General features: G+C 39.1%; 5 protein-coding genes and 1 long non-coding RNA gene across 8 annotated transcripts; all 6 read right to left on the reverse strand.

The window, feature by feature from the left end:
- Positions 1-993: 993 nt before the first annotated feature.
- On the reverse strand, positions 994-5696 carry LOC139701106 (uncharacterized). Its single transcript, XM_071599682.1, has 2 exons — positions 5181-5696; positions 994-1038 (listed from the first exon to the last, which is right to left on the reverse strand). The coding sequence occupies exons 1-2, from the start codon at positions 5694-5696 to the stop codon at positions 994-996; spliced, it is 561 nt and encodes a 186-aa protein (XP_071455783.1).
- Positions 5697-18626: 12930 nt separating this feature from the next.
- On the reverse strand, positions 18627-20236 carry LOC139700869 (uncharacterized). The gene is made up of 3 exons (XR_011703899.1): positions 20156-20236; positions 19001-19127; positions 18627-18728 (listed from the first exon to the last, which is right to left on the reverse strand). It is a non-coding gene; the product is annotated as an uncharacterized lncRNA (long non-coding RNA).
- Positions 20237-48539: 28303 nt separating this feature from the next.
- Positions 48540-49149, reverse strand: LOC139701107 (uncharacterized). The gene is made up of 2 exons (XM_071599683.1): positions 49135-49149; positions 48540-49031 (listed from the first exon to the last, which is right to left on the reverse strand). The coding sequence occupies exons 1-2, from the start codon at positions 49147-49149 to the stop codon at positions 48540-48542; spliced, it is 507 nt and encodes a 168-aa protein (XP_071455784.1).
- Positions 49150-62095: 12946 nt separating this feature from the next.
- LOC139701108 (uncharacterized) lies at positions 62096-73510 on the reverse strand. The gene is made up of 5 exons (XM_071599684.1): positions 73270-73510; positions 69263-69392; positions 64631-64772; positions 62615-62674; positions 62096-62276 (listed from the first exon to the last, which is right to left on the reverse strand). The coding sequence occupies exons 1-5, from the start codon at positions 73508-73510 to the stop codon at positions 62130-62132; spliced, it is 720 nt and encodes a 239-aa protein (XP_071455785.1). The 3' UTR covers positions 62096-62129.
- A 3089-nt stretch (positions 73511-76599) lies between these two features.
- Positions 76600-105604, reverse strand: Sap-r (prosaposin). Its single transcript, XM_071599527.1, has 17 exons — positions 105471-105604; positions 105218-105308; positions 104996-105143; positions 103154-103354; positions 100736-100858; positions 99548-99706; positions 97360-97554; positions 96194-96310; positions 92862-93021; positions 90466-90614; positions 88633-88767; positions 86306-86440; positions 84329-84539; positions 82335-82510; positions 79023-79212; positions 78190-78281; positions 76600-77101 (listed from the first exon to the last, which is right to left on the reverse strand). The coding sequence occupies exons 1-17, from the start codon at positions 105505-105507 to the stop codon at positions 77045-77047; spliced, it is 2376 nt and encodes a 791-aa protein (XP_071455628.1). The 5' UTR covers positions 105508-105604; the 3' UTR covers positions 76600-77044.
- A 16377-nt stretch (positions 105605-121981) lies between these two features.
- On the reverse strand, positions 121982-286173 carry LOC139700986 (moesin/ezrin/radixin homolog 1-like). 3 transcript variants are annotated; one of them, XM_071599529.1, is made up of 13 exons: positions 286098-286173; positions 283277-283333; positions 188046-188225; positions 148340-148423; positions 139068-139172; positions 133508-133677; positions 132486-132569; positions 130926-131072; positions 130356-130616; positions 129156-129366; positions 128322-128468; positions 127388-127618; positions 121982-124451 (listed from the first exon to the last, which is right to left on the reverse strand). In XM_071599529.1, exons 2-13 carry the CDS (start codon positions 283286-283288, stop codon positions 124287-124289), a joined length of 1797 nt encoding a protein of 598 aa, XP_071455630.1. In that variant the 5' UTR covers positions 283289-283333; positions 286098-286173; the 3' UTR covers positions 121982-124286. The 3 variants fall into 3 exon arrangements, with proteins under 3 accessions (XP_071455630.1, XP_071455629.1, XP_071455631.1); XM_071599528.1 differs by lacking the exons at positions 283277-283333; positions 286098-286173 and adding an exon at positions 212722-213040; XM_071599530.1 differs by lacking the exons at positions 148340-148423; positions 283277-283333; positions 286098-286173 and adding an exon at positions 212722-213039.
- Positions 286174-558406: the final 272233 nt, after the last annotated feature.

Here is a 558406-nt window from a genome sequence, read left to right on the forward strand (position 1 = left end):
TAATTCCAGGGACCACTTAACAGTATGTAACATTTCATTATTCTAGACTACCTCATCACATCATTCTATTAGGAATATTAATGTAATACGTATATCAATTGCTTGGAGCAGTTTAGTAAGGAAAGATCCAGGCAGATTAGTTGCTCATTCTTCTCTTTCCGTGTACTTAAGTTAAACTTAGTTCTAGGCAAAGTTAATTACTCATAGTCAAGTTATACATTTCATTTAAAACTGATGCCACGTAATTATGACCTGGTAAAAAATTTATTAACTTATAACAATTGTTGTATAGTATCAAATATTTTAGAATGTTCTTGCATTCTTGGTTACTAGCCAAATAAATTGACTTCAAGAAAGGAGATCAGGTTGGTGGGGCAGTTAGTGTATTAGCTTCTCATGTTGAAGGCCTGTTTTCGAACCACTGTGGTTCCATAACTTTTTTAAGATATCCTGATCCCTACTTGGGTGCCATATGCTATAATGGAGTAGTCCATCCATCAAATGGAGCATTGAATTATGAGACCCATTGGTATCTTTCCCTCGTAGTTAACCTCTCCCCACCCTTATTCCCAGATTGATATTCTAGGGTATTTATTCAAGCACAAATGAGAAGATTCATGAACTTCTACCTTCAATATTGCTCATGGAGTTTAACCTTCTCTGTGATCCTTACTTTTCTTCAAATGATCAATGAGGCTTAATATGCAATGTTTCAGATATTTCTATTAGGTCTAAGATGTATCAAATCCAGAGTGCCTATTTGTGCAAATTATGCAGCTTCTTTTGACCAGAACTGTCAGCCCAAATGCTTGTACTGAGCTTGTGCCATGATTTGTACCATTCCACCATCCTTTTATCACTATCTACAAAGTATTTTCACATTATAATGCCATATTCGGGTATATGTGAGCACAGGTGAACAAATGTACCCACTACTAGAAGAATACAAATATAGATTCACTCACAAAATATAACTGGGAGAAGTGCAGTACTTCATTGCACTTGTTTAAGGTTTTGGCAGTCATCTTGGTAAAGATTCTGTGGAAATAATTTTAATGAACAAACAATACTGTGAGTAAATCAAAATGTAATGACATTCCATAATGTTGCATTTCATAGTGAAGGAGGTATCGTGGTGGAAATAATGACACCTCCTAACAATTAACAAAGTTTATTGTGCTCGGAAAATTAAAACCTTGATGAGGCGATTGAACAGTAATTATTCAGTAAATATTCGGCCGTGCGGTGGCGAGGCCAGGAGAGAATCCTTCACCAGGAAGCAGCGTCCTTGGGTTGACCACGATGGCGGCGCGCGTGGCGGTCCAGAGCCAGTCAGAGAGAGAGTGAGAGTGAGACTGAGAGTGGCTCTGGCGGCGTGGTTGCGCCCTGGCGGCGGACCCTGGTGGCGAACGCCGGAAGCCAAAACACTTGCCGGCGAAGGCGCGTTCGCAATGGCGCTCAATGATGATTCAAGGGTTGAGCCGCCACACCACCCCCTTGGTTGTTTTATAGTCCCTGGTGATTAGTAGACATTGGAAAAATTGTGGAAACAGGAGGTGATAACGGGTGCGCGGGCAAGGAAGGAGGGTGTAGGGGTGGTGGAAGCATGACAGGTTAGGTAATGAAGTCAAGACAACGAAAGAAAAAGAGAAAAAAAAGAGAAAATTATAGTTGAAATTCTTCAAGATGCGACGGAAAGCGCACGTGTCTCCCAGATCGGGTTGTCCGTTCGCTGCGCTGTGTGCGCAGTGCAGCACCTGGGGGCTGAGGGTCTGGCGGTGCAGGCAGCGTAGCTGGGCGCGATGTAAAGGCGGCAGGCCGTCTTCCGTCCGGTTCTGCTGCCTCCAGCTGTGGCGCGGTGTGGTGAAGCGGTAGGGCTGCCTGGTGGTTATAAATTGGTAGGTTGGATACCGTAAAGGCAGGTTTGAGTCTGTCGAGAGAAATGAACACATCACGGTTTGGTAAGCGGACTTTGTACGCCTTATCATTCCGTTCTAAAACTTTAAACGGCCCGTCATACGGCAGCTGAAGGGAACCCCGCGGGGGGCCGTGCCGGACGAAGACGTGGGAGGCCGTTGGCAAGTCTTTGAAGATGAAAACCTGACGGGAACCGTGGCGGGCAGCGGGGCGAGGGCTCAACTCCCGGAAATGCTCGCGCAACTGGGACATGAAGGTGGTGTCAGCTGGCTGCGATGGAGAGGTTGGTGAAAGGAATTCTCCGGGAAGGCGGAGAGGCTCCCCATACACTAACTCTGCAGTGGAGGCATCTAGGTCTTCCTTCCAGGAGGCGCGGAATCCCAGGAGGATGGCAGGAAGTACGTCCACCCACTGAGTGGTCCCGTGGCAACGAATGGCGGCCTTCAGGTGTCGATGGAACCGTTCTACCATCCCGTTCGCCTCAGGATGGTATGCTGTCGTCCTGAAATGCTCCGCGCCGGCCATGAGGGAGAGCTGGCGGAAGAGGTTGCTTTCAAACTGCCGTCCTTGGTCGGTAGTGATGCGTTGGGGTGAGCCGAAACGCGACATCCATCCGCTAAAGAAAGCGAATGCCACTGTCTCGGCCGAAATGTCACCAATCGGTATTGCCTCGGGCCATCGGGTGAAACGGTCCACGCACGTAAGGCAATATCGAAAACCACGTGAACTTGGGAGAGGTCCGACCAAATCAATGTGGACGTGCTCGAATCTCCGTCCTGGAGACGGGAAATTGCGCACAGGGGAGGCAACATGACGAGTCACTTTTGCCTGTTGGCACGGGATGCACGCGCGTGCCCATTCGCGGCAGTCTTTCCTAATAGAGGGCCACACGAAACGCGATGTCACGAGTTTTATCGTCGCTTTCGCTCCGGGATGCGCCAGGTTATGAAGCGAATCAAACGCCTGACGCCGGAATGCGGGAGTGACGTATGGGCGAGCACAAGGGGTGGAAGTGTCACAAAACAAGTGCACAGCACAACCGGGAACAGGAAGTCTTCTGAGCTTGAGGGAAGACTCTTCGTTCTTAAGGAGCGCAGCAAGTTCAGCGTCTGCCTCCTGTGCACGGCCTAACTCCTCAAAATTTACCGCGGAGGACAAGGAATCGATGCGCGATAAAGCGTCCGCCACGACATTTTCCGCGCCGGCTACGTGACGAATGTCTGTCGAGTATTGGCCGATCAGGTCGAGGTAGCGGAATTGACGGGGCGAACATCTGTCAGGTTTTTGCTGGAACGCGTACACTATCGGCTTGTGGTCTGTAAAAATTGTAAAATTCCGACCCTCCACCATGTGGCGAAAATACCGGACCGCCCGATAAATCGCCAGGAGCTCCCTGTCATAAGGGCTGTAGTTTCTCTCGGCCGAGCTTAGTTTTTTGGAGAAGAAACCAAGCGGTTGCCAACCCGCCTCTGTGCGCTGCTGGAGCACAGCTCCCAGGGTGAAGTCTGAGGCGTCGGTAAACAGGCCGAGGGGAAGGGAGGGGGCCGGATGGGCGAGAAGCACAAAGTTCGAAAGAGCGTCTTTACACCGCTGGAAAGAAAGGCGCAGTTCGGGCGTCCAATCCACTTTGTCGCGGCCGTGTACACCACCGCGTAGCACTTCACTGAGGGGGGCCTGTAAGTCGGCGGCATGGGGAAGGAATCTTCTATAAAAATTCAGCATCCCCAAGAATTGGCGGAGCTGTTTCACCGTCACAGGGAGTGGGAAGTCTGCGATAGCACTCACTTTGTCACTTAAAGGCGTTGTACCCTCGGCACTTACACTATATCCTAAAAACTTGACATTGGGAACACCAAAAACACACTTTGCAGGATTAATGAGCACACCGTATAATTTTAATCTGCCAAAAAGCTCACGCAGGTGATGCTCATGTTCGTCCTCATTTTGGGAGGCGACCAAAATATCGTCTAAATAGACGTAGCAGAAGGAGAGGCCTCTGAGTGCCTCGTCGAGGAAACGTTGGAAAGTCTGTGCGGCGTTTCGCAGACCATATGACATAAAGGGAAATTCAAACGACCCAAAGGGGGTCGTGATTGCAGTCTTCGGTATGTCTTCCGGGTTCACAGGTATTTGGTTATATGCCCTCACGAGGTCAATGGTGGAGAAAACACGAGCACCATTGAGGGATGCAGCGAAATCCTCGATATGGGGGACAGGATAGCGATCGGGGATGGTCCTAGCGTTTAACGCGCGATAATCCCCGCATGGGCGCCACTCGTCTCCCTTCTTGGGCACAAGGTGGAGGGCGGAGGACCAACAGCTATCCGAACGGCGGGCTGTCCCTAATCGCACCATTAATTCAAATTCCCGTTTGGCTGCGGCAAGTTTGTCGGGAGCAAGCCTACGTGGTTTACATGACACCGGCTGACCTGCGGTCGTGCGAATGAAATGCACTGTGGAGTGGGACGCATGACCGGGTGTCCCTGCTGGACGCGTAATTTCGGGAAAGCGCGAGAGAAGAACGTGAAAACGGGTTTCTCCGACTACCGCCTTTATCTGCGTTGCCGGGAGGCGTACAATGTTTCCGGCGACGGAAATTGTCGTCGAACTGTCTGTAAGACGAGAATTCTTAACGTCCACCAAAAGACTGAAATGCGTCAAAAAGTCCACTCCGATAATAGGCTGTGCAACGTCTGCCACAACAAACCTCCACGTGAAGTCGCGGCGCAGACCGAAATTTAGGTTTAATACTTCCCAACCGTACGTATTTATTACGGAATTGTTGGCAGCAAAAAGTTGGTAGTCGGTCCGCTGTCTAGGACTTTTGACGAGCGATAGGGGAAACACAGAAAGGTCAGCACCAGTGTCAACAAGAAACTGTACCTTTGTGGTCGTGTCCGTAACGAAGAGGCGGCTTGCTGTAGGGCTAAGGTCGGCGGCCGCGTCTACCGAGCGCCCGCGGTGTTTTCCGGCACCTGGAATGAGCACGGCTGGGTGCAGTGCCGCGCGTCGGCACCAAACTTCCGGTGATACCAGCAGAGTTGTGGCGTCGTACGGCGTCCTGATGGTCCGTCTTCAGAGCCGCGAGATTGGCTGCGGGAACGGGAATGGCCTCGGAAACGGGAGCGTTCCTCTCGAGGGTGCCGCGCCACCGAAAGAGCAGCAACTTGCCGGGTGAGGTCGTCCATTCGGTTCAGGAGGGAGGCCAACATGCCCGAGCATCCACCGGAACAAGATGGCGGGTCGGAACTCACCTCGCTTACCTGAGCGTGGGTAGGGGCGGGCACTCGTTCCCGGGGTATCACCTCACTAATTCTGTCGGCGAGGGAAGCCACGGCGTCTAGGTCGACGCCATCTTGAGCTGCTAAGATGGCGTGGAGAGGCGTGGGTAGCCGGGTGAGCCACAGCGACCGCATGAACTCGTCAGGCATCGACGAGCCTGCCAAGTCCTTGAGATGGCGGAGAAACTGGGATGGCTTCCTGTCGCCCATCTCCTCTCGCTCAAGGAGTCGCCTAATTTTCTGCTCCTGAGACGCAGACAATCGGCGAATAAGTTCCTCCTTGATCTTAGTATACTTGTTGTCACCGGGGGGGTTGGAAATAACGTCCTTAACCTCTTGCGCGAATCGAGGCTCTAAATGGCTCACCACCGTATAGAATTTTTTTGCGTCCTCGCTGATACCTGCGAGGAAAAATTGCCCTTCCAGTTGTGCAAACCATAATGCCGGCTCTTCCGGCCAAAATGGAGGCACGCGAAGCATGGCTCGGTCCGTCGACATCTCTGGCGTTTGGACAAACAATTAACGTGGGGAAAAACAGATAAACAAAACGAATTCACTATTGGAAACACTGGAGCCGATAATCACATAGCGAAGCAGATGTACAGATATTCGGGATAGACCAAAACGGCGTGGTCAGTGCACGGCTAAGCACGTGGGGAGAAATGAATCACGTCGGGGTCACCACTATTGAAGGAGGTATCGTGGTGGAAATAATGACACCTCCTAACAATTAACAAAGTTTATTGTGCTCGGAAAATTAAAACCTTGATGAGGCGATTGAACAGTAATTATTCAGTAAATATTCGGCCGTGCGGTGGCGAGGCCAGGAGAGAATCCTTCACCAGGAAGCAGCGTCCTTGGGTTGACCACGATGGCGGCGCGCGTGGCGGTCCAGAGCCAGTCAGAGAGAGAGTGAGAGTGAGACTGAGAGTGGCTCTGGCGGCGTGGTTGCGCCCTGGCGGCGGACCCTGGTGGCGAACGCCGGAAGCCAAAACACTTGCCGGCGAAGGCGCGTTCGCAATGGCGCTCAATGATGATTCAAGGGTTGAGCCGCCACACATAGTAATTAGAAATAATTTTCCTGACAAACAATGTAATCAGAATATAGTTGTTTCTAAAATTAAAAAGTTTTAATGGTAATTTACTTTCATATAGGTATTGAACAACGTATTTATTTATTTAATGGGGAATAACCCTTTGCATATAGAAAGGCAAAAACATATATTGGTCCCACAATTATAAAATTAAAAAAAAAAGATTACAATCTGGTAAAAATTACATCAAGTTGATATTGACATTTATAGATATCAACATAGCAATAATTAGCATTCTAAAATTCTTCGGATATTTTAATAACATATTAAGGGAACCTGGTGAAATAGAAAGTGGGTCAATATAATCACAACTGTTGGCATCTCTCATAATCTGGTTAATAAGCAAGTAGTAAGTGTAGTTTTGTGCACGGTCTAATTTCAAAGAGTGCTTCATACCTTGTGTTATGTGAAGGTACTCGGAAAGATATTTCCCTCAAGAGTTCTAAGGAATCTATCTGGTTATGCAGTAATTTATTAAGAAAAGTTATTAATTTTTCTACATTAATGCAAGGAGGGAAGATTTAGTGGGGGCAACATCTAATGGTAACTATAAAGATCTTTGTGAAGATAGAATTTGAATGTAATTTTGGGCACAAATTTCCTTTGAACACATTCGATTGAATGAATATTGAGTTTATACTAAGGTGACCAAACAGTAATGTGGAGGAAAAAAATTCAAAACTCTCTAATCACACCCATGATATCAAACTGCATTCGAAAATCTTACTATTATTATTTAAATCAGTCTTATTTTTGTCTTGACCAAATTCAATTCAAATCTGCCCTCCAGTTATGATGCCTTGTACAGAAAAAGTAATCATAGTTAAACTACAAAGATTTTTTTACCAAATTTTCCTAGTTCTAGCACTTTTTATTGAATTTTTTCTTAGCTGGCTTGACCCCCAAACTCTTCATGTGATTATCCCCTCCCATTGCTGTACTTTTCTAAATTTGTACTTCCTCTCTAGAAATAAGATTGATGGAACTCAATTCCAACCCCAAGCCTAAAATGGACTCCACTTTGGAAGAAACTGTTTTTGATACCTGCAACATCTCCTATTCATCATCAGCATACATTTAGTGTCACCATTTGTGTGCTCTCAACTGAAAGAAGACATGCCCTGAGGTGGGCTCGACCACATGAGGTGTGCCGAGGCAGAAGAGAGGACAGGAAAGATCCACACTGCAAGTAGTGATTTAAGCTATTTTAAATCTTTATATATTTTATCCCTTCTGTGACAATTTGGAGATATTTGACTTCAAGATCCTTGCAGTACTTCTACAAGAGGTAGTGAGTGTTATATGTAATTAGTGGCATGTCTCAGGCCAAAGATGACTATTTGTTCTCCAGTAAATTGGAAGCATTTTATTTTATTATCCAAATTTTGATAGTCTTCTTTATTTCTTTCTCAAGTTAATCTTTCATTCGAAAAAAACTCTTCCAAATCAATCTGATGTATCCCTTAAACTAGGTTGTTGAGAGTCATCTAAGAGGGTGGTCGCACAAGTACCTGGCCTGACCTAGATGGCAGTGGTAATTTGAAAAATATCACTTTATTAGAAAGTATGCAATCTAGGAAGCAGATGTTTCAAGTTGGAAGATGCCACGTTGTTTAGTATTTATTTGACAGCCATTAATAGTGAACTTTTTAAGTGACTTTGTGAAAATGGAGAAAATTGGTCATCATTATGTGATACAATACTTATATTTGAAAGGCCTCAGCCCAACCAATGAAAAATCTGGATTGAAATCTACTCTGGGCGAGTCGGCTCCTTTGATTAAAACAGCAAAATATTCGTTAGCAGAGTTTAAATGAGGCCATACGAGCTGCCAAGACAAACATCGCATTGGTCAACCAAATGAGGTGATGACTCCAGAAACAGTGAAGAAAATCCATAGTGTGATACTGGATGACTGTCAACTGAAAGTTCATGAGGTAGCAGACAAGTAGGCATTTCAAAAAGTGTGGGACATTGCATATTAACTGAAAATTTGGACATGAAAAACCTGTCTGCAAGATGGGATCATATTCAATCAAAACCAGTGTTGTGAATATATTCCAAATTAGTTTTTACGGCAATAAATTTTTCACAGCAACAACGTGGAATTTTTCACACTTTCATAACCTTGGATGAAACATGGTTCCATTGATTCACACCTAAGACAAAAGAACAATCAAAACAATGGATTCAAAAGGGAGAACCAGCTTTAAAGGAGGAGACAGTTTCATCTGTAGGCAAGGTAATGGTATTGGTTTTTTAGAATGCATGGGGGATGATTTTCATTCACTATGTTGAAAAAGGAAAAACTATCAATGGCAAGCATTATGCAAACTTATTGCAATGTTTGAGCGAAGAAATCAAGCAAAATCATAGTGTTTCTGGAGAGCATTTGCATAAGAAGAGTGTTGTTTCATCAAGACAATGCAGCAGCTCACAAATCCAATACAGTAATGGCAAAATTCATGAATTAAAGTGTGAATTGCTACCTCATACTCTATTTGCCAGATTTAGCACCTTCTGATTATTTTCTGTTGGCAAACTCGGAAAAATGGCTCGTTTGTCAAAGATTTTCCAACCATGAAGATGCGATGTCTGCAGTTAATGGCTATTTTGAGGGGCAAGACAGTCATCAATGTAAAAAGGGAATCTAACTTATCAACTTTACTGGGAAAAGTGTGAAGAAATGAAAAATGATTATGTTGAAAAATAAAACAAATTTTTTCCAAAATATTTTGTTTGTTATGTTGGGTAATTCTGCAACAACCCTCATAATGTACTTTGTGAAATGTTTTCTTTGAACCTTGGCATAAATTTCAGTTAGAACACAGGTGTGGTACTGTCTCTGTATTTTAATTTATTTTAAGAAGTGTAACAAACCTTATGTTGATTGACAGATTTTGGTTAGGATGTTTTCTCTCCAATGAGTTCAAGGATGGTTGGGACACTTGTTCTATGGAAGACAGGAGCTGGTTAGGGAGTTATTTTTAGAAAAAAGTTAAAATAATCAAGAGTATATATTAAATGCAATGGCATTCTTGGACCCATAGTGATCTTAAGATGGTGCATCTGGTTATCCTTAGTCTTGGCCGTTTGAATTTTCACTTCAATGACTTGGTGGTCATCCTCTGTTGATACTCTCAGCTTATTTTTTATGATTTATGTGGCTTCTATTGATGAGTTCAATTTAGAATCGGCTCTCATTGGCCATTAACTTTGCCTCTCCAAATTACATGTTAAGCAAAGGCCACTCTTTGCATATTATGCAATCGCCAACAAAGAGAATTACTTGCTTTTTCAATGCCTGTTATTGTTATTGCAAATGAAAGTTGAGTTCTGTATGAATAGACTATAAAGACTTGCCGCATTAACCTTTCACATTGCAAATGCCTCCTGGGATGTTTTCAATTAAAGTCTTTGTATTAATTGCAATACTGCTTTTAGACCAGATAGACCAAAGCTGTGGGAAACCCAGGACGACCAATTCATCATTACCCAGTCATTGCCTAAATCTGTTAATGTAATTAACGCCTTAAACCCTTCTGTTACCTATTTTCTTACCTCTGTATCGGCCCCAGCCCCCTCTCTCCTCATCCTTCTTTCACATCTTTGCTTTCTTCTCTGCACTTGCCTATTTTTCATTACCTAGTTTTGCTTGGTCGTATTGTCCAAGAAAGTTAGTTCACCTACTGCAGAATCTCACTGAAAGTTAATCTATAGTGGACAAAATGTTTTGTCTTTCAAGTGATGTTTCCTGTAACTCACATGTCTGCAATGAAAGCAATGATTAATTATAGCTTACTTCTTTTGAAATTCCACTGTTATTAAAAAAACTCCATTCTTACTGACATTAATGCACACTTGACTGGAGTGAAAATTGTTATACACTTTAGCTGAGTTGAGAGAATCATTCTCTCTTACTTACCCAAAGGGATGATCGATTTAAAAAAAAGTTATGCCTATAGACCTTAATACTCAGGTTCTCATGGACCCATGGATTGTGACCCCAAATGGGGCTTTGAGGTTTTTATATGGGATTGCCAGCTGAAATACACTAAAAATGATAATGCAATAAGCAATTTGGATTTCAATCAGCATCATGGTTTGAATCTTATGATAATTTAAAATATTCAAAGAAACCCATAAAGACAATCCCAATTGAAAATTTTCTGTCAATTCTAAGTGGGAAAAGAGTTCTTTGTTACTCCCAACTATACTTTCCTTGGATATATCTTCCAAAAGTGTTCTTAAATGTTTTAGCACTGAAGTGTTGTATCATTTGAATAGCTCTTAGTTAGCTCTCTATTAAATAAAAATATCAATGAAAAAATACAGGTTTGACCTTCATGGACAAGAAGGTATTGGTAGTAATTTAAAAAAATATTCGTGATCAGAGTGAAACTTCAACAAGGTCTGATTTTGAAATTAATTTCTATTATAGCTTTGTTATACTGATGTCACTGTTATGACTTAGCCTACAGCTGCTTCTGAATCCTGATTATTGCAGTATAACAGTGATAAGTGTAAGCTATTGTATCGATAGCATTTGGGCAGTATTCGTGGCAATGGTGGTGAATTTTTGAAGGAAGTGCATTTCACTATTGATTAAAAAATCAAAATATATGACCATTGACTATAACTTGATACCCTTTGCTGAAAGTGTTCAATTATATTTCTTTTCATTCAAAATGTGTAAAATTCAGGCAACAGGATCATAAGATAGGGCTAGTTACATTCCCTGAGCCAGATCTGGTTTCCCAGGGAGATCTGGTTAACTGGTAAATCACACATTTAATCCATCAGTCCGTACCGGTATATTAAGAATTTTGAATGAAAAGTTTTTCAAATATGCTAAATTTTGTTTTTAATCATCATAAAAGGTATTGTTTACAGAAAATGAATTATTAGTGTCAGCTTATAAACAAATTGTTTCCAACATTTGTGATAAGTTTAAAAAATTCGCCTGCTATGATGCAGAAGGAAGAAATCAAATGAGCATATCATTGGGAGATGCGGCAGTCCAGGAGTAGTGTTGGACTGCTGACTGGAGGGTCAGTGTTCAATTAGAAGTTATGCATCTAAGGCAACCTCTGCTCTGAACAAGCGGTTTTTTTTGGATACCAGATCTTCCTGGGAAACCATAACCTGCACAGGACCTGACGCTGAAGCGGGAATTTAACACCTCACTGGTCTTAATATTGAGTGAACTCTACCATCGCTGACAAAAAAAGACCTTTGAGTTGATAACAGATTTTTTTGTGTTATATATCAGAGTGGTGCCTAGCATCAAAGTATTTGGGGTTTTTTTATGACGTGGCTTGATTAATCGTTTGTTTTTATTATTAATAGATTTATCCCTATTTGATGTAATCCAATCTGTTACTTGAAACATGTAAATAAAATACTTTTCCTATATATTTGTAGAGTAATGAAATGTTTTTAAAAAATATTTAGCAGGCAGCCATTCATTTTTCTACTGCTAGAAACCAGCTGCAATCGATAGACCAGATGAACAGAAAGGCAGGTGGATGTCTGTGGTTGAAAATATCAATTTCAGCTGATTAAATTGAAAGGTGATTTAATGTGTTAAATTATTCAAGCTGGAGAAACAGCAAACAAACACCAATTAGTTAATTCCGATAAAGTAACTATAGTGAAGAATGTTGTTGAGTGGTCCTTCAAAATTCTCCTGTATGGCCCATAAAACTCAGCGAGCGTTAAATGCTCACTCATATGTAGCTGGCTCACTTTCATTTGATCTTTACTTGGTTTCTGCCATTGATAACATTCTGAAGTAATCTAGCACTATCCACTCCTACTTTTGAGTCCAATATTTTGTTTTGTTTGGAAAGTTCTCAAAAAAATACACATGAAATTAAGATTAAAATCCTTCCACTGGTGTAAGATATTATCTAGTTCTGTAGTTTGCGGGTGAATTTAGTCCAATAAATTAGTTCATGAACAGTTTTAGTAAATAACAGATTCATAATCCTTGTTTTAATGTCGGATTCCATGCAAATGAAACTTACTATTGGATTATAATATTTTGATTTTAAATTTTGATTGATAAATTTTCCTGTTCTTTAACCTGGGTCTAATAATAATTTTTATATTAACCTACCGGCAAAGGTAGATTTATGATGAAAACCAGCTGCCAATCATTACAGCGTCAACTTATCTCTCCAGACTAAACAATACATCATCCAACAGTCATCAGTAGACCAGTCTTCAATTTATGCATACCTCCTTATTCCATTGTCTAGTATCCCCCTACCAATACCACTCCTTCCTTGACTGAAATTCTCCCCTTGATTAAAATTTTCAACACCCTGTTACTAATCAAAAAGGTCTGCATCCACCATTCCTGCCCAATTTTTCCCAGCAATCCCCTCTCCTCTCCCATGATTCATAGGACTTCTGGTTGGTGGGATAATAATAGGCAATTGGGAAATTCTATACAATCTAAATTCCTCATGCCTGCGCAAGTAAGCAAATGACTTCTTATTAGGTGTTTAATACGAATTCCATTGACAGGCAAGCATAAATAAAGATTGACATGCTGTTGATAGTAGTTGGTAATGTTAATTATCCGGTACAATGGAAACATGCTTAATAGTTTTTTCAAGTCCTGGTCTAAGAGAAAAATACTCCTTGAATTGTTCTTGTAGACTTAAGTATTCTATGAACGTTTTTAAATGTACTTTATTTGAATTTGGGTGGAAGCCAAAGAAACTTAATTGGAGAAGCAGTAATATCATCCCTGAAATATCAGGGACATGGGATTTACCAAACAGTCTTCAGAAACAGTTTTGTTTGCTGCATTGTTTAAGAAAAAATAAAACTAATTTATTTGACACTTATGTATTCCATAATTTTGATATTAATAAAAGTTTTGAATATATTCTTGCATTAATGATTCTTAATTATAAGTAAAGTAACTTCTTTGGCTGCAGTAATAAAAGGGCATGATAAAGTTGCAACCAGAGCAGTGGATATAATTACATGGATCAGTGCACCATTGAAACATCGTTGAGATTGTGTTCTTGAGGAATTTTTGGAAAATGCTATTATTAAATAATATTTGAAGTGCTACGGATCAAACAAAACTCTTCTACGATTCACAACTGGCCGATTCCATTGAAATTAAAAATTACATCAATTACCGATTATGACCGAAAAGATATTGCAACCAATTAGGGTAACTGCCCCATTTTTAATCTGGGCATTATCTAATATTAATCTCGCTTATTTTTAAATATTAACTAGTTAACATTTAAATACATAATAAAGTTTCAGCACATTGCATAAGAATACGGAAGGGTCCATTATATTTTATATTAGCCATGCCCCAATTTCGAACGAACCCCACTAGGCCATATACGATGCATTTTGTATTTTTGCCGCGTAAAAATTGAGTTTCGAAATTACACGCTGGTGTCACTAGTGGGAAAAGCATGTATTAGGATGTGCTGGTATTTCAGGTTGTTTCAATTACTGAAGGCATACGCCATCTGTTGGCTGATTCCTCAACCAATCCGTTAATTAATTTTTTGTTCATTAATTTTCAGATAATTGTCACCAGAGATTTTGACGGTAGGATCAGGACGCCGCGGGAGATCAGGAAAGCAATTAAATATTGAATATTATTGTGAGGAGGGCTGCCATTTTTTCCGGCGCCCCGCCGCCCGGCTGGAAAAAATGGCAGCCCTCCTCACAATAATATTCAACATTTAATTGTTTTCCCGATCTCCCGCGGCGTCCTGAACCTACCGTCAAAATCTCTGGTGAACATTTTGTGCATATTGGCGAATGGAAAATATTTTGCAAAAAAAAAAATTTCGGCTGCAAAAGTAATTCGAAGTAATATCCGCTCTAGTCTCACCCCCACAATCCGCCTCTTATACCCCAGACTACCGGGTTTCTTGTGAATTAATGGATCGGAACTAGGATATGTTCTGCAAAACTACGGACTTTGCCGTTTTTTTCTCAAAATCAACTCGGACTCGCCAAGGCTCTCTGACCCGGCGAATCCAAGGCATCTGCCTGCCTTGACGCCTCTCGAGCCTGGCGTGGGGCTCTGGACTTAGAATATTTTTCACTGGGTGGACTCGGTCGGGACTTGAATGAATTTTTCTCGGGGAGGATTAGCACCTCACCTTGAGCCTCGCGGCACTCCGAGACGGCTCGTGAGCGGTTGGCCGTCGATGGAGCTACTCTTTTTTGAAGCGTGAGCCGGTTCTTGGAAAACATTCGATATCATGCTTTTTCGCATCTTATTATTGAATTTCTTTCAGTTCAGTGCATGACGTAATTTTTGACCCGTTGCGAGCAAATGTAGCTCATTTGTTTATGTTAATCACGAATTGCGCCTTATAAACCGAAGAACAATTGTTCAGAGTGCACACAATGTTGCTATGCAGGATGGGATAAAATTACTTAATAATTTAACAACAATTTAGGCTACCGACGTACGTATTAAGGCATCTTTTCATATTTCACATGATACATATCTTTTTACCAATAGTAAAGCTACTACTTATATATTTGATGCTGATAATTAAAATAATTCCACTCACGATTTTTAAACAATCATTTAGAATCCATCGACTATTTGTTTCTGTTAGATATTTGCGGTAAATACCGTCATTCCATTCAAGTTCTATTTATGTTTCAGCTTTAATTAATAACAAATTGAATAAACCGCATTACTGAATGTGAATATGGCAGAGGGTGTAAATATATTCAAGACTTTCTTGGAATATATTCTTGCAGTTATCTGTACTTGATGTAACTTTTATAAAGTGTTTACCTCAGAATAAAGATTTTTTAGGTGAATTCCTGTGTTTCTCTTTTTAATTTTTAAGCAGCATATCAAGGAAACAGTCATTCAGTAGATACACAATGGAAAATATTTAAAAATTACACAACATTCATTTTTGTTTTTTTCATCTTTATTCCTTACTAATACATCTGTTGAGATAAATATGTATTAGAAATTGCACCAGTATTCCAAATATTTTTGAAACAAAACATTTTACTCAAACACCCTCATAGCCACCATCCACAAAGTTAGCGGATATGGGGGTTAGTGGCTATGAGGGTAGTAGAGGAAGTTCATTCTCTTCAGAGGCCTCATTTAAGGCTGACATCTACATCAAGCGCACTTCTTTAGATGCTGTCGGCACAGTCCAACTTGGCACCAGCAAGGAAATCTTCAACTTCGTTCCTCATTTCCTTTGGTGAAAAAGCTTGCTGATCAACCTTTACTCCCGTGGATGCTTCTCACCCAGCATAAGCATCCAATGGAAGACCTGAGGGGAAAACGATTACAATATTATTATGAATTCTAAGGCAACAAAATTTTTAAAACTACTTTTATGATGTTTTAAGTTAAAGTTTAAATAACTTTGTGTCCAAAACGGCTAAAGGAATATTTTCTGATTCAAGATCAAAAGAATGGTTCCACTTTAAAAATAAAAAAATTGGAAACTTTCACTTGAAATCCAAACATATGACCACTGGGAAATATCAGAGCTGTTAAGCTTTAATTAAAATGGAAATTAATTCCATACAAACTATTTTTAGTGAAACAGATGCGATTCAGCTGTGACAATTTATTGGAAATTATTTGATTAACAACTGCTGCAACAGCACTCCCTTTCATTTGTCTAAAACTAATGGGTAAAATACCTTTAGGTCACAAAAAATAAACCAAGTAATGAAGAAGATTGGAATGTGAGAATAAGGACATAATCAACGCAGAGGAAAGTGTGTTGGGTCAGTCTAAGGCAGGTGAGGTGGAAAAACAGTGAGGGTAAACAAGGTAATGTGCTGCCAGTTGACAATCCTAATAACTGCTTGACATCCTTTAACTGAGGAAAGTAACACTAATTTAAAAAAAACATTTTTATATCATTTAAAACAGTTGCTAATGCCAGTGGACAACCATATATCAGAAGGTTATGAAATGGTATGCAGATCAAATGGGAATGAAATTAAAACAAAAAGTTTGTAGCATTGTAGGTGAGGGGGGAGGGGGGGGGGAGTTTTTTGGGGAGTAATTTGAAGAAAGTGGAAATTATTACAGGGCATATTGACTGGAAATGAAAACTCAATGTATGAGATAGAAGGGAGAATGCTGGTTATGAGAGGTAGAAGGAAATAAGTTGGTTAGTTTTATGTTTTAAGGGTGCGTCAACAGCTAAGGTTATTTTGCACCATTGTCTATCAATTTAAGAAAATAATGCTAATAAGCAGATTTAAAGGCATTTTAGATTTTTATGACAGAATGAAGGGAAGGAGTTGATACTTTGGATGAAATTGAAATTAGGTGTTGAACTCGTGGTAAAAACACCTGACACACTGTAAACATCTCAGCTTTGACAGAAATTACCCGATTGATATCACAGGAGGAAAACCACGAGTAAGCATCAAGACCAGAATGTCTCCACCACCTAAGAACATCATTCGTGGGAGAACTTTTTTAACCAGCTGGTGAAATCACAATTTACCTTAAAAACAGAAAAGAGTAAAATAAAGATATTGCACATACAGTAACTAAAGGAATGGGTGCCCGAATAATATTTTTATTGCCCGCAGACCATACATATCCATATGACCATATCATGTATGTAAATGAGTCTTCAAACAAAGAAATTTACAAAATACATTTTGGCAGCATGAACGTGCTTAAAAAAAGAGTACATATTATGTACTCTTTTTTTAAGTATGTGATAAAAAATATGCATTATGCTTCATGCCAAGGTTTTCACTGCATTAATTTCTTGTCTTTGCATTCCCTGGTTCTCCATGCACATTGGTTGTCTTTTGGTGGCAACAGTTTTGCTGGCCATCCTACCTGCGTCTTCAGGTCTGAGGTATTTTTCGAGGCTTTCTTGTCCTCTTTATATAGGGCTGGTAGACAAGTACTGTGCTCTGATTGGATAGCCCTTTTCCACACACTAATTGATATCCATCTTCCACAATGATATTTCTTGGTTTTGGTTAAGAAAGCTTCGAAAGATACCTTTGACCTGAAGATTGAGGCAGGATGGCCGGTGAAACTCATCACCAGATGACAACCAACGCAGATGGAGCACCCATAAATGCAAAGACAAGCATTACAATTATTGGTTGTTTAAAAATTTATTCAATGTAAAGTATCACCTCATTAGAAGGAATTTCCCGAGTTTTCATTTGAAACCACAATTTATCATGGTTTTGGCATGGAGTTGGGTGTTGTGTTATAAATTATTACACTCATTACTATCAGGGTTTTATATGAATTTGCTGATTTATTATAACTTAAGTGGATGTTATGATTTCTAGTTTAATTTGAGTAAATATTGCTATTCGCATGAAATATATGGATATTATTTATGATTTAGACAGACACGGCAAATATATATTACATAGAAGGAATGGAAAGAAAATTTAAATTTTTTGAATTACGGTCTATATGGTTGAAGACAACTTTGTATAAATAACATACAAATGATCCCCAGAACACTATTCCATATGATTCCCCTGGAGAAAAAAGCAGAATGATACACTAATTTTAATACCTCTAGACACACACGCAGGAACCAAATAGTGTACATCAAAGTGTGCAGTTTAGAACACATTATTAACATAAATATTCCATGCACCAGTTTATTAAACATGTAGACCAATAACCTAGGTATTTAATTTATAAGTAATTATTTCTTGCCGAGATTGAAATCAATATCCTCTTGCAATATTGCAGGATTAAATGAAAGGACCTGTGTCTTTTTGCAAATTAGTACATTAATACGCAGAGATTTTGATACATTCACCTAAAATGAGAGTTAAATTTTTACTTAGTGGAGTAACCTTTAATGATTTAATTTATTTTTCAATGGACATTTTATTAAAATGCACTTGATAAGAAGAAGCTTGGATTAATTATTAATATGTTAAATTTTGCCATCACGCAAAAGGTGATTCTTATTGAAATAATTTTAAATGCAAAGAAAAGATGGAAGAATGATAATAGCAACTTTGACATGACACTTTCACATTATTTAGAGTAATTTAAATTTTCTTCAGCTTCCATAATGATGTATTTCTCTCTAAGAGAAATTGATCTAGTTCTTGACATAACATTTAATGTGGGTAAAAATACTTTTCTAAAAACTAAGGTGAGGAATTAAAGCTAATCCTGATTTTACTGAAATTATTTTAGTTTGGTTTGACTTAACTCGTTTAAAAATATAATACTCACAAAATAAGCAGAGGGTGTAGAAATCCAATGGGTAGCCCGCTGATTTACTGCCTTGGGGGCATGGATTTGATTCAGGGTGATGCCTCTTGAGATCCTCTGCCCTTCATTCATGCTTTGGGATTTTTCGGGAACTAGATCTTCCTGGGAAACCACAAAGTGGTGCAAGAAAAGGAACTGGCCCTCATTATTACCCTGTTGATTAGTGAATGCAAAAAAATCAGCCTATTACTAGGCGAGGTATATCAAAGCCAACCTACAAGTTTATTAATGTTGTTGGATAACCTAAATGAAAATAAAATCCCAGTTGGCATGAGCTTAGTATGAACTATGGGTTCACCTGAACCCATGATATTGAGGCAATTTTGAAAACTATTTGAAAATCAAACTAACCAAAAGATTAAACATGAGTAACCACCGTGATCAGCACAAAGATTAATTTTCATAAACACAAGAGTGGAGCTCACCTCACAATGTCCTGAGGCATGTGGGATTAAAAAACGGTGAAGCTGGGAATTTTCCAAAGTCACCAGGAATCAGGCCAGGCCCTTTAAAGTTAAACTGAATTATCTGATCCCTTGGCCACCACACCACCTATAAGAAATAATTTTATACTAAATTTCCATTAAAAGATTATGTTACTTTAATGATGAAATTTGAAAAATAAATTTTTTCAATAAATAATAAGACATCAGCAAAACTGCACCAATGGGATGATTACAAATTGGGCTTCTTTGGTTACGTTTTGCATCATTTTTCCAAAGCTGTGATGCTTTCATCAGCTTGATGGTATTCCCATAAAAAAGCTAATTTGAATCTGTAATTGCAACTCAGGTGTCATAAAACTGATCAATTTCCTAGTCATTTTAATACAAATAAATCTACACAAATTCACTTGAGATGGCAGACACTACACGTTTAAGAAGTGGTTACTCAAAATATTTTGCTACCACCAGAAATTGGTCCCATATTTTACAAATAAGTGTTCATTGTGGAATGATTTTTAATTAGGTTTGATTTTTAGGTAATTTGGGTAAACCTTTTATATCATACGTTGGTTAATCGGTAAATAAAAGCTTAAAGACTGTATTGGAAAGACACTGAAATACAGCCACTTCACTTCTCAATCTTGCTGAAAAAGAATTGCTGACACCACAATACAAAAAATCCTTCCATTCCACCTTAATTGTACCATCCTTCATTCCACTCTACATCCCTAGTATATTCCTGCAATCACCTGTTTCAACTAACGTTCTTTTCTTTAATACACAATATCAGGCTAAAATATGAGGAAATTTATTTTTTAAGGAAAGGAGAATGCGATGCATTTCCTACAAACATTTATTTGCTACATCCAATTTCAACATGCATCATCCTAAGGTACCCAAAGATAATGACTTCATTGAAACTAGGTGCCGCAAATGTAATGTTTATTGGAAAATGTAGAGTAATCTTTTATTCTTGGCTCTATTACAGTGTCAACCTTTGCACCATTGCTACATGCTAAGATAAAATATGTATAAGTAATTAATCATTACACATATAATACTTAGGAAGTGACAGAAAAAAATTGCCATATTCTATTAATAGAGCCAGGGCAACCTTAAGCTATAAGATTTTACCCATATTTTTTCCTCTCGGCAGCAAATGTGCATTTTTTCAGGCGATATACCTGCAGTAGGCCCAAGATGAAATGATTATGGAAGCTGGACATGTTTCAGCATACGAGTGCTTCATCTTAAGTATCTGCAAGGAAAGTAATTTCAAAATAGTATTGTTTTAAGAATGACAAAAATCAGGTTGAATTTTCATCCACTTTACACGCGATCGAATCTACAGTCCCACCCCATTCCAAATCACATGCCATCGAAGGGGTGGATCAGAAGGTAATCAGATTATAAATTGTGGTGAATCTACAATGACGAAGCATTGGAGGTCCCAAATCGAAATTTCCTCTGTGTACACGCAAGAATTGGAAGCTACCGCGGCCGTGATTGCAACCTCAGTACTGCCGAGGATCGACAATATTTGTAATTTTAGATGAGTTTGCCGAAAGCAGAGGTCATCAGCCCATTACGGGTGGATGAGAAAGGAGGAAGGGTGGAGAGAAACCAGACGTCGGCAGTAGTCCACTCTTAACGAAAGGCGCCAAGGGGTCCGCAGTTCAATGTGTCAAACGTCGGACGGTGTTCTCACTCAAAGTGCTCTTCACGAAGCCCCGTCATCGTACAGATCGAGACACCACCGAAACATATCACCCTCGCGAGCTAGGATGGCGAGCGCGATACGAATTAGGGTGCCACCGTCGCGTACGAAGTAATGAACTACAAAAATCTGGTTGAATTTTTATCCACTTAACACTATCGAATCTACAGTCCCTCTCCGTTTCGAATCACATGCCAAGAGATGGATAGACCAGATCTTGACCCACCGCAACATCCCGATCCCCAGTGATGACAATAACGGGACCATCATCAATACATGCCCAGGACAACAACCAAGGACTATTGAGCCAAGCCGAGGATCGGATTAACCGCGTACTTCAACCCTATGCTCAGTGCTTGTATGTACGGATGCAATCAAGAGAAAGCACATTTCAAAATAACTTTTGTTGGCAGACCACATGCGAACAGACATGCAACCGTCAATTTTAAAAAGTGGCCCTAAGATATAGATAATCGAAACCCGACAATTAGAAACTTGATACACTGAACATGTTTGTGAAGAAACCTAATCCTCCACCGTATGTTTTCAAGTTGGCTTGTATGAAATTGCCACTCACCAATTATATATAGTATGTAGAGCTGGCCGTGATTGCGACCGCTTACTCCTCTCTACAGTAGCTGGACGATATGCCTTCGCGGGTTACACGAACTCATGGATAGCCATCCGCTCCGATCGGCTGCCTCATCTCGGCTCTCAAAGCGAACTGGCGAGACCAGATGTCCGTCGGCAAGAAATGGGGGGACTTTGGGGGGAAGGCGGGGGAGGCTAAGGGGGAGGGGGTTATTCAGTGGGAGACTTCGCACAAAAGAGAGTGAAATCGAATCGGGACATTTGAAAAGGAGGTGGAGGGAATTGTCGGCCCATTTCAAATCCGAAAGTGCCTATTTCGCGTATCTTCGCAGGGCTTCGCACTGGTGGGAACTGCAGTCCCGCAGTTAACTGCGCCCTTCCTCGCCGAGTGTACGCACAGCTGCCTCCAAGACCGCCATCCACCAATGCAATTGCGTGCCCCTCCAGAAATGGGCCCGTGTCATTAAACGAGCCATCGTGTGACCATTCAGTGAATCCAGACTTGGGTCTCATTCTTAGTCCATGACTATACAAATACATGCCTGTAACACACCTGTCCGATACGACAGGCAGGGATTCTGCTGGAGAATCCTCAATTCCCCTACCCGCATGAGGGTAGGGGGATTGAGACCAACCTAAGAAATGATGGGGTCACCGCGACAAGAATTGAATGCTACCCAAGAATATCCCAGTGCTGTGCACAGTCCGTCGGATGGGACGCAGTTGAGTCATCGCACTTCCGAGGCGGGTTTGGCAATGCTGCTTCACCTGTGCCTCAACCCTCCCTCCCCCTCTCCCCTGACCCTCCATCCAACCCACCCTCCCCGTTATGTACAAGTTGCCTTACGTGATAAACTCAAAGAAAACTATGGAAATATTCAGGTTCATACTATCTACTTAGGAATAATAGTTGCCTACACATTTATTTTACCGAGTTCCTGATGAAATTTTCCTTACAGCAATTTATCGCCAATTTAATTGGAACTTGCAAATTATTTTACCGGATCGCAAGGCATTAGCATCATCATTGGGCACATTTACTTACAAGTGTGTTACGGCATGTATTTGTAAAGTCATTGGGTTAAGAATGAGACCCAAGTCTGGATTCACTGAATGGTCACACGATGGCTCGTTTAATGACACGCGCCCATTTCTGGAGGGGCATGCAATTGCATTATTCCCTGGTGGTCTTGGAGGCAGCTGAACCCACACTCCAGTTCGCTCGAGTTCAAATCCCTGCGAAGATACGTGAAATGCCCACTTTCGGAGTTGAAATGGGCCAACAATTCCCTTCGCCTCCTTTTCCATCGTCCCGATTCGATTTCACTCTGTTCGAAGTCTCCCACTGAATAACCCCCCCCCCTTAGCCTCCCCCGCCAACCCCCCAAAGTCCCCCCATTTCTTGCCTCCTTTTCCATCGTCCCAATTCGATTTCAAACTCTCTTGTGCGAAGTCTCCAACTCAATGAACCCCCCTAGCCTCGTCCGCCTTCCCCTCCATTCCCCCCCTTACTTGGCAGCAGGTATACGGTCTTTTCATTTCGCTTAGAGAGCCGGGATGAGGCAGCCGATTGAAGGTGATGGCTATCACGGAGTTTGTGGAACCCGCGATGGCATATTCTCGAGTTACTTTGGAGAAGATTGAGCGGTCGCAATCACGGGCTGGTCTACACATATCATAGGTGAGTGGCGATATCATACAAGCCCACATGTAAACATATAGTGGAGGATTAGTTTCTTCTTAAACATGTTCAATGTATCAAGTTTCTAATTGTCAGATTTAGATTATCTATAACTTAGGGCCACTTCCCAACATTGACGGTTGCATGTCGGTTCGCATGCAGTCGGCCTTCAAAAATTATTTTGTAATGTCGTTTCTCTTGCTGGAATCCGTACGTACAAGCACTGAGCAATGGGTTGAAGTACGCGGTTAATACGATCATCAGCTTGGCTCGGTGGGTTATTGTCCTGGGGATGTATTGATGGTTCCGTAATTGTCATTACTGGGGATCTAAATGGTGCGTGGGTAACTGGCTTCCCACCCCGAGGGACCTAGTTTGAATCCTAGAGGCGGCAGGTATTTTTCAGTGGTGTCCCGATCCCTACGATGACGATGCTTTGAGGAGAGCACTTAGAGTGAGTCCACCGTCAGTTGTTCGGGACGTTTAACTGCGGACCCCTTGGTGCCTTTCGTTAAGAGTTAACTGCTGCTGACGTCCGATTTCTCTCCACCCTTACTCCTTTTTCATACACCCCTGATGGAGCTGATGACATTGGCTTTCGGGCACCACCTCTAAAATTACCAATATTGTCGTTCCACGGCAAAACTGAGGTTGCAATCACGGCCGCGGTAGCTTCCAATTCTTGTGTGCGCGACGGTGGCACCCTACTCGTAATTTGTCTCGCGCTTGCCATCCAAGCACAGAGGCTGTGCGCTCAAATCTAGCGTCGGGTTTGCGAGCGACTGCAATGTACATCCCAGGAATCCTAATAAGTAAAACAAAGCACCCATTCCGGCGCGGTGAAATAAGCCAGAAATTCTTTCATTTTGTCAGGGTATAAAAAATACTACTTTGAAATTTCTTTCTCTGCAGATACACTTCAGATGAGGTCACTCCTAGCCTGAAACATGTCAAGCTTCCCTAGTCATTTCATCCGAGGCCTTCTGCGGGAAAATCACCTGGGAAAATATCTATCTGCTGCCGACAAGAGAAAATATGGGTAAAATTTTATTAAGGTTGCTGTGGCTCTACTGATAGAATTTCCCAAATTTTTTGTCACATCGCATTCTTCTTTCATTCAAAAAGTAAATTTCCACTTAATAAAGCCTGATATTGAGTGTATTAAAAGGGAGAACATTGGTCAAAACAGGTGACTGCAGGAATATACTAGGGATGTTGGGTGGGATGAAGGGTGGTACAAAAAATGTGGAAAAGGATTTTTTGTAGTATGGTGTCAAGTATTTTTTTTGGCAAGGTTGAGAAGTGAAGCGGCTGTATTTCAATGTCTTTCCAATACAAGCTTTACTTTTTTTACCGATTAAATAATGTATTATATAAAAGGTTTACCCAAATTACCTAAATCCCATCCCATTATTACCCATCCCATTACCCATCTTACCTAATGAAAAAATCATTCCACCATGAACACTTTGTCAAATATAGGACCAATTTCTGGTGGTAGCAAAATATTTTGAGTAACCACTTCTTAATTGTGTAGTATCTGTGTAGTATCTGCCATCTCAAGTTAGAGTAGATTTTTTGTATCAATATAACTAGGAAATTGATCAGTTTTATGACATCTGAGTTGCAATTACAGATTCAAATTAGCTTTTTTTAAGGGAATACCATCATGATGCTGAATGGGAATACCATCCAGCTGATGACAGCATCACAGCTTTGGAAAAAAAATGTAAAACATAACCAAAGAAGCCCAATTTGTAATCATCCCATTGGTGCAATTTTTTTGATATCTTATTATTTATTGAAAAAAATTCGTTTTCAAATTTAATCATTAAATTAACATAATCTTTTAATGGAAATTTAGTATAAAATTATTTCTTCTAGGTGTGCCAGCCAAGGGATTAGATCATTCAGTTTAACGCGCTAGGGCCCGGCCTGCTTCCTGGTGACTTCGGAAAATTCCCCGCTTCAGTTTTTTAATCCCACATGCCTTAGGACATTGGTGCTGATCACAGTGGTTACTCTCGTTTAATCTTTGATAGTTTTATTTTCATATTGTTTTCAAATTTGACTTGGTATCATGGGTTTAGGTGAAACCAAAGTTAATACTAAGCTTATGCAGACTGGGATGTTATTTTCATTTAGGTTATCCAACAACATTAATAAACTTATAGGTTGGCTTTGATATACCTCACCTAGTAATAGGCTGCTTTTTTTACGTTCAATAATCAACAGGGTAATGATGCGGGCCAGTTCCTTTTCTTGCACCACTTTGTGGTTTCCCAGGAAGATCTGGTTCCTGAAAAATCCCACAGTATGGATGAAGGGCAGAGGGTCTCAAGAGGCATCACTCTGAATCAAATCCATGCCCCCAGGGCAGTAAACCAGCACACTGCCCATTGGACTTCCACACCCCCTGCTTATTTTGTGAGTATTATATTTTTAAATGAGTTAGGTTAAGCCAAACTAAAATAATTTCAGTAAAATCAGAATTAGCTTTAATTCCTCACCGTAATTTAAGAACAGCATTTTTACCCACATTAAATGTTATGTCAGTAACTGGATCAATTTCTCTGGGAGATAAATACAGCATTATGAAAGCTAAAGAAAATTTAAATTATTCTAAATAATGTCATGTTAAAGTTGCTATTATCATTCTTCCATCTTTTCTTTGCATTTAAAATTATTTCAATAAGAATCACCTTTTGCGCGATGGCAAAATTTAGCTTATTAATAATTAGTTTCTTCTCATCATGTGCATTTTAAGGAAATGTCCATTGAAAAATAAATTAAATCACTAAAGGTTACTCCACTAAGTAAAAATTTAACTCTCATTTTAGGTGAATGTATCAAAATCTCTGCGTATTAATGTACTAATTTGCAAAAAGACACAGGTCCTTTCATTTAATCCTGCAATATTGCAAGAGGATATTGATTTCAATCTCGGCAAGAAATAATTACTTATAAATTAAATACCTAGGTTATTGGTCTACATGTTTAATAAACTGGTGCATGGAATATTCATGTTAATAATGTGTTCTAAACTGCACACTTTGATGTACACTATTTGGTTCCTGCGTGTGTGTCTAGAGGTATTAAAATTAGTGTATCATTCTGCTTTTTTCTCCAGGGGAATCATATGGAATAGTGTTCTGGGGATCATTTGTATGTTATTTATACAAAGTTGTCTTCAACCATATAGACCGTAATTCAAAAAATTTAAATTTTCTTTCCATTCCTTCTATGTAATATATATTTGCCGTGTCTGTCTAAATCATAAATAATATCCATATATTTCATGCGAATAGCAATATTTACTCAAATTAAACTAGAAATCATAACATCCACTTAAGTTATAATAAATCAGCAAATTCATATAAAACCCTGATAGTAATGAGTGTAATAATTTATAACACAACACCCAACTCCATGCCAAAACCATGATAAATTGTGGTTTCAAATGAAAACTCGGGAAATTCCTTCTAATGAGGTGATACTTTACATTGAATAAATTTTTAAACAACCAATAATTGTAATGCTTGTCTTTGCATTTATGGGTGCTCCATCTGCGTTGGTTGTCATCTGGTGATGAGTTTCACCGGCCATCCTGCCTCAATCTTCAGGTCAAAGGTATCTTTCGAAGCTTTCTTAACCAAAACCAAGAAATATCATTGTGGAAGATGGATATCAATTAGTGTGTGGAAAAGGGCTATCCAATCAGAGCACAGTACTTGTCTACCAGCCCTATATAAAGAGGACAAGAAAGCCTCGAAAAATACCTCAGACCTGAAGACGCAGGTAGGATGGCCAGCAAAACTGTTGCCACCAAAAGACAACCAATGTGCATGGAGAACCAGGGAATGCAAAGACAAGAAATTAATGCAGTGAAAACCTTGGCATGAAGCATAATGCATATTTTTTATCACATACTTTAATATGTACTCTTTTTTTAAGCACGTTCATGCTGCCAAAATGTATTTTGTAAATTTCTTTGTTTGAAGACTCATTTACATACATGATATGGTCATATGGATATGTATGGTCTGCGGGCAATAAAATATTATTCGGGCACCCATTCCTTTAGTTACTGTATGTGCAATATCTTTATTTTACTCTTTTCTGTTTTTAAGGTAAATTGTGATTTCACCAGCTGGTTAAAAATGTTCTCCCACGAATGATGTTCTTAGGTGGTGGAGACATTCTGGTCTTGATGCTTACTCGTGGTTTTCCTCCTGTGATATCAATCGGGTAACTTCTGTCAAAGCTATGATGTTTGAAGTGTGTCAGGTGTTTTGCCACACAAGTTCGACACCTAATTTCAATTTCATCCGAAGTATCAACTCCTTCCCTTCATTCTGTCATAAAAATCTAAAATGCCTTTAAATCTGCTTATTAGCATTATTTTCTTAAATTGATAGACAATGGTGCAAAATAACCTTAGCTGTTGATGCACCCTTAAAACATAAAACTAACCAACTTATTTCCTTCTACCTCTCATACCCAGCATTCTCCCTTCTATCTCATACATTGAGTTTTCATTTCCAGTCAATATGCCCTGTAATAATTCCCACTTTCTTCAAATTACTCCCCAAAAACTTCCCGCTCCCCCCTCACCAAACTTTATTAGCAACTGTTTTAAGTGATGATATGAAAATATGATTTGTTTGAATAAGTGTTATCTCCCTCTGTTAAAGGATATCAAGCAAGGCAGATGTTATGAATGATAATTGGGGAGACATTTCCTTGTTTACCCTCACTGTATTCCCACCTATCCTGCCTTATACTCACCCAAAACACACTCCTCTACTTTCATTCTGTCCTTATTCTCACATCCCAATCTTTTCATTCCTTAGTTCATATTTGGTCACCTTTTTGGGACACACACATAGCTCAAATTGACAGGCAAGGGGGGTGGAAGGGGAGGCTAAGCAGTGATTGGAACTCCTTCAGAAAAAAATTGATTCTATCGATAAGTCTGTGAAAACATGTTTGGAACTTAATTATTAGCTAAGGTGATTTTCCATTAAATAAACATATTTGACATGGTAAAATATAATTTGTTCCATGTTCCACTGTACCTCATCTCAGTTCTTGCAAGGAAAGAGATCCCATTGTTATTTTAGCATAATCTTAAAATTTCCACACTCGTATGACAATATTTGAATATATTTTGAAGTCATTGAAATATGAATGCTTTAAAAAAATTAATTCAATCCAAATGCACAAACATTAATACATTTTAGAATCTAATTTCTTGCATGGTATTTATGAGTGATGATCTGAAGTTATTCATTTCAGCAAGTTATTATTAACCATTGTTTATCACAGATATGTAAATTAAAGGTGTTTACCAAATAGTTTAAGACAAATGAATAAAATTTTAAATGGAGTTTTGTAGCATAAGTTGTTAATCAAATAATTTCAAGTAAATGTTAATGGATGAATTGAATCTGTTTCACTTAAATTTCATTTGTATAGTATTCAATTCCATTCTAATGAAAGCTTAATATCTCTGATATTTCCCAGTGGTCATATGTTTGGATTTCAAGTGAAAGTTTCCAATTTTTTTATTTTTAAAGTGGAACCATTCTTTTGATCTTGAATCAGAAAATATTCCTTTAGCCGTTTTGGACACAAAATTATTTAAACTTTAACTTAAAACATCATAAAAGTAGTTTTAAAAATTTTGTTGCCTTAGAATTCATAATAATATTGTAATCGTTTTCCCCTCAGGTCTTCCATTGGATGCTTATGCTGGGTGAGAAGCATCCACGGGAGTAAAGGTTGATCAGCAAGCTTTCTCACCAAAGGAAATGAGGAACGAAGTTGAAGATTTCCTTGCTGGTGCCAAGTTGGACTGTGCCGACAGCATCTAAAGAAGTGCGCTTGATGTAGATGTCAGCCTTAAATGAGGCCTCTGAAGAGAATGAACTTCCTCTACTACCCTCATAGCCACTATCCACAAAGTTAGCCTCCGCTAACTTTGTGGATAGTGGCTATGAGGGTGTTTGAGTAAAATGTTTTGTTTCAAAAATATTTGGAATACTGGTGCAATTTCTAATACATATTTATCTCAACAGATGTATTAGTAAGGAATAAAGATGAAAAAAACAAAAATGAATGTTGTGTAATTTTTAAATATTTTCCATTGTGTATCTACTGAATGACTGTTTCCTTGATATGCTGCTTAAAAATTAAAAAGAGAATCACAGGAATTCACCTAAAAAATCTTTATTCTGAGGTAAACACTTTATAAAAGTTACATCAAGTACAGATAACTGCAAGAATATATTCCAAGAAAGTCTTGAATATATTTACACCCTCTGCCATACTCGCATTCAGTAATGCGGGTTATTCAATTTGTTATTAATTAAAGCTGAAACATAAATAGAACTTGAATGGAATGACGGTATTTACCGCAAATATCTAACAGAAACAAATAGTCGATGGATTCGAAATGATTGTTTAAAAATCGTGAGTGGAATTATTTTAATTAATTATCAGCATCAAATATATAAGTAGTAGCTTTACTATTGGTAAAAAGATATGTATCATGTGAAATATGAAAAGATGCCTTAATACGTACGTCGGTAGCCTAAATTGTTGTTAAATTATTCTTAAGTAATTTTATCCCATCCTGCATAGCAACATTGTGTGCAATCTGAACAATTGTTCTTCGGTTTATAAGGCGCAATTCGTGATTAACATAAACAAATGAGCTACATTTGTTCCCAACGGGTCAAAAATTACGTCATGCACTGATCTGAAAGAGTCCAATAATTAGATGCGAAAAAGCATGGTATCGAATGTTTTCCAAGAACCGGCTCACGCTTCAAAAAAGAGTAGCTCCATCGACGGCCAACCGCTCACGAGCCGTCTCGGAGTGCCGCGAGGCTCAAGGTGAGGTGCTAATCCTCCCCGAGAAAAATTCATTCAAGTCCCGACCGAGTCCACCCAGTGAAAAATATTCTAAGTCCAGAGCCCCACGCCAGGCTCGAGAGGCGTCAAGGCAGGCAGATGCCTTGGATTCGCCGGGTCAGAGAGCCTTGGCGAGTCCGAGTTGATTTTGAGAAAAAAACGGCAAAGTCCGTAGTTTTGCAGAACATATCCTAGTTCCGATCCATTAATTCACAAGAAACCCGGTAGTCTGGGGTATAATAGGCGGATTGTGGGGGTGAGACTAGAGCGGATATTACTTCGAATTACTTTTGCAGCCGAAATTTTTTTTTTTTTGCAAAATATTTTCCATTCGCCAATATGCACAAAATGTTCACCAGAGATTTTGACGGTAGGTTCAGGACGCCGCGGGAGATCGGGAAAACAATTAAATATTGAATATTATTGCGAGGGGGGCTGCCGTTTTTTCCAGCCGGGCGGCGGGGCGCCGGAAAAAATGGCAGCCCTCCTCACAATAATATTCAATATTTAATTGCTTTCCTGATCTCCCGCGGCGTCCTGATCCTACCGTCAAAATCTCTGGTGACAATTATCTGAAAATTAATGAACAAAAAATTAATTAACGGATTGGTTGAGGAATCAGCCAACAGATGGCGTATGCCTTCAGTAATTGAAACAACCTCAAATACCAGCACATCCTAATACATGCTTTTCCCACTAGTGACACCAGCGTGTAATTTCGAAACTCAATTTTTACGTGGCAAAAATACAAAATGCATCGTATATGGCCTAGTAGGGTTCGTTCGAAATTGGGGCATGGCTAATATAAAATATGTCGCACCCTTCCGTATTCTTATGGAATGTGTTGAAACTTCATTTTGTATTCAAATGTTAACGAGGTAATATTTAAAAATTAGCGAGATTAATATTAGATAATGCCCAGATTAAAAATGGGGCAGTAACCCTAATTGGTTGCAATCTCTCTTCGCTCATTAACAGTAATTTATGTAATTTTTAATTTCAATGGAATCTGCCAGTTGTGAAGCATAGAAGAGTTATGTTTGATGCTTAACATTTGGAATTGGTTGATAGTAGCATTTACCAAAAATTCTTCAAAAACCCGTTCTCAAATGTTCAATGGTGTACTGATCTAAGCAAGTTTATCCACTGCTCTGGTTGAGACTTGTATGCTCTTATTACTGCAGTCAAAAGTTATTTTAATTATAATAAAGAATCATTAATGCAAGAATATATTCAAAACTTTTATTAATTTCAAAATTATGGAATACATAAGTGTCAAATAAATTAGTTTTAGTTCTTCTTAAACAATGCAGCAAACAAAACTGTTTCTGAAGACTGTTTGGTTAATCCCATGTCCCTGATATTTCAGGGATAATATTACTGCATCCCCTATTAAGTTTCTTTGGCTTCCACCCAAATTCTAATAGAGCACATTTAGAAACGTTCATAGAATACTTAAGTCTACAAGAACAGTTCAAGGAGTATTTTTCTCTTAGACCAGGACTTGAAAAAACTTAAGCATGTTTTCCATTGTACCAGAAAATTAGCATTACCAACTACTATCAACAGCATGTCAATCTTTATTTATGCTTGCCTGTCAATGGAATTCGTATTAAACACCTAATAAGAAGTCATTTGCTTACTTGCGCAGGCATGAGGAATTTAGATTGTATAGAATTTCCCAATTGCCTATTATTATCCCACCAACCAGAAGTCCTATGAATCATGGGAGAGGAGAGGGGATTGCTGGGAAAAATTGGGCAGGAATGGTGGATGCAGACCTTTTTGATTATTAACAGGGTGTTGAAAATTTTAATCAAGGGGAGAATTTCAGTCGAGGAAGGAGTGTTATTGGTAGGGGGATACTAGACAGAATGGAATAAGGAGGTATGCATAAATTGAAGACTGGTCTACTGATGACTGTTGGGTGATGTATTGTTTAGTCTGGAGAGATAAGTTGACGCTGTAATGATTGGCAGCTGGTTTTCATCATAAATCTACCTTTGCCGGTAGGTTAATATAAAAATTATTATTAGACCCAGGTTAAAGAACGGGAAAATTTATCAATCAAAATTTAAAATCAAAACATTATAATCCAATAGTAAGTTTCATTTGCATGGAATCCGACATTAAAACAAGGATTATGAATCTGTTATTTACTAAAACTGTTCATGAACTAATTTATTGGACTAAATTCACCCGCAAACTAAGCAACTAGATAATATCTTACACCAGTGGAAGGATTTTAATCTTAATTTCATGTGTATTTTTTTGAGAACTTTCCAAATAAAACAAAATATTGGACTCAAAAGTAGGAGTGGATAGTTCTAGATTACTTCAGAATGTTATCAATGGCAGAAACCAAGTAAAGATCAAATGAAAGTGAGCCAGCTACATATGAGTGAGCATTTAACGCTCTCTGAGTTTTATGGGCCATACAGGAGAATTTTGAAGGACCACTCAACAACATTCTTCACTATAGTTACTTTATCGGAATTAACTAATTGGTGTTTGTTTGCTGTTTCTCCAGCTTGAATAATTTAACACATTAAATCACCTTTCAATTTAATCAGCTGAAATTGATATTTTCAACCACAGACACCCACCTACCTTTCTGTTCATCTGGTCTATCGATTGCAGCTGGTTTCTAGCAGTGGAAAAATGAATGGCTGCCTGCTAAATATTTTTTAAAAACATTTCATTACTCTACAAATATATAGGAAAAGTATTTTATTTACATGTTTCAAGTAACAGATTGGATTACATCAAATAGGGATAAATCTATTAATAATAAAAACAAACGATTAATCAAGCCACGTCATAAAAAAACCCCAAATACTTTGATGCTAGGCACCACTCTGATATATAACACAAAAAAATCTGTTATCAACTCAAAGGTCTTGTTTTGTCAGCGATGGTAGAGTTCACTCAATATTAAGACCAGTGAGGTGTTAAATTCCCGCTTCAGCGTCAGGTCCTGTGCAGGTTATGGTTTCCCAGGAAGATCTGGTATCCAAAAAAAACCGCTTGTTCAGAGCAGAGGTTGCCTTAGATGCATAACTTCTAATTGAACACTGACCCTCCAGTCAGCAGTCCAACACTACTCCTGGACTGCCACATCTCCCAATGATATGCTCATTTGATTTCTTCCTTCTGCATCATAGCAGGCGAATTTTTTAAACTTATCACAAATGTTGGAAACAATTTGTTTATAAGCTGACACTAATAATTCATTTTCTGTAAACAATACCTTTTATGATGATTAAAAACAAAATTTAGCATATTTGAAAAACTTTTCATTCAAAATTCTTAAGATACCGGTACGGACTGATGGATTACATGTGTGATTTACCAGTTAACCAGATCTCCCTGGGAAACCAGATCTGGCTCAGGGAATGTAACTAGCCCTATCTTATGATCCTGTTGTCTGAATTTTACACATTTTGAATGAAAAGAAATATAATTGAACACTTTCAGCAAAGGGTATCAAGTTATAGTCAATGGTCATATATTTTGATTTTTTAATCAATAGTGAAATGCACTTCCTTCAAAAATTCACCACCATTGCCACGAATACTGCCCAAATGCTATCGATACAATAGCTTACACTTATCACTGTTATACTGCAATAATCAGGATTCAGAAGCAGCTGTAGGCTAAGTCATAACAGTGACATCAGTATAACAAAGCTATAATAGAAATTAATTTCAAAATCAGACCTTGTTGAAGTTTCACTCTGATCACGAATATTTTTTTAAATTACTACCAATACCTTCTTGTCCATGAAGGTCAAACCTGTATTTTTTCATTGATATTTTTATTTAATAGAGAGCTAACTAAGAGCTATTCAAATGATACAACACTTCAGTGCTAAAACATTTAAGAACACTTTTGGAAGATATATCCAAGGAAAGTATAGTTGGGAGTAACAAAGAACTCTTTTCCCACTTAGAATTGACAGAAAATTTTCAATTGGGATTGTCTTTATGGGTTTCTTTGAATATTTTAAATTATCATAAGATTCAAACCATGATGCTGATTGAAATCCAAATTGCTTATTGCATTATCATTTTTAGTGTATTTCAGCTGGCAATCCCATATAAAAACCTCAAAGCCCCATTTGGGGTCACAATCCATGGGTCCATGAGAACCTGAGTATTAAGGTCTATAGGCATAACTTTTTTTTAAATCGATCATCCCTTTGGGTAAGTAAGAGAGAATGATTCTCTCAACTCAGCTAAAGTGTATAACAATTTTCACTCCAGTCAAGTGTGCATTAATGTCAGTAAGAATGGAGTTTTTTTAATAACAGTGGAATTTCAAAAGAAGTAAGCTATAATTAATCATTGCTTTCATTGCAGACATGTGAGTTACAGGAAACATCACTTGAAAGACAAAACATTTTGTCCACTATAGATTAACTTTCAGTGAGATTCTGCAGTAGGTGAACTAACTTTCTTGGACAATACGACCAAGCAAAACTAGGTAATGAAAAATAGGCAAGTGCAGAGAAGAAAGCAAAGATGTGAAAGAAGGATGAGGAGAGAGGGGGCTGGGGCCGATACAGAGGTAAGAAAATAGGTAACAGAAGGGTTTAAGGCGTTAATTACATTAACAGATTTAGGCAATGACTGGGTAATGATGAATTGGTCGTCCTGGGTTTCCCACAGCTTTGGTCTATCTGGTCTAAAAGCAGTATTGCAATTAATACAAAGACTTTAATTGAAAACATCCCAGGAGGCATTTGCAATGTGAAAGGTTAATGCGGCAAGTCTTTATAGTCTATTCATACAGAACTCAACTTTCATTTGCAATAACAATAACAGGCATTGAAAAAGCAAGTAATTCTCTTTGTTGGCGATTGCATAATATGCAAAGAGTGGCCTTTGCTTAACATGTAATTTGGAGAGGCAAAGTTAATGGCCAATGAGAGCCGATTCTAAATTGAACTCATCAATAGAAGCCACATAAATCATAAAAAATAAGCTGAGAGTATCAACAGAGGATGACCACCAAGTCATTGAAGTGAAAATTCAAACGGCCAAGACTAAGGATAACCAGATGCACCATCTTAAGATCACTATGGGTCCAAGAATGCCATTGCATTTAATATATACTCTTGATTATTTTAACTTTTTTCTAAAAATAACTCCCTAACCAGCTCCTGTCTTCCATAGAACAAGTGTCCCAACCATCCTTGAACTCATTGGAGAGAAAACATCCTAACCACAATCTCTCAATCAACATAAGGTTTTTTGTGCTTCTTAAAATAAATTAAAATACAGAGACGATACCACACCTGTGCTCTAACTTAAATTTATGCCAAGGTTCAAAGAAAACATTTCACTAAGCACATTATGAGGGTGGTTGCAGAATTACCCAACCCAACAAACAAAATATTTTGGGAAAAAATTTATTTTTCAACAACCTCCTTTCAGCTGTATACACTTTTCCCAACAATGCTCAATAAGTTCAATACCGTTTTTATAATATGAACTGTTTTGCTCTTCAAAATAGTTATAACTGCCAACATCACTTCTTCACAGTGGGAAAATCTTTGACCACCAAGCCATTTTTACAAGTTTGCCAGCAGAATTTAATCCAAGGGGGCTAAATCTGGCGAACAGGGTGAAAGAGGTAGTATTTCTAACTTTAATTCATGAATTTTGACCATTGCAGTGACGGATTTTTGAGCTGGTGCATTGTCTTGATGAAACAACACTTCTTATGCAAATGCTCTCCAGAAACACTATGATTTTGCTTGATTTCTTCCCTCAAACGTTGCAATTAGTTCGCATGATACTTGCCATTGATAGTTTTTCTTTTTTTTAGACAGTCAATGAATTATTCTACGAGCATCCAAAAAAACTGATGCCATGACTTTGCCTGCAGATGAAACTGTCTTTGCCTTCTTTAAAGCCGGTTCTCCCTTTTGAATCCATAGTTTTGAGTGTTCTTTTGTTTCAGGTGTGAAGTTAAGGACCCATGGTCATGAAACGGCACAAAAATTCTGCTTTGTTACTGTGAAACTTTGCTAAATGCTCAATTGGAATATCTTCACAACATTGGTTTTGCTTGAGCGTGAGCCCATCTTCCACACAGCTTTTTCATGTCCAAATTTTCAGTTAATAAGCAATGCACCGCACTTTTTGAAATGCCTTTAATGTCTGCTACCTCACACACTTTCAGTCAATGATCATCCAGTATCACTTTGTGGACTTTCTTCACCGTTTCTGGAGACATCACCTCATTTGGTTGACTAATGCGATGCTCGTCTTGACAGCTCTTATGGCCTTGTCTAAACTCACCCAGAGTAGATTTCAGTTCAGATTTTGTATTGGTTGGGCCTTTGGGTGTTTGAGGCCTTTCAAATATAAGTATTTTATCACATAACGATGACCAATTTTCTCCAGTTTCACAAAGTCACTTAAAAAGTTCACTATTGACAGCTGCCATACAAATGCTAAACAGGGCATTGTCAAACCTCCAAATGCTTCCTAGATGCATACTTTCTAATACTGTGACATTTTTCAAACTACCACTGCCATCTAGGTCAGGCCGGGTACTTACGGCATCACCCTTGTAGATGACTTAACAAACCAGTTAAAGGGATATAGTACATTGATTTGGAAAAGGTTTTCTTCGATTGAAAGATTCATTTGAGGAAGAAATAAAGAAAACTATCAAAATTTGAATAATGAAATAAAATTCTTCCAATTTACTGGAGAACAAATAGTCATCTTTGGCTTGAGACATGCCACTAATTACATATAACACTCACTACTACTTGTAGAAGCACTGTAAAGATCTTGAAGTCAAATATCTCCAAATTTTCATGGAAGGGGTAAAATATATTAAGATTTAAAATAGCTTATGTCACTACTTGCAGTGTGGATCTTGCTCTCTTCCTCATCCCCTCTTCCGCCTCAGCAGACCTCATGTGGTCGAGCCCACCTCAGGGCATGTCTTCTTTCAGTTGAGAGCACAAATGGTGACACCAAATGTATGCTGATGATGAATAGGAGATGTTGCAGGCATCAAAAAACAGTTTCTTCCAAAGTGGAGTCCACAGTCTATGCTTGGGGTAATAGTTGAGGTGCATCAATCTTATTTCTGGAGAGGAAGTACAAATTAAGAAAAGTACAACAGGGTGGCGCCATGGGGGAGTTTGTGATTGAAAAAAGTATTATTCAATCACATGAACAATTTGGGGGTCAAGGCAAAAGAGAAAAAAATCAACAGTAAGTTACGGAACTAGGAATGGATGTAATACATCTTAGACCTGATAGAAATATCTGAAATATTTCATCTTAAGCCTCGTTGATCATTTGAAGAAAGGCAAACATCAATCGCAGTAGGTTCATCTCCATGAGCAATATTTGGAGGTAGAAGTTCATGAATCTTCTCATTTGTGCTTCAATATATACCCTAGTATGTCAATTTGGGAATAGGGGTGGGAAGAGTAACTATAAGGGAAAGATACCAAGGGGTCTCACAATTCAATGCTCCATTTGATGGATGGACTACTCCATTATAGCATATGGCACCCAAGTAGGGATCAGGATATCTTAATAAAGTTATGCCACCACAGTGGTTCGAACCCAGGCCTTAAACAAGGGAAGCTAATACACTAACTGCCCCACCAACCTGATCTCCTTTCTTGAAGTCAATTTATTTCGCTAGTAACTAAAAATGCAAGAACATTCTAAAATATTTGATACTATGCAACAATTGTTATAAGTTAACAAATTTTTTACCAGGTCATAATTACGTGGCATCAGTTTTAAATGAAATGTATAGCTTGACTATGAGTAATTAACTTTGCCTAGAACTAAGTTTAACTTAAGTACACGGAAAGAGAAGAATGAGCAACTAATCTGCCTGGATCTTTCCTTACTAAATAACTGCTCCAAACATTTGATATACGTATTACATTAATATTCCTAATATAATGATGTGATGAGGTAGTCAAGAATACTGAAATTTTACATACTGTTGAGTGGTCCCCGGAATGAAATCCTGGTCTATGTATTTGGAGAAATCTGAAATTAAAATAAGAATATCACAGGTTATTCATTAATTGAGGATAACTATAAGACATATGTCATTTAAATGTTCCCATTCATTGGATTCTATAGTTTCACGTGGCCTAAGTGAGTTAATCGCGAGCTGTACAATCATTGTCATCTTTCAAAAAATCAGTTTAGATCTATCACTAAGATATAAATGGACTTAGTTGGTGAAACTCAAACTCACCTGGAATACACAAAGCAGCATCCATTAATTCCATTGACCCACTAGAGCAGCTCAAACTTCCCTCACTCTGACATTCACTTCACGTCCTTCGGTAGTCAAGTGCTGCCCTCTGATTGGGTAGTCTTTTTCCAAGAGCTGTTTCATGGATATCCATTTTCCATGTTGATATTTCTTGGTCTTTGACTAGAAAGCTTCGAAAAATACCTTCAACCTGAAGACGCAGGGAGGACAGCCAGCAGAACTGTCTTCACCAAAAGACAACCAATGAGGACGGAGAACGGGGAAATGCAAAGAAAAGCATTACAATTATTGGTTATTTAAAAATTCATTCAATAAAAAATAATACTTCATTAGAAAGAATTTGCACAGTTTTAATTTGAAACCACAATTTATCATGGTATTGGCATGGAGTTTCGTATTCTGTTATAAATTATTACACCCATTACATTGGGGTTTTACATGAAGTTGCTGATTTAATGTAACTTGTATGGATGCTATGATTTTTTAGCTGAATTTCAGTAAATATTGCCGTTTTCATGAAATATATGGATATTATTTATACATGGCAAATATATATTACATAGAAGGAATGGTAAGAAAATTAAATTTTTTGAACCAGGAATTTTTTGAATGGTTGAAGAAAACTTTGTATAAGATGCATACAGATGATCCCCAGAACACTATTCCATATGATTCTCCTTTGAAAAAAAGCAGAATGATACACTAATTTTAATACCTCTAGACACAGATGCAGGAACCAAATAGTGTCCACCAAAGTGTGCAGTTCAGAGCACATTATTAACATCAATATTCCATGCACCAGTTTATTAAATATGTAAACCAATAACCTTGGTATTTATAGTATATATAATTATTTCTTGTCGAGATTGAAATCAATACCCTCTTGCCATATTGTAGAATTAATTGTAGGGACCTGTGTCTTTTTGCAAAATTAGTACATAACTATGCTGAAATTTTTATAGTTTTACCTAAAATGGGAGTGTTAAAAATTTACTTAGTTGAGTAACCTTTGGCGATTTAATTTATTTTTCTATTGACATTTTGTCAAAATGCACTTGATAAGAAGGAACTAGGCAAAAATTGACACATTAACAATTAATTTCACAAAAGGTGATTCTTATTGAAATAATATTTCAATACAAAGAAAAGATGGAATAGTGATAATAGCAACTTTGACATGACACTTTCACATTATTTAGAGTAATTTAAATATTCTTCAGCTTCCATAATGATGTATTTCTCTATAAGAGAAATTGATCCAGTTCTTGACATAACATTTAATGTGGGTAAAAATACTTTTCTAAAAACTAAGGTGAGGAATTAAAGCTAATCCTGATTTTACTGAAATTATTTTAGTTTGGTTTGACTTAACTCGTTTAAAAATATAATACTCGCAAACTAAGCAGAGGGTGTAGAAATCCAATGGGTAGCGTGCTGATTTACTGCCTTGGGGGCCTGGATTTGATTCAGAATGATGCCTCTTGAGGCCCTCAGCCCTTCATCCATGCTGTGGGATTTTTTGGGAACCAGATCTTCCTGGGAAACCACAAAGTGGCACAAGAAAAGGAACTGGCCCCCATTATTAACCATTTGATTAGTGAATGTCAAAAAATCAGTTTATTACTAGGTGAGGTATACGAAAGCCAACCTACGATTTTATTAATGTTGTTGGATAACCTAAATGAAAATAAAATTCCAGTTAGCATCAGCTTAGTATGTACTACGGTTTCACCCAAATCCATGATACCTAAAGTGAAATTTGAAAATCTAAACAAATTATTAAACAAGTAACCACTGTGATCAGTACAAAGATTGATTTTCACAAAAACAAGTGCAGCTTACCTCACAATGGCCTAAGGCATGCAGGATTTAAAGGTTTGACAGAATACTTCACACCTGGTTGCCAAGGTCTTTGGCGAATTGGGGCATAATGCCAAAATTAAGGAATGGAGATGAGGCAGTTCATTTCCTTGGGCTGCCTGTAGTTAGCATGTTGGGCACCCTAAAAATAAAAGATTTACGGTGAAGCTGGGAATTTTCTTAAGTCGCCAGGAAGCAGGCCTGGCCCTCAGGGAAACTGATAAATTTCGTACTCCTATTAAAACAAAGAAATCTACATAAACTCACTTTGATTGGCAGATACATATTTGAGAAGTGGTCTATCAAAATCTTTTGCCGCTACCAGAAATTGGAGCCATATTTTACAAGTTAAGTTCTCGCCGTGGAATTTTTTAATTAGGTAAAATATTTCATAATAAAAGGTAAAACATACTTTTAACTAATATTACTAAATAATAAAACTAACTTTCAAATAATATAAAGTTCATCTGGAAATAAAAGTTTAAATTTGGTATTTGAGAGAAGCTAAAACACAGCCACTTCACTTATCAACCTTGCCAAAAAGAATATCCGTCACCGCTCACCTCAATAAATCCTTCCCTTCCACACTCATTGTACCACCCTTCATTTCACTCAACATCCCTTTCATACCTGTATTCCTACAGTCACCTGTTTTGACCAACGTTCTCCCTTTTAATGCACTCAATATCAGGCTTCATTAAGTGGAAATTTACTTTTTGAATGAAAGAAGAATGCGATGTATTTCCCACATCTAATTTCAACACACGCGCCATCTTAAGGCACCCAAAGATAATGACTTCATTGAAACTAGTGGCCGCAAATGTAAAGTTTTGTGGAAAATGCATAACAATCTTTATTCTTGACTGTATTACAGTGTCAACGTTTGCACCATTGCTACATGCTAAGATAAAATATGTGTAAATAATTAATCATCACACATATAATACTTGGGAAGTCACAGAAAAAATTTGGCAAATTCTATCAGTAGAGCCAGGGCAACCTTAATAAGATTTTACCCATATTTTCTCTTGTCGTCCGGAGATGGATATTTTTCCAGGTAATTTTCCCGCAATAGGCCTAAGATGAAATGACTAGGGAAGCTTAACATGTTTCAGGCTAGGAGTGACCTCATCTGAAGCATATCTGCAGGGAAAGCAATTTCTAAGTAGAATTTTTTATAGACTGACAAAATGAAATTATTGGTGGCTCAATTCACAGAGCTCCAATGCGCCGGGACGGATTCTTTGTTTTACTTATTAGGATTCCTGGGATATACAATACAGTCGCTCGCAAACCCGACGCTAGATTTAAGCGCACAGCCTCTGTGCTTGGATGGCGAGCGCGATACTAGTTAAGAGTAGGGTGCCACCGTCGCGGACGAAGGAATGAACTACAAAGTTCAGGTTGAATTTTTATCCACTTAACACCCGATCGAATTTGCAGTCCCACCCTATTCCGAATCACATGCCAGCCAAGGGGTAGACCAGAAGGTAATCAGATTATAAATTGTAGAGCATCTATAATGATGAAGTATTGGAGGTCGAAAATCGAAACTGCATTGTGCGCACACACAAGAATTGGAAGCTACCGCGCCCGTGATTGCAACCTCAGTTTTGCCGTGGAACGACAATATTGGTAATTTTAGAGGTGGTGCCCGAAAGCCAAGGTCATCAGCCCCATTAGGGGGTGCATGAGAAAGAAGTAAGGGTGGAGAGATACCAGACGTTGGCAGCAGTCCACTCCCAACGAAAGGCGCCAAGGGGTCCGCAGTTTAACGTGCCAAACCACGGATGGTGTACTCACTCCAAGTGCTCTTCATAAAGCCCCGTCATCGTGGTGATCAAGACACTACTGATTTAGGATTCAAACTGTGACCCACGGGGTGGGAAGCCGGTACGTTACCCACGCACCATCTCGATCCCCAGTGATGGCAACTACAGGACCATCATCAATATATCCCCTGGACAATAACCAACGACTATTGAGCCAAGCTGAAGACCGAATTTACCGCGTATTTCAACCCTATGCTCAGTGCTTGTACGTATATACGGATGCAAGCAAGAGAAAGCACATTTCAAAATAACTTTTGCTGGCCGACTACATGCGAACCGACATGCAACAGTCAATTTTGGAAAGTGGCCCCAAGATATAGATAATCGAAACCTGACAATTAGAAACTTAATACGCTGAACATGTTTATGAATAAACCTAATCTAAATCTGTGTGCTTGCATGAAATCGCCACTCACCAATGATATACAGCTGCCCGTGATTGCAACCGCTTAGTCCTCTCTACAGTAGCTGGACGATATGCCCTCGCGGGTTACAAGAACTCCGGGAGAGCCATCCGCTTCGATCGCCTGCCTCATCTCGTCTCTCAAAGGGAACTGACGAGGCCATATACCTGCCGGCAAGTAAGGGGGTGCTTTGAGGGGAAGGCGGAGGAGGCTAGGGGGGTTCATTGAGTTGGAGACTTCGCACAAGAGAGTTTGAAATCGAATTGGGACGATGGAAAAGCAGGCGGACGGAATTGTTGGCCCATTTCAACTCCGAAAGTGCGCATTTCGCATATCTTCGCAGGGCTTTGCACTCGAGCGGACTGGAGTCCCACAGATAACCGATCCCTTCCTCGCCGGAAGCTTGAGTTTTGAGTGTGAGAGCAGCTGCCTCCAAGACTTCCATCCACCAATGCAATTGCGTGCCCCTCCAGAAATGCGCGCACGACATTAAACGAGCCATCGTGTGATCATTCAATGAATCCAGACTTGGGTCCCATTGTTTGCCCATGACTATACAAATACATACCCGTAAGTAAATGTATCCAATGATGATGCTAATGCCTTGTGATCCGGAAAATTATTTGCAAGTTCCAATTAAATTGGCGATAAATTGCTGTAAGGAAAATTTCATCAGGAGCTCAGTAAAAAAAATGTGTTGGCCGCTACTATTCCCCAGTAGGTAGTATGGACCTGAATATTTCCATAGTTATCTTTGAGTTTATTAGATAAGGGCATGGCACCTTGTATATAACGGGGAGGGTGGGTTGGATGGAGGTTCAGGGAGAGGGGGAGGGAGGGTTGAGGCACAGGTGAAGCAGCATTGCCAATCCCGCCTCGGAAGTGCGATGAGTCAACTGCGTCCCATCCGACGGACTGTGCAGTGCACTGGGATATTATTGGGTAGCAATCAATTTCTCTTTTGCAGTGACTCTATCATCTCTTTCGTTGGTCTCAATCCCCGTACCCTCATGCGGGTAGGGGAATTGAGAATTCTCCGGCAGTATCCCTGCCTGTAAGAAGAGGCGACTAAAAAGGCGGGGAGATATGCCCGAAAACTAACCCCTAGTAAGAAAGGGATACTTACGAGCAGTCTAATTGATTTACCGTCTGCGTACGGCCATACCATCCGCCCTGCGATCCAAATGGGTGTTTGCCGCGCCTGGAGACCCGTAAGTGAGAGAAAGGGATCACGGAGGATGAGCGCTCTGGTTCCCAACCAGGGAGTAATATTCCTCTTCGGCCCTGGATTTCGTGAAAACGGGTGTCCGGGGTCTATCCATCCCTGTCAATTGGCATTCGTCACGTAAATAGATTTTGAAAGAATATCGGAATTAGGACCTCTTTTTTTCCGAAATTCTTTCACTTGGTCCTCCAAAGTCATCGCTTCAAAAACTGAGCGTAACGTTTCCCAACATTTCAATGCATGATACGAAGAAAGGAATGAAAAAAGTCGTGTTTTGCTCATTACGATGCCATTCAAATCAGAATTCACAGTGTATAACACAAGTGAGAGCATAGCATTATGCTCTCACATGCCCTTTTTCCACCGACTAGAATATATATGTTAACAATTAATATACTTCATTATGGCTTGTTAATCATAATTCAGATCGACCGTAATTCAGCGTGACACTTCTTATCGTATCGAAAGCGGGAGAGTTGAGGTCAAAATGTTGCTCGTCATTTTCGTGGACACTGTACTTAAAACTAGGCAAAGAGTATGTCTCGGCGCCATAATACAGTGCATCTGCCATCAATGTTTATATTGCCCCGAAGGACTTTGCGAGAACCGCATATTTGTGGATGCCATTTCCATCGGAATTCTCGTGGAATTTGGCCATTGAAGCCATTCCCTCCCGGTGAGAGGTTCAATTAGGCATTGTAGGCTTATTTCCATGTTTAATTACCGGTATATTTAATCCAAATGTCTGAGTACATACCAGTATAACGAAATATAAAATCTTTATTCCTTAATGACACTGTACTGTTTTCCTAACTAGAGATGATGGATAACATTTTGTAATTACCTTAATGTATTAATTTACTTTCTTACTAAAAAAATTGTATTTCATTTTATCTGTTTTATAGTGTTAATGTAACCGCTTCAAGAATCTCCCTTCGGGTTTATCACCTCTTAATTTATCGAGGAGGTCTAAATTTATTCTGTGGTGGAAGAAATACTTAGTTTATCTTTAAAGTGGTGATGTTTTACCAAAGAGGCGCCCGGCCATCTCGAAGACTGTCGGCGCATACTTTTCAGCCTGGGAGCAAGAATTGCGTAAACTAAGTGCTAGTATTGACGAAGAAATGGCACTGCAGTCGAACAATGTTATTCTGATCCCTAAAGGTTTATGGAAAAAAATAAATTTTAAATTCATATATTCTATACTTGATCTCTCTAATTTGATTGACATGATCTCTCCTACCGTCGTCCGATTGAGGTAATAATACATTTCCGTATCACTGCTAAGGAGACCTACTTCCAATGTATGCAAGAGATTTAATCTGTAATTTAACCGTCGCTCCGTGAGTGATTTCCAGCCTAGCTGATATAATATTTTGGATACGCTTCTAAGTTTATCATAACGGCGTTTTACGAATCTATCTCCTCTACGCTGCACGCATTCCATCTTAATTAATCTAACTTCGTACAGTTAATCCAACTTCGTGAGGGTCCAATATACTTGCTTGCAGCATACAGTATTCTAAATGAGGCCTAACTAGGGAAATATAACGTTTCTCTTTGACCTTTTTATCACATTTACCGAGTACTCTACCAATAATCCTAATCCTTTGCTGGCTTGTCCACATATTCCCCGTATGTGTTTCACCCAGGAGAGCTTGTTAGTGAAAGTAATGCCTTGATAGTTAATCGAGTCTACTACGTATTCCATTTCTGTGATTTATGACTACGCACTTGCAAGGTGCGATGGAAGGATAGCAGGGATTACTGGAGTAATAGTTATAGAGTAATTAACAGTGGAGGGAACGAGAGCCGACGAGGGGTTGCCATAATATTGAACAAAAAGGTAGGAAAGATCGTAGTTAACAAAGAGCAAGCAACAGATAGAATTTTACCCAGATAAATTTAAAGCAGAACCGACAAACTCGGTCATTGTTCAGGTATACGAGTACATGTCACCAATTAATCATAACGAGAAAGAAGTGGATAGGGCATACGATCAGCTAGAGGACAAAATTGCGTGTGTTCCTGCAGGGAAACATTTGATAGTGATGGGGGATTGGAATGCGACGGTAGGCGAAGGAAGAGATGGTGATGAGGTGGGGGACTACGGTTTAGGCACGAGGAATGACCGCGGGGAGAAAGCAATCAAATTCTACAGGAGATAGGGGTTAGTCATCACCAACACTTAGTTTAGACACCCCAAAAGACGTAAGTATACATGGAAAATGTTAGGTTACTCTGAAAGGTATCAGTTAGATTATATTGCGGTTAGACAAATATTTAGGAAGAGCGTGATCAATTTGCACTGGTTCCCGAGAGCGGATGCGGGCTCATCACAATTTCGTTGTTATGAAGAAATGCCTAGGATTTACGAAAAATTTTTAGAAAAAAAATGTTCTAGTTTAGGAGATATAGTCTCAATAGATTTCCTTTCGCTACGAATCACCGCTTGGGCTAACTTAAGTTTAGTTATCTTTCTAGGGCCGTATATCATATACGAGTCTATATCGTACTATGTAATTAATATCGGTGTTGATTTGGTAGTGGTTACCGGGAGTATTACTGAGTATATTATGTCCAATATAGTGAGATACATGCAATGATTTAGGAGATTTACTTAGTTACTTCCTGCAAAAATGTGCATGTTGGTATGACCGAAAAATCCATGGCTTCACCGGCCGCTAAGTAGTCGTGGAATAGCTCTCCGTTGGGCCAAGTTCAAGTAAGTCTCCTGGTCATACATAGGACTGGAGACATCGTGTCCGCTGCGACTCTCAGGCTACTCAATTATTATTATTATATTTTTTATTATTATACAATACCCTGCAAGCCACCGCTAGGGTGTGTGGCAGGGGGTGATTATACACTTGATTACTTTTGACTGAACAGGGTGACATTTTGCGAAGTTTTAATATATTTCCACGCTTATTTCGGCGCAGTACATTTTAAATCTATTTTCGAAGGGATTATTCAACGATTTATTTTTTTAAATATTTTCCACATTACTTGTAAGTTGGATACAGGTATAATAATAACCTAATTCAATTGTTTCAATTTTAAAAGAGCATAGAAACTGTTTGCAAACAAAGCAGTTAATTGTTGCCTCTGGCATCATAAGCATACCTAAAATCCATTCAGATACGCATGTCCGGGGTGCGTGCATAGCTTAACTGAGAGATCTCACCTGATATTATCCGCCCCCTGTGGTACGGGCTAATCAAGCTCAGGAAAATCATCGAATACCGGTGCGTGAACTAAGCGCAAGATGGAGGACGAAGAATATTTAGATTCGGACGAGGAGGCGCCGTCCACAATGAGCATAGAGGAGGTGAATATGAAGGTGGAGGAGTATCGGAGGAGGGGGTTGAAGGCGGAAATGGAGAGCGAGACCCTGCAGGTGGAGAGCGAGGAGATCGAGCGCCAGCAAGAGGCGTTGGGGCGTCGGAGGGAGGAGATGATGATGAAGAGAGCGGAGCTGTTGAAGCTGCGAAATCTGATGATTCGCAAGGGTCTCGAGATTCAGTTGTGGTTCAAGGAACTACTTCGCTCGGGAGGACTCGGCAAGGGAGAAAAGGTACATTAGTAAAATAATCTCAACTAGAATATCGAGTTGTTATAGCAATATCAATACAGGCAGTCTCCGGAGTGAGAACGTACGGATAAAAATACTCTGACTCGGATAGCGGTATGATCCAATTTTTCATTTAATTCTATCATAAGGAGGTTTTTTTTGGCTTGTCACTGGTTTTCCTCACAATACATTTTCAGATACGACCCTCAAAAATATATTTTTTAGATAAATCACATTATAAATAAATGAATCTATCGGATGTACATGGGAACCGGGGAGATGGCTTTTGAATCACTGGAAATGCTTCAAAATAGTTAGATTTGGAGTAAACATTCCTGAGGGCTTATTAACATGGTTAAATATTACATTTCCACATCATTCTTGCTGCATGTACAAATATATTATTTAATCAGGTAATCTACCGTTTAATATAGGTTTTGGATGGACACTAACCAGACCAAATAAATATTTTGTGGCTCCTAACAAAACACAACCCAACTTCCCAATCTACGATACATCAAGTCCCTTTTTATATCTGTGTACTTCCTTCCAACATCCCTATCGTGTTCCTACCCTTTCCTCGTTTGCCTAACATTCTCCCCTCTATTACAGTCTTCAACATCCTACTCTGCCATCAATACGCCCTTCATCCATTTTTCCTGCCTCCTTAGGAATTCTCTCAACAAACCCCTCTCCTCACGCACCATACCTAGTACTCCCTCATTTATTTTCCTTTTGGTCCATTTCACCTTCTCCATTCTTCTCCACACCCACATTTCAAAAACCTCCAATCTACGTCTATCCTCCTGCTTCAATGACCACGTTTCTGCGCCGTACATAGCTACGCTCCATATCAAAGCTTTTACGAATCTTTTCTTAATATCCTTATTCAAAGCCCCTGCCATCAAATCCCTTCTCCTTGTGAAAGCCTCTTTGCCTAGCGCTATTCTTCTCCTTACGTTCTTACTACTTTGACCGTGTTGGTCCAAAACCCTTCCGAGATACGTAAACTGTTCTATCTGCTCTTGTTTTTACCCTCCTATTTTAATGTTTAGCTTAGCCCTTTTCTTCCGAGAAAATGGCATTACCTTTGTTTTATTAATATTGATTCTCATCCCATACCTGTCGCACTGAATTTCGAATTCACTCAGCAATGCTTGCAACCCTTTGGCTGACTTACAAGCTAAAGGTTGGTCAGCAGCAAACCTGATTTTACGGATTCCCCTCCGACTTTCATTCCTACCTCCAGTTCTCCCCATGCCCCTTTGATCATTTCCTCCACATACGAGCTGTAAAAACTTTCCTTTTCATGATTTCTTGGCAGTATCTAAAATAACGTTTTAGTGGCAATGGGTTTCATGTAGTTGATTGATGGGAATTAAGAGTCTCAATCACTCCATACTAATGACAAAAATGTTGGCCCGTTTATCCTCGACTGGCTAGGACGGGGCCCTCGGCGAGGACGACGAGGAGGGAGGGATGGGGCGGCGCCACCCGGTGGAGAGGGGTGATGGAAGCGAGGGTGCGGAGGACAGAGAGGACCGCGAGGGCGTCGAGAGTGGAAAGGGTGGGGAGGGCATCGAGGGCGGAAAGGGTGGGGAAGGCATCGAGGGCGGGAAAGGTATCGAGGGTGGAGAGGGTGGGGAGGGCATCGAAGGTGAAACGGGTGGGGAGGGCATCGAGGGTGGAAAGGGTGGGGAGGGCATGGAGGATAGAGAGGGTGGGGAGAGCATCAAGGGTGGGGAGAGCATCAAGGGTGGGGAGAGCATCAAGGGTGGGGAGAGTATCAAGGGTGGGGAGGGCATCGAGGGTGGGGAAGGTATCGAGGGAAGAGAGGGCATCAAGGGTGGAAAGGGTGGGGAGGGCATCGAGGGCAGAAAGGGTGGAGAGGGCTCGGTAGACGGAGAGGGCACAGGTGCGAAAGGTAAAGGCTCCCGGAAGATGGGCCCGGATGGGAAGTGGATGCCCGACAGTGAAGGTGAGTTTCACCAATATTAGTAACCCTTATGCAAGTCGTCATACGTTAAACCTTACAATGACCTCGTTCATCTCACATTTGTAACCGATTTTCACAATGTTCAACATAATTAATTTCAGTTCATTTTGACATGTATTCTCGTAAATTACGCTTGCAACGATTATATGTATTATCACAGAATATTCTGACTAGATGATTTAGGCGCTGGTAACTGGTAACACTGGTTTTTTGTTAACTGTTCACTGGGAACAATGATGACATTAACTTCTATCGAAGAATTGTTTCTGGCGTCGCTTCTTCGGCGGGAAGAGAGGTAGGCCATGCTGCAGGGGATTGGCACCCATCCAAGGAAGACAGCAGGCGCGCAAATTACCCACTCCCGGAGCGGGGAGGTGGTGACGAAAAATTACGATACGGGGCTCCTCCGAGGCCCCGTAATCGGAATAAGAACACTTTAAATCCTTTAACGAGGATATATTAGAAGGCAAGCCTGGTGCCAGCAACTGCGGTGATTCCAGATACATTAGCGTGTATTAAAGTTGTTGCGGTTAAAAAACCCTTAGTCGGAGGTGTCTCGGACGGTCGGTTCGCAGCTTGTCGGTGCTCAACTGGCCGGTCCGGACGTCCTGCCGGTGGGGACCACGAGGCCCCGTTAACCTTATTTGGTCCTGTTTCAGTTTCCGTAATTTTATTTCCGTCATCTATACATAGAGCGAAATGAGGGATAAACTCTGAAGTTAAATAACAAAATCATAACAGAAACCACGTTTTAAAACAGTATTTTAAAGCAATGCAATACCCGTTTTAGGCCGAAGCCACTTCAGGTTTGTTAGAATTAACGTTAAGAAAGGAGCAGGCGGCTATTGTATGTCAAACATTGTTAAGGCAACCTCATCATCACCTGCCGGGACCTATGCTGACCTGGCTTTCTTCCGAGTGGTGCGGGACACCGCGCCCAGGTCAAGCAGTGGCGGATTTACGATAAAAAAGGATTTATTTCAGTTATGAAAGGTACATTGAAAGAAGGAATAGACTATGACGTAAAAAACATGCCCTCTTATATACGTGTGGCCACGGGTCAGGCGACTGGTGATTAATCCGTGGTGGAGGAAATATATTGGAGCCTCTTAATCGGTCGCCATGGCGCTGTTTATTTAACCTTCCGCACCACCAATTTCCACGCGTTGCTGCGGGAATAACCGGAATCTCTATTCAAATTCCGACTATCCATCCGTATTTCAATAGCTTCTTTAATAACTCGGTCCCAGCAAAACGCTGGCCAACATGGAACCCCTAACCCGGTGGAAGACCCGATAAAACTTCATCAAGCTGATACGCCAGGAAAGTACCAGATCATACTTCATTAAACGCATTTCTTTCGACTAGGGGTAAACCGGCACTTTTTACACCATAAGCCTATTTGTCGTCCATCTTCCGAACTTGTGGAAAAAATGGGATTTGGTGCCAAAGTGAACGACCCCATGAGTGCCATCTCGCTCTTAAGTGAGGGTCGTACCCGCGTGTTAGTTTTACTCTCAGGCATACGTGTACGTCGGCGACGACTGAGGAAAGTACAGCAAAGAATGAGTGTTCATATTGTTATGCCTTTTGATACCGTAATATCCACTTCTCCGCTCTTTGGAAGCTCAAGACCTCGCCAGTACGCACGTCGTGGTCTAAACAATAGGATTTATATGCTTCAAGCGATGGAACTGACGGTACCATAATTTAATACTGCATCAGGGGTTCGAAGCACGGAAGAAATGCTCAAGTGAAGATAGTATAGAAGTTAGTCATATTCTCTCCCTCCCTCATGAAGGAAAGCAATGATATCGGCAACCAGAATCCTTGAGTTTACTCTCAACACAGCGCACGGACTGTTGTAGTACGAGGTGCCTTCAATTACTTAAGTATTCCAAATTTTGTCTCGGGATTTGGGGGTATATTAAAATAAGTTGTTGAGCTGGTAATACTAGGGTACTCTTAATGAATATATCACATATGTGTTTGTATTGCACAGCTCACCGGGTTCGTATAGCTGTCGCTAAAGTTAAAAGTCTTCAGTTTTCAATGGCATCAACTAGGGTACAAGAACAGCATGTAGTCATCCGTTTTCCCCAATTGCGTGGATTATCACGTAAACAGGGAAATTAATTTGAGAGTAACGGCAGTTTCAACTGTCTTGATAAGTAGTTGCTTAGAAAAATATAGGTGACCTTACAACTTGAACGCATATCATAGACCGCTCTAAGGAAACAGCCCTACAGTAACTCGAAGACCGGGTTGTTACGGTGGCAAGATTTTACGGAATTATCCCAATTCCTTCTTGGATTGCCATGTGGAGAGCCCTTCAATCGGAGTTTGCCGTCCGTTGTATGCGGTTTTTAACTGTGTGTGACCCCTTGTCTCCTTTCATTAAGAGTAGATTAATATGGGCACCGGGTTTCTCACCGTCCTTCTTCCAATTCCCTCAAAATCTCACCCTTTACAAATGACCCACTTATCTCTATTGGCGCAAATGATCTCAGCTGCCAGTGGCTTCCCCAAATAGCTACTAATATACGAATACGGTAGGGGGAAACTGGACTGAAACGGTAAAGCGTTGCAGAAAAATTAACGTTCGATGATTTGGCAAAATGTAGATGCTCTTGGGAGTGAAGTAACTACGCAACAGATAAGAGGTAATGGATTTTTGTGTTTTGCTGGGTAACGCCGGCTTGCATGGTTCAGTACTAACGCCCTGGGTGCTGGAACCGATTCGTACAAAGGCCATTAACGAGGGAGCTATGCACGTTCAACATGTCCCGACCTATAATTATGATCCGTTCTTCCGATCAACCCTTGCAGGTACGGGGGACTCTGGGGACGAGGTCAGTGAGGAAGGGTTAGAATGGAGCGAGGTGTGGACCGAGAAATTCCTCAAGTCGCTCATGAAGGACCTCAAGACGCTGATGCACGATGAGACAAAGATGATGGTCGAGGGGCTGGTGGTGATGATCAACGAAGGGGCGGAGGAGATCGTCCGGGAGCACGGCGAGGAGGAACGAGATTGGAAGGCTCTAGGCGTGGCGTATCAGAGGGTCATGCAGCGGCACGCGAGGGAGAAGGGCGAAGACTTCCAGCGGAATGTGCTACAGCGATGCTACGCGAGGGCCCTGGAGAATCTGGAGATTACCGACGATCTCGGGTCTGAATTCCGGCGAATAGCCGCGGACGAGTATGGCATCCTCGCCGAAGAATTCAAGAAGATAATAACTAGTGAGTCTGCAAGGTTGCTGGAAGGAAAGTTCAGCACAACGTCGATTGCAGATGTTGCTTCTCTCCGGAGTGACGTAGGAAGGAGAACATTGGCTATAATTAAACCAGATGCATATGCACATGCAGATGAAATTATATATAAAATTCGACGCTATGGATTCGCAATCGTACAGGTAAATTAATATTCCTCTTTCTTCAAAAGAAACATGCATCGCTAATACGTATACGTATAAAGAACATGAATATTAGCATTTTTTTTCTTCGGGCCATACAATATAATTAACTTTCTAGTAGCTAAACTTAAATTAAATGCCCATTTATCAAACTTACAAGTCCTCTGAAAACACCATTAAATATAGTTCAAAATTTTCAAATTCTCATAATGATTAATTTGGGCTGGTAGCATCAGCAGTCTTTTCATGCAAATTACAAGGACTCTTAAACTAGCTTGTACCTTTAAGACACGAACACCAGCAATTCTGTGGGAAGCAGTTGTTGTACAAAAGGAAGCAAGAAAGCATGGGCATGAGCATGAATGGTTGGACACACTAGGGTAAAAGGAATAGCAGAGCCATGAGCGTGCCACAGTTTAGGAACCCGCGGTGAGAGGTACGGCATTAGATGTTTTAATGGAGCAGTAGTGATTGATAAAAGGTTAGTGCAGATCAGAAGAGACCTATTCAGGTTTCACTGCTCCTCATCTGGAAAAGTAGAGGTTGACTCTCTGGGTATAACATGTGAGACAGGAAAGCCACAGGACGCTGAACTGGCTATAGGCAGGAGATGAGAGCTTAGTAATAATATTTTATGACAGAGGGGCGACCAACTGCAATGGTCATCTGAACCATTGGGGAGAGGTGAGTCATTTGGTAGAGATAGGATATTCAGGGGATAGGAGAAGATTGAATGGAAGAATGATAGAAACTCGACGTTGGTATTAGCCTACACTCTAAGGAAAACATAAGGGGTCACACAGAAATGTCGCATCCAATGGATGGCATATTCCACATTGCGCATAGCACCCAAGCACATATGGATAGAGATTCCACAGTAAAAAAAAAATCTGCCACTATCAGGATTCGAATCATGACACTAAGGCCAGGAAGCTAGAACAATGTCCACCTTGCTATCCTTACCCCCAGCAACCTGCACCTTTCCCTCGATGAGTGCCATGTCAGTGAAAAATAGAGGAACCTAATACCAGGGAATTGCCGATCACTGAGCACTGATGTGTTTTAGCACCGATAACTCCTAGGAGTTCATCTCCTTTCAACTTTTGAAGGATAAGGGTGAATAAGGATAAGCACTTTGTTATCCAAGAGCCGTCGCACATATCAAAATGGTCCTCAATTCAAAAGAAATTTCACTTGCTTTTTAGAATACAGGCATACTGTAGCATAATTTGTTCTCAATAAATTAACTCTTAATTTTGATTTATTTTACACCATTAAACCCTAAGGTAACATGAAATCCTTCACAAAATGCCCTGAAATTCAGAACATTGGTGTACACAGTTAAAAAAAAATTTTTATCACAATATTTTTAAAAAATGAAGAGTAAACTGAACTTGAAAACAAAAATTTCTCCATCATGATATTAAGAGATGGTAATTCTGGTTTCAAACTCGTAAATTCCATGCATTTTAATGTCCTTTTAGTGAACAGATGAATGAATTTTTCCAAATATAAGACCCAGTTCAATAAATTTCTCATGCCCGAAATCCTTTGCATAAGAAGTTTCATCATAGGTCCCAAATTCTAAAAAAGAGTATGGGATTAATATATCCAAACAAAGTAATTAATTTTGATAAATAACATTCAATTAGGGTCGGTAACATTTTGCATGAACAAAAATAATTTAATCATATTTATATCAAACAACATTATTCAATGAAGATATATTTACTATAAAATTTGCTGATAAATTTAACAAATATCAGGATAAGATGAGTTTTATGACATTGCACCAAGATACTTGACAATTGCTCCGGATATGAATTATTAAATGGAAAGCTTTCTACAGAAGTTTGTATAATATTATGATAGATGATGATCTAAGTGCCCAATTAAGTTATCGATTCAGGACAGTATGGTACTGTCAAGTATCACATTAAACCACAGGATATGCAGCATTTCTCATTAGTTAGTCAGCTGTTTTAAATACTCTCTTAAGCCTCCAGTGCTCATAGTTATCTCCCTTGTAGCTGAGAGAGCAGCAGCTAAGGGCCATAAACCTTCCTTTTTAACTTTTAAATCTCCAAATCTTTCCCACAGGAGAGGAGAATAAGACTCACCCCTGAGCAAGCATCATTATTTTATGGAGAGCATTTGACAAAAGCCTTTTCTCTCCGCTTAATCAAGCACATGTCCTCAGGCCCAATTGTAGCCCTATGCCTGGCATCTGCACATTGTCCAAGCACAATAGATGCTTGGCGTGAAGTAATGGGCCCTTCAGACATGACAGAGGCCATTGAAATATTTCCTCAGACACTGAGAGCCAAATATGGAGATCCTAATAGCCAAGTGAGGAATGCATTTCATGGAAGCCACTCCTTGCAAGATGCTGAACGAGAAATCCACTTTTTTTTCCCGAATCGTAAGTTTAAGTCATGATTTTGGATTGATCATTTAACTTAAGGTTTCAATTTCCAAAAAAACACAGTAATAAAATCAATGGTTGTCCTGTAAGGTAAGGGTATGGTTCATCTATTACTTACTAAAACCTACAGCGAGTGAAACTCATGCATTGGAGTGAGGTACTGGCCATAAATTATGTCCAACAGTCTTTTGTGGTTTCCAAATTCAGCAAATAATTGCATTACATGGGGTTGTGTCGAGGGGCATGTTACATTAAAAACATAACCAGTGGCAAGGAAGTGATTCAGAATTTTGATGGTCAAATGGACCAATTTTGAATTCACTCATGGGTCTTTACCTTTCTCCTTAAGAGCACCCCTCTCCTCAATTCCCAGAAACTAGCCTACTTCCATCCAGCAATGGGGGTAGGTGAATGGTACATGTATTAATAGCAACTAATATAGTGTTTGTGGACCATACAGAAAATGGAGAAAGAGTAAAAAGAAAAAGCTAATTTTTCAGTGTTTGGCTCTTCACTCTTTTCAGCAATTTGTAAATGCATCAATGAATAAAGCATAGATAGAGGCCTGCAATTATATTGGTATGATTTCCGATTTTCAAAGATTTTACTCTACAATTGATACTGCCTTCTTTCCTCAATGTAATTAAATGGCACTGCTAAATATACATGAGCAAATATTTCAGAATTTTACCCATAGCATAAACATTCACAGGTAGAAAATAAATCCATGAAAAGTTTTAGAAATTTGATGACTCACCTAAATAAAAGTCCCACTTATAGCAGAGAGATGTTCGTAGTTTTTGAGTCCTACATTGGAGTTGTATTTTCACTTTTTTAAGCAACCATATTGATGTTCACCGTGCCAGGACACCATTTTGCATTTTTCACTGCTGGCATTCAGGAGATACCAACAAATACACGACTTTTGATTCAAGCTCATTACAGCTTTGAATAGTAAATCCCAATAACCCTACCACAAATTAATATTTCCTCAAGGGTTAACTGTAATAAAACAGAATGATACAAGTTTGAAATTATTTCCTTTAATGAGGATTCTACATTTACCTACATGATAATAAAGGATAATATCAGTGGACTCTTGGTGTTAATGAAAAAAATCATTCCTATTATGGGGTATATATCTACCATGTTATTCCCACTAAAAGGTAAAGATTACTTCTCTACTTCTCTGTTATAGTACATTGGTTGGTGGGAAGTTATTTAAAAACATAACACTTCATTTTCCCAAATAAATACACGAATGCTTCTTCACAAGTGATTAAACATAATTATTTATCTTCCAGCAGAATACGTAACACATTAAAAGCCATAAGTTTGAAAAAATAATGCCAGAGCAACCATTCATATCAAATTCAAATGAATAAGTTCCAGTTCCATACTTTATTTTCCAGTGAAATCCCATTAATTCTCTGAAACTCCATCTTTAAATTTTCAATATCTAGGTTTTTTTCAAGGGTTATCTCATTCCCAGTTTTCAAAGATCGCTGGCCACCCTGATGGACAAAAATGAACAGACAGTCAAAAAAAAATTGGAGAATTTCTCCTAAGAGTAAAAGTTAGGTTTTCCTGATTCAATCCCTATGGTTAAGGATCAGAAAAAAGGTCCAATGCACCAAAAAAGTCAGCAATGAGGATCACCTGTAATGCAATGAGGTTTGGGGATCCAAAGACTGTTACTGCACATTGTATGGGAGGGTAGGGGTCAAAAAGGTGGCCTAGTGGGCATTACATAATTTATGGGTCATCCCAAAGGGAGTCAGTTCATTGCATTCAGTTTCCCAAGAAGACACGGTACCCAAAGAGTGACATGGCATGTCCACAGGCCTGGTTTTGACTCCTCAAATCTTTAGATTAAGTCAGAGTCGGTAATGCTTGTTGAAATTATGACAAAGAATACCTTTGTTCTTTTCAGCACTTAAAATATTATCCCCTTTGGCAATTCACCGTAGAATGAAATGCAATCTCAACCTAAATGAATTTTATTGGTATTTTTCTTAGCTCAATCCTTAGTTTGTTGATACTCTGAAGTGTCAAGAAAATAAAATGAACCTTAAAGGTTACAGCCAACCTCAATTGTTTACTATTGATGATATTAAGGCAAATAAATTTGCCATTAAAGGATTGAAATCGGAGGAAATGTGTTAGTTTCTGAAATGGATTTAGTTTTATACTAGCATTTGAAATTACTAAACCTGAAATGAACATCATTTAACGATCAATTTTTTAGTAATCTTGGATCCATTACCAAATGTGGGAGACATTTCTTCAATTCTTGATGAAAAATCGCAGAAAGTGCTACACAAGGGAATAGTAACATTGTGCAAGGAAAAGCCTTCAAACACCCTGAGCTGGTTTGCTCATTGGCTGAAACATAATGTCCCAGATGGTGCAAGTAAGTCCACTGACTGGAAACCTTCAACTCACTTTTTTAGTTGATATTTTCAAATTACCTTATCAATAGATATTCCTCTTCTTACTCTCAAAGTATCTAATTCACAAAATAATCATGTTAACGGAAATTAAAAAAAAGAAAAAACATTTAAGTAAAAGTTTTGCGAAAAAATCTATCCCAATAACACTATATTGTTTTACTATACCGAATGACAGTATATCACATGTATTCTTTTGTACAACCAATAAAATTGTATACAAACCTAGATTTGAGTGTTTTAATAAAATAATTTGCCTTATCTCAGGTGCTCTTTGTATTTCAATTATTTGGTAACGTGTACATTTACATGTACATTTAGGCCTGATTTAAAGATATGTGGAGCCCGTGAAACTGCTAAACAGCAGCATCATCTCTTGAGGTATCCATACTATATACTGTGTTTTTTTTAACAAATATTGTGTCCACATATCTGAAGGAAAAGTTATAAATATTATACGCACATACGTCCTTATCCTACATCTGTCTTTCCTGACCAATGTACCATTCCCAGTCATCCCCACCGGAGATCTAATTGGGGGACTATTTTACTGGGAAGGACCCCATCATTTCATAAATAGGTGGAGTGCAGGGCTGTATCTCCTCAGGAGACTAATGCAGAGGTTTCCCATTACCTTCCGCATCGCAGTACTTCGGCCGATTCCATGAACTTCACTCTCGCCCCAAAGCTATGGCTATTGATGCCAGACCGATATCCTTGATCTGCACCATCAATACCTTCTACTGAGAGCTGTATATAAGCATGGACCATCAGAAAAGACTAGAAGCCTTCAAAACCTGGTGCTGGAGGAGGATGCTGAAGATAAAATGGACAAATAAAATAAGAAATGATAAAGTATACAGAAGTATAGACGAAGAAAGGACTTTATGGATGGTCAACTAGATGAATTGGTCACACCCTGAGGCACAATGGATTCATTAAGATTATGATAGAAGGAAAAATGGAGGGAAAAGTCCCGAGAGGAAGACCAAGGGATAAATGCATGGGACAAATAAAGAAATCACAGTGCAAAAAATACCAGGAAGTACGCCAATTAGCCTCAATTAGGGTAGGATGGAGGCCTACAGTCAACCAATCTTAGGATTGCACAACCAATGATGGTGCACATATATTCACAAACAAATATTTATTTCTTTAAAAATAAAAATCTAGGCCTTTAGTCCATCAAATTGATCATTAAGTTAGAATGAAGAGATTCGATATGTCTACCGGTGCAAATAAATATAATAAAGAGTTGAGTAATATATAAAGATTTGTGTGCATCTAATTCCAAAATGTTGAGAATTAGAATAATTTCAATTAAATAATATGTAAAATACCTTGTGGCATATCATTTATAAAAATACAATTTAAAACTAAAACAAATCAAAAAAGCTTGTTTTTCCTCTAAGGAGTAATTGGTAGTGTTTGTGGCAATAGGATAATCTAGTCTCAGTTAACTTATTTTTACATACATTTTTGTTTGTCACTTTCTATTATCATAATGAGGGGTGCAATTTTTCTGGACTGAAGACAACAACGACAGTGATTACCAAATACTTTGAATACTGTAAATAATAACTTCATAACATTTTAAGAGCGAGAAAACATAAACCTGATTGCTTTAAAATGTATCAAATACAAAAATATTAGATATATTTTGAAGTTCTTCATTTGAAAATAATCACTCTTCCATAAAAATGAAAAAAAATTTGTAAATTTGACAGTGAGTTTGTAGGAAACAAATGTAATACTTTTATCACTGATTGTTACATTGTAAAATTAGCCTCTATTTAAACATTCATTGTGGAATCTGAAAAATTCATCCTCATGGTGATTCCAGTTTTAACTTTTTATGCACCATTTCTTTTCTCTCTTAAGTCATGCAAGCAGTTATATGCAGCATGGTATTTTTATAACCTTTCTTTCGTATTCATGGGTCAGTTTTTGGGCTATTGTTGTAGTTCTGGTATGCATACAGATACCACTTCTCTTTGTAAATCTTTCACACCATAATGTTGTCCCAAAAAAATTGACAATAAACATCGATCATTAATTTTCTCACTTCAATTAAAATAATTTTTATTGTAACAGTACTCCCTGCATTCTATAAATTTCTTGACATGTTCCTTGGGCTTTGGCCATTTCGGAGCACATGGATGTAAAGTTTTCTTTACTCTTATCTTCTGCATTCACTACATCAACTTTCTGCTTCCTCCATTCTCATATCATCTTCAAAGGCTGCTGTTCAGCTAACCTGTTTCCATGTTCTGAAGCATAGTTCACAACTTCAAGTTTAAATTCGATACTTTATGAAGACTTTCTCTCTTTTGACCCCATGCGATTATTCTTATTTTAACTTTTTATGCATAATTTTGTTTCCACATGTATAAGCAGATCTGCAAACTAAATACTTTGCGGAAAGGAATGAAATATGCATTGAATGACACTATCAAACTACTTAGGGTTGAGTACCAGTGGACTCAAGCGGCCGCATTTGGCTATGAAGAAAGTGTTGCTTCATCAAGATGATGCACCAGCTCACAAATACATTGTTGCAGTGGCCAAAATTCATGAATTAAAGTTTAATTGCTATGTCATACACCCTATTCCCCAGATTTAGCACCCTTGGATTATTTTCTGTTTGCAAACTTGAAAAAATGGCACGTTGGTCAAGGATTTTCCAACCGTGAAGACATGATGTCAGCAGTTAATGGCTATTTTGATGAGCAAGACAGTTCTTATTATAAAAAGGGTCTCGAACTTATTGAACATTGCTGGGAAAAGTGTATAGAGCTGAAAGGAGACTATGTTAAAAAATAAATACATTATTTTCCAAAATTTTACTGTTTTCTTTGTTCGGTCGGGTACTGTAGGGATTACCCCTGTAAATGATGATGTGAGTTGGAGGGAAGAGAAAGGTTGGTGTGTGTCTATTTCTGAAAAACAGCAAACCTATAAGTCAAGTATTAAGTAAAAGTCAAACCTATGTTCCGTTTTTTCAACTGTTATGCACAGGAAATTGAGTCTGCCCCCCTTTTCTTTTTCATATGTGAAATTAATGCCGTTGCATTATTTATTCAAACATTTCAAAAAAACATCCAACTTCCTCTCAGCCCTGGTCGACACTGTATCTAGATCAACAAAACTAAACCAACAATGAACATTATCTGCCAACAAGGGGTAATTAAGGAACATTTTCTTCTCAGAACAATCCATGAATAAGTCCACAAGATGCGGTGAAAGAGGGCATCACATCACTAGGCCTTCCCTTTGCCTTAAATATCTCTCTTAAATTGAAAATAGTTTTCTTCAACTCATACTCTTGAGAGCTTCTCAAAATCACCCACATATGTAGTTTCCAGTCCTGCTGATCTTATGGCCTTATTAGCTATGTGCTATTAGATATGCTTCCAATACTGGAAAACCGGTCAAAAGGTTGGATAAATCGAATGAAATCAGGATGCACTTCGTAGGTGTGAGGCCTTTTTTGGAAAGTTTTTCATTAATTTTCACTTGAATTTTGGCTCGAAACTCATGTATTTCTAGAACCACAAATTCAGGAGTGTGGAGTTTATTTGACACAATTGCAATGCAATAAAAAGGTTTTGTGGAATATAATACATAGTATTCTTCCTCCATTTGAAAATAAATTTCCACACAGTCAAGCCTGATACCATTGAGTGTATACATTTTGACTTCTTAAAAATCTCGCTACTACCACTCAATTAATGGCCATACATTTTTGTACCTTCGGTGTATTTTCTTAAATCACAGGAAAAAAATAATTTTTCTAAACAACTTGTGTGGTCTACATTTTGAACTCATTACTTTCAATTGAAATTTAACAAATATGAGTGACAATATAGTGGGAGAACTCTAAAACTGGTCAAGTTTTAAGTGTAAACATGTGAAGGTGGGCTTTCTTGTCATAATTTAGGATTCACTAGTTTATAGTTTTCCAGGCAAAGTGTAAAGGAAAATTACCTATGAATAATGAAAAAGGGATCTGACCAAATTGAATAACTTCAGGCATGATGTGGTGGAAGTCGAACATAATGAATATCTGATCGAAGCACTTTTCCACTTGATAAATTTTTTTTAATTTTACTACCGGGTTTCGATGTATTACATCATCATCTGATGATGATGATGATCTGATTACATTTCACCTGATGATGATGTAATACATCGAAACCTGGTAGTAAAATAAAAAAAAAATTTATCAAGTGGAAAAGTGCTTTGATCAATTATTGTATGTTATTGCATTGCTTAAATTACATAGGATTGACCAAGAAATAAATCAAAAATCCCCTAATTAAATGAAAATGTTTCAATAATATGTATGAGTTCATGTCATAGGCAAAGCAATCAATACAGGATGTGCAGGACCTAAGCAAGAAGGTCACCCATCAGCAATGAAGGCTAACACAAAATATCCAGTGAATTCATCACTCACAACTGAGATGCATTGACTCCAATATTTAAAAAGCAGGGTGTGAGGGGGGAGAAACTGAATTGAGAAGGGGAGACTAGTGAATTCATAACCAAATAAATAGGTATTGCTAACTCTATCTAATTTTAGTGCACTATATAAGTTGAGCAGGTTTCCGGCCATAAACAATAAATAGTTAACATTATAATTTAATAAAAATGTAAAATATATGCAATATTTACACTATACAAATATGAAAACATTATGAACCCCATTAATAACTAACAAATGCGGCATTAAAAAAGAAATATCAAATAGTGAACCGTGCCATTCTACTATCTGTAGGATTTAATTCAATGATCATGTCTCTCAAGAGAAGTTCCACATGTGAGGTCAGGTAAGGCGATATGTCTATCCAATTCTGTGGATCTTTTGAATCATGAGCTGCAGTTAAGGCCTGTAATCAAAAGAAAATATTTACAATAATCAATGAAAGCATGATATTCTAACACAAAAAGTATTCCAAATTAGATCACAGATTGAGATCTAAAAGCTGTCCGGCTTAAATAAAGATCATGAAAATTATAAAATGATCTGATCTATTTCAGTTCATCTCATTACCATTAAAACTAGTCTACTGGTCATGGTAAATTTTTTATGGTGCCAGGAAATCATACAATTATATCATATATTTCTATGCCCCACCTTACATGACAATAAATATGGTAAAATCTATTGCAAAAAAATCACATACACTTTGAAATAGAGGATCATAAAATAACATGATATACATACCGCTAAAAGACTTTTCATCTGTTCCCCATTCTCTGGAAAGAGTTGTGATATGACGTAATGCTGAAAGTACATAATAAAATGTTATTTATATAATTTATATGAATAACTATGAACATTTTGGAGGAATAGTTTGAAAAAAGCTACCAGGCTACAATAAAAATACAATATTAATGAAAGTAATTTAAGCTCCCATCACTGGGGCACCAAATAAATTATCCAATTCAACAGTTGTCATATTACTCCCGGTCAAATTAAGCTCTTGGCATACAGACATTATAGTCATTTCACAGGATAATATTATCTTTGCTCCACAAGAGTTCTTAGGTACTCATTTCTAAACATTAATTTCAATTAGGATAGCGTAATACCTGTATGTTCTTAATCTCGGGATATGTTTAAATTAACATCCCGACAGTCTAAAAAGATACCAAAAACATGTGTCTGCCTTATGCTGAAGATAAAGTATGCTATCAGTTAATAGTATATGTGTAGCTTTTCAATGGTGGAAGAGAGAATAAGACTAGTAGGAGGGGTTATCATAAACTTTAAATTATTACTAAAAAATAATTGAGATAGAACTTAATTTTTGCTATTCTTAAGAACACAAAGCCATAATTCCAAGTTTTACATTTCTTGACCTTCCAAAGGCCGCCATGATAGTAGAACTCAGCAGATTGCTATACATAAAAGTATCAGGCTTAACTTTGTGGAATTCTTTCATGATGAGGGTGAAAAAAGAAACTTGACACTTCCACATAAAGATTTAATACTTCACACGACCCTGGTTTCAATGCTGCGCATCATTATCAGTTGACATACATGAAAAACTTTCCAACTAAAATGGGAGGAAGGTAGGGGGAGTAACAGAGAGGGGGTAAGTTGAGTACTGCTGCAGCAACCTGAATTGTTTCAGCACCCACCATATTCCCCAGATTTGGCTCCCAATGACTATTTTATTTCCAAAACAGAAAATATGGCTCAGCGGAAAACTATTCACATTGAACAAAAGAGCTCATCACCGACACAAATGCTTATTTTGAGAACCTTCCAAAATCCTACTTTTTAGATGGCTTAAAAAGTTGGAGAAATGCTGGGAAAACTGTATTGAGCTAAAAGAAGATTGTTTAAAAAAAATTACCCAAAATAATTTGATTTTTTTCAATTTTTACCTATGGTTTTATTGAACAACTCATGTACACGTACAACTCCATACGTTCTTTTTATGCATGCTCATAGTTTTTAAATGTACCTGTAATATGTATTTTTCTTTCTGTCCGATGACTACAATGCCTAAATGATATGTATCGTCAGTGTAAAATAAAAATATCATTATTATTATTATTAAGATGTATCCAGCATAGCTCACTTACTGATGAACTTCCAGGTCACCTATGCTTTCTAAATTCAACAAGTATGTTGGTATTGACTTACAAATGACTAAATCAATTAAAAATTTTGGTAAATTGGACCAAGTTCAAACCCAGAAAACATTTACCACCCTGTCAGAGAAGCATGGTAATTGGTGGAAATCTAAATGCAAGACATTTTTAAAAATGAATATTAAATAAGAGAAAATCAACCCATGAGACTTCCAGACAAGAGATTTTTGCTTCGAGGATTATTGCACTGTATTTAAATGACATTACATGCTTAGAAGTTGAGCAAATAAACGAAAATATTCTGGATTTTATAGCCTCATAGCCTTACAGTTTGTCCTTTGGATAAGACAAACAGTTATCAACCCAAATGTCATAATTAAGGGCAGAGCTCACCCAATGCTTAGCCCAAAGGCATGTGAAATTCACACATCACGGTAATTGAGCTAGTTCCTTTCCCTGGGCCACCTAACATTTCCCAGGTAGCTGAAAAATCATACAGCTTGGGTGCAGCTGAGGGTGCCCATGCCTGAGTATTGAACCCAGGCCCTCTGATCAGTAGTCCAATGCTTTACCCCCTCAAATATGTTAACACAAAAAACCATCACCAATAGTCTAATTTATCGGTTTATTAACATACCAGGTCCTTTCGTGTAGCACTAAATTCTTCATGGACTCTTTCAAGTAGTTTTGCAGCTCTATTGCTCTCCTCTTCATCAGTAGCTAATCTCTTTTGTGCACCAATTACAGCTTTTTCTAGTGAATTCTTTTGTAACTGAAGTCTGAAAAGCACAAATCACTCAAGTATTATGATATATGATTTTTAATTTATAAATGAGACCTATAATACGGAACAGGTTATGGTAGGCCAAGAGGCATGTAAATTGAAAAGAAAGCAAAGGCAATGATCTGTTGTGAAAGAAAATGAGCGACCCAAACATTTAGCTGGAAAATAGTACACATACCTACCCAAAAAAATATTTTTCCTTGAAATTCTGAGGATTGCCAGTTTTACAGAATTGGTAAATGCGCACCATTGAATAAGAATATCAACTATAGAACAATAATGTTTTCTTGACTGTTACATGGCCACATCACTATTGAAAGGTCTTCTTAAAGTAAAAAAAATGATTAAACTAATTATTAATTTTTAAAGCATCATCGGAATTCTGCACAACAATAAAGAAATAAAGAGCATAAATGAAAAAGAAACACTTTGTTTCAATCCACCACTTTAAAGTGGTGGATTATGGTGGTGTAAAGTGGTGGATTGAAACAAAGTGTTTCTTTTTCATTTATTAAAATGAACTTCCACAAAGTTGAGGCTGAAACTATTGAACTAAATAAAGAGCATATAATATTTTAAGTCTTTACATCCTGCTTAATGGAGCATTGAAAAAAGCAAAAGCAATTTAAAATTTAATTTGATTTTCAAGTTTAGTGGATACCTACTTACATATGTATATATGTAAAATTCAAAAATTGAGGCTGGTAATTTGCAAAAGTGCATAAATAAAAGTAAAAGTATGATACAAACATTTGCTTTTTAACATATAGTTTATCGCAAACAAATTTTTACAGCAACACTGATATATTAGGCATGGGCATATGATCTATCACAACTATGCAATAAACTTCTTGTAGAAAAACAAGAGCATTTTTACTTTTGTTGATCGCAGAACTGTCAGTCATCATCCAACAAACATGATAAAGCCGAGTCACTGTAGTGAAAATAGAGCAAGGAGAGGTGTAAAATCACCAGTCATCAACAGTTTAGTCTAGAGCAAGCAAAAATGTAATACACCAACTCCAGGTGATTAAGCCAGAGCAGTGGCTCCTCTCCTGTTTTATCAAGCTTTGCCCTCTTTTAACTAGGCTATTTACAAATTCACCAAAAACAGTACATATTTCCAAAATTTCAAAGAAATGTGGATAATGCCACGACAGTTACTTTGATGAAGTCATCCGCAGATTTAAACTTAAATGCAGGGGGTTTTAAACCCTGGAGTAAACGGAGGAAAAACTTCATTGGGCATTAGCCGATCTTTATGGGATAGCAGGTGTTTTCTGACCTCAGGAGAATTGCCAGTCTGTAAATATGGCTTAAATGAAGTCCACCATGGCCATTTCAAATGAACAGAAGTTTAATGGGGACAGGAGAGAGAGAGAGAGGGGGGGGGTGTGTGTGGGAAGGGGAGTGAGGAGGGAAATTTATTGCACAAGTAGCTATTTATAAATTGATGAAAATACAATTGCCGGAATTAGCCAGTATGGAAACACTGTAGATTCTGGATGTAATGGACCTTCTTTAAGATGAAAGAGCAATCAGAAAAAAATTCTTTTCCTGATGGTAGTCGGCATCAAAATGGAGGTAACTTCTATTCTTTTTTGCACACCATTTCCATTTTCTCCCACACCCACCTTTCCCTTCTATGTTGCTTCTCATCCATTCTGATTCAATCACATAGTCCTCTTCCCCCCTCCCTATAACGTCACCCAAATACTTGAAAAACACATCACTCATTATTTTTAAAGAAAATTCACTGTTATCAATGGGAAACTTACATCAAACAATATCAATGCCATCAACAACATATCAACGATAAACCACTATAAACATAATACTCTAAATTCCAAAGATACCAAAGATAAGATAAAGATATAATACTCTAAAATTTGTTGTCACCGGTGTAACTTAACGGAATTTGCATGACATATTGAAATGAAATTTTTGACTTTGCAATTCCACGCACTTTATTTTAAACGGGACCCAGGTTTCAAAATTGAATGATATCATCAGGTCACCTGATGACGGCGTTCAACGTAAAAACCTGGGCCATGTTTTTAAATAAAGTGTGTGAAATTAAAAAGTCAATTTCATTTCATTTCAATAAACATACTCTAACATGAACAAAGACTTCACTTGCCCAAATTAAGAGTCCACTACATAATGTGCAAAGGTCCTAAAAGCATCCAACCTATAACCGACACAATACACCAATATTTAGGTACAATTAAAATGCTACCATTAGGAGCCTACCCATTTAGCAATGCTGACAAGGGTAAACAAAGGCAAGCCTAGCAGTAACCTGAATATAATAATCAAATATGAACAACAACAAGAATCTTCAACCATCATAAGGCACAGAGCTACACTAACATCATTTCAAAGAAGACCCACTTCATCCAGAATCTAAGGTCCTTACCTGCGGTCCATTTCCAGCAATTTCATCTTCAATGGGTACCTAAGTGGTGCTCTTTGTGCACTATCTTGTCTTTCCTTTTCCCAACTCAATTGCCTTCCACCTCACCTCTTTTCCCCCTTATTTATCTGCTCATTTAAAATGGACATGGTCAACTTCATTCTACTCAAGTTGAAGTAGAAGAAATTTTGGATGATGTCGACCTAAGCTGGCTCTTCCTTTCAAGCGCTACAGAAATAAAACAGACTATATAGTCAGTTGCTTTTGCTGCAAAAGGATTATATTTTTTATTTGATCAAAATGAATTATAAACAAATAATAAGTTCATACAGGGTCTGTTCCGAAAGTAATGCAATTATTTTTTAAAAAGTAATTTATTGAACAGATTTGCACAAATACTTATCATTCTTCAAAGTACTGTCCTTGGGACTCGACACATTTTTTCCAGCGACTCTGCCATTACCAGAACGCGCCCTGGAAGGCATCTTCGGGGACCTCTCGCAAGGTCTTCATCACGGCTGATTGGATCTCTTCTATTGACAAAAAACGAGTTCCTTTCAGGGCTGCCTTAATCAGAGGGAACAAAAAGAAGTCTGCTGGGGTGACGTCAGGACTATAAGGAGGGTGCAGTGGCATTGGCACCTGATATTTGTGAAGGAACTCGCGGACTCGTCGTGCGTTGTGGCAAATACCTTGGGCACGAGCTTGGCGCACACCTTTCTTATCCCTAAATCTTCAGTAACAATGCAAAACATAAAAGTAGAGGGCAAGTTCAGTTCATTGGCAACCATCTTGATACTCAATCGACGGTCCAACAATTGTCGAACACGAGCCACATTGTTGGTTCTGCTGGTTGACGGCCGCCCTGAGCATTGTTCATCGTGAACCTCTTCCTGGCCCTCCTTAAAGGCCTTTAAACATCTTGAAACTTGTGAGTAGGACAGAGCAGAGTCCCCGTAAGCCTCACGAATCCTTTTGTTTGTCTCCTCAAGAGATTTTTTCAGTTTAGCACAAAATTTTGTTATCACATAATGGTGCTCGATGGTCGATTCCATTTTTTTAGCGACATGATTTATAATAACTGATGCCCTGCCACTTCCACAGCTTGGAGAGCACTGAGACCGGTTTGGTGGCAAAGCTTAGCGTCCCCTCCGTCACCTATTCCTAGTGTTTTGATCCCACTCTGACCAATAGGAGCGGCATGGGAAATTCAATTGCATTACTTTCGGAAGGCACCCGGTAGTTCAACGCTAATAACACCAGAAAATTAATTCATACAGTGAAATAGCTGTAGCAGGTTTATTTAAAAAATTCTCCTCAACATTACAAGGTTAGGTTATGACATTTCATGCATGATACTGTAACAGAACACATGACTTTGAATCGCTTCTATGCACTTAAAGCAATATTTGCCAAGAATTATTTACGTAAATAATTATATGATGGTGCCAATATAATGGTAATGTAGAATTCCCAGAGCAACTTTAACAGAAAACTGTAAGGAGTCCTTTAAAGTGACAAAAGTTAATACAAAAAACGATAGAATTTCACCACAAAAATAGCACATGGCAATACCACCAGGATTCAAACCTAGATCTCCTAATTCAAAGTTATGCATAGCAGTCAGTATTTCAAGTGAGAGTTTATATTGGAAATTTCTCCGTCTGAATTGTCTCCCAAGGGACTAGAATGAAATCGAAACATAAATTCACTGGCAATAATTAAAACTGAATCCAATTGTAATCTCCCCTGTCTAATTGGAAGCTCATAAAATCAAATCAAAATGGGGAAAAACCAAAAAAAGAATCAAATAATTAAGGTAAGTATTCTGATATTAATTAAAATGATTAAGTTTTGAGTAAGTAAGTAAGTAAGTATTTGTAAGTTTGAGTAAGTACATAAGTATTTAAATTACAATTACCAGTGTTTATTTCACTTGTTTGCAGCTTAGAAGTGCACACCTTTTCAATTCATGCTATTTCCCATAGAATTACATAAATTGCTTATAATTTTCCTGTTAAATAATATGGCAAAAATATGTTTGGATAATTCCATGTGTGGGCACTTACAATCTAATTCTGTCCCGGAATCCCTTTTCCTGCTGGACATTCTTCTCGTTTATAAGCTTCATGCTTTCTATTTCTTCTGTTAATTTCAGGAAGTAGCTTTGAATTGCATGATCTTTAGACCTGGGAAAAACTAAAAAGGGTACAAGATAAGACCTGTCTACATGAAAACATTAATCATGACACACATATATATATGTGTATGTATACTATATACATATATAAACCATAAACACAGTAATCAACCCGAAGGTCGGTTTTTAGTAGATGATGGTAGAGATCACCCAGTACTAAGCCCTATACGGCGTGTGAAATTCACACATCAGGGTAAGGGGGCCAGTTCCTATCCCTGTGCCGGTTATGGTTTCCCAGGAAGACCTGGTACCCGAAAAATTACTTAAGTTTGGGTGGAGCTGCAGGTGCCCAGAGTGCCTTGCCTGGGAATCGAACCCAGGACCCTCCAGTCAGCAGTCCAACGCTGCATCAACATATATATATACACATATATATATATATACATATATATATACATATATATATACATATATATATATGCATATATACATATATATATATGCATATATACATATATATATGTATAAATGTATATATATATATATACACATATATATATATATATATATATACATATATATATGTATAAATGTATATATATATATATATATATATATATATATATATATATATATATATATATATATATATATATATATATATATATATAACGATTGTCCGGAAAAACTCATACGAGCGGCACAATAATGGGCTGACACAACATAACACAAATAGAAAAGAATAGACACATATAAAAGAACACTTACACAGTAAATTGTTCGAGCTTTCGGCCCTCTTAGGGGCCTTCTTCAAGAGAGACTGAAAATATGCTATGGATCAGGAGAGGGGAAAGAGTTATGGGCGTGGAGGGGAGGTGTGGAGGGAATGCTGGGAGGGAAATTAAATATGGCGGTTAAGGGTGGGAATTTTGAAGGAACGGAAGGATAGTATGTAGGCGGATTCACGAGTTCTCACCTCTATGTTGGTAGCTGAATCAGGTAGGGATTCTAGGATGCTGAGGGAAAAACACTGGTCGAATGAAAGGTTGTGGGAATTGGCGTGTGAAGGGATAGGAAGAGAAGAGAGTGAGGCAGAATTACAGGAGTACCGGTGATTATTCATTCGGATGGATAAGGGGGTAATGCATTCACCTATGTAGAAGGAAGTGCAATGTTTGCATGATAAAAGATAAATAATATTTTTTGAGAGGCAATTAGCGTGGGAACGAGGTGGGGGGGCTATGAGGGGATGTAGGGAGAGGGGAGTAGGCATAATAAGAGGACAGGTTTTACATCGGGGGCGGTTGCAAGTTGGGGAAATATTGGGAAATTTGTCACGGGGGGGCGCCAAAGGGTTGGTGGATCTCAGAAGGTTTTTGAGATTGGCGGGTCGTCTGTATGCGATAGATGGGCATTGGGGTAGTAAGGATGAGGTCGCGTCATTGTCATGTAAAATTGGAAACAGTTCTTTAAGGAGGGTTTTCAGTCTGTGTGATCCGGGGTAATAGGTGGTGCAAAGGTTGAGTCCTGCGTCAGATGTGGGCTTGTTATTGTGTGGTGTGTGTGGTCGGGTGGAACGGTGGATTTTATTTCGTAGCAACTTTTCTGGGTAACCGCGTTTGAGGAGTGCAAGGTGTAGATTGGCAAGGTATTTGTTGAGAGTGGCTGTGGTGTTGCAAATTCGGTGTCCGCGGATAGAGAGAGAGTTAGGAATTGAGCGTTTCGTGTGTTGAGGATGACAGCTTGTGTGGTGTAGGTATTTCTGATGGTTAGTGGCTTTGATGTGTACTGAAGTAGTGAATTTGTTGTTTTGAAGTGAGATGTCTGTGTCAAGAAAGGTGATGGTGGAGTCTGAAATGGAAGAGGTGAATTTAACCGTGATATATATATATATATATATATATATATATATATATATATATATATATATATATATATATATATATATATATATATATATATATATATATAACTCTTTGAAAAGTTAAGCTCAGTACATATTAGAAGGCGTGCAACCATTGTGCGACCGAATACAAAGACAGGGTGATAGGCCCATCATTGGGATTGGGTGGGAGAAAGGGGGGGGGGGAGAGAGAGGGAGAGGAATGGGGAGAAGGAACATGGGTACACTGGGATATGATTTAATAGCATACAAAACTAGAACCTAGAGGTGACCATTAAATTTCAGTCAACTTGTTTTTAAAGTAAAAGTTTGGGTGCCTACAGGTATCTCAAAATTTTAAATGATTCGGAAGTCAATTCAAAAACCTTTTTCACACAAAATTGGGGTTAATGCTATGAAGCATTAGAAAAAAAATGACTTCTTGTCCTCAATGATAAAGCACCTTTGGCGTTCATTCACTCTGATTGAGAACTTTCCCTCCATCGGCTCACGTGAATGCTGTTATACTTATCACATTGCAACCTCCAAACCCAACTTTTTCATGTTGAGTCAATCTTGTTTTGGAATCAAAAAGTAATTTCCCTAAGGCAACAGGGTTGTACAAATAAATGTCATTATTCTCTCTCAGTATCCATCTGGCCATATTGTACATTAGGCAGTAAACCAAGAATAATTTTTGCCAGCTATGGGATTTATTATAGGGCATTCTTGAGGACACAAGTTAAAAGGCTTCTGACTTTACAGCTTAGTTTCTGATGAAGTGCTTCATATACTCAATTGATACTGAATCCATTACATTAAAAAAATAGATAAATGATAAAAAATCCAACAGGAAAGAGAAAACTATTCAGAGAGTTCATTTTTATTCTATTTATTAGAGTGTTAAACACATTCATTTAGTGTGTCTCGTACAATTCCAGGTTATTCCATGAGGGAAATTTTCAACAGTAAATATGATGATAGGAATGATTTTAAAATGAGACATGAATGGAGAGGAAAAAGAAAATTTAATGGACAACTGTCATTTAATAGAAATGAATGCATTGCAATGCATGAATTGCATTTCAGCGAGCCTTCTTCTAGTTAGAAATTGAAAAAAATAAAATTATCAAAGACCTCATGATCTACTAGAGTTCATGCTTTTTGGAAAGGATGACTAAAAGCATCTCATTTTACTTTTCCACATCCCTCTCCTCTCTTAATCTCCTTCATGATTTTTATCTTCTTTATACAACATACAAACACTGATAACGATAAATGAGCTAAACCAACTTCTTCATTTTATATTTTTGTTCCCCACATATTTGAGTTTCTCTTTAAGCAACTATTGAAATCTTCCGAAGTGCATCTGCACATTGAGATTTCTTTTACTCCACTTTTTCCCTGACGGATTGCAAATCAGAAATGCTCAGAATTTAAAACTGCTTTACATTTACTTCCAAATTAAAAAGATGATCTTTGTATTCAGATTATGACATTAATGGCCTGGAAATTGCTAATTTTACTAGGAGACGGTCCTAAACAAATGTATATACACCAGGAAAATTTCTAATGCATAGTTAACTTATGAGAATTCAAGGTAGCATTTAAAATTCCTGTTAAAGAAGGGAATGGATATAGGTTGACCAATGAACTTGACAAAAGAAATTATTCTGAATTTTTGAGCAAGTTTCAGCTTTCACTTTTAATAATATGTCCAATTCGAGTGACCAAAGATGGTGCAACTCCCTACATAAGCTTCCAAACTTTTTTGATCGCGCTTGAGCAACGTTTACTATTAGCGGGCGAATGCCAACATTTGACGACTGTATAATAAAAATCACACGTATCATAGGTAAGCGTTAGAAACACATCGTTTTCAAATTCTAACTTTATCCATCATAGTAAAGCCACATCTCAACCTTTCCAGATCGCACCCAAGCATTTGCCAACAGCACTATTTGAAAGCAAAGGGCAATTTATTAAACCAAATGTGCATATATTTAACGCATTGACAGAGCATGAATGGATGCCAAACACTATAAATTATTTACCTGGGCCAATAGTATCAATGATGCATGCCAATCTCCCGCAGACCTGGTGCAATTCCTTATCCAAAGTGGCTAATAGATCCGATTCATAAGAGGTTTCCATCTCCTCATCTGAGCAATCACTGTGAGCATCAATATTAATGGCATTGTTTGCTGCAGACAAGCTAACGTTATGAGCCGTCTTCTCAATTTCATGCAATTCATTTACCAGGTCATGGCATATTTGTTGAACTCTGTTGGACATTTGGGTCGGCTGACGTGACATTTCTGAAAGTAAATTTTTATAAACGTTCAAATGTATGTCGATAAAAAGTATGCAACCGCAGTAATCGTCGCCTATATATCACACTACTGAGTGACGAGTTCATAAATACGTCATAGTTCACAAACATGCCTACGTATTGAAATAAGGGGCAAAAAAATGAAATACTTTTCATATTCATTTCAAAAGAAAAGGGAAGCGAATTCTATGACTTTGTTTAACAACATAACCGAAATATTACGTTCAAACGGAGCCGTTTTACAACACATATTTGTTGTGCCATCAACCGGAAAATATTTAACTTTACAAAGGAGTGATATATTTTAGATTAACTCTACCTACCTTAAGTTACCTTAAATATACCTCAACAGCAACAAAAATGCATAACCGTCCAAAAGTTTACGCGGCAAATTCACAACGTTGCCATGTATTTCATCCCCCAATCACAGTCATGCATCTTCAATGAATGGGGTTGTTCGACATTCTGGAAGATGTCTCTAAGGTCGCCTCAACTTTCGAATGCCTTACCGCCAACTTCGATTTGGTTTTCGTGTGTCTTATTTGGAGTCGTTTCGAATCTACATTGTTTGTAACTAAATGGAATTCATGCAACATTGAAAATCCATTAGCGTACAAGTAGATGAAAACTATTATTAAAAATTCAGTGAGTGCCGAATGGCGTAATATATCGTGAATTCCCTTGGAGATAGCTGTTTTTTCTTACAACGGACTCTTGTCAGCTCGTGTGGTATGTGCCATACAGGTGGTATGTCTTCGGGCCCTATACCTACTGGCCAGCTACCCGCGATTGCGGTGTCAAGAATTCCCCCCCCCCCTCCCAGGTCCCTGGCTAGACACATAAAACTGACTGGCCCGTACACCCAATGGTATATGGGAAAAATGAGTGGGAAGTAATCCATGATTGAACTCCTCAAACGCATTGCCCAGATGATCTAGGCCCTCGTATCAACGCAGAAGTGAGCTAGAGTTAGTCGGAAACCCACTGTTTTCCAGCTGAATCAGAGAAACTAGATTGCCCAGGACACCATTGTCATAATAAATATCTTGCAAGGCAATAATACACATTATGAAGATGCAAATCTATGGTTAACATTTCTTCCTCTTAAGGGAACTCTTTTTATTCTCATTCGGCTTGGTAACGGAATGTACCTACAGCTAACTCTGGCTGATATAGCAATAAAAATGTCTGAAGAAATATTAGTTCTGTGTAAACTGTTTGCCTCCTTGAACACATTTTCAAGTACAATAATTACTCAAATTGTTTGGAGAGATATGATATATTGTATGGGTACACAAAAAATATGCACAAACCTTGGAATAAGACTTAGTGTAAGTTGTGTTCATCCACACTGAAGTGTATCATTAAATCCATGTGGTAAGTTGAATGTTAGGCATGAAATACCCATTCATAGATTAGATGAGAAATACAGCCTATCTCATTTATGATGCGCAGAACAATGCCGCACTATTTTGACCTACGTAATACCACAAGATGCCTAGTTTGTGGCAAATACCATCTCCAAATTTAGAGATATGGAAATCCTTTCAAGATGGATTGAGTTCACATGGTTTTTAAAGTAGTCGCCAGCGTTGAGCACCACAGTTTGACTCAAGCAAGCCCGAGTTTATGATTACTATCGTTTATGGAGCTATTGTTATTAACAGGCAATCTACTAAAGCTACATCATCATTCTAATTTCAAACATTTGAGCTTTTTGTAGAAATGAATTACTATTGTACCTCATATTAAAAATTAATATTATAACGGAAAACTGTACCTTTGTTCTTTGAAACAAACCTAAACTAATCAGCACACTTGCAGCTTAAATAAAAAGGTGAGCTCTCACTCATTCTCAGAAGAGGCTGTTTCAAAATTTCAAGACAAATCTTCCAACACTGAAACTATGACAAGTTTTTGTGTGAAAAAATTCTATATACATTAAATTTTAACCTCAAAGATGCTAACAGTAGAGCTAAAAACGGGCTATTTTGATAAATACTGAGAATTAATAATTAAGGATCCAGATCCCTATCATAAAAGCTGGCTATGCTTTTAATGCCTTTACCTCTCCTTTGTTAAGTCCCCCTGTCATACAGGAATCTTTATCTAGTTCCACCAGTCCCTCTGCAAGCTCAGAAATTCACATCAACAATTGCCATATGCTATGTTCTTTTTGCACAAGCACAGCTTGTTACAATTTAGCAGCAACACCTTATTACTTACCCTTTTACTGATCTTGATCTTCGATTAGAGTTTCCTTAAAAATAAAACAATCATGAACAGATCTGACGTTTCAAAGTGATAAATTGGCAAACCCCAAGGACATTTTCTGAGGAGGGGATCAGTGAGAATGACAATATTTACGAGATCTGGTCAGTTTCTCTTAAGATAACAATTAAATAAATCCTGAACAATCATTGCTCCATGATAACACATTTACATTTAGTAGGAAATGCTCATAGAAATTATATAAGTTTTCAAGTCCAAAAGGCTTATAGTTGGGGTATAGGAAAAGCATTGTAATATGGACAATTTTGGCAGAAAGCATCATAAATCTTCATGAGGTTGTGGCTACATACTCTTTTTCTTTCTCAGGAATCCTACCTGAAATCATAATTGGAGATGATGATGATACCAATGCTTTAAATAAAGAGTTAGCAAATTCACTTCCACGATATTCTCTAAAATTTCTCCTGAAATACACATCTGTTTGTGGTACTTCCATAAATATTCGAGGCAATAAAATGTGACAGGTCTGAATTAAATGCTTCTCCATTTAGAAATGCAATGAGAATTTAATACATTGAGTCAAACAACCCATCAATTACAACCTTGGTATCCGCATATTACGTTGACCTCTGTACTAAATTCGTTTTCATGGTGCCACCAGTTTAGTTCCTGAAATTGACACTCAAAAGATTTCTAAGAATGTATATAAAACATTCAATTACCGTTACCTTTGGTTATAATCTCATCGTCTCTAGATAATATGATTCCAAAATCTTAAAACAAAATGTGCAACTCCATGATAAAAGTAAAACTCTACAAGTATTAGAAAAAACCAAGTTCTTTATTGATGACAAAGTAAACAAAATTGCTCTTAGAAAAAAAACAAACAATTATTCATTTATATGCAGAGGTGCTTAAAAACTATTTTTCATTTGAAATTTTTTTTACAAATCTATCCCTTCTGTTTAAATTAAATCAAACATCACTTGCAAAAGATGCACTAAAATTATTTTCCTAACGTAGCAAAATTCACCATTACAACTATTGAATTTGTATTATAATGCATTTATTACATTCAAAGAACTCAATGATTAAAGAAAATTTATTAAACAGCTTCTACGTTAAAAATAGAAGGGGTTCATATTGACACTTTCATTTGCCATTGCAATTCAAGAAAAGAATTGCACAGCATGGCTCTTAAAATTGAAATGCTTTCAACACTTCAATACATGGAATACAAGAAAGTTGAACATTTAAAATTATCTTCACTGCGATGGTGGTTTCTCTCCATTCCAGACCTTGTCTTGACAATGCTTGATGGCCTTAAAACATAGGAAAAGATTAATTTAACAGAAATGTTGAATTAAAATTTTTCTCTATGTTTATATCACAATAACTACCTGTATTAATGGTATGATAATCAGCAACTCAAAAGTACAATAAAGATATAGTTCATACTATCAAATATAATGAACTGCACATTTAATTTACATGAGTGACTAATTTACTTCTTCCCAGTAAATAGCTCATGACAGTTATCAGTTAATGATAAAATAGCCATAAAAAAACAGGCCTGCTTTTTTAAACTTCAATTTTATGTTCTCACAGAAAAAACATTTCTTCATGAGAGAACAGCTATCTGTTTTGGCATATATTCCTTAGAAATATTTGCTTCGTTTATTTGAGTAAAATAAATCAATATTCTAGGTATCACTTTGTTACAATTCTTTTATGGCCATAGACTAATAATCCAACATTATGAAAATTGAAAAACAAAGGGAATTACAAGAAAATATTAAATGAGAATTTATAATTTTCATTTCATCAAGCAGAGTTTTTAGGCATTGGATAGATCAATGCTGAAATGATGTAAATATTTCATGAGAAGACCGGTTTATGTTTCCCTCAAACAATAGCTACCAGTATTGGCAAGAGTGCAAATTCAAATAATCTACTAAGACTGCGGTTAGCTCCCCAAAAGGATATTTTGATCGATCCTCTTAAGATAATAATTGTATGATATTTGCCTGCCTGCAAATTTCTTTCAACACAGACATAATGACACTACAGCTGGTGTCATGTTCGGGTATATTCAAAGTTAAAAAACCTTCACAGTAACCTTTTGCTTTCATAACTTTTACATTAATCCAACTTGAAAAAATAAAAATAATTTTCAATCATCTTACAAGAACTGATTAAAGACAATTTTTCAGAAAAATTTTACCCTTTCTAACATACTTCATGGTTAAAGACTGGCATTTGTTTGAGTAGGGTTGTTTTCATAATAATAATTTTCTTAACTAATAACTTTTAAAATACATTTCATAAAAAGGTCACTTTTTTTTAGTTTTTCTGTAGTTTCATACAAAGGTAATAGTCTTATCAGCTAAAAAGATACATAACAGCTTACCTTGCATGCATTTGCATGGAACTCAGATTGGCACCAATAAGAAGGACCCCAAGTGCATTTCTTTCCACCAAGGAGATGAACTGCGGCAGGACCTGAAATCATCAAAAAAAAAGAAGGAAATGTGCATTTTTTAGAGAGTATTTTAAACTTTCCAAACTTTGTTATGATTCTTCCCTGGAGAATTAGAGTTTGTACAAATGATAGCCTTTAATGCTCTGAGAAATTAATAGGATTAAATCAGTTCAGATACTTGGTCTATCATCCCGAAAACCCCCTGTCTGGTCAGGGGCCAAACCACCCGAGTTGATAGAATACTTATGTCGACAGCAGGACTCAGACCACAACATATTTAAGTTGGCATGGCAAATGTGCTACCCATCTGATTAACCCCGGCCAAAATCCTGGACCAAAATCAATTGTAAACTTTCTCTAGAGTACAAGTACTATTGGTTTAGGAACAATACTCTTTCAGTTGCAGGCAATATGTAATAATAAAATGTGATACATACATCATTTACTGAAATGCCATCAGTATCATTATCCTCTACTCCCTTTAAGGAGATGGAAACAATTTTGGCCATGTGAGAGACATTAAATAAACTCATAGCCCTTTATTTTCATACCTATTTTATTGTAACATATTATCTTAGCACAAAAGAAGGTTGCACCATGACACAATTAAATATAATTAAACAATCATCCATTAAATGAACACAGGCCATTCTAAAATTACAAAAAAAATTAAAATTTGTATCTTGACACCAAAGTTAAAGCAATATTTCGAACTACATATCTGTCAAAATTCATGCAATTAGGAAGTTAAGGAAACTTACCATTTCCAGCTTTATGGAAATATTTTGCATCACAGAGTTTGAGAGCGGAGCAAACATCCTTTGGATCCATGAATTCAGCCAGAAGACTGATGACCATGTCTGCATACTGATTCACAAAGGCATTGCACTCTTTGGCCACGGTCTTGGGAAGGTAATTGCAAACTGAATGCACAGCATGCTTGATTTCTTCCTATCGATTGAAAAAAATACAATTAGATTTGAAAAAAGCCATAGCACGCTGTTTTTATACTGGTTTTAAATGTGACCTAAAGAGACAAAGTAGCGCTCAGTCCACAAAACATTTTTTTTTACTTCACTTGGTAGGATTTTGGGAGTGCTCCCCATAAACGTTTACAGCTCAGATGATCACAGGATTTTTTACATGTCAATCTCGATACGATCTATCAAGTCATCAATTTACAAGTGAATCTCATTTAGATTCGGCACATGTTGAAGACAAAAACCCTACCCAGTAGGTTTCTTGCAAGACTTGAATCCATGCCAGCTTTTCCACAGCCAACAAAATTCTCTTCCAAGAGAAATCTCTCTTCACATTGAACTTCAATTTAGTGACAATACCATCAGGTCATAAATTAGTATAAATATTCAAGTGAAGTAAAACTTCCCTTAACACTAGTTTAATCGTTTTTCTTATGCAGACTACTATACTGAATGTGGCCAGTGGTTCAGCTTCAAAATGTTTCCTTAAATTAACATTTTCATGAAAAGAATGTTAGGAAGAAATAATTATAATTAAAGGACATTATGTTTAGTTAGATCTGTTAGCTCCCAAAAAACATTGTTTAAAATTTTTAAATGCTTCATTTAATTTAAAACTGGAGTTGGAGTTCATGCTTTACAGTTTTTAAGTCACATGAGGCAACACTCAACTAGCATAATTAAAAATGAGCCATCACTTTTGCAATTCCAATGGAACTCTTAGCTCAAGGAATATTCCACGTGAAAGCTATTTTTTCTTCCCGAAGATGACACCCCACACAAACTTCTCATACAAACTTGATGGGATTAAAATTTTTTTGATCAAAGATGCAACAGGTCATTTGGCCCCCCAGTTTGATTTCTTATTTTACCTATCAAGGCAGAAATATTAGGACATTTGTAACATCTATATTACAGTTTTACCCACTTCATATTTGGCACATAATGTCCTCAAAAGCCAGGCACTTGCCTCCAGTTGAAACGAGCCACCGTAAGCCCACAAAAATCGAGGAATGCAGGAAATATTTGGTCATAATTCTAGTCACCCTTCTCACATAGGCTAAAATACACGAGGAAACTTGTTACGCTGAACCTATCTTATCTTGAATATATTATAAATATATATTCATTTTATACCTGGGTCTCAGCAACAGTGAAGATTGTCTACCATCACCACCATGTCCTCCTCTACATCGTAACTCAAAGCCTCAACTTACATTGTTATTACAGTCCCTAAGTTATTTGAGGGAACTAATACCTAACATTTTCATATCCAATCTCACCTCACAATATACCCGAGTTTACTGCGAGTAAAATGCAGCTCTTCCAGTTTACAAGCTGGAACACATGACAGAAAACACTATGTGAAACTTAATATTTGATGACATTCACATAAGTCATTAAGGAGCCGGCCACATCCGAGTTACTAGGTGAGTTCTGCATGATCAGCACACAACGATATATCATATGTTGACCAACTATGATAATCATTCCAGAGGAGCAAAGCATGTAAGCCCAGTAATCTTCTCAGAGTAAACTCATTCTCTTTCCCTTTCTTCCTTGACAGAGATGGATGGAGTGAAAAGGATAATATGGTATGAAGAATCCCTCCCCTAGGCATTGACATAGTAGCCCTCATAGCATAGGCCAAAGAAGAACATTTGCACTTTTGCATTTGATTTTGGCAACTGGCATGCATTGATTTTTCATTTTAATTCTTTATTTGGACCCAAAACGACCAGATGGAAGTGCTACAGATGACCCTAAAAATTTAAGTAGGAAAATGTGCTGTCCAAGCAAGATAAGCAGACTATTTTAAACAAAGCTTCAAAAACTAGGTTCACCTGCATCGACAGCATAACAATATGACATTAATAAATCAAGATATGAACTGTTAAAAAGGTGGAAGAAAAAATTCCAACTGATATTTGCACTGGTGCTTCTGCTGGTACTTCTTATATTAGCAGACTATATATTATGAGTTCATCAATATTTATCATTTTAAGAAACAAAAATGTTTTTCCTGAGAATTCCTTTTTGCCCAGTCAATCGATCTGCCATTTGATGAAGGCTAGGGTAGGGTAGAAGCAAAGAAACCTGGGTTATGGTAGAAGCAAAGCCAGATAAAAACCGTGGCAACACTCGACAAAGTTATCTTTCCATTATTCCACACCATCAACTGCCTGCAGCTCAACCTCTGAAGACCCTTTCCCTTCCCTCAACCTCCACACCTCTCATTAATCCCCTCTTGTCTCTCATACCTATATATCCTTGCTTCACACTCCTTATCCCATACTAGCCTCCCCAAATATCTAGCTGACTTTGTCCCATGGGCCTAGCCCCTCAGCTCAAAAAATCACAAAGGAGGGCAGTATTTATTGTTTGATGACTTCCAGATGGTCAAAAACATACAGAATTGTTCCCTTTACATTATTTACACAAGCATTTCATGGGTACCATGCACAATTTCTATTTTTATACTTCTTAAACATTTTGTAAACAGAATGTAACTTGATTCTGTTAGACAATGCATTTTTTTCATTCACGACAAAAATAATGCTATTTTTAAACCCCTAACTTGTGCAGTAGTTCCCAATTGTGGAAGGTTACCCATTTGTTTCCATAAAACTTGTGATTCCTCCAACATGAATTTGTGAAATGTGGCACCCTAACGTAACGTAATCTGCATATTTGGGAAAGTTTTACTGTATTATATATATTTTTAATGTAAATTCGAAGTTTCACTATAATAATTTGGGTTAACAGTCAAAGCAGACTTTGGTTCTAATTGAAGACTTTCAATGAAATCTCCATCAGAGGAAGATTAGTGAAAAAAAAACAGCTACGACTCAAACATTGCATATGTGAAAATAAAAAGCAGCATTTAAATTAATTTCCCAGAAAACACAAGATTCCTTAACTTAGACTTTGACACTAATTATTTGGAATACATCAATTTGAATCATAAAGGCCATGGGAAGATATTAAAACATACCAATTCCAGTTTTGAGTTTTGCATCAGAGGCAGTGAAGGAAATACTACAATCTGAGACTTCAAAGCTGACTAAAAAAATTTAAAATAACAAAACTCACGTCTGTCGCATTATTCTTCAAGGCATTGTCAATTTGAGACATGACGAATTCACAGATCACACAGGTACTGGAATCCTTCGACCCTTTCCAGCCTCCCTTCTTTGGAACATGGGTATTGATGTTTCCTGTAACTTCTTCCATGTGAGTGACCTTGTAGTCTGGAATCTCGTTTGTCACTGCAAAAGATTTCAAAGACTCTAGTTAGCTTAAACCATAATTGGTCAAAAACATCCAAATTCAATAAACATTTACCCATCTTTCATTATTTATACCATTTAACCGAGTACATTCAGCAAAATATTAAGGGAGGAAGGAAGTGTACAGAGATATGACGTTGGGCTGTGTATTGTTATTAGAAACAAAATATTTATTCGGTAGCCGTGTCAATTCAAAACCTACCTTAACCCGTATATTATCTAATAAAAAAAATTCAGTAAAATATTGAGTTCACTCAGCCGTAAAAGCCATTAAACACCAACAACATAATATCCTATATCAGCTTACAATGAAACAAAACTAAAATGCTAAAATATGGCATTTATTTCCTCCTGAAGGCCAAATTTTTGACAACTTTTGCTTAAGTATACTTACTGAATTCATAACTATGTTACACAAAATGGTAAAATCAGACATCTTTACAATGAAACTTCTCTTTGCTGTTTAAGTGCCAACATCATAGAAATCTCGGTGGCTGGCCATATAGCTACTAAACTTATTAACCTTCTGCTTCTGCTAGAAGTTGCTTGATGATATACTGTGCGTTTACACCAACATACAATGAAATCTCAACATAAAAAGTACCCCCAATACCAATAAAATCATTCAACATATCAAGAGCCTGTTATTACCTGTGGAAATCATATCATCTAGCTATTAAACCCAACAAATTTCAGTGAATGACTACTGGGGGTGCAATAGAGAAGATAGATCTTACTACCACATATTGATATTTGAATTTTGGAGCAATTAGGGCTTCTTACATTAATTAAATCAAGCTTTATACATATTCAATTGGTTAATACCTTGATAACTGATTAATATTATTAAAGACTGCCCATGATATTGTAATGTTGTTTATATTTTAACTGTATGGTAACACATATATACTATGTACTACTTCAGTCTGTTACATTCTCATAAACTGTGACAAGTTCTATCATGACACATAGATAAACATTATCAATAAAAAAGTATTATTATTACTCTAAACAAGAATAGAAATAAGATGGTAGTTCGCAGTCAAGAGTGTAGAAAACCTCTAAATAGACCTGAAACAAATGCAGTAGCAATACTATAAAGTGGAAAAAGAAGTTTAGTATTTAGGCAGCAGAATTACTAGCGATGGAAGATGCAGGATGGTTATAGTAAGGAAAATACAAATGGTAAAGAAGGTTTTCTATTGGAAGAAAAGAAACTAATGATGACAAACATCATTAGCAGGCCCTTAGGGAGGCCCTTCATATACACATTACACAGTCTTGTTTCCTATGAAGGTGAGACGTGGATGTTCGGGGTAGTAGAGAAAAGAAAATTGAAGGCAATTGAAACGTTCTGCTACTGTAGAATGATGAACGTGAAATGGGTAGGCAATATAACAAATGAATATGAACTTCAAAGAATGGTTTAAGAGAGATGACAATTAAGGGCCCTTAAAAGAAGAGGGATATTGACGGCATATCCCGAGTAAAAATAAGTTTAAAATCATTCAAGAAAATATGGAGAGGCAGCATTACAGAGGAAGGCCAAGGATGAAATACAATGAGCAGACAATGGAAAATGTGATGATTTTACTCTGGATTCAATTGGGCATACATTATTATTTCAATAATCTAAAAACAGTTACGTCATTATTAACAATTGCATTAAAAATAATGAATTCACATCAAATACCTTTGCAATATTAGCCAAAAAATTCTTTCAGTCAATTACATGACATGTGGAAATAATTAAAATTAAAAATACTAAATAAGAAGCACAAGTAAAGGTTAACTCACGAATCTCAAAATCAGCTTTTGGATTTGTTGGTAGAGTCCTCTTGCCTCCAGTGCAGAGCCTTAGATAAACGCAAACTTCCTGAGGTGTGAAGTCTGCTATCAGCATGTCAACCAACTCTTCTGTGTATGAATCCACCAGTGCGTCACATTGGGAAATGAGCCTGCTCGGCATGCTTTTGCATACATTTTCAAGAGCATTTTTGATGCTTTCCTGCAAAAAAAAATTTACTTAAATCAGTTAAAAAACATTTAAATATTTGTTAACTGTACATACAATTTCACCTAAAAAATTGCCCTGTAGTTTAATAACAAACAAGCATACCAAAAAAGGTTGAAATTTAAACAGATTTTATTTTGAAATTGTCAAGTGATGTTTCTAGCACACTAATAGTAAACTTGCTAATCCAGACTCCAGAATAAACTGGACCAGAGTCTAGCTGTGAACTGCAGGTGGTTTACTAAGGGATAACTAAAAGGTAGAATTGATGTACACTGCTGAAAAATAAGTTTGGCTCACAAGTTTCTACAATTAAAGTTCTACATGGCGATAATAATGCCAATCCATAAAAATGCATGATGAATATACATAGAGATATGATTTTCTGCTGAATAAATGTATAGTAACATTCTTACAACAAAACTGTAGCACATATACATTATTACAAATATAACAGAAAATGGAAGATGATGTTTGATATTTACATTGGTAAACCTCCATCAGCTACACTCATTCCTACAATGAACAAAGACTGGTAACCTCAATTTGGTTCACAATGTAGCCACTCTTCCAAATTCATGGATGTCAATGAGAGGAAAACGAATGCTCATATATAAGAATTATCATAGAGAAGAGGTTCCAGATACATAACAGTTAGGAGGTAATAGATGAAGTTCACCACAACTGATGGTTACAAAATACAACTCCAGGTATCTTGCTCTTAACTGACTATCATATATACGATGCTTGCATCCAATATCATGGTTTGAATTAAGTTTTAATGCATTTATTCTCATAATAAGCAGCTTCAATAACAATGGTGTTGTGCAAGTCACATTGATTTTTTAATTTTGATAATTTAATCTTTTGCAAATGGAAAAAAAGTCTACATCTTATGTTCCAGCTAATATATAGTATGTATTAGGATGATTCTTTTAGATCAGCTATACATAATGGATAAAAAATTTAAAAAAAAGTGGAAATGCACAACAAAAAATTAAGGGTAAAAAATCTTTTGACACTATCAATTAAAATTTAATCATGTAGCCATGGCAAACCCTTGCTAATTCAGACTATTGCATAATCCAGTCCAGAGTTTGCCCAGGTACAGCAAATAGCTTATAATATTATCACAAGAGACAGCAGTGCTGTAGTCTGCCAAAATATATAAAACATTTAACTTGAAAGTTGCTATGAATATGGCTGAAAATAATTTATTTCAATCATTATTCCAGCCATAAATTTGAAATTATGAATACACTAGTGCTACATAAATTATAATTCACCTGAATCATACATGTTTTGCAGATGCGACACATTTAAAATTGATAGCTAATTCTTTTCACGTGATTGCATGATTTGCTATGTCCCTAGAAGCCAAATGATTACAGCAATCTTTTGGTCGAAATAATAAAGTAACTGTTAATGTAAGAATGACAGCTACAGAAAATTAAGACTGGAGAGAGGTAATGTTCCATGTGCTGTGTGTACCCAAACCTTGATAATCCAGATTTTGCCTCATCCTGCAACCCCATGAAGCCCACATTGAGAAGAAATTATTTTACATAACTTTTTCTCATTTTAATGTTTAATAAAAGGGTACATGCCAAGTATGTTTGCCAGCACCTTATAAATTTATCCTAAAACTACAATTTACCTTCCTTTGAATATTTTGTTTGCTCCGTTTTAACTCACATTCACTTCATTAACACTAGTCCTCCTCAACAGCTGATTTCATAGGGATTAAGTGTATCAATTACCTCAGTCTTGTTGTCCTTGAGTACTTTATCCAGTTCTTCAACAGCCATCAAGCAGAGTGGGCATGATGGCTTGTTTCCAAGCAAAGTACCAGTCAGCAGCTGCTCTTTCGGGCACACACCCAAATTTGGGCATACCTGAAATGTATTAATTTTTTGCCTAATGTTATCCAATGAAATTAGCATTAAGTAATCCATTGAAATTCATTCATTTTAACTATGGCTATGTTTTAAATATTTGGGAATACTAACTGTACCTTGTGCATATGTCTATCATGCAGTGACGCTAAGAAAAACAAGAGTAACTTTACAATTATTAATACTTATCACTGTCACAATACCAGAAGATGTCACGATATTCAATATAGTAGAGCCTCGCTTAACAAGCACCTCCCACAGTCAGTAATTCACATAAACAGCAAAAATATTGGTACAGAAACAGACTCACTTGCTCCTTGCCACTCGTAGTGCAAAAAGTTACATTACGAGCCACGAGGAGAGGAGAATTCCCAGATGTATTGCGCGCCTGCAAATACATTTTGTATTTTGCACTCCTTCCGAAAAACACCTTGGAGGACAGAAATTCAAGTGAGACAAGGAAACGCAAGAAGCAGTCGTCAGTTGGCTTCGTGATGCGGCGGGAGAAAGGTACAATGCCAGTATTAAAAAGCTTCTTACAAGGATGCAAAAAGTGATTGATCGTCAAGGCGAATATGTAGAAAAATAGCTAAATACTCAAACTTTTCTATGATGTACGCAAATTTAAGAATAAATTTGATTTCTCATGTCAAAAAAAATAGGAGACCTTACTTTTCGAATCGTTCTTGTACAAGCTGTGGTCAATGAGAGGAAATATAAAAAAATTAAATTATTATAAAATTCACTGGCAAATGTTTTGCTTTTTAACCAACCATCAGTACTTTGTTCAAATGAAAATTTCCAGTAACTTAGTGATACATTATTGGCTTAGCTAAGGATTTACAGGGTCGCACCCAAAAGTGGTAGGACTGATTTTCTCTGGCGCGAACGGAGCAGTGGAGGTGGGTCTGCCTGGCAGGGTAAGGTGGAGGGGGATCTCAGCAACAGACCGACCGACACCAACCTCAGTCACCTGCGGGCTGTCGTTGGGTGAGGACACCGTTTTTAGTGAAGCAAGTTTTTTGTCCGCGTCGAAAAACAATATGAATCTGAATTTAGAGCAACATTATTCCGTGAAGTTTTGTGTGAAACTCGGGAAGACGGCAACTGAGACCCTCGATATGATCAAGCAGGCTTTTGGGGACACTGCCTTAAGCCGTTCCACAGTATTTGAGTGGCACAAGTTGTTTAAAGAGGGTACGGAGCTCGTTGAAGACGACCATCGCTCCGGACGGCCGTCGACGGCAAGAACCGACACAAATGTGGACAGTGTGAGGACGCTGCTGAACACAGACCGACGCTTAACCAGTGAAGAAATTGCAGATCAGTTGGGTCTGTTTGCATCCAGCGTCCAACGCATTATTTCACAGCATTTGGCCATGCGCAAGGTGTGCGCCAAGATGGTGCCGAAAATTCTGAGTGTCGACCGACAGCTCCTGGCTAAATAAGGCGTTGCCACGTTGCCGCACCCGCCCTATTCTCCCGATCTGGCACCACCGGACTACTTCTTCTTCCCCCTGATGAAAAGACAGCTCAAGGGACGACGTTTTGACTCGATAAAGGCCATTCAAGAGGCTTCGACGAGGGTCATCAACGGCATCCCCAGAGAAAATTTCCAGCGGGCGTACGGGGAATGGGAGCAACGTTATACTAAGTGTGTAGCAGCTCAAGGAGCATACTTTGAAGATTATTAAGTCGATGTAAGTATATCGTCAATAAAATTCTTGTAAAAAAATCAGTCCTACCACTTTTGGGTGCGACCCTGTATTTTCCTCAAGTGAATACATTAAGTACCAATCAAGCTCATCCAAATAAAAGTAATCATGGATTTTATTTTTTTTATAGCTTTTACAATTATTTTCAAACATTAACAATTAATTCCATTACCATATTTAGTTAAGTTAATCGAATAAAATAATTCATAATTCTAAACAACTAGCCCTAATAATTTATTGAATTATATTAAAAAGGCTGTATTAATTTGAAAAGTTAGATTCAAAACTTAGCTTCTCCAAATCTGGTATCAAGTCATAAAGCACTCCACTCCAATAATAGAGGGATATTTCATTATTATTCACAGGATGTGAAACTCATACACAGCAGTAAAATAAGATGGAATAATTCAACTATTTGCTTAGTAGAACTTTTCTGTGCATGCAGATGATATTACAGAAAATCAAATGAAATCAAACCTGAGATGGATCAATTTCTTGTGCCAGCAATGCAACAACGGCATCCCCATAGGTGTTCACAAAGTCGATGCATGTCCCCTCAACACTACTTGGAAGGTATTCACAGGCATGGTCAACGATATTTTTAATCTTCTCCTGAAATCATAGAAGTTATGTAGATTTTTAAACCTTAAAAGCATATTTTATGACTAAGAAGAAAAAAGCATATTTTATGACTAAGATTTAATTGACATTTAAGTCAACAAAATTCAATTGCCATTGAGTTTAACCAGATTATGAATATTACACCAATTAAATATCACAGAACTTTGTATTCAATTCTTCCAGGCTCAACTTTGTGGAAGTTCATGTTCATTGAATGAAGAAAATGTATATTTCCACTGTTCTCAATTTACGTTAAACTAGTTTCAATGCTTAGGGGTCGATGATGATGGCGCCTAAGTGTTGAAACTAGTCGCACATAAATAGAGAACAGAGGATGTACACATTGTGTTCTTCATTTAATGATCACAGAACTTTCTTGCATCTAAAAATTAAGCCCTGAAAAATGCTGGTATTTAAAATAAAGATAAGGTGACTTTCAGAAATGTTTACAGTGAAGCCTTTTCTCTTTTGTTCCTCCATAAATATCGTTCATTCATTCAGGTCCCAAAATAAACACACTACAAATAAGATTAAAGCATAACTCTATTATTGCAACGTTGCATTGGTTTCCCACAGTCACTTCAGAGTTTCCAGATCAGTCTCATAGATTATTTATATAATCTATAATACAATAATACATAATAATAAAAATTTCCAGGTTTATTATGTTAGCAGGGAAAGAGCTCATGCTCACATCTAAACCATCTTTAGAGTACAAATCCCTGGGCCAGCTCTGTCGGAAAAATGATACCCCTACGAGTTTCATTGTAGTTTTTGGAGTTTCATCATCTTTTGCTCATAAATCAGTAGTTGTTTCACTTTCACATTGAAAGTATGATAGCATTTTCTTCATCCATTTTTATTTTTGTTTATTTTATTCCGACAATTTTAAATTTTCTTGCACACTCCCTCCAAATCTGGCCAAGTTGGTGAAGACACTTCACAAGAGATTAAATAATATTGAGAAGTACCCATGTGAGAAAACAGTTGATGAGGTAAAATGCTTTGGAATAGCATCATCTGGACCCAATTCTATAATAGCCAAGAAATATGGAAAAAAAATTTTTTATGGAAATAATAGCAAGGTCTGGAAAATGATCAAATAAGAGCAAGATGGCAAGAGTCAACACACAATTGGCTACAAGCCAACTTCTTCACACGGTATTAGCAGTCATGAGCTACAGATCACAAATCAATGTCAACATAATTAGAGAAACTACTAATTCAATTATTTCAGGATAGAATATTTGTTAACTAGAAATTGTTGGAATTAAATCATCATGACCATAAAAAAAATTCAATTGAATGTTTCTTTAGAAATAAATAAAATAAGCTATTAAAACTGAAACAGATTTCTTTTATATGTGAGGTAGTATATCAGTTAAGACAATAAAATGCATGTCATGTTTTATTTACATCACATATATATTGCATTGTTGCAAATTTTTTCATGGCCACCTGCATTTATCATCCCCCACCCCTCGGTCCCTTCAAAAACAAGAGATTGAAGTTCCAATGTATCTATACTTGAAGAAAGTATGATTTGAAAAGCATTAGGTGTCTGCCAAAGCAGTAATTCATTCTCTGCCACAAAATTGCTTTCAAAGAATTTCATTGCAAGGATTTAAGGAAATTATCTCAACATAATAATAGACTTGAAAAATTAACACAGACAGAATTAAATCATACCTCATTAGCAGGAGATGTGATAGCTTGTTGCAAGTAATGAAGCAGATATTCACAGAATTCACAGGCTGGCTTTTGGCCAACAGTTAGGATGGTCTGAGGCATGGTACGCTCAATGGGCAGCTGTGCATTTTCTGGAACTGGCAGAACTCCTGGAAAGGGAAAACACAAATTAACTCTCAATGATTACAATTTTGTAGACCTGGTGACTGAACTCAATAGAAACACATAATACTTTAGATATAGATGCAATGACTGACACAGTGTTATTGAGAGAACTGGACCTTTCAAGGATAATTTGACCATTAATATTTGAAAATGACAGTGCTGAAATGGTTAAAGATTTGTAAATAAAAGTGAGAACAGTAACATTTTTGGAAGTTTTAAAAATATGTGTGCACAAGCTCCACAAAATTATACCTGGCACTGTTAATTCTATAACATTACTCTTAAATTTTAAATAAAATTTTTAAAAATATATATTACCCTCAAAATTTCTCAGACTACTCATGTATTTCCAAGCTTGCAAGCTTGTACGTATGCCAACCCAAAATTTTCAGCAAATATGACCAAAAGCAGAGTGAACACAGTGAGTACTCCTCTTGCACCCACTTCAAATGGGTACAAGAAGAGTGTAAAGCTTCGTAATTATTGATTTCGAAGCATATCAATCAAAATTCTATCCATTCAAATTAAACCGAAAAAGATTTATTGCCTGAAACTGCAAGAACTAATTTTACACATGAGAATATTTCTTGAGTACTGAATACATACTCCTCAAATATAAGAAACTGATTTCTTTTCAATTACTATCAAGCATGGGGGAGAGAGACAGATAGTTATGAAAACTTTCCGAGAGATAACTAATTATAAATATGTCCCTAGGAGATAATAGTCCAAAAGATTGCACATCTATTGATTGTTTAAAGCCTGCCCATGGATAACATTTACTACATAGGTACATCAAAACATCCCCTTAATGGTAATAGTTAGCAGTTTAGACAATAATAATTAAAATGCATAATCTTCTGATAGCCGTTGCTTCCGAGGTAAATTAAGTGAAGCGGGATAACTTGTATTATTTTGGAGACAGACATGATAACTGTCCCATGTACTCGTTTGCTCAAACAGCACATACACAAAGTTTCAAGCAACTTTAAAGCTAGTTTGGTATTTTCCCTTTCCTCTAAACATTAACTCATATTATACCAGACATTTATGAAGTAAGAAACATAAAATAAGTAACTAGCTCATAACTTAAACTTTTAATTAATTACTGTGCAACAAAAACTAATTCTTTTTGAGAATCTTATGTTAGAAAGCTATGAATACAAGTATTCTCCAGGGTTCCTTCAGGAAGTTCAGTAACAAAAATGCTTAAATAACTTGATGGGATCATTTGATCAAAAAATAAAAATAAGTCAACAAATTTCATTCATTGCTGCGATGAAGATTCAGTCTCTGACACATCAACAGCATGGCTGCCATATGATCCTAAAGAAATTAGCCTTTTTAAATTCACTTGAAGATAGCCAATTTTCTCATAAGAGAAGCTTTCTCCTTGCCCATTATTTGCATTGGATGAATATATTCCTGTCATACAGTATATTCTACTAATCCAATTCAATGTACTATGATTAGAAAACTACCCTTTTTTTATCACCACTGTCCCCTCATTGGCTTCTTTAAACATCAACACTGTAATCAACTTTTTAATAGTGAAGTTCTCTATTTAAATTTATGCTCAAATCTATGCCCTTACTCCATGCCTTTAAGAAGGTACTTAATTCTGTAATTTCACTCAAACAATTATCATTTACTACACCATTAAACAAAAATCTTAACAGCAGAATAAAATATACATATTTAATAGAGTGAAAAATTAAATCATTAAGGTACCAGATTTTTAAATGCTGCTATTCTTCAAATTTTACAACCAAGGGGAAATAGTGAGTGATTTCCATCACCGAAAGGATGCCTTTATTTGATATTAAATTTATGATTTTGGCTTCAAAAAACATGATCCAGAAGTGGCTGTCCGTCAGAGTTTTTTTTGCTAATTTATAATACCTGTTATTTACTTTGCAAAGAGTTAATTTTTCCTCAATTTTATGTAGTCGGTTAATCAATCATTAGCTAAAAATAATAATGTGCTTTTATGGCAAACACTACCCAATTCTATTCCATGATTATTCTTCAAAGGAGATTGATTTAATTTAGGATTTTATCAGTAGGAAATATATTTTACCCCACATAGATACAAACCAAAAAGTTAATACACCAAACATAAAGATGTAATTGACAAATCCACAGACGAAACCAACACTGATGATATTACAACAGCAATTGGCCTTTGAAGGCCAATTCAAGAACCAAATCAGTCCAGAAAAAGATCTTACTAGGGCTGTTTCGCTCAATATGCACCCTGGAGAGAGGCGGTGCCTCGAAACCATCCTCTTTCCATCCTCCAGTGAAAGTATTCTTCTTTAATGGGATATGACCTAATTCCTCATCAGTTGGCAGAATTTGATCCACCGGGAGTAGGGGTGCAATGGATACCTGGAACAAATGGATTTTGCATTAATTAAATGAAATTTTAATAATAAGTGCTGGACATTATTCTCTCCGTCCATACTGTTAGTAGAATAAATCCTATTTAAAAATATACAAGTGAATCAGTTCTTGCATCCTGCAATCACCAAGTAACAACTGTAAAAAATAACATTAGATTATATACTGCATAATCACAATGTGCATTAATCTTAATAGTCAATTCTATCTCATTATTTAAATGGGAGTTAGATTAGTTTGTGTGGCAAAATAAGTATACTATTACAAATTTAATTGCTAATATAATTCACTTTGTCTTGAATGAATAAGTTTTATTCTCTTCTCCATTTCAAATGATTATCATTTTATTGGAATCAAAGCAATAATCAAACTATTACAATTTCTTTAAAGTTTACAATTATTATTTGACAAGATGAGAGTTTAAAAAGAATTAAAGACATGTTAGAAGGAGACATTAGAAAAACAATGTCAGAAGGAGACATTAGAAATTAGAATCGGATATGAAATCAAGGAATTAGATAACTGTCATAGATATTTCTCATTAATTTGTATAATTCCCAAAGAAATGTGATTGATGTCAATTTTTTTGTTGCATACAATTTTTTAAAATAATGATATTTTGATTTTTTCCAAAAATTTTAGCATCTAAACTTGTCAACTTTTTGCCCACATCTCTTCTATTACGAGAAGTCTTCACTACACAATAGAAATACTTTTTTCAAATTTGAAAGTGTTACAAGGTGTTTCCTTCATATGAAATCAAAGCAAGAGCATTCAAATTTTTTTCCATGGATTCCACAACTTATAAATGAAATTCCCACATTTCTCAGATTCATCATCTTAACTCAAGCAAGTTGGCCTCGACTGGGACTTAACCCAAGTCAAGGATCTGGAGAAATTTCATAACATGCATTTTAGTCAGCTCACTTCTGCACAAAGTGAGTTACAGCCAAACGGCCAATTCTCACTGAAAAAGCCATGAATTACAGAAATCTATGGTAGATGCAATAATTGCACTGTTGCAACATTGTTTTCTGTACTTCATTGAAAGTACTTAACCTACTGAAGGCATGTTTTTAACAGCCCATAATAACATACTCCAATGCACTACAAGAACTTCCTATTGTTTTACCAACATTAATTTGCCCAATAAAGCCTACTTACTCTCTTGCTTCCTCAACCCCACTTACCCAATGTTCTCCCCTATATAACAAACTTAAACATCCAACTGCCCTTCAATATTTTCTCCAAGGCTCCAATTTTCCTTAAATTATAATTGATTCTGATGACTGGGACTAATGACAAATAATCATTCACACTTTTAAAAAATATGCACACTTTTAACCTTTGGCAATAACAAGTAGTAGTATTTAGGGGAGGCGACCGACAGCTGAGGTCATTTGCGCCATAGGGGATGGACAGGAAAGGATGAAGGGTGGAGAGAAGCCCGGCGTCGGCATTAGCTCTTTACGAAAGGCGCCAAGGGGTCCGCAGTTTAACGTCCCATCCAACGGACGGCGTACTCACTCAAAGTGCCCTCCACAAACCACTTCAAATAGGGATCTAGATACCTCTGAAAAATATTCAACAGCCGGGATTTGAACCCGTGCCCTCAGGGTGGGAAGCCAGTACGTTAGCCCCCGCACCATCTCCATTGGCAATAACAAAAATAATGAACAAACATGATGGCTAACATCAGTTAATAAACATATTTCTGTCAAAGTGATCCTCTTCACCTACTGAAGTTGAAGAGGATCACTTTGAGAGCACTTCCACAGCAAGGCTGAAGTGAATCAGAATGACTAATCACAGTAATAATAACTTTAAATTATTACGGTGGTCAAGCAAATGGCATAGAACATGATAAACAAGAATAAAGAGAGAATAAACAAGAAACATTACTTAGCAAGACGCAATGTTACAGAAGGGACATTAATCTAATAAGAATGTGGTACCAAAGAATTCACCAGCACAGTTTTAACACTTGAGGAAAAACAGCTTCTTAAGCTAAGTTTTAAAATCAGTCAGAAAGGCATTATTTTTTCTAATCTCAGGTAATATGATGTAACAAATAAGTGAAGCCGCGAGACGAGGCCCTTTCTTTGATTAAGTAAGTGCTTGCTTTTGCAGGTACACATTCACCATTCCACATGTCAAGTAACTATACACAGTAGAATCAGGCTAAAACAAATAATTCTTTTATACAAGTAAGAAAACTGGAGGATGCTTATGGGAGTTAATAATTTCAGTTCCTCAAATAGTAGCCTTCCTGGGGTCCCAATGGGAGCATTCACCATTGCTTTTACAAACCATTTTTGCATGGAGAATGCCATATTGCTGCTCTAGAGCTCTACCAGAAGACAACTCCATACATCAAGTAGGTACGAATGTTGACAGAGAATACCAGTTTCAGACTGTGATAGAGTGGAGAATACTAGGTGAGGATGGGATAAGAATAGGATAGACAGGTCGGATGAAATGAAGAGAGTAAGGAAGTATGCTGAAATGAAGATTATTTTAATGTAGTGTCAATGTCAGGTTTCATTAGGAGAGACAAATGAATCATTGTATAGTCTGTGTCCTTCTAAATCCTACATTAAACAATGAAATACCAATAATAATAATAACATCAAGAGGCTCTAAGCCTCTGTAAGGTAGTTCATGGAAGAAGGGATTCTAGGACTGCCAGAGGCCCCTGGTTAGGGTTGGGAGTATTGTGGGGGAAGGGAGGGGGGGTTTAATCAGCTACCAGAAATGAGCAAAAAGGAATAGGACCTGAATCACTACTTAAAATGTCTTTCCTGTTTCAAAATGTAAAGGTTTTTGTAAGCATCAACCAAATAGTAAAGAATGTGTTTTAGGAGTTTACATTCAAGGTTCTGTTTTTGGCATTATTTTTAGGGTCAATAGGATAGAATTCTTTCCTATCTTTCAACATATATGGCATCTGTGACACTACATCATTGCTCCCACCAGCACAATTCTATGGACCATTATAACAGAAAATTCCATCCCCCATATCAAAATAGGAATCCATGCGGAAAGTCAGGGGAAAACGGCATGGTATTACTCTAATGCCAGAATTATAATGTGAATTCAAAGAATTCTGCATGTCACTTTGATAAATCTATGAGGCGATTTCACCAAATTCTCTTCTTACCTTTGGTCGTTTACCATCAGTGCAAATTTGAATGGCTTTACATGCTCCATTTGGATTTAGCTCATCGGTGAGGAATTTATAAAGACCATCAAAGTAGTTGTCTACAAGTCCAAGACACTGAAAAGAAATGAAGCTTGTTATAAATAAAAAATATGAGGAACTGATTCAAGTTATTTCAGTATATGAATCACATTTGAAGGTATACTAGAAAAGCATTGATATTGACAGAATTAATTCAGAAAGAATTACACCAGTCATTGAATTGCTAACAGAGTAATCATACAAAATAAATTTTAATACAGCGGAACCCATTAAGTACATTCCTGCTAAGCATCAGAACTTTCCTTTTTTGTGGACTAATTTTTTGAGGCCTCAATTCCATTCAAAGAATATTCAGGCAAAACTATTAAGTTTTAAATTATGATGCTTTCCTGATCAGGGTGTTCATTGATTCAATATGAAAATTATCATAAAAAAACCTTATCTGGCAATAGTAAAGTGAGATAAGTAACTTGAACTGTAAAATGAAGCAAATTTCATAACAGTTTTCTAGGTTTTGCCCCTTGGTACAGTGGTCGTGCTCATTCAGATGGAAACATTATTGCAATTGTGCCACTTAAAACAAAGCGCAGGCGAAGCAAATTTCATAAACGATTTCTAGATTTGTCCCTTGGTCATGTTCATTTGGATGGAATCATTATTTCAACTGTGCCACTTAAAACAATGCACAGGTAATTGGCAGGACTGTTGGTAAGCAGGTATTATTTTCAATTCAGATGTTACCAATTTTTACAATTTGGCAACAATTTTAAGAATTTTACACTTGAGAAGTAAATGGAAAAGGGAAACAATACATATAATGCAAATACAACATAATTATGATGACTACTTATTCATCTCCAACGGCAATCATTTGAACAACATATTTTCATTTAAGTGGCCTGATTAGTACATTTGCCTGGTTACCACAATTTCACCTTTCCCCCCTACAAAAATACACTAACAAAGTTCCAATGTACCAAAAGTACCTCACAGTAACATCCAAACGTTTAATTCAGGACGCTTATGGCCCTGAAAGACTGAAAAGCAATAACAAAGTGACAGGAAACTCTTAAATGGTAAATTGAGACGAGAAAAAACAGCTTGAAAGAGTCATCGCATCTCACCTCTTGCTTGAAGGATCCCGTTTGCTTGCATAATCCCTCCAATACTTCTTTAAATTCAGATTCAGTGGTGTTGGCAACAAGGACATCCCTGAGATGAATAACTAACTGCTCACAGAGTTCGCATGGCACATCTTGACCGTCCTTTCCGGAATGCAGCTTAGTGCCAAGAGAGGATTCGTTGATGATCTGAACTTCCTGGAAGTTAAATAATACATTATTAATAAAATAAATACACTTGGAAAGGGTCGAAAAGATTTTGATCACGCCATGTAGCAGTAAATTTATGGAGGTGACAGACAGCCGAGGTCATTTGTGCCAATAGGGATGGATGGGAAAGGAATAAGAGTGAATAGAAACCCGGCATCGGCCTTATCCTACTCTTAATGAAAGGTGCCAGGGGGTCCAAAGCTTAACGTCCAATCCGACGGAAGGCATACTCGCTCGAAGTGCTCTCCACAAAGCACCTCAAATAGGGATTGGGATACCACTGAAAAATATGCCGCCTTCAGGATTCGAACCTGGGCCCTCTGGATGGGAAAAGCTAGTATGTTAGCCACCGCACAATCTTGATCCCCCAATTTCATATCATCCATCCTACATTTCGGCATCCAAAAAGTATTTTCCTTTCAATACTCTTCCGCAAAGACGGGTTTGGAGCCGTGAAATAACGCTCATATCCAAGCCTGCACTAATCTTTTCCTTAAACATTTAATTAGAGGCTGTAGTCAACAGTCTCTCACGTGGGAAACTTCCTTTAAATAATTAAATTCATCAATCAGTTCTTCTCTTAACCTATGCCATTACTCCTTACTATAAAATGTTGAATTGGCTAAAACTCGAACAGAGAAGAATGCTTCAAAAGGCCTCACAATTATTTAAAGTTCTGAATTCTAAAACCCCTTCATATTTATATGAAAATTTTATATTCAATTCACTTACGACAAAGAGATCAACCCGCATTACAAAAACATTCCATCTTCCCAAATACCGCACGGCTATATATGAAAAGTCATTCAGTATTTCATCCTGTAAACTATGGACCTGTTTGCCTAATAAAGTAAAATTATCCAGGAACACATCCCAATTCAACAGGAACATGTTTGAATATTTGTCCACCACACTACCAAAATGACCTCATTACTGTTCTATCAGGCTAAATATTTAACTATTGTTCTTTGTATTTGTATGCATGTATTGTACTATATGTTTCATTCAACTGATGTTAAATTATGTTTTGTGACTGGTTTAATTACCTTATTCTATGCATTATGTAAACCTGTTTCACTCCATAGGTTTCAAAACCTCATGTAACATGTATTCTGCTCCAAGAGACTTTGCTCCCAGAGCAATAAAAATTGTTTATTATTATTATTACAGCTAAGCCCTTTTCAATGCAACATGCTGCCCAAATAAGTGAAGTACTTTACTAACTCATGCTATCGGACTATACTTGGTAACTTTGCTTTCCCACTTTTCATAAATCCTGTATTTCTTATGATACATCCTAATCCTATAAATACTAACATATTGCTTCTATGAAAACAAAGGTTCAACTGGCCTTCCTGAATTTCGCAATGAGGAAGGCACAAGTGGATGTAGAGCACAAACCTAAGTCAATCACATATGCAAAAGTTATGCTGACATATAAAATATTGGGCATGCATTTTCACAAACCAGAATAGAACTATAAGAGTTAAGATTGTTTCGTATTTTTTTTAAACTGAAATTTCATACAGTGGTTAACTCATGAACAGGCCATGGTGGTGGCGGTTAACATCCTCGTCTATCAAGACAAAGGTCGTTTAAATGAATATACTTTGTAACTTCCACACAATTTTTATTCGTACTACCGGTTTCAACGCAACGGCGTCATCATCAGGTACCTGATGATGACGCCGTTGCGTTGAAACCGGTAGTACGAATAAAAATTGTGTGGAAGTTACAAAGTATATTCATTTAAACGAACATGAACCTCCACAAAGTTGAGCCCGAGACCATAGAATTCAAGACAAAGGTCATATTATCAATACCCGCCTAGGTAGATTTTCCTCAACCTAGGGCTTAATTATTTGTACATATGCCCATTGTCATATATATCATTGGTAATAGTCTCATGTATGGGACAAAAAAGTGCCGTTTCTGGATTAATGCTAAATAAATAAATGAAATACAAAGGCACCCAACTTACTGCTTTCTTATGCTGATGATAAGTGGAATGGCAAATACCAGAGAGATCACACACTGCCTTCGGCTGAAGATTAACTGACAAGTGGTTGTAGATTGTGTTTAGGTGGGCGACAACAAGAGATGAGCATCCATCTGACAAACTTCCAGTCTTACCACAAAGCTGAAACAAATAAATTACAAATGAAATCATGAGCTACAGGTATAAACTTTAAAAACTGACCACACAAAACAATGATTCAAAATGCCATATTTTGCCTTGACATTGGCAGCATCCCGTAAATATTAATGAATCTGACATGGCCAGCATATGTTGCTCTTTCCATGATTGAGATGCTATTATTTTGAAAACTAACATTAACTAACACAAGTAGCTTATTGGCATGAGCATAAAATCTTTATCAGGATGACCATAATAAACTAATTATTTTGTATCTGTAACGTTCCACAGATGATAATTACATCTAGAAGAAGGTCCTCATGTGCAGAATTATAGATGATTGCAATTACATAAAATTACATTAACGATCACAAAAAATGCAATAACTTTAATTGTTTAACTGAAATAATTCAAGAGTTGCAGTTTCTATTTTCAAGAAAATTTTTCTACAGCTCTTACAGTAATGTTAATATTCACTTGAAATTGGTGAATTACATGCAATTTCACAATGAACTCCAGTCCAAAAAGGACCACTTTATTACAACCTGATCAGTTGGGCACCATTCAGAAATAAAATTTGTGAGGCAGAGATCACTGTTGGGTCAAGATCAAGAGTTGGGTTGCATGGTTACATAGGACCATACTAACATAACTCCCTGAATGAGAATATTTTATACAGCCCAGGAGTGTCATACCTGCCTAAATACAAACAAGTTTTTTGTCACAACTTGTGATTTGATAAGCATACATCACCTTAAAATTAAGCCACTAAAAAGTTGTTGTTCAAAATGCATAAACATTTCTGGTGTTTTGCAAAGTATTTGTGTAGATGTAATTTACCAAAGAATGGCAATATCTATAATTTTTCTTTCATACTAAAAGGACTCTTTTAAATCTTCTTTTGAAATACACCGTTTATATTGCCATACCCAATTCACAAAATCTATTAGAATTGTGTATCTAAACCAAGCATGTGTTGGAGTACATGGGACAAAACATGACTTTTAAAATACTTGAACTGCAATACTGTACCTCAAGCAGATTCTCCATAAATTCATCACGAGACATCCCATGGAACCTGGATTTCATTGTTGAAACTACAACCCGACAGCCACCACAGGCATCCTCCTGAGTCTGTTTTATAGCTATTCTTTTCTGAAATAAAATAATTATAAAAATGTATCAAGGCAGAAAGGAGCATTATTAGCATAGAGCAAGCAACTGATATAATATTACAAGTAAAAGTTAGAGGGGAACCAACGAACTTGGTCATTGTTCAGGTATACAAGGTATGTTCAATTAGTAAAGAGTAATAAGTAAAGAAATTGAGTTATTTGGAAAGAATTTTATTTATTCACATATCTCAGTGTCATGTTATTTCTTTCAAATTAGTTCCCATTAGATTATTATACACTTATAAAAGTGCTTTTTCCAATCCTGGAAACACTTCTGGAGCTATCTTCAGTATAGCTGTTAGCTCTCTCAGAGATACATTTTTAATCTCATCTATACTCAAAAAAACGACAGGACTTTAAGGTTCTCCCTGTTTTTGGGAGCAGAAAAAGTCACATGGGAATATGCCTGGCCAATATGTAGCCTAGGACATCAATAAAGTACTCTTCTGGGGAAAATATTTTTGCAAACAAGCAGTCAGCACGTGCATTATAGTGGTGGTGCATAAGCTATGAATTGTTTCACCACAAATATGCATGTTTTTTTCATATTGCTTCATGCAAAAGACGTTGAACTTGTAAGTAGTATTCTTTACAGATCCTTTGACGTTGTGACAACAACTCATGACGCATTATGTGAAATTACTAAATTCCCATCCTTTTTTATGATACAAGACAAAATAATTGAATAAAAACTGTTATAAACCTAATAGTTCACGAATTCCATATAATATGTTTCATCATCACCACTGTCAGTATTTCAATCCTAAGAGATTTACTGCAGCCCTCCGTCCTTCTATATTTAACATTAATTCCCTCACCACCTTATAATGTCTCTATTTCACAAACCCTTTGTACTATATTCATGTCTCTCTGTGTTTCTCGCAGCATCTTCTATTCAATTTTTCTTTCAATGATGTGTCTAAGGGAAATAGATTGTCCTATGGGTAGACTGTTGGGCTACGGAATGGAAGGTCCAGGTTCAATTCTTGATTAAGCCTCTGAGAACCCCTCTGCTATACACAAATGGTGATTTATTAGACACCATATCTTACTACGAAATATAGGCAGCACACAGAAAGCCCATTGGCTCCTCTACCCTGATGTATGAATTTCACACCAGATTGGTCTTAATAATATATGAGCTACTCTCTTCTTTGGGTAGGTAACTGTGGTCGGTATGTTTCTAACCCATCTGATCTCAATGTATGTCCAATCCAATTTAGTTTTTTTGCCTTTTGGTTCTCCATACGGTCTTTCCCTCTTCTATATATTTCCTAGTTCCTCACTTTGACTTTGCATTTTATCTTCACCGTTCTCCGCTAGCACCATATTTCAGAGACTTCTTTTTTTTACTGGTCCACTTTTCCAACGTCCCAAGTCTCTGAGCAACAGAAAGCCCCACATGAACATTTTGATGAACTGCTTCCTTGTTGGCAACCATCAATTCTTTGAATGTCGTAGTTACATCTTATTCATGAACACCTTCTCGGCATGAGCTGTTTAATCCCAAAGAATTTGGTCCATAGAATTCAGAGTTACTTTCAGGTCCTCTGGCATTTCTGCTACTACTGCGATATCACTCATTTCTTTGCCATTCACTTTGATTCTTAGGATGCCCAATTCTTGTGCTTCTTTTCTTGCCTCTTCTAGACATACATGGATTAGTGCTGGCAAGAATTGTTCCCTTGTTTAACTCCTTTGTTTATTTTGGCTTCTATTTAAAATCAATTTTTCCTTTGCATGTTTACATGATTCTGGTAGAGGTGACATCATTATTCTGCCTTTGTGGCACATTTCAAGCACTTCTTGTATCTTGGAACACTTTTTTTTCATTCTACACTGTCAAAGACTTTCCCCGCGTCCATGAATGCCACTACAACTATGGTTTGATTATGTGCACAATTTTTTCAACCAATACCCTAAGGGTTATTAATTGAAATATTGAAAAATTTTTACAAATCCAAATTGGGATTAGGTAAGGCTTTCTTCTATCTTTCCTTCTATTCTTCAGACAATTATCAGAGTAAGTATTTTTGATGCACAAGACTGTGCAACAGGGAAAATGCATGCTAACAGAGGTAATATTAAAAGATCCTTATTTGCGCTTGGTTTCACCTAATTCATTAAATTGAAAGTTACTGTTGCGGCATCTCCCGCAGTTTCTTTGGAATTTGATAACAAATATTTATTATTTATTTAAGTTACTATTTATTATTTTATATCAAGCTTCCAACAGTAAATCATTCGAGAACTGAAGCAAGTAAAGAAATTGTACCTTGTATTCAGCAAGAAGATTGTCATTTCGTTCATTGTTACATAATCCAGCAACAGAGCACACCATCTGAGGGTTCATTTGTGATGCAAGTGTTTCAACTAGCTCTGGTACAAATTCATCCACCATCTTGGTGCATTCTTCTGTGATAACCTTGACTGGAATCAGTTTACAGGTTCCCTCAAAAACTTCTTTCAACTCCTCCTATTAATTTAAAAGATAAAATACAAATTTTATTGAAGTGAAACTGAAAATAACCTCTGAAATGGGAGTACAGAATCAAAATTTAAAAAAAAATAAGCCAAGAGATTCATTTTCATTAATTAAGTTTAAATTTTAAAAATAATAATGAAAAAAAGTTGGATAATTTAAATAAGCCATTTCACTCCAGATTCCATTCATTTTTAAAGTTATGACAACTGCTAATTATTTGCATATTTTTTCAAGGAAATCAGAAGAGTTTAAGTTTGTATTGATGTCTCATTCACAACACAAAATTTCTTCTTCTTTAACTTAGTGCAGACAATCAATTATAAGCATAAATACATTCAAGTAGTTAGTAACATAATGAATACAAAATTAGTAAGAATAAACTGGGGATTAAACATACATTCGGTAAAACTAGGCCTCTTTCACAGGTATCAGGTAGCATTTGCTAATGAGAATTTCACACTATGACACCATCCAGCCATCAGAGACATAGGCGAGGGTTGGAGGGGACTTGAAAACTTGGGACTTGACAGGAAAATTGAAATACTGCATTGTGAGGTAAAAGTTCTCATTATTAAAATCCATTACTAGGAGATACTTCAACAACCAATGAATAGTGATGGTCCACATAGTCTAAAGTAAATATTTCAATGAAATTGAAGCAAAATCCCTTGAATCAAAATAATGAAAACCTTTTGAGGGTGAAAGTGTACAGACAACCATCTTTTTTTATTTAAACTATTCAACCACTAACCTTCGCTCACTGCATGCTACATTTACATTGTAATGATTTTGAATGGAAATACTGCATTTAAATGTTCACTACATTACGGAATACTATCATGCTAGAGGGTCACATTAAGTTGACTCTAGCCTTAATATGGCCACACTCAATAAACTCCCAATTATATGATATTCATAGGGTATATTATGTACTGGGAGGCACGCTTGATTTTAATACTGACACTCAATGAAAGGAGAAAAAAAGTAACTTTACTTCAAGGGTTAAGTCAGAAAAAGTTGGACCATTCATTCATACCACACATGATGGCCTACCATTCCACATGTTCACTGACATTTATAGGTGCCGATTCAGGTACAGTGAATTGAGTTGCAAATTGCTGCATTACACCGAAGTATTAACTGGGGAGACAAAAAATGTATTTCCACACTGAAAAATTGCCAAATACAAATAAATTGTCAAGGTGTATTTCATCTGCCGTTTGATTCGCCCCCTTAGCATCTGGTTACTACCTTACAAAAAGTTTATTTGAGGTGTATCACGGATGATCAAATTCGGTGAATTTCTTACTACGGTATTGTTTCACGTCTAAATGCTAATAGTAAACACCATGCCTTTGTGAAAAGGCCATAACCACCAGTTTCAATATTGGCATACTTACACAAACAGAAAAAGAAGCATTGAATCCCACTTACTTTCAAATCACTCACTTTTACGAATCACTTCAAATGCCTTATGACTAGAAATGTGGTTAAACTTTACCATAAACCTACACGTCGCCTACTAATTATTATCGGCCGTAGGATTACTTCAACTTAATTAAATCTATAGAAAATCATCACATGCGTTTTGCACCAATGCTTCTTCTTATAACCTTAAATTTAAACAAATACCTGAGTTTCGTTGCTTTTAAGCTGATCTCTTGCTTGAGTGACCATGTCCTTGCAGATATTACAAATATCGCCATTATCTTCAGGTAACGTTTGACGTTCCCAAACAGATTGAATACAATGTTTCACAGCGTTGCACCCCTTAGCATTCCTTAATAGATCATTAAAAATCATTAACACCACGTCAAAAACTACAAAGGTGAACGTTTTATATGGGATAAATACCTTAAATTTTTGCACCAATAAATTTGACCTTTTGCGCACATTTCTTTTCCAAGCAATTCCATAGACTGTACTCCATGTAAACATTGCACAGCTAAAATAAGAAATATGTTCAAGTAAAATAGAGGTTGCAATACAAAAATATCCAGAGAAACTTAATTTCAAAATGCAAGGTAATGCAATTAACTTTATGACATTTGAGACAATAATCACGTTAAGTGTAACTAGCACAGCATCCTTCACTACAAATACATACCGCATAACGCTGCTAATAATACTAATTTTATAAACATTTTTAATTCACGCACTGACTGTCAGAATTAAGAGACAACCAAGGAACACAACATCAATCCTACCGCAGCGCAATAAGAATGAAAGCTTGTGGCTAGCAATGTCGATATCGCGTCACGATCAGCTGACGGTGAGTTTGCGCACATTAATACAAAATAAATTATACTAAATCGATTAAAGAATATTTCTAAATATATAAAGTTTAATTTTAAAATATAGTTTGTTACTATTTAAAAAAATTCGAAAATGTCATTTCGAAATACATTTTATCAATGAGTCAGTGTTTTGGTTTAGACCCCGCCATTTTTAACAAATGTAATAATTTTCCTCCAAATAAACTAGCAATTTGTATAAATTTTCTCATCAATTGGGTTCACTGAGTGACACTATATGTATGTTCAATTATCAATATAGAAAGATATGCTACAGCGGGCTTAATGTTGCAAATTATAAAATTTATCGAGTTTCCAAGGTCAGTGAAACATTCACTGAGGAAGTAGAGAGGTCGATGCATCATCATGTGAGACAGAGAGAGCACCGAATAAAAGAAAAGCTTGGTTCAGCAAACGCTGCGTGCGCTCATAGAAGAGTTTGATCTTAGAAATAATATACAAAATTTCAACCTTCAACAGTAACAAAGTCTCTTAAAATTCATAATGATTACACATTTCTACTTGAAATGTTTCTCTCCTTCCAAATCGGGCTTTGACCTTTTTCATCAGGTTTCTTCATGTGAAAATACTGATTAAATTTAATTTTGTTTGAATGACTTGTATAGATTTTTTGAAACGCATTATGGGAGAAAATAACTCGTGTATACTGTCAAGGTCATGGAACTATCGCAACAGAATAATATATTCGCATGGCTTCAATTTTGGAAACTCAGTGAGAAGGATCTGACTTAATATCTTCTCGCCTAAAATACAATCCTTTTGTCTCTGCGTCCCAATCATTTAAGTGCAGCTTACTCATGTTCATAATATTTATTTCAGCGAAGGAGTGTTTTTCAGGATTGCCAGTATTATAGTTAATCTTATGAAATGTAAGCCTATGGAACGAATCGACCCCGGGGCCTCTCTTGGGGGAAAGTCGTCCCTCATAAACAATGTGATAACACATACCATAATCAGTGAGCGGCGGTGCAGAAGCCCAGCGGATAAATCACGTGGTCTGATGAGCAATGTCCCGTATTAATAAAATCAAGGCGATGACTCCACAGCCGCAGTTAGATGTCATAAAATTCCATATGGAAACCAAATAAATTTTCTGTTTCCTATGTGATTCTTCTGCACTGGCGTGACACCATGATCCCATTAGAAGGCAAATATAATTGGGAATCCTTGTGGTCTGGTGGTTCTTGGCGCCCAAACTATGGTGCACATTTACGCTGACGCACCATCCCTGGTGGGGAGGCGTTGAATGGATAGGGAGAAATAGAAAGAAAAACGGGAGAAGGGAAAGGAGAAAGAGAACAATTCAACGAGTTACGACATAATCCAACCCAAACGCATGGTGGCATCACGATATAAGTGTCTCCCTTCCCATGCGTGATTTAGTTGGGACGCATTGGTGCAACTTGTCAATTGATAATTGACTAAAGAGACGGTAATTTATTCTAAACTGCACGACTGATACAATTAATACAAACAAAAGCACAATTATAAACCTGAAGGTCGGTTTGGTAGGGGGTGATAGAGTTCAACCAGTACTAAGCCCGACGGCGTGTGAAATTCACACATCTGGGTAGGGCGACCAGTTTCTTTCCCTATTGGTCTGGAAAGTTCTCTTCAAAAGTACGTCACCTCAAGTCATCAAGTCACAGATCCGTTGGGAACTACTATAAAGGCATAGTAAATGCTTCAGAAACTTTTGGAATTTTTATTTCTTCTCATTAACTTGAGGGATACATTTCTACCGCAAGTCTAGCCTTTGAAAAAACGCTCATATCCAGAGCCGACATCCATTGTACATTATTGGCACCGAGGGAGGAAGAGCCTTCCCGCAGTCACAGTCCAAGAGAGGAGGGAAATATACACTGCCGTGCCCTGTGAATACCTCGCATTTGGCTCTTTTACCCCTGGGTCTAGAAATTGTCATGTTTGGTAGCAGTAGTAGTATTTAGGGGAGGCGACCGACAGCTGAGGTCATTTGCGCCATAGGGGATGGACAGGAAAGGATGAAGGGTGGAGAGAAACCCGGCGTCGGCATTAGCCTACTCTTTGCGAAAGGCGCCAAGGGGTCCGCAGCTTAACGTCCCATCAGACGGACGGCGTACTCACTCCCAAGTGCCCTCCACAAAGCACCTTAAGTAGGGATCGGGATACCACTGAAAATATCTGTCACCTCCAGGATTAGAACCTGGGCCCTCTCGGTGGAAAGCCAGTACGTTAGCCCCCACAGCATCTCGATCCCCGTAAAATTTGGTTCATCCCACTTTCTTCCCAATGTTGCACCATTGTTGGCGCCTGACAGGCTCTCTTCGTTAAGGCGGAGGCTGACTACTTCGCTGTGTTATGGTCGACCTTTGTCCGCAAGGCGAATAGAGTTAGTCAGGGTTGGGCCAAATATAAAACATGGATTCCCTTTGGAAACATTATGTAACAAGTGTAAACCCGATGGAACAGAACTAAATTATCTGATCATAGGATTAGTGTGTAGGTAGACTTGAAGCATATGGTTAACGATAATCACGCTACAGTACGGACATTTGAATAAGGAAACCTCACAAATACTTTATTAAACAGTTTTGAAGGACATGAAGGCGACACTTCATTTCCGCATTACTTTCCTACATGTGGTGAGTCGGAAGAATTATCAAGGTGCATATAAAAATTACGTAACATATAAAAATTCAGTTCCTTCTGCGTCTTGGAAGTCGTTTCTTCCTGTAACTCTACCACCATACATGTATCTACTTCAACAATTCAACCTAAACTGCTCCATTAGAACGGATCAATAACAATGAATAAACCACATAACAGCGGAAAGAATTGAAACTCCAATGAAACAGCTCTATGTATGATTAATGAAACAGTGCTGGTTAGCAAAAGCTAAGGGGTTTGACAGTTTACCACATGACACTACTGATTCACAGCGGCATTTGAGAAGAATTTAACGCATTTTGTGTTGATCAGCTGATTATTCTGAGAAGGGATACAAATACTAAGAGCGATGACAAACAGAAGTCTGAGTCATTCAAATGGTGAGCCAGACCGGATGCGGGGCTGACGCATCGCCGATTGCATTGGCGTTGTAAACGGGCAAGGGTCAAACGCGTTTGCGATAACCCCTCTCAACTGCGAACCCATAGGCGGTAGCGAAATCGTGACTGAAAAGCAGGGATAGTGTCGAAGGAGGGAGGGTAAATGCATTTATGCAATGCAACCCTCAAAAGAACGTAAACTTGGACAACTACGCTGGAATCCTATCACGTAAAGAATTTCCTTTCTGTCACCATACATTCATTCATTGACCTTTTTGAAAGTAGTGGTTTTTACAAGAGTCTAATAGCTTTAGAAAGCAACAATTCTTTAAATGAAAAACTGTCTGAACTGTCATTTACATAGCTAATTAGTCAGGAGCCAGACTGGGCTCAGACCTCTGAATTGTATGCAAGAACTCTATCCTGTTAAAATATTTCTAGCTGACATTGGTCATTTATTGAACCGATGGTACTTTTTTTAAAGATATGATTCCATAAAATTTCAATAGCAGATGAAACGTTACCTTATTTTCCATGTAAAGTCAAAAACCATCTAAATAGTCCACTATATAAACAATTGGTCAACAGTCTGACTGGGTCTATTCATCTAACAGGCTCTAACAGAAGACCCTCCATATTAGCGTCAAAAATCAGTCGCTCTTGGCGATATGTGTGGTCGGACGTTGGACATTGTAAGGTCACCCTCTCTCCCACCCCTCCCACATCCCCCCACGCCGAGACCACTCCTGGGATTTAGTGTTCTGAAACCCCCAAGGGCACCAAGGAATTTACGATAAAAGTAACTTATTCCCTAAACTTTTGCTGAGCCGCCTCTATGACAATCTTCTTCCTTATACATGCTACTTTTTTGTGGCACCCTAAAAGCCATCGTCAGGGTGTGTGGCAGGGGGCGACTCAATACCAGCCATGTGCCTTCAGAAATCAAGTTTTTCCCAACTGCATGTGGCCAACAAATTATTTGAAACATTTTAAACAATGGAGACAATGTGAGTCACAGGAACATACACCGCAGTGACCAAGCGTGGAGTACTTGTCTATACATTGAGACTAACTTATAACAACAAATAGGACGATTAAACAACTAACCGATAAATACAGACGGGATTGGCTGGGCTGCATGAATTGAAAGTAATGACAAACTTTAGCCCCAAGTTCACCTCATTGAGTTGTTAACATTATCGTTAATAGTCGTTAATATTATCATTGCCCTAGTTTTTTTATTCCATTAATGAGGCAACACTAAGCACAGATAACATGTTTCACGAACTGGTTTCCACTGAAGTTTCCTTAGACTGCGCGAGAAGTATGCGTGAAAAAAAAGTGTGGTGGCTATTATGCCAATATCGAAGGAATGTACCAAAATACAATTACATTTCAAAGGGAAGTGCTATTGATGCAGATTTATATTCAACCTCTGGTTAGGTGCAGAAATTGCAGTGCAAAGATCAAGATTAAAAAGACTACTGAGACAGGAAACACGTAGAGAATGGAACGACGAATGGAACAGAGCGGAAAAGGAAAGGAAAACGCACCGTCTATTTCCGAACATAGATGACCGGATAAAATTAAATATTAAACACTCCTCAGCAAGCACACAAGTATTAACTGGACATGGGAACTTCAACTCCTACTTACACTTTATAGGGAAATGTTTCGTAACTGTGTAACCGTGGAAAAGAAGACACAGCAGAACATAGAGTGGAGGATTGTGTATTCTATGAGACAGAGCGACAACTCTTATGGAACAGCATGGAAGAGAAGCTGACAAGCATTAGAGAAATGATTACATTCTGCCTAAAGAACAACAATAAGCTGCTTGAAAAATTTGCGTTAAGAAAACCGGCAAATACTGAACCACAACAAGTGAACTAACTGAAAAATATTTTGTGTAAAATGTAGCAGTGTATTCTCCTATTTGTCTATTGAGTGATTTTTTTCTTGCATTGTTTATCATTAGTTTAACTCCTAACATATATAAGCACCTGTGGATGTTAAAATTTTAGAATAACTTATGTTGTTTCCTCGTGTCTGGTTATTGTTTGTAAAAAGGGGAACTACGATTCAAAGAAATCCCCAGCTAACTGAAGTGAAATAAAAGTGGACCCAGGAAACCATTGGTCAAATGGGTCCAAAAATTAAAAAAAATTAATTTTATCATCCTGAGTCAATGACCATGTTTCCGCGCCGTACAAAACCACTCTCCATATGAGAGCTTTAACGATTCTTATCTTAACATCCTTACCCAAAATCCCTATTATAAATTCCCTCCCCATCGAGGAAACCTTTTGACCGAACGCAATTCTTCTTCTGATTTGCCAAATATTATGAATATTTTCATCCGAAACACTTTCGAGATACTTACGGGACACTGTCCCGCCTGCTATCGTACACTGTTCCACCTGCTCTAGTGTTTGCCCTCCTATTTTAATGTTAAGCTTAGTTAAGCGTTAAGCTTAGCTTAGTCTTCCTCGTAAATCGTATATCCTTAGTTTTATTTATATTGATTCTCATCCCATTTCTATCGCAAATAATTTCCATTGCACTCAGCAATGCTTGCAACCCCTTGGCTAACTGGTTAGCTAAAACTTGATCATCCCAAAGTCTAACTGATTTTCTTAATTCCCCATCAACTTTCATTCTTATTTCCCGATTTTCCCATGCCTCTTTTACTATTTCCCATGCCAATACGTCCAAAAACATGGGTAATAATGGACACCTCTGTATTACGCCTCCCATCCCGGATCTCATAAGATAATGACCTCAGTTGGACTTTTTGCCAGTTTCCAAACCCGTCTATTAACCGCCGAGTCTAAACATGGCGGAAAATATAAGTTTCGCACGCCATTTCCCCTTGCTTTCAAAGGCATAAACTTGAAATTAATATTCATTGTCATATATGCCAAAATTGTATTTCGATATTTCACCAAGGAAATGTATCACTCCATTAATAACAATTTCAAAAATTTCCGATGAAATATATATACGGAGTCGCAGTAGTAGTAGTATTTAGGGGAGGCGACCGACAGCTGAGGTCATTTGCGTCATAGGGGATGGACAGGAAAGGATGAAGGGTGGAGAGAAACCCGGCGTCGGCATTAGCCTACTCTTTACGAAAGGCGCCAAGGGGTCCGCAGCTTAACGTCCCATCCGACGGACGGTGTACTCACTCGAAGTGCCCTCCACAAAGCACCTAAAGTAGGGATCGAAATACCACAGAAAAATATTCAACACCGCCGGGATTTGAACCCGGGCCCTCTGGGTGGATAGCCAGTACTTTAGCCCCTGCACCATCTCGATCGATAAGGAATTACAAAGTTCAGCGTTTTTTCATAGTATTATAATTTTCGACTAGTTCTGAGGTAACAATACCAACACCAATATGTAATATTGAGAACATGCCATTTCGGCTGTTTCCTCGCACAATTTCATTAATGGCATTTAAAAGTAATGGCGGGGGTGGACTAGGGGTAGCGTGTCTGCCTGTGGAGCCGAAGGTCGCTAATTGAAGTCCCGTGACCAGCGGAAATTTTTCAGCTTAGAATGAACTTTTTTCATGGTTATTCGGAACGAGGCAACCACACATAAACAGAAAAACCACATTGATGGTAATTCGGAACGAGACAACGAAAAAAATAGACTCCAACTAAACTAGACTAACCCTCCCCTAACTCATGGTGAAAGGCAGCAGTTTCACCATTAGGCACTGGGGACGCAGACCGAGGGGATCGGCCCGGCATCAGCTGCCACAGCTACGGTGGAGTTCACAGTATCGGCCACAGTGGGGAAGGCAACGGGAAACCACCACATTATGCTCTGTAGAATATGCAGCCTAGCATTCAAATAGGGTAGAATAGAGGGCTGCAGTAAACCAATGCTAGGATTGAAACACTGATGATGATTTTAAAAAAGGCTGTAGGGGCACTTTTGCATCATCGCAAACATGATCACGGTTTTTTCGTGAGAACGACATGCATTTCTGCACCATTAACCCTCAATTCTTCCGCTGGGAGACCTCCACGGCCGTAAGGGCATGCAAAAAATGCTGATTTTTTGGCTTCAAATTTTATGAAAATGAGCAAGGGAAGATCCTGATAAATCATTGTCATACGGCAGAGTACACTTCATACTACGAATTCAGAAGATTTCATCAAAATGAAGTACTACTTGGCATCTCTATTCAGCCTGCTTAAAAATGGGAATAAAAACTTACGGATAGAAATACTTGTATTTATACTCTAGTGGTTAGGATCTATGCGATGTTGGATTGCGTAACTTTGTGGAACTCCTTCATATTGCGTAGGAAAGAAAAGCATTGTTATTCCACACAAAAATATAAACTCAGACCGGTTTCGATACAGTCAGATGATGGATGAAACGCTGAATCGAAACCGTTCACAGTAAGTTTATATTTTTGTGGAATAACGGAGTGTTTTTATTTTCAACCGAGCTTCCTAGTGCTTAATTCCACAGGATTCACGCATCCAACACTTTTATTTTCAATGCGCGTTATATCTCATGACTCGGATGCTATCGGTCGAGTTTTCAGGTAAGTTACCATCCTTCCTAGCCCGCATTCATGCGTACCTTAAAAGACGCGGAATAATTATGAGCAGAGAATATAAGAAAGTGGCATCACAATCGGAAGCTGAAAGGAAAGTTTCAAGGTTGACAACCACAGGTCCAGCCCGAGAGAAAGTCACCGCTGAGCTGGAAACGGCAATGGAACAAATTTCTCCCCTCGTGGGTATGGAGTTGAGCACGTTGTCCTATGACGCGGGGAAAGGACGAATCCGTCTGACGCGAACGACCAATCGGATGTGCCTGATCCATCCTAATATCTATACAAATAAAGACTGTCAAATTCGTCTCGTTTTATATGTGTTTCTGGAACAGATAATGGGAGATATTCACTGAATGCACACAATGGAAGAAGTGCTGGTCCTCAAGTCATTTTTAGCGCCTAGAACGGGGGAATCCATACGGTACAAAGACACTTTCCTAGCTTCTCCCAACAAAACAAACCAACATAATATGCAACAATTAGACCCCTCTTCAATTCCGAATGCTTCCTTCCCCCCTTCATTCCGTCCAAAATGCCTATCCAAACCCTGCCCTTCCTGATTTGCCTAGCATTCTCCCCGCCATCAATCTTCAATATCCCATTGCCAAACAAAACGCTCTGCATCCATATTTCTTGCTACTTGTGGGTGATGATGTGTGTGTCTCATCTGTTGAATCCAATTCCTAAATTACTTCCGGCATCATCCAAAAATAGACACATAAAACATCGGCTCCCCTAATCCATGCTGATTTCCGGGAATTACCGTCGCGTAGTTTAGTTGGTGGACAACTGTTTCGCCCCCAGTCCTGGAGGCGTCTTCAGGTCGAAGGGCCAGTCCTGGAGGCATCTTCGACCTGAAGACGCCTCCAGGACTGGGGGCGAAACAGTTGTCTACCAACTAAACTACGCGACGGTAATTCCCGGAAATCAGCATGGATTCATCAGATAGACGGCGCGGAAGCCTAAGGATCAATCGGCTCCCCTACGTTGCAAAACCCGGAAATATTGGGTCATAGCAAAACTTGCTGAAAATAAGCCAGATGTCTTCAACTTGGCAAATTTGTCGCGCTTATTCTATCGCTATCTAAACAGTTTGGAACTGAACTTACCATTGCCTGATTAATTTACGGCGACTGTTGCCTTTCGAGCGACGGTATATTTTAGTCGTTTGCGATGCGTCGCTTGAATGTCGGCCAAATCCTAGAATTTTCCTCAGGTGCATTCACGTTCATTGTTTGGAAACATTGGTAACGTTGCTTACAAACAATTCATTTCAAAATGGAAGTTTTGACTACGGCATTTTCAAATATCCCATTTAGCAAACGTGAAATAAAAGCCGTATAGGTGGAATTTCAAGGTGGCGAATATTGAAGCCTAGTCTTGTGATGGTAATCTTGAGTTATATTGCAAAATGGTGGGGTTGATAATTATGTCATCAGTGGTTCCTATGTTTATTTCAATTGCTGATTCTGTGGTTGTCGTTTGTGAACTATGGCTGCTGTTAGAGGTTGACCCATAAGTGACATAGGCTAGGGATTGTGGGCACCATTTGTATGGCTAGGGAAGTACGTACAATGATATGGTTATTCTGCCTGAATGTAATATCTTGTAAATGAGTAACATTGGGAAAATTTTCATAAGAAGCATATCCTCGATAATTTCAACATTTTTGTCTGCATGAATTGGGTCACATGTATTAATGACTTTGTGTTTGGTGCTAGAGCAGAATTTATTTTTTGTATTATTGGGTGGTGAGAATTGTATTTTAAAAATCACACATAATTTGGCGGTTTCTTGGTTCCGCTAGTGCTGTTCGTTTTCACGACGAGTATTTGCCTCTATTCTTCCCTCTTATGAACTTGTTTGTTGACGGCCTGCTTTCCATCTTCCTATCTCTTGCCCGTCCTGGGTAGATTTCGCCGTCACTCGCTTTGGAACAAAATCGGCCTTAGCGGACTATGCCCACTGCTGGCGAAAATGGGTCGAAAGGGCAAGCAGCACGGTTTCACTGTGGAAAGAGATGATCAATGTCCAACCAGGATTTACATTTTGTTCTGGATGATTGATTGTATGGTTGGAATAACTTACTAGTCGACTGAAAACCGTATTGATGCATTATGTCACCAAGTTCCAAGATATTATCGGATGTTATTGAAACCAAAGAGGTTATGATTTCACGAAAAACTACGAGAAAGTTAACAAAAACTCCGTCGGAGAAACAACGGGTATAGAACAGATTCCTTGCAAATTCAGAGCAAACATCTATCGAAAGATTCTAAGTTTCACTTCTTTGCTTGGGAGAGAGGTCACCGATGGTAATCCCTTCCTTTGTTTTGTCTTGCCCACTTGACCAGATAACAGGGATGAAAGGACGCAAACAACGATGTTGATAAGGAGTTTGAAGCGAATGGATCAATGACATCTTGAAGTGTATAAATACTTGAGAGCTAATTTTTTTCAAAATATATCGTGAACTTATCTTTTTGGGAGTCAAAAAAAAAACAAAGAAACATCCGCAAAGGATGGAAGAACGAATACGCGAAGAATATTTACTCCTCGAGGACGCGACTTTTTCTCGTTCCCATCGCATTATCTCAATGCAAGACAAGGGTTAAGCGGCGGAGGAACACGTGTCTTCGTTTATAATGCCGGGCCGTTGAGTCTCTGGGTAGGGGCCCGTCCTCCTGGGGGTGGTTTTGTCCCACTGCAGTAGTCGGGGATCTGGGGGTAAGTTACACCAAAAGGTGTAACAATTATAATCTCGAAGGGGGGGATTATTATTTATGGCGGCAAACGCAGCGCACCCCGGGCGACTCAAAACTATTCACGACACCGCTCTAGGCTAGAAATATTCATTCACAAAACGGTCCCCTCTTGTACTAGGAGAGTAAGAGAACAATACAGCAATGGGCGGATGGTGATTAAACCAGTCTCTTCTATCTCTATTGCAGTTTTCCGGAATTGTTTGCGTACGCACAGTCATTATTCGTATCTACGAATTCAACGGTACATAACAGTTTCAGGTTTAACTTTGTGGAATTCCCTCATTATGAGGGTGAAAAGAAACAACATTTCCACTATAAGGATTTAATATTTCACGACCATGGTTTCGATGCTGCGCATCATCATCAGACGATCATCCTGATCATGATGCGCAGCATCGAAACCATGGTCGTGGAATATTAAACCATTTTAGTGTAAATGTTAAGTTTCGTTTTACCCTCATATTAACGGTACATGTGGCTTTATTTCGTAATAACCAATCGGAGTACTCGTATTTTGTAACAATGTTGTCAAAACATAGTCAATATTTTAAAAATGAAATTTCTTTGCAGTTCTTTGAGCTAGCTTATTAATAAATCCCCTATTTATCACATTTTTAAAAGGATAATTGGCTTTTATTCATGATAATTAATAATGATATTATCGCATTAATCATTCCGCGAAAGTTCCGTTATTTCGTATTCTACATATGCGATAATCATTTTGTATCATTCATTCGATGTTATGAACACATTTAGACATAAAATTATTTAGATTAAATTTGATCTATTAAATGATATCGTATCACGCGACTCGAACTTGTGCGTGCAGCATTTTAACACTACTTTCAGATGATAATGAATATTTTTAAAATGAAACATTATTCGTTTTTTGGAGATATTTCAGCTTGCTTATCAACAATAATATCCTCTTATTTATCACATTCTTCAAGGACACTCGGCTGTCACCAGTGATAACCAAGGCGAAAAACTATATCTCTTCTTGGCGTGAGTGCATTCAAAATGGTCATGAGGAGTCTCTGCGATGAAAACCAAGGTAATAATTTACCCGACACACTCGTGATTCTACGAATCAGGACAAAAACATATTCAAAGTTTTCCTCGATTGTAGTCAGTGGCGGATTTAGAAAATCTCCTCCATTTTCATAAATGACAAAACAAAGTTTTACGAAAAAATGTGAAAATCACGTTTAATTTAAAATTAATGGTTTCCATTTCGAGACCGCAGGACACCCATATAGTACGTACATTAGGTAGCGGCAGAGGACGCGGGGGGGGGGGGGGTTAAATGTCATTGCTCATTCAGAGTTCAGAGGAAAACTACAATGTCTCTTTGTCGTTTTAAGCAGAGCTCGAAGTCTTTAGGTGAGATTATGCAGGAACCGAAAACCATCACAACCCACAAGATATCTACAGTAGAGAACATAGTATACTGTATAGCCTGTATAGCACTACACTACAACCTCTACCATATACTTTTCCCAGTCTTCAACCTCTGACGTACAAATTACGATCTTATGACGAAAACTGACCATTTAACTTTCAAGCCGAAGTACTCCCTTCGCCGAAGGGTTTGCAAGGAGACTGGATAATTCACTTCAAAAACAATAATACCTATCTAAAACATAAGATCATTAAATTCTAAAAATGCAAAAAATGGATGACAAAAGATAAGATTTATTGAAAGAGATTAAAAGAAGATAAGAAATTATTTCATCCCAAGTTACCATACTCATTTTTATCATTGGTACTCCACTATTTAGGGTAGGTTTTGGACGGACACATGTTGAACAACAAATGCTTCTTTGACTTTCCAAACCAAAACACAACCTAACTTCCAAGAATAAAATTAATTCTTCAATTCCGCATACTTCCTTCCCCAAGTCGTTCCATCCAATATGCCCATCCTATTTCTACCCTTTCCTAACGATCTCCTAACACACGAAGAAAGAACCAAAGACTTCGTGTTTCCATAGGAAACGAAGTCTTTTACTGTGGAAACGCAATGTCTTTGATTCGTTCTTCGTGCGTTACAAATGGATTTCCACGAAGTATCGGCCTCAACCATTTCTCAAATAACGTTCTATCCCTATCACAGTCCTAAATATCCCATGTTTGAATTTGATTAAAGTTAAATGGACAGTAATCCTCGTTAACGTGAATCCCAAGGGTTATTGGTTAAGCTACCACTACCGGCAACCCTTGCATATGAGGATTTAACGCGAACGCAACGTTGTGGGACTAGAACATCATTGTTACCAAGGTCTTATCTCGATCGTGACGACCCAAGGAGCACTTAAGGCAGCAACGTCGCGGTCTCGCAGATTCCGTTTCTTGAGCATTGTTTCCTATTTCAAGAACACGTGACGCATTCTTGAGCTCGCTGCGATTGATATGAATAGGTACCTCACAACACCTGCGTTTATCTACCGTCAGTGGAATTTAAAATAATCTCCATCGCGGGAAATTCCAGCGAATGTATCAGGGAAACGTGGCCAAGTGTCCTCTAGAAGATTTTTCTCGTACACTTCAGTCGTAGAGGAAAACATTATTCGAGAATCCCGTTTTTTTTTAAACAATCAACTCTACGTGCTAACAGCTTGTCATTTCCATATGGCCGATCCCAGGACTAAGGCAGTATTTCCTATTTGTCTACCTAAAATTTATCTATTTTGAGAAAAATATACGCCTCACGCATACTTTCAAAGTTGAAAAAAAATGAATTTTATTTTCCAGACTTGTCGACATAATTTAATTTACGGATGCATTTCCACTGTAAAAACTAGTTTGGAGAAGTACACAACGATCAGTAATAATATACCACTTAAGAGTGAACCATTACGAACTCGTGCGTCTACGCCATGAAACCCATCGCCCCCTCATTATATTCTTTCAATACCAACTCGTTCTATTTTTTTTACTTCTCATTAAGCTGCAGAAATTTCGGCATAATAATTTTTATTATTAGTTAAGGCTGATTTTGGTTGGACAGCGACTGGCAAACAGTGAATTGCTTGGCCTTTCCTAACAACACACTACATCCAACACGAATGCCCCTCTTTAGTTACTTATACTCCCCTCAAAAGTAATGCACAAATAGCAGACTATCTCTTTAAAAGTTACTTTTGTGCCATCGCCCAGTTTCCTGGAATTTGATTATAATAAAATTGACCAACCAGGGTAGGGGCAAAAATATTGTTAACTTAAAATTAAACCCCTTGGCTTTTTAATTTTAAGTTCAATATGAAGAATTTCCCCCAAGTGATGACAGAAACTGTTTTATTTAAAAATATTCTGGTTAAAATTAGTCAGGCGTATATTGTTCACACATCCTAGCGATGGCTTTCAGGGTACTAAAAATAAAAAAATGTTCATCTCATCACCAATTAATACGCTCTCCATCCACCTTTTCTGCCAGCAATCCTCTCTCCTCCCACACCACTGCTAGCATTTGTTTTCATATCTGTACACTTCACCTTTTCCATCCATCTCCACACCCACATTTCAAAATACTCACCTCAACAACCAGATTTCTGCATCATACAAAACACACTACATGGATATTTTGATGAGCCACTTCTTAAAATCTTTCCTGTGTTCCCATAATCAATGCCCTTCTCCACTAGTGGAAGCTTATTTGTGAAACTCAATTCTTCTTCTTTTGTCCCTACTACTTCCAACATCTTGGTTTGAAACACCTCTAAAATCAATTTAAGGTTCCACCTTCCCTTATTTATGAACTTCTATTCTAATATTAAACTTAATGTATACATTGAAAAGAAGGGGTGATAATGGACACGCTTGCTTTACCTTCCTTACACTGGTCATCGTGAATCTTCATCAACCCTTGCACCAAAGCATAACAAGACTTGCATTGGTTGCCAATAAGTCCTGTCTCTCCATTACTCTTATTTTCTGCAAAAAAAATAGTTATTGCTCCCCAATTAAATCGATCAAATGCCTTCTCCAAGTCTATGAAACAAAGAAATAAATGCTGGACGCACTCATATGTTCCTTTCTAGAAGAGGTCTCATTTCTGCTACAACAGCATGAATATCTCTCCCCTTCCTGAACCCAAACTGGTCATCTCCTAAGGAATCATTTGCCCTCATCTCCCATCTTTTACTGATGATTCTAAGTACCACTTTAGCTGCGTGAAAAATAAAACACTTCTATGGTCCGTAAACAAGCCTTCACCTGATGATGAAGCTTGAGCGTTGAAACCGGTCGTACGCTAATAAAGAACAGTGGAAAGTTACTTTGTATTTTTAATTTCATTAACATGAATTTCCACAAGGTTGAGCCAGAAACAATTGAAGCCTTCCCCTTTTTTGAAAAGGTAATAAATACAGATCTGATGAAATCTTTCAGCCAAATTCCTCACTCAATTGTTATGAATAATTCAATAAAAGGTCTCCCTTCAATGTTTTCCCAGATCTTAAAATAGCTTTGCAGAATTGTCTTGACAAATTGCCTTATTGGTTTTAAATGCATTTAATGTAATTTCTATCTCACAATGAAGCATGCCTAGACCCAAGCTATCCACATCATAATCAATTTCTGCAACTTAATTTTCCTTGATGGTTTGCACTGATTTATCCTCCTTAATTCCTCATAGTGATTTCTACTTCCTGTATAGCTAACCAATTTCACACAACCCTATTAACTTTCTATATCCTTGCTTGCACTTTATCCTCCACCACACTTCTTCGCATTAGTTTGACTACAGTATACTATGTTCTCACTCTGGTTTACTGTATATTTCTCTGTACTTCCTTCTAAATTGTGTGTTTAGGCAATAAAAATTATGTTCTGATTACACTGAATTTCTATGACTTCTATGAGAGAAGAAAGTAATGTTCTGTTGGAATTGGCTAAGATAAATTGCATGGGTTTTAACTTTTGTACTGCACCACATTTCACTCAATGACCATGTTAGTGAATCTACTAACTTTTTTAGTATTCCTAGTATCTATTAACTTGAACAAGTTATGATACAGAATACTATATACTTAGGTGCAAACACCAGGCTAGTTGAAATTAAACCTGCTGGGGTCTGAAGGAAACAAAATCAGAGGGTCTAGGGCAGTTTGTAGAGAACCTACCAAAACACACTGAAATTATGAATCATTATCTAAGAGAACTTTGCTCCCAAACCCTCTGGATTACGTTTTTAATTTCATCAAATATTAGATAATTTTGACTCCCTTCTTTATACAATTATGGTCACCTAACAATGAATTTTGATGCCAATCTCTCAATGCTCTAAGCTCAACACCTAACCAAAACAATAGGTTACAGTGAATTTCAACTTCACTTTTTCCTTCAGTACGAAAATAACTTAATGATATAAACGGCAGAAAAAAGCATCAATTGTGCAAAAGCTGCTTCCATGTTGCAAAAACATGATTTTCTGATATGTTATGAGACATATCACTGGAAGATCATTTGTACAATAGCCCTGATATTTAGTTAATTTCATAATAATTACATTATTCATTCAAAAACAATACCAATATGCGAGAATTAAAATTCGTGCATCAATTAATCATTCATGTGTTGCCAGTCAAGTAAGATATAAGTCTAATTCATGGGTTAGCCGCAAACAAAATCTTTGGTGGAGTCAACATCGAGATAAAGGAATGTAAAATGATGCAAATCCTTAACTTTTAGCACTGTGAACCATAAGGTTAACCATTCAAATTAATAGTATTTCCCACGCTGATTGTTTGAATACAATACTATGATTCATACAACATGACTGACGCAAGCACTCCTACAACATACTTTTCTATTTAAAAATCTGCAGATTCTTACTGGATACTTTAGATACGACTAGAATCAAAGGGTAAAAAAAACCATTGTGCAGGTATTAATATCATGGTGATTAAAAGAAAAATGAATCAATTTAATAGATTTCAAATTTTAATATCCATTGTACATAAAGCACTTAAAAAATTATTATTTCACAAATTCATGCTTAATTTTGGACGAAATATTCATTACTTTCCAAAGAAATTGCCAAATTTCTTTTCATAACTTTTCCCCCATCAGCCCCGATGCATTACAAATTGTCTTGTCAGTGAAGCTACTCACTATAGGTTATGTCAGATTCCACTTTCCTTGTTGTAATAAGATAAAAGACATACATCCCATACCAAAAAGAGAAATTAGATACATAACCTGAATTTTTTTGTCAGGAAAGCCATTATGGATGAAGTTTATATAAAAAATTAGCTTAAGAGTAACAACAAACAGGAACATAATACAAGGCAACCAGGTAGATATCAGGACTGTGGCATACTCTGCCTTTCTTCATTCAACAACTGTCTCCAGCTTCAAGTTCACTAAGACAATAAAAAAATTGACACTAGCAAATAAGTACCCATTGCTGCTACCTTGGATCGTTTCCTGTTAAGAAAGGCAACTTGGTTTCAAAAATGTCTCTCATAGATGCACATTGAGTAGAAGTTTTTCAACGATAGACATGTAACAATAGTTTATTAATGAGCGAGTGTTTATGGAATAGTAGGATTTAATTCTTAGGCTCAGCTTGCCCAAAGCAAGCAGACCTTAAAAAGAGTGTGAGAACAATGTAAAGAACTATTTACACAAATGAGCACCATTCACAAAATTCAATGATAGTGAGATATTTTTTTCATAAGTCTTCAAAGAATAGCTAGAAAAAAAATGGCAATGCTTTTGCACTATCCCAGCATGAAAATGGGTGAGACTTTTTTTTTACCCTCTCTCTTCTGGTCAGAAAAATCGCTTTTCTCAAAGAACCTCATTAAAGAACATTCCTCCATGATATGTATTCAAAAATACCATGATTCAATTGGTCTAGCACCGCATTCAGCATCCAAATAATTAGAAAAAAGCTATTTTTTTTTAACAAACCAATGGACAAAAGTCCATTCCACGTTTTCCAACAGAATTAAACACTACACCCAAAAATAAATTACTGAAGGCAGAGGAGAATAATAATAATGTAATGAAAACTTTTCTTTAGTATAGTACTCTGGGCTATAAAAATCGTAAAAGACTGTAGAAAATCGATCAAAAAAATGCACAGAGTTGTAAGACCAATGCCAAAGCATAAACACACATTCAAAAACATGGACCAAAAGTTTAACAATCGAACTCATTATACAAGAAAACTAAGATAAACACAAAAAAACGTCAAGTGAAAGGAAAACATAAAACTATATTATGTTTTGAAATATTTTTGACAAAATACTTTTGGAATGCTACAACATAATTACACACGCATGGTTGAGGATGCAATAAAGACTCGAGAACCTTTCTTGTTCCCGACTGCAGAAAAAATGAGTATGGTTATAATTATACAAACAGATGCAAGCTTCAGTAAAAGTAACAAAATTAGTTACACGGACATATAATTTAACTAAAATTGTTCATTTACAACACTTACTTCAGGATCACATGCTTAGCAAGTGACCTCAATAATTAAGCGAATCAATTTTGGCAAAACTGAAAATAATAACCATTAAATAATAGGTACATTTTCAGCAATGGATGTAATACGAAAAGAGGGCCAACTAACATTTAATTCAATTAACAAAATTTGAATGCAGCCATTCATCCATGTATAAAAAATGGGTTTTTTTTCTTTTTTAAAGGATTCTTTACAGCAAATCTTGCCAAGGCCACTAATAAGTGCTTTTTCCTTCACCATGAATATTCATTCCCACGCAGTTGAGCCAACTTCAGCATTCTTAATAACTATGCATAAAAAAAGTTCTTATTTTTTTTGCTAATATCCATTCACACTATACATCACCCCAACTGCACAGGAAAGAGGTTGCATACCCTCACCATCATTCAAATAGCTTTTTTTATTAAATTTCTAATGTATTTCTAACGGGTTCCGTCACTATACTCCACCTGACATTATAATTATTCAATCTTTTCATGCCACGCAATATAACTGCTCAGCTCTTATCACATTCACATGGTGTTTACGCAGCAAGTTTGTTATTTTGTTTTAAGAGTCAGTGTACAACAAGAGCCACATCACAACAGTTCAGTGGTGGTGGAGATGTTAATTTTCAACCTAAGGCAGACGATGACTGTGTTCCTCAAGAAATGCAATGATACCAAAAATATGATTTCCCATCTGCCATGCATCCTCTTTTTCTCTTTCTCCCCTAGGCTCTCTCTCTCTCTATCCATCCAATTATATTGCTCTGTTTACATGTTTTCGAACTGATCCACTCGTCGCTTGGTGTTCCCTTTGCGGATTTCACGCAGGGTCTTGTACTTGTCCCTACCCTGACGAACATTCTCTCTGTGAATGCGGTCCATTGGTGTCTCCTTGGTTTCATCTCTGGTCTGGGCTAGGTCTTGTTTCAGGGCCTGTAATGATTAAAATTCATGCATTTAGAAGTAAATTAAAACTATATATATTAAGCATGCTACATTTAACATATGACCAAGTTTGTGGAAAAGACATCAGACCTGAAAATAGATAAAAAGAGTTCTACATCTCAAGAAATCTTGAAATGAATAAAAATAACATTACCCTCAGCTTTATGGTACACAACAGAATGGTAAGTAAACAAAAGATAAGGTAGGTGGAGAATATGGAGAGAGTTATGCACACAGCATAACTTTTTGTGCAGTGAAGAACCACAACCTGATAACTTGAGCCTTTACGGAAAAGGCTATGAAACGCTACACCCTCAAGAAAGTAATACCCATAAAACATATTATCATTATTCAAAATGAGGGGGAATGATTTGAAATAAAATTAAGGATGAATTGAAATATTTTTCTTTCAATACGCAATCAATGGATGGGGAATGAGGGCAATAAGCAGTGGAATGATGCAAGCTATAAGGTTCACAATGACACAAAAAGCTATCAAATACAGTGGGTACTAGTTGAGATAAAGTAATGGCTTTTGAGAAATAGAGCAGTAGCAGAGAAAAGAAGATTGGAAAAGAAGGATTAAATACAAAAGCTCAAGAATGCATCAAATGCAGTATTTCAGAGTGGGTGAAAGCAGATAGTCATCCAAGATACAATAAGAGGAGAACTACAGTTACAGCCCCCAAATTAACAAACCTTAAATTTAAATATCTTCATGCTTGCACATTTATTCTACGATGCAGAATATTCAGCATTGAAATAAATCAATATGATAAGACCCACAAATAAGTTTCTAAACCACGGATTCATACAAAATTTCCAAACTCCCATTGAGATAAAAGAAGCAATTTTTATCTAAGTTTTCCCCAGATTTTATTCATAAGCATGAGATTTTGTTTATATTATACAAATGAGATCATTTTAATTAACATTTGTTATTGCACTGGTTAATAACACATTTTGACATGACATGTTTAGAATTATCATTGGACATGTTGTCCATCTGTGTGGTGAACTGAACAGCAGGAAACTTGTTTTCCTAGCAGGAGCGGATTCTTCCACTCACCCAAAATGATACCATAACTATTGAGGAAGTTTAGTTTGTGCATTACTTCAATTAACATTGATTAGTAATGCTTTACTCAGGAGGTGATAATCGGTAATAAGAGAGAAATATGCAGATGCTTCCAAGGGAAGGGAATATTCAGATTTTACACTGAGCAAAAAAAAGGAGCCTTCTACAAACAAACAGAAACAGTGATTTTCTCATCATATTGCCATTTCCTTAGAATTTGCTAATAAATAGAAGTAATTACTCATATCCTCGCATGAAGTGCCCAAAATAAATATTGCAATTGCAATTTCACTTAAATTTAGTATCACTCTCTCATTCCTAAGAAAATTTGTATTAAAAAAATTTCAGCATTACCACTTTTTAGCTATTTTCATTGCATGTGCTTTCATAAAAAATTGCTCGTGTTTATAATCCTTATAAGTATGGTGGGGGAGGAAATAATTATTGGGGGAAATCAGAAGAAAGCAGGAAAGATGGATCATAAGTATTTAAGATAGGAGGTAATGTGCAAGAGATGAAGGGGAAGGAATATGATAGGAATGTTTGAAATATTAGAGGAAGGGAGTGCACACAATTGAAGAGGGATTTACTGCACTGCCTGATTTAGCCAAGCAAATTTATTTTTGCAAAACTGTTAAGGCTGTGTCCATTCAAAACCTACCGTGACAGAATACTAACAACAAAAATAAACCAAATAGTAATACTGGGAGACACCTGAATATTTTTCCTCTTGACATCAACAATACAAAAATCTTGATTTTCACATATTTATCAAAGGTCCCCTACAAATGAACTGCAGAGGGAAGTATCAGGGGAAGGCCAAGGATGAGTTAATGCGAAGCAACTGATACGTCAGGACAATGATGTGAAAAATTGAAGAAAACTGTAAGAAATCCAATAGTATGAATGGTTTCTCTTAACTTCACAATGAAGACGAGAGAAAACATTTTCGTTTAACAACATAGCACAGAAGAAATGAGTAAAAACATCTAAAAAATGACAAGGGTTCACACTAATGCTTTACAAAAATTATGAAATTACATTTCACCACAATAATAACTGCACAATTAAAAAAATTCTTGACTTTTCTTCTTTTGGGTGGGTATTGCTGGGTGGGTATTCCTACAGCATAACTATAAAAAGTATTTTTACATGCAATCATCTAGTTCATATTATTAATTCTTGAAAAGATGAACCTATTTTAAACGAGCTAATTTTATTGTTTCCTAGAAATTGCTACATTAAACGGATTGGCATAGATATCACCAAACTATTATCAGAGGCCATCTACCATTCAAAGTAGGTTTTGGATGAAGAGAAAATGAAAAACGAATTCTTTGCCTCTCCTTAAGTAATCTAACTAGACACCCTTCTCTAATATACGCTGAACTGGGTCCTAATGATTAGTACCCTCCTCGTAAGATGGCCCTGGTCTAGGACAACACAGATTAAGATGAAATTTTTCACTTTTAATCATAGTAAAGTTCTTTTATAATAATTATTACTCCGATTTAAATTCTTTTTCATCAATAACATTCCCCTGATTACATGATTGTTTTGAAACTGATGAGTGGTGCTAAATCTAGTATTAAGCATTATTTCATGTTCACCTACGACTCAATGAACTACTTAAATGACTAAAAAACTGCTCCAAACAGTTTTTTGGTTTGAAATGGTAAAAAAAAAACCAATTTGATGAGTCCTTTGTTAAATTGTTTTTTAGTATTGCAGAATTACTTGGAATTTGCTCACTTATCCATTAACTTTGAGGATATGATTAGTACCAATAATTGCTAAGAATCCAGCTTCTTACACTAAGCAGTAAGTCGCAGTATCCAACACACACCTTGAGTTGACTGTGCAGCCTCTCATTTCTCTCCGCCAAGGTCCTTCGCTCCTCCACAGGATCAACAATGGCATCGTCTGTGGGGAGGTCTCTGCTCACATTCCCATTGGGCATCTCATCATTCTCCCCATTCTCATCTTCTTCCAGATGGTGGTGTTGTGGCGTTGTCGTGGCAGCCATTAGTGCCATCTTCACCTCTTCCTGCTTACGCCTAGCCTCCTCTACCTCTTCCTGTTGAAAAAAAATAAATTCATATTATTGGTCCATCTTGAAACAACCTCTAATTCCGAATGAAGAATAGGCAAATTATTCAGGAAAAATTTATTTCCAAGCAGAACAATTATGGAAAAAATTGAACCAGGTTGAATTATAACTAGTCTTACAGTTTTCTCAAGGTAATTTTATTGGAAAACACAAAGTGTACCGTGATAACTAATTAGGAAAATCCAAATAAAAGAGAAAACTAATATTGACAAGAACATTTCTCCATCCAATTCTTCTATTTCCACTAGTTTTAATATGCCCTGTCCCCAACAGCAATAATGAACATTTAACTTAAAATAAGTTTTGAGTAATAGCCAGACATGTTATTCTTTTCCATGCAGAAAAATTAGTAAATCGATGACTATGAAATCAAACGACTTTGCTAATGAGTAAGAACGAAGCCACTATTTATTTTTATTTACAATGGGATTGTATTCATTGAACAATCTGATAACTTTGTTCTAGCACCGAGAAACATTTTTTAAATTTTAAATGAAAGTACATTTGCGCAGTTCACTTAATGTGTCATTCCACACGGGATTGTTGTCTTAAGAGCATTATATTTAACTTAGTTCTGTGTTTTTGAGTTTAAAACAATTCACTTAACATAAAATACAACTACATTATAGAACCACAATGATAAGCTAATCTAAGAGAAAAAATACATTACCTGGAGCCTGCGTGTCTCTTCATCCTTGAGTTCAACTTCAGTCTGAATGCGCATGACCTCGTCCTGTTTGTATTTAATCTCCTCCTCGAGCTTAGCCCTCTCTGCAGCCTCCATTTCTTTACTCTCCTCGAGTCTCTCCATCATTCGCTAAAGAAAAGAACTTAACTGAACAACTGGACACCTTACATAATCGTGAATAATTGTGAATATTTAAGTATGTTGACTTTTTTGCATCAATTTGGTCATTTGTCTCTCTATTCAAGTATTGATAATAACATTTTGTAGGTTAACAATATACTCATTAATTTCTGGTTAGTTATTTTTTTATCTGCACGAGTTCCATACTTGCTCAATCAAAAAGTGAGAAATTGATCAGCAACTCCAATGAACGAGTCTCCAACTGATGATACCAAAGTAACATAGACTTTGCATTCCATGGACAAGATTCCCAAATCGACTAGTTTCACTTCACAGTAACATCTTTATGACTCTCGAGTCCAGCAAGACAGTCCTTAGGATGCTACTTGAGGGTGGAACTAACCAATCAATAAATATATTTTCTGCAGACTGCAAAGTTCTCGTCACTTCCTCATCACCATTCAGAATTCTAATGACTCAGCCTAGATTTTAAAAAAAATTTATCTCAAACTGTTTAATAATTTACTGAAACACATGATATGAGTTTAAGTATTGTCATATAACCCACTTCATAAGAAGCATTGGCAGAAAATTAATCTCTCTTTTTCAACTGCATTTCAAATATTTACAAATCATTAAGGATTACTTTGACATGGGTATTTCCGCATTGAATTAAATATCCATTATTTATTTTACCTGGAGTTCATTTTGCCTGGCCTCCAGCTCCTCCTTGGCCGACTGCAGCTGTCTGAGCTGTTCCTCTAGACGACGGATCATGTCCTGGGCTTCATTAAGATCTTTTTGCCTTTTCTCCATTTCCTCTTGCATGCTGCGCAAACGCTCTTCATACTCTTGCTGTTTCTTTTCTGCACGCTCCCGGGCTGCTATTTCGAGTTGCAGCTTCTCTCTGAAGTGACATTATCAAAGAAGATTTTGTGAACAACAGATACACAGGTTCCCTCTTAACCACCTTCCGCTATTTACATGGACTTACAAGTCAAAACATTATCATGTATTGCCTGAAATCTTAAGGCATACCGGAGAAGTATAAAAGGGGATGTTAACAGCCATTATGTTCAAAGTAGAGCAGCGGAAAATTTGATATTCTAAAACTATGAGCCTCATTTTAAACAAATGAATATTGCAGAAGAAATGATACATAAATCAACGCATTACTTTGCAAGTACCTGGACACAGTTATACAAGGTCCCAGGAGAAGAGAGGTACATGTTGAAAGGACCCCTGCTTGGGTTCCAAGTGCTTAGGAATAAGCATAACAAGGAGGAAATAACCAGGTTTGCCATAATTTCTAGGTAGCCTGATTCCCCGATGGGCAGACACCCTGAATATGTATATATTACCACTGATAAATACTTTCAATGACTAAAATTGTTTTTTCCAATAAGCTTCTTAGCCATTTAGCTAACAACATCCCCTCATTATGAACAATCTTGAATGAAATTTTCTTCAAGTTTTTGATTTTCATGACTTCCAGATAATTATTTATCTAAACCGTCCCGTTGAAATATAGGATGTTTCCTCTGACAGTTAGGTCAGAAGACATGAACAATTTTCTTCGGTCTAGAAAACCGAAGGCTATTGACTCGACATTTTTAATACTAATAGTTGACAATGGGTAGCAGGCATGATTTGAACCTTTGTGTAATGGCCCATGCAAACAATATTTATAAGAATTCTTAAGTGACTTGTTGGGGTAATGTCCTATGTACCAGACAAAAACTGTCATCATTATTTTCATCTGGCCGGATAAAATTGGATGAATCCTAGATTAATCACTCTGAAAACATTCATAGTATCAATATCAAGTATTCAAAATTTCATTACATGAAGATCTAGGAGTTGGTAAAACATTTTATCACAAAACTACCCTCTTACCTTTGCAACTGCTTGGCAATTTTCTCTTCACGTGCCTGAGCTTTCATTTGCTGAACATCAATTGTGTCTGGCTTGCGTCTTCTCATATAAAGTTCATGGTTACCCATGCACAATGCTAGGATGCGCTTGTTGATGCGTACCCTAGGTGCGAAGAACACAAAGTCTGGCGCCTTCTTATCAATAGGCTTAATGATGAACTTGCGATCATTAAATGAAATATTACGAATTTCTGACCATGGAAAACCAATTTTTGGAGTTAGTCTGAAATAGTTAAAATAATCACACATTAATTTATTGCAATCATTCAGTACCATGACTTATCAATAACTTAATGAAAATTTTTAAATGCTAGATATTCCAAAAGGTTGAATATCTCTTTAAATCTTGTGAGTATTCTCCTTCAAAATATAACTTGTTTCACATAAATTCTGACTATGCATTATGAAGTTATTAAAATGCAATTTACAGAGCATTATGTGAATCATAATTTCAGGAGAAAGATGAATATACAAGATCGTAACTTTACTCTAGAGAAAAATAACAGTGTTAGAATTTCTAAGTACTACTCACTTATCATCCTTTTCATATATGTTTAAACCAAGTGCATCAACACCAAGCCACAATTCTGTGCCTTTTTTGTTGCGAATTTCAAAATAATTAACACCATACATTTCCAAATCTTGAGCTATTTTCAAGTACTCCATCATGGCATCTTCCCTGAAAGGAAAAGAGTAGATAATACTTATTAATATGTTTCCTGTTTCAAACCATTAGATTAGTAGATGTTGAGATGTATCAAATTATGAAGCTGAGTAGCAGTGTTTGCAGAATAATGCAAAATAGTTTGAGTTATCAGACTTATGCTTTCACTGCTTACTCTTTTTTCCCGCCATACTTGTAAGCATCATTGCATTTTCTTTGACTCAACTACCTTTACTTTATAAGATTCCATCTTAAATGGAAGAATAATAAGAAAAAAAAATTCAGGGCAAAGCAAGTAAGCAATTCAATTACCAATTAACATTTTAAGAGCTTAAAAATGCAATTGACACACTTGAAAAATTCTATAATATAAAAGTGAAGCGCAAAATGCTAAAACTGGCAATGCATATATTTACATAACACTGCATACGCAAAAAAAATTCCCTTTGAAAGTAATAACACCAAACTAACTTAACTTTTTGTAGACAGACTAAATCCACAACTCTTAACCAACACGTTTCATTGACACAAACAAATAAGTCCCCATAAAATACCAATTGTATTTTCATCACCATGCTGAGGGTGGTGTATTTGAACATTTAAACAGAATGACTAATTTTTGAGGTGGTGTTGTCACATTCCAGAATTTAGAAGCGAAAATTATTTTCCAGGTCTAAAATAACCACACACATTTTTTAAAGAATTATTTAATTCTTCTAAGCTGAATTCATTTCATGTATCCAAAAAGGTAATCATAACACAAGTAGAATATTAAAACCAAGGATTTTCCACTGCAAAAGGAAGGAAGAAATATATTTTTTTTTCTAGACAGCTATTTTGCAAGCAAGGAATATTACTAGCTTTAATTAATAAATTTTGGCCCAAACTAAGATTTTTGAATGCCAATTTTTAACAACTGCTTGCCAACCCTGAAGTTAAATTTTCTGAGAGTTATTTTTCCCATCTAAAAATTCTTTTAGCTCTATAGGCTTTATTGCAATCCTGACTTTTCAGAAAAGCATTACAACGTTAACTCTAATGTGCAATGATTATACTTGCGGTAACGTTGGCATAAATACCAATGTTTACAGATTCCAATTAATGAAAATTCACCATAAGTCTGACAAAAATTTAAATTTAAGATCGGGCAAAATCATAAAGAGGATTTAACCACTGGGGTAAATTTATCAAGAGTACCAATAATATGCAAGGATGTGAATGCAAAATGGTTCATCATTCCATTAGGTTAATCACTCATAAACATGCTCCATTAAAGGGAAATACTTATCCTAAATGCATTATATATGGTCAATTAACTACCCCAACAAACCTTTATAACTTGTAAGATGATGACCCCAAGATATATTAAGCAATCTGTATGTAAACCGAAGTAGAATGCAAATGGAAACTACCTCCACATATGCATACCTTAGCATTCCTTTATGCTCATTCCACCAAGTTGTGATACTCTGCTCCCATTCATCTTTGGACATTTTGTGTTGGTCCATAACTCTGGAAAAATGAAAAAAGTTTCATTAGTTTTCACCACTACATTTCCTGCATCCAATATGAGAATGAAATTAGTGCAAGATATTTTCAAGCATTTCACAATAGCCATTATTCAGAGTTTTTAATGTGTATCAAAATGCCAGTAGCTAATTGTGAACTTAAATTATTGTGCACCTAGCATGTGAAAATATATTTCATCTGATTCATCACAATATGTGCTGATGATTATACTATTCAATCCCAAACAATTTATAATTAATAATCATATTTTCTTATTACAGCCATTGCAAGTTCACTATTTGGCATGATAAAATGACCGAAATACACAAATAGTCAAAACTTTTAAATGCGAAACTTTGAAAAATACCTAGTTATTACACTGCAGATAAAATTACATGACTGACAAATTTCTTTCAATGCTTTGCGAGTTTGCTCAAAAAATGGTATTATTCACATTAATTTCTATGGTGAAGGCAGATAAGGCTCATGCAGTAGTTCTCCAATGAGAAATTTACATGAGCATGAAATAAATGAAAATTACATGAAAACTCAACTAGGATAGGGAGTTTGGAAAATGAGTATCCATTATATCACTCTTACATATGGGCAACATTATTTCTTCTTTGGTCAAGAATTATTCATGCTCTAATCAACAAACAATTTCCCAGCTATGTTTAATGAATGAAGTGATTCACATGACTCAAGTCACAATAATTCTCTCTAGATTACGTTCAATCAGATAGAACACTTTTCAAGAGGCGCACCATTAAACAAGAAACATGTTCCCACACATCTGGTGTAATGTTCTATTTTAAGAGATTTGAAGGGATATTTTCCATCAAGTTGAGCTGGCAAAAATTTTAAATTCATATTTTGGACAATCCGTTGTGAATAATATGTAAATTAATCCCTTCTGAAAGAAAAATTATCAGAAGACGTACCTTTGGGGTAGAAGTCTGTCATTTGCCAAGAATCCAGACTGGTGAAGCGGTTTGTTGAAGTCGCCATGACGAGCCTGGACAGCATACGATGCTAGGAGGACCGATGTTTCTGGTGGACAGTAAATTTCATCGGATAGGATTGCATTCTTAACTTGGAAATAGAATAGCCTCTGAAAAAACAATGGAAATAAGGGAACATAAAAATTGGGAGGAATTTGGTGACAAGTACTAATGCATAAAACAGCATGATTCAGGGGATGTGACATAACCACTCATTTATTTACCTATTTTAAAACATTATTCACATACAGCAGTAGCACCAATTTACAGTGAAAACATAAAACAAACATGAAAGAGGACAAAATACAATAACAGCATAACAATAAACAACGAGAACCTAACATTGAGAGGGGAAAATTTTAATTTGTTGAAAGCTGAGATGCAATTTATAACTAAATTATTTATTTTACTTTTTATTATTAACCTCGGCATGTTACTAAGTACATATTTCAAAGAGTTTCATCAATTGTTAAAACAGAATTAACTATCTCCTAAGTATTCTCGGGTTATCAGCTGCTGACTTTGAAGCATCAAAATTGAGACTTTTAAATATCCAGTCATTGCAATAAATGCTCTTAGATCTTTCTTATATCTCATCCCATTTATTCCAGGTAATTTTAATGTTGCCCCGAATATTTAATTAATTTTTGCACTAGAACACTATTTTCTACAAGACTTGAGTATAATGTGCTGGTATTTTATACTTATTTACCTTCTTTAGCCCTGGATTTTGATTCAACCTTTTTCTTTAGTATTTATCACTGAAATAGTTGTCAGTAATTATAACATATTGTACAACTTTCCTCTGTGTAGATCATGGTATCCTTTTAAATACACATAATCCATTGTCTCTCCAATTTCATAAATTATTTAGAGTAGATTTAACAATGAATTATTTGAATTGATGGTAATCTGCTTTATATGCTACTCCACATGAATGCAACGAGACCATGTTTAATGACTAGATAATATGAACTAACAACATAATAACGATACTAAAAACTAATATTATAGTTACAAAGTAATTTTGTTTACTTTACTCGAATTTAGTGAAAGGAGCTCCGAAATCTGATGATGAATACAGACTGGCTTTATTTATAAAACATAGAACACGTTTTGGCACCAAGTTCCATCAAAGAAAAAGGCAAAGAATTTAGAACAATTTTTACGGTGATTTTAATCAAATTGCCTGACATTTTTGGGTTGTCTCTAGTCTAATCTCAGAGTTGTCCTAGAGACAGATGTCAGATGACACTAACTAATGTCACAATGTGTCTAATGGAATGGTTCTGTGCAACAACCAGCCTCATTGTCATCCCTGTGTCTCACTTGTCCCGAGGAATTCAATGAGGGGATGGGCAATACAGACGTACTCCATACTGGGCCAGAACATTTCCACATGCCACCTGCAATTTTTCAGCTGGTTCTGGTACTCAGAAAATCAGTTTATTTTGAAAGACGTCATACTGATTTGAACTGAGGGCAACTTCATCAGTAGTCAAATGCTTAACCACCTACTCTACCAAAATCACATATTCGGGTCAGGGGAGGAATTCTTTTGATCATGGCACTGGCAGTTTTCATGAAAGACCTGGTATGCAGTGGTATAGCTAGTACTTGAGAGTTCCAATCTGAGGCCCTGATATCAGTTCCACTGATGAGGGGCATAAATCTTTATTCACGGCTGCAATTACTATATTACACACCAAAAAATTGCTAAGGCTTTCAGGGTAAAAAAATAGATTCAACAGCAGATATGATTTCATGTTCTATAATTCATTAATCTGAACCATAATAATAATTGGATTAATATTTTCCAGAGCAGATAGCATTCTATTACCTGGGATGTATATGACACTAAATTATGGATGTGAATCTTTCAATAAGAGTATCTTATAATATGTGTTGTGCAGGAACATGCATGGAGTAAATCCCTAGGTTTTGCTATTTTTAATGATAATTTTAATCCTTTTATAATAATTTACTATTGTCCTATTGTCTAATTATTCCTCAGTACTTGGAATCTGTAGGGACGAAAGCCCTTATCCTCCAAAAACATGAGTACTGCTTTGATAATATGGATTTAGGTCACCAGTATATGCAGTTCTGCTTCCGTTTAATGCCCCCCCAGGTTGAAATAATACATAAAAGTGAATAACCACATTGCTAGCAATTTTTTTTATTAGAAGTGGTATTTTTTATTTACCACTCCTGCATTAGAAATTTCAGCTATATTTGCCAAAATGTGCAATCCTAATTTTTTCAAAGGTGATTTAAATAGTGACAATTATATTACTTTTGTCAGTGAATACATATAATATAAAAACTATATTTATCAATATTACCAATTATAACTAAATATTACTTCAACAGTTTTCACGCCCAGCTCTCTGCATTATTTAGTGATCAATATAAATTGAAAGCTGTAAGGTTACAATTTCATACAAACATTTAGAGCAAAGATTCCGAGTATTCATGAAAATAAAAAATTCGAGGGTATTTTGAAATGTTTTCAGAATGGAATTGAAATAAACGTCTAACCTCAGGGAAACTTTTTTTATTTTTCAATGTAGTCTCCCTGTACACTAATGCACTTGGTCCAGTGATGTTCGAATGTCTTGATTCTATCTCGAAAATTAGATTCCTTCAAGCCTGCAAAATATTCGCCCACTTTTGCTGTTGGTTCTTCGTTTGAAGACAATCTCCGTCCACTGAGGAAAATTTTGAGCTTGGGGAAGAAATAGAAATTTGATGGAGCCGAATAAGGTGGGTGTGGTCACAATTTGTATCTTAGTTCACACATTTTTGCCATTGCAATGACAGTGTGTCAGCATGTGTCTTGATGAAAGATGACTTTCTTTTTAGCCAAACCTGGACTTTTTTCGTGTTTCTTTTGCTGTAGTTTGTCCAAGAGGTTAGCATAATACTACCTTGATCAAAAAGTTCCCGGAATAACCACCGTGTGGCGCTCCCATCGTTCCGATTTGAGTTCTGTTTTTTTTGTTAAATTGGTACATCTGTTGTTGATATTCCCTTTAAATCTTAGTGTCATAACTTGACATTTGCAAAAGTTACGTAGCCAAGAGTACATCTATCTCTGTGTGTGTTGGCGATTTTTTACAATTTCAGAAATGGATTTAAATTTGCAACAACGAACTTGTATTAAATTTTGCGTAAAAAACGGATTTAGTGGCGCACGGACGTTGGAAATGTTGGAAAAGTGTTTCGACAACGATTCTCTAAAAAAAACGGTCGTTTACCAGTGGCACGAGCGGTTCAGAAGTGGTCGTGAGTCAATCGAAGATGATGAACGCAGTGGCAGACCATCGACATCGAAAGTCGGTGAAAAAATTGATAAAGTAAAAGAAATGTTGGTCAATAACCGCAAATTAACCATCAGAGAAATAGCGGAGGACTTGAACATTGCCTATGGATCCGCCCAAGACATTGTGGTTAATGATTTGGGTTTCCGTCGTGTAGCAGCAAAGTTGGTGCCAAAAGACCTCAATTTCATGCAAAAAAGAGACCGTGTTGACGTCGCAAAAGACATGATTTGCGAGGCTGAATCCGATCCCACATTCATCAAAAGGATCATTACTGGAGACGAGACGTGGGTTTATGAGTACGACACGCAATCCAGACATCAGGCAAGTGAATGGCGTTCACCAAATGAGCCGAGACCAAAAAAACCACGACGTTTTCAGTCAAAAAAGAAGGCAATGCTGACGGTTTTCATGGATTACAACGGTGTAGTGCATCATGAATTTTTGCCAGAAGGCCAGACAGTAAACAAAGAGTATTATTTGGGCGTTATGAGACGTTTGCGTGAAGCAATTCGCCGAAAGAGACCAGAAATGTGGGCAGAAAACTCGTGGATTTTGCACCATGATAACGCACCGTCGCACAGTGCTATCATTATTCGTAATTTTTTGACGAAAAATGCAACAAATACCATCCAACACCCACCGAATTCACCTGATTTGGCTCCCTGTGACTTCTTTCTGTTCAATCGAGTTAAAAAACCATTACGGGGAACGCGTTTTAGCAGCCGAGAGGAAGTAATGGAAAAATCGCAGGAAGCACTGATGGACATACCGAAAACCGAATATAAAAAATGTTTCGAGGATTGGATCAAGCGCTGGCATAAGTGTGTTGCAGTCGATGGGGATTACTTTGAAGGGGACAATATAGATTTAGATGAATAAACTTGTATTTTTAATTTTCTGAATAAATTCCGGGAAATTTTTGATCAAGGTAGTATTGTCCAATAATTTTTTGGCCAGTGGGAAGATATCCATCAGCAGAATACCTTTTGCATCCCAGAAAACTGAAGCTATCAACCATAACAATCGCCGGAATTGCCTTTGCTTTCTTTAGCGGTGGTGAATCAACATTTTTCCACTGCTTTATCTCTGGGGTGTAGTAATGGACACAAGTTTTACCTGTAGTCATAAACCGGAATAAAAAATCTTGGTTGCTCTTATAATGGGTCAAATATTCTTTGGAAAATTCCATTCCGATGCATTATTGATCCTGTATCAAGAGTTGCAGCACCTATCTAGCAGATAGTTTTCTCATGTCTACTTCCTTACGGTTAAACTGTGATATGCCCATTCAGATGACATCCCTACAGCTTCAGCAATTACTCACATTTTCAGTCGGCGATCCTCTGTCTATTTTATGCCCTTTTGCAATAATTTTTGGGGTAGTGACACATTTTGGCAGATCACTACACCCATCATCATTTAGCTGTCACGACCAGACAAACTCATCCGTCCCTTCGCCAACAGTTGAATGTGAAGGAGCAGAGCCCCCCCGAGTGTTCTACAAGTCTGTATGAATTTCCTTAGCTTTCATACCTTTTTTACTAAGTATTTAATCAACGCTCGAATCTCAATTTTTTTACCTTCACAAATCACCAGTCGGGAACAACAACAGAGGCATCCAAAAATCATATCTCTTCCCAGAGCACTAACACATTACATGTTTACTCAAAGGATTACCTATTAATACGCGTAAAACTCATTGCGCTAGTGCTGAAATAAAGGGATGATTCTGAGAATCTTACTAACTACCTTCGTACATATCACACTTTAGCATTAACTTCTCATGAATGTTGTCATATTCCTAGCTTTTGTGGAATTAGACAATGCCTATGCAAGCATCACCCTTAAGAACACAACATAATAATTATAATATTTATGGATGGGATAGGAGGTGGAAACTTCTCCCAAGCTTTAATGAACTAAGAGGTAAACAAATTGATGAAATATTTTTAACCCTATTTCAATTATCTAGTGCTTCCATAGCCAAAAATTTCATGAAAGCAGTCATTGAATTTCATCAGGCAGAAAAGAAACAGAAGAACACCTTACATTTTTCAAAGCGACTCAAAATGATCAACAAATTTTATGAACAATCTTAAAATACATTATTATTTTAAATCAAAAAATTAGTAATACATTAGTTGTATGCTATGCATTGCACAAAAAACACTCACCAAAGTAATGTCCTGAATTATTTCTTCTGCTACATCTTCAGGGTAGAATTTGGCTCTGAACTTGAACTGGAGTGGGTTCTCTTTCTTTACATCTTGGCTCATAACCTATAAAATATAAAACCATATTGTCATGAGCAAAGAGATTCACATAAACTGGGTTAGAAAAAAAACAAAACAAGAATAGCATAACCTAAGCAATACCAAACCATTTAAAGCCTCTTGCAAACCTTAAACCAAGGCAAATAAGACGATCCATTCATTTTCCAAGTGTGTAAGATCAACAATCAATAAATTGAGAAAATAAAATGCTCTCTCAAAATCATTGCACAGATCATAATAGTAAGGTTTGCTCTTAAATTATTTATTTCAATGCTAGGAGTGCTAAAGCAGAAATTACTTCCACAGTATTTCATCCATTTAAGTTGGTATGCAAGTCCATACAAGCTCTTACAAAGCTATATCTTAAGTTGCAACCAGCTTTCTTGATTGAGTAAAAGTTCATACATTGCACAAAATTTTGTCACTTCACTAAAGATATTTCACATAAAATGGCTAAATAATAAGCAAGTTCTATTCTGAGTGGACACAGTACATTTACTAAATGGGCCAGAATGATATGCTTAAAAGAGTATTTTGGGCACATTTTAATTTCTGTGATGCAAAGAAAAGCATCTAGCTCTCATCCCGATAAAGGCTTTTAAGCTTATAGCACAAAATACGAACCCTTATTTTCTTCACACTTCAACAGATTAAAGCCAGGAAAATTCTTTTTTCTATGTTAACACAAAGAAAAGCTTACACTTGCATTTAAAATTGCTATGCACTAACCTTTTTCTAATGGCTGCATTAATCAAAAAAAAAACCTGTAATCACCACACTAATTTCATAATTGATTAGATTAAAATGAATTAAGATTTTGAGCCATCTGATAACCTAAATGTAAGTTTAATTGTTTTTATTTATTTGTTAGAGCAATTCCATTCTTATCTTGCGTATTTTCATAGATAAGCTATGGTGAAAAAAAAACAGAGATATTCCATTTAAAAACATCGCGATCAGGAAATTAGCAAACATTGCTTAAGTGAAATCTTCTTCGTGAAAGCTTCTTTACTTAATGCAATTATTTTTTAAATTCCCCTCTGCAGCTCATTTTCATTTAAAACATTTTCTAAATACATGATGCATTCCAACAGCCCTCATTTATACCCTTGCAACTAAGCATTCCTATTTCCATAGAACCACATTACCTTTTTCTATTAATATTGATTCTCATCCCATATCAATCACACTGGCTCTGTAATACACTCAACAACATTGCAATCCCTTGACTGACTGAATAACTTAATTATCCACAAATACGATTAGTTCTCCAACTACTTTCAAGCTTACCTCCAACACTTACCATTTTCTGTGAGTGTATTATGAAAAGCAAAGATGATACTGGACAGCCCCTTCTTAACCCCTTACCTATCCTTCAGTTTTTCATAAGCTACCTGCACTTTTACAGACTTAGGGACATGCACAGGGTTTAGACAAAGTCTCCTATCCCTTCAGTCGACTACTATCCTCAGTAATTACGTTCATTAATTCTCCAATGTGCATGGGTTTCCTAATTAATCCAAACAATAGAAAAATTCCGATTACATTATGAATCATGATGATGCGAAGGTCAAAAACATGGAAACTACAACTACAAAAAATGTTTCTGTGCCTTTATCACTCACTGAAACAAACTTCCTGGAACCATGATTTTTCTAGTTCTTGAGGAAAATGTGAAAGCAGTCAGCGCGACCCAGTGAAGATAATTCAGCCATGATGAAAGGCATGGCAGACAAAATGAGCCCATCACTCGAGAGGCCATCTCATAGAGCAGGGTTCAAATGGGTGTTTGAGGAAGTAAACGACAATGAAGCTAATGTATGCAGATATTTAAGAGTACGAGTTTTATGGCAGATGGGAGCCAACATGTATCTGTAAGTAAAATACTCTATACACTAACTTCACAATTATAACATGAAATATACGGCCAACAACCCAGAACAACATTTGATGTACCAGATTAATTGATACCTCACTCTAACCATGAAATTCATGAATCGGTTCTTAATCCTATGCTGTATGTGATGCTGACCCAACCTGGTTCCTACAAAATCCCATGGTTTCACTTGAATTTGAACTTGGATACTCAAGTCAGAACCTGATCGCTGTACCACAACTGCGACACCACACCCAACAAGAAGCGATGTGTGTATTTCGGTCTTTTCCAAAGGAGTAATTGCAAAACAGATTGCGAGCTGTTGGGCATCCATAGAATTCTGCGACAAATAATGCCAATTTAAGGCTGAAATTTTACACTATCTCATCCAACTATTTTCACAGACCTCTCATTCCAAAATTTTGACTACCACCCATTATTAAAAACACCCAAATTCGACAATTTTAAACAAATATTATTAGAGTTTTCCCTTCCAACTTTTATTTATAAACAGAATTCTAACTGGAAAAGGTCACAATTTAATGATAATATTGATTCAGTGAGAAAGTCACCAATTTCAGCACTCTCATTATCTGATGAAGTTCAAAATTATAGTTTCTTCAATGAATATGTAGCATTATTTTTCCAAATATCACGCAGAATATATGACAAAGAAAATTTGAGATGCAATGCCAAAATGAAAGGAAAACAAACCAAGTTCTGGGCATTGTACAGGAAGCAATAAGGTTGCTGAGACAAATTTTAAGAATGCAGGACAAGTGAAGTGATATGGAGAGTCATAGGGACACAATATTGTAATATAGGGAAGAACGCTGTGGAAGTTAGATGGAGGTATGAAAATAATAGGCATTTTGGATGCAATTAAAAAGGGGAGAGTGTAAAGAAGTGCCTACGGTCAGACTTTATCAAAAACCTACCTTAACCTTGCATACTATTACTTATGACTAGATATCTTCCACAATGTTAAGGAATTTTAACCATGTTCATAAAATAAGAAGGATTTAAAAGGAAATCATCCTTGCCCTCCAGACTTAACTCTGTTTAAATACCATTCACACTTGAAGGGCGAAATAAAAGCTTTAACAAGTCATCCTAAAATACCATAGTTAGTAACCCCACTTTCAGGTTAAAGCTATTTGAATTGTTCCTTTCCATTATTTATGCATTTATTAAAACCACTAAAATTAAATTGTGGAAATCAAAGGAAACATCAATTTTTTTGACGCCCAGTAACCCGAGCTTACTCCCGTGTATTCTAATATAGACCACATCCCTCCCGACGAACTGTGGACGGACGTCTTTATCTGGACAGCCCCTTGGTTTAAAAAAAACCTTTCAATTTAATTTTTTATTTCGTATAAAAATAAACATTCCTAATTTCACGTTATTTTGTATAGGTTAACAAATTGCAAATAATTTATTACCACCATTGTCATATGACGTGTCGTATACTTGTCATTTTTTTTCGCAATCCCTACACTAATGACTTATGCTAAGGAGCGCCATCACGACCAGATCCGAGTCACATGACTGCGCTCCAGCTCCTCAGCCAACAGCAGCCTTCCCCTACTGGTGCTACCACCTAGCGGAGATCCGCAGCAGAGGTCTTTGCCAATCCGAGTGACGGGGCGGGAGAGAGAGAGAAAGAGAGAGACGGGTGAATCACGGGTCAACCCGAACGCGGTTTTTCCCCGATGCCCAACTGCCCACAGGTGCATTAATCATGGCCGCGCGCGCAACGAATTTAAAAAAAAATCGTCAGCGGCCTGAACCGGTTAAAAAAAAACTTCTTTCGTTTCTGCAGATTAAAAAAAAAAAAATCTTTACACTGCTGGAGAAAAAAAACACCTATTCATAATCATTGCGATCTACGATTGACCAACTTTCGAGCGAATGACCAACGCAGCGCCAGTGAAAGTAATACCACCGCGGCGATAGAACTTGAAATACACCTACGACTTGGGTTAGGTGCGGCGGTGCACTGGAATGGTGTTTTTTTATGTCACGGGTGCGAGCGCACTCAAATCGTTCTCAAAGATTCGATAAGGATGTTATTTACGTTTAAATGCACACCTGGAGTAAAATGTAGTGAGGGATTGGGACTCACTTCAAAGCGAGATACCCAGCGAAGATCATGAATTATCTTAATGGTAAGTGAAATATCGATAGTTATGCCTTAAAAACGAAAATATCTCGTCAGTTTTAACGGAAAGAAGTATAGGGTGTTTGCGGTGGTATGATAAACAGCATCGACTGACAGAATGCATAAACAAGAAGCTTTTTTAAAGATTACGATTTGCGTCACCCGCGAGCCTCCGCTGACGATGGGTAGGAGACAAATTATGTATTTGATTAACACGACGAGCTAATTACATATGCTCTATAATTTATTAATTATCATGGAAGGGTTCGGGCCTTTTTAAGGTCACAACGTTATTGCTTGTTGAAGGTGTCTGCCCATTACAGTGAGGTCATATGATTTTATGAAAATCGCCCAGAATACCGCAAGCTAAATTGGTTTTCAACCTGCCTATTCCAATTATGCCTATTATAATTACTGCCTTGTTTCCTATCTTACGTACAAAGGCAATGGTTCACTCGCGGGTGAAATTTCCTAATCATGTTTTTTTTCCTGCCGGACGTTGAGTGACCCTCGTATGTCAAGTTTTAAGTACGATGCCTTCTTGGGCTAGTCATCAAGTCCATCCTATAAGGTCAATCCTAGATTATAACTGTGGCAAGGTTTCCAGTACACAATGTTCGCGAATCCCTCTGGTATCCGAGGAATTTAAGAGCGTCAATTCTTGCCACATACTTAAAAAAAAGCGTCTTGAAACAATGTTGACAAAATATATTAAAGGAATAACCTAAAAAAAAACAAGATGACTTTCACAAGAGTTCTTGCTGAAAAACTTTTACCTTTTTCGCCATCTGCAACATGTATACCAATAGCGGCAATGAAGAAGCGTAGCGAGCGACCTAAATGCATCCGTGAGAGGTTACGGCGTTTGGCCCTTCTGGATACGAAATTGATCTTTCGAAAACTATACTTGAAACGAAACCATTTTAAATTATAATTTTTTCAAAGGAAATTTTACAGTTTGGACGGGGAAGGATATTTCCTCCGCACAACAAAAATATATCCTCGCAACGTTTGCTAAGCAAGAAACGAACTTTCCAGTTATTGTAGCAAATTAAAAAAAATATATTTACACGGAGACACCAAAGTGGCAAATAATCGACAGCTCACTTTCAAACAACGCCCGTTTAAAATATGATGCAGGCAATCGAAGAATTACTTTTAACTGATGCATCACATGCACCTGAAAAATTGTTTTTTCAACGAAGAGATTTATCACTAGTCAAAGGTGAGGAGTGGGATGTATTTCCAATCTTTCCCCATGATAGAAACCAAACAAACTTCCAACAAATCATGAGTTACAGACGTGTACCTTCCACATAAGCATGTATTTAGTCTCCTTGGAAAGAGCATGCACAAGTTGGGCCAAGGTTGGTTTGCGTACGAGCGTCGCGGATGAGTAAATTATTGCCGCCGAATATATACAACAAGTAGGCACGCATTCGTCCTCGAAGGGCCTCTGCCCTGAAAAGGCTTATACCATCGCGCACTCATCCGTTGGAAGAACTAGCAATCGGCCGTTTGGAACCCGACATTCAAACTCCCGCGTTCTCAATTCTCATCTCTCGAGCTTCAAAGGTTTCTATTTAATAACGAGAAAGATGCCGGTAGATGCAAAACAAAACGCAGATTCAATAGTTGTGGCACAGGAGACATTTTTGAAAAGACCTGCTTTACATTGACGCAATAATAATTAGTATCCCATCCAAATTATAACAAAGCTAAATTATATAGACTTCCGAAGTTTATAACAACAAAACCAGCGAATCTTGCGGGTCGTGTTATGGAAAAAAATAAACATCCACGGTATTTATTGAACCAAACACCTAAATTTTTACCTTTAGATGATAAAGGCACAAGTTACTTCAAGGATTAGTTACTCTTATATAGCTTAATGGCAAAGTATTCCTTTTGAAAAGGCCAACAAGAGCGGTCGGGAGGGGTCATAGAAACCACTAATGGCTGTGCAAAACCGCGTTTTCGCAACAATGACAAGTATTGGAGGTCGCGACTGAAGTGAAGACGAGTGAGATGCCGCTTCGACGTAAGGAGACGAAGTAGAATTGAAGAGGAGGAGAGGACGGGGCAAGGTGATGGTGGAAGGGAAGGGCATGTGCTAACAATGACGTCACCGCACTCAAGGCAACTCGAAGCTAGGAGGATCTTGTTTGAGAAACCAATACCTTTTTCTTTGCTCACCGCTCAGAGGAAGAGCATTCCCTCGCCCAACAGAGGGGGCGCGAAATTGATATAAAAAAATAATTGAACATGTGGAAGCCACGTTTGCCCAACCATCATTATTCCGCCCGGACAGAAATATTCTCTCACTCTCCAGAAAGGGAGCCCGGGCTTACAAACAGGCATGGAAAAAAAGAACTCACTTTCGCAATAGCCGAAGAGGGAAGAACCTGATTAGTCTTTGTGAGGCTAAGCTCACAAGAAAAAATAATGCCCGATTAAGAATAAACCAGCGAATGTGCAAGGTATCCGAGTTTAAAAAATAACTTTCGCGAGGATTGAATAAAAATGTCGTGTTTTTAACAAAAAAGGTTTTGTTGCCAGTACTTTGTCACCTATGTGAAGAAACCGCTTGTGTCGCAAAAAAAATTATCACGTTTTTATTCATTCCTCAAATTGAATTTTTAGAAGGGCGAGCCCTTAATCATTGCTTTTTAGACTTTCTTGACAACCTACTCCATGAAGGACCGGGGTGAAGGAAATGTACGTCATAAAATAAAGAGAGCACCTGCGAAACCTGCGAAAAAAATTAACGCGCGCGTCAAATATATGGCAAGCTTTTATGATAATTAAATCACAATCATAAAATGCAGAAACGGCATGCATTTACTTTCAGTAGACCGCGGAGGGCTCTATCATTTAGTACAGCCTTCAGAAGAGGTATAAATATAAAATATGTACATAAATGTATTATTTTCCACGTTTTACCAAAAAAAGGTGCTTTGCAGAGTGAGCTATTCCACACCGATGAGAAACGTGGACGTTACTGAAACTTTATAATAAAAGAATATCAGAGAATACATGAGAAGGTAATGTGGTGATGAGTAAAAGGGAGGAGGAAAACGCATAACACAATTACAAGACAGGAAAAGGAAGTGAATGGGAAACTTACTGTGAATACCGGTTGAAAGGCATATTACTGGAAGCTAAATGGATAAGAGGGAAAGCCAAGAATATGAAGATGGACAATAATGACGAGTAAAAAGAAAAATATATGATTTCTTGAGCAGGAGAGAAAGGCTGGACATCAGTAAGGCTCGGTAGTAGAAGTGATGACGATGATGAACATCGAAATACGCGAGGCGAACAATGACTTGACACTTGGCTCTAGTGTTTAGCACCGACAATCTATCACTTTATTTGGGTTTGCCGAACGTGATCCAAGAGACGTCGATATTGTTACCCATTCAGACTCGCGAGATTTTAAATTCTGAAACGATGAGGTAATGTGCAACGTCGTTTCAAGTAGGTATAAGCAAACATTCGGGAATCTAATATTATGGCAAAAAATCATGGGAACAAAATGAAGGCTCGATCTGCCGATCAGTAATATCGCAACAAACCTATTGAAGCGAGAAGGCAAATATTTGGGCCAACCAACAACTTTGGTAAAGCTTCCACGACAGGGTAACAGATGAAGAACCGTTAACGATTCGACCAACTTTCCGGAACGGCGACAATCGCCTGCGACATCTTGACATCAAGTGTCGTTTGAATGTTGGGTGTCTTTGCCGTTGGTGTCGAGTGAATTACCTGGAATCCTTGTTGCTCGCCACCACTTGGGGACAATGTGACTATTTATTCTACCTTTCGCGACTCTCCAGAGGAATTCGCGATTTGCTGTAGAGGGAGTTAAGGCAGTCACGTACACTTTTCAGTGCGGTGGCCGGAGTGAGATGGAAAATAATTTGCCTCCGGTGTATAGGAGTAGATACTGTTTTAGTGTTGTCACGAGGCGAATGTGAGACTTGAAAATGCTCAATAAATTCCACCGGTAGGCTTTGAAAATTTGTGTGCGAAAATCGCGTGAATAATCGAGGTAAGTTATAATCTATCGGGCTAACAATGTTATCCATTAGCGTAAATGGACCAAACTAGTTTTGAGCGGTCTCCTACCAACTCTGTAACCTCTTCGCCCTCCACATTTTTAAGCTACACCATTTTCGAGGTGCCATTGCAAGACTTGACGCACAGATGTTTCTCAGGATTTACATCCGAATAAATTTCTAAGCTTCTGTTTGATTAGCAGATGAATAGGATTCAAAATTAAACTTACTTTGGTGTTCACACGAAAGAGTAAGTTGGAAGTTCACGCGCATGGTATTTTATAAGAAACATCTGGATATTTTTCACATATGAAAAGGAAACCGCAAACCACCACGCTATTTCGTAGTCGCAAGCAAGCAGTCGCACAGCAGATGTTGCCGCAAACAAATTTTCAAGGTCGCCCAAAGTCTGGGGGACTTAACAGTTGGAATAAGTGCACTGAATAATCGAAAAATGTTTCAAACTGGCGGGAAATTGTCCATATCCTCCAAGGATGACATTAAAGCTTTCAGGAACCCTGATTGGAAAGTAAGTCACTTCCCGGATAAAAAGTCCCGTTTAAGTCAACAAAATACATAAATCGCTGTACCAAAAAATGAAAATTGCAAATTGAATACAACTCTCCATTGAAAACGACATCCTATGATTCATCGGCGACAGAACAAGCAGGAAATTAAAAACCGCTCATGGTTCATCTTGAGAAGTAAACCCCTCCGATATGAATGACAATTTTTGTGAGAAAAACAAACCATTATGAAGCAGACAATAAAAATATATATTCTCGAAATGAGACTAGCATAAACATCAACAGCTTTCATTAAACACCGAAAAGCAAAAGGTGCTGGAAACATTGCGACTACCTCTTAATAACAAACATGTTTTTCTCGATGTCTTACAAGTTACCTCTTTATATCTAACTAGCATGACCATTCAATAATAATAATGCACGGGCATTTATGTTTGTGTACTAGCAGAAAACATAACGCTAGCAGCGACAGGAGTGCAGGAGCGGAACACTACAGGCAGCAAATTGGCTGAGCTATAAGAAAATCTGCCGAACTAACTCCTTACCAGATCCGTTTCTTCTTCATCATCAGACTCCTTCTGCCTCGTCTTCTTCAACATCCTCCAGAGTATTTGGAGTATGTTCTCTTGCTGAGGCGTGCGTCAAAAGATACAGACACTATATAACCGTATTCAGACAAATAAATGAAAGTCAGGGCCGAACAAAGTCCTAAAACAACTTCAATTGAATTGAGCCAGCATTTTTCAGCAACCCTTAAAGAAATGGCGTGAGATATAATAAGATTTCCACGCCTACATGAATTATCACTTACACATTTATTTTTCAAGATAAATTTTTCTAAAAAGATTTAAGTTTGTGAAAAATTTCTTTGTAAGCGCTGACTGTCGGATTCTCATGATGAGGCACTTTGACGTGCATTTTTTTAAAACACCTTCGATTACAACTTTGAGGTTTAATCAAAGAAATGGTAGAGAGGTTCATTCAGATACCGCGTAGTGACTTGAGAGTCTCAAGGAGCATTCGAGTGTGTAGGTCACGAGCCAAATATCACGCTAAAGAAAATAAATGAAATTGTTACTCTTAGCTGCTTTAACCAAGAGTAGGAGAGCCTGTGAAAAGAATTGCATTCGTTCGCGATTAAAATCGAAGAAACTAACAACTTAATTTTTTCACGTATTTAAATTTCACGACACAGCTCCAGTAGCCCTTCGGTAAAAAAACGATCTAATTGATTGACGAATGATTTCAAAAATAAACGAACTCTTAAGCACCGAAAAAAAGGTATAAATTATTATCTGATGTTTTCCTAGCGTAAGTCCAAGGTGAATTATTATCGGGATCTCCACCGGGTTAGGTTACACGTAACTGCCAAAATTTCAACAGACGACTAATCCATCGTCTTTATTAAGTAATTTAGAAATGTATACTTTTAAAAATATTCTCGGTAACTAATACCGTATCCGACGGGCAAAAACATACTGGGGAAACAAATCACAGGGAACATCACCACAGTGAAAACACGAAAAAAATCATCTGATTGGGCATGATTTTGCTCGAGGAAACTAAAACGTTATTTTTGCCAGTGATCACGTGATGGACAGTCCCTTAATTGCGTAAGTAAATAGAAATAAATGTACACTGAAGTCACACACACATGGTCAAACGTGGAACACGTTATCAGTAGAGAGCAGGTACGCCAATAAAATTAATGGCGATAAATTAAAACAATTATTTTTCTAGAAGTGAACAACAACTGGCTTCAATAAACGGCTTCAACTGGCCTCTCCGTAATGTGCAAGTACAGCCATGGTGGCGAGAAATTCAGTGAAATTTTTTTTTTAACATTAAAACAAAACTACACAGTGCCGATGGGAGGTGCATTATACATGGAATACTGCATGGGAAGCTGTGCTGAATGCTGACATAATAGTTCCTAAAACGGCAAAAAATATCAAAAAAATTGTTTCGGTGGTCGGTAGTCGCTTATTGTAAAATAGTTTGGCAATGGGATATTTAATTAGCGAGAGGAAAAAAATCTTGAGGCATTGTCCTGAAGCGATACGCTCAAAACGGGCAAGGTGGCATACATTGGAATACGTCCAAGGAGAGGTCGACAGGATTGAATTGTAAAAAAAAGAAAGCATTCCACATAGAAGATGCTCAAGGCCTTAGCATAATGAATTAATTTAAGTTGCTTCCGATAGAAAGGGTAACTTCAACAGCCAGGGACACCGGGAGGCAAGTTTGTACACTTGAATAAAAACCACACGCGATGTTATTGATAAAGATGATTCGGGTTAAATACGGCCAAGCATTTTGAGTTGGGGTTTGAGCGGGAAGGTTATTAAAATTGTTCGCAACTACAAGGTCTTTAATGAAGATGACACAGAAAATGAGGCGAGCATGATGTTAACAAAAAATGATTCACCATTCACATCACTCTTGAAGGACTCCTTACAATTATTACATTAAAAATCAGACGAATCTTAGTTCGATTAAACTTCGCAGCTTTAAGATATGAGAAGTGAATGCTTCACTTTACATTCGCAGTTAATGACTGCAGGAAACTACGCTCCATATATGCATAAACTGAAACACGCGCCAAAAAAAAAGGCTCGGACAAAAAATATAATTCAAACTTAAGTTGAAAACTCGAGGCGAATATCATAGTTTCTGACTAAAAAATTTCAGGCCTTTTAAATTTGACTGCAACTGGAATTGACACCAGCAATTGGCTGAACCCACATTGAAATTGCTGTTCATTCTTTTGACCAGGGGTTAACAACGCAACACTAATACTATCACCCATTAATAGCTTTTAAATAATAAGTTTAATTTTATGGCATGAATGTTGAACCCGTCAATCACGGATACTAGATAGACAGGAGAGTACACAGTTGATAATTTATCTAACATAATCATATAATCTTATATACTATGTAATATGAAAAGACGAAATGTCTTATGCAATGTGAATGGGAGAAAGAGGGATATATGTATGATAAAAGTTAAATGAAAATACTATGGTTAAGGATTTTCGAGGCATTTTCAGAAGCTTTCCTCCTGAAACGAAAAAATTGAGGGTTAAAAATGGGGAGGATTGAGTGGATCCGCACGTTTCTCTCTCTCTCACACACACATGCGTTCTGAGATCAGCTCCAGAAACTCTCCCGACCCCACCCAAAGACTTCGCCTTCGCTTTTTGAATACGGATGCGCTCAAAAGATACGCGGATCTAATTTTAAGCGCCATGCTGAAAATCGAACGTCATACGCAAAAAGCTTTCCCCGCAGAGGAAAATAGACATCCGCTGGGTTAGTTTGACCGCTATTGGAAAGCTCAATGCTTGGGTTGAGGTGCGACTGGGCGACGGCTTCGTCCGGATTCAATTCCCAAGCCAGCAAACAAAAGCATCATCCGATCGAGCCGTCATCTCGCGCCATTATTTTCATCGACAAATTCCAAACGATATAACGAGAAAGCTCCTGCACACGTAAATGGCTTTTGAAAAAAATGCTTGTCAGCAATTGGGGAAGGTGTGTATGTGCATGGGTAATTTAAGAGGCCAAATAAGGATTTAAGTATCACTATTTCTTGCACTAGGTATTGTTTTACTGCACCTGTTATGGAGGAGAAATAAAACTATGACATGGATTACACAAAGTACGTCAATTACGTGATGAATTTACTCAATCATAGTTTCTAACTAGATTTTCGCTCTCTTCTATATAGATACAGTTAAACACTGATAAAAACAAGAGCATTTTTAAACGCGATTCGGGCGAGCTTCAGTATTGACGAGGTCAACCAAAGGCCTAATATTCCACGTGTCGTACATTACCGCAAGACTGAATCAAGAGAAAGTACGATTACTTCCAGAAAGCGGGTAAAGGCGAAATGAAGTACATTTCGTAGACAATGTAATAATTAGCCTCCTCTTCAAATGTCACACATTAAAATTTTATGCTGAACTTCAAGAAAAGGCGTTTCATATGCCCAGGACGATTGAAGAAGACTCCATTCAACGGCTATGAATTAGGACTTTTATTTATTCATTCCTCCGTCGGTTGTCTAGCCGTTTACCTTTGACGAATGGATAAACATCCACGAGAAAAGCCTGACACGCTCTGCTAAAGAAGAAACATATGCCAGAAGAAAAATATGACTATAATCGATACAAGAGCATGTATATAAAAATAAACACTACACTCCGATGGACTGATTTCGGAAAAATTTAATCGAAATCCCAATTTAACAAACCGAAAACTATTAAGTTAATCACAAAGTTTCATTAAAATGAATTGCGTACTGTGGTGGTCTGGATAAACACCTCACACGCAGTCTTACTCATCTCAAGATGCTATATATGGGCGGGGCATAAGAGAGCCCAGCTATTTCCAGCCAGTGACTCAGGTGTCAAGTAAGCTTCGCAAGTAAAAGGGAGGCAAACCTCGGGAGAGACAAAAAGCAATACCCATTAAACCACTTTCGACGTGTAGGATTTAAGCCAAAGATACGGCGGTCACACAATCCATTCCCGTGAATAGTGAACATACGGCTTCTAAGATACCGAAGGAGATCTCTAAACCTTTTATTGGCGACTAAAGGGTGATTCTCAATTCCCCAATATCATCAGCCATCGCAAAAAAAGGTTGCGAATATGATATAAAAATTACTAGTTTTGAAATAAAGGCATTTGCACTGACATTCTTACAGTGTATTCTCAACAGCTCGCGCTTCAGAAGTTGTCAAGTAAAGGTCTTGGCCATCCAGGTTCCTTTTACGAACGTTCTAGTCTGTGTCATCGAGTAGGGCGAGAGGGAGATCAAATGATACAATCCGCTAAGATAACAACAGTTAGAAGTCTTGATAGTCATATCATTAAATACCTATACCTATCGGATGATTAGACGAAAAATACTATTCAGTTGAAATCAAGAAACATCGTAGCAGGTATCAGCAGTTAGGACATGACAAGTTAGGTAAAGACAACAAAATGGCAATTGAATGTATCTAATAAAGGAATCCAAGTAAAATTTAAGTAGTTTCGAGCACGGTCATGATCAAATAGTTTTCTTATTTAACATCTCATTGCGATAATAATATTATCATTTATTAGTCTAACGTTTAATGAACGTTTTGAAAGGCCACAAAAATTAAACACCCTTTCGTATCCCCGCCTAATGACATCCGAAACCCCGAAACAACAATATCCCTCAAATTCCATCGCCCTTCATTAAGTTTAATATACTTATACCCTGACTAACTTAATGTTCTACTTCCAATCACAGTTCATTGCATCCCATTAACAATTAAAAATGATCAATACCTTTTTCTCCCAACAATCCTCTCCCAATATTCCCAGTACTACTTCGTTTGTTTTCCTTTCCGTCCATTTTATATTTTCCACCCACACATGACAAAGCCTCCAATCTACATACGCGTCTATCGTCTTGCTCCAACAAGCATGATTCCGCGACGCACAAAACCTCGCTCAATACCTAAGTTTTCACTCTTTTCTGAGCATCCTTCATCAACGTCCCTATCAGATTCCCTCCTCTTCGTGAATGCTTATTTGCCGCCTTCTTCTTTACATGTCCCTATTTACTACGACTATCTAGTTCCAAAACACTTCTAAGCTGTACTACAAGCTCTAGTTTTGGCATTCCAATTTCAACACCTATCCTAAATTTCCTCATTTTCCAAAACATCACAACCTTTGTTTCGCCTACTTTGGCTCTCTTAAAGACAGAAATTATTTATTTTAAGCCGCTGATTGAAATATCTCACAGACGAGCAGATTTTGAGGTACTACATCATTTGATCATAAGAGTACATCGACAGATCCTTGGTACCAGTGGTGATTCATTCGGTCATTTAAAGAGCAGTTTCCCATCCGCACTCCGGTCCATGAAAATCATACCGCGGACCGCCTGCAATGGACGGATTTCATTCATCCCATAAACACGAGGCAGCCAAGTGTCTTAACCGAAGGATACACGCGAGATAAAATTCCTTCCCAGTAACCCACGGCGTGGCTCACTTTGGCGCGATGCGCCGAGAACGACGAGAAAGTAGAGGACCGTGGAAAAACGCATCTCCCCGAGCGGCGAGATAAAGGAGTCATTCCCCTCCGGATAAGTCGCACGCGAGAGGGGTGAGCGCGAATGAATTCCCCCCCTCAGGGTCATTGCTTTCTCCGCCAACTCGAGAGTGGTGCCTCGAGGCACACCCCACTCCCCCCTTCCCAGATTTCTTATACAGTTAAGGAATCTCCACGAGGAAGGATCTTCCTAATCAGGAACCACAGTAATGCACTATCTTTTCGTATAGGTGCAAAGAGAAGATTAGTAAAAAACGTACACGAGGCATATTCGGTAAGTTTGGGCCATTCATTTAAATTTTAATAATGGCGAATCAGAACAAAGTTTTACGCATGCAGCGCCATCTACTGATCGTTTGCGAAGCCACAGACGTCATTGTTTTGATTCAATAGTCGTTTGCCTGTCTGTGAACGCAGATGCGAAAATCGTTGCTTGTACTACGATACCTTACCCTCTTCGCTAAAGAGCTCCCCCATTGATCCTGCTTAGAGTTTTCTATGCTACATTTTTTGACGGTAATGAATATTGTCTTTGAACTCTTGAATTTATAAATCGATTCATTGAGGCGGGAAGAGGAATAATAAAACTGAATCGTAGAAACGGCGAACTGTTTTCTTCGTGCAGCAATAGACACGCTACTTTCTCTGCACCACAGCCATCAACAGAACTTACGTGCCACGAAGTCAGAACGAATAAGTGTAATAAGAAATAACAATCTAACATACATGTAATTATGCGTACCAAATGACCAACCATCACCGGCGAAAGAAGGATTGTGAAATACTTGAAACGAGCAAAGGTATTCACCATGTTGTGTATTCATGATTACGTCATTTTGCCAATACTTCGAAATCTTAGACCTTTGTCCCGTGGTATTTCCACCGAAATTTGGAATACACACATTGGCAATCGACAGCCATTAGCTCACACGTAGGACAAAACTAGGTCCAAACCTAATTCGCGGGATTCAACCCTCTCCGGTCAACAGCATAGATTACGAAACCGAATTATTTAGCAAGGCACACGTAAGAGTAAAGAAGCTTAAATAATATTTTATATAAATGTAAAAATCCTTAACGGTAGGCTTGCATTGAATATATAGGAAGCTACCGTAAGAACTTAGAAGACATTTGGAGTTACGGAGGACGTGACTGTTCATTTGACGCCGAACGCGAAAGATGGCCCACGTTCATAACGCCAGAAGCTACCCAATCACGGGCGAGAGCGAGTCCAAAAATTCCATAATCACGCACGATCATGGCCGACACTCCAGGGTCATGAGTACACCACAAAACATACGATACTTATATAAGCACACCAGCTATTCAACATTGAGGTGAAGTTGACTGAACTCGTGAGGGAAAAATCCGTTTCTTCGCGATTATTTAATTAATTGAATTAATAACCGAGCAATGATATTAATCTCCTACTCGTCGACGTCCATATTTACGCATAAATTTTCATCTTATTACCGCTATTACATCAGCTGTTTTTACAGGTGACCTCCCTGGTTCAGTATAGACGGATTAATCCTACTGTTGTACAAGGAGAAAAGAAACCTATGCTCTGAATGGTTCTAGTTGCTCGGGAATGCGAACGATGCACCTATATCTGTGCAGGTAACGGCAAAGTTGAGTTCTTACGTTAAGTTGTTATTTTGACCTGGCCTGAAGTCGTATCTTAAGTATCTAATTTTAAGAAAGAGGGCGGTTGAAAGTTTTTTCATTTATCATATAATTATAATAGAAACACATTAACTCGACCACACACGCCGGCGTTACATATACTGAACGTATGGTGAAATTAATCTCAACTACATTATCTCCAACGGATAGTATATGGGTAAGCGTTAATGCCATATAATGCATTAATCCGTATCTTATTTCCGAAAGCCCAGGATAGATGCAAAATTACATATTGGGTGCTGAAAATTAGCATACTGGTTTAACACAATTTTAACTCATTGCAAACAAATTCCTTGCCGAGATGTTCTAAAACATTATTTTTCGCAAAAAAATTTAGAGTTTGCACCACGGATGGAATAATGGCATCTTTTCGATTATAAATTCATCATTCATGTCGAAACCACAAATTAATGGACACTGATTTCTATGCCAGAAAAAAGGAAGGCGTAGTTTTCTTTTGCCTAATAAAAATTGGAATTTCTTTTGCACGAAATCGCGTGTTTGAAATGTTTCCATAGCATTTCCAAGAAACAGCTCGACGACCACTTCAATGAAATGGAGTTATGGACTTTTTACCACAAAAAGGCCAAAATACATGCTCCTTATCTCGGAGGCTTATATATGGTTTGGGGGGGGGGGGGGTAAATTCCACTAAAATAAGGTGACCTTCAATGGGCCGAATGAGACGTTAGTTCCTGTTATTACGAGAACTATACTTGCCGCTTATTTGAGTTTCATTGCAATTTAAAATTAATTGCTTTTGGAAGACAGCACCCGAGTTTTTCTGAAACATAAATTAGAGACGGACCTCGAGTAACACTAACAACGACAGAATACATTTCTTTACCTTGTAGAAAAAATTTTCATACTAGACATGCTTAAATATTTCTGGAACAAAATAAATAAATTCATACCGAGAGAGAATAAAAAAAATAGACTTTCAAAACATCAGGCTCAGTTAAATCGAAGTGCTCGTCAACCGATTCATTATAGAAACAATCAAACCGATATATTGAATGATTTTAGACGTGAGAGTAAGTCTTGCCTATTACAGTGTGTGGAATTCGCACATAAACCTACGATAGGGCGTTCCCTAGGGCGTCACTTTTTCGAAGAGGCTCTGGCACTAGGAAAATAGTAAGTCTAGGTTGAATCGGAAATCTAACCACGGCACTCAGCTCAGTAGCCCAGCGCTCCACTTACTGGGTTACCACGCTCTTCATTGAGGCATGGAATATCGATTCATAATAATAATACGACTATATTGAGTCGATACTCCTCGACAGCCCTTTCGTCCACCTAATCACCTAGTCCAGACTGATTAAAATGCATTTTCGCTAACACGGATTAAAATTTTTTTAATGATTTTAGTCCACCGTTTAAGTTAGGGGTTAAGATGGATACATACGAAACACAGCTACATTTATAAGCCTTCCAAACAATCTCTACGCCCCACCCTACATTAAACAATGTACTTCATTGCCACATGCCCATTCTCACATATCCCCCTCATTATCACAGTGTTCTGCAACATTCCATCGCCAATCAAAATGCTTTTTCATTCACCTTTCGTCTCCTTTGGATTTCTTCCAATAGGCCCCCCCCCAACGCAATTCGTACTACTTCGCCCCGTTTTCCTTACCGTCCATTATAAGAATAAATCAATTTCATACAGATAAACAGCAATACATACTAGAGTTAACAGGGCAAAAAGTTCCGAATGCAATTAGCGCAAAAATCGAAAAAAAATCTCGCACAAAGTCACTCAAGCGAAGAGGAAACAACCGAATCGGCAACATCGCACCGGTTGTAGGAGAGAGAAGGGGAAAAAATGATAAACTGAAAAAAACCAACGAAATTAACGGCGTCACATACCTTCTTCTTCCCCCAACCCCGAAAGAAACAAAAAAAGAAAACGAACGTGATGCACAAACTGGAAACACCACCGCGGGCATGGGTGGAAGGGGTGGGGGAGAGAGAAGGGTGCCAGGAACGGAGGAACGGTAGGAGGAGAGATATCCCACGGCGATTACAATACGGCTCTTCTCAACCTCGACCTCAATGGGGAGAAACGGGAATGAGCAAGCGGGAGGAGTATCCCCACATCCACACTACCTCGGAAGGCCCCACACTCTCTCCCCCGCCATAGCCGAGAGGGGGGCCAAACGGAGACGGGATGACCGACACAGCGTCAACTGCAGGGGGAATTGTGGTTCTTAGAAGTAATTCCGGCCCGACTACGACAATTTGCCAACACTTTTCCTTAACTTCCTATTATTACTGTTATCGGCATTCTACCGTTTAAGGTATATTTTATAGTATAAATCGATACATTTCTTTGCATCTCATGACGGACCCACCAGTCATCCGAGACACTACAAAAAACCATTCTTCAAATCGGCAAACTTATTTCTTTCCTCCATTCCACCCAACATTCCTATCCTTTTCCCACCCCATCCTCAATTTCCTAACGTTCTAAAAGAAAACCTTCACTGTTTGCCACACGTCCGCACATCAGCACTGCATCGAACTTTCTTGCTTCCAATAGATTTCTCCCAACAATCCCCTCTCCTCATTCGCCATGCCTAGCACTTCCTCATTTATTTCCATTTCATCTTTTCCATCCTTCTCCTCATCCACATTTCAAGAGCCTCAAATTGACGCTTCTCCTCTTGCTTCAACTTCCATGTTTCCGCGTCGTACATAACCACCCTTTAAAACTAAGTTTTAATGCGCCATATCAAAGTTTTGCCATGCCTTTCCTTAACATCCTTACTCAACGTCTCCGTCAGCAATTCTCTCCTCCCCGTGATAGCTCATTTGCCTGACAATTTTTCTTCACAAGTCCCTACTACTTTGACCCTTTCGGAAAAAAATACTTCGTAGATAAGTAAACTTCCTCAATTTTTGCCGTCCTAATTTTGGCGTTAAGCTTGGCTTACCTCATAACCTTTGTTTTGTTTACACTGATGTTATTACCTGTTCTCTTAGCATGCAAAAATGGTATTCCTTCGTTATTTTTAGGTTGTCAACCTTTTCAGGCAGGATTTAGTTGACACAAACTGAACACCAATACATTACTTAGCCTCGAGGAACAAAATACAACCCGACCCCGTACACAAGACACAAAAATAGTAGTACACTACCGATATTAGCAGATCAAGATGATACGATGGACTGACGCCAGCTACACTCGTGATACATCTCTTTCCTTTGAAAGGAATCGGCATTACGTAACGATAAAGATTAACTGTGACACTTTAATATCAAAATGTCACTGTTAAAACTTGCATTTAAAAAAAGGGCCATTTTTAAATGACAGCGAAATATTTCAAAAGTTCTTTCGATTCTTCAAAACCGGGAATTGCATAAAATCAATCATAACCGTTACCTAACGGATGATATACGATTAAAATCATCTAAAAACCGTCCGATTAATCACTATAACGCACCGACATTTACCACTAGTTACAATTTTCCTGGCCAAGCAAAGCGTCAACTTTATATCCAACAGTGACATTCCACGAGATCGGCGAACTGAATCGAGAGCTCCACATTTTCTTGAGCAGTAGACTTTAAAAAAAAAACTCGCGTTCTAAATAAAACTTGAATGGGTCAAGGACATTGAACCTCTTGACCCCTAGACGTCAATGACCAAGAAACGGAAGTGAAGGAATAGTTTCGACAGCAGCATTAATCCGAGACAATTCTTCGATAAAAACAACAGCAAACGATTTCAGATAATACTTAATAGTAACGTTGAGCCATGTCTTGATATTTATGTAACAAAGTACATCACGTAAAACACAAACTCTCCGCGGGAACCAAATCCACAACCAAGTTCTTGGAAGTAAATTTCTCATATTTTTTTGTAAATTACAGTTGGTAATTCGTTGTTTGTTTTATCAACGACTGTTGTCTCCACGTTTTAGAGATGGGAAGTTCTCATAGTTAGGCTCAGTGGACAAAAGATGGCAGGGAAAACTATTACCGCTTGCAAAAATTTAATTTAAAACGACCCACACCCACAACAGAGCTCCCTCCAACGACACAATCACAAGAATAGGCAACCAAAATATAACATGTCAACGGAAAATCGTCGGTTAGGACAGCTTTTCATTATGCCACTCATTTTTTAAATTTCTAACATAAGTTACCGTGGGCCTTCACATTCTTCCCCATCCCAAACAACAGACCATTCTCATATATTCCATGCCTATGTCTTTATATCCGAAAACTTTCATTACTGTCCCTTCATTCCTTCCACTGCTAGATTCGGGGTCTAAAAAACTAGCATTCATTTTAATTTCTATTAATAGCAATAAACCTGCAATGGGAGGTTTTTGATGAACCCTGGGACTACACACTAATAATCTGCACCTTATCCCCAAATAATTTACAAAATATCCTTAGACATACTACATAATGCAATAAGGTCTTTAGCTCTACATACTTCACTTAAAATAAGGGAATGACAGCGTGGAATTCGGCGAACCATCGCAGAGCCTCACAGCTTCGTGTATGACCTGCGTTATTAGAAAAGGAAAATTTTAAGACCAATAAATTCCCCGAAGAGCCCCGGTTTGTTGATTGGCTAGGAACCACGCCTCCACAACTGACTACCAACGATAAATGCATATAGTACATTTTCATTTGAAGTTTTTCATACCAGATTTTCGAACATATCGTTGAATTCCAACATGAATCACGAAAGACACTCTCCAATGTGTCCGCGACGACCAGAAAGTTCCACTGCAGTTTTCCAGGCGGAGGGAAAAGTTTCTTACTGCACCTAGCTAGCGCATCGTCCCCAGACAGATGGAAACCATTTCGCCCCCGGTTTTGCAACGCCCTGCCCCCGAGGGACCAAGCGGGTGAAAAGCAAGTCGGGATACACTTTTTATGGCGGAGCCGGACCGAGAAACTTGGTGAAGTGACGGCGGCGGGTGTGAGCGTGGGTGGATCGGTCTGAAAGACAGCCCCCTCCCTCCCACGACAAAACACCAGTCCCAACTACTCCCTTGGGGGAGAAACCTTAAGCCGAGCAGAAGTCTCTACGACGGGGCGAGGAGTGCGAACGGCAAGACGCCCTGAACAACGGACAGGTTTCATTCCCACTCGGAAAGGGAAAAGTCCGCGGAGAGTGTGGGAAGGAGAGTGCGGCGGCGGGGGAGGCAGGCAGAGAGGAGTGGGAGGAGGTCACTGTGGAGGCCTGCGGAGGGGCAGGGAAAGAGAGACGACTGCAGCAACAGATTGCCATGGGAAGTGTGGAGGTGGGTGCGGTGGAGGAGAGAGGGGAAGGATGGGTTTACACGAGAGCAGAGAGAGAAGGAATCCGCCCAGGAGAGTGGGAGCGATGCAGCGGGAAATTACTCCGCGTAGACGGAAAGAAATTGCCGTCCTACCCTCACACAGCACGCGAAGCATTCGACCGCGCCATTTGCATCCGCGATGGGGGGAATATCCTACGACCCCATCGTGTCCACACGAAACCGCTGCCGTTTCGCCGTTCGAATACTTCGCCATCTCTCCCAATTGGTCCACAAACACTCGCTCACCAATCCTTTTCGAGATCCCATTTGAGTCTCGAAATGATTCATCCGGGTGCACGAGTCTTGGAACACGAATGCCACACAAAAATCGCACACGAGAGGTACTAAAAAAAATAACGAAGCCGTGGGGACACGAAGAAGAGTTCCCATTAAAGTGAATGGAATTCTGCTATCAATACGCAACGGGAAACCGATTCGGATTTTCGTGTGCGCTTCTGGGAGTAGAAAATACCAGCCTGCATCAATATGCCGTTAAAGAGTAGTTTCTGCCATCCGAAAGAGTATGTAAAATGCAAAGATTTGCAACGAAACTTAGAAATGATTGCACGGCAAAATGCCAATAACCTCTTACGATATATCCTAGATTAGTACTCATTTGGCAACTCTATTATACTACGCCACACTATACACCAGCGTTTCAATGTATCAATACATGTATTTCTCGCTCCACGAGAAGCACAACATTGAAAACAAAAATATGGCGAGACATTGTTGTACATATATATTGTTGGGAAGAAATATTGTTTATTCACACTGCCGAAGTATAACACTAAATATTATTCCAGACGTTACGGTAAATATGTTTGCACCGAGTTGTCAAAAAGTACGATTCAGTGCGTGGACACTATTTGAGAAACGAGTAAACCATCTACGCATGGCACCTTTTAGTCTCGAATGTGTCTGTTTGATCGAGGGCGTCCGCACTGCATTTTCTTAAATGAAATATCCAAGTTCAAAGACAGCCATTTCAAAGCTATATTCATCGATAACACGTAAAAACACAAAGCTATAATTCCTTATTTGGACTCGTCTAATAGCAAAAGTAACGGCGGCGGCGACAGCTATGCGGGAGCCTGGGAATGGCCGCTGATTAACCGACCGGAAAACTAAGCGACCTTCATCCCCGATTTCTCACGGAACGGAACCCACGATCGTCAATTCTTCACAGCTTCAAGGTTTCATGGGTCAACAGGGCAACTGCACTCGTCAACTCTTGCGATAAAGAAGATTATTCACGTTTTGAGCAAACAGCATCTCAACATCGACGGTAAAAAGATCAATAACTAGTTCAAGTTTCATTACAACCAAGCAGTAACTCTCGCTCAGAAAGAACACGGATCACACAATGTAAGTAACGGCTACAAAAAAACTACATATTACTATTATCATTAATCACATCCATGATTTTTCAAATAATAAAAATTCGAAAGTGATACAGAGAACAGTTTACTATAAAAATAATTTCATGAAGTAGCTTCTCTGAATAGTGAAGACTTTGATATGGAGCGTGGTTTTGTACGGCGCGGAAACGGTCATTTAAGTGAAATGATAGGCGTTAACTGGAGGCTTATGAACTGTGTGGAGAAATAGACAAAGGAAAACGAACTAAGTACAGGGCATAATGGGGGAGGAAAGAGGCCCGAAGGAGGCAGGATAAGTGGATTCAGAATATTTTGGTTTGCCAGGGAGTGTCGAAGACTGTAATAGAGGGGAGAAAGTTAGGCGTAGGATTGGAATATTGGATGGATGAAAGGATGAAGTATGGGGAATTGAAGAACAGTTTATTGTCGAGTTGGACGTCAGGTTTTGTTTCGGTAGGAGCAACAAAAGAAATGTATCATGTTAGTTTGAGTCTATCCAAAACCTTGCTTAACCTTTAAACTACCTAAAAAGCAAAAAAATGGTTATTTTGTAAGCAAATTATTCATTTTATTAACTGTTTTAACAAACTGTGCAGAGAATCGACGGCCATTATTTTACAAGACGTGGGAACAAATATTTGTTGTTAATAGGAAAAGTATAGGTTTGATTCGAAGAAATGAATAAAAAACAAAAATGAAACTCGGCGTCGCAGTTTGTAGCACCGAAAAAGTTAGTTGGGCAAGGTCCTATTAAATAATCACAAATTTCCCCTATTACACCATAATCGGTGGCATGTTACGTTTGTTAGTTGTAACTTTCCTCATCTAAATCACCTACTGACCTTTTATGAGTAAAATCTTACGATGAGGGGCAAGGGTGAATTACGCTGTCCAAAAAATGTTACCGTGCACTGGCACACGCGACGTTTAATCTCCCATTTCCCTCGCGATAAGGCATCCTATCGATAAAAGGGATAATGAATCGAGGTTATCTGGCACCATTTACGCAACGTTTAGGAAACAATACGGCCCAGGGGACTGCTTAATCTTGTTAACATTGAAACGCTTTTCACTACGTCGTTTACTTGCAGATGGAATTAATCTGTGCATCATTCAGAACTAATATTTAACTTCTTAACATAAACCACGGGCAAGCCCATACGAATGTGGAGTTTTATGTCCTGTTCCTTAAGAGAGACAAAAGTGGAAGTTTGAAATACTGCAAAACATTTGTTTCACGGCCACTTTGGCTCCTCCTTGACCATTTACAATAGTTATTTAAATCAGAAGCAATAGCAATTTTATAACCATAAACAAATGGAACATCTGCAAGCAAAAATAATGAAATAGAAGCTTTAGTGTAGAGTAGGAGAGTAAGGTGAAACGTTCTCGGCCTGACACTGAGATGGCATTACAAACAGCGAAAATGTATGATTCCTGCCTGGATGCACGTGTCATTAGTTCGAAAGACAAGTTTCAACTTGTTCTATCAAGTTTAGCTTGTTTACGGGTATTGTTGGAGTACCAGTGGAGTAAAATTCTTCGTTTTGCATGGATTAATCCCTATGGAAATTCATCCGAGGTTGACTTTAAGTTTACGGAGAGACTGCTCCTTCAAAGACAACCGTTCAAAATTGGGAAGCTGAATTTAAACGTGGTCGTAAATCCCTCAAAGATGACCCACGTGAAGGACGGCCAAAAACCTCAAACACACCGGCAACCATCGAAAAGGTGCACGGTATCGTGATGGACGATAGGCGAGTTAAGGTAAATGAGATAGCTAAGGCCGTGGGGGGATATCAGAAGAAAGGGTGCGAAACATCTTGCACAAAGAATGAAGGATGCGAGAGCTCTGCGCATGGTGGATGCCGCGTTTGCTCGTAATATCATAATGTCAAACTAGGGGTATTCTTCATACACTTAAAATGTAAACTAACAAGCCTGGATCCGATCTTTCCAGTTTATTTAGCAAGGATTTGAAAACAAAAATGCACCCGACACACCAAATTGTTTTTAGGACACAAAAGTTACTGTTTACTGGATTGCTGGGCCTTAAATGTCTCGCGATGCGGTTTTGTGACTGACTACTAGCAGACAATTAACAAAATGGGTTCATTTATAATTAAAAACAGTAAATTTGATGGGAATTTTCTAAGCCGCTGTCTTCCGGGCTAGCGCGTTCAAGAAGAAGAAATGGGCGATCCCTCCGATTGTCGCGGTCCTCTTGCGTCTCGGGGCGCCACTGAACTCGCTCACTCACGGGGCCGTGAATTTTTAACTCCCAGAGTGAACCGGAGGAGTTGCAGACCTGTATTTATACTTGCGCGACACAGTGTCACGCGTTCGAGCCCTGTCATTAGGTCACGCGTACGTTTGGGCACAAAATTACTATTTTAAGCCGTCACTATCCTTAAATTTTGAAGGCTCACTCTAGATTACTGGGTGCGAAAGTTTTGAGGAAGATACGAATTTGACGCGGGATTTCTTCTTCAACGCTAATTAAAGATTGTTCCAGCTAATGTAAATGAATGTTATGATATGATATGCACCCAGTCGAGGAAAAAAATCCACGATTACAAGATGGCCAATAGAATGTTTAAGCGGCGGACGTTGAGGAATGCACCACTGACGATTCCTCATTTTCCAGCACTCCTGACACATTAAAAAGATAATGCCACTAGGCAGAACATGATTCCAGCAAAAAAAAAACGTTTATTCCTGGGAAAATATAAGTGCTTATTTTTTTTATCTAAACACCCGGTTCTTTCCTCAATCATTTTACACACAACCGTTGTTTTTGGAGACAAATTAAGTTCTAAGCATGGTGGGGGAGGAGAACGGGTTGTAGGGAGAAATTTAATGGAGGCAGGAATAATAGACCAACGGGCATAATGAGTGGCAAAGAACTGTTGAAGACTATGGCGGAGGGTGAGATTGTTGGTAAGTCGAAGTAATGGGAAAAAAAGGGCGGAGTTTTTGGACGGAATGATATGGATTTGAAGAATGGTTAATTGTGACATTCTTTTTTTACATAAGGTGCCTGTCATCAACCCCTGTCTCTTTGAAAGCGCTTCTTTACCCTGTTGCAATTATTCTTTTCATTTCCCCACAAATATATACATACCCTTAAACCACTTCCAATATAGATGAATTGTTCTACCTATTCTAGTTCATATCCCGAACTTTGATGTCTATATCTCAGCAGTCCCTTTTCTTCAGAATCTCATTACAATTCGTTTTCTAAGGATTAATTCTCATTCCATAAGCCATATTGATTCTTGAAGGCGCCAAGCTATTACTGTAACCCTTGGTCGGTGTATTAAAGTATGAAATTTGTACCTCCGTCATCTTAATATCACAAATTAAATGAAATATGCCAAAGGGCGATCGAGCCGGCCAGCCAAATAACACGACCAATATTGTCACGAGGGATTTTAAGAAATACTTTGCATTATGGGTATTCCTGTTCTACGTGATTGGCCTTTTTTTTACAAATGATTCTATGAAAAAAATTTTAAAAAAGTCGAGTACGTGCATACGAAGCAGTGACCCATTCGGCGTACCAACTTTTTTGTTTTACTTCACTTACTTTACTTAAGTTTTACTTCACATACGCCAAGAACCTGTAAAAACCCTTTTCAAACAGCTTTCTCTTAACGAGCAGTTATTATTTACAAAATTATAAAAAAAACTCTTGTCCTTCCCTCTGAACCCTAGACGCCATTCTGGCCACGACTGAATCATTACAAAGATTTTTCTCCCTCTCTTCAGAGGAAAAAAAAGCGAATAAATTTGGCAGAAGACGCGTTGCCCTTGGCTAAAGTGACGAAATATAGGACACGGCGGTGAAATCACGAGTGAACGGCAAGGAAGATGATCTCCCCCACCGAAAACATGAGACTGGGCAAACTTCTCTCCATCTGCGCGCATCAGCGACCGAGAAGAGAACGGATTACATGGGCAAGGGCGCGCGGAAGGATTTGGGCCAACGCGCCGTGGATATTCGGCGGATTCCGTGGGACCGTTCACACATCCAAAAACACAAACGGAACCGAAAATTAGAAGCCAATTGGAATCTTTGAGGAAACAAAAAGTCCGTGGGAAATGAAACCACGCCGAAAACAAATCCGAAGGAGAAAGTTCCTCCGGCGGAAAAAAGTAACATTATGTCACATCCGGTGAAACGGAGACTGAAAACAATCGGGAACGAGTTTTCCGCAAAATTCCATCCCTTTGACGAACGGATTTCACTCTGGGACTCAAATAGTGACTGAGCTTAGACCGTCTGCAATAAGAAAATCAGTAATAACAATTATGAGTGCACAGCCGCTTAAAATGGCGACTGAAACTTACCGATAACCGCGGAGAATGAACTCGAGCACGGTATTACGAACCAATTATCCAGCTTAAAGATTTGAGACATTTGAAAAATCAAGTTTATATTCCTATCTTAATTGGAGGAAGGCAATCAAATGCCTTTAGAAACTGGGAAACACGGTTGGGCAACGAAACCGATATTATTAATAATCAGAGAACATTAATGATAGAACTGAAATTCAATTAAACTTACGTCAACCCATTGAACAACTAACATAATCGAGTTAATATATTAAAATAATGGCCCATATCTCATTGGTCATATAACATATTCCATTGAAAACAAACTTCCAAACAAATCTTTCCACCAGGCATTTATTTGATAGAAACAGACAGCGAATTTCAATTAAAACAAACTATTACGGAAAGAAAAAAACAGCTATGTTAATTCCAACTAATTTTTTCATTTGTATCATCATAAGGAACTGACGATGACACAATGTAATGAAACCAGAGTCATAAAATGAAGTGGAATTAACATAGCTGTTTTTATTCTCCCTCCGAAAGGGATAAGTTCCACAAAGGAAAGTCTGAAATTACAATCAAAAGTTTGTTTTAAAATACCAGTATTTGTCGGAGGAAATAAACGGGTATAGGAGTCAAGATATTTGACACACACTGTCAATATTTTACAGTCAAGGGAATATAATCTTTGCCGTTCAATGACTTACAATGACAAGGAGAGTTTATCCAAAATTTTAGATGTCAACATTACACGGATTGAGGTTTAAAATTCCTTGCATTGATTCATAAATTCATTTTAGAAACTTTCGACTGTGAGAAACCGGACCTTTAAAATATCTGAAAAGCCAAATAACTAGGGAACGGAACGGATTTTCCTCCATTCCCCGTAAAAATGCTCGCACCTCTCGCTACTCGTGGACAGGGGATGGGCAGTTGAATACTAACAACTAAAAAAATAATCAACTGCGTCCTCCAACTCCAATACCGAATCTTCGTAAACTTTGGCCATTAAACGCTGTTGAAACTTCAAAAGGTGGGCGCTTAAATTTTCTCCTAGCTAAGCTGTAAATACGAGATGAATGACATACGGGCTCGAAAAGAAAAACCCCGCGATTCTTTTACCGAGGCCTGGGAAGGAGCGTCAAGAGTTGGGAAGAATCGCGGAGAGATGAATGAAAAGACCGATAGCCAGCAATTATCCGAGTCCTCAGCAAGCCGGAAATTCTTCGTGCATTCAATAAACCGGAGAACAGCGAAAGTTTAATGCCCGCACACCCCAAGGGGATGGTCAAAAAACGGGACCGATTCAGAAGGAAGCTGTACTCGCTATTTTAAGTCATTATTTTTAGAGCAGCAACACGAAACAAAGGCACTCCGAAAAACAACCACGTAGAAAGACAAAGGTGTTTACTGTGCAGAAAATCATGGAAGGTCTCAGTGTAACGTTCATGACATATGATACATACATCACTCATTTTCCCATTTCATCGCTGATTAATTCGTAAAAACAAATTTTTAACGGGACCCAGTTTGAGCTCTAATACGACTATATTAAATCAGAGAACTGACTGGAAAAATATCTCGACTAACAGAAAATCGTCACCATTGATCAAATTACTTGAAATACTACAGTAACAGAAAGCTACGGTTAGCATTAGCGGTTTCAGAATTGTCAAAATTAATTCACGATGACTCCATTTCTAGTTAAGTACGGACCGGTGTCGTATTTTTTAAAATTTTACCCGTTTCGTTCGACAAACCAATTTATTTGGAAGATACCCCTTACTAAGTTTTTTCGCCGAACAAGCCTGAGGTGTTTTGACTGAGTGAATTAAATCATTTGAAAGGAAATGACTATATGATGCAGGGGATTGATACTTCCACGAATCAAATACAAGAAACTCGTTATACGTGAATCACTCACGGTCGGAGGTTAAATTAAAGATTGAAGCTCTGGCATAAATCTTTAGCAGTGATGTTGAAAATGTATTATTACCCACACGTACTTCGATAGGAGAGATCAAGTAGATAAAATTACAGATACAATGAGTAGAACAGATATATTTAAGATGTCATTTTTTCAAAGAACGATAAGGGATCATAATAACATTTACCGACCGCGGTATAGTCATGTTAGGGTAAAACTTATCCTGGTGTGTGTTTACCCCTGCCGCATACCCTAGCGGTGTTTTGCAGGGTACACAAATGAATGACTAAACGGTGCGACATGGTATAACACACACATATATGACATGGGGTCCAGGGTCCCGCGATGAAGGCTAGCATGGTTAACTAATCCAACATTCAATTAAATTACTATCACACACCTGTTTTAGATGTATTCAGGTTCCTTCCAAAACCCACCTCATTAGGATAGACCTTGAATGAATGAAAAATGTTAACACTAGAAAATTACAAGACCACGGTCGTTTAAACCAGGAACGTTAAGTAACCATTGTCGCTCCAGTACTTTCATTCTGTCGCAGCAAAAGAAATTTCGATTGAATTTAGACCCGAGATAGTCACAGTCAGAAAAAGGAAATTGACAAAATAGGCACGATGAGCCAAAGAGAATACCAGAAATTGACAGAATTATCTGCAATCTATTCGACGAAACCTTTCGAAGATTAAAACTTGCAAGATTGATGCGACTTAACGGCCGTTAGCCTAGATAGATTATCATGAAATTTTTAAACCTGCACAATTCTTGTTATCACTTGAATAGGCAATTCACTCAAATCACACCTTAATCTCAATAAACCCACTTTCATCACCTCATCCGAATTTTCTTAATTACACGTTATCGTTGAAAATGAAAACCTTTCTTTCGGACAGGCAGGATTGATGCCATGGTTAACTCGATCTTATGGCTTCGGATTGAACATCTGAAAAGATATTAAGGACTATCATCATTCACTGCTTCTTTTAGCCAGGCGTAAAAGCCAGTTGATGGCGATATAGTAATGCATTGGACCGGAAATGTGATGACGGATAAGATATTTCGTTCGAGATAAATAGGAGGGGTTTCGTTTTCCTAAGCAAGATGAAGATCTTAAGCTATCACGAAGTGATAGCGGGTTCGAAAACACATTCCTTCCCCTCAAGGAGCCATTCTTTCGACCCAATTATTTGAAGCCAGGTCCACCCACGCATCTTGAGGGGTATAGTTATCTCTCAGCTGGAAGGGCAAAAATAAAAAGAAAAATGAAATTTCGAAACGCTTCCAGCATGTTCAGAAGCGATGCCTTCCAACACCAACAAAGACGGATTCGAATTTCTCTCTCTCTAATGGGTTCTCGGAACAATAAATATTCCTTCGTTCGACGGCTGTTAATGATTTGACGGATAGAGGAAAAGTTTTACTACGAAGGAAAATTTTCAGACGCACAAAACCAAGAGGCCATTACAATTAAGATACTCTATGAAAAACTTAACCGAATTAACTTTCAATAATGAGCATATTAACACTGATTTAAGCTCAACAATAAATTGACGTTAACACAGCAGGTTAAATATTGTGACCAACAAAACAATTCTCAACGCATGCCTCACACTAACGAAGGATTATTTTCCTATTTTAGTAAATGTTAAGTACTTCATCATTCAGATTACATATTCACCAGATTTCCTTCCATTTTTGCAGCATCGGAAGCTTAGATTTGCTCGTTTCGGATATCAGAATTTAGATTTAACACGTTCCTCCATATAGCACTTGTCAGACCTAATTATCCGTCTACAAGTTGGGAAACGTCCTCACGACCACCACGGCAAGCGTAATTAATTCTTGGACTCAGGTTCAACTCCTATCGAGCCTGCATGAGTTTCACGAATACTGACAGTGGGGTTGATAAGAAGCCTTTTTCCCATTAAGACCAAAGCCTTTTTCATTTGGTTGGACGTCGAAGTGGTGACACACATTTAAAGAGAACAGAATAATGCCAAAGCGGTGAGTCACTTCAAAATTCCTCCCCTATCAGATTCAATCTCCTATCATCACTGACTTAAATTATCGATTTGCCTTAAACAGTTTGATGATGCCTTCATAACATTTTACCAATTGCTGACAATTAACCTTCAAATAAACATTACCATCTAAAGATAATAGTGACCTTTCCACTCCCAAGAAATAAATATCATGATTACGCCATAGCGTGACAATTTTCAGGTGATCGCTAAGCTGCAATTAAAGCAATGCTACCAGGTACATGCACGGCGGTATTAACCATAACTATGAAGATGCAGTGGGCATATTAATCAACTCTACATTTAACTATTCTTCGTTTTATTTTAATTTTAGATCAGACATTACATAGAAATTTCCATCGTTTTACTACTGGTGTTACTTTCATTTACTGTTCAGCCCCACGCTGATATTCTACACTCAGTGCTATTCATATTCCACAGTAAGATTATGAAGAGATGCAATGGATTCGTAGGTCATGACACTTAAAAAGAAACTTGCTTCCTCCAGCGAATCAAACAGCGGGGAAGCAAGAGGATAACAGTGTGACAGAATGATCCGACGGCCGCATTTCCGCCATGTCTCGTAACAAATGCGCTCTTGATAACTACCCGAACGATTTAACCTCGATATTAAGTAATTTTTCCCTGCGGCGAGATAAGCGCGCAAACAATTCAAGCCGACGAAGTGGAGGTCAGGGAGGATGCGGACTAAGACAAAAAAAACCGAGCCCCAGCGAGCGCTTTTGCACGGATTCCCTCGAGTCTCTGTCCCATTCGCTCGGCGAATGGGGCACGCCGTTGTGTGACAAGCATCCCGTGTGATCCGGCCATTCACATTTCCTCCACAACAGGAACGAGACAGACGAGGCCGAGAGAGCGCGCGCGCTCCGTCATGGGACAACAATTCGAGGTCTGCCTGGTAACCGACAGACAACAAGAGCTGCTGGGAGGGGGAGGAGTGTGGATAACAGCGGCGGCATCTGCTCGCCAACGGGCGAAATGCGACTCCCGCTTCCGGCCGCCCGATGAAGACTTTAATATAAATCACTCACGCGCTCCAATCCCCTTCCTCCGCCTTTCCGCGTGCAACAACGGTATTCGGCCGCCGCAGCTCAGCCTCGAAGATGCGCAAAACCGCGACTAGAGCACCTGTGGCCCCCCAGTCCTCAAAGCTACGAGTCCATTTACCAATTACCTATATTTTTCTTCGAAACAACAATGGAATTTAAGTAACCGGAACAAAATTGTTGGGGTTAGGTCCGTTTTGTTACGCATGCTTTGACACAAACACGGGTAACTATGAGATATTCCCAAAAAGTATTTTACTCAATGGATAGACCGCGAAAATTAAGATAATATTAGTAGTGTGACGCACTAGTGTACATTCATACCAAGAGTAAAAGAGAGTTCAGGCGTGAAATACAGCGTATTGGTATGGGAGTGGTTTATTTCACCGACACAAAACTTTTTCGCGATCTTTTAAGTCACCCCTTAACATTTAAAAATGGACAAAAAAGGGGGTTTGTAAAAAAATGATTAGATACTTTTTTCATATTTACATCGTATGTTACGAAACATTGACGCTTAAGACAAGACAATTGCAGATTCCAGTCTTTAAGTAGGAGAAGAGTTAAGCTGAAAATACAAATACCAACATGCCCGATAAGAAGTACAAGGAAGTATGCATTTGAATCAATGGCCATGACGTAATTATGCCTTCGTTTTCAGCAACAGGTTTACTTGCGTGACAGTTTCGCGTAAAGCGTCGACCTCACTGATCAAAACTAAGCAGTAGGTACAGCGTGAAGATTTTTATCAACTCTAAAACTTATACGGAAAAGCGTATTATGCCCGAATGAATACGGGATGGTTGGAAATCTTAAGGAATAGGATTGAATGGAGCGATGGAGAAAGGTATTTCTCCCTCGATTGAACGCGTCAAAACCCACTGCCAACTCTGACACTCAACCAACCCCGAAGGAACGTGGCTAAGTCGAATATCTGATAATTTGACTAAAAAAATGTTTCAGTAACGGTGCGATTAAAACCTCTTCTTTTCTGTTTATTATCGGTACAAATAATTACAAATTAAAATTTCTTTTACGAAGCACGATGAATCGTTATTAATGGAAATATTTGGCCGAAAATACAATACGTTGCAAACAAAATTCCTCGCTTTCCTGAAAATAAAGATGTACCGATGCGATTGTTCATAATATTTTCGAATTGAATAGCTCCGAATTTCCCAAATGTGCACCAATGCAAGTTTAAATACCAAAACGGGTAAAGTTCACGGGCAAATGATGAACTTATGCGCCAACGAAAATCGTCGACGCAAGGAGATAAAAGGGTAAGATGAGAAAACGATAAAAAAACTCTAAAAAAAAAAGGAGATGGCCACGGTGAATATAATGAAAATTCGACAAGAGCAAAATAAAAAAACGTGAAAGATCTTACGCTACAATATTTAGTTGAACGATGTGTTAATCAGGGGATATCAAAATGATCATTACAGCATGTCAAGATAAATAAAATAAAGGGACCACAGATCGGTAATATTCTCCATTTGCGTATTTGAGAATGTTCTTTCTTGTTTATCAAAATTGACAGCGATTACACAATTGAGTGGACCACCGTCAAATAATGCCCGTTCTAATCTTTGTTTTAGACACGAATTTCACATTTCCTTAGTTACTGTGGAGATAATTTGGCAGTTTAGCTGGTACATTCATTGAGTACATTTTTATCAACATTTTTGCTAGCACGACCATTTTTTTATAGATTTAGAACCTTTCACGCAGAATTTCTTATACGGGTTTTCATGATCAATCATTAATCACGCCTCTTTGTGTCTATCGAACCACATAATTTGAACCTCATTCCTCCGTTTAGCGTTCTCAAATTTAATTCCTTTTTGTATACTTCCGTTATATCTTTACTTCGTTGTACGTTCTGTGAAATTTCTGGAGTACATAGTTTAATGGATTTCAGACTCGATTTCAATGGGAAATGGGAAGGATGACCATGGGGTCAACCACACGAACGCTAGCGCTCGAAATGCGAGGCTATTTTTCAAGCCCCACTTTAAAAAAAAATGGAGATAAGTACGGTTGACAAGCTGAAAGGAAACAGCAACCGGGTTGTGACACGCGGGCACGAGCGAAAAAGCAGGCAAACGCGATACGTCACGAGCTAATGTCCCGGAATGTGAAAAATTTCTACTGGAAGGGGGAGGTGGCGGCTTCGCGAGGGACAAAAATGCCTCTTGAGAGCCACTTTCAGAGATAGGACAGGGACGAAAGCCAATGTCGCAATTACAGAGTTCAAACAACCTGTTCCCCAAGCAAGTGCATGGGCACGCTTTCTGATTAAGATGACACAAAACAGAAACGGAGGCAAATATATAGAGGAATATTGTGCTGAGAAGTAACAGCTTTCACTGGGCCCATATGGAATTCCCCGATACAATAAGTTTAATTCACCAAAAATACACGGGCATTTCCCAGTTTTCTCATTCAACCTCTAAAAATAACACGGGTTGTCGTACACTGAATTGGCTGATTTTGGCTCCAGAGAGTCATCCATACATGTCTAAGACGCCCACTAGTGTCTCATCCATCCATTTAGTCCCATTACGTCCTCATGGACCGAAACCTACTCGAGCAACATGTTGGGAGAAGACCTCTTATTATTTCAGAGAAAACTTGCACACCCGTCGTCGAGTTGATATCCTCAAGAGAACAGCTAGATATACCGAAAACGTTATGTATACGAAGACGATCTTAAGTTTTTTTTCGAGGGAAAAAATAAAGATTTCGCAATCCCGCGAGGACCAGGGAACACTCCATAGCCTGCTTCAAATCCGGAATGGAACGTGATAGACTTTTTTCTCCGTGCTCTAACGTCACGGGACTCCCCGTAAACGATTATTAAACCTTTCCGCCTAAGGAACGACTTTTACAGCCTCGCTTGGGGCTTCAAGCGAGTAGCCTCGCACCCGGGTAAGGAAGAGCGATTACGAGGCGAGTGGAGGAAGAATGGAGAGAAAGAAGAAGCACGGTACCCCTATCATCCTCCCACGCATGCAAAATGCGACGGTGTGGATTGTGCGGGGATGAGGTGGAGGGGGGTTGGTGGCAAGGCGCAAGAAGGGGGGAGGAGGGAGAGATGACTGGTTGCCCAGCGAGACGGCAGAGATGCAAGGCGGGGCTTAGAGGGAACTCGAGAGAGATACAGAGAGAAAAGGAAGGGGGAGAGGTTGAAACGGCTGAACTACACTGCGATCTATCGAATGAAACCCGACATGTCGATTTATCGCACGTATGACTCAAATATTCATCTCCTTAATTCTAGAAATTCTACTGATTTAAAGTTGGATTTTGGACGATCCTTAAATGCGAAGAAGTTCTTGCGACACGTGGATACATCTACTATCTCGAGAATTTCCTCGTCTGCCCTACACAATTTCATTCGGAGGTTCTTCGTAACTTGTGCCTGCCTTCATGCTGTCCAAATATCCCACTCCCTCCTTTCCTTAACCCTGCCTTCCAACATTCTCCCTTCTATCAAGGGCCCTCAACATTTCTTGATTTCCTCCATCCACTTTCTCTACTTTTTCCAAAGTGCTCCTAGCAGCTTCCTCAATTCGCTTACCAAATTATAGATCATGTTTCAGATCCACACAGGAAGTGTTTTTTTCATTTTGTCTTTTTTTTCAACACTTTTCGGGATGAGTGAAAATATGGTACATCGACTAACATCTGACGGTAGCGCTAAATATATGTACCGCCCACATTTAGACGACAGGAGTGCAAACTAAAGTCGTAAGTGCTGTCAACCTGCGAGGCCATGACGATGCTTACGTGACGTTGCCATGCGCGATGCAACGCTTTGTCTTGAAACAAATTCAAAGCCGCCAATACACTCACGGGTGACTCATACTACATTGTAATTACGAGTCTGCTTCAAATTCATCTCTCTATCTTCTATGTAAGGGCACAATATTACTAGTCATCGTGCGAGTGTTTTGTTCCGACAAAATCGGACGGAACGGAAGATTTAACACCACGCTTTTAACTAATGCGTAGCTATGCAGTAGACTTAATTTAATTTTTTCCAGTTTCACATCAGTTCATTTAAGACGATTTGAATACCTAAGAGTGAGGTGGTTTCATTTAATGTATCAGAGAAACAATGATTATTAGAATGAGATTAGATAAAAAATAGAACTTAAATAATGAACTCTCGTGTTAACAAGGGCCAACACTGTTTGGCTCCTATAAAGTCCCAAGAACGTGAACGACCGAGAGAAATGAATGTGAAGAGACGACGAGGGCAGCAGACAGGACGAAGAAGGGGGATGAAAATGGTTGGCGATTGGTTTGGGAGAGAGAAGGGAGAGGGGCATCTTGGAAGAAAGCGAAAAGGAGAGGGTGTTACGAGGGAGGTGGTGATGTCATCTCGTCCTGCCGTCAGCATGAGACGACGCCGGTTTTATGGGAGGGATGAGAGGGAGGAATTGCAAAGGAAAAACGGGGAGAGACTGAGTTGAAACAGGAGGAAATCGGAGCAACTGCCAGTGGGCGGATCCGCTACCGAAGTCGACCTTACATAGATTTAAGGAAAACGGATATCGGGAAAGCCCTATGAATAAAGTCTGCATCACGTGAGAATATCTTAACACTTTTCCGCTGTTGGACGAAGACTTCGGCGTGAACATAAACAACTTAGTTCACTACTGGCATTACAATAGGCTTGTCATGTCACACACAATTGGTTAACCTTGAGAGGACTGTGAACACGGCTAGGTTTAGCAGCCGGGTGGAAACCAGAGTACCATCGAGTAATTTTGAACGTCTTTAATGTTATGTACAGGGGTTAAGTGGAAGGAATGACTAATATTCTCAATTTCGCTCCAATAAAGTATATTAAATAAAAGAATAAAAACAAAGTAATACTAGTCATTCAATAACATTAAAAAACTTTATTGACCTATAAATAGCAGAACCTTATTGCGAGCAAGCACTGACATAACAAGACTGACTGAACAAGACTGACCGTCAATTAGAGGTATAGCACAAAATCTGTACATTACCGGGCCGCTTAACATTTTCAGAGCAACTGAGTCATATTTAGAAAATTGTAGTATTAGAATGTTGAAATTCCTTCGCGCTTTTTGTTGTTTTGCAAATTATTAAGTATCAACAAGAAATGAAAAAATGAAATTCACAACTAACTTTAAATTATTTCAAAATTACGCGAAAGTTTAAATATCGCTGAATTGATTTTTAAAAATTCAGCCGTCGCGGGTGCAGTGCGGCTCTAGGGCTCTGGCCGCACTGCTTCAGATTCGCAAGGACCAGAGTGCCCTCCAATGGTCTCTGTAAGCTTCGTAAGTCTCTAAGTTGTTCCTTCCCCAATAAAACCCTATACTGAATCGATGTCTCTTTAATAACTCAAAGCACGAAATTTCATCTCATTTTCGGAACTCATTATTAACCGCCTCAATGAAACTCCCCCATTGGTGGTGAACCGGATGATAATACATTCGAGGTCATGTTATATATTAGTTTACGTAGCAAGGTTTACAGATAATGAAATGGCTTACTTAAGAACATTCACCCAAACCCCTTCCCCGCAGAATTTCCATTACATTCAAGTTGATTATGAAATGCCGACCTGGTTAAATTAATAAGAAGAGATATCGAGTCAGCCAAGGCCCCACGCGCACCAATAAATGCGCTAAATCTGTATAATTTCCACCTTCAACACAACGAATACGCATCAAATGACTTTGCTTACTTAACACCAGACGTGGAACTATAATTACCCGCATGCCGATTAATAGTTTAAACCTTCGCCGGCTCGTTTATTATTTTAAAACAACCTTTACAATGAAAGAGGAGTGATAACATCCGTCGACGTGAATTTCTCATGCGAGTTTCAAGTATTACGGTCTTGACACCGGGCGAACTAATTTAAAACCACAGTAATCAATCCGAAGGTTGGTTTTGTCAGGTAAATACACCTCACCCAGAGTTACATTTCCTGCGCCAACATACCGTTTCAATTCAAATTTAAAAAATTAAATAGGGCTAACGTAATTGTTTTCAATGAAGTAAAAAAACCTGCAATTTCGGCGAGCCTGACAGCTAGCGAATGATCATCTAAATCCACCTTGTTGGCGACGAGCTGAACAATAACAGATTGCACATCCCCAAATCTGCGAAATCCCTTTAAATTCGTTTAGGCTTATCTCCGATTGGAAGAGTACCTATCGCTAACACGTTATAATAAGTTAGGTATAGGAAAGCTTCTGTTTACACTTAGTAATATCCGCTCTTAAACGGTTGGCATAACCGCTCTTTCGCCACCGCGGTTAGTCCTTCCGGCTAGACTGAGGGGGTAAATTCTTACGTTTCTAACGATGCACAAGAAATATAATTTTTCGCCACTTAATCCCATCATCCGTTGCCTCAGTTAAAAAATAATTAAAACCAAAAACCTCGACTATTGCTCACTTTCGAAATAAATAATCATACTTTTACGGCGACCCTCATATACTTTCGTCACGAGTCAATGGACCCAAGGTTTTTTAAACAGACCGATTAAGGCCGACCGAAGTCAGGCGTGAAGAGCAAAGACGGTCGGGGCCGCCGAATGACAGCACAGAAATAAAACCTCGTTATTAAACCCAAGTCGCTCTCTCTCTCTCTAATAATCCTTTCCATCTCGACTCGCCTACGACCTGTTATCAAGAGGACGCGACCAAATGACATGAAATGAGTTGTGTCCACAGAGAATAACGCATTCGGCACGAATGCGCGTCAGAAGCTGAACACACAAATCATATCTCACCACGGCAGCGAGTTGAGTGGAGTTAACAGGGCATCCCAATTAAACTGGGGACGCGACAGTTGGGAAACTCACTATCACAAATATAATGCCAGGATCGAGAGCACTGGGTAACATCTTCCATCACGATCAAGGTGACCCGATCTGTCTCGGGGTTGTCTTAATTCATCAATGAATTATGTATATGTCCATCCAAAAACCTACCTTAACCGGTAGATTACATTATATATATATATATATATATATATATATATATATATATATATATATATATATATAATTAGGTAATCTACCGGTTAAGGTAGGTTTTTGGATGACCATAATTACTAATTAAATAAATTGTGACCCCTAGCAAAACAACATCCCCCTCTACATCAGGTCCCTCTTCATCTCGGAGTACCTTCTTCCTCCCTTCATCGTATATACATATATACATATACTACCTTGATCAAAAATTTCCCGGAATTTATTCAGAAAATTAAAAATACAAGTTTATTCATCTAAATCTATATTGTCCCCTTCAAAGTAATCCCCATCGACTGCAACACACTTATGCCAGCGCTTGATCCAATCCTCGAAACATTTTTTATATTCGGTTTTCGGTATGTCCATCAGTGCTTCCATTTTTCCATTACTTCCTCTCGGCTGCTAAAACGCGTTCCCCGTAATGGTTTTTTAACTCGATTGAACAGAAAGAAGTCACAGGGAGCCAAATCAGGTGAATTCGGTTGCTGTTGGATGGTATTTGTTGCATTTTTCGTCAAAAAATTACGAATAATGATAGCACTGTGCGACGGTGCGTTATCATGGTGCAAAATCCACGAGTTTTCTGCCCACATTTCTGGTCTCTTTCGGCGAATTGCTTCACGCAAACGTCTCATAACGCCCAAATAATACTCTTTGTTTACTGTCTGGCCTTCTGGCAAAAAGTCATGATGCACTACACCGTTGTAATCCATGAAAACCGTCAGCATTGCCTTCTTTTTTGACTGAAAACGACGTGGTTTTTTTGGTCTCGGCTCATTTGGTGAACGCCATTCACTTGCCTGATGTCTGGATTGCGTGTCGTACTCATAAACCCACGTCTCGTCTCCAGTAATGATCCTTTTGATGAATGTGGGATCGGATTCAGCCTCGCAAATCATGTCTTTTGCGACGTCAACACGGTCTCTTTTTTGCATGAAATTGAGGTCTTTTGGCACCAACTTTGCTGCTACACGACGGAAACCCAAATCATTAACCACAATGTCTTGGGCGGATCCATAGGCAATGTTCAAGTCCTCCGCTATTTCTCTGATGGTTAATTTGCGGTTATTGACCAACATTTCTTTTACACTATCAATTTTTTCACCGACTTTCGATGTCGATGGTCTGCCACTGCGTTCATCATCTTCGATTGACTCACGACCACTTCTGAACCGCTCGTGCCACTGGTAAACGACCGTTTTTTTTAGAGAATCGTTGCCGAAACACTTTTCCAACATTTCCAACGTCCGTGCGCCACCAAATCCGTTTTTTACGCAAAATTTAATACAAGTTCGTTGTTGCAAATTTAAATCCATTTCTGCAATTGTAAAAAATCGCCAACACACACAGAGATAGATGTACTCTTGGCTACGTAACTTTTGCAAATGTCAAGTTATGACACTAAGATTTAAAGGGAATATCAACAACAGATGTACCAATTTAACAAAAAAAACAGAACTCAAATCGGAACGATGGGAGCGCCACACGGTGGTTATTCCGGGAACTTTTTGATCAAGGTAGTATATATATATATATATATATATACACACACACATACATACATACATACACACATACACACCATAAACACAGTAATCAGCCCGAAGGTCAGTTTACACCACCAAAGAAAGCCAACTTTAATTAACTACACAAACTTGGTCATTTTAAAAACACGAAAAATACACTAATTGTTTTCTTCTTTGGGGGTCGCAGTATTTCCGCACTTGGTTACTCTTTTAGCGATTATATACAGCACAACTAGTTTTAATTATAGTGTGGTGTGTAAGGCAGGGGCTGGGATGACGAAAGAGTCGTGCAAGGGATTCACATTACGAATTTTTACAACTTCCGATACCATCGCGTCTTGGTCCAACATCCTTCCCTATTTTGTAAAAATAAATCGCTGAACACTGCAATGAACATCTTTTAATTTTGCCAAGTGTTGCGGGTTCGATTCCCGCCAGGGTGGGTTTTCTTCCACCTAGGGGTTGGGTGCATGTACTTGCCTCCACTGTTTTCACTGTTCATAGCCCGCTGTAAAGGCCAAAAATTGCTTTTTCGGACTAAGGCTAAATAAATACATAGCTACCATATTTAAAGGATCAATTTATTCAGAGCTCCTTACGGTTGACTTAAGTTAACCAACGCATACATTAAGACGTTACGCGAGCATCCATGGATTTCAAATGATTGTCGCAATAATTCTCCGCTTAATAAGATCATCACCCTCGAAAGGCAACGCCTGCATTTTGAAGTTATATTACGCTATGGATAGTAAGTAACTCCAGAAAAAGGTTCGCCCCGACCTCTGAACGATAAAAAAGACGCAACATTTTACATCGAAATTCGGCAGAGAAATGAACTTCAGTTGATTTTTTGAGTCTAATAGCTTAAAACGAATTTCAGACCCACTATAGTGGGACGTATCCACTCGAGAGAGCTAAGCTGCTTAGTGACGGAATGCAGCTGCGAGCGCTGACCGAAATTCGTGGGCAGATGCCATCACCAGTGGATAAGTCCACCTTCGCTGGCGACAATGGACAAGAAATGGAGCACAGAGAGAGAGTGCATTTGCCGTACGATCTCCCACGTTTTCCACCCACCCACCCGCCCCGACTGGTCCTGGACCACTTAAACGACATTCGTAGGCCCCACCCACAGCGCAGTGCTACCTCTCCCACGCAACCCTCCTCTAATGCTATTCAGCGCAGCTCTCTGCGACTTAAAAAGGCACACCCTATGTAACAATTATTTAAATAAATATTTTCCCACAAAGAAACAGAAGCGGTATCTGCTGTGCATGGGAAATTCGGCGAAAAAACCATTATTTTCTCCGGGTTAAGTCACCCATTTTTATACGCTGTCAACAACACCCAGGAACATTTTCCTCGGCATGCGATATCTGTGGGCAGAATGTGAAATTATTAATTTTCTTTGGAATTTTTAAACGTTCTACCGATTATTTTTTCAGAAACAAGAATTATATCATATTGAAACGAACAAGTTCGCTTTAATTTTTTGAACAGTTGAATACTATCTTGTGAGTCGAACAGTTTCACGCATGGGTGGTATAAACAAGTGACCGAGAAAATATCGGTGCCCCTTCGAAAGATATGGGTTTCGATTTTGCTAAGTGCATGATCGTCTAGTGTATTTCTTCACGAAAGGGTTGGGAAGATTGCATCGATGCAAATTCACCTCGCGCACGCGAAGGACGTTATCATAGGCCAACCGAGTGCGAGAATGCTGGCGAGCTCTCTCACTCTGAAATGGGCCATGCACGCATACTCTAAATATTGTAAATTTAATGTAGTGTCTCGCTAGAGGAGTTTAGGAAATGCAAGCGATGTTTATAAGTAAATGCACATCCAAAACTCACCTTATATGGTAGACTAACACCAACGTACCAAGACTTTACGTTGCAAAGCCTTTAGGATGTTTTAAAAAAATAAGAATGTTTTGATGATTTCTGGCACTGAACTACCAAGCATTTTATGGACAACCTTAGGCAATTCAGGCAATTGAATTTCCTCCTTACGGTCCCTCTGTTATTGCTATATAGTCTATGCGGACCAGATCATTTTATTAGATAGGTAAGCCCGTACTGCCAAGCAATACATATATTCACCTAAATTCTGTGCAACACCGGAACTTTTAGTTTTTAGCGAACATTTTCTTTTCAACCCCTTTGAAAGCGATCTCTCGGCCGACCATTTAAATAAGCTTTCGAATTTCATTAAAATTAACCTAATTACGACAAATTCTGTTTAGGGGAAAATTAAGCAGTAGTAAAGGTAGTTAGGGGAGGCGACCAGCAACAGAGGCTATCTGCATTAGAAGATTTAAGTGGGTAATTTGGTAGGGATAGGGTGTTTCTGGGAATGGAGGAAGGGTGGAGACATCGCCGTTGAGCCTACTCTTAACGAAAGACTCCTAAGGGTCCACAATTCCCATCCAACGGACGGCGTACTTAAGTGTTCTCCACATAGCACCTCAATTAGGGATAGGGATACCACAGAAAAAGATCTGCAAGCCGCCAGGCTTCGAACCCAGACCCTCTCGATGGGAATCTATCAAATTACCTCACTCAAATTCCCGATTCTCGGGCACTACTTCAAACTAGACAATACTTCGTCAGGCAGAAAGGAATTAATGTTAAATCTGTTCAATAATTTTGTAGTTTTAAATGTTTTTGAACGATACCAAAATAACAATTATAAGGGAAAGGGGGGGGTCATGCTTTCGATAGCATTTTCTACATCAATTTTTACAAATACTTAAAGAAATTTGCACAGAAATTCTCCAGAAAATCGTCTGAAGCTCGATCGCTTATAGGATTATTCACGTGGCACGAGGTTCCCCCCCGCTGCAGGTTCATCAGCGGCGTCGTTGTCGCTTTCTTTTCGCCAAGTTTCTCTCGTGAGAAAGATGCTCCCGCACGCGCAGTGCATAAAAAGACTCCTCGTCACCGAACTAAACTCCTTTGAGTGAGCCAGGAGATGCAAGATGACGGGGCGCCAAATCCATAGGCGGTGGCCGCTGCCGTATTTAGCGAAGGATGACGCCGGGGATCAGAACGGAGAAAGGCGGGTGAAAGGGAAAAGTGCCCTCCGGATCTCTCCCTTAAACTGATCCGACCCCGATCAACTCGGAAAGCCGGGCACCACGCCACTTTTATCATCGACATACATTTTTACAGTCGTAGCCATTGTTTGCGACCAATAATATATTCAAAAGAAAACGAAATTCTTCACAACAAAAAAACACCTCGGAAGAAAAAATTAAACTTTCACAACAGGGATATTTAAGGTTAAGTACGCTTAAATATTATTCTATTAATATTGCACTATTCCATAACCTGGGTAGCCAACAAAAATCGGGGAACAAGACAATTTCCTATAATCTTTCACAATATTTATAAATAATACGTGCACGTTGATTTAAACCTATTGCAGTTAACTATGGTATATAACCAATTTTAGTAGCTATTATCTAAATAAATAAATTCAAACAAAAGACAAAGGAATGAATACTTTCAGAATATCTTTTGGTATCTGTTGTACGGGATTCTCTTTTAGGATATGCGAATTTGAAACTGGAAAATACGAGTTTGCTTTATATTTGGTAGCCTAAGTTTAGGATGGGTTTTGGATAGTCTTCAGACCTAACATATTCATATTTCTTAGTCTCACCTAAAGAGGCAACACGACACCCCACCATCTCACCTCTACTGCAATTCCGCGAATATTCTACCCCCTTTAATTTCATCGAACATACCTTTCTTTTCCTCCCCGTAGATCGCTTGCTTAACTTTCTCCCGTCTATAATATTAATGTAATAAACAATTTATAGCATTACTTTTGGAAATAGGAAGTATATAAACAACCTGACACCTAAACCTATTCTACATGCATATTTCCTCCATTCCGTCCAACATATCTCGTATTCTTTCCTCCGCTACATTGCTTCATCCTCGCAAAATTCATCTATCCCTACCTACTATCATAGCCTTCAGCAATCTACCTCCAATTAAATGGCCAGAATCCACTTTCTATGGATTTCTCACAACATCTCTCTCTCCCTCCCCTCCCCCACCATTCCTAGGAATAGTTCGTTTGTTTTCTTCTTTCCGTCAATTTGACCTTTTCCATGCGCATACATATACTGCAATTAAATACTATTTGGAGTTTGCCCTATTAAAGCCAAGCACCCAGAAAAGTGATTTAATTAATTATAGGCAATAATTTTTAAAAATTAATTAGATAAACAGCTCTTCAGCTTCCAAAATCATGTAAATCATTCTTCAATTCCCCACGTGATAACGGCAGTGGTAAAGCGGGGTGAACGCACTAGTGCGCCGCGACCAACTTGAAAAGGGGATGACGAGTCGTCCTTCGATTGAACAGACAACCAGGGGAGGAGAGAAAGTTTTGGCTGAATAAGCTACGTTCGGACTCGACGCTCTTCCTTGGATACAACCAGGAGAAATATTTATGAGGGTGACATTATATGGAATAAGGTTGAATTTAAATGAAATTTTAAAAGAAAATCAAACCTATAAACAGCCGGGGAGAAAACACGAACATTTATAACAACGAGAGCATAATGTCCGCATTGGAAAAAACCTCTTCCTCAAAAAGTCTCAAAACTATAACGTTGCTTCAAAATTTCCGCTAAAGAATGAGTTATTAAGAAAATATGTTAACTAAACGTTATGTGGTAGGCACAGCATGTAGTTAAGGACCGGAGATGGGAATAATGATGCCACTTTTCCCAGTGTCACAAACACAATTAAGTATATTCAATCGTCCCCAATTAAAATCCTTAGGTTGCATCCATGAAAAGCGCCAAGAAAGGAGAAATTTCAAACCTGGACTGCAGCCGGTCATGTGGTGCCATCCTGAAACCATACGTATTTTCCAGGCACTTTCCAAAGTTACAGACATTCGTTCACGTGGGACAAAAAGGGGAAGCACGAGTAATGTGATGAGCATTCTAAATCTTCTGTGAACATTGAGATTTAAAAACTTCCACCCCAACACTCCGAGATACGGAATCAGTGAGAGCCAAGACGGATATGTCCTTAAAATTATTTCGAGTACGCATAGCATCGAAATCTTATATTAGATCGGGGCTGTCCGAAACTTCCTCCCTTCTTTGAGCCTACGTAGGTGCGCTCAAGATTTGTGAAAGAATCCCGCAGCATTCGGGTAACAGAAATATCAACTTATAAGCACCAATAATTCGCACGAAATTAATTCCGGAATCTGCGGAATAGCCCGTCCAGCACACCAAAGCGTGGGACCCGAGCGTTTAAAAAAAATGTAAAAATCGACATGCAATCGAGCATTGGTTTTACCACGCGACTTCATTTAAAAAAAAAGTACACACGATTTCCTATCCAGTTTACTTCCTCGTCTAATTACCAAAAAACTGCTAGCATGGCATTCCCTAATTACTAGCCCTGGGCGGGATATTATGCCGACGATTCCATCTACGAAATTCCCAAAAACAAGGAAAATTTCATGCAGCTAATTTCAGAAAGCGGGGATACTTCTACAGTAACCGAACACGGCATTAAGTGCCATTGTTTCAACTCTCAAAGCGGTTTGCTTACATGACGAAACAATCGGCGCAACGAAAGAAATAAGCGTCTCGTGACGGTACGGCTTTGAGATTGCGTCTCAAGCATATTAATTCCTACGTTGGAAGATTCTTACCCAACGGAGTAATTATGGGACTTGAATTACTGAGAGAGAGGGCGCGCTAGCAGTCGCTCCGGTCGACAGTTCATCGCCATCCCTACTAACCATTACATTAATACAAGTAAAAATTTTGACTTCGACAAAAACCAGAAAAAAATATCAAATGGAAGGGGTCTGAAGGTTCAAGATGGTGCGTACTCTAGTGAAGAATTAATTACCTAAACTAGAGACAACGCGGCGGAGTTTACGTCACTCTAGAAACGGCATTACAAGAAAAAAAGATCAGAGACAATCTCCGCTGAAAAAAGAACTATCCGAGTCTCTAATACTAAAAATGGAAACCACCCAAGGATACTTCTGAGGAAGTGAGTAATTTTCCTTTTCACAATCCGAACAAATGAATAAGCGATGTGCAAACGAAATTATCCACCAGCACTCGTTACGTGATAAAAATAGAATTTAACATTTCCATTCAACTCGACTCCAATACGTGGTTAAGGCTGTGTGCAAGACTCTCGCTCATCCCGGACTTCTCCAGAAATATCGAACAATGAGACAAACATTATGTAACTCGCTGACAATCGAGTATTTCCGAGAAGAAATAACTGCTATGGTTTTTACTGCGCGGCAGGGCAATTTAGCTTCTTGCGTGACAGTTATTTCACGCGGCCTGTGTTCTTCAATTTAATGAAAAATCCTGAACAAATTTAAGCTTCCTTTCGTGTAAATCAAATGCGTTTTCCAAGTTATTCAAAAGTGGGACATAATTATGAAATTCTACCCTGACTTCCTGCATTAGGCACTGCTTAACACGAGTCTTATCAGCAGATTAACTTCCTAGGCTTCCCATTATCGAGAAAAATAATTAGACACACTTAAGCTAGCCACTTCTTGCAGAGAAATTTAGGGTTAACAGAATAATAATTGTAGTTATGATGGATAACCGCTCTAAGCAGAAACTAAAATGATAAATAGTTGAACCAAAAATAACCACCACTATATTTTGAAGCCCTGCATAACACGACAAAACGTGGCACCCCGAATTAAAATAAACTGCTTCAATTCCGCATACATACGACCTCCCTCCATTCCATCAAACACACTTCCCGTTGTTCAACCCCTAACTCGTTTGCCTAACCTCATCCCCTACACATCTCAGTGTTCTCTTTACTTACTGCTCGGCATCCACTTTCCTGGCCTCCTATGATTTCTCCTAGCCACCCTCTCCTATCATAGTTATTATTCTGTTCCCTTCCACCCATTTCACGTTTTCCATCCTTCCGCATGTCTCAAACATTTCGAACCAAATAAGAACAGCGGGTTTTAAGCACCACAGAATCATCAGCGGATATGCTGAATAACTGTCTAAAAGAAACGCAAAATCGGATTAAAACTTAATTCACAATAAATAATAAGAAAAAATGTAGGATGCTATACGAATGAAAACTGATGAATGGTACTTAATATAACTGTCGTAAATAAAACTACTCTCCTCGAGAAATATGGTCATAACTACCGATTCACACAAGAAAAAAGAACATATACGCAATGAAGCTTGACCACGTTGGGATTGTATACATACGAGAAAAATTATTATTAGACCAAGATCGAATTTCATATTAACTTAAAAATTGGGCCCTAAAAGGTGTTCATAAAACTATAAATAACTGCTCAGCGTACCGAAATGCTTACAAGAATACCTTCGCCTCATGGATTGCCTAGAACCAGGAAAATAATAGATCATTCTTTTCATCCTTCACCACAATGGATAGTGCAAAGCAAACATCAGATTTCTTACGCAGTAGAAATTAAAGTTAATACCTAAACAAGGCTTTCCACATCGCTATCCAGCATATACTGCACTTAAAAACACGCTGAGAATGAAGTTGAAGGAGGAATGAGAGCTGATGTGCGTTAAGGTACTGGGACTGGATTGGTCCCAGGTTTATTCACCAGAATACTTAACTTCGTAAAATGCAAAAACGAAACATTTTTAAGGGGGGACTAGAGTTCATTCAATAGGGAATCGCTTAGGCCAAGATCCCGATGCAAGATTCGCGAACGGAGAGGAGAAATAAAGATACCACGAATGGTATCAAGAGAACCGCGGAAGAAGTTGGGGAGGGTCACAAGAGACTTGTACGACGGGGCGGACTCACCTTTTTGTACAGCTTGATCCACGTGAGGTCGCCCTTGGAGTCTGTGTACTGCAGGCCGAAGAACCATACTTCCCTGAGACCGATGGTCTTGACGACCTGGTCGAAGAGCTGTTTGCCGGTAGTGGTGTGCTGGATGGCAAACTCCAGCTCCGCGTCCATCGTCGTCACCCTCACGTTCATCTGGAAAAGAGCACAAATATACAAGTTTATTATTTTCAATTTTGCAATGGAAGTAGTGTGATGGAGATTTCGAAAAACTTATGATCACGATACTTAACCAAATAGTACATAGATACTAACAGTCAACTTTTGTAATAAATTTTAATCAAGTACCTCAGCAGAACAAATGTGATGGAAGAAAAGGTTGTCTCCGTGTATGCATACTATAAAGTGGCATGTAAAAGATATAGCTTTCCCATATCACCAGATGTACTACCAGCCTTGTTTTGACGGCATTCATTTTCTTCTACGTAACCGTCATTCAACAAATATTATTATTTGGTAGTCTACCGTTTAAGGTCGGTTTTGGATGGACACACACAACACGCCTACATTTCCTAGCTTTCAATAACGAGACACCACTCAACAACACTTAAAGCTACAATGAAGTCTTCATCAATACCGTATACTTTCTTACTCAATTCCGTCCGGGCTTTTCCTTCTAACACTTCTTCGTTTGCCGAACGTTTTCTCTCTTACAGTCTTCAACATTCCCAAACCATCCTCAAAAATTATTCATTCACAATACGTAACGTTAACGCTTGTAGCTGGGGAGGAATATTAAATTTCTGTTAGTGGGGTTGATGCTAATATTTAAAATAATGAATTGATGGGAATAGCGGGATGAAATTCAAAACTTATGCGAAAATATTTTGCTTACGTCACCTCTACCGCTCCATCGAAGCCTTTTGCTAACCTTAATCATGTACTTTTTTCAGGTTTCGTTTTCATTAAAAAAATATTTATGATTTTTTTGATAACGTCCATCGACAACTTGAACTTTAAATTAATATCGCACGCTCTTTGTACGAGTTTATTAAAAGCGGTGTCGAAAATTCAAGTGAAATAGATGCAAACTGCATTTTTGTACAGTGCTTCAATATCATATAGAGAGATGAGCTCAAATGGCTCACAAATTATTTTAGACCGGTTTCTAGATGGAGTATCACCATCAGGCCTGAAACCTAATAGCTGGTTTAACAAAAACTCTTTCTCTGTGGAATGAAGTATTTTCTTTCCTACTTATCATGAACAAATTCCTTCAAGTAACACCATTCACCATAGAATATTTTGCACCATTCCTACATTAAAGGCTTGCGCATACACCTGTACTCGTCCAGCAAAGTACTGGTGGTAGACGGGAATCATTTGAAAGTCAGGAAAATTAAAGAGGTAATGGCTTAAAAAATATGGCGAATAATGGGGGAATCTTGAATAATAGGAGGAAAATAATAAGCATTTTGGACGGAATGAAGGGACGTAGAAATGAAAAATGATTTATATGAATGGGTTGTGTCGGGGTATTTGGCGTGTTATTAGGCAAGGATTAAGAATTGTAGCGGTGCTTTGTCCATGCTGCCATGGAAAACCTTGACCGGGAAAAGACAATGTAGTACTAATTAGGTGTGTCGCAATGTACGCAGTAGTGTAAGAGGTGAAAAAAAATCATAACTTCGCCAAATCTTATACGGATATTAATGTAAAATGTTAACGCGATCCGGTGAATAGAAAGAGGCTCACTTCAAGGCAGAAACGGTACACTTAAAGAGTGTTCGATCGTAAATGCACAAGTCAAAATGTCACCTTAGTCCATGCATTAACGGTGAGTGATTAGATAAAACATATATTCAGGCATACTTCTTAAAGAAACACTGTGTGGATACTTAACTTTCAAAAAGTGCTCTAAAAATATATTTTCGACTATTTCTAAGGTCACTCTTTGAAACTACGTGATATCGGCTGTTTTCCCCTTTCCACAAATTGAATCATATCACTTAAGCAACGGTGGATACGTGCTGTTTATGTTATACTAATACAATTCTACACAATTTCGCAAATAATTTCAGTTTTTCGTGAGAACGGCTTGTATTTCTGCTATACATTAATCCAAATTCTTCTGATCGTATTTAACATCTTTTTGAATTGATGTCAATTTCTACGAAACAAACGGAAATACACTGTTTAACCATCGCCATTTGATACGGTGCGATTCCGACAACAAAGAGAGGAAAATTTTATCGAAGTGACATATTACTTTACATCTAGATGAAACTTCATTTAATATGCGAATACGGCTCTCAAAAATACTGCCATCTCCAAGAGAGACGCAGTGATCCACCTGGTCGAATAATTAGACCGTTCAACGATCAAAGAGAATCTGCCGCCTTCGGAAAGAAACATTCAAAGATGGCTTTACGCTTAATGCTCGAGGACAAGCAGCGACCTGATTGCATAGCCTCGCAGAACGTAGGCTAGTTGAAATTGGAATGGAGACAGAGCACATTTGCGGAAGGCTCTTAAACACCGTTCAATGCAACTCGCGAGCTTTTAACACAAAACGAGGTCACGCGTTCCCGGCTATCAACGCTAGCGCCTCCATTAAATCACTACGCCGGACGTTATCACCTCTTCCCCTCCCCCGGCGAACCATTGTTGGACTGACCAAAGAACATTAACCATTGGTCGAGGCGTGATAAATAAACGGACGCAACAATAACAGCGAAGCAATTTCCGGTGAACAGTAAACGTTTAGCAGGGAACAACCGCCATCAAAGACGCGGAAAATTGTTAAAATTAGTTTTTTTTTTCGCGTACGATAAACCAATTTTTTCGCAGGGCACAATTTGCCCTGCGGAATGGATTCAGCTGGACCTCAGGCTTTCTCAAAAACCAACGGGAACCTGACCATAAGGTTTAACTAAAATTAAAAACTCCAATTAACACAAATCGACCATCTTCGAGGGTAACGATTACGCCTTCTTACAGCTCCCATACGAGAAAAGATAAGGATTTACTCATCATTTAGTCAAAAAAGCACGACGCGAAAAACTTGTGGCTTTTTCAGGTAGGTCTCCTGACGGAGGAGAACAACAAGAAAACACAAGAAAACATTTACTACTAGGTTGTCGCGGAATAACTGAATCTAGCAACACCAACCGAAAATGCTCAGGGTAATTGGAGTGAGATATTCTTTTAGTCCTCATTATAACAATATTTACAATTAAACGTTTCCGTTGCTTTATTAAGGCAGTTACAAAATTTCGTATCATTTATAAATATTTTGTCATTTTTTTACCATCGCAATGATCCAATGGATTACGACATTACCACCTTAGGTAGAATGTATTATCGCGGACAAACAATCTCAACAACAAATCCCAGTTGCAAATAATTTAATCTCAACATTTTTGAAGCTCGAACATGAACTTGAATGGAAATATTCAATTTGTAAGTAAAAATGCAAAGTATCTATCGGGGTACAAATGTTTTTCATGTTGATTTAGACGCAATATGATAATCTGGCAGCGCGACAAACTTTATGGAATGATCTGCAGCCATTGAGACATAATTTAATTATTCCGGGAATCCACCGGAACCGGAGACCTATTACGTTTTTCGCTTGGTTCTTGTACAGAACTTCGCATTCGAATTGCCACAGGGTGAAAATGCGCATATACCTAATGATAATTAGTTGCGTTGTAAACGAATCTTTCCTTTTTATTTTTCCTTCTTGTCCTTAAAGCAGTCAGGAGTAGTTCCGGTGTAACATCTGTAACATGTATAAAATCATCGGGGCACGGGGGGGGGGGGCAAACTATTGATAGTAGTGAAATTATTGGAGTAGAATTAAAATGGCTGTTGACCAAACCACCTGCCACACGTATTTTCGACGGTTTTCGTGTATATCTGACCTTAACACAGATCATTCTTGTTTTCGGAAAATCTCATCAAGTGTATCGGTATTTTAGTCTTTGAATTTCCAAGCTTAGGATTTGTGGTGTGAAATGACGACGCACCGCCCATACCAACTTAGGAAGGGGCGGTACACCTATTTCATCAAGTGGGCAGTGGTCAAGACTCTCTGAAGCGGGGCGGCTAAACCATCGGTTTGAACCATCTCAAGATGGGAATGGTATCCCTTTTACGTTTACCTGCAGGCAGAGCGGCGAAGGCATCGACGAAATGATAATAAAAAACCAGGCGCTCGACAGAGGGGCAGCACAAAAGACTTTCGCCCCTCAGTGAAAAACGTGAAAGGCAACTTCCTCCCTCACGGCAACGCCCCAGGCCCAAAACAGATGGGGCACAAAAGGGGGGGGGGACCCATCGAATGCCATGAGACGGATCATCATTCCCCGCTCTGCATAATAGACCGGATCCTCGGGTACCCCCCCTCCCCCAAGCCTTGTTTTTCACCTGCTTAAGGACGGATTATGCCACCAGAATGGAAGAGGACCACTTTTGACGCGAACGAGGGTGCGACAGTGGGCCCAATTTGATTATAAAAGCAAATTTAATGACGAGAGTTAACTACATTGTCACTGAAACAACTGCTACTAGTCCCAACTCCTGACAACACTGGGGTATCACATTTGTTTGGACAAGGGCACTGGTCGTTATGCCTGGGAGGTTTGAAACCATGAAGCTTTAAGGTTAATACTATCCCGACCTTACGCTAATGGCATTATGCCACCGTTAATTCAATAATGACACCATTAGTATTTGTTTAAAATTTCAATTCAATCCTCCGATTACCTTGAGCAGTGGTAACCCGACGAAACAATTATACAACGAATTTCAGTAAATTCAAATTACATTGAGTGTTATGAAATCGGAAAAATATAATAGCCTAAGGCGTATATTTGCCGAATTATGGATTTCCATAATTAAAAAATAAATTTTCCCACAATTTATCCTGGAGGGACTGGAAAATATGGATTATTTTTTGATCTATGGATGAACTAGAAATTTGAAGTTCATATTACTAGTGCTTATGCCCCCCCTATTCTCTAGAAAATGGTTCACCAATATAGATAATGACAATTAGCGCCTAATTATTGTTATCTATTTTAATTTTAAAGATCAATTGAAGTCATCGAGTTTAAATACACAAATATCGAAATTATCAAAGATTTCAACGTTTTCTTATGCAGGGATTTCATCAATCCACCCTCGACTTATATTCTTCAATTCAGTAGTTTACGCATGCAAAAATAAAACCCTGGAAATCTGTATGTAAGGTGCACAACGGTATTATGTACGCTCAGTACACCTTCAACTTCCAATTCAATACAACTCACGTCCTCAAGGAGGTCGACGCAATTCCGAAATCATGAAACGCCGAATGGTGCATTTCATTCTGAAGGAGCCCACCAACACGGGCAGACGAACTTAGCATAAAATGTCTTACGAAACCGTGCGCGTAGCAGCGACCTCACACGCGTTTCATAACACGATAATGAAACACGAAAAAAAGAAGACAAAAATGAGAATAGATGCGCGCGACATGTTTATTGAGGGGTATCGCGGCGGGGGAAAGTAGGGGAATGTCATGGGGAAGGTAGGAGAGGGCCAGGAGTGGATCTCTGATGAACTCTGGTGAAGTCATTCGTGCCATGTTATAGAGAGAGGGAGGGGGGTGGAGAGGAGAGCCTTTTCATCTTTCAACCAATTCCCTCGCCCACCGCATACTCGTACATCTCCACCGGCACGCTGGGAACTCGCAACGCGGCGAGCTTTGCTCCTACCCCTTCCCCCCTTCTTCGACCGAGATGGAGGGGAGGGAAAGGGGGTGGACGGAAAGGTCGGCCTTCTCTCGCCTCTCTTTCCACGGCGGCAATGCATTCAACAGGTGGGGGAGGGGACGGAGGGAAGTTGTAGGGGAAGAGAAGAGAGGGGAAGTGACGAGGAAGGGGGGAAACAAATGAAAGCGGAGAGACGCAGGTGCGAGGTCGGACGATGGTACGTCTGGCGTCGAGTTGGATCCCCCCCTCCTCCCCACCAGTTTTTCTCCGAACGATACGGGATCCCTAGATGCTATCCTTGGCTTCGAAAGTGCGTTTGCTTCTCCCTTCTCCTCTTGCGTGGCTACCACACACACCTCGCGAAGGAGAGAGAGGTTGAACTTCAATGAAGTCGCGGGGCGGATGCAACTGACGCAACAGCGAAGAACGCAGCCGCAGCCTGAGGACGCCGCGCGTAAATTACGGCGCCGGCTGAAATGTTCGAAGAGGGGGATGGGGGAGAACAAGGGAGCCCTAATCGACTCGATAACACTGGGTATAATGCTTGACGCGGGGGAGGGAGAGAGAAAAATACTTGTTTGAAGAGGAAAATGATGCACTCACGAGAGTCGGAAGCGACCTCTTATCTAAGTTACGTCACGTGCACATAACATTTCATAAGTCTGGTCCGCTAGCATTAGTTCTCTAAACCCTACTCTCCCCTCCCGCAGACGACTTGCATACATCCTGGTTACTTCTCCATGACTTTCAGGACGGTGATCGTATACGATTCTCATCACTTGCTTTAACCGCGAAATACTTCGGTTCAATAAGTGTATGTACCTCTAATCAATTTTATCTTTTGAAGAGGCGAATGGATTGATAAGCCAAATGAATGAATAAAACTTGGTCAAGTCTAGAAAAACTTACTCTCGCGACTCGGATTTTGAACTGACAACTCATTTAGGAGACTCATGTTTGCGTAAGTCACATTTTTGTCAGTCAGGTCAAAACTTTCGGGTAATGAAATATTTAAATTTGCTAACCACTAGTATTTCATCCAAACATTTGTATTTTCTGACTTGTCAATGCACTCTTTACGTTTTCAGACATCTAGTAGTTTAATTTAATTTTTTGATTGAAATACCAACAGATAAAAATACTGTAACTCCACTAAATGTTTCAGTTTTCTGGGGGGTTAGAATTTATTTCGTTCCAAAAAATAAAGCAAATATCAACAAATGAAAAAAAAAATAAGTTTAAAGTATCGAAAAATTAGTTTTTCGAAATATGGCATCGTTCTTGCGACAAAATATTTCATCTCTGAGATTCTCTTCGTAATTAATGCAAAAAATATACTTAAATTTAAAACAATGCAGAAAATTTGGCATTCTCGTCCAAATTTAGCAATTAATATCAAAATTGCATGAATTTTTTCCATAATCCGAGATAAGATTTCATTCCGACAATTCATTAGATTCTACGGAAATATTAAAATACAGAAAACCACAAAATTATTTTTAGAAAGTTTCATGCTGTCGACGAGGTCATACTCTTTGGTATTGAACTTTAATCGAGACACACATTTACCCATTATATCCTCAAGGTAACTTTTTACAGGGAGGGGGGAGTACGAAAAACTAACGGATTATCAGACGTCTAAAAAAAGCTAATCGACGCGACTGATCAAACAACATATCAATTTAGGAATGTTAAGGTGATTTTTTTTCCTTCGTTCCACAAGCCAATTCAAGCTGAAAGGATTTTAACGGAGCTGTTCAGCTTTGAAAATCTAATCCTCAAAATTTCAAGAAGGGGTACGGTTGACGAACTTATAAGGCGAAGGCGAACGAATGTTGGGTAAATACACAACTCCCGCTGTACATTACTTCCGGATTTCCATGTCTTTCTCTGGGTCAAGCAACCAAAATTTCAAATTTTCCATTAAGAATCTTAACAAAAGATACATTTGCCTTACAAATGGTTGAAATAAGTTTCCCAAGCAGTAGCAGCAGACAAAGTATATTGTAGATTATGGTCCAGATTTTACAACTAGATGGGCGCCTTCCTTAAGTAAAGGTTTTCCGAGGATTGGTTTCCAAAAACATCAATTCCCAAACGCTAACGGGCAACTATAATTTCCAGGTATTTATGACTTAATATTCATTTCCCTGGTTTCTAGTAAACATGCTTAGAGACACCATGAAGTGTCAATTATATAAGGAATCATTCCCAATATTCGTGCCATTAAAAATTCCACTTTTTTTGAACTGCTCGAGAAATACTTCAAGCAACAGTTTCTTAAAAGGACTGATCTACCACTCGGCGTTGTAAGCACAGGCGTTCGTACCCTGAGTGAAATGACCAACCGTTTCTAACCTCAGTTGCGTCTGGAAACCTTGAAATTTCCAGCAAATCCGCAACGATTTAACATAAGCGATCGTCATTGTGCTTAATTGATCGTAATTCTGCTGAGTTCTCCTAAGTAAGATCGGCTGAACACGATGAAGAAACATTGAAAGACGACGAGAGACAACGGCAGTCATTACGAAACAAACCGAAGAACACTTAACTATATATTAATATCGACTCACTTCCGTTGCATTAACCAGCGCTAAATCAATTATGAAACGTGATTTATTCACGAAGAATCCAAGCAGAACGGTAGCGATGAATGCAACGTTGATGATTACCAATAGGAAATGTTGGTCGAAGGTTCGGATGGACAGCGAAGTTAACTACGAATCCTGAGCCTGCACTAGTCACAAAAACATACTGACTTCCCACTCCTGAGCGTGCGGGATGGAATCCTGGAAAAATTTGTCAGAAGGTACACACCCCGATACCTACTTGGGGTGTTATTGGGAGCGCCCGTAAGTGGAGAACGCCACCCATTGGAGGGGACGATAAACTCTGCAACCCTCAAGTTGAGAAAGCTAATCATGACCCCATCTTTCTCCACAGCCCATCCCTATTACCTGAGAATCTTGCTAGCACCCATTCATCTTCCAATTCCTAATCGAACGAACGACTTCAGCTGTCGGTCGCTTCCCGTAGTAACGATACTGGTCTGTTGTCAACAGATTCGAAATATTCAATCACACACATCAACATAGTAACCCGCCAACCGCCATAAGGGTATTTGGCGGGGGTGGTAGAGCACCAACCATACATGCACTAACACACCGACACACATGTCGACGTAAATCAGGAAATTATTAAATCTTTGTACCTAGACAAGTATTCGGGTGCTTGGATCCGATTTTATAATGATTGCGTTATGTGCCGAGGCAATAACAATTACTTCAATCTGTCTGAAGGTACGTGTTTCTGTTATTTCATCACCATGGTGAAATCTATTAATGTGACTTGTTCAACAGGGGATAGGTGATCATAATAACATTGTTCGACCGCGGTAGGGTCCGGGTATGTTCGGATAAAATTATTTTGGTGTGTATTCACCCCCTGCCACACACCCTGGCGGTGGCTTGCTGGGTATGTATATATAAATAAACAGATTCATGCGAGATGTTGTGGAAGTTCGTCATTATGACAGAAACAAATTTGCACTTTTACACAGATTTATTTGTAACGTACAACGCGTTTCAGGTCATTGAACCATCATCTTGCAACTGAAGATGGCTCTATGAACTGAAAGGCGATGTAAGTTACAAATAAATCTATGAAAAGTGCAAATTTGTTTTTATCATAATGCGACTCATAACTTCTCGTACGTGGCCTGTACATATCTAAAAAAAATACATATTTCCTTCCATCTTGCACCTCGCTCTTTGCGAGTCGAAGTACTCAAAACTTTCTTAATTCCTTTAACATACGCCGTCTCTCTTCTAAATGCAATTTTTGATAAATCCAGCAGATTTTTCCTTAACCAATTTTTAATTTCTTAACTAAGGCTTTTCTCTAATGGATCCCAAATACGTACTTACCGCATTTTCCAAACATGAAGTATATAACGAAGAAACACTTGTCTCCTACCTTTTCTGTATATTCCACTACAATCCCACTAACTTAAAGCAGCCCAGCTTCTTAAAGGTTGACCGGCGTACTCTTGTGCATGTGTGTAAGCCAGTAATAATTGGGTCAGCACTTAATTTGGTCCCATCGATTTCACGATTTACGTTTTCACTTTATTTTCTTTTTTCTCAAAACTTCCGAGCAGTAAGTTTTCTCATATATAATTCCAGCCCCCTCAATCCTTACACGACACCGATATCTCGTCTATACTAATACAGAATACAGACCGAAACCTCCTGGTGTACTTAAAACCCTGCCATCTGCAAATAATTTGAGGTTTTTGCAAACGCGGGAATTAAAATGTTATCTTCCACATTTAGGTGCCTGTAACTGTGGGAATTCACCTGCATCATTCTTTCTTAAACGTAACATATTTTTACACATTTTTCACTACGAAATATGATGTCAACATTCATACATCATCTAGTAGAACACTGCAAATTGCCCCATAATGATACGTGCTAACAACGTAACACCGTGATACGCAAAAACTGCGAAAATCAAATTATTTTCACTCGTATAGTCAGCCACTGATATTACTGAGTTTAGCACAGTGAGTGAGCTATTCTCACTCCCCTTTTAGATACGAATCGTCGTTATATAAGAAACAAGCGATAAGTAGGTTTCACATCTCTCACGATAAGGCGTGAATGTTAATTAGACGCTCAAGGCACGTGCACACATTGAATGGGGCACACCTAACGCACATCGAAGACCATACCATACAATTTAAACCTGCCCAGCCCAGCTTTACGAGCTTGAATATGAAATTAAACTAATAATAGGCAACTAATAAAATCACGTATTCATCAAAGTCATCTTTTTATGAACAGACCTTATATTCCCTGTTTCATTCCCAGACTTAGCAATCAACTTCTAAATTCCCATTATGACTTTTCTAAACCATGAGCATACCCTCCTCATCCTCTTATCTCCTCTAGAATTTTTGGTATCCAAGCACATTTTTTGCGAGCCATCCCTCATCCACTTTCTGCCAGGGACCTTTGCTAGCGATACGAACCTATGACAAACACTAATTGATCTTTCTAATGAAACCTCGTTCTATCGGGGAATTCAGATTCCCATGCAAAATAAGATCTTGTTTTCCACAACACATTACAATATACAACATTTCAAGTAAATTCAGCAATTTCCGACCTTTTCCCAAGACAAAATCCACCCTTAAGTCACAGATATATCTTCGGTAACTCAAAAATGACGAGCAACCTTCGAAAACAACCGTAAAAATTGTCAAATGGGCCACAGTACTACCACGAGCGTCATCTAACCTCATAGGAGTCGCCAATGCAGGAAGCATCCAACCGCTACATTCACGGATATGAGTCTCCCAATAGCGTACATGGAAAAATCATATTCAACTAGTGTACTTCAATGCCCTCTTACTCTAGCTGCGCCAGTGTCTACATTCAATACATGCGTCCTCTTCCCGTTATTTTCTTCTCATAACAGCTTTATTTGGCGGAGAACATAACGTAAGATTCCGTCGTTAAATTTTATCCGAATATTACTTCCGAAGTAATTAATAAAAAGATTAAGGTCACAAAAATCAATATAATTGTCTTTTAAGACTTGAAAGCTCTCGAATACTCTAATGGAGCATCATACGGTTAACACATCGTACATCAGAGGGTAATACGACGGGGCTAGTAATATATTTGAGACAACATCACAAAATAGATCCGCTTTCCATTTATGCGAGAGTTTTAACCTCCCGTTTAAACTTCGCGCGTGGAGCAATTCCAAACGGACTTCCTCGAACAATTTCGATACACTGTAACATTTAACAAATCCAATTCCTCTTCGCTACACACGAATCGGAAATCAAACAAACGACGTTAGGATCAAATATACGGGCAGCATATTCGAAATGAGGCCTAACTAACGAAGACACCACCCTCTTCATCCCTTTCGTCATATTTCCCGAATAAAGTTATAATAAGAATTTTTTTAGTGGCTTGTCAACGCATTCACCTTAAATGCTTCACCCATGAGAGTTAGTGAGTCAGTAATACCTGTGTGTTCCCGTTTGACTTAATTCTTTAAAAAAAAATTGACGTGAACTCGTAGCAATTTACATACAACGCACAGTTCCTCTTCCCAAAAGTTGAGATCCGCTTTTTGGAAAAAAAATCGAAATTGACTGGGATGGGGATCGAGGGGTGACTAGCAAACGCACGCACTCTCATTCAAGCTTTGTGGGTCAATGGCACACTTACTCAAGCGATAAAATTAAAGATTTGCACAAATGGTAGTGTTATACGTCTCAACTGACGATGCAGAATAATGAGAATTCGAAATGCAAGGGAGGAACTTCTCTCTTTCTCCCTACGAGGGGCACACAAAGCTTTCCTCTCGACTCCGAGGAAGGAAATTTATCACCGCATGCGTCCGCTGAAGGCCGTCGAACGTAACCTAAATCGAGAGGAGAGAAAAATTTCGTCTTGTAATCGGACGGCGGTTAACAGAGGAGGGCTGACAAAACCGATGGAAAGCCATTTGTTTATCCAACGCCGAGTTAACCAAGATGGCTTTAACACCTTTATACTCTCAGAATTCCTAATAAGGTCTGGATGTAGGCAAGTACCTTCAAAAAAGAAAAAATATGGATGGGCAGGGGGGGGGGGGGGCAACAATCGCCCTACACTGAGCGGTGATAAAAAAATTAAGCTTGCATAACTGCGCCGGAGGAATAGCACGGGAGGTCAAACACATTGGGCGAAAAGCAAAGCAATATTATCCAATCGCAAAACTTGCAGGCTTATTTATTACACCCAGTAGAACTCGAGATGAAAGGGACCAATGCCTTTTCCTAGAAACAGCCATTACTCTTTTCAGTCCGATGAGGATATGTTACACACACTTTCTCCCACTGCTTTCCCTCTCGCGTAAAGACTCAAATGTATAGTAATGCACACAATATGAAGAAGACAAAAATGACAATCGACCACAAAATTGCTACTAACGTCGACTAATATATTATCTTGAAATAATTGAAAATGACCGACGGAATATTGAGAGAGATGAAAAGGTCAAATAATGGACAGTGTAATGATAGATGTTATTGCACTCAGTAGGACGTTTCAAGCTATGCTTGTTTATTTGCCATTAATTCGTTCGTTATGCCCGCAGGTCTCTCTCTCTATTGCCACGATCGTTTTGAATGCAAAGTGATCAGCAACCAACCGTTCTCCGCTTGCCCGCAATAGCCGATCTCTCTTCATAACCGCGCCGGTAACAAACGACCCTGACTGTATATGGAAATGAGCAAGCTTTCATTAGCCAAGGGAGAATTTTTATTTTGTATGCGACCGTTTGCAGTCCAAGCGGGGAAATGATCACGTAAGCATCTCTAGGGTGGCGGTAAATAAATAAACCTATCGCATAAAAAGAAGGAGTATCGAGAGCAAAGAGTTTTTTTGTGGGATGGGAGAGATCTGCTCCAGGAACACTGCCATTTATTACGACACATCGAATGCATTTTGCTATGTTCACGCCTAACCACCAGTTATCAAACCGAAGGTTGGTTTGGAAGTTGAGGGTAGAGCTCACCTTAGCGTATGAATTTCGTTCATCAGATTTGCCTCCGACGACTGCCGCCTAAGGTTACCCAACAACATCTGGTTCCCGAAAAATCATTCACTTGATGAAGTTTAGGGTGTACTGAGGTATAACCCAGAATCTACCCGGAACCTGTAGCCAATAGCCAAGCGTTCTACCCACTGAATTACGCGTAACTCGTCCATTTCACACAAATATCAACCGCCTTTGAAAACTTAATCGATAATTTTAGGTGTAGAGGTCCTCATCTAGAAATAGTTAATATTAATTTATCGCCAATCATTTTTATCGCGATGACAGACCGACTGTCAAACTAAACAGTAATGAATGAAACTAGTGATCGATCAAGTCTGCATGAAGAACTACCCAGATGGAATCGTAATCCTATAAGCAAGTAAAAACGCTCTACTCAATGAACCACCTTGCCTAAGGAAACTATTATAATTCCATATTGATGTTAATTACTTATACGGGTGAATTGTAAAAGAAAATTTTCCCAAAGACAGTTTTCCTTTCCGGAGCGAGCACGAACTATGATAACCATAAACCACGCCAAGATTATAATTTCGTTGATTTGGTAAAAATTTATTTAAGTAAATGTAAACGCGCTTAAGACTAGTTACATGCGGTAAATAGCGAACCATTTTTCAACCCATACTCCAGAGCAGGGAACCATTTTTTTAGTGGAATCCTTACATCTCTCTCAACGTAAGGCGGCGAACAAATTCCTCTGTAGGGGAAGGAAATATACTCCAAGAAATTGTGTCGCAAATGCACGCGACGAAGGCGGAGACAACGCGCAAAAAAATTAGCCATCGTGCGAAAGAGTGGGGAAAGAAAAATAAATTCACGAAATCAAAGACGAAATAGGCAATTTCCCGACGCTTTCGAAACTCCGCCGGCGCGTGCTCCGCTTCCCCATTCCGAAGGAGGATAAAAATACCTCCAATCCAATTAGGCGCGTTTCCCCGTTCCTGTTGGGAATTACCACCCCGCAAGCAAGACCCACCCACGCCGACTCTTGCTGACATTTCCTAAAAAGACTTTTTAAAAAGCCGCTTCACACACTGCCCGTGAATCCAACAAGCGCGAACTGCCTTTTGTCTTCGTTGATGAACATAAAAATTCGCACAAGATCACTGAACTCCAAAACACGCAAGAGAAGACATTCCCCGTTTAAACCTTCTACCATTTTCTTTCCTTCAGTACTACAGGACAGTTTTTACGAACGAAATTTAAAACAAATGAAGGCGTTAAAGTAACAATTTAGTCGAGAGCAACTATAGTTGTTTCGTTATTGGTGCGAAATAGAGGATCAGTTCGGACTCAATGAAACACTTCCACGTCTCGCTTGCGTCGAGGCGTTTCATGAGCGTTCGGGTTCAGGGAATATTAACCCCAACGATGCCATTCCACGAGACAGAAATTGAATGAAAATGTAACCATTCGGCAGGGTACAACAACACAATATGGCTGCCTTCGTGACGTGACCATGACGTTTTCTGATTCGGAGAAAAGTTGCTGAACGGTTCTTGTAACTAGTGGTGAAAAATGCTAGCGTCAAACTGACTTCAAGGGCACTCTTCGACTCATTTCTTTCAAAGGGGTGAGCGCCAATTCTGACGATGTAATCTATTAGACTTTAAGATCAATCAACGGTCTACCATCGACACTATTTTTAGGAGTCGTTGCCGTAAAACATTGGTGCTAACATTTCTACTATACTGAGATGTTTGTGACCCACATTTTTATCATTTACGAAATTATTACAGGCCGCTACACTTTAGATCAACTGTAACAATCAACATTAGCTACTATTAAAATAGATTGTACCAAGCAATACCTAGTACAATCTATTTTAGAAGTATTTCTCATACTTGGCCAGAATGATTTCATGAGGGTTCACGTTAAATAAAAAAAGGAAAGCTTCCGACATTTCGTCAAATCACAACGGCGAGGGGAAAGGTGCTAAAAGTGGTTCCATTTTATTGGAAAGTCGTCACGCTTTGTGGGGAAACTAGCACACGAGGAATTCAATATTTCAGCGAAAGGGCATGTGCACCTTCTTCTTAACGCTGACCAACAGCGCCACAGGGCAGAAGTATTTTGTGTCTATAGTAGTCTGGTGTGTCATCGCCCCCTGCCACACACCCTAGCGGTGGCTTCCAGGGTACTAGGTAATAATAACAACAGTAATAATTATTTTCTGGAACCTAAAGGTAAAACCTAGACCTAATTCCTTTACTTTTCGAGAACACTCATTCAATAATCTAAGATCTTTTGCCACAATGCTATCACCAAATGCACAACTGAGGCGATTTTGACGGATGGAATTCGACAACACTTTAAGCCTTTTGACACACGCTATCTAACGCCCGGAGAGCTTAGGAATTACGAAATATATCCCGTCGTATCTCAATGACATATAATTTACCTCCAAAACAAAATCGGTCAACGCTTCTTTCAATCGAAACAATTTTTATGGAAAACTAACCAAATTGTGTTCCAGTTTTTCAATGTAATGAGCTCGCATCCATAGAGCAGTAACGGCGATTTGGAAATTTAGACGATAACAGGTCTTCATCTGCAACCCATTACGTAACATAATTATACACATGCCAGATGATAATAGAAAATGCGAACTAATAAAGAATCTAATGTGAGCATTATGGAAACAATTGTTTCTGCTTAGACTTCCAAAGAAGAACATTAGGGGGAAATCGATGGTGATTTGCAGACTACGAACGGCTAGACCATTAATTTTCTTTAGAAAAATGTCGGCATTAATAAATGAATCTCTCACACTTCTGATTGTGCGTTTAGTAGAATGCGAAGAGCGAAATGAATTATTAATTTTTAACCTGTGCATGGGGCAATAAATAAACGAAGACACTTCGAAGAATGCTTATACTTAGATACTTATTCAGGAGATTAAAAAAATGACCCACGTTACAAGGCCATCCACACGGCGAGTTCGCATTCCTCGAAAAAACCATTGACGAGCTACGATGTGTTACCGAACCTTTCCCTGGAATCGCTATAAGATTTATGACGGCATGACCAAGACCGTCAGCCACTCAAGTTAAAAACGATGACGCAATTACGGGTAGCCAAAGCGTTAAAATGCCCAAGGCGATAAAGGTCTCCCCATTCGTTTATCTTGACCGGGACTCTTGTCTGCAAAAATAAAACTATTACATTAAAAAAAGCAATCTGTGATTTCTATATACTCACTAGATATTCGAATATTTTACTTTCAGATCTATACGCTACACCACCTGCCATCACGCAATCATTGCAAATTTTTTAAATCCATGACGACTCTTACCTTGTACAGCCCCAACCGATATTCTTTAACATCGTGATATTAATTTCCTGTGCAAGTGGGAGAAGGTTATGCGAAGGAAACATTTATGAGAAATCTAACAACTGCAATTGTATTTACCAGAATGCGTAACTCAATCCCACCAATTCCAAATGAATCGACAAAAAATCTACATTTTTGATCGTTTGGAAATTTAGAGTAGTACATTCACGACCGAAATAGTTTATCTAAGTAATGATGAAGACAATATCAAAATCAAACGTCCAATTTCGCACGGGAAAGTTTGGAGAGAAAAGTAAAAACTTGGGGAAAGGAGGGGATGAAAACCTACATGATAGCAAAATAATTGAAAAAAAAACTATCAACGATTACCGTTTTAAGGTGTCAACTTAGATCGCCGAAATTTCCATGGCGCTATTCGGTTATTTTCTTCTACGTGGTACCCTGCAAGCCACTTATGGGGTTTTCATTCTAGTTCTGGAGATGAAAACCACAAATGTTTTGAGCCATCTACTGAGCTAATAATATTCAATGTTTCAGGTGATATTTTCTATCATTTGTTTGTGTCCACACGAACACAATAAGGAAACAATGCCAGTTCCTATTACCAGTTTCTGTACCACTCATATTTAGCAGCAACTATTACACACGCATACTGAAGGGTCAGCAGGTCAGTTCACATTATCCTAAAATAAGATTCACACACACAATATTCGTTGGCATGTAATGTACATTCATTGAATTTTTTTATAGGTAGAATTTACTTGAATCATTATTCCTGCGTGAATCTACGATCAGTTACATTGTATTTATGTAACATTTAAAGTCACCTAGTTTCAATTTCGTCGTGAAAATTATAATATATTTTTTATTTAGGAACCACGGATTAGGAAGCTGCGAATTTTCCTTATTGGTCTCATGGGGGTCAAGTGTATTTCACGTGAAGGATGAAGACATTCAAGTGAATAGACCAAGAACAACAAAAATTACTAAAACTAAGCAGAGTGAATTGCCGATATTTTAATCACTTTCCGTACCATTTTCGACGCATGAAAATTTAACAAACATTAAATGTAAAACAATTAAATACTAATCACCTCTACATCCAACAAATAACTTATTTTCTTGCCAGAGTAATCATCAATATTGTTACGCAGCTTACGCGTAAAAAAAACTTCCGAGCATCACGTTAATTTAATTTTATTGATATTAATCACATGTTAATATTTATCCACCCGTAATCATGTGAACAAGTGGCCACAATTCGCTTAATATTAGTGCGCAGGCACACTTGTTAATTCCAAGTTTGATCGCCATAAAAAGGGATTTGAAGTTCGTTGCATGGGGTCCCTTAAACAATTAACACTACAAGACATATGATTTGAATGACTAATAAACTTATGAAAATTAGCAAGTTCATTCGGACCTTATGGAATGAAGCAAAGATGTTGAACGCTAGGGTTTAGGAAAACCATATCGCCGTGGATATACGCTCCGGTAGTTTCTCTCTCATTCTTTCTCATACAATGAAAAAATATTATGAGTAGGAAAAACACAAGATGTGGCTTGACGTGCGACCATAATTAATGCGCATGCAAACCAACTTCCATGACCTCAATTCAAATGCGCATTTACCTTTGGGTACGATATCCACTTACGATAGAAACGTTGAGTCATAAAGCGTTAGGGCAATTGAAAAAATCTACCTCCTGGCGCAAAGGCCGTTATAACATGGCCACCCCGTGACTTACCGCCGTTTAATTAGATAATCTGGAAAGACAGATTTAATTCATAAAACGTGGTGCAACCAGCGTTGACCTCTGACACAAAAATACATTTCTGCGCAACCTTCCCACTTTCAGGAAAAGACGCAAGTAAAAAAAAGTGATTAATTCATTTCAGTTCACCTTGAATTTTAAATCAAACTTTTTCACAACTAGGACGATAACTTCATTAGAACACAGTGTCTCGATATACATCTCGGTAATCGAACCTTATCGTGACGTAAGGGAAGCATTCTTGCAATCACGCGTAAGGTTAAAATTATCTCTTTCCAGAGCCACGTTCGCGAAAAAAGACTACAACACCATGGGATATTTTGTTTGTTTAACGTGCATCATTCAACATTAATTGTTTGGAAAAAGCCAATGCAAGCGAAAAATGGTCGAATTGGTCTAACATGATAACAAAACTCCCATTTCTCAAACTAAACTCCCGATATTCTAGAGGGAGAATTTTCGGATTTTCCAAGATTAATCTGCAACGACCTTCAACGTTCCAGGGGCAATCTCTCACTCAACCGTCTCCAATATCAATTTGTCACACTCGACACAAACACACAATCGACTCAAATGTCCCTCGGCCTTCAAAGGATATTCACTGACCCAGCCTGTCACGACCGTTATACCCTTCCAACAGTGAATTAAATTCGTTTCTCGGAAAAAATTATTTACCCAAGAATTCAGCCACATTTTGGCATTACATTGCACTTTATTTTCCGGAGGTTCCTTCACGCCATCTGGAATCACTTATTAACCACTAAATCCACATAATTAACTTTGTTAATTGAATAAACACGTTCGAGTAGACAATGCACACCTCACGAAACTGACTTTTTTTACATCAGGAACATTTGAGGGCAAATAATTCAATGTTGAAAACGTTGGAAAGGTGCCAAATGAGCGTAATGTAAAATATTTTACATTTATTGGCAACTAAAAGTTAAGCATAAGAATGTTTGATGTTGTATGCGTGCTGTTTAATTACATCCCTCCCCCACACACAAGCGGTATCTAACAGGAGACCGCATTGCAAGTAGAAATAACTGCTAGTTTTCTTCCTAAAATAACAATTGTATGTTAAACCCCACGAACAAAGTCACGGCACAAATTTCACCTACACCTCGATGATCTATGCTTCGAAGGTCGTTGATGCGAATTGGACATAGTATTACGTAACTCTAGTGGTCGAGAGAGATCGCGGATCACCTAAATGATCAAGACACCAAAATAACTACGCTAAATAGCCATGATGATCTACAAATCGGATATAAAAGAGGTGACATTCCTCCAATTTTCCCATGAGTATCGGATATCCTTATAAGCATATTCCCATTTTCACCTCCCGACATCGGCCAAATGCATTAAAAAAATCAGTTTTCCTCTGCCTGGACTCTTGCGAAAGGACGGAAAAAGAGTAGGTTGCAAGGAGAGCCCTTCCCATTGTGACGTACGGGAATTAATGGCCTTTGAGTGAGGCAATAATAATCTTCCAGTCGGGAGAACAAAAGTCAACTCCATACTGTAGGCTGAATAGAACAGCATGGCAGTAAAACCCACGAGAGTGAATCACGAGGTGTGTGTTCTTCGGATCCTTCACGGCTTAAAGGAGAGAGTCGTTCCGCACACCATCCCCCGGCAACCTTAATAGACAATCATCGCCCTTGATTGGTCACGAGGGAGAAAAAATATATAAAAGCGATGACCGTGAGAAGCGCAAGTATTAACCAAACTTTCGCACAGCTCTTCTCGAATCTGCTGGTTACTAAAATATCCAAATCTGGCGATGAGGAAGTGGGAGTGAGACTAACTTTCACCTTTCCGACGAATTATAACTGGTTGAGTCACTCGCTCAAGGGGAAGCGAATTCGCGTCTCACGGAAGGAAATTGACCCAACGAGCGGAAAACTTCGCCATGCCACGTGTGAAACGACACTACATATTAAGTGCCCTCATAGAAATTCCAATAAATTAAGCACACGGCAGGAGACCTGCACTAAGATTAACCATTTGTGTGTTAAAATCCAAACTAGCGTACCATCTTTCACTGGCAATGGAAATTTAAATCCTTCGACTCTGCTTCAATGTTATCATAAAATTAAAAAAAAAAATTAGCATTACGCATGGCATTACAATTGCAGGGGAAAACTTGCAACCCCAGCACAATTGACACAAGGGTTTATCCATTCTACCTGCTACCCTGTTGTTGGTGTATGGGATCCTCATGACGTTGGATTTATTGCCGAATCGGATCGTATGCACGGTTGAGGGTCTAGATTACTCAAAGGCTGCTGTGATTAACTGAATAGCGAGTAGGCAATATCATGTCAAAATTAGAGAGGGATTAATTAGAAGATGGGGGAAGAATTAAGTGTAGAATAGAGGGATTTCAGATTTAATTTTTTCTATGAACGACAAGGGATCAGTACAACTAGTCCGATCACGGCAGGGGGGAAAATATTCGGGTCAAAATAGTCTTGTGTATTCACCCCCTGCCACTCGCACACAAGCTGTGGCTTGTAGGGTACTAAAAATATTAATACTTTACATAAACCAAAGTGAAAAGCGAGCCTAGGGTGGGTGCATGGCGTGGGGCGGGGGGATTACCAGTCATGCAAATTCAAAAAAATCTTAATTTTTAATTACAATATATTTATTGTAAAATAATACGAATAGGGGAGATCATGACAACTACATGAACATGGACTTAAGTGAGATTCACTATTAGGGACACGAGAGGATATGTACGTAACAAAAAGGAAAAGGTTAACTGACGAATAAGAATAATTTCTCAAGCTACGAGCCTTAAAGATCTTCGACTAAGTACCTCATAGTTAACTACTCTCAAGCCTAGAAAAATATGGGATTGGCAAAATACACTGGGTTGGATAAAAGACGTTACGAATGGTCGGGTACTATGAGTAGTCATAGATTGAGTTTTCTCAAGTGCAATAGAAGTTACTTCAACTGTTCCCCAGGGAGGTGTTATTGGACCCCCTATTCCTGCCATACACCGTAGCGTTGGCTTGCTGGGTACTAAGATATACATCTATCTATTTAAAACTAACTAGCCATTGAAAATGCCATGGAAAATTTGTACACTCATACGAGTCACTTCATATAGCAGTACCAACGGCAAATGTGACTTATTTCTAACAAAATAAATTAAGTCTGTCCTGCAGAATGAGACTACCCAGGGAATAAAATGCCTTCATTAGTAGCTACTACCGGGGCAGGCTTGTGGGTGAATTATGAGAAGCAAATGGTGGAAAATTTCACCCACAAGGAGCTGAGACGGAACGAAATGACTTGGGTAACACAGAGAAGCACGTTAGGCGCGCTACAAATTGGTTACAATATTGCTAATGTACGCCCATGACGGATATTTCTATCGAAGTAGATAGAGAACGAAGGGATCGATAAACGTTCTTTTGTACGCTTAAACCTGCTGACGACTGGCAACACTAGGAGAGATTTCCATCGAGCCTCTTGTGTGGTGTACACACATTACAAACAAAGTCAAAAAACACCTTTTCATTACTGACGCGCTTCTATGCTTCCCCCCAATCAGTTACAATTCCATTCGGAAGTACCATTATGCAATGGCTTCCTTCAATTGGGCTCAGGGTCGATTCGGCAGATAGACCCGACAATTGAATGCGGGTAAAACCACCATACACAGAAACGGGAGCAGTTCTCCCTTACGCTCGCGGTACTATCTAGGGAAAATAAAAGCGACTATCTCGCTCCACTCCCACCGCTTGAATGAAATGAGGAAACAAACACGAGAGAGAGCGCAGCGGTTTCACAAGTCTAACAAACAGCTTTTAAGTAGAAAAAAATCCTGATTTTACCGAACCCAAATCTAGAAAACATTTTACGTCTATCGAAACATTGATAGGACAAGGCGTCGAGAGAGACCATTATGCAAGCCGAAGTGTGCTTCATACATCGGAGAGTATTTAGAAATGACACGTATTGTAAAGTGGGTTTAGAAGTACTTAGTTCGTTGAAGACGACCGGGGAAGGCATGGACCTATATGAACAACCACGAAATATTTTTAATTCAAGACAATGTCAACCTGCCACTCATGCAAATTTGTGCCCATGTCATTCTCAAGAAAGGAAAAATATTCCGCTGGTTTAAAAAATAAATATCGTACTATAAAACAATCTGCACAGGCTCTAAACATCCGAGTTATTCACTGAAGCGATTAGACTGGGAGCATGAAAAAATGTCACTTGAAAAACCATCAAGAAAATTTATTAAAATATCATTAATAGTAAGTGCATCATATAAACACCCAAACATTTCATTTACACTGCTTTAATACACCAATCTTATGATTATTATGCTATTACGAACGACTATTGGATATCCTCTTTTATTCAAGTAAAAATCGTACCCATAACATATCCTTTTTCCAAAATGCTGATTACGAACTCATCTGTTACGCACTCTTGCCTTAGACTTATAATCACGAACTTTACAAGGAAAAAATATCCGATTATAAGATTCCTATTTTAATGACAATGGCTGCTCTTTCGGGGCAGCGACAGTAAAAAAAATTACCATCCCAATGAATCGAGACCTACCCGAGCGCAAGCCATAGTAATTTGATACAGATTTTCCTTAACGTCCGACTCAAAGTCTTCCTTAACAAATGGTACTTCTTCCATGCCCTGAAAACTAAAATTGGTCATCCATCCAGTGGCTTTGTTAAATTTCGTCCTATCTGTATGCTTATCCTTACAACTTCATCTGTATTTGGCCTAGTTATTTGCAGCTTCTAAAGTGTTTCGCCCGAAACCACCAACAGGAGAAACAGACTTCGGGCAAACAAGAAAAAATTAGCATTGTCACCAAATGAACCCTTATCTCAATCGAATTTTTTTTACCAATCGGGAGAAGGAGATCGTTAGATTAATAGTGCGTAATTGCGGGGATAGATAAAAAAATCAGTCCCATTCCACGAATGGCATACGGCCATTCGTGGTTGCATGTATATCCGGTTCACTGCCTGGGCTCGACTCATTTCTGAACGCAAAGAGAACAAACGATTCCGTTGACAACACAGAACCTTCCCGGGAGTGCGAGAGGGTTGCTTCAGGGTTTAGACCACTTGAAGAGGCGCACACTTTTTTGAATCCGTGACCTCCAAGCGAATCTCGACCAATAAAACGCCACGGTCTCGGAGAAAGGAAAGGGGCGTGGGTGGGACGGTAAGAAGGGGCAGAACGGAGTTAAGATCGGGGAGGGAAGGCAGAGGAAGGGAGAGGCTCGGGTGGGATGGGGGCACCGCTTGCCTCGCCGGCCGGCCGGTGCGCGGGAGTGAGTCACGCGACCCCCGCCAGCCAGCCAACCGTCTCTCTTCCACCACTTGTTCGAAGCCGCGACGGTTGATTCAAAAACTCCCGCATGACGGCATGGCTCGAAGAATAGGGGGAGGAAAAAAATACAACCCAGCCCTCACCAGACGTTGAAAGAATGAAGTATGGGATGGGAGAGAATGAAATCACGAGCCAAAAAGACTGGGATAATGAACGAGAAGGGGGGGATTATTTCAAACCGCCAAAACTGACAATAGGCGATCAAAGTCGCTTATTCTAGAAAAGTGACTCCCAAAACGAACCGGGATATTATACCACTTAAGATCTTATGGAGAAAAAACTTTCACATACGAAGTTAACCATGTCAAATTATCAAATCTTGCCTCATAACCCCATTCATATAGTAGTGCATCGGTGATGGAAATTGATCTTTCCCTTCGACCGAATTTCACTTTTGACAAATACTTAATAAAGATGAAAATCTTAAATCTCTGGCCATTAATGCCAACGCAAGAACGAAACATGAACATTTATAATACGATGAAAACTAAAGAAGACAAGACCACGCCCTAGCGATGGCCTGCAAAAACAAACCCTGAAGTAGAACTATGAGGAAATGGGGCAAGGAGAGCTTTTGAAACCTTTCGACAGGGGTAAAAAAAAAGATTCTGAACAAATTCCTTCCAGAGCGCGCAAATAGTGGCACCTAAGTTATTGACGCACGAATCGAGCAGAGAAATTACATAACAGGAGGGAAAAAAATACAACTAAGATAACCATACAGCAACACGGTTACGAATACGAGATCGGACCAGTACGTTCCGATACAATGGAGATTAAATGAACATCACAAACACGCTAAGGAAGAAGACGCAATGGAATTAAAGATAACGATCACAACTCACCATCTTCCCGCCCGCGACCATCTTGTCACAATTTCTCGAGTATCCGTTCGGCGAAGGAAGTGGAAGAAACACAGATGCTTAAGAGTCTTCAAGGAAGGCGGAAATCTTTCCTCAACCGGGAGGGGATGAAGATAAATATCCGAAACTTGGAAAAATACAAGAGCGAAGAATGAAGAGGGAAAACGAAGATATAAGAACTATGAAAAAAAACAACCCGGACTTCTTCGGTGCGACACCAGAACGGAACACCACCAGACAAACGCGCACCAGACGAGGAGGAAAATCCTGTGAACGTCCCTTACCACACGACAGACGAGAACAGACTGAGGGAACCCTACAATTCGAATAACGGACGGACGTTCAAACCCAACCGACAAAGAGACTGGTGGAGGGAGGGGGAAAGAGGGAGAAGGGATTGGGGAGGTTGAGGGGGGGGGAGGACGAGACCTGGTGGTTCGAGAGGCGGGCAAGGGAGTAGGTGGTGGGGGTGATGAGGGGTGGGAGGGAGAAGAATGTTGTGGAGAGGGGGAGGGCTTGGTTCGCTGGGGGAATGGGGAGGGGGTGTGGGAGACTGGGAGAAATGAGAAGAATGGGTTCTTTGAAAGGGAAGTTTTTTTCCATATTATTATTGTCCCCCCCCCCCCGACTGCCCCGAGCTTCTCATACCATCCCATCCAGTTTCCCCTGCCGCCCCAACGCCTTCACCTTAAAAAAAGAGCAAAAACAACCAACCCCTCTCGCGAAGCAAGCAGAGCAAGGGCGGGGGTGAAAATTTGAACGCGAGTCACCACTGCTTAAGCATTCACGTTTTCTTTCCAGCGCGCGAAACGTAAGCGACGAATCTGCATGATGTTCCTCCATCCGGCGTACACGTAACTATGGAGTGAGGTCATCAATTTTTACTTTATATCATCCTTCACTCCCCCAAAAAAGATGCTGTCCGAGCAGGGCTCCCGAAAGCCAAACTTTCCTAGGCTACCAGACTTTAAGTGTGGGAGTGAATGGAGAAAGGAAAGGTCCAATAATCTGAAAAGGTACCAGGAAAAAATCAGTCCAACTTCGATGCCATATAACCCTGAATGCCAACACGAGAGCGTGTGGCAAGTGGTGTCTAAGACACCAGCCGTCCAACTCGAGCAATTTTTTAGCCTCTACTTAAGTCTTTCGGCGGTCATCGTTTTTCCATGTCACCGAACCAAGGTCTTCCCATTACGACGTGAAGCTTTCTCTTCTTTCATTGCGAACATTCGCGAAACGGCAAGCAGATTCTTACGGCGAAGAGAATATTGCATTCCCTAAGATGATCTCATCCACCATTCTCTCTCTTCAATGCGAGAAGTCGACGCCTAAGAAGAAGGAGACGACAAACCTTCCCAGGATTTCAAATTTCCGAAGATGACAGAGTATATATATGTACAAGGTGACGGGGTGTATGGAATGTGAGAATTAAACAATGTATTACAGCCTTACTCTTGCTCATACAGTGTAGTAGAATGAAATATAAGGGAACGAAACGTGAGATGACGGCACTCCTTGAGTCGTAAAAAAACCAATGCAAACTGTTCTGATTCTTTGAGGTTTCTTGCCGAAGGAATAAAAATATCCCTACTGACACGATTTAGTTCACCACTAACTATCTTGGGGTGTACAACATCGTACTGGATACTCGCTTTCTGCAACTACAGTGCAAACGCCTTTCGATCGACTAAGTTTGCAATACATTTAGTACACGTTCACCATACAAAGTATCGATTATTCTATCCAACCTCGTGCTACTCGTACCGTACTAAGTGTAACGATCTTGCACATCAATCACAATTTGGGCGGAGGCTGATTCTTTAGAATTCCATTTCGCCACATTACCAAACGTAGAAAATAAACTCTCACGGTGTATTTTTCCACGTGAACAAAGGAGAATTGTGTTACGATTGGAATTCCACCCATAGACAAAGTATTCTTTCCTGAAACCAGACCTCCGAATAAACATTTCCCAAAGTATGGACATCCGATACTGCGACACCTCGGATAAGATGTGCGATACAAGAAGATATCGCACTGGGAAGACTATCTGAAGCTGAATGCGACATATCGATATGATAGATATGGGGCGACGATTAATGAAAAACAAAACAAATGTAATGGGGAAGAAGGAAAACTAGGTTAAACATTAAAATAGTAGGTCATGAACTGACTCAGGTGGAAGAATTTAACAATCTCGGAGGCGTTTTGGACCAAAACTGAGTTAGTAGTACGTAAATAAGAAGAATTGCGTTAGGCAAGAAAACCTTCACAAGGAGTAAATCGATGACATGAGAATGGTAAGAAAATATTAATGAAAACTTAGATATGGAGCGTGATTGTGTACAGCGCGGAAACTTCGTTGAAACAAGATGATAGGCGTACGAGTATAGCATATTAGAATTTTTCGAAATGAGAGCGTGGAGAAGGACTGAACAGTTGAAATGAACGGGTTCGTAATTCCCATAGATAAGGATAGAACCACTTCACAAAGTACATCTGAGTATTCTGTTCAAATAGTTCCCATACCAGAACGACATATTGAGTTCGAGTGGCTTCCATCTTTGTACTTGAATTATTAAGTTGGTGGTGCCATGTATTGCGGTATTTCTTTTAAGTGGCTCCACTATCCATGTCGTCTTGGAGAATTAAGTTACATATGATCCCGATGCCCTCAAAATAACCCGGAAAATCGCCGTAACGAAACTTCGGTCAACCGCGGGTCACATCTGAATTAACGTTCCGTTAAGAACGAAGGGGAGATTTCGATGCGAATGGGGCGCAGTCCATTTGACTCGCTATTACGACGCTATCAACATCGGCGCGATTCTGAACAGTTCACAACGCACTTCGCCCGCTCGAAAAATTGCACTCCTCTTCCCCCAAGAACATAGCGTCGTGATACCCCCCAGGTCGCCCATCCACGCCAGCGAAAAGCCGAACAAGCCGTCAACACGACGCTCATCCTACTGCCCTTTCCCCCCGCCCGACGGACACCCGCGCGTAATTCGATTTGGGAACGTGCACAGGTAGAAAGGGCGGGGAGAGTCCCAGTTTATTTTTTTCCCTTTCTGCCTCCGAGACAGCGGATAAAGACCTCAGGAGAGGGGGGGAAAGTGTGTGTTGGAGAGCAGGGGAGGGAGGAGTGAATTTGGCGGGGCCTTCTCCTCCAGTCGATAACCCAGAAGGGAGGGGGGGGAGCCGGGGAGGCGGCGAGTGAGGTCTTGAGGGCGGCGTAGCTGGTGAAGGAAGCACGTGAAACGAACAGCAAGGATGGCAAAAAAAATTCGTCCCAGGGCAGGTGCGCGCCAAGAATGCAGAATTGAGTGGGATCATACTAGGACGCCGGAGGGAGCATTTAGGGGGGGGGGGGAGAATGGTTTGGGGATTGAGAGGAGGGACCAAAATATTAACGAGGGTGAAAATAAAAATATCTGAACCGATTAATGCAAATAACGCCAACTAAATGCCTATTTAATATCGTAAAAGGTCTTAGAATATGACCTTAGATATATGGGGGATATATGGAGGTCTTAGATATATGTGGGATCATACTAGGACGCCGGAGGGAGCATTTAGGGGGGGGGGGAGAATGGTTTGGGGATTGAGAGGAGGGACCAAAATATTAACGAGGGTGAAAATAAAAATATCTGAACCGATTAATGCAAATAACGCCAACTAAATGCCTATTTAATATCGTAAAAGGTCTTAGAATATGACAAATATTCGTTGAATACTGACACTACACTTAACCTTCATCTACACAATACCCCAAAAGCCACGGAAGTGTGGCAGGGGGTGTTAGGGCACCACCCATATATGCAGAATCATTTATCTATAAAAACAATTGACTACATGTTTGCTGACTTACAGAGTATTAGTACTAATACTCTCGTTCATACACATGCCTAAACACCTCCTGCAATCATTGTTGCGTTTGACCATTTCATCAAATTACGTAATCCTGTAAGTCAATATATCCATGCTCTTGAGTTCCATTTTGTTACGTGTGCGTATCCGTGCGAGGGAAGAACGAGTACTTTTGAATCTGTCTTTGGCAGTGCCTCTAATATCTTTATACTGGTGCTCATAAGTACCAATGTTATTTGGTGCCATAATTATTCCATCTTTGTAGAAGAAAACTCATGTGACCTATACCCTTCTTAAAGCAATGTCTTGCTTGTTCTCTGCTAGAAACAAGAGGCCCTTAGCCTCAATTCTCCAGCGTACTCGTGATCTTTGATTAGATCGGTGCTTTTCATTTGAAGCGAGCTCTTCCGGGTAGAGCTCACCAACTTCTCCACCTACGCTCCACTCTATCGTAAATTTAACATTTTGTCAAGTTTTACGGCATGATAATAAAATTAAAATGGACCGTGTTTTATACTCTATTTGGACGTTGAACGTAGGACTAGGTGTAATAAAGAATCATCTAAGTCTTTCGCGAAAACAATAGTTATAATTATTATTATAATCATAGCACAGGCTTATGGATGGTTCATGACAACTGTATACTCTATGCATTGGGGTTTTAAAGGAATTATGCACAATAAGAAACATCTTGATTTGCGATAGGATATTAAATATCAATGGTAAAAATTTCGAACCCTTTGTTAATTAAATATTACTATCATGGCCATGAAAGATGCAGAATCAACAAAACGTGAATTTCGCATAAAGGACTAGTTATCCAAATTGTTTTCACCTAATCTCCAACGACCATCATTAAAATTACTGCATGCGTATATCCTGGAGCGAACAACCTCTCTATAATCGAAGTATCATGAATTATTTCGGTGAAATTGATCGTTAAGGACTATACTCCGCTCTCCACAATGCTTTGCATTCTCACAAACAGTCACTTGAAGAAATTAATGTCACGAAGAACGAGTGAATACCGCGAACTGAAATATGTATCACGAGCAGCGAACAAAATTCCTCCTTAATGTGATTCACTGTACTTTCATTTTCAATGAATTTTCATTTTAACAACCTCCATTAAAAGTTGAAACGCAACATTCACGGCACACTAGAGTTGCAGCTGTGATTTTTCCGAGAAGAGTATGGAAAGTTTTCACAAACAAATCACACGTATTTCAGTCTTTTCCAAATGACAATAGCTAAAACAGGACATAAAATGGCTGCTAATTGAAAGAGATTTATTACGTTAACGATATGAGCCAAGGATGTTTGTCCACAAAAGTCAAGATCGAATGAAGCTGTTCGATATTCTTACGAAAAAAATCTTTTAGGTTATTCTTGAATTCTAATCACATGCCGGTACAATAGCCGACAGGTTCGTAATTCAAGAAATGCTATTAAAATTCAATTTTTATCATTCAATTCTTTGTTGCCGCAAGGTGTAATTCGGTATTCTCCTCTACTAATAAAGTATAAACCTATTCTGTTATCCCACAGACAATATAGCGTTGCTCTGACCCAAAGGAGGAACCTCGTTTCACCAGGAATCTTTGGTTGTTTTCACTCGCGATTATTCTAAAGCATCCGAGTTCAAACAAATTGAGTGGACCGCTAGGAAAAACGTACCAATTTTGAAAAATATAAACGAATCACACAACTCTATCGCTTTACGCTTCGTCGATCAAATTTTTGAAACACCCACAATCAAGAGCAGCGAGGCCCAAGTGAAAAAATCGCCGCCGAACATTAAAAAGCCGCTCACTCGAAAATGTCTCGTTCAACTCTTCACTTTCTCCACCTCGCATTCATTTGGAATTATCCGTAGAGGAAAGACCTTAGCGGACCGTCCTGGTGCCGTCGAGATGCAGGATCTCGGGCACTTTCCCCAAATAAACCACATCGATTACAGCTTCATTGGTGGCCCATTTGGACCTTAAAAGGACGAAGGTAGAAACGGAATAATGGGGTCAAAACAATATATCATCCTTACACTCGACGAAGAAAACAAGGGGTGAAGCATGACGGCGGTAGTCCTTGAACCCACAACGGACAAAAGGGATGGGAGCGGACTTCGAAATAAAAATGTCTGGGGTTTTTCACTTTCGAAAAAAAAGCCACGAAAATGGGTTATGAGATGGGTCGATGTAACAGGACATATTCTATCGCTTACTAATGAAGGCAACGCTAAGATCCTTCAAGTGAATCATTTGCCGAATAGAGATAGCAACAAATAGCGTTGCTTTAGTCAGCGAATCCACGAAACGCGCGCTTCTGAAACCGGCCAACTGGATACATTGATATGTACATGCAGGAATTTACTCCATAGCGTATCCACACACACTGAGTTGCACCCGTAAGAAATCTACATACCTCAGCTAGAAGGGCATGATGATAAGAAAGAAAATGCAAGCATAGTGTTCAATGTAAGATGACGACGCCTAATGTATGTGTTACGGTACCACGAGTCAGAGGAAAAATATGAAATGGCATTCAATCTAACCATTTTTTCCTGTCCTTATCTGCACAGGAAGAAAAGACTATCAGAATTTTGGCTGGAATGCAGGTAAATACGGCGCGGATTTGACAAATGGTTCTTTGTTGATAAAGAGTTCAAGGATATTTACAGTTAAGTTAGAAGAGGGCAGGGAAGGAATGTCAACAATTGATATTGGGATTTAACCATGAAGCGAGCTTCCATGACTGGAAACAATAAAATTCGGTTCAAAATATGATATAAGAGGAATTACTTTAATTAAGTGATGGGACTAAAATCGAAACAGAAAACATTGTGTGCACGGAAACTTTAACGCATGCATCATGGCCCACAATACAGATGCGTAAATCTACACTGAAACATAAATAAATGCAAAGAACAAGCGTCGCTCAATCTTATCTAAAATTCTTCCACGACGATCCGAAAGAATCGGTATCTTATCGGAAAAGAAGAGGCGCACTTCATATTTTTGTATGAGCACAAGAAAAGTCTGGGAAAAGTAGAACATCAAAAGGGCCGATGGGAAACTGGGGGAGTGAATATCGTCAAATGACAGACAAAACGGATTTCCAACTACTGACTACGAACACTCAAGTCGGAAATGTTTTTAAAGATTTATAATACGCAACCCGATCAATTCCCAGAATTTTATCAACTTTTACCTATTTCAACTGTTTCCCCCACACGATCGATTTCTTCAACACCTCAAATTTTACCCATAACCCCATATTGCTGTTCAAATCACCTTTTCTTTTCCTCTTCCTCCACTCAACACCATTACATTACAGCCTTGAACATACCACTGACAACCTATAGTATGTCCTCTCCATCCACTTTTCCCGTATTCGTCGAATGTGCCTTAACAACTTCCTTCTTGCCCATTAATTCAATGGCATTCTTTTCAATCCACATGGAAACTTCCCTCTATTTTTCTCCGAACCTACACATTATAATCCCCATGGACGACCATCGTCGTTCCTCAACTAAAATAATTATCTGCAACAAAACGAAAATAAAACCAGATTGTCATTGATAATCTTTAATTTCTACATCTCGGCCAATGATTCCATCCATTTGTAGAGTTCGGCATCTAACGACATCGCTCACTTTATGTATTTATTGCTAGCATTTAAAACTATATAAATGCAACTCTTAAGCCTACCCATAGGTACTAGTTGTTCTGCTTGTTGTAATAAATGCGCTCTTATTGCCTACATTGCCTTAACGCAGGTATATGTTAGTTTTCCATGCACGGTTTGCAGCCTGCCACCCCCACCACTCGCGGGGTATAGTGTAAATAGAGATTACATTTGCTGTCATAAATAGACCTCATAAGGTGTACTTAGGGTGCTTTTAAATAAAATGGACGTTTCCACCTTTCAAAAGGTGAAGTTTGAAACTTCATTACCTTCATAAAAAAAGCTCTAGCCAGCGACCTATTTAGCTAACAACGGAGGATAAAACATAATTAAAAAATATATCAAGAACAATGTAACAACCCCGTTGAAATCCGACACCGTTCCAATACTAATTCCGGGCCAAATAATCCCCCAATTCATAACGGATAGGCAAAGTATTACGCATATAAACAATACCCTGATACGACCTCTGACACAGACAGATGGCTAAAATATATTACTAATAAAGTTCGTATTAGATTACCATTTATATTTCTTTATCCTTTTTATGAAAAATAAGGTAGCAAGTGCACTTTGATATGTGCCAAAGGAATTTCGCGTTGGATAGGGAAGCGAAGAATTTACGTGGGTAGGTTCATTCGGGAAGGGGGGCAAGAAAAGCATGGCCCTTCGAATCAGACACTGAAATAGGAGTACACATAAAATTGAGCCTTCCCATTAGAGGACGCGTATTTTTATGGATTTCGAAAAGAGATTGGCCCAACCCATTTACGACTGGTTAAGGCTCTCCATCTCATATCTTTCAGCCCTTGCCCTTTGTGTCAAGCATGAAGTCAGTCAACTTGGGGAGAAAGAAATAACCCTGAGAAAAATAGGAAATACGGACATCGAAAAAAATAAACTAAATTCCCCGTGATTTAGATTTAAACAAATTATTTTAACTATACATTCTTCTTTCAAATCAAATCCCAGCAGTTTTTATTTGTGTTGAAGAATGTTTTGACTGATATGACAAAACAGATTTCATCCATATTGGTAACATAAAATGTTAATTTTTTCAATTTTTAATTGCAATCATAATAGCACGAGTCGATTCACTGAGTTCTAATCACAATAAACCGGTTTTATTCCATGAAACGGCGATAGGGAAAAACAATGGCAAATAATACTTTTCTCTCCCTGGAAATGAATCTTGAAGCTGAAAGCTCTCTAGTTAATTCTAATTAATCCTTCCCAAGATATGACGAGTTTACGAAACGCAATGACAAGGATGTTTTGAATAAGACCCCATACCGGGTTTCTCCAATGCAAATTGAAACTAAATCCAACGTATTGATAAAATAAAGGAAGAGCGTCACGCAAAATCTCTTATGGCAACTACAATTAGAATCGACGAAAAAAAATAAGTGCAAATCAAATATACATAGCAGTACAAGCCACAACTACACAGGATTTTCTAAAGGAAATAGAGGGAATAATCAATGTCCCACGTCCAGAGCGAAGGTCGGAGTGATCGATATTCATGCGCGATATATCGCTGGTTCGAATCCCCAAGAAAGCGCTACATCGGACTTTGATGCAAATGCTATAAAAGGATATATTATTTTAAACATGCCGCCAATTAGTATTTAAAATTGTCGTGGTCGGTGAGGGCAACTGGCACAAAAATCAATTACACCTCAGCAGTAAATACCGTACATCGACCAACACAGAATCGATAGGGCATGCAGACAGCATACATACATGCAAAATATTGTGAGCTAGCATATTCCTGATATTCAAGTCGGTTTAAGTAAAAACCTCTTAGTATATTTCAATTGCAATGCCCATAGCCGTACACTTCTGCGATATTCCCAAAATTGCTGTTTTCATCGAAATACTCTTTCAACTCGATTGTCGTGTTCGATGACTAGGCCCTGTAGCCGCGACCTTTCCCTTTTCGTCGTTCCATTTCGAAGCAAGACCTATGGTGACATCGACGGCGGCGGGATAAGATGTTTTAAAACACGCGGAAATGAAATATATTTTCCCTAGGGGAATTAATGACCCATCCATCAAACTCGAAGACTTATCACAGAGTAAACTCAAACTCGACTCACAGGACGGAAGGAAACTTGGGTTTCCCGACGGTTGGCAGCAGTCGCACCACCTTAATCCCCCCTCATTCTACCCTTCCCTCAACACTCGCCCTAAGATGCTCCCCAACTCCCCTAAGGCACAAAGAGGGCCCTCTCTCTTCTTCCTCCGGGGCACCCAAGGGGATCGAGATATGGAGGGGGGAGGAGAGAGAGGCAGGAATGGAAAACAGGCCGCAGATACAGGGGGAGGTAAGGTGGTGGTGAATGCGGGTTTTCTCCACTGCTCCCCCGGCGCGCCGATAGGGCTCCGCCGCCTTCTCCCTTCCCCGCTCACACCCCGAGAGGCGTGGCCAAGGGAAAGGGGTGGCGAACACGGAGGTCGGGCGCGATGCTGGACGCTGGAGCACCTCATCCATCGCCTTCCCCGCTCTACGGCTCGCAGTTTCCAACAACAAATCGGGGAAAGACTTGAAACTATACCACCTTGAAGACTGCAGATTATTGTACAAAACTGGGCGAATGTATGAAAGAGGAATCGTTGTATAAGACGAATTTTCTATAAATTGTTTGCTTCCACCATCAATTGAATTGTTTCCTCTTTAACTATTGATAATGGTTATTGTACATTATTTGTGCTAGTTACGGGATTGCGGACTTTAACAACGATGCTGCTCATCGCTGTGAGCTCGTAGACACAATTAACCTTCCTTTAAGGCTAATCAATTTGGTATTATATTCGATTTAAATAAATTACGAGGGTCATTCGGAAAGTAGTACCCGTTCGTGCCGCATGAAGTGCTGACGACGCGAGTAGCCGCTGGACGAGGTCAGATAGCTTCAGTGGCTTGTCTGCCTTCTCTGAGCCAAGTTGCGTGACGCTAGCATTGCCTGTGTTGTTTCTGTGATTGTTTACAATGTTTAAAAAAATTGAGAACGCCGCCAGTTGTGAAGTGAGGGCAGTGATTAAATTCCTCAATGCAAGAAACGTTCGCCCATGTGATATTCATCGCCAATTAAAGGAGGTGTATGGAGACAATGTAATGGACGAGTCGTCTGTTCGGCGGTGGTGTCGCAACTTCAACATGGGGAGGGGGAACACACACGACGATGAGCGTTCGGGGAGACCGTCTGTCATTACAGACCAACTGCTGAGCTCAGTTGACGAATTCGTGAGGAACGATCGGCGCGTCACAATTGATGACATCTGTGAGCATTTTCCCAATGTTTCTCGAACAATTGTTCATGAAATTGTTAAACACCATCTGCATTATGCAAAAATTTGTGCAAGATGGGTCCCTCGCGTATCTCAATGAGCTGGCGGCGAAGGACTATGCAGCAGGAATACAGAAACTTGTCACACGTTATGACAAATGCCTTAATTTGCTTGGAGATTATGTTGAGAAGTAGTTTAAAGTATCCTCTTTCAAATAAAATTTTTTATGTTTGTTAATATTTACTTTTGTGTCTTTATTTCACGAACGGGTACTACTTTCCGGATGACCCTCGTATTACGCGTAACTTGTGTGTAATCGCTGCTTGAAGGCACATCCTCGCTTCCGAGAAGGCGTAAGAGAGTAGATACAGTTCTCCTGGTTCCAAGAAGTTCCCTCTGTACAGGGGTGTGATTCCGGGTCAGCATCGCTAATTAAGGCAGAGTGTTAGCCTGGTGAGAGGAGGGCTTAATTAACGTTCTCAGGCGTCTTTCTGGAACTTCATTTTAGAAAGAAAGAAAGAAGACTAGACATTTACAAGTATAGTCTACACACAACACTTTGTTTCCCGACCCGAGTTCTAACTCGCTATCCGTTGTCATCATAAAGGCGAGGCAAACCTTAAGATGTGGCAACCACGGACATTAGTTAAAAACCCAGGTCGGGAAATGGACTTTTTTGCGTGGAATATTAAGACTTTTCTCATTCTTTTCGTTTGCGGGGTGGGGCTTTCTGCTACCCACCGGCGGCACGGATTCGAATCAGAGGGGGCACGCAGAGAGTCGACACAGCCAGGGACGGATTTGGATATATTCGGCATACGTCTTATCTTTTGAAAGCTATTATGCAAGTAATGTCACCAGAAAACTTAATTATATAATCCGCTATACCCAAATTCTTCCGAGCACGGATATGGTATACAGAGAGAGCACACATTGTGAGAGACGATATATTCATTCATTTCCAACTTAACTCAAATGGTTCAAATAGGTTGGTTTATGGAATTAATTTATTATGAATGGGAACATTAACACTTGTTATTCCCGTTTATAATTTTAAAAGCAAAATAATGTCTTCACCTAAATATTATGTTATTAATCGAATAACGTCTTCACCTAAATATTATGTTATCAGTCGAAATCCGGGTGGTGTGCAAAACTATTAGAAGGAATCATGGAGTGCTATCTTCTTCAATTTAACATTTCATTTCTTCGATTAGTCGAGGATTTGACAGACGAAGCATGGGCTTATTTATAAGATTTTCAATGACCTTAAAGGTAATGGATGAAGGTTATTGCGCACAGTTTTGCGTTATTTTTTAATATAATTTTGTTTACTCCTAAAAACTGCACTTAGTTTTTCAGTTAAGAGAACATTTGCTTCTTTTAAACTTCAATTGTTATTTCACATTTGTGCTGTCCACATATATACGAGTATATCATCCTGCAAGCTACGAATATCGCAGGAAGATTCAGGACATTGACTACAATGAAAATTTGTTCATTTGATCATACAGATAACTTGCAGAGGAAAATTAGTAGTTTAAATATTTTAAACGGGCCCATTAATAATCATTCTGATCGCGAGAAAACATTATCATATTACGGGACCTCGACTGAATTTGATGTGAGGTTTGAATTATGCACCTCCATTATGACTACTGTACTTATAGTATTCCACCAAATCGAATCTTACGCGTGCATAACCTCGGTAAATCGCGTTGCTCGCATTCAGGGTTTTGATATGGATAATTCAGCTTACACTACTTGTTTTTTTACAATTTCGTATCTTTGATGACGCTCTTTACACTTCCGCTGTCATTTTTACCATGGAAGACATCGGTTTCTCGGCATTCATTTGATTCAATTTATTCTGACTCCTCGATCGATGCTTTGGACACAGCCTCCGGTGGACCAGAAGTGAGAGGGGGAAGGATTAGAGGATAGGAAATAGCGACGCGGCCGGGGAAACATTTTGCAGCATGCGGGAAAGCCGCTTTGGGGGTTGGGGGGGGGAGGTTGTTGAAGAGCGAGGGGCATTTTACAGGCGAACGCGGTAGGCATGAGCAATCCCTTGGGGAATCAACGAGACGGGGAATTGAAGGGAGGGAAGGAAGGAGATAAGGTATATCCATCAGTGACTCGGTCGTAAAAAGGTATACAGAGTAGTACCGTGGGGAGGGTGGGGTTAGAGAGGTCGGTTACTGCCTACAACCTTAAGACCCTACCTGCATGAAGCCAAAACTTCCCCTCCTCCACACTCCGTTGGGCAACAACACAGATGTCGAGTGGAGATGAGAAGTCATGAGAAAACCCGAAGGAAGAGAGTCGTAAAAAAACAGAAAAAATTGATGGAATTAATGTTAATTTAGCCAGCATGCTTATAAGTTGGCTGCCATTTTCTGTCACGGCATTTAGTGAATGAAATCCGAGTAGGCACTTGAATCTAGATAGGGAGGTTTTAAAATGGCTCGACCTCAGGGTCACTTATCCCAATATTAAAAAATTTCAATTTGGAGGATTTGTCGGGGTTAATTTTTTTCAACAAGCGTTCCATTAAATAATTAATATCAAATTTAAATTTTGAGAATCTGTTGGTGGTAATGAATTAACCTGGCCTATTTCAAAGTGCTGATTACTCTTTCGCCTCCGAGTTTTTTGAATTAATTAAATGCAGATGTTTCTCTGAACCACTCTGACATAGGGCCAAAATGGCTTTGTATTCTTTTTCAAATATCCTGTTCATCTTTTTCTTTTGAATTCGCTTAACTCTTTCCGAAATTCCTTCTTGGCTTTCGCCCTAGATATCCCATAACCATAAGTGATCGAATTCCTTTAGAAACCACAGATATCTTTCCTCATATTTTTCATCATGGCGTGGTATAGCCTTAGACGTCTCAATGCTTTTCTAACTTCCGCGTTGTGTCATCGAGGTTCTGTTTTATCTTCTATAAATTAACTTGGAATGAATCTGTTGCCTGCTGAGAGCGTGTGGTGTCAAGGAAGTGATTCCCTATATTGTCAGTATTTCGGTGTTCACTACACTTCCTGAAATTTGCAAATGAACACCGTAACACGCACTATAGGCCATTATAGTCCCCGTTTTTGAACAAGTTAATTTTTCTTTTCAGCTTCTTATATGAATTATTGAGCTCCTTCTTCTTCTTCTACGATAAATAGATAAAAATTACAGGGACAAACTTTTTCGTAGGATATTCAACCCATAAACATCACTTCTGAAAGTGACAATAATCCTTCACTTGGTTGTTAAGGATACAAAAAAATTTAGTAAGCATTACATTTTTAAAACACAACGATACGGAATGCGAAAATTATCCCATGATTTCAATTAAAAAATATGCACATGTACGGGTACGAGAAAATTCAAGTTAATTTGTCCCACAACCGAAAGAACTGAGGTATAGATTTGCCAAATGTTTAGCGTGGAATGTGTCTTCCAGTAGCAAAACATGGGACGACTGAAAATAAGAATGGAAAAAAACTTGAAAAGTTTTGCGATACGGTCGAGGAAAAGAATGCTGAAGGCAGAGTGGACTGGTTTACTGAGAAATGGGGAAGTACTGATAAGAATAGGGGAGGTGAAATCAAATAAAAATGCCGACAGGAATCAAAAGGAGGAAGACATTTTTCCAGGGGTATACATTGAGCTGAAACTGAATTCTCACATGAGACACAAAGGAGAAAATTGAAGGAAACTGAGAAAGAGGAGAAAGATGTTCTGTACCACGTGCTGTGGAAGACAACCAATTGAAATCTGTCGGGAAGACAGTTCCGCTTGATAAGACGTGTTGTACCACTCAAGACGGCGTGCACTGATCATAAGACGAAGAAAACATTTAACGTATCGTCTCTACCTCCCCATCAAATAAGAATATATACTAAAACATTTCAATGAAAAACTGACCATTTTTGTGTTTCACTTCCTGAATTTGGTGTCATTTCATTCCTGCCACGGACAGCCACGAAGCCAAGGAAATACGGACACTTATGCCACTCCCGGGTAATTTGGGGACTACGTAAAACCTACGTCGACGAGGAAGTGTTGCATGAGTCATGGCTTCTAAGTAAGATTGTGCGATTATACACGATTATGATCTCATGACCCCTAGCCAATTAGGTCTCAGGAAACTGCATGCAACTTTATCCTATAAGGAACCGCTTATTTAATTAATTAATATTATTAGCGACATGCTCCATGTGAAAGCGAAGCATTTTGCTCCGAAACTTCTTTCAATGGATCTATCGTGCTCCAATCACTCTTTTAGGTAAAAGATGACGGGATTCGATATCCCTGAAACACGAAAATACGTACTGCATCAGCTTCAAGAAACATAAGACAGATATTTTGCTACCAAGACCTAGAGAGACGAACGTTTTACATTGGCTAGTGAATTTCTTATTCAAGACAGATGCCAAGGTTTTCTGGAATGGCACATTAAGCTAAGGGTGCCCAATTCAAATAATTAAAAACATGCTCAGTATGTACTCAGGGACTACTAAATGACCCCTAATATCTAATGGTATATAAACTCTTGAACCCCACTAGCCGGAGTACCTAACAAAAGGTATAAAACAATCTTAGTGCCATTTCAAGTTTTAGATTTGGATGAACAAACCCACGGAAATCTGAAATGCTGACGATTTCGACAAGAATTATCAAGTCAATCTGTTGTCGTAGCATTTTATGAGGGACGAGAAATTGAAAGGAGAGGGGAAAGGCGTTAAGGAATCCGCCAGTCAAGATCTTTTTATGGGAGGAAATGTGATAAAGGAACCTTCCGGAGCGACATTTTGAGAAAAAATAAAACGAGAACGGTATTAATTCACGACGGAAACTAACTCGACTACTGCGGAAGAGGAAATGCGCATATCTGCAAGGCACACTACGTCACTGGCGGAAACATGGATAGCTGCGACGACGCAAGGAATGTGGAAACGAAAAACTAAACGGTTTTGAAAGACTTGACACTACATCAACGACCGCCACGATTCCAATATAAACAGATAACCTCAACATTTTAAATATTTTTACGATACACAAAGTTCGGGAGAACGAACAATGAAAGTAATTGGTTTGATTCTATGTTATAAATTTTGCGACAAGAATCACACCCCGATTCATTTCCCACTTTTTCATGTTTAAGAGGTAAAATTCATCAATTTTACCACGACAGAAACTTACCAAGGATGTGTCTGAGGTGAATAAATCTAAATTAGGCACTCTAAATGTTCAAACTATGTAGCAATAGTACCACAAGATGATTTAGTACTGAAGAAATAACGGAAGGGAGATGTAACTTGCACGACGCCTTAGTTTTATATACATCTAGTTAAGCATGCACAATTAAGCCATATCGTTGCCGAATTTTGGCGAAATATTACTTCAAAATCACAAAAATTCCGAAAGATTTCAAAGAAATTTCCCTATCAGGCAATAATGGTTCGATATTTACTCTTGGAAGTAATTGAAAGGAGTTATTTCATATGGCATACCTTTAGTTATAAACGTCTTAATATGTTCCTTTGAGCTATCCACACCCTATCTATTCGTGAAAGAAGCTCTTTCATATAACACTCAAACAAATGACTTGCCCTCGAGTATAATTTTGGAGCATCGCATTTAAACTACCAACAAAATTCTCTCTTCTACAGCTGCCATCGTCAAGACGTATTTCTACTGCAAAATAAAATGTAAATTTAATTTTTGACTACATTGACGTAGGCAAAACAGTTTTTCAACTACAATGTCCATTCATTACGAGACGCCTAATCTGATTCATGGAATAATTTAATCGCATTACGTATTATTCAACAAACCTCTATATTTCACACACGTGTTAAGTGGCTGAGTACATAATAATTTAACTACATCAATGATGCAACACGAAATAAAGAGTAATTAGAGAGTTGTTTCAAACTCGACCTTCCGTTAACCCCACTGACGTCATGCCTTTAGACACAAGGTCGGCCTGGTATCAACATACATCTAATTGAATACTTAGCAGCGGGAATCAAACCAAATTTTCGATTCGCATAGGATAAAAATAATTACAGTATTTAGCAAAATGAAGACCACGTTATATCAATTATTCTAAGAAGACTGGTAAGACCTTAGTGGCACAAAGAGGAGTCTCATTCGGAGGGATAGTGAGAGAATTATTCAACCAAAAAATAACTGATAAATCTTTATTCTCACGTTTATTCTTTTGAACACTTTTGCCCAATTTTCACACAATATTCTCTCCGCTACATCTCATATATTGCCCGGATGATTCGGCGAAGATCACTGGCCTCCTGTTTCTATGCTCCATTATGATGTAGAAGATCGGACTTTGGAACTGCTCCGATCGGAAGGATAAAAGTAAATCAGCCACCTTATCTGAGTAAGAAGGAACCCGTATCTCTCTCCTCACAGCCTACAATCACAACGACACGAACGTCAATCGATCTAATTGTGAAGAAGCGTCAATTCCCAATCCGGAGTCTCCCCCCTTTGTCTCGTACCGTGGGTTGGAAGACCCCTTGAAAAAAAAACAAAAATTTACCCCCTTTGACCTTGCCGAGGTCACGTGACTAATGGCAGATTTGAACTCGACGGACGGCAAGAAATTCTCTCTCCTTGCCCTTCCGCTGTAATCGTAAGGGGAATGGACCCCCTCAGTGACCTACAGCGGAAGTGTAACTCCCGATAAGGTCCTTGGGATATAGACGAGAATCGCGTTCGATAATCCCAGCATAAAACTTTCTGTAATACCATAATACCATCTTGGTGACAAGAGAGTGAAACAATAAGCAAGCATATCTTCGGAATGAGCTAGTATAAGGCGAGGAAATATGAGAAAAGTAAGAAAAAGACGGACATTACAGTGTATTTACTCTTGGTAAAGTGAAATTCTTTTTATGAAAAATTAAGAACAAAACTATAATTTACAGTTTTTGATGTTGGCGACTAATATTGACCTGAGGTCATAACGATATATTCTCTACAGGCTGGGTCAGAATGGACTCCCTAGTTTCAATAAGTCACTGAAGAGCGCGCAGGTGAATTACCGGAGTGGGAATAGTTGCGTTAGCTGGGGGAATCAACGCCATTTTCAGTGGTCACAATGTTTAAGTGGTCTGGTGAGCATCGAGGCTTTGTCGCAGAAACGTTCTTTAAGAATAATGATAGTGTGGTGGCGACGCAGAGGGTAAATGTGAAAACGTTGGTAGCCGTTCGACTCGTTTACTTGTCAAGCTAATTAACGACCATTACTAATATTATAGTCATATAATACGCTCATAATTTAAGAATTTAAATGCTAAAATGAAATATAACAATCAGTAGGTGCCAATTACGTCAAGGGCTTCAACTGATTACATTTTATTGTAACGTATCAAACTTCTTAAAGCCATATTGCTCGAATAACTTTCAGCTTAGTCCTCATCAGAAGCTTCATCATGATACTAAATAAACTGGGGGTTTATCAGTACCTAAGATCCCAACAGACAGTCATAATACTGGCCCTTGACAACATTACCTGTAATGACTACGGCGATGGACGTCCAGTATTGAATTATTGCATTTTCAATTCACCAAATCCGAAGAGGTGGTAAAAATAAATGAAACAAGCTCTCTTTGTCTTATTGTTATTAATATTAACATCAAATTGCAACATATTAATAATTATAAAAACACAAGTCTAAACGTTACCATTTATGAGAAATAGTTTACTACATACAATCAGTAAATGCGTATATGCAAAGGCTGTGAAAAAGACCGACCGATTGAATTAATACACAGAAAAACTTGCCGCACGAACGAGAGTGTAACATGCATCCCTCCCGCGCGTGCGTGCTCTACCCACCCACGAGTGTGTGGGCGAACCGGACGGGTACAAGAGCCTTGGATTTCACCGTCGTCCTGCGTTCGCGTGCCTTTGAGCCAAGTACACGACTGAATTCACCGGTAAGAATCGAGTCGAATGGAACGGTGGCAATTGAGTGACCCCACTGGCGCATCTCGAGCCGATTAAGGATAGAACGGCGCGCGCACACACAGGGGTGGGAGGAATCCGAAGGCACTTTCTCGAGAATCGTGAAACTGAAATGGTAATTATTTATTCAGCGTCGAACCTTTCTTCGCCGTCTCACATTTTCCAACTTAGATATTAAAGAGCCGGCATGTACATTCCCACATTTTACAAAGTCGGCATACATTTATCACATTTTAAGATATCTATGCGCCAAGGAGTTAGGTTGGGCAAGGGGATGTATCGTTGTACAGCAGTAAATAGCCCGAGTCCATCGAACACATATCTTAACCGGCAGAATACCAACAGTATTATATACTTGTACAAACAAGTTAATCGTTCATTAATTTGTAAATTATCTTTAAACTTATCAGCAGCGTGTTTCCTTATCTTGAACCAAAGTGTGGGACTCAAATTTTGACTACGTATGAACTTTAATACATGTATACAATATTGCGGCTTGCTGAATCATACCAAATGTCTCCGTAGCAATTTTGCTAAGTTTGAAACAAAATTTCACGCGCACACGCTGTTCCTTTAGCTCCATTGCTACCGACGCACGCGGCGCGACGAGTAGGTTAAGACACGTACCGCTGCTGCTGCGTAACAACTCGACGTAAACAAACCCAACACCTCTGGTTTCAGTCGTCAGATGTGTGGGTGGACGGCGCACTGTATCTTTCGATCCTTTGAACGGTTTGCGCAGAATAAAATCAGTCCCATCTTTTTTTGATCACACCTTGTAAATGCAATTCAACGACCATGAATGACTTGACTACGATTTACAAACAAAAGGTTAATGCTCACCGTGAAATTTTAATCCTGCTAATGCATTAAAATGTGTTTCGTTGTATTTCAAATTCAAATCAATATCATTTTTATTTCACTGCACGAACATTTCTCTTCAATTACATGCTTCGAAACCACATACACCTAGAATGCAGACATGAGAAATGCTGGAATACATTTATTGCTTTCATTGAGGATGGAAGGAGGAAGGATTCCATCTTTTCAGACCTTCATGGAGTTTTTGAAAAACTGGCCCGAGAAATTGCGCGAAAGGATGATATAAAAAAGGCAGGATTCTAATCCACTAACTTTGCGTCAGAGAGTGAGATTCTAAAACAGCTGATCACTGATCTTTTTGCAACGCTCAAATTGAAAAGCGTAAGTTGAAACGGAACTCAATTCTTCCAACAACATAAGAGAAAGACCTCCGCCTTCCCAGGTAGAATTTGTCCCAGAAAACTTCACTCGTGAAACGTGATGGAATTAGGGAGTGCAGACACAAGCTAACGGATTCTCGTGTGACTTTCGTCATTTCAAGACGTTTAGATTAACGAGCTCATAAGTTCGCGCGTGCGAACGATCTCGGAAAGAATTTTTTAAAGCTTAAAATCTGTAGTCGAAAACCAATGTTGGGATATTATGATGGTTAAAACTTTGTTTATTTCAGGTTAAGCAATATTTTCGATTAAATGCAGTGCACATGGAATTCGTTAAATTACTGCTGTTAATAATAAGCGAAGATGAGGAATGATAGGGCCACAAAAGAACGTGGATCAGATTACCCGTCGATAGACAAGCATCAAAAATAGTGCTTTGCCGATTTGATGACGTTGAAAGATTGGATGACGAGATGGTTCCTCAAACATATATTCGAGTAGAGCGAATGGTTTGAGAGGAAGAGACTAGACTGAGAAAGTCTTCAGTGTATGTGTTGGAAAATTCCCAAAAAAAGGAATACAAGAAGTTACTGAACGAAACGGGAGAGCATGCACGAAAAATGGTAAGAACACTACCAGGACGAAATAAGCACATTAGTACGGAGCAGAATGGAAGAAATTAGAGAAAGGAAATGTTTCCTGTCATGACTTACAATGATGTTTCTTTGACCTGGCTTGCCCTGAAAGGAAATGTCACGAACAGTATCCAGGCAAAAAACTATAACTTGAACTGCCGTCCCAGACACACTCGAAAATTTTCAAGGTAAGGAATATTCCTCGCTTCTGGTCGTAGCTGCACCCCCTAGAAAGGTAGGTCAGAGCTGAAACACTGGGTTTACTCCAAGGAAACTTTCTAAATGGTTGCACCCGTCCGGGAAAAGATTTTTTTAAATTCTACCAACGGAAGAGAACTCCACAGCACCTTTAATGAAACTGGGCACGTGCTAAACTGACACGCTTCCCTTAGAAAAAAACAACTGACGACATACGAGCGTATTACAAAAATATATACTTTTCCTCTGGGCACAGGTTCAAGCAATGGGATGGAATATTTCAAGAAGAAAAACTGGAAATGGTAATGCTGTCGCGGAGGCAGCACGCCCTCACCACAACATGCTCGCTCCACAGCTGGACGAGTGAAGACGCGAAAATTTTTATATTGATGTACAACCAACGACTCCACGTGGCAAACAACCTTCAGGGCCAAACGGCTTGCCTGAATCGGTGCATCAAAACGGAAACGATCACGGAGATAACTGGGATAAAATCTAAGAAAAATAAAGCAGGGTCGTGCGAGGCCATTCTCGCCACGGGGGAAAGTGGGTGATTAGGAAATGGGCATAACTCGATGGAGTGGAAAAAGAGCGGGGAGGCCCCTCCGTCAACTCTCAACACTAGATGACAATGGACCCCCAGTTCAAAACGTCCCGCATGGCCAATTATTTGTATCTTCCAGCGCACAACGACAACCGCAGTAGAAATCGGACATGCCACTGAAAAATCGACCTCGGGTCAAACCATTGCCGTCGGCGTGGGAAATCTGTACGCCAGCCAACCCGATGAGTGTTTTGAGTACATAGGGTGCATCGCGTGAATGGTAAATTAACTAACGAAGCAAACTGGTGAGAGCGAAGGCGAGGCGAGCACGCGATAAGTCCTATCTTGTTATTCCCAAAAGACTCGACTATCTCCGACAGTCAGCTGACTTGGAGAGCGATTAACGGCTCTCGGTCATTCATGCCGTTATGCATGGGTTGGCAGGATTAAAGGAGAGGATTGAACGGAGAGAAAACGTCTTGAAACACCCTAACCGCAAAAGGTTCGCGCCTAATGATTCCTCACTCGCATGTCTGAACGGAGAGGAAGCTTTCCGAACACGAGAACCACACTACAAATGGCATACGTACTCGTACACACGATCGCGTTGATAATGAATAATTAATGACCCCGACACTTAGGCTTATTACAAAGTTCACGAATTTATAAAAGTTTCCACCCTGAACTGAAGTGAGGGGCGAGACGATGAAAGTATTACATGCAATCTACAGGATAAGATTTGGGAAGGTTCTTGAAAAGTATATCGCATCCTTACGGACTACCGTAGTTCTCGCATTCTCTCTCTTCTTCAGGTTGACATACTTTCTAAACGCCTTCAGGACAATCATAATACTCAGTCTCCCTCCCACAATAGCCTTCAACATAACGCTACCTCTCGAAATCTTCAACATATTATTTTTCCTTCATTTTCGTATTGCCCTTGACAACTTACTCCCCCAACAATATCTAACGTTTAATTTCTGTTCTTTCCATCCAGATCATTCCCTATCAAGTTCTCCCACCCGGAAAATTACAAACCTTATGTGTGGCTGAATATTTTTCCGCTTCATCACTCATATTTGAACCAATTCTACACACTTCTAAGCCCCAAACTAATACTAAATAGTAATACTCCGCTAACTTCTAAGGGCAGTTTCTTCCTTATTTCAGTAGTAACTTTAACATAAAAACTTATCGTAACATTTTTGCGAGCGGAAACGATTTACAAACTACATAACTGACCTTTCCTTTTGCTACTATTACATGTTTTCTCCTAATATTACGCGAGTTATGGAGGCTAAGTATGCGTATCTACTACAACTTAACTGTGAGATAAATAACAAGAATTATGTTCATTACAACGAAAAGTGTGAAATTCCCATTGAGAGTAAGGCTGTGATAACGGTTAGCGGCAAGGGTTAAGAGAGGTTTAAAAGATCCAAATCGGCAAAAAACTAAAATTTAAAACGCGGTGACGTCGAAATGAATTTTTTTTATTAACATACCATACAAGCCACCTGTATTTTATATACAAGCAGTATTTTCAATAACCTTGCACGAAATGGATGAGAGGGACGTAGGTCTGTAATTGCTCGGTTCCTCCTCGTCTCCGTTTTTAAATATTGGTGTTACGTTAACCGCTTTCCAATGTCTGGGAACCTTGTGATCTACCAGCGACTTCTTAAACATTATTTCTAGATACGGCGCAATTTCCGAAGCTAGATCCTTCAATATACGAGCAGTTATTTCATCGGGCTCGGAGGATATATCAGGCTTAATATTTTTCAGCAAAAGTTCTATTCCATTACATAAGATTTCAATTTTGGGCAACGGTTGCAAGGCACTGTTGGTCCGGCTTTTGTGTTGACCGGCACTGTTGAACGAACGGTTGTCGGATTTGGTAAGCTATCGGAGGCATTCCGTGAGATATTGGTGAAGACGCTTTGAAAGAAGGAATTTAATAGGTTAGTCTTTTTATATTTATAATAATGATATTTTTCCTGCTTAGAATGACATGCGAGAGACATGCAAGTTAGTGTTTTCACGACAAGTTCGAAAAATCTAGTCTGGTTATTCCCAAGAACGGCGGTGCACATGGATTAATAATGGCAGATTAGCGCGCGAAACAATTTTACGTCCCGCATGCACCACTAATGCCAAGTATTCCATGATTGGCATTGCTCACAACTGAAAGATACACGCTCAGAGAACGTAGGACCTTAGAGGCAATATAAACGGTTTGACGATTGATAAACGAGGCCGGGAGGATAAGTCTCCGGAGGGCATGAGTCATGCATTAAAAAAATCTGTGAACAGAAGGGATTAAAATCGATCCGGCAAAATAGGAACACCTAATCCTTTATTTATTAAATTTCACTTATTACCACTGCCCTAGCGGGTCACGGTTGTCCAGTGGGTAGAGCGTTGGACTTCTGACCGGAGGGTCCCGGGTTCGATTCCCGGGCAAGGCACTCTGGGCACCTGCAGCTCCTCCCAAGCTATGTGATTTTTCGGGTACCAGATCCTCCTGGGAAACCTGGGAAAGGAACTGGCCCCCCTACCCTGATATGTGAATTTTCACACGCCGTATAGGGCTTAGTACTGGGTGAACTCTACCATCACCTACTAAACCGACCTTCGGGTTGATTACTGTGTTTATGGTTTTTTTTAATCACTGTCCTATTTGTAGGAGTACGTATTTTTAGGCGTTCCAGCGAAAATGAACTCTGTCAACACACGTAAATATCACTATAAGTAGCCAATCGGGAAAGATGAACTGAATTGTGGAAACATGTTTACGTCCTGAGGAGAAGTGTATCGTTAAATATCAGCATTCACATCAAAGGCATCATCTTATAATCCAGTTCAAGGGAGATACCTCCCTACTATTTTAACTTTTCAGTGAACTGAAAATACTAATTTCTTTAGGCACGAGATATAACTTTTTAAGTGAAGTTCAAATCTTCGAATGATTGATGAGGAGTGGAACTTTGTTAACTCTGCCGCGATATCACTTCCAACCACATTCACTCATCTTCTGTTCTTTGATCCAATCCCTCTTTAACCACAAACCCATTCATCACCCGGTAGCCCGTTTCGCGAAGAATCGTTACGAGCGATCTGAAAGCGCCACACAGTTATTTGACGACCTTGGTCGAGAAACAAGACTACAGGCAGACAAAAAAATAATCACTCGAGTTTAACACACACGGAAGGAATAACCCCAGCGCCGAATTACCACGAAAAGCGAAAACAAAATTACAAGGATATTGACTGCTAAACTGATCGATAAATAATATACCAACTATTCTCTAGCACGACTGGCAACAAAAACATTTAGAAACTATTTTAGACACATCAATACATAATTACTCGACAAGCGACCTAACACTCCCTGCCAAACGCCCTCGTGGCAGCCTGCAATCTGGGATGCACGGAAAAAACCAGGGGTGTTACGATTTCGGTATTCCATAAATTTCCAGAACGAAATGCGATTAATTTTTACAGCGATTTGGAATAAACCACAAACGGTGGCTTGCATGGCACTGCGCCGATGGGCGAAGGTCGAGATTTGAATGTGCTAGTTTAAAAAAAATAAATCGCACCAGAATGTGGAAAAGTTCGCAGATCTCCAATGCATTAGTTACTAATCGATAGTATGACGACGGATTTGTGAGACGCCTCCCGTAGAACTGATCACCCCTTCCCACACTCCCGGCTATCCAATTCAGCCGCCCAGTCCTCCACCCCCCACCGGCCACGACCTAGACGAATTCCGTCACACACTTACGCACTGCGGACATCGGCTTGGAATGCCGACGGTTTGGAATGGGGCGCTCGGAACTGAGAATAGGTGGTGGAGGCGACCTGGGAGGGGGGGGACACACCCAACACACCGCCCCCGGGCTCGGGGGGAGGAGAGCCTTTCGGAGATACGGGGGAGAGTTGAGAGTGGTCAGTTACGGTCGCAAAGCCGCGCGCCGTGGGCGGACACGACTCCCATTAATTCTTTCCCTAGAGTGCTGTTGAACTGTCTGTACGATGTTCATTTATAAATATCGAATGTCGATACAAATAATGAGGTGGTTACGATATATCGCATTACAATCATAGTGAGCAGAATCGAATTTAACGGGCGCAGACAGAGAAAACTTGAAGAAGGGAGAATTTTCCATACGAAAAAGCGGTAGAGTAAGGAGATCAATGAAATGAAGGAGGCATGAATTTTTCTTTCGTTTAAACTGAGTTATACTGAAATCATTTGGGATACAACCCCGAATAGAGAGGATTAGGCCCGGTTTGAAAAAATCCAATGGGAAATACCACAAAGCTTTCGCACACTTCAAATATGGAATGGGAGTTAACTGAGAAACGAAGTCTCAACTTATATTTAAATATCACCATTAAAACCAGAGCAATCGAGGAAAATATTGAAGCGCGCCGTCCGGTAATGCAAACAACAGAGGAGGGAATTTCGAATTCAGCGACTGGTTTTGCTTTTGCTTCGCTTAATTCGCAAACTGAACGAGAGTAGTGGGAAGTCCAATTATACTGACTGAAAATTTTTTTCTCCTCTATGTGGACTTCTTCCTCACAATTTTTAACGGCTGGTGTCCCGACAAATCTCAAAGACACACACCCTTGCGGTGGCTTGTATGGGGGTATTTTATGGCCGTGGAAATCCCACTCCCGAATGATTCAAGATGGCCCTACTGAGACCCGCGATCAGAGGACCAGGATTATAGACTGAAAAGCAAACTATCCGCTTTTTATTTCCCTCAAAACAGTTCCCTCGGTAGGGGTTGCTCAATGGCTTGCCCTCGAAAAACAAATTTAACTAAACACACAAAATTAGCTTGATTTCGCCAACAAGGGAATCATTATACTTAACATACTAGAGCTTTAGCTATAGGGGGACAATGCGCTGCCGAATAAATCAATGTGGAATCCGTATCGCAGGCGTAATTAGCGGATCATACGTCATAAAATATGAAACAAGTTGCAAGGTTTACTGATCAATCCCCCCTGAGGGCTGATGAGTGAACACCCCTCTGGAAAAAGCCCTTTTGGTACCCTTCATTTTTCAATTAACAGGCAGACAACGAAGCTGTAAGCCATCGAGATCGCGGGATTATTATCATCAATTAAAGAACGAGAAAAACCACGGAAGCTAGGCGAAAAAAATTATCGACTCAATCAGATCTTGCAAAAATTATAGATACCGCTATTGTGCTCTGGGAGACATTTACCAGAGTATGAGAGATTATTTCATTAAAATTATATTTATTGTTATTTTAATCTGATTATTCTATGCAAGAGGGAAAAATGGAGTAAACTGGAAGGATTTTTTGAGCGCAGCCTTCCAAATGCACTCTCGTATTATAACTCACTTTAAAACCACGAACGTCACGTCAAAAGAAGATGAATCAATAAAATTGGGGCTTTATCTTATTCTAAGGTCAAAGTTTCATTATAATAATATAATGAACATGTTTAACTAACTGAACTAATTATGATATAATAGAAAAGAATATCAATAAATTTTGAGAGGGTTACCAGCGAAAATGTGATCAATTCAGTCACACACCACTTCTGGCAATGAGGTTAACACTGATCGGTTTAGTGAAGACTTCTATACCACAAAAATTGTTACGGAGGGAGCACAATTTGCCAATGTAGCCTTGGTGCCGTGTTTGGCCGCAGACATACTTCCTGCCTTCCCATAACGAAGAAAACATAATTATCAAAACAATATTGCTTTAGTGAATTGCGAACGTCAAGCTCTTGCCAGAGTTTCAAACTTAAGTTAAAGTTAACTTCCAGCTCGTTGCAGACTTGTTTTCCCTAGTATTGACGATATATCTTTTTGATTCCTAAATGCATCATACCTCACCATGCTAAAAAGAGAGGACCGAGAGGTGTGGTGCATTTGGAAATCAAAAGTGGATAGCAAGCTCAAATGTGCAGGGAGGGTTTCGTCAGAAGAAAGAATATATTTTTAGCTTTTCATTTCGCTCAAATAATTCCCAGCGGCGTCTCGAACAACTGAGACAATACTGAGGCTCATTGCCAAACCTTGGCGAACATACTCAGCTGAGGTAATATTAATAAAAAAAGGGATTAAATGCGCTTGAATGAGGCTGTGTAATTCTCCGCCTTTTACTGCACACGCGACAACACCAGATGCTGCGGAACTAACATGCGAAGGCATTACTAACGATCGAATTAAAGGTAACCCTGCCACGTTCGAACCCAGAGAATTACGAAACTAACATCTCTTGAGGGACGCCAAATGCATTCAGATCTGACAATGGTGCCTTGCATGGCATTCGGCTCTCGTGGGCAAGATTTTCACCAACATCACACACGTCCCTTCCAACAAAGAGCCTCACCATTGCATTGCGTTAAAAACCCAAGTCGCATGGATAGCAGGCCTCTCGGCCTTGAGCGGGAGCCAGAATCCAAGCAAAAAGGAGGTGAAATGAAATCATCTGGTCAGATATGCACGTGACGCATCCACCTGTAGGTGACCTCAAAGAGGAGCTTGGGACGATTCTCAGTCAATACGCTCCCACGGCACTCCCTTTCACGACAGGGACAATTCGTTAAACGACTGCAAGAACAAATTCGTGTTCCTTAATGATGCAAAATAAAACAATGACAGTTGACTTTAGTTTGCGATACGTCAATTTATCTATTATCAGACATTTCATTTATAAATTAAGGATTGCACTGAGTATTTACATGATATTGAAAATACGAGTAACTACTGAGAAAAATAATTTAGAAACACGCATGGCATTCAAATTTGGAGTTATTAAAATGGGATACCAGAGAATACGGCAGAGAGAGGAGTGGGTATGCGGGGTAGAAAGAGGAGAAAGGGCATTTTTGACGGCATGAGGGGACGCAGAAAGTACGTGGGGATGAAAGTAGATTAATTAAAAAGCGGGAAATTAAGGTTTCCATCCTAGTTTAAGGCGGGGCTTGGAAGGGAGGCACTGCTTAGTCCCTAGGATACCACTACACTGTTTAGCAGCTATTTTCAGATCCACTTCCCTTTTATTTATAATAATAGCACACTAATTACGCAATTTGTACAACATTTTTAATCCTCCGTACTTCCACAATAAAGATTTAATATTTCATATTTAATTTTTTTAGTATGCTGCGCAACATCGAAACCATGGTCGTGAAATATTAAATCTTTATTGTGGAAGAGTAAAGTTCCTTTTTTACCCTCATAAATGAATGAATTCCACCCTAAATAAATAAATTCCATAAATGAATTCCACCCTCCATCTGGGTTCGAATCCCAGTCAAGGCGAATGATTTTTACACTCTGAAATTGTTGCATTGGAATTCCACCAAGTTCAACTCGTGGAATACGAGAACAGTTATGTCCCTCCATACTACTTCAAAATTAAATTTGATGTAGATATTCATTGCAACAAATTAATTATCTCTTAGTAGTTTAGGTTTAACATAAGTTTTGCATGGACACGCAGATGATGTGTACATTTTCAAGGTTCACCCAACAAGACTCGAACTGAAACACACACACACACACACTGCAATAAACCATTATTCTATTCCGCATATTTCCTACCTCCCCTCATTCCGTTCAACATGCCTCCTATCCTTTTCCTACACCTTAATATATCATGCATAACATTCTCCCCTCCATCACGATATTCAACATTCAATCGCCAATCAAAACGCGGTGAAGTCACTTGTCTTGCCTGCTTTGGATTTCTCCCAAGAGCCCTCTCCTCTCCTACCCTTCCATGCCTAGAGCTTCTTCGTTCGTCAAGAAATGAACTGTGAAGCCTATAAAAATTTTCTGCTTCCTTTAAATCCACTGTGAGAAAAATGGGAAACATTTCTAGATTTTCAAGTTTACGAAAGTATCTCTTTCAACGAGATTCTGCCGTCTGCGAATGAAGCAGGCCAGGAGGTGGGACATTCCCTTTAGACATGCGCATATTTATTTTATCCGTGATCACGAATAAAAACACAAGATGTCCTCTCGGGGACTCTTTTAACTCCATGGTGGGAGCGCCACTTACTGCGAGGTGGGGGTTGGCAAGGGGAAAGTTAGTCCCGGTCGTGAGGTGACTGTAACACGCCTCTTTCTGCTCTGTGCTCCTTTAGAATTTCGCCTTGACAAGGACGCCATAGCGGAGGAGTATATAATACCAGCTGCCAGTTCTCCGTGCAAACTAACGACGCTTTCTCATACGTTATCCCAACTCGAAAGGCAAACGATACAATACAATGCGCAAGCTCCTCCGCATTGCGTTCACTTATTCCTGCAATGAAACCTGAGCATTCGACAAGTTTCGCAATTCTAAGGAAAAGATATCGCCCAAGATTTATAGGCATGAGGTACCCTCGTAAATGATTCACGACGTCCCGACGCAGGCCGTATAACAATGCAGGAACTCTTTCCGAGAAATGATACTTGTTTTTTTTTTATAATTTAACAATGCATACCGGTATCATACCCGAGAGATAGGGGAATATTAACAAACTCTCTCGGGGAAGGAGCTGTGATAAGATGACAGGTGAATCATCAAGATAAATATTCAACTAAATTGAAAAATCTAATAAAATTTGGCAAATATCAACCCTCAACCGGTGCTCAGGGGAGAGAATATTCAAGCCGTCCGTCTTGGATGGTTTATAGAGTCCATTTCACAATTGCCAAAATCTAATAAAATTTGGCAAATATCAACCCTCAACCGGTGCTCAGGGGAGAGAATATTCAAGCCGTCCGTCTTGGATGGTTTATAGAGTCCATTTCACAATTGCCCCTGATTTCCCCAACAAACATTCCATCCTTATCCCCGAATACCATCCAGAATGCTTGGAATGCGATTAGATTTCATTCCATGGATCACAATAGATCGTTTCGCGTGCCTCATGTTATCACAGAAGTCAATCAGGAATTATACCTTTGGTTTCGGCCGAGACTTGCAAGCGCAATCTACGTCTAACAAGAATTAATCTCACAACTTTAAGGAACGGCGTTCTCAACATGAATTCCGTGTATTTCCCATGAAACATTCTCGATTCGAATGCGATAGATTCCCAATTAGGTCCCTTTCCACATTTTTCCCGAATATCCGAAGAAATTGAATAATGCGCGACCTTTTTCCGATTACCAAATTTTCCAGGCCGAGTGGCTAGACGCCTCTTTGACAAACCGAATGAAAAGCCAGATGATGACCCAAATTAGGAGATTTTTATTTTATTTTAGTACCCTGCAACCCACCGCAAGAGAGTATGGCAGAGGATGAATAAACACCAGAATAATTTTACCCGAACATGACCCTACCGCGGTCGAATAATGTTATTATGATCCCCTATTGCTCGTGGAAAAAATGACATCTTAAATCTATCTGTTCTACACTTAGTCTCTTTAATTTTATTGACATGATCTCTCCTACCGAAGTACGATGAGGGTAATAATAAGTTTTCAACATCACTGCTAAAGAGACGTCCTTCCAATTTATGCAAGAGCTTCAATCTGTAATTTAACCTTCGCTCCGTGGGTGATTCTCAGCCTAGCTCTTCCAATATTTTGGATAAGGTACCAAGTTTATAAAGCTTATGATGAGATCCTTATGAGATGAAGCTTGTGAAGAGATCCTTTGAGCACAGGGTCACCTGTGTGTCCATTCGAAACACTTCTCTCTTCATGCTTCAATTGGAAAAAAAACCATCGACCGCTAATTTAGAATCTTTGGCTCGAGGAGCAGACCAGGAAAATGCGACGGCAATGGCTAACTTCACGCGATACGCTACGTAAGAAAGTTTCGCGACAGATGCCCAGGACTGCTGGAAGGCGAAATTAAATTCTCCTCTAATCAGATTAGAAATAGATGATTAATCTAAACACAAAAAATCTCCACATGAGCGACATAAATTTTCAATACGAGAGAAAATAAATGTGAAACTAAAACACAGTTCAATCATTTATCGGCATACTTGTTTAAGCCCAACGTAAACAAATCAACTCTTTCACATTTAAACGAGAAAATTAATTCAATGAGGTTCGAAATGTAAAATTTCCCGGTCACGGAGAACTGTCGTAAAATTTGAAGTACATGCTATGATAATAATATGTTAGATATTCTGCCATTTGAACAACAAAAAGAAAAAGAAGTTACAGTTCATGGATTCAGTTACGATTAAAAAAACCGCGATCGTGACATTTCTCATAATTCACTACAAGCAGCAAAACGTCGTCAAATAGCGACAATGTATCGAAAAATTAAATTATTAGAACGCTCACTGTAAATTTATCCGATTCCATATGCTAGCGCAATCCCTCTTTTCTTAGATATAATGCGTATTCCAAGATTTAATGGAAATAAGTTAGTTACAAATCTGGGAAGCATGAATTGCCAAACGTGCTGCCTGAAGGTATATGATCTATTGCGGTGCTGAAATGGATTTCACCATTGGCGATAACACTTGTTTCACAACGGACTTGCGCGCGAGACATTTTAGCACACATTCGAACACAATAGATAGTGCTCATGAGACACTATCTTGCACGTCACTATTAGAACTCGTCTCACGCAAAATTTAAATTTAAGAGAACGATGTACTTGAAAACCATCCCTAAAATGTTTTCCACTGGCTACAGTTATTTCAAAGGGATCAATGATGATCCAGTTAATGACCACTCATGGCCGGAAATTGTTTTGGCCAAGTGCACGAAAAATAAATTCCTAAACAAGAGAACTTAAAGCGGCAGGATAAAAACTCTCTGGGTTCATTGATTAATTTATTGATTATTTGGGACAACCGAACCGTGACACAAACACACGATCGCAGAGAAAGCCCAAGGACGGCTCAGGCGGACCACTATCTCACTCGAGCAATCACCGGTAAGGGGTTCCCGACTCTTTTAACATCAATGATGCGAGGCATGTACATATTTAGCCTTAAACTGTATTTATTACACCCATCGATCACCACGCTTAAAGACCCGCCCTAAAAAAAGAGCGGGATCTAGGTATCCACTTAGCTTAATGTGCAATAATTTTTTCTTACAGAGATCAGAATCGAAGCAGGAGAGAACCTCCTAAATGGACTCACAAAATAAAACATCAGATGTCAGACGGGCATTTCATTACGGCCATAGGTGAAAGCATCAATACAATATCCTTGCACGTATACATCATAACAGCAGCAATACTCAAAAAATAATAATTAATCCGTGGCAAAAGAAAGGGAGTAAAATAAAAAAATTGGATTCTTCGATTTCTTTCTGCAATGGTTGTTTGATGTTTACCCTCATAGTGCCCAGGAAGATGCTTTAAAAACGAATAATAAAAATACAATGATATGCATCAAGCTTTTAGCACCATTTTGACGACTGCATACCCAGCAGTGGTACCAAATTAATGAATGAGAATGGAACACACAGCTGGGTGTGTAACTAACATTCTTTCCCTCACGAGGGGATCCCCCTTCACACCACAACGCAAGTACTGTCGGGTGGCGTGGGAGCGGTCTCTAATAACGCCGAGTGAAATTCTATCTTCGATCAGCATGAAAAAATGGCTAAAATGACCCAAGAGAGCATTCTGGATCAAAGTTAAATCTGACTTGGAATGATTTAGAATTTTAACTGAGTAGTACGTGGCTTTTATAATCGTCTGAAATCTTTAAACGCTTACCTTTAGATTTCAATCCCGACGAAATATCCATTACCCTATTAGTGTACCCCACATTGATTATTACTACGATGGTCAAGAACCCTTAATTTTGAAACGCTAATTAATCACTCAGCGATAAGCCGTAAAAAAACCAAGTGAACTGCTGAAAATGTGCTTCAATATGCACGAAACAAGATGAAATTACTCGATGATATTTTCACATTCTTGCACTTGCTCAAACATGCAGAACTCTTCTTCGTGACGTTTATGAGAGAGCTCCCAACGCTACTGATAACATTCAAGATGAAGCAACTATAGAGCGTTAATCCCCGAGACTTTATCTAAAATATCTACCGAAAGAAACTATTATAACACAGCGAGCAAATACGCAACATGAGTGCGCTACAAAGTTCTTCCTTTGAAAAAAGTAAGGCAATAGAGGCCCAGTGGCATCGGAGTACCTGGAGGCGGATTCAATAAAAAAAATAAGACAAAACCCTAATAAGTTTGGAAAAAGCCGGGCCATAGATTTAACGGGGCCAGGGAAACTAAAATCCTGGCAGCGAAAGGATTTCTTAAAGACGATGTTAACTCGGAAGGGCTCGTCTTTAAGGAGACGAAAAAAATCAATCGAGGGTATCAATAGGCAGCACGAGACCTTACAAGTTAAGTTTTCTTCACGGCGTTGGGATGTAGGAGTGATGTCCCAAATTCTATGAGGCTAAAAAAGACGTTCGCTCCCCACGTCGATCGTTAAAATGGCCAACCGTGTGGCGGCTCGCTCCAGACACAGCATTCGATTTTTGTTCCCGGAGTAAACGTGACCTCACAAATTTCCCTTTTTTTTTAAAAAAACGATTGAACGAATAAGTTCCCTCCGATACCTTCCGCGCACGTGTAACATATGACGAAATATTAAAAAAAGAGAGCCTTTGAACTACAGATCCGAAAAAGAAAATTGGATGACAAATTTCCCCAAAAGGTATCATCTCGACATCACTCGTTCTCTATGCCTTATTCGAGGAAAGGGAAGTTATCTGGCAGCACTATTTCACGTGACAAATCCTTCAGCACGAGTAGAGAAACTTAAAACGAACGCCGGAAGTTCCACACATTCCTCAACTATGATGCCATCGACTCTCGTCGACTCCAGAGAGATAAATTTTATCTCGTCCTCGCAAAATTTTACAGCTTGGTATGCGAAAGAATGGTAATTAATGACATTAGAAATGATAGCCCAGATTTTGCAAGAGGCCAGCCGCAATTCGCTTTACAAGTTATTTAAGAGGAGTTTACAATCGTGGGATGAAATGCCTCAAAATCATCACCTCAAAGAGTACTTAATTAGAAAATTGAGCAAAAAAAATTGGAAACACTAAAGAATCAACACACCGATCTTATAGTTACGTCATTAAATATTGGAATATATATTATAATAATATAAAATATATAAGCCTGATGTGTGAATTTCACACGCGGTCGGGCTTAGTACTGGGTGAACTCTACCATCGCCTACCAAACTTACCCTCGGGTTAATTACTGGATGGGTTATGTATACAAACGTATTTTACTACTACGGCTACAGGGAAAAAAATTAAATTTTATACATATACACACACATATATATATAAATATATATATTTATTTATTTATCATATATACATAATTTAATTATTTCATTATTGTAGCAAGGAAAGCAAGTGTTGTCAAGAGATGGCGCGAACATTCCTTACTTGGCATATAATTCAGTTCAACCCTCGTGATATTAGCATTAGAATCTTGGAACGATGGTCACAACATTAGCGAGGCAAAACAACTTGAGTCACTGCTTGGATCACCGCAGTGGCCAGAATCAACAAAATATTGAACGAAAACTGGGAAAAACGATGCATTCAATTTGCAAATAAAACCACGAAAAAAAACTTGTGCGCAAGCACCACTTGTTGATTGCCACTTACGGGGCCCATCTGGAAAGAAAATGACCGCAAGAGGGGGTAAGGGAGATGGATATGCCCTATCGTCCTAATTCGGTCGAGAAATCTCGTCGAATTCCGTCACAAAAGTTGCATGTAAATGCATTAATAGTATTTAACGAGTTGAAATCATTTAAAGCATTCATTAATTATTATTGCTACTTTGAAATGAGAAAAGAAAACCTAAATAATTCAAAACCAGAATCTTAGATCCGGCTTGCTAACTGGAAGGTCCTGAAGCATTCAACTTGGAACTCTCCCATAAAATGCAGGCAAGACCAAGGTGTAGAATTATCTTTATAATAATATCAAATTTAAAAAACTAAAGTTTGCAGTTTATATGTGAGGGGAGACATATTTCTGTACTTGCATTAGTACATCTACTTAAACGTGACGTCGGCGAAATTGGAAAGAACAGGAAAATGGGGAAAGTGGGGGCATAGGTGGATTTAAACCAGAGGGAATGTCTCTGAAGACCGCCTATAAGTGGAAAATAGCCTTTCAGACAAAATTAGGGACGTAAGAGAACGATAATTCCTGTCTGGATAAGAGAAATATAAACCAGATGCCCCCCCCACCCAAACAGGGCATATAAATTAAGGGTTATCCTGTGTCCTCTGTCAACCAAGAAAAACGAGTGAAATGCACGTAAGGCCACCAGATGTTTGCCATGGCCGCCTGTTTGCACGCTAGAGGTCAAACCACTGTGCCTTTCAAAGGCAACGAACACACACACACACACCGGGGGGTAATACCTTTTAAGTAAACAACAGTTAACTTTTTAGGAGTTTAAAAGTGCAAGAAAGAAGCATAGGAAGCCAAAGCATGGTGAATCAATAAACGAAGCTCACCAAAATTAAAAATATCTAATAGGTCAAAAGGAACAGCCACATTATCGAGCTTCGCTGTTCATTGAGACATTTCATCCACATCTACATAATATCCCGCAAGCCGCCGCAGAGGCGTGTGGCGGGTGGTGTAAGGTCACCACCCAAAAAAGAGAATAAAAGGAAATAAGAGAATAAAACCAGTATTTTCGCAAAACACCATACTAAAATGATTTTACGCACACTACACGTCACTATATTAAATACATGCAAGAGTAAAATTGGTCACTCATTCAACAGCTTTTAATATTTTTTAGTACTTCGGCTCAATACAAAGTTAAAAGGATAAAAAAAATTTAATCACAGTACATTAATCGAGATATATACATACGTTTACCATACACTATCGCTTCGTTATCACAACGAAAGGCAAAAGGTACGATCATCATCTCTGCCGCGAAATCGAAATCAAGCTGTTTCAAAGATAAATTATCTTCAATGCATTCCTCTACAAGTTTTCTTGCAGTCAGCCACCAGGAATTCAATAAGACTTCTTACAAAAACCAAAGGGAACAAATTCATGCCATTCATCACGGATGATGTCCTACCACGGGCAGGGAAGTCTTTCCTTAAAAAAAATAACCGGTCAGATGCACACGGAGGGCTCACACAAACATCAATAGAGGTCGCAGAGTCTTGGGAATCTAGAAATTCAACCTCAAATATACCAGGGAGGTACCAGAAAATGTCTCGAATATGGCCATGAGTATTTCCTTTTGATGCAAGTATTATGTTCGGAAGGAACACTACCAATGGTTCGTTTCCCCGTGCCGCAAATGGTTTTCCTGAATCACGAAAAAAATTATTTTAAATTATCTCATCACCCTGAAAAAATTAGGCTTTAAGGTTTGGTGCTAACAGAGTTTTCATTTATTATACGTCGTTCACAAAATATACCCCCAGGCGGTGGCTTAAAGAGTACTATGTAATGCAAATGTAATTACACCATGATTCTTGTCACGTACTCGTGAAGAATTGGTCGGCTGGTGAAGAATTCCCGTCGGCCAACACGGAATAAAGAATTAATTCGCGAGCACCAGACCAAGAAAGCAAAATCGTATTCTAGCATACTCATGACAATAACAATCCACCCGTACCTCAGGAGGTTATTCGAAGAGGAAGTTATGTTCATATTTTAGGAATTAATAACAAATAAATCCCGATATCCGTTTCACCTGCGCTCACATTATATTGCATTAAGTGGGAAAACCTATTTTGCCAGGTCATGTCATAAAAGGATAACTTGTAACCAGGAAAAAAAGGTTGGAAGCACATATTGGATACCAAAGGTGACGAAAAGGTTAGCATGCCTTATGGTGTGCGCTACACGGTGGTTTGCCTTAAAAGCGTGGGCCGAGGGCGTAGAAGTATCTATAACGGCAAAGGGCTTCCTTTTTAAGTCACTGCAACTGCATTTCATGGCTAGAAAACAAGAGACTACTACGAATGTGCTATAATATTGAAGTAACATCCAAAGATTTTGTAACACAAACTGACCATAGTCTTCCTTAAGACTCCTACAAATATTTACCACATTACGGCACCTTAAGACAGAGAAATTAACCTTTGTCCACCGAGGGAGACTGATATATTATTTAAATGGACGAATTTAGCTTTGCCCTGAACATGAAGAAAATTGATCTTACGACAAAGAATTGATTCATCACTTTAAAGTTCCATGAAAACAATGTTATTCGGAAAAACTCACATCAATATTTCAATAAATGCACCCATTTACTGTGTTAGTGGAAATTAAAAGGTATACGAGTCAATGCGACTCAATATTTTAATTCTCCACCGAGTGAAGTCAAAGCTAGTCGATTTTACAACAAAGGGGAGACGAAAGTAAAAAAAACTCAACTTTATAAAACCCACTTCATTTAACATTCTTTACTTCAAGACGCGGGTTTCAAAAACTGTTATCATCTTCTGGGCACAACATAGTTTGAAAAAAAGGTCAATGAAAAATATAATTCAGTAAAACAAAGTTGGCAAGGTTTTTTTTCCATTTCACCTCTCTATATGGAGAAATTTAAAAAATCTAACACGCTCAATACTGTATATACTTATAATTGTATAAGTATAATGTGTAAACGTATAATGTTTTCTGTTTTTTGCATTTTTTCGAGGCAATGTTGAGAATCTAGCACCGTTACCACTACTTTTTTCTTATCCTACAGAGTTAACCTGTAAGCCAATCGAGAGGGTGTTTGTGTGTATAACTCCGCAGGTTTTGGATGAACAAGAAATACCAGTTACATCATTCTCCTTTCAAAATTTTGGTTTCAGAGCAGTACTCCGTTCCTGAAGAACCAAGCCTGTGGCATCTTCAATCCGAAGTACTGGTCCATATCAGTGGGTATCGGAGAGAGGAGAAAGTATACGTTTTTCCATCGACTCAGGTCTGTGTGAAAAACTGGCACACGGGTATATAGGCCATTAATAACCAATTCAAATTAATGAATTAGCTTTTTTTACACAAAATTATTGCTCGCGAGCGTAGATATTTGGGGGGGGGGGGAACTAAGTCTTAACTAACTAAGTCTTTTTCGATTAGCTTAAGTATTGCAGCGTTCGAAAGTAAAATAGGCCCCTCCTCCAGCATCTCCACTTTCACGTTGCTATTTAATAATTTACTTAATCGTGTGTAAAATAAAATTCCACTGTTTCAATACCGGATCCAACACTTAAAATCCTAAGCTTTAGGACGATTCCGTCCCAGGACTAGATTTCTTGCCGGGTTCAGCACCTGGGTTTTTTACTTAAAATATCCCAGGCTCATTTCATAACTTTTAACTTAATTGCCAGCTAATCATAGGTACAACTGCGTGAGAAATACTTAACCTTCATAAAGCAAACGAGCGTTATATTCGAGTTAACATGTCTGGGCTGCGCTATTACCGGCAACACAATAAGCGCTCACTAATAAAAATAGGCCCATCGCTAACAATTTTCAATTTAGATCGAGCCTCTCATTCTTTCTTTCCCTCAAGGAGAAAGAGCACGTGAATTATGACCATGTGCCTTCGCGTGATCGCGAAGGATATGCCCCGGAGACGGCAAAACAAACAAGGGCATGAAAACTACTGCATCACGCCATATGTCGACACGGACAGTGAGTGACCGTTTTCGTAAGTGTCCCTCAAACGCCTAAATAACACGCTCTGCGAATGCGCACGCCAAGGACACATTAGGTATCAAAAAGGACCCGCGAAAATTTCGGATGAAGTCCTCGTACTAAGCGGTTCTTTCATTAATCGTTCAACGGTAATATTTAATATCAAACAAAATACAAAAATATTGAATCCGGAAGGAATTCCGCAAGGGTTCTCCTGCACTCACATCCTTCTCTCGTATCCAATGCCTAACACGTCCAATTCAACTTCGCATTATAACAACCCAGCAATAATTGTACCCGGCAACGCTCTTAATGTGATGGAAAACCATGAAGAGCCATCTGAGCCATAACACAGAGCGCAAACGGAAAAACATCTCTAATGCAAATATTTCCACACTTTCTAAAATCTCTCAAATGAATCATCAAGCTAAGAACTCCACTGGCACGAGCACGAGAATAAAAATTGGGGACCATTGAGGGTGAAAAAAAACTTCGTCGAAATCATTGACTGAACAGCCTCATTCAGCTACATTGTTCAATATTCATCCTCCATCACACGCTCCTCTTACTTGAGGAAATATTACTCACACTAAAATATTACTCGTCGGAATGATGAACACTGATTTCGAAGTGGTGGGAAAAATTTATAAAAAATTAAAAGACATTAACATTACAAATATAAAAGTAACACCCTACCCACAGACCCTGGTGGTGGCTTGCAGGGGGCCATGTATGCATGTAATTACACTTAATACAATTTCGATTACGCTAAATTTCAGTCTCAGTCATTAATCATGACTTGTTACATGAATGCTTTAGTTAGCAGCATCATTGGTCCAAAATATCCTAGAAAAAGGATGCTCAATACCTGAAAATGAGCAACGCAGCGCCTCAGCAACTAGAAATCGTACAGAGCAATTATTCTTGCTCCAAAAAAACATTTTTGATAATCATTACTTGAAGGTGAGTACCACACTGGTGTAGCACTCGATAAAACAATCCTCTCCTTGGAAACAGGACAAAATCAATAAGATGACCGGTTTTCCAAACGTTCAACGAATCCAATTTCTAATACTTATTGGGAAAATTAGGAGAACAAATAACAGATACGACGGAGTTACGCTTGAGGGATACGAAAATAAAAACATCACGTACAAATCCGGTCCGATCGCTTGAGATTGCCACTGACATTTTAAACGGTAAACAAAGTTGCTCATTCTTCTTAGAAACGACATTTAACTCTAAACACAGATCCCTTTCATCTGACTCGACGAGATTATTTCCAACCCGTTGCTACGAAAACACACACATTCATGTTTTTTTTACCTTTCAACTGCCAATCATATCTCAGTAGAAACTCTTGATAGTTCTTAGGCAACAACACAGGACCAAAATAATGATTAGCTCAACAGATGTTCAGCAACACTCTAAACGCGGATTCTACCACTAAATAAACCAATCTGCGCAATATTCCAAATCCTCTCGCTCTCACCTGACATTATCGATCCTTTGGCAATAGGAATCAAAACTGTTGATTGGAACAAAATGAATCGAGTGACCCAATGAAAATATTATAGTAAACAATGAAATAAAATATAAATAATAATAATAAAAAATAACAAGTCGCGCTAATAATAAAGACGGAAACTGAACGTAAATTTCGATCACATACAGGGATGCACGTACACCGAGATAAAGTCGCACAATGAACACTACACAGTGCTCCATTTAACTATTTTCGAAAAGATTACGAAAACTCAAAAACATATCACCTGGTCTGCGGACGCTCATATTCGTCTCCGAAAGAATAATCGACTTTATCCGAAGATTATTATTTTAAGTTTACTCAGCCGCATTTCGCTAATTAACTGCGGCGTTCCGATTTTCAAAGACAGCATTAAATCTTAACTGGTGCAACTTAAGATACTCGTGGTTAAAAATATTTTAAGTATTGATATTTACTCAACACGAACAAATACCGCTTCCAATTCACCATATAGTTGATTAACAGGAATGAATTAATTACACGTACTTTTATTCGCCTTGGAAAGAAAATATATGCTGCTGTCCATTAATATTTGATAGCAAAAGAGCTGCTGGGGGGGGGGAAGCATGAGATAAATTGTGAGCAAGGGAAGTCATTTGTCGATAATGCCAATACCCCGCAATTTACAGGCATATACCTTAATAAAAATAATGACAATAAGTGTATTAGGTACATAAAGTGTCATTCAATGGGCGTCAATTGTGAATCAGGAGGGAGGAAGGAGTTTAATTAAGTGATATGAGGGCATGGCTAGCGGATACAAAGAAAATGGTAACACACTAAATTAATCGCTACTGATAAGTCAGTAATGCAGTCAGTCGGTTGATTTAAAGACTTGCTGTTGACGGGCGAATTCTGATGACCAGAGATATTATTCTTAATAGTTGGACCATCACCGAATTTCCTCAAAGGAGTTCTGAAGTGACTAAGCGGCGAAAGTGATCACCGGGGTTGGGCTAAATTATTAAGGGATATATGAAGTGAAAACGAATGGACGCGAGGGTGAAATGTCATTTTTCAAAACATTATTAAAACTATCTCGTGGGCACAATGGGTACATTCGGTAAAAATAACTCATATTTGATTAATATCAATATATAAACCATGGGTATACACCATTTTCATTCCCCCTCTACAATAACCATGGCAGAGAAAATATGATTCACCTCTCCCAAAGTCTAACCAGCTAAGTCGGAGTCTAACCAGCTAAGTCCGAAGGGGAAGGATGGTTTTTTTCTATATTATTGGCCAACAACAACAAACCTCGACCATTCGGTGGTTAGGGTAGGAGCCATTTATAGTCAACGCCGGAGGGTCACGCCCTATCCTTTCATTCTGCACTTAAAAAGCGTACCCAAGGGGAGAGGAGAGAGATAGGGGCGCCGCTCTCAGACACGAAGGGCCGTCGAGGCGGAGTGAGACGTCTGCATTCGTCAACCCCCTCCTCCTAGGGACTACATGTCAACAGGATGGGCGGGTTGCGACGAGGGGGGCGACAGAGGGGAGCGGGGGGCGACAGGAAGAGGTTACGAGAAGAGTTGGTTTACCCGGGATTGACGGCGAGGAGAGCCGTGCCAGACGGGCTTAGAGGAGAAATGGGAGAGGGGGGTTCGCAGAGGTGTGAAAACAGTGTGGAGGGGGACTGTAAAACTGCAGGGTATGGGGGGGGGTTGCCTCTGGGAAGGTGGGGAACGTGCTCACTAGACAATGGAGAATGCCCCCGGGGACAAAAGACTGTCGGACAAGGAGGTGAAAGCATGAGTAGGGGGAGAGAGAGCCCCCCCCCACCCCTACTCGGTGATCACCTTGTCACGACGAGGGTAAAATTATTTTTATCACCCAGACTTTCTTTTTTCACAGTTGCCTGAAGCGACGGCGAAAATAAAAACGCATAATCATGCATAATACCACGCGTCGGGTCCAATGAAGCGCGCACCCCCCTGCTTCCTGTGTGGAGGGGATTAAATCAGCAGGTAGGTACCATCGCAAACGACAGCTCATTTACCTCGCTTCAGCCGTAGGAGTAATCTGTTCAAATTCCTATTCCAGGTGACTTCTTACTAGTAGCCTACTTCGGATTGAAAAGTGGAGGGATATGACAGATTCCTGACACACATACTAAACAGAGACTACTGTTTCCGCATCACCAATTAAATACTCATAAATAAGAACGCGAAACTGAGGAACAATATTTCCTTTACTGGCAATTATTGCCATAATTTTGGGGGAAATTCAAAGTAAGCAGGAACATTACATTTTTTACATTGCATATTACCCTGCAGGCCACCGCCAGAGTGTTTGGAAATGGGTGATTGCACACGAGGCTACTTTGGACCCAAAATATTTCCCCCCTATCACGAAAAGAAATCTGGATGCAGAGAATTTTGATTGGCAATGGGATGCTGAAGACTGTGATAAGGGGAGAACGTTAGGAAACCGAGGGAAAAGTAGGAATAGGCCAGGCAGGTTCGACGGAATGGAAGGAAGAAGGAAATATGCGAAATTGAAGAGAGCTTATTGAAGCATTGGATGTGGGGTTGTGTTTTGTTAGGTGTGAAAAATAAACATATCGCTGTGCCGTAGCGTGCGAATAAACGTATCGTTGTACCGTAGTCCACGTTCACCCAAAACCTACCTTAACCGTTTGAATACTAAATTATAACATTGATACGTTACATCATGCTAAATAATAATACATAAGCCATTTTTGAGCCATACCAAGCCAAATTTAAAAAGTTAGGGTCCTCTCGAGATCAGGCTCCATCTGTCAATACACAAATCATCCAGCAGGTTCTTTCACATAAATAAACAAATGTTTGCTACTCCAGTTGATGTTAGCCATTTTAGATGCCAATTTCCTCATGACGGGGGATTTAACAAATCCTGACTTATTTCATTCGAGCTCATAATACACAATAGACGAGTAATGACATTAATAGACGTTAGCATAACAAATACAATCGACCTCTATTATTTATAAACATGAAGAAAGCATAGATTACGCCAATTTTGCTTCAACTGTCTCATTTAAGAGTTGCAGCCAGAAGAGAAAATTGTTAAATGAAAAGCACATTCGCAAATACCCCAGTAAACCCGAAATCTTTGCGTCGAAATACGAAGTTATATTCCTTAGTTAAGACTTTACTCCATGTTGGGTAATAATCAAGTACGCTCAACAAATTAGGCATCTAGAAAATCCACCCAACCCCCTTAAAGGTTCCACAAATATGCTCATGCAAAGGGAAATCATAAAATAGACATTTCATTTAATAATGACAGTAAAAAACCGAGTTAAATATGCTTAACTTTTTTTTGTTAAACTTTGACCTTGCCGCATAAAGCGAAATGAACTTCCGAAAATTTTTAGAAGATAAGGAAAATCATCAGCTGAAAGTAGTACTGTGGAGAACTGAAATAATTCCGTAGGAAGTCGTCAAATCGTGCACTCGATGGAACACAACTACAAGTGTTTCCGACGGGGAATTACACAAGGATCTGGTCCTCATTTCAGAAATAAAATAAAACTAATAAAAAATGATACCTATAAAGAGATCTGTCAAGTAGCGTACAAGACATGAAAGGGCGTGACATTCACGCAAGATTTCAAAACAAAAGCGACTGAATTCAGAGAGAAGGGGAGTGGCAGGCCAAATACCTCTGCTCATGGGATTTTTTTGGAGGACGTTCTCTGTCATACGCCCAAGGCGTGCGCGTGACTATAAATATATTCGCTGCAGCCATTTGGTGCGCTTGAGAGAATTTTACGCAACGAGTCAGCCAGAGGCGGGCTATAAATATGAGGCGTTATCCCAAGAAAAATACGGCAAGATCCATTGGGTGTCGGTTCCTTGCGCCCCTGCCAAGACATGCAAAATGTATTATTGCTGGTGACCTACATCCAAAGGGCACTACATCTGACTTAATGGCCCTTTCCTGTTACTTATAAACCGTCTAAATTTTAATGCCCGGCAAAGATTTTTAAATGTCGCAGTAAATGTCAAAATACATGCATACATATACGAGAAAATTATTTACTCTGCTTAGTAAGTAGGTTTTCTCAAACGCCCTCCGGCAATGACCTTAGCAGTCGAATAGTTTCTTCTTTACCAAAGTATGATAAACTTAGTAGCGTATCCAAAATATTAGAGCAGCTAGGCTGAGAATCACTCACAGCGAAGTTTAAATTACAGATCGAAGCTCTTGCAGCAATTGAAAGGAGATCTCTTCAGCAGTGATGCTGAAAATGTATTATTGCCCCCATCATAGGAGAGATCATGTTAGTAAAATTAGAGATTAAGTGTAGAACAGATACATCTAAGATGTCATTTTTTCCACGAACGATAAGGGATCATAATAAAATTGTTCGACCGTGGTGGGTACATTTTCGGGTAAAATTATCCTGGTGTGTGTATCCACCCCCTGCGGTGGCTGGCAGGGTATATATAAATAAATAAATAAAAATTTTTAAAAACTGTCCGGTCCTTTATGAGTTCCAAGCATGCAAAATGAAAAGTAAAATAGAAAATACGGACAAGATAGGGTGACCTCCAGAGATCGTATTCAAAGGGAACAAATGCCACTTTCCTCTGAAGCGTTGGATATTGATGATCCATTTCCACCGAACGGTCTTATCTGTATGAGATAAAGCGGACAAAGACCACAAACAAACCAAACGTTTCTCATTTAATCTTAATTTCTCAGCATCATCTTACACCGCAAAATTCCGTGGCTGCAGGGCTAAATGATTCCACAATTAAGGTATTCTTACGCAGGACGAAAACGCTTCACCCGCACGAACCAGCCGTAGAAACTTCGTCCGCTCGTTGAATGAGTGTCTAACGAAAAAAAGATATCCCTTTCCATGAATAACTCCTTTTATCCCGTTCACAAACCCCGAGACGCTGGTGTACTTCAGAAGGAAACTTGTTTCGGTCGGCCTGGATAGCTTTGAAAAGAGAAGCGAAAATATTCTATAGTTATAGCACTCTTGCGAATAAGTTCCACTTATTCACAAATAAATTTGGTGCTGAAGTCGAAGAAGTACTTCGGAATCGACACGAAATGGGCGTCTATCTTTAATGTATGGGTCATCACTTCCCGAGCTCCGTAAGAGCAGTTTCCCTATGAATATAGTACATAGACACTCGGCCGCCATACCCGAGCACACTGACGAGACCTCAAGAGTCGAGATAAGCGCCGAGCCGCAATGCATTACGGGAAGAGCGGCAACCGCGCATCAAGAAATCCTTCCACGCAATCCACTGAGAGGGAGAGAAAAGAATTGCAATGCCTGGAGACCTTAATAAAAAAACTATTATCTACCTACCATTTCCATCCGGAAAGTGCTATACACGTGACGCATAAATGAATCCGGAGGCAGGTGGCAGCGAAGTGAAAAAAAAATCAAATTTAAGAAATGCGAGAATTTTACAACCGGAAATGGTCACCTTTATGAACACTGCAGAACTTTATTGCTATATTTGAATGATAATAAACAGTAGGGCAAACGGGGAAACTTGCATCGGGAAGTTCCACCGGATGACAATCACCTGAAGTGACGGAACACTAACGGGATTAAAAAGATCTAGTGCTAAATTGGTACAGGGTTACTCCAGCTATTTGAAATTATTACCGTGGACCATTTAAGTGCATGATATATTCTTATACAGGCGTACGCCTTGTTGTATAAAGAATTACTGACTGTATCGCATTGCCGTAGCCAAAACAGAGTTAATTATTCAAAATACAATCGTTTCATTGGCTACGGACGAAAATCCAAGGGTGTAATTTAAAATATTAACTTGTACGATGCCCAGCGTCCAAAACTTATAAGCTACGTCATACACGCATGGCACCGGCTTTTCCATAAATAATACAAAGTTTACCATGTAAAATAGAAATCCTGAGAATACCACAATTACCCCAGCTTATATTTTGCAGGAATGAAAGCAAGAACAATCGTAGCATGTGGATTTTCTTTGATTTTTATTTTGACAGCACTCATTTTACTCCCCAGCAAACGCAATTTAAAAATTACACTACACTCATTTGCGGGCACACGAATTCTAAAAATGAAATATATTTCAATAGTGAAAAACTAAAAGCTATGTTATTCTGGAAATGGGGAACACCAACTGAAAGACTTGGCACGGACAAATTATAGAAGCTTAAACATCACAATGCTGGGCGTGTTTTAAAGATTTTTTTCACAAGATGCCCCACAAAAATAACATCTCTGACATTGAACACTAGCTCAGTATTAAATTATGACGAGTAAATTCCAATGCTGGAATATGGCTCGAAACAAGTTCGCAGTATGACGTCCCAGCGACCACTAGTAACTTAGCAGGGCAACTGCTGCAAGAATTTCTCGAGGCAGACCAACAGCAGGAAATGGACCAATATCAGTATTCCGCTCAAGCAAGGGGCCACGAGAACACAATCGAAGCCGACCAGTGGATGCAGCGATCAAAAAGGACGAAAGGAGCCTTCAAGACGTGGGGCGGGTGGGGGGGTTATCGAAGACGTTCAGCGCCCAGGGCGTGCGTGATCTGCACGCTAGAAGCGCGACGAGGACAAAATGTCGCAACATTGTGGACAGTCTCGACGGTGTCAAGACAGCCAATTCTCTGAACTTAATCAATTCGTAAGTTCACACAGATTTTGATTAAGCGTTCTGGCAGACTGTCCTAAAAAAACCCAGATAAATGGACGCGGAGACATCAATTCCGACGAAAGGTAGGTAGTAGTTGACTTTCTGAATGCTGAACAATCGGGATGACGTAAACGAACCTTTTTTACCAAAAACAAAAGATTGAAGGATTGATATCACCAAATTGCCATTCCTGAAACACGCTATCTAGTTCATCTGGATTTCAGCTCCGGTTTACATTGTCGCCATGGATACAACTGGGAGAAACTTATCAAATCATTTTTTGTGTCATCAATGGAGAAACGACTCTAAAAAAGTGAACTCGCGAATAAATTTTTGAATATGAAAATCTGTAACAATTTAAAAATACCTAAGAACTAATTAATAAAGATATTAATCCGCAGCAGACATGAAACATATTAAGGCAGCGGATAATGCAATAATTACGAGTTTTTAAAAATCGACAAAAATAATGTTTCCTTCGCGAAACCGCCATGCCTGACTGAAAAATGAAGTACCAATTCAATTTAATGAATCAAAGAAACAGAATCGAACCAAATCATTCGGGGAAAATGAGTCAACCCCAAATATTCAAGTCACTTGGAATGCTCTACTTTAATAATGCACACTTTAAACGGAACAGTTCATGATCAATGTGTACTAAGCTCCATTGATTACGCCGGCTATTAATTAAATATAAGAGGTGACCCACCATTTAATGGAAACGGAAGCACACAGATTAAGAAATAATGAAAGGCGTTCTGAATCCCTTCCGGGTGAAAAAAGGTCCTAATCAATCCAATCCATTTACGGCAAACAACTAACCTCTACTCGGCTTTCACTGAATCGAAAGGAAAAACTGGCATTCGGACACGCCAATTGGATTGGTAAGTAATCCAAACTGATGTTGATATAGATATATATATATATATATATATATATATATATATATATATACATATATATATATACTACCTTGATCAAAAAGTTCCCGGAATAACCACCGTGTGGCGCTCCCATCGTTCCGATTTGAGTTCTGTTTTTTTTGTTAAATTGGTACATCTGTTGTTGATATTCCCTTTAAATCTTAGTGTCATAACTTGACATTTGCAAAAGTTACGGTCGGTTTTCGGTATGTCCATCAGTGCTTCCTGCGATTTTTCCATTACTTCCTCTCGGCTGCTAAAACGCGTTCCCCGTAATGGTTTTTTAACTCGATTGAACAGAAAGAAGTCACAGGGAGCCAAATCAGGTGAATTCGGTGGCTGTTGGATGGTATTTGTTGCATTTTTCGTCAAAAAATTACGAATAATGATAGCACTGTGCGACGGTGCGTTATCATGGTGCAAAATCCACGAGTTTTCTGCCCACATTTCTGGTCTCTTTCGGCGAATTGCTTCACGCAAACGTCTCATAACGCCCAAATAATACTCTTTGTTTACTGTCTGGCCTTCTGGCAAAAATTCATGATGCACTACACCGTTGTAATCCATGAAAACCGTCAGCATTGCCTTCTTTTTTGACTGAAAACGACGTGGTTTTTTTGGTCTCGGCTCATTTGGTGAACGCCATTCACTTGCCTGATGTCTGGATTGCGTGTCGTACTCATAAACCCACGTCTCGTCTCCAGTAATGATCCTTTTGATGAATGTGGGATCGGATTCAGCCTCGCAAATCATGTCTTTTGCGACGTCAACACGGTCTCTTTTTTGCATGAAATTGAGGTCTTTTGCTGCTACACGACGGAAACCCAAATCATTAACCACAATGTCTTGGGCGGATCCATAGGCAATGTTCAAGTCCTCCGCTATTTCTCTGATGGTTAATTTGCGGTTATTGACCAACATTTCTTTTACTTTATCAATTTTTTCACCGACTTTCGATGTCGATGGTCTGCCACTGCGTTCATCATCTTCGATTGACTCACGACCACTTCTGAACCGCTCGTGCCACTGGTAAACGACCGTTTTTTTTAGAGAATCGTTGCCGAAACACTTTTCCAACATTTCCAACGTCCGTGCGCCACTAAATCCGTTTTTTACGCAAAATTTAATACAAGTTCGTTGTTGCAAATTTAAATCCATTTCTGAAATTGTAAAAAATCGCCAACACACACAGAGATAGATGTACTCTTGGCTACGTAACTTTTGCAAATGTCAAGTTATGACACTAAGATTTAAAGGGAATATGAACAACAGATGTACCAATTTAACAAAAAAAACAGAACTCAAATCGGAACGATGGGAGCGCCACACGGTGGTTATTCCGGGAACTTTTTGATCAAGGTAGTATATATATATATATATATATACACACACATATGTATATATATATATATATATACATATATATACATACATATATATATATACACACACATACTTTTTTCACTTAACCTCCATAATTCACCGTTGACGTAATACGGCCCGTCAATCAAAACAATCCGACGAAATTAAATGAACACCGTCGGGCAACCAACTCCCCCCTCCACCTGCTGCCCGTATTTTCCACGAAAGTAGGCGTTATCCTGTCGCCGGGATTGACGTTCAAATCCATCGTATATCACGACCGGACGATTTCAAAGACCCTAAAACCCCGAGAGTATTCCCTCACTCGCCGATTCTCCCGCAGCCTTGCTCTCCTCCACCCTCCCGCGCCAAGTCCATCCCCGCCCGAGGGATGATTTATCATTCGCTAATCAACCGAGACAACAGCAAGCGACGGCTGCGGAGCTTGTGAATCGACTAAGCACGACACGGTGACGTCGTCTGAGCGTTTCGGAAAAAAATGGGGAGACTCCAGACCAGAAACGATTTCCTCCTCCTTTGGGGTACGAAGTTCGAGGTCCGATTTATGCTTAGGAAAGAAGACTTTTCCTCCCCGGAGGTTTGAGGGGTTTCCACGTGTGCGATTATGACGCTGGATGATAAAAAAAACCTCCCGAGGGCGCACCCTTAGGCTCAATGCGATAATTCCTTCGAAGCTAGTAAAATTAGAAGGTTTCATCTCATAAATAATTCATGTCCATCAATTGCCATCGTCCTACCATCGCGCAGCTCTAAAACCCACGGCGAAAGATAGCGTTAATGCACTATGTGATAGTGAACGTACCTACACTATAATAAACAGCCTAAATAATCGATTTCACGACCTGATAAGGACAGAATATAAGAAATGAAACATTATCGGAATATGTACCACATAAGGTAGGCTTTGGATGAATAAAACAACTACATTTCTGAGCATTAACTAACAAGAAACAACCTCTCCCCCTTAACTACAATAAACACTTCCGTCCAACATGCCTCGCCCTATATGACCAGAATTTAAACATATTACTCAATAAATACACAAAAGAATTTTCATTTAATCGAACAACGAATGATTATTAGGTTCTTGATAGTAACTAGTGTCTATCGGCAGCATCGTAAACCTGCAATGAATATAGTTTCGTGCAATAGCCAATTAATTTCTTCCTTTCCAATTGTCTTACAAATAGACATCATAAAAGTGATGAATGTATTTGTAAGAACTAATCGCTACATCAATCTATATACTTGTACCCCCAAAATTTACGACACACAACGTCGACAGAGACAGCTATGTGATAAATCAATAATCTGCAATGGCTGGTTGACTTTCCCAATTTTCTTGATTTATCCGAACCAACATTTTTATTTGGACATAGTGACGGAGGCATATATGAGATTCGAAACGAAGATAAATTGATATCAATTAAGACGCGCAAAACATAGTCTGGGTTACTTGACCAAGGATAAAATTACACATTATACTTCATTAATTGGCCATAATGCTCTCGGTACGATGCTAATCTGAAAATTTAATCTGCTCACGAACAATTAATATATTTTAGCTGTTGTACCGTGTCGTGTAACCGTTGGCTTGGATGATGGGTGACAAGAGGTGATAGGAAAAACACGAGGCGAAAGTTTTGGGATGGCAAGGTCGTAATAATAACCAAGCAACCCAGGCGGTGAAGCCGGGCGTTAGTGGGTGAAGGACGCACCCGCTTTGAATACATATCAGTTTGCGAAGCATGGATGAATGAGTTTTCGAAAGTTTTTTCGGCGGCAGAGTTAGGAGACGTAGAATAAAGGAGAGGAAAGCCAAAAGGGCCCAACTCGCATCAATCAATAATTAATGACATGTGGGAGAAACGCACTTAACTCAATGAACACGAAGGTTACTCACGGGTAAAAATGAGGAAATCCAAAAACAACCTCATAGTTATGCAGTTTAATAAACAAAAAAATATCCCAGGTCGCTTCGTGCTAAGTAATCACTTAAGGATAATTCATAAATAATCATAAAACCTTAGTACCTGCTAAATCGAATTTGCAAACACCAGCATATAAAAATGATTGAATTTTCAAAATTGCTCATATAATTAAAAAGGTATGCCTGTATCCTTGGTAACAAACTCCTCCATACTCATTGAACGCATCAACTTAAAACAGATTTAATGATGCTGCTTTATGGTCATAACCATTCTCGAGAATTCTGAGTAAGATTTACGATTTAAAAAAATATATACATATACATAGAATATTCCAGGGCAGAAAATTGCTATTTGTTTTAACATATCCCAACCCATAACCATTGACTCGTGGGTCACGTGAAGTCCAGGGGGTAGAGCGTTCGACTAATGACCGGAGGGCCCGGGTTTGATTACAGGGCAAGCCTCTCAAGCACCTGCAGCCCCACCCAAGTTATGTGATATTTCGGGTACCAGATCTTCCTGGGAAACCATAACCGGCACAGGAAAAGGAACTGGCCCTCCAACCCTGATGTGTGAATTTCACACGCCGTCGGGCTTAGTACTGGGTGAACTCTATGATCACCCAACAAACCGACCTCACTCGATATACATCTATCGACAAATGCTTTGAAATTTGCTTCCATGAAGTCACTTAGCTACTATTAACAGAAAACAGTAGGAGCATGAGTTAATTTCCATGGAGGTGCGAACATTTGTAACACATAGTCACTTAACCTGACCGCACTTATTATAATTATTCTCGTGAAATTTTTTAAAGGTCCAAATCAGTTCCCTCATTTTATGGCGTTTCAACACAGTGTACACGCTTGAATCACGTCATGACACGCACGTTTAATTTTTTTAAACGGAAAAATAAAATTAGCGAGGGGAATGATTCCTCCGACCAGGCAGGACCTTTTGTTTTGCACGTTCAAATTTACTTATCTCTCGGGCAAACCGTAGGCGCGCCGCCAAATACCTCCGCGAATGGTACGAGCGATAACATTTGACAACGGGAACGATAAAAGTCGAGCAAAAAAGTAGAATGGGTATAGTATAATGCGTGAGCGGAGGAGGCGAGGGGCAGCAGAGGATGATGGGTCGGAGAGTGAATTATTAGTGAAACCGGCATAGGGCGTATATCAAGGCTCAGAATGTCGCCATATCGGCTTTTATGACCGTGTGCTGCGAACAGGAGCGCTTAATTTTAGTCGCCTCGGCGATTACATTCACAATTTTGATGGGGGAGTCCATTCCATGAGCAGTGAATTGAAAAAAAAACACGACGACAAATATACGAGCTTTAGGGCATTTGAACGACCGATATCCCCCGGTTCGCGTCAGACTACATATATCAGTTCGAACAGTTCTTGTTAAACGGATTTCGGGTAAATGCCACCCATCACTTCACTTCCCAGTGCACACCGCGCTTACGCCGAGAGAGGGGGACAAATAACGAATGGAATTAATCAAGAGCTCGGCCGAAAACCCTGACGGGTGAAAGTGACGGTGAGACCAAAACAATCGACAAAAACGCAACCCCAACTGCTCATCCCTAACCTAATACCCCACGAGATTAACGATGAATGACTGAACTTATCAAAAGAATGAATGTTACATCTATCATGAATTAAAAACGAAAATCGAACAATAAAGCATAGTTACGTACAGTCTTCGAACTATCTAAAATGTTTTCAAATAGGAACAATTTCGAATAATTTTCATAGATCTATTAAAATACGCCGCCCCAGGCTAAAAACATATAACAGCTTCATTCCAAGAGTTAGCAGTTATGGGTCACCAAATTATTTTTAATAAGGTTGTGGATAATGGGTATGCCAAAATTAAAAAAATAAATGGGAGATGGAGATTTGAAAAAAGACGTTTTATAAACTAAAGGTACGTATTAGAAAACTAACCGAAGAATGCATTAGGTATACATCGAAAAATATACTATAAATATGTTAGGCATGTTGGCAAAATTTTAAATCACAACTGGTTTCATCCGTGAGGGTATCATTAAGTTCATGGATTTTGCGATCAAACCTTTACGATAATGCAACAAATCAAAGCCTTAAAAAAAAGGAAATAAATGAATAAATTCTATAAATACACCGTCAAGGAAGGAAACTTATTATTTTGCCCTAAATGTATCACTTCTTTAGAGTTTTCCCTCAAGAATGAAATTGATTATATCGAAAATGGATGCTTCTCTTGCGGCCGCAATACGACCTCCGCCTTCATATCCGTCGACTGCAAAGACTGTGGATATTAGTGCGGGAGAGGAGAATTTTTAAAACGGCGAATCAAACAAAAGGTTTCCAATAACTTACCCTTAAGGATTTCTAAGCACGGATCGCACATATACATAATTCATTCATTGAATTATGTCATCACGAATCGGAAAAAGGATTTATCTGTGTCGTTTGTACAGCGGAAGGAAATTCAATATCAAAGAGGTAAAAATACTATAAGCTGGTTAACCTTACGGCTAACATTAGCTTGAATGATGGTGTCGGAAGAGGGCGTGTACAGATATTTCTTACGCAACCTAGTTAGATAACTACACATTCATTTTCCCAAAATACTCTAACGAAAACACGTTCACGTTATTTGCCGAATACTTAACGCAAAAAAGGCGCAATGAGTACCAACGAGTGGCACAGAGACAAAAAGGTTCACGGACTGCAATCCGAAAGTTGGTAGAATACGCTATCGTAGCCGAGATTACGAACGGCAGGAATTTTTATTGCGCAGTCAATGATGAGCATAAAGCAGCAACGAAGATAGCCCAGGCCGATATGAGTTCGCTATGACGACAAGGTCGTAAAACAAGTCTGATTCAGAGGTATGCGAACGTCATTGCACAGATGCTGGGGCATGAGGACACGCTGGGCAGCGTTCGTAGTAAGAATTACCTCACGCGATGATTCTTAGACGGAGGAATTTCTTTGACATCATACTCACTGCCGGCCGTGCGACGCACACAATCTTAAGATGGGGTCCATCATCATCAGTTTCAAAATATTCAGGGGAAAGTCTTCACCACACAGCCCGAAAGAGATTCTTCGGCTAACTTACTACGTTAGAGACGACTTCCATGTCTTAATAAATAATTCGATTAGTGGGAAATACTGGTTTTACATTTATCATATCAATAATTATATTCAAATATAGGCAAGTTTAGGCAGACGAAGTAGGGGGAAGAAATGAATTAACATGGTGGACGAAAATTAGGTATGGAGAAAACACATACGGAATGGATGAAGGGTTTATTGTGGTGTACGGTCCTGCTGCGTTCGGTCCCGATTTGTAGCGGTGGTTAGTCAATATTTTTACGTAAAATCTACCTTAAAAGGTAGGCTACCCTTACTATTAACGTTAAATCAGTATAATATTGGAGGCATATGACCCTTTCACACCCTAGTCCCTCATACCAACAACGTCGGTCAAAAGCAATTAGACAATGCATATACTCCTATCGCATTAGTAGCAATTGGATACTCTGCATAAAAATAACTTTAACAGGATATTCAAATCATAATCTACTGAATGCAATAACTTCAGTGTGAAAATCATTCACCTTGACCGGGATTCGAACCCGGATCCCTCAATATCCGAGTGTATGAGGACGCCCCGATAGCTTAACTGGCTAAAGCACTCAACCGGATATTGAGGGATCCGGGTTCGAATCCCGGTCAAGGCGAACGATTTTTACACTCTGAAATTGTTGCATTGAAATGCATGTTAGCTGACGACTCCGTTAAAACTCACTGTTGCGGCATCTCCCACAGTTTCTTTGGAATAATCTACTAATATTTTTATCGTTCTAGCTCCATGCAGGCTTAGATTGATTGAAAGCAAATGGTTGCAACAGTCTCGAGTCGGCACCGTACAAATAACATGATTACTTCATGAAATAAAGGCCTTATCGAGTCAACAGTCGTAGGCTTGCTTTGACAGCACTCCGTAATTTCCGGCTAGCTAGATAAGTAGTTTGAAATTAAAGCTAAACAGATGACGGTATACTAGCTCCAACATCTGTCACGCCACCTATTTGAATAGGCTTTTTTGTCTTCTTCATGGATCGTTACCAAACCGATTAACGCAAGCTTCACTTCTAATGGGCAATCCCACATGATGGATCTATCTCCGTGTCAATCAACAACGAGCTATGAAGAGTGCTAGAGAAGAAAACGAAATATTCCTTTAAAAAATAATGATAATATAATGACAAAGATAAAAGAACACATGAAACTAGTGATTTGGGTTTATTTCTCCACACAACAAAGAAGAGCACTAAAAATTAACATACATACTACAGAATAAAGAAACGAAAAATAATTAATAAGAAATCCGTGACCATTTAATTAAACCTTAATTGGATGATGCAGAACTGAATTTTTTTTTCACTTTTGCAATTCATTACTTAACCGCTTCTTTGGATATGTGGAGGAATGGGTTACTCGCTGGATACCGCAGACTTGATATGATGCAGAACTGAAAAAAATTTTCACTTTTGCAGTTCATTACTTATCCGCTTCCTCATATACAAGGAGGAATGTGGAGGAATTGGGTTACAGGCGCAGTACTTAAGGACTTAGGACTAGGGACAATAGTTATTCACGACCACTATTTGTTAGTGAATAAAATATCTCTTATCTAGAGATAGACGGACACGCAAACGTAAGGCCATGGTTTAAAAAAATATAAACATAAAAACAACACTCATGAAAAGCTTGATCCGATTAGAAGAGGACGTCGAAAACAGACGACCAAACACGATCAGTCAATGACTCATTGCGCTGATGCTGGCGTTTATAAATCACCAGCCACGCACTCCGATAACGATACGACCGAGAGAAAGCATATTATTACGCGCAGAACGAAAAACAAAAAAGATGGGCAATGAATAATTAAAAAAAAATATATCCCAATGAAAACCAAGCACTTTGCGCCTCCACATGATGAATACATTCAGGATCCCGAAATAACAATTTTCCACAATGAAAGATCCGACATTTTTTTTGCTGACCCAAATGGACGCCAGCAAAATCATTAACCATAGAGGGATCCAATAAAGCTTCTCGTCTGAGCTAACGGGATCGCCCAGAAAAACGACCGAAGGCAAAGAGTTATTAAATTCGTGTTGACATCATTTACAGCTTTCAGACGACGCGACCATTGACTCTAAACGGGCCTTAACAATTAACACCGCCGTTTTAACGTAGACGTAACTGCAATTTGGGGGAGGCAAACGATGCATTTTGCGACTGTTCGTCGAAGCGAAAGGCCCTTTCGGTGACCACGCGGTTATACATGAAATATCGAAGTCGTTACCAATATCCTAAGCTGCGGGACCATGTTTTAACTTTCGCAGATAAACACTTCGCAGTTCGAGGACAACGTCAGCTTATCGATCAATGCAGGCTTCCGATGGACCTAGAGACCAGACCATTCCTACTCCCCCCTTCTGATGGAGTGATCACTTCCAAATAGCTGCGCACCGTGACCAAAATGAACGAGATCCAGAAAATTGCTTTAAACGCGTGAATGATTTTCGTAGTCTTTGAGGCCCCAAGTTTAGGCAAATGCAACGCCGTGAATATTAGGTTCGAGGCAAAGATATGAAATGAATGTTAACTGCCAATATACCGAGCGAAAAGGGTCGCGGTGAGAAGAGAACCGGATCCACAGCAAAACTCTCTTATGCGGCCTACTACCGAGGGCACTACCGAAGTTCAATAATACTCAACGGTTGTGACTCTCGGCCCTTATTGCGTATAGACGCAACGAATTCAAATAATCACTAATAAATGACACCCCAGAAGACACACATCTTAAGCAGTCATGCAAGTTGTTTCAAAAGATATGCAGCCAATAGCCCTCCGAAGGCCACAAGTTTAGCCCTACCACAATCCAAATTTTAATTTAATTTATGCAGGAAATAAATACCCCACCACTTCTCAATTTCGCAACAGATCCTGAGCAATCTTAAGCACACCCGGAAATAGATACACTAAATACTCCACGGTAATTATTGGATGCGAACAGAAAATGATTCCCTGAAACCATAGTCGCTACACAATTTCAGTTGTACCTAATAGTCCTCATGGAAATGTTCGATTGAGTGTTATATGCGATCCCGTCCACGTTTTTGGTCGGGACATACCTACTGAGCGGAGTATTAAGACACGAGGAAAAAATTGAACGAGGAAAATCCCCCTTATGACCCTTAAGAAGAGGGCACAGTCTCACGCCGGCGGGTGTGAAAGAGGGTTGCGGACATCTTTCCGATTAGGAACGGATCTTGAGGGAAGGCCGAAATATTTGTTCAGGCCATTAACACCAGTCCCAAGTCCTCGAGCGACGGCAAACCGAAAGGCGTTGGCTTTTTTTTGGTGATGACGTCGAGGCTAAAGGCACACAAAGAAGACGGGAACCTCATGAACACCACGAGAAGTGAACGATTCCGACGCGGGAGAGCTTCCAGTACGACCAACACGACGATGACGAACCGCTGAGCGCGCACACGTGGGGCAACTTTCACTCGAACGGTCAAAACTCCAGTCATTTCCCGCTCGCGAGTCGAAACCATCATCGGTGAAGCCAGATCCGTTTCTTCCTGAGGCGGTCCCCATTGACTACAAATCCTCACCTCCCGATAAACGCGAGCGCATCTGCCCCGGAAAAAACGAGCGATAATCCTATGTTGAATAATATGACGGAAGAACTGGTGTTTCAAGACACTCGGACGCGCAGGAACCATTTAAAATGTAAAAGGAATCCCATCAACCCTAAAATGAAATCACTTTTGCAAGTTATACCGGTCGATTTTAAGATTATTCGAGGGTCCAACTTGGGAATCACTCACGGAGCGAAGGTTAGATAACAGATTATTTTACATAAATTGAATGACCAATATATATATATATATATATATATATATATATATATATAAATTGATTTTATATATTTATTGGTCTCTTAGTGACAATGGTGAAATATTACTTAATTATGGAAAAATCAAGTCCCAAGCACGCTACGGTAGGAGAGTTCATGCCAATAAGATGAGAGAGATCACGGGTAGAACTGAAAGAATAAAGGTGATTCCAAAGAAACTGCTGGAGATACCGCAACAGTAACGTTTAACGGAGTCATCCGCTAAATTAACAGTGATATTTCTCCCGTGAACGATAGGGAAACAATAGCATTGACCGAACGCGGTAGGGGGCAAAGAAGTATTGGCATCCATTCATTCCAAGTAGCTTAATTTGTTGTCTTTATTTCGTCTAACCTTAGTTATTGTACTTCTTGTTACAAACAGATTCCCTCTTATGTTTAAGAGAAGTATGCCTCACTTATATACCATAGTGCAGGTACCTGCAGAGAATGATATATATTATTTGTATTAAAAATTTCTTCAAACAAAAAATTAAGAAAAATTTAATTTTTGATAAAGCAGGCCTGATGCTAAATCCCGCCCCCCCGCCACACACACGCGGTGGTTTGCAGGGTACCATGTAGAAATAGAAAAAAAATACTTTCAACGGCCACCACATGCCGTCGTAACTACATACTTGAAACTATTAGGATAAGATATGAGAGAGACCAGTACTTACACATTCAAGCACTCGATCTTCCCTTGCACGCTACATAATAATTATAAAATCATAAGCCACCACCCTACTTCATTAATTCATAGACAAATTGTAAAAGTTTACTCCAAAAGACCCATTATTGCATTATGTAGATAGGAATGTATGAGCGTGAGTATTGGGTTTACGCACGTGCAAATATATGTTTATGAGTAAGTGAATATTTATACAAAAAAGATCGACGTCATAACAGCCCCCGCCAAGCGCCATTGCGGGGGACCGTGAATAGATAAGACGCACGAGTATTACTACGGCCTGGTTTAGCTGTCTCCCTGATTTTCATTATTTCAAGTTTTTTCTGCATAAATCCATGTCTTTACGATTTATTTAATTGTAGACCTGGATAAGATGTAATTGGCAGGTAATGCGACTCAGAATGATATCGATTTGGGGCGAGACTACATCGCAAATATTTTCAACAGAGGCAATTTGTGGTGCCAAGCGGGATATTGGGAAGAGGAACGAAGACCTGCAAACATTTTTAAAAAAATCTTGAGACTGAATTATACCCATAGCAAATCTGGTATAACTTCCAGAAATTCCCTCTAACTCACTTCTTTTTGTCCTCCATTAAATACGTCCACTCAACTCCGAAATCTCCTATTTGGAAGTTAGAAAATCGCATTTTTAAATCACGATTTTTGACTTGATTAATTCATCAAATACGATCGAACAAAAAAACTAAAGCTTTCTTGAAAAACCTGAACCACACAAGAGAGTGATTCGCGAATTGCCGAGTATTTTTTTCCTTCAAGTTTACTTTAATTAAGATAATTTCTTCCAATTCCCGTGAAAATGTCGGGTGTAGGAAAAAATAAAATGGAGAGTCACGAAACCAGTGTTGCATAGGTTGTCACTTCATAGGTAATGCATGGCCTTGCATCTTAGAAAAAAGACAAGGACAGAAGTTAATTAATCGAACACGATTAGTGAGATTTTCCTTCCGGTGGAGGGCGGAATTAAAGAAATAAAAAGAAAAACATATTTCTAAAAAGAATCTGCAGCCGATTCAGGGCTCTAAATTTGTTTTTAACAGTAGACTGAGAAATCTTAAGCTTCGGTTGTATTTACCGGTACAGTACTGCGAGATGCATCTAGACTACAAATTAGCTTATGCACACAACGTTGGTTCAATTAGGGATAGTTATAGCGCGTAAATTCAACAATAATACTCCCTAATGTGCTCATATGAGACGGTCCGTGAGTATTTATTCGGAGGTCTACCAAGTCTTAACCTAGTTTAAGGTAAGTTTTTTAAAGGTTGGTCACAATCAATACGCCTACATTTCTTAGCCTCGCTTCGCAATACACCATCAATAAACGCTGCTACAATTTCGCATACATTTTCGTCTAACATTCCCAATCCTTTTGATGCCCCCTACCATGCCTGCCTAACGTCACGGGAAAGCCTCCATAAAGGGTCCCCGATTCCCGAGAACGCCTCTCGGCACCCTCAGCTTTACCCAAACTGTGATTTTTTTCGAGTATCACCGAATAGTCTTCCTGGGAAACCACAGGCGGCACAGGGAAAAGGAACTCCCCCCCTCCTTCCCTAATGTGTTGAATTTCACACGCCGCATAGAGCTCAGGACACGAAGTGATCTTCTACCCTGACCAAGCAAACAAACCAACCCAACGGGAGGATAACTGTGTGATACATCATTCATTTTAGACGAATCAAAATGTATCTGCGACAGACGTTCAATGATTTGAATACAGCCATCGAGATTTTTTCTGGGATGACATGGCACGATGATACACACAATTTAAACCCCTTCTTTTTTCTCATAAAGTTGGGAGTTATTCTTAAAATTTGTAAGATGAAAATTCTATCTCCATGAATAATTGTTACGCTTTTCCGCAATTCCACTGTCCAGCTCCAACAAAAACGTAATAAAACCATTAAAGTCTTTAATCACACCCAGTTTTGGGAGGAAACTCGCCCAAGAGAACGAAAAATATTTTTATTACGAACCGACAATCTCATTTTTTTTGGCACAAGTACCGAATTTCTTTCAAGCGGCTACAATGCCGAGTCCACACGCAATTAAGATTAATTATATTTTTTAGATCTAGAATATATAAGGGCAACATCACATAAGAGCAAAAAAAATGAATGAGAGAAGCAGCAATTATAGTGAAAGTATACTTTTCAGTCATATGCAATTGAAAAAAATCCCATTGTAAAAAACAAGTGAATCGGAGAGCTTGCCATCACTCCTAAATTTAAATTCACTATTCTGCATACAACGCAAAACTATTTTTTCGAATTATCGCTGAGGGAAGTGATATACCGTGTCACCACTCTCCAGTTGTAATAAGAGAAGTGCTGTTATATGAAATGTGACGAGTTCCTTTCACCGTGAGTAGCAAATCAAATCCTCGGGAAACAAGAGCCTTGTACATTATTAGGATTGCTCAAGATCAGCATATAACACCAACTTTTACATGACAAATTTTCTATTTTCCCAAAATGCAAAATTCATTGGGGATGATTAATAAAAGTGGATAGCCACGCCCTCGAAGCCCAACCCTTTTCCCCCTGTGAGTGGAAAGTGCATTCAAACAATAGGGAGGGCCAAATATAGACTCGAGGCAGGTAGGCATTGACAAAACATTTGCATACTGTGATCTCACCGGACATATATTTATTTTGCAGTTTTCATTCGTTTCCTCTTTTGTGATTCACAGCAATGAATCTGCATTTCAAAAGTCTCACACGTACTCGACAAAATTTATTCCTACCTACACTTTTCCTCGGCAACGTTCTGCGGGTCGTATTACTAACCTGCAGGGACAAAATAAGGTCCGCGAACCGTAGGTCGGTGGTTACTCCAATGCACGTGCATAGAGACAATCTAAGCTCTGCAACAAGTAATGTGGTGCAAGCAATTCAGTATACCGTGATTACAATTAACTTGCAAAAATTCGTGAATGCATTCAGATTTAAAACCAATATATTATTCAAAAAAATTTCATTTTGGAATAACCACATCTTCAACCTCCTGCACTTTGTTCCATTAAAGACCTAAACATCTTCACATTCACGATAATGATTTTTATTTCTAAATTTCACATTTTCCTTATATTTTAATAGATTTTCCCAACACTTACTACGCCTATAGTTAAGATTACCAAGACCGAAAGTAATATATCCAACGGAACTACATTCTGAATAATTATTAACCTTTTGAAGTCGAATGAATTATTTATTTAGGAAATGAAATGTCACACAGTGTCTGTCTTGAAAACAATTATTTTCGTCAGCCACGTTCAACGACAAAAACTTACAGAAATTAATTTCCCCTTCCCAGGCCCGTAGCAACCGCTTTAGGTTACTACCCTCCCTCATAGAACATCTACGAACGGGGAATTGAAAAACCGGGCCGACACCAACTAACCCACCACCAGGAATATTTATACAACAATTCCGCAATTTCAAAACGAAACCGTTCCCTTTCCCTTCCGATCATCTTCCCGGCGTCGAATAAATACCATTGTGATCACGGCGGAAGGGAGTATGGGAGGAAAGGGCGGGGGGGGGGGGGTCCCCATACACCTAAACTCGGGTGAAGCGAGACGACGAGATCAAACCCCTCTGGAGCATAAGGCGATGAGTGAGAGGATGGAGGGGGGTCGTAAATCAAACCGGGCAGTTTCTTTTTCTCTGCGAGGGGGCAATTAAGGGTCAAGAACTCTTAAGCTAGGGGATGATGTGGGAATGATGTTTCTGGATGGGGGACGGATGGGAACTCTTGGCCAGTGTATGGCCGTGGAATTGGCTGAAAATTGCCTAGGCGACGGCGGAAAGGGGGACGGGAGCGGTGTCAAACGTCCCTCAAGCGACCGGATGTCTCGGGACGTTTCTGGGATCTAATTGGAACAATGGAGCTGCGACGAGTGGAAATGACGTCGCGCGGCGACTTGGGAAGACCCTCCCGATGCGGGCAAGGAGTGGACAGCAACACACACACAGTCTTACGACTTAGTTTCCACAACACCAAGTTTTGGATTCCGGTATCGTGGGCGGTCGCCGTTGGGTGTGGTTTGAATTTTCGTATACCCCCAAAAGGGATGAGGTAAATACGCACAATGCACTTCCGACTGGTGGAAATGCATCTCTGTTAGGTCACCGCAGATATTACCAATAGAAGGGAGAATTTCACGAGGGGTTGTTGTGGGAGTAAAGGTATAATTACGCCGCCAACCTTAAATTTCTGAACACCCAACAACTTTAATCACAGCCATCGAGTCGAATACGTAACATTTTTCAAATAAGATGACACGAATATAATGGAAGGACGGAGAAGAATAACACCGCGACTGAATTTTATTGAACACGACCACGGTTTCGCTATATTATAAACATTATTCAGGTGGATGCAAATGTGATAATGTTATACCACAGTGAAACCATGGTAGAGTTCAATTAAATGTAATGTGGAATTGCAATTATCTACCCTTTCAAGATGAAATAATTCCAATTTGTCAAGCCCGAAAAGATTCCTTATACATGCATTTCATTCTAGTGATCAGTAAACGTTATTTAAAGTTGGCAAAAGGCAGAATGGCCTTTGGGCTACTAGGGCTAAGTGGGGAATTCGGTAGAAAAGGTTTCTTCAGTGACGCCGACATTAGCCCAGTCTATTCACGAAAGGCACCAAGGGGTAACAGATTTTAACGTTCGATCCGACGGAAGGCGTATTCCACTTGAAATGCTTTCCAAATAGCACCCCAAGCAAGAACTGGGATACATCCATAAAATGTCCTTACACCACCAGGATTAGAAACCAGGCCCTCGGTGTGGGAAGGCAGTTGAAGCCACTACACCAGTCAGATCCCCTCATTAGTAATAGTACGTAACACATACACAAGAGCTAATCATTCTTTCTGAATAATAATAAGACAACCAAGTCGAGAACCGATAGCTGTGTTACTGAGATGTCAACTCCTGGAAACGTTGACTCTTCTCGACTGAGTGAAACTGGATACCAAAGATTTTCCAGCACTTTCTTTAATTACTTCTTTATTAGTAAACAAAATAAGTTTTAAAAAACGTCAACTGCTCATAAAGTAACAACCGCGTTGGATGAATCCCAGATATCACAAACTTCATATTTAATCATAAGAGTACAACGGGAATTCGCGATCGCTGGGGGACGGGTGTCATTGTACGATTATAAGACTGGGATAGAGAATTGATAATTAAGAATAAGTAAAAGCTGCCAAAAACACAGTTTCGGAGAAAAGAGAGAAAGTGAGATGTCTCTCAGTAATATATAATTAAGAAGTGCTTAGCTGGATAGGATAAGAGAAATAATGAATTGGCGAGGAGGAGGGGTATGTGTGTTGGGCACATAAAAAATTTGAGGGACATTAAATTGTATTAGTATCGCGGTGACGAGACCTGAAGAAGCCAGAGAAAAAAAATGGCATTTTCGATCACAAGGGCGAAGAAATAAAACAACCTTAAAGGGCCGAACTCAAACATCATTTAAAAGCGTCGGATGCTTTACAAAAAAAATACAGCCCAATGTAATCAACTTCTCGAGACAAACTGCAAACTTGTACCCTGGTCACACTTAATCCGTTTAAGAGAGCGGCCACATGAATAGTTTCCATGAGAACGGTAGGAACCAGTAGTCCAAGATCGATCTTTATTTCGCTATTATTAGCGAGATGAATTGGAAAATCTGACGAAAGATTTTCATCTCGACCTTTCTTCACAAAGCTCCCAACACATTTGGCACCTTATTGCGTGAAAAAAAAGCCAACAGCCGAAAATAATTTTTTCGTGATTTTTCTTATCCACTCACTTGACACGTATTTTTTAGATGCACCAGGCAGATGGTAGTCATGCATACGTGCATAGTTCTTGTGGAGCCGAAATACGGTGGGGGGTCAAATCCACAAACAGTTGCCGAATTTGTTATGTTAATACGTTTCCAAAACGAAAGACCATGATTTAAAAGCTATCACATGCGCGTACTATAAGAAACTTGACGTCGCCCCTACACATCGCGCCGTCGAAACCTTTGGCGATGCTGAATTCACATCTCGGAACCCCGGATTGCAGCGATTTCCTCCCACCTGCATCCTACTTCGCCCGCTGGGGATGCAGTCGAACGGGGTTTGACTCCCAATGAAGAAGGGCACGCGAAAGATACTCTTATGAACTCTCGCACTTTGACGGAATGCCGGTGAAAAATACCTCGGCGTGAGTCGCCGGCGCTGCATTGGCATTCCGTCCACGCAGACCGACGCGTGAAGACCGTTAGATTCGCCGGGAGAGATCGCCTTACGTAATTCCCCCTCCCCCGAACCATGGTACACCTCAAGACTCCGTCCGCGTCCTTAACCTTATAGAATGACATGAGACGTGGAAAGGTACTGGTAAGATACACGGGGAGGTAGGAAAAAGGGGGGGGGGAAGAACACCGTACGCACGCAGAAGCTCGCATATTGTATTCCGCTTGCGGCTTGGAAACATTTTTGCGTACGGTAAGAAGCATCGATGATTACCAGTAACGAATTAGCGTCGTCCGTGCGTTTTTTTTTCATTCACGCAACGGAAGCAGGCAAGGTCAAACTTAGGTCGAACAAGTGGGACACGATTAAAGATTGAATACTCTCTCCATTTCCTTACATGAATGCCCTATTTTTGGGGGGTAAATTACTTAAATGACGAATAAAAAACCGGGAAGCATGATTTGCTAAATTCAAGAAGGCTACTCGTTATCCGTAATATTCCCAATCCACACTTTTCCCCCAATTTCGCCACTGAATATGCCGACGTTTTCCTCAGTTTTCTTACGAGTGTTTAGAATCTGTTCAGTTATTTTTCAAGTTGATCATTGCCCTCATCACTCTGCGTGTCACTGGTACCAACTCCCGAGTTCGGTCCCTGCTTATAAATTTATCTCCGGGCGTCCTGCTCGCGCGATAACCAACGCCAAACTCAAACTGGTCTGAACACCGAAGATAAACATGATTTCACATCGCTGATTCCAGTTTCGAACATCATAATTCAGGAATTTTTCGTGAAATTCGACCCTTTGCCCCAATTCCCTAAATTCTAAAGAAACTGAAAAATTCAACAGACTTTATCCGCACTTTCCCCACCATCCTGTAATAGTTCAATGCCTTAATGTTCAAAGACCTAATATTAAATTTCAGAATCGCCAATAATTTTAATCGCGACGCTATGAAGAAGACGCATTTTAATGATGCTGTAGACATTTTTACGGGTAGCGATATAATACAAGGAAACTTCAAATTACAGCAACGATTCTTCATTTCTGGACAGAAAAATAATAAAAAAATAAATTTCCCTTAATTCCACACGAATTTCTCAAAAACATTGGACGAAGCCTGACAGAACGGCAGTGTGTGTTTGTGTGAAAGCGATACTTTAGCCTCATTGAAAACGTTAAGGGGAAAGATAGCCCTGTCCTCTGAATTTCACTAACTTTTATTTAATTCTGTAAACAAATAAAATCCTGGCAAACAATAAGTACTAACTCAAAGTACAAAAACAGTTTCGAAAGAGCCTCAAGAAGATTATTTCGTCACCATTGAATACGAATCCTACGAATATTCTTTAGAGATAACTCTTAGCGTAGATGATAAATCATTTAAAAAAATATGATTCACGATTAAGTTTGATGACTAACCTAAACATGTAAGTAGAAGAGCAATTATACTGGCGGGCGAAACGGAACACGTGGAATTTGCTTTGGAGGAAACCGAGCATGTGGTAGAGACATTAGAAGAATTATAGAGTTGGAAAAGGAAGCAATTACAAGGAAAATGGGCCTGATGAGGGTAACACCCAAGTAAAGATGGAAAAAAAAATGCAACGACCTTGAAATGGATCACAACGCTCTTAGCTTCCGCAACTCGGAAAACAGCAGAGCGGAAGAGAGCAGATGAGTAGACAATGATTGAAGAAGTGTAGCAAATGTAGCGGAGAATTATTCAGGATAATTCGATGAACACAGAAGAATGGGGGAGAGAAAAGTGGATTGAGAGATGCCGAAATCTGTCATGAACGACTGAAGACTTGGTTTAGTGACGGGTGGCGATTAAAACGAAGAAAAGAAATTACCCAGAACAACAAAAAACGTGGCCGAAATCAAAAGGAAAAGTTCTTCTAGTAATTAGAAACAAGTCTTGCATACGTAGAGAAGTATTCCACATCTAGATAACCTTATGCATATGACTGGAGGTGACATGAATTTATTTAATTTTAAAAAACTAACAATCAAAGTTTTTTACGTTGAGTTTGCAATTTTAGCGCGTCACCCCCTGCCACACACCCTAGCGGTGGGGCCCTGGATACCATCCTAATGCGGACTAATAGTTTTCAGGGGCGTAACCTACCTGTGACTTAATCGGAAACAACCATCCCTAGATATCATTTATCGCAGCTTGCTAAATGAAAGGGAAATGACTATCTGCCATTTGTTTAAACAAAGGAATGTGCACAACTTAAAGCAAAATTACGCCTTGACCTTGCTATCAATTATCTCGCCTCGTATTCTGGTCAGAAAAAACCTTGGGGAGTTTCGTAATTTACACTTGTGTGGGGAAACCTGAGAGGCTGTCATTCATAAAGAACTGTTAGATAATTTGACGATTAATCTGGTCACGTGGGACGGGAGAGTTCTCTGTAGTCTCCTGATTGATGGGAGAGAGAGATGGCGCATGCGCATGACCAGCAATTTTCGCCCTTTTGATTGCAATGCAGTAACTTTTGACACGATAGGGTAAAACAAGAAAAATCTATGCACAAATCCGGAGTAGGAGTCAATCCCCGTTTTTACTTGCGTTACTGAAATTTTCAAATACATACAAGACTTACTTACAGCGACTAATTGTATTTGATGCTTAAATTTGAAACACCGATGATGATGACTGAAACTGCAATAATCTATTTATCTACTTAAATATTTCTGCAAATTACAATTATCTTAAACAAATAACGCATTGGCTACTTGACCTCAAAGATCTCACATCGGAGTAAAGATGCCTTCATACGGTCTCAATGGTCAGTACAGACGAAATTGAAGTCGTACTCCTTAAATAAAGAGTGGTGCGACGGAGAGTTTGGGGGGGGGGGTCAAAATAATTATTTTAAGATTCCTCGCCCGGCCCCCTTCCCCGCCTACGGAGCCGTGAGGAACAAGAGCGGCCGGTTCGCAAATCTCCCCGATTCCCGCGAACAAACGTGAACACAGACACACACGGTAACACTACGAGTGCGTGCGACAAATGAAATGGAACGTAAGGCGAGCATAAAAAAAAGTTACGACGCATGACCGTGAGCGACGGAGGGGTGTCCAGCCAATACGATCCACACAGTTCGGCGTCAAAACGATCGCCTCACACGCCCACTAAAGGCGAGTCGCGGATGTCCGGGGATACAAGGGGCGGAGAGGATATGAGGAAGGGGGAGGGTGGGCAGTCATGGGCAGAAGGGAGGACAGGTTTACGCAACAATTTCGGTTCCCAAAAAGCACGTCGTTGAGAACATACGAACGATCGTTTCGTCGACAGTAAAGCGTGCGCCGCCAAGTGACATGCACCGCTTCTTGAATAAATATCGTGGAATTAGGGTGAAAGGGACTTGCCAAGGAATTGATTTGGGGAAGAATGTCACGAAATTTGGACACTGCACAACCGGAAGTTATCCTGAGAATAGAATCAGCCTTCAACTTGACTATCTGGTCGAATTAAACCGTTGTTTTCATTAACAGCGTGAAAAATAAAGGATTTTAAAGTAAGTACTTAAAACTCTCTTTGGAGGGAACAGGCTCAACAATATCAATTACAATGCCCTACCAAGACGATCCCCCCTCAGCTTACCGCAACGATGGGGAAGCTTTCAGATACTGTGACCATATGTGCGTGGACATGTGGGGAATATAAAGTTCAAGGGGCAATATAGGATATTTTTCGCAAGGCGGGCAAATCGCGGGATCGAGTAGTGTTCGGAGAGAGCCAAACTCGCTGCACGGGCAATAGGTCCTTCTTTGTTGAATATCTCATTATATACCACTAAACACTCTACGTATTAACTGTATATAATTAACCAACAATACTATTGATAGAAATGAGCTCTTACGGCTAGTAATATTGAATGAATGTAAAACTCCAATAGCCGTAAACAGTTTACCTTCCTAAACAACGTACAATTGAAATTAGTTGGCTAGTGCCACAAGTCAAGAAGAGGTAAAAGGTAAAAAGGAGAGGATAAGAAAGGTGAATACGAATATGCGTATTTCGGCCACAAAGTAGCCCTCTTCAGCGTACTGAAGGGTAATCGTCACAACACAAGTCGAAGTGAGCCTTGACTTGTGGCACTAGCCAACTAATTTCAATAGTTCTTTGTTTAGAAAGGTAAACTGTTTACGGCTATTGGAGTTTTACATTCATTCAACCAACAATACATTTAATAACACAATAAAAACGCCAGATTTTCCTGATACGGGCTTCACCAATTCAATTTAATGTATTAGATGAAAAGACGAGTAAAAAGTTCAATTTCAAGTGTACTTTCATGTCCCTAAAACTTCTCGCCACTGAAGCAAAAGTATACCCATAAATGGAAGTATTTAAAAACGAGAGTGTGGAGAAGAATGGAAAAAAAATAAAATGGATGGAGAGGAAAAAATGAAAAAGTGCTAGGTATGCTAGCAGAAGAGATAAGATTACTGGAAGAAATTCAAAGATGGCAGGAAAACTGGAAACGGGTCATATTGAGTGACTGGAATGTTAAAGAATGACAGAGAGGTGTGTGGTAGAGACGAGAATAGAATAAGCAAGTTGGACGGAAACAAAGGAGGAAAAGAAATAGGTGGAGTTGAGGGTTTATTGTATATAATCCGAGAACTTATTTAGTTCCGGGAGATGCTTAAAAGCTTAAAGCTTATGCATTGAGTCCTTCGAAAATCTATCTTGACTGATAAGACTACTCTCCATAACAATAGCAATAATGCATTACATTCAAAATGGTTGCGGTGGCTTATTCATTTTAGATGTTACATTATTCATGAGTTCACCAATTATGGCAATACATAGACAGATTACCTAGGATAATTTATCAACAATTTTAAACAAATTTCGATTCGTTCGGGACTGTAAATTGAACGGCAACGAAGTATCAACAACGAATCCCTTTTCAGCACGTCCTGTTACATCCAAATTTAGCAGGACGCAACCGCGAGACTGGACCCATGGATAAATTGAACCGATAAAAATCAAATACAGACGAGGAATCAAATTGTGAAACGAGGCAATTCCCGTTTTCGCTGAGACATATTTACTTACCGACTTCGGCATTTTGGCGCTTTAGGTTCTTCCCGCCCGATATCAAACCACTGGCCCCTGAAAGCAAAAGTAAAACAGACTCATGAATATCGATGTTCATAATGGGTTTGGGTTATAGGCACAAAGGATGGGAACGGTGAGCGCATTTGTTTCCCAAGGAAACAAATGACTACCAACGCCCAACAAAACTAGGCCGATATTTAAATTGTGCGCGGGATCACTATATTGCGTCCGTCTTGAGTAAGTAGTTGTGATGTTGGATAAAGTTTCCAGGGCTTTAGTACAATAACGAAACTGGAAGGCAAATTTCTTACACGACAACATGCTGGAAGGGCAGAATAAAAATATTTTCTCAATGGTGAATTTTAATAGTGTATTATCAGTCAGTGAACAAGCAAACCGCTGGAACAAGGATGGCCTCATTATTTAATTCACTATGAGTCAAAGACTTCCGTCAAAAATAATGCGAAATTCATATAATTCGCCGGAAAAATTTTTAAATCCCTTCACAGAATGGGGTAGAACATATCTACAAAATCGTTTGCGAGAATCTAGAAAACAATTAGAGAGCGTTTACTGATTAACACATTCTCTGTACACATAAAGACGATGTAAATGAAACATACCGTAAATCTGAAACTAGACACATCCCCCTTTCCACCCTCAACTTTCTCCAGCAGTAAACAAAAATTAAATGCGGTGGCACCTAAAAAATGACGCCATATAGCTGCGGACAATGCGAATTTCGCAAGAGAAATTAAAAGCGAGGTACTAACAGGAATAGCACTACAGAGATATTACTCAATCTGCTACTACTGTTCGTGGGGCCATGCACTTTTCGCAGCTCTTCCCGTCTACTATTTACACTTAACTTTTGAGAAAGGAAGCGGAGGGTCCAAGAAAAATAAATATAATCGATGAGTATACCTGGGAAGAAATAAATCCTCGGATACCAGCAGTTTTCAAAATAATACCACTCGAAGATAATGGGTATCCCCGCGGTAACATTCACATAACCTATAGCAGAACCATTGAACCTTCCTTCCAACTTAAATTGCAATTATTTTATTTGCTTTAAGGTTAATGCAAATATAAATAACTACTATTGTCAAAGCCAAAGCCGAATACGGGACTGCTTGTTACAAAAACCCTCCAAATTGAGCGACAGAAATTCATCAACAAAGTGGCTAATTCATCAACAAAAAGGATGAGTTAAGACCCGATCAGAAGACCTGGAATAGATAAATTCTTTCAGCCTACAAATTTGTTTAGAATGTAACGACTAAGTCATCCCAGAATTGGAGAACCAACTGAAGCCTCCTGCAGCACTTGCCCCGTGAAAAAAGATAATCGTTAGTGATGAAACTGTGTCGTTAATCATTCGGTTAACAAATAAATCCAACTATTCATGGACAATCAATTTCGCATAATTTCGGATAAACTGGTAAAATATGAACAAAATGTTTGAAGTCTTTCAAAAACGTTTCGCTGTCTCCACTACAGACACAATTCAAGCATTACATAGAATAAATTATAACCGAATCCCAAAACAGGTTTACTTATTTCAGGACATAGCAGTCATCGAGGCAGTCGAAAAGGCTAGGGAGTGAAAATTAAAATCTAAGGGTGAGAAATGAGGATTCTGATGAACCAGACAGCGCAAAGATGAAATACCAGTAACGCTACTAAAACTATGGAGTTGAAATTTGTACAGCGGCGCCCGCGCTTATGGGTTCCTACCATTCCTATGGAGCACTCTTCAGAACACAAGATCATTTAAGATCCATTACTTTTAAATTGAACTTTAACGTACAAAATCTTCGTTATGACCAATTTCAAATTCGAATTATTGTTATCAATCCGACCAACTTGTAACATTCAATGGGTTTAGCGAGAATGGGCTATTTCGGTACAATTTTCTTTTTTAGTAAGATAATATAAATTCAAATGAACACAATATCCATTCGCTATGCCTATGGATTTGGGCGACGGAGAGATAAATCTCACTAGTAACAATTCGATTGATAAATGGAATACTATGAAAGGAAACGGAAATATTAACTTTAAAATACCCAATACAAACAATAAAGATTAATACATAAAATGATTACCAGACGGTCTCTCACAGTATAAATACTATGAATCAAATGAAATTATAAGACAACATTCTCTTGATATCAACAATTGGTGGCCAACATTTTCATATTATTACGAACAGTTATTCAAAATAGATTGCTGACACGTTATGCTCATAAAACTTCGAGAGAAATTCACGTAGGTTGTAGTCATTCAAAATACATCAATTACAACTCTGTAAAAGTAATACCCCAAACGCACACGTCAACAAACCGGGAGAATGGAGTATGGCATAAAAAACCACAACATTAGCCACTATATAGTAACAATGAAAAGCATTTTTGCAGACATTTATTACAGGGCGACTAGCCTTACGTGCAACTGAAACGTGACAAATCACGAACAAATGAAAAGCGTCAGGTTCACAGGTGGTGACAAAACTAAAAATGCAACATGTATACGCATACGACACAACAATACACGCAAGGAAATAAATTAGTTTAGCATTAAGTCATCGCTGTAAACATCAACATGTTCTAACATTCGCCCAGTTCCAAAATAATGGTCACTAAAAAATACACTGAAAAGAATACCGTAAGCAAAGTGCAATGATACTAGCGCCACCACAAACCCGGCATTTTACACGTAATACATGGAAATAGGCCACATTAAACACATGTTACGATTACCACAACCTTATGAAATCGAAGTTAACATTTCTAAATGTTTACAACAATGTACTTACTTCCCCAGTCAAAGACAGTACGGAGTAGCTCCAAGTACACTCGCCTTACTCACGTTGACACCAAACTGAACTGACAATATGGCCGCAGTTAAAGGGTGGGGCAACGATATGCGCAAAACTCAATGCGCACGTTAGGTACGTCTTTTGAAATGGCATTGGAAATCTCTACGAGAAGTTTAATCGCATAACATGTAAACGGTTATATTATTTGCTGTTGACTGTTTCATAAATATTATGTCGCTTAATAATTTAGTTTGTTTGAAATATATTATTGTTCTATTGTTGACTGAAGTGACCCCTCCTTTGTTTTTATCACCGAATAGGAGATCATGGTAAAGAATTAAGTTTCGGTGGCAGTGATTTATCGGTATATTTAGTTCATTGGTGTTTAATTTTGGATAATATGTAAGAAAATTTGCTTTCACCCCAGAAACTGTATTTATTTCTAACGGGAATACTTTTAGAATGCTGAGGTGAAGTAACATAATGACGAACAGTGACTTGAGCGGTAAGTCGTTTTTCTTTGAAATTTCGATATTTCCACCTTTCCGAAAATATTGAATGAAATTTTATCCCAGCAATAACATTTTGAATGACAATTTTACAGTCAAAGAAAAGTATCATCTATGTATTAAAAGTGTCTTGTGTCAACATAAAGAGGAAAGACTGAGAGGTTTGAAAGCCCTAGTAAATTTACTGTTGACGGAGGATAATGCAAAGCATATCTTTCATTTATTCAGAGGAGCCAAGGTTCTTATTGACCAATTTACGCGTGAAGAACACAGAAATGTTGCTCAATCAATTCTTTTTGCCTTGGCTTGCAGCGCCGACGGCCATGTAAGAATAGTCGCTTTTGTTGTTTTAAATGAAATTGACTTGATGATACCTGGTTAATGCTTTTGTAATTTTATATTGATAGCCCGGGAACAAGAAAAACTTGCATAATGGCATTCTCCTGAACTTTGTGTATGAAACACTTAAGCATCCTAATGCTTTTAAATATCCCAAGTACCTTAGCTGCTCATTAATGATTATTTCGGCTTTAGGAAGCCAAGATTCAATTGGACAGAACTTGATAAAAAAATCTGGATGCTTAAATAAAATGATATCTTTATTTGAAGATATTTTGAAGCTACTAAGGGTAATAATGAAAGTAATTTATGCACATCAGTGCAACTATATACTAGAATTGGAATTTCGATGAGGGCACTAAGTAACTGCCTTTTATGTTTAGGTTAAGTGGAAAGATTCGGTAATATCCGTATGGGAAACATTATGTAGCACACTTGGTGCTAGTGTGAATAATCCCATAAATGAAGAGAATCAACAGGAAGTATCAGTGCTTTTTCCAAGTGTGAGTATAGGCAAGAGAGAGATGTATACCTATTCATTTTATTGGTTTAATGTTTCTATTGGGAGTAAATTATGTACTGGCCAATGTTTATTATTACCAGGTTAAATGTTAGCTGTTAAAGATCTAATGAAATAATTAGCTGAATGACTGTATTCTATTGTAATTTTAGATTTAATTATTTTTAACAAAACTACAATCCACAGAGATGTTACAGCTTTGCTCAATAGCTAATAACTATTATGTTTGTTGGTTCCAGGAAAATTATATTTTTTATTTTCTATGGTAGAATTCCTTAAAAATGTAAACTTTATGTTCTACAAGCCTACAAAATCCACATTGCATTAAATAAGGTGACATCTCTCATGGCTCCTTAAGACACCTGCGTTTATTTAAATTTGAATTAATATTCACTAATGAGAAATTTTACTGCTATGAATTGAAACATGCAAAATTAAAATTATCCAAAATTAATTTACAAACTTAAAATTCAGGGAAGTTAATATGAAGAGTAAACTGTTGAATGGCATATATGTGCATGGTAAAATCAATATCTAGGTACTGAAGTAAGCACTGAGTAGGCACTGAAGGTAAAAATATTAATTGAATAAAGTGGGAGAAATACATTTCAAAGGCATTGAATAAAATACATTAAAGAATTTTATAAGGTTTATATATAAATGTATAATTACACGTTTGCTGATCAAGGATTCTTACCTGGAATAGAGACTGCATTTCAGGAAAAATGATCATGCTCATGATCAGTTTGGTCGAACATTATGTTGCCATTATTTCATCTGTCATGCCAACCTTTCAAATTAAGGTTTTCTAAACTATTGTTATTGTTCAGCTGTCCTTACACCTAATTTGTTATAGTTTTAAAAATATGACAAACACTAAACTTCTTGTGGATAGGAGTCAGATGGTTCCAACAAATCCAATACGGCTATTGTGCTGAAAAAATTCTAGGCTCTAGCATTGCAAAATGGAATTTGATTCCTTGTGGTGACGGACTGTTCAGTGAGTTATTTTTTGTTCCTACCATTTTAATAAAAGGAGAGTTCTAATAGTGTTAAGTATATTTATATCTACTGTAATTGTTCTGTTGGTTGGCTGTTATATGACTAACTAGGGGGGTCGAGATGGTGAGGGGGCTAACATACTGGCTTCCCACCGAGAGGGCCCGAGTTCAAATCCCAGCGGTGTTGAATATTTTTCAGAGGTATCTCGATCCCTACTTGAGGTGCTTTGTGGAGGGCACTTTGAGTGAGTACGCCGTCCGTCGGATGGGACGTTAAACTGTGGACCCCTTGGCGCCTTTCGTAAAGAGTAGGCTAATGCCGATGCCGGGTTTTTCTCCACCCTTCATCCTTTCCGGTTCATCCCCTTTGGCGCAAATGACCTCAGTTGTCGGTCGCCTCCCCTAAAAACTACTACTACTATGACTAACTTAATATATGTATGCATACATAAAGTGATATATGATAGTGTGGACATCTTGAGTGGGATTCACAGGAATAATGAAAAGAAAATGGGAAGTCTGGAACTCTTAGCCAGAAAGAAATCAGGAAAAAGATGGAGGGATTGAATAAAAAGTGACATGGTGGAGTGTGGTGTGGTTTCATATGATAGATTAAATGGAGGCAGAAGGGGTTACAAACCAAAGCTGACCTTTAGAAATTACAGCAAAGAGGATGAAGTGGATATAGCATACATAGATCAACTTTATAATTATGAAAACAGTGCTTATTTCCTTGTTTTGTATTATCGATTCTAATAAATAAGCAAATGTTACAACTTTATGGTATAATTTGACCTTAATTACAACTTTTCAGATTTTGAAGTATCTTTCATCATTGGATTACGCAGAAGAAAAAGTTAAGAAATGCATTAATCCATGCTTGAATTTTCTTATGCTTGCAATTTCGGGAAATAAAAGTTGTGGATGCAGTTTTGCAAAATGTGGTGGTATCCAGTATTTACAACTGTTGCGTACCTAAATATTTATCATTTCACTTTATTTTTATGTATGACAAATCATCATTAAATATTTACAATTTTGCTCTAACTTGATTTCAGGTTGGTAGGAAACTACAAGATATTTGTAAGGGAATGGCTCCATGTCTTAGAGACATGCTTGATGTTATTAGATATTGTTGTGACCTCAACTGATGATTGTTTTCAAGAGGCATCAAAACAAAATATTATCCCATTCCTTCTAGAAATTCTTAGGGAAGAAGTTTTACAGGTAGGTGCTGCATTACTCTAAAAACTTGTTCTATGATGCCTTCTTAATACCTATAATTTTACTTTCAAAATTGCTATAGTTTTGCTGAGTTCAATGAATAAATTTTAATTCAATACAACTTGAAGAAAAACAATTTAGTGCTGTTTCATGTAAGTGATATGAATGCCATCATTTCCTTTTGTAATGATTAGAAACTTTTATGCATTAATTGTTAAATATGCATCCTTTTTCACAACCTCAGTATTGCAAGAATAAATCAATGTCCAAAACTATGTGATATTTGATTAGCCTTGTCAACCTTTCTAACTGAAATTATAAGCATTCAATTCTGTAGGGTATTCCTTGTTTGTTTGAGTTTTTAAAAAAAATTTACTCAATGCCCATGACATCAACTTCTTCTCCCTTATTAAATTGTCTCTGGGTCTAGCAATTTTTCTTATATATTACTACAACATTCCACTTCCAGTCAATATTCCCTTCATCCATTTTTCCTGCCTCCTTATGATTTCTCCCAACAATCCCCTCTCCTCGCCCACCACACCTAGAAATTCCTCATTTGTTTTCCTTTTGGTTCATTTCACCTTCTCCACATCAACATTTCAAAAGCCTTCAATCTATGCCTATCATCCTGCTTCAGTGACCATGTTTCCTTGCCGTACATAGCTACGCTCCATATCAAAGTTTTCACGAGCCTTTTCTTAACATCCTAACTCAACTGTCACCAACTCTCTCCTCCTTGTGAAAGCCTCTTTGCCTAGCGCAATTCTTCTCCTTACCTCCCTACTACTTCGACCGTGTTGGTCCAACACACTTCCGAGTTACGTAAACTGTCCCAACGGCTCTAGTTTTTGCCTTCCTATATTAACATTTATCTCAGCCTTTCTCTTTCTGAAAAATCGCATAACCTTTGTTTTATTTACATTTATTCTCATCCCATATCTATCGCAATGAATTTCCAATTCACTCAGCAATGCTTGCAACCCCGTGGCTGACTGACAAATCCCCATGACGGCATATAATTTCATTCCATGTTATACTATTTCCATTTTGAAATCATATGCCTTGATCTAAGCTATTCTTATCAACACTTATTTCGCTTCACTGTTTAAACTCACCTGACCTTCTGTGTATTCTCTTCATATTTTCAAAATCGCTAATGGTTGCATCAATATTTTCCTGTTTTATCTGTCATTTATGACATGAAATGGGATATTATGGAAATGTCTGGAATTGCTATATCTTCTCAATTATTTTGGGAAAAGTGCCGACATTTACTAAATTGAAATGTTTTTATGTGAATCAGAAATAATTATATGTGATTCAAGAATACTAAATGAAAATGATGTCCCTTGTAGTTTTGAGATTAGTTCATGCTGGCCGTTAGCTATCATAAATGAATGCTGTTTTCTGTAGGCTCTGTTTAAGCCACAAGTATAATCAGACTGGTTTCAGTGGTAACAGTGGAGTGCAAAATGATGTGGCATGATCTACAAAAAAATACCTTGGCAGACTCAAAGCACCCAGGGAAATAATTTTGGAAAAGGATGGATTTTCATCATGATGATTTTCATCAAGAAAAATTTGGGAATGGGATAGTCTTAAAATGACAGAGTCTACCCTATGGTGCAATAAAACATTAATACACAAATGTAATTGTTTCATATTACACTCATTTATTATAACTTACAATGAAGTTTATAAATAATCATCCTGGTCTCTCAAAGTCAAAGGCTTGCCTAAAAGTGCCCCAATTTATGATAATGCAATTGTACCATAAATAATATTTCATTTTTGTGCAATAGGAACAGCCAAAAAATAAATATCATAGATTAGTCATTTTATTCTCTGATTCTGAAGGGAGGACTAAATCATAATTACTATCATTCCTTCCTCGTTAGAATATACGCACCATTTTCTCATTACCTACTTTTATAAATTAATTTCATGCATTCAGACTATCTGTGGGTATCAATTGATTGTTATTCACTTTTTCATTCTCAATAGAACAGTATGCATCTGGTCCTTTTGCTATTTCACCTGCTGCAGCCTGGTGGTGAAAGTTACAAAAGTTTCATGGCATGCAATGGACCCATACTAATCAAGGAATGTGTAATGAGAAAATCAGAAAGTCAAGAATTGAAATTGCTTGCTCAATGTTTGCAGAAAACCTGTGAAGGTAGAGGTAATCTCATAACTTTTGCCTTAGTATGATTGGCTAAAATGATACATAGGTATAAGATCATAAGTGGTAAATTGAATTTTCAATGTTGCCAAAAGTGAAATTAAGGACTTTTTAAATTGTTTAAATTATGCTCCTTTTTTGACCATTGTATTCCACAACTCTTCCAAGATAAGTGAACTATTCCTCCTGCTCTTGTTTTCAAACTCCTATTTTGACATTTAACTTAGCCCTCTTCTTTCTCAAAAACTTCATAACCTTGTTTTTCTTAAATTAGCTATCATCTTTTTTGTGGTAAATAATTGAAAATGGTGACCAATTTCAGTGAATAAAAAGATATTTCAGCGGTAGTAAATGTAAGTATTATCTATTCCATATTTGTACGATATTATTAAGACCATGTATATTCCAGTGTTCTTATTTGCTGTGGCAATGGATGTGTTCTTTTCAAATTGCAAAACTTAGTTATAATGAGTACATTTTTTAATGAGATCACTGCTTGTTGTGAATAAATGCTACCACCATGAAAACTTTGTGTATTGACACAAAAAATATCTACATGCCTAATGAGCACACTTGTTGGATGCCTTGCATACTTTGGCCATCTCTGTCCATTTCTAAAGTCCATTTCTATTGCAACCTAGAGCTTGTGTTCGGAAGGCACTAAGCACAAATACAATGGTGCTCATAGCCCTTTACTCAGTGGAATACACCCAAGACTTTTCCGTGTGATGGTCTGCAGTCCATGGTTTAGTTCCTGTCTCATCATTAACTCTTCCTGGAATGAGCAAGCTCACAATTTGTTAAGAAAATTTGTATTGGTCATCGCAAAAATTAGTAGAAATGCCCTTGAGCACTCAATATATCCATACCTATAAGGAAGGGTCTTATCTTTTCCTAAATAAGTTAACTTTATTGGAGAGAGTGCATGGTGAAAAAAATGTTACTGTAAAATTTTCAATCAATTTTCATCTTCAGTTTCATATTTGAGGAAAATCAGGGAAGCAATTTCATCTGTGCCAGATGACAGCGTAACATGAACAATTAAATGAAGAAGTGTGTCTATGGTGTTGTTGACAAAGTGCAGCCAAAACCATAGTAATCAACCTGAAGGTTGGTTTGTGATATACACGAGGGTGGAGCTCCCCTGCCATAGCTACATTCCTCAATTATTTAGCTCCTTCACCTTTCAAGTTGAAGAATAAAATTTCAGTGCTAATGATATCTATTTGGTCTCTTTCTGTGATGTAATAAACATGTACCAACTCCCTTGCAGTTTCAAGCAAACAAAAGCTAATCACAGTGATCTACCCGAAGGTTGGTTTGATCAGTGAGGTTAGTACTCACCGAGGACTAAGGTGAATCGTGCTTGAAATTCATGCATCAACAGGGTAATGGGGGTGGCCAGATCCTTTCCTTATGCTACCTGTGGTTTCCTGAGAAGAGATCTGTAACTTGAAAAATCATACAAATTGGGTGAAGTTAAAAAGCCCACAAGTATCATCTGGAATTGAACCCAAACAACCCAAACTTTCCAGTCAGCAGTCTTCCAAAAATACTCTGGCCGATTGATAGCTTTGGCTGGAGTGTTCCATGCAATTTCTGTTATATTCGTTCAAAGATTTAAGGGGATTTGAGGGTGTATGCTTACTCTAGGGCCACTGGTATTATAGATGGTGGAGTTGATGGTATAGAAATGTGTAAATGAGAGACTAAGATCAATTGTTTGCCACTCTGACTTACTTTAAATGAGAGTCGCAATATATCCAGGTTGTCAAAGGGGAGGCAAGAGGTTGAAATGTATGCAAATATTTAGAAAAATTTTGACCTAGTAAAATGGGTTGTAAAAATTAAAAAAAAATCATATATTTCCACAAACTATAAGAAATTTCACTGATTTCACACATATACTGATATTGCAAAAATGTGTACCCCATAGTCATAGGTGTTGTGATTGATAATTCAGCCTATCATGAAAAAATTTCTACAAGAATGTATTATAAGAGGAAAATGTAGCCCATTCAAGTTTTTTTGCACCTTCATGGCCCATCCATGTGTTTTAATTGGCTATAAAATTGCACATCTTTGGACTTGATCATCATTTTAAATCTCTATTATTGTAAAAAAGCTTAGTTTCACATTGTGTTGAAAAGTTGCATTTCTTTAAAACTTTGAAGCAGAAGTTAGATAAATGGTTAAAAAAAATTAATTTCCTGAAAAAAAAATACTGCCAACAATTGATGTTTGAAAATTCTGCAGCAATAAAATCTATTTTTAAGGTTTCAAAGTTACATCAAAGAAGTGTCCCTCTAAATAAGGTGTGATATCAAATAGGTCATTTTTCTATTAAAGGGATACCGATGATTGGCCTTTGCCAAAAGTTAACTGATACTCACCAAGGAGCGATAGGGGAGATATTTTCAGCAGTCCGATTGATGCCATCGATACCCATGTTTTGTGCAATATGGTCAAATATAATTAACTGATTTACCACAAACTTTACCTCCACATGAGGGTGCCCGTTAATGTTCTCCTAACATGTAAGATGAACGTAACTAATCACTTACATTACAAAGGGAAAAATTCTATTGAACATAGTTTAAATGCAATTTTGGCAAACATGATTTTCTATTCATCAGAGGAAAATAATAATTCCAAAATTATCCTAACCTGGATAAGTCAAGTCCATTAAATTCTGGCATAGGATTAGAATAAGGTTAAGTCCCCAAGGACTTGGGATTGCAAATGTTTAGGAGACTCATTGAAATATTTTATGAAAAGATAGATTTTTGCTTGTAAATAAATCTTAACGAAAACTGATTTGATAAGACACTACCATTTGATCATACCTCATTCATTATAGAACTTCCTTAAAATATTAATAATATTTCATTCAAAAAAGTTTATTTCAATATTTGTGTGATAAAATATCATAATCTTGTATCTTTAAAGTTGTTCATTAAAGATATTCTTCCTATTTTAAGTTAGTTTTTAGATGGTCCCTAGTGACAATTTAATTCTAAGTATTGTGAAAACTTTCTCTTCTACTTCTTCCTGTGTGCCAGGAATTATTTCTTTATTCATTTCTTCCTTCTGCGTGCCTTCATGCTGAGAAAAAATATCATTAATTTTCAATATTTCTCCACCCACTTTCTCTGCCTTTTTCGGATTTACCCTAAAACTTCTTCTCTCATCTGACTTATTTTCCATTCTATGGCACATCCGTATCTCAAGAGCCTCCAATCTATGCTCATTATTTTGTCTCAAAGCCCAGATCTCACATCCATAAAGCACTAAGCTCTTATTTATAGTCTTTACTAATATTTTCTTTGCTTTTTTGTTCAGTGTACCCATCATCATCACAGTAGAAAACTAAGAATAAACAGTTTTTTGTTATCTTTACCTGCATGGCACCTTTGTAGAGTTTTGAAATAAATTAATTCTTTGCTATTCACATTTCAGATTTAAAAATGCAGGCAGATGGTGAACACACATCATTACCAACAGTCTCTGTCATTGAAGAGGAAATAAACCAGAAATGGTATATCATCAAATGTTAATTTAAACTCTAAATTGAAGTTCATGATCACTGTCAGAACAAGTGAAGAGAGTCTCTTTGGTAAAAGAGCCTCCATAGATGAAGAGCAGGGCAAATGATTACATACTTAATAGATAAATAGTTGGGAAGAGGCATGCGTAATGCCATTGCGGTAATGAGATCACTAATAGAGAGGAATGTAAAATACAATCGGGAAATATTTGCCTGCTTGGTAAATTTTGAAAAGATGTTTGATAGAGTGAACTGGGAAAACTAATGAATACGATATGTTGCCAAAAATAGAAATAGATTGGAAGGACAGGAGGCTAATCCACAGCCTTTACATGTCACAGACTGCTCAGGTGCGAGTGGGGAACAGAGAGTCGGGAAGGGCAGTGTTAGGAAGAGGAGTAAGGCTGGGTTATCCATTATCACCCATGCTGTTCAAGGTATGTGTAAAGAAAATGATTAAAGAGCCATGGAAAGAACTAGAGATAGGAATGTAAGTTGGCGGTGAATTCATGAAATCAGTTAGGTTTGCTGATGCCCAAGTTTTTAGTTAGTCAGTCAGCCAAGGGGTTGCAAGCATTGCTGAGTGAATAGGGAATTTAGTGTGATAGATATTTATTTTATTTAGCAACTTTTATAGGGGTGAGATCAAAACTTTATAGTCCCTTCTACCACCTAACCCTTGAACATTACATAGAAGACAATAATGAACACCCAAGCCCTAGGTGGAGGACAACCTAGGTAAACTGGAAAGAAACCTAAGACCTCAGGGTTGGCAGATGAGGATGTTACTCCGCTGCCACTGAGGCCGGATATATATGTATATATATATATATATATATATCCCTCCCCGGACTACAACCTTGACGTGGTGGAAGGGCTTGTGCGTTCCGATGACCCCTAGAGCTGTACTGGCGGGAGTAATAAAAATTGCTCCTGGTAGGGTCACCCATGCCAGATAGGTCGAAGGTTAGGAGCCAGACGAAAGGTAGTCCACGCAGCGTCTGTTCCTCAGTGAGGCGGCTGCAATGGCGTCTGACCCCAGTGGGGTGGCCAGTAAGTGATGGTGTCACGTTAAAAACACTATTGAGGAAGGCAACGGGAAACCACCTCCATTATCATTCCCTAGAAAAATATGATGGACAATAGAGATATTTTGAGTCCTGGCAACCACGGGGCTCGGCCCAATCGGCCGTGTGTCATGCCCGGCAGCGGGGGAGGCAAGGCTTCCGCGGTCATCATCCCACGAAACCCTTGCAAGGGAAAACCAGCAGCAGCAGGACAGAAGACGCAGGAGAAGAAGACCAAATTAGTTAGAATAGGAACGTGGAATGTTAGGACAATGATGAGGATGGGGAAATTGGAGAATGTTAAGCGAGAGATGGAAAGGGGAAATATAGATATTTTAGGTCTATGCGAGGTGAGATGGAAAGATAGCGGGGATTACTGGAGTGATAAGTATAGAATAATATACAGCGGTGGGGACGAGAGCCAACGAGGGGTTGCCATAGTATTAAATGAAGAGGTAGGAAGAAGCGTAGTCAACATAGAGCAGGTAACGGATAGAATACTACTAGTGGAGATAAAAGCAGAACCGACGAACTTTTTTATTATCCAGGTATACATGCCACCGAGCAACCATAAGGAAGAAGAGGTCGATAGGATATACGATCAGTTAGAGGACATGATTGCATGTGTTCCTGCAGGGAAATATTTGACAGTGATGGGGGATTGGAATGCGACAGTAGGCGAAGGAAGAGATGGTGATGAGGTGGGGGACTACGGTTTAGGCACGAGGAATGACCGCGGGGAGAAAGCAGTTGAGTTCTGCAGGAGACAGGGCTTAGTTATCACCAACACTTGGTTCAGACACCACAAAAGACGCAGGTATACATGGAAAATGCCAGGTGACTCGGGAAGATATCAGCTAGATTATATCCTGGTTAGACACAGGTTTAGGAACAGTGTGATAAATTCCCACAGCTTCCCGGGAGCGGATGCGGACTCAGACCACAATTTAGTTGTTATGAAATGTAGCGTACGTTTTAAAAAGATAAGGCAGGGGCGGCGAGTTAGAAAATGGAATGTAGAAGCATTAAATGGGTTGACAAGAAAGGAATACAAACAGGCGGTAGAGAAAATCATGGAGGACGGTAAAGAGCTAAGTACTATTGAAGAAAAATGGGAATGTATCAAAAAAGGGTTGTCTAAAGCGGCAAAAGACACTATTGGAACCGTTAACGCTAAAAGGACTCGTAAACCATGGATCACGGATGAGATGATTGCAAAAATGGATGAGCGGCGAAAATGGAAGAATATAAATACAGAATTAGGCAAAATGAAGTACAAAGAATTGAACAATAAATTGAGGCGGGCAACAAATAAAGCAAAGGAAGCATGGTGGAAGACGCAGTGCGAGAATATGGAAAGTCTGCAGAGGAAGGGGGAAATCGGTGCGCTTTACAGCATAGTTAAATCTTTATCGGGAAGTATGAAAGGGAGATCAACGATAGCAGTTAGAGATAAGGCGGGTAAGGTAATAGTTGACGTAGGAAAGATCCAAGAGAGATGGAAGGAATATGTAGAAGAACTGTATAGTAAAGAGCTTAGACCAACAAAGTTAGACATTGAAAAGGAACATGACGTAGAGGAAGATAGCTTAGGTCCAGGCATACTAGACAATGAGATAGAAAGGGCATTAAGGGAGATGAAACTAAATAAGGCCGTGGGGATAGATAACATTCCCGTGGAACTTTTGAAATGCTTGGGAAAATGTGGGAGGAAGAGGCTATATGGGCTGATCCGTAGTATTTATGAGGAGGGAATCTGGCCGGAAGACTTTGTAAGATCAGTTTTAGTTCCTATTCCGAAAAAGGTAAAGGCCACGTCATGTGAGGACTATAGGACAATTAGTTTGATATCTCACGCAGCTAAGGTTGTTCTCAGGATCATAAACAAAAGGATAGAGTGGTGAGGTGAAAGAAAGAGAAAAAACAACTTTGCACTTCCACACACTTTTTTAATATAACACGACCATGGTTTCGATGCTGCGCATCATCTTCAGGTACAACATAACAAAATTATTCAACTTATATAGCCAGGAGCCAGGTAGGGGAAGTCAGGGAGAGGGGTGGTAGCAATCATTGGTGGGTGAAGGGAAAGGGAAAGTGAGGGGGAACTAATGGATGCAGACGGTACAAAGGGGGGTGGTTGTTTGCAACGGTTGACCCTCATTAACGGAGGGTCGGTGACTGTCACTGCCTTGGTGGGGGAGGGGATGGTGTGGGGTGGTATTCAAGAAATTAAGGAGAGGGGAACGCGAGAGGTAAAGGATATCGTTGACCACCTCAAGATTACCGGACTGAAGGGATTCCCAAATTTCCAACTCCTCCAGAGCGTTCAGCCGCCGACCTTTCGTTTCTGTGTGTAAAATGTCTGCTGTGAAATTGCTGGAATGATTGTAGTCTAAGAGGTGTTTGGCGAATTGTGATCTGTTGTCTTTCTTCCTGAAGCATGAACGGTGTTCCTTAATCCTAATGTCGAAAGTCCTCCCAGTCTGTCCAATGTAGATGGCGTTGCAGTCTGTACAATTGAGTCTATAAACTCCGCTGTGTTGCATGACGTCAATTTTGTCTTTAGTGGAACCTATTATATTTTTTAAAGTACGTGAATTGTAAAAAGCGGCTTTGATATGGTTTTTTGCGAGTATTTGTTGTGTCCTGAGTGAGAGATGGCCAAGGAAAGGAATTCTTCGCCATTGGTGCGTGTCCGGTTTGGGTGTGTGATATATGGAATTCCGAGCTATTTGCGTTTGTTTTCTGTTGTACATGTTGTCAATCAATGTTTCAGGGTAGCCGTTGTTGACTGCAATCTGTTTTATAATGCGGAGTTCTCTGTGTTTGTTGTGAGTTGACATTGGGATGTTGCAAGCTCTGTGTAACATGGAATGGAAGGCTGCATGTTTTTGTGAATGGTGGTGCCTGGATGTGGAGTGGATAATTTGGTCGGAGTAGCATTTTCGCGTTCGCTCTCTCGCGTTCCCCTCTCCTTAATTTCTTGAATACCACCCCACACCATCCCCTCCCCCACCAAGGCAGTGACAGTCACCGACCCTCCGTTAATGAGGGTCAACCGTTGCAAACAACCACCCCCCTTTGTACCGTCTGCATCCATTAGTTCCCCCTCACTTTCCCTTTCCCTTCACCCACCAATAATTGCTACCACCCCTCTCCCTGACTTCCCCTACCTGGCTCCTGGCTATATAAGTTGAATAATTTTGTTATGTTGTACCTGAAGATGATGCGCAGCATCGAAACCATGGTCGTGTTATATTAAAAAAGTGTGTGGAAGTGCAAAGTTGTTTTTTCTCTTTCTTTCACCTCACCATGAAAGAATTCCACCAAGTTAAGCCTGAAACTGTTAGATTCAAAAGGATAGAGAGTAGGGCAAATGATTACTTAGGGGATGATCAGTTTGGGTTTAGGAAGGGGAGAGGTACGCGTGATGCCATTGCAGTAATGAGATTATTAATCGAGAGGAATATAGAACACAACCAGGAGGTATTTGCCTGTTTCGTAGATTTCAAAAAAGCGTTTGATAGAGTAAATTGGGAAAAACTAATGAATATATTGCAGAAAATAGGAATAGATTGGAGGGTAAGGAGGCTTATCCGCAACCTGTACATGTCTCAGACTGCTCAGGTGAGGGTGGGAAACGGGGAGTCAGGATGGGCAGTGTTAGGAAGGGGTGTAAGGCAGGGTTGCCCATTATCACCGTTGCTGTTCAACCTGTACGCAGAAGAAATGATCAAAGAGGCATGGGATGAACTCGAGGTAGGAATGAAAGTGGGCGGGGAATTCGTAAAATCAGTTAGGTTTGCTGATGACCAAGCTTTAGTTTGTCAGTCAGCCAAGGGGCTACAAGCATTGCTTAGTGAATTGGATATTCAGTGCGACAGGTATGGGATGAGAATCAATATTAATAAAACAAAGGTTATGCGATTTTCTAGAAAGAAAAAGGCCAAGCTTAACATTAAAATAGGAGGGCAAAAGCTAGAGCAGGTAGAACAGTTTACGTATCTCGGTAGTGTTTTGGACCAACACGGTCAAAGTAGTAGGGACGTAAGGAGAAGAATTGCGCTAGGCAAAGAGGCTTTCACAAGGAGGAGGGAGTTGATGACAGGGACTTTGAGTAAGGATGTTAAGAAAAGACTCGTAAAAACTTTGATATGGAGCGTAGCTATGTACGGTGCGGAAACGTGGTCATTGAAGCAGGAGGATAGACGTAGATTGGAGGCTTTTGAAATGTGGGTGTGGAGAAGAATGGAGAAGGTGAAATGGACAGAGAAGAAAACAAACGAGGAAGTACTTGGTATGGTGGGCGAAGAGAGGGGTTTGCTGGGAGCAATCCTATGGAGGCAGAAAAAGTGGATGAAGGGGGTGTTGACCGGCAGTGGGATGTTGAAGACTGTGATAGAGGGTAGAATGTTGGGCAAAAGAGGAAAGGGAAGGAACAGGATAGGGTTGTTGGACGGGATGAAGGGAGGAAGAAAGTACTCAGAGATGAAGAGGGACCTGATATAGAGTAGGATGATGGATTTTGTGTTTTTTTTAGGAGTAATAAAATATTTGTTTGGTAGTTGTGTCCGTCCAAAAACCTACCTTAACCAGTAGATTACTTAAAATATATATATATATATATATATATATATATATATATATATATATATATATATATATATATATATATATATATATATATATATATATATATATATACAAATATATAAAAACACAGATGTAGATTTTTAGAATATAGAGACACAAAGAAAGGACACTCACAATTTGTTATTTTACGTTTCGACAGCACGGCTGTCGTCTTCAGAATGGCGTTCTCGGGGAAGAGCGGAGAGGATGTGCGGGGGAGAGGTGGGGGAAGGAGAGGTAAAGGGACCAATAGGAAATGAACAAGGGGGTGGGGGGGATATGTAGGCAGCCAATTGATGCATTCAGTGGGCTTGGTTCAGCCCGGGCGGTTTGAATGATTGGGCCACCCAGATATGCGCCATCTCGCGGGTTCTCACCTCTATTATACTCGCAGATTTGGGAAGGATTTCAATCACCGAAACAGAGAAGCAGTCGTCAAAAGATTGGTTGTGGGAAGCGGTGTGAGTAGGGATGGGATAAATTAGAAAGGTGGGGGATTTGGTGGAATAATGGTGGTTATTCATGCGGAGGGAAAGTGCGGTCGTGCATTCGCCCACGTAGAAGGCAGGGCAGAAGTTACAGGAGAGGCGATATATAATATTTTTTGAGGTACAGGTGGCGAGTGGTTGGGAGTTGGTACTGAGTGAGGGGGAGGGTCTTAAAAGATGACAGCATTTGCAGCGTGGGCGGTTGCATGGTGCGGATAGGGGCGGGGGGGAGACGGGGGTGCTTGAAGTTGGATTTGTGGACTTAAAGATGTCTCGCAGGTTCGACGGGCGTTTAAATGAAACAGAGGGACAGTGTGGGAATAAAAGTGATGTGGACTGAGTGTTATTGATAATTGGGAAGAGGTCACGGATTAGATGTTTAATTTTGTGGGTGCCGGGGAAGAAAGTGGTGATAAGATTAGGGCATTTTGGGCGGTTTGGTTTGGGGAGGGGAGTGTATTGTGTTGACGGTTTGAGGATTTTACTGTTTAGCAGTTTTTCCGGGTACCCACATTTTCTGAGGGATTCATGCAGCTGATTGAAATCCTTCCCAAATCTGCGAGTATAATAGAGGTGAGAACCCGCGAGATGGCGCATATCTGGGTGGCCCAATCATTCAAACCGCCCGGGCTGAACCAAGCCCACTGAATGCATCAATTGGCTGCCTACATATCCCCCCCACCCCCTTGTTCATTTCCTATTGGTCCCTTTACCTCTCCTTCCCCCACCTCTCCCCCGCACATCTTCTCCGCTCTTCCCCGAGAACGCCATTCTGAAGACGACAGCCGTGCTGTCGAAACGTAAAATAACAAATTGTGAGTGTCCTTTCTTTGTGTCTCTATATTCTAAAAATCTACATCTGTGTTTTTATATATTTGTGTGTCGCCGATGAGCGTTCCATTTCGAAGATATTTTATATATATATATATATATATATATGGGATGAGAATAATTATCAATAAAACAAAGGTTATGCAGTTATCCTGAAAGAGAAAGGCTAAGTGAAATGTTAAAATAGGAGGCTAAAAAGTCGAGCAGGTGGACAGTTTAACTATCTCGGAAGTGTTTTGGGTCAATATGGTCAAAGTATCTGAGGCATAAGGAGAAGGATTGCACTAGGCAAAGAAGCTTTCACAAGGAGGAGGGAATTGATGACAGAGATGTTGAATGAGGATGTTGAGTAAGGATGTTAAGAAAAGGTTTGTTTTAACTTGGATCATAATTATATATGGCATGGAAACATGGTCTATAAAACAGGGTGATAGGCATAGATTGGAAGCTTTTGAAATTTTGGTGTGGAGAAAAATAGAGAAGGTGAAATGGACTGGAAGGAAAACAAATGAGGAAGCACTTGGTATGGTGGGTGAGGAGAGGGGCTCGTTTGGAGAAATACTCACAAAATATTTATTTGATTGTTGTCTCTCCAAAAACCCACCTTAACCAGTAGATTACCTTATAATAATAATATATCATTAGAGTTGGAAAGTTCCACTGCTATTAAATTATCCTCAATAAAATTATTTTCTGGTAAAATTGATGCTGAGTTAACAGAACTAGAGCTATCAGAGACATTTTTAGTTCCAGGATCATGGACATTGTTCATCATGACTTGGTTTGTTCATAAAATCCTCCCAACTGTTGTTGGTTGAGGATATGATTGCATTAAGTTAAGATCATGGATGGGCACTCTTCTGTATTTCCTGTCCCCTGCTCATGACATCATGTTTCCTATTCCTTTACCCGGAAATGTCAACAGTTTTTCCTGATATTTAAAATTTTCAAGATCAAACTGACTGAAATTCCATACTGAGCAGGATAAATATTGCTTGATTGTTGAAAACATTTTTGAAGGGGGGCTGATATAGAGTGAAACCCAGTTACCTTTTTGAGGGGACCAGTGGAGAGGATATAAATTTGAGGTTTGGGAAAATAATATTCTAAAAGTGCATTTTCATGTTTTGTAAATTGAATATCAGACAGGATTTTATGAAATTAACTCTAAAACATCAAACTATTTGTTTATATGAGCAGTTCCAATAAGTGTAAAGAATTCCAAACAGGAAAATTTCAAGTAGGACTCCTTATATAGGAATGAGAGTTGTATGAAAGATGTTAAAATATAAATAGCTTTTTTTCAGGAAAGGATCACAGGATCTAACAGCTCATATATTTTTGAACCACCAATTACTTTTTGTGTGAGTGGAAATAGGTATATAATGTAGAAAGCTTTGTTCATTGTTATTGCCTCAAGGTTGTTCTTTGTGAGTGTGCTCTGATTCCAAATATAATTAAGCTTTCAAATACCCAGTTTTCCCTATATCAGTGTATATTTAATGAATACTTTGCCAGAACATTTTCTTGTTCAACTTGATTTTTAATTTTCTACCAGCTTAGAGAAGCTCCCATTTTAAGAAATATTAATTATTATTGAAATAAAATATATTAATCAAGGAGAGTCAGAAGCTATGGTGTGAGTGAAAGTGATTCGGAAAAAAATCCCAAAACCCCATAACTTTATTTGCATTCATCCAAAAACCAGTTTATGAGCCAAAACTAATTTTAATGAACCAATATATCCATGCAAGCATAAAAATTTCCAGATATGAGCTAAATCTGGGTAGAAATATGTAAAGGGAAGTATCATCATCATTTCCAGCTCGATGTTACTCATATATGGGTACAGGAACTAAAATTTTACATTTTGATTTGAATGATTCATATGGAAACTAGCCCGTATCAATGAAAAATGCATAACTACAAGGTTTCACAGTAGTTTCGTTTTGGCTGAAAGAAAAGTATAATTATGCAGAAAATTGTTTAAATGATCCATGTTTTTCTCTGATAGCTTGTAGTTCTTCAGATAAGAAATTAACTGATAGCTTTACTGTCCAACCTCATTAAAAATAGCCTCATTAAAATAAATGTGATGCTATTCTATATTATATGTCTCCCTCATAGGACCATAGGTTATTTGTTTCCAGCTGGTGCTGTGGTACATTTTTCCATCCAAAGAAAGAGAACAAAACATCATCGCCTGTTACTTGGATGAAAATTAGGGAAATGAACAGAGATGTGGGATGGCAAAGGGATAAGGTTGGTTGTTCTAGCTCCGCCCACTGTTCACCTTAAGGGAATAGTTATTTTTAATCTGGCTGGAATATGACAGCAGGCTTTAATTGAATTGGTGAAATTAATTACAGATATGTGTTTAGTGAATAACAGAATTATTGGGCTCTCAGGGGAGGTCTGACCATTTGACAGCTGCATCCTATCTCCCTCCCCATCTTTGTGGGGTTATCTGACTGTGAAGTTTGAAATATAAAAAAAACCTTGAAGTTGAGGGAAAATAATTTTCATACCAGAGCAAACATAATTTGATGGCATTAATTTCTACAAAGGAAGATGAAAATCGTCAAAATTGAAAGAAAACAATGGCACCACGAAATATTCTGCTGTAGTTAATTTTCTTCTTGTGGGCAAATGGCGTTCCAAAGTAGTGTCAGTCATATGAGTAATATTATTTTGAATTTTTATGGAATCAAAATATTCTGCAAGGGTGAGGGAAATGCCCTCCTCACCCCTCCTATTGAATCTCTCTCTGTTTCTGTGTATTTTCATGGAGTATCTTTGCTTTATTTTGAAAAAAGCAGGTCTGTACCAGATGATGTCCCTGGCAGAAGATCTCGATTCTCGGGATATAAGAGGTCAATCAGGAGAGAAGATGGAACTATCATAAGTGGGATGAAAAAACGGGATTCCAAGTCAAAAAAATGTAGTGAAGCTAATGTGTTTCGCATAAATAAATCACATGAGTCCAAAAGTTCAATGTGTGAGGATACTCCAGAATTGAATGGCAGTTTTGTTTTGCCTTCAGGTCCCCACCAACAGAATAGCTCTTCCTCTCGCCTTCTGCATGGTAGAAATTTAAAATTCAATTTGAAGACAGCTCCAATGGTGCATGTGGCAAAACACCTTGAAACTTCCTCTGATATTCTTGAAAGCTCTACAGAGATGTCGATTATAAGCCATCAGTTGCCACATAATAGGGCAGATACAGAGAAATCCTCAGAACTGAAGCAATTTCAAGAAAGAGACAGTAGTGTTAGTTCATTTTCATTTGGCACAAAAGTAAGTAGATTTCAGGAGGAAAAATCTTCATTTAAGAATCAGAATAACGGAAGATGCATGATAATGAACACTGAGATCAATGAGCATAAACATCAGTTGCAAACTGATGTCAATTATGAAGTTCCAGGTAGTTTGATTAGAAGGAAAAGGAATTATTCTTTCAATGATGAAGCAAAACAAGACAATAGTCAATGTTCAACTAGTTCATTCCGTGCCATGTCTCAGGGGGTGTCTGATGTTGAAAAGCATCAATCAAGCTGTTTTTATAAGCCTAAATTAAACGTTGCAGCTGCTGAAGGTACTTTTAAAAGATCAGAGGTCGGAATGACAACTCATATCCATATAAATCTCTATCCAAGTTACTCCCAAGATAATATTTCATCACAAATTGTAAATGATGACCACGCATCAAAAAATGCTTCCACAAAACCTCTCAATATAACCACCTGGAAGTATGATGATCACACTGGCTCTGTCCGTTCAGCGGACTCTAGCGACTTTTCCAATGCCGCTAAAATGACTTCTTGCTTAAATACTCCTTGCCATCATCATTCCCCAGTTTCACCATCTATGAGCACCTTCTACCAGGAATCACAAAATAAAAGTAGTTTTAATATTCACCAAAAAAATGTTACTCCAAGTGTTGGTGGTGGACAAAATTTTCATCTTTTGGAATCTTCATCACCAGCTACACAAGGTTATCAAAAACTCAGACATGCATTATCAACAGGGTGTGTAGAGAATCAGAAATCAAGTATTATACCAAGTTTAGCCAAGAGGAGTTGGGATAATCCCTTAGATTTAAGTATTTCAACAAATCAAAGCATCAATAAGAATTCCTGCACTTCTCTCTCCCGTAGTGAATCAACTATTGAAACTTCAATACCCAATGGCTCTGACCCTAAAGTAATGGAAAACTCAATTGAGAATGAAAATGTTGAAAAATTCCAAACAAATACACCAATAGATTCTGAGCAGTGTAGTTCTATGCATTTAAGTAATTCATCAAATACTGCTCTTCAGATGAACTCTCCCTCACCTCTTGGTTACTCTAAAAGCACTGTTGCTTCACATGTCAGATCACAATCTCCGAATAAAGTTTCTTTACATGTTAGGTCACAATCTCCGAGTAGGGTAATTGAAACTAATCACACAAATTTTGAAATCATATTATTCACTCCACGTGCTACTAATCATTGTCAAATTGAAACTCCGACATTGCTTCAAACACCAGATAAAACTAATAGACTGAGAAATGATTCTTCCTGTGCTTTTGAGATATTATCTGGATCAGTATTTGACATGCCAACAATATTAAATACAACATCTTTGGAAAATGTGGACATGATCCAAGAGAGTAGTGCAGAAGACCTCACTGCTGAGTCAAAAGATTGTCCTTTAAATCTAAATTCTTTTGATGTTGATGGCAATATTCCCGACTTGGTTGAAGACATCAGTTGGGATGTGAAGAATGCTGAAAAAACTTCCAATAAACCATCATTGTTGCCTGCATCAAACCAAAAAGTAGAAGCAAATGTAAAAAAAGTGAGTTTGATGAGCATACAATGAATTGGTTACTTGTTTCATCTCTCATCAGTTTTGAACCCAATCTTTTATCATTTTACTGAAATGACTTAGAAGAGGCTCACCTCAATAAGATTCCATGAAAAGAAAACCGAGAGTTACTCTAAGATATAAGGGTCAATTAATTTTTTTATACATTAAGTCATCTGCAAAGTTAATCTGTAACTCTCAGCATAAAACTTAATATTATGTATTGACCAAATGACTGTAGACAAATTCCAAAGAAACTGCGGGAGATGCCGCAACAGTAACTTTTAACGGAGTCATCCGCTAATGTGCATTTCAATGCAACAATTTCAGAGCGTAAAAATCATTCGCCTTGACTGGGACACGAACCCAGATCCCTCAATATCCGGTCGAGTGCTTTAGCCACTTAAGCTACCGAGGCGTCCTCTTAAACTCTGAAATTTTGGGGCTTTTAAAGGAACTAGATGTTATGACGAAATACCGTACATACAATGTCACATGCATTCGTAGTCGTGCGCGAGGCGCCACTGTCCACGAGGTTAAAGCCAACTTTAAACACGTGTGGTGTTTTCCCTTTGACAAATTCCAAAGAAACTGCGGGAGATGCCGCAACAGTAACTTTTAACGGAGTCATCCGCTAATGTGCATTTCAATGCAACAATTTCAGAGCGTAAAAATCATTCGCCTTGACTGTCCCAGTCAAGGCGAATGATTTTTACGCTCTGAAATTGTTGCATTGAAATGACTGTAGCATTGATATTAGAGGAAATACCACATATTGAATGAAGTGGTATTCATGTGTCCATTTTTATCTAATTATTCCTCTATGGCATTGTAACAATTTTCTTGGCCAACCATAGAGTTAAAATTGACATCATTTTGCCTAAATGAAAATGTTCCATTATAAAATACTTCAGCAAGGATTAAATGTATGCTTTCATAATTATGAATATCTATGCCATTAATTAATTCATAATTTCAATTAAATGAATATTTGATTTGGAAATTTTTGTGGGAAAATTCAAAAGTCCATTTGATTTTTTCAGAGGTCACAGATTCCCGAAAGGGTAAAGAGAATTCTAAATGCAAAGCAGAAAAGTATCACTAAAATTCCACTTCGCAATAAAGAAGTTGAGAACCTGCGAAAAGGAATAAAGAAGTATGGGCTACATTTTGGGGTATGTAAAGCATGTGATTGTCAGAGCATGACGTGAGGAGGATTTTGGGCTCATTTTATTTGACCTAAATACATTTCTTTGTGATTCAGTAATTTGAAATACTAAATTTTAGTGAAGATATGCTTACATTAGTGAGATAAAGCTGGGTGATGGATTTCTCCGAGTAAGAATGGCTCTTAGTTCTGCCTAGAGTAAATTACTCATTGCCAGTGAGCAGGCAATTGTAAGGAGTCAAAGGAATGATGGATAGTGTAGGCATACAGAAAAAATTAACGTCTGGTGTAACATTATTTGATGATATTTACGTAGGTACATGCATACTCTTTGTGCCATTCTCTTTAATCGTAAATGCTGCTCAGAAAAGCCTGGTATATACTAGGCAATGAAATATCGTACTAAAACCTATACTATCCTATCCTTGAGTACTTCTTTTGTCTCTGTCTCTTTAATAAATTAATTCATACATTCTCCTCTGTTCCTGAGACTTCTAACATCATTCATTCTGAGAGTCTCTTTAGCCAAATTCACCTATGACTTTCTTAGTCTTTCCTTTCCTATCTAACCATGTACTATTCCCATATATGCTATGCTTGGTGATTTGACTCAACCATTCTCCCAATATGACCTCGTTAAAATATCTGATGTATCAACTATTGGTATATTTCAAAACTCTATCTGATAAGTATGTTGCAAAAAAATACCAATACATAATGATATAACTGGAGATTTCTTGTCTTGGGAATCTCTTCAATCACATTCAACCATGAAATTCTCATTATGAGGGTAAAAAGAAACTTAACATTTCCACCAAAAGGTTAAAGTGTTTTGGAAAATGTGGTAAATGAAGCAATTCCACAAAGTTACACCTGAAACTGTTATTTTTATGAAATTCTCAGTCTACCTTTACCTTTCCTCTCAAACCATTGATTCCACTTTCTCATTTGATGACTTTATTTTTCGATTTGACTCTCCTCCAGTCTCTAAAAATGAGCAAACCAGCTCAGCACACTTCTGTCATTCTTACCTAGCATCAGTGTACTTGTATTTGGCCCACATTCCCTCCTGGCTCACTCATTCCTCACCCTATTCTTCATAATTTTATGAAAAACAGACCTCAAGTACCTCATATTCATTGTATTTGAACTTTTAAAATAGAGCTATGTTGAAGAAGAATCAGTCCAGTTGAGTTGAAAATGTATCATGGTCCTATTCCATGTACAAGGGGGTCTAACCAACATTTTGATGTCTCTGACTTTTTATCTATTGCCCATTAAGTTTAAATTTGAAAAATTATGAGTGCAGCCAGTTCATCCCTCCTCCCTAGATCTATAAAAGGTAATTGATTGGAGCCACTCCCTACCTCATAGGTGTCCAAAAAGGAGTTGCCATTTTCAAGGTTATTAGAGAAAAGAATTGAAACAGGATGATAGGCATAGATTGAAGGCTTTTGAAATGTGGGTGTGCAGAAGGATGAAGGTGAAGTGGACATAAAGGAAAACAAAAAAGGAAGAGCTAGGAATGGTGGTCAATAAGAGGACATTGTTAGGAGAAATTATATTGAGACTGGAAAAATTAATGCAAAGCTTATTGATTGGCAGTGGGATGTTGAAGACTGGGATACAGGGGAGAATGTTTGGAAAAGGAAGAAGTGGCTAGGATAGGATAGGGATGCAAAGTATATTGATATAGCGTAGGATGTTGGATTTTGTTTTGTTAAGAGAGACAAGAGAATTATATGATTGGTATGTCCATCCAAAAACCTACCTTGGCCAGTAGGTTACCTATAGTAAAAATAGGGCATTAACAGCAGGCAATGTACAATAAAATGTGTTGAAAATAGGAATTTTTCATTGCTGTTGACAGTGAAAATTATACCATCCATTATAGAGAGCATCAATGGAGTTAATAATGTAGAATACAGTTCAACTGTAATCGTTTTATTAGTCAACTAAGCAATATTTACTGTAAATATTTTCCTAATGATGGAGGAAATCTAGCCATTTTAACTACCTCCTTTCTTCCAGAAAATAAGGAAGGCTTTTTCATTCATGCCAATGAGAACATCAAAAGATTTGTTCATTGCATGGAAAGAATTATATCACATAATTGGACACCCTGCTGAACATCAGGTGAGATCCATATAAGAGTTACCTTTGTTACTAACTTATAATTATGATGGGACTTGGGAAAACCTATTACATTTTGGCTTTGCCAAACCTGCATTGAGTTGGACTGATTATATTAAATAATATTTCCTTAAGCCGTAAAAGGTTGAGTTGCTGGACTTGGGAATAATGGTGCTGCCATGTAACATGTATAACAAAGTATAGTCCTCCTAACACAGTAAATGTTAATATAAAGTTGAATAAAATGGAAAGTTCTAAAATATGACACTTGTCATTGGGAATCAGATAGTTATGGCCTTAAATTCATATGATACATATGTTCAAGATCTTGGTCATCAAATTTATATGTACCTCACCTTTGTCCACAGCTATTATTATCTCCGACTTTAAAGCAATGCTAAAATAACATTTTTAATCAATGTAAAATCAGCTGAATGAAAATCAGGTGAACACAAATAGATGATTGCCAAAAACAGAGATTTCCCCTGGGCATGTACCTGGGGTATAATCAGGATGTGAAGGTGTGATTGGCTTACCCCATTTGATCCTTAAGGGTCATCCAGAACTTGGGAGAGAGAAAATTAATAAAAAATAATTCTTTTGGAAGCTAGTCAAAAAGATTGTTGGAGAATTAAATTTTATCGCTTCAAAAAATAATTTTGGCAGAAATGTAGGGGTCTGTAATATGTTGGGTTTGATTTTAACATCCTCCTTAGGATAGAAAAATCATCCCCAATGTAACCCAGATGTACCATGAACTTCATTCAACTTGGTTTTCATCTCTTTTGGTGGTAAACCTTTTAAAAACAAGTGTTTAATCACCACAAAAACTTATTCTCTTCCATTTTTCAAAATAAATAATTTTCTTATTTCAATTGACCATATGAAAATGACACCATGAGATGGATATAGCTGAACCTTTAAACAGTAGTGAGATACTAAATAGGACTTACAGAAAGTAAACCTTTTCTGATACTATGAATGCCATTTCTTAAATTTCTAAAGAGTTATTGGATGGCCCATTTATATGTGGAGGAAATTATTAAGAGGCAAGGGAAGAGCTGGAAATAGGAATGAAAATTAATGGGGGTTACTTAAAATCAGTTTTGTTTGCTGATGATTAAATTTAAGTGAGTCAGAAAAGAGTTACTATAATTGCTGTTATTCATTGTCATTTTAATAAGCATGGGGAAGAAATCAGCATAAACAAAAATAAAGTAATGAATAATTTGAGAAAGGGGAAGGCTAACTGGTAGGTTATAATTAGAGACCATAAACCAGAACATGTGGAGCAGTTTAATTATCATGGAAAGAGATGGTATTCCATAAGTGGATCCCAAGAACTGTGAATGACCATGATAGATTGTAGTCTGATGTTGGGGACATGTGGATGGTCAGTAGGAATTAGGGTATTTATGCTAGACATCTTTGTCCTAACTGGAAATATGTGCAGAAGCTATTTTGTTTCATTTCAATTAATCAATCCAGTTATGACAGACTGCTAGTTTCTCCTGGTGTGGTATAATTTGCTCGTTTTTCCATAATTTAGTAGTATTTCTCATGCAATAATTTGGCAATTGCTAGAATTAAACCTTTAGTTCCTACGTTAGTTCGCCATATGCAAGACCACAATAGTTAAGTAGAGAAAATATTAAAGAGTATATTAGTTGTTCACAGATCTGAAAAGGAGATTTTTCCTGAATTTTAATTTTATTAAGGACCACATTATTATTGCAAAATTACAAATTGTATACATGATTATGCCAGAAAAATTAAGGGTCAGTATGACATCTAGATTTTTTAAGGTGTTTCAGTATCATGTGTCGATATCCTGAACAATTACTTAAGATATGTGATAAAAATTGAGGCAACTAAGTTAAAAAAATCCTTGGATTATCAAAAATTAGTGACTAGTTTAAATTTTTAGTCTCAAATAATTGTTTACTGCACAAGAATTGATGGCAAAAGTATCATGGTTTGCCCTAAAATTTATAGTAAATCTGTAATTGGTGTACAAAATGTAATTTCGTGTATTCCATGCACCTTGAAAGTAAGAATATACAATGGAAATAATTATGGTCAAAGCACTGATCTCTGTAGAACTACACGGGAAACAGGAGCCCACTGGGACATGTTACTAAAAGAGTCTTTGACTACCTTACACTTTCCATCATAGTACAAGCAGAACCAATTGAATGAGAAGACAAGGGAAAATTTAGCTCTTTCAGTTATTGTTTTAATAAGCCATGATTAACATGGCTTATTACCTGGAACTTTTGAATTGGTTAAAATCGAACAAAATAGTCGTGTTCAATCAGCATCAAGCAACTCTCCATTGAATGTATGAGCATTGAAATGTTTGACATTACATTTGGTAATGACACATGATCATGTAATTGATGTCTTGAATTAGTATGAAGTCACAGTTTTTTCTTAGGCTGACAGGAATGGTAAAGAGGCTGGAAAAAGAAAGATAGAACCAGTTGATTGCTCAAAGTATGATTATTGCTGTTGATCAAGTACTATCTATTAACGTTGTTACCATGCTTGTGTAAGGCCTCATTGAGAGTACGCATGTAGCGTGTGGGATCCAAGTGAAAAAGGCCTCATTCGGGAAATTGAGAAGGTTCAACGCAGGGCAGCCCGTTTTGTAAAAAATTCTTACGATAAAACACAAAGCGTCACTGAAATGCTCATGGAGTTGGGGTGGGAATCATTAGAAGAGAGATGATTCAATGCAAGATTGAAATTATAAAATAAATTCAGATCGGCATGTTTTAGCACCGAGGTCTCGCAAATCATTCATACTCCTACATACATTGGTCGCTTGGATCATGCATATGAAATTCAGGAAATAGATGCCAGAACCAGCTGACTCAAGGACTCCTTCTTCCCACAGACAATACGGGATAGCAACTGCAGGGTTATGGATAGCCAAAATTCCACTTGCCACCCTCAGCATCTAAAAAATAATTAGTTCTACTTAAATGCATGCTCTTCCATTATCCTTGTGTGTTTTGTTATACTAACCCATTCTTTCCAAATGACCTCATTCGTGTTCTGTTCATCTGTTGTTAAGTCTCCCTTTCAATCCCTCGTCCCTCTCCGCGGGGGGAAATTCCTGCTACCTGCAACATTGGGTCGCATTCCCTGCCTTTTACAGTCTCTTCGGGGGGTTGAGTGTTTTGTGGTGCATGTTCATGTGATAGTGATGTTTCACATTCTTGCTTGTTGTGTCCTGGCTGGCATGTTGTAGGATGGCTTTCGTGCTGCATCCTGAGGTGCAGTTTTTTGTTGGTTTGCGGTATATGTGTTTGCATGAGTGTTGGATGAAGGGATTTTTGCATGAGTATGTGCACTGCTGTGGGTGTAATTTTCCACGTTGTTGTTTTGGATGTGCTTTGTTCCTTTTTACGGTTGGTGACCTAAAACCCCCCCGCCACATGCCCTTGCGGTGGCTTGCAGGGTATTATGTAGATGTAGATGTAGATAACAATAATAATGAATTTTGCTAATGCAAGCCTTCATTTATTAAGGTAACACAATTTTACACATTAGCATCTCAGTGATCTAGCCATCAGAGAAAGGAACACTGTGAATAACAATCACATTATGCATGAAGTTGATCAGAGCAGGTACAGCAAAAATCCTTAGATTTTATTCATTTTTATTTATGGGGATGTAGTAGTCCTGGGGTGGAGCATTGGAATACTAACTGGAGGGTCTTAGTTTGATTCCCGGGCAAGCCTCTCTGAGGACCTCCAGCTACACCATAGCTGTCTGATTTTTCAGGTCCCAGAACTTCATGGGAAATCATTGCGGCCACAGGGAGAGGATCTGGCCCCCATACCCTGATGTGTGAATTTCACCTGCCATTGGGCTTAGTACTGGGTGAACTTTACCAACACTTAGCAAATTGATCTTTGGGCTGGTTACTGTGTTTATGGTTTATTTTTTATTTATGTCAGGGAGCTAGTATTCCTTCCATGGTGACTGGTTGCAGTAAATAATACTAGCTTCCCTCTCCCCACATGAATTCTGGGCATGAGTATCAAATCCTACAAAAGATGAGTCTTTAGGGGCCCTAATATCTTCCATGTTGGCCTATTATACCATTGATGATGCTTTTCATTGTTTATGATGGCATCTACTACTCAGACAGTTCTTTTGGGATGCAATATACAAAACAGTGAGAGTAGCTCCCTAATCTTCTACATTTCTAGAGACGGGACTTCTATTGCCTACAACATGATTCCTGCTCCCTTGACACTAACAACAACCCCACTATATTTCTTATAGATAATATTAAATCCAATAATATTAAATTACATTTCATTACATCTATGTCACTCCCATGAACTACAACCTTGGTACGGCCAAAGGGCTTTTGTTTTCCGATATCCCTTTGAACTGTGCCTGTGGGAGTAATCATTATTGCTCCTGGTAGGGTCACCTATGCCAGATAAGTCAAAGGATTGGAGCAAGATGAAAGACAGTCTGCATAGCTCTGTTCCTTAGCAAGGCAGCTGTAAAGGCATCTGACCCCAGTGGGGCATCCATTGAGTGATGGTGTTACGTTAAAAACACTATTGAGGAAGGCAACGGGAAACCACCTCAATTATAAATCCCATCAATTTATATGATGGACAGTATAGAGAAAATGAGTCCTGGAACTATGGGACTCGACCTAATCAGCTGCGTGTCATGTCTGGTAGCAAGAGAGGCAATACTTCTGTGGTTGTCATTTCTCAAAACTCTTACAAAGCAAAACCAACTGCAGCAGTACAGAAGAAGCAGACAAAGACCGAATTAGCAAGAATAGGAACCTGGAATATGAGTACAATGTTGAGGACAGGAAAATTAGAGAATATAAATCAAGAGATGGCAAGAAGAAATATGGATGTTTTAGGTGTATGCAAAATGAGATGGAAGGATAGTGGGAATTAGTGGATCAATAGTAATAAAATAATATACAGCAGAGGGGATGAGAGCCAGCAAGGGGTTCCAATAATATTGAATAAAAAATAGGAAGAGGCGTTGTTAACATAGAGAAAGCAACGGATAGAATATTGCTAGTGGAGATAAAAGCAGAACTGACGAACTTGGTCATTGTTCAGGTGTACATTCCACAAAGCAATCATTAGAAGGAAGAAATTGATAGGATATTAGATCAAATTGAATTTAGAAGCATTAATTTGTGTGACAAGCAGGTGTATCAACTGGCTGTAGAGGGGATATATCAAAAAAGGGATACTGAAAACTGCAAAGGAAACTATCTGAATTGTTAATAGGAAAAGGGCTAGGAAACCATGGATTATGGATGAGATAGTTATAAAGATAGATGAGAGCAGAAATTGAAAGAATGTGAACACAGATTCATACAGAAGGAAGTACAAAGAGGTAAATAATTAATTGAGATGGGTAATAAATAGAGCAAAATAAGCTTGGTAGAAGATGCAGTGCAAATATAAGGAAAGTTTACAGAGGAAGGGTGACATTGGTGTGCTATACAAGAAGGTTAAAACACGATCAGGAAGCAAGGAGTAAAAATCGGTGTAAACATTCAGCGATAAGTCAGAAAAATTACTAGTTGAACCAGAAAAGATTCAAGATAGATGGAAGGAATGTATAGAAGCATTGTATGGTAAAGAACTTATGCCAGCAAGGTAAGACATAGAATGAGAATATGACGTAGAGGAAGATAGTTTAGGTCCAGGCTTGCTTGACGGTGAGGTAGAAAGGGCATTTAGGGAAATGAAATGAAATAAGGCCCATTGGGTAGACATTATTCCTGAGGAACTACGTAAAGATTTAGTAAAGTGTGGGAGGAAGAGTTTTTATGGATTATTCATAGCATTTATGTAAGAGGAATTTGGCTGAAAGACTTTGTCAGATCAGTGTTGGCTCCTATTCCAAAAAAGGTAAAGGCTACGTCATGTGAGGACTACAGAACAATAAGTTTGATTTCACATGCAGCTAAAGTGGTTCTCAGGATCATCAACAAGAGGATGGAGGGCATGAAAAATGATTACTTAATGGATGATCAGTTGGAGTTCAAGAATGGGAGTGGGACACGACATGCCATAGTGGTAACGAGGTTACTAATAGAGAGAATAGAATTCTAGAAAGGAAAAGACATGAGGAGGTGCTAGGTATGGTGGGGAGGAGAGGGGATTTTTGGGAGAAATCATAAGGAGGCAGGTTAAATGAATGAAGGGTGTATTGATCAGCAGTTGGGTGTTGAAGACTGTGATAGAGGGGAGAATGTTAGGCAAATGAGTGAGGAGCAGGAATAGAATAGGGATTTTGGATGAAATGAAGGGAGGAAGGAAGTATACAGAGATGAAGATGGAGTTTGTGGTAGATTTGCATGTTGGGTTGTCTGTTGCTAGGAGAGAGGCAAGAGAATAATTTGGTAGTTTCTGTCCATCCAAAACCTACCTTAACCGGTAGATTACCTATAATAATAGTAATTTATCTGCACCATCTTGGCTTGGTGAGTTGTTAACCATTAAGGTTTGCATCCTCTGAAATATCTTTTCTGTTATTATGCCTCATATACTATTGTACTTCTAAAAAAGGTAGATCTAGTGTACTTTTATAAATGTCAAGCCATGAGTGATCAGGTAGTGATACATTTTTGCATTTGAAAGTTGTTATAACTTTTATGGTAATCTTGAATAATCCTCTATTTGATACAACAGTTTCATATATGAAGAATACAATGCAGTTGTTATTTACATTTTTTTTTAAATGACAGTTTTGACTAACTTTGAATTTAAAAGAAATGGTTTAATTTTTTTTTCTCATTTGCAGGTTAATGAAAATATGCTTGAAGTTTCTTCAGATGAAGTGCTTTTATCAGAGTGAGAATTTCGTGTTTGTATTAAGGTACATGCTCAATGTTAAATATTGTTGCCATATTCCTTTGATAAGTTAAAAAGTTAATGACTTTGATGAGGGAGCATTGTGTTTTGATCATATAACCATCAATTTTTTAATTGAGTTACTTAAATACTTCATTTTGATATTAATTCATAATGTTGATTCTCAAATGTGTATGTATATCCATTTTTACATTTGGGAGGACTCCCAACCTTGCTCTATTAAATGTTTTACTTAATATCCCAAGGGTGGTAACTTTTTACTTTTAAAGTAATTTAGAATTGGAAACAATTAGGATTAAGACTAGCTGTAACCATATCATAGTTTAGAATGTGAACTGTTAGGAGGTAGTGAAACTTAGTCTAGGAAACCAATGTAAAACCTTATTATGTATCTTATAAACGGGACCTAATCTACTTTTGAGGTGTGTACCTATGTGCTCAAGACACCTATATTCACTGAGAGAGGAAATTGTCCATTGAGTGTTTCAAACTTTCTGAGAAAAAAGTGTGTAAAATGAAGAAACAAGAGACGAAATTTGAAAACTATAAAAGGCACTATTTTATTTAATTTAAAATAAAAGACTTCATTGTTGTACATGAAGAAGTTTGGTTAATTTTTAAGTACATGCCATTTTTTCTAACAGATTAAATGACCATGGAGTACAAGTTTTAAATGGTTAATACTTTAGTGGGAATGAAGATCCCCAATCAGTCGCCAATGTATCACTAGAAATGCCTGCTCTGACCTGGTTTAATGTTTGTGGTGCAAAGTGTATCACATAGGACTTAAACAGAATTTTAGCAAAAAAATAAAATAAAAAAAAATTAATTCTGAAAGTGGTAAGTTTTGATAACCATGCCATAATTGGTTTATAGATTTGGTATCATCTGTTGATGAATTAATATGAGATATATACCAATATCTTTTAAGTCAAGCATTTGACTCCACTGAAGAATTCATGTGTTTGTGATGTACATATATACTTCTATTAATCTGAACCATATGTAGTGTGAGTGCTATATTCAGGTGACCTCTTCTATTCATATAAACCGCATATCCTGTAACCAATAAAAATTATTATTGAGTCTAAAAAATTGGAATAGCTTGCAAGTGGTAGTAGCAATAAATTTAAAAGCAAGCAGTTCATGCACAGACAAGTTAGAGTAAGATTCATTGCTTTAGAAGTTTGATGAAACATTTTAGGATATCATAAATACATAGGGAATCCATAGAATTAAAAATGTATATATTCAATAGGCTGCTAGACTATTTCCCTCAAGACACTCTAATATAATTTAACATCTTTAGCATATTGCAAGAGAAACATTCATAATATCATTTTTGGTATTATAGCAGTTATGGTAAGTTTTGAATGGACACACTATAAAACCGTACAACCATACATTTCCTTGCATATCCCAGCAAAAAACTTCATATCTGACATTGCAATAGACCTTACTTCAATTTGCATGCTTCCTTCCTCCCTTCATACTGTACAACGTGGCTTTTGTATTCCAACACCTTCCTTGATTGTCCTAATATTCTCTCCTACATCACAGTCTTTGAAATACCATGGCCAATCAAAATGCTATGCATTCATATTTCTCGCCACCTTTTCCCCTCACCATGGACTAAAACCTTGATGTGGTGGAAGGGCTTGTGAATCCTGATGAATCCTAGAGCTGTGGCGGTGGGAGTGATGATATTTGCTCCTGGTTTGGTCATCCATGCCAGATAAGTTGTAGGGTAGTCTACACAGCCTCTGTTCCTCAGTGAGGCATGGAAAGGCATCGGACCTCAGAGGGCTTACCATATGAGTGGTGGTGTCATGCTAAAAACTGCTGAGGAAGGCAATCGGGAGCCATTTCAATTGGATTGGAGGAAAGTGGATTGTTTGGAGAAATCCAAAGGAGGGGGAAAGGTGGATGCAGAGCATTTTGATTGACAATGGAATGTTGAAAACTGAGATGGAGGGGAAAATGTTAGGAATGCAAGGTAACTTCCTGTGGACAAAGTCATCCACTTCAGACAATCATTCTCTTTGAAGTGAATTGTTTTAAATTAATGGCCTCCATTTTCTGGCAGAAACATAGGTAAACCAAACAACCAAGATCATCTAGAAGTTGGAACAGCCCTCCGTAATGAATAAGTAGGGAATATTCTGAGGGTCTAAGCTGGCAGCAAATGATGTTCTCATATACAATTGTGGAAGGCTAGCACAATGAACAAGAGTAAAGTAATTTCTTATTAATTACCATTTTGGTGAGTTGGAGTGGTAGAACTATTACCTTTTCCAAATCCAGTCTTGGTCTAGAAATACTGATAAGATGTCGATTCCTCTTTTCTCTCTATGGCAGAAATGCCATATGGGACACAGTAACCATACTGTAGGAACAAGCTGTGGAGCAGCCAGGATTTCAATATGAGGACTAAAAATATTACGACATAAAACTAAGAAGTAAAAATTTTGAATAACGTGCAATTGAATAAAGTGAAAGTAATTTCCACCTTAACATTCCTATCTATAAGAGTTATCAACTCCTCTCGCCTTAGCGTGAGAGAAGTTAAATGGAAGTTCTCTCCTTTAGCAGTCTAATTTACATGGGCACAATGGACAATACTTCTAATTGATACCATTTCCGCGACTCTCAATCTAGAAAAGTGCTACTCATCTCGAGAAGACGTACTAAAAAAATATTAGTTGAACATGATGTACATAGATAGAGGGTAGAGGACAGAAACATGGGTAGAAACGGATGTAAAATAATGCATTACTCGTACATCACTCATTTAGAATGTCACAGAATTCATAGGACATTAGTAGGATTTGAAATTCTGAAGTTTGTAGGCAAATCATGATTAGGAAACCAAAAAAAAACCTTCCTTGTCAATATTTCAACTCCAAGTGAAGTATGATGTGCCCACCTCAGTGCCGCCACATTTTTTATTCTTCTGCATTTTTTCCCAGATTTATCGGGTTAAATTACCAGGTTTAGTATAACTTTAAGTTTCAAGAAAAAGTTGATGACAGGAACATTGAATAAGGACGTTCTAGGCAGCTCATTTCAAGCAAAACAATGACATGGATCATAACATTGCATGAGGTAGAAAATTGGTCGCTATGGCAAGATGGCAGGTAGGGCGATTTTGAATATGTCATGCAGAGAAGCATGTAAACTCTATGGAAAGGAAAACTAGCAAAGATGTGATTGGCATGGTGAGGGTAAAGATATTGTTGTTGGAAGAAATCCAAAGAATACAAGGAAGCGGTTGTAGGGCCTTTTGATTGGTGATGGAAAGTTGAAAACGGTGACAGAAGGGAGGACATTAGGCAAACAAGATAGGCAGAGGATAAGCATGTTGGATGGAATGATAGTTCTTGTATTGTGGATTGTGTCTTGATAAGCCGTAGTTAGTCTGTGCCCACCCAAAACTACCTTAAGCGGTAGACTACTCTAAATCTCATGTAATTTGAGCTAATATACATAGTGCAGAAGAAGTGAGGCTCATTAGCATGTCTGGGGGAAAGGGCGCACTAGGCGGGATTTTTGACCCACTTCAGTACTCTGGAAATCAGGGAAAAATTACCCCAAATGGAGCAAAAATGGAAATCTCGACAATGATGAAGTATCACTAAGCTATGTCTACCAATTAGACGGAAAGTGAATTCCATTCACCGTAATTCTCCCTTCTAATTTGTGTTCACGTCAGCTAAATCTTTCGAAAATTATTCGTACAATACATATTTATCATTATTTGCACCCATTGAACACATTGATACATTTGGCGATATTGAGCACCACCTAATCACCATTTTCACGTATTTTCACAATTGAATCTTGCTATTTATAAAAGAGACATTTTTTCCATTCTTATTCAAGTTAACTAATTGCAGTAAAACACCAGTTTAATGTGAATTAATTCAATGGACGCTTGTGATGCTAGGAAATTTGAATTAAAAAAAATATTTATGGCCTGTTACGGTGATAGAAAAATGAAATTTATATTTTAAGCAGCCTGCTCTATTACCATTATTTTATCTAACCGTAATTTAATTTGTCTCCCGACCTTCCATCTCCCTTTGTTTACCCGTCTCCACGGCTCAGGTGTCATCTGACACCTGAGTCGTGGAGACGGGTAAATGAATAAATATATTTGAAACTTTTTGGCGGAACGGCAATCAGCCCTGATGACGATGACCGAGTCGGGAATCGAAACGTCGGAAGCTATGGAGCCATTGACCCGGTGGAAGACCCGAGAAGAATTCACCTATTTCTCTTAACTCCTGTCCTGTCCTTTTTGACATGTTCCTAGAGGAAATTGCGGAAGGGCGTGAAAATACTGGGCCCTTGAATGAAAGAGGATGGGAAGATAATTCAATTAATTATAAACGCAGTTGATCAAGATGTTGTCAATCATGAGCATAGGGAATGCAGTAATGATTACATTGCATTACTGAATCGGTGTGAGAGGAATGGAATGACTATACACCACAAAAAACGTAAGTATTCATGTTTTTCGCAATATTGAAGCTTAGGCAAACATCAAATTATCAGGGTATGGATAAGAAAATTTCGAAAAATAAGAAAAGGAAAATAAAGAAATATCCAAGGGCATACAACTCGCAACAGCAATCCACATTTCAAATCAACAGAATTGAGTGCTACACCACAACAATGCACGGATAAATATTGCAAATTTGGTTGCTGAATACGAGGTCCGTTCAAAAAGTATCGCGAATTTTGAACTTTCGCGGGTTAAGTATAATTGATTTTCGATTTTTTCGTGTTGGCGTTATGTTGGTACTTATGTCTCTCACTTAAAGTTCGGCCATTTTGAACGTTATTTTAATTGTTGGCAGCTGTTTTGCTTGGACGTGTTTCGGCTTGTCTTCGATTTTAGCCTGTTTCAAAAAATGGATCAAAGAATCTGTCAAATTTTCTGTGAAAAACGAAATTAAGTGCGCGGACGCATTCCAAATGTTGACTGTGACATTTGGAGAAGCTACCTTGGTCCGAAGCAACGTTTATCGGTGGTACAAAATGTTCTCAGAGGGCCGAGAAGATGTGAACGACGAAGAGCGTGCCGGACGCCCGAGCACGCCAACAACAGACGAAAACATTGATGAAGTGAAGAAAATAGTATTGGCCAATCGTCGAACCACCATTAGAGAAGTTGCTGAGGACCTAAACATATCGATTGGATCGTGCCATTCAATTTTTAGCAATGATTTGGGCATGACACGGGTCGCCGCGAAATTCGTACCAAAATTGCTCAATTTCGACCAAAAACAGCAACGCATTAACATTGCTAGTGAGGTCCGCGACGACCCAAATTTGCTTCAGAGGGTCATAACTGGTGACGAATCATGGGTTTATGGTTTGACGTGGAAAATATAGCTCAATCATCGCAATGGAAGCTGCAGCACGAGCCAAGACCGCGCGGTCGAATGTGAAAGTTTTCTTCAATTACAGTGGCGTGGTGCATCATGAGTTCTTACCACAGTGTAGAACGGTAAATGAGGAATATTACCTGAAAGTTATTCGCAATTTGCGCGGTGCAATCCCCGGACAACAAACGCCCGGATTTGTGGAAGAACAAAAATTGGCTTTTGCACCATTACAACCCCCCTGCTCACACCTCGTTACTTGTGAGCGAATTTTCGGCCAAAAACAACACACTAATGATGCTGCAGCCACCGCATTCTCCATATCTGGCCCCTAGTGACTTTTCATGTTCCCGAAACTGAAAATGCCCATGAAAGGACGACGCTACGCTACGATTGACGAGATAAAGACTGCATCGAAGGAGGAGCTGAACACAAGATCACAAAAATGATTTTTTGAAGTGATTCGAGGATTGGAAAAAACGTTGGCGTAAGTGGGGATTACTTTGAAGGGGACAAAATTGATATTCATGAATAAATAAATAATTTTTGAAAAAACACAAAAGTCGCGATACTTTTTGAACAGACCTCGTATATCGCTAAAATCAATGTTCAAGAATGTTCCTCATCCTGTCTACAGTTCAGACCAAAAAGTAGAAGCACATTCGAGCGAATCAAAATGAATGTTGAAAATTTTTCCCGCGATCCTGAAATCTGTGGAAGCTATTTCATGCAAGCTCCCCCTTTTTTCGGAAATGTTTCAAATGCCGGCCACTGGTACTAAACAAAACAAATTACATTTTTAAAGAAATTCACAGTTTCCCTCTAGTTTCCCACAGATAAATAAAAGACGGTCTATTTAAGGATTGCTTTGGTTTCATTTTGGGTGTCTGGGGTCACACTTTAGCTCTTACCTTATATACATGGTCCATTATGAAAGTAATGCGCATGCTTTTATTGTGACGCTATCCATGGCAGCGCGGTAAAACTGGTCGGAAAATGTGGTGTGGGGTCTGCCCTTCCAACGTAGCTGGTTGCTAGCTTGCTCCGATCAGTCTGAGCCGAAAGACATGCCTCCGCGTGAAGTGTGTTTTTCGATTTTTTAACACGCCACGATTGAGCGCCCAGCCATACTCCACATGCCCCCAGCCACACATCCTTCATCGTTACCAACTTCCTAGTCCTGAGCCCCCCTGTCCCCGGTGGTCCCCCAGCCCTCTTACAGTCCCTACTTCACTCAGTGTGACTTTTTTTTCGTTTCCCTGAATGAAGAGAGAGCTGAAAGGAAAGCATTGGGAGACCGTGGAAAACATCAAAAAGCATGTTATAACGTTCTTGAGAGACATTCATGTCGAGGAGTTTCAGGGTGCCTTGCAGACGAGGCAGCAAGTGGGAGAGTATAATGGAGGGGGAGAGTATTTTGGAGAACTTTAAGCGTTTGTACAATTATGATCAATAAATCTATTTTTCCCAGAGAATGCGCATTACTTTTATAGAGGCCCCTCTACGTTGTGCGTCGCTTGGTGGCAATAAAAGAAAACTCATGGTTTTCGAAACTGTTATAACTATTTTAAGAATTTCTGATTTATCAAATTTCGCGACCTTTCAAGTTTTTGCTGGATACTGGACTTCATTGAGGGAGTAGAAATCGTTGAACAACCCAAATTTATTCTGCAGCGAAAGGGTATTTTCATCACACCCCGTTCTTCCCCCCTCCTCCATAACATGTCCTGCCCCCACCACTAAATCGCTTAGCCTCCATGGCGATCCCGATCATTCCCCTTCGGTGTGTGTTTTATGTCTTCCGCACTGTTTCGAAACCAGCGTGTTATTTACTTAACTCCTTCATCTTAACAGTGTGCCCTTACTCCGTATCCTTCCCATCCCTCCGCCATTCTGCATTTTCCAAATCCCTCGTACCACCTGAGAAACGTACTAGGAGAGGGTTTTGATTCGTTGAATTGCACACGCGAGACCTAGAAACGGGTTAAAACCACTTGAAAATATCATTCTGTAACCATATCATCGTTACTTGTATGGAAGCCAGTGCAAAAACCATTTTTTGTTTGGAATTTAATTCATGTTGCCAAGGAAACGTTATTTACGTTAAGATACGTTACTCGCTATTATGACGGAAGTCATTTTTTCCCCTTTAGAAGTTATTAACGGGTCGCGAAAATTGCTTCGTCGTACCAAAACTGTACGTTCATTCAAGTAATTTAATACTGAGTCAGACATGGAAAAATCATTCAATTTCTTAATGCTTTTAAAGAACGGGTGGTTATTCAAGTTTTCTTATAAATATTATAGTTTTTCCCAAGCGCTAATCCTTGGTTTTCTCCAAGCCTTATGATTTCATCCAAGTCGGAAACAATTTTCAAGCGTTGCAGCTTTGCCAGCTGGCGAGGAAAATAAGTTTTCATGGTAGGAGCGCTTCCCACTCTGAAAATGTCAGGATGAAAATTAAAAATGAGGTGAGATTCATCAGAATGCGAGATTTAGTGTGAAAACTAACCATAGATGGAAGAATGAGAAGCATACACCAGTTGGTGAAAGTTCAATTACGGAATTTATTAAGTGGATACTAATGAAATAAATAATATAAGAATAATTAGCCCAACGTACTTGGAGTGGTTTGGACTTTGAAATGACTCCAAATTATAAATTTAATGCAGAAATCATTTGATTTTACCGATCTAGCTTGAAATTTTATTTTAATGAATTGATTGCAAACGAATTTCTGAAGTTCGACGTGAGGATAGGGTTGAAAATAATGAAACACCTTTCTATATTTTTATGAACTTGAAGAAGCCGATGGAACCCCAGCGAAACCGTTGTGTTGATGATCGTCGTGATAATTGTATACCTAACTTGTAATACCTGTCTTAAAATACCCGACTTGTAATACTTAAACTTGTAAAGTGAATTAAATTGATACGTCTTCATTAAAAGTACAAAAAAAATCATTTTTCATTCCATGTTTTGGTCAGTATGTAAATCCGCATGAATATGATTTTCTGCATTCTGAAATATACTAATTTTATGGGAATAACAATCTCAAGCTATACCACAAATTTAAATTGTTTTCTCCCTGACTAAGTGTTTCTACAGTCTGTGCCTCATTAATACGACGACCATCATTGCCCGGCTCAGATTACTGAAGTAGTTTTACAATTTAATATAATTTAAGTAAGGAAAATTAATATTCACGAAGTAACATATGACATATAAATGGGATATGGTGGAGCAAATGAATAAAACCACCGATAAAGTAAAAATAGCATCCCAATCCAGCATAGAGGGAAATGTTCTCCACAACTCGGAAGTGTGGGAATTAAGTTCAGGACTTGAAAAGTTCATTACGAAGAAGTTGCATAGTTTCCAGATTACAGCATATTTCAAATGAAACAGTTAGAGAACGAATGGACACGAAAGAAGATATACTAGATGTAAAGAAAAGTTAAGTATGACTTTAATATGGAGCGTAGCTCTTCATGGATCTTCGAGGCAAGATGATGGGCGTAGGCTTTCGAGATGTGGGTGTTGCGGAGAATGGAGAAAATGAGTTGAGCGGAGAGGTCGACAAACGCCGAGGTTATAAATATGGTGATTGAAGAGAGGATTTAACTGAGAATAATTTGACAAAGGTATCGGGAATGGGTGGAGGAAATATTGAGAGGTAGCGGCATGTTGAAGGCTGTATAGGAAGATAGAACGTTGGGTGAGTGAGGTAGATGAAGGAAGAGAGTAGGTTTTCTAGGCAGCATGAAAGAAGGCAATAGTTATGAAGAAATATATAATCTAGAGCAAAGAAAGAGGAATTTCCCTCAATGCGTAGAAATGAATAGTCTCTAGGGGCTGTCTAAAACCTAGCCTCTACAGCTCCCCTCTCCCCCCTTCATCCATTGATTTGTTCTTTCCACCTCTTCCCTCCTCTCTTCCCCAGCATGGTATATACTCGTATATACCAGTGTGTGTGTATATATCTATATATATATATATATATATATTTTTTTTTTAAGGTAATCTACCGGTTAAGGTAGGTTTTTGGATGGACACAACTACCAAAAAAATATTTTATTACTCCTAACAAAACACAAAATCCATCATCCTACTCTATATCAGGTCCCTCTTCATCTCTGAGTACTTTATTCCTCCCTTCATCCCGTCCAGCATCCCTATCCTGTTCCTTCCCTTTCCTCTCTTGCCCAACATTCTACCCTCTATCACAGTCTTCAACATCCCACGGCCGGTCAACACCCACTTCATCCACTTTTCCTGCCTCCATAGGATTGCTCCCAACAAACCCCTCTCTTCGCCCACCATACCAAGTACTTCCTCATTTATTTTATTCTCTGTCCATTTCCCCTTCTCCATTCTTCTCCACACCCACATTTCAAAAGCCTCCAATCTACGTCTATCCTCCTGCTTCAATGACCACGTTTCCGCACCGTACATAGCTACGCTCCATATCAAAGTTTTTACGAGTCTTTTCTTAACATCCTTACTCAGAGTCCCCGTCATCAACTCCCTCCTCCTTGTGAAAGCCTCTTTGCCTAGCGCAATTCTTCTCCTTACGTCCCTACTACTTTGACCGTGTTGGTCCAAAACACTACCGAGATACGTAAACTGCTCTACCTGCTCTAGTTTTTGCCCTCCTATTTTAATGTTAAGCTTGGCCTTTTTCTTTCTAGAAAATCGCATAACCTTTGTTTTCTTAATATTGATTCTCATCCCATACCTGTCGCACTGAATTTCCAATTCACTCAGCAATGCTTGCAGCCCCTTGGCTGACTGACAAACTAAAGCTTGGTCATCAGCAAACCTAACTGATTTTACGAATTCCCCGCCCACTTTAATTCCTACCTCGAGTTCTTCCCATGCCTCTTTGTTCATTTCCTCTGCATACAGGTTGAACAGCAACGGTGATAATGGGCAACCCTGCCTTACACCCCTTCCTAACACTGCCCATCCTGAATCCCCGTTTCCCACCCGCACCTGAGCAGTCTGAGACATGTACAGGTTGCGGATTAGCCTCCTTTCCCTCCAGTCTATTCCTATTTTCTGCAATATACTCATTAGTTTTTCCCAATTCACTCTATCAAACGCTTTTTCGAAATCTACGAAACAGGCAAATACCTCCTGGTTGTGTTCTATATTCCTCTCGATTAATAATCTCATTACTGCAATGGCATCACGCGTACCTCTCCCCTTCCTAAACCCAAACTGATCATCCCCTAAGTAATCATTTGCCCTACTCTCTATCCTTTTGTTTATGATCCTGAGAACAACTTTAGCTGCGTGGGATATCAAACTAATTGTCCTATAGTCCTCACATGACGTGGCCTTTACCTTTTTCGGAATAGGAACTAAACTGCTCTCACAAAGTCTTCCGGCCAGATTCCCTCCTCATAAATGCTACGGATCAGCCCATATAGCCTCTTCCTCCCACATTTTCCTAAGCATTTCAAAAGTTCCACGGGAATGTTATCTACCCCCACGGCCTTATTTAGTTTCATCTCCCTTAATGCCCTTTCTATCTCATTGTCTAGTATGCCTGGACCTAAGCTGTCTTCCTCTACGTCATTTTCTTTTTCAATGTCTTACTTTGTTGGTCTGAGTTCTTTACTATACAGTTCTTCTATATACTCCTTCCATCTCTCTTGGATCTTTCCTGCGTCAACTATTACCTTACCCGCTTTACCTCTAACTGTTAGCATATCTCTTCCTTTCTTACTTCCCGATAACGACTTAACTTTGCTGTACAGCGCACCGATTTCACCCTTCCTCTGCAGACTTTCCATATCCTCGCACTGCGTCTTCCACCATGCTTCTTTTGCTTTATTTGTTGCCCGCCTCAATTTATTGTTCCATTCTTTGTACTTCATTTTGCCTAATTCTGTATTTATATTCTTCCATTTTCGCCGCTCATCCATCTTTGCAATCATCTCATCCGTGATCCATGGTTTCCTAGTCCTTTTAGCGTTAACGGTTCCAATAGTGTCTTTTGCGGCTTTAGACAACCCTTTCTTGATCATTTCCCATTTTTCTTCGATAGTACTAAGCCCTTTACCATCCTCCATGATTTTCTCTACCGCCTGTTTGTATTCCTTCCTTTTCAACCCATTTAATGCTTCTACATTCCATTTTCTAACTCGCCGCCCCTGCCTTATCTTTTTGAAACGCACGCTACATTTCATAACAACTAAATTGTGGTCTGAGTCCGCATCCGCTCCCGGGAAGCTGTGGGAATTTATCACACTGTTCCTAAACCTGTGTCTAACCAAGATATAATCTAGCTGATATCTTCCTGAGTCACCTGGCATTTTCCATGTATACCTGCGTCTTTTGTGGTGTCTAAACCAAGTGCTGGTGGTGACTAAGTCATGTCTCCTGCAGAACTCAACTGCTTTCTCCCCGCGGTCATTCCTCGTGCCTAAACCGTAGTCCCCCACCTCATCACCATCCCTTCCTTCGCCTACCGTCGCATTCCAATCCCCCATCACTATCAAACGTTTCCCTGCAGGAACACACGCGGTCATGTCCTGTAACTGATCGTATATCCTATCGACCTCTTCTTCCTTATGGTTGCTCGGTGGCATGTATACCTGAATAATAACTAAGTTCGTCGGTTCTGCTTTTATCTCCACTAGTAGTATTCTATCCGTTACCTGCTCTATGTTGACTACGCTTCTTCCTACCTCCTTATTTAATACTATGGGAACCCCTCGTTGGCTCTCGTCCCCACCGCTGTATATTATTCTATACTTATCACTCCAGTAATCCCCGCTATCTTTCCATCTCACCTCGCATAGACCTAAAATATCTATTTTTCCCCTTTCCATCTCTCGCTTAACATTCTCCAATTTCCCCGTCCTAATCATCGTCCTAACATTACACGTTCCTATTCTAACTAATTTGGTCTTCTTCTCCTGCGTCTTCTGTCCTGCTGCTGTTGGTTTTCCCTTGCAAGGGTTTCGTGGGATGACGACCGCGGAAGCCTTGCCTCCCCCGCTGCCGGGCACGACACACGGCCGATTGGGGCGAGCTCCGTGGTTGCCAGGACTCAAAATATCTCTATTGTCCATCATATTTTTCTAGGGAATGATAATTGAGGTGGTTTCCCGTTGCCTTCCTCAATAGTGTTTTTAACGTGACACCATCACTTACTGGCCGCCCCACTGGGGTCAGACGCCATTGCCGCCGCCTCACTGAGGAACAGACGCTGCGTGGACTACCTTTCGTCTGGCTCCTAACCTTCGACCTATCTGGCATGGGTGACCCTACCAGGAGCAATAATTATTACTCCCGCCAGCACAGCTCTAGGGGTCATCGGAACGCACAAGCCCTTCCACCACGTCAAGGTTGTAGTCCGGGGAGGGATATATATATATATATATATATATATATATATATATATATATATATATATATATATATATATAGTATACATATAAGCGTATAGAATTAGAATTTCAGTTGAAACTTCGAGCGCACGATCAATTTCCTTAGCAGGGGCTTATTAACAGGTGTCCAACCATGCTGTCGGACTACCCTTGTTTATTTAAAAGATTGTCTTGCTCATTGATAATTGCATGTAATGTGCAAATTATGGTTATCCAAGAAAGTAATGAAATGAACAAAGCTACAGTTTCCTACTTTGAAGTTTTATATCACTAGTTTCAACGTATAGGCGCTATCTTTAGATATACTGATAATTACATCTAATATTATAATAGGTAATATATAGGTTAAGGTATGTTTTGGATGGGAACAAGCTACACAACGGTACGTTGACAACACCCTTGCCTTTCCTAACAAAGAACACCCTGACACTACACTAAGCCCCTCTTAAATTCTGCACCCTTCCTCCCTTCATTCCGTCCAACATGCCTATCCTAATCCTACCCCTTCCTCGTTTGCCTAATATTCACCACTCTATCACAGTATTGAAAATTCCAATTGACCTATTAAATGAATTAAATTTCAGCGGAAGAACACATAGTGTTTCTTATTTTAGGCACATGAACTTCCGCAAAACTGAGCCAGAAACAATCGAATCCAATATAATTTTTATTTTGTTTATTAATGATATAAAAACTTTAGGGAAAAAAATTAAGGTGGTGTTCCAAGAAATGATGTGCAATCAGGTGTGCATTTCAGTATAAAGTATAAAATGAATTCGAATATTTATTTTAAATATGTTCAGCTCCAAATTCGGACCATTCACCCCGGCGATGCTTCGTTCTCCCTTCGTTTAAAGTTACCCGAACAAACCCCTACACATATATTTTTGTAGAGATATCCTGATCTAAATCACTCGATTTAAAACGAAATGAAAATAATATGGTACGGATGTTCCATGAAATACTTTCCCGATTATCTGAAATGTGATATAATTATGATTTTCCCTGAAAGTATCAAACAAACATGTTTGTTAGTCACAACAAAAATGGGTATTGGAAGGTGATAAAACGCTTCTTTAAAAAGTACTTTACCTTGCTCCACTTAGGTTTTTCGAATCCAACAGTAATTATGTAAAGTTGACTGTCAAGTATTCATCACAAGGTACTTAGAAAACACCTGGAAGATATTTTGGTACTTTGCTTTAATATTTTTGCCAAGTGGTGAGATACGACATTGAACATTTTGAAAATATATTTCGCAAAAATTTTAAAGGCACTAATGAGTAGATGTTTTTACGCCTCTGGAAATGGGTGGTATAGGTCTTAATAAGAATGTCAGGAAGGTCATGCACGGACGGCGTCCTGGTTTCAGGAAAGCGGAGACACCCGCACTTGAGATTCCATTACCCGAATAATTTTCATCAAATCCTCCCTCCGCCACGCGGTTATGCCTCATTAAACCGCGAACGTTTTTCATCCATCCCGTTTCCTTCTCCTGGTCTCCTCCCCCCCTCCAATAACACTGGACCGGATCTTATAAAATCCCGACTCCAGGGGGAGGATGGCCAAGAATTAAGGGGGAGGAGGGGATCCTCTTCGAGGAAGTGTCATTGGAGTGTTGTGGGGGTGGAGGGAGGGGGAAGAAAGAGAGACAGGACGGGGAAAGAGTGGTGTGGGTTTGAAAGGAAGGGAAAAGATATGGGAAGAAGAAATTTAAAAAAAACCCACAGGAAGATCCCGAGGATCCTTTTTATCCCCTCATCTTAACAGCTTTTTCCCTTCCTTTAAGACTGCCCGACCAAAAATAGCCCCATCTTCCTTCCTCCGCCTGTTATACGCCACCCTCCCTCCCCGACCAACTCCCCCCAACCTCGCTCTCCGCCCCCCCTCCCTACATCCCTCTCTTCCGTCTCCCCCTCCCCCTTTCTCACCCCCCTTCCCGTCTCCTGAACAGGATTCCTCTTGCCCACGAGGTGCCCCTTTCCCCTCCTTCTCCTTTTCCCCACCCCCTGGACACAACTCCCCCACCTCAGTATCTCCCTCTACTTTCAACCTACTCTCTCTCTCTCTCTCCCACCGTTCCACCAAATTCACGGTCGTGCTCAGCCATAGTACCGCAGGAACCTCCGAGGGAGCCAAGTGTTTTAAAAGGGCGACGCGATCAAGGTGAGTTGAGTGCAGTCCCGCATAAACCAAAGCACCACTCAACCATGCATTCCGACTCCCACACCTCCTCCTCCCCCCCAACGCCGTGCCCCCTGTGGGAGAAGATACAAAACTCCCCCCAACGCCTCTCCCCCAACCACCACCACCACCTTACCCCAATGTCCCTCCATGTGCATTCGGAGTCGTGAGCTCATGCGTGTTATTTTATTTCGTCGGGGGAAAATTTGTCGGTAAAATTCTTAGGATAAGTGGAAGGACGGAACGCCGTTTTCTTTTTTTTACGTAGCTTTCATTTTTTTTTAGACGTGTGCACGCGAAGGGGAAATGGAGAAAACGAATTTGGTGTAGGGGATAACGTGCGAAGGAGAGGTTTTTTTTGTTGGGGAGAGCGGGAAGAGGGAGTTTAAGTGCGAGTATAAGGGGTTTGACGCCCGAAGGAATTTGAAGACGGGAGGAGTGAATGAGTGGATTGATGAGATGTTGAGAGGCAGATGGATTCTTTGCGGGGACTGTTAAAGAACGGTGTACTCCTTCAAGGAAACGTTGGATAGGGAGAAGAATGAGCATTTTTTTCACGACGCGAACCGGGCTGATATTACTTGAGGATAGGGAAATAAAAGAAACCATTGTGAAGCGTGAAAGTTTGTGCGAATCATCCGGAAGTATCTCAGAATTGAGTTCCAAAGAAGGCGAAATAGTTTTGATAGAGCGAGCGAAACTTGACACTTACATCTTTGGACTACCTGTGAATGAACTAATCCAACGTTGCCATCGGGTATTCTTTCGATTTAGGTCGACCACCTCTCTGTTCGTTTCATTTTGCCTCCAGAGAGTGAGGCGCTATTTTCACTGGAACGACAGCGCGCAGACTTGACAGGCGTCAAAGATCCGATGATAGTCATCCCCCTGTCTCATTTGGATTCGAAATTTCATAACCTCTCTCTCCCTCATCTTTTTACAGTCAGTGAGAGGTGGGAATATCTCTTATCTCGTTACGAATGGGAATGGTAAGAAAGGGATGACATTTCTGAATTCCCGTGTGATCCTGGTTACGTGAATGAAGGCAGCAGGGAAACATTTTGAGTGGCTAATTATCACATGGGCTTCCTGTTGGGTTTCGTGTTTTGAGAGTGGCAAGTTGTTTGGGCGACCAATGAAGCATGACCGCGACTCAGACCGATGCCAGCGAGGCAGAACGGTGGTTATGCAGATAGATAGACAGTAGATACAGATATTGTAGATCGTGCTTCACGGATGAGATACAATACGACTAACGAGCCGAACCATTGACACGAGCAAACTTACTTTCCATATAAGCTCGGATGTTCTTGCAGATAGCAAAAAATGCCTACGTACATGATTTAAATGTTATGAAGTCATCTGAATTTTCAGATACCAAATCAATCTTGGAAACCGCTGTTGGCACCGGGAAAGGAGCTGGCCTTTCTACCGTTACATATGAATACCGCATGCCATAGGGTTCAGGATTAGCCGAACTATACCCTCACCGATTAAGAAAAATATTCGAACTGATTTCTGTGCCTCGGTTTGGTAATGGGCCATGGGGGATATTAGTGATTTCTTTAAGTAATTTGTAATTATAGTTCTTCACCGTATTATTACAAGTAAAATACATGCATTAGAATCAAAATAAGTTATTGGGGACTTTGAAAAAATTAAACTATATTTTTTTCAAGGTGCATCATGAATTATCTCAAAATAATTCGCACATATCATTCGATTAATTATATTATTAAACAGATCACTATATTTACAGACAGGAATTATTCGCTTATAAAAGCATAGAGAACCAATTTTCAAAGTAAAATTTCAGGTATAGTAAAGAAAAAGAATGAATAAAAATACCTATGCTTTTTAAAATGCGTCCACTTTAACCATACAGAACTAAATTCAAGCAAAATGAGAGATGAGTGAGGTTTGACATTTATCGTTTTCCCTCCGATATGCAGCCTTTGACATAAACACAAGCGGTGGAAAGAAGTTAAACTGCAGCCATAAAATATGAGCAAAAGTCGATTATAAATCGTACCTAATTATAGAGCGTCCGAAGTTGGTTTAGTGAACGTGAAGAATTGGAGTGATAAACTATTTACGTGGCGATGAAACCCTTCCCATAGTTGAATGCACTCGAGCCAATATTCTGCAAGTCTGAGCGCATCTTTGCCGAAGATTTTCCCGTTCTATTATTAAGGTCATCAGCTGTCATCAAAAAGGAACAGCCTTACCCTTAAACGTTTTTTCTGCAAGGATAATCTCTTTCGTCACTCAGTCCAGAAATACCGCGGCGGAAACACTTTCCAGCCTTTGAGGAACACAGCCCAAGTTCCGAATACTTAAGTATTCTCCTTACAATAAAAAATTTCAAGACGATACTCTTCTCATTTCTCTATTTTTGGGGAAAAACTTAAGGTTGCGCAGGGAATTGATTATATTGAAGACAATTATTTTTCCAATGCACGTAGGGCGTCTCTGAACAAGTTACATTCACCACTTTGTGTAAGCACCATGAAAAAGATGGACGTTCTCTGTTTTTTTTCTGATTGCTCGTAATTAATTAAATTATAATACACATTTTTATTCAATCGCAATCCATTAATATCCCAATTTCCCCAAATTGATTTCATCAAAACTAGTAAAACCTTGACAAAAATTTAAAAATTTTTCAGAATCAACTCATTTAACTTTCAGTCTTTATTAGATAATTTTAGTCGAGTGATATACTTAGTAAGATACTTTCAGATGTCATACCGGCAATCATGTCAACGTTATACTTGAGAACGGAGTTTACCGTGGCGCAGACAAAACACTCTGCGCACGTCTCATAAATCACCCGCGAAATTACGAATCGAGGTTAAGTCCGTGAAGACAGGTTGAGGAGCCAAGAGGAGTCAAATTCGACAGCCACTTGTTCTATTTCTGACGCGTCGTTGACATAGCGGAGTGACTTCGTGGAATTCACGCTTGCTTTCGTTAGTCGAGTAGACGGCGGAGGGAATGACCCCAAAATAACCCCAAAACCTAAGTCGTGTGACGTTCAATTAATTCATCAAAACTCGCGGTTACACTCGAATGCAGATCTTTTTGATTCAATGCAGTTGCCAGAAATCTCTGTCACCATTGACGTCCAATTTTTCGGAATAATGAAAGAATTTCTTTAAAATTAATTAATTTAAAAACATTGGACTCTATTACTTTGGTATAGAAAATATTTTTTTGAAGTTAAAAGAAAAACGAACTCGAAATTTTTGCAAAACGAAGAAACCAATTGATAACGGATTGCATAATATTTTATCCCGATTTCTAGACTATCTTTTGTAATTGAAATTGTCGAATAATATACGTAAAACAAATGGGTATTTCTCAAGCATGTAATTCAGGCACTCCAGAGAACTTGAATAAAATTAGATGCGGTGAGTCAACCAGTTTTAATTAAGCGTTTAATTGCGAATAAACAAAGTCCTGGGATGACTCTAGCAAAGGGATTCCGTTTTGTATTACTTCATCTAAGTTTAGCTCGTGATGAACTGAGCCAAGAATTAAGTGTCATCCCTAACAATAAAAGGAATCTTGAGTTCATCTCTGAAAGACCTGCCCAAACATCTCTCGTGATTTACATAAGTAGAAACTCTTCTGTAGGCACTGGATGGTAAACAGGACCTACGGACAGAGATAGATCTTTCCTCTAGTGATTTTTTTAAAAGATCGGAATTGTCCAAAAATAATCTTCTGTTCAAGCAGAAATGTCGCTACGAAAATAGAAAACTACAATTCATTCATATGAATAATGGACATTTTTATGTTGGTAAAACTTATTTATGAGAATTTATCTGAAGACACTCGAATAACTAAAACAATAGCTTGTGCGACCACGAATAGTAGGATTATCACAAAAGGTAATCCACCAATTATAATTACCTACTCATGATTGCATACTCTTTCGTGTGTAATTCCTTTTGTTTACCCTACATTCTTGGCCCTTCTTCAGTCCTAGCTTAGGATGCCTTCATGCCATCCAAACACATTAACTTCCCCCCTTACCTAGTATACCTAGTACCTAGTAGTTCTCCCTTTTGCCATGGTTAAGGGTATTTATATCTATCAATATAATCCTCCAATTTTTTCTCCATTTCTAAATTTCACTCAGCAATTTCTCTTCTATATCCATTTTAAAAACTCAAATTTTCATAAGTTATACTTTGTAGATCTTTCCACATGTGGAAATTTGACATTAAAGTTAAACAGTGGGCATTAAAATGTAATCGAAATCATAAAAAGAGATTTGAATTGAGTCTATGGTAGTACACGGCTTAAATTTTAAGAATCCCACCGTTGTAAATAGATAGAATATATTTGGTAATTTTTCGCACGATTTTATCATTCATTGTAGGCCGCAGATTCTGCTTATGAACTTCCAGTTCATGTACCTTCCAGTTCATGTACCTTCCAGTACACGTCCCTTGAAAATTAAGTGTATACGTTGAACAATATACAATAAAGTGAAGCCAAAAATAACCGAGGATCTTTTTAATGTTGTTCATTTAAGTTGATTTTCCAATAAATAACGTTTGAATTATGTCAAGTAGAATATAAACTCTCATTATCATTATGGTAGTTACTAGAGTTAATTTTTGCCATAATAGTGAAAGCATCGGAAAGAGGTTTTTGTTCATAATATAGTTTACCATGATAGGTGTAAAGCACGTTGTATTGACGGGAATATATTTCGGAGAGAAAAAAACAACTATGTTGATTCCACTTAATTAACACAGACGTTTTTTTTTCTTTCCGTAATGGATAAGTTCCACAGAGTCTAGCCTGAAGCTACGAAAGGAATACATTTGTTTCTTCAGTATTGCAGAGAAGACCCATTCGTGCGAAAAAAAACTGAAGTGTTAATATGCGCCAAGGAAATGGTTGTTGTTTTACGAAGATTTGCCATAAATAGAGAAAAAATACTGAATAAATGCACGAGCATAAGAAAAAAGTGCGCCAAAACATTGGATTGTTGCATGGGGCTGAAATTGGCCATCATTAATCCTCAGAGGATTGTTTCGCATACAATTTTATTTATTGATTATTCATCGCTTCGTTAAAATTAAGGAATGTCCAACTATTTGTAGATAAACACTCGCATGACACGATAACTTGCCTTATACCAAACTAAAAATTTAATATGAAAGCTTTAAAGATGTAAGGATCCAAAGATTTTCTGGCTGCTTAGACATTTGGGACGGCATTGGAGGTGGAAGGCGTCTGGATTTGATAAAAATGTGGGCGTTAGTTCCAAGCGAAGTTTCAGCTTGAGAGACGACCCTGCAGCTGTGAGACCATCCATTAAGGATTCGCGAAGGACCGTCCTTGATAGAGAAGCACACGCAGAGTGCGACGATCTCGACGGGAGGATTCCAAGCTTCGAATGCTTGGTCTATCGAAAACTCAATTCATGAAATCTCCCATTTCTAGAATATAGCTATTGGAGCGACTATAGGTGGTTCTACTATTATTTTTCATATATATGGTTTAGACCATAAATATGAAACTACATGTTTCATTGATTTGGGCGAAAGACAAATGAACAAGGAAGATCTATTCATGCAAGGGGATAGGAGAAGATTTTTCGGAGAAATTCAAAGGAGTCAGGAAAGGTGAATGCGGAACATAAGAGTGACAATGAACTTTTGAAGACTGCTAGAGGAGAAATGTTGGACAGGCGAAGTAGAGGTAGGGAAAGAATAAGAATGCTGATTAAGGAATGAAGGGAGGCAGGAAGGTTTGTGGATTTTCCAGTCTGGCTCATTTTAATAGTGATTTTAGAGTACTTTTACTGTGGTGGATTAGTGAGGCTTATGAATTCAGCAGAACTTACGTATTGGATACCTATGAAAAACCTACTTTGATCGATAGGAATTAGTTTGGATATCAATAATAATTGCAAATGGGTTTACATTCTCTCCCCAGAATTTTTGAGCATAACTTGTTATTTTCCTACAAATAGAGTAAGGGCCTAGGATTTGGTTATTTTCATTATTATTCCCTCTCGTATTTGTAATGAACTACGGTTAAAATACGTGCACGTTTTTTTGTACATTACCTAATATATATTAAAATACATGTATGGACTATCCATGCATGCATGAATCTATGTGCATGACTGTTTCCCTAACTCTAGTCACCACACGGCATTGCGGCAGTTTTTGGGGTATCGTGTACATTTAGATGTAAATACCCTAAAAATCACAGAAACCTAAATCTCCATTGTTTCTGTCTCCCTTCATCGCGGCCAACATTCTTAATATTTTACTTCTTCTACCTTGATAATTCACAGAGAAATAAATGCGATAATTATGGAATGAAGGTTAACCACAGGAAAACAAATTTTAAAAAGATTAGCGAGAGGCAGGAAAGATAATTTAAATTTTAAAGTGGAAGGGAATAAACTAGGACAGGTGGATTATCTCATTTATTTGGTCAATATTTCAAAAGAAAAAAGGGCAGTGTAGTGATTATATTAGTAGTACGATTGCGTAAGCGACGGAGGAATTTGTAGAAAGAAGAAAATTGCTGATGTGTACACCGAGTAAAGTTACGAAGAAAAGATTAGTAAAGACTTGAAACATCGAGCGTAAAGCTTTATGGATGTGAGACTTGGCCTTTGAGGCATGAGGATGAGCGTAGAGTCGAGGCTTTTGAAATGTGAATGTGTCGGAGAATGGAGAAAATAAGTTGAGCAGGGAGGAAGAAAAACGATGAGGTTCTAAATAGGACGGGTGAAGAGAAGAAGTTGTTTGGGAAAATTCGAAAAACGCTGAACGAAGGGATGAAGGGAATATTGAAAGATAGTGCTATTTTGAAGGCAGTGATCTCAAGGAGTGCACTGAGAAAGTGAGGTAGAGGAAGTAAGTGAGTGAGAGTTAAGACAGCACGAATGAGGGCAGAAGTTACGAAGAAATGACAAATGAAATAATGAAGGGGGCCGAAATAGTAAGTTATTGTGATGCGTAGCAGTAAATAGTCCTTAGGGTGCATCCAAAACATTAAACTATGTAGAGACCCTTGATTGACCTCACTTACCCAATCCCTTAATTATTCTACCCTCTATAACCACGCTCTGCTTAGCTTTTCCCGCAAACCTCATTCTTTGCCTAGACTTTCCTTGTTTTATTGTTTTCTATTTTCACTGTCATTTACTTTGAGGATGTGTGTATGTGTAGGTGTATCCTTAATTTATATATGTATTGCATTTGCTAACATTAATATCTTCTTATAATGTATATATATATATATATATATATATATATATATATATATATATATATATATACACATACACACACACTTTTCTTTCTTTCTTTTTTGTTTTCGATGAGCAAATCTGTGCTAAATGAAAATGTCTGTCTATGTGTATTTATGTGTACGTATGAATGTAACTATAGGCTTAATGCCTAATATAATATGTATATGACGATGGGTTAAATAGAAGAAGGGACCATTAGGTCTCAATTTCTCCTAAATAAAGACCTCTATCTATCTATAACAGTATTTAAAATTACATTCCTACTCATTATGCAGGGAAAACTCAGAGGAAATGTTAAACACCGTAATATGAAGGGGAGAATGTTGGATAAACGAGGTAGAGGGAGGAAAAGTTGATCATGCCGGTTGGGATGAAGGGATGTATAAGTTGTTTCTTCCAGCTTTTCTTTCCTTATTACTAAGGATCGGCCCTGGTTGTCAGTCTCCTCCATTTGCTTCTGTCTGAGGGATCCTCTGGGACAGCACCGCACTCTCCGCTGTATCTTCTCACGCAATCCATTCATCTTCCTCATGGTTTCCATCACCCACTTCTTCCTGGGAGTTCCAACCTTTCTACTTCCTATCCTACACGTTCCAGTGATCACTGTTCAGCATGTCCGAGTCGTCTAAGTCTCTTCGCTTTCATTTTATCTTGGATTGGAGCCACGTTTAGGCTCCTTCACATTTTCTCATTTCGCATCTTATCTGAAACCACACATCAACCTCGGCATCATCGTTTCCTCCACGATAGTATTTTTTGGCGTGGAGCTTCCGTAGGGAATGTCTATTGTCTTCGTATAACGTGGATGGTGAAAATAATATAACAAATTCAATCACACTCTAATTAGTGGAATAACTTCATATTTTATAATAAACAAAACACTTATTGGTGATTTCCTTGAAAATTACCAGGAAGGATTTTTTTCCATAATATGGTCGTAACATATTCTATTACACTCTTGCTACCAATTTTGTTGTCTGTTACTTGTTACACTATGTTACCCTGTAGCAGTATTGCAAACTTTTGTTTCATGTGACCTCAGAGAAAACTCTCCACTTGGTTCATGCCGAAAAACTTCGTTTTTGGGCGTAATTTTCTCTTCGTTGTATTGTGCCACTTACCCAAAATAGATACATTTCAAGCAATGTGAGATGCCCTTGGTCCTTAAGGCAAATTTCTCCGTAGTTTTCGTCTCTCTTAATGAATTTTCAACGAGTGTGTTTCTCCTCTTTGATGCACTTATTTTGAGGACTGCCACAGTCTCAAGCTCACCCGAATGGCGCCGAACTATTATTATTATGAAATGTCATATGCTATGACTTGTATGTTCTGATATAGTAGTGTGAAGCCTGGACCTTTGAGAAGAGAGAGAGAGAGAAAGAAAAAGGATCGAGGCTATTGAAATGCTGGTGTGTGGAAAGGTTTTGTAAAGTTGAAGATGGGTGGACAGAATAGGGGATGATAAGAGAACACTTGTAAAGGCTATTCAGGAAAGAAAAAAACCGAATTGGATACGGAATGTGACAAGAGGCAAAGGGATATCTACTAGAAAAATCTGGCGGAAAAAATTATTTTTATCGGTATAAAATATAATGTGCAACAGCATGATAGAGATGTGAACATTTTTAAAGAATTATACACTGGTTGATTTAATATACAGTCGAGATTTGTTTGCAAAAGATGACCGGGAGGGGGGGTTGCATCGTGAACTGGACTACTTAGCAGGGCATATATGTAGACCTCGAAATATCAAGTCGCCTAGTAACAAGACATGACCGTTACCATAGTCGTCAAAGAGCTTAACGATATAATACTCCAGAAAGAAATATGTTATCGCAAATTCAAGAAAGGTTGCAGTGTACTCTAAATAATAAAACACAATGAATATATTTTAGTAGTAATTTAAATGACCTGTAAACAACGTAACTTCAAAAGCTATAGAGTGTTAAATAGTAAGAAATTATAAAAGATTGTCTTATAAAATAAAATGAAAAAAGTAACGAATTTGTTTGACCTCAAAGGGAAGCTTAATCTCAAGGACGATATCAAAATTTTGAACCATCGGTGATGGAGATTAAATTAAAATAAAAGGTTAGTTTATAAAACGCATGGCATAAAAATATTTGTTTTTTTTTATAAAAAACCTCTGGCATCCGTTTAATGAAATATTAATATTCATCATTTACTTATCAACTATGTAAATTCGATTTTTTATTTTAGTCGTAATGTTTCAATACACATTTCAAACTCTCGGTTAAGGGGTTCCTTAAATTTATTTCAAATATCAAACGTAGTTTATCATAAATCGTTATTTAATGTAAAGGAAAATATAACATGACTTTTTTCACTACTCGTAGTCCGACTACGTAGGTCTCCAATGCCCTTGAAATAAGATTAAAACACGTTTAAAGTATACAAATGTCAAAACATCGATGCAATTCGTTGCTAAGTCAAGTTATGAGAATACATTGAGGAGGAATCATGGGAGGAGCGCTCGGGAGTGGTTGTGAAATTTGGAATTGGAATAAGGTAAGGATAAAACAATCTATCGATAAATTATGACACGCGTGCTTTAAAAGCAGACAAACAACTTTCAAATCCTGATTGATAGTTACTTCTCGGCCGATTCACGCACATACCACGGTCGTTTCTTAGCAACACCAACAAACACACAGGGCGTGTCAGGGCAACACGTGGGTTTGGTTAGGGAGAGACCAATATAGTTTCGGAAATCCGTGAGGTCCATGGCCCAAAGGCGCTACGTTTTCTAATTATAAGCCTATGGAAAAATACGAGAAGACCGTCACTTCCACTTTATTTTCTAGAGCGCAGAATTTTGATTTCAGATATGAAGTGACTTGAGTCTAGCGAGACCTTGAAAAAACCTTCGTCACCATACAGAATAAGCAACACAGCCCACTGTCATTATAAGTTTTGTTGCATATCATGACATTGAGTTACTTCATTTTGCTTCTTAAAATCTAAAGTTAACCAGATATTTCGAATACGAGGAAATAGATGACCCACTGTACAGCCCGGAACTTGCGCCGAAACATAAGCAATTTCCCCGCTACATGAAGGGGTTTTTAGAAGGTCATCGGCTTCAAACCGATGAGGGAGGGTAAACAATGGTTAAATATTGGTTTTCTTCAATGATGGCTTACTTGAATGACGTAGGCATAAAAGGAATGAGTCCAGCGCTATGCTACCCGTTTCAAAATACAAGGAAACTATGCAGAAAAAAAGTATAAAGTGACAGAAAAGTGATAGAACAAAGGTTTTGACGATATTTTCTTAGTTTCGTATCTTATAAGGCATGAGCCTTACTCAATAATAGAACCCTCGTATATTCTTGGACAACGCTGGCGACCGGCAACATAACATACTTATTATTACAGAGAAGAATACAGGTATAAAAACAAATGAAAAAGAAAAACATTACACCCACACGGGACTCACTAACGTATTGTTATATAAATGTTTATGAATAAATAAATAAATAAATAAATAAATAAATAAATATATATATATATAACACTTATGTGAAAGTCTCATGGAAATGAAGAATAATGTATCTGAAGTTAAAGGTGGACAAAGACAAAAACACAGACAAAGGAATATATATTATAAGGAATATTATATATGTATATATATATATATATATACAGCGAACGAATACTCATTTATATAGAAACAGATATAAGGAAAAGGGATAGGAACGCACATTAAGGACGAACACGGGAGAGGTGGGGAAGGCGGAATCAAGCAGATCACGAATGCAAAAATATTCCTTTGTCGTCCTTTATGTGTGTTCCTATCCCTTTTCCTTATATATATATATATATATATATATATATATATATATATATATGTTTGTATGTATGTATATATAAACCATAAACACAGTAATAAACCCGAAAGTCCGTTTAGTTGGTGATGGTAGAGATCACCCAGTGCTAAGCCCTATACGGCGTGTGAAAATTCACACATCAGGGTAGGGGGGCCAGTTCCTTTCCCTGTGCCGGTTATGGTTTCTCAGGAAGACCTGGTACCGGCAAAATCACTTTAGCTTGGGTGGAGCTGCAGGTGCCCAGAGGGCCTTGCCCGGGAATCGAACCCCGGACCCTCCGGTCAGCAGCCCAACGCTCTACCCACGTATGTATATAAATATATAAATATATATATATATATATATATATACACACATACATATATGTACATAATAATATGCATATATATAAACATAAATGTGTGTGTCAATAAAAAACGAGCCTCCCTACCCCTGGGAATACCGTGACTGAACTCTACATGAACGCTTTGTAAAATGCATACTTTACAGGGGACGGTTGTGAGGATTCACTCTTTTCCCTTTCCATGACGTGGAGTACGTTCGTTCGTCTCCCTAAACTCGTTTCGCACGCCAAGTGAATAGACTAAAACGTTTGATGGGAGGTAGCAGACTTTAGCGAGACTTGGCATAACTTGCTAGGGGCCCATGGCTTAGAAGTGACACGCTTGACAGATTGAGAAGACAAAAAGCGGGAGAAAGTTTAATAAGGAACCAATTATAAGTTAATGACACCGCTGCGCCATGCCATTAAGAAACGGGTTCATATATCCTTAGGGCTTCTGGATACTTTGATACACTCAGGAACGTACGTTTTTTATAACAAGGGACAGTGCTAAACTAAGAGCCTCCTTCTTTCAAAAGTTAATCTTTGAACTCTTTCTCTCTCTCTCTCTCTCGACACTCGTTGCTTGAGCAACCGAGATACTAAAAATATCACGTCTTCTTTTCTTGCAAGATTCCTACGAAGTGTATTAGTATATAATATCAGTTAAATAAAATATTATTTTGAACCCTATGCTGATGAATATCAAAGATTTATTTGCTCTTTAAAGTAAAGATTAGACATATTTCCCATCTCGCCATTATACTATATACGTGCAATACGTATATTATATGTGTACACGTAAAATAGACATGTTACCATTATTCCCCATGAATTGATTATTACAGTATTACTCTAATACTTGTATGCATATGATTCTGATAATATTCAGTAACGTAAAAAGTTACACTCTTAAAACAGCCATTCATGATGTGGATTTTACGTTCATAGTTTAGTTACCTTCGAGAAGTTATTAAAGGTTATGATGAAAACAGCACATTTTAACTTCCTGACCAATAGTTTCACACGTACGTATGTTTATATATATATATATATATATATATATATATATATATATATATATATATATATATATATATAAACACACAAACGTTCAAACACGATAACCCGCCATACGTATGCTGATAAATTAAGCATTGGCCATATGATTTATTTACTATGTGTTCCAGTTTTTGTCTTTTACATTGCACATTATGCATAGTGCAAACAGTTTTACTAAAATAATGGTGCGTGAGGATACTGGGTAATACAACTCAGTAACAATTCATTCCATTGACGCTCATGGCGTTATCAGGCGTCACCTTTTGGAACTGCATTGGAAAAATAAATCGATTATCTTTTAATTATCCACCCAATAATTTTTAAAATTAGGATTTCAGCTAAATGTAACATTGTGACTGAATTAGTATTTAGAATGAATCATTAAAAGTTTATGTATGAAGTATAAAGTATATATATTTATTTGTGATATTGCACTGACTTTGAATAGGAAATAGAAATTTCAGCAACTCTATGTTACTGAGTATTAGAGAAATAAAAATCTATTTAACTGGAAGGCTGCGGTTTTTTCGCCTACACATAGCGGTCCAACAGTAGACTCAGTGGTTGAACATCATTGCTTTTGATCAATTAAGCGGGGAAATATTTAGTTACAACATTCTGTGGTGGTGTCATGCTCCTGATATGTCCTATCCATAAGCAAAAAATTTCTCCGTATTCATTTATGCATGACAATTCTCTTGTTTGAATTGACAGATATAAACCGAATCTCGAAAGGAAGATGGCGTTCATGGGAAAAGGACCGAAGCCGTATCCGGGCAGTCAGATTTACCCGTCGCCCATATCGAAGCCCACTCCGCAGCAGAAGCAGCCCCTTAAGCTTCCTACCGGAGTGGTACACCGTCAGTTCAACTCTCCGCTGAATCTGTACTCAACAGAAACAGTTACCGAGACGCTGAATAAGCAGGCGCAGGTCCTTGCCAACGGCGCAATTGGGTGAGTAGAATAAATTGCTTCAAGCATGATAAACATTTATTAAAGACACCGTCATTTCTATTCAGTATCTCTACCAATGAATAAATGCCATCGAAAATATATTGAATGATCAGAAAAAAATGTAATCCATGTAAGTGTTCATATTATATGCACCTTTGAAACATTGAATAATTATGTGAAAATGTAATGGCTAGGGTGTTAGTAGAGGTGAAATAAAATTAATGGAGGTGGAATGGTTATTTACTATAAATGATCCCAGACCAGGAAGAGTAACAGTGAGGCCTGGTCATACATTTTGGAACAATTAAGATTGGGCTTCCATAATATACTCGTTATAAAACACATAGTTGAAAATTTAAGCTCAATTTTTCAAATAATTGATGCACGGTTGGAATAAATGTTTTAAAATACAAATTTATTACTATTATTATCGTTAATCTACCAGTAGAGGTAGATATTGAATGGGCACATGGTACTAGACGGTACAGTATTAACTTCCTTTTATCTCCTAACAAACACAACCCAACATCCTACTCGACAATAAGCCCATTGTCAATTACGTATACTTCCTTTTTCCCTTCATTCCATTCAACACCCTATCCTATCCTACCCCTCCCCCAGTTGCGTAACATTCTCCCTTCTATCACAATCTTTAATACCCCATTGCCAATCAGAATGCTCTGCATCCATCTTTCCTCCCTCCTTAGGATTTCTTCCAACAATTCCCCCTCCTCGCTCAACATACCGAGCACTTTCTCATATTATTTCTTTTTATCCACTTAACTTTCTACATATTTCTCCACACCTACATTTCAAAAGCCTCCGATCTACTTCTATCATCCTTCTTGAGTGACCACGTTTCCGCGCCGTACATATCTACGCTCGATATCAAAGTTATGACAAGCCTTTTCTTAACATCCTTAATCAAAGTCCTTTCCATCAATTCCCAACTTCTTGTGAAAGCTACTTTGCCTAACGCAATACTTATACCCCTACTACTTTGATCATTTTGGTCAAAACACATCTGAGATACGCAAACTATTCCACCTGCTCTAGTCTTTGCCCTCCTATTTTAATGCTATACTAAGCCTTTCTCTTTCTGGAAAATGGCATAACCTTTGTTTTGTTTATATTGATTCTTATCCCATATCTATCGCACCGAATTTCATATGCACTCAGTAATGCTTGCAACCCCTTGACTGAGTGACAAACTAAAACTTGGTCATTAGCAAGCCTAACTGATTTTATGAATTCCTCCGCGACCATGCATTACTCCCCTCGCTAGCACTGCCCATTCGAACTCTCTGTTTCCCACTCGCACCCGAGCAGTCTGAGACATGTACAGGTTACGGATTAGCCTTATATCTATCCAATCTATTCCTAATTTCCGCAATACATTACTTAGTTTTTCGAATTCTCTCTGTCAAACGCCTTTTCGAAATCTACGAAACAAGCAAATAAGTCCTAATTGTATTCTATGTTCCTCTCGATTAGTGATCTCATTACTGCAACTTCATTAAGAGTGCCTCTCCCCTTCCTAAACACAAATAATTATTTGCTCTACTCTCCATCCTCTTGTTGGTGATCCGTGATCACCTGAGAACCACTTACGCTGCGCGTGAAATCAAACTTATTGTTCTGTAGTTTTCATATGATGGAAAATTTATCTTTTTTGGAATAGGAACGAACACTAATTTCACAAAGTGTTCTGCTCTCATTCCTCCCTCATAAGTACTAAGAATTAGTCCATAAAAACTTCCTCCAACCTTTTCTTAAGCCTTTAATTAGTTACTCCGAAATGTTGTATACCCCTACGGCTTTATTTGATTTCATCTCCCTTAATGCCCTTTCTTTCTCGCAATCGAGTAAGCCTGGACCTAAGCTGTCGTTGTTTACGCCATATTCTATGTATATCTATGGATAACCTTGCTGGGCTAATTTATTTACAATAAAGTTAGTATTACAGTAGAAAAGTGTTTACAAAGGGGCGAAGTTGATGACACACAATCTAAGAAAATATGTGAAGAAAATACTGATGAACACTTTAGTATGGAGCGTAGTTTTTTAACAATGGCCATTGAGGGGATAGGATGGACGTAGATTTTAGAATGGGGTTGTGGAGAAGAAAGGAGAAAGAAAAATGGATAGAAAAGGAAAAGAAAGCCAAGTTCTAGGCATTATAAGGGAAGAGAGGCATTTACTGGGAGAAATACATGGAAGGCAGGACAAATGGATGCGTGAGATACTGAAAGGTCAATGGGACACTGATGACAGCGGAGGGAAGGAAAGCAAGGAAGAGGGCGGAAAAGAATATGCATTAAGGATAAAATGAATAGAGGTAGAAATTATCCAGGATTAGACAATGAGCTATTGTAATATGTAACAGGGGACTTGTGGATATTTTGTATCATGTTTGCTGGGAATACCGTAGTGTTAAGTGCATGGGTCCACCAGAAATCTACCCTAAACCGATAGACTATTATCATTATTCGTATTCTATCGGAAATCTCCAGTTCTTTGCATGAGTAATCCTAAAAATCATTTTTATCATTCTTCTCTCCATATATTGCCAAAACTGAGGAGCTCCCAGGACCTTTCTCGGCTATGGGAGTTTGTTCCATTTCCATATACCTATATCAATACGAATATATTTTCACGGATTATTTGCGGCCAGTTTTTGTATTCAATTAGGTATGTATATAGGTTATATATGTGTATAGATTATGTGTATATTTATAAAATATACGTGTCCTGAAGGTATGTAGCCATGGAATATTTTGAGAAAAATATCATACCTAGAACAATGAGGCCTTAAAAGTACTGAGGCCTTCGAAGTATTCCCCTTAGGATCTCACACACTTATCCCAGCATCTCTTCCCCTTTTCAAAACAATCGGCAAAGTCCTTTTTTCGGAATGCTCATCAGCTGTCTCGTCGTATACCCTTTTATCTCATCAACCGACTGTTGGGAAGACTAGGCTTTTGCTTCAGGGCCGTTGCCGTAGACCGATGACTCCAGTTAGCCTTTTTTAGAAAACCTGGGTCATCGTTTGCGGCTGAGAGCAAGTTCCCTGCAACTTCAGCACAAAATTGACGTTAACGAGATAAAAGTGAATGATTATATGTATGTGTGTGTATATATATATATATATATATATATATATATATATATATATATATATATATATATATATATATATACACACACATGCACATACATTTTCCACTTTATTTTTCCCATAAGCAGCTGCTAGTAACCGGGTCCATGGTGTACCTTTCAATTAACTTACCTTGATATAAAGAAGTTTGTGAAGTTTGTGTTTCTCTCAAACGAAGTGTGTGGTGCCATGGCTCACTCGTGATGACCAACGTCATAATTTCCACTTCTCATTCTGCCGCCAAAATGAATGGGTGCGCAAATTAAACTTGACCCTAGCTTGGAAAATCTATTTTCGTCACTGGAAGTCCATTAAGAGTTAAGGAGAACTAATATAATTTTCTATAATGTCACGTCAATTTTCCTACACTTTCCAGTTCAAAAAGGTATGCATCACCGAACTTATTATTTTGAAAATGAACTTTACCGAATGTGACTGAAAAACGGAATTGGAGACAAGGCATGCGTAAGGATGTAGTAGCTGGCAAGTGCTGGCGGAAGGGAAGTGAATTTGTATCCTCCGGTTTGAAAGCATTAGGATGAAATATATTTGGCCCTTTTAAAGAATTTTGATTGCTCTTTTTATCACTTCATGTGATAATTTATGTCTGTGGTCCCTGTAAATTTACAGTGAACATTTTCAGAGTAATAATCACGTGCACTTTCTCATTATTTCTGATTGTACGATTCTCACTGGGATATAAATTCTTCATTCGTGTGATTTGGCAGGAGGAAAAATTGAAGGAAATCTGATCAAATTCGGACACATTATTTTTTGTTACTCCAGCAGTCTGGGATTATCTATTTCAACTGTATTTCCTCTATGGTGAGGGAAGAAAAAAAATGGAAAACCGCTCTTGAAAACTGAAGACCTAGAGTTACAGTCATCCTTGAGCCACAAGCGTACACATCTTGGACAGCCAATGTAAAGTTACGAAATGGTTTCCGTCGTATGACGCGAAGAGATCCTCACGTGACAGCAGATATGTGTCATGTTTTGGTTCGGAATATGATCCGAAGGGATGTGATCAAAGGTCAAGAAAGCATTGAAACTTAAGAAGGTTAGCCCCTGGAATCTGCGTAGATATGTCCGCGCAGGTTAATGGCTATACTCCAGAACTTATTGCTCAAGATAGAACCACCCACCGCTATTTACGCTACTGACTCAAGCAATGACGCGGCGACGAGTTTTTCTGTACATTTTTCTCTTTAGCGAAATAACAAAAAATTGAAGGTAGGCTCGTATTTTTTTCAAAACAAACAGGTCAAATAGTATAAAAAAATTTTTCTCATTAAAGTTTTTTTCAAAAATAACAGTTTAGTGGAATAGAAAAAAGAATCAACTAGAAATACCTTCTCCGTTGTTCCCGGAGGGTAAATCAAGGAAGATTAGAATGATATATTTTAAAAGTAAATTTTTTAAATACTAAAGACATATTATATTATTATTAAGTAGTCTACCGGTTAAGGTAGGTTTTGCATGGAAAAAACTACCAAATAAATATTTTGTGACGCCTAACATGACACAATCTAGCAACCTACTCCACATGAAATCCTTCTTCATCTCTGTGTACTTCCTTCCTCCCTTCATCCCGTCCAACATCCCTATCCTGTTCCTGCTCTTTCCTCGTTTGCCTAATATTTTCCCCTCTATTACAGTTTTCAACATCCCACTTACGATCAATATGCCCTTCATCCATTTTTCCTGCCTCCTTAGCATTTCTCCCATCAAACCCAACTCTTCGCCCACCATACCAAGTACTTCCTCATTTGTTTTCTTCTCTATCCATTTCACCTTCTCCATTCTTCTCCAGACCCACATTTCAAAAGCCTCCAATCTACTTCTATCTTCCTGCTTCAGTGACCACGTTTCCGCGCCGTACATAATTACGCTTCATATCAAAGTTTTAACGAGCTTTTTCTGAATATCCATCCCTGAAGTCCTGCCCGTCGAAACGTCAAGCATCCGAGAGTGACCATTCTGTGTGTGTTTCGATGCTAGAGTTTAAAACCAATTTTTACATAACTTTGTGCTTTATATATATATATATACATATATATATATATATATATATATATATATATATATATATATATATATATATTATATATATATATATATATTTAAAAAACAGATTTAGATTTTTAGAATATAGAAACACAAAGAAAGGACACTCACAATTAGTTATTTTACGTTTCGACAGCACGGCTGTCGTCTTCAGAAATCAGAGTCGTCTCTGTGATTCTGAAGACGACAGCCGTGCTGTCGAAACGTAAAATAACTAATTGTGAGTGTCCTTTCTTTGTGTTTCTATATTCTAAAAATCTAAATCTGTTTTTTTAAATATTTGTGCGTCGCTGAAGAGCGTTCTATTTCGAAGATATTATATATATATATATATATATATATATATATATATATATATATACACACATACATATTTATATGTATACATATATGAGTGTACATATATATACATATATGCATTTATTGTGTGTGTGTATATATATATATGTATCTAAATCTGCATAATACCCCGCAAGCCGCCGCTGGGGCGTGTGGCGGGGGGTGTTAGGTCACGTATATTGTGACCTAACACCCCCCGGTATTTGTGAAACCAATAAAGGCTTACCTTTCCACATTTTTATTTCTTACACTTATTTACTTCGAAAATATTATTACGGGTCTGTCCCATTTTTACCTTTCTTTCTTTGCTACGAGAGAAGTTAATAATCCCGTAATTAAAAAGTGACCGTATTTTTAAGCTATCTAAAATATCAAAAAGGGTACATTTTGAATAATTAAAGGAAGAGAGCGTTATTATACGCCTTCTCTGGGAAAAATACATTAATTTACCGTGCTACTACATGTTAAAATTCTTCAAAACACCCGCTACGTGCATCTATACACTTGCGGAGACGTATCTGTTACGCCTGGAAGGCACCCTGAAACTCCTCATCGGGAATGTCTCTCAGGAACGTTGTAATATCCTTTTGGATGTCTTCTGCGGTCTCCCTATGCTTTCCTTTCAGGTCTCTGTTTAGTCGGCGTCGGGGAAACAAAACAATGTCGCACGAAGCCAAGTCGGGACTGTAAGGGGGCTGGAGGACTGCGGTGCTCCGGGCCAGAAAGTTGGTAACGATGAAGGACGTGTGGCTAGGGCATGTGGCGGGTGACTGCGCGCTTCATCGCGCCGTTTTGCAATGTCGAAAGACACACTTCACTCGGAGGCTCGTATTTCCTCTCAGACTGCTCAGAGCAAACTGGCGACCAACTGCGTTGGAAGTGTAGACCCCCCACCATTTTTTCCGACCGGTTTTACCTCGCTGCCATGGATAGTGACGTCACAATAAAATTATGGGTATTACTTTAATAATGGATCATGTATGCTTGAAAATATTTTTAAAAAATCACATAATAAGCTGTAATTTTGGCTCATTATTTCAAAAATAACCTAAACTCATATTTTTTTGGAGGCCAAAAACTAGAGCAGTCACAACAATTTTCCTATCTTGGATGACTTTTGGACCAAGATGGTCCAAGTGTTAGGGATATAAGAAAATAATTGCTTTAGAAAAAGCTGCTTTCACAAGGAGGAGAGAATCGATGAAGGGGATGGTGAGTAAGAATGTTAAGAAAATTTTAGTGGAAACTTTGATGCGGATCGTGGTTTTGGACGGAAACTTGGCCGTTGAAGCAATACGATCAGAGGCTTTTGTTAAATGCGAGTGTGGAGGATGGAAAAAGTAAAACGGGCGGAAAGGAAAACAAATAAAGACACAGTGGAGGAAGAGAAAGGATTATTAGCAGAGATCCTAAGGATTCAGGGAAGGTGGATGCAGAGCATTTTTATGGTTGATAGATTGTTCAAAACTGTCATACATAGAGGTTAGGACGCTAGGCTCGAGAGGCAGGGGTAGGAAAATGGAAGGTATGTTTGACAGTACGAAGGACGAAAGAATATAAGAGGATTGAAGAAGGGTTTGTTTTAGAGTGGGTTGTCAGGTCGTGTCTTGTTAAATGAGGCTATGACATGTAGATGTGTTAAGTAATTGTCCATCCAAAACCTACCTTAAACGGTAGACTATGAAATAATGATTATTCATATTCTCGATCTGGAAATTTCTATAACCCCGCGGTTTCACGGAAATAATATAAAATAGATATTGTTCTATGACTCATGAAATTGCCGCGTATTTCTCGGTAAATTTACATTATCAAAATGGGTACTATATCAAAAATATATGCATTGAGGAATCTATTTGATTTACATCTTTGAAATGTTCTGTGTTGGAACTACTTCCCCGGAAGACTATTTCATCGTATTGTATCTGAAAGCTATAAATGCGTGTGATTAAGAATCGTACGCCTTAGGTGGTCCTGCAATTTGATGAGTTTTACCTACCTTAAAACCCACCTCAAAATCACTGGAAATCTTTGCTTCTTGAACGTGAAGAAAACAGATAGTTTGTGATGTGCCTCGCAAAGAGTTTTGTATTCTACTTGCTGGCGATATACCTACACTCATTAAGATGCTCTTCATTTTTACTATCTCAAGAAAACCTCTAAGTAAGCGGACCGAACACAACGGCTAATTTCGGCAATAAAAATGCATTTAACATTACCGCACGTCTTCACAAATATTTACTTCATAAACGGAAGAATACTCGATAAAAATCTTGGTGCCACCTTTTTCATTTCCGGATATACTTCCTTTGTTGTTGGAGAAGGTATAGGAACACGCCTGGGAGAAGCTGCATGAAATTCCCTCTGAAACATTTCGGTGCTTAAGGACTATTAAATTTTACACATAGATGAAAACGATTCCGGCATTTATAAAACTGTGATGATATTTATACCTTAAGTTTGGCTTTGAGCTCTTGCGTTCTTAAAATACAATTTTCATTCACCGCACGTTTTTCGAAAACCTACTGGGAAGTTATCAGTTTCGGTTTGACGCATATGAATTCAAATGTATTTATGCCAACCGCACTTCTACCTCGAGATCTCTAGTCACGATGGCCTGATCACTTTATATTAATAAGATACAAGTACCTTTAACAATGAGTTCTCAGTGGCGACCTTCAATCTAAGTCTTACAAAAATTCTACTTCTTGCGAATTTTGAATATGGTTTGGATGCGAACGAGAGTTACACAGTCCTCGTTATCCGTTGATGATATTCTATTCTCCACGTCATCAACCAGTTGGAGCAGAAGATTAGCCATGCACTGTATTCATCCTCGCTTTAACCCGTTTGTCTATAGTAATTCCATCTTTATGGTGACGAGTGCATTACTGGGTAGTTGGGACTTCGTTATTGATGATATAACTCTTTTCTCGCTTGAACTAGAGCTTAAAGTTTAGTTTACCTTAAGCTCAAGTCTACTTTGTTTTATTGTTCCAGCATGGTTAGATATTATAAATTCGGGTCCTAGTGTAACAAATCTTAAAATATAAATGCAAGTCCTTAAAAGTTTATACCTTAACTAGAGGAAATGCAATTAGAAGTAGGTGTCATTTTTCAAGCAATGGCCTTATGGTAGATGAAGATAGAGACTGACTCAGTTATTTCAAATTCTACCACGAATGTTTCCAAAAAAAGTATGTGATTATGAAAATATTTATCCATCACGTCTTCACGCCGGAGGAATCTAAATGTTCCACGATCACCTTGTTTCGAGCCTGCTGCGAAAATCCCAGGGCCATCACAAACAGGGAAAGGAGCGATACGCCACCCAATCCTGCCCGGCCATTTTGAGCGCAAAAGCACAGGAGGGATTCCACGGTGTGGGGGGGGGGGGAGGAATAAGGATGCAGTTTCGCGCGTGGGCGTGCGTGTAAGAATAGAGAAAGAAAAAGGAGGGGAGATCCGAGGAGAAGCCGGACGGGCAGAGAATGATGCCCTGAGGCACCCCGCTGTGGGGGGGAAGAAGATGGGCGATTTCCCCTCTCTCCCCACATCCCACGGAGAGGAGGTGGAGCGGAGGTCGACGCCTGATGAAGGGAGAGGAGGAGGTTGAAAATAGGGGGAGTAGAAAGAGGGGGGTTCCCCCCCCCCGCATACTTTACCCCTTCCACTGACTCCCCTTGCCCACGCGAGTCCTTGCCGTGACACGACTATTTAAGAAGATTTTTATTTCTTCGCTCCCCACCACCACTTTTTGACGCAGATTTAACCGTCCCGCCACCACCCCCCCTCGCCCCCGCTCCCCGGCACCTGCTCGGGGTAGGGGGTGTTTGTCTTGCCTCGGGAATAAGGAATTGCTGGGGGAGAGGAAGAGTAGAAGGGGCATTAGGAGTGGGGTGAGAGAGGAATGGGAGTTCAAGATAGGGGGAGAGAGGGTGGGTGAGGGGAGGGGTGTAGACGGGAGAGGGCAGGGAAAGGTTGGGGTGGGTCGAACTGCGGGGAACAGCCCCCCGTAACCCACAAACAGTTGTTACGACAAGGTGTCGTTCCCAAATCCCACCTTACCCCTTCACCCCGGTGCGAAATGCGTTTTCACATCTCGAATAAAACGTCCCGCGCGTATTTTTGGATCCGACCCGAATCTTTTAGTCAAAAGAGTAAATGACGATCGTGTGTGTGACAAAATTTCTTCTTATTCAGTTGAGTGGCACCAAAGTTTTGGATCATGTATATAAAATTCGGGAAAGAGGTGCCAGAACTAGCAGACTCGAGGACTCATTCTCCCTACGGACAATACGGGATAGCAACTGCAGGGTTATGGATAGCAAAAATTCCACTTGCCACCCTCAGCGTCTAGGGAATAATTAGTTCTACGCAATTGTTTGCACTTTCACTAACCTCGTGCGTTTTGTTGTCAAAACCCTTACTTTCCGCATGACCTCATTAGAATGCCTTTAAATTATGTAGCGCTCTTTACAGTATTGCTTGCTCTGCCTTTTCTCTTTTTAAGGATCCCCTTTCATCCCTCGTTTCTCTCCGTGGGGGGACCCTCCTGCTACCTGCAGCGTTGGGTCACATTCCCCACCTGTGTCCTTGGGGAAGAGACCGTTTTATGTTGCGTGTTCATGTGGTAGTGGAATTCCACCTTCTTAATTTTCAAATTGCACGCTATTGGATAAATTTCATACTGTATCCTAAGGTGTAATTATTTGTTAAATGATAGTACATGTATTTTCATGTGTGTAGAATGAAAGGATTTCTGCATGAATGTATATGCCACTGTGGGTATAGTTTTGCATTTATGTGTTCACTTTGCATGTGGTTTTCTTCCTTTTCACGGGTGGTGACCTAACACACCCCGCCACACGCCCTTGCGGCGGCTTGCGGGGTATTATATAGATGTAGATGAAAGTTTCTGAAATAAGGTTTCTCTTTCTACAAATATGCAATTTTGCCACCAATCCGCACAATGTAGCAATCCGCTTTACAGTTGAAAGGGCGGATTTCCGACAAGAAAATCCTTTAATCCTTACATACGAGGGTCATCCGGAAAGTAGTACCCGTTCGTGAATTAAAGACACAAAAGTAAATATTAACAAACATAAAAAATTTTATTTGAAAGAGGATACTTTAAACTACTTCTCAACATAATCTCCAAGCAAATTAAGGCATTTGTCATAACGTGTGACAAGTTTCTGTATTCCTGCTGCATAGTCCTTCGCCGCCAGCTCATTGAGATACGCGAGGGACCCATCTTGCACAAATTTTTGCATAATGCAGATGGTGTTTAACAATTTCATGAACAATTGTTCGAGAAACATTGGGAAAATGCTCACAGATGTCATCAATTGTGACGCGCCGATCGTTCCTCACGAATTCGTCAACTGAGCTCACCAGTTGGTCTGTAATGACAGACGGTCTCTCCGAACGCTCATCGTCGTGTGTGTTCCCCCTCCCCATGTTGAAGTTGCGACACCACCGCCGAACAGACGACTCGTCCATTACATTGTCTCCATACACCTCCTTTAATTGGCGATGAATATCACATGGGCGAACGTTTCTTGCATTGAGGAATTTAATCACTGCCCTCACTTCACAACTGGCGGCGTTCTCAATTTTTTTAAACATTGTAAACAATCACAGAAACAACACAGGCAATGCTAGCGTCACGCAACTTGGCTCAGAGAAGGCAGACAAGCCACTGAAGCTATCTGACCTCGTCCAGCGGCTACTCGCGTCGTCAGCACTTCATGCGGCACGAACGGGTACTACTTTCCGGATGACCCTCGTATTAAAACTCGATCGAAAATTTACACTTCAACGAAATAAATTTCCTTCTTTATTGACTTTTCACCTCGTGGAAGTTATCGGTTTCCCATGTTACCAGTTGTCAAAAATTAACCAACTCTCCTTCTAAATGTCTAGATAACAATGATGAAATAAGACACTTTGCTTTTCCACAGAGAGTGTTTTATTTAGACCTAGGTTTCGTCATAGCGTAATAATATCTTCAGGTGACCTGAAGATTTTACACTGTAACGAACTCAAGATCGTAATTAAAAAAATCTATGTGGAAAAGCAAAGGGTCTTCTTTCATCATGATGGATATCTACCATATTACGCCTGAAAATGTGTCCATATAACGAGGTAAATTCTTTCCTACGCGAGTACCTACGCAAATATAGTAAGTCAACGGGAACGCGTCATTATTAAATATCACGCGTTATGTCAAGTAAATTAAGAATCTAAACTGGAATAGGTCACACAAGTTTACTTTCTACCGTAAGGCAAATAGAAATCCCATTTTACATCTCCATAATAAGCATACGGATGAAATAAGAGTAAATAAAACTGTCACGCTCATATAAGCGCTCATTTTTTACTCTCTCGATTCAAATGAATAGCATCTAGAATGAAGGAATACCAAATAACCATTCTCTTTCGCATATAACATTGTATTGGAAATGTTACGATTCTGAACTCAAATGGAGACTATTTTTGAGTTAATAAAGTTTCATAGAGCTGAGGAAATGAAGAGAAAACTGGAATTAATCACGCCCCTGTTATTGAGGAATGCAAAAGGGATCCACGATCAGTTTTGGCACTTGATCCGAAGGACGTCACGAGTGCATCAAGTAAAAGAGAATATCCAAAATAGCTCTCAGCTAAGGATCCTTGGACGGAATGATGATTCTGCATAACGCGCGCATATTATCCCTATCATACGATAAATAAAGAATATTCTATCGTTGTTTTTCAAATTTTACATTCTATGACCCACAACAAGAGGGAGTGCAACATAGAGAGGACGACGTTAGGCAATAATGGAAGAGAGAGTAGAAGAATTGACATGATACACGGAATGAAGGGAGGGAATAAGTATGCGAAATTTAATAAGGGTTTTTTGCAGTGTGGGGTTTCAGGTTGTCTTTGGCGAGGCTAAGAAACTTAGCGGTGTTTGCGTCCATCCAAAACTTACCTAACAGATTGACTATTAAATAATATTAAACCAAAATCGGGCGACTTATATGGCTGTCACGAATGATTGGATCAAGGTCGCAAGATCCAGGATCGTCCCCTGATCTAAGGGGAAACAGCGCCAAAGAGAGAGCAAAAACGCGAAAAAAAGATTCATTATCTCAATTCAGGCAACCTTACGTTCGCTGTGTGGACCATTTAAATACTGCGTTTAAGGAATTGTATTGTAATACAACGCTCCTTAAACCTGATATACACCCTGGAACCTTTTTAGAGTTTAAAAAACTTCTTAGATGGAATATTGAAATGATGAGATCCTAACAACGGGCTTTATTAACTCCAAGAGAGCATTAGGGTCATCCCCACACATCGGTGGCATAGAGGCTGATGGCGGCCATTTGGGCGAAAGCAAGCGGAAAGGAGGATTGGGATGGTGCGGTGGCTAACGAACTCGCTTCCCACCCAAAGGGCCCGGGTTCAAATCCCTGAGGAGGCAGATATTATTTAAAGGTATCCCGATCCCTACTTGAGGGGCTTTAAGGAGGAAGGACCTTTGGGTGAGTACGCTGTCCGTTGGATGGGACATTAAACTGCCCTTGGGCCCCTTGGTGCCTTTCGTTAAGAGGAGGCAAATGCCGAGGCCGGATTTCCCTCCGCTCTTCATCCTTTCCTGTCAATACCTAATGGCGCAAAGGACCTCAGCTGTCGGTCGCCTCCCCTAAATACTACTACTGCAAGCGAAAATTCTAGCAGGTATGATATGGAATTTTTAATATCACACTTCATTCCTGGTAACTTGGCTAAGTTTCTTGGCCACATAAAAGTGCTAATATTTTCGTACTGTAGTCAACAGGAGCTGATAGCCAATTTGACCAATTACGTTAACTTCTGCGCACGTTAAGTGAATCTCATCTGTCGATAAAAAATCTCCAATTTTAGCTTAATGATATTCATTTTTGTCAGTAGCAAATTTCATGATCCGTTAATACCATAAAATTAGTCAATGAACCTAGGCGACCTAATTTTTTTTAAAATTATCCATAAAGGTTGGTATTTCCCCGAAATATTGATAGATATATTTCTCTCGGGTCTTTTACGAGGTTTGTCTCATCATTTACGACAGCGTGTTGACAACCGACGCGCTCATAATCATCAAGGCTTCGGAATGAGAGCCATGAGAAATAATTCATGAGACTTGACGAAGATGAGCGAGTCAGTCGTTGAAAAGTCGGCAAAAATGAAAAATCTCATTCGGCGTAAAATCTGAGAGGAATATTTTAGCCATAAATACTCAATTGAGTGCCAAATTTGAATACTGCTCTGTCGCAGATAATATACAATAGTCTCACGAATGTCTCAGTATTAAGTACTCGCTAACATAGAAAGTCACAGAAAGATAAAAATAAATAAAATATAAGAAAACGGCCTTTATGTTCCGATTATACCTCGTACCTATTGTAGATTTCACGTAAAATTTATATCATTCGATGCAATATGTTTCATCACAGGACCATTTGATGCCGGATTTAGAACGGGAATTGAGTTGGAATGCGGTCAAGTACGAGTAGGGGAAAAGAGAAGATACAAATTTTTATTCCTAAAGTAGATGAAAATTAAAGTAAATGATTCAAGTTTAAAAGTCTCACGGAAAATCTACTGCATTTGGGTAATCTGCTCCCCCACTAAACCTGCCCACCTTTGGTTTCCGATGTCGACTTTCGACCAATATAAATCACTGAGAAGAGAAGGCGCTTAGCGGTTTTCACCCTAAAATATCCAAAATGCAAAATCTATTGAATTTTTTTATGAGTGAGAAATGTCAGGCAGCTTCCAGTAGTGGAAAATTAATTCTTTTGATGAAAGTACGAATATACTGCACCAGTAGCGGGAGCGACGATTTTGCGGAGATTGTCATCTGCATTCACCAACAGGCAAACGACTACTGAATCAAACTATATCGGCTTCGGGAACAATCAATAGATAGCGCTGCATGCATACAACTTGGTACCGACCCGCCAACATTTAAATATAAGAAAACGGCTCTCTACTTTCCGAATATGCCTCGTATTAAAATTATAGATCCCACGAAAATTATCTGTTTCGGTACAACAACATTTTATCAAGGGAATCATCTTATTGTACCAAGTACTACATAAATAGCCCAGGAAACGCTGTAAGCAATAAATAATTTGCGCGAATCCCACGAAGTTTTTATTCATCCTTCAAAATGAGATTTCATTAAGTTGAACGGGGAACAACAGACTCTGTTTAGTTTTTTATTTAAAAGAATGAATATTTTCCACAGGGTCACATATTTTCTTTGGGTTCAAATTAATTTCAGAGCATCCTGACAGCGAATTCTTATTTTATTCGTCCGTAAACAAAACTGGTCTGGGAAACACTAGAAAATAATTTGGAGGAAAACTTCCGCAAGAAGTGAGAATCGATCAATATTAATACGCATCGCACAGGAGAGTTTAAGAAACGCAAATCGCTTCTACGGCACTAAAGCTGCGAATTCAAATAGGAAAACGCATGACACCAACACATGCGCGTGGATATTCCTACTGAAAAAATGATGAAACTTGGCGAAGTGCGCGTATTTTACGCAGTCCTTTTGTTTTTAAACTCTTCGACTTTCAAAGCGGGGCTCTCTGGTTCGCTAATCCTACGACTGGAGTTATCTAGAGGGATAATGCTTTAATGCACGAGGCCCTGAAGGAAGACGAGGTTGTTCTCACGGGATATCACTGTAAAACGATGAACATCTCACAGCTATCATTTTAATGTTCTATAATTTCTTTCATATTTGTGTGAGGAAATGGGGGTCAATTCCAAGGAAAATCCAGTGAGTAGAGTGCTAGGATGAAGAGAAGCGTAGAGGGGGTGGATTAATAAAACTTTGTCATGATGAACTGGGTAGCGTATCAAACTTATTAGATTAGCTTGGTTCGGAGTCACTCTCCGAGGGAAGGTTAAATTACAGATTAAATCTCATGAATTATTTGGAAGGATATCTTTTTAGCTATGATGTTGAAAATGTATTATTAGTCTCATCGTACTATGCTAGGCGATATCATTTCAGTAAAATGAGAGAGATTAAGTGTAGAACATATAGATTTAAGATCTTTTTTTCCACGGACGATAAGCGATAAGAATAACGTTGTCCGGCCGCGCTATTGGGAAAATATACGGGTAAAAATTAGTGTGGTGTGAATTCAGACCCTTCCACACACCAGGGTACTCGCAGTACCAGAAACCAGGGGCTAGAAGGGTACTAAAAAATACTAAATGACAGGAAGGTCCCAGTTTGATTCCCAGGCATATCTCTGGACGCCCTCAGCTCCATCCAAGCTGTGTGATTGTTAGGGTACCAGATATTCCTGGGAAACCGCAGGAGGAGGAGCATGGAAAGGAACTGGCTCCCCTTATTACCCTGTTAATGCGTGAAATTCATACGCCGTTGGGCTTAGTACTAAGACAGCTCCCACCCACCTCTATCAAACTAACCTTCGGGTTGATTGCTGTCATGTGAGAAAGAAGACGTTTAAGATTGAGACAATTGTGTATGTATATTCAAACAAAAGGTGAGATTTCCCCACCAATATATTTGTACGGTAAGGATCAAGTTGCTAACTCGGGAAAGACCAAATTCGTGGAATTTCATTTCAAGTAAATAACTTAGTTTCGCACTTTTATTACAATGTAAAACGCGCTTCGTCATTCGTACGCCATCTTTAGTTAAATTTCTGAAGATGACGTACATGTATATATACCTTTACGTATATTCTCGAAGGTTGCATAGATAACAGAAGCACAGCAATTTGACGATTAATATTTATTGACTATCATGTTTTCACCACTGTGTAGTATCATCAGGAGGCATCTGTTTCTGTTACCTATATAATGGAGAAATTCTAATGAATAACGGCTAAAACAGTGGCATATGTACCCGAAAGTGCATAGTACAAATCTCATTTATTTCGCAAGTCGTTAATTTGACCTATAATTGATTTCTAACAAATTTGTTAATTTTTTCAAGCATGATGAAGTTTTCTCGGGCCTTCCACCGGGTCAGGGGTTCCATGTTGGCCGACGTTTCGATGCTCGACTCGTGAATCGTCCCCAGGGCAGATGACGATGCACGAGTCGGGAATCGAAACGTCGGTCAACATAGAACCCCTGACCCGGTGAAAGACCCGAGAAAACTTCATCAAGCAGATACGCCGGGAAAGCACCATGTGTTAATTTTTCAAGCATATTATTTAAATTAAGATGGGAATATAGATACATAAATTGCTTATTGGTTTTTTAAACAATAAATCTAAATATAAATAAGATTAAGAAAGAAATTCAATGAATAAAACTTCCTAATGAAATTATTCATTGCAAATATTTTCCTGTACATCATATTCTATGTAAACAGAAATAAATCCAGTATTAACTAATCAATAGTCAAAATGAATGGCTACGGTTATTCCATAAAAGGAAAATCCTTTCAAAAATTGCATATGAATATGATGGTTTATTTGATTTTTTGAGAGAGATACAATAAACACGATTGGAATAAGAAAATACTATAAATGCGACTGAGGAATTATACGAATCGTATAATCCGTCAGTCGTTTTAGTTTAAACTTAAACACCGTAGATCTAAGGAAAGTAAAAAACTAGAAGGGAAACATATCCAATAAATTCAATGATTTTCTTGTGGAGCTGAAATTTGACAGAGGGGGTAAATAATTCCTTCAAAAATACATTTATATTTCTCCGGCCAGTTTTTACCAAACATTATCTCCTTTAAATTCAAACGCTAAGTTTCAATTTTCTGACTCGACTCGGAAGTTCGACGGCTGATCGTTTAAAATCCCGTGGAATTGTACTAGAGAAGATCACGTAAGGCGATCAGAAGTAGGAAGACATCTTGATTGGGGCATATGTATCACGCTAAAATTGCTTGCTGAGAAGAGCCATATAGGGAATAATTGAAGGAAAGAGAAGAAGGGGAAGAAGATGGATTGAATTCCTCTGATGGGATAAACAATGGCAGAAGTCACCGTTAGATGAAAGAATGTGCCTTTGTACCGAATGCGATTGATTACATCCAGTTGAAAGTTGCTGTAAGCGGTCTAATCAGAATTAATAGTCGAGTGCCATATTTTTCGTCCCTGGTAGTTCACCTTTTCAAGTTGGTTGGAAACGGTTGTTTCCATGGGAAAAAATTGGCGGTAGTCTTCCTTGCGATCCGACAGGTGCGTCACGCAAACGAAAATCGAGATGCTCACTGACGTCACCGAATGGACTCAATACTCTTTTGCAATGCACCACACCAATCACTCCGTTGAAGCGATAAATATTCAAGTGTTACCCCAAACTCCTCCCATCTTGTTGCCCGTCCAACTCATCACAAAAGGCATTCCTTCGCTGGAAAGATCCCCCCCCTCCCTTAATCCGCAAAAGGAAGTACCTATTTATGCACCGCAAATTTGTTCCACGTGGTCGACTTCGGACGCAGGATCGACCCCATCACACTCGCGACTCAGTTATCTCGGGCCGATATGATCACCACCCATTTCACACATTCGCTCACACACCAGGACGTAGGTCACCAGCAACCTGCCCGGGGGTCGTCCGATCATCACCAGCCGGGGCTCGCCCCCCGGGACCCCGGCTGGAAGGAAATTCGCCGCCGCAAGAACTCGTGTCCACCCATCGCTGAGGGGGAAGGAGTGGGCATAGAGGGGGGGGGGCGGCGTGTTCGTCAGTGGCGTGGTTTCGCTTCGGTCTAATTGAAAAGGACGGCGACAGCGGGCGAGCCCCGTGTTTAGCCCGTCGCTGAGGATTATGGGAAAGCGCGAGAGGGTGAGAGAGAAGGGAACGACTGGAATGGATGCGGGGGCGATGTCACGTGTACCGGGGGTGGAATAGGGAAATTAGAAAAATAAATAAATATATATGCATGGGTAAATATGTATGTATGTATGAATGTGTACATATTTATTATTTGGACACCTGCTTGATACGATCGTGAGCCTTCAGAGACACCGTTTCGTTGCAGGAAAGGCAATGCGATGTTTGCCCGCGCGTACTCAATTTTGATGAGCATAAAAAAGGACGAAGGCACATTCCTTACTCCCACCTCTTCTTGAATGGAGAAAGAAATGACTTCCTCAATTCTATGACCGTAAACTTCATATCTTTTACGAGCAGCTGGTGAACAAAAAATACGCTCCAGTGCATAAAAATCGGGCAAAAGCTGGTGGAAAATTTGGACTCGTAGAAAAAAACTTAGGTTAAGTTCACTTTTGACGAGAGGCTGGAGAAGTTACTAAATTACTCTGATTTATGCTTCCAATATATTTGCATGTTAATAGCTCTATAATTCTGGATCCCTCCCTAAATAGCTACTAAATTCGAGGATATTCGAAGAATTCCAATCGAGGAAGATAGAAAACTTTGATAAAATTATGAACTCAGCTGAAAGAGCGTGAGATATGGATGTGTGTGTTGTTATTTAGAGAGACTAGAGTGTAATTCAGATCGTAAAATCATGGCTCTGACGTTTCAAGAGGTGATAATTTAAAGATTTTGCATCTGGTGTCACTTTGCAAACGTTTTTAATGGGCATGGCAACAGAATAAACGACTATGCACATGCCCCAGCTGAGCTTTTTCAAAATAATACCATCAAAGACTTCAGCCATTAATGTCCCGGGGGATAGTGGAGGTCGTCGAAACCATTGTCAGTTAATTTAATTTTTCATTCTCTTATCATGGAGGGGTTTCTTGATAAATTATTAGTTATCTAGGACGTAATATGAATGCGAAAGAAAAGTTAGATTGAACTAGTGGAATGATTAACGAAATAAATCAAGATACGAAAGGACACTGAAAATGAGTCAAGGGAAATAATTAGATTGACGTGAGTGAAAGGCATTCAGCAGTGAGGAAATTGACAGAGAATAGAAGATCGTGGAGATGCATATCATAAACCAATCTTAAGTATTTGTTGAAAGAAAAATGGTTCATGTCCTATTGAGGAAAATAATAGGTATATGGGCTGGCCATAGCCGACCCGTCTCTCTAATTAAACTAAGGCTGGACAAATCATTCCGAAGAGGAGACTTAATCATTGGTAGAATAGATTTAAGATGCAGGATGAGAAATTGTTTCGCGTTAATTATAAGAAATGGATATCGAAATGCAAACATATGGTTTTGCCAACGACTCACGTCTTTGTAAAAATCTGAAAAGTCTGTGTTATGAAGAAAAGAGTATACACTTACATTTAATTAAAATACGAGTGCAGTTCGGGAACAGTTACCCTGTGATTTTTATATAACTCTCAATTTTAACTACAATAGGATCCATTTAACCGCTGATACGCCATAATCATCTGAACAAATATTTATTACAGATATGATGAGATCAAATTGATGGCCGAATTAGATATAATAAACTGAAATCAGTTTACACTGTAACTTGGAACTAACATTACCATGGCAACTAGGAAATCGCTCACACGATATTAATCTTTAAAACAAAAAATAAATATGAAAACTCAGCGCAAGCATTTTTTGATTTAATGCACCATAGAAATATCTGACTAATTTTCTTCATTCAATTTATACTACGTATTTGAATTGGCTTTGCAGCCTCAACATGGTTAACAGTTTCAGGCTTGATGTGGTGAAAGAATAAATATTGGGGAGTAAAATAACCTTGCATGTACAGTGCCATATTATTAAATTCTCCAACTATTTTACGAAAATCATATTCTATTTTATTTATGGTTTTGGATTCCTTCTGGTGATAAGTTGAACTTAGTTCCAACCTCATTTTCTCGTATGTAACTGGTTCCGTTTATACCCTAATTGATTCAGTTAAAACTCTTTAAAATGCCAAATATTTATAGATTTTACGTCTACACGGCTATAAAGCTCGTCCAAGCTTATATGATTTTATGGTCCGCAGGTAAAAACCTGTGAGCCAAAGCTAAATAAACATTAGCCCGGCTCAGAACTCGCTTTTTGTATGTTTTCACTGACAATATTGAGGCTAAACGAAGAGGTTAAACATGATAAACACCAGAGAGAGGAAGAAAGACCATCTTCATCTTTTTTAAGGCAGTTGTCATTAAACGTTTCGTATGATCGTAAGTCCTCCGTCCTATGTTTCTGCATGGATCACTATTGCCCACAGGAAAAGCCGATCGTACGTAGGTCAGCAAAAGTAAAATGGACTGAAAGGAAAATATATGAAGGAGTACTAGGTCTGATAGGAGAGGAGGGAGGATTGTTGGGAGAAATATCTAAAGGAGGCAGGAAAGATGAATTCATAATATTTTGATTGGCGAGGAGAGAACATTAGGCAGGCGAGGTAGGGGAGGAAAAAGATATGGTTGTTGGACGGAATGAAGGGAGATACAGTAAATTTCGTTCATCGATTCCGCGTAAATTCAGAAAAGAGGAAGGGTTTAAAGTAGTGTGGAGTGTCATGGTTGTGTCTCGATAGGCCAGGCTCAGAAATTTAGTGGTGGCTAGCCAGTGTGTCCATTCAAAACGGACCTTTGAACGTGGACTAACAAACAACATCCGTGCGTCCTCATCCCAAGAGCGTGAAGTTGCGAATGACCACCGTTTCTCTCTCAGTGTCATCTCTCGGCGGATAATGAATGTTTCCAAATTCTCCAGAACGATCTCATCTTAAAGGGTAGACTTTAAAGAACGACGGGCACTTCAATTCCGATTCAGGGGAGTTATATACATAGGCACGCTCTCACTTACCTCAACTCTCACACAAGTTTCGGAAGTCCTCAAAATGCATGACATTGGCCTTCACTCCTCAGCTTCCAAAGCATCTGAAGCAATTTGGATGACGTCCAAAAGATATCTAAAACAGAAATAATCGCAAATAAAAATCACTGGCTATACATAGGTCCCTCTGATCTTAATAGAAAAAATTACTTTAAAAAACCAATCCATTTTCGCGGCTAGAGATCTTGGATTACACATGGAAACCATAATTTGGGGTGAGTGTTAACAATTTGAAGAGTAAAAATATTTTAATTCTACCTTTCACCACTCAATAACGTCTTCAGCCGCAACCGTAATCCACATGCTTAAAGATGGCTTTACTGAAACGATTAGCTATACTTGGATTTTCACGTATAATTACGCTCGGAATCATATAAGTATAGTCATTAAGTGGTAGTACTGTTAGATTTTAGGATAAGTCTACGGCTAGGTCTCCTAATTGTTTCTTACGAACTAATGACAACAGAAAGTTGAAACTAATTTTCCTTTTCAATATAATCTCCCTGTAGAGGGAATAATTTTTTACAAAGCCGACGCCATGATTCCATGGCCAACGGACATATCTTCTTTTGAGGTTCCTTTTGCTCACTTGAAAAACCGGCTGGTCCGTGGTTAGGGCTTCCTGTCACACGACGTTCGGCCTTCTTTCAAAACTATTGCACCCACGAATGCATATACTAAACACCAATTCCAGCAACCTCGAATGTCTCATTCAATTGGCAATGAATTTTGATGGCTGTGCTAAACCACGCAGGAGGAGAAAACAAATGATTATACTTCATTATTGTTGGCTAAACAACGCCATTTTAAGTTCCGATAATGCTATCAACTCTAGCGGCAACTATACGAACCCTAGTATTATTATTATTAGTAATCCATCGGCATTTGACTGCCCCAAATATATTTATTAGTCAAACTATAATTTAAACAATAGCTACGTGGCATGTCAGAGTATTAGATGTAACACATATATATTTACTTATTATATATAGGTGATATTTAATTGACTTGTTTCTATTCATTCACAAGTCCCAATCGACCACTCTGAATATCATAGAAAACGCTTTTAAATGTCATATCGACCCCTAGACTCGATATGACATTTAGGAGTGTTTAATATGATACCTTTTGTTTATATTTAGTAGTTTAGCTTTCTTCAGCACCTATACCATCCCAGTACCTATAAACCATCTTGCCGACTAAAATGCCTATAAATTCATTCCTTCTGGTCCTCTTTGAGAATAATCTGCCTTCCATCACGGCCATCAAAGTTCCATTGTCTCGGAGCATCCCTTTTCCACACTCTCGAAACTCTTCGAATTCCCACCAGCAGTTCCCTTTCTCCTCCCACCATTGCTAAGAGTGTTTGCTATATCGAACACCATATATACGACGGGGACCCCAGGTTTGTGTAAATGAGGTACAAAAGGGATGCATCGACTCAACCGCTGCCGCATCTGTTGTGTCGAAGTGGTCCTTCGAGGAGGGGGTTGAGGGCAGTCCGCCTCCCCGGTAGAGATATTGGACGAGGCTGAGAGAGAGTGGCGGGAAAGATCTGCGAGGCCGCCGCGGTGCAAATTATCCCCTTCGGCAGGTGGCGCCGCGGCCGGCGCTCCACATCTTCACTACGCCGACCATCCAACGCCTCCCTCCCCCAGCCCCGAGTGGCGGGAGCGTTAAAGGAAAGCACCTTGCGGATATCCCACCCCTCTCTCTCTCTCTCTCCCTTTCAAACCTTCCCCACGGAATCTTCTCCCTCTTCCCTCCGAACCACCCAGACGCCCCGGGAAGGATAAACATGCTGTTAGCGAGAGCCGCGGTTTTGGCAGTTTATGCCCACGGCGGACAGCCCGGAGCCTTTTGTATTCCTCCACACATTTCCTCACGCCCTCCAGCGTCCTTCCCGTATTCGCTCCCTCCTTTGGAAATTTCCTCTCTCCTCTCTGAGCCCTTGTCGAAGATTTTCGCAGTGAAGAATGGCGTATTCGAGAATCATGTCGGTGGATCACATTATGGAAATTGAGATTATTATTATTATTATTATAAATACACATGTGCTAATAGACACTGTCAGGTGGCACACAAGTCCCAAACAATTGCAAAATATAATACATAAAACCAGACAAACACAGATCTCTTTAACAAAACAAGTGAATCCTCATCCCATTTACAACCATTAACCAGCAAGAAAAAAAGAAAGACATAAAAAAAAAAATTAAGCTATAACATATAATACCATACACCACACATAAATCAAATTTTTACATATATACCTTACATCTATTCTTAAAAGTATACACTCTGTTAGGAAAGGGCTCGAATATTTTTGCAGGTAAGGTGTTCCACTCAACAACGTAAAGACCGTACGGTCACGAATGAAGAAGTGTTTGCTCTGCGGGTGCCCCCGATGGTCTGTGAGCAGCCCCTATGGGATCCAAGAGTCGACACCGCGACTTTTAGGCTTCCAGACGTGTGCTTCTGAAACACATGTCGACCAATAATACATAAAGTCGACCAATCTTCCGTGGATTTGAACCGCTTGAACACCAAATATTATTTATCACTTATTGATGACCATTATCTATTGAGCTAGTAGCTATGGTCATTACACCATGTCTGTTGACTTGTTGCATATTTTTATGCAGGATATAGTTGAGAATTTCTTGACAGATCCGCGTACGAGTTTCCTTTTGCTCGTCCGAGGGCACTCGCGGCACCAACTTTGCGTACACCTTTCTCATGTCCATGTTTCCGGTCACAAGATGATGCACAGAACTTTTAGGGATGCTAAGTTATTCAGAAACCATGCCAACATTTATTTTGCGATCCCTGCCCAGCTAAGGCCTCACTTTTGCAAGATGTTCGTCACTTTTTGAGGTCGAAGGGCGTCCAGAACGGCATCTTGGGTATATCGGGTGTTTTTGAGTGCCAAAATTTGTTTCGGGAGGGTAGAGAAGATGTTAAATCTTCTCTACCCTCCCGAAACAAATTGTGGCACTCAAAAACACCCGATATACCCACGGCTTAATCACCAAAAGTTGCCTTGAGCATGTCATGAGTCCCTTTCCCGGTTTTGCCCAGTTTCACGCAACGTTTGATGACGTATCGCTGTTCCAATAACCAGTTCATAACGGGGCGTAACGAGGTCACGTCATAGAGGTTTCGCAAACGAACGATCCGCACTCCACAATGGCTGGGAGTCAACTGCCAATGGCCTCCAGCCTTTTCTGAGACTCCCCTCCCTCGAACCCAGGTATAGAAACCGCTGTCCGTCCATCTATCTATCCGGGAAAAAATAACCCATAATACTTTTAGTACAAGCCTTGTATATTCTTCCTATCGTTCAACGTATTCCTACACGATCCTCAAAGTTCGCGGTTACATTAAATGAAGATTTTCTATACATTTCAATTGGTTACTTTCACATTTTTCTAGTGAGAGCACTTCATTAAACCATTTGTCATATCTACCTTCATAAATGTATGGTGTTCTAACACGCCTTGGACCCTATTAACGTCACCTAAGCTGTATGATTTTTGGGTACCAGATCTTCCTAGGAAACCATAGGTGACCGCAGTCAAACCGACCTTCGGATTGATTACTGTTAATGTGCCGATTAAAGGCAGATTTCGAACGGTTTCTGGAAGCCATCAAAAATCCTCGTGGAATAGAGAAGCACTTTTGCATAGCGCCAACACCATCCGTATAGTACTATTTAGTAGTTTAGCTTCTTTACGCCCCTTGTAGTACCTATCAACCATCATGTCGACCAAAAAATCTAGAATTTCATTCTTTCTTGTCCTCCTCTTTAAGAATAATCTGCCTTCCGTCACGGCCGTCAAAGTCCCATCGTCTCGAAATATCCCACGTCCACTTCCTCGAAACTCTTCGAATTTCCACCAGCAGTTCCCTTTCTCCTCCCACCATCGCTTACAGTTCTTCTTTTGTCTCCCTCTCCATTCACACTTCTCGAAAGCTTCCGATTCACTTCTACCCTCTTTCCGAAGAGAGAAAATCTTACGAAAATACATCGCTCCACGGTCTAAATTAATCTTGAACAATCTTTTCCCCCATTTTCAGTTCTATTTTTGTTTAGGGCCTCATCAATATTATCTCAAAATTGAAAATCTCAAAAATTTATTTCCATAATTTGACGAACAAAATCTAAATTATCGAAATTATGGAACTAAAACGGAGCTACTCTTGAAGAAGGGACGGAATGTCGATATTTTAAAGTTACGTGTACAACAATAATTCGTCTAGATCAAACCAATACTTTATAGTTTTGAATTTATGCGGGAGCAAATATAAATCCCAATCTTATGGGACAAACATTCCACCATTCTACATTCTAGTAACTAAGATTTCTTTCAAAAGTGGGAAAGAAAATTAAGTAGCAAAAGGAATTTGAATTCGACTAGTCAATAATAAGTATTATTAATCGAGGGCCTACCATTTAAGATGGACTTAGGATGGGCACAGACTGAACACCCATACACTTCATAGCTTCGTCTAAAAATATAAAATTTGACATTCTACACTGCATTGAACTCTTCTTCAATTCCACATAAACTCTCTCGCGTTTCATCCCGTCCAGCATACACATCCTTTTCTCTCCCATTCCTCGCTTTCTTAAACGACCTCTCCTCTATCACAGTCTTAAACATTCCATCGCCCATCATAATACTCTTCATCAACTTTTACCACCTAATTTGGATTTATAATGATAATCACACCAAACATTATTAAAATTTGATGTTAAATAATAGGAAAAGGAACCACCACAACGGCGTTTCTCGTAGAAAGTCTAGATGATAATTAGCCAAGCGATAAGAAATTGCCATATAATTTGCGGATGGGAACGAACGCTAATTTTTTTTCGTATCATTAAGTCCATTTCAAAATAAAAAAAAAATGATGCAATGCAAGTTAAACCCTACCTTTCGCAAACTTATCTTAATCATCTTATTTGTTTTTTTTTAATATAGATTTTTCGACTCTTCCCATTATCTAACTGTAATAATATAATAATTTCAGATTATCGAAATTAACAATAAGAGTAAGAAATATTTCTCGACGTCTTCTACCGGCTGATGTCTCTTTGATCAATAGTATAATTATCGTCCCTCGCATGGTAGCGTAAAATCCATGCTAAAACCGGTCGGGTATTCTTTCATTTAGCTGTAGACTGTTTAACGACTTTAAATTCCTGGCGGACTTATTCATTGTGAATTTTACCTGCTATTGGTTTTTGTTTCAATCATGAAGAAATTTCGCAAGTTTCCACACCAAATAGGTAGCTCTTGTATCATTAGTAAATAATTGGTATATGAAAATGTTCTATGAACGATCACTTCACTTGACCATTATCATAATCCCTCATATCCTAGTCCGCGGCTAGGTGTACGCTCGCATACAATACACTACCAATTCATACCAATCCAACCCAATTTAACCAAAATGCAAGTAGATGAAATTATTTCAAACTCGGAGAAAGTTTTTTAAAAATTATGAATTTTACGTAATTAATTTGAATCGAGTGCTTGGTCATGTAGCGTGTTCTCCTATATCGTTTACCTCTGGCTAACTGTCTAATTACCGTCTTGATCGGTTCACTAATTTTCCTAAAATTTAGTGTTCGAATTCAACTTTCGTGATGCACGCATGCACAAATTTATTAATTAAGATTAATTACGAGACTTTTTAACTTTTGTTTTTCATCCAAATTAAAAAAAATAAGTCACGTATCATACGTCGTTAAATAATGTGTGTTTTAAATGTTACTTAAAAATCAGAACAGATGGAACAGCTAACCTATCTTGGCAGTGTTTTGGACCAACATGGTCAAAAAGGTAGGGAGACAAGAAGAAAATTGTGTTAGAAAAGAAGCTTGTACAAGGAGGAAGAAATTCATTCACAAGATACGTTCGGTAAGAATGTTAAAAAAAAGTCTCGTTAAAAAATTAATTTGAAACATGGATGTGTTCGGAGAGGAAACATGATCATGAAAACAGGATGATAGGCATAGATTGGAGTCTTTTGAAATGTGAGTGTGGAAAAGGATGGAGAAGGCAAAATGGGTGGAAAAGGAAACAAACGAGGAAGTGCTAGGCTTGGCGAAAGATAAGGAGAGGGGATTGTTGGGAGAAATCCTAAGGAGGCAGGAAAAATGGATGAAGGGGGTATTGATCGGCAGTGGGATGTTGAAGACTGTAATAGAGGGGAGAATATTAGGCAAACGAGGAAAGGGCAGGAACAGGATACGGATTTTGGACGGGATGAAGGGAGGAAGTAAGTATGCGGAATACAAGTTGGTTTTATGTAGGTGTGGGGTGATTATGTCATGTGGGAGAGACTAAGAAATATATCGATCACCCTGTTTGTGTCCATAAAAATCCCACCTTAAACAGTAGACTACGAATACTTATAATAATAATATTGATGTGTTACATATTCAAGAAAACATAACTAAAAAAATACGTAACATGTTCGAGGCCTTTGCATTAAGAGCCTGTGTAGCATTCATCAACGTTAAGGGTTAGGAAATGTGAAAGGGTATCGTAGGATGGGGAAGGGAGGGGGTGAGGAAAGCGAGAAGGAAGAGAGAATTTGAAGTTTTGAGTCGGGAAGATAGTCTGGATTGAATTGGATACGCCTCCATCTGCAGTCCCTGGCTGGAAAAGAATTAACCGACGGTAACAAAGCGTTTAAGGTCAGACACCCCGTGCGTAAACGTGCCTGGAAAAGCAAGTGCCTCAAACTCACCAAACCACCCACCCACCTTTTTGCTCAACCGTTGAACCGTTTATGCGCATTCGGATGTGCAGATCTTAGCAACGCCAGATGCCCACCAATACGCGAAACAAACCGCGTCTTCGGTGTCCGTTTACAGCATCTGTTGCCGTCCGAATCTTTACACCAAACCCTTTCAAATGAAATATTTGCCAAGCCCAACTCTATTGTGTAAACAGATCTATGGGCCACGTCTTTAACCGCGAAGAACCGAAAATTCTGCAAAAATATTTTATTAAATAGAAAAGAATAACTTAATCGGGAGGCATTGCACACAAATTTATTTCATAAAAAAATGGAAAAGGGAACAACATTCGATATTCGTGTAAAAAAATATACCAAGAGATAATTCTGCTGCAGTAGAGTTGAAAGTAAAGAAGGCCCAATGAGTATCGAAGGCTGAATCATGTACATTTGATGACCGTACACAACTGAGAACTGATACAATAAGCGCAAATTCCGTCGTATTACACACTGCAATAACCATTCTTTAATCCACATACTTTTTACCTCCATTTTCATCTATCTATTGTCTAATTTTTATCAATTTCTACTTCTCTGGCCTAACAATCTCTCCTTTTTAACCTAATATAAAACATTTCACTACCACTCAATACACTCTCCATCCATTTTTCCTAACTTCTTTGAATTTATCTCAACAATCCTCTCTCATATCTCGTAATTACTAATGTTACTTTATTCGTCTTCCTCTCAGTCCATGTAAACTTCTGCATCCTCCTGTATTCTTATATTCCCAAAACCTCAATTATACGCCGATCATCTTACCTCAGCGACCAAGTTTCGAAACTATGCACCATTGCAGTTTTCACCATCCGCTTTCAGTATACACGAACTATTTTTCCACAGCATATAACTTTCTATATATTTTATACAATAATAATCATAACCAACACAGCATTCTAGCCCCTATGTAAACCAAAACCGTTCTTTTATCAAACAAATGTTTTAAATTCATAGTCTAATGTTCTTAATTTATGTCAATGCTCATGGATTCTTCGTTTTAATGACATTTACAGGAACAGGAATTTTTTTTATTGATGTTTCCTCTAGACTCATGAAATTTAACGTATTCGCATTGTTCATCAGCTTATTTGACCTTCGAATGGCATTTTTGGTAATTACTATGTTTAAAATTTTTCATATACCTATTTTCAGTTTGCTATAACGAGCCTCGTATTGCTTTCTTGTAGATCAATGGTCTTCGATGGTCTTTTCCATTGAATTTTAATTCTAAACACAGTTTAATTAATCAAGGAACTATCTCTATGATTATAAAATGATAATAAGTGTATCACGTACAGATGCAAACCTTTTGGCCATTGTTTAAGGAGCATTAAAAAGAGAAATGTGTCTGAAATACGACAAAATATAAATTTAATGGTGATAGTTATACTTTCGTGGTATATGCACATTGATTGGGATAAAAAAATCATGTGAAAATAACTAAATGTGAGAAATATCACAAATTGACCAATGTTTTATCTCCGGTAATAAAACAACTCCACATTCGCCTCTAAAAGCAATGATTTAGTAATACGCACAATAAACTGCCAATAATTAGATGATAAAACCAAAATGGCGGACGAGTGTATTAGTTACCGATTTCCTGTAATGATTGCCGGGAGTCGAGAAAATCCTATCGGTCTTTACGCACTCTTTCCGAAAACTGAAATCCGTTTCGTCGGTCGAAGTATTTCCAGCGCCTGGAATTCGTATGGGCGAGCACTTTTGGCGGGGTTTCAAGGGACAGGAACAGAAGAGGGTCTGCGAGCGGACTGGAGTGGGGATGGAGGAATTCTCATGGGGTAGGTGGGACGGGGGGGGGGGGGCGATTGTGGGAGGACTGGGGGTGACGAAGAGGTGGGAAGGAAAAAGGAGGGAGGGTTGGAAACTGAGGGGGTTAGGATGAGAAAATATGGTCCCCGATTGGATCGCCTTATTCTCTTTTTTGAAATGTTGAAGTTGACTCCTTGTTATAAATTCGAGAAAATTCACTACGGAAAATTAGTTCAAATGTCGAGCGGATTCGAACCTGGATCTATCGAATATCTGGTCGAGTGCTTTGAGGCAGGTAACGCTACCTCCCTTACGCCGTACATTTGAAATTGTTTCAAGAGAACAAGATGGCCAAACGAAAAACCGCAGAAACATAACAGTTGTCACGTAATGATTGCTGCCGTACGCAGCGTTTGGGGTGGCAAACAAAGGAAGCAGTTCGTCAGAACGTTCTAATTGGGCATGGCGGTCTATGGAATATGGAATAATTTTTGTTCTGTGGAATTTCAGCATCTCAGTGTCTACCAGCAGATGACTCCATTGAAATAACTCTCACATCTCCCGCGGTCATTTGATTTTGCCAGGGAAGTTCGAGGAAACTTAATTTTTTGTTTCCTTCGACATCTTTAATATACTTACTCAATCAAATGAAAGTTTTTGGGTAATCGTGGCCTATAAGAGCCCATCTTACACGAGTAAATTAAATTTCTTTACTTACACCCAGCCAGCTGAAAATAAATTAATCAAATAAGAAAATAAAGAGGGCAATAAATTTTACTCTTTCTCTCTCATAAATACGACTTCGTACTTTACCCGTAACATCCCACATCTTTTGAGATCACAAATATATATATATATATATATATATATATATATATATATATATATATATATATATATATATATATATATATATACATTTGAAATACGTACATATAAATGTAAATATTTCTAATTTCCGTGAAGCGATAAACGAGGAGGCCTTTGAGAGACATGGATTAGTTTTTAACTGCCTGGATGTGGTCAGAGGAATTAAGTTTATTATCTGTTAATACGCCTATATCCTTCACTGAGGACACATGATTCATTGACGTGGAATTAATGATGTCGTTGAATTTATCGATCTGTGTTTTTATAATTATTCGATTCCATATAGCCATGCAGAAGCATATGAAAAATGATGCCGAAGGAGAATGGTGAAGATCAAATGGAAAGCCATAGTGAGAACGAAGAAGTCATTAGGGACATACTTCCTCGTTTCCAGTTTATGGAGTGTAAGAGCTATCTTGATGGTAAGCCCATATCGAGAGAACTTTACGACAAAGAAGCACTAGATTGAATGGACACGTCTTGAGGGATGCATGGGTTAGTTTATTTACATATTAATGCTGCATTAGTCCGAAAACAGCACTTCGACCAGTACATCGGACTTTGAACATTGATGTAACAATTTGACAATTACATACACCCAAGCCCTTGGTGGAAAAACCACCTAGGCGGGAATGAAACCCGCGACCTCTGGGTTGGTAGACGAGGACGTTACCCCGCTGCCACGGGGGCCGGCGGGAAACGTAGTAGAATTGATGGTTTCCGGTGTAACTTTCTGGAATCGATTAACATTGGAAATGAAAAAATAGTAACTTTGTGATTCCACATACAATTTATTACGATATGATCCGAGTTTCGACGTTAAACGTCATCTTCAGGGTCATAACGTCAACTGAAGATTGAACGTCGAAACGTCGAACGTCGTTGAACGTCGAAACCCGGGTCGTATCGTAATAAATTTCTGTGGAATCACATACTTACTATTTTTTCATTTCCAACGTAATAGAAGTTTAAACTGAAGGGAAGATCCCGCGAGGAAAACCAAGAGACAAGTACGTAGGACAGATTAAGATGGATGTAAAATAGTAAATCGATCGTGGGGGTCTTGGAACTAACTCTAAAATAGAGAAGAATGAATGGCTGCAGTAAACCAATCTGCGGATTGAATTACTTACGATGATAATTAATATGTTATGCCGAGCTTAAAAACAAAAGAAAGCACAAGCTAGCCACGTTTATCCTTTGTGAATTTCAACCATAGGTTCTTTTGTTGAATGAGAATGCGGCACAGTTTGGTACTGAATGTTAGTCCATCGAGAAAGCGTGCTTCGCAGGTTTCGATTTTCTTTGCTCCGGTGTTTTAATGAGGCAATTACGGAGATGCGTCCTCATCAGGATGGCGAATGGTCTTCCTCTCTTGCGCTCGATCGGTAGAAGGTGGAGTGACGGGAAGGGTTTGGGGAATGCGGAAGTCGCCAATATTCGAATGCAGCCGCGATAAATGGGACGCTCAACCACAAAGGTGAGATGGATGTCCCACCACCACCGCCTCCAGCTCGGAGGACCTATCGTCCATCTATCTATCTCTCTCTCTCTTGAGGCAAAGCCGAAACAAATGGTCGTCTCCGTGGAAGGAGGCCGGACACGTGACGGGAGATAATTACGAATGCAAAGGAGAGAGAGAGAAGGGCTATAAATTTGGCCGGACGCATTACCTTCTTACCCTCCTCGAGAAGAATTCATGTCAACTCAGTTTATTTTTGGGACTCTCGGTGTTGTGCGCAATGTATCAAATCAACGTGACTTCCTCACGCCCCACAATTCTAATCCCGGGTTACATTGTGAGACGGGCGATAAGATACGTACGGTAAGTAGTGGAGAGACTGCAAGAAATCGATGCCCAAATTTCTTTGATGGAAACCTAGTACATCTAATAATTTTGACGCACTAATGAGTTTATCATCAAAAAATGTTCGCAAATCTTTTGTTCCCTCAGGTGTTTTACAGAACACCAGAGTATCCCCAGACTTATATTCCTGTATTTTTCTTCTGTATTACTTCCTTTTAACACACACACACGCGCACTCATTGTCAATATGAAAGTTTGCATGTAATTTGTCCGGACGCGACGGTCTTGCGTCTATCACAATCTCCTTTTCTTAATTGTCCGTGAAATTGATTAACCGATTTGAATTTAGTACATTAATGTCTACCAGAGCGTAAAAAAAGAGTCTCGTTTGGAATGTACTCTCTCAATAGCTGTTGTCATCGAAATCACGTGGTTAAATGGGCAAACATGGCGACTTCATTGGATATTCAGAACTTAAAAACAATGAACCCTATTGCTACTTGCCGTTTCATACTTTAAATTAATGCATTTTTAGGAAATAAATTGACTGAAAAATGTCGAGGATACCAATGATTCCATAAAGTAAGAAAAAGCACAGCATGGTTGCTATCTCACTCTTTATTTAGTGCGCCATTACCAATTGTTAAAGTTATTAATAATTCTATTGGATGCATACGTTAAGAGCGGGATAATTATCAAGATCTGATTGCTAATTTATTTTTCATACCTTTGGTGATCTCTGGCATAGTTAGAAGACATAAAATTTTCACTTCCGTACAATATAAACATCGCAAAAATACATGTTTTTGTCGTGATCGGACATTTTTTAATGATAAATATATATTGAAGGCAATATTATATATTTTGCCCTACTTATCACACAGCTATTGAAATAGAGAAATTTTGACTTTTGAAAACCAGGTCCAATTAAAGTTTTAACTTGAAACTTGGACTCAATTATTTAAAAAAAAAACACTACAGTAATACGGGAGGAATTGTTTTTTTTGCATCTATTTGGGGAAGGAGTATTTTAAATTGGCGATAAAATTGACAATTTTATTTATGATATTACACTTCAGGAAACCTTTTCACGGTTTTTAAAATTCCCAAGAGCGAGAATATTTAGGTAACGCAAGAGTATGTTCAGGCGCAGGGGTTTACGCAAGCTGTGAACTCGAGTGTTTCTGAATGGGGAGAGTAATTTTCACGTGTGGTCGCTTCCTAGTTTCCTGGCAACTACCGAACACTTTGCAAGGGTGCATTCGTTAGGTATCTTTGTACGATTTAATTGCCTCAGGGAGGAACGGAGGGGAGAGAGGAACTTTAAGGCTTTTGCGGGGAGGTAGGTGGGATTAGACGCAGCTTGAGAGGATGAGTGAGTGGTCCAAGTTTGGCTAATCTCTAGATCCAACTCCCTGTTCGAATGATTTTTGGGTTATTGGTTAATTATGGAACTTCCTTAGGCATCCTGGATTCTTATCCGGATCTAGAATCTTCGTAAATGGATTGATTGAATTGGTGGATTTTAATAACCATTATTAAGTAGTCTAACGCTTAAGGTAGGTTTTAGATAGACATAGAATGTCCCAGACATCGTTATGGTATTCCTGGGTTCAATGACAACTGTCCGCGGAAATAAGTGCCAAAAATAGGAGGAAGAGCTGATGGTCTCTTAAAGTTATCCAGGGTCATCCTATAGGAAAAGTTCAACACCAGACAATCATAGATAGATTTTATGGTAATAGTCTACCGTTTGAGGTAGGTTTTGGATGGCCACAAATTAACTATTGCTATGTTTCTTAGCCTCGCTAAAAAAACAAAACCTGACTCCTTACACCACATTAACCTGTTCTTCAATACCGTATACTTCCTTCCTCCCTTTATTCCATCCAACCTCCCTATCCTAATCCTACCCTTCCCTCATTTGCCTAACGTTCTCCCCTCTATCACAGTCTTCAACATCCCTCTACCAATCGATATGCTACCAATCCACCTTCTCAGCCTCCTTTGGATTGCAAGCGAATCCTTGGGTGAGATACCCTCGTGTGGTATTCATTCCCCTTGTGCATCAAGGATTTCGACGCGAATGTAAAAATAAATACCATTCTAGGGATACCTTGTGTGGCGTGCTTGGTGAGGATTTCCTGCGCCGAAGTGGGACACCGTGCGCACTTATTCTCCATCATTCACGAGTGTCTGTCTCGTTTGCGTCTCTCTTCATGCCGTCATGGACGGGCGTCCGCAACGCTTTGCGTATTTACGGCATTTAAGATGTATGTGGTGTTTACGGCGGAGGATGCCCGGAGGGATGAAACTCGTCTCCCGCAGCATCATCCGAGGCGGCTGCCCTCGGTCCCCTCCCTCCCTTCATCTACATATACGAAATCACCCGCAAGGGCGTGTGGCGGGGATTGTTAGGTCACAAGCCATGCATGCAAAAATGCACAGACGCCCTTGCACCGGATCAAGCCTCCATATTGCCGAAATATTCTCACTCCATTAAAACGAGTTGCCAAACACGCCACCATTCCATGGAGAAATAAAAAATGGGAATACATTGTTATAATTAAAAAAATTCATGGATTTTTGCGGAAAATAATTCATATATGAAACTTAACATGGCTTTTGAAACGATTGATATATTTAAGTACTATGAAACACAAACGTCGTGGGTGTAAAAATTAACTTGTAAAGCATGTCTCTTGTTTAGATAGTATCTTCGACGAGAGTGAATATGGTAGAAGGGGCCAGAGAAAAATTGCATTAATGAAAGGAGCTTTTTCAAAGAATGAATGCGGAAAAGAATTCATGCGAAGAAAATGTTCATACAAACTTGGATAAGGAACAAAGCGATGTATGGACAGAAATATTGTTTTTTTGAGGAAAAAGTGAGCATATATGGAAAGTTTTGACGCCGGTTTGTGGGTAAGAATGGAGGAAATTAATAGGAAAAAAGGAAAAGACTTTTTTGCCAGACTAATTAAGAAGAAGATGGTAAAAAAATGAAAGATGGAAATGATGCGATGTAACGTACTTTTAAAGAGAGGGAAAAGTTAGGGAGAGTAAAGAAAATTGGAGGGAGGAAAAGATTCTCAATGTTGCACGACATGAAAGGAAGCAGAAAATATCAAAAAAATAGGTGCCACATTTTTCAAGGCGGTTTTTGGATGGGAACCCTAACTAAGACGAAAGACACTTTCGAGATTTGTCAAACATATTGAGAGGATAGCTCATCGTATACGGCATAAAAAGAAAAACAGATAATCAGAAGAGAAGTTGAAAAGATGAAAGCGGACGCATACAAAGCCCCGCAAGGATCTTTCCTGCGTCAACTATTACCTTACCCGCCTTATCTCTAACTGCTATCGTTGATCTCCCTTTCTTATTTCCCGATAAAGATTTAACTTTGCCGTACAGCGCACCGATTTCACCCTTCCTCTGCAGACTTTCCATATCCTCGCACTGCGTCTTCCACCATGCTTCCTTCGCTTTACTTGTTGCCCGCCTCAATCTATTGTTTAATTCTTTGTACTTCGTTTTGCCTAATTCTGTATTTACATTCTTCCATTTTCGCCGTTCGATCGACCTCTTATTCCTTATGGTTGCTCGGTGGCATGTATACCTGAATAATAACCAAGTTCGTCCGTTCTGCTTTTATCTCTACTAGTAGTATTCTATCCGTTACCTACTCCATGTTGACTACGCTTCTTCCTACCTCTTCAATTAATACTATGGCAACCCCTCGTTGGCTCTCGTCCCCACCGCTGTATATTATTCTATACTTATCACTCCAGTAATCCCCGCTATCTTTCCATCTCACCTCGCATAGACCTAAAATATCTATATTTCCCCTTTCCATCTCTCGCTTAACATTCTCCAATTTCCCTGCCCTCATCATTGTCCTAACATTCCACGTTCCTATTCTAACTAATTTGGTCTTCTTCCCCTGCGTCTTCTGTCCTGCTGCTGCTGGTTTTCCCTTGCAAGGGTTTCGTGGGATGACGACCGTGGAAGCCTTGCCTCCCCCGCTGCCGGGCACGACACACGGCCGATTGGGCCGAGCCCCGTGGTTGCCAGGACTCAAAATATCTCTATTGTCCATCATATTTTTTCTTGGGAATGATAATTGAGGTGGTTTCCCGTTGCCTTCCTCATATATATATATATATATATATATATATATATATATATATATATATATATATATATATATATATATATATCCCTCCCCGGACTACAACCTTGACGTGGTGGAAGGGCTTGTGCGTTCCGATGACCCCTAGAGCTGTGCTGGCGGGAGTAATAATTATTGCTCCTGGTAGGGTCACCCATGCCAGATAGGTCGAAGGTTAGGAGCCAGACGAAAGGTAGTCCACGCAGCGTCTGTTCCTCAGTGAGGCGGCTGCAATGGCGTCTGACCCCAGTGGGGCGGCCAGTAAGTGATGGTGTCACGTTAAAAACACTATTGAGGAAGGCAACGGGAAACCACCTCAATTATCATTCCCTAGAAAAATATGATGGACAATAGAGATATTTTGAGTCCTGGCAACCACGGGGCTCGGCCCAATCGGCCGTGTGTCGTGCCCGGCAGCGGGGGAGGCAAGGCTTCCGCGGTCGTCATCCCACGAAACCCTTGCAAGGGAAAACCAGCAGCAGCAGCAGGACAGAAGACGCAGGAGAAGAAGACGAAATAAGTTAGAATAGGAACGTGGAATGTTAGGACAATGATGAGGACAGGGAAATTGGAGAATGTTAAGCGAGAGATGGAAAGGGGAAATATAGATATTTTAGGTCTATGCGAGGTGAGATGGAAAGATAGCGGGGATTACTGGAGTGATAAGTATAGAATAATATACAGCGGCGGGGACGAGAGCCAACGAGGGGTTGCCATTGTATTAAATGAAGAGGTAGGGAGAAGCGTAGTCAACATAGAGCAGGTAACGGATAGAATACTACTAGTGGAGATAAAAGCAGAACCGACGAACTTAGTTATTATTCAGGTATACATGCCACCGAGCAACCATAAAGAAGAAGAGGTCGATAGGATATACGATCAGTTAGAGGACATGATCGCGTGTGTTCCTGCAGGGAAACATTTGATAGTGATGGGGGATTGGAATGCGACGGTAGGCGAAGGAAGAGATGGTGATGAGGTGGGGGACTACGGTTTAGGCACGAGGAATGACCGCGGGGAGAAAGCAGTTGAGTTCTGCAGGAGACATGACTTAGTCACCACCAACACTTGGTTTAGACACCACAAAAGACGAAGGTATACATGGAAAATGCCAGGTGACTCAGGAAGATATCAGCTAGATTATATCCTGGTTAGACACAGGTTTAGGAACAGTGTGATAAATTCCCACAGCTGCCCGGGAGCGGATGCGGACTCAGACCACAATTTAGTTGTTATGAAATGTAGCGTACGTTTCAAAAAGATAAGGCAGGGGCGGCGAGTTAGAAAATGGAATGTAGAAGCATTAAATGGGTTGAAAAGGAAGGAATACAAACAGGCGGTAGAGAAAATCATGGAGGATGGTAAAGGGCTTATTACTATCGAAGAAAAATGGGAAATGATCAAGAAGGGGTTGTCTAAAGCCGCAAAAGACACTATTGGAACCGTTAACGCTAAAAGGACTAGGAAACCATGGATCACGGATGAGAATATTACAAAGATGGATGAGCGGAGAAAATGGAAGAATATGAATACAGAATTAGGCAAAGTGAAGCACAAAGAATTGAACAATAAATTGAGGCGGTCAACAAATAAAGCAAAAGAAGCATGGTGGAAGACGCAGTGCGAGGATATGGAAAGTCTGCAGAGGAAGGGTGAAATCGGTGCGCTGTACAGCAAAGTTAAATCGTTATCAGGAAGTAAGAAAGGAAGAGCTATGCTAACAGTTAGAGGTAAAGCGGGTAAGGTAATAGTTGACGCAGGAAAGATCCAAGAGAGATGGAAGGAGTATATAGAAGAACTGTATAGTAAAGAACTCAGACCAACAAAGTAAGACATTGAAAAAGAAAATGACGTAGAGGAGGACAGCTTAGGTCCAGGCATACTAGACCATGAGATAGAAAGGGCATTAAGGGAGATGAAACTAAATAAGGCCGTCGGGGTAGATAACATTCCCGTGGAACTTTTAAAATGCTCAGGAAAATGTGGGAGGAAGAGGCTATATGGGCTGATCCGTAGTATTTATGAGGAGGGAATCTGGCCGGAAGACTTTGTGAGATCAGTTTTAGTTCCTATTCCGAAAAAGGTAAAGGCCACGTCATGTGAGGACTATAGGACAATTAGTTTGATATCCCACGTAGCTAAAGTTGTTCTCAGGATCATAAAAAAAAGGATAGAGAGTAGGGCAAATGATTACTTAGGGGATGATCAGTTTGGGTTTAGGAAGGGGAGAGGTACGCGTGATGCCATTGCAGTAATGAGATTATTAATCGAGAGGAATATAGAACACAACCAGGAGGTATTTGCCTGTTTCGTAGATTTCGAAAAAGCGTTTGATAGGGTGAATTGGGAAAAAAGTAATGAGTATATTGCAGAAAATAGGAATAGATTGGAGGGAAAGGAGGCTAATCCGCAACCTGTACATGTCTCAGACTGCTCAGGTGCTGGTGGGAAACTGGGAGTCGGGATGGGCAGTGTTAGGAAGGGGTGTGAGGCAGGGTTGCCCATTATCACCGTTGCTGTTCAACCTGTATGCAGAGGAAATGATTAAAGAGGCATGGGAAGAACTCGAGGTAGGAATGAAAGTGGGCGGGGAATTCGTAAAATCAGTTAGGTTTGCTGATGACCAAGCTTTAGTTTGTCAGTCAGCCAAGGGGCTGCAAGCATTGCTGAGTGAATTGGAAATTCAGTGCGACAGGTATGGGATGAGAATCAATATTAAGAAAACAAAGGTTATGCGATTTTCTAGAAAGAAAAAGGCCAAGCTTAACATTAAAATAGGAGGGCAAAAACTAGAGCAGGTAGAGCAGTTTACGTATCTCGGTAGTGTTTTGGACCAACACGGTCAAAGTAGTAGGGACGTAAGGAGAAGAATTGCGCTAGGCAAAGAGGCTTTCACAAGGAGGAGGGAGTTGATGACGGGGACTCTGAGTAAGGATGTTAAGAAAAGACTCGTAAAAACTTTGATATGGAGCGTAGCTATGTACGGTGCGGAAACGTGGTCATTGAAGCAGGAGGATAGACGTAGATTGGAGGCTTTTGAAATGTGGGTGTGGAGAAGAATGGAGAAGGTGAAATGGACAGAGAAGAAAACAAATGAGGAAGTACTTGGTATGGTGGGAAAAGAGAGGGGTTTGTTGGGAGAAATCCTGTGGAGGCAGGAAAAGTGGATGAAGGGGGTATTGACCGGCAATGGGATGTTGAAGACTGTGATAGAGGGTAGAATGTTGGGCAAAAGAGGAAAGGGAAGGAACAGGATAGGGATGTTGGACGGGATGAAGGGAGGAAGAAAGTACTCAGAGATGAAGAGGGACCTGATATAGAGTAGGATGATGGATTTTTTGTGTTTTGTTAGGAGTAGGAAAATATTTGTTTGGTAGTTGTGTCCATCCAAAAACCTACCTTAACCGGTAGATTACCTTAAAAAAATAATATATATATATATATATATATATATATATATATATATATATATATATATATATAAATATATATATACATAGCTATAATATATAAAGTTAAAGACGATGCGAAAAAAATAGATTAAGGAACATTTAAAAAAACTCCTGAAAATTGGAAAACTCTGAAGGACCTTCCCTTTAAATTGAGCCAAATATAGGATTACGGTAGCGGATGTACAGCTAAGGAACTCAAAGAAGCGCTGACAAAAATAAGAAGAAGGATATCGATTGTCCCTGACAGGATGTCTTTATAGGTATCGACCCTCTTGGTTGAACAATGGTCAGATCGATTGTTTGATAAGATAATGGGAGGTTCAGGGCCAAGTAACCGTTTTAGAGCAATTGAACAATGTCACACACGATGACTATCACTGGAAATAGCAAGAAGGACAGAGAAGAGACCACAGTAATGGAAAACAAATTTGGTTTTATGCCAAATAGAATAACAGCGGATGAAATATTTACCCTAAAGTTAGGAACTGATAGAAAAACGCAGTAAAGGAAAGAAATATGTAGATTTAGTATCCGTAGGCTTAGGCCCGTTACTTAGGGTAGTGCTATGGTGGGCCCCCAAGAAGAAGAAATTGTCCTTACTTTACATAATAGCGAAGGGCAATATAGGAGAATATAATGACTATTGCGAGAAAGTGAGTAGGAGAAACGGAGAGTTTAATAGCATAACATTTTGGCCCAACATTCATTTCGCCAACGAATTAAGTCCATATCTCTTTAAATTGGTGATTGATGTTAGTACAAGGTGATGCTACGTGGGTTCTGTTAGTTTCCCGACGATATTGTACATTTGCCATCGTTTGAAAGGCGAAAGCCATGTTTTCACCATGGCAACAAAGACTGGCACCATAAATCTGGTATAAAAATAAACTTGGATAAGACCGAATGTTAGCATTTCTCAGACCAGCATGAGAGAATGATAACGATGAACGTGGCTTCAAAAATAAACATCTACTCATTCCAACTTGTCAAGAGTTAAATTACTATGTCTTACTGGTCTAAAGAGGCTGGGGGAGAAACAAACAAGGATGTTAAGAAGAGGGTAAGAGTAGCTTTTGATGAAACGGCGTCAGGAGTGAGATGCGATTAAAAGATGATGCCAACAAAACTAAAAGAGTAACACATATAAAAGCGTTCTAAGATTCTATTATATGAAACCGAATGTTGGGTACTCAAATAATAATACTTTCAAACAATTCAATAATGATAAATCGGCTTTATTCGGGCGAAATTGAGACTGTGGCAGTACCAATGAGTGTTAACTTAATAAAAATTTTCGGATTGATATGTAGTGAAATGATAGAATTTAGAATTAGGAATGGAAATATTAGACAACGCTTGAAAATTGCACCAATACGGGAGAAAATGAGAGGGAGAGAAGAATGCGTTGGCTTGGATATGTGGAACGGTGTACAGAGCCCGCTAGGTTAAAGAAGTAGGGGTCGACCAAAGATTAGGTTGGAAGATTGCGGTTTGAGATTCATTAAGGAGAGCGAAGTGAGGAGAGATGACGCGCAAGATTGGGAATGATGAAAAAGTTAGAGAATAGTCGACTCTGACTAAGAAAAATGGGTAAGCTGAAGTAAACGAAGACTAACCACCGCTGCATGTCTAAGCCTGGCCTAAGTAGGAATCCCCTGACACCCCACAAGAAAATAAACCCTTCTTCAATTCCGCATTCCTCCTTCCACCCTTCATAGCGTACAACATTTCTATCATTTTCCTACACCTTCCTCGCTTGCATAAAATTCAAGGTCATCAACATCAATGCGAGGGTTTGAAAAATAGAATAAAAAAGAGTAGGTTAGGCGCGATATATAGAATTGTTAAAAATGACGAAGCGTGGGAAGATTTATGGAAAGAGATAGAAAAGATATAACTTTTAAGGGAACAAACGACCACTTTTAAAATAAAAATAAGAACGCAAAAAACGAATAAGAAAAATCACTCTTTTTCAAATAGAACTATTGTTGAATGGAATCAGTTGCCTGGAGGTTTGTTTGAGCCCTTTCCATCCAATTTTAGGAGTTTTAAGAATAAGTGTAAAGCAACCACTGGACGATAAACTTCATTAATCAGTGATTATTATTCCAATGCAATTATTAAAATATTGTTTGTATGCGATGTACACGGAGTGAGAATTTGTATTGCTAAAGTGAATGATGTGTAAACGGTGCGTGATTTGGAACGGAATGTGAAATTGAAGTGTGCCTGATTATGGACGGAATGCGGCGATAGACGGAGCATTGAAGGCATGGTGTGAAACTAGCCCTTGTGTGATGGTAAAGGTACGGTTGGTAATATTAAAGTGTCGTTGTATGTAAGAGCATTTTGTCTCATATCTGCTCTTCTTGTGCATGCATGCATGTGCATTGTAAGAGTGACCGTCGACCAGGCTTGACCGTGTCCAACAGGAAAATTGCCTAATTGCAACGAGATTTACATATATATATATATATATATATATATATATATATATATATATATATATTGGGCTGACACAATATAACACACACAAATAGAATAGAATAGAAACATTTCAAGAGTCTCTCTTGAAGAAGGCCTCTGAGAGAGCCGAAAGCTCGAACAATTTACCGTGTGAGTGTCCTTTTAAATGTTTCTATTCTATTCTATTTGTGTTATATTGTGTCAGCCCATTATTGTGCCGCTCGTGTGAGCTTTCCGGACAATCGTGGTGTATATATATATATATATATATATATACACATATATTTTGTTTATGTAAATGAATACTCTCCCGTGGAGTGATGATCGTCGTAAGTAGCCGACAAAAGATGTAAAACTCTCGGTGTGAATCATATTCAGCGACAAAGTCCCGGTTTACCTTCGCCAATCAAAAAGTTCTGAATCCACATTTCCTATCATCCCATTCAAATACTCCCAGTACTTCTTCGTTCGTTTTCATTTCCATTCGTTTCACCTTTTCCACCCTTCTCCAAACCCAACTCTCAAAAGACTTGAATCTACAAATGTACTTGCACGCCCACCATCTTGCTCAAACAACCCAAGTTTTGAAACCCTACAAAATTACACTGCCTATCAAAATTTTAGCTGGTACTTTCTTAAAAATCCCTTCTCCAAAACCCTCGAAGAGTAAAAATTATGATAGAAAATATGCGAGGATGAAGAATGACAAATGAAATTCAAGTGATCTTGCTGCTAAGCAGCGCTTTAAATTTGCTAATTTTCCCTGTAAAGGACGATATTATGTTATTATTTCATATCAAGACATCGTACGTTAAAACTAAAAAAACACTGATAGACTCTTAAATAATAAACCTTACGTTTAGGCTGGTTCTAATCCTTACGCAGCAGAATATCAGTGTGCCCGATGTTATACTAGGGTTTACAGACGCAAAAATATGGTTAATTTCGATTTTACTCCTTTTAATAAATGGTTAGGAACATCAACCCCTTCGCACCGGAGTAAGTGTGGAAACCCAACACACCCTCCCTCTGCCCTCATCTCATGCGAGTGTTTAACCTCCCCCTTACCCCCACATTCCCCAAAAATCCGCCCACCTCCCTGTATGCCCATTGATAAATGGCCTAGTGTTAAGGTACGACGCTGGAATTAAGTAGGAAATGGCAGATTATTAATCTGTCTCCCCTAATTCACTTGGCGAGGAGTTGGTCGACGGGGCGAGAGGAGGGATTTGGGGTCGCGGAGGTTGAGAGGGTGAGAGGGATGGTAGGGTGGGGATTGGCGAAGAGCGGGAGTGGGGCGGGGTGGTGGTGGAAGGGGGTGGGCGTGGTCCGAGGTAGGAGTATGCGAGAGGGGGTGTGGAGGAGGGACGAGTTCATTAGCGAATATTTTTAGGATTTTAATAATAACCGTAGTCGCATCCCTCTTTCATCCGCCCGTGATGAGATGGCATCGAAAAATCTAGCAGTCTGGCTTCGATCCAGTTTGGGGAGAGGCAGGTTAATATACATACCTACACGTACACACACATTTATACATGTATGTATGTATATATATATATATATATATATATATATATATATATATATATATATATATATATATATACCCCCCTTTGAGTGATGATCGTCGTAAGTAGCCGAGAAAAGATGTAAAACTCTCGGTATGAATCTTATTCTTCCCCCTCCGTAAACCGCAACAAAGTCGCGGTTTACGGAGGGGGAAAACATTTGGATGAAGTCTGCTTTGCGTCATGAACTTGTGAGAAGGGTGGAAGGAAGATAAGATCGCCTCCGTTCCTTCACTGCTTTTGCTTAAGACGATACAGAATGAAACACGCCATCTTGTTTATCTGAAATGCTATCACAATTGTCATTGTTTCACTGGGTAAAAATGGGAGATTTTGTAATCAGATTATGATAAGGTCGTTATTCAAGCACGCCATCTTGCTTATACCTAATTGTTTTAAATATTATTATGTTTTTGTCTGATTTTGAGGCACATTAATTAATTGGTGTAGTTACCATCGACATGATTGTAACTATTACAGATACATTTCATTCGTGAGTAGAATTTTGACGACAAATCGATGCATTTCGAATGTCGACGTTTATAATATCGTCTGTGATCGTCAGACGACCAGGAAATTTCGGAAATCTGCATCAATGGAAACTGGCCCTCGGGATAAATGGCCATAATAATGATGAAAAAAGAACTTTGAAATAAATCATTATTCCAAAATTGTATTGTTTAAGACCTATACCTTTTTTATTGTAGCATTTACTGCATATTAAAAACACTGTTTTTCACTTTCTCCATTCAGCAATATGGGGAAGCACCTAATAAATCATAGCCAGAATTATATCTATGTATAGCTTATTGACAGTTGCTACCGAAATGCTTGGTAAACAATGCTACCCCATTACTGGTGCAGTAATTTTATGAAAACCTTATCGATTCTTAGTGAATATAAATCAAATGGAATGGAAAATTAGAAAAATAATGAAATCGAATGGATTTCCGATTGCAACAATATTTTGGAGAACAATACTCTCATTATGTGAACTCGAAGTCGTTTCATGAGAGGATGTTTAAAACTGAAATGCGCAACAAAAGCGTTAATCATTCAACAATTTGTATTTATAGTCTTGTAAAATCTATAGTTATCGCAAATTATTATGAATAGGGTCGCGGAAAGTAGTTAATAAGTTATTTAATCCGAAATATAACGGATATATTATTTTAGCTATGAACGAAAATCTATAATCATGAAGATTGGAGTACTTAAAGCATTTTGCATTGGTCTCATTCATTCAGTTAAAGAAACATAAGCTATTAAGCAATCGTAATTACGATTCAATTGATAATGACTCGTTAAATGCAAATAAAAGAACGCAGAATCGACGCAGAAAATTGTATGCACGAATGTATATAAAAGGTACACATAAAAGTTATATACGTATGTTGCGTGCTAAATTATAAATATTAACTTCAAAAGACTTCACAAAACTTCATAAAAAGTTCAGAAGCAAGTTTCAGGGCACATATTTCCACACAGATAAGTTTTTTCCGTCTTCAGGGACGAAGTATGACTCCCAGTTTTAAGAGTTCAGAAGGTCATCAAGAATTATTGTCAAAGAATCGCACAGACGATGGCATCATCCGTTTGCTTTCGCAAGATCGTAAGAAATCAGTTTATGATTAATGATTTGCATACTGATTAGGTTCTCTAAATAATGCCATTATAAAATATCTTCTTTTGTGTAATTATCTCCCTACGCAAACATTAATTTTCCCATTCGTAATGACACAGGAATTTAATTATTGATTTGAAGAATATCTATAAAAATAGTTTATATTTAAATATAAAGGAATTAAGGGATTAAATATACCATATTGAATGCCCTTTAGATAGAGGTTGACAGAGCAGGCGATTAAATGTTCTGCAGCACCGTCTCTTGTTTGCCTAATGAAAATATGCAAGGGATGAATGAAAGTGGGTATTTTGGTGGAATACTTAAAATGTAAAAGCAAATCAACGCTGAATAGATTTTAATCATCAAATCTCCAGTACCATATTTCAAAGGCTTCTATGTTTCTCTGGAAAACATTTTCCAATGTTCCATGTCTATGATACTCCACCAATGAGGGATACGGAACCTTGGAAAAGTGGATCAGCGAAGAATAGGAGCATTTGGAACGTGCTACTAAGGGAAAATGCTGAAGATTTAATGGACGAAAAATAAAACAGAAAAAAAACTATCAGGAGGTGAGGGAATCAATACTGAGTTGGAGAGAATGGAGCAGGAGGGCGAACCGAATCTTTGTATTGAAATACTGATGATTTAATACGTAATGATAATGAAGAGAATATGTCGAATTTAGAATCAAATACATGTACTACCTAACTAGACGTATGATTGGGAACAATATAGTCCTTCATGCGCGATTTCTATTGAAGTTGTCATTTCATTAGCCATGATGAAAGAAGACATTTTGTCCTTTCACATTAAAATTTTATTTATTACGACCTAGGTTTCGTCACAGCGTAACATCTTCAGGTTCAAGCTGTAACGAAACCTAGGTCGTAATTAAAAAAACTTCTATGTGGAAGGGCTATGTGTCATCTTTCATCATGAAGGATTTCCACCATTTTACACCTGAAGCCGTGTCATTTGATTGTCATTAATGTGACTCTTTGTGTATATATAAATACAAACGAACTGGATAGGTGTTCAGTAATTATTTAGTTGAGAACACATGACTCAAACAAAATTAAAAATTCCTCGATAGTCAGAAGGGTCTTGATCTCATCCTTGGAAGGATGATTTTAGCTTTATCCACTCTCACTGCTTTATTCTCTCTCACTGTGAAGTGAATCATGCTCCATCTTTGTTTTTTTAATTTCCCGAGAGAGAGAGAGAAAGATAGAGCGAAGGAGAGAGGGACCATTATGCTCCCGCCCAAGGTCATGCGGATGGAATTCTTGGAATGCGGCGGCTCGCGAAAGAGTGACGGAGATGTTCGCGAGGAGTCAAATAAACTCGTGACTCGAGACATTGCGGGGATTCACGTAAGTAGTTGTTTCATTTCGCCTCGAGAAGAGGTCTTGCTAGCGCGTCGGAACTTTCGCAATAGCAAAAATCCTCAGGAGAGCGTTTCCCGTTTTCTCCTTGGGCGAAGGGGGGGAGGAGAGGGGATTATTCCCTCGGATTCCCAAGAGATATTTTTGACGCAAACACCCTCGGTTCGAGGTCCAGATTTTAAAACCTTGGGATATTTTCCGTTATTGCGCCGCCACGGTGTTGAATGGTGTACCTATGGCAACACGGTATTGAAAACATGAATAGAAAACGTGACGCATTGCTTCCTTGCATACTTTTGAACTTCCGATTTGAAATTTCGACAGGTTTACGGAGACGAATCAATTTTATTTGTTCACGAAGAAATAGATTAATCATAAATTGAAAGAGATAATGTGAAATAATAATAGCTTAGGGATGAATAACATTTGTTTCCCTAATGCTCTGCGCATGGAATTTAGGCCAAGAAGAAACAAAGCTATCTCTTCCACCTACGAGTGCATAGTCGCCATTATTTCCTTCACGAAGTATTTTACGTAACAATGTTCCGAAATATACACGAGCGAAAATAAACTTCTGTTATCCTTTTAAATAGGTCATGATGAGTTGAAATAGCGCTGAAATCGGAGGCTTAGGGTAATTTTTATCCAAGGAAATAGGTAGAAAAATGTTTACCCTTTGAAATACTGCTACACACCAGCATCACTCAAGTTGAAACTGAATGAGATATGAACCTGATGACATCTACATCTACATAATACCCCGCAAGCCGCCGCAAGGGCGTGTGGCGGGGGATGTTAGGTCACCAACCGTAAAAAGGAACAATACCACATGCAAAACAACAACATAGCAGATTGAATTAATAAAATTATTCTCTGAACGATTAAGTTACGAGAAAACGTGCAAATCAATATATCTACATTTTTTAAATAAATCGCTTTTAGTTTTGCAAGAAACGTTGACTTGACAGTTCTGTCAAATGATTGATATGGTCACCCTCATGCAAACTATACGGCTCAGGCAAAATGAAAAGAGAGAAATTGATTTGATAAATTGTATATATTATCCTTCTTCTATCATTAAATAAAATATTTCCCAAATGAAAATAAAGTATTTTTCGCAGATATTACGAGACTTTAGTTCTGCATTATTCGTTTAAAATTATGGGATAAGTGTTATTTGCTTTATATCAGTTGAAAATTCTTTTTAAATATCATATCTTTGTTATACTGCCGATCTTTCAATTTACATACGTGTATAACGGCGGGGTATTTCAAGATTGTATATGCAAAATCTAAAATATGCAATTAGATTATATAAGATTTATTTGGAAACTTCATTTTATGAATACCCAGGGGCGTATTAACTCCATTTGCCGCCCTACGCTATAGTCAATGTCTGCCGCCCCCTTAAGAAATTAATTTTCTAAATAATGCGAACCAAATTCAATGTGTCCACAATGTTCTGGCTCCTAACAACAGGAACTAGTGAAAAAAGGAATAGCGTGATCATTCGCAAGACAATGACTAATGTAAAAACATGATTCCCGCACCTGGCGGCCTATGGCGGAACCTTTTTTCTAAAAAAGAAAACGCACGGGATTTTGAATCAATATGTTGGCATTAAAAAAAATTGAAAAAACTGATGAAATAAAAATTCCGGGACTTGTGCCGCCCCCTGGGAGCTGCCGCCCTACGCCATGGCGTAGTTGGCGTACTGGTAAATACGCCCCTGTGAATACCCGATTACTTACTCTGAATTTAACAAATTATATTAAATATGTTTTCAGCTATGGTATACTGCAAAATTACTTTTGGGTCATCGACATTTAAACGAAGACATTTAAGTTTGAAACAGGTTGAATTTGACTTCGATTCTCATTACCGTAATGGGAGAACGATTACCTACTTCAAACATAGATTTAACAGATTTTTTTTAACAAGTTTGGTCATTATTAGAAAACAAATATTAAGAGAATATATCTTAAAGCTTAAAATACATTTTTACCACCCTTATGTACTAGACTTACTTAGGTAATTAAGTTTAAAGGGCACACTTAACGTCTTCATCAAGTCATCGTGCCGCCATTATGTGATGAATGTGGGAGCGTTTCCAAAAGATAACTTCTTGGAGAGGAATTATGAAGTAATGCGTTACATTGGGTAAGATGTGTTCCTTTAAATTCTTATATTGTTTTCAGATAGTCAATTCTGAGTCATCGGAGTGGAAAATTCAATAGCATTGCGAATACAGTACACATTTTTCCAAACAGCCGCAGTTTACAAATTACACGAGCACGCGTAAGGCGATCGCATTGGAATTTTTGGTCATTTACTGATTTTATGTTCTCAATATTACAGATATTTCGAATTATTATTTCTTTGGTATTCCGCTTATACTGTATGATCAAAGATTAAACTTTTTCTTTTTCTGAAATTCCGCGATTGTTCATATGGGCGCCCGATAACCAAATACCATTGCGGTTATTACTAAATGCTGATACACAAAATATAGACGGACAATTAGAACAAACGCAATGAATGAAAAACAATGGAATTGATTAAATAAAGTGATGACACCAGTTATTTAAAGAAAAATCAAGGCTTCGGCGTCTTTAAAAACATGGGAGTAGCTATGTGTAAAACTCCGTAGAGCTCTTAGCTCTTAGCCCTTAGAGTTGCGTCATTTTTATTGTTTACACCGCGGTATTGTTGAGCATTTTCTCATAAATTTAATCTATAATACAATATGAAATATATATCCTGGATGTATATATGCGTTTGACTAACACAAAATTAAAACCTGTTTACCAGCAGTTTAATATTTCTATGCATTTAATTTCTCTGCTGTAAAATAAACACTGGATTAAAAAAAATCTACTAATTTATGAAAGGTACTGAAAGTTCAAAAAAATATATATTATCATACGATGGTCATTTACTGATTTTATGTTCTCAATATTTTGCATTTTTGCACTAAAAGTGCATTTTCAAGTAATGATAAAATTAATTATGCATTAATAACCCTAAATACACTCGTTGCCATTTCTATTATCATTATTTTTAAGCTTTCAGTATTTAAGATGGGAGTTTCCTCCATAATGCTAGAATTTCTATTTGCCGTGGTATTATTATTCCTTGTCATCATTGTGATAATCAACTTTATTTGAGATATGGAGTAAATTTGTGTATAGCGTTAGTTTTTCACTGCTGATTTTCACGCCAAAACGAAACGTGCTCCTCTTGAGTGAGCAGAGCGAGCAGACCTTTGCGTGTAACAGAATCAACCGATGTGGAAGACCACATAAATCACCCAGGACGTCAAAGGACTTGGAAAACCCTCAATCAAGCGATTTTAAAAGCCGTTTAATCTCACCGCAAGAGCCTCCTCCTCCCACGCTTCACGCACGACTGAGTCAGATATGCGATCTATTTACGACACACAGACCTCAAAATCAACCAACCGCAGGGTTTACTTTCAACGGGGAAAATCTTGGGATATGACTCTCGAACGGAATACCTCCCATCTTAATTCCTTTTTGTTTTTTTTCCATCGTCGGTCCGCTCAGCACATTGTTGAACTTGGAACATCCTCTGTTCGCCATTGAGTTGGTACATCAAAGCGAGGGATTGGGTATCTCGCAGTCAGCGAGGTCAAATCGGGAGATCTTCTCCCAACCATCCCATCCACTTCCCCACACATTCCATCGTCAGCGACAGTTGCAAAGGGATTGCACATGCGGTATGAACATTGCGACTAAATGCGCGGAACGTAAAAAAATTGAACTTTTTAAATTCGAATATCTTGGTCTTGGAGTGATTACAGGTAAATTGAAGTTGTTATTACAAAGGACGCCAGTTTTTAATATATATATATATATATATATATATATATATATATATATATATATATATATATATTACTCTGTCCAATAAATACGCGAACTGAGCCAATTAAAACTTTATTTTGCAAAATTTGGTCTAAATCGATTGTGTACGCTTTCAAAGTACTCTCCATTCGTTGCTATGCACTTATTCCATCTTCTTTTTCTACGGTTTAAAGCACCCTTGGAAGTCCTCGCCCGGTTGAACTTTTTAGTGTTACCGTCGTTTCTTATTTTATGGTGCCCACATATTCCCCGTGATGTCCCCTCATCATATTTTTGCATTTTGGGAATAGGGAAAAGTCGCAGGGGACGAGATATGGCGAAAAAAGGAGGATGATCAAGGATAGAGATTGAATTTTTTGCCAGAAACAGGCGAACAATCAATGCTGAATGTGCAGATGCATTGTCATGATGAAGGATACATCCATCATGTTCGGTTAAAATAGTGTGAACTGTTGATTTTCCTAAATTCAGTTCATCAGCTACCATTCGGACAGTTTTTCGACGATCGGTAAGGACAAGGGACCGCACACGATCAATGTTGTCGTCAACACAGGTGGTCGAAGGTCGTCCCGGCCTTGCATCATCCGTGGCATCTTGTCCGCCATCTTTAAAACGCTTAGTCCACTTGAAAACGGATGTTTTCTTCAAAGAAGTATCACCGTAAACAGCTGTCAACATTTCAGTAATTTTTTGATAAATGTTACCGCACTTCACTAAAAACCTTGATGCTGATTTGCTGCTCCGTGATTTCGTCCATTTCCATTTTCGACAAACAGTAAAAACAAGGACAACAGAAACTGACATAACTGGCACCATACGTACAGCTCGACGATCCGCCTAGCACAGACGGCTCATTGGATCTCAGGCAACTAGCGCTGCTATTGGGCGGGGCTATAGTCCGCGTCATGGCCGCCAGATTGTACCAGTTCGCGCATTTATTGCACAGACCACTTATATATATATATATATATATATATATATATATATATATATATATATATATATATATATATATATATATTTTGTTCTGTACTTAAACGTGTACATTTTAACATTTATACTAGAAAACACAGAGAAATGACCCTCACATATTTAGTTGGCGTTTTGACGGCACGATCGTCATCATCAGAATCTGGTACTGATAATGACGGCCGTACCAGCGAAATATCAACTTGATATGTTAGTGTCCTTCCTCGGTGTTTCTGTGTATAAATCTTTAACTCAAAGTTTATGTTTGTGTGTGTATATATATATATATATATATATATATATATGTATGTATGTGTATATATATAAATATAAATATATATACATACACTCTATGTTTGTGTGTGTGTGTATATATATATATATATATAAATATATACATATACTATTATATCATAGTATATACATACATACACACATGTGTATGTTTGTGTAAAAATTCACATTGTTATAGATATAAGGAAAACGTATAGGAAAATAGATAAAAGACAAAAACGGAAATGGTGGAGAAGGAGAAATCGAGCAGATCACAAGCAAGCACAAGCAGATCATAAGTTGCCATACCCTGACACCCCACAATAGCTTAATCTCCTCTTCAGTTCCGCATACTTTCTCTCTCCCATCATTCCATCCAACATGCCTATCTCTTTCCTTCCTCTTCCTTATTTGCATAACGTCCTCTCCTCTCTATCACAGTCCTCAACATTCCATCCCCGATCAAGATGCTCTTCATCAACCTTAACTGCCTCCTTTGGATTTCTCCCAACAAACCCGTCTCCTCCCACTCCATTACTAGCATTTCCTCGTTTATTTTCCTTTCTGGCCATTTCTCCTTTTCCATTTTTCTTCAAGCCCATATTTCAAGACCTTCCAATCTATATCAATCATCTTGCTTCAAAGACTATATTTCTGAGCGTTACAAAACCACGCTTCATATCAAAGGTTTAAGTAATAAAAAAGGAAGAAAAAAAACTTGGCCTTTCCACAGAATGGAATTTTTGTTGCCATAAAATATTGAATTTCTAATCTTTGGAAACGCAAAGTTAATCCTTTTCATCATAGTGGAATTCCACAAAGATTTGACTTAAACTATCTCTCAAAACGTTTCAGCGAGCCTTTCATTTACACCCTTACTCAACGTCTCGGTCATCATTTTTTTCATTCCTGTGAGAGCATCTTCCTGTTCCACTAAACCCTCATAATCTTGGTTTTGTTTACATTAATTCTCACCCCATACCCATCGTATTGATTTTCTAATGTTATCAGTAATGCTTATAATCACTTGCTAATTAAAGCTTGATCATCCGCAGCTCGAATTGATTTTACGTATTCCCACACAAACTGTCGTTCATATCTTCAGTTCTTCCTACGCCACTTCAGCCATTTACTCAAAATACTACCTTGATCAAAAAGTTCCCGGAATAACCACCGTGTGGCGCTCCCATCGTTCCGATTTGAGTTCTGTTTTTTTTGTTAAATTGGTACATCTGTTGTTGATATTCCCTTTAAATCTTAGTGTCATAACTTGACATTTGCAAAAGTTACGTAGCCAAGAGTACATCTATCTCTGTGTGTGTTGGCGATTTTTTTACAATTGCAGAAATGGATTTAAATTTGCAACAACGAACTTGTATTAAATTTTGCGTAAAAACGGATTTAGTGGCGCACGGACGTTGGAAATGTTGGAAAAGTGTTTCGGCAACGATTCTCTAAAAAAAACGGTCGTTTACCAGTGGCACGAGCGGTTCAGAAGTGGTCGTGAGTCAATCGAAGATGATGAACGCAGTGGCAGACCATCGACATCGAAAGTCGGTGAAAAAATTGATAAAGTAAAAGAAATGTTGGTCAATAACCGCAAATTAACCATCAGAGAAATAGCGGAGGACTTGAACATTGCCTATGGATCCGCCCAAGACATTGTGGTTAATGATTTGGGTTTCCGTCGTGTAGCAGCAAAGTTGGTGCCAAAATACCTCAATTTCATGCAAAAAAGAGACCGTGTTGACGTCGCAAAAGACATGATTTGCGAGGCTGAATCCGATCCCACATTCATCAAAAGGATCATTACTGGAGACGAGACGTGGGTTTATGAGTACGACACGCAATCCAGACATCAGGCAAGTGAATGGCGTTCACCAAATGAGCCGAGACCAAAAAAATCACGTCGTTTTCAGTCAAAAAAGAAGGCAATGCTGACGGTTTTCATGGATTACAACGGTGTAGTGCATCATGAATTTTTGCCAGAAGGCCAGACAGTAAACAAAGAGTATTATTTGGGCGTTATGAGACGTTTGCGTGAAGCAATTCGCCGAAAGAGACCAGAAATGTGGGCAGAAAACTCGTGGATTTTGCACCATGATAACGCACCGTCGCACAGTGCTATCATTATTCGTAATTTTTTGACGAAAAATGCAACAAATACCATCCAACAGCCACCGAATTCACCTGATTTGGCTCCCTGTGACTTCTTTCTGTTCAATCGAGTTAAAAAACCATTACGGGGAACGCGTTTTAGCAGCCGAGAGGAAGTAATGGAAAAATCGCAGGAAGCACTGATGGACATACCGAAAACCGAATATAAAAAATGTTTCGAGGATTGGATCAAGCGCTGGCATAAGTGTGTTGCAGTCGATGGGGATTACTTTGAAGGGGACAATATAGATTTAGATGAATAAACTTGTATTTTTAATTTTCTGAATAAATTCCGGGAACTTTTTGATCAAGGTAGTATGCGTCGAACGGCAAAGGTGATAGTAAACAACCCTGTCTTACTCCTCTTCCTAACATTCCCAACCCAACTCTCCATCCGTCACACTTACCTGAGCAGTCTGAAACATTTACAGGTTACGGATAAGTCTCCAATCTACTCCTATTTCCTGCAATAAATTCATTCACTAAAGCCAATTAACTACGTCCAACACCTTGGAAGCCACGAAACAGGCAATGCATCCTGATTGTATTCTGTGCTCTTCTCTATCAATGACCTCAATGGCATCATTCGTGTCTCTTCCCTTCCTGAACGCAAACTGATTTTCCCCTAAGTAATCATTTCTCCTGCTCTCCATCCTCTTACTACGTAATGATTCTGAGAACCACTTTCGCTGGCTACGAACTCATGCTTTTCGTTCTATAATTCTCACATAAAGCAGCCTTTCCCATTCTTGGAATAGGAACTAAAACTGATCTAACAAACTCTACCCCCGAAGTCCCTCCCTCATAAATGCTGCGTGTTAGTCCATGAAAATTCTTCCACCTACATTTTCATAAACCTTTGAGTAGTTCCGCAGGGATGCTTTACACCCCCACATTCTTATTTGAATTCATCTGACTTAATTCCCTTTCCATGCCAACATCGACAACTTAACTGCCCTCACCTACAGGGTTCGTCCGGAAAATAAGTGTACTGAGCTCAGGAAAAAAAATTTATTACACTTTTACATATCTTAAGCTAATATTCCTCAAAATAGGACCCTTGTGAGTCGATACACTTGTTCCAGCGGCGTTCCCATTCCTGGAACGCTCCCGCGAAGGCATCATCGGGAACCTCTCGAAGACACGTCGTCACGGCCTCTTTGACGGCGTCCAAAGTCCCGTATCGCGCTCCTTTCAAACTCCTCTTTATCTTCGGGAACAGAAAGAAGTCCGGTGGTGCCAAGTCCGGGCTGTAGGGCGGGTGCGGCAGCGTTGCCACGCCGTGCTTGGCCAAGAAGTCCGACACGACAAGCGCGGTGTGAGACGGCGCACTGTCGTGATACAGCCGCAAATTTTTCGCATCTGTAATTGCTCCCTAATAATCTCGTGCACTCTTGTTTTTGGCACATTACACTGCTCTGCTATCATCCGAACACTAAGACGACGATCAGAGTTCAGTACATCGCGAACTTTACGCACATTTTCGTCGGTGAGTGTCGTTGATGGGCGTCCAGGCCGTGGTTCGTCGTCGACCTCTTCTCTGCCCTCCACGAACATCTTGTGCCACCGAAAGATCATGTTTCTGGACATGGCTGACTCCCCGTAAGCCTGGTTAATCATACCGACAGTTTCGGTAGACGATTTCCCAAGCTTTACCGCAAATTTGATGGAATCCAAAAACTTCGGCATCGCGTTCCGTGACGTGGGTCGAGCGTGGAGGTTCGCGTTAACAGAGCTCCTCAATACACCACAGCTCAGAGCCGACTGCCTTTTTCAGCGTCGCTTGCCAACATACCCCCCTCCAATCGCAGCCCGTCAGAGCGGTGCTGGGCGCGCCTGGAGCGGCGGGAAAAAATCAGTACACTTATTTTCCGGACGAACCCTGTACATCACATTCTCTCTCTATATACTATATGTCTAACCTTGCTGGCCTAACGCCTTTACTATGCAGATGTTCTGAATATTCCTGCCACTTCTCCCAGATCTTTTTCTGATTCAGTTAATATTTTTTCTGACTTCACTTTGATTGTTTGCTACGATTTACCCTTTTTATTCCTTATCTTTCAGGATAGTGCACGACTGTCATTCTTCCTTTGCAAAACATTCCATATCCTCGTACTGCGTCTTCCACCACGTTTCTTTTTCTCTTGTGGTTAACCGCCTCAGTTTATTATTTAACTCATTGTACTGCTTCATCCATTTAGACTGTGGTTAATCTATGTAATATTTGGCTAAATTGCTATTCAAACTGGAATCGCGTGAGCGGGCTAAACTATTCTGCCAGGGACACTTCGTTGTTAAGGTTCAAATTACGGTTAGTATACTATTATCATCAGTAAACTATCGGATTTGGGTAGTTTTTCGATTAAACCTAGCACTAAACACTGCTATACTACTAAGCCCTAACTAACGTGACACAAAGTAGCCTGAAATCTCATGCTAATTATTACAGTAATACGTTATTTAGCTCTGAGTACTTTCTACCTCCCTCGATTCCATTCAAAATACCCATTCTTCTTCTTCTTACTTTTCCTGCATTCTTCTCTCTATTACCATAGTTAGCATATTCCAGTGTATTACCTCAGAAAATTTCAGACAAAATGTCTTGTATCTTTGTTAGGTCGGAAACCTTTCAGACCATCCTCGTATGCATCCAACTGTACTATCCTTTTTTTAATTTCTCCCAACAGGCGTCCCTCTTCCCCTACCATACCTAGATCTTCAAAAGTTTGTTTTCCTTTCAACAAACTTCCTTTTTTTCATTCTTCTTTAGACACACACACAATCCTAAAAGACCTAAAATGCATATTTTTCTTCTTGCCTCATCGAATGAGTTTAAAACACATAAAACTACGCTCCGTACTGAGTTTTTCAACAATATTCGCTTGCCTCAGCAAGTGTTGGAGCTAAATGATTTGTTTTCCATTCTGTCCATTTTATTTCCTCATTTCTCCACCACACCAAAATCTCGAAAGATTCCGATATACGCTCATCCTCTTGCATCAACGACCATGCTTACGAGCCATTCAACCCTACGTTCCAAATTAAATTTACCCGTAATTTATGCAATTAAAAAATTATTATTATGCACTCATCAGGAATCATACAAGCAATTTAATTTTTCTGTTATACCTGGACATATTAAATATATTCATGACAATATTTTCAAAGTAAGAATTCCGTACATTCTCCCCTGAAATTCCATCTGTATATTCACAACTTCACAGCTTATCGTGATTTCTACTCTATTCCATTGAAATGAATTTTAACTGAGTGCTTATTTAATAAACTCTACTAAAAATCTTTCAAACCTTATAATGTCTGAGTTACACTAGGAATAAGGAAGGAGTCTTACCCCTTGATGCTAAAAGGATCCCTGGGCACCGCGCACGTGGAACGAAATGAACTTCCTTGCGTAAGCCGAAGGCACAAGCTCGCCACAATGACCCACGATAAATTATAGCAAATAAACCTCAAACTTTTCTCCAAACACCTAAGTATTCGTTCCCGATGCCAATTCGCCTTGAGCTGCAAGAACACTTCAAGAAAAACGTTGCTCAACGATCGGGCAACGAGTCCGTGGCCCTATACAAGGAAGCGACTCGCGCGCGCACATTTGCCGTCATTTGTTTTCGGAAGGATCGCACTTGACACTTGGCCCGATTTGACGAAGGAGGAGGGAGGGATTTTTTTCGGAAGAGGATCGCGCGCAGTCACCCTTCGCGGTGCGTCCAGGATCAACATCGCGGTCCAAGCGCAGATGCGGGTGATTCATTGGAGGAAGGGGGAGAGGGCTGATGCTTAAGACCCAGGTGGTACATGCATTGGACCCAGCCCAGACCCGTTGCGGACCACGGGCGCCGTGAGGAAACTTTAAATTCTCTCTCAGCAACCATTTGTTGCTAAGTTGCCGAGCAACGGGTACAAAGGGGGAGAAGAATGAGAGTGAAAAAGCAAACCCTAGTCCGGTGGAATCTTATCCAGAATCAACCCTAATGGTATGATGTGTGAACTGGAACATAGCCAGATAATTCTGTTGTAGTCCTTGACCATGGTTTCACCTACACCAACATGGAAGGAGAGATCGTGGAAACAAGATGCAAGAGATCAAGGGTAGAACGGATATCACCTTTCTCTCGTACGATAAGATGCAAGAAAATTTAAAAATGACTAAAATCAAAACCACTTTTTTTTTAACTCGAAGTTTAGTTTGATCGGTGGGGATAGAGCTCACCTAATAATAAGGCAGATACGGTGTGTGCAATTCACACATTAGGGTAGGGTAGACAGTTCTTTCCCCTATTCCCCTCATGGTTTCCCACGTAGATCTGACGCCCGAATAATCGCACGGCTTGGGGGAAGCTGAAGGTGGCTAGACACATGCCTGGGAATATAAATTGGGTCCTCCAGTCAGTATCCTAGCGCTCTACCCAATAGAATGCCGTCTCTCTGGTAAATAGCCACGTTAGCGAATTATTTTTTTCATTTTAAGTAACCTAGTATGTTGTCATTATTTATTCCTTGTTACTAGTAGTTCGTCTAGCATCTGTGGAGAATATCACACTTGGATACCTCAGTGCAAGAATATTTAGCCAACATTAATCACACTGCTGGAATTTTTTACATTATTATGGAAAATAAAAATTAAGAAAAACTTATTTTTATTTGAAAGCCTAGTGTCGAATCACCCCCTGCCACACTCGCTAGCGGTGGCTTGGAGGGTATCATGTAGACCAATAAGTCTCCGTAAGCCAACGTTTGAAAGGGGGGAAAGAGATGGAATCCTCACCTTACAATTATCAACGTAGAAGCTCATTCCGTGCAAAGAACTGGCTTGCCCGGGAAGGTCTGGTCCCAGAAAAATCACACAGTATGGGTAAAGCTTAGGGTACACGGAGGCATCCCCTGGAATCTAACCCAGACCATACGTTTAATAGCCCATAGTTCTACCCATTGAACTACGACGTCCCTAAATATGATAAATAATGCAAACGATGGAAATAAGTTTTAGGATAAAAATTTCTTTCTGTTATTTGACTTTTTAATATTTATAACAGCTAAAATTTCAGCAATATTTCATTTTTACGCTGCATGCCTGGTGCGGAATAACCACCTGCCAACCACCCAAGCAGTGGCTTGCAGGGTATATGAACATGTTACTGATACCCTGCAAGCCAATTACGGGAACCTACTCACTTTATGGAGGAGGTCCACCACTAGGGTTTGCAATAGAGAGTTATTCCACACATTGGCATGTAACATTGTAGGTTAAAAATCAAAATTACAGAAATGAAAACTATTCGCATGATGTAAATAATTTTGACCACAGCTACATAAACTACGTTATCTACGGAGTATAATGCTTCTCTGCACATGCGAGACGAGCTGCTAGCAACAAGAAGAACAATTAAATATGGTTTAAATAAAATGAGTAAGACATATTAAGCAACTTAGACTAACATTTTACTCCCCCAAAAATCAATAACGGAGGGAAGGTCAAAATACCGATCAAATAACCTTGACAGTTTGGAAGCAGGTCTCTATAGCGATTATGTTGAAAATCCGTTACTTGCCTCGTCGGCCTACGGTAGGTGAGGTCATGAAAATAAGGTTAGAGGAATGAACTATTGAGCCGACGGATTTAGGATGTACATACCATTTAGTGTGAAAGGTAAGGGGTGAGAATAAGTTTAAACGATAGAGTCAATAGTAATTATTTATAATCAGATTTTTAATATTTACTGTAGAATAAATATTTGTGTTGCTCGACCTCAGAATGATTATTTCAGCCGAAATGATGACATAGGTGATGGATTCAGAGAAGAAACGGCAGCAATTGCTAAATGATGCAACTTAGCATTTAAGGAGGTTCGATCATGGCTGCCAATGACGAGTGAAAGTGTCAATTATCATGAATTCATGAATTCTGATGAAATTAAATGCGACACCCATCCATGCGCGTTTCATAAACAAATATGATATGACTATATAGTTTTTAAGGACTCTAATAGGGGCTCATTAGTTTTTTAAACGTGTTCCAAAACTAAATTGGGATTGTTTTTGAGGCGCAAATTTTTTAAACTATATGATTTTGGCTAATTTCCACAGAAATTGTGTTACATCATTGTTTCAAGGCGGGTAGGTGCTGCAATATTAACGCTAGTACAACTCTTATGTGATTGCACTCATTACATCAGTGTTTTTCATAAGAACGACATTTATTTCTACATCATTGAATTCTTCTAATGGCAGTACTCCACAACCATTAGAGCATGTATTGAGTCTCGGATTATTTTTTTGTAAATTTCTACGATAAATAACACATGAAGACCCTAAATTCATCATCATCATTTGAAAGAGTGTACTTAAGACTACAATTAGAGGAAATTTTATCAAAATGTCATATACTTTAAATCCTTTAGGTGTCTCGCACCTTTGTGATAGGCTGACATAAGGTATAGATAAGTATCAATCAGGAATGAATAACGTTGAAACAAAACAATTCATTTCGTCAATCAGGAAGATAAATATATTGTTTTGAAAATCCAGTTGTCCGCCTCATTTACGAATTTCTCGATCATTTAATTTTATCCAAAGAGAAAAAATATCTCCAAAAATTATGTTAATTTGTATGAGTGACAAACAAAGAACATCCGTCTGATTATATTTTTTAATCCTGTACACTGATTTGTTGCCATGCCCAACTGTGCGAGTTACCTCGTGGGCATTAGGGAATAGAATTACATCTCGGGATCTAATGAGCTCAACCTGTAATTGGCACTACAGCTATTCGAGTCCAAGATTTTCGGATTGCTAGAATAGAAGATAAATTTGAAGGGTGGATTACGGGAGTAGATCACTCCACGAATGGGAATAATTTGGAGATAATTTTAAAATGAAAACTACTACTTAAGTTAGCCGTATACCCCTCAAGACTGTAAACATACCACAATCGAGACTTTAGCTTTCAATCGGAATTTCCATTCATCTTCCCGTAATCTGAAATTTAAAAAGTACCAGACGATCGAGAGAATTTTCAGACATTTCCATAGACTTTAATAAAAGAAAATGAGCGAATACTAGATAAATAAGATACATAGTTTACTCCCAAAGGAACATCGTTTCTCGGGGGAAAATCAGATTACAACAAACAAATTATCGATCTGGAAGCATTGAAAGTTTAAAATTTCGACAATATCCCGGAAAATCTTGGATATTTTGCAACTTCAGTTGTTAGGTCGCCATAGTGTCACCGACCAGACTATAAATCTTTAAATTTAACCTTGCGACTGACGGCGGGGAAAAAAAGAAAGAGTGGTCCCTGAATCACGTAAGAGGGAAGGAACCAATCAGGAAGGAGGAGGCGGAGTATCCTTGACCAATCGAGCTTCATTCCTTCTCTTACATTCGTGGCGAACACATCGGTCCCCGGGTGTTGCTTTGCCAAGTGAATCATAGACCACCTTCACCATTCAGCGACATACTCACACATTGCGAAATACTCCTTCGTTTATGCAAATATTCATCATGCCGCCACAATAATGAGACCTCTGCAATAACATAATTTTGATACACCAATAATCTATGTAGGGTATTTTAAATAAATACCATATTCCGAAGATTTCAGTTTTTCCCTATTACACTCGCATGATCTAGTTACCAAAAAGGGTCATTAATTTTCATTCGCATTTCCAGGTCACATAGGAATAAAAGCAGTAAATGGTATGTGAGAGATTCACGTTAATTGGCTGAATGGATGGGCTTCGGAGATGTGGCAACGCGTTTTCTCCAATGAAGTCAATATCCCTCCCCTCAAAGAGACTCCTTCAGAGGTCAAGCCTTAGGAGTAGTAGTAGTAGTATTTAGGGGAGGCGACCAACAGCTGAGGTCATTTGCGCCATAAGGGGTGGACAGGAAAGGATGAAGGTTGGAGAGAAACCCGGCGTCGGCACTGGCCTACACTTAACGAAAGGCGCCAAGGGATCCGCAGCTTAAAGTCCCATCCGACGGACGGCGTACTCACTCAAAGTGCCCTCCACAAAGTACCTCAAGTAGGGATCGAGATACCTCTGAAAAATATTCAACATCGCCGGGATTTGAACGCTAGGAGTGGATCGTGATTGGTCGAAGTCACGGACCCGACCTCAGCAGCAAATATGACCTCTAAAATGTTAGTGACGTGACATAGCATTTTTCCTGTGTTCCCAAATTTACGAGAGTAGTTTTTTCTTCGTTTTCTCTCGCACGATCTCTTCGAGTTTGTTTTTCATTGTTCCTTAAAGAACTCAGAGTACGAAAAGAACTACGCAGCCGTAAGAATAAAATGAAGTAACTTTCATTATCATAGAACGAACATACTCGTAGTAGGAATGTATGGAACGGTCGATCAGATTTTTCGTTCCCAGCTTCAAGCACGCGGGCCGAGTCGCAGTCAATGGGTTCATCAATCACGACGATTAGACGGATCGCATACCGCTTTTTTCTTTGAAATCGAAACCCCCACCCCCACGCTACCCCTATGTCTCCCCCACCCCTCCCCCCTCTCCATATCCAGGGTAATGCGATCTTCTCCTCTCCCGCCCCTTGGAAACGACAGAAGAGCATCGAGAGGCGTGAAGAGGCGCTGTGGAGGGTGGCCGCGCGCGTGGGTGGGAATGGACGTTGGGTGAGTCAGCGGTTCGGAGAAGAGCGAAAAGAGGAAAAGAAAACGGTATTTTTTTGCAGGAAGAGATGAAATAATCGCGCTAAACCCCTCCGCGGGCGGGCAGCGCTCTTCGGATTCCGTGGACAAACTGCGAACTAATTCGTTTTAGAATTCGCGCAATCGCTATTCCGCCCTCAAAACACGCGCACTAAGTTTGCGGCTGTTCAAGCAACGGCGAGTCGAAATACTTTCCAATTTTAGAGGAAAGGAATACGATGTTACCCACGAACGAAACGGTGAAACCACATCGTCTTCATGCAAACAACCTTAAAAATAAAAAAGACGATTTTTTGCCGATATTGAATTAATTAGTTTTCAACTAACATAATTTGCTGGTCGTGGAAAATCCTGAGGACAGATTAGAGGTTTAGGCAAAATTTTTATCAACTTCTATATTTCTTGCTATTAAGTCAGTAAATCAAATCAATGTTAGTATTGAATGAAGTAATTCAATATAATATATATAGAACTAAAATTAGTCCCTTACAACCGTCGTTTTTTTAATAACTTTACCAATAACTTGGGTATTAACTTTCCTAAGCTGATTTTTTTATTCAAATTTACGCCAGAACCAGTTCTATTAATTAGTTAATCCCGTTGAAACAATACCTTTCGGTTCAGTAAGATGATTTACGTGTTTATTGGACATATAAAGAAATCCGATCGAGAAGGAAAACCATGTGCAGAAATAAATGTCCATTTGCCTTGACTGGTATTCGAACCAAGATCTCTCAAACATCCAACCAGTTATCCTGGCATATACTTTGAATGTCAAAGTTTAGATGAATTACTGTGCATACAAAAGACAATAATGGTAGTCGTGCCTATCACACCAGATACCTCGTTTTTAAATAAATGTATGCTTGCGTAGTAAAACATCGGCATAAAGGACTGAGCTAAAAATTATTTTACACACAATAATATAATTTAGATAATTAAAAAATTATGACATAATTTATTTACTCCATCAAGATATAAAACTATAAATATTATCTATGAGTTCAAGCGCTGAATTTGTTTATTTTTAGTATTTTCAAATATTCAGAGACAATATCGTTGACCACATCTCGATTTGAAATGGTCTAGAATTTTGCAGATAACATAACTTCTGCTACAATTGCAGCGCTCAGACAATTTCACGCCAAGGGAAGAGGCCATATTTTATTTTTGTTTTTCCGATTGCTGGGAAACACGGAATGGGAACAGTAGTAAGGCTCATCAAAAGGGTCGCCTAGCACGCTCTCTCAAGGGATGCAATAACGCTTACAACTCTCTCGCTTCGAAATAGAAATTCTCTTGGGTCTTTAGCCTCGGTTTTATTTTATCCAATGCCCATAAAGAAAGCACTCGCCCAATTACTTGTTTACCCTCGTGGAGAAGCGCACTTCTTCCAAGAATGTGCTCAGTGAAATCTTGGAGTGAATGGCCGAAAGGAGGTTCTTATTGCGCCTCTGGGATGGATCATCCTAAGCTCTTCTATCAAGCTCTAAGTTATTAGTTGCGAATCTTCTGAAAAGTAAAATCGTGAAATTCCAGCACAATTCTTTTCTGTGTGACATTCAAGTATTCGACTAGATTGAGGAATCCTGTTTGAGAGTGAGCTTTGGAAAGAAAAACTTAAAATTTAGAACACCGACTCAGAAAAATATAAGTAACATCTCCACGGTTCTGTAACATAAAAATTGTGATTTCTGAAAGTCTCGCTATCTATATTGAGAAAAAACTGACAAAAAGACAGCCAAAATTTTACAACTACATACATAAATATCCCGCCATCCACCATAAAGGTATGTTACAGGGGGTGCAAGCAGTAGGTTGGATGGATAAGGAATAAGGGAGGATAAAGCAGAGGAAGGAAAAAGGAAAAAAAACATCCACTAAAAACCTCTAAACAACGTGCACATTTATATACGTACGGGTGGAAAACTCAAAACAAGTGCTAACATTAATCAATTAAATAATTCTTAGGCATACGAAAAGACCAAGACAGGTAATGTAGAACTGGAAAGTAAGACAAGGGGAGTTCTATTAATTCATGTTGGTGCAACTCATGGTCACGGTTTCAAATAATTCTGTTAAACTAATTCTGACAATAAGGCTCGTATTTATTACTTTATAGTTAGTTAAGATTAATAATTTAGGATCTAACATTTAGGATGCTATTAAATCAAAGGAATAAATTTTATTTATCATTATTGGCGGACATTGGACAATATATTTTGAACACAGAAAACCAGTAATTTTAATTCATTAAAGTATTTGCTTCTGAGGGGGGTTTACGAATTGATTTCTCACCAGAAATTATTAATTATGTAATCTCATTATGCACTCTCATTTATGTAGCCGAGAGCACATTGAGCAAGATATTGAAGGAACCTTTGGACTCCCAGGCATCAAAGTAAATATAAATCAACAATTTCCTTTTCTGTAGCTTCGACCTAAATTTTATAGAACATTCTTTCTATCAGGTGCCATGTCAATAGATAACGCCGACAATTGTGATTGAAATTTGAGACTTTACGGGTGTTCGGGGAAGCTCAAAGAATTAGTTTGGGAATCGGAGGTCTTTGGCTTTAGCAAATTCAACCATCTTGCCTCGCGTGTTGCTTAAGAAATTAGGACAGTAATTACGTTGCCGAAAGGTGGGGTTGAAAAGAGAAGGGGATTGATAACAGTGAGTGGAAACGCAAGGAAAGATTGATGAAGACTGTGATATGGAGATCAGAACACTCTGCATGCTCCTTGGTATGTGACACAAAATGATGATGATACAAGAACTGATGGGTTAAGACGCGTGCAGAAAAAAATAAGGGGATCATGTCGGAAAGAAAGTCAAACAAGCCAAAAGTTTTAAGGTGTTATGAATGAGGAGAGGAAGTTATTTGTATTAAATTCTACGAAGGAAAGTTTATGAAAGAATAGATACGAATTGGCCGTGAAACTTCCATTATCGATATGAAAATGTGAATTTCACGTATAAGGAGAAAGAAAAAAAATATTAGTTCACATTTGTACAACACGAGGGTAAATCTAGGACTTTTGCAGTGTAAGAATAATTCGCCTTGACCGGGATTCGCCCCCAGATTCCTCAATTTCCAGTCGAGAGCTTCAAGCAATCAAGCGAACGATGCACCTTCAAACACTGTGAATTTAAAAGGGTTTTGAAAGAAAAATATGTTTTGGCGAACTACGTACCATGCATACATATAGTGCCATAAGAATGTAATCGTGGTAATGAGAAATTATGCCATATTACACTAGTTTAAAGCTAACTTTTAAACACAAAGATTTTTTCCTTTTGACGAACTCGAGGAACTGCTGAAGATGACGTGACAGTTACATATCCTCGTACTTGAGCCGGATCCAAGGGTTCCCGGTTCGAATCCCGGTCAAGGTCAGGAATGATTTGTTCATTGTGAACTTCCTGCAATTCTGCGCATATCAGTGGAAAACCCAGTTTACGTAACTGTCACGTCACCTCACGCATTCCTTTGAACATGAGGGGTTCTAAGAAGTATGAAGAACTGAAGAGGAAAATAATATAGAAAAAAACAAGATTGGGAATATATTTCAATTAATAATATCCAAATTTACGTTTATTCGTTCGAATACTTCTCTTTTAATACATGTATTGTATACACTAGAGCAGAACAGGAAGTAACCATATGCATAATTCTACGGAAAACAGCAAGTGGATGGATTGGGCATGCCTTGAAGCACAATTAATTGGTCAGAAACATAATACATAGAAGGGAAAATTGAATGGAAGATTCCGCTACGAAGAGATAGAGACAAGTGCATAGGAAACACATTAGGAAGGACGTAATACGGAGATACTATCAGGAAGTGAGGGAATTAACACCGAATAGAGAAGAATGTAGGACTGCACAAAACCAATCTTAGGATTAAAATGACGATGACCTCCCACTTACGTGAGATCATATAAACCTTCGCTGAGTCTGTACTATTATTTCCATGAATGGTCTCAGTTAGGAGACTAATTGCACTTTAAGAAGCACCCAACAGAGGGCCGATTGTTTCGCTTGCCTTGATTTTACACGCGAGAATGACGGGCGGCCCTCTTCGGATTTACGATCGGCACGTCACGCACGGAAAATAGGATCGGGGGGCGGACGTCAAAAACGACTCACGCCTCATTTCCTGGCCAAGAAAAGTCTCTCATGATTCACAACATAAATTTAAGCGCTCTTTATCCCCACGTCTCGGCATCCGTGTTTCAAAGGAAAGCGGTTGAAAGCCTCTCGTGCTAAAAATTATCTTCAAACAACGAGGGTTGAGTGAAAAGTAATAGCAGAGAGTGGTCCCCAATCTTCCCGCAGTTTCTCGCTTGCCTGGGATATCCCCTCACCCACGCCATAAACAGAGAGTACGGGTTCCATGATTTTTTCCTGAATAGTACCGATCACTCCGTCAACGTTTAACTGGGGCCGTTCGCGCGGTACGTGTATTACGTATATAACACGCATTATTACACATTATATGTATATGTAATATATATACAAGAGTGTAAATTTAATAGTAAACTGTTCCTACTTCATCGTTACACGGGAATAATGTTGTTTTGGGATAAAAATTGCAAAAAATTCTAGACGATCTCCGTCACATTTAATTTCACATGCTTGATAATGAAAAAAACACTTTTTTGTTTGAAACAAGGGAGTATTTTCCTACAAGCCTGAGAATGCTACGTCCGATACGATACTATAATGAATTCGATGGTGTGAGGCTCTACTTTGTGAAAAGTCATGTTCACTGAATAAATAATTTGGTATTTTGTGTGAAAAATACTAAGTTCAGTTATTCAGCTACACTATACTTATGGGAAATTGATGATTAGTTCAAATGTCAAAGGTTAACATACAAGAAATCTAAGAGAAATAATTTTTATGATGATAGGACTAAACTCAATCGGACAAAATTAGAATAAAAAAATTTAAAAAACATAACACTTTTATAATTAGTGAAATTGGCAGAAATTCTTCGTAATTTTACTCAATAATCCGTATCAATGTAATTGGCACTGGTTTTGGATGACCAGACTGAATATTCGATTCATACCAGGTTTAAGTCAGCATATTCGTTCAAACAACGTGACAGTGCAAAAGCAAGGTTCTTGCACCATAACAGCAACACAAAGCTTTCTTGAATCCCTCTATCCTAAAGAATAGCAACCAAAATGATGCCTCCCAAATTAACAAACACAGGATGACAATAGTATTCTCTTCAACGCCGTATAATACAGTATTCCAATGCATTGCAAAACCTCTCTAATTATGTGAAACCCATTCAAATCTTAATTGGAATATGTAGAAGCCAAGGGTAGCAAATAAAAATTGATATCTTACTTACGCAAACACTGATATGTAAAAAATTAGTTTATCCAAATAAAAGATACATTTCTCATGACCCAGGTATCGTTGAAGTTCAACATCATCAGGTATGCCATATGTCTCGTATATCATGTGGAAAAACTAAGTTACGCCTTTCATTCAAACATGAGCATTTTCACAAAGTTTCAAATGGATACAGTACACCTTGTGGAATTACAAAAAAATGATCTCATATATATATATTTTTTCCTACACTCGTTGCGAAAAACACGAGAGTCGTCTGCTACAACAATACGTGTAAAAAATCTAATTGAGAAAATCAGTTGAAATTTGTCGAACGGACTAAAAACACGCGCACTCAGGCAGGAATCATAAAGTTTCGCTGATTGGAACGCCATCTCTGTGTCAGGACTTGATAACTTATCACCTTACCCTCGTGTGGGTGTATTCATTTGGTGGGTATTAGTAGGTCAATCATAGTAAATTTAAAAGTTCAATTACATTACATTTATTTGAAATAAGCCGCTTCAAATAAAATAATTTGAAGTGGGTTATTATTTTTTTAAATGATCTAGGTCATGCTTTATCGCAAGTAAAACGATGTATCTGGGTGCTTAGGTATTCGTGACACTTCAATACGATTCTTAAGCGGGAGTCGAAACCTTGAGCTTCAGATTCACCGGAGAGAATTCATGGTTATCAGAACAAGTAGGATGAACATTGTTTATGAGTCGTCATCGTAGCTAAATACATCGACAAAAATCGCATGAAGTCCATTGGTAATAATCGAATGTAATGTTTCATTTTATTGAAAATTAGCGGATTTAATCACTCTTCTCGCAGTAACTCAGTAATTTTATTTTATTTTATTTTCATTATCGCTTTAGACTGAATCATTTGCTGAAGCTTGTTTAGTAAATTTATTAAGAGTGGGGGTTTGTAATTGCAACAGTTTTAAATTCAAAATTAGACTAATGAGGCAACGAGTTTCTTTGCTTAATGATTGTCCAGTGTCTAAGTTGTCTATTTCTATTACTTCCATGCGCCAAATGCGATGATATTTATACCATTTTCTCTCGTTCTAGGTAAGTGGTGTTTCCCTCAATCAACGGCATCATTTCGGTAATGGACGCCGAGTGGTGGGTGTAAATGCCGGAAGCCATTAAAATACACCTGGACCTCTCATTACGGACAGATTACGTGTCCCTGCAGATGTTTCTCTGCTGAAGTTTTGCCAGGTGACTCAATATTTATGATATTATACCACACCGCCAGCAAAAGAATAGGATTACCCTCGTGGTCAGTATATTAGCTTCCCACAGCGAGGGCCCGGGTTCATTTCCAGGTGGTAGTGCGGGGGGGGGGTGAATGAATAAATAAATATATACACACAAACACACATATGTATGTATGTGTATATATATATATATATATATATATATATATATATATACATACATACATACATTCAAACACGAAATCCCGCCAAACGGCGAACAAATACTCATTTATACAGAAACACTGTGTTCGTTCTTTATGAGTGTTCCTATCCCTTTTCCATATATCTGTTTCTATATAAATGAGTATATATATATATATATATATATATATATATATATATATATATATATATATATATATAGTCAGTACTTATATTTATTCCGAGGAAGACGGAGGTAAATTCCATCGAAATTATTAAGGAAGAACTTGCGAGTGTTCTTTTTATGTGTTCTTATATTGTTTGTTGCTGCCCAAGATTTTTATTCAACACTTCCGTGTTCATTACAATTCATATATATATATATATATATATATATATATTCATTCACGTAGAAATAGATGTAAGGAAAAGGGATAGCAGTACATAGAAAGGACGAACACAGGAACAGTGGAGAAGGCGGAATCGAGCAGATTACAAGCGCAAAAATATTTCCTTTATCGGGACTTGAACATCGGATCTTTCAACTTGCCCTAACCACTTGAGTTATCGAGGAAGCGTAATTTACACTTGAATCCAGAACTCAACCACACAAGCCAGAATATTCTCTAATATTGCCCATAGTTTTCGTGGGGTACTCCATTAAAATTTAGGCAATGCACATAATAGTTAAACATTAATGAAGTAACCGTATATTGGTTTATAATATACGGAGGTATTTTGGCTATGTAGATACACTTCGCAAGTTAAATGAATTGGTATTTTACACAGAGTCTCGTTCCATGCAAAGCGTTTCGTTGTGTGCACCACACACACTCACCATCATGGCGTAAAAATTAATCCAAAATTTGTCAGTTTTAAATTTTACAACTGATTATTTGCGTTGATATCGAAAAGTATACCTCAGGAAGTTAAAGTTGTTCATTGTTGTTAACTATTTTTATATATTGAATGAAAAACAAATTAGTGAATCTGCGACACATATTGATTTTTTAACCCCGATATTGACTTATACTAAAGTCATTTTCAAAGTAAAAGTCGAAACCTAGATTCGAAAAAAAGTGTTTAGGGCTTAATTAAGTGTATCTCAAACAAGAAATGAAGTGAAAGTACAAATATTTCTCCTTGTGTTTACATCAATGATTTCCATTAATGAGAGCCTACTGCAGTAACTTACACTCACATACCCGGTTCATAAAAGACTGTATCAATCATACGAGTAGAATTCGAATAAAGAGTTGTCTACATCACCGAAACAGTCAAAACATTCGAGCGTCACGTAAGAGCAACGAGTTGATGCCCTCGAGTCAGTGTCGACTAGAGGCACGCGAGGGTTGGGGCAAAATAATGGCAGTAGCAACTTGCGTCACCTGGTCGGCCCACTGAAGAAACAGGTTGAGACACATTGACGGCGAGGAGATCAGTGGGTGCCAAAGTGGGCTGCGACTTGGGCCCGAGGCTAGAATAGCTCACACCGGACCGATTGGAGTAGTCCCTCCCAGTCGGCCAAAGTCATTAACCCTCGGGGCGCTCGGGCGGCGTCTCCGACGGCCACTTCGTGACACGGAGGCATCCCGCGTATTCCCGGCATGACACTGCCTCGTCGTCCGTCGTCACAATTCGATCGACCACCATCCTATCAAGACTTCCCGATTGGCACACGCTCTCGCGGTCAGTCCGCGGGGGATGCCGCGAGAATTCTTCATTCGACACCCCGGAGTTCAGGCTCACTCCTCTCCCCTTTTCCTCTCCTCTCAAAATCCGACCACATACATCAGGAGGCGCTCGACTACCGCGGCATAACACGAACTAAGAATTCAATTATGTTGGACATTAAAACAGGATTTCAGAAACTAGAGCAGATGTAACATTTGACCTATCTCGTAAGAATTTTGGACCAAAACGGTCAAAGTAGAAGAATGAGGTGGTATAAGAAGAAGAATTGTGTCAGGCAAAGAAACCTCCACAAAGGGAAGGGATATGTTGTCAGGTACATTGAGTAAGGATGTCAGGAATAGGCTGGTAAAAACTTTTATGTGGAGGCATAGTTTTGTATTTTGCAGAAGCATGGTCTGCGAAATACGAGATGATAAAAATTGACTAAATGCTGTTGAAATGTGGGTGTGGAGAGTGATAGGTAAAGGTGGTATTGTTGGAAAAAAACAAATGAGGATGTCCTAGCAATGTTTGGGTGGAGAGGGGTTTATTGGAAGAAGTACGGAGGCAGAAAAGTTTGGTGCAAAACATTTTGATTGCCAAACGGGTATTCAAAAGTGGTGATAGAGGGCAGAACACTAGGCAAGCGAGGAAAGGGAAGGAATATGGACCGTAGGGTCCGGGTTTGATTCCCTGAGACGCTTTTGGGCACCCTCAGCTTCATCCGAGCTGTGCGAGTTTTCTGTTACCAGATTCTCATGGGAAAGTATAGATGGTACAGGTAAAGGATACGGGCCCCCTACCCTGATGTGTGAATTTCTCATGCCGTTCGACTAAGTACTAAGTGAGCTTTACCCTCATTTATCATACAGACCTTCGGGTTGATAGATGTGGTTTTGTTTTGGTTTGTTATAATTATTATTTTTTTAATTGTTTAAAATCGACATTATGGTTGGGTGGATTGCATTTGAAAACGGTAAAAAATTAATTTTACATGAAATTGAGTTACACAGTACCAAATTTCGAAAAGCATAGCATTGAAGTAACTCAAGGAATGCAGTTATTGGTTATTCACTTCATACATGATATAGTTGTCTTTAATTAATAATTGATTATTTTACCGTGAAATACATACAGCGTATCGTATGCTAAATCAATAAAATTATACCTTTACGTAATTTGAAAATTAACAGTCCAGAAATATGCGACGTTTAGACATTCAATTATATTATATGGTTAGGTTTCTCAAACTCATTATCAAAGCGTTTGGATTTACTATGGTCGACGACTTAGTGATCGCGTAACGTTGCTTTATCATCGATTCCATTTTTTTCGTGACACGTTTGGCGCGCAGAGGTTTACAGTAACTGACGTCATGCCGCTTACACAGCTTGGAGAGCACTGAGAACGGTTTTGCGGCAAAGCTTACCGTCCCCCCCCCCCACCTACTTCAAGCGGATCGATCCCACTCCAACCAATAGGAGTGGCACGGGAAATTCAAATGCATTACTTTTGGAACGAACCCTGTGCATACCGACTGTCACCAGCCTTCGCACGTCAGATGTTTTTTTAAAGTTTTTTAGAAGTAATCTCTTTTTAAAAGAACATTATGACTTGACAGCAGGCGTTCGTTATTCACACACGTGCCCATTACCAAAAGGTTAGGAAAAAGAATGGTTATTTTAATATTGACTTAGCAATTTTTTCACACTTCACGAATTCTGTTATCGCTGTTGTTCTAGTAATAACACAAACGATGAAACCTACTAAAAGGAGCTAGAAATTTTTTTAAAAGTCTTCACGGATCTGGATTTTTTTAAACTTTTTCAAAATCTTTGGATTATAATGTTAGACGCACTTAGAAAAACCTCTACTAGCAAAAATTGAAATTAATTTCCAACGAGGAACAAGTTAATCCATTATTTTTATTTTTTTGCGACGTGCTTATTGACTCACCCTCGTATGACCTTTCCTTAGTGCGTCCAGAGGAAAGTTTTCTTCATTTCTGTTCAACAAAAATGGAAATCGGCAATGTATTTTATATTTATATAATACTCAGTTGAGACTTCTATGATTCTACTCGAATGTAATTCTGGCTTCCCACCCTGAGGGCTCGGGTTCAAATCCCAGCGGTGTTGAATATTTTTCAGGGGTATCTCGATCCCTACTTGAGGTGCTTTGTGGAAGGCACTTTGAGTGAGTATGCCGTCCGTCGAATGGGACGTTAAGCTGCGGACTCCTTGCCGCCTTTCGTAAAGAGTAGGCTAATGCCGACGCCGGGTTTCTCTCCACCCTCCATCCTTTCCTATCCATCCCCTATGGCGCAAATGACCTCAGCTGTCGATCGCCTCCCCTAAATACTACTACAACTCGAATGTAATTATCACCAGGGTAGCATTTAGTCAATTCGAGCAAAAGGACGTGCAACTGCAGCCGTAAAACTTCGACGAAGGACGTACGGTGGATCGAACTTTCCTAAGCGCCTCGGTCCATTCGCCTCCTCGTCAATTCACCACTCCTGCCCCATTCACAATCGGAGGAGTGAATCGAAATCGGCCCAATGGAAGAGCCGCCAGAAGAAAAGGGGCATTGAATTGGGTCGAACATACACAGGTGAAGATTAGGGTCGTAAACCACTGTCGCCCGATCTAAATGAGTAACGGACACATTCGAACACATTTAGCTCTCGGGAGTGCTATAAGGGGTGACTGCAGCAGTGGATGGTTCTATATCAGGTGATATATGAAAATAGACATCGATGAGCGTCCACTTGAGATTAGATTCAGATTTTCACTAGTGAGAATGGTGCATCACATATATTTGCCATCCAAACTCCGAAAGAATACAACTAGATGCTAGGATGATCGATAAGAAAATGGATTACAGTCCAGTGGAGCAAAGACAGACAGAAAGTAAATATTTGCTAGGTGAGACAAACTTTCCTGCAGTGCATTCCCTTAAACTAAAAATGTATATCAAGTCGAATAAACAGTGTTTTTTTAAGGCGTCAAATCTGAAGAAAAATTTCTCTTGTGTATGGGGTATTTTTTTCACCAACATTAAATCTATTTGCATGCTTTCAATGATATAATCTCGATTTCACTGCAGAAAAGATGTACCCTTCCTATACAACAAGAAATGTCCATTTTCAAAGCATTTTATCATGTTTTATTGTAAAGCAGCACGCGAATAAGCTGGATTAAAAAAATTATGGCCGACCTTCTTTCAACCCCATATTTGTGAAATTATGGCTGCTATCGGTGATCTTGAGTCAGTTATATTCTCACAACTCTAGTCGATAATTATTAATTATATACAAACTACAGAACGTAGAAAATTACACTGATTTCACTGAAAGAACTGTTTAAGACGTGGATGAAAAAATTCATCAGAAAATAAAAAGAAGAATTATGTTGGGTAAAGAAGATTTTGCAAAGAGAGTGAATTAAAGATAATAAAAGAACACTCAATGGAGCGCATGTATAAACTTTTCGAATTATAGGACGCTGAGGCAAGAGGATAGGCATACTTTGGAAGATTTGGAGATGTTGGTGAGTAGAAAGAGGAGCTAAATGGACCGAAACAAAAACAAACCAATCGATTCCGGGTGACGCCTCTGGGCACCCTTATATTTACCCAAGCTGAGTAATTTTTAAGAAACTTAACTTTTTGGGAAAGCACAGGTAGCAGAGAGAAAAGAACTGGACCCCCTTTAACCCTGAAATAAGTGAATTTTATACGCCGTTAAATTAGTCATCAGGCTCTTACCTTTACCTATACATTAAACCATCTTTCAGACTGATTTCTGGCATTTGCCACACATGACGACACACGGATTGGCTTAAAATATTTTGATTGTATTTAATTAAGAAGAGGATTGATCAATCTGCTGCATATTCGAATATTTTTTTTCCATTAAGGGCTGATGAGATTTGCCCTACCTTCCTTATTAAGTGAGTCATAGAGAAACTGCACCAACGGTGATAGTTCCCTCCCCCCCCCCTACGCCGTGTGACAAGGATGACTAAAACGTTTCCGTGAAGCGAATTTATAAAACAGAGTTCTGAGCGTGTCGTGTGAAATCTGTGAAAGCACCATGAAACATCTGTCACGATTCCAAGTGAATATACGACTGTCGGCTGAGATCTTACTTGGAGAAACCCAAGCATCATCTACGATTTAAAATAAACATGGGCTCCTTAGAATACGCTTTTAGGGAACAGGATTACTTCTTTGATCAATAAGTAATATGCGTAGAGCGAAGAAATCGCATATATGTGCTATGTCTTTATGGGTAGCATATCACATTTCTTTTCTTAATCGATAAAGGTGATACTAAAAAATATTTCAAAGATATCCGGCATATCATTACTTCATTAATTCAAGAAAAAAATTCAAAACGTACTTTTGTTTTTTCTTGATAGTTAAGAATTAATGTGAAATAATCAGTGATGTGCCTTGAGGTTGTCTAATTTAAAATGGACCAGTGGAAAAAATTATTTACTGACTGGAATTTTTCGTAGTACTTAGGCGGCAAAACCCTGGTATAGATTGAAATATTGCAAGAGAAAAAACGATGAGAAAATATTGAATGAATATTTACGTGCACAAATAAAAATGAAGGAAGGGTATCACATTTAAAAGCATGTAAATTTAAGCTTCATGACAAAATGAAGAGGAATCATATATGTAGATGTAATAAAGCTGCAGCATTGACCAGAGGTTACAGGCAAGCTCTAAAAAAAATAGGTCCGGGATTTTTATTGACTTTTAGAACTTAAGTTAATTATTGATTATTGAATTGAATCGACTAGATAAAAATCGATATGAATTTGATACGATATATTTGATGTATAAATATCGATATACGTAACTAGCAACAAATATCAAGTGTCGTACTAAAGATTAAGTTTTTGTCACAAAGGCAAATGTTAAGTCATCGAATTAAGTAATAAAGAAGCGGTGTTTAATTTAATCCTGAAAGATACCATGTCAACTTGGACATGAAGAAGAATAGTATTTGGACAGAGAAGAAGGAAAAAGCCAAAGTTTCAAGTACGGCGGGCAAAGAGGGGAAATCGATGGAGATAATCTGGTAAAGGCAGGGAAAGTGGGTGAAGGAATTATTTAAAAGAGTTGGTATTTTGAAGGCCGTGATAGAATGTGGGGCAAGTGGGGTGGAGGACGGAAGTTGATATGTTTTTTAGACTGCACAAAGCCAAGCAGAAGTTGTGAAGAGCTAAAGACGATATTAACATATTTGTAGGATAAATCACAGGAAGTTATTATGATAAGTAGGAGTAAATAATAGTCGGAACAATCCTAACCGTGGACGAAAACTGATAAACGACCTGTATCTCGGTCATAAAGTCAGAGTAAGGATAAGGAAGCCGGTTGACAGACGAGATACGAGTAAGACGAGGGGTTAGACAAGTATGCTGCATGTCACCAACCTTATTTAACATATATTTGGCAGAGATAATGACAAAATGTTTTGATGGGAGGAGAGTGGTGAACATCGGAGGTAAAATAATGGACTGTATCAGGAATAAATGATACAAATCTTGAAACTCGAGCGAAAGACCCATTGTAGGAAAGTTTTTTTCTCCCTTCTTTTAGGACGATCTCAAAAGTTGAAACTCTTGATTTCAAGTTGCTGTACAACTCAATGGTATAAAGCTCAACCTTATGAACTCCCACCATGAGTTAAATATTTAATTTCTTAATTACTTACGTTGAATTATCAAAAAACTGTATATTTAACCAAACTTTGATACGGTATGACGGGTTTCGTCACGTGTCAGATCTTTTGTTACAATCATGTACAGACCTGAACCATGTCCCTCAAATTATTCATCAAATACATCAATACAGTATTCCCTCGTTGAGAACAAGGAGGAGGTGACTGAAATAATAGGTTCGTAGAATGGCGTCGCGTAGAAAAAATAAAAGCTATCAAGAAATCTGGCTTAGGAAAGCAAAACTCCACAATTGGCAACCTAACTGGCCATGCACTTAAACTACCCGTGACCTGAGATTGGACCGGCGTCTTCAAAAGAAAATTCGTCGCGAAGGAATATTCGCGGGAGTAAAGGGCCGTCTTTAATCTCCTCATCTCTTTCTCATCCCTACTCCTGTTACCTCTCTTCTCCCGCTTACGTTCCCTTTCACTCTCTTTCCCCCTCCATCCATTCTCCACACTACCTCCCATTTCTTTAATCCCTTAACTCTTTCCTACATCCCACACTCTCACTCCCTCTTCTCTTTCCTCGCCCCTCCACCCCTAATTAGGCAACGAAGGGGAACGAATGAAAAACGCCGAGTCACAACAGCCGACCCTGGAAACTCCCACTCGAAGCATTGGGCGCCACCGTAGAACAAGGAAACAAATTTGACCTGCGGTTCGCCCCATTCGATGCCTTAGACATGCGTAGATATTTACATTTGGCCGTATCGTCGAACTCATTTCAACCTATGAAAAACCAGACACGTCCTTGTTACGGGTAGTAATGTTCAAATACTAGAAAGTTTGATGATAATACTAGCCTAAGAGTGCGTCGACTTTAATCGGGGTAGCGTTTGGAGCAGTGATAGAATAGTTCAGGCATCAATGACGACTTTTGAGAATCTCAAGGTTATCAGAGTCGTCCTTTTGGAAGGGTTCTCCACCAAATAATCATTAACAGGGAGCATTTTTAAAGGAGTGTATCGTTTTCGTTGGGTTTTGGATGGTCACACGCTAACTAACGATACATTTCTAAGCCTCGCCTAGCAAAATACAGCCTTGAACCCTGCATTATATTAAATTTTTCTTCGATTTCGCTTAATTCCTTCCTCCATTCCGTTCGACATCCCAATCCTCTTTCTGCCCCATCCTTGCTTTCCTAATAATCCTCTCCCGTGATGCAGTCTTCAGCATTCCATCGCCAGTCAAAGTGCTCTGCATTGATTTTTCCTGCCTCCTTTTGATTTCTCCCAACAATCCCTTATCCTCCCGCACCATACCTACTAACTAAGGTACTTCCTAGTTTGTTTTCCATTGCATCCATCTTACATTTTCCATCTTTCTTCGCACTCGCCTTTTAAGAGCCTCCATCTACGCCAATCATCTTGTTTACAAGTTTCACTCAATGTTTCCGAACAAAACCACGCTCCATGTTAAAGTTTTCACTAAACCTTTCTTAACATCCTTACACAAATTTATCTCATTAACTCTCACCTAATTTTGAGATCTTCTTTGCCCAAAACATTACTTCTTATTATACATTTGCTACTTTGAACTTCTTGGTCCAATACACTTCCAAGAACTCTGTACCGCTTCTCGTGCCCTAATTGTTGGCCTCCTATATGAACATTTAACTTAGTATCTTCCTCAATTACCTCATGTCCTTTGCTTTTTTGCCCTACCCATCATCATTCTTTTCTAATGCAATCAATAGGGAGCTTTAGGAGCCCATTTAAAATCCTCGCTCAGTCACTCTAAGAAAGGTAATTCGTAATATTTTGAACAAGGTAATTACATCGGTTCAGTATTATTTAATTAACACACCAAGAGGGCAAAAAGAGCCTATTCCAGTGCATCACTGAATATTTATTCACTGTTTAGCATCTCTATTTACTCAAAATTCCTTTTACATTCTATTTGAAAAGTAAATCAACACCTTACGATAAAAAACATCGACACAATAATATCATTGCACTGGAGGATGTGGCAAGGTGGTATCGAGAAATTTAAGCAACATTGAAATTACATGGAAGCAAGTTAGCAAAATTTTCTATGCAAAATTTTCAACAGGAAAAATGCATTAAGAGTGGTCTGATTGGCGATGGGATTTCGGAGATTAGAGAGGGCTTACTGTAGCTTCGGATGTCTTTTGCAATATTCAATGTGAATGGCGCTGGGATGCTTACGTTAGAATTTTTAATACTACCTATCCTGCGATTTTCGGCCGACTGCCATGTAATAAAATCATTTAAACTACCGAATGAGAATCTCCAGGCTATTTATCTGTGCCTGCCCTCCTGCGTGAGGTTATTCCAAAACCTTAACACATTCAGTAAAAATATTCCAAATCCCGAAGGAATTGCAGAGCGAGTTAATAAACTTGTGATTTTTTATAATTTTAGAAAAATGCAGGTGCTATTTCTGGTAAATGCCTAAGTATCGAGTGAATACCTTAAGTATTTTGATTCCCTAGCACACCCTACGCACTGTACTTGTAAACTCTGGCTATTATGACATAAAATATCTGTGGACCTCTAAGTGCATATTACAATAATTGGTCTTCAGGGCTTCATTCCATTTAATATGTCTATTATTTTCCTCCGTTTCCTTTCTTACTTTCACAGCATTCATTCTCCCTACCATTATACTGATGTAACTACACTTATCAACTCGAATGTTGGTTTGATATATGAGGGTATAGCTCACCTAATTCTAAGGCCAATGTGACATTTTCATGTTTCCCAGGAATTTCTGGTTCTCGGTAAATCACACAGCTTGGATGAAGTTGAGTTTTCCCAGAACAAACATAAATATATATATAATAAACAAATATATATATATATATATATGAATATGCACAAATATATAAATACATATAATATATATTTATATGTATACGCCTTTATATAAATGAATGTGCACAAGCATATATGTATATATATATATATATATATATATATATATATATATATATATATATATATATATATATATATACAGGCATAAATTATTTTTTTATAAGATAAAAAATAAAAATGAAAAGAATTCACTTTAACTTTTCGGTGGCTCCAGCCACCTTCATCAGATTATTTATTGCAGTACTCCTTCCTATTGTCCTTCGATCATAAAGTTATCTACTGCAGGATTCGTTGTGGTTTCTCCTAGAGTTCTATTAGGTTCAAATTCAATACGGTTTTAAAGTTGAATTTATCAGGAAAAAGATCATAAAATTATGTTTACTCATGGAAAGTGCACCCTCCTCCTTTAAAGGTTTCCTAGATCCGCCACTGTCTCCGAGCGGGGGCAGTAGCGGATCTAGAAAGCGGGATAGAGGGCGGGGGCGAGAGGGAGGGGGGGGGCAAATACCGCCGCCTCCATAGGTGGGCAGCAAAGTGAAACGGATACCTCCAGAGGGTTGTTGGCGGGGAGATAGAGCGGGCGAGTGTGGGGCGGGGAGGCAAAGGAGAGAGGGCGGAAAAGGGGAGAGGGGAAAGAGAGGGTGAATAAGAGGAAGGAGGGGAGGGTAGAGGGGGGGCGGACGAGGGGCACTCTTAAGGGGATCCAAGACTGCTCATGAGTCACGCGGCTCCAAAGGACTCTCGAGGAAGGAGAGGGGGCAAGGGAGGGAGGGAGAGGAACGGTGGTGGGAGGGAGGGAGTGTGTGAGTGGGGGAAGGAGACGGTTTTATTTTTGGGGACGACCGACGACAACCACTAAGAGAAGGAGAGGACACACTCCAAGCATCCACGCCCTCTTTACCTCTTCACTCCCCCTCCCTCCCTTCCCCTAAAAACCTCTCCCCCTCCTTCCCCACATCCCCTTTCCCCTTTGAAATCTGCGAGGGGGTTAGGGGATGCTCGATTGAGAATTGAATAGTGCGATTCGAAGAGAAAATAGCCATATCCCAGGGAATAGTTGATATGGAATACATTGGAACCTCTAATAGCGGACAATCTCGCTGGCTGGCACCTACAAATAAAAGGACAAGGAGAATTTTAAACCTTCCTGAGCTTATTTGACACCATAACAAATACACCTTCCACCCTCATCAGAGGGCACCTCCCACTAACGGTCGATTCTGCATTCGTCCCACTGCATATGATAAAAATAATTTTTTGGAAGGTGACTTGGCCACCGAAAATTCGGAATACGCGTGAGTTTCACACAAAAAGGAAAAGAAACTCACTAGCTTTCGAATTTTCGGTCGCCCAAGCCACCTATCTCAAGAAAGAGAAGGAGGTAACTGCTGCAGTTCCTTCCTTCTCTTCTTTAAGAAAAAAGGCTTGGACTACTGAAAACTAGTTCGTTTCTTTTCTTTTTTGTGTTTCTGTGCTTTAGTCTTTGTCCGCTAGTGCTAACTTCATATACATTATTATTCACAGTCGCGAGACTTTCACATTAGTTATGTGTGTCTATATATACGATATATAATATATATGTTTCCATATATTATATCGTATATATATACCATATAATATATATAATATAATATATAATATTATATATATATTCATACTTTCCCTTCCCGATCCATACTTTGAAATTTTTGCGTTGAGCACAAATTAAGTGAAGAATGTCGTTCATCGGATGGGATGCTGAATTGTATTAACTCGATGTACCTTTCTTTAAAAAGTAGGCCAATGGTGACGCTGGGTCTCCCTCACTCTTTCTTCCCCCTATCCCTGAAAATCCTACCCCTTCCCACCTTTTTTAAATGGTCCAAATGAACTAAATCGTGAGTCGCCTCCAACAAAAGCTACTGATATGCTAGCAAAAATAGATATTGTCCTGACTTTTGTACTAGATTGCGGCCGTGCGACTGTGCTATGTGCTTCTACGAGAGCTAAAGCTTGGTGTAAAGTTTTGAATGCTGGAAGCCGTTTAATTTCATCGTTCCACATGTGTTTTCATCTGAAAGCCCAGTTGATATACATACAAATATTTCAGGCCTTTTTAATTTGCTTGCGACTGAAATTGACGCCAGCAGCCGGCTGAACCCATGATGAAAATGTTGTTCATTCTTTTGATCAGCGGTTAGCAACGCAAAACTATTATTATTATCCATTAATAAGTTTTAAATGGTACGTTTAATTTTATGGCATGAATGTTGAACCCGTCTGTCAATCACGGATACTAGATAGACGGGAGAATACAAAGCTCATAATGTGTCCAACGTAAGTATATGGTCCTATATGCTATTAAATATGGAGACAGAAATGTCTTAGGTAATGTAAATGCGAGAAGGAGGGATATATGTATAAGGATATGTATGGAGGGATATATGCACATGTACTTGTATATCAGGACGTAACTAGCACAACAAAAAACCAATGCATAAAGTATTTTTGGCCATAGTTCATTTTCTTTCACCAACTATGTATTCAAAGACAGTGATTAATTTCATTAGACTTCCCACCATTACAATCAAATGTAAAATTATTTCTAAAGAAATAATTTCCCTTGGCAGGTTTAAGAATCTAATTATTAAATTTATCTTATACCCCAATGCTGTAACATAAGTTTTAAATGCCTAACTATACACCAACAGCCTTGGAAAAATCTTGAAAATAACAAAGTGATTGCTGAAACTTAGTAGATATTTTAGTTTCAACATAAATACCAGAGTCTTTCTCACAAAAACTATCGGGGCATTGAGTTGGTTTGACCATTATTCAAATCCTTAATGGCTGCTGGGAGAAATGAGAGGAACGTTTCGACACAGTTTAATGTTCAATTATAAGAGTTGGCAGAAGAAGAAGTTATAAATATGTGCGCCCAAAAAAAATAGCTAATTTGGTAACATAAATATTTTAATTGCATTTTTCCCATTCTTCTCCCTTATTGTAAATATACATACAGTATATCCGCCGCCCTGAATTATTAAGCTCCGAGTGACTTAAAATCTTCCACGTAACTGCGTGGTTCGACATTTTGGGGGCCAAAGGGGTAAAACCGTAGCATTGCTTTCGTTTTCCACTAGGTTGAACACAATTTATTTGTAAAAGTACAGCCTTTTTTTCTCTGAAAGACGTATAAAAACACAAGTATCGAATAAAACACAGTGGCGATGGGACAAACCCTTGTGGAACTCCCTGGACCAACTTCACAGTAAGTATAATTTTAGCTTGGATGGCCTAAATATTCAGTTTTTGAGCACACGGAACAAGTTTAGCAATCAATTTTTTTTAAATATTGGCTCGTTTCTTATCGTTGTTAGATTCTGTGATATAACATCGCTTTTTTAACGCAGAGATAAATTTTGGAAAAGGCACTAGAAGACATTTTTCAAAAGTGTTTCATCCTGCTTTATTGCCTCAATTAACTTCAGAATAATTTTCTTCTCTTCCGCCGAGTTATCTTTGAGTGGAAGTATTTTTATTTACTCAAGGATGAGAGAAATGGACGTTTACTATCTCATTCCGGAACTTCTTTCCGTCGCGGTTGAGTTTTTATGTGACGATCGTCAAACGTAAGCTTGAACGCTTTTAATAGATTTTACAACATTTCAGAAACGCATCAATGTTTTAATATCGATTCATGCATGCATTTTTACATAAAATTTCCTCTTTCAATGCAGGAAGTGAAAAATTTTGTTTTTAACTGACTCACTTTTTTAAATCCGCATATTGCTTAAATGGCTGTCGTAATACAACGAGACATCTTAAAAGGATGATGTCATATTCCAAGTTCATAATATGTCAATATAGGTGATAGTTTGGTAACGGCTCTTCTCATTAAATATTTTTGTTTATAAATATAATTTTATAGAAGGTAGATGCGTTCCATTAACAGCAATTAATCTTTTCTGGAAAATCATTCCAATCATTATATACTACATCAGATCATAGTCAACTTATGGCTTTTGCAAAGTCAATTATTTCTTCAATGTGCAGCAATCATTCTTTCCATATAATATCATAACTTTATAGCAATGTGTGCGTGAATATTTTAAACAAATACACTTACAGGCACTTGTCGTGAGGTAGTTGACTTCTTTACTTGTTATGTGTGCAAACAAAACGAGTTATATTTTTACCTTTAGCAACGTGCTTCCGGGATTACATTATGTGACAACTCATGAATGGTGCGAAGAGTCAATTGAAAACTAATTCATTACAACGTTCAAATAAAGAGACATATTCCTCGATTATGCTCCAAGGAGAGTCTTGACATCTTGTTGAAGACGTTAGCTAAACGAAAATTGAATTGCAAGAATTTCTAAGGAAGACTTAGAAGGCAGCATGCACACAATGCAACAGTTTATTGTTCCTTATTGCCCCACAATGTCGAACCACGCAATTGCTTAGGAGATTATAAGTCACTCTAAGCTAACCGATTCAGGGCGGCGGGTTTGTATCTAAAATTTGATAGAAGAATGGGAAAAATGCAATAAAAATATTTCCCTTGCTAAATTAGTTCTTTCGTGGACAAATAAATTCAAAACGTCTCCTCCTTCTTTCAAATCTTATGACCTCACATCAAACTATGTCGAAACGTTCCTCACGTCTTTCCTAGCAGTCGTTAAGGACTAAATAATGATCAATCCAGGTTCTCGTCCTGATGATTTTTGAGAGACTGAATCTCGGATTAATATGGATCCTAAAATATCTCCTAAGCATCCATAACACCATCATTGTATACCTAACTATATTAGCTATGAATTTGGATGGTCATCAAGCTACGTTAATTTATAAAACTGGAAAGACTCGCTGTTCTTATACACTAAACGATACTGCATTATCAAAAACGCTTATTATTCTAGCCGAAGCCATACAAACCCTGTTCAGAGTACAGAATCTGTCTACATCATATATCAAGAATGAGTGATCACGTGATTTAAGTGCAACCATATCCTTTCGTATACTCCCGGTCCCGCGAAAAAAATGGGATACCTTAGAACTTGAATGGACCTCGTCCCTATTGATGATAATAGACATTGAAACGAATTGTACGATATGATTGGCTGGGGAAATTTATGATTTTATTATTTCACAATAGATAAGCTATCAATTAAAAAAATGTGCAGTACATAAATCCATGGGAAGGTCTGATTCCTACTCCGTAAATGAAAATAATTTTGAAATTAGCTAGAAGTGGATGGTTCTCTCGATAAAAAAATTCTCAGGAGAGGTGACCAAATACTAAGCTCACTAGCACCATCAGTAACCATTGGCCAAAGGAAAAGTAATGATATTCACAGGAAATATGAAGAATAAGTTCTCTTTAATGAAATGGTAGAATATATGCTGTGGAAGATGGGAAACTTGACGCATGTTTTCAATATTTTAGGACAAAAATGGTAGCGGCAATTGAGACAAAAGGAATAGTTAAGAAGGGAATTTGTGTCAGGAATAGCAAATAAAAAAATGGGAGTGGATGACTAGACCTCCTGTGTAGAGGCGTAGAAAAAAGGATTAGTCATGAATTTAACTTGGAACTTAAAGAGTCGTATGGCCCCAGTGTCTGGGTCTCTTAGAATAGAGAATTAGCTAAGTTTGAAGGATTTTCAGAAGCGTGAACGGAAAATGCCGTGAGGGTTATGCTGGATAGAGTCACTCTTGAGTTTAAAATGAAATTGGGGAAAAAGGACGCAAGGTGTGTTCAAAAATAAACGTAAATTCGAGTAATTTGGAAATAATTTACTTTCATTCGTCTATACCAGTGTTATCCCCTTCGAAGTAGAGTCCAATGAGATATTTTACGCTGGTGCAAGCTTTCTCCAATCCTCGAAATAATTCTGGAACTCGATTTTTGCTTTAGCTTTTAGTTTTCTCAGCAATGGGTTTTTAATCTCATCTATTCTTATAAAACAACGGCCCTTTAAGGTTATCTCCATTTTTAGGAACAGAAAAAAGTCACACTGGGCTATATATGGCAAATATAGAGGCTGGGGCATCATTAAAGTGCTATTTTGGCCAAAAAATTCACGAAAAAGCAACGAGAAGTGTGAGCAGATGCATTACCGTGGTGGTGCCAAATCCAGGAAATGTTTCGGTGCAAATACGAGCGTTTTTTTCGCATTTTTCACGGAAATGGCGTTGAATTGTAAGTAGTACTTTTTATTCAATTTTTCACATCGTGGCATAAACTCTTGGGGTACTATTCACTATTCGAAATTAAAAAGTTCCCATTACATTTTCGACACACCTCGTACATCGGTGAAATTTGAAGAGGAAATAAAAAGGTGTGTGAAGACTTAGTGTGAGCAGAGTGTTGAAGATGGATATAGAAAAAAGATGGAAGAAGAGAATAGGAAATTATGACGATAAGGAGGTGGGTTTAAACTATGCGGAGCTTAAGCACGCAATGATGTAAGTGAAAACATTTTGGCTCATTTTGCAAAGGGATTTTAGATGTGGGTTTGGATAAGGATGGAAAAAATATGAAATTGACGGAAAGGAAAACAAGCGAAGAAGTACCAGGTACGGTGGTGGAGGAGAGAGGTTTGTTGGAAGATATCGAAATGAGGCAGGAAAAATGGATAGCAAGCATTTTGATTGACAATGAGATTCTGAAAATTTTGATAGAGGGGAGAACGTCGGGCAAATGAGGAAGGAATAGGAATGTGATAGGCATACTGGGTGGAATGAAAGGGGGAAGGAATTAAGCTGCTTTTAAGAGTTTATTCTGTTTGTTTGAGTTTGTAAGGGGTCATGGTAGGCTTGAAGCTTAAAAAATGTAGCGAAGGTTATTGCTTTTTCCATCCAAAACCTTAAATGGTAGACTACCATTAATAAGAGCCAAAATTTTGTAAAATCGTTCTAAAACCACGGTCGGGCCATAACAGTATTAGGCACTCCGATATGTGGTATTAAGATTATCCAAATGCAAACGCGGCAAATGGCATTCCACCCATTCAATGAGGCACCATCCCACACTCCATGTGACTGCTCTCAGGCCGACTGAGGGATACCAGATACACGCCGGAGGAGACACGCCGGAGGAGAATTCTCCCAACAACTTTATGTAGCTTTTCGGACAGCTCAGGAAACAATCGCCCTAAAAATTTATAAGTATTATCACTGGAGTCGCTGTACACGTTTTAAATGGTGATATTTTTTCTTGTGCCTTCACTCAAACGTGTGAAATCCTACTCTCCTTCAGGTTACATGCAGTTTTACAAAAAACACAATTTCTTCAGTTCTTCAATTTGTATTTGATTTCGTCCTCGTTATAAAAACCTGTCTATCCTTTTATTATAAATTTTATGCACAGTTTTAATTACAACAAAATATTAAATACCCAAAAATGCAATTAAGTGACCATTGAGGTTATTATTAATTTAAGGTTATCTTAAAATTACAAAAAAACATGTGTCCGGCGGATAATTTACATTAATATATATATATATTCAAGTACAAAATCCCGACTTAAGGCGAACAAATATTCATTCATATGGAAATAGATATAAGGAAAAGGGATAGGAACACGCATAAAGGACGAATACAGGAGAGGTGGGGAAGGCGGAATCTAGCAAATCACAAATGCAAATATATAATATATATTATAATAAATAATATATATAATAATAATATTATATATATATATATATATATATATATATATATATATATATATATATATATATATGTTTCGTAATCAAATTTCCACATTTTGCAGAGTAAACTGGACATTTTGATTTTACAATACGAAAAATAGAACAAAATATTTTTTTCCTTTCTTTGATGCCTGAAAAATCATTGAACGCTCTTTTCTCCATATGCAACAAAAATAATCGACTAGATACAAATACTCTAAAAATTGGGTTTACGAAGGTGGACATATATTTTTTCCCCATTTTACAGAAGTATTAATCAAAAGAATAGGACTTATCCACGTAAAATATAAAATATAATATATATTTTCCGTAATGACCCACTTCGAGCATAAAGAGGCATTAATGCTTCATAGATACTCAAATATCATGCAGTCGTGCAAGGTTTTGTCGAGAAATGGTGGGAAATTGAGATCGTATCTCCATTTGAAAGTTATTGTCCTAAACATTTTTTTAAACTGAAAATATTGGAAATGGATGAAAAATCTGTGATCTGGTGCCACGGAAATAGGTACTATCTACATGATTCGTATGTCCGTACATTAAGAGATCCGTATTGTAACCTCATTCATTCATCATGCAAACAAAGTCAGTTTGTTTTTCTACCTGCCAATTTTTTTTCGTGGCAAAATCGCGCCCAGTGATGTTCGACGTGCATAATTAATGGATGAAATCTATTAGCGCAAATTCCTTACAATCGTGCATATCATTTTCCGATATGTATCTTCACGGGGATGTCCATAAAGACGCGCAAAATCGTCTGAGTGTGAACCATGGTCAGAGATGAGCTTAAAATAAGAGCAGACATGACAAAGCGATAGTAAGGGATAGTTAAAGGGGGCCTTTTTGCCTTGTCCTTCACGTAGAGACAAATAATGATTCAAATTTCCGAGCAAATATCTAAAAATTTCACTTGGATAAATCTGATAGATAGTAACAGAGAAATAAAAAATGTAATTACGAACATACGAAATTGTAGAAATACTTGTAACTAAGTTGATATTAAATCTCAAAAGTAGCACGTAAATTATCGTTTTCAGAAGAAGACGAAAGAAGAGTTCGATAGAAAAATATGGACGGGGTAAATTGAAGTGACATGTCAAGTACTTTGGATTCATTAAACGAACAACATGGGGATTAGACTGTAGAACGATATGCCCGTTTACCTTACAGAGACTGCGCTACGTCATCGGGAGATAAAAATATTACGACAAGATAAATTTTTTATAACGAGGCATTATTTCACATCAGTACGGCCGTATTTAAAACACGCGGTCAGCAGATATTTCGATATGCAACGAAGTATCCGATGCAACAGTTTCAGAGTGTAAAAATAATTCACCATGACCGGGATTCGAACCCGGATCCCTCGATATCCTTAGCTTGTTGGCCTTGACCTCGTGGACCTTGGCGCATCGCATCGCATGGCGCACGACTACTCATACCTATAAAACTGTCTGTACAGCATTTCGTCACATCTTGCTCCTTTAAAAACCCCAAAATTTCGGAATGTTAGAGGACGACTCGGAAGCTTAACTGACTAAAGCACTCGGAACATCGAGGGATCCAGGTTCGAATTCCGGTCAAGGTGAATGATTTTTCACACTCTGAAATTGTTGCGTTGAAATGCATATTAGCGGATGACTCCGTCAAAAAGTTACCGTCGCGGCATCTCCCGCAGTTTCTGAAAAGTATCTACTACTTGTGTTTTCGAATAAAATCCGATAGAGATCCCGCAGATGATAAAATAACGAAGACAAACAAGGTAGATTAATGAGACTGATAAATAAACTAGGACAGAAGCAGATAAATCATGAAGAGATTACGCTAGATTAAAACTCATATCAAACTCATATCTCGTATCACACTTGAGTGATTTCTTCTGCCATAGAAATTGCTCAATGTCCGCATGAAAACACAGAGATAGACGCAGACGAATGATTCCCAAACAAAAAGGTATAAACACACGATTTTCCCTTGCAAAATATCTACCGTGATACAAATATCAATGTTTTTTTATCTATAGGTGACGTTACTATTATTGTTTCATTTCAGACATTTCATAAAGCATTATTAAAACGTTTTGCTGATAAATATTTTATAGCTAGGGTAGGATAGAATAGGTATTCGTTTTATAGGCCTTGTAAACATTTCTTAGCGTTAAAATCCTCTTTATAACTTATTCTTGAGAATTCTCAAGAAATTGTAAAGTGTTCGTCGCCAATGTTCCCCAGCGAATATGATAAATATTTTGAAAACTATCGAATTATAGATTGATTGAAATTATCGATCGAATCATTAACTATCACAGTCGAATTAAAGGGGCTAAAGAATTAAGGGTGAATGTGGAAGAAGCATGGCGTGTTCTCTTATGTAGGCGATATCGCCGTTACAGCAGGGATCTGTCACACAAAAGCAATGGTTTCTAGTTCACCTCTCTGACTTGTCTGATTGAAGGTTGAATGAAAACATTTTTGATCTCACAAAAATTGTATACAAAACGATGCGGCAGCTTTTATCATAATTATTCAGCTGCCATTTGTTTTTTTTTGCGAAAACTTTCCTCTATCTTACAAATTAATCGATTATTCTCTAGTCACCGTTTCTTCGCCTGAATTTACGATTTTTTTTACTATTTTGTTTTGCATACTCTTGTTATCCCGTTCATCTTCCTTATCGCTCGAGAGCCAGTACTTCATATTCCATAAATATTTGGCATTTTTGCGATCTTTGGATAAATTCGTTTTATGGATCTGCTCATGCCATACCGATATTCTTATCGATATACCTGTACTTACTTTCGTGTCTCTCTTATTACAGTTTATTCCTAATTCTAAACAAAGTGTATATGTATATTTATATATATATATATATATATATATATATGTATACTTATATATATGTATATATATATATATATATATATATATATATATATATAATGCATAATACTTAGCACTAATGGACACAGACAAAAACACACAGAAACACACAAAAAAGAGACTCACTAACTTTCTAATTTTCGCTGGTCGCCGATTTTATTGAAATACCCATAAACACAGTAATCAACCCGAAGGTCGGTTTAGTAGGTGATGGTAGAGATCACCCAGTACTAAGCCCTATACGGCGTGTGAAAATTCACACATCTCGGTAGGGGGGCCAGTTCCTTTCCCTGTGCCGGTTATGGTTCCCCAGGAAGACCTGGTACCCGAAAAATCACTTTAGCTTGGGTGGAGCTGCAGGTGCCCAGAGTGCCTTGCCCGGGAATCGTACCCGGGACCCTCTGGTCAGCAGCCCAGTGCTCTACCCACTGGACTACCGCGACCCACATATATATAAGAATTGGCTTTGCAAAATTAATTTCACCATTTTTTATTCAAGATTTTTATTGATATATATATATATATATATATATATATATATATATATGTATAGATAAACAGAGGAACATGGGAGGGACTTTGAGAAATTCATAATGATAAGCTAGACATTTGCAGACTAAGAGAGTTGTAAAGTGTGAAGAAGAAATATAAGAATTGGCTTTGCAAAATTAATTTTACCATTTTTTATTCAAGATTTTTATTGATATATATATATATATATATATATATATATATATATATATATATATATATATATATCAATAAAAATTAAAAATTTACAAAATTAATTTTACCATTTTTTATTCAAGATGTTTATTGATATATATTATATTATATATAACTATATATATATATATCAATAAAAATCTTGAATAAAAAATGGTAAAATTAATTTTGCAAAGCCAATTCTTATATTTCTTCTTCACACTTTACAACTCTCTTAGTCTGCAAATGTCTTGCTTACCATTATGAATTTCTCAAAGTCCCTCCCATGTTCCTCTGTTTAGTCCCCTCAATTTTTCCGCTTTTTTCCAAGCATCAAACAAAACTCTTTCCCCATCCCTTTACATTTTATTACTTAAATGCTATACCCAAGCTATTTTCGTAACTCTTTTCTTTTATGAGGAATATATATTTCTCAATGTGATTGGTTTCTGATATCCTTTCATAAACTGTCTCGCAAATTTTCTTGCTCGTACTTTGATTTACCGCAGTTTCTTCATGGATATTATTTAGGGTTTACAAGTAACCTCCTCGTTACCCTCCCAGAATATCCTGTGCATGCAGAAAACCATCAATTGGGACATTTTTCCATCTCCATATGCATCCTCAACCATGGTCATGGTCTCCGAATCCAATTTTCCAAGCTTAATGCACAAATTTATCGAATATCATTGCTCCATGGAAAGTGGCATCGTGAATTCGTAACGTGACCGTCGACAGGAGTCCAGTCTAGCGGCAATCCGCACATAAAATGCCCACTGTTAACTGGTGTGGGTCGCGTTTCTTTCCCAAGATCTCCCATTACCTTCCCCACCACAAATCACCCCACTCCAGCCATCTGCATTGGTGGCAAAAAATCATTCTACTTATATTTGGGACGGATCCTGCAGGTAATTTGGTTTAGCTAAGGGTTTCCCCGTACCGCAATCATGGATTTAGATGAATAGAATACCTTCACGTCCCATTCACAGTTCAAACCAACGACATCTGAGTTAGTCTACATGTGTGCCTTGCCAGTTATAACTGCAGTTTAACCGAACTTGAACATTTTGTCTGCGTCGCTGATTAGGCATCGTCCCCTGGCCACCGGTGTTTTCCATCGGCATCTCCTGATTCATTGGATGAATTATTAAGACTAATGCATCATTCCTCTAATGCCGAAACAGCAAATCTACGCGGTAGTCGACTCAATGGTTTGCTTGACAGTAGTGTAGTGAGAGTGGAGTTCGTGATAAGCACCACCGCGCCAGAAATTCTCACAACAGGGGAGAAGGGAGGGCAGTTTCTTTCCCTATGCATCTTACGGTTTGCGAGAACCGTATCTTGTGCCACAAATTTGGTAAAGCTGAAGGCGTCTCGAGTCACTTTAGATTAGTGCTGAAGCACTCCGATCAGTCATTGAATTCTCTCGCCCACGAGGCCACCACCCTGATATAATTAGTACATATTTCTCCACCAGCATGGTATCAGTAGAAAGTCGAAAGACAATGAATTGTCATTTATTTATTCAAGGTAATCTATCAAGGTATTAAAGGGAGATTTATGGGCGGTCCCTAACGGCTGTTATCTCCTCCGTATCGTGGGAATTTCCCTAGTTTGTCCATCATTATTTTCTTCTTCATTCCTTCGTAACTTATACCTGCTTTCATGCTTTCTAACAAGCCCCATTCTCTTCCTTCCTCTAACCACCACTTACACAACGCTCTCCCTTTTATCCCGACCTACTACCTTTCAACTGCCTACTTTCAATTACCTACTACCTTGTAAAAGGTGAGTGATTTGTTAACGGTGCGTGATTTTTAACGGTATATGAAATTGAAGAGTGCGTGATGATGGACGGAGTGTGGCGATGGACGGTGCGTGGAATGTACTCGTATAATGTGAACCTAGCCAATGGGTGATGGTAGAGGTGCGGTTGGTAATGTTTAAGTGTCATTGTATACAAGAGCATTTTGTCTCCTATCTGCTCTTCTTGTGCGTGTGTGTGTGTGTACGTATGTGCATTGCAAGAGCGACCATTGACCAGACTTGACCGTTGCCACCAGGACAATTGCCTAATTGTTACGATTTATTTTTAAATAAAAAAATAATACTTCTTCCACCCACTTTATCTGCCTTTTTTTAATTTACTGTATTGATTTTAAATGCTTTTAATCCCCGCTATTATTCGTTATTACTATAGCCATTACTATTCAACAGGGTAGACTTCAAAAAATGCATTTTTCGTGAGGAAGCTGGATCGCTTGAGTTAGGTAATATCTTCCATTCACCCAAAATCAAAACAGCGTATTGAGCTTATATAAACTAGTTCCTTTAGGTGTTCTAAAAACATGCTCTCCCTTCAAAAATCTGAAACAACAAAAAAATATCTCAACGGCTGGAAAGGAAGGAGGCTGTGTGAGGGAAAGTGAAATATCTCACGTGCCTTACCCCTCTTCCTGTTTCCTATTTAAAACCGAATACTTAGGCGCTCGTCCCAATGTGCTATTTTTCGCTTCATCTTCAGGAAAGAAAGCAGCCTATGGAAGCGAGGAGAGCGCGTTCCGATTCTTGCGAATATACATTTTTTCATAAACCGGGCCACATGTTCATTATTATCTCCTGAAAACGTATTTTTTTATATCATAGACCAATTCAAATCATAGATTGCAGATCAATTTCAAAGAATCCAACGATATAAAAATGTCTTCATTATTTTAACAAGACTAATATTAGCGGTATTTTCCTCTCGGTACTTTCAATATGTGCGCGATATACATCGATCAATTATAAGTGTGCTGAGAGCGGTTTAAATGGGATTTTTTTGAGAAATAGAGTTAGTTCCCAAATCTTGGTGACATTTATTTCCGCAACCAAAACAGATTGATGATGATTTTAACGAACTGATGCTATTTCCTTCAACATATGAGGACTTCATGCGGTCAGGTGAAATATTCAATTGCAGAAAGGGCATATTTGTCTTATAAACATTTCTAAACTTTCGAATTTCTACGCTCACCTCATTAGGAAACTTTATACAGAGAATTGTTCAAAAAGGTATGTTACCAGATGTTCCATTTCTAATATTGGGCCCAAAATGTTCCTCCCTCCAGATGGATACTAATAGAATGTTCATAAAGAAGCATGCAATAGAATTTTCGTGAATCACTTCATTATCTATCAGGTAACGTAATTCAGTCGATGATAGAAAATGTAATATTTCAAATAAAATAATGAATATGGTAATCAAAAATTATTTATAAAGTCTTTAAAAAATGGAGTTTACACGCGAACCATGCAGCGATTAAGACAATCACACCGAAATATCAATTATAAAACGTATATTTATCGTTCGACATTCCCATCGTTATTGATAAATCAAGAACATTTACGCCAGGGAATACACTTGAATGAACGATGGTATACAGTTTTTAAATGAATAAAACATGGGGAAACAAACTTCGCTCAATAAATCAACAATTTTCATAAAAACCAACCATGCTTGACCTTCCCCGAAATATATCGCAGTCGAGAAATCATTAAACGTATCGTTCAAATCAACATCAAACTCTTAATTGAGGAAATGAAGAACAAAAAGGCGATTCCTCGCAAGTAAAGATAAAAATAAACTGATTTGAAATTTCCTTGTTCCTTATCTCAATGATAAACCCTAATTTAAGGAGATACGTTTTTAAGTGAATTTACACGTAAGTGTCCTTGGGTCGGAGAAACTCCCGTTATCGTGGAGTCTAGAACTAAAGCCTTTCAAAAACCGATTTAGCGATGCTGATGCATATTCCATATATGTAGAGTGAACAATGTGAGATGAGTAACTGGCAATTACCCAAGGAATCAATCCTTATATATATCCTTATATATAAATCAACGCAATACCCCGCGAGCTGCCAAGGTCATGTGGCGGGGGTGACTTGATCATACAGGATTTTTCAAAAAATAAGTACAATAAATCCAGGGAAAAATATTGATTGCAGATCGAAGTAAGAATTACAAAAGTTCTTCAAAATAGCACCTTTGTGCTTGGACACACCGATGTCAGCGCCTCTGCCAGTAGCAGTATGCTTCCTTAAAAGGGTCGACGGGAATCTCGTACATACCTCGTCACGGCCTCTTTGGCGTCATACAGCGTTCCAAAATGGTTGCCTTTCAAGCTCCTTTTTATTATTGGGAACAAAACGAAGTACTATGGTGCCTAATAGGGGCTGTAGGGTGACTGAGGGAGCGTTACCACTTTGTGCTTCGCCCAGTACTCGGTAAGGAGTTCTGATCTTCCGGAAGCACCTTGGGAAGCATCTTGCCACACGCCTTTCTCAAGACTAAATCTACAGTAAGAATACGATGCCCCGTGGTTTTCGGAATATTCCACTCGAGCGTTCTGACTTTCAGACTTCGATTGGATTAGAGTATGTATCTGACTTTTTATATATTTTCGTCGCACTGTGACGCCCAGGGCGTTCCTCGTCGTCAACTTCTCTCTCCTGGAACATCTTGTGACAGCGGAAAACCATTCCTTGAGACATTACTTCATCTTCGATTTTTTATGAATATGCAATGTACGAAGGGAAAACGAGTTCTTGACTTGATTTGTGACCAAGCCTGCCTCACTAATTTTATCTCAGAGTTTAAATCTACCAATATAATTTGGTGAATGACAATTTCCTCAGTATCCCAAGGAAATTCAGTTGCCATGAACCTTTCTAAAAGTCTTATCTGCTCTATTCAAGAATCAAGGGGCTCCCAACCTAATATACCTATTTTTCACGCCTACACTCTTCTTGTATCAACTTTTAACTAATCAGACTGATTCTATCTTATATGCGAGCATATTCCGAATGCGACGTAATTAAAGCATAGAAACACCTCTCTTATTTATGAATCACATTTTCCTGCAACCCTAAGTTCCTTAATACTGACCGCATATTCTTCATGTTTGTGTACAGTGTTTGCCCTGTTCTGAGACGCTTGACTCCGTCCCATCGGTTTTATTATTTATGTCTTGTTTCTCTTTTCTTTCGCTCAAAATTTCAGCTATGTACTTATTTGATATTTAATTCTAACCTCCATTTTTACACCACAACGTTATATGATCTAACACTAGAAAGTGGCCAGCTATCTTCTGGGGTCCTTACTTCTCTGTAAATCCCTTTATCGTCTATAAATAATCTAATGTTGCTGCTATATGGGAAATCAGGTCGTAGATGTTATCAGGAACAGTAGGGGTCCCAAGCCCTTCCCTGTGTCACTTCTGAAGTTACGCCCGCCTCTAATTAGCACACCACATCGATGGATGCATTTTGTTTAGAGTTAGATAAACAATACGTGTACCTAATCTAATTGGTGACTTTCTATTAAATAAGGCAATTTCTTATTTTGTGTATCAATCTATAGCATGAGACCTTGCCAAAGAATTTCCTGAAGAGTAAAAATATAAGTAACCCCTTGTATATTACCTTCCTCCGATCTCAGAATATCATGAATAATAAGTCCCAATTGCTTTTCTAAAACATCTGTTTTTCCTAAAGCCTTGCAGAACAATTTCATGATTTTTAAAGGCTTATTTGCTTTTTGAATTCAGTCGTTGGATTCTCTCCAACATTTTTCCCCCTCAGCAATGTGATATTAAAGAACACCCATTATATTCACCGGAAACGTATTTCCATTTGCTAATGTGAATGACTTTTGTGCCCTCCCGCCACCCGGAAATTGAAAGATGGAAGGACAATTGGCGAGATCCTCCAGAGACTCCACTCTTTAGTCGATCCCACCCTCAGGGGAAGGAAGAGCAATCGATCGAAAATGTATATTGCCTACTCCAGTTATGGCGCCACCATAATCGCCAGCCATCAATACACTCTATGTGGCATGGGAAGACATACGTTTGGCGTGCATAACTTTTCAAAAATCATATACAGCATTCTTTTTCACCTCATTCCGTTAAAAATAGTAGAATTAGGTTTGGTAGTTAAACCTAAGGGGTCAGGTGATAGTATTCTACTAGTAGAGAGTATTCTTACTACTTCGTACAAATACTTCTAAACACTTCTTAAATTGGTGAACTGTTCCAGTTCATGTCTCCCAAATTGAATGTTCATCTTAGCCCTCCTATATCTTGATTATTTCGTTACCTTCCATTTCTTCCCACAATATCTCATCTCATACGTATCGCACTGATTCTGCAATGAAGATTCTGATTGTAACCCTTTCGCCTATTCGTTGGCTAACGCTTGATCATCCGCAAAAAACTTGTTGGAAAAATTAACCATCTACTTTCACTCCTTTTCCCTTTCGCTGGTATCAAGGATGTTCAGTGGTCAACTATGAGAGCATTCCAACCCCGAGGACTCGGGTTCGAATCCAGAAGGTGTCAAAATTAATTGGAAAGGTATCCAATAACACTCATTGGGGTTTTATGCGGAGATCAAGGGAATTTAAATTGTGATAATTTTGTCACCTATTGTTAAGAGTAAAGTAATCCCAGGGCTGGGTTTCCCTCCACCCTTAATCCATTTCCCTGAACGTTCTACCCCTGCCAAATGACCTACCTATCCATAATGGTCCAAATGATCTCATCTGGCTTTTGCCTCTTGAAATAACAACTACCCCAACCCTTCCCATAACCCTCTTTTACCATTTTCTTCGCATGTGCATTGAAAAGAACAGGTGATGAACACTTCATTACCCGCCAATCAAAAAAAAAACTTTCAGGTGTTAAATGAGAAACGATAACGCAATGCATCGATTGAACTAGGACGACGGCACCCTCAAATTTGGCAGTAGGCATACACCTTCCAATCCAGCTGGCGTTTTAAACGAGAAGGATAAAACAACATCGGCGTCTTGAAACAAAAGTCTGTCTAATCTATTGTTCGCACACTTGGTCGCGGAAGCGCTAATGACGTCAGCGCCGGCGAACGGCAAGCCTGGTGATACACGACTTCGATTGCACAAGGCCGAACGCTACGTGGAACTTCGGAAATACATTTCGCATCAAAGGTCTTGCGGCGAGCGAGCACAACGCAGTAGATTCGTCGCATCGGAAATTAGCCGGCGTTCCCTTTTCGTTAGGAAGCGAGGGCGAATCATCGTCCAAAAAGTAAACTCAAGCCTTTTGATAGAAGGCGAATGTTAGTCGCTCCGAAAGTAGAAAATCATGCTCAGATCCCTTAACCATTGCGTGGCGCCACAGGTATAGAAATCACTCCTCGATTCCCTCCGCGCAGGATGAGTAGTGATAGTTAATTTTAAAATAATGATTACACTCCAACCGTCGCGACGTTTTCACAGCAATACCCCCAGAACCCTGAATGGATTCAATCCTAAGTCTCTCGATGCTTCAACTTTCTCACGCTCCTCTGCCAACCAGAGGAGGGCGGCGTTGAGGGAGAAGGGTGACCTCATCCACGGGGGGAGAAAAGGCGAGAATTAAGGTTATTAGAAAGGCACAGAACACTCGATTCAACTGATGAAACTGAATAAATCGTTAAGTCCCTTCATCATATCGTCAGATTGGACACGTACGGATGAGGGATATATGTATACTGCAGTACTGGTGGAATCAGGGACTCTTTCTATTCTCTTACGATTCTTTATCACAGCAAAGATAAAGTTAAACAAGGAAATAGCTACGACCGATGACCCTAGCTGAAAACCTCGAACACTTATCTATTTAGTAATTTATTTTTTAGGGTAGTTGGAGCACCATGTCTTTCATGGGCAGCAGATATTAGAACAATATGCGGATCCTCATAAAAGGAACACGGCTTCATTAAACGGGCGGTGAGGAAATGTAACGAGAAATTTAAAGATATGCGTTATTTCGTTAGGTCACATTTGGAATACGCCGCAAATGTTTGGGATCCTTGGGAGAAAGCGTAGCTAAAAGAATTAGATGATGTACGGAGAAAATCCGACTGATTCGTCAAAAATTGTTGCGATAAGAAGACGAGTGTGACAGGTCTTTTGGAGGATTAGGCTGGGAGCCGCTTGAGATGCGAAGAAAACAAGCGAGACTTAAAATTTTAGCAAGGTTCAGGACAAAGGAAATTAGCAATGACACGAAAGAAAGTATTATGGCACCACATTAGTTAAGACTTGAAACCACAAAGATAAGATAAGGGAAATAGATTCCAGTATAAATAGATACAAATATTCATTTTTTCCCCGGACCATTAGGAATCATAATGGTAGGAAATCAAAGTCATTATAGAAATAGCAAAGATATTCCATTTACATGGAAAGACGAGATTAAACGCTGTGGAGACATAAGTTATATGCGTAGGTACATGTGTCTGTTAGTTTCTAGTAAATATATCTGCATGTGTGTAAGTTAAAATGGTTTTTGCATTTATATATATATACATATATATATATATATATATATATATATATATATATATATATATATACACACACACGCATCTGTTGGTGTGAATTGGCATGAGTTTGTTAGTTTTCCATGCGGTTTTTTTCTGTTTTACGGGTGGTGACCTAGCACCCCCCGCCACATGCCCTTGCGACGGCTTTCGAGGTATTATTAGATGTAGCTACAAAAGGCTATTGACCTGCCAAACACTTCCTGGGTGGCTAGCAGGGTACGTCGTAGATAAATATTCATTCCATGAATCTGTTCTTTTATAATACTATTATTGGCAGTAGTTTGATGGTCTAGGGCATATTTGCGATGGACTCGGCACTACAACGTATTGTTCTCCTACACGCTAAATAGCATTACACAAAATATCCGTAAATGGCTTACTACTTGTTTTAGGTAACTTATTCTTTAGCTCTACGAAATTTCTTCTCCCCCGTAATTCCATGCAAAATGCCCATTCTTATTCTCCCCAGCATTCTCCCCTCTGTTATCGTCTTCGGTATCCCATTGCGGCTCAGGTTCTTCTACATCCACTTGTCCCACCTTCGAATTTCTCTCATCAGCCAGCTCTCTTTCCTTACATGCCTAGAACTTCATCGTTTGATTCTCTTTCCGTCCATTTTATTTTTTCATCCTTCTTCATACCCGCATCTCAAAGGCCTCCAATTTACGCTTTTCCTCCGAACGCGACCACCAAGTTTCCGAGCCATACGAAACTACACTCCACATATTTCAAGTCCCCAGTAGTATTTCATTTGCAGCTTTACTTAAGGTGTCTGTCACCAACTCCCGCCATTTTGTACACACTTCTATATCTAAAACAATTCTAATATCAATGACCCCCACACCTCTACCCGCTCTCATCCAAAACACTTACCAAACAGGTGAACTGTTTTACCTCTTCCATTTTTTGCCCTCCGAACTTAATGTTTATCTTAGCAATTAAATTTCTTGAGAAACTCGTTACCTTCGCTGTATTGTGATTAATTCTCAGCCTACTTCTAGAACACTGATTACTAAGCAAACTAAGCAATGACTGTGACCTTTCGGTTGATTGATGGTTGATCATTCCCAAATTGGATTTGATGATTTTCACAATCTTTTCTGCAATGCTTCGCTCTTGCAACTTTCGAAAATGGACTTTGCAAAAGGAGTATATCTAAGGAAGATGTGCTTGTGAATTTGCACCTTAATGAAATTTCAACAGGTTACTTGAAGGTTGAATCTTAGCGAAAGCTGATTCTCGAACTAAGCACTTCGGCGATAATTTCAAATTTATGCTTATGATACTCGCAAAATGCTTCTTTCCCAAACGTCAGACCGGAGGGGAGGAAGCATTATCATAAGCAAGTCACCCATAAACCTCCTCGGCTAGACCACCCTCTCCGCTTAGCGTCGCCACCGTCTCTTTTAGCCTTTCCTCTCTCTCTCTCTCCCCCTCCCTCCGGCCAACCCTCTCGATTCCCCTCCTCCGGCCGCCCTCCCCGCTGACCCAACAGCCTAGCGCGGAATATCGAAAGCAATTTCGTCTTCAGACACACCACAGTCCGAGTTAGGAGCGGTTGTGAGGGAGCTTTTCCCGCGGTGAGGCAAGGACGACACATCCGAGCTTTGTTAAGGGAAGAGGAGGAAGGAGACGTGGGTAGTTGGTTTGTTTACGGTAGAGCTCCCTCACTTGCGCGCAACACACACCGCGAGAGAGGCGCCTCTTTTGCCCAGCGAGTTTTTGACGTCGCCGAGGGCGAACGAAAAAAGTGACAGTCGATCGGTAAAAGTTAACGGCGACCATATCCTTCTGGGCGATCGACTGATTTGTTCTCTGTACTTGGCTGGGGTGAGGCGCGCGGACTGCGAAGCATCCGAACGAGCGATTTCTCATACGAGCAAAGAGGAAAAAAAAACCATCGTCGTCGAAAAAATAATTCACTTCCCTTCAGTTTGATTGGAGGGAAAGAGAGAGAAAAAAGTTCGCTCGGTGGTCAGGTCAAGGAAGGTGAGTAGTCGCTCTTTTTATTCTTTGTGAACCTTTTGTGTTCGTTGCTCCTCCTTGTTTCCGTCCACCGTCCGCACTCGCATAACCCCACCCCCTTCCCCCCCCCGTGTTGGTGCAAGCCCGTCGTGCTTTCAACTCCGTGGGTGGCGGTCGCCTGACCCATTAAAGTCGCGGAGTCCGGGCTCCCCCGCCCGGAATACTTGAGCTACCGTGTTCTGACTGGTTTCTTTTTTGTGGGTCCGTGTTTTCCCATAGGGATGTCTCGTCCAGAGTTAATTAATGCACGGCATACGTTACGCTTCAACTTTAGCTTAAATGTTTCCTTTGGTCCACAACCCCATTAAACTGACTCGAGCCGAGACACCATCTATTGTCATTCTTGAGCTAAACACATATATACATCGGGTCGAAGGATAAAATAATTTTGTATTATAACGTGTAACGATGTGAAAATACTGAAACTTATATGAAGATATAGCCATACTCAATTATTGTTTAAAAAATGAAGAGCAGAATTGTTTTTCTTGCTCAATTTTTCGTATTTTTTTATCCATTCCACTTCAAATAAAACTCGCTATTTCTAATTTGAGATGAGTATCGTGGTAACATTAATGTTTACTCACTGCCAGCTTAATTGGAGAGTGGTATGCTGTATTGTGTAACTTGTATTAACAACTTAGAAAAGCATAGTAATAATTATAAACGATTAAAAGACGTTGGTTGGTTCTGGGGAAGTATACAGTGTATATGTTCATATGTATAAGTATCGCTACAATATATTTAAGTATTATGTTAGTGTAGTGTACTCCTACACTTGGATGTGATGTCGTGTGAGTTATTACCTAATGTAATGTCGGTGTATGCACGGTAAAAGTGGCTCAAAGCGAGACGGAACGACTAAATAAAAAATCACCTCCGCTATATGCGAGTGCATATTCTTCCAGCTCGCGCCGACCGACGGTGTTTACCCTCGAGAAGCCTCGGGAGACGCCGACCGTGTTTTGTTCCGCCGACTTCCCGCCCCCGCGAATTCGAAAACGTCCCGAGACCTGTGGAGGGGGCGGGAGGGACGGACCATCCCCTCCCCTCATTCCCTTGTGCCATTCTTTCAACTTTGTCCACCCCTCCACACGAACCTCCCACCCCCACCCCCCCCACGACCGCCTCCAACCACCCAAGCACAGGCCATTCCAACCCGTCTTGCCCCAGCGAAAACCTCCCCCGCCCTCTCTTTCACCGGGAGTCAAGGTCAAACTGGGTGCCCGCACTCGGTGGAGTTCTGTTTTGTGCTTTTATTTTCCCTCCACCTTTCCCCTCACCCCTTTAACGGGAGGGGGAGTGGGGTGGGGGGAAGTGATACCTATTCTCCTCTCGTCGCAGCGCGTCTTTCTTTTAACCCTTCGGGAGGGTGGAATCGCCTTATGACGCCAAGTGGGCGTTCGGGAATGTCTTAAGGGGCAATGGCTTCCTTACCCTCCTTACTCCACCCCGGACCCAAACTGATTCTTCGGGAAGTTAAATCCCCTCTGAGCTGCGACGAGAATCCACCTCGACAATGATTGAATCAACGCAGGGGGTTGTTTTTGTTGGGTGAGGATAGGGCACGCCTGGTAACCTCACTTCCTGTAGCGGTAGTACTGGAGGTACTCAGGGGAGGGGACCGACACATTACATCTACATCGACAATGATTGAATCAACGCAGGGGGTTGTTTTTGTTGGGTGAGGATAGGGCACGCCTGGTAACCTCACTTCCTGTAGCGGTAGTACTGGAGGTACTCAGGGGAGGGGACCGACACATTACATCTACATCTACATCAATACCCTGCGAGCCACCAAAATGTGTGTGGCAGGGGGGGATAGTAGGGTAATTTGGGAGAGGCTGGATGTTCAGGGAAGGGTGAAGAGAGAAACCCGGCGCCTGCATTTGCCTACTATTCACCCACATTTGCACATTACCTCTCAAGGGGGTGTGGCGGGGAAGGGAATTTAATGCACCGACCATGGATGCAGAACTATTAGTTCATACATTCGCCTGAATATACGTAACTCAAATAAAAACTCGCTCGTACACCTACATTCCTATATACATCACGTAATTATTGGTATGTTTCATCTACATCTACTTAATACCCCGCAAGCCGCCGCAAGGGCGTGTGGCGGGGGGTGTTAGGACACCACCCATAATTTAGAAAAGAAAAAGAAAAAAAAAACCGCATGCAAATAACGACAAAATCATATATATAAAAAAAACATGGCATACATTCATGCATGAACACTTACACCCCACACACATGCAAACACTCAAACTACCAACTAACATACACATGCACCTGAAAGTATACCTAACATCTCTATAGTGTTTAATTTTGTTCCGACTTGTAAATTCAACGTTTTTAATATTTCTAAAGTGACTTCGGTTTCTTACTATTATGATTTCTGATTGTTCGGGGAAAGAATGAGTATTTGTACCTATCTATCCTGGAATCTATCTCCCTTAGTTTATCTTTGTGGTCTGATCTACCTAAGTAGTGTGGGGCCATTATAATTCCTTCAGTGTCATAGTTAAACTCGTTTGTTCTGAACCTTTCTAAAAGTCTAAGCCTCGTTTGTTCTCTCCGCACTTCAAGTGGTTTCCAGCCTAAATCCCCTAGGAGACCTGTCACACTTGTGTTTTTATCATAACAATTTTTAACGAATCTAGCGGATTTTCTCTGGACTTTATCTAATTCTTTTTGCCAAATTTTCTCCCACGGATCCCAAATACTTGCGGCATATTCCAAATGAGGTCTAACTAGAGCAAAATAGCACCTCTCTTTAACTTTTTCATTACATTTCCCCACCACCCGTTTTATGAAGCCAAGTTTCTTTAAAGCTGATCCGCATATTGTCCTGATATGTGCTCCCCATGAAAGGCGTGGTGTTAGAACAACCCCCAAATATTTAACTTGATTTGCCGTAGTCAATACTGAACCCTCTATTTTGTAGTTTATATCCTGTTCCTCGCTTCCTTTATTCCAAAATTTCAAAACTGAACATTTATCTATATTAAGTGTTAATCCCCATTTATTGCACCATTCCGAGATATTGTCTAAGTCTCTAGAGAGTAGCTCGCGATCTAGTTGGCTCCTTATTTCCCTGTATATCACCGTGTCGTCAGCAAATAACCTTAGATTGCTACTAACGTGTGTGCTTAAGTCATTTATGTATATTAAGAACAGAAGAGGCCCTATTACACTTCCCTGGGGGACGCCCGAAGTTACATCTCTCTCCGTTGAGCACAACCCATCTATGACTACTATTTGTTTGCGGTTTGACAAGAAGTCTCTAATCCAATTAATTATTTTCTCATTGATCCCATAGTATTTAAGTTTATGTAACAATTTATTGTGTGGGACTTTGTCGAAGGCTTTTTTGAAATCCAGGAATACTGCATCGACTTGTGTGTTGTTTTCTCCCGATCTAAGTATATCGTGAATGAAGAGACCAAGTTGTGTTTCGCAAGATCTGCTTTTCCTAAATCCGTGCTGGTTGTGGATTAGTATTTTCCTACTATCAAGAAATTTCATAATGTTAGTGACAATAACGTGTTCCAATATTTTACAAGAGATCGATGTTAAAGAAATGGGTCGGTAATTGGTTGGTTTATCCCTATCGCCGCCTTTATAGATGGGAGTTATATGGGCTAGCTTCCAGTCGCGAGGCACTGAGCCTTCTTCTATCGATTTTAGAAAAACAATATGTAAAAATGGGGCAATGTCGTCAGCTAATTCCTTTAATATTCTAGCAGGTATTTCTTCCGGACCAGGTGCCTTGTGTGCTTTGATACTACGGAGCAGATGTACTATTCCCTGCTTGGTCAGTGTAAGATCGCTCATGTGTTCCTCGGGTGGGTGTGGAGGATCGTTTGGTGCGTTTGTGTTTTTGTTGTAGACGCTCTGGAAAAAATGGTTTAAAATATTTGCCTTTTTCACGCTATCTGTAATGATTTCTCCATTTTCCGTCTTCAAAGAGTGAACAGTGGGACGTTTACCCTGTATTTCCCTAACATAGGACCAGAATGACTTTGGATTTTCCTCAAGATATTCGCTTAGCATTTTAGATTTAAAAGAGTGTAGTGCTGTGCGCATAATACTTTTCGTCTTACTACGACATTCTTTTAGTAGCTGTTTGGTTGTATTCACAAAACTTATATCGTCACTTTTTAAACTCTTTTTAAAATTTGACTGTAGCTTTCTTTGCCTTCTTAATGCCGATCTGACTTCCCCGTTGTACCATCTAGGTTCCTTACTGTCGCATTTGAGTTTGGACGGGATGTACGTCTTTATTCCTTCGCGTAAAATATTTAAGAAATAATTCCAAGTGTTCTCTGTATTTGTTGTCAGTGTTTTTGTGATGTATTCTGGTATTTTTATGTTTAAATATTCTCTTAGTCCGTTAAAATTTGCCTTGTTGTATAGGTATATTTTACGCTTTTCTTTGTTTATTTTGATGAACTTAGTTTTTAACTCTACAAGAATAGCCTTATGGTCACTGATTCCGTCTATTATTTCAATGTTAGTAATGATTTCGGGCATAGAAGTCGCAAAGATGTCTAGTATGCTTTGGCCCCGTGTTGGTGATTTAACAATTTGTTCTAAGGAGTGTTTTGTGAATATATGAAGGAGTTCTTGGCATGAATCTGTTTTTGGCAGATTTTCCTACGCAGTAGTTGTCCCAGTCAATTGACGGTAGATTTGTGTCCCCAGCGATTATGGTAATACTGTTGCTTTGTCTGCTGCTGATAGTGGATATTTGTTCGTCGAGCTTGTGTAGGACATCTGTGTTAGAATCTGGGGGTCTATAAAATGAACACACGTATAGGCTTCTGCCGTTGTAGTCCTTAATGTTGCACCAAACGCTTTCTATGTCATCTACGTCGCATTCATATCGTTGGCTACTAAGATGTGACTTTACTGCAATAAATACTCCCCCACCCAACCTATTTGGTCTGTCCCTTCTGTAAATTGTGAAACCGTTTGGAAAAACCTCATTGTTTGCTATATCTCCCGTGAGCCAACTTTCTGTTCCAACTACTATGTCTGCGTTTGTACTGACAAAAATATGTTCAATATCCGATATTTTGTTTCTAATGCTACGGCAGTTTAATGTTATAATTTTAATATGGCTAATAACTTCTTGTTTTTCGGTTTTATGTACGCTAACAAAACTGTTTTGAGACGATTCGTGGTGAACAGAGACAAAAGAATTACATTCACTTGCATTGCTATCTGTTATGTATGTAGAGGCACCAATTTTATTAAATTTACGTGAGTTATATGTTGTTTTAACGTAAGTGTTTGTTTGTTCAATTTTTTTGGGGATATGAGAGGCATTACCTGAACTGAATTGACAAAAAGCGCTGGATTTTACTTTATTTTTCCCAATATATGACCTACGCTCTTGCCTACCAGCTATGCTAAACCCTCGAAACGTGTTCGTGTAACCTACGCGCTACCAACTGCGATGCCTCGGCAGTATAATGGACCCCGGAGCGATTAAGGGGTACCCGACACGATGAGAGGACGGGCCTCAGATCAACGAAGTCCGCTCCGATTCCCCGGCAAAATCCCAGCAATCTCTGATTTAAACCCTCAATGCGGCTCCAAACGAGCCTTCCGCGGTCTACACTCGGCACAATACTACATATACTTAATTTAATTGGGACCTTCAACTCTGCCTCGACTCGTTTCACCTCCGAGTGCATCTCCTTAAAGGAGCGCAGGATCTCTTCAGATCCACGTTCCGAGGCGTCGTTAGTCCCGACATGAGCCACAATGCGTAGCTTGGAGCAGCCCGTATTACTGACGGCCGCCTTCACCGCCAGCGTCGCCTGGGGTACCCCGCCGCCTGGTATACACCAGGACGACAAGAATCCAACACCTCCCTCCTGTTGGACTCTGCGGCGCAGCGGATTCATTATACGCCGGACATTTGAACTACCTAATATAACGGTTCCCTCCCTCCCCGACCGCTGATGCCTTACCCTAGGCAGTGCCCTCGGAGTAGGGATAGGGGCTGCAGGTACGGTGGTGCTGTCATCCGACAGCACCTGGTACCTGTTGGAGACGGGGATGGTATCTGCCTCCGCAGAGTCCAATCCTCGCCGCAGCGTTACCTTCCCCTTGCCCCGAGAGACGACCCTCCAATCGTCCGACCTACGGACGTGAGACACTCCCTCGTTGAGAGATGGGACACGGGGTAGGTCTCTAATCGTCCAGCCACGTGTTGCATTCGGACGAATCCGTGCACCCCTATGGGCGTGGCGGGTTTTCGTATTCCCACCCTGAGCACCATCTCTCCCGAGGGGAGCCCTCCGGCCGGCGATCTCCGATCGAAGCTCCCGCACCATTCTCTCCAGCATGACGATACGGGCCCTTAAAGCCGCGCATTCGCCAGTGCCTTCGAGCATGGCAACAGGGGACCTGGATGAAGCCATCCTAATTTAACTACCGAGTTCCCAACAAAAGCTAACCTGTATGTACTATGCTAAAATTTCTAGAAGGGGTTAGCTAAATTTAGCTCAAACAATAAGTTACGATTTGGAATTGAATATGAAGCCTAAGTGGAAAAAACGATGCTTGAGTAAGGTCTGGTTTTCAGAGGACCAAAAAAAAAGATAGTAAGAAAAAGGAAAGCACTCACCGGTCACCAATCAGAGTTGAAGGACAAAAACCACCACAATCCACTAAATAAATTACTACTACCACACACTACGGTTAACAAACCACACACAAAACGAAAACTATATAAACGAAGCAACGTATACGTTGACACTACACAGCACTTCACTAAAACCAAAAGCACCAAGAATCAAGCTGGCAGGCAGGTAGTCTCAGGAGGGTCAAACCGGTAATGTTTATACGACTTCATTAAATTCCAGTATTTAATTTGACTTTTTCGGTCCCTTTTAATTGATTTTATTGCTATTGCGCATCGTGCAAGGGAAGAAAAAACGATTTGAATCTGTCAGTGACGATGTATATCTTATTTTAAGCCTGTGGTCGAATTTAGCAACATGTAACTAGGTGCCGTGAAAAGTCCATCTGTGTTGTAAGTAAACTCAGTGCCTTTCTAAAATTACATATATAAATCTTGCCTGCTTTCTTTGAGCATTAAGAGACCATAAACGTTATTCCTCCATGTTAGTCGTCTCGCTTACTCTCTCCTCGTAGAAATTGTTAACAAAATACAGCATTGGGTCTCAAAATTAAACGTTCCATCCGAATGTTTTGCGTACTCCAATTGAAGTGCTCTCAATGTAGCATCCAAATAGGCATCGGAATAACACTGAAAAATTCAGCCAATGTTACCATTCGAACGTGGACCCTCAGTAAGAGAATCCAACACGTAAGTCATCGTATAAACCCAAAACCCATTATTTGCTCCCCATTCCCCAGTCGAAAAATGTGCCAACTTTTCCGTCATGAATTCGCGTACTCTGTAATCAAATCAAACCAGTCATCAGCCTGTTATTATTCATTAACTCTCATCTCGCGGGTACTGCTTGGCGGATGTGCTTTCATGTTATTACACTGCTACCACTTTTACATAATATCTCACAGTATATCAGTTTTTTGGTCAGAACGACATGCATGTCTAAAGCATTTATCCAAGGTCCTCCTGGCGATAGTCTTCCACTAGCATTAGAACATGTAAAAAATGTTTGATATTCCATATTAGTTTACATGAAAACTAACATGATTTGGCATCCAAACTTGATAGAGTAACTTCAGTGATACAATTAGAGTAAAACTTTATCAAAATGGCAGGTACTTGACATTTGGGTGGAACCTCGTCAATACCGAGCAGATTCAATTAATTACTGCCACAAAAAAAAAGGGAAGGCGTGAATACGTAATAGAACATGTTTCGATTGCGCCTCATCTAATTCCGCCATAATCAAACGTATTTTTTCAACTATCTTGGGCCCAGTTTGCAGTGCGAAAAGACTTTAGCTAAAGATGTTGCAGGAGAACTAAGAAGATCACATTGATTGATCGGCTGACGAGAAAAGTTCCTTAAGTACGGGAGAAGTAGGAAATCAATTTTAAAGTGGGAAAAGATGAGACGTAAACATTTTGTTTTAAAATTTTCGCGGAATTTTAAAACAGAAATGCTCGCTGGAGACAGTCATTGAAGGAAGAGTGAAGGAAAAGCACTGCTAGGGAAACCCCGTATGAGATCTCCACAGTGATCAACATGATATTTGGTCTAGCATGTAAGGATAGAGCTAACCTACACATTAAACTAATGACGTGTGAAATTCACAAATCAACAGGGTAATGAGGGAGACCAAGTTACCTTCTCTACACCAACTGAGATTATATCCAGGAATTTCTGTCATACGAAAAACTTACAGGTCCTGTAGGCACTTTTTGTGATGCTTGAGGAATTCAAAGTCACCGGGAATCGAGCCCAAGCTATCCGATCGGGGGCCTTATGTCGTGCCATACGGGATACCCCGCACCTTTTCAGCATGGAATAACTGTAACAAGTAATGGCGGACGGCAAAGTGAAATTTTTATTTACACGAAGAAAGGTTAGGTCCATATTAGAAGCGAATGGTGAGCAGCGGCGGACCAGCCCCGAGCTTGATATGACCATTGATGGTGATTGATGATGATGACATCAGGGCGTCGGAGCACCTTTAGACCCAGTCGCCGCCCTTCGCAAAAGGAACGACGAGTCCGGCCGCGAGCTCATTAGCAATACTTAAGGTTGCCGAGTGCAAATGTTTCGTGACTGGAATTCCCATGGCTGAACCGGAGGAGAGTTGTCGTGCCCGCTTGATATCAGTAAGAGTTCAGCTGAGCGTGCGTGGGTGTGCATCGTGTGCGTCTTCAGACCGGAACGCGTTTTTCGAGCTGGCACGGCGCCGGCGTCGGTGTGCCTTGAAAACGTATCAATGTTGGAGATCTGTACGTGTATGTATATATATATATATATATATATATATAATATATATATTTATATATAATATATATATTTATATATATAAACTTTTATTAAAACATTTATACACAGAAACACAAAGAAAGGACACCCACATATCTAGGTTTTTATATATTTTTGTCACCGCTGAAGACCGTTCCTTTTCCTTATGTTTCTATACACACACACATATATACGCACAAGCACATTTATCGTATTTACGAAACTCACTCAACTGCGATAAAACACATTCCACACTCTCAATGAAATGATATAGGATTAGGAAAGAGATTGGAAACGCATAACAGAAAGAACACAAGGTTAGTCGGGAAGGAATAAAAGGTCCTTAGGCGGGAATATTCGGCGAATTTCCGGTTAGGGTGTCTCGTTTCTCTTATCTTCCCCGATAACAACGTGTTCGTCCTTTTATGCACTCGCCCTGCTCCTTGTACGTATAATATGTGTGTGGGTAAATATATATATGTGCGTGTGTGTGTATATATATATATATATACATATATATATGTATACATACACACACGAACACACAAACAAATTTAAATCATCATAAAAACAGTTATCAGCCCGATGGCCGGTTTAATGTAGTCAGTGTAGAGATTACCCATCACCAAGTCCAACGGTGTGTGAAATTCACGTATCAGGATAGGAGGGCCACTTCCTATCCTTTGATTTACCTAAACAAACGATTTACTGGGACAACATACACATACTTTATATATTTACACATTTTGATTGGGGTTGGCCTGTCCACCGTAAGTGTTTTTTCAGGGTTACACATACGTACGACGTCGTATGTCCGACAAAGGAGATTTCGTGGAAGATTGAATGTGGTGACTAAAAGAAAAGAAGATGCTTGCGTTATTCTTCGAGCCTTCCCACTCACCATCCTCCCTCATCACCTCCCTCCCTTCCCAACCCTTAACTCCATCCTAAATGAATGACGTTATCCCGCCGGGTTGGCGCGCGGGAGCATTCTTGAGCGGATGGGCCCGGGTTAAACCACACCCCCCCCATGAGAGTGCTAAACAAAATACTTATGGATTGCACTTCCAACTAATTATTCAACTTTCTTTCAGTGAACTATTGTCGAATAGTCTTAGTTTACTTCACCCTAAATTATGCATAATGCTACCATTTAATGCACCTACAATTTAATTTGCTCCAATCCACTGAAGCATTTAGAATCAAAGTGTGTAGAGTTTATATGAAATTTTTAAAAGTCGCAGTTGTATCAACCCGTAGATTGGTTTGGTGGGTGGTGGAATAGTTCACCCAGTGCTAAGCCCTATTCAGCCCTGGGAAATTCACACATCAGAGTAGGGGGGGCCAGTTCCTTTCCCTATACCGGTTATGGTTTCCCAAGTAGATCTGGCACCCGAAAAATCACATAGCTTGAGTGGAGCTGCTGGTGCCCAGTGAGGCTTGCCCGGGTATCGAACCCGGGACCCTCCGGTCAGTAGCCCAACGCTCTACTCCTGGTCTATCGCGACTCTCTCTCTCTCTCTCTCTCTCTCTCTTACACACACACACACACTCACATACCTACATATATATGATACATATATATATGAAATTTGGACGGCACAATAGAACCCAAAAATAAAATAGGTTGAAGGACATCCACATTTCATAAAGTTTAAGCTTTCTGGCTTCTCTGAGGCCTTCAGGTCAAACTGAAAGGTTTCGGGCGAGGGAATGTGAGGTCTGGAGCGGAGGGGGGGGGGGGTTATTGAGAATCAATGATGGGGGTTTAAGGTGGGAATAGCAAAATATCGAAAACCTAACATATACGCGGATCCGCGAGTACTCACTTCTATATTGGTTGCTGAATCGGGTAGGGATTCTAGAATGGTTAGGGAGAAACATTGGTCGAAGGAAAGGTTGTGGGCATTTGCGTGTGATGGGATAGGAAGAGAAGAGAGTGAGGCAGAATTGTAGGAGTACCGGTGATTGTTCATTCAAATGGACAAGGGGGTAATGTATTCGCCTATGTAAAATGAAAAGCATTTTTTGCAATTCAAAAGATAGATAACGTTTTCGAAGAGGTAATCAGCGTGGGAACGAGGTGAGAAGGCAATGAGGGGACACGGGGAAAGGGGGTAGATCTAATAAGCAGATATGTTTTACATCGGGGATGGTTACAAGTAGGTGAAAGATGAGGAACTTTGACAGGGGGGTTGGGCGCTAAATGGTTGGTTAATTGACTGCCATACACTACATAGGAACGACACAAATTCGAATTTGAATGAAACATATCTTTTTTTTTAAGCGGGCAGAAATTATTTTTACAAAGCACAAGTTATAACCACGTTCTTGGAATTTCCAATATTGATTTGAGAACAAAAGAGACGTTGACTGCGTATCAATTATGTGAAAAATAAAACTGAATACGAATTATTTTATACGTTCAGCCAGTATTCTTCAATTCACAGCAAACATGCGTGGATTATAACCTTTTGCTGTTGCCTGCGTCATGGCCTCGAATGGAAATGAAAATAAAAAATCTAGGGACCTGTGCTCAGTTTTTCAACCCTTAAGAGACGAATATAAATGGTGCACATTCAAGTTTTAGGCGTTAACTTTGTAACCATTGATTTATATGGTCACTTAGTGAGAAAATAATGGATATTTCATTAGTTCTGCAGCAGAGTGTATTCTTATCCTCTGAGCCTACGATATTTTCCGCGAAATTTTAACGTTTCATTGACGTAGGAAACCTCATATAACAAGATATCAGAAAGAGCGCAGAGCTATCCATCTCCTTATTTAATCAAAGGTTGTCACAGTAAATTTGTCAGCCTCGGCGCAAATCAACCTCTAAATCGTACTGCTGTCGTCCACAATATTTACTGCCTCGAGTAATCCCAACATATAACTGCAATGAACGACACATTGATTGAACGCGAGATTCGGGACCAATCACTACCATTTCGCCTCCAAAGAGGAGCGAATCACATCCGCTTTCAACCATTCATGGATTATTGAGCGATATTTTTAGTCATAAAACGAAAAATATGCACAAAATATTATTTACTGAAAGTGTAGAGTGCATGACTTGTTTGGATGGAGATCGCCGTTCACCAAGTGCTTCGTCTCACACACGACATGGTTTGTGTACGGCATACTCATTTATTAGCAGTCGTACTTTATCAGGAATCCGCTTACTTTCATTCAGCAATCCAGGAGCGCTCCCGCCAGATATAACATGAGGCTTTCTCAATATCAATGATTTATACCGATCCATGTGAGTAAACTGGTCCCGTTCTCGACCCAAATGGAAAAGGCTCTAATTTATAGGCATTAAAACCCGGAGATTACGTCCACCAGTAAAACCTATGAACTATAATGTTCTCTTCGTACTTTCAATTAGGAATGTCACCATGAAAAATAATGGTGATGTATAATGCGCGACTGGAAATAGCATCGAAAAAGCGAGCATACAGTCAAAGGGTCATCGATCAAAAAAAAGAAAAATAATTCGTCACATTATTCTCTTGAATGAGTTTAACAGTGAACTTTTCGTAAGAGTCATTATTCTTCTAATATCACTTGTCTTGAGAGATTCTTCAACCACAACCATCCCGTGACATTCTCGGTTCACACCTTTCTCAACAACCGCTCATTCTACTCTCATTAATACAAGTATGTCCGGTGTTTCGACTCACAATCCCGGCCCGGTGGCGGTGGGGTTACGTCCTCGCCTGACAACTGGGTTTGATTCCCGCCTAATAGGGGTTTCCTTCACCTAAGGCATGGATGTTTGTAATTGAAGAGGGTAACTATGAAGTCTCAATCTCACCCCAATTAATTCGTTAAAAAATTTAAAAAATACGACCAAATCAGCTGAGTAGACTTCTTTCGTGCTTGTCAATGACCGATGTATCCAATCCATGTGCTTTCCTATCTCAGTCATTCCTCTCTCTCCGTCTCCATCTCTCGCTCCGGTTTTTCTGGCAAACATTTATGTGACGTTGATTCTCATCCTGGCCATTGACGGATCCAAAGGGGTGGGGGGAGAAAGAGGGCAATGGGGTCCCACATCCACCGAGACGCCCTCTATGTCAAGATATATCTTTTAAATTGGTTCCAATATGCTGTTCAATATTGTCAATCGTCCAAAAAACATAATAAATGTGATTCATCCACAGGATTTGCTCCTGTTACCATGGTAGCCAATCGTCACTTTCATGACATTAAGTGGGGACGAATACAGTTTTGTACCTTACTTTTTACTTGCCTTAGACAAACACTCATCTGAATTCAATGGCCTTCGACTCCAATTTTTGCAAATTTAATATCACCAAATAAGTAAATTTTATAATACCTGGCATGTACAAACTATGCATTTAAGTAAAAGACTGTCAATTATGCGTCGAAACTGGTAGAATCGAAATAAATTTAGTATGGAAATAAACATAGCTATTTGTTCAGTAATAAATTCATCTTTTGATATACTTCACACCTTGGCAAAAACATTCCTGCTCATATTCGCCTTGAGCTGTCTTCACTTAGCCTATTATGTTTCGCCAGCTTACCACCAATCAACCTCAAATCGTCCACTTATTCAATGAATTACCCGTTCACACTAAATGTTTAATCTTGCATCCAATTGTTACAGTGAAATAAGACTGCTATTGTTCTCTCGGATATGCTGTTTACCTCATTTAAATACTCTCTCTTACCAACAACTTTTAATCTTTCATTAATGCATCTACTGAGTTCTACATATCCTGATATATATTTCGTTTCACTTCTCAAACACGTATGCGTACATAATATTTAAAGACTTCAATACTGCAACAATAATTTTTCATATATAAATTCAACTTCCGTTTCTTAATTAGGAACTCTTGAAAGACATATGAAATAATTTAGTACTTATAGCGGGAAATGTTTTTCAATAAAGAAAGAGGCATAGAACCACTGGACGTCAATTAAAGAATTTTTCGATACTGAAATTTCGATTCGAGTGAAAACGCGTTCACTGTTGTCAAATTTCGCACTTAGTGTACTTTTGCACCGATTAAAAGAAGCAATACAATCGCTCCCTATACGACGAAGTGAAAGTTGCCCTTGAGCGAAAAAAAAAGATTATTCTTAAAACGCTTTCGGTGATAGACTTACCAAAAAAACAGGTTGGTTATCATCCCCGTTAATCACGTAAGGTATTGGCACCAGGGCAGCCTTTTCGCCTGGAGCTACTCTCTTGTCAGAAACTGGGATTCCCTAAAAAAAATGGGTGCTTTTAATGACTTATGAAATGTGAAAGGTATAAAAAACAGGCATTCAAAATTTCATCATGGAATATAAGGTAATAAGAATTTCAAAATGGACTGGTTGCTGAGACCACGTGTTAAAGTGGTATTACCATAATAATAAGATTGGCTTGTCTTTATTACTTATTACTCTTATTCCACTAATTCTGCTTCGACCTGTTCGTTTGTTATGAAGATTGCGTGACGTAGAGGCTTGCAGTTTGTCCTACTTGCGCAACGTGATGTGCTTTAAGGTCCAGATTTCGAAAGAACTCTCTTTCTCTCCAGGTGTAATTAATCACAAAAGGTATGCTGTCCATAGTTACTAATATATATATATATATATATATATATATATAGTTACTAATACATATATATATATATATATATATATATATATATATATATATACATGTGTATCTACATATATATATACACACCCACACACACACACACACACACACACACACACACACACACACATATATATATATATATATATCACACTCGTGTGTATTTCCATATTAGTAGCTATGTAACCTGTGTCTTCATGGAGTCAGCTCCATGAAGGTGTTCTTTACAATATGCGTGCATGCATATATATATATATATATATATATATATATATATATATATATATATATATATATATATATATATATGTATATATATATATATATATATATATATATATATATATATATATATATATATATGTGTGTGTGTGTATACTCCTAGGCGTTCTCCAATGTTTGATGCACACGCATCAAACATTGGAGAACCGCCTAAATATTAAAGTGAACTTTTTCCATTTTTAGTAATCTTTTTTGAAAACAACTGTTTAAATATATATTAAGGATTTTCACTCCGTTTCGTGGCTTTAAAAATACAATAGCTAGGTGATAAATTCGCATATGTTCTACAAGGCAGGTGTGTGATTTAAGTCATTCATGCAAATCTCACTCCCATGAAGCCTTGATGTCGGGAGCATTTATAAAACTGAGTCATCCAATTTCCTTTTACAACTGATATGAATCAATCAAGGTTAGGCATGTTATAAATTTATTTATGTTACCGAATAATTGGTAAGTCATGGGGAAATATTAATGGAATTGAGTTTAGCCCTGGAAATTGCACCAAGTAACGGGTATTTGGAAAGAAACTCGACCTACCAATGAGATCATTCACAAAATACAACGATACAAGCAAGTAGGTCAGGGAAATGAAACGTGAGGCGTGGAATTAGCTAACTCGACCAGTCTGTGAATAACGGTTAAATGTTCACGAATGCGATGCATAATATACGCTATTAATACGGATGGATTTATGTGTAAACCGTCTCAGTTTCAGTCAGAGTGCATCGTATATTCCTAAAAAAATGCGAATTCGCAATAATGGTGTCAAAGCTATGACGATGCTTGGGAAGGGTGCCGTGCTTAGCCACGATTCTTCGAGTAAGCACTGATTGTCAGAGAACGTCTTTGATCCGAGTTGACTCATTAACTTGAGGAGATTATTAATCAGGGGGGTTTCACGAGAGATATAGAATTCTTCACTTGATAACTCACGGCGCGTTTTGTACATACGCGATAGGTCTGAGATTAGACATGATAAAGCAAATGACTTAATTAAGATTTGAACCCGATTATCTCGATTTCCAGTCGCATACGTTATCAGTCACACACCGCCAAGTCAACTTGCTTTCGGACTGATTTTAAACCACCAAGGAATCATTTAAATAATCTTAATGATCACAATAAACTCCTCCTTAGATTGTAGTGCAGCCGAAAATACTTGAAGGCATACGTAGGCAAGACTAAGTATGCATAACGTGGGTGGTTCAAATGTATCTCCCTACATGGATCTCCAGGCTAGGTAACTAATATGGCCATCATAGTATCATAGTCATCCGTGATGCCGACGATTAAGTCGCCGACGGAAAATATTTGGAAATTAGGAGGACCGAACCTTAATATTTTTGTTGGAAGTCATATTATATATATATATATATATATATATATATATATATATATATATATATATTTCTACATATTTGAACCATAACACAGTAATCAACCCGAAGGTGGGTTTAGTAGGTTATGGTAGAGATCACCCAGTACTAAGCCCTATACGGCGTGTGATAATTCACACATCAGGGTAGGGGGGCCAGTTCCTTTCCCTGTGCCGGTTATGGTTTCCCAGGAAGACCTGGTACCTAAGGACCGGATTTAACAATTTTGAACGGACAGCGAGTAAATTTCGTGATAAATGGAGTATCATCCGTTACTGTAAGCGTCTCGTCGGCAGTCACACAATGAAGTGTAGTCGGCCCGCATTCGTTCTTTCAACACATACGTCGAATACGTATAAAAATATATTTATATAGGTGTTTAAATTTGACTGGTTCACTCCCAATTCAATAACATAAATGTTATTGACCACGGACGTCTGTCTCAGCCAGTGAGTGGATGGCGACTCGGATTGTCCAAGATCATAGGAACATTTAAACGAGGAAGGGTGTAAACGAGGAAGCCGGAGGAGTAAGCTCTCTCCCTCGACTTGGTTTTCGAGACACATTCCGGCGGCGGAATAGTACACCTGTCCCTCTTTTTCATTTTTTTGGCCGAGAAGGGGGAAAAGGGGGAAAGAATTTTGACCGCGCATAAATAAACCCCGCGGCTCTGTAAAGTCGCTTTGGCCGCCCGACCGGAGAGGAAATGGTTCTCCGGAGGAGGGAGGGAGGGAGGAGGTAAGGGGTGGAGGCTGAGAAGGGGTTAAGCACCGCTGTCTATTCAACTTGACTCCTTTCGCCTCAAAAACCACCCCTCCTCCTTCGTCCCGCGCCCCGTCGCGACGTCTCCATTATTACGACCGACTACGCGGGCCTGAAATGCGACCAGCAAACGCGTCGCAGTCCCGGTACTAGACTCTTCAAGAGATTTCTCCCTCGCCACTACGACTCCGTAAAGAATGTCCGCGTAGATGAACAGAACTCAGGTTATTCTATTAACACACACACACATATAAATATATTATATATATATATATATATATATATATATATATATATATATATATATTATTTTATTAGGTAATCTACCGGTTAAGGTAGGTTTTTGGATGGACACAACTACCAAACAAATATTTTATTACTCCTAACAAAACACAAAATCCATCATCCTACTCTATATCAGGTCCCTCTTCATCTCTGAGTACTTTCTTCCTCCCTTCATCCCGTCCAACATCCCTATCCTGTTCCTTCCCTTTCCTCTTTTGCCCAACATTCTACCCTCTATCACAGTCTTCAACATCCCACTGCCGGTCAACACCCCCTTCATCCACTTTTCCTGCCTCCATAGGATTGCTCCCAACAAACCCCTCTCCTCGCCCACCATACCAAGTACTTCCTCATTTGTTTTCTTCTCTGTCCATTTCACCTTTTCCATTCTTCTCCACACCCACATTTCAAAAGCCTCCAGTCTACGTCTATCATCCTGCTTCAATGACCACGTTTCCGCGCCGCACATAGCTACGCTCCATATCAAAGTTTTTACGAGTCTTTTCTTAAAATCCTTACTCAACGTCCCCGTCATTAACTCCTTCCTCCTTGTAAAAGCCTCTTTGCCTAGCGCAATTCTTCTCCTTACGTCCCTACTACTTTGACCGCGTTGGTCCAAAACACTACCGAGATACGTAAACTGTTCTACCTGCTCTAGTTTTTGCCCTCCTATTTTAATGTTAAGCTTGGCCTTTTTCTCTCTAGAAAATCGCATAACCTTTGTTTTATTAATATTGATTCTCATCCCATTCCTGTCGCACTGAATTTCCAATTCACTTAACATATATATATATATATATATATATATATATATATATATATATATATATATATATATACACATACATACTTATATGTACAAATATGTATATATACATATATATATTCATACATATATGTACACATATGTATATACTACCTTGATCAAAAATTTCCCGGAATTTATTCAGAAAATTAAAAATACAAGTTTATTCATCTAAATCTATATTGTCCCCTTCAAAGTAATCCCCATCGACTGCAACACACTTATGCCAGCGCTTGATCCAATCCTCGAAACATTTTTTATATTCGGTTTTCGGTATGTCCATCAGTGCTTCCTGCGATTTTTCCATTACTTCCTCTCGGCTGCTAAAACGCGTTCCCCGTAATGGTTTTTTAACTCGATTGAACAGAAAGAAGTCACAGGGAGCCAAATCAGGTGAATTCGGTGGCTGTTGGATGGTATTTGTTGCATTTTTCGTCAAAAAATTACGAATAATGATAGCACTGTGCGACGGTGCGTTATCATGGTGCAAAATCCACGAGTTTTCTGCCCACATTCCTGGTCTCTTTCGGCGAATTGCTTCACGCAAACGTCTCATAACGCCCAAATAATACTCTTTGTTTACTGTCTGGCCTTCTGGCAAAAATTCATGATGCACTACACCGTTGTAATCCATGAAAACCGTCAGCATTGCCTTCTTTTTTGACTGAAAACGACGTGGTTTTTTTGGTCTCGGCTCATTTGGTGAACGCCATTCACTTGCCTGATGTCTGGATTGCGTGTCGTACTCATAAACCCACGTCTCGTCTCCAGTAATGATCCTTTTGATGAATGTGGGATCGGATTCAGCCTCGCAAATCATGTCTTTTGCGACGTCAACACGGTCTCTTTTTTGCATGAAATTGAGGTACTTTGCTGCTACACGACGGAAACCCAAATCATTAACCACAATGTCTTGGGCGGATCCATAGGCAATGTTCAAGTCCTCCGCTATTTCTCTGATGGTTAATTTGCGGTTATTGACCAACATTTCTTTTACTTTATCAATTTTTTCACCGACTTTCGATGTCGATGGTCTGCCACTGCGTTCATCATCTTCGATTGACTCACGACCACTTCTGAACCGCTCGTGCCACTGGTAAACGACCGTTTTTTTTAGAGAATCGTTGCCGAAACACTTTTCCAACATTTCCAACGTCCGTGCGCCACTAAATCCGTTTTTTACGCAAAATTTAATACAAGTTCGTTGTTGCAAATTTAAATCCATTTCTGAAATTGTAAAAAATCGCCAACACACACAGAGATAGATGTACTCTTGGCTACGTAACTTTTGCAAATGTCAAGTTATGACACTAAGATTTAAAGGGAATATCAACAACAGATGTACCAATTTAACAAAAAAAACAGAACTCAAATCGGAACGATGGGAGCGCCACACGGTGGTTATTCCGGGAACTTTTTGATCAAGGTAGTATATCACATACATATATATAATTATATATATATATATATGTATTGTATTTATGTTCCTTAATGGTAGATTCCTTAATCTGTGGTAATTTTCACACTCGGTTTAACCCAAACCGACCATAATCACGGCACGTGTCATCAAAACATCTTGGAAAGGACACATGGCGGGACCGAAACCATGGGCTTTAAACTAAGTGTGAAAATTAAAACATAAAAATTCTAAATATATCTTCAATTGAACAAATATATTTTGGGACGATACAAAATTAATTGGCGCCATGAGTTGTGCCGAAAGTAAATAACTCTCTGTAGTTTTTTTCATTGAATACTCACAGCGAAATATTGATTTTCTGCAAAATAAAGGCTGCTTCATTCAACAATGATTCATTTGGTCAACTCAGCACCAACGAAAATCCTATCAATTTTTTTAATATTATTAACTCAGCTGCCTAAATCAATGTGAACATTTGAAAGCAATTCTCTGGATTTCATGATCCGTTCATGAATTATTTAATGTTAGGAATGCTTATTACATATTTAATGCCATTAATAAGATTAACCGACCAAATTGATGGATGATGGGTGCATGGTGAAGTTTTTGATTCAATCATTGACGAAGTTTGTTCGAAAGAACATTTGAGGATAACATAAAGAAATATTTAACAAATAGTCCTACCATTAATAAGTCCCCGAAGGAAACCCTGATTACTACCAGGGTTTAATCCCAAGAAGTAATGCTTACTCATAGCAGTGCTTTTATTTTTCTAACATGTCCAAGCACTACAAAGAATCTTGATAGATATTAAAGCTGTTTATGATTCGTTTTTTGGAAATCTACGCTGAAATATATTCGTTTAAACATTGGTGGTACAATTTTTTGAAACATTAAATGGGAGGGTATGGTCTTCTTTCAAAATTTAGTTACGTTTATTGATAAAATAACTCTACGGGAAAACGTGTGGCTAGTATTATTTGCTTGTGAAAAATTTAGAAGTTTAAGTAACTCATCTGAATCCAGCAAGTCGATTTCTAGATTTTCATTCCGTTTCAATTCCAAAAATTCTGCACCAGCAGGGCAGTCTAGACTCTACCCGTTTCCTGATTCATTGGGGTGTGCCAAAATGCCTTATTTTTTTACGATTGGTCTCCTGAACGTTTGATAGTAGGATGAACACGAAACGATAAGTCTTATTTCTGTCACCTTATTGGTCAATGTTATATTCTTCTCTGAAACTCTCTCGAGTTTTTATTACCAAGCATTCCATCCGACCGCAGAACATGGAATGAGATGATGTGAACTGCTTGGGTGGGGAAAATTTGCAGTTAATGATTAATGATTGATTTCTGCCTATTTACTTTTTATTAGGATTTTATTATTTTAAGCTGTACTAGATTCACATTCGACATACGAAGATATGATCGAGTAACTCAATAACTTGTTGACGTAAACTGGGTAACCATTGATGAGCAAAGGAAATATTTCCTAGGCTCTTTTGTCTCTTTTCGGCGACCGGATTCCTTTACACACACATTTATGACTTGCCATGAGAACAAGCGTTCCAAAAGAAATAACCCAGTATCATCTCTCATATATATATATATATATATATATATATATATATATATATATATATATATATATATATATATATAATATATATATATATATATAATATATATATATTATATATATACATTATATATATATATGTATATGTGTATATTTATGTAAATTTACAGACACACAGACAACATTAAAAGTCTTGTATATTATGATATCCTATAGCTATGGTTCTGGTTGTCAGTCTTTTCTACCTATTATTAATTATTTCAACTGTTTCAATTATCGTTTAAGGTTTAATTTACTCATGAATTTTTTCTTTAGCAGAATTGCTTCAGTTTTATTTATTTTTTTAACACTCCCCAGTTTTATTTATTTTAACACTCCCCACAGTTTTAATAAAGCCATTGTATCAATACTTCCAGGGACAGTGAACAATTATTATTGTAAGTTAGCACTTTTATAGAAAGCGTGATAGGGAAATCTGCATAGGTTGATGAAGCGTAGAAACAAATAATATTCTCTCTACCAAACACAATATTAATTCTCCGTATCCTTATTTAAAGGCTAAACTGGTCTAAGATATCGTTCGCCTACTCTTAACAGCTAACCTTATTTCATTCGTTATTTTGCCCTTAACGTTTTCTCAGGGCACGTACCATTTTTGTTTTCATGGTGACATTACCGTATTCAATGCATAGATTTTGCACGGTTCCTTGGTGCAGTGGACATAAAATGCTAGTGATAAAATCAATACAGTGACAGATAACATTTTAATTCATTACCAAATTAAGGGCAGCTTTTTATTACGTTAGTTTCACGTCATTATCTATTTAGAAACAATTATGAAAGTTAACTAAGAATAAACGAAGGGACATTTGTTGGGATATTCTTCACTGCATTTACAATTATTAATCAGGTTTTTCCGTAAGAATTCGGTCTCACGCCAAAGCGTAAATTGATGCGTATCATATTCTAAATTTAAATTTAGTTTGGCGGTTTCGAAAGTTGTCACCCCATTTGGGAGACAAAAATAATCCTCTACTACTCCATTCTGTTTACTTTGGCTGCGCTCCTGTGTCCGTCTTTTTTTTTTTAACTTGACAACTTTCGAGACTATTACATTTTTAAGTGGGACAGTATAGTAGAGCCGCGGGAGTGGCGTTCTCTGTGGAACCAAGCATTAAGCCTATAATTAAAACAGCTTACACTGTAGGTAACATTCAATTGTTGACGTAAAATATTTTATTTTTGGTTTAAATCTGGGCTCTTTGCCGAACATCGGGTCTACTAACTTCCCACGCCGAGAAGCGTTTGGAATTCTGATGCACATATCGTCATTAGTTCAAATTTAGAGAAACTTATTATTTCATTCCTCTCACCTGTATGAACAAAATATAATAATTAGAGAAATCTAAAAATGAGAATCGTTTTTAAAGCTGATTTCCTCCTCTTATTCGAATAGGGTTGCTTCCATTGAAGGCGTTTCTTTATAAAGTTCTACGATGTCTACGATGATAAGTGGTAATGAACGGTTATTGGTATATATGCTTCCTACTTTGACAACACAGAAAAACTTGTATTTAATTCCTCCAGCCAAATTCAGACGTCATTTAAAAAGGTATATTATGCATATAGTACATTAGGGGCACAATATATTAATGGGTTCTTGTGTAAATACAGAATCCGTGAAAATAATAATTGATGAAAATTTTCTGTCTTCGCTTTTCATTAAAGAAAATCTTGAGGATCCATTTTAACTGTGTAAAAAATGATTATTTTTTGTAAATTAATATTTTATCAAATAATTTACTGATTCAATTTTATTTACTCCCAAAACTGTTGAGTCTCTATTAATCAAAGTATGCCTTATTTATTTATGCTGAATTGGCGTAATAATAATAAAAATTATTATTATTATCATTCTATCCTCGTACCTAAAGATATATTTGTAAAGCTCCCTGTTCGGGTTCAACTATCCTGTTGGTATGGTACTCTTAAATCATTCTTATCCTCACCTCTCCCCCCCCACCCCCGCTCACGCCTCGAACCACAATATTAGCCTTAGGTCCGGTTTTATCAAAAAAAAGTCATTTATATGTGTCATGTCTTTTACCGATTTGACCATTGTTTGCTTCGCACAGATAGAGAATGGAAAAGCCTTCCATTATTCTAAGTTAATGTCGGAACTTCTGGTCACGAAATCAAAAATCAAAGATTATTATTGTTTTTAATCGCTTACTGCTAAGTAATTAAGCATCGATTCGTAAGGTGTTAATTGCCGATAAAATGATAAGAAGCAAGGAAGTTTTGGTAAAATCAGGTCTCAAGTCTCTCAGTCAAAATTTTAGATATCTATTGAATACTAAGGAGGGAAGGTCTAGTGTTTAAAAATTAATCGCGAGTTGTGTCTGAGGTGTTTGCGTATCTTTTGTAGACATTTTCGCAGCTCGTGGTCTGGGATGAGTTTAGAAATGAACATACTGCCGAGGTATTTGCCAAGTAACGTTTTCTAATTCCACAACACCTGTGTTTCATTGACACTTGAATTTTTACAGCGTGATAACTTGAAAAGTAACTTTTTCACTCGTCAAAATACTGTACGGAGTCGAGGGAAATTTAGAAATATCCGGTTGTTTTTATGATGAGCTTACACATTGATTCGTGCAGTCAAGATCCAATCTTCTTAAGCAATGATAAAGCAATTTAACAAATGTTGTTAAGCCTAAAAGTTGGTGGTCAGTTAGATTTCCTTCTCCTAAATAAATCCTTTATTTATTTGCATATAATTTCACACCTTTGTATCCATGGTAACGTATGAAATTTTGTAACATCACATAAAAATGAAAAAGTTCCAAGATTGCAAGTTTAAAGAACGCCTTTTTCTAGTTATTCACGTACTACAGATAGTAGGGCAAATAGATGGGACGAACAATACCACGATTTTTTACTAGAGTATGTTATTTGAATGATCCGCAATATTTTGGGCGACGTATCATGCAAAAAAAGGAAAACGGTTGTACATATTATTTAACGCTTTGTCGCCTCTCGAGATGTGAAAAAATTAAAGGTCTTAATCTGGATGGAAAGTCGCCAGGCAGAGATGCCTGTCACATTGTGTCTCATTCTCTCTCTTTCTTTCTAATACTTGTATATATCATCCTCACCTTTTGTTTCACTCGTGTTGGGTTCTCAGTACGGGCCAGTAAAATGTCAGCGTTTTCACGTTTGATGTAGTCCACTGCGAATGAAATATTTCACTCAAAGTTTTCGTCATCTTCACGCCCAGACCCAGGAACTGCAATGAAAGAAATTTAACGTCCTTGAGGTCAGTATCGGATCCATAAAACATGTTTGGTGTGGGCAATTCTCATATAGGAACAAAAATATTTTTATTATCTGTCCCCGATAAAAAAAATGAAAATCATGGTAAGTTTCACAATAATGAGGCTAATTTAGAGACCACACTCCATCCCGCAGAAGGTAATTTTATGCTCATGGGACAAAAGGTATTCTAAATTAGTGTCACGTGAATATGGAATATTTGTGACTTTGTGAAATTCAAAACACCTCTACCTGTGGTTTAAACTTTATTTTACTCGCCCAGCTTAGTGTAGGCCGCAATCTGCAAATGTAATGGATCTGTAACTCACTGTGCCGTCCGCGAATAACCAAAGTGTTATACTAGCATGGGGAATTGGGTACTTAATGTATATCAAGAAAAGTAAGGGCCCTATAACATTTCCCTCTGGAACTTCTGAAGTTCCGTCTGCCTTTTCTCGTTTCCTGCTACTGTTTATCTCGCGGTACGCAGAAGAAGCACCCAGTTACACGAAGCCCACAAGTAAGGAAACCACTAAGGAACCCAGCAGCCTCCAGTTGATTACAAAACTGTTAAAAACAAAAATCCCTCAGCGAAGAGGGCTAACGGCCCCGAGAATGACCCGTGTCGTCGCTAGGATAGGGTTTCACGACGGTGCTGACTGAATCGAGACCGCGAATTCAACTGTCCGTTCTCATTTCGCGGAGAAAAAGAAAGAGAGAGAGGGAGAAGAATTTCGCGAGGAGTCATGTGGCTAAACAGGTGCAGACATTGATGAGGAATAGGGAAAACTTCTGAAAGGGTCGGAAGGAGCGTCCCTTTGCCAAGGCGGCGCGACGCCTGAGTGGCGGACCGCGTGTCTATGAATACAGCAGACATATATTCGAACCGTACTTATTTGACGCTATGGGTTTGTAATGGTCACCAATTTAACAACAGGTATGATTTTTTTTTATAATTTGAAGTTCAGCGAAACCTGTATAAAATAGAAGCTGCAAGAAACATAAACCTTTATAAGTAGAAAATATTGAAATGGTAATGCAGGATGATCGCTTTATTCCCTCTAGCATGCCCCTCTCAAGGACGTTGCCTGTGAGACGCGGATTGAAAGCATTCTCCGCACCGTTTTTCCTGCACTAATGAGTGACAGTTTAATCTTGAAGCAGCTTTAATCAGACTAAAATAATTTTTTGAAATATTTCCCTTCAAATTTGAAAGTTTTTTCAAAATTTTGTCTTAATTATCTGACGTTTGAAATTATTTTCTCCGGCCGAACTCAATAGGTTCCATAAATCCATAAATTTAATCCGATTTTTTTCGTTTGTGATTCCCACAAAAATACAAGTATCTGTGTATTTTTTTACCATTATAGGGTGATAAAACCTACTATAACCTGAAATTTCAAGTAGTACCCTGTAATTTCGCATCTGGGATGTTTTATTATACCTTACATCAACATAGAGGAAAATATTAGACGCAAAGAGAGGAATTATAAAGAAAAGATTCTATCAGAAATACGTTTAACTTGATTATCCCATATAAAAACGTTAGACTAACTACTAATGAAATTAATCGTGAATAAACATACAGGGTTCGTCCGGAAAATAAGTGTATTGACTCCTGGGCTGGGCGCGCCGCTCCAGGCGCGCCCAGCACCGCTCTGACGGGCTGCTTGGAGGGGGGTATGTTGGCAAGCGACGCTGAAAAAGGCAGTCGGCTCTGAGCTGTGGTGTAGTGAGGAGCTCTGTTAACGCGAACCTCCACGCTCGACCCACGTCACGGAACGCCATGCCGAAGTTTTTGGAGCAGCGTTATTCCATCAAATTTGCGGTAAAGCTTGGGAAATCGGCTACCGAAACTGTCGGTATGATTAACCAGGCTTACGGGGAGTCAGCCATGTCCAGAAACATGATCTTTCGGTGGCACAAGATGTTCGTGGAGGGCAGAGAAGAGGTCGACGACGAGTCTTCGAGAGGTTCCCGATTATGCCTTCGCGGGAGCGTTCCAGGAATGGGAACGCCGCTGGAACATGTGTATCGACTCACAAGGGTCCTATTTTGAGGAATATTAGCTTAAGATATGTAAAAGTGTAATAAATTTTTTTTCCTGAGCTCAGTACACTTATTTTCCGGACGAACCCTGTACTGTCCTTTACTCGTCTGTACGGAGCGATACCTTTGGGAAGTTATCCGTCAAAATTATTTAAGAGGGAGTGGGGATATTATAAGTGCTATTAAGCGTGTAAATGTGCGCAAAGTCACCCATTAAATGTTTAATTTTTAATATAGTTATATCCAGGTATATTTTCTAGTGACTATAAGCGATTCATACAACGTCAATAGTTAGGTTTTCATCATTTTAAAAGGATGCCATGGAGACAGAAGTGGTTATTTTAAAAAAAGAAGTATTAATGACAAATCAGCTGGTTAGAACGTTCGGCTTCGGACTGGAAGGAGATCGATCCTTCAAGAAATTCTATAACATTTTGGGATCTTCCTGGGAAACCGTTGGCTGCACTATGCAAAAAAAACTGACCCCTTCCTTTCCCCTAATTGTGTGAATTTCTCAAGCCATCGAGGAATGTTCGTGAGATGACCTCACCTACAAAAGTACCTTTGTGTTGATTTCTGTCTTTTGGATTTGGTCTTCATCATCAGTTATTCAATCCTAGGTTTACTGCAGCCCTCCATTCTACTCTATTTAATGTCAATTCCATTAATACCTGATACCCTCTCTGATAAGTAAAGTAGAGCTAACCTATTTCGTAATAAGCCCTGTACGGCGCGTGAAATTCACTCACCAGTTTAATAAAAGGGCCAGTTCGTATTTCTACTCCGCCTATTGTTCCCTCGGAAAAAATCTGATAGTCGTAAAATCACACGGTTAGGGTGAAGTTGAGGGTGTCCAGAGGCGTCCCCCAGAATCGAACCCGAGTCTTCCGATCAATAGCCCAGCCCATTCTACCCACTCGACTAGAACGCCCTCATAAAGTTAGGTCAATGAAAGCAAATTTGTATTCTCTTCCCCAACCCCAACCCCCCGATTTCCATTGAAAACAACGTTCACTTACAAACGCGCAAGCGCGTTTTATCTTTTTATTTCGCCGGCGGAGAATGCACCGTCGGGATCGCACTTAGATTTAGATTCATCGGCGCCCCAAGGATGAGGAAGTTCTCGGATTAATGGCAGGCACGGAGAGAATGGAATAGCGGAAGGGAGGGGCACTAGCGTGTTGATTCATTTCTGAACAAATCGGCGGCGGCGTAGGACTAGTCCACTAAGCTCCCCTACTAGTTTGTTCGCCCGTCCCCGGCAGTCGCGACGTTTCGCTCCTGTCGAGTTCAGGCATAGTGTTGACAAAGGTATAGCGCGCGTGATGTCACCTTAAGAGGCACCAATATCCTTGTTGAACAATAATAATGTCTCGCGACCTACGCCCATTGGCAGCTCCCGTAAATATTTGCGATTTACTTCTTTTATTTCTTCAGTTTACTTATCGTACGTATATATGTTGAAGGGGGAGACGAGAATGCACGAGTAGTTATTACGAGATTTAGCAAATGAAGTAATGGACCATATTTCCTATTCTCGATACTACCGCCGTTGCCATCGCTATAAAAAAAAGATGACCGCTAAGCGCAACGTTAAATTTTGTCACATAGTTACGGGACTCTTTTATACCAGACAAGTTATAATACTCTTTCTTTGGAAAACGTTTTTCTCTTGTGATTAATACGAATACGTTTCGCGAAGATTCAGTTGATTGTAATGAAATACATAAGTACCTCGTCACTTCGTCTACTTTTTTTTGTTCCACTGACAAAAAACGAAGAATGTTATTAAAGGAATTTCTGTTTTTTTTTGCGCTTCATTAACGAACTTTAATACCAAATTATGATCCGCTCGTCACTTAGGGGGCAAAAATGGTTTAAAACAAAATCAAAATAATGAATTACTACAATTATTAGTAATTATAGGTACAATGGATGAGCAAATGGTCGACAGAATTGGACCACGAATATAATTAGTGTATCTTTGTGGCAATGATGCACAGAAAATATATTTTTTTAATCAAAATCCTATTTATTTAAAAGTATCATTCTTGCTATTTTCGTTATTTAACACCCTTACAATTATTCAATGGAAATCCGACCTAATACTTGGAATGCGGTCAAAATGTTCAGCAGATTTAACCGATTTGAGTTTCGCTCATCATAAACATTTCGAAAAGTGCATGATTCGAAGCGAATCGCTGGTAAATGTAATTTATGGGAAAGGGACTCAAAAATATTTTAAATCGCGGAATTCAATAGCATTTTTGTTGCCTTTCCAATATGAATTCTGGAAATCGCAAAACAGAATTATTTTCCGGCTCAAAATGAAATAAAGTCCTGATTTTAGAACGTTCATCCTCTTAACGCAAACGACCTTTTTTTTCGTAAGAGGGAAGCTGATCTGTGGTCAATTAAAAACTGATATAATTTCTCTGAACACTGAAAATATGCCCGTTTCGTGTTTTTTTTTATTAAGTCCACCAAAGATTTCTCGCAAGTAATCAAGAAGGAACAACACTGTGTACCAATGAAGAATATGCATAATCAAGAAACCAAACCTTTAAAAAGTACATAAAAAAAAGCGAAATCCAGTTCGTTCACTGCGTATTTTCCATCCACACATTAACGACCAACCCTTCGTCGCGTAAATGGTGGGTGGGGTGAGGGCGAGGGAATGTCCCCTGAAGCCGCGTCTCGCGAGCGCCCTCTCTCCCCACTGGGGCAGGGTTCCAAGAGGGTTCAGGGCGGGTGGGGGAAGGGGGACTATACTGAAAGGGGAAATGGGATGGGAAAAGGGAGAGGGAATCATCCACCACGAATAGAACCCACCGTTTTCGCACCGTCTCAGGGCGCGTCGCTAGGTATTCTTTGGCGTTTTTCTTTTCTTTTTTTATCACCCTCTCTCTCTCTCTCTAGAGGGAGCTGGCGAGTGAGAACCACCGAGATTCTCGTGTGAGATAGATAAGATTTCCCTGGAATCCATATAGCGAAGTTTTCATCGCACCCGAATGCCGTCGCGTCGGAATTTTACACATTCACTCGGTCCGCGATGACGATCTGCAAAACAATAAATCAAAGCCTCCCTCAAGCAATCGTAAAATGATAAGTTGGCAAAAATTAGGCCGATGAGTGGTATACAAAAAGGGGATCAGAGAGTGATTTGTGATCTCCTCTCCCTTCGCGGCATTCAGTTTCCGCAGTCACTTGAAATTTCCATTTACACTCAAACAAGTATTTTCTATAAAAACATGTATGTATGTATGTGTGTGCGTGTGTGTGTATATATATATATATATATACACACACACGACGCCTATATATATATATATATATATATATTTATTTATATATATAGGCGTCGTGGAGCGTTGGATTGCCGACTGGAGGGCCCAGGTTCGATTCCTTTTGTCTGTCCTTCATGTTTGTACCTATCCACATTCCCATTTCTATGTTGATGAGCATTTTCCCAAATTTTGGAATATATATATATATATATATATATATATATATATATATATATATATATATATATATATACATTCAAATACGAAATCCCGCAATATGGCGAACAAATTCTCATTCACATTGAAACAGATATAAGGAAAAGGGATAGGAGCACATATAAAGGACGAACACAGGAGAGGTGGGGAAGGCGGAATCGATTCCGCCTTCCTTTGCTGTATATGGCTTAGTACCAGTTGAGCACCATCAAAAATATTTACGAGGGTGGTCTGAAAACTTTTCGACCTCAAAAATTTTAGAAAAAATGTCTTGTATCTTTGTTAGGTCGGTAACTTTTCAGACCACCCATGTATGCTTCCAATGTCATTATCTGGCTCCAATGCGTCAAAATAACCTCCAGGCTTATGACTGCGGTTTGGTAATATCTCCTCCTTCCGCCGAATGCCTCGTGCGTATTTAATTCCATCTCTTAGGATAATTTATTTACAAAAATCGGGGTTACATCTTACCATCGCTTACTCGGATTTGATCTCAATATATGACACGGAAATCTTTTTTGAAGATTAACGTCGCCCGGCAGGAAAATAATAAATAAAAGGACATTTGACCCTTAATTGCCGAGGAGGGGAGCGAGACATTACTTTTGTTGGATATCCAGAGTTAACTCCAAGGTCGCACGGATATACATACACACGTGAGACATCGCTTGACTCGCCCCTCCCGGGGAGCTTGCGAGAGGAGCGGATATACGAAAAAAATATATAGCGAGGCTTTTCTAAGAAGACTTCTCACCGTCGAAATGAAGATATCGCGAAGGACCACTGGCAGAATAGAATTTTACTACCACACGCTAATATAGAAAATTTAATAAAAATAAAAGAACCAAATAAATATTGTACTATGACAGGTGTCCATTAAATAATTTATAGATCCTTATCTGGATGGGGTTGGAAAGTGATGAAATATTTTCCAATTCCAGCCTATTTTTTGTTTTTTTTTGCGCTCAATAATTATTTACGAATACTGAAATTTGGAAGAGAAATATATGCATAACCTTGAACAATTTCTCCAATATGCGACTGATAAAAAATACCTTATGAAAATTGTTGTTCAGTTTTCACCCCTCATGGGACGGCGTATACTTTCTACATCTGAAATTACAGTAATAATGGCGGGAGAAAAAGTAAACATTAGGTTTTTCGAAGTATTTATCATTTGGAAATTTTAAGAACATACGAATGATTTCTAATGTTTCAGCGTGATAGAAGGGAGAATGTTGGGCAAACGAGGAAAGGGAAGGAACAGGATAGGGATGTTGGACGGGATGAAGGGAGGAAGAAAGTACTCAGAGATGAAGAAGGACCTGATGTAGAGTAGGATGTTGTGTTTTGCTAGGGATCACAAATTATTTAATCAGTAATTATGTCCATCCAGAAACCTACCTTAACCGGTAGATTACCTAATTATATTTATATATATATATATATATATATATATATATATATATATATATATACTACCTTGAACAAAAAGTTCCCGGAATAACCACCGTGTGGCGCTCCCATCGTTCCGATTTGAGTTCTGTTTTTTTTGTTAAATTGGTACATCTGTTGTTGATATTCCCTTTAAATCTTAGTGTCATAACTTGACATTTGCAAAAGTTACGTAGCCAAGAGTACATCTATCTCTGTGTGTGTTGGCGATTTTTTACAATTTCAGAAATGGATTTAAATTTGCAACAACGAACTTGTATTAAATTTTGCGTAAAAAACGGATTTAGTGGCGCACGGACGTTGGAAATGTTGGAAAAGTGTTTCGGCAACGATTCTCTAAAAGAAACGGTCGTTTACCAGTGGCACGAGCGGTTCAGAAGTGGTCGTGAGTCAATCGAAGATGATGAACGCAGTGGCAGACCATCGACATCGAAAGTCGGTGAAAAAATTGATAAAGTAAAAGAAATGTTGGTCAATAACCGCAAATTAACCATCAGAGAAATAGCGGAGGACTTGAACATTGCCTATGGATCCGCCCAAGACATTGTGGTTAATGATTTGGGTTTCCGTCGTGTAGCATGCCAAAATACCTCAATTTCATGCAAAAAAGAGACCGTGTTGACGTCGCAAAAGACATGATTTGCGAGGCTGAATCCGATCCCACATTCATCAAAAGGATCATTACTGGAGACGAGACGTGGGTTTATGAGTACGACACGCAATCCAGACATCAGGCAAGTGAATGGCGTTCACCAAATGAGCCGAGACCAAAAAAACCACGTCGTTTTCAGTCAAAAAAGAAGGCAATGCTGACGGTTTTCATGGATTACAACGGTGTAGTGCATCATGAATTTTTGCCAGAAGGCCAGACAGTAAACAAAGAGTATTATTTGGGCGTTATGAGACGTTTGCGTGAAGCAATTCGCCGAAAGAGACCAGAAATGTGGGCAGAAAACTCGTGGATTTTGCACCATGATAACGCACCGTCGCACAGTGCTATCATTATTCGTAATTTTTTGACGAAAAATGCAACAAATACCATCCAACAGCCACCGAATTCACCTGATTTGGCTCCCTGTGACTTCTTTCTGTTCAATCGAGTGAAAAAACCATTACGGGGAACGCGTTTTAGCAGCCGAGAGGAAGTAATGGAAAAATCGCAGGAAGCACTGATGGACATACCGAAAACCGAATATAAAAAATGTTTCGAGGATTGGATCAAGCGCTGGCATAAGTGTGTTGCAGTCGATGGGGATTACTTTGAAGGGGACAATATAGATTTAGATGAATAGACTTGTATTTTTAATTTTCTGAATAAATTCCGGGAAATTTTTGATCAAGGTAGTATATATATATATATATATATATATATATATATATATATATATATATGTGTGTGTGTGTGTGTGTGTGAAAGTATATATATGTGTGTGTGTGTGCATGGCCTTGATGATTTCAGTGAAAAATGACGTTTCTACTTAGTACTATCATTGAGCGAATAAACAAAATATTTCTCCTTTCCCATTTTCAACTGCGAATATTGTCAGAAAAATATAATAATAATAATACCGCACTTCCATAATTTCTACGCAATTAACGGTGTTGTTTCAAATATATCTTCTAAAGGCAAGAAATGAATAATCGCTCATCAGTCCGAGATAATTGCACAAATCGAGTTTCAATTGTCATTACAGACGAAACAACCAGTTCCTTTACAGTCGTTGCTCTGAAGGTCATCTTCTCATCGGACAATTAATTTCAATCGCGGTTAAAGTTTAGATTAGATTTTATTTCAACAGTAAGTGCGCCCTTGGTAGAAATGTCCGTTTATCGCCAATCAGGACGCATTGGTGTGCATCACAATCTTTTCGGGTAAACACTTTTGCATTTTGAGCGAGATAATGGTTTTCTCTGTCGTCCAGGTGATCGTAAATAACCCCTAGGGTAGTCAGTGCACTCGACAGGGAGTGAATCAATTACCTCGGCTTTGAGCTTCGAGTGGGCGGAGAATATGGTGACCGGGCACTTGAATATGGGGACTGGAATAGAAATCTTACAAGCCACTTTTAAGTTATCCTCAGGATGTCAGGGAAGATAGGAATGGGGGCGGTGATATGGTTGAGTGAGTGGAGGACATTGGTTGGAGAGATCAGGGGAGAAATTTTATCAAAAACATCGTTCCGTGATTTTCCGCGACCCGTATAGGCCTCCTGAGGGTCACTAGTCACGTCGCATGCATGACTGGGATAGTTTCCATTCAAAATGTCAGCTCCCGAGATAGACGCTGAGGTCATTGAGAGGGGGGGGAGGAGGTTAGGAGAGGCCAATTGTCTAAGTAATTACGCCCGTAGAACGTCGACGAAAAAAAACGAGATGTTTGACTCAAGAACAGGACGCGGTTGGAAATGGATGCTTCCTGTATAAACGCGTTGACCCAGTGCTTCCCTTGATTAAACGTTACTGACCGCGGCCACAACGATTCTGTGTAGCGGTGCCGCGGCAGAGAGGTCGTAGGTAGGCATCTCAAGCGGGAATTAGGTACGCGCGAGGTTAGTCGACGAAACACAGTTCATCGAACCTGAATTCATGAACAAGAGACCAAGTGACACCAGTGACTTAGACTACGCATGAATAAGACCACACACAATTTGTAATACGCGACAAGGATTTGGTATTCGTGGAAAAAATATTCACTTAGGAATTTGATGAGATTAAGATAAAATCCGATCAATTTCTTTAAAAATGTCCACGAGAAGAGGGAGAAGGTGATGGGATTAGGTTAGGAGCCTCTTTATTAAATAAAAATGAGGTCCATTTAACATAGGTCTTATTGATAGATTCGATCACCGAAATAAAACAAAGAAACATGCACCATCATCTAAAAAAATAAGTACTCGTAAAAAATAAGTACTCGTACTACCCTCGCAATATACGCGATCGCACCAACATCGAATCCAACCACTCAAATATTCTTATTTAAAGATGAAATTTGAGATCAGACAAATACGCGAATTATTATGTGATTATGTGTATTTGCTCAAGTTTTTTTTGCATAGTTTGTTTAGGTAATCTGCCGGTTAAGGTAGGTTTTGGATGGGCACAAGCTACCAAATAATCCTCTTGTCGCTCCTAACAAAATACGACCCGAAATCTTACACTACAATAAACCCTTCTTCAACTTTTTATACTTCCTTCCTCCTTCATAAAGTAAAGATAACACCTAAATGGCGTTCACTAATGTTCGATGCACGCACTTATATATATATATATATATATATATATATATATATATATATATAGAGAGAGAGAGAGAGAGAGAGAGACCTACTTGAAGAAGGCCTCGGAGAAGGCCGAAAGCTCAAACATTTTACCGTGTGAATGTCCTTTTAAATGTTACTATTTTATTTGTGTTCTATTGTGCCGTCCCATTATTATGCTGCTCGTGTGAGTGTTTCCGTATAATCGATATATATATATATATATATATATATACCTATACATGTATGTGTGTGTATACATATATATATATATATATATATATATATATATATATATATATATATATATATATATATATATATATATATATGTATATATATATGTCGTGGTAAACGAGACGTAGATGTTAAATATTAGAGAAGCATAAAGAGCAGTACCCTGTCTGCATCTACTAAATCTCACGTTAAATTGTGCCTTGAGGGCGCGTATAACCAATTACCTATGAGTTCCGTCTCAATAAAGATTTGAAAAAAGCAGCCAGTTGGCCTAAAGTTTGTTGAAAACGAAGGTTTCTCCTAGACAGTATGGGCGGGATTCGATTGAGGCACACATACAGTAAACAGAAAAAAAACGTAAAAATCGAAGATATGAGGGCCATTTGTCTGTGCCACAGCCCACAAGGGGAGCGCATGTCTTTCCGCCCAAAACACTGCACGCGTGGCTTAAAACGTCGTATCTAGATTCTCCAAATGCGTGCGAGCTCTGGATACACTCATTCGAGGGCCGGCTGGAAGAGAAAACGTCGCGATAAGGCGGCTGAATGGGTTGTTCTCCAATCACACCCCATCCGCAGTGAAGGGGCGATACCGTAGGAAGAAAAAAAGAAGACAGTGATGACTTAACCTAATGAAACGAACTCGCTAGCTTTAACTGGACGAAAAATTTAATGTGTATTTGTTCGTTTTATCAGTAAAAACAAATATCTGTTATCAGTTACATCTAGGACCTCTTTGCGTAGAATGTTAGGAAAATGCTCTCAGAGAATCAGTTAGCGGTGAATAAATCTTTTTTGTATCTCAATGTGAACTGCTCACTCTGCTGACCACGTACGGACACCCACTGTGAAAAATCGGTGCATTTTTAGCTAGATTTACATTATCACATTTTTCCCTACAAAATAAATGAAGAAAGAACGTGCCTGCAAACCGTTAAAAATTAAACACATAAGTAGAGAGGATAAACCACGCACCACAATCTGTGCGGGCAAAATCGGGAAGATGGTGTAGTTTAAAATAATGATTTATCAAATGATAATATAATTATTTAAATTATAGTATGATGATTTTCAAAAAAACATGTACTCTGTGTGGTCACAATCGGGAAGATGATGTAGTTTAAAATAATGATTTATCAAATAATAATATAATGATTTAAATTATAATATGATAACTTTCAAAAATATTTTGTCAATAAATTACTTTTTTTTCTTAACAAATAATGGAAGTCAATAAGACGATTGCAAATAAATCGTAATAAAAAATCTAAAATGAATGCAAAATAAATTATTAAAAAGATGTAAATGGCAAGGAATGTTATGAAATGCATTCACGCAATGGGATCTAAGTCTACGGTGCAAATTATGTAACACATGCCTTGGCATTGAGGGGGGAGAGTGACGAAACTGACAATCTGTTAAGTAATTTGGAGAATCAGTTCATTATTCTAATAGGTTGAAAGATAGATAAAGTATACAGTTTCTGGCTTTAAAATATGAAATTCCATCTTGAGCTTGATTAAAGAAACAAAAATTCCATAGAATAATTTTTTATTGACTTGTGACCATGGGTTCGACGTTGACTGTCGTCATCAGGGGATGGTGCTCGGTACCAAACCAATGCTCTTGATTCAATAAACCACGCTGTGGAAGTGTTGCTTCGGTTATCAAGTTCAGATAACCTCACTGAAGAGTTCTTAAGTAGAAAAAAACGAGCTTAGTTTTTCGGCCTAACCCCCTCTGGCATATCGCAGACTTTAAGCGTGTTAATTGATCTAATTTCTGAAGGGAATTTTATTTTCACATGTTTGTGGTTGAGTCATCTACTACAGATCCAATCGGTGGATTGTATGATACGAGCAACATGCGGAACTGAAAGTAGAACTGTTGCGCTTGAAATATATTATACTCGTAAATAATAATTGCAATCCTTCACGGAGTTACCCTGGGATAGGTTGCTGGTATCAGCAGCCTATCCCAGCGCACGTCGGTCTGAAAGGCATGCGGCTCTACATCGAGTGAACTCGACCGCGGGGTGAACATCTGGCCCCGGCGAACGTGACTCATTTGTCCCAATCCTCCGACGGCGTAACGTCGGTTTCCTCGGGGGAGGGATCCACGGAGCAGCCCTCCGACGTCCGCTTCGCCCTCTAATACCCATTACGACGGGGCCATAGCATCGGGAATCTTGCCCAAGAGTTCAACTGTCTTCCGAATAGCGTTAAAATTCAGGCGTGGAGGTTTGAAGAGACTCTTACTCCGAATATTATGGCATCATGAAATATTTAAGATATATAAGATATATTTTAAATATGTAACAATTGATTATTCCATGACAAAATATTGATTAGGAATATATATATATATATATATATATATATATATATATATATATATATCTGACATTAGGACGGAAAAATATTTTGAGAAGAAGTAAAATCTATCGATAAATCGAATGCGGTAATTATTTTGCCCGAGCATCTCTGGAGGAGAAAATGGAAGCGAAGTTAACCTTAGGGGGAAAAGGGAGAGAGAGATAGGAGTGATGAACGATACAACGGTAAGGGAAACGGTATAGCTGGTATTAAGGGGAGCAGATTGACCCCCATAGGTGTAAAGAGCCGTGGGGGGCGCCTCGCTGGGCGCTCGAAGTGTTAAGTGCCAGCATCCAGTCTGGCTCCTCATCTCCAGAGGGCTGATTGCTTCCCGGGCTGCCCCGCGGGGGCTTTTAACGGGCGAAGCGCGGCGTCCGCGGAAGGGGGGGGGGTGTTGTGGATGTTCGCCGAAGAGTGGGAGAGGGAGATTAGGAAGCGTGGGAGTTGGGGGCGGGGGGAGGGCAGGAACTTGGGATAGAAGCCACCGACCGATCTCTAGGGTGGACGCTGGCCAGCTGGTCTCCGCGTATCGCTTTCAAGCCATTCGGTCCTTCCCGCTCATCTGTTTTTCTACAGGATGGAGGCTCTTCTTTTCTCTCGTCCCCCTCCGTCCACTCCACTCCTTGAAGTGCTTATTTTGTTTCCAAACACACCATTCCCCTTCGACCACCGCTACGAATGGGAGCTACGTTGCAATGTTGGCTTATTACAAATTGAAATTTCGATGCCTCGATGTCGGATAGATTTCGTCGAAACTTCGATTCGAATTTGTCGATTTAGAGACATTGGTGCTCATGCACCCAAAGATATCCGCAGGTCGATGTTGAAGGCGGCGATGATCGAAGGGTGCCGGATGTCGGTGGAATATTCATATCGATAAGACGATGTCGATATGTCTAGTTGTCGACACGAGTTTTCGACAAGTCTAGAGTCGACATGTCTAGTTATTAACGTGTCTGTTGTCGACATGTCCAGTTTTCGACATGTCTAGTTGCCGACATGTTTACTCGTCGACATTTCTACATACGGTGATATCAGTCCAACATGGTTGTTACAGCGTCATTTGAACCAACATATAGCCATGCATGCCAACATGTCGCAGAGAATTTAAATATAGAGCGGTCGTCCACATGTTATGGTCCAATTGCCTTTGCTACCATATGTCGATCAGGGCGACGCCGTCTAAGACCTAGACTTCGATCCAATCTCATACGAATCTAACATACGCCGGGAATGCAAATTCTTATTAGTGAAACTGTCAGAGAAAAGGAATTCAAATTCTATGTTTTTTATGCACAATTTATTTATATGTACACGTAACTCCAGTTTTCAAGACCGCTTTCTATTCATGCATCAATTACAGACGTCAATGCGACATTTTCTTGATAATATTCATGCCTGAGAATATAACGCGTTCCTATTTCTTATACGTTACAAACTGAGCCAGGAATGGTGAAGCTCGTTCTATACGAAGTCGTTCGTGCAGCCACCAGAGTTGGCGGGTTAAATTAATGGATAAATCGACGAATTATAATTTTCAAACCATCTTTAAGACATTTTTATGGAGAGTTAATCTTCTTTCATCATTTTGAAGGGATATCCATGCTCCAAACTCGGACACATGTTACAAATTTGAAATACGCACTTCGCTGTAATGATTATTTAATTCCCCTTAGAATCCAAACTTGATGTGTCATGGAATTACTATATATACAAGCTGTGAATCTATTCCACCTTTGGGAAGGCGAAGTAAAGCTAGTCGTTGTCGACGTTGTCTTGCATACCTATGCATTCCAACTGAAACAATTATAATTTAGGCTTCAAATAATATTATCCTATTGAAAGCTGACAACACAGTTTACTTCTCCATAATACGTACGACTTTACTGAGCATAAATACTAAATACACATAAGCCATGAATTCCGCATGTAGGAAAAAACAAATTCGGTCAAAATATTTTTTTTTAATGATTATTTCAGACAACGTTCAGGTAAGCGAGATTATCGGCACCCATCTAAGCACCAGGAATAACAGATTCATTTAACCCCGGAGGATGTTTTCCATAGTTGAAAACATTCATGAGATAAGGGTAAAAGAAGTGAATGTCATGCTAAGCTTAAATGAGACTAAAGAAATTATCGAATAGATTACCCGTTGGCCTGCTTCCTTGCGGCCATCTCCGCGAACAACCCTTGGTCTACATACTTGAGCCGTTTATCTTGACACTCACCCCACAGGAATTCTCCGCGCTGTGAATTATAAAGATAACTATGCTAGAGCCCTTCATACTTCAGCGTCTAATCGACATTGTTCTCCATGCATGACTATCCAAACTCGTGTAATCTTAGTCACTGTGAATTTCAAACGCTTCAGCACATACTGCCTCCAAAAAGATATTACTTACGCGTACACAATATCCCAACAAGCCTCTGCGATTACGTGTGGCGGGGGGTGTTAAAATACCAGCGATTCATGCACAAATATTAGATCGTGCATTCACTTGAATACATTTTAGCTCATCTGCAACTCTCGCACACATGAATGCATACGTGCAACATGCAAAATTGTTTGTTTGTTTTCCTTTCTGCGTATTTCACATTTTCCGTCCTCCTTCAACACCCATATTTCAAAATCCCACAATCTGTGATTATCATATTGCTTCAACGACCGTATTTCCGCGCCGTGCAAAATCACGTTCCATATTCAACTTTTAACAAGTCTTTTCTCAACATTCTTACCCAACGTCCCTGTCACCAAGTCCCTCCCTTTGAAAGCTTCTTTGCTTAACGCAATTCTTCTTGTCATGTCTCTCACTACTTTAACCAAACTTGTTTCAAAACACTCCTATATTAGATAAAAATAGACTATCTGCTCTAGATATTTACCCTAATATTTTGACGTTTTAGTTATCCTATCTCCTTCTCGCAAGTCTCATGACCTTTCTTTTGTTTGCATCAATTCAGCAGCTCTCATACCTACTAAGCATCAAGTCAGCTCTCATACCTACTAAGCTGCTTTTTTAATGCGCTCAGAAATTGTTGTCACTACTTGCCTGAGTGGCTAACTATATATTTGCACTGATCATCCCTAAATCTTAATGATTTTATTTATTCCCAGCCGACTTTCATCCCTGTCTTAATATTTTTTATGTTCATTTTAGAATGTCTGTCGGATTAATGCGTCACGTAGAACTCAGGTACTTACGATAAACCAGCCAAATTACGTTTTTTTCAATTGACTAAGTGGCTTAAATGATTAGGAAGAGTACTTTACCCTCTTCACTCGTACACTTTATGAAAAATAATATGATTTGTTTTGGTAGGAGATGTTAACCTCCAGGGGATCAATATTCCCCCCGGCAATATAAACAGCCCAACGCATTCAGAGTAAGCATCCCTTCCGTCTCAACAATCTCCCAAGTGTTCATTCTCTGTTAAACACAGATGCCGTGAGAAAAATCCCTCTTAATAACTGTCATGAGAAAACCATCAACAGGGCTATTTATACGAAAGAAACACAATGCAATACTTCACAATTTATTATGTTTGACCATTTACTTTTGACGTGTAGAATCACTTTTTAGGAAATGGGTAATATACACCTTGTAAATGACGTGTTATATTGAAGCTGATCGATCTAAAAAAATTCTGCCTACAAATAAATTGTTTTTGTTTCTTATAAGGATTTTTAACAAACCTCAAATGAACTAGCCTAAGATTATTTCCAATCAACATTGCTGTCACGGCAATTACAATTGCAAAATCACTTCAAGCTGCACATGTCATAGAGGACAAAAATACGCTCTAGATAAATTTTACGTCCATTCTATTTCCTGATAAAAGTAGTCGTCTCGTATGCGCGATTATATTCTGTAACCCATGACCACGACGACTCAATACAAAACCAAGGGACTGAACATTTTAACCTCAAGACCGAAATTTAATGTCTAAGTCAAACACACCAATTATTAAATGATTTTTAAATGTACATATATGTATACCCACCTATGTTCATTAGAGTTGGGTGTATTAAATAATATATTACTACTACAATAAATGTCTGAACTAATATTTCTGCATGCATGGCTGGTGCCCCATCAACCCCCCACACGCCACACGCCCTTGCGAGGGCTTGTATTGTGTATATGTATAATAATTGATATTTTCCCTTACCAGAACGGAAACGTTAAACAGAACCAAAGCGAACCGAATTTGAGTAATTTTAATTGATGTGCTAGTCGTTATCAATTAAAAAAAAGCAATTGATCTTTCATTTATTTTATCTAAATTAATAGAGGAACTAGGTTAGGAAAAATCCTCGCGGAAGGAAGGCTAAATTTCAGATTATATCTCTTGCTTACACTGGAATCAGGTTTCTTAAGCTATTGTGTAAAAAAATCATAAATAGACCTATCGTACTACGGTAGAAGAGATCATTAAAAAATGAAATCAGAGAGATCAAGTGTAGAACCGACAGATTTAAGATTTTATTTTTCCCACCAACGATAAGGGATCAGAATAACTGTAAACGATCGCGGTAGAAGAAAAAATTAGTTTTCTTTTTTAATTCTAAGTGGCCTCGGATGTTGTCGTTAATTCGTCTAACCTCAGTTTATTGTCCTCGTTACTAGCAGCTCATCTGTGCGTGTGCAGAGAAGTAAATCTCTCTTAGACACTGAAGTGCATGTACCTGTAGTTATCACGATTAACAAATTTTGGATTAATGTACATATTTCTTGATAGCTAATAATTAATTTTTGATTTTCATGCCTTGTGTGGAATCACCCCTGCCACACACCCTATCCGCGGCGTGTAGAGCACGCTGTAGAGCAAGCAATTTTGCGAATGAAATTTATTTACAATCATCTAAGAAGGTAAAAACCTGGCGACTAAACTAGGAGAAAAGGTGGGTGCAGACTTTCGAAATGCAAGGACTCAGGGTCGAACCATCCCCCTGCCAGACACTCTGGTGGTGGTTGCAGGTCACCGAGTAGATTTATTCTTTGAGAATCATCCTTCAAAAAAAAAACTGAGCGTGGAAGTGAGATTTAAATAGTGAGTTATAGTAGAGCGTGAACATTATGTTTGAGTTCTGAAAACGAGCAAGGGAAGGGATGTTTATGGTTTGGTTACCAAAAAATGTTTGCAGGAGAGACTAGTCTCAAGCCAGCCGTAGGTGAGGAGTCAGGACATTGCGTGCGGCATCTGGCGTCCCAGGGTTTTTTTTTAGGGATGCGATGCCTCTCCTCCACCTTCTTTCCCTCCCCCTAGGCTAGGAGTTAGGTCTGCCATCTGCGGGCGGCATCCCCTTACCTCTCCATAGGAATGCACCACCTAGCGCCCGACACATTTCCGACGTCTCCGGTGGCATTTGCGTCACCGCGGATGCGTGGTAAACACTCCGGCGGGTCGTCCATTCTGCGGATAGTACAAAGATCGAGGTTTCGAGCCCAGCATATAAAACAATCCTTGAATCAGCGGCGCGGCAATAAGCTCTTTAAAGTTGTCCCGACTACCCAATTGGGACTGTACCGCAAGCATGGCTCACGGGGAAAAAAGTGACGACGATACGCCCGTCTCTTGAGGTGGGAATACGAAATACGTGTATTACTAACGCGCACAAGACGGCGAAGCACCGAGAAAAATAGGTCGGTGCATACACTTTCCTTATTAAGGAGAAACAACGTCCTCATAGAAACACCGTCATCAGAGGAACGAACGTAATATTGCCATAACAATCATGCCAAGCAGCGTCGACTCATCTCGTGGTATGCTTGAATAAGATCGAAAAAGAGTTCTAGACATAAGCTGAAGATTTTCTCAAACAGCTATTTGAACGACGGCCGTCGAATGGGGAAAACCAACTCCTCCTAAGGCAAATATAATATATTCGTATAATTTTAGTCTTCATTCTGAGAATCACAATCTAGAACTCGCCACACTCTTCAGAGTGAGACGATAAACAAAGACAACTGCTTCCTTCTAGCTCCTATTATTCCGAAGATCCTTGAAAACAAATTCGCCCACCTATATAATTACTCATTTCGTTTTATTAATTGACTATAATGATTTCGTGTACTTATAAGTTTGTTTTCCTTAATTTAACCCTATAATGAATGAAATAGAATACGCCAAGGCAAATGACAAACTTTTGAAACGTATTATTGTTTATTCCAATCTACCGGCTGGGGTAGGTTTTGAATGAAGGCACTAGATAAATTGATAAATTTCTAAATCCTCACCGATTGAGACACAACATGACATACCAAATTACATTAAACTGCTCTTCAACTCCGCATACTTCCTTCCTCCCTCCATTCCGTTCAACAACCCAGTCCTATTCCAACCCCTTCCTAAATCTCCTCCCGTCTATCACAGTCTTCAAAATTCCATCGCCAATCAAAATGCTTGGAAACCATCCTTTCTGCCTCCTTTGGATTTTTCCCAAAATCCTCTCTCCTTCCCTTGAAGCAATATAGGAATGAATAAAGATGGCGATTATTAGCGAGAGGAAGATGGAAGGCTAAAGCCTCGAGAATTGGGATCAAAGGTAAAGTCTTTTATTTTGAAAATTTTTAATGTTCGAACCGATTTTTAAGTCAAGTGAATATTTTCATTTTTTTGGCTCTTTCATTCGCACCCTCAAACCACGACCCGCGCGCCCACTCGCCGGCAATTTTTCAAGGCCGGCACACCCTTCCCCCCTTCTTCCCCCTACTATAGGCCCAGTTTCATAAATAAACCGCGTTCTAGGGAATGGACCGTATATAATTCGCAACGCACCCCCGTTTGAGCGAAGAGAGACGAGTGAATATCCAAAGATAAGCCAACCTCCCGCCGACCCTCCCGCCCCCCAGACGTCGAAAGCTTTATTTTCGCGGCGTCTGGGCGCGCTTAGATATTGTTTTGCTTTCCCAGACAGTGTTATTTTCGTTTTCATCGTCTCAAATCCGACCGTTCCTCTGAATCGTTTCCACCAATCATTTTCTCCTTGTTGCAAAATGAAATCGCGCTTAAAAGACGAGGGCAAAAATTTTATTTCAAGTAGTCTATCGCCATTATAAAGCTTTATGATGGATTTTGGCAATGCAATCTACTCTATCCTTAATACACCTAACTTAAGGTGAAAGAAAATGCCTTAAATCCCAGAATAATCATTACAATAACTTCGTCATTTTCTGTGAAAACATTCTACATCTATAAACAATTTAAGGTATCGATATTATTAAAACAACTGCGTTGGGAAATACTCACGGAGTGAAGATTATGATACAGATTAAACCTCTGGCTTAAATTGTAAGTCTTTTTAGCGTTGATGTTGGAGATGCGTTAGCAGCCTCATCGTACTACGGTATTAGAGGATATGGTAATAAAATAATAGATATATCAATTGTAGATCCGAAGGATTTAAGATGCCATTTTTCAGACGAACGATAATGAATCAAATCAGGGATAACAGCAAGTGACCGCTGCCATGATTTTCCGACATTGTTATTACTAAAATATACCATTAATTTTTATGATTAAATTCATTTAAAACAGTCTATGAAGGACAAAACATTGTGATTGTTAAACTAAAAAGAAAAATATTTTTTAACGCTTCATTCCTGATGATGAGCCCTGCCAAACACCGTGGTTTGCACGGTAACTTAAAGGTTACCACGCAGATAAATAAATACATCTCTAATTCCATCCAAAATGCCTATTATTTTCCTCCCTCTGACTTTTTTCCACAGATTTATTCCCCCTACTACTGCCTTCAGCATCTCATAGCCTTTCAATAACACTTGCATCCACTTGTCCTCCACCTTCATATTTCTCCCAACGGCTGTTCATCTTGCCCTACCATGTCTAGAGCTTTTTCGTTTGTTATCCTCGCCGTTCATTTTATTTTCTCGATTCTACTCTACATTCACATCTCAAAGACCTCCAAATAATATATATCTATCCTCCTGTCTCAACGACCACGTTTCCAAGCCAAACAAAACTATGCTCCATGGATTTGTTTTCACTAATCCTTTCTCTATGGCTTTACTTAAGCTGTTCCAACTTAATTTCTCCATCATTCCTTGAGGCCTACTCTATTCTCGTAGTAATTTCTACAAAAAAACCTACAGGACCTACTACAAAGGACGCCGCCCATGCTCTCTTTAAAGCTTTTCTTACTTTTAAGGAAAAATATATGCATAAAATAATTAAATCATTTAGATCATGATAACCACAGATACATGTTCAACGGTATCTAAGAGTGATATACTTCTCTACGCATATGAAACGAGCTGTCATTTACTAGAAACACGATATAATGAGGTTTGACGAATTTGTACGTAAAGTATTTGTGATGAAAAAATAAAAATTCTTTTTTATCCATCCTCCAACTCTGTCGTGTGTGGTTACTCTGATCCCTTATCGTTCGCGGAGAAAATGAAAACTTCAATCCATCCGTTCCACTTCTTATGTCTCTGATTTAACTCTCGTGATGAGGATTAAGTCCAGACAATTTCAACGGAATGAGAATAAAGGTCCCATCATCTTCTGGGCGGCACTCCCGTTCGTATGGCCCACGTTACCCCTCCTTCCAACCCCTTGGAATCCTTCCAGGTCCTCCAAGGATTCAAGATTGGATCCTTTATTATCATGACGGCCTCGCATTTTTAATGGTACCGTGCCAATGTGCTCGCATCTCTCCACCAGTCTTGAGAATATTGCCGAGATTTTCCCCGGCGGGCAACCCCCCCCCCCATATGTTGCGCAGGAAGATGTCACATGAGTTGCGCAATGTCACTTGTCAAAATGGAGAGCACGAGAATTAATTCGGGAGAGAATTAGTTTCGTGTTTGTTTTTTATCTTAAGCGGAAAAGATTTTTGTGAGCAGCGGAAACTTATCAAACAATGAATGTCTTACCAATGCAATATAATGTTGAAATTTCATTAACTAGTCGTCTGTCTCATATATATATATATATATATATATATATATATATATATATATATATATATATATATATATATATATAAATATATAAAAACACAGATGTAGATTTTTAGAATATAGAGACACAAAGAAAGGACACTCACAATTTGTTATTTTACGTTTCGACAGCACGGCTGTCGTCTTCAGAATGGCGTTCTCGGGGAAGAGCGGAGAGGATGTGCGGGGGAGAGGTGGGGGAAGGAGAGGTAAAGGGACCAATAGGAAATGAACAAGGGGGTGGGGGGGATATGTTGGCAGCCAATTGATGCATTCAGTGGGCTTGGTTCAGCCCGGGCGGTTTGAATGATTGGGCCACCCAGATATGCGCCATCTCGCGGGTTCTCACCTCTATTATACTCGCAGATTTGGGAAGGATTTCAATCACCGAAACAGAGAAGCAGTCGTCAAAAGATTGGTTGTGGGAAGCGGTGTGAGTAGGGATGGGATAATTAAGAAAGGTGGGGGATTTGGTGGAATAACGGTGGTTATTCATGCGGAGGGAAAGTGCGGTCGTGCATTCGCCCACGTAGAAGGCAGGGCAGAAGTTACAGGAGAGGCGATATATAATATTTTTTGAGGTACAGGTGGCGAGTGGTTGGGAGTTGGTACTGAGTGAGGGGGAGGGTCTTAAAAGATGACAGCATTTGCAGCGTGGGCGGTTGCATGGTGCGGATAGGGGCGGGGGAGAGACGGGGGTGCTTGAAGTTGGATTTGTGGACTTAAAGATGTCTCGCAGGTTCGACGGGCGTTTAAATGAAACAGAGGGACAGTGTGGGAATAAAAGTGATGTGGACTGAGTGTTATTGATAATTGGGAAGAGGTAACACGACTTTCTGCAACAACAAACCCTAAAACCACTTTTTTGGGCCCGCTATATTGATGATATTTTCCTCCTTTGGTCCCACGGACGCGAAACTTTATCCTCTTTCATTTCCTCTCTCAACTCCTCCTCCTCAGTTTCATTCACTTCTTCTATATCCGACTCGAATATTACCTTCCTAGATATCGATATTCACCTCCAAAACAATACGTTTCACACTTCAGTCCACATTAAATCAACCAATAAGCAACAATATCTTCATTTCGACAGCTGCCATCCTCCTCACACAAAGCGCTCCATCCCATTCTCACTCTCTATCCGTGGCTTCCGTCTCTGCAACAACACCCCCTCCCAACAGAAATACTTGGACCAGCTGCATGAATCCCTCAGAAAATGTGGGTACCCGGAAAAACTGCTAAACAGTAAAATCCTCAAACCGTCAACACAATACACTCCCCTCCCCAAACCAAACCGCCCAAAATGCCCTAATCTTATCACCACTTTCTTCCCCGGTACCCACAAAATTAAACATCTAATCCGTGACCTCTTCCCAATTATCAATAACACTCAGTCCACATCACTTTTATTCCCACACTGTCCCTCTGTTTCATTTAAACGCCCGTCGAACCTGCGAGACATCTTTAAGTCCACAAATCCAACTTCAAGCACCCCCGTCTCTCCCCCGCCCCTATCCGCACCATGCAACCGCCCACGCTGCAAATGCTGTCATCTTTTAAGACCCTCCCCCTCACTCAGTACCAACTCCCAACCACTCGCCACCTGTACCTCAAAAAATATTATATATCGCCTCTCCTGTAACTTCTGCCCTGCCTTCTACGTGGGCGAATGCACGACCGCACTTTCCCTCCGCATGAATAACCACCGTTATTCCACCAAATCCCCCACCTTTCTTAATTATCCCATCCCTACTCACACCGCTTCCCACAACCAATCTTTTGACGACTGCTTCTCTGTTTCGGTGATTGAAATCCTTCCCAAATCTGCGAGTATAATAGAGGTGAGAACCCGCGAGATGGCGCATATCTGGGTGGCCCAATCATTCAAACCGCCCGGGCTGAACCAAGCCCACTGAATGCATCAATTGGCTGCCAACATATCCCCCCCACCCCCTTGTTCATTTCCTATTGGTCCCTTTACCTCTCCTTCCCCCACCTCTCCCCCGCACATCCTCTCCGCTCTTCCCCGAGAACGCCATTCTGAAGACGACAGCCGTGCTGTCGAAACGTAAAATAACAAATTGTGAGTGTCCTTTCTTTGTGTCTCTATATTCTAAAAATCTACATCTGTGTTTTTATATATTTGTGTGTCGCCGATGAGCGTTCCATTTCGAAGATATTTTATATATATATATATATATATATATATATATATATATATATATATATATATATATATATATATATATATATATATATATATATGTAATTATTATTAAGTAGTCTACCTAAGTTTTGGATGCACACAACAACCACATAAATATTGTGTGACTCCTAACAAACCACAATCCATCATCCTACTCTATATCAGGTCCCTCTTCATCTCTGAGTACTTTCTTTCTCCCTTCATCCCGTCCAACATCCCTATCCTGTACCTTCCCTTTCCTCTTTTGCCCAACATTCTACCCTCTATCACAGTCTTCAACATCCCACTGCCGGTCAACACCCCCTTCATCCACTTTTCCTGCCTCCATAGGATTTCTCCCAACAAACCCCTCTCTTCGCCCACCATACCAAGTACTTCCTCATTTGTTTTCTTCTCTGTCCATTTCACCTTTTCCATTCTTCTCCACACCCACATTTCAAAAGCCTCCAGTCTACTTCTATCCTCCTGCTTCAATGACCACGTTTCCGCGCCGTACATAGCTACCCTCCATATCAAAGTCTTTTCTTAATATCCTTAGTCAACGTCCTTTTCATCAACTCCCTCCTCCTCGTGAAAGCCTCTTTGCCTAGCGCAATTCTTCTCCTTATGTCCCTACTACTTTGACCGTGTTGGTCCAAAACACTACCGAGATACGTAAACTGTTCTACCTGCTCTAGTTTTTGCCCTCCCATTTTAATGTTTAGCTTAGCCTTTTTCTTTCTAGAAAATCGCATGACCTTTGTTTTATTAATATTGATTCTCATCCCATTCCTGTCGCACTGAATTTCCAATTCACTAAGCAATGCTTGCAGCCCCTTGGCTGACTGGCAAACTAAAGCTTGGTCATCAGCAAACCTAACTGATTTTACGAATTCTCTTTCGAATTTCATTCCTACCTTCAGTTCTTCCCATGCCTCTTTCATCATTTTCTTCTAAATATACGTTGAATAGCACCGGTGACTGCCTTACACCTCTTGTTAACACTGCCCACCTGGACTCTCCGTTTCCCACTCGCACTTGAGGTAGTCTGAGACACATACAGGTTGCGTATTTCAAATCTATACTTATCCTCTCACCTCAAAGATCAAGTTTCATAAACAAATAGACTGCATTCGCCCCTCTATTATTGTCTTTAATGCCTCATTGTCTCTTAGTATTTTCTACATCCGCTTGTCCTTTCTTCTTCAAAATTTGCTATGCAGTTTGCATCTCTGTCTTCCCAATCAAACAGCATCCATCCCCCTATTTTCCCCGACTTCACTCAATGGTCGCAATTCCCCTTCCATACATCCTAGAACTTCATCGTCTGCCTCCATTTCCTTCCATTTTAATATTGTATTCATCCTCACACATGGCTCAAGACATAAACCGTTCTCCCCTCCATCACAGTCTTCCATATTTCATTTGCGATTCAAAATACTCTGCATTAATTTTTACTGCATCCATAGATTATTCCTACAATAATCCTCTTTCCTCCCTTTACTCCCACTATTTTGTTCGGTTATGTAGATTTTACCTTTTCCTCAAAATCCTCGTGCGTCTATCACCTGCAGTTATTTACAGAATACATGTAATTAAAGCTTGGGCAGGAATAGTGCGAGGAAGGTAAATACTCCTCGATCGGCTGGTTACAAACTTTCGCGAAATCGTGCTTCATCTTGGCTCGTACCGGGGCGGATCCATCCGCCCACAAGGATGTGTTCCCGTTTTGAAAGAGAAAAATTACAAAAAACATTAACTCGGGCAGTCGAAAATATTCTCTGGCTCGAGCTGGGATGCACCTCTCCGTTTATCGCCGGCTCAGTCATGCATCGACCTCGGGAGCGGCCAATTTCCTCCCCTCGTTCCTCTCCCACCGACGATTCCTTAGCGCGAACCAGTCCCGGTCTCGCGGCATCGCCGTCAGCCCCGAACCAATTACACATCCGCCGCGGGCAATCTCGTTTTCTTTATTAACCCATCCCCTCCAGCCGAGACAAGTCTCATAATTCAAAGGGCGGCGAGAAAGGTGAGCGTTCTCTTCGTGAACGCGTCTGCGTGCTTGCGAGTTTGCAGTTGGGAAAAAGGTCACCTCGACGGACATGGTGATCTATCAACTGTCATTATCGCAGTTCAGACCCACTTACATCCTTACGAACGGAGGATGCGGGAAAGTCTACAAAATTCGAAATACTTGGTCCCGTCGTTGATCAAACTTTAGTATGATCTCGATCTCTAAGGTTTTTGTTGAAACTGTTCGGATGGCTAGCTGTTCTGTCCCTTCGATCTCACTTTGAATTAGAATTCAATTAGAATTTACACTTAAAAACTGTCCGTTGAATTTTTGGAATACCTGTAGGAATAGTAAAATTTCGAACGCCTATTCCATCAAAAATACCGAAATAGAAAGTGTGAATTCCATCAAATACTTAGCTCTCTTGGATGAAAAATATATGGGGAATGTCTGGACGAGTTAGAAATAAGTAGTTTATTGGAAGAGTATTGGGCAAATGTGACAAGAAAGTTAAAGAGCAATTTTATCCCTCGAACAAATACCTCGTCCACGGACCAGCCGGTTTTTGCAGTGTACAAAGCGTCCTCAGTAGCCATGGAATCAAGATGTCGACGTTGTGAAAAACGAGTAAGTCTACCAAGACATTTTGATGAGGTGCATCAAAATTTTCAACTTTAAAGCATAAGTAGATAGAAATTAAAAATTCGGAGACCTTAGAAATAGTTCGCACAAGTGACTCCGCGTAACCATCCGGATTTTGATCATACGTTTCCGTCGAGTTGCAGCAAGCATCTCCAGGCGCACTCACCCGGTCATCGGGAGCGAGGAAAAATGCTCCGTGTGTGGACGAAATGAATTTTCACCCAGCCATTCTGCGAGGTGATGTCATTGGCCGAGTCGTTTCTTGCAATCAAGCTCAGCCAATGATCGCAACCGAAAGGGGGATGAGGGAGAATAAGGGAGGAGGGGTTGGGGAGGATTTGGAGTGAGGGGGACTTCGAATGAACTGAGTCAATGCGGGAGAATCGGTTTTGTGAATGGAATCTAAATCTGATCGCGCACCAAGATAACGCCCTTCATCTTCTCTTCTGATTTTCTTTTATTTTCCTCCCGTCACCCCTCCCCCCCCACTACCAACCAAGTTCCCCTCCTCCACATACCCCCTCGAAAGCCTTCCGGTATCGCTTCACACCCCTTCCTGGCGGTGTCTTCGCGCGACTTTGAAGAATGTCCACCCGAACAGTCTCGAAGGACGGCCGTCAAAAAAAATAAATGAATAAATAAAATTCACGGTCTAGTTCCCGCTGCTCCTGATGCTTTATTTAAAAAAAGAGGGCAGCACGTCACAAGTGACACGAGGCAGGAGAGGGTGAGGGAGGAGGAAGGAGATTTCACCCTCTTTCTCTCCCTATTCCTCCCGCTTGCTAGGTGGTCAAAATGCCGGGCGGTCTTCCAAAGCCGCGGGAGTAATCCACTCTCCTATTAACCGGGAGAGGGGTCGGAGGGGAGAGGAGTTAGGGGAGAAAGGTCAGGAGGGCAGAAAGGAGGATGGGAGGAGACAAACAATTTCTTCTGTCTGGATCCCGAGCTGCGAGTTACTTCAAGAATTCCTATGGTTCACTCATGAAGAAGCTCTAATTGGCTAACAGATATATAATAAATGTGAAACTCCAATAGCCGTAAACAGTTTACCTTTCTAAACAAAGTGAAAATGAAATTAATTGGCTAGCGCCACAAGCCAAAAAGGGGTAAAGGTAAAAAAGGATAATGAGGTAGGTAAAAGGGGTAAAAGGTAAAAAAGGAGAGGATAAGAAAGGTGAATACGAATACGCGTATTTCGGCCACAAAGTAGCCCTCTTCAGCGTACTGAAGGGTAATCGTCACTACAACACAAGTCGTATTCACCTTTCTTATCCTCTCCTTTTTTACCTTTTACCCCTTTTACCTACCTCATTATCCTTTTTTACCTTTTCCCCTTTTTGACTTGTGGCGCTAGCCAATTAATTTCATTTTCACTTTGTTTAGAAAGGTAAACTGTTTACGGCTAATGGAGTTTCACATTTAATATATATTACTAGCCGTAAGAGCTCATTTCTATCAATATGGCTAACAGATGTTTCGACATTACTCACGCCTTCTTTTCAAAATGCATATGTATAGGGATGCGGTTTAGAATGTATTTTAAGTTTGGGCCGCTCTTAAATTGGTTGAGACCATTTCCGATTTTTTCAACCCTCTCTCTATATCCTCTTCGTAAGGATCCGTGGGCTTTAAAACCCCTGCCCCTATGCAACTGTCGATTCTATAATTAAAAAATCAAACATGAAAAATTTTAAAGCAAAGTAAAAAAGCAAATTTCTATATGATTGTCTACTGATCGCTTTAAATATGTGTTTTTTACAGAAAAAAACTATATTACCTTCAATTAAAACATTTTTTATGATTTTAGTTATATCAGAACACATAGTGACATAAAAGAACATATCGAAACCCTTTTAAGAGGTCGAAAATTTCTTAAATAATCCTAAAGCGGTAGTTTCATTACGTGAGTATTTGCAGAATGTATTCTTTGTTGATCAAGGAAAATTGAAGTTATTTCTTAATAGACAGTGGTTGAAATCATTTAATCATAAACACTACCACGGGTAAGATTCTTCCTTAACCCCTCTCCCTATTACCCGTGTGGATTAATCATGAAATGGCACCCCCTAAACACATAACCCTTAAACTTTACATAGTTAAGGACTGACCCATGAATTTGCGATTTGATTGTATTAAGATGAAGTTTTGAGAACGGAGCTGGGGTGCATTTTGCGTAATTTATTAATCTATTTTTGCACTTTTATTCAGACGATAGGTAAAAAAGAAGAAAATGGTCGCATCTCTTCGCTGTCGAATTTAAAATTTCATACAGTTTGGCACCATGAGCTGAAAAGCGTATACCGAAAAATGTAACAACAATGGACGCCATTTTACTCGATATTTAACAGACATTTCCGCGAAATTCTCTCAGACCTTCAGAAAAGGCGGGAAAACGATTCGCAACATATTCAACAATCTACACGAATAACAGAATGGTTTGAGGCGTCACTTTGTGGAAGCGATTCATATCGGAAAAGAAAATGCTTTGTTCTTCCACACATATTTTATTATTCACGACCAAGGTTCCGACTTACAAACTGAAAAAAGACTGGTACCTGATGATGACTTTGCAAGCAGAAACCTAGGTCGTGAGTAATAAAATATATGTGGAAGAACAAAGTATTTTCTTTTCCGATACACGAATAATCTTAAGATCCACAAATATGGTCGAATCGTCCGACATTTGTTACCGTTAGTGTTTGCGCGTTAAGACAAACAGGTATGCGACAATTGGGAGGAAATTTTCCCGAACGGACAGAATTGTTTAAAATGTGCTGTACGTTTTACGTTGTCTCCAGTTTTAACGGCCTCGTGATCTTGCGACCTGTTCCAGGGTGTGTGTCGCTGCCGAAGCAAGATAGTTTCTCTCGGAAGGGTGTTTGCACTCCGGTGTTTATTGATAATATCCTCTATAGAATGCCGCAAACACTCCAGTGCGGGTGTGTTCGGACAACAAAACAGCTCGGTGTGAACCGCGGGGGTAAACAGATTATGTAGGCAACAACATAATTCAGTGACACTTGGCAACAGTCAACAAAAACCGCTAGAACAGCCGACAAACACGAAAATATAAAGATGGCCCTCTTGCACCCTTTAAATATGTAACGTATTCTTTTATCTCTCTCAGACAACTTTTATAGCCGAATATGATTTCTCCTCCACTTGGTAAATTATCTGTTGCTGTCAGTAATTTAGAAAGCCCTATATACCTGTGGAGGCCTCCCTGAATGAATAATTTCAGGCAGGAAGTTGGGTGCTTTGTGGAGAGGACGTTAAGTGGAGTGCTCCGTCCGTTGGATGAGCCTTTTTAGTTGTGGGTGTACCCTTGGTGCCTTAAGTAAATGGAGTAAGAAAATACGGACACCGGATTTCTCTCAACCTATTCCCAGTACCTGAAAATCCTACCTTTATCAATTCACCCACCGACCCCTTAAGGTAAAAATGGAGCAACAAACAAAATAATTGGTCAATAGCCTTCCCTAACAATTACTGCTGCAAAAAAGAGAAATATTGTCCCTTGTAAGTACCAGTTTTGGCATTATGAACTCCCACATTTGTTTATCTAGGAATTTACTATGAAATGAGACTGCGAACGCAGGCATGTGGAGACTGAAAGACAGAGGTTAATGATTGAATTCGGAAAATAAAGACAAAATATTAGGAGGAAGCCTAAAATGATAATTATGGCAAAATTAAAACTTATAATGGCGAAAATATAGTTGCAAGTATCTCTTTTTCCTTGCAGAATCCATGATCTTAACAAAAGGAGTAAGAAAATCCAACGAATGTATACCATTCTTCGTAAAGAATGGTATAAATTACTTCGCGTTCGTTGTAAACCTTATCCCACGATAAGGGATCTAGATTTCCCCACGAAATGGGATCATATCAGGGTTAAAGGATAACTAAGGACCGCGATAGGAGGGAGGGGGGTAATTTTTGTTTAATTCCAAGTTGCCACGCAATAAGGAAAAAGTCAAATTGCGTTTTGTATTGACTTGTTCCTTATTGCTTTAGTTTTACTTCAATTAGTGCATTAGTGTGAGCTCCCTTTCATCTACATCTACATCAATACCCTGCAAGCCACCAAAAAGGTGTGTGGCAGGGGGTAACATTTATGAGGGTGTGTATTGGTTTCAGTTCAACATGAAGCGCTATAATTTCATGCTTGTTCACCAATATCATTTTGAAGACTAGTAACAAGAAGCCCGAATTCGATTCACCAGTTTTTATCATTTCATTACGGAAAATAAAAAAAACAAGAGTTTTGACAACTCTGCTTTACCAGAGTATTAGCCTTTCCCATGAGTTCCTCTGTCACGCTCTCTCACAAGATACGAAAATGCGAGGAGTTTGGCCGCCGTTTTAAATCATCGCATATTCTCTCCGATGTCGCGCAGGTATAAAAATACACTCGCGACACGGGGTCCGAGGATAACTCTTGGTCGCGTCGGTGATACCGCGGCAGGATTTCTCCCGTTCCTGAAATCTGCTGCGAGATAAACACCGCATTAGCGCACGTATTCATACGTTTATATTTAAACAAGTGACGTCGAAGCGTGTAAATATAAGTTCAGAGTAGCTAGAAAACAGTTGTGAGTCACACAGGGGAGGATGAGAAGGGGGATGGCGGGAAGGGGAGGGGGGGAAGACTTGTGTGGAAGGGGGAAGTCGGGGGAGGGAGGTGAGGAGGAGATGGTTGGGGTGAAGGGTGTAAGTCGCAGGGGTCATTTGTCTTCCCATCGACGAAGTAAGCAATCTAAACAGCAAGACCTGGCAACGAGCTCGCGCGGGTTACGTTTCAGCCACAATCATGGTACCATTTGACTCTACGCTCGAGAGGAGGCATGCAACCGCCATCTGTCCAGCAATGAGGATGAACTAGCACGTGGCAAACAAAGTGCTCTTCTTTTATTCTGGCGCTGACGTCCCACGACTTTTTAAATCCGTAAATGAAGGGTCAACCGTTGGAATGGAAGGGAGAGAGAGAAAAGTAACTGGTTTTCAACTGGATTCTAAAAACAACTTTGAAATATCTCACATGGAAGGATGTATTTCATCATTATGTGCATGAAAATGCGCTGAAACGAAGTGGTTGAAGCATGAAGGTAGGCGTCGATCGGAGAGTTTTAAGATGTGGGTTTGGAGGAGGATGGAAAGGGTAAATTGAACGGGACTCGAACTAGTCATGTCTTGTTAGAATTAGCTAAGATGACTGATGATGACTGAACGCCTGTGTCCATCCGAAACCTGCCTTAAACGGTATTCTAACAATAATTATGTGGATACACCTACATTAACTTAGGTTTCCAAAAAGGGATTCCTTGAAGTTTGCAATCTCTTCCCACAGAGTGCTTTTATAGAATATTTGCGATATTCCTAATTAAAAGAACACTTAATGAAATGAACCTGAAAATTACGACTTTTTTTCTGAAACTATTAATATCCGGTTTTTAAATCAGTAAATTGAGCGGCATCAATGAAACGATGATTGCGCAAGAGAGAGAGAGAGAGAGAGTGAGCCTCTTTTTAGTAACTATTTTAGGGGAGACGAAAAATGTATTCGAAATTTTCAGGTTATTAGAATGAATAGTTTCATATGCATGCCACAACGCATGTTTTTAGATATGTTTCCCCGTAAAATTCATAATTTATGCAATGAATTATAATATTTACCATTGAAAATTTTCAATAGAGGATTTTTATGAATCTAGAATCAACTCCAATATTGCAACTATCCATGTATGCATACGCGTTAAATATACTTTAGATTGGTCATTTTCTAAGCAATATTGATAAATAAATTCTCAATAATGAGGGGTTTAAAAGAGTGATCGCCATTTAACGAACCAACTTCATTCATAGAATCCAATGGCAAACAATTGCCTAAATCCCTACCATTTATTATATTTTTCGGTGACTTTCCATGAATCGAACCTTTTGTATGTAATCTCACGTGACCTGTGCACCATACCCATTCGGATGATTAATGTAAACAAGTTAAAAGTACGAAGCGGAAATAATTTGGTTGAAGATTATCCTATAGCTGAAAATATTAATGCAAAGTCACATTACGTAATAACGAAGTTCTAGATCATATTGAGTTTGATTAGAATCTGTGATCAGGAATGAATGGTTAAAGATAAGGAAAATAATTATTTGTATCGAAAAATGATTCCTGTCATGATTCCTTTTTCATATGATTTATATATATATATAAAAAATGTAGTCCTCGATTTTTACCTTTTAATGCGATAACGTCTCAATATGTCCACACTGATTTCATATTTTAGGAAAGTGAGGGACAATTTAACCAAAAAAGGAACATATTCTAACAACACACATATTTTTGCATGCTAAGATTGAAAAAGTTATTTCAGGCATTTGGACTGGATGATTTTTTCCTCCGTTCTTAACCCATTAAACCCTTCTCTCTTCCACATCCCGTACCCTTTCCGCTTTGTGCTTGCATCACCCTGCCTGACACCTTCTTGGTGTACCGGGGGTATTTATGTAGACGAAAACGGGGGGACAAAGAACTACTTAGGTGAAAAACAGGTGGTATTTACGAATGGGATGCGCTTTGGCATAGCAGTGAGGAAAACATAAACAGAAAGGAATAAGTAACACAATCATGATATATTTGTCCTTTTGTGCATTTCTAGAAGGTGTTACAGAAAGTCTAGTGATGAGAGTCATGAATTTTTTTTTAAAGAATATGGAAATGGAATGGAGTTCAGGTATCACTCGAAAGAAAATGGCTGTGTAAATAACAGATGGAGAATCAGGATGGACAGTGACAGGCGGGGGGAGAATTGCAGGATTTTCAAGACCTGCCCATGCTCTTTTGATTATATTTCGAGGAAATGCTCTGAACTGCTATTGTATACCCAGGGGTGGGAATGAACGCGGGGGAGGAACTACCCATGTCGAGGTGCGAATGGTAAAGCTTTGATTCGTCGGCCGTAGAATCGCGGCCTCTATTTGAACACGTCAGAGGATTATTTTGGGGAAAAATGGAATGAAGACAAGAATGGGACAAAAATAAAATAAAATTTTCAGTGGATGGTTGAACACAAAAGACTGAGGAGAGTTGATGATGGCAAGTGGGACGGTTTTTATTAGTTTTGAAGAAGTAGTAAGGATATGAAGAGAGGAATCGAGTTAGGTGGAGAAAGTTTTACAAGTAGGAGAGATTTTATAGCATGAGCATTATTTAAAGCCGAACATTAAAGCTTGGTGAAGGCTTTCATATGGGGCGCAGTTTTGTGTAACCCAGAATCTTATTCTTTGAGGGGAAAGAACTAGAATAGCTTAGAGTCTTTTGACATGCGCGTGTGGAAACAAAAAATAAAATGGACGGAAATGTATGGTAGGGAAAGAGAGAATATATAATAAGGCACGAAAAGTGGATGCAGTATACTATATATTCTGAAGGGGAAGAAAACTTGGGCAGATCTTACGAAATAGGCGGGGAACCCAAATTTTATAGGCAGAGATGACCACAAATTCAAGGTTAAATGCCAGGCACAAAGAACGAATAAAAACAATTTTCTTTTCTAAATAAAACAATTGTTGATTGGAACACCTTACCTGCAAAACTATTCGAGCCCTTACCTAACAGAGTGCATACTTTTAAGAAAAGATGTAAGGAATATATGTAATTATTTGATTGATGTGTGGTGTAAATTTATATGTAACCGCTTAATTTTTTTTCAATTTATCTTTTTTTTTCTTGCTGATTCATTAATGTTAATGAGGTGGGGATTTTCTTTTTTGTGTTAGAGATTTGTGTTTTGAAGTTCCCTTTAAGTGTACTTTTGTTTAATTACTGATTTTATTATCTTTTGTGATTACTTGGGACCTGTGTGCCACCTGACACTATCAGCACATGTGGATTTTTCATAAATAAAATAATAAATAAATAATATACTGCTAGGAAATGGTCGTATGCTGAAGAATGAGATAGAGGGGAGAATGTTACGGAACAGAAGGGAAGATTGATGGAAGAGAGGGGAGGAATAATGAATGACATGAAGGCATTAAGTACTTAAAGTGAAATATGAAGAGCCGATGAAATAAATGCAGGGAAAACTCAGGTTATTATGAGGGTAAGGTGTACAAAGATGTGCAATAAGTTCGAAGAACCAACGGAAAGCCAAAACCTACTCTTATCGTCAGGTTAAGGCGCAGGGCAGTGAAATGATCACAGTGCTTGTTAGATGATGACACGAGTTTGATTCTCAAAGGCACTGAATCGCTCCCAGATTCACACAAGCAGTGTGATTTTTCGGTCACACAATATTGTTGGTAAGTCAAAGAAGCGGTAGAGTAGTGTACAGTATACTTGTGGAACATGCTTGTACAGTATACTTGTAGAGAACAGTATATTTGTAGAGACCACAGGGAAGGGATCTGGCCGCCCCGCTACCTCGATGTGTGAATATAACTCGCTGTATAGGTCTTACGTGGTATTAGATGAGCTTTACATCCCCTTATGAAACCAAGTTTTGGCTTGAATACTGTGTCTTAATCGGTAAATAATTACAGATGCTAACACGAAAATTTCAAAATGCAGGAAACTTATCACCTCCTTCCGGAACTTAATAACAAACATGGCCTTAAAGACAATTTTGGCTGGTTCGCTGAAACCATTGGTTATGGGAAAATTTGGATCGTGATTTTTCCTGAGAATAATTATTGTGTTTGATTTAAATTTTAGCAGGTATATTTTATGCATATTTATTTCTTCATTTCTTCGTAACTTCTGCCTGCCTTCATGATGTAAAAAAAAGTCCGATCTCTTCCTACCTCAAACACTATATGTCCAACGTCCTATTAACATACCGCCGCTGTTCGATGTACCCTCCAGCCATTTTTCTCTGCCTTTTCGGATTTCTCCTTGCAACTTCCACTCTTCGCCCAGCATATTTAAAATGTCAGTGCTTTGTCTTCTTCCCTGTCCAACTTGCTTTCTCCATTCACCGCCACACTCACATCCTTATAGCCTCGAATCTACCCTCACCCACTCGTCTCAAAAGATCAGATAAAGCGCTATGCTCCATATTAAAGGATAACTGAAAAACTATCATCCAAACATTATATGAGCAGAGGAGGCCCACGAAATAAAACCGAAAGGAAATCAAATAAATTGAAATTTTACAAGGCTCAAGGTTCGGAGTAGGAAATACAGAATTGACGAAAGAAAATCCAAATGAAGTCATGGGCAGTGAACCGCCATGCTAAATTTTCCCTGAACGGAGGAAACTTCTCATCGATAGCTTTTGAATCATATTAATTTTCGATAGAAGGTATCTATGGTCGGATACATTTGCTCGAAAAATTGAATTTTCTCTTTTATGTTACAAATGTGGGTCGCGGTAGTCAAGTGGGTAGAGCTTTGGACTGCTGACCGGAGGGTCCCGGGTTCGATTCCCGGGCGTGGCACTCTGGGCACCTGCAGCTCCACCCAAGCAATGTGATTTTTCGGGAACCAGGTCTTCCCGGGAAACCATAACCGGCACAGGGAAAGGAACTTGCCCCCCTACCCTGATGTGTGAATTTTCACACGCCGTATAGGGCTTAGTACTGGGTGAACTCTACCATCACCTACTAGACCGACCTTCGGATTGTTTACTGTGTTTTTTTTTATATTACAAATAATTATTCTTCCAATGAAAACTAGTTTGTCTTATAATCAAATCAGATAATAACCAACAAAATCAAGCCAACAGCACCAATAATAGTTTAAAATAAATTCCTTTTTAGACTGTATAAACGGCTTCTTTGTCAGCTATTTATTTAAAAATCCATAAACACAGTGATCAACACGAAAGTAGGTTTCGTAGGTGCTGGTAGAGTTTCCTAGAACTAAGCCCGACGGCGTGTGAAATTCACACATCAGGGTAGGGGGGCCAGTTCCTTTCCCTGTGCCAGTTATGGTTTCCCAGGAAGATTTGGTACCCGATAAATCACATAGCTTGGGTAGAGCTGCAGGTGTTCAGAGTGGCTTGCCCGGGAATCGAACCCGGGACCCTCTGGTCAGTATTCCAATGCTCTACCCCATGGACTTCAGAGGTTAGATATTATTGACTCAGTAATCATTATATCAGTACAGAATTATTAAGTTACTTCCATCGAATCACTCTGGTATTACAAAAGCTGTTTACACGAGTGAATAACAAAATATTTTGTGCTTGGAGAATTAGGAAAAAAAATAATTTTCAGGTCCAAAAATAAAGAAAGAGGATGACACCTTCTCGTCGGCCCGCGGTTGTCTGCCAAAAGAAACAGCTCATTTGTTTCTCCTGACGTAATAAGGGCGGACTCTTGGAAGGAGAGTGTTAAAAGCGCGAGAAAAAAAATGACGTTCTCATTTTCGCCAACAAGTAGACACTCACGCCGTGGACGCACTCTCAGTTTCTAAAAAGGACATCTTAATCTACCGTCAGCGGCGATTGCCAACTAGGAAGTAGCCATCACTGGTCGATCGGAAGTAAATATTGGGGCACCCTCGAGAAAGAAAGAGAGAGAGAGAGAGGGGAGTTACGGAATGAGGGTGACTTTGTTTTATTATGATCTATATTTAAGCAGCAAATTCACTAACGACGGAGGAGGACATATGAGGTGTGGTCAATACTAACGGAAATTGTACTTATTTGGAAAGAACTTTATTTATACGCCTATATCAATGTTATATCCTTTGAAGTAGTCCCCCGTTAGATATTATACACTTATACCAGCACTTTTCCAATCCTATTAGCGCTTCGGGAACTCAATTTTTGGCATAGCTTTTAGCTTACTCACGAAGCGTTTTTAATCTCATATACTATGCTTGTAAAACGATTGCCCTTTAAGGTATTCTTTATTAATGAGAACAGAAAAATATCATACGGGACCGTGTCTGGCAAGTATGGAGGCTGGGACATCATTATAGCGCTCTTTTTGGCCAAAAATTCACGAACGTGAGCAGGTGCATTATCGTGAGGGTGAAAAAAGGCATTAATTGTTTCGCCACAAATACGAAAGTTTTTTTCGTATTTCTTCCCGGAAATGGCGTTAAACTTGTAAGAATTACTCTTTATTGAGCGTTTGACATTGTAGCTAGAAATCAGAGTGCACCACGTACTGTATGGAATTGTAAAATTCCCGTTACTTTTTGAACACAACTCTGGAGGGAGGTATTATAGAAAGGGGCAAAGAAGGCTACCTATTAAGAGAAACAGTGACCGACGGCAAACGATACTGCTAGCATGGATCTGAGATGGATTATTTATCTTAAAAACGTCTAAAAGGAGGGCCCTTTTCTATGGATGTAAGATGTGGAAAGCCTGGAGTTGTTATCCTGTGTAATGATCCTATATATTTTTCGGTGTCTCAGAACAAGTAAAGTTACCAAGCCCTGATTTTATAGCAAGGCCTGAAACTTCATAATTTTTAAATATTATGAAGCAGGAGGTAGTTCTCTCAAATATAACCAGCGGAAATGAGGTAAGACAGCTCGTCGATTAAGAGTAAACACTGTCGTTATAAGCGAGGGTAGAGCTCATCCTTAGGATACGCGATATTAACATGTTCAAGGTATAGGGAGCAGTCCTTTTCTCATACCTTACCATCTAGTTTCCTACGATATTGTTCCAACGAAAAATTCGCACCGCCTGGGATTTCAAATCACAGTTTCCCTAAGCTAAATCACTCTGGAATTTTGAACTGGAGCCCACTAGTTAGCAGCCGAGCTATCTATCTACTACGCTAACGTATAATAATTATAGTAAATAAAAATTACAAATGAAATACCTTGACCTCTATCCGCAGTATAAACGTTAAATATATTATATAAGGTTCAACAAAGGCTTAATCGCCAAAGAATGTCACATTGAGGGCATAACTGCTCATTTTATTCACGAAGAGGTCAACCGAATTTTTTTTCGAAATTGTCCTCACTAATAATTATCGTAACCTCAATTTAACCCTTCTATCTATTTTATTACAAATAGAGACTTTTAAAAACCGGAAAAAAATTATTATATTTTTTAGAGACCATGCCCGAAATGCTATTTGCAATTTACTCCCCCTTTCTTGCAAATAGTTCCGCAGAGAACACAAAATAAAGAGAAACGCTGATTTTTTTCTTTCTTGCTCTGAAATACAAAAGGAAAAATGAAGTTTCATCAATGGCTAATTTAAATCGTAAAACTCCTCTCGACTTTAGTAAAAAGAATCATTGTGGATGTCATATTCCCATTTCGTCATCATTAATGTAAGTCAGTATAAAACCCGTAAGGAGGCCATAGACACACAGAGTTCAATGGAAAATACTTTTATTTGCCATGCTAATAAAAACCGATCATGGATATTATTACGAGGCTGACTTTTATTAAAAGGTTTCCTCAAATAAATACCTATATCCCAATCAGAAAATCTTGGAAATATCAATTAGTTCTATTTAATTATTAAAATAATCCTTCCTTAATATACGAATCAATGATTCATTACTGCTTCAAAATGATCATTTTTTTTGGAATCAAAGGTAGCAGAATTTTTTCAATTTTTATTTTCACAAATTATGTCAGTGTTACCATCGTAGAGAGGGGGAAATAAATGTTGCCTGCATGTTTATGAGATGTGGGTGGGAAAGCAAATGAATAAATTTAATGGATGGAAAGGAAATCAATTTACCATATGTGATAGACGTGATAGGAGAAGGGATAATCATGTCTGAGGAAATTCATTTAAAAGGCAGAAAGGGCACTTAATTATTTTAGCCGCTCTCATGGTCCATAAGGATACTAGCTAATAATAAATTTTCGGAGAAAATTTAAAATTTCGAAACCGAAAATATTATCGCGAGGTTTTGTGAGGGCGAATTTGATGATAATTTACCACTTATGTTGAACACAAATCTTCCATAAATGTTATTATGTCATATATTTCGATGAAAAATCTAAAAAGAATTAAAAAAATATTCGATCCCCTGACGATTGCTCCTCGCCAACGTCTCATTCGACCAGAAGAGAAAAAAAAATTAAAAACGTTTCCAACGCTCGGTTTCGGGTGTAAACGACGCAAAGTGCTTCGCGTAAAATCCCTCGCGGTCTATTTTCGCGTCGGGATTATTGTTGTTGCCCGCAAACTGCGTCGCAAAATTCCCCACCGCCGTTGTAGAAACCTGGGTAATTTCCAAGAGGAAAATTTCGAGATGCTCCCTCCGCAAAACTGTCAACCCCGCGCGCGTTCCAACCAACTTCCCTGCCCCCTCTCACCATTCCCCCCTTCCTCCTCCTCATCCCCCCACCCCAACCGCTCTCCGCAAACGCATATTGGGTGACCGTGACTCACGTGCCGTCGATCATAATAACTCGTCAAACCTTTTGGCGCCACTTCCAAAGGCGCGTGCCTTCCCGTTTACCGGGCTCAGGAAATCGATTAATAAGCCGCGCACAAAGGAGAGAAAACATCCTCGGCTCCTTCGGAGAAAATTATGGTGACGGGAAAAGGAATTTTAAATTGGATCGTTTGTGGGTATTTTTGGTTCTTCCAATCAATCATGGAGGAGGAACGTCATCAATCTTCTCTCGATCTTCATATATAATAAGCCGCGGCAAAGGAACCAGAACGAATCTAAAATACTCCCAACGGAAAATCGGAACGGTGTTATGGTCGGAACTAATTGACGCGGGACTTGTAAAATATGTAGAAAATTAATGAATTGCAAAAGGGTAGAGATTCTGTGTAAGTGCGAGATCAAAGTGTCTGAAAATTTAAGATTGTTCGGTTTGATTCCAAAATTTTGCCATGTGCAGTGGAGAAGATTAAATGGACGGGAAGGAAAACAAATGATTAAAGTCTTCGGCATGTTAGTGGAAGAGAGACGGCTGTCGGGTGAAATTCGATGGGGCCATGATATGTGGATGCAAGAGATACTGGGAGGCAATGGGATGCTGGAAACTGTAATAGGGGGATAATGTTGAAAAAACGATTCACATGGAGGAAAAGAAAAGGCATTTTAGATTGAATCAAGGGAGATGGAAATTAAGGTGAGTTAAAATGAGAGTTATTTTAATATGTAGAATAGGCCTGGACGATATTTTGTTTCATTTTACTTAGGGCTTACGAGGAGAGTTACGTGTTATACCATGGTCCATCAAAAACCTATACTTACTATAAGTGCGTGTAGACTACTGCTAATAAAACATTGAAGAGGATCTACATTTGTAAAACGTTGTCACGATCAATTTTATAGTGTATCTAGTTTATCGGGGGAACTATGCTTGGAATCACTCACGGAGCGAAATTTTAATTACGAATTACATTTCTTGAATTATTTGGAAGGAGGTCTATTTGGCGATGATGTTGAGAATGTATTATTAAACCCATAGTTCTATGGTGGAAAAAATATGCTAGTAAAATGAGAGGGATTAAACGTAGAACAGACGAAATGAAGACGCAGTTTTTCCCACTGATGATAAGGAGTCGGAATTAATGCAAACGGCGGTGATAAGAAAAAATGTTTTACCCGCAAATATTCATCACAATATCTTCTGCCACTTTTTGATTCAAGCAGTTTTTTCCGAACCAGAGTACGGAAAATGTTCTATTCCTAAAAATAAACGTCAAAAAATAACATAAAACTGCCTAAAAATACACTCAGCCAAATTAGAATGGTGTATAACTTGCACGTCAACCATTCCAAATGTCACCGGTTAAAGCTTTAATCGGTAAAGGCTTCCACCTCGGGTGATCCCACCTTGGCACTTTACTGATAGGTAATACGTAGCAATGGAATTCTGGGGCGGAAGAAATGAGAAATACGACATTGTATACAATATAAGTTAGTTTGTTCCATAAATAACTCGGTACTTAAGGCCCAAACTTGCCAAGAACTTGGGACTCAAACTCTCGGGGGACCGAGCTCTTACCTCTTCAATAATACGGAAGCATTAGAAGGTATTGCGCTAAGGCACTAAGAGGTGAGCTGGGAAGTAAGGGATGACCCTCGAAGAAACCTTGTCACATTTAACGAACCTAAGCATATGCAATGAAGAAGAAAAGGAGATTTTCTACACGTTTTCTTCATTTTCTTGTACAATGTATTAGTTATTTTACATGTTTTGTATATATATATATATATATATATATATATAACATCAATGGTAATTATTATTAGCAGTCATTAATCAGTTGATTAACATGCTCCAATAAACCAATTAAGCAACTGGATATAATGTACGTATATAAGGCTAGCTAAATTTATACGAATAAAATGTAACAGAGTTATACTGATTGACCAATTAAGAACTTGATCAAGTTGGCCAAGACTTATCATAAAACGTATACGAGAAGAAAGTAGGTGCCTCGCGGTTGCTGGACGAACTGAAATGCATGCTCCTTCGATCACGATGAGGGTCAATGAGAAGTGAGGGAAATTAAGTTTATTCCTGACATCGAGAGAATTATTAGAAGTCCAGGTGATGGCGAGACATTGGTACCAAATGATAACGTTAAGAAATAGACACCAGGAACTAACATATTAACATATTAATAGAAAGACACTCCGATGGAAAAGCAAGTATTAAATTAATTAAAAACTTGCTTTTCCATCGCACTATTTTCAATCTATTATTCAGTATCCCAGGATGGAATAACAACATATCTAACACGACAATCTTGTTGCTATTTGGTTTATACGTCTAAATGGTACCGTGCAACCCACCGAAAGGGTGTGTGGCAGGGGTAGGGGTGATTCCACTCCAGACGTACAATATGAATGTTAAGTGTTACTTGCATTTTGGCTACCATAAATATGTCAAATGCCATACGCCTTCTCAGGAATTGCAATTTGGCAATTGACTACTAAAAAATTCACGTTGATGGGCTTATGAGGTTAAATAAAAGGGAAGCGTCACACTACAAACAAATTATATGTGGCCTAAGTAACTCGGCACTTAGGGCCTTGTGTCTTGCCAAGAACATGAGAGCCAAGCGTCTAAGGAACACTCTTACCCTTTAATGAGACAACCATGTTAGAGGAAAAAATCTCAAAGAACCTGTGTACGTCAAATGGACTCAAGGGAGATGCAAAGAAAAATGAGGTTTCGCCCCCAATAAGCACGATATCAAGCAAAGATTCTTGAGGATCCCGACGGAAGTGTTCCAACACTGAAAGTGCTGTAAACAAATAACCACAGCCTATGACATGTTGATAAATGTTCAAGGAAAATAACAAGAGTTTAAGATTCTGTATGAGAAAACTACTTGGACTCCTTAAGTTTTATTGGTAGGTAAGAGGACTGGTTTATTAATAGTATTGGTAGATTTGACCACAGGGATGAAATAAGAGAGAGATACACCGTCACAAGTAGTCTCAATCTCTCATTATTCTCTCGTACGATTTAGTCCAACACACTCATCATACTATAATGTAAGAATATTTGCGTATATGAGCAAAAAATAAACACATATATAAATAAATATATATATATATACATCAGACTTGGACAGCAACAAATAATATAAGAACACACACGATATTTCTAAATAATTTCGGCGGAATTTAGCTTCGTCTTCTTCAGAAAGAACAGTCGTACTCGGAGCTAAATTACGTCGAAATTACGAAGAAATATCGCGTGAGTGTTCTTTTTATGTGTTCTTATATTATTTGTTGCTGTCCAAGTTTTTTTTTCCTCAACACTTCCGTGTTGCTTCGACGAAATCATGTATATACATATGGCTTTTAGGGCTTAGTACAGGGTGAACTCTACCATCCCCTACCAAACCGACCTTGAGGTTGATTACTATGTCTATTTGCATATACATATATATATATATATATATATATATATATATATATATATATATATATATATATATAATATTTCTCACACAACGCCTACATCTCAGATTTTTGCATCTATGCTTGGCGTTCTAACAACCCCCGCCACATGCTCTTTACTTGCGGGGTATTGCGTGGATGTAATTTTGAGAAACGGGTCTTTTGGCTTGAGTCCTTTATCCGCCCTTCCCACACGCCGGCCTTCCCTCCCCCTCTCCGAATTTTTCGGATTCCTCCTCCACTTTAGTCCCATTTGCTCAACGGCATTCTCCCTCTCTTTGCAGGATTGACTTCCGCTACCTGGCAGCCCCCAACTTGGCTAAGTCCGAGGTGCTCAAGATGTTGGAGGCAGAGGAACAAACGTGGCAAGGCCCAGGTGAGCGTCGGGGTGTATTGTCTCGGTGGGGGCCGGCGGGGGCGGGCCCTCCACGGCCCCCTTCTTCGACGTCGTCCCCGAATCCGGGGCGAAAGTTGATGCCTGGAAGTGTCGAATGGCCGCCAAAAGCTAGCCACATTATTCAATCGCCGAAATTTTTCACCAGTAACCAAGGTAACGCAGTCGGTCGGGATTATTAACCCTTTCGGTTATCCCAAGGCACGATTGCAAAAAAGAATATAAAAAAACGATACGACTAAAATAAATAATGATGCACAAACATGGAATTTTCATGAGTTCTCGCCAGCGATTATTCTGTGTTCGTATTTTTCGCGAGGATGTGTCTGTTTGTTTGTTTTTTGTCACCCAAAACGTGGCTCGGAAATGATATCGAACTTGAAAAATATCGCACGCAGCGAGGCCCAAGGAAATACGTTTGGCATGCAAATCGAACTGCTGGACATCTCGTTCTTGCGTTGAACCAAGCAGTAGAAGGAGCACAAAAGGGAATTAAGGCCAAAATAAATGACTCGTTTTAAATTTCCTAGGATAATAGGAAGCCGCATTAGGATTAAAGCGAAATAATATTAAAGAAACCCAATAAACTACTCTTACGTATTCGTGTTACGAAAATTTAAAAGTAATTCATTGGTCGAATAAGAACAAAAAAGGAAACATATTACTTGCCCTCACTACTATTGCGATCGCCAAGTTCAAAAGAGATTCAATATGTCTGTCACAGGTTTTGATATCAATATTGTTGGAATCAGTGTTCTTCTTCATGTTTTAGCCCCCGGGGGAAAGAATAAAACGAGAAATATATTGGGAGTTTAATCGAACTATCCAGGATGATTCTACTGTCATCCACCCAGAAGTGGATTTCGGAGGAAATATTTATCATCCTTAAGATGGTTCAGTGACTTACACAGCAACGGCATTACTTTACGAGATGATTAAGCCTTCTGTATCGCAATTTGAAGATTAACCAGGTTGAGTAAAACTTATAATGGTGTAGTGATTTATTTAAACAATTTTCACGAATACGATAACATGGGCGAAGGCAAATTTCGATATATATAAAAGAAATTATTCTGCTTAAAGTCGATAGATTATCATTTAATCACTGTTTTATTTCAGTCAGTTAAAAATCGTCAAGTTTGATGGCAATAATTTAGATCTGAAATACTTAATTGGCATAAAGTAGCCTGCATAAATTTTTTATTGTGCGTTTTTGAAAACTTTATTAAAGCATAGAGAATAGTTTAACTACTCCACTAAATGTACGTATCACTATAGTTTAAGAAAAATGAACGGCATACTTGTATATTTACGACGGGGTGATAACCTGATGAAACAGAACGATCTTATTGTGCATGTAAATGTATAGTTTAATTGAGAAGTTTTCTGTGTTAGGTTTACGTTGGCGATGATTCGGATGTGGTTCAGATATGGAGGGGACAGGGGGTTTAACATGTAATCTTCAAGGAGAAAAATTGAAATCAAACCGTGTTACCTAGCCAAATTTGCGACCCCTCGACATCATTGACAAACTCACACCATCCCGCCGCCCTCGAAGGCGCAAGTTGACGGGCTTCGCTGCGTGCTCGACTCCTCCACACTGATGTATTTATTTATAAGCTCATCGCCGAGAGCGAAACTAAGCAAGTGTTCCCGAGGCGATTTCGAAAAGCTTCAGATTCCGGGGAGATCGGGAGATTCGAGACAAGACTTGGCCGTTGGTCCGATCACTCAGGATTTTCTGCTCCCTCGAATGCAGAAAAAAAATGCCCCGGAACAGGTGAACGGAAGTCAACGGCCGCAGAGAAGTCTCGCATGCGCCAAGCAAGACCGAGTAGTTAAGGATATATGGAACGAGAAAAGTATCCTGAGACTTTTTGGCTGAGATTATTCGTCAAGGATTCCGATGGGCGCATCGGTTTTCCGTAAACACCCAAATCCACAAGTTTTTTGAGAAATCTAAAAATTTAAATACCCAGATCGCCCTTTCAGATTTAACGGAAGAATGTTTCAACACTCGTAAGACTATGCGGATGTATGGTCATTCTTAATTAATTCATTTTGAATTTTTCTTTTTTTGTCGTTGGAACGTTTTATTTGTACGTATAAGACATGTGCATTTTCTGGAATCTATAATTGTATCTTTCTCGGAAAGAGATTTTCAGTATTTTAATTTTCCCTCAATATCAACTGGTGGCTTGAGTCACGGTGATAAAAATACTTTGGATTCATTCAAATGGCGATTCGTAATCAGTTACCATGGCAGACAGTTTGAATGAAAGGACCATTGGAGTAAATAAAATGTGACTGTTAGTTTTTTTTCAGTTCGCCATTCGTTTTCTACGCTTACGTCAGACCCGAAAAGACGAGACCAAGACGCGGGAATGTGACAGGAGGAATTTTGTACACCATCCGTTGAATGAAATATCCACGGGGAATTATTAAGTTTCTCTTGAAAGGAATGACAGTTGACAGCATATCCTTCCTGTCAAAAATGTCGACGGTTTTAAACTTGACTTCGTTGAGATCGCGAACCGTGCTGGTGGCGAGAGAAAGTTTTTTAAATCTATCGGAATCTATTTCCCACATTTCATCTCATTGGACTAATCTGCCGATTAAGTCTGCCTTCCTAAAAATCCACCCGTTATTAGAATTAAAATCAATTTGTCCTAAGCTTTTATAAAATTTGCAAAATCAGTCGGCTACCGGTAAGAGGAAAACAGCGATATATCCTTCCCCACTGGAAGGATTCCAGTTTATTATTTATTTCGTCTGATTAATTTTAATATGCCGCGGAAACAGAGTATCAAATTTTTTCCTCATGAAACTCACTGATCATTTAAATATGACGGAATTAAAAAAATAAATTTTTGAATTGATTGATTATAGTCTTGTAATATATTTGTCCAATATGCATGCAATGGACCATTTTCGTTGGAAGTTTCCTGATGATCGTCGAAATTTTTAGTACGAATTTCAGAACATGTTGATTATTTCCAAAGTGATGCAGTTACACAGCCACCGAAATCGTCCCATTGTAGGCTGTTCCGGGATGTCTGCCTCAGATTTTCATGCCGTCCTAACTCAAAAAGAATTGTCAGACAAGAATAATTTTATTCTCATTTATCCACTGCATAATTCATCTCCAACCGGCTTTTCTTCCTTCCATCGGCTGGCCGACTCTAACATTTTGAGTCATCCTTTATTTAAATAGTGTCTCCCTTCCTCTCTCTCTCTCTGATTTCATTGACTATATTCATAGCTCTTTGGAGAAACGTCCCATGCTTGGAAGTGAGTCCCCTTTTCGCTCACTTACAACTATTTCAGTCTAAATTGCACGGTCGCGATTGCAATGCCAACACCGATTTGGAACCTGAAGTCTTTTATAGCGGCGCCAAGGAGGAACACTTGCTTTCGTCGGTTTTCTTTGGAGCGCGCTTTGCCTGCTCGATCACTCCCTCTTTGCTCTCCTTCCCACAATCCAAAAAAGAATGGAAAGAAAAAAAAATAAAGCCCTCGACTAACTGCTGCGGTTTACCTGCCTAGTTTGTTCACGTGGTGTGCTCCCCGATGTTTTGAACTGGTTTCACGCCGAAACGTGAGGTGGACCCTAAATGTTACGTGTGTGTTTTGTCAGCGCTTGTATGCGCGTGTTTTTTCCAATGGTTGTTGCTTTCAAATGGTTTTGTGTTTGGTTGCTCTTTCGTCAGTGAGATACTTGAAGCGATGATGTGAGAGTATCAGCTTGTAAAGCTTTGGAAGTTAAGTGTGATGCGACAGCCAATGCAAGCAAATAGGGAGAACGCCTACATCGACATTTCGATCTCCAAAGGAGAACTTTAGCGGAGAAATATGTATACAAGTTCCTGCAATCCCTGTCCAACAAAACCTTCAAAATTGAAAGGTTTTCGTCACTTTTTGAGGTCGAAGTGCATCCTGAATGTTTGGCGTCTCCAACATCTTCTCTACCCTCCCGGAACAACTTGCGCCAATCTAAAACACTAGATCTACCCATTGCGTTATCACGAATAGCTGCCTGGATCATATTATGAGTCTCTTTCCCGTTTTGGCCCAGTTTCGCGCGAAGGTTGATGGCGTGGCGCTGTTCCAATAACCAATTCATGATGGAGGGTAATTAGGTCACGTTATAGAGGTTTCGCAAACGAACGATCCGAACTCCGCAAAGGCTGGGAGCCAAATTACACCGGCCTCCATCCTTTCCTGAGACCTCCCTCCTTCGAACCCAGCTAGAGAAATCTCCACCCGTCGGTCGGTCAGTCTGGGAAAAAAGAAGCAATACTACTTTTGGGACAGTAGTCCCAAACCTTGTATTGATGAATTGACCAGGGAAAGAGATCAATCAACGCTTGAATCCGTTGCCAACGTGACTCGGTGACGTACCCTAGGAGTTGTTCACTCCTCCCGTACTCAAAACGCAAGAAAATTTAATTAAATAGAGATAGAGCAGTTTCTTGCAAGGGCTCTTGCGTAGCCCTTACACTGCGCCTTTCCAGCCTCCAAGGCTACTAAGGCGGGAAGAATTCTTCTGCGTTGTCAGTCGTTTGATTTATTCCCGCTCAGAGCAGCCTTGGCTTCTTCTTTGCCGGAAGGGTGTCTTGCTCGTCTTGGGATGCTATGGGGCGCTTGTAGCGGTCCCATGGCCAGACCCTTATGTCGCCAACCCGGCGAGTTCTTTCATCTGTAGTGTATGTATACGTGCATAACCGTAAAGAGTGTGCTCGCCGTTGGCGAGTTTTCATGTTTGAATGAGGCTATTGCGGCTCATTTCTATCTTTTGACTATGCGTCCTTTCAAGCACAATGTACTTACTCCTTATTACATTGTGTGACTCCTTTCCTTGTCATACTTCCTCCTTGTGTGTTCGTCCTTTCCTCTGGCTTAGGGTGAAATAGCTCCCGAGCGCCATCGTTTGGCCAAAGAATTGGGGCCTTCGGTTACATAAATCTCCCACGGATTTTAGTGCTAATTGCGTCTTCCTTGATTGCTAAATGGTTAGAGCATCGTCTCGGTAGATCTCCGGTTCGCATACCGGTCGAGGAAAATGTTTCCTGCTTGGTATCCACTGCCTTTCCACCTTCCCCACTAGCCTTTTCTTCGTCGTCTATACGTGGTTCTATCACTTTTCCTTATGTCTATATCAGTATTAATATACAGATATATATGGATGCATGTGTGCGCGTATGATATATGTATATGTATGTATGCATGTATGTGTGTGTATATATATATATATATATATATATAAATAGTACATTAGACAGTAACAAACAATATAGAAACACAAAAAAAGGATCACTCACACGTTATTTCTTGATCATTTCGACGGAATTCTGCTCTGATCCTTTTTTTGGGTTTCTATGTTGTTTGTTACTGTCTAATGTACTATTCGGCACTTCCGTGTTAAGTCGACGAAATCATATATATATATAGTTATGTTTATGTGTGTGTGTATACATACACACACACATGCATACACAAATCTCTCCGCGTCCGTCTTTCTCCGTCCTAAGTCACGTGCTTCCCGAAGTGCGGGCATTACATTACCGCGACGAGGCCTGCATGCATATGCCTAACTAGATTCGACTTGCTCCGGATCGGCCGCGAAAGTCCTTTAAAAGCACGCTGTCCGCACAAAAAGTAGATCGAGGAGAGATGAGAATTTTCAAAGGATCGGCCTAACCGTATTAGAATTCTTATCAATCATTTCCATTGGAATCCATAGAAACCAGTCGCAGTTTCCATGGAATTCCAATATTTTTTTTACTGCGGAGGACATTACACTATTTCTGTAGATTATCCAAGAGGAAAGTCCTCAGATGCGGGACGCAACTTTTTCGATACTGAAAAGGAAAATCGACGCGTGGTTGGAAGAGAGTATTAATTCAAATTCCCAGGTATGATCAAATATCAATCCTAATTAATTTCGTGTAGCCGCCTTAGAAGAATGAAGAACAACTGTTTTCTGTTTTTTTCTCGAAAAAAAACAAGAATCAAAATAAAGGTTTTGCATTTAGTCACCAATATTTTCGTCCTTGAGTGAAAATATTTGTCATTCACGAATTTTACACTCAAAATTTGAACCTTAAAGGTAAAAAAATATTCCCTAAGTTGTATCTCGATTTGACTTAATTCTATTTAATAAAAATAATTTGGATAAAAATTATTACGCTCTCGGAGAATAAAGATATGCGTTTCATCTCATTGCATCTGGTACTGAAATCAAATTAGTCAGATAAATAATCTAAAAAAACCATAAAGTATTTACCATTTTGGATTCATATCAACCCAAGCTTATTTGTCCAATGATACGGTACTCCTAGCAGTCCTCAGCATCCTCCATTGTTAATTAAAACACTAATGCGAAAAGTGATAGTTTTGGCGAAGGAAACGAAAAGATAATGGGGTATTCTTTGCAAAAACTATAATTTCATGTGGACAGTCAGTACTTGAGATATCGAATGACAATACGTGTGAATCACGTGAAAGAAACGAACGAATTCCATTCAATTTTCACGTGAGCACCGCTGATCTATTTAAAAAGGGTTGAATCACTCAAAGCGGAATGTCGTAAACATAGCGATAGAGAGAGGAGAGCATGGATGGCCAATTGACCTCACCGAGTACGCCCAAGACATTCAGAATAGAATGTTTTCGTGGCACGGCGTCTCATCGAGCTCATTTGTCACTGCTGCCGTCGTCCGCTCCCTCGAAAAGTCCTCCCTACCTCCACTTCCCGCCCACCTTTCATTCTAGAACGAACGGCACCCCAGAGTCCGAACCCCCTTTGCCACTTCCCTCAATTCCTCAACGCACCGCTACCTTCACCAACGGAGACTCGTTCAGAAAATACGATACCGGAAGGACTTCAGGTCGACTCGATTCTGAAGACGTCAATCACTCTCCCGCCTAATAGCCCTTCGTGTTAGGTACACGACTTCACATAAAACTTGGCGTTTTCTTCATACGCCCTGAACCGGAACGCGGCTGACCGAATGTCACTGGTCTTTAGAACTTACAGCGACGTGAACTATGGCTTGTCCTGCTGAAACAACCTATAGATTTATTGCCGTGTAATTCACTAAAACAATATCAAATCGCGACAACTAATTTTAAAGTTGTTAATGTTTTTAATTTGTAATGATAAACTGAGTAGCGTATCAAAATCATTAGAGCAGCAAGGCTTAAGAATCACTCATGGAGAGAAGGTTAAATTATAGATTGAAGCTCTTGCATAAATTGAAAGGACGTCTCTTTGGCAGTGATGTTGAAAATGTATTATTACCCTCATCTTACTACGGTAGGAGAGATCATGCTAATGAAATTCAAGAGATTAAGTGTAGAACAGATACATTTATGATGTAATTTTTCTCACGAACGATAAGGGATCAGAATAACGTTGTAAATTAACTGCGCTGGGCGGGGGGGAAGTATTTTGGGTCAAAAGTAGTCTGGTAATCACCCACTGCCACACACCCCAATGGGACCTGCGAGATACTATAATACGAATATGTATGTAATATAATATAATAATTTACGCCACTCCGCGCTTGGCTGGGCGGTTTGGCGTTTGAATGGATTATCACACACTCATCACGCCATACAGTCGACACATCCCATTACGCGCAGTCTCTACTTCATACATCAAGCTAAACTTCGGGTTGACTACTGTGGTTTATTATAAGTCACCTATGCTCCGTAACGTTCACATAAATTAACCTCGAGTAAATTTGTTCCGTTTTTTTCAAAAATGACGCGCTTTCAAAGGTGTATGCACAAATTTTAATTAACGAAAAATTACGAAATTTATCACTAATAAATCACCAGAGATTCAACGCGGATTATCAATCCGAGGATTGGTTTGTGGCAGGTCTGCAATATATCGTATATCACGTTCACCTCCAATATCCTCATTCCCTCATAGCTTCTTGCAAAGGTACGAGGGTCATCCGGAAAGTAGTACCCGTTCGTGAAATAAAGACACAAAAGTAAATATTAACAAACATAAAAAATTTTATTTGAAAGAGGATACTTTAAACTACTTCTCAACATAATCTCCAAGCAAATTAAGGCATTTGTCATAACGTGTGACAAGTTTCTGTATTCCTGCTGCATAGTCCTTCGCCGCCAGCTCATTGAGATACGCGAGGGACCCATCTTGCACAAATTTTTGCATAATGCAGATGGTGTTTAGCAATTTCATGAACAATTGTTCGAGAAACATTGGGAAAATGCTCACAGATGTCATCAATTGTGACGCGCCGATCGTTCCTCACGAATTCGTCAACTGAGCTCACCAGTTGGTCTGTAATGACAGACGGTCTCTCCGAACGCTCATCGTCGTGTGTGTTCCCCCTCCCCATGTTGAAGTTGCGACACCACCGCCGAACAGACGACTCGTCCATTACATTGTCTCCATACACCTCCTTTAATTGGCGATGAATATCACATGGGCGAACGTTTCTTGCATTGAGGAATTTAATCACTGCCCTCACTTCACAACTGGCGGCGTTCTCAATTTTTTTAAACATTGTAAACAATCACAGAAACAACACAGGCAATGCTAGCGTCACGCAACTTGGCTCAGAGAAGGCAGACAAGCCACTGAAGCTATCTGACCTCGTCCAGCGGCTACTCGCGTCGTCAGCACTTCATGCGGCACTAACGGGTACTACTTTCCGGATGACCCTCGTATTTTCTATTGCTTACTTCTCAAGGCATACATATTACCCTTGTCCTTAGTTGACATCAGTAGCTGTTTCGTCTGATAGGTAAAATCATAAATTTTCAACGACTAGCATTTATCGTTGCAGCTACCTTCAAACATACAGTAGGAGAAAATGGAGTCCCTAGGTTGATCACTGGATCCGCAATCCTCCCTCATAATTCTCAAAGTTACACAAGATTCAGCATTTTGATCCCTTATATCCTTTTGGGTCTAGATAAGGGGAAAGGGGAGTAAATTGTGTCACGTCCTCCCCCCTTGATCGTCACACCCAGTGCTGCCAGTGAATTCTCCAGATGTCCCTTCATATCTTCATTTTGGTTGACGCGAAGGAATGGCAGGACGAATAAGTGGTAGGCGTTGGGGCGAGAAACATTAGTCTGGGCATTCTCGTTAAATGGCCACCCACGCCGGTTGAATTAATAATTCGCTCCGTCAACTTGAGGAAAAAAATTATTTTTCACATATTTCATAACTTTTCGAGCTTAAATAAAATGCATCGTAAATTTGAATTGAATGCGTTTGTACATATGTTAAATGAGATTTTTGAAATGAAATGGATATTAAAGATGGCAAGATGTTTGAAAATATTCTGTGATTGTGTTTTGCCTGTTATGAACTGGAAAGTTATGATCGAGATGGTGCGGGGGCTAACGTACTGGCTTCCCACCCTGAGGGCGCGGGTTCAAATCCCGGCGGTGTTGAAAATTTTTCAGAGGTATCTCGAGCCCTACTTGAGGTGCTTTGTGGAGGGCACTTTGAGTGAGTACGCCGTCCGTCGGATGGGACGTTAAAACTGCGGACCCCTTGGCGCCTTTCGTAAAGAGTAGGTTAATGCCGACGCCGGGTTTCTGTCCACCCTTCATCCTTTCCTGTCCATCCCCTATGGCGCAAATGACCTTAGCTGTCGGTCGCCTCCCCTAAAAACTATTATTTATTGTTACGAAGTTAATTACTGGAAGGTGAAAATCGCATAGGCTACTTTCTGTTTGAATTTCAGTAAAATGTTTCAGTAGTCTGTGTATATATTTATTAGGGTCGAAGCTTGTTGCGCAAAGGTGAAATTTTTAACAAATTTTATGCAATCGTTAACGAGGCAATTGTTGAATTTCTGGAGTTGACTGGAAAACAAATGAATTTGGATAAACGCAATGGCAATTGACTTGAATTTTACTGGAAAATTTACATCAATTTACCCTTCACCCTTTTCTTACAAAGCTACAAGTCATGTTTAAAGTCCGTGCGGACTGCTCTCCATACAAGGGTAAACTATGAAAATAAATGATTTACAAAATTTCCCTTTTTCGACATTAGAAAAAAATATTCAAGTTAATCCTTTCGAAACACATTTCAGAAGATGAAAAATAAGCTTTCATCATTAAAATGCAACATTTAAAGGCGTAAAAATCAATTACCTTTGAAAATCACGCATACACTTTAAAAATGTTGCATTGTAATGCGCATTAGCGGATGACTCTATATAAAGTTACTGTTACGGCATTTCCCGCATATATTTTTAAAATTTTAGCACTGAGAAATCGTCCCCTCCTGTTTCGTTTCTGTTCGTGACTCGTATAGAATTCATAATAAGGTTATTTGTAAATGAGTTCTTTTTATCTTACTTCCATCTCAATAGATTTTAAGGGACCAATCTCGAACATCCGAGTAGTTCTCGAAGTTACTAGTTTTCTATCAGCGTTTCCGAATCTTATATATATATATATATATATATATATATATATATATATATATATAAAATATACATATATATATATATATATATGTACCTACACACACATAACATAAAAAGAATTAATTGAACGAGAAGGTAATCCAAAGTATGCCACGCAACGGGAAGGTCATGGTTTGTTTTAACTATTTAGCCCATATAACCCAGATTAACGGAAATTACTTAATTAAGCTTCAACCACCAGAAGTCAGAATGAATTTGAAGAAGCGTAAAATGAATAACCACACAGAGGTACCCTATATTATAAGAACCCTGCCACCTTCAAAGTTCGGCAAACAAATAGGTAGGAACTATTTTTTCAGTTTGAACGAACGACTAAATTTTTTAAAAATTACACAATCCACTTTGCGGGGTAACCCCAATCGGTTCCACTGCGATCGAAAATAGAAATAGGCTCAAGTGAACGAGTTAGTCCCCTTTATCCGTCTCGGACGGAGAACATGGAGAAGGTTATACGTGAGAATCATTTAAGGCCATGGAGACGGAGAGTCTGCGAAAGAGGACCGACCACTTCGTAGCAGATGTGGGGGTTGAGTCATCCACACCATTGTGACCACCGCGTTGTGGGAACAGTTTCAGGATTTTTGTGCGCTGATGCGAGCACGGCACGCTTTCAAACACTATTCTCGTAGCATTACATCAACATCGGCGGGCAAACTTGAATTTTGTCTTACGAGGGTCCAGAAAAATAAAATGAGACACGCAGAATGTCTGGTATCCCTCCTATCCTCATCATTTTGTTCCCAAATCTTTTCTTTGCTCTTTCCTACTTCCATTAAGATAACTATCCTTCCCTCTCCCCCCCCCCCCCCGCCCATCAGTCGTCCCGACAGAAACGTCTTTTCGAGTCCCTCACTCAAAATCCACTTAAGATTTCATGCATGTTCAGTATGTGGATTCTTCGTATCCCAAGAAAGCTTTTCTTCATCGCCGAGCAGCAGTTTTCTTTTTTTTTATTTCCCTCACCTCTTCGTTCGGTCCGTACATTTCTTTTGTTCTTTACCGCCGTGCGGATCTCATTTCAACGATAAGAATTTCGCATTCGTTTTCTCCGGTGACACCAAAGTCAATCAATGGATTCTCTGGTTGCCTTCATTTTTGTGAAATAGATTTTTCGGAAAAATTTGCTTTTTAGATGAAATAAAAGTTTTTTACTAAGTTTTTATTTTACTTAACCATTAAATGATTAAAAAAAGATATCCCAATCAACATTGACGAATAAGGGGTTGGTTAAATAGTAGGTCTTATCAGGTCATTAATTACGGGACACGGGGACGAAAATGAACATTACTTCATTTTCGGGAAGAGGAATAGGGTACTAGCTCACCACTCCGAAGACCTGCATTCATGAACCCTGGCAGCGGTATATCTATACTTGAATGATTGTAATGTTGATAGGACTTTAAGTGCAGTACGCCGCCCTTCGAATGGAAAGTTAAATTTGAAAAATTATCGTCGATTCTCTTCAAGAGCTAATTTTATCACAACTCCTCCTCCTTTCCCGAAAAATACTGCCCATACCAAATTATTCACTCAATCCCAATAGCAAAATATAGGTTGTTTAACCAAATAAATATGAAAGCAAGGACAGGAGCTTACTGATGGTTGAAGGCTAATTAAGTTCCTCCCATTTGATCCTTTCCAACTCTTTGCGGGTGGGACTTTTTTTCGGCCCACTTTGGGGGAACAGAATTTGCGTGACTATCGCAGATCTTAGTTCACGCGTGGTGTAGAAGATGGTCTCATCAGACGGCACCATCTCCTGTTGATGGAGCCACTGACTAACTCCAGGGCGAGACTGGAATGAACAAACCAAAATCAACAGGTTTTCTCGCAGCTGGTCGCGAGTAATGGACGCCAGTCTGGGGAGGGTTTTTTAAGTGTCTGTTACACCTTACCCCACCATGTGCAATCCTTTGCTTTCCTCTCGTGTTTCCCCTACAAAGCACCAATCCACTGGAAAGTTGAAACTATGGGAACGGTCAGAGATCACATGACAGATTGACACCTTAAAATCGTACAATTTGAATTCATAAAAACTAAACTAGCAATTTCTAGTAAACTTTTTTTTACATTACTCAATAATTTCTACAACATTCAATAAGTATTACTACCCATCTATGTCCTTTTCTACCGGTGCACCATAGTTTAATGAAAAAACGTGAAAATTCGTGGAAATTCCTACTTGAAACCAGTAAAAACTGTTAAATTGTTTAGTCTTGTAAAGATTTTTTCACATAAGAATTAATATTTACTTAATTTCACGACAAGATTATATTTTGCTAAGCACAAATATTAATCAATTATGGAACCTGCGATCTTTGGCACTGCTATGAAGTAGACGCACTTCAGGCTGTCAGCGTATCATAATTCAGAGCTGCTAGCGATTGTACTTTCACCGTGCACTGAGTAGTAGGGCTATCTAACTAGCTTTCTATAGGTCTTCTATTAGGGTATAGGTGGTAGAAGAGACTACATAGTCTCAATCTCGTCCCAAAATAAAGACGACTATCCATCTATCAGTGCATCCAGCGCAGTGATAAAAATACCCCGCATATCCGTTTAAATATTTGACTTCTGACCTGCTTTATGATACCTCTACGTCACTGTTCGGTGTCCCATCAGATATAAATAACTTCAAACGTTCTCTGGCATTAATTTGTACGATTGTTTCCCAAAAAATGATGAAAGAGAGACCATATGGTCCACACCGATATCTTTATTTTTCCAAAGGATGCTTCTACCACGTAGTCGTTTTCAAATTAAGACTTTTTGCAAAAGCAATCAGATTTAACTTTCACTTGGAAACGACATCACGAAATAAATTGGAGCGAAATAAAGTTGGGCTAAGCAAGACCAACGGTCGTCGTAGACGGTACCTTACCAATTTTAGGATAGTTATTTAATTATATTATTATAGTTATATATGCATTTAATTTTAATGTAAAAAATAAAAAGATTAACCGAAACAAAAACAAGTCACTTCAATATTTCGGTGGCCCCAACTACCTTCATCAAGGTACCAGGAGTCTATTCACATCTTCACTTAAGTCGCCTGTAATCGACTCCTGATTCTTGAGGAACGTTGAAAATTAAATAGCCCCGCAAATAAATTTGTCGTTTTCTATTTGAGTGAAGAGTTGAAACTTGCTTAATGTTGGGAAGGGAAAAACGAGCAATATTACCTCATAAAAACATAGTATTGCATTACAGAGTATATTTAATAAATACAATTTTGAAAATATAATCTAGTAACGAGATCATAGTCTGGTAAAATATATTTTCACGTGGATGCTCAAATGTTTTAGTGTTTTGGTTCCTTTCACAACAATAATGAAGGAGTTCTACGAAGTCAGACCAGCAACAGTTACGGAACTTTGACTGCTGATGCGTCTAAAAGGAGATTGGAACGTCACTTCCATCGTAATCTGGAACACAATCCCGGTAGAGTCAAGAGAGTGACAGAAAGTCAGGTGTTCATCTCATCATCTGGATTTCGCGTATGAAAAACAGGCTTCGCCGCTACCTACTTGGATTGAACACGCTCGCGTGTTCCCCCTTACATTCACCAGGAATGACGAGCGAATCTACTCCAATGACCGTTAGGAGAACAAATTCGATCGGCCTCGTCCGTCACACCCCCGCGGAAATTTTTCCCTTCATTCGTGAGGGAGGTCTTGGAACATTTTTTCTGGGCTAATTTCCGCCCCGTGTGGGAGAGGAGGAGGGTGGAGAGTCTCTTGGGATTCCTCCTCGGGAGATATATTTGCTTGACTGAGATTTATACGTCCGTGAGTCCGTTCGCTTCGTCTCCCAGGTCATCTCTTTCCTCCTCCCGCAGATGTCCCGGCATTTCCATCGCCCAACCACCTCAAAGTCGTCCTATCCAACCCCCGCCTCGCACACATAATCTTCCCAGGTCTTCGGCGCGCCCGCCAGGCTTTTAAAAACCGTTCTCTCCCACCCCCTCTGTCTCTCTCTCTCTCTTCCTCCCTTCTCTTACTCCCCTCCCCCACCACCTCGCCCACCAAAGAGCGCCGCCCACCGACTCTCATCCATCTACCTCCTTATCCCTCCTTCATCGACCCCTCTATCTCCTTCCTTGAGATCTTCACTTGGCTCTCTTCCATCGTCTCTCAACGAACACTCGGCACTGTAATAGTACCAGCCCGAGCCGTCCATGAAAGCGCGCGCCCCATTCGACGACACACGGCATAATTTAATCAAAATGACTTCATACTTCAAATTCACTCTGCAAAAACTGCTCGGAATTTCCTCATTGCGCACTTAGAGATGGAATGCATATTATAAGATGCATATTTGACATCAGGCGTGTAATTTGGGATATTACCCTCACGTCTAGTGTAGCGTCGAATTATTGAGGTTTTCAGCAAGGTCGTGACTGTGATTTTTGGACAATTATTTTGAGTTTCGAGGAGAATTCGCAAGATTTTTCACTGCAAGGAACATGAAAAGTGAGTTTTTATTTGATGGCTGCGCAAATTTAAATTTCCACAAAGGTTTCCATCAAACGAAGGGTCAGTCACAAAAAAAACATATAATTCATTTTTATGTGAATTTATCGATATAAGCTCCTAATATCACGACTACGTCTATTTTTTGCCAAGAGAAGGTCAAAGGACAGAGTAATTATCGATGGAAGTTACGAATTCATCCAACGTTTTCGGGGAAAAAAATCAATTTTTGCTGATGGACTATTGGGAAGAGCCAGTCATACGGCTACGGTTCAGAGACATGTATTGTTCACCCTATTTATTGAATATTTAGGATAATTCAAACTAACACATGAAAATACGAGCACACAACTTTTAAAGAGTTTTTTATTACGACAGCTCCTTGGCGTGAGAGTAGCCGAAATTAATTTTGTATTAGTCGATAATACGATAAGACTCGAAAACATCCGGATGGCTTAACATTCAGTATTACAGTACTGCCAAAGTCATCTAACGATGCTTTTCAATCTTGAGACGACTATACCAATTAAATACTCCACACTTTAGCAAAGAGTACCTTTTTCGCCACCAATGAGGTCACAGTGGCTTTGATACGACAGAACGCCTCTATTATCAAAACCAGAAATTGAAGGTTTACGAGTTTGAACACTGGCTTCATCTGTATTTTTTCGCTGACAAAGAGTTTCATTGGCAGAGGAAATCCAAGATTTCCCAACCATTCACCAAGAGAATTTCCCATGAGAGTTTCCCCAATAAAATACCGGTCGCAACAGAGATCCTATAACAAAGTTCCTTCATAAAGCAATCAGTATGGAGAAGTATTGTTGCAGATTCTGGATGAGAAGTACGGAAGAAATGACAAGTGTGTCGACAGCTGAGTCCAAACTTAGGGCAGTGTCGTTTTTTTCTAGTGCGTTGTATCATGTTTTGGAGAATAGCAGGGAGTTGGAGGAAAAAACGCTAGCAATTTAGTCATTTGACGGCATGACTTCGCGGGATTTTTTCGAGATATTATCGATGGAATCCCCTTGAGACAATCCCAACATTGTACCTCAATTAATCGAAGTCTTTTTACCACTCCTAATCCCGCGCCAACTCTCCTTCGCATTTTCTATTTCGATCCTTCCTCGAACCCCACTCTCCCCAGAAACCACTTTATGTCGTCTGAGGGTTTTACCTAAATCCTAATGTCATTTTGAAAATTCGAAGAAAAATCATGGGGATTTCACGCACGCGCCATCCTTGTTCCCATTTGACCCAGATTGCGGTCCAATTTGACCAACTCCGAGTGTAAACACGAGCGCTATGCCATTCCATCGGAACTCACGCCCGTCGCCCTGAGGAATGTCATCTCCCCTCTCCCAGACGCCATCAACACCATTGCCACCCCGAGAAAGAGGATGAAGAATTCCAGAAGGGATGTTTCCATCCTTGTGAGACGCTTGTATTATTGCGCCGGAAGGTCTCAATCGCCATCTTGGAGAGCGAATGGTTCAATGCAGTTGTTTAAAATAGCTTAAGGATCGTCCTTAAATTATGTAAGGCATTTCTTTCTTTTTCTAACCCCCTTCTGTTCCTTTGTAGGGGTCCGTAAGATGCAAAACCACTTCCCCTCCCCTCCTCTAACGTGATTATCGGTGATATCATAAAAAATGCCTTTTCCAAAGAACGAATTGCATTCAAGTTTGAAGGATTCTACCACGATGATCGACTCATCACTTAAACTTCACGTTTTTGACGAAAATAAAAGAAATTCACCAGATATATTTTGATGTCAATGGTATTAAAATACAAATGATATGAAATGATACAGACATTTCGAAATTATTTCAAACGATTTATTGAGTTTCAAGCTGTAGTTTTACTTATGATCATTTATAATGCGATTTATTGAGTTTTCACAGATAATTATATGGTTTTCCATAAAAGTAGCTGAATTAAAACAATGATAAACCTTACGTAAAGGTCTCCAAAAGTTTCATCGACGAAGACTGTCAGACGGATGATCCGTTCGTATCGTCCGTTACAGAAATGAGATACGCACTTTGACCACTTCCGTCACTTTCCTCATAAATATAAATCACCTGTTATAAAAATTAAAATAAATTTTCTCCAAATTAGTCACTGCTGAGGTAATCTAAATATAAACTACTGATTTCAGAGTTTTCAAAAATAACTGAAACGAATGATTTTTCCCAGCTCAGAGAATATTTCCGAAGGTGTTTTGAACAGAAGATCAGGAAGAAAACAAATATTTTCTCTGCTCCGGTGAAATCACGGGAACAATATTGAGACACATTCACATTTCTGGAACTGAACTGAGACTACTAAGTTGTTTTCCGCGATGCCCTTTGAAAACACGCCACATCAGTGAGGACGAATTCCGAAGGTTATTTCGGGAGCACTGTTAAAGCTTAGGAATGCCTTCCGAAAACGCTTGAATAATTATCACCACGGGAAACACGGAGAATAAAACACGGTGGATGACACTTGCAACACGGAGGACACGATCCAAAAATCCTACGCACACTCTGGAGTTGTAGCCTTTTCCAAAACCCTCGAACGCTCGGTCTGCTCGGGTATTTTTTTTCCATCCGTCCCCTTTCCAAGCATTCCCGTTCCCCTCTTTTGAACTCGGAACGAAAGCAATCGTCCAAAACGACTTACCAGGGTGAAGAATCTCATTTATCTTCCGACTATGACAACAACAGTTTACCATCTGAAAAAAGCAAACACACATCTGGGAGCAGGGAGGGCAAATACTATATACAAGTTGTATTGGTCGATTCTAATGGAAAACAAGGCTCCTTTGGAAAATAAAAGAGAAAAATTTTTAAAAACCGATTGAAGAGAGAGAAGAAAATTTTTAAATAAATATACAGGAAAGCCTCCATATTCTGCCGGAACATGATTTTTCGTCATTTTTCTAAATGGGATATTTAATTATTCGCTCGGCAATCATTTAATAGGGGGTAGTAAAAATAATTTGCTTCACTTCACAAATACACATCCATCTGTAAGCCATTAGAAATATTTACCATACAGGGTTCGTCCGGAAAATAAGTGTACTGAGCTCAGGAAAAAAAATTTATTACACTTTTACATATCTTAAGCTAATATTCCTCAAAATAGGACCCTTGTGAGTCGATACACTTGTTCCAGCGGCGTTCCCATTCCTGGAACGCTCCCGCGAAGGCATCATCGGGAACCTCTCGAAGACTCGTCGTCGACCTCTTCTCTGCCCTCCACGAACATCTTGTGCCACCGAAAGATCATGTTTCTGGACATGGTTGACTCCCCGTAAGCCTGTTTAATCATACCGACAGTTTCGGTAGACGATTTCCCAAGCTTATTGCAAATTTGATGGAATAACGCTGCTCCAAAATCTTCGGCATCGCGTTCCGTGACGTGGGTCGAGCGTGGAGGTTCGCGTTAACAGAGCTCCTCACTACACCACAGCTCAGAGCCGACTGCCTTTTTCAGCGTCGCTTGCCAACATACCCCCCTCCAATCGCAGCCCGTCAGAGCGGTGCTGGGCGCGCCTGGAGCGGCGCGCCCAGCCCAGGAGTCAGTACACTTATTTTCCGGACGAACCCTGTACTAATGATGAATGGCAGGCACTATTTCCAAACCTGCGCCATTTCAAGGAAGCAATCATTATTTTTGGTATCCTAACGTTAAAGATAGATGTTAACCCCATGATGGATAACGAATGAACAACGATGTTTTGTCTCTTCTAGAAAAACAATATGACATCTGATACTATGACAAACTGTTCTTCAATGTCGACTATATTCTACCTCCCTTTATTTCGTCCAACATATCTACACTATTCCTTCCCCTTCCTTGCTTGCTTTACGTTCTCCCCTCTATATCACAGTCTTCAACATCCCAATGCCAATAAAAATGCTCTCCATCCACCTTACCTGCCTAAATTGAATTTCTCCCAATGATCCTCTCTCCTGTACAGCCATGCCCAGCACCACCACGCTTGTTTTCCTTTCTGTCCATTCCATCGTTTCAACTCTTCCCAACACCCACATTTCTAAAACATCCAATCTACCACTATTATCTTACTTCAACGACTATATTTCCTTGCTATACAAAATCACGCTCACTGACTAAGTTTTAATGACTCTTTGCTTAACATTCTCTCTTGAAACACTATACCATATATACTTGATATAACAATACATATATATATATATATATATATATATATTTGTTTAAATATATATATATATATATATATATTTGTTTAAATATATATATATATATATATATATATATATATATATATATATGTTTATATATTCTTCCACTATATCACTACTACTTTGTGCACGTTGGTCCAAAACACCGTCGAGATAGTAAACTTCTCCACCTGCTCTAGTTTTTTCTCTCCTATTTCAACATTTATCTTAGCCTTTCTTCTCCTCGAAAACCTCATAAAAATTGTATCATGGAAGTGGGTACACTAATATTTCGTGTTTTTTCGTCAAGATACTTGTATACCAACTTATGGTGTTGGTATTGGCGAGTATCTTCCACAATCACGCGATGCTAAGCAAAACAGATTTATACCTACTTCTCTAATTTATCTCCCAATTAGACTATGTATAACAGTTCAGTTCGAATTCCGTTTGGATATCGGTAAAACCAGACTGGGAAAGAATAAGTGTAGTGTAAGGAAGAATTTATAGGTACGGAACCCGCGTTAGATAACCAAGGCCCTGGTTAGGAGAAAAATAAATAACTTGCAGATTGAGATGATTCTATCAAAAACTAATTTAACCTTGATATTTAAACTTGAGAGGAGAGTATGGCAAACCAATGTTTATTCTTATTTGCAAATAATACAAGACTCACATCAAGGTTAAATAGTTTAGGTGCCATGAAAACGTTCCCCAAAGATCACTATGTGTAATTTGGAAATTACCCAATTCATTTTTTCTCTCATCGCGAAGGGAAGGATAAAGAGAACAATGCCCCTAGAAACATACCACTCTGTTACATCCGTACCACTCCGGTTCCGGACTATTTTTACTTAAATTTTCTCATCGATACAATTGCCTATTGAGTCGAAAAATCATAGTGGGGATAATTCAAATCGGTGATGAAGACATGATAATAACAAATTCCTTTATTGGAGCTGTATAGAAACAGATATACATATTTCAGCCTCTTTGCTCTTCTGAAAAATTATATATGACTAAGTACTAAATGTTTTTTTTTACGTAAAAGTATCTGACTCGAAAAAAGTTTGAAAATGAAATGTGAAGGGCAGAATGAAAACAAATTTGTCGGAATGCTTGCAGAAGAACTAATTTTTGTGGAAATGAAAAGGACAATGGGCAAAGACGCATGCTTTTTAAGGTGAGTCATTTTAAAGTCAAAATAATGGAAGAATCAATTTAATGGAACGCTAGGGGACAAAAAAAAGATTGTAGTTCTACAAAATTTGTGTTTTAATTGCAAGGAAGTTTCGGGACAGCGTGAAAAAAAATACATAAGGGTAATACTTGACTTTCCCTCCTTACCATCATGAAAAAGTTCCGCACGTGCCCCATTGCATGATCGAATTCAAAACTAAAATCAATGAAATTTATTTTTCCATAGAGCGTTCATAGCTTTCTAATGGGAAGGGGATAAATATACTTGATCCAATTAGCTACAAAGAATAGAACAATGCAGTTTTCCAAAGAATTTTTATTGGTACAACATTGGCCCGAAGGAGACGCGTAGTACTAAGAAACATACGGTGGAAAATTACTCAGTTCCATCCTAAGTCATGAATATATTATTATTATTAGGTAATCTACCGGTTAAGGTAGGTTTTTGGATGGACACAGCTACCAAATAAACCATTTTGTGACTCCTAAACAGATCCCATGAATTGTATCCTGAAATCATAAAGATTATCAATAGAATTGGCTATACTTTGTTGATTTTATGAAAATCCATCGTTAAAGTATGTAAAGTACTGGATAGTTTCGATAAGTTTAAAATTTGTCGCAAACACGCTTTGCTATATTTGTGACCAAAATAGCTTACGTGAACTGTCAAGAGTTATCATTTTAATTTCGTGAGGGGAATAGTTTAAAGGCACGAAATTATTTTCTGCCACTATAGCTGCGACCACCTTTATGGATGGTGCCCGTTTTCATCTTGGCCTTCTATCCTCTCTCCATTCCTCCACGCTCGAATATTCACCCTTCCCTCCTCACTACTCAATTCTCACCCCCACCTCCCTCTCCTCCGTTCCCCCTCCGTTTCTTTTCTGGCTCCAAATCCCCAATTTCGCACGTTGGCCACGTGACGGACCTAGCGAGCTCACAGCTCCCTCCCCCCCAACTCCCAGCCTCTGTAACCAAGAGAAAGAGAGGGAAAAGAGTTGTGGAGCAGTATTCCCACCCCTTACCCTCCCTCCTCACCCACCCCCTCCTCCTCTCATTCCTTTTGAGCCTCCTCCGTTGCCGCCACTACTGCCTCCAACCCCTGCCCCCACCCTACCCCCGTGTCGTCTTCGTTCCTCCATTCCCTCCATCCCCCACACCTTTCCTCCTCCCCCCGCTTCCTCCTCTTCATCTGTCTCCCCCCTCCCTTTCGCGAACCCTTCCAAACCGAGAAAAACCTCTTGCCCTCCCTTCCGTGCCTCCAAAGTGATAGCCTCTCTGGGGGAACCTCGAGTTGGACACACGAAATTCCCGCTACCGCGAGCACTGAGCGACCGAGCGCCGCGAAGAGTGGTCCTACCCAACGGGGTACATCTCCAAAGTTTATTGTTTTTCGGTCTCTCGATCCTCTCCGAGAGAAACAGAAGGGAATACTACACTTGTCACGGATTTATACGCGTCGTAGCAGTCGACAGCGACCTCAAAGGGGAGGGAAGAGATATATAACGCGGGTAAGTAGTGACTTTTCTCGGTGAAGTGAATTATTTTTTTTATCCCAAAGAACTGTGTCACATGACCCGACGGTAATTTTTTCCGGGATCACCAGCTGATGTGCATCGAAACGTGTGAGATTCGCAATAGGAAAATAATTCACCTTTAACAGGACTCGAACCCGGTCTCCCACTTTTGGAAATTCACGATTTAAGAGGTAGTCTTGGTAGCCTAATTGTTTAAAAGCACTCGCCCGGAAATCAAGGGATCTCTGGTTCGAACCCCTGTCTAGATGAATAATTTTTACCCCGTGAAATCCCATCAATTTATTTCTTTTCGCTTCCTGAGAATGAGAGAGGTTGTAAAGGGCGAAAACAAGTATTTTATCGACGTGATTAGATGTTTTCGGTCGACATCGTTCATTTGTTTCTCTTCCGCGATCGAATGAACCATGGAGGGAGCCTCAATTCATTTAAAAATTTTGTTTTCCGAGTGTTTTGGCTCTTGAAAAGGTGATTGTGGTCCTATGAATGTAAACAATATCTGTATCATCTCCTGATCCAGTCGCGTGGTCAAATCGAGGGTGAAAAGTGCTGCTGAGAGTGGAGCTGTTGAGATCTCCGAGTTTGGATCGCAGTGTTGCGGATAACATTACATCCGTCCCTATAAGTGCTGTAGCTTGGACTAAACCGTTTATACAACAATTACATACACGTTCCTAAACTTTTACCGAGAAGAACTGAGTGAAGCCGAACAGTTTATCAGCCATCCACTCGAGGATTAAAAACTATTTTCCTCCGCCACCCAACGTTCAGGCATATAAATTAACTGTATTCCAGCATGGGAAAAATTGTTCTCCTATTTTATAGAACTACAAAATATGCATTTACAAAAATAAAAGCATAGGATTCGAGGTGTATTTTTATTTAAGATATTTAATGTACTGGTAGGAATGTTGTATACTCAGTACTATTTTATATTAAAACCTCAATACGTTTAAATTATGACACCGTTACTTGCGCTAATGTTTTCTGTTATTTGTTTTAGTATTTGCTACAGATATTTTAGTAGCCAGAGTTAATCTATTTTTCATAAAAACAAAATGAGCTGATATTTAATGCAAGCAGATTTGAAGACTAAGAATGACAACTTATTTATGGGTGATAACACAATTGAGATGGTAAAAATAAATCGATACCTTAAAAATATAAGAGATTATTTCTCATCAATCAATTTATTATTTCTAATTACTCTTAAATATAGTTTTTTGTTTCGCTAACAACATCAATTTCAAATAATATGATCTAGTTTATAGAACTATAAAGCTTTTTCATTTTTAAAATGAAAATTCAACTACACTCATTTAAAAAAATCATCCCTTGCGATGGGGTTGGATGAAATCCAAACAAAAAAACACGGTAATTTTTAGAGTGATACTGGATATGCGGTTAAAAAAATGAAATAATTCATAATTTAGGTCTTCGAGCCCTTCACCCAAAATATCTTATTACAAATAGGGGAGAGGGTGAGTGAGTAACGTAAAATTTTATTCACACCAGCCTTTTCAAAGTGAAACCGTTAAGTAAAATTAATTCCTAAAATAAAGCCGTGACCTCATTCCCTTTGTGATAAAATTAAAAGAGAAGAATAGCTTTCTTTGCTAATTTATCACATTTATTTTAAATTCAGCATATTACCATTGTTTAACGTTCAAGATATACGCGGGGCAAAAATACTCCCCTTCATCTCAAGTTCACAACACATTAAGAATACGAACGAAAATGCATAATATGTTCCCAATTCAGATCTAATATATTTAAGAAGCTCTCAAATCTAGTTCTTAGATATAGAAATTAGCTCATGTCGACAGTTTTGGCGAACACCGACATTTTCAACTTGGTTTTACGTTTCCCTATAAATTCAGGGTTCTAGTTTAGATACCAAGTTCATCGTTGTAGAAAATCCATGCAATATATCGTTAAATGTTTAAAAAAATAGTACAACTCGTCCGAGTATTAGGGTGAGTGACACTACTATTCGCTCCTGATCGTATACGTACTCATTTTCAGAGGACGAAGATGACCTCACCTCGCTTCCCACGCGGAATAGTCGAGGCCTTCATCCCCTCTCCAAGGCGAACTCCCAGAATCTGGGGCGTTTACTTCGGGCATTCGCCAGTTACGGGAGGGAGGCTTTAGAGCGCCGTCATCCCCTTATCGGATTTCGTTAGATTAAGCTCCTAGTTGGCACGTAAATTTCTCTCCTCCACCAACTTTCTCTCAAACCATGAGAGGGAGGGGTTTGGGGACTCCTGGAAATAGCAACGGATTCATTCGACCGTGCAATCGCCATCAGGCGTGCAACAGTTTTACGGTCGACCGAGCGACAAATCACTGCCAGTGGGAGTGTGCCAAACCATTCGCAGGTACCGATCACCTCGAACAAATCTTCAAGACAAGAGGTCGAAGCATCCGAAGTCATGGAATTAGGTCGCAGGGAAAATTCTCGAAAGTATAGAGGCCCATTGTTTACATTTCAGTTTTGAGAAATTTCACAGACACTCACAACTTTGAATAAGTACTGAGTTTTATCATTGCAAGACATCAAAACGATGGAACTTTAAAGTTTCAGCCTCGGGCAAGTAACATGCTTAAATCATTCAAATAAAGCCAATGGTTTTACTTCATTATTCATTGACATGCGTAGCAACAAAATGATATATTTATCAAGTGACACATCGTGTATATAAGTGCGTCAATTCTCCGTCTCACTATTCCATTTATATTTTAGTTCACCGAACTCAACTCGAAAGTAGAATGAAATCAGTGCTTTTCATTTCGGATTTATGGAATTATTATGATTTGAAGAGAATTAAATTGGCGTATTTAATAAAGTTGGATGCCAACATAGTTTCTACTGTACTGCACGCATCTAAGTCCATGAAATATCTCCATGCACTTTTTTATGAGAAAACCTTCAAAAAAGATGGGAGGTTGAGGATTTTTTAAATTTCTATCTCACAAATAAGAAGCCAGGAGTCCTCCCAAAGATTTTTAGTCAATGTATATCTCGCAAAAAATGCACCAAAATTTTTTTCTCGGAAAAGTAATGATAATGGTAGATATTACCGCTTCATCAGGCTTCCACTAAAGGACCTCAAAAGCGGTCATATCAATTAGCCAAAGAAGAGGAAAATGTATTGATAATGCTCTGAATTAGATATTTCTGTCATATACAGAGCTTACATAATTTTAGTGCAAGGTAACCAGTTTCTCAAGTATCTACCAGTTTATAAAAATCACTGCCACCAGCTCGCGCGTCGATTCGAAATTAAAACTCACGCTTGGTTTGTTTCTTTAAGAGAATAGATGAAAAATAATTAGAAGAGAGAAAACTGGAACTGACGTAAATGAAGAGCGGATTGAAGCAATATTGAACGCGGGTAATAATATTTACATAGTGCGAAAATAAAATAAAAATTCATAGTTTTACGACAGTGTAAAATAATTACATTTTTTATTAACACGTCCGCAGGGACAACCAACTCACTTAAAAAGAAAAATACCAAAAAGATGTCACAAAAATCAATTGGATACTAAACCACGGCAGTAAAACAAAGGTGTGTTTGGATAGTTAAGGACAGGCATTTCACCTCGCACTTAGCCTAACGACGTGTGAAACGAAGTTCTTCAATAAAGAAAATCTCACTGCTTGAATATGACGTGGGTTTTGAAGATCCCAGTGGTCAACGAGAGCAACGGTATACTCACTAAGCGGCCATGCCACCCAAGAAAATGGATATCATCCATTCTTTTTATTTCTAACGGATTAATGACATTAAGCAAAGTGCTTAAATTCGATCGATCGTTAATATGTCGAGATTCTTGTATTACGTGTGTGATCTGTTTGGTTTTAAATTCACTTTTAATAGAAGTAAAGGGATAATGAATGGCAATCCGGAAGGGGCTGGAACTGGAATTAATGTTAATAGGATAGAGATTTGTTTAGTGACGGGGGCCTGGAGATGGCAGTTGACGGATGACGAAAACATCGAGGGGTAATGAAAAGTGCGGGCACGTTGACGTCCATCTCACACACTGTGAAGCCGGAATGAATAAAAGCAATAAATATCATGTGTCTTGGGCATATCATGGGCTTCTCTGTCGTTCTAAACACGAATTATACTGAACACTCTTGAGTTGAAGGGATAGCATTGGGAAACAAAACATCCGAATGCAACTGAATTTAGACGCGCCTAACACTATTCTTCTAACAACTACAGATTTTCAAATCGCAACTGAAATATTACAATCGATTAGGGTGTTCATTAATACGTGAACTACCACATTCTTCCACATTCTACCGAACGACCGTAAATGCAAAACCGAGCGCATTTGAAGAAAACGAAAGCGCTTTTCCATCAGGTCAACATACCTGCTCACTTTTTGACAGTCACCATGGTTAAAATTAACAAATTGCACTCCTAACTGGTTGACCACTCACCGTATGAACCAAATCTGCCCCCCAGTGACTTTTGATATGTTTCCCAACCTAGAAGTTTCGCTTGGAGGACATTATTAAGATTTTCATCGAACGTGGAGGTTATTGCATACGCAAACTCCTCCTTTGGGGAAATAGACGTCAAATGCTATTTGGAAGGGTTTAAAAAGTTAGAGCATCGCCGGTACAAGTGTATCGACTCAAAATCATACTATGCCGAAACATAGAAATAAATGTGAAGAAATTATGTCTCGCTTAGTTGCTTGGTCCGACACTTTTCAGACTACCCAGGTGACAAATCCTTTCTGATTACCTCTTATAGATTACAACCAGGGTTGCTACATTTTTAAAAATAAATCATTTCAATAAATTAAGAAATAAACTTATAACATAATGATAAATCATTTCATTTTCGCTTTTATCTTGCGGTGCCTAAATCCCCAAAAAACGAACTTATTGGAAGCGAGAGCGATCTTTCTTTTTATAGCCAAGGAAAATAGTTTCGGAACCATCGCCCTGACTCGCTCCACCCAAGTCCCAGGCGCGACTCCAGCCATCAGTCGAAAACTTAATTAAGCATCAGCGTAAACACATTCAATTATTCCAGAGGTTCGCCGTATCACATTCAGGGCGGCCTACACACTCACCGGGAATGCGAAAATAATGACAAGTTCGTTACCCTGGGCGGACTTGGGGATCCGTGAGGTACAGACCGACGGCAGCGTCCTGAACCTCGCGGAGGAGGGAGGAGGAATTTTAAATATACGCAATGTGGAGCGAGGCGGGGCGAAAGTAACGAGGGTGCAGGAGTTTTCAAGACTCCGAGAGAGTGAGAGCAATGGCCTTCTCGCTCTTTGCACGGGGAGAGTGGGGTTAAGTGGGGTGAGGTGGGGGACAAGATTTAAGGTCCGTCGGCAATTGAGCACCGAGGAGAGCCGCCCCGGGCGACCCGCGAAACCTGTCGCCCCCAATCCGCGGTGACGTTATGCACGCTGTTCACTTCGCTGTTGATCTCGATGGGGGCTTCACCGGTCTCCCGCCGTACAATTCCCCCGAATGACTATCTAATGGTATCTAGTTCGTGCGGTGGCTAGTGCACTGTCTTCCCACCCCGAGGGCTCGGGTTCGAAAGCCGGAGGTGGCAAAATTCTTCAGTGGCATCCATATCTGGCGTGCTATTCCAGAAACCACTTCAAGTTAAGAACGCCATCCGTTGAGACATCAAACTGTTGACCTCTTTCGTGAATAAAGTAGGCGAAGCCCGACGCCGGGTTTCCCTCCACCCTTCTTCCCTCATTTCCTGAATATCACACAGCTACCAAATTACTATCCCTCATGGCGCAAATGACCTCAGCTGTCGACACGCCCCCCCCCCAATAACTACCACTATTACCATTGATTGTTGATGTCATGGTAGGTTTCAACTGGACTCACTAAATAACCATCGTTAAGCCTAACAGAACGAAAAATTGCACCCTGAGTTACACATTCAATTCCGCATGCATTCAAAACACAATTAATTCAGTCGATATGCCGATTCCCTTGCACCCTTAGAAAATAACGCTTCGCTCGTAAACTTAAGGTACCAGATGGAAAAGATCCGTCGCGGACGAATTAGCATCAAGAGTTATGTCTGTCTTCATTTCAGCGCATTTTTCCGCTCAGTACAACATTCGAAATACGAAGCAGGAAGGTTAGATGAGCAGTAATTAATTTCAGGAGAAATAATAAAATCTTGCGCAAAAAAAATATATATTCCTTAATAGTATATGCCCTTGCCACTCAACCACTAAAGTGAAAGTGACGCGATGTCACACATTGCCCGAATTCCAGGGATAACTGCCGAGTCGTACATTAAAATTGAGAGTTTGATTTGCTTCATGGCATTAATAATAGTTTTTATTCATCATCCTTTAATTCAATTAACAAATAACCAGGAGCCGAACTGGATCACTTAGAAATCAGTGAGGGTTACAGGTTGGTTTTGCAGAGTAAGCGCTGGCTTGAACCTCGAATAGTTTCAGCCTAGTTAGAGTAAAAATGTTCAATTACCATCCATAGTAATCAGCAGAAATTCCAGCAAAATATCATTGATATACATCTACTATGTTTGACTTTGATACTGAACTAAAATGAGGAGAGGACTCATTAGAGATGCGGGAATTTGGTGATGGAAATAAACTGGACAAAGATGAAGAAAAACAAATATATACGGTATTTATGGGTTTAATCTCTGATAGAAGTGAGAATGTTAGGAGAGAAGATGAGCGGAGGGAAAGGAATAGGTAACTTGGACGGACGAATAAGGTTAGATTCCGTAAGGAGATGAAGATGCTGATAGTTCGAAGCAAAATTTTATGGTATGTGTTGGCATTTCAGTAGCCTGTAGCGCTATAAAATAATATCATATTTTAGCTCTTTATCTTCTTCTCTAACCAACTTTCTAACCAGATCCACTTTTGAGACTTCAAAATAGTGGTCTGCTCCACATTTAGCACCTCTCACTACCCTCGTGTCCTCGCTAACGATTTCAGTCCCTCATCGTGTACAACAGAGTCGATTGAGAATCTTCCCTCAAGGTGTACTACTTACTACAGTAAAAATAATGCAAACAGATATGTGGGGGAGGGATCCGGGAGTAGATATATACCTTCCCAAGGGAACCAAGACACTAAAGAATTTGGGAACCACTTCGATACGATATGTACGATTAAGAAAAACTCTGCATCGGTATCATCTTAGTAGTCTTGGCGAGAGACGCTAGGGAAGATTTCTATTTGGGATTCTATCCAACCGACCGTGCGAAGAACTTTGAACAAAACTCAATGGGGCATTTAAGTATCAGGATAACGACTAAAAATCCGGCTATGTTGTCAATTAAACCCTAGACACCGTGGTAATGTAACTGACTAATAAGCGAACCAATCAGAGACGCGAGGTTCTAACATTTGTCTCAGATGGAAGCGATTGTTTCCCAACAATTAACGTAGAAGAGAATTCACGAAACATTTTCTGCCGTATATTCCGACAAACTCAAATCGCAAAACATCGGTTGCAATTCCATGGCTAGTCATGCGTTTAACAACATGGCACCCCATTCACATAAACTTTCAAATGCGAGAGATTTATGTTTGCATTTAGTCCCGATTCAACGCTCTCGCTCCCACTAGTTCCTCCGTTGGCTGAAGCTCTCTCGAGATACGTGCATCTGCGTTCGGAGATAAAGGAGGGAGAAGAGAAAGTCTCAACCTATGTAAAGGTGAATTTATAGGTGCACAGTGCTTACACGAATGTCGTTCAACAGTGCAGTAAACGATGCTGGAGACTGGGAGGGGATAGTTTTCATAACTTTTAAGTGGGAGGGGAAGATTTAAGATTTACCCCGGAGACCAATGGTCGCGAGACTGTAGCCAAATGGGATCGTGCGATATTGCGATGCATCGACTGCGATATCAAATTGCGATGGTGAGCCGATGAGCAGTGGGTCGTGAATACGGAATTACGCCATTTCCAATATCTGGGAATATATTATAAAGATGGAGATTGGATGTTCTGAGTACTAGGTTATTTATCAAATCATAGCATGCTCATTCGACCAGAAGGAAATGTTTAATAGGGAGAGGGGGTAAAACAAGTTGGCGTAGCGTAACGTCAAGTCCCTCGACCTTAATATGCAAATCGATATATTCGATTAGTACACGAATGTGATGTTGCCCCACTCTATATATATATATATATATATATATATATATATATATATATATATATATATATATATATATATATACATATACATATATATATATATATATACACACATATACATATATATATACACATATACATATATATATACACACATATACACACACACATATATATATCCATGTTTAATAATTTGCGTCGACATTTCCAAGTCGCATCGCTAAGGCCTACAATTGAGGTTTGTATAAATGGAGTTTTCGTATTGTCATCAACCTCTCTGTGTGGACTACTATGGACAAACCATCTTATTCCTTACTGCTATCACTTGAGTAGTTAATTGGGATGCACATTTTCTAAGATTACCCAAAACGTTTCTCGCAGCATGTATGTCCAATATCCTAATTGGCGGTGAAGGTTGAAGCCCGGACATTTTACATGTAGCCTTCCGAAACATTAATTTCAAAATTTCCTGCATCCACTGCAGAGCTGAATAACGTGTAGGTACACACAAACAAGTTCCTCCGCCACTGATGCAAACTTTGAGAGAGTTATGTGTATCTCCTACTTGGCATCTGATTAAGAAGGGCTGTCCCCAGAATTAAGCAGGCATTGTTGGAACTCGTGAAGAGAGAATTGCGTAGTTGGAAAGCCACCTACCTCTGGTCTCAAAAATCTATAGAACGTATAAAATAGATAGCGAACATCGATCTGTACGAAAGACTATACGAAAGACTATCTCTCGCATCGACGGGATGTCTGTAGAAAGCAATTATCCCGACTTCACCCGAAATTTCAAGCGGTATTGAGAGGCCATTTGGCACACGAATCTAGCAAAAATACGACTCGCGACAAACCCGATGGTGTAAACTTTGGAAAAGACAATGATCAAATTTTCTAATTAGCTGGTGTTAGTTTGCCAATCAGTATCATTATTTCGATTGAAAATCAGTATTGGAGCAGGAAGTCAGTTTTTTAGAGGATTGGTGTCATATTAAACCGTACGTTTTTTGACATTCACGTATGAAAGGGGGGTAGTAATCCTTTTACTTATTACCACCTGCGGCTTCAGGTCAAGTTGTGAAACCTATAAAACCACATTCTTTAGTTTTGAGTCTGGAATGCCCCCCATTTATCACCCGGGTTCGAACCAGCGACTCAACGGGGAACAAACGGACAACCTACACCACTAGGCTACCGGACCGCCACCACTATTTGTGGCACTAAATCGAGGTAAACCATCAAAACGTAATAAATAATCGTGGACGGGAGTTTTTTCCACGGGGGGGGGGGGGGGGGTGGAACGAATATTTGGCACCGGTCCAGAATAAATACCCTTAGGACGGGAACTTATATAATGTTTTCGTGCTGCAGAATTTCTATTTAAAATCCACCGTCCGCGCGCCAAAATTCGCGGTGATTCACCCCCTCGGCAACCCCCGCAATGACAAAGGCCGCTTGTGCTCCCCGAATGATTTAATACGGGCGACGATTGGGGCTCCGGTCGCAGCGGGACGACCCCGATGGAAATGAGCCCACGACCCGTTGCACCTTAGCCCAAATTTTCAACACCTCGTGCGGGAAATAAGAATACTGGCGATATCTCGTAGCTACTAGTGGAATCAACACTCATCTGATATCAGCCGTAAACCGTCATGTGCGGATATATATGGTGTAGAGTCAATCCTGATATAAGATGTAAACTGATATACAGTTTTAAAATCTATCAAAGGTGAAATATGAATGAAGTGTAAAGCTTACAAATCAGGAAAAATTTGGAACATTAATTCATTATGATCGGCATTCTCCTCTCTATTCCTTGACGAATGAGATGCATTTGAATCTTTTAGTGACCTCAATCAGTCGGAAATAGATGTACAGGGTTCGTCCGGAAAATAAGTGTACTGAGCTCAGGAAAAAAAATTTATTACACTTTTACATATCTTAAGCTAATATTCCTCAAAATAGGACCCTTGTGAGTCGATACACATGTTCCAGCGGCGTTCCCATTCCTGGAACGCTCCCGCGAAGGCATAATCGGGAACCTCTCGAAGACTCGTCGTCGACCTCTTCTCTGCCCTCCACGAACATCTTGTGCCACCGAAAGATCATGTTTCTGGACATGGCTGACTCCCCGTAAGCCTGGTTAATCATACCGACAGTTTCGGTAGACGATTTCCCAAGCTTTACCGCAAATTTGATGGAATAACGCTGCTCCAAAAACTTCGGCATCGCGTTCCGTGACGTGGGTCGAAGCGTGGAGGTTCGCGTTAACAGAGCTCCTCACTACACCACAGCTCAGAGCCGACTGCCTTTTTCAGCGTCGCTTACCAACATACCCCCCTCCAATCGCAGCCCGTCAGAGCGGTGCTGGGCGCGCCTGGAGCGGCGCGCCCAGCCCAGGAGTCAGTACACTTATTTTCCGGAAGAACCCTGTATTACTCTTCGGACTTGAAGTTGATTGAAACTTAAACGTTACCCTTGGTCTTAAAGCCCTACCGTCTGAAATTACATGTTTCCCTTCCCAGACTGGAAATTTTGTAATGAACATTATTTGATGGAAATTAATTTTATTCCTACTACTACGCTTTTAATTTATACCAAAATAACCATGGCTGTTTTTTTAACTTTTCCAAGTTGGAAAACCTTCTATTTCCGGAAATATCGCATGGTTCTCCAACAATTCCGACTTAGAAAAGTTTTTATGGACTTAATTGAATCAGCGCTTGCGAAAAACAATACCCCCTCATATTTGCATACGCGTTAAAGATCAAACACCATCGTTGCCCGGGGAACCAGTTTTCGAATGTCGTTCCCCAACTTGGAACCCTACCTCTCACCGCAAAACAAGTTCCTACACAATGAGTTAAACATCACCCGGGAAACAATGCGGTGACCGTGCAAAACAATAAAAATCGCCAAAAAGTACAGGCACCGCATACACCCTAGAGTAAAATTTGATGTTTCACATTCCATGGAAGATGCGTCACGTGATAATCACTTGAACACATTCCGCGTCATTAGTTTAGGTACGAGTAGTAGTAGTTTTGAGGGGAGGCGACCGACAGCTAAGGTCATTTGCGCCATAGGGGATGGATAGGAAAGGATGAAGGGTGGAGAGAAACCCGGCGTCGGCATTAGCCTACTCTTTACGAAAGGCGCCAAGGGGTCCACAGTTTAACGTCCCATCCGACGGACGGCGTACTCACTCAAAGTGCCCTCCACAAAGCACCTCAAGTAGGGATCGAGATACAGTTTAGGTACGAGCAGTAGCGATAAGGGTGTAAACTAAGCTGACCTCATGCAACTCTCAAAGCATGTGAATATTTTCCATAGTGTGAATGAACTGTAGCCCGTAAAAATTCTTTCCTGAAACCGTGCATTCATTTATGGAAATGATAATATTTTTTAAGGGGTAGTTCCATAGAATGTTAATGGCTGAAGGGAGTTAACCGTAGGTAAATGAAAAACCATACACCATCTGAATATTCAACTAAATAGTCAAGTAGTCAACGGTCTGACTAGACCAATATATCTAATGGCCCGCACTAAAATAAAAGTTGAAAGTCAGCGGTTCTCGGCGGTATACGTGGGGTCAGACTTTGGGGGTGGGATGCCCCACTTGCCTAAGCCACTGGGTACGAGGATACAATGAGGGCTTGAATATTTAATTATGACTTAAGGACACGCGCCCTTATTGGCAAAAATGTCGTCACGTGATACTCATCCACGGCTCTTCACGCAGCAAAGAAAGCTATCCCGTCACACAGAGTTCGGTCGGTAATGGTGCCTACATTTTCCAGTAAAATAATATTAACCCGGTAAGTTGGAGTCGTGAATTGGTGTTCCATTAAGCATGTATCCCAATCCTGGCACTAAGAAATGAGAGACGTTTACTAAATATATGCGGGTGTTAAAGAATATTCGTCGTACATATGGGAGCGCCTGGACTGATGCACTGGTGTAATATGAGCCATTTAGGCTGGAAATATGAGTGGTAAAAGTGGACTTTTTAGGTCCTTGAACGGTATCAACTGTGATTTATAAAATTCGTACGTGGAGGGCATTGAAAAAATCGGCTCTATTAAACTGCTGCTTCGAAAAGATGTGGCTAGCGGGGGCATAAATGGCCTGTAGCCTCCAAAGTGTTGCGGTTGCTCGGTGCCTGGTTGTCATGGGTTAGGGAACCGCTTCTACCTCCATCTGACTTCTTCTTCTGGGGCACGTTTCTTAAACCTAGAAGTCGATTTATAAATCCTCTAAAAACAGTATTAAATTCAGGATATTATGAAGCCTCCAAATCTGCCTACTGTGTAGTATAAGGTAAGTACCAATAGCTTCACCATTTTAATAACACCACCAAAGTTTGTGAGCGAATAAGACAAGGACTGACTTGTAGCTAAGAGAAACGGGCTCCCGTTGTCTTAAAATCCCATACCGTATGTCCCAGTGGTGGTTTGTATTTTAAAAGGTTTGAGATCCATTGCCACAAGACTTATCTGAACAGTAAATGGAAAAAGCAACCCCAGTGGAGGGGAGGATGATGTATTACAAAATGAGACTATTCCAACGTATGTATTTGCTCCGCTGTCACCATTAATTACTTAGATATACGATATAAATGTGGTCAACGGTCGACAAACCCATTTCATCTGAAGCACGAGTGATTCTTTTGATTAATTTATTTTTAAACTTGAATTAATCCCTGTATCACACTTTCTTACTTCCCAAAGTATTCAGCGCTGAGCGAAAGGCGTACTACGTAAATCCACGCAGAAAGTCTTCTGGAGTTTTGTTTTAAACTGATCTAAGATAATAATAATAATGATAGATTTGCAGAAAAGGATCCACGTTAAATAATTTCGGAAGTTAGGGCATCTTTTGTGTACTCTTAACTGATCGCAAATATTATTTTTACGAACCAGGACTGAATTTACTCCTGACATCTCGTTACATACAATAATTCCAGGACTAAACGGGAAATATTCCGAGTGGTTTCAAACAATCTACTGAGAGCCAATTAACCCCCGTATCGATCGGCATCGATTTGATGCATCGAACGTGGCCATACAGAATCGAAAATAATTCCTTAGAAAATCCATTCGTGTTCTATCTCACCATATGTTTACAGCAAAGCAGAACTTCTGGGAACTGAAAGCGCTCGATCAATAAGCGCGTCGTGAAGTCTATTCTCTCCTGGTGTACATGTTAAGCAAGCAAGCAGCATGCAGGTGTTTTTCCATGTATTTTTTGATGTTGTGGACGGTTCTTTTTCTCACGAGTGTGAATTTTCAATGTTTTCTTTTTCACTGTTTTGATTGTTTTTCATGTGTGTTTGGATTATGGTATTTTTATGTTCATACATATTCTGAAACATGTTTCCTCCCCCAGTGTTACAAAAATGTTCCATCGGACTCGCGTATTTTTACATTCTTTCCATCCATTGCCTCCAAATAGAAGCCCCCCCCTTCCCCACTCTCCCAGCCACTCCAAATTCAGCAACCCCCGTCGCACTACAGGTGTGACGACCTACTATGAACGACCTGAAATACACATTTATACGACGCTCTATGTCATCTTTTATAATTATAAACGTGAAACCACATCCTCATGACTACCAGAAAATGTGTGCCCATTCATCTCATCCAAGTATATTCCTCAAAATTAAACCCGAAACTTACCAAACAGGCGGAAAACCATTTCACCACCGCCACTAACTAAATTACTCGGCGAAAATAACTCACGGTCGTGTTCACGGATGAATTAATTTTACCCGACAATGTAAACATCCTGAGATTCACCGCCTCCCCCCCCCCCCAATATATATCTTTCACTCAGGTTTTAAGTGAGTCGTTGAGAAATGGGGTGGATGTAGGGAAATGCAAGTGGAAAGGGAGCTAACGAATTCTCGACAGTAAAGGAACATTCAGAAAAATTAAAACAAAAGAATCGCCTTCGGCATCAGATTTTGGAGATTGATATTCGTATGTATCGAATTGATACTCGTATTTCCGGAAGCGTACCTAAATATTCGACGATGCTTCTCCGCCTGCCCTGCACGTGAAAACTCCTTCTTATTGAGTGCCACTGGCGGCTTAAGATCTGAAAATAAGAACGGGCGGAGCCCATTAATCCAATACCAAGGATCAAAGTTCTATGTCCCTCCACAGTGGTAAAGCCGACCGCATACTAGAATCGATTCCAGATGCAAATGGTGAAGATGAAACCTTAAAATATGACTGAAATGAGAAGCGCAAGCAGTTTCAACACAATGATGAACATTAAAAGTATGATGGAAATAGGTTAAAGGTGGAACGATTCACGGCATTCTTGGAAGAATTACAGACAGTGAAATTAGGAGAATAATTGATTGAGCAAAGTAAACATTTGAGAAAAGGAGGGGATGAATGCTCGGTAATATCTCGTAGAGAATTGGACACTTTTCTTGAGAAAATACTAATGAGAAGTAATTGATGCAGAACGCAATGTTTCATGACTTAGTGACCAGGCCTTAGATTAGGATGGTCAGACAAACCCCATTCCGGTGCTTAATACCATATTTCTTGGATAACATTTATTTATAAAATACCCCTTTTAAAAATTCTGAAATGTGGTACGAAAAATATTCATCTTCCATATTTTGGGTATTAATTATTTTGGACATTATTTTGGGTATCCTCAGTGCTCTGTATAAATTTTATAAATATTAATCAATGTGTTCAATAGGAAAAGGATGACCAGAGGTACTTAATGTGACAATAAGGACAAGACAAATTAGCAAAAGGCATAGCATTCATATGAAATTGGATACGTTGAGCAAGGTTCGCAACACACGGGTGAAAATACACATTTTTATTTACGAGAGTTACAATTTTGAACTAACATAGTGTTATTATAATTGTTCGCGCTCTATATTTTTTGAGCAGTTCTCCCAAAGCTTAAAAATGAATAGCCCAAAGTCAACCTATGGCACCACGAAGCCAAATTTTTAATCTGGTCACCCTACTTAAGACGGAAGAGGATAGAAATTTTCAAAAGTGGAGCGAGGAGAACGATGGCCGAAAATAAGATGGGAGCGAGAGGAAGACAAGACTATGGTGTTGCACAATGAGAAATTCGGAGGATGTCATTGGAAGAAGGTAGAAAAAGTAGACTTAAGAGCTGCTGAAATAATGCAGTTTGTTGTAGAATGTTTAAGGCTACTTTCGAATGGAGAACTAATTGTAAACGGGGAAGAGAATAAAACCTGTTCGAAGAAATCCTGGAAGGAGAAAAGAATAACAATTTCGAAAGGCATACGATGATGAATGAATGAATAGGGCAAGAACGGGGACGAAAACTGATATGAAGAAGTTATTAATACAGACCCAAAGATTTTCCTATTATTCAGAAGAATTTCGTGTAGTCCACACAAATTATGTGCCCTTGGTCAATCAGGTAACCTAAAAAACCCAGCGTCTGAAGACGTATGGTAATGCAGGAGAGTTAAAAAGGATGTTCAGTGAGCAACTACCCACGCATTCTTAACTTAAAAAGATATTTAGCTACGCCAAAGGGAAACCTCGTTGATGGTATGCATGTAATGATTTAATTAGTGGACCCGTATCTCAACAGAGGCGTGTGTGAATTCGGTTTCACTACGACAAGGAGACTATATGGCGTTACACACATGGGCGGAACGTTTCGCGATCCTTATTCAAAAATATTCTCCAATGTATTTATACCGTCGGATAAGAACTATATTCTGATAATAAACTTTAAAATCGAAAATAATTCGACATTATGACATATTTAACGGCGTAATTCGATATCATTGACATTCAAGAATTATGATAGACGAGGTTATGACCGCATGAGTGAGCGTTGCTATTGGACTACAATGAAACAAAAAGAACCCTAGAAATATACCCTGCCATACATGGAGAATCAATTCATGGAATAGGGGTGGGTGTATCTATTAACTTCCCATTTTGAGTCGTGAGTGAACACCACAATGTGGAATGGTTAAATTGCGCCTTCCGTTACGCTTTTGTTTCCCATTTTTTTCTTCGATAACTCGCCATTAACGAAGAAAACTCCTTTCATCCAATGTCTCGACACTTCACTCAGCCAGAGACTCGGAGTTCCCTCACTTAAGTTGCAGTGCTTTCGTCTCTGTGGCGGAAAGTATAATTAGAATCTTGCGAAGCCAGTCGAGTTACCTCACGCAGTGCGGGGAAGATTTCTGGCACAAAGGTTGAGCGAGTGCGCATACATCTTAGCAGGTGGGACAGGTGTAAGTGCAGGAAAAAGAGGGAGAAATTCAAAGGACACCGGAAAAGGTATCTCACCCCCCCCCCCCCCCTTATGGAACGCTTCGCGACACCTTCGCTCATGGAACAAAGTCTTCAGCCCGGCATGCACATAACTTCCCTCAACGCTTTACTGAAGCCTCTTAAACGCGATATTCTCGCCAAGGAACGTTGTTGTAATGTACACCGCGCACACTTCCAACTTCCCAAGAATCTGCTCAACATGGTGAGGCAGAAAGTCAAAATTTTGGAAGCGGATGGAATCTAAACTTGTGTTCAATAGCACGTCGATGGTTTAAAACTCAATATTTTAGATACATTTAGGATTTAAAATTCGTTTATAATTTTACAAGATTAAAAAAAAATCTTTACGAATTAACATATCCGGCAAATAAAATAATTCAATCAAAGCACATTAAACATTTCTTCAACAATACATTCGAGAAAGGGGGCGTGGAAGTCCAGGTGGTAGAGTGCTGGGTCATTGACCTGAGATTCCGGGTTCGATTCCCGGTGACGATTCTGGACACAATCATCGCATTTTTTTAGCTGCGCGAGTTTTCACCTATTCACCCATGCCGTGTGATTTTTCGAGCACCAGATATTCCACTGAAACCACAGGTGGCAGATAGAAAGAATCTAGCCCCATGAGCAACCTAAAAGTCTAGTAGCGGATGTTTGGCATTTGCAACAAACATCAGAATCTCGTGAAAAATTATGCTACGAACGATCACTTCATGAGAAACTTCGATATATATATATATATATATATATATATATATATATATATATATATATATATATATATATCGAAGTTTCTCGTGAAGCGATCTTTCGTTATATATATATATATATATATATATATATATATATATATATATATATATATATATATATATATATATATATTTTAAAATCCTTAATGAAAACAATTCATCGAAATTTAATACGTTGAAAAGAAAGTAAACGGCAGTCTTTCAATTGAGAAAATTTCATGAGTTATTTCTTCCTCAAGTTGATTTTTGTTAATTCAATTTTTTGCGCCGACTCAGTCGATACAAAAAAAAGGTGAAAATGCGAAATTTGGTCAAATTTAAACGCACCGAGGAAAGGTATGAAGCTTAGGGAGGGGGGGGGACGCGTCTAAGCCAGCAGGTGAAAACTTATGCGGAAATCCTCGCTCAAATTTTTCCACTTTCATTCCCCGCGTCCTTTCGTCTCTCGTTTCACGGGATATAGGAAGCCAAGGCGGATTCAAATTTAGAACGGAATGGGCAGAGTAGGAGACGAAGGTGGGAGAGGCGAATAATACTAGCGTGTGTGTGTGCGCGTGTGTGTATGAGAAGGAAAGAGAGAGGAGTAGCGGGGGATGGAGAAAGGACGAGAGAGAGAGTTACCCTTTTGTCTTTATCGGTGTATCAAAGAGAAGGGTTGTTATTGAAAATGGCAGTAAAAGTAACGTCATTGTCCCTAGAAAAAGAGAGAGACCGAGTCTAAAATTACGTAGCTGGGCTTTGCGCAATTTTCTTGGCGCACTACCTAAACCACTGAGCCCACGCCGACTTCATGTAGAATACCTGCTGGCTGCCGGGCATGCCGCACGTAATATTGCCAACTCCGTCACAACCGCTATAAATCAAGTTCAGAACCTAGAATTGGTAAGGAGACATTGAACTTCACTTACAGCTGGAAAAAAAACACGAAAACGATAAAATGCTTCTTCCCGGGGCAATGAACTGGGTCGTTAAACTACAGTATTGACATGCATAGAACATTTCCGCCATATTTCCAATATAGAGGAGTCAAATGGGACAAGGAGGAGAATTTTACTCCGAATGGACTATTGGCTATTAACTTAAATGAACCTAATGAACCCTTGACAATGTCTCGATGTCTAAAATTATAATGAAATATGTGGAGGATGAAGAAAGCAAAACACAGCAAAAAATTACTCCATTAGAATTCACGGAGCTAAAAAATAAATTTAAAACATACACAAGACACATTTTAAAAGCTTATTTAACTGAATACATTTAGATATAAAAGTACAGTTCCTTTAATGGCACTGCAATGTACAACTGTACCTTTGCCGATAATAAAATAGCTCACATCAAAGAATAATGGGGGATAACTGCTAAACATAAATTGAGTCACAACTTCACTTTTTTAGTCTCTGCAACCCTCAAAATTTTTCTTGAAAAACAAGTGTTCCAGAGGGAATTTAAAGTTTAAATCCGTGGTTTCAGTACTGTCACTATGATGTGGCATCACACAAGTTAGGTTTCTTCCCTAACCTAGACAATTCCTACCTCTGCCACAAGGATGGACATTATCCCAAATCATAATTTTGTTTTCTTACTGCACTGTGACAATATATCACATTGAACAGCTCATTCATGCGTCACATACAGAATTCCAAATAGGTAGGAATATGTAATGCAGAACAGAAAGCAGATGATGGCTGGACAATGCACAACACTATAGGGACGATGAACATCCTATTGGTCTGACACTATTCCACACCCTAATTGTTGAGTACATTGTTACTTAAGTATGGGTGAGGGATATTTTGGTACTAACAAATTAGTCCTTTTTGATTAATCTGGATAGAGGTGAATGTATTCTGAAAAATGTGGTACTTCATTCTTGTTAAGTCCCCTGTAATCCCTTTTCCTCAGCTGATATACTGATGCAGTTTATCTATCTATTCCCCCTGTCTTCCCCACTGCATTAGAACATTTACATATGCTATCATACATATGCTTTTATCATGGTGAGAACCACATACATTTACATTGTACATAATCTACAATTCCAAAACAAATTACTTTCCTTTTGAGCTAGAATAAAATCTAATTCTGATCACTCTTCCTTGAAACAGGGTTGAAAAGGGTAGCGTGGCCACCTCCACCAGAGAATCAGGTGATTACCGCCCCTGCTGAGGAGCCTACACAATATCAGGTAATGAATCATCAATCTAGGTAATTGCTTAGCATTAGATATATAAATTAACCTACGTGAAGTTAAAAACATCAGATTGGAAATAATTTTTGGGGAAAAATTACCAACTTCAACAGGAGATATTGCCTCATTTAAAGTCTTAAAATTATATTTGTAACTCACTGCATATTTTGATTACTGAAAATTTTTCAAATGATATATATGCATGAATAATAACTTTTGATTATCATGCAGGAACAATAAAAGTGTAACATATCTTGTTCTGATCATTACCATGAACAATGGAGAAAAGGAGGGGAGAGAGATGACTGTTGCCATAGGAGTAAAGCATCAAGTATTTAATTAAAAATCTAATTCATAATTCAAGAATACTACCACCAGCAAAAGTCACCAAGAATGGAAATTTTAATATAGACCTTCTGTTTAATCACTATAAAACCATAAACACAGTAATCAACCTGAAGGTCGATTTGGTAGGTGATGGCAGAGTTCACCCAGTACGAAGCCCAATGGCGTGTGAAATTCACATATCAGGGTAGGGGGGACAGTTCCTTTCCCTGTGCCGGTAATGGTTTCCCAGGAAGATCTGGTACCCGAATAATCACACAGTTTGGGTGGAGCTGCAGGTACCCCGAGACTTGCCCAGGGATCAAACCTGGGACCTCCGGTCAGTGGTCCAATGCTCTACCCCTGGACTACCGTAACCCATGTTAAATCACGAAATAGTTAAAAAATTATGTGAAACAAAAGGGAACAGTGGAACATCAAGCTGAAAAAAATCTCTATTCCATAATATACCAGAGGTCTCCCTCTCTCCCACTCTTCCAGAATAA

The sequence above is a fragment of the Hetaerina americana genome, unplaced genomic scaffold (genome assembly GCF_022747635.1).
Source record: "Hetaerina americana unplaced genomic scaffold, ioHetAmer1.1.p SCAF_11, whole genome shotgun sequence".
In the NCBI taxonomy this organism is placed as follows: Eukaryota; Metazoa; Arthropoda; class Insecta; order Odonata; family Calopterygidae; genus Hetaerina; species Hetaerina americana.

Bases quoted from the DNA above. Each gene is read 5' to 3' on its own strand.
- Sap-r (XM_071599527.1), bottom strand. From the start codon at position 105,507: ATGTTTATAAAATTAGTATTATTAGCAGCGTTATGCG. The intron at 93,022-96,193 runs GTAAGAAGAGAA...CATTTGTTCCAG, and splicing joins CTGATGGTAAACGACCAAAG to GTATCCATTGCACCCCTACT. The intron at 82,511-84,328 runs GTGAGTTAACCT...AATCTTTTGCAG, and splicing joins AAAAGCTGATTTTGAGATTC to TGACAAACGAGATTCCAGAC.
- LOC139701108 (XM_071599684.1), bottom strand. From the start codon at position 73,510: ATGTCCAACAGAGTTCAACAAATATGCCATGACCTGGTAAATGAATTG. The intron at 64,773-69,262 runs GTAAGTGCCCAC...TGTGCTTTTCAG, and splicing joins TTCCGGGACAGAATTAGATT to ACTTCAGTTACAAAAGAATT. The intron at 62,277-62,614 runs GTATGTATATCA...TTTTGATTACAG, and splicing joins AGATGAAAAGTCTTTTAGCG to GCCTTAACTGCAGCTCATGA.
- LOC139700986 (XM_071599528.1), bottom strand. From the start codon at position 212,742: ATGGTCGCGGGCGGGAAGATG. The intron at 188,226-212,721 runs GTGAGTTGTGAT...GCTCTTTTCCAG, and splicing joins TGGTCGCGGGCGGGAAGATG to ATGAACGTGAGGGTGACGAC. The intron at 131,073-132,485 runs GTATGCATATGT...TTTTCCTTTCAG, and splicing joins GAGCATAAAGGAATGCTAAG to GGAAGATGCCATGATGGAGT.
- LOC139701106 (XM_071599682.1), bottom strand. From the start codon at position 5,696: ATGTCGACGGACCGAGCCATGCTTCGCGTGCCTCCATTTTGGCCGGAA. The intron at 1,039-5,180 runs GTAAGCGAGGTG...TTATTTCCACAG, and splicing joins CCGCCCCTACCCACGCTCAG to AATCTTTACCAAGATGACTG.